We start from the raw sequence: 576,716 nt of genomic DNA on the forward strand, positions 1-576,716 counted from the left end.
CATTCCCTTCTGGTCCTCACACCTCTCTATGGACCATGTGCCTTCCTCCGGCCACTGTGTATTGCTCTTATTTGTTCTTTTGGCCCATTTTTTAGAGACGTGTTCTATATCTCCCCTAAGGGCTGGGAACTTATCCCCTAATATCTCCACTGGTGTCTTAACTTGGTGCGCCATTACTCGTCTTTTTGGATCACTGTCGCAATTTTTGTCACTTAATCTGTCAGAGTTAGGTATCACAGTGATTATTACTTGCTGTATTGTTTTTCCGTGCTCAGTCCCCTGTTTACCTTTCCTTTGGATTTCTTTTGCCACTATCTGTAATTCTAACCGGGGTCCTGATATCCACTTCCCCGTAGTCCCCTGTCCTGGCACTATCTTCCTCTCCCGGGCCAGAGGGTAGTAGGTTTTCACTTGCTCGTCTATGTGTATAAGAATCCTGTATCGGTCAGATCCCTTTATTAATTTCTCTAGGGTTTCCAATTTTATTTCGTCTATCCAATTCCTATCGACTACTCTTTCCCACTTTACATACGGCCACTCATTCTTTATCTCCTCTAAGTTAATTATGTGTGTAATCTTTTTCCAATCCAGTGTTGCTTCCGTTTTTGTTATTATTCAAAGATTAGTTATTTTCAATCTTGTCACCAGGCAGTTTTGTCAGGGTAATTTTTCAAGTTGTTAGTTATTACCCTACCTATATTCCGACTCTCTCTCTTATTTCTGTCCTTCACGCTGTTGTCTCAGACCAGTTTGTTCAAACTGGTCTTTTACTTCCTCTATTCTAGCTGCTACTCCCCTTTCCTGTGGTTAAAATCCACTCCTGTGCTTTTGGCTACTGTATTAGGTCAGAGAGTGATCTCTCACTGATCTCTCTCCCTCTCGGTTGACGTCCCTTACCCGAGGTCCTGGGTAGGTTTGGACTGGCAGGTTTTCCCACACTTACTCTCTTCTGGGCAAGTCGTGACCTGAAAAACCCGCTCCAAACCGCTTGACTTAACCTAATTGCATTACTTTAGCTTTCGGCCTTTTTCCCGTCTCACTTTTTACCCATTCACAGACAATACAGTATTCGCAGCGCGCTTTTGCATGCAAAAATTCTGCTCTTCGGATCAGACTCAGTCTCTCAAAATTTTTACACAATTTGGTTTTACCTGTGCAGGATATCTTTTTGGGTTGGGGAGATCCAGGACCAGCAGAGAGCCGGGTGCACCGGGCCTCGAGAAAACCCCTTTCTGACAACAAGGATTTACATGCATGCAAGTCTGCTTACCTTGTTGACAGAAGGCCGGCTGGGGACTTCTCGGTTCCGGTTGGACCACCGTCTCCGCTACTCCTTCCAGATGCTTTTCTGGGCGATCTCTCACCAACCCTGCTAAGCAGCGCCAATTTTGTCGTGGTTCCCCAGGACGACAATTCGTTCACATCAGTTTAAAACAGAGAGTCTGAGCAGCGATCTTTCAAGCAATAGACTTTATTTCTCAGCACAAGAGACAAAGCCGGGAACGTCCGGAACACTCCAAAGAGCTCTTGGGCTTACACTCTTTTATGTACATTTCAGCCTCCTATCTCAAGATCCTTATCTCCCTTTTACTGCCTGTCCTTGGTTGTAATCTTACCCTACAGCCCGCTCTTTCTCTGGCCATCATTATTTTAGTTGACCCTTTATCTGTTTTCTTTGCAATTGGTCATTCACTGTTATATCTCTTCGTTTCTTAAACCATGGTGGTTATAACTCTTGCTGTTATCTGACCTTTTCTGCTTGTACTATAATCGTAGTTTTGTTGATTTAGGCCGAAAGTGTTAGAAAGGACATTCTCTCTGCTGATTTTATGGTTTTATGGTCCACTATTAAGTTGAACCACCGAGCAGTCTTCCTTGTTTTCTTAAGTGACTGTTGTCTGCTTTCCTTAATTAGTGATTGCTATATTACTTCTCTAGTTCCTCCACTTTGATCATATCGACTACACTTGATTATATTAGTTCACACGAAGTTACTTTAGGTTATATACCCATCTCACTACTCACCTAAATCTGCTATATCATTTTACTAAAACCTGTGAATCTGAATTTCATACCTAGCTCATACAATATCTAATACAATTTCCCTTACAAGTGAATCTGAATTTCATACTAAACTCATACAATATCCAGTACAATTTCCCTTACAATAGTCAGTGGGAAATTGAGGAGCAAATATGTAAAGAGATAACATATTTAAGGAAATATGTAAGTAGCTCCAAGAAAAATAGGGTGGGAATAGCAAGGAATTTTAACTTTCCCAACATTGACTGGGACATAATATTAGAGGCTTGGATGGAGAGAAATTTGTTGAATGTATTCAGGAGGAATTTCTCATTAAGTATGTGGATGGCCTGACTAGAGAGGGGGCAGAAGTTGACCTCTTCTTGGGAAATAGGGAACGGCAGGTGACAGAAGTGTTAGTGAGGGATCACTTTGGGACCAGTGACCATAATTCCATAAGTTTTAAGACAGCTATGGAGAATGATAGGCCTGGACCAAATTCTAAATTGGGGCAAGGTCAATTTTTATGGTATCAGACAGGAACTTTCATAAGTTAATTGGGGGAGTTTGTTGGCAGGCAAAGGGACATCTGGTAAGTGGGAGACTTTCAAAAGTATGTTACCCAGGTTTCAGGGTAAGCACATTCCTCTTAGAGTGAAGGGCAAGGCTGGTAGAAGTAGGGAACCCTGGATGACTTGGGATATTGAGGTCCTGGTCAAGAAGAAGAAGGAGGCACATGACATGCATAGGCAGCTGAGAACAAGTGGATCCCTTGAAGCATATAGAGCGTGAAGAAGTAGAGTTAAGAGATAAATCAGGAGGGCAAAAAGAGGACATGAGATTGCTTTGACAGATAAGGCAAAGGAGAATCCAAAGTGATTCTACAAATACATAAAAGGCAAAAGAGTAACTAGCGATAGACTAGGGCCTCTTCAGGATCAACGAGGTCATTTTTGTGCGGATCCACAAGAGATGGGTGAGATCCTAAATGAATATTTCTCATCAGTATTTACTGTTGAGAAAGGCATGGATGCTAGGAAAATTGGGGAAATAAATAGTGATGTCTTGACGAATGTACACATAACAGAGAATAAGGTGCTGGAAGTCAAAAAGCATATTGAGGAGATAAATCCCCGGGGCCTGATGAAGTGTATCCCAGGACGTTGTGGGAGGCTAGGGAGGAAATTGCGAGTCCCCTAGCAGAGATATTTGACTCATCAACAGCCACAGGTGAGATGCCTTAAGATTGGAGGGTGGCAAATGTTGTGCCTTTGTTTCAAAAGGGCTACAGGGAAAAGCCTGCAAACTACAGGCCAGTGAGCCTCAGATTTGTCGTCGGCAAGTTGTTAGAAGGTATTCCGAAAGACAGGATCTACAGGCATTTAGAGATGCAAGGACTGATTAGGGACAGTCAGCATGGTTTTGTGAGTGGAAAATCATATCTCTCAAATTTGTTTGAGTTTTTTGAAAACCAAGAAGATAGATGAGGGCAGTGCCGTTGATGTTGTCCACATGGACTTCAGCAAGGCCTGTGACAAGGTACCACATGTAAGGTTGTTGCACAAGATTAAAGCTCACAGGACTCTGGGTGAGGTAGCCAAATGAATACAAAGTCGGCTTGATGACAGAAGACAGAGGATGATTGTAGAGGGTTGTTTTTCAAACTGGACGCCTGTGACCAGCGGTGTGCCTCAGGGATCAGTGCTGGGTCCACTGTTATTTGTCATTCATATTAATGATTTGGATGAGAGTTTAGGAGGCATGGTTAGTAAGTTTTGCGGATGACACCAAGATTGGTGGCATAGTGCACAGTGAAGAATGTTATCTCGGATTCCAATGGGATCTTGATCAATTGGGCCAGTGGGCTGACGAATGACAGATGGAGTTTAATTTAGATGAGTGCGAGGTGATGCATTTTGGTAGATTGAACCAGGACAGGACTTACTCAGTTAATGGTAGGGCGTTGGGGAGAGTTAAAGAACAAAGAGATCCAGGAGTACATGTTCATAGCTTATTGAAACTGGAGTCACAGGTGGACAGGGTGGTGAAGAAGGCATTTGGCATGCTTGGTTTCATTGGTCAGAACATTGAATACAGGAGTTGGGATGTCTTGTTGAAGTTGTACAAGACATTGGTAAGGCCACACTTGGAACACTGTGTACAGTTCTAGTCACCTTATTACAGAAAGGATATTATTGAACTAGAAAAAGTGCAGAAATTATTTACTCAGATGCTACTGGGGCTTGATGATTTGAGTTACAAGGAGCGGCTGGAAAGACTAGGACTTTTTTTCTCTGGAGTGGAGGAGGCTTAGGGGTGATCTTATAGAGATCCATAAAATAATGAGGGGCATAGATCAGCGAGATAGTCAATATCTTTTCCCAAAATAAGGGAGTCTAAAACTAGAGGGCATAGGTTTAAGGTGAGAGGGGAGAGACACAAAAGGGTCCAGAGGGACAATTGTTTCACACAGAGGGTGGTGAGTGCCAGGAACAAGCTGCCAGAGGTAGTAGTAGAGGCGGGCACAATTTTGTCTTTTCGGAAGTGTTTAGACAGTTACATGAGTAAGATGGCTATCGAGGGATATGGGCCAAATGCGGGCAATTGGGACTTGCTTAGTCATTTTTTTTAAAAGCCAGCATGGACAAGTTGGGCCAAAGGGCCTGTTTTCATGCTGTGAACCTCAGTCACTCTCTGACAAATGTAGGTCCAATACAGTCAGAAACAGGGGAATTTCCACTGGGGAACAACAAAATGGCTGGCCATCTGTTGGTTCACAAAGGAGAACACAAATAAGATACCAGAAAGGTTGAGGAACACAGGGAGGATCTGAAGAAGAGCTTTACTAGTAGAGAAATGCTGTTGGAAAAATTGATGGGATTGAAGGCCGGTGAATCCCCAGGGCCTGATAATGTACATCTTAGAGTACTTAAGGAAGTGGCCCGAGAGATTACACAAAGTTGCACAGAAAAGGGTACATGGCAAATGGCACAGGAAAGGAGCTGAGGCTGGCATAGATCAGCCATGACCGTATTGAATGGCAGGGCAGGCTTGAAGGGCCAGTGGCTTACCCCTGTTTCTATTTCTTGTGGTCTCGTGTTGGGTGGGAGCGTGAGCTGTGAGGAGGTTACCCAGATGCTTTAGTGTGTTTAGCCTGTGTATTCCGGGTGTGGTGTCACCAATGCCCTGTATAATTGCATCAAGACATGGCTGCTCCTGTACTTGAAGCTTCTCACTCTGAAGGCCAACAAACCATTTGCCTTTTAACTGCCTGCTGCACCTGCATGCTTACATTCAGTGACTGGTATATGAGGACACGCAGGTCTCGTTGCACATTCTCCTATCTCAATTCAAGCTCATTCAAATAATAATAAATCTTCCCATTTTTGCTACCAAAGTGGATAACCTCACATTTATCCAAACTATACCATATTTGTCATGTATTTGCCCACTCACTCAACTTGTCCAAATCACATTGATGCGTCTCTGCATCCATCACACAGCTCACCCTCTCCAAGAACATTTTACTCAGAATCTAACCCCGTGCTGTACCTGTTCAGGGAGTATTTGATGGAGCCAGTGTAGGTTGAGCTGTACTCTGTATCTAACCCCATGCTGTACCTGCTCTGGGAGTGTTTGATCAGGACAGTGTAGAGAGAGCTTTACTCTATTTCTAACCTCGTGCTGTATCTGTCCTGGGAGTATTTATGAGACAGTGCAGAGGGAGCTATATTCTGTATCGAACTCTGTGTTGTACCTGTCCTGGGAGTATTTGATGGGGACGGTGTAGAAGGAGCTTTACGCTGTATCTAACCCCGTTTGTACCTGCCCTGGGAGTCTTTGATCAGGACAGTGTAGAGAGAGCTTTACTCTATTTCTAATTCGTGCTGTACCTGTCCTGCGAGTATTTATGACAGTGTAGAGGGAGCTTCATTCTGCATCTAACCCTGTGCTGTAGCTGACCTGGGATTGTTTGATGGGGACAGTGTAGAGAGAGATTTACTGTATATCTAACCCCATGCTGTACCTGTTCTGGTAGTGTTTAATGGGGAACAGTGTAGAGGGAGCTTTACTCTGTTTCTCACCCTGTGCTGTACCTGTCCTGGGAGTGTTTGATGGCAATGGATAAAGTGAAAGTGCCGGTTGATGATGTTTTTGTCAGTAAATTTCTGCTCGGAGACCAGAAGTTGTGGTTTTGATTGTGATTGTAGTTTCTGTTTTTCTACAAAAACATGTTGAGTTGAGTTATTGTTTCCTGCAAAGTTGAGGTCAGTGCTTCATTCTGATGTTCACTTCTGCTTTTGATTCAGGGTGTGTGGAATTGAGAAAGGAGGAAATTGAAACTGATATTGGCCCAGTGGTTAGCACTGCTGCCTCACAGCACCAGGGACACGTGTTCAATTCTAGCCTTGGGTGACTGTGTGGAACTTGCACGTTCTCTCCGTGTCCACATGGGTTTCCTCCGGGTGCTCCGGTTTCCTCCCACAATTCAAAGATGTGCAGGTTTGGTGGATCGGCCATGATAAATTGCTCCATAGTGTCCCAAGATGTGTAGGTTGGATGGATTCGTCATGGGAAATGTGTGTGGTCCCAGGGATAGGTTGGGGGAAAGAACCTGGGTAAGGTACTCCAACAAAGAGGGTCGGTGCAAACCCGATGGGCTGAATGGCCTCCTTCTGCACTGTAGGGATTCTATGATAAGGCCGAGGGTATAAATCTCTGCAATATTCTCACCTATCCACCCTCTTTTCCCTCAGACTCTCCCCATACCAGTCATTTCATTCCCCCAATAATAGATCATTCCTCCACGACTCCCTCTCCAGTCCATCCAGCAGGATTTGCTGCTATTCCCTTTCCATCCCATGGTGTTTTGATGATCTGACCCACAAACCGCAGCCGATATCTGGTGATCACAAACCCGAGTTAGCCACTGTTTCACAGACACTCAGCAAATTGAACCCAACATGGAGTGAACCAAGGTCCAGTCACCCACAGCCAAAGGGCCAGCTTCCCACAGGAAGGTCTTGTGTAGCAGACAGGCAAGTGATCAGTGCAAGCTGATGTTCTCTCAGTGATCAGACTCATAGAGAGAGGGCCAGAGAGAGAGAGAGAGACAGTGAGGGAGGGGGCGGGGGAGAGGGGAAGGATGAGGGCAGTGAGTGCTTCAATACAAAAAAGACAGACAGAGAGCGAGATAGAGACAAATAGAGAACAAGAGAGGACGGGCAAAATGAGGGGGGTGGGGGTGTGGGTACGGGCGGCAGAGAGAAATAGCAAGGAGCGGACGGCAGAGGGGTGGAGTGGGGCAGGGGAGCAGAGGGAGGGAGGGAGGGGGGCCAGAGGGAGGGATGCAGGAGGGCCAGAGGGAGAGAGGTGGCCAGAGGAGGGGGGGGGGGGCAGAGCGAGAGGGAGGGACGGGGGCGGACGGGGGCGGACGGGGGCAGAGAGGGACGGATGGGGCGGATAGGGAGGGACAGGGGTGGAGAAGGGGGGACGGGGGCGCAGAGGGGGGACAGGAACGGAGAGGGGGGACAGGAACGGAGAGGGGGGGATGGGGGCGGAGAGGGGGGGACGGGGGCGGAGAGGGGGGGATGGGGCGGAGAGGGGGGATGGGGGGCGGAGAGGGGGGGTTGGGGGCAGAGAGGGGGGCATAGGGGTGGAGAGGGGGGGGATGAGGGTGGAGAGAGGGGAACAGGGGTGGAGAGAGGGGGGCGGGGGCAGAGAGAGGGGGGCGGGGGCAGAGAGAGGGGGATGGGGGCAGAGAGAGGGGGATGGGGGCAGAGAGAGGGGGACGGGGCAGAGAGAGGGGGACGGGGCAGAAAGAGGGGGACGGGGGCAGAGAGGGGAGACGGGGTGGAGAGGGGGGGGATGGGGGCAGAGAGGGGGGATGGGGCGGTGAGGGGGGTATGGGGCAGTGAGGGGGGATGGGGGCGGAGAGGGGTGGACAGGGGCGGAGAGGGGGAGATGGGTTGGAGGGGGGGGACTGGGGCAGAGAGGGGGGGAATGGGGGTGGGAGGGACGGGGGGCGGAGAGGGGGGTACGGGGCAGAGAGGGGGGACAGGGCAGAGAGTGGGGGACGGGGGCAGAGAGGGGGGAGAGGGGCAGAGAGCGGGGACGGGGGCAGAGAAGGGGGGCGGTGGTGGGGAGGGGGGAACGGGGCGGAGAAGGGGTGACAGGGGTGGAGAGGGGAGGATGGGGGCAGAAAGGGGGGAGGGAGGCGGAGAGGGGGGGACGGGGGCGGAGAGGGGGGGACGGGGGCGGAGAGGGGGGGACGGGGGCAGAGAGGGGAGGGCGGGGGCGGAGATGGGTGAGGGGGCGGAGAGGGGGGATGGGGCACAGATGGGGGGATGGGGCAGAGAGGGGGAGACTGGGCAGAGGGGGGGGACGGGGGCGGGGAGAGGGGAGGGAAAGTGGGGAGCGGGGGACAGGGGCGGGGAGTGGGGGACGGGGGCGGTGAAGGGGGGACGGGGCAGAGAGGGGGAATCGGGGGCGGGGGTGGGGCCGGGGAGGGGGGGGCGGGGGTGGGGAGGGGGTCAGTGCAGGGGGGTAAGTGGGGGGAAGTGGGGGCGAGGGCCGGTAGGGGGGGGCGGTGGCAGAGAGGGTAGGATGGGGTCAGACAGAGAGGGACAGTGTCAGACAGGGGCGTTTGGGGCCAGAGAGGGGGTACGGGGTCAGAGAGGGAGGGACGGGGTCAGAGAGGGAGGGACGGGGTCAGAGAGGGAGGGACGGGGTCAGAGAGGGAGGGACGGGGTCAGAGAGGGAGGGACGGTGTCAGAGAGGGAGGGACGGTGTCAGAGAGGGAGGGACGGTGTCAGAGAGGGAGGGACGGGGTCAGAGAGGGAGGGACGGGGTCAGAGAGGGAGGGACGGGGTCAGAGAGGGAGGACGGGGTCTGAGAGGGAGGGACGGGGTCAGAGAGGGAGGGACGGGGTCAGAGAGGGAGGGACGGGGTCAGAGAGGGCGGGACGGGGTCAGAGAGGGAGGGACGGTGTCGGAGAGGGCGGGACGGGGTCGGAGAGGGAGGGACGGGGTCAGAGTGGAAGGGACGGGGTCAGAGAGGGAGGGACGGTGTCGGAGAGGGCGGGACGGGGTCAGAGAGGGAGGGACAGGGTCAGAGAGGGAGGGACGGTGTCAGAGAGGGAAGGCCGGGGTCAGAGGGGGCGGGACGGGGTCAGAGAGGGCGGGACGGGGTCAGAGAGGGAGGGACGGGGTCAGTGAGGGCGGGACGGGGTCAGAGAAGGCGGGACGGGGTCAGAGAGGGCGGGACGGGGTCAGAGGGGGAGGGACGGGGTCAGAGAGGGCGGGACGGGGTCAGAGAGGGAGGGACGGTGTCGGAGAGGGCAGGACGGGGTCAGAGAGGGCGGGACGGGATCAGAGAGGGAGGGACGGGGTCAGAGAGGGAGGGACGGGGTCAGAGAGGGAGGGACGGGGTCAGAGAGGGAGGGACGGGGTCAGAGAGGGAGGGACGGGGTCAGAGAGGGAGGGACGGGGTCAGAGAGGGAGAGACGGGGTCAGAGAGGGAGGGACGGGGTCAGAGAGGGAGGGACGGGATCAGAGAGGGAGGGTCGGGGTCAGAGAGGGAGCCAACGTGGTCAGAGAGAACACAAATAAGATACCAGAAAGGTTGAGGAACACAGGGAGCATCTGAAGAAGATCTTTACGAGTAAAGAAATGCTGTTGGAAAAATTGATGGGATTTGTAGCGGGATCTTTCTCTTTACTCCATTTACAGGCCGGTATTTGGGGGTCTGCCGATAGCTGAGAGTGTCTCTCTCTTACAGGCCTTGAAATTTCAAAAGCCGGGGAATGCTGCACTGGGGCAACTCCGCAGGAGAGAGCGCTGAACCAGGCTCACCGTTTATACCTGACCGGTAACCTGATACTTATGTCACACAGCCATCCCATAACCGCCACCAAGGACTGAGTGATTCTCTCCCTTGTCGGTGGGACAACGGCCACCCTGCACCCACTCCACTCGAGTAGGTCTCCAAGAGAGAGAACAGAGAGACTCTGTTCTTTATCTCCTGATGAGCAGTCTCCCTTGAGTGAGCGGGTTCGAATCGCTCGGATCACCCTCGGTTCTAGACTCCGGATTTATGGTAAGGGATATTGAAACTGTGACCTCGTCAGAGTGCGCTGATGAGAGAACAAGAGGCAAGACGGACTCCAAACGAGTTTCAAAACTTACAGTGATTTATTTTACAATAGAATCAACCTCTCCAATGCCACACCACACATGAATAAAACTTATACTTTATACTATCACTATGGGAGAAATGCTAACGGGTACATCGTAAAATCTTACTTTACACAGTTCAAAACAAGATTACTGAACTTTAAAATTACAATACACCACCCCTCCCCTTGCCTCAACCTCTATCCTACCCTCAGGAGCTTCACAAGGTTGGCTGGGATACTCACAATTCTAAAAGGGGTTCCTTTGTGATGGGCTCGAACGTCTTAGTGCAGGGTGGAAACTGGGCTGCTGTTGGCCTTCACCTCTGCACATGAGTTTGCAATTCTGGAAGAGAGCTCGGTTTGGCTTGTCTGCCTCTCTTGATCTTAACTTCAGCCCAATTTAACAACCAACTTCCCTGCCCCCATAGGTGATTTTCAAGGACAATGCGCTTTCGATCACCGGCAATCTCAGTTTAATTGAGTCAAGTCCAAACACAAAAGGCTGGAACTGCCTTGACCCCCGTGGGTCATTATTTTAATGTATTTTTAATGCTCCTCCGGAGCTTCCTGAACGGTATCCCATCAGTGGGATGGGTCTTCCTGTCTTCTGTGGATGGGCCGATTTCCTTGACCATTGTCTCCCTGCTGGTCTGTTTACTGTTCGTCTGCTGGTCTCCATCCCCCTTTGTCCGTCTGATGATTAGATCACTGGTGTGTCTGCCTTTCTGCCGTACCTGGCCACTTGCATATTCAGGGGTCTCACACCTTTCCTTAGCAGAGTCTACAGGCAGGTTATGTTTGTCCTGCCGAGCCTTCTGGGAGGTTTTATCAGCCAACAGCCAGAGTTGGCCACTTTTAAACTGTCAGGTTTCTCCTGAGTCCTTTTAAAATATGGAGGATTGCCCTGCAACCTACAGATGCCCCTACGATACATCAGGACTCGCTCGGACAGTATCGATTTAAAACAGTTGATGGACAACTCCTCCAGCCTCCAGGACTGTAACCACCCCTTTGCCAACGTGCGAAGTTATGTACCCCGAAGGTCCCCTTAATCACGAAACTAAACCCTCAAAGACATCAATTACAGACAAAAACAGTATACATACAAGAAAAAAAAATCACGCATTGATACAGAACAACAGTTCCTTAAAACGTAGGGAACATAACTTATATACAAAAGATCATGGGATACGGCTGTGTCACAATAACGGGCCTTCGTTCTGGCTGCGCCTCGCCGCTCGATTCATTAGTTGTTGTAACTTGGCCGTCCTTCTCCGTCTTCTAAATTTACAATTTGTGAACAACAGGGACACGACAATTATCATCTGGCAGACAATGAGTAAATGGGAAATGATGCGGCCCCAGGCTGGAACTACAATCCAGGATTCCAGGTCCCACCAATTTGGAGATTTGATGTTCTCAATTTCCCTGGCGATATCCAGCGTCTTTTGCTCCAGGGAGAAGAAGTGTTTCTGTGACAGCTCCACTGCTGCCAGCAACTTCTTTAATTTCTCTTTGACTGGGGGAATTTCATACCCAAAATGGGCCACATATTGATGTAAATTTGTTACGTTTTCACGTACCGAGAGGCAAACCGAGGAAGGTTCCGGGATGGGCAATATTCGCTGTTGTGCCACATGGACTTCTGCCCTAGGCTTAAAGCAGAAGCTGCTGTGCGGTACCGGGCACCACTGCCGTGGTCCGTGCTGATACCGCTGGGCACTGGTGGTGACACAGTACGTCCCACTTCCTACATATGCCACCTGTGGAGGGACATGACCTGTGGCCATCGCCTCCATGGGGCAATTTATAGGCTCTGCCCCAACAGTCCTGAACCCACACTAAGGCCTAGCCTCGGCGTCCATGTGCTGGGGGCACCGGATTACCTGTGCTCCCCGGCTCCGGCAACCCAAAAGGTCAATGCCTGTCACAGTCTGCTCCCGCACTATGACATAGGATGGGATCTTTCCGTAGCGAACATGTACCCCCCCCCCCCCCAAAGAACAACTCCCACATTCTCCACTCGGTACAGTGGGGCTGGTCGTGCCGAGGTTCCCATGACTGGGATTCTCACGACCACCCCCATAATCGTATGGTTCAACTTTCCACAATTCACCGGTATTGGGTAGGCCTCTGAGGCTACACGAAGCTGATAAGGACGCAAGGTGCTGTTATAAGGGTGTAGCGCTGCCAGGTGCTGATTGCTTTGGTTAAATTTAGGATAACAGAGGCCACAGCGTAATGTACCCCCTGGTACAACACCTTCTTAGTGGGGACGAGTACTAACCCATTCCCGGGCCCCTTGGTGGCGGGCGGACAGTGGTGAGGGTCGGTTGGTTGAGCTGTGGGTAGGGGCTTCTTTACCTGAACCAGCAGTTCGGTAGCTTTCACTGTCATCCCCGTCCTGGGAGTCACACACGCTTGCCCACTGCGGTCCCAATTCATCCCGTTTCTGGAGTTCTGCCGCCACCTCACCAAGGTGATCGATGCCCCTACTGGACATACCTTGGCAGACCCCCATAGGCACAAATACAGTCCCTGGTCGTAAGCCCACCACTTCTCCCAACATAGTGATCCCTCCTGGTGACCCCATGATGGTCCGGTAGGTGTCATTGTCCAGTCTTTCCCAGTCCGAGGATCAATTCCTCATGTCCCGACTCAGTTTCCTGAGCCACCACCATCTCCCCAAAGGAACATTCCCCTCACAGGCCAAGCACACTTGCCTGCCCTCAGTCACCCTAACCCGGTCGGTTGCCACCTGTATCTCTGCACAGGGTACAGATGCTTCCCCGTAAGTGAAGCTCCTGTGGCTGGAGAACCTGGTCAAGTTTGACCCCAGCCATCCAGGCCATCTCCCCTTATGGGAGTATCCGGCCTGGCTATCTGCTACTGGGTTCCCTTGCCCGGTCATTACGAGGGGTGCCCTGCCCCCAGAGCACCTGTACACCATCGATTCCTTCGTGTCACCACGACGTGCCATGCACATCCTGAGGCACATCATCGCCATCACGCATACAGCTGGGCGACCCATCTGCAAGACAAAACAGAAACACCTCCTTGCCTTCACCTCGCTATCCACCCTTCCTGCAGTCCATCAAAAAAATGGAAAGGAGCCATTCGGCCGATGGTAGCGGCGACCGCTTTGAAATTGCAATATGTGTTTTGAAATTGCCGGCTGTGATCTTGTTTTTCGCCACGCGACTCCTCAGTGTCCTAGTACCCGGTATCCATTTGATACAGCCGAAGTTCCCGTATTATACACTCCTGTGATCCCATACACTTAAAGAATCTACACACTACCAAACACTAATTAAACTCAAACAGAACACAATGCTATATACAACTCCACCCGTCTCCGGGTGGCCAATTCAAAACTGGTCCCCGCTATGCTGGGGCCGTCCATCTGTTTGGCCCAACGGCCCGGGCCAAACTTTCTCCTGTTGACGGGCCTGACTGCCCCTTGTCTCCCCTTCTGCTAAGGGGTTCTGGGATCCCTCTACTCTCCCTGTGGGGACTGGGTTCCCTCCAGCAGTACTCTGCAGTGTCCTGTTCCCACCACTCTCTTCCCTGGCCCTTCTACTTCGGGCCTGGGTCCCGGGTGTTAGGTACAACAGGGACCACCTTACCGGGGGCTTGGAGACCCTGCCGCTCCTACGTCCCCCCAGCAGTTCCCATGCTGATGGTGATACCTCCATTTCCTCGGTTTCTATGACCTCTGCCTCTCTGAGACAGTTCGCCCGACCTGTGAGCGAGTGCTTGGAATTTCCCTTACTGCACGGGCTGGGTGCCTGTATCACCGTTGGCCTCATGGTGGACACTACCTCTTGTACTGTTGGGCAGGGACAGCATGTTGCAACAGGCTGACTAACGGGGGGGGTTCGGTCATCTCCCCTACCGTCTCTACATTCACTGGGGCCTGTTCACCCATCAACTCCCTTGCTCTCGGCCCCGTCTTGCTCTTGCCTGCCCTAGTGGGGTCGAACAGTTTGCACTGGTTCACATGGAACCACTTGACTCTGAGGGGGAGCTGGACAGCGTATACCATGGGGCTGGCTTTATCTACAATACTATATGGGCCAGCGTACAAGGGTTCAAATGTCCCTACCCTTGCAACATTGCGGACCATCACCTGGTCCCCTATGGCCCACTCGTGATTCGTGCGGGGCTCCAGCAACAGTCTGTTCCTGCGGTGCTGGGCCCCCATGTTACTGGCTGCCTGCCAGTGCTCCTGCTTAAGCTGCTCTAACAGCTTTTTGGCCCTATTTACCTCCCTGAGCTGTCCCTCTGTCAGGGCAGGCACCATGACATGTATCAGGGTCCTCATCACCCGACCGGTCATGAGTTCATGTGGAGAGTACCCCGTGCTCCTAGACTGGCTCGCTCAGATCCCCATGAGTACCAAAGGCAGAACTTCCACCCACCGGTTGGGAGAGTCGCCGGTCTCTTTCCGTAACCTCTCCTTGATGGTCCGGTTTAGTCTTTCTACGGGCCCAAGCAAAGGGGGTGATAGGCCACATGCCACTTAGCCTTGATGCCCAGGACCTTAAGGGTCGCCTGCATCACTTGCCCCGTGAAGTGACTCCCTTGGTCGGTCTCCACGAACTGTGGGAGTCCCCATCTAGAAAATACCTCCCTAACTAGAATTTTGGCTGTGCCGACAGCGGTGGCTGTCCAACACGGGAAAGCTTCCACCCACTTGGAGAACACGTCTACCAGTACCAGACAGTACTTGTATTCCCCTGAGGCAGAGGGAAGGGGTCCGATATAGTCGATTTGTACCAATTGCCATGGCCCTTCCACCCTTCAGATGTGTCCCAGTGAAACCTTCCTCTTCTGGGGAGTGGGGTTGTTGGTTGCACAAACCAAACAGTTCGCGCAGAAGTCGCGAACATCCTCCCGGAGACCAGGCCACCATCCTACCCTCTCTACTCGCTGCCAGGTGGTCTCTGGTCCGGGGTGTCCCGCTCCAGGACTCTCATGGGCTATTTCCATAACTTCCCTCCTGTGCTGGGAAGGCACTACCTATTGGTCTCCCTTAAAGAGCATGCCTTCTTTTACTGACATGTCTTTATCCCCATACGGTCCCTCTACTCTCTCCTGCCTGCAAAAGAGAATGGGGTCCTGTGCCTGGACCGTGGCCAGGTCTGGGGCCAAAGCCACCCCTGTACTCCCTCTTTGAGGCTGCCCTCTGGCTGCTGCAACCTGTCATTCCCCGTAGGGGTCTCACGTTACCCCATTCCTGGCTCCCTCTTTCACCAGGAGATCTGCCTTTCGGTTCCCCTCACACCGTGGCTCCGTTTTGGAGTGGGCTTTTACCTTGTGGATATACCTATCCCCGCCCTTCCCTAAGGCAGCCACGATCCTCTCGAAACAGAGGCCTTGTGGTAAGGGGCTTCCCGTCCGAAGACGTGTACCCCCGGCATGACCAGATGGCCAGATATTCTGTACACGAGTTGCAGGTAAACATATGGTGTATGGAGTGGGGAAACGGTCGGAGTGGGTCACCACATACATCACTGCGGCCAGCTCTGCCTGCTGAGCACTTAGAGTATGTGGGAGTTTAAGGGCAAGGCTATCTCTGCCTCCGGGTCCCAGATCCCGCAACCCGTGAGCCTGGTGCCTTCAGATACGGTACTGGACCCGTCCACATATATCTCCCTTCCCGTGGGGTGCAGCCCTGCCTGAAAGCCAAACTCTACCTCCCATACCCCCTCTACTGAACAATGGTGCAGTTCCCCGGGGTACACCAAGTTGGCTGCGAGCTGCGGCTCGCTTAGCCCCTTCACCCGTAAAGCCATTTGGGAAAGGAGAAGGGTCCATCGAGTGATCCTAGCGCTGCTCACCGTGCTGTCCTTAATCCGGCCATCCAACAGCATTTGGGTCGGGATATGGTGGGTCAGGAGAGTGACGGGGGACATTCTAATAAAAACTTGCACCTTCTTCACTGCCCAGTATGTGGCTAGCAGGTGCCGCTCACAGTTAGAGTACGACCTTTCTACTTCTGTGAGGACCCGTGAGGAATAAACTACCGGCCTCGGCTTGCCGTGCCGTTCCTGGAGGAGCACCGCGCTCAGGCCATCACTGCCTGCGGCCACTTCCAGGAAAAACTCCCCCCTGGGGTCAATGGCTCCCAGAGCTGGGGCCTTCTGCAAGTCCTGCTTTAGTCGGACGGATGCAGACTCACATTTCTCGTCCCATTCCCACTCTTGCCCCTTATGTAGCAGCCTGAGCAAAGGTGCTGCAGTTGTGGCATAGTCCTCAATGAAATCACGGCAGTAGCCTGTGATTCCCAAAAGGGACCTAACCCCTTTGACGTCCGCTGGGACTGGGAGCTCCTGTACTGTTTGCCTTCTTGCCGCATCTACCCCCCTTTCCCCGGCCCTAAGGGTCAATCCCAGGAACTTGACCTCCTGCAACCCGATCTGTGCTTTCTTTGGGTTGACTTTCAACCTGCTCCAACAGAGCAACTCCAACAGCTCATCAAACAAGGGGCCAATGTTCCTCACGACTGTCCGTAAACAGTAAAATGTATCCACATACTGGATGAGTCTGTGGGGCTCACTAAATCCTTTCAGACATTCCACCATGCATTGGTGGAAAATGCTGGGGCTGTTGTGGAACCCTTGTGGGAGGCAGCTCCATGGATACTGCTGCCCCTTAAACGTAAACGCAAACTTATATTGGTCCTCCTGCCTGACTGGGATGGACCAGAAGCCGTTAGAAATGTCCAGCACTGTAAATACAGATGCTGATGCTGGGATCTCTCCTAACAGGTCTACTATGGCTGCCACCGTTGGGGCGGAAGCCGGAATATTTTTATTGAGGACCCTATAATCCACAGTCGCCCTCCATGAGTTATCTGGCTTCCTTACTGGCCAGAGTGGTGAGTTCACGTGGGCGGCGATTGGCCTCAAAATGCCTTGCCAGCGAACGTAGGGCGATTTCTAAACCAGCCTCCGCTTCCCGGGGGAAGTTATACTGTTTTTGGGTCGGGACATGGGATCCCCGTCTATCCTTACCTCTGTCCCGGTGACCCTCCCACAATCATGCTTATGGGTCGTGAAGGCGGCTAGATTTCCTTTTACATGCCCTTGATATTCCTCCGGGGTATTTCTTACTAGGGCCTCTAAATCATACCCCTCCTTGGGCTTTACCACACACAGGGCCCCCTTCTCGTGTGCTTCCTCTATCACCATGACCTCCTTCCCAGCCCCCTCCCCTGTTATGCCCCACAGACAGTGGTTTCTCAGGTCCACCAGGACCTGGTGAGCCACTATAAAATCGGTGCCTAAAATCCCTTTACCCTCTTGTTCCCAGCTCATCAGGACGCATTTCCACTGCGCCTGGAGTATCCCTAACCTGATGGACAAAGGAACCGAGAAAACACCAGCCTTCTCATTCCCCGTAAAGCCGACAAGACTGTAGGGCGCCCCGCTGGATAGGGGGGATGTTCGGGGGTTGTCCGTGTGGACAATAGTACTGGAAGCACCTGTGTCCAGCAGGTAACTCCTGCCTACATCCTGGACCCTCATCCTGACCCAGGGTCTCCTGCATGGGCCATATTCTAGTGGGCATAAAAAGGTGGGCTGCGTCGTTGGTAGTCATAGGGGTGCTTGGGGTATGGACACGGGTGCTCTCTGGCCGGTTGCCATGGCCACCTGTCCGGGTTCTGCTGCTTTGGAGTGTAAATATGCCAGCAGATCTTTAACATCTATCGTCCCCTGCCCAGGGACACCTACCCCCGGGGCTGGGTTGCTGCTACCGGGGCCCTTTCCCCCACTGACCCATTCTGGTTTCTACCCTCCCTCCTGTAGTGCCCGGGCTTCCCACACCCGTAGCACACCGGTCTCTTGTCTGAAATCCCACTGCCTTCCTGCTTCCACTCCCTCCTCTTGAGGGGTGTCAGTGCAATTTCGTGCACCTTGCCCTTAGAGGGCTTCTCCCTGTTGCGGCATGCAAGAGTGAGTTTTCTAATTACCTCCGCCTCGTTAAGGTTCGGGTCCATTGGGTCGAACCAATGCTCGGCCTTTGCCCTAACTCGCAGGAGACAGTTTGCTCCCAGTGTTTTCAGCCAGTGGGCTGTTCCCTCATCCAAATTCTGCCTGTCTAAAGGAGTTCCACACGCTCCCTCATACACCGTCCACAGCCTGTCTGCGAACATGTCCGGGGACTCTGCGACTTGCTGCTTTGTCTCCCACACCCTCATGAAGGGACTACCCTGGTTTAACCCCATGGCCTCCAGAACCGCTGTCTGTGCCGCTACCCATGTTGCAGGTCTTCCCCCTTCCCTGGAGGTCACTGCCTTACATAGATATGAGTCTAGGGGTAGTAATAGTTTTAACCTTTCCACCTCATCACTGTCGTTTATGTCGGCTGCCTGCTGCACCTCCATAAAATGTAATGACGGGTCTCCCGCCCTGCTCAACCTTGGAATGTGGGTCACCATCCCCCTGAGCGCGTGTGCCCCATGGGGAATTATTATATCGCTCTCTATCGGTCCCGTATCTGCCTGTCCCATTGGGGGACCATACTTGCGCTGCCTTACCAGGCACATCTGCCCCACCTGGGGCTGCTGCCCCTCTAACACTACAGCCTCCGGCTCTCCCACCATGATCGGTAGCCCCACCGCCTCGTGGTTTGCGACACACGATGGAGACGCCGCTAACTGGGGGTGTTCTCCAGACCCCCCTTGAGCCCGTCCCTCCCTGGACAGTCCGAACCCCACCTGCCGACCCGGACACATTACCGGTGCTTCCGGAGGCAGTCTATTCCCCTTAGCCCCCGGGGAATCATCTGCTGTGGGAAGCCCGCTGCCCCCAGCGGACCCTCCTGGTCCCATCAGGTACACCCGTCCCCTAAATTTGGACAGAGCCTCCTCCAACTCTCCTATCCTTTCCTGACACGGCCCATGATCACTGTCCCCCCGCTCGTCACAGGCTACCCTGTATGCTGCCTGAATGTCCCTGAACCTTCCCTCCAGCTCCCTGTACCTCAGTGTACTCTGACCCAGGAGTTCCTGGGCATTCCGCTCCCTCTCCTTCGCCTCTACAGCCTGGCATTGGAAAAACTCCTGGGTGTTTCTGTGTGACTCACAAAGCTCATCATATAGCTGTTCCTCTGCTCTCCCGCCTTCCCCTGCGCTGGTCCTTGCTTCTCCAAGTTGCTCTTCCAGAATGGCAATACGTCTCTCCATTTTGGCTACCTGCTGGGATAAGCACGCCAGCAAAACTGCCTTTTCCTGTCCCTTATTATAATCCTTGCTCTCTGTCCACTCCCGGCAGCCGCTGCGGGCTGCTCCGCTGTTGTGAGCGCTATCACCCATTTTTTGGTAAGGTTGATTTTTTTAAATAGATAAGAGGAGATTCTCTCCTCCATCTTGCTTCTTTCTCTCACCCCCTCTGGCAAGTCACATATCCCAGACCACCGGAGTCCTGTCGCCATTGTAGCGGGATCTTTCTCTTTACTCCACTTACAGGCCGGTATTTGGGGGTCTGCCGATAGCTGCGAGTGTCTCTCTCTTGCAGGCCTTCAAATTTCAAAGGCCGGGGAATGCTGCACTGGGGCAACTCCGCAGGAGAGAGCGCTGAACCAGGCTCACCATTTATACCTGACTGGGAGCCTGATACTTATATCACACAGCCAGCCCAACACCGCCACCAAGGACTGAGTGATTCTCTCCCTTGTCGGTGGGTCAACGGCCACCCTGCACCCACTCCACTCGAGTAGGTCTCCAAGAGAGAGAACAGAGAGACTCTGTTCTTTATCTCCTGACCAGCAGTCTCCCTTGAGTGAGCGGGTTCGAATCGCTCAGATCACCCTCGGTTCTAGACTCCGGATTTATAGTAAGGGATATTGAAACTGTGACCTCGCCAGAGTACGCTGATGAGAGAACAAGAGGCAAGACCACACCACACATGAATAAAACTTATACTTTATACTATCACTATGGGAGAAATGCTAACGGGTACAACGTAAAATCTTACTTTACACAGTTCAAAACAATTACTGAACTTTAAAATTACAATACACCACCCCTGCCCTTGCCTCAACCTCTATCCTATCCTCAGGAGCTTCACAAGGTTGGCTGGGATACTCACAATTCTAAAAGGGGTTCCTTTGTGATGGGCTCGAATGTCTTAGTGCAGGGTGGAAACTGGGCAGCTGTTGGCCTTCACCTCTGCACATGAGTTTGCAATTCTGGAAGAGAGCTCGGTTTGGCTTGTCTGCCTCTCTTGATCTTAACTTCAGCCCAATTTAACAACCAACTTCCCTGCCCCCGTAGGTGATTTTCAAGGACAATGCGCTTTCGATCACCGGCAATCTCGGTTTAATTGAGTCAAGTCCAAACACAAAAGGCTGGAACTGCCTTGACCCCCGTGGGTCATTATTTTAATGTATTTTTAATGCTCCTCCGGAGCTTCCTGAACGGTATCCCATCTGTGGGATGGGTCTTCTTGTCTTCTGTGGATGGGCCGATTTCCGTGGCCATTGTCTCCCTGCTGGTCTGTTTACTGTTCGTCTGCTGGTCTCCATCCCCCTTTGTCCGTCTGATGATTAGATCACTGGTGTGTCTGCCTTTCTGCCGTACCTGGCCACTTGCATATTCAGGGGCTCACACCTTTCCTTAGCAGAGTCCACAGGCAGGTTATGTTTGTCCTGCCGAGCCTTCTGGGAGGTTTTATCAGCCAGCAGCCAGTGTTGGTCACTTTTAAACTGTCAGGTTTCTCCTGAGTCCTTTTAAAATATGGAGGATTGCCCTGAAACCTACAGATTAAAGGCCGATAAATCCCCAGGGCCTGATAATGTACATCTTAGAGTACTTAAGGAAGTGGCCTGAGAAATTACACAAAGTTGCACAGAAAAGGGTACATGGCAAATGGCACAGGAAAGGAGCTGAGGCTGGCATAGATCAGCCATGACCGTATTGAATGGCAGGGCAGGCTTGAAGGGCCAGTGGCTTACCCCTGTTTCTATTTCTTGTGGTCTCGTGTTGGGTGGAAGCGTGAGCTGTGAGGAGGTTACCCAGATGCTTTAGCGTGTTTAGCCTGTGTATTCCGGGTGTGGTGTCACCAATGCCCTGTATAATTGCATCAAGACATGGCTGCTCCTGTACTTGAAGCTTCTCACTCTGAAGGCCAACAAACCATTTGCCTTTTAACTGCCTGCTGCACCTGCATGCTTACATTCAGTGACTGGTATATGAGGACACGCAGGTCTCGTTGCACATTCTCCTATCTCAATTCAAGCTCATTCAAATAATAATAAATCTTCCCATTTTTGCTACCAAAGTGGATAACCTCACATTTATCCAAACTATACCATATTTGTCATGTATTTGCCCACTCACTCAACTTGTCCAAATCACATTGATGCATCTCTGCATCCATCACACAGCCCACCCTCTCCAAGAAAGTTTTACTCAGAATTTAACCCCGTGCTGTACTTGTTCAGGGAGCATTTGATGGAGCCAGTGTAGGTTGAGCTGTACTCTGTATCTAACCCCGTGCTGTACCTGCTCTGGGAGTGTTTGATCAGGACAGTGTAGAGAGAGCTTTACTCTATTTCTAACCTCGTGCTGTACCTGTCCTGGAAGTATTTATGAGACAGTGCAGAGGGAGCTTTATTCTGTATCTAACTCTGTGCTGTACCTGACCTGGGAGTGTTTAATGGGGAACAGTGTAGAGGTAGCTTTACTCTGTTTCTCACTCTGTGCTGTACCTGTCCTGGGAGTATTTGATGGGGACGGTGTAGAAGGAGCTTTACGCTGTATCTAACCCGTTTGTACCTGGCCTGGGAGGGTATCATGGGGTCGGAGTAGAGGGAGCTTTATTTTGTATCTAACCCTGTGCTGTACCTGCCCTGGGAGTGTCTGATGGCAGTGGATAAAGTAAAAGTGGTGGTTGATGATGTTTTTGTCAGTTAATTTCTGCTCGGAGACCGGAAGTTGTGGTTTTGCATGTGATTGTAGTTTCTGTTTTTCTACAAAAGCATGTATTATTTTGGTTGAGTTATTATTTCCTACAAAGTTGAGGTCAGTGATTCATTCTGATGTTCACTTGTGTTTTTGATTCAGGGTGTGTGGAATTGAGAAAGGAGGAAATTGAAACTGATATTGGCCCAGTGGTTAGCACTGCTGCCTCACAGCACCAGGGACACGTGTTCAATTCTAGCCTTGGGTGACTGTGTGGAACTTGCACGTTCTCTCCGTGTCCACATGGGTTTCCTCCGGGTGCTCCGGTTTCCTCCCACAATTCAAAGATGTGCAGGTTTGGTGGATCGGCCATGATAAATTGCTCCATAGTGTCCCAAGATGTGTAGGTTGGATGGATTAGCCATGGGAAATGTATGTGGTTACAGGGATAGATTGGGGGAAAGAACCTGGGTAAGGTACTCCAACAGAGAGGGTCGGAGCAGACTCGATGGACTGAATGGCCTCCTTCTGCACTGGAGGGATTCTATGATAAGGCCGAGGGTATAAATCTCTGCAATATTCTCACCCATCCACCCTCTTTTCCCTCAGACTCTCCCCATACCAGTCATTTCATTCCCCCAATAATAGATCATTCCTCCACGACTCCCTCTCCAGTCCATCCAGCAGGATTTGCTGCTATTCCCTTTCCATCCCATGGTGTTTTGATGATCTGACCCACAAACCACAGCCAATATCTGCTGAACGCAAACTCGAGTTAGCCACTGTTTCACAGACACTCAGCAAATTGAACCCAACGCGGATTGAACCAAGGTCCAGTCACCCACAGCCAAAGGGCCAGCTTCCCACAGGAAGGTCTTGTGTAGCAGACAGGCAAGTGATCAGTGCAAGCTGATGTTCTCTCAGTGATCAGACTCATAGAGAGAGGGCCAGAGAGAGAGAGAGAGACAGTGAGGGAGGGGGCGGGGGAGAGGGGAAGGATGAGGCCAGTGAGTGCCTCAATACAAAAAAGACAGAGCGAGAGAGATAGAGACAAATAGAGAGCGAGAGCGGACGGGGAGAGAGAGGGGGGCGGAGCGGGCGGTAGAGAGAGAGAGAGGGGGGCAAAGGGAGAAAGGGGGGCAGAGAGAGAGAGGGGGTGGAGTGAGAGATGGGGCGGAGGGAGAGAGGGGGGCGGAGGGAGAGAGGGGGGCGGAGGGAGAGAGGGGGTTGGAGGGAGAGAGGGGGACGGAGGGAGAGAGGGGGACGGAGGGAGAGAGCGGGACGGAGGGAGAGAGGGGGATGGAGGGAGAGAGGGGGACGGAGGGAGAGAGGGGGACGGAGGGAGAGAGGGGGATGGAGGGAGAGAGGGGGACGGAGGGAGAGAGGGGGACGGAGGGAGAGAGGGGGACGGAGGGAGAGAGGGGGACGGAGGGAGAGAGGGGGACGGAGGGAGAGAGGGGGATGGAGGGAGAGAGGGGGTGGCAGGAGAGAGGGGGTGGAGGGAGAGAGGGGGCAGAGAGAGGGGGAAAAGAGAGGGGCAGAGAGAAGGGGGCAGAGAGAGGGGAGCAGAGAGAGGGGGCAGAGAGAGGGGGCAGAGAGAAGGGGGCAGAGAGAAGGGGGCAGAGAGAAGGGGAGCAGAGAGAAGGGGAGCAGAGAGAAGGGGAGCAGAGAGAGGGGGGCAGAGAGAGGGGGGCAGAGAGAGGGGGGCAGAGAGAGGGGGCAGAACGATGGGGCAGAGCGAGGGGGCAGAGCGAGGGGGCAGAGAGAGAGCGACGGGGACAGAGAGAGAGGGGGGCAGAGAGAGAGAGGGGGCAGAGAGAGAGAGAGGGGGCAGAGAGAGAGAGAGGGGGCAGAGAGAGAGAGGGGGCAGAGAGAGAGAGAGGGGGCAGAGAGAGAGAGAGGGGGGCAGAGAGAGAGAGGGGGGCAGAGGGAGACAGGGGGGCAGAGGGAGAGAGGGGGCAGAGGGAGACGGGGGGCGGAGGGAGAGTGGGGGCAGGGGGAGAGGGGGGGCAGAGGGAGAGTGGGGCAGAGAGAGAGAGGGGCAGAGAGAGAGAGAGGGGCAGATAGAGAGAGGGGCAGAGAGAGAGGGGCAGAGAGAGAGAGAGAGAGACGGGCTCAGAGAGAGACAAAGACGGGGGCAGAGAGAGAGAGACGGGGAGGAGAGAGAGAGAAAGGGGTAGAGCGAAAGAGAGGGGCAGAGAGAGAGAGGGCAGAGAGAGAGAGAGGGGCAGAGAGAGAGAGAGGGGCAGAGACAGAGAGGGGCAGAGGGAGAGAGAGGGCAGAGAGAGAAAGAGCGCAGAGTGAGATGGGGGGCAGAGGCAGAGAGGGAGGCACAGGGGGAGAGGGGGCAGAGGGAGAGAGGGGGCAGAGGGAGAGAGGGGGGCAGAGGGAGAGAGGGGGCAGAGGGAGAGAGGGGGCAGAGGGAGAGAGGGGGGCAGAGGGAGAGAGGGGGGCAGAGGGAGAGAGGGGGGCAGAGGGAGAGAGGCGGGCAGAGGGAGAGAGGGGGGCAGAGGGAGAGAGGGGGGCAGAGGGAGAGAGGTGGCAGAGGGAGAGAGGGGGGCAGAGGGAGAGAGGGGGGCAGAGGGAGAGAGGGGGCAGAGGGAGAGAGGGGGGCAGAGGGAGAGAGGGGGGCAGAGGGAGAGAGGGGGGCAGAGGGAGAGAGGGGGCAGAGGGAGAGAGGGGGGCAGAGGGAGAGAGGGGGGCAGAGGGAGAGAGGGGGGCAGAGGGAGAGAGGGGGGCAGAGGGAGAGAGGGGGGCAGAGGGAGAGAGGGGGGCAGAGGGAGAGAGGGGGGCAGAGGGAGAGAGGGGGGCAGAGGGAGAGAGGGGGGCAGAGGGAGAGAGGGGGGCAGAGGGAGAGAGGGGGGCAGAGGGAGAGAATGGGGCAGAGGGAGAGAGTGGGGCAGAGCAGAATGAGGGAGGGGCAGAGAGAGGGAGGGGGCAGAGAGAGGCAGGGTGGCAGAGAGAGGGAGGGGGGCAGAGAGAGGGAGGGGGCAGAGAGAGGGAGGGGGCAGAGAGAGGGAGAGGGCAGAGAGAGGGAGGGGGCAGAGAGAGGGAGAGGGCAGAGAGAGGGAGAGGGCAGAGAGAGGGAGGGGGCAGAGAGAGGGAGGGGGCAGAGAGAGGGAGGGTGGCAGAGAGAGGAAGAGGGCAGAGAGAGGGAGGAGGCAGAGAGAGGGAGGGAGCAGAGAGAGGGAGGGGGCAGAGAGTGGGATGGGAGCAGAAAGGGGGAGGGGGAGCAGAGTGAGGGGGGGCAGAAAGAGAGAGAGAGGGGGGCAGACAGAGGGAGGGGGCAGAGAGATTGAGAGAGGGGGGCAGAGAGAGAGAGAGGGGGGGACAGAGAGAGAGAGAGAGGGTGACAGAGAGAGAGAGAGAGGGGGCAGAGAGAGAGAGAGAGAGAGGGGGGCAGAGAGAGTGAGAGAGAGGGTGGCAGAGAGAGTGAGAGAAAGGGGGCAGAGAGAGGGAGAGAGAGGGGGGCAGAGGGAGAGGGGGGCAGAGAGAGAAAGAGAGGGGGCAGATAAAGACAGAGAAACAGAGGGGGGCAGAGAGAGAGAGGCGGGGGCAGGGAGAGAGAGGCGGGGCAGGGAGAGAGAGGCATGGGCGGGGGGAGAGAGGTGGGGGCAGGGAGAGAGAGGCGGGGGTGGGGGAGAGAGGCGGGGGTGGGGGGAGAGAGGCGGGGGCGTGGGGAGAGAGGCGGGGGCGGGGGGAGAGAGGCGGGGGTGGGGGGAGAGAGCCGGGGGCGGGGGAGAGTGGCGGGGCGGGGGGAGAGAGGCGGGGCGGGGGGAGAGAGGCAGGGGCGGGGGGAGAGAGGCAGGGGCGGGGGGAGAAAGGCGGGGGCGGGGGAAGAGGGGCAGAGGCGGGGGAAGAGGGGCAGAGGCGGGGAGAGAGAGGCACGGTTGGGGGGTGAGAGGCAGAGGCGGGGGGAGAGAGGCAGGGGCGGGGAGAGAGAGGCACGGGCGGGGAGAGAGGCAGGGGCGGGGGGAGAGAGGCAGGGGCAGGGGGAGAGAGGCAGGGGCGGGGGGAGAGAGGCTGGGGCGGGGGAGAGAGGCAGGGGCGGGGGGAGAGAGGCAGGGGCGGGGGGAGAGAGGCAGGGGCAGGGGGAGAGAGGCAGGGGCGGGGGGAGAGAGGCAGGGGCGGGGGGACAGAGGCATGGGGGGGGGAGAGAGGCAGAGGTGGGGGGAGAGAGGCAGAGGCGGGGAGAGAGAGGCAGGGTTGGGAGGAGAGAGGCGGGGGCGGGGGGAGAGAGGTGGGGGTGAGGAGAGAGAGGTGGGGGCGGGGGGAGAGAGGCGGGGCGGGGGGTGAGAGGCGGGGTGGGGGGAGAGAGGCAGGGCTGGGGGAGAGAGACGGGGCAGGGGGAGAGAGGCGGGGCGGGGGGAGAGAGGCGGGGGCGGGAGGGAGAGAGGCGCGGGCGGGGGGGAGAGAGGCGCGGGCAGGGGGGAGAGAGGCGCGGGCGGGGGGAGAGAGGTGGGGCGGGAGGAGAGAGGTGGGGCGGGAGGAGAGAGGTGGGGGTGGGGGCGGGGGAGAGAGCCGAGGGCGAGGGGAGAGAGAGGCGGTGGGGAGAGTGGCGGGGGCGGGGGGAGAGAGAGACGGGGGCAGGAGAGAGAGGCGGGGGCGGGGGAGGACAGAGACCGAGGTTGGGGGGAGAGAGGCAGGGGCGGGTGGAGAGAGGCGGGGGTGGGGGGAGAGAGGCGGAGGCGGGAGGGGAGAGGCGGGGAGAAAGGCGGGGCGGAGGGAGAGAGGCGGGGCAGGGGGAGAGAGGCGGGGGTGGGGGGAGAGCGGCGGGGACGGGGGGAGAGAGGCGGGGCAGGGGAAGAGAGGCAGGGGTTGGTGGAGGGTGGCAAGGGTGGGGTGAGAGAGGCGGGGGCGGGGTGAGAGAGGCGGGGGTGGGGGGAGAGAGGTGGAGGTGGGGCGAGAGAGGCGGGGCAGGGTGAGAGAGGCGGGGGCGGGGGAGAGAGGCGGGGCAGGCGGGAGAGAGGCGGGGGCGGGGCGAGAGAGGCGGGGCAGGGTGAGAGAGGCGGGGGCCGGGGGAGAGAGGCGGAGTGGGGGGAGAGATTCAGGGGCAGAGGGAGAGAGGCGGGGGCGAGGGGGAGAGAGGCGGTACGGGGAGGAAAGAAGCGGGGGCAGGGGGGACGTGGGGGCGGGGTGAGAGAGGTGGGGGTGGTGGGAGAGAGGCGGGGGCGGGGGGAGAAATTCAGGGGGGGGAGAGAGGTGGGGCGGGGGAGAGATGCAGGGGTGGGGGGAGAGTGGCGGGGGCGGGGCGAGAGAGACGGGGCAGGGTGAGAGAGGCGGGGGCCGGGGGAGAGTGGTGGGGCAGGCGGGAGAGAGGCGGAGTGGGGGGAGAGATTCGGGGGCAGAGGGAGAGAGGCGGGGGCGAGAGGGAGAGAGGCGATACGGGGGGAGAGAAGCGGGGGCGGGGGGGGACGTGGGGGCGGGGCGAGAGAGGTGAGGGCGGGGGAGAGTTTTGCGGGAGGGAGAGAGGCGGGCCGGGGGAGAGATGCAAGGGTCGGGGGAGAGTGGCGGGAGCGGGGGGAGAGAGGCGGGGCAGGGGGAGAGAGATGAGGGCAGGCGGGAGAGAGGCGGGGCGGGGGGAGAGATTCGGGGGCAGAGGGAGAGAGGCGGGGACGGGGTGGAGAGAAGTGGGGGCGGGGGGTGAGGTGGGGGTGGGGGGAGAGAGGCGGGGGTGGGGGGAGAGAGGCGGGGCGGGGGGAGAGATTCGGGGGCGGGGGAGAGATTCGGGGGAGAGATTCGGGAGCGGGGGGAGAGAAGCGGGGGTGGGGGGAGAGAGGCGGGGTTGGGGGGAGAGAATCGGGTGCAGGGGAGAGATTCGGGGGTGGGGGAAAGATGCGGGGTGGGGGGTGAGAGGCGGGGGTGGGGGGAGAGAGGCGGGGGCGAGGGGAGAGATTCGGGGGCGGGGGAGAGAGGCGGTGGGGAGAGTGGCGGGCACGGGGGGAGAGAGGCGGGGTGGGGAGAGAGAGGTGGAGGCGGGAGAAGAGAGGCAGGGGCGGGGGAGAGAGGTGGGGCGGGGGGAGAGATTCGGGGGCGGTGGGAGAGAGGCGGGGCGGGGGGAGAGAGGCGGGGGCAGGGGGAGAGAGGCGGGGGCGGGGGGCGAGAGACGGGACGGGGGGAGAGAGGCGGGGGCGGGGGGAGAGAGGCGGGGGAGAGATTCAGGGGCGTGGGGAGAGAGGCGGGGGTGGGGTGAGAGAGGCGGGGCTGGGGGGAGAAATTCGGGGGCGGTGGGAGAGAGGCGGGGCGGGGGAGAGAGGCGGGGCGGGGGGAGAGAGGCGGGGCGGGGGGAGAGAGGCGGGGGTGGGGGGAGAGTGGCGGGGCGGGGAGAGAGATTCGGAAGTGGGGGGACAGAGGCGGGGCGGGGGTTAGAGGCGGGGTCGGGGAGAGAGATTCGGGGGTGGGGGGAGAGAGGCGTGGGGAGGGAGAGAGAGGCGGGGAGATAGAGACGGGGGCGGGGGGAGAGATTCGGGGGTGTGGGGAGAGAGGTGGGGGTGGGGGGAGAGAGGCGGAGGTGGGGGAGAGAGGCGGGGGCGGGGGGCGAGAGACGGGACGGGGGAGAGAGGCAGCGGCAGAGGGAGAGAGGCGGGGGGAGAGATTCGCGGGGGTGGGTGAGAGAGGCGGGGCTGGGGGGAGAAATTCGGGGGCGGTGGGAGAGAGGCGGGGCGGGGGGAAAGAGGCGGGGATGGGGGGAGAGAGACGGGGGCGGGGAGAGAGATTCGGAAGTGGGGGAGAGAGGCGGGGCGGGGGGATAGAGGCGGGGGCGGGGAGAGAGATTCGGGAGTGGGGGGAGAGAGGCGTGGGCAGGGGGAGAGAGGTGGGGGGGATAGAGACGGGGGCGGGGGGAGAGATTCAGGGGCGGGGGGAGAGAGGCGGGGGCGCAGGGAGAGAGGCGGGGGTGAGGGGAGAGAGGTGGGGGCGGGGGGAGAGATTCGGGGGCGGGGGGGAGAGAGGCAGGGGGAGAGAGGCGGGGGGAAAGAGGCGGGGGCGGGGGGAGAGATTCGGGGGCGGGGGAGAGAGACGGGGGCGCGGGGAGAAAGGCGGGGGTGAAGGGAGAGAGGCGGGGGCAGGGGGAGAGATTCGGGGGCGGGGTGAGAGAGGCGGGGGTGGGGGGAGAGAGGCGGGGGCGGGGGGAGAGAGGCAGGGGCGGGGGGAGAGAGGCAGGGGCGGGGGGAGAGAGGCAGGGGCGGGGGGAGAGAGGCAGGGGCGGGGGGAGAGAGGCGGGGGCGGGGGGATAGAGACAGGGGCGGGGGAGAGATTCGGCGGCGGGGGAGAGATGCGGGGGCGGGGGAGAGAGGCGGGGGGATAGAGGCGGGGCGGGGGGAGAGATTCGGGGGCGGGGGGAGAGAGGCGGGGGCAGGGGGAGAGAGGCGGGGGTGAGGGGAGAGAGGCGGGGTAGGGGGATAGAGACGGGGCGGGGGAGAGATTCGGGGGCGGGGGGAGAGAGGCGGGGTGGGGGAGAGAGGCGGGGCTGGGGGGAGAAATTCGGGGGCGGTGGGAGAGAGGCGGGGCGGGGGGAAAGAGGCGGGGGCGGGGGAGAGAGGCGGGGGGAGAGAGGTGGGGGCGGGGGGAGAGAGGCGGGGGTGGGGGGAGAGAGGCGGGGCGGGGAGAGAGATTCGGAAGTGGGGGGAGAGAGGCGGGGCGGGGGGATAGTGGCGGGGGCGGGGAGAGAGATTCGGGGGTGGGGGGAGAGAACGTGAGCAGGGGGAGAGAGGCGGGGGGATAGAGACGGGGGCGGGGGGAGAGATCCGGGGGCGGGGGGGAGAGGCGGGGGTGCAGGGAGAGTGGCGGGGGTGAGGGGAGAGAGGCGGGGGCGGGGGGAGAGATTCGGGGGTGGGGGGAGAGAGGCGGGGGCGGGGGGAGAGAGGCGGAGGCGGGGGGAGAGAGGCGGTGGCGGGGGGCGAGAGACGGGACGGGGAGAGAGGCAGGGCCGGGGGGAGAGAGGCGGGGGGAGAGATTCAGGGGTGGGGTGAGAGAGGCGGGGCTGGGGGGAGAAATTCGGGGGCGGTGGGAGAGAGGCGGGGCGGGGGGAAAGAGGCGGGGATGGGGGGAGAGAGGCGGGGGGATAGAGACGGGGGCGGGGGGAGAGATTCGGGGGCGGGGGGAGAGATTCGGGGGCGGGGGGAGAGAGGCGGGGGCGCAGGGAGAGAGGTGGGTGTGAGGGGAGAGAGGCGGGGGCGGGGGGAGAGATTCGGGGGTGGGGGGAGAGAGGCGGGGGTGGGGGGAGAGAGGCGGGGCGGGGAGAGAGATTCGGAAGTGGGGGGAGAGAGGCGGTGCAGGGGGATAGAGGTGGGGGCGGGGAGAGAGATTCGGGGGTGAGGGGAGAGAGGCGGGGGTGGGGGGAGAGAGGCGGGGCGGGGAGAGAGATTCGGAAGTGGGGGGAGAGAGGCGGGGCGGGGGGAAAGAGGCGGGGGCGGGGGGCGAGAGACGGGACGGGGAGAGAGGCAGGGGCGGGGGGAGAGAGGCGGGGGGAGAGATTCAGGGGCGTGAGGAGAGAGGCGGGGGTGGGGGGAGAGAGGCGGGGGCGGGGGGAGAGAGGCGGAGGCGGGGGGAGAGAGGCGGGGGCGGGGGGCGAGAGACGGGACGGGGAGAGAGATTCGGGGGCGGGGTGAGATTCGGGAGCGGGGGGAGAGAAGCGGGGGTGGGGGGAGAGAGGCGGGGTTGGGGGGAGAGAATCGGGTGCAGGGGAGAGATTCGGGGGTGGGGGAAAGAGGCGGGGTGGGGGGTGAGAGGCGGGGGTGGGGGGAGAGAGGCGGGGGCGAGGGGAGAGATTCGGGGGCGGGGGAGAGAGGCGGTGAGGAGAGTGGCGGGCACGGGGGAGAGAGGCGTGGGTGGGGAGAGAGAGGTGGAGGCGGGAGAAGAGAGGCGGGGCGGGGGAGAGAGGTGGGGCGGGGGGAGAGATTCGGGGGCGGTGGGAGAGAGGCGGGGGCGGGGGGAGTGAGGCGGGGCGGGGGGAGAGAGGCGGGGGCGGGGGGCGAGAGACAGGACGGGGGGAGAGAGGCGGGGGCGGGGGGAGAGAGGCAGGGGGAGAGATTCAGGGGCGTGGGGAGAGAGGCGGGGGTGGGGTGAGAGAGGCGGGGCTGGGGGGTGAAATTCAGGGGCGTTGGGAGAGAGGCGGGGCGGGGGGAAAGAGGCGGGGGTGGGGGAGAGAGGCGGGGGGAGAGAGGCGGGGCGGGGGGAGAGAGGCGGGGGTGGGGGGAGAGTGGCGGGGCGGGGAGAGAGATTCGGAAGTGGGGGGACAGAGGCGGGGCGGGGGGATAGAGGCGGGGGCGGGGAGAGAGATTCGGGGGTGGGGGGAGAGAGGCGTGGGCAGGGGGAGAGATGCGGGGGGATAGAGACGGGGGCACGGGGAGAGATTCGGGGGTGTGGGGAGAGAGGTGGGGGTGGGGGGAGAGAGGCAGAGGCGGGGGGAGAGAGGCGGGGGCGGGGGGCGAGAGAGGCGGGGGCGGGGGGCGAGAGACCGGACGGGGGAGAGAGGCAGCGGCAGAAGGAGAGAGGTGGGGGGAGAGATTCAGGGGCGTGGGGAGAGAGGCGGGGGTGGGGTGAGAGAGGCGGGGCTGGGGGGAGAAATTCGGGGGCGGTGGGAGAGAGGCGGGGCGGGGGGAAAGAGGCGGGGATGGGGGGAGAGAGGCGGGGGCGGGGAGAGAGATTCGGAAGTGGGGGAGAGAGGCGGGGCGGGGGCGGGGAGAGAGATTCGGGGGTGGGGGGAGAGAGGCGTGGGCAGGGGGAGAGAGGCGGGGGATAGAGACGGGGGCGGGGGGATAGAGACGGGGGCGGGGGGAGAGAGGCGGGGGCGCAGGGAGAGAGGCGGGGGTGAGGGGAGAGAGGTGGGGGCGGGGGGAGAGATTCGGGGGTGGGGGGAGAGAGGCGGGGGGATAGAGGCGGGGGCGGGGGGAGAGATTCGGGGGCGGGGGAGAGAGACGGGGGCGCGGGGAGAAAGGCGGGGGTGAGGGGAGAGAGGCGGGGGCAGGGGGAGAGATTCGGGGGCGGGGTGAGAGAGGCGGGGGTGGGGGGAGAGAGGCAGGGGCGGGGGGAGAGAGGCGGGGGTGGGGGGAAAGAGGCAGGGGTGGGGGGAGAGAGGCAGGGGCGGGGGGAGAGAGGCGGCGGCGGGGGGATAGAGACGGGGGCGGGGGAGAGATTCGGGGGCGGGGGAGAGAGGTGGGGGCGGGGGAGAGAGGCGGGGGATAGAGGCGGGGGCGGGGGCGGGGGGAGAGATTCGGGGGCAGGGGGAGAGAGGCGGGGGCAGGGGGAGAGAGGCGGGGGTGAGGGGAGAGAGGCGGGGGTGAGGGGAGAGAGGCGGGGTAGGGGGATAGAGACGGGGCGGGGGAGAGATTTGGGGGCGGGGGAAGAGAGGCGGGGGCGGGGGAGAGAGGCGGGGCTGGGGGGAGAAATTCGGGGGCGGTGGGAGAGAGGCGGGGCGGGGGAAAAGAGGCGGGGGCGGGGGAGAGAGGCGGGGGGAGAGAGGTGGGGGCGGGGGGAGAGAGGCGGGGGTGGGGGGAGAGAGGCGGGGCGGGGAGAGAGATTCGGAAATGGGGGGAGAGGCGGGGCGAGGGGATAGAGGCGGGGGCAGGGACAGAGATTCGGGGGTGGGGGGAGAGAACGTGAGCAGGGGGAGAGAGGGGGGAGTGGGGAGAGGCGGGGGCGCAGGGAGAGAGGCGGGGGTGAGGGGAGAGAGGCGGGGGCGGGGGGAGAGATTCGGGGGCTGGGGGAGAGAGGCGGAGGCGGGAGGAGAGAGGCGGAGGCGGGGGGAGAGAGGCGGGGCGGGGGGCGAGAGACGGGACGGGGAGAGAGGCAGGGGCGGGGGGAGAGAGGCGGGGGGAGAGATTCAGGGGCGTGAGGAGAGAGGCGTGGGTGGGGTGAGAGAGGCGGGGCTGGGGGGAGAAATTCGGGGGCGGTGGGAGAGAGGCGGGGCGGGGGGAGAGAGGCGGGGGGATAGAGACGGGGGCGGGCGGAGAGATTCGGGGGCGGGGGGAGAGAGGCGGGGGCGCAGGGAGAGAGGCGGGGGTGAGGGGAGAGAGGCGGGGGTGGGGGTAGAGAGGCGGGGGTGGGGGGAGAGAGGCGGCGCGGGGAGAGAGATTCGGAAGTGGGGGGAGAGAGGCGGTGCAGGGGGATAGAGGTGGGGGCGGGGAGAGAGATTCGGGGGTGGGGGTTGAGAGGCGGGGGTGGGGGGAGAGAGGCGGGGCGGGGAGAGAGATTCGGAAGTGGGGGGAGAGAGGCGGTGCAGGGGGATAGAGGTGGGGGCGGGGAGATAGATTCAGGGGTGGGGGGAGAGAGGCGGGGGTGGGGGGAGAGAGGCGGGGCGGGGAGAGAGATTCGGAAGTGGGGGGAGAGAGGCGGGGCGGGGCGAATGAGGCGGGGGCGGGGGGCGAGAGACGGGACGGGGAGAGAGGCAGGGGCGGGGGGAGAGAGGCGGGGGGAGAGATTCAGGGGCGTGAGGAGAGAGGCGGGGGTGGGGGGAGAGAGGCGGGGGCGGGGGAGAGAGGCGGAGGCGGGGGGAGAGAGGCGGGGGCAGGGGGCGAGAGACGGGACGGGGAGAGAGATTCGGGGGCGGGGGAGAGATTCGGGGGAGAGATTCGGGAGCGGGGGGAGAGAAGCGGGGGTGGGGGGAGAGAGGCGGGGTTGGGGGGAGAGAATCGGGTGCAGGGGAGAGATTCGGGGGTGGGGGAAAGAGGCGGGGTGGGGGGTGAGAGGCGGGGTGGGGGGAGAGAGGCGGGGGCGAGGGGAGAGATTCGGGGGCGGGGAGAGAGGCGGTGGGGAGAGTGGCGGGCACGGGGGGAGAGAGGCGAGGGTGGGGAGAGAGAGGTGGAGGCGGGAGAAGAGAGGCAGGGGCGGGGGAGAGAGGTGGGGCGGGGGGAGAGATTCGGGGGCGGGGGGAGAGATTCGGGGGCGGGGGGAGAGAGGCGGGGGCGGGGGGAGAGAGGCGGGGGCGGGGGGAGAGAGGCGGGGGCGGGGGGAGAGAGACGGGACGGGGGGAGAGAGGCGGGGGCGGGGGGAGAGAGGCAGGGGGAGAGATTCAGGGGCGTGGGGAGAGAGGCGGGGGTGGAGGGAGAAATTCAGGGGCGGTGGGAGAGAGGCGGGGCGGAGGGAAAGAGGCGGGGGCAGGGGAGAGAGGCGGGGGGAGAGAGGCGGGGCGGGGGGAGAGAGGCGGGGGTGGGGGGAGAGTGGCGGGGCGGGGAGAGAGATTCGGAAGTGGGGGGACAGAGGCGGGGCAGGGGGATAGAGGCGGGGGCGGGGAGAGAGATTCGGGGGTGGGGGGAGAGAGGCGTGGGCAGGGGGAGAGAGGCGGGGGATAGAGACGGGGGCGGGGGGAGAGATTCGGGGGTGTGGGGAGAGAGGTGGGGGTGGGGGGAGAGAGGCGGAGGCAGGGGGAGAGAGGCGGGGGCGGGGGGCGAGAGACCGGACGGGGGAGAGAGGCAGCGGCAGAGGGAGAGAGGCGGGGGGAGAGATTCAGGGGCGTGGGGAGAGAGGCGGGGGTGGGGTGAGAGAGGCGGGGCTGGGGGGAGAAATTCGTGGGCGGTGGGAGAGAGGCGGGGCGGGGGGAAAGAGGCGGGGATGGGGTGAGAGAGGCGGGGGCGGGGAGAGAGATTCGGAAGTGGGGGAGAGAGGCGGGGCGGGGGGATAGAGGCGGGGGCGGGGAGAGAGATTTGGGGGTGGGGGGAGAGAGGCGTGGGCAGGGGGAGAGAGGCGGGGGGATAGAGACGGGGGCGGGGGGAGAGATTCGGGGGCGGGGGGAGAGAGGCGGGGGCGCAGGGAGAGAGGCGGGGGTGAGGGGAGAGAGGTGGGGGCGGGGGGAGAGATTCGGGGGTGGGGGGAGAGAGGCGGTGGGATAGAGGCGGGGGCGGGGGGAGAGATTCGGGGGCGGGGGAGAGAGACTGGGGCGCGGGGAGAAAGGCGGGGGTGAGGGGAGAGAGGCGGGGGCAGGGGGAGAGATTCGGGGGCGGGGTGAGAGAGCCGGGGGTGGGGGGAGAGAGGCGGGGGTGGGGGGAATGAGGCAGGGGCGGGGGGAGAGAGGCAGGGCAGGGGGAGAGAGGCAGGGGCGGGGGGAGAGAGGCGGGGGCGGGGGGATAGAGACGGGGGCGGGTGAGAGATTCGGGGGCGGGGGAGAGAGGCGGGGGTGGGGGAGAGCGGCGGGGGGAGAGAGGCGGGGGCGGGGGGAGAGAGGCGGGGGCGGGGAGAGAGATTCGGAAGTGGGGGAGAGAGGCGGGGCGGGGGGGATAGAGGCGGGGGCGGGGAGAGAGATTCGGGGGTGGGGGGAGAGAGGTGTGGGCAGGGGGAGAGAGGCGGGGGGATAGAGACGGGGGCGGGGGGAGAGATTCGGGGGCGGGGGGAGAGAGGCGGGGGCGGGGGAGAGAGGCGGGGCAGGGGGGGGGAAATTCGGGGGCGGTGGGAGAGAGGCGGGGCGGGAGGAAAGAGGCGGGGGCGGGGGAGAGAGGCGGGGGAGAGAGGCGGGGGTGGGGGGAGAGAGGCGGGGCGGGGAGAGAGATTCGGAAGTGGGGGGAGAGAGGCGGGGCGGGGGGATAGAGGCGGGGGCGGGGAGAGAGATTCGGGGGTGGGGGGAGAGAACGTGAGCAGGGGGAGAGAGGCGGGGGGATAGAGACGGGGGCGGGGGGAGAGATTCGGGGGCGGGGGGGAGAGGCGGGGGCGCAGGGCGAGAGGCGGGGATGAGGGGAGAGAGGCGCGGGCAGGGGGAGAGATTCGGGGGTGGGGGGAGAGAGGCGGGGGCGGGGGGAGAGAGGCGGAGGCGGGGGGAGAGAGGCGGGGGCGGGGGGCGAGAGACGGGACGGGGAGAGAGGCAGGGGCGGGGGGAGAGAGGCGGGGGGAGAGATTCAGGGGCGTGAGGAGAGAGGCGGGGGTGGGGTGAGAGAGGCGGGGCTGGGGGGAGAAATTCGGGGGCGGGGGTAGAGAGGCGTGGGCAGGGGGAGAGAGGTGGGGGGATATAGACGGGGGCGGTGGGAGAGATTCGGGGGCGGGGGGAGAGATTCGGGGGCGAGGGGAGAGAGGCGGGGGCGCAGGGAGAGAGGCGGGGGTGAGGGGAGAGAGGTGGGGGCGGGGGGAGAGATTCGGGGGTGGGGGAGAGAGGCGGGGGCAGGGGGAGAGAGGCGGGGGGATAGAGGCGGGGGGAGAGATTCGGGGGCGGGGAGAGAGGCGGGGGCGCGAGGAGAAAGGCGGGGGTGAGGGGAGAGAGGCGGGGGCGGGGGGAGAGATTCGGGGGCGGTGTGAGAGAGGCGGGGGTGGGGGGAGAGAGGCAGGGGCGGGGAGAGAGGCGGGGGTGGGGGGAAAGAGGCGGGGGCGGGGGGAGAGGGGCAGGGGCGGGGGGAGAGAGGCGGGGGCGGGGGGAGAGAGACGGGGGCAGGGGGAGAGATTCGGGGGCGGGGGGAGAGAGGCGGGGGCGGGGGGAGAGAGGCGGGTGCGGGGGGATAGAGACGGGGGCGGGGGAGAGATTCGGGGGCGGGGGGAGAGAGGCGGGGACGGGGAAGAGAGGCGGGGGGATAGAGGCGGCGGCGGGTGGAGAGATTCGGGGGCGGGGGGAGAGAGGCGGGTGTGGGGGGAGAGAGGCGGGGGTGGGGGGAGAGAGGCAGGGGCGGGGGGTTAGAGACGGGGGCGGGGGGAGAGAGGTGGGGGCGGGGGGAGAGAGGCGGGGGCGGGGGGAGAGAGGCGGGGGCGGGGGTAGAGAGGTGGGGGCGGGGGGAGAGAGGCGGGGGCGGGGGGAGAGAGGCGGGGGCGGGGGGAGAGAGGCGGGGGCGGGGGGAGAGAGGCGGGGGCGGGGGAGAGAGGCGGGGGCGGGGGGAGAGAGGCGGGGGTGGGGGGAGAGAGGCAGGGGCGGGGGGTTAGAGGCGGGGGCAGAGAGGCGGGGGCGGGGGGAGAGAGGCAGGGGCGGGGGGTTAGAGGCGGGGGCGGGGGGAGAGAGGCGGGGCGGGGGGAGAGAGGCGGGGACGGGGGGAGAGAGGCGGGGCAGGGGAGAGAGGCGGGGGGATAGAGGCGGGGGTGGGGGGAGAGATTCGGGGGCGGGGGGAGAGAGGCGGGGGCGGGGGAGAGAGGCGGGCGGATAGAGGCGGGTGCGGGGGGGAGAGATTCGGGGGCGGGGGGAGAGAGGCGGGGTTGGGGGGAGGGAGGCGGGGGCGGGGGGAGAGAGGCGGGATTGGGGGGAGGGAGGCGGGGGCGGGGGGAGAGAGGCGGGGTTGGGGGGAGGGAGGCGGGGGCGTAGTGAATGTGCTACGGACACTATGTTGAATGAATTGTTCCTGTTGATTTACACCTTCTGACCTCATGATCTCTTCATAGTCCCTCAGACCTCAAACACAATGGCTGGTGATGAGGCTGAGTCACTGCCCAGAGTGCGTGCTGCTGCCTGCTTTTTCGGAAGAAGGGAAGAAGGCCAGATTTTCGAAAACAGCTTATTTGACGAGGCAACAGGGTAGAGTTGCAGGGAATTGGCCGAGGTGCCAATGTGCCAATTCATGAGGGAAACTAGGGCTGCACTCAAGGTCACAAAACAAATGCCTTCTTCACCGACAGAGAGAGACACAGAGAGGGCGGGACAGAAACATAGAAACATAGAAAAACTACAGCACAAACAGGCCCATCGGCCCACAAGTTGTGCCGAACACATCCTTACCTTCTAAACCGACCTATAACCCTCCATCCTATTAAGCTCCATGTACTCATCCAGGAGTCTCTTAAAAGACCCTATTTAGTCCGCCTCCACCACAACTAACGGCAGCCGATTCCACTCGCCCACCACCCTCTGTGTGAAAAACTTACCCCTAACATCCATATGAATGAATGTAGCCATATGAACGGAGTGGGAATGGAGGGATACAAAAGAATGGTCTAGTTTGGACCAGGGAGCGGCACGGGCTTAGAGGGCCGAAGGGCCTGTTCCTGTGCTGTATTGTTCTTTGTTCTTTGTATCTCCCCTGTACCTATCCCCCAGCACCCTAAACCTGTGTCCTCTCGTAGCAGACATTTCCACCCTGGGAAAAAGCCTCTGAGAGTCCACCCGATCTATGCCTCTCAACATCTTATACACCTCTATTCGGTTTCCTCTCATCCTTCTTCTCTCCAAGGAGAAAAGACCGAGCTCCCTCAGCCTAACCTCATAAGGCATGCCACTCAATCCAGGCAACATCCTTGTAAATCTCCTCTGCACCCTTTCAATCTTTTCCACATCCTTCATATAGTGAGGCGACTAGAACTGAGCACAATACTCCAAGTGGGGTCTGACGAGGGTCTTATATAGCTGCATCATTATCCCCAGACTCCTAAGCTCAATCCCTCGATTGATAAAGGCCAGCACACCTTCTTAACCACCTCCTCCACCTGTGGGGCCGATTTTAGAGTCCTATGGACCCGGACCCCAAGGTCCTTCTGATCCTCTACAGTACTAAGAGTCTTTCCCTTTATCTTGTACTCCTTCATCCCATTTGACCTACCAAAATGGACCACGACGCATTTATCTGGGTTGAAGTCCATCTGCCACTTCTCCGGCCAGTCTTGCATCCTATCTATGTCCCTCTGTAACTTTTGACATCCCTCCAGACTATGCAGAACCCCACCAACCTTCGTGTTGTCGGCAAACTTACCAACCCATCCCTCCGCTTCCTCATCCAGGTCATTTATGAAAATGACAAACAGCAAGGGTCCCAGAACAGATCCCTGGGGCACACCACTGGTGACCGACCTCTCCTTTGGGCAAGTCAGTTCTGGATCCACCGGGCAGCAGCCCCTTGGATCCCATGCCCTCTCACTTTTTCTAGAAGCCTTGCATGGGGGACCTTATCGAACACCTTGCTAAAATCCATATAAACCACATCTACCGCCTTCCCTTCGTCAATGTGTTTAGTCACATTTTCGAAGAACTCCACCAGGCTCGTAAAGCACGATCTGTCCTTGACAAAGCCATGCTGAGTATTCTTGAGCATACTAAACTTCTCTAAATGCTCATATATCCTGTCCCTCAGGATCTTCTCCATCAGTTTACCAACCACTGAGGTTAGACTCACCGGTCGGTAATTACCTGGGCTATCCCTATTCCCCTTCTTGAAAATAGGAACCACATCCGCAATCCTCCAATCCTCCGGCACCTCTCCCTTCTCCATCGACGACGCAAGAGAGTTTGAGAGAAGGAGAGACGGAGGCAGTGGGAGAGAGAGACAGACAGACAGAGAGAGACAGAGAGAACAGGTGAGAGAGACAAAGGCGGGGGGGCGGGGAGCACAGAGAGATTGAGAGAGAGAGAGAGAGAGAAAGACAGAGAAAGGGGAGAAAGAGAGAGAGAATGAGTGACTCACTTGACTCAGCTGACTCACCTGAGAAAGGAGCAGCACACTGAAAGCTCGTGATTCCAAATAAATCTGTTGGACTTGAACCTGGTGTTATGAGACTTCCTTTGTCGGTAAATGGGCTGGAGGTGGTGGTCGTGAGGGGACATGGGTTACAGTTAACTGCCAGTATCGAGAGGGGGAGTTCTCAGCCGGGAGCACCAGGCTTGCCGAGAGAAGCAATCACAAGGGGTCTCAAGCTGTGAAAGAGAAATGAAGCTTGATAGCACAGTCAGCGAGGTAGCGGTTGGTACCAGGAGGCCACTGGAGCTGTCATTGGTTACTAATATGCAAGTGGAGGGAAAAGTTCCTGCCGGCGGGAAGAGGAGATGGTGGGTCAGTTCAGAGAAATGGGAACATTCAGTGAAGAAACGGAAAGCTGGCTATTATATACAGAGTGTTTTCAGCTTATATAAAAGCTAACAAGGTGGATAATGACCTCATGGTAGCAGTCTTTGATTTGATTTATTTTTCTCACATGTATTAGCATAATGAAAAGTATTGTTTCTTGTGCGGTATTCAGACAAAGAATACCGTAATAGAGAAGGAAAGGAGAGAGTGCAGAATGTAGTGTTACAGTCATAGCTGGGGTGTAGAGAAAGATCAATTTAGTGTGAGGTAGGTCCATTCAAAAGTCTGATGGCAGCAGGGAAGAAGCTGTTCTTGAGTCAGTTGTTACGTGACCTCAGACTTTTGCATCTTTTTCCCGATGGAAGAAGGTGGAAGAGAAAATGTCCGGGGTGCATGGGGTCCTTAATTATGCTGGCTGCTTTGCCGAGGCAGCGGGAAGTGTAGACAGAGTCAATGGATGGGAGACTGGTTTGTGTGATAGATTGGGCTACATTCACAACCTTTTGTCGTTTCTTGCTGTCTTGGGCAGAGCAGGAGCCATATCAAGCTGTGATACAACCAGAAAGAATGCTTTCTCTGGTGCATCTGTAAAAGTTGGTGATACTCTTCCTGAATGTCATAGCAAGGAAGATGTCTGCCCCACTAAGAAGTCTGGTGCAGCCAGAAAAGCCGCAGGGAAAACCCTGAAGGAATTTTGTGAGGTGTTGGGGAACCGCTACCCACCCAAGCTACCTATAGCTGCATCTGTACAAGGCATTGGTGAGGCCGCAGCTGGAATACTGTGTGCAGTATTGGTCCCCTTATTTGCGGAAGGATATATTGGCCTTGGAGGGAGTGCAGAGAAGGTTCACCAGGTTGATACCAGAGATGAGGGGTGTTGATTATCAGGAGAGACTGAGCAGATTGGGTTTGTACTCGTTGGAATTTAGAAGGCTGAGGGGGGATCTTATAGAGACCAATAAAATAATGAAGGGGCTGGATAGGGTAGAGATGGAGAGATTCTTTCCACTTAGAAAGGAAACTAGAACTAGAGGGCAGAGCCTCAAAATAAAGGGGGGTCAGTTTAGGACAGAGTTGAGGAGGAACTTCTCTCAGAGGGTGGTGAATCTCTGGAATTCTCTGCCCACTGAAGTGGTGGAGACTACCTCGTTGAATATGTTTAAATCACGGATAGATGGATTCCTGATCGGTAAGGGAATTAGGGGTTATAGGGATCAGGCGGGTAAGTGGAACTGATCCACTTCAGATCAGCCATGATCTTATTGAATGGCGGGGCAGGCTTAAGGGGCTAGATGGCCTACTCCTGCTCCAATTTCTTGTGTTCTTATGTTCTATGATAGCGGAATGCTTCCAGTTTACAAAAGGGCACATCTGGCAGGAGAGTCCATCGCTCAATTTGTGGCCATTTTAAAATGGCTGACAGAGCACTGTGTGTTCGGTGGGTTTCTTCAAAATGCTTTGATGGATTGATTCAGTTTGTGGCCTCCGGGATGAAGGTATCCAATGAAAACTTTTAACCAAACAGATCCTAGAATTTGAACAGCTTCTGAGATAGCTCCAGCAATGGAACTGGCCGCCAACCAGGCAACACACTTGGGTGTTGGTGCCCGAGTTCACAAAGTAGCCAAAGTGCAGCAGAACGCGGTGCCTACTGCAGAATGCTGGACAAGCTGGACTCATGAAGACCAATGCCTCTGATGTAAGAAGGTGGGGCATATTGTCCAAAATTGTAGAGTGCAACTTAAAGAGGAAAAGGGGAGTTGGAGAGAGACTAATCTGAACACAAAGTTTAAAATACATGCTGCCAGCCAGGAAAGGGGATGGGAAATTCACCGAATCTGTGGAGGAAACAGAATTGAATACAACGGAACATTGGCTAAATACCTTCGCTGTCCAAGGAGAGGCTGATCGGTTCTGGGTCCTTCCCAAGAGAGAAGGTGACAGAATCGGAGAGGTCGGGGGGGGGGGGGGGGGGGGGGGGTGTGCCAGAAAGGAGAAGACGGGGGTGGGAGATGACAGAGAGGAGGGGGGCAACAAAAAGGGGAGGGGGGGCAACAGAGCGGTGCAGGTGACAGAAAGGGAGAGGTGACGGGGGTGACAGGAAGCCATAATGACAAGGAAGGGGGGCAGTCAGAAGGGGTGACAGAGGGGAGAGGGGGTGACAGAGTGGGGGGCTGACAGGGAGGAAGCCACAGGAAGGGAAATACGGGGGTGGGGTGACAGGGATGGTGGTGACAGGGAAGCGTAAGTGACAGATAGGGGGAGGCGATGGGGAGGAGGGAGCGAAAAGGGGGAGATGGCAGGGGGGACAACAGGGAAGGGGGCATGACAGGGATAGAGAGAGAGTGAGCACACACAGATGGAGGGAGTGAGACAGAGATAGCGAGGGAGACACAGAGAGAGAGAATGAGCACAGAGAGATGGGGAGAGACAGGGAGAGAGGCAGGGAGAGAGGATGAGAGAGAGCACAGTGAGGCTGAGGGAGAGAGACAAAGAGAGAGAACGAGAGAGGAAAAGAAATGGAGGGATAGAGAGAGAGAGAGGGCAGGGTAGAGATACAGGGAGCACAGAGAGACTGAGGGGGGAAAGAAAGAGAGAGAGACAGACAGAGAGAGAAGGATGGGTGGCACGGTAGCACAGTGGTTAGCACTGCTGCTTCACAGCTCCAGGGACCTGGGTTCGAATCCCGGCTCGGGTCGCTGTCTGTGTGGAGTTCTCCCTGTGTCTGCGTGGGTTTCCTCCGGGTGCTCCGGTTTCCTCCCACAGGGGGGACACATATGCTCGCAGAAGCCTCCCCACCTTCATTAGGCACTGCCCAGTGCCAACGTGCCCTCTGGGAATTGCTACTTTACCCCTTGGATAGTGCGAGGGTACCAGGCTGGCAATGCCAAGCTGGCAGTGCCTAGGGGGCAATTACACCCTTACCCCCGGCGTCCAGGGGTCGGGTTGGGCCGCCAGCTCCCTGCTAGTGGGGAACTATTGTAAAACCTGCTGAAGTGAAACACTCCTGTGGGGGAGAGACTCTAATGGACCCAGAGATTTCAATCCTGGGACCAATAATGGGACTTAAATCCTTATATTAATAACTTATACAGCTCCGCACCGATTTCTGGCACGGAGCTGATGGTGCCAGAAATCCAGCGGCTGGAGACCAGCGGGCCGCTGGGCCGTGGTGCCCAGCGGAAATCCTTAGGGAGCAGCGGGTTGGGAAAATCACTGCTAAAGGTCCTGGCTGATGACACCAATGTGCAGACCTGAGACTGAGGTGGAGACCCACTACAATGAGACCTAGGCTGCCACCAGCTTTTTATTCAAAACAATTCACCCAATTACACAATATATCATAATTTCACAATAATAAATTACAGGTCTGAACACATTACAATTTCACAATAAAGTTAAAGTTTATTTATTTGTGTCACAAGTTGGCTTACATTAACCCTGCAATTAAGTTACTGTGAAAATCCCCTAGTTGCCACACTCCGTTATCGGTTTTAGTTCACTGAGGGAGAATTTAGCATGGCCAATTCACCTAACCTGCACATCTTTAGACTGAGAGGAAACCAGAGCACCTTGGAAACCCACACAGACATGGGGAGAACATGCACACTCCGCCCAGGCAGTGACTCAAGCCGGTCTGTAGTCGAGCTTTGCATAGGCCTGCTTAAGGCACGGTTCTGCTGTCTGCACCACTCTGATGGGTGCCCTCCAGTATGACCCTGTGCGTGCCTCATGCATTATAATTGCATTTAATCATATTTTAATCTGATGTTGTAAGTTTCCTCTTTGGTTTTTGTTTCGGGCGGTTCCCTTCCTTTTGGGAGCTGCCTCTTTGAATTTGTCCCTGAGTTAAATTGATTTAGTTTAATTGTTTAATCAAAAAGATTGACTACTGGTGACCTTTGCCTCAGCTCCAGGTGGTTGCAGATAATCTAAATTGTGCTATATTCGTTTGTCGTTTTGCAATTTCGGGCAGCATGTTGGCACAGTGGTTAGCACTGCTGCCTCACAGCGCCAGGGACCCAGATTTGATTCCCAGCTTGAATCACTGTCTGGGCGGAGTCTGCAATTCTCCCCATGTCTGTGTGGGTTTCCTCAAGATGCTCTGGTTCCCTCTCAGTCTAAAGATGTCTGTAATTTATTACTGCAAAATTATGTATTGTGTAATTGGGTGAATTGTTTTGAATAACAAGCTGGTGACGTTGGGCTGAGCCCAGGATTGTTGGAGATAATCTTCAATGTGCTTTGATTGTAATGTTTTGGATAGATTGTTTGTGACCCCTGGGGCTTTGCCTCAATAGGTATAGCCCCATTCGCTTGACCCAGTATGTCTAGGCCCCCAGATGGTTACAGATAATCTACATTGTGCTATATTGGTTTGTCGTTTTACATGCTTTTATTGTGAAATTGTAATGTGTTCCGGTTAGTTATTTATTCTGAAATTATGATGTATTTTGATTTACAATTCGATGAATTGTTTTGAATAAAAGGATTGATACGATGACACAATGGTTAGCACTGCTGCCTCACGGGGCCAGGGACCCGGGTTCAATTCCGGTCTCGATGCCAGTGTGTGTGTGTGGAGTTTGCACATTCTCCTCGTGTCTGCATGGGTTTCCTTTGGTTTCCTCCGGGTTCTCTGGTTTCCTCCCACAGTCAAAAAGATTATGTGGGTTAGGTTGATTGGCCATGCAAAATTGACCCTAGTGTCAGGGGGATTAGTAGGGTTAATGTGTGTGGTTACGGGAATAGTGCCTGTGTGGGATTGCGATCAGTTCAAACCCAATGGGCCAAATGGCCTCCTTCTGCACTGTAGGGCTTCTGTGATTCTATGACCTTCACCGATGCCCTCTTAGTGATCCTACAACTACCTTGTGGGCTGACTGCTTCTTCCAGGTGCTCCCCCAGGATGCATATCGGAGGTGGAGAGATCCAGCTGTGATCCGCGCCCCGTTGCCTGTGATGCCCTTGGCAGCTGTCCCCTTGGGGGGCCAAGACCTGGAAGGCCCCGGCTGACTTTTTAAAGTTAAAGTTTATTTATTAGTCACAAATAAGGCTTACATTAACACTGCAATGAAGTTACCGTGAAATTCCCCTAGTCGCCACACTCCGGCGCCCTTCAGACCGTGGGAGGAAACCCATGCAGACACGGGGAGAATGTGCAAACTCCGCACAGACAGTGACCCAAGCCGGGAATCGAACCCAGATCCCTGGTGTTGTGAGGCAGCAGTGCTAACCACTGTACCATCGTGCCGACTTGGGTACGACACTGATGTTTCTGTGCCACCCTGTTCATCCAGTTGGCCCTGAGATGCCCCGGTGTGAGGAAGGTGGGGTGAGATTCGCAAGGTCTCGGGACATCCGGAGTATCCTGGGTGGAAGGCCCCAGCATAAGCTCTAACCATTCCTCCTTCTCAGGGTGCTCATTGGCCCCGGAGGTACTCCATCGGACGCCAGGTAGCTGGACTGAGCTTGAGATGCTCAGGCGTCACCCGGCTCTGCCAATCCTGGAGGCCCAGATGCATCTGCCCCATGGTCTGTGACCCCTCAGCACTCCCACTCTGGCACCAGGCCAAGCTCTTGGGGTGAGGTGGATCAAAGGATATGGGGGAGGAGGAGGTGGGATCAGGATATTGAGTTGAATGATCAGTTGAATGGTGGAGCAGGCTTGAAGGGCCGAATAGCCACCTCCTGCTCCTTTGTTTCCAAGCTTCTATGTTTCCATGATTGGAGGCAGTACAGAGGAGGTTTATCAGGATGATTCCGGATATGGAGGGACTGCCAAATGAGGAAAGATCAAACTGTACTCCTTGGAGTTCAGAAAAATAGAGATGATATGATGGGGGTTGGAACATTAATTGCTGGGAGGGTGTTTCCATTCTTAGGAGAGTGTCGGACCAGAGGACATAGTTGCAGGATAGGGGGGTGCTGATTTCAGGCAGATTTGAGGAATTTTTTCTGTCAAAGAGTGGAGAATCTTTGGAATTCTTTACCCAAAGAAGCTGTAGAGGCTGAATCCTCAAACATTTTCTAGGTTGAGATTGATAGGTTTTTAATCAGACGGGCAATTAAATGTTGCAGCGATAAGGCAGGAAAGTGGACTCAGTGGGTGTTAGATTACCCATAATCTTATTAAATGGCGGAGCAGCTGAAAGAGCTGATTGGCCTTCTCCTGTTCCTATTTATTATGGTCATATGAGGGGAGATTCTTCCCGCCCACTGCACAACTTCAACTTTAACAGTGCTCCGAAAGCTCATGATACCAATTAAACCTGGTGTTGTGAGACTTCTTACTGTGCCCACGCCAGTCCAAAGCTGGCAGTTCAATTTCATGACTACCCCAAACCTCAGCACTCAGTCCAGTCCCTCACCACACTCCACAGCCAGAACAATGGAAAAGCCAAGTGGCTGCAGACAGCTGCCTGACCAGCACAGTAAAGGGCCCCACCCCACCGAGACGACCTGCAACATCCCTGGGCCTGGGGACAGCACTTCCAGCTCTCCAGGAGCTTCCCCACAGCAAGCAGAAGTTTTCCAGCCCCTGCCTCCCACCCTCCCTGCTCTCCCGGGGCTGCAGCTTCATGGCACTTACCTCCTTACTCCAATTCAATGCTAACACGCCAGGTCCTGACTCTCGTATAGCAGTTGTAAACCCTGCCAGCGTGATGTCATGGCAAGGGGGGAGACACTAGCGAGGATGTAGATTCTAGTCACAGACCCACTAATTAGATGTTAAGGTATTTTAACGCATGCTGATGATCGTTAGGCTGATTTTCAGTGTGGATCCATCAATGCGAAAAACCTTAGGCTGGGAGATACGCGGAGGCCTGGACGCCCAGCGCGAATCCCGTGAATCGGCCGCCGCTACAGTCTCCCGGCCCGCTACAAAAGCAGTGCAGTGGAATGGGAGAATCATCCCCACAATACTTGGCCTCAACTACTTTGTGGTAGCGAATTCCACTCTGGGACTGACCACTCTGTCCTAAATGGTCTGTCCTGTATCCTCAGACTGTGATGCCTGGTTCTGGACACCCCCACCATCGAGCACATCCTTCCTGCATCTACCCTGTCTAGTCCCATGACAATTTTATAAGTTTCTATGACATTCCCCCTCGTACTCATTGTTCCATTGGAGCAAGCTGAGAGGGAGTGATTGGAGGCAGCAGTGCTGGTGAGAGATTGATTGAATTGTTTATTTATTTAATTAGTCAGCTAGTGTGTGTGTTTTTTTTGGCCTTTACTTTTGCAGTAGTATTTTAAGTTTAAAGTGAAAACTGGAAGTGGGCTGCTAAGGAGTCTGGGAAGGGTTTTTAAGCACGCAAAGTATAAAAGGTAGGCTGCAGTATACAGCGGGCAGCGTCGGGAGTGGGCAGAGGAGTGCGTGGGAAGCAGAATGTGAGCTATAAGGCTTTGGCTCACAGGGCTTAGGCAGAAAGGGCGAGCAGGGGTGAGTTTAATTCATTTTTGCCGTTTCTACCTGGTACTGGCAAGGTATCTAGAGGGGATGGGTGTGCAAGCAGTGCTGTGTTCCTCTTGCACTATGTTTGAGGTGAGGGACGACGACAGTGTCCCTGCTGATTACACCTGTGGGAAGTGCACCCATCTGCAGCTCCTCCAAAATCATGTTAGGGAACTGGAGCTGGAGTTGGATGAACTTAGGATCATTAGGGACGCAGAGGTGGCCATAGACAGAAGCTTTAGGAATACAGTTACTCCGAGGAATGAAAACAGATAGCTGACGGTGAGAGGGGCTGGGAGGAAGCAGTCCGTGCAGGTCGTTCCCCTTAGCAACAAGTATTCCGCTTTGGATACGGTTGAGGGGGATGACATACCAGTGGTGAGACGCAGTGAGAGGATCTCCAGCACTGTGTCCGTCTCTGTGGCTCGGGAGGGTAAGGGGCAGAGTGGGAGGGCAATAGTTATTGGGGACTCATTAGTTAGAGGGATAGATAGGAGGTTCTGTGGCAGCAAAAGAGACTCACGGATGGTATGTTGCCTACCGGATGCCAAGGTCCATGACGTCTCAGACCGTGTTTTCCAGATTCTGAAGGGGGAGGGGAAACAGTCACAAGTCGTGGTACACATTGGTACCAATGACATAGGTAAGAGAAGGGACGGGGATTTAAAGCAGGAATTTCTGGAGCTGGGATGGAAGCTGAGAGCCAAGACAAAACATGTGGTCATCTCTGGTACGTTGCCGGTGCCACGTGATAGCGAGTTGAGGAACAGGGAGAGAGTGCAGTTAAACATGTGGTTGCAGGGATGGTGTAGGAGGGAGGGTTTCAGATACATGGATAATTGGAACACATTCTGGGGAAGGTGGGACCTGTACAAACAGGACGGGGTGCACCTGAACCAGAGGGGCACCAATATCCTAGGAGGGAAATTTGTTACGGCTCTTCAGGGGGGTTTAAACTAATTTGTCAGGGGAGTGGGAAAAGGAGTTGTAGTCCAGAAGTCAGTGAGGGTGGTGAGGTATTGGGGAAGGTATCAGGGTCAAGGGTGGGTACCGGTAGACAGGAAGGTGGGTTGAAGTGTGTCTACGTCAATGCAAGGAGCATCCGGAACAAGGTAGATGAACTTGGGGCGTGGATTGGTACTTGGGACTACGATGTTGTGGCCATGACGGAGACGTGGGTAGAACAAGGAGAGGAATGGTTGTTGGACGTTCCGGGGTATAGATGTTTCACTAAGTGTAGGGAAGCTGGTAAAAGAAGTGGAGGAGTGGCATTGTTAATCAAGGATAGTTTAACGGCTGCGGAAAGGCACTTCGAGGGGGATCTGCACACTGAGGTAATATGGGCTGAGGTTAGAAATAGGAAAGGAGCAGTCACGTTGTTAGGAGTTTACTGTAGGCCCCCAAATATTAATAGAGATGTGGAGGAAGAAATTGCTAAGCAGATTATGGATAGGTGTGGGGGTCACAGGGTAGTTGTCATGGGGGACTTTAACTTTCCAAATATTGATTGGAACCTTTGTAGGTCAAATAGTTCGGATGGGGCAGTTTTTGTGCAGTGTGTGCAGGAGGGTTTCCTGACACAATATGTGGATAGGCCGACAAGAGGTGGGGCCACATTGGATTTGGTACTGGGAAATGAACCGGGCCAAGTGTTAGATTTGGTTGTGGGAAAGCACTTTGGAGATAGTGACCACAATTCGGTGTCTTTTGTTATTGCAATGGAGAGGGATAGGGCTGTACGGCAGGGCAAGGTTTACAATTGGGGGAGAGGTAATTATGATGCGATTAGGCAAGAATTAGGGGGCATAAGTTGGGAACAGAAACTGTCAGAGAAAGGAACTAATGAAAAGTGGAACTTTTTCAAGGAACAAATACTGGAAGTCCTTGATAGGTATGTCCCTGTCAGGCAGGGAGGAAATGGCTGAGTGAGGGAACCATGGTTCACGAAAGAGGTGGAATGTCTTGTGAAAAGGAAGAGGGAAGCTTATGTAGGGATGAGGAAACAAGGTTCAGATGGCTCGATTGAGGGTTACAAGTTAGCAAGGAATGAGCTGAAAAAGGGGCTTAGGAGAGCTAGGAGGGGACACGAGAAATCCTTGGCGGGTCGGATCAAGGAAAACCCCAAGGCTTTTTACTCTTTTGTGAGGAATAAAAGAATGACCAGGGTGAGGTTAGGGCCGGTCAAGGACAGTAGTGGGAACTTGTGTATGGAGTCAGTAGAGATAGGCGAGGTGATGAATGAATACTTTTCTTCAGTGTTCACCAAGGAGAGGGGCCATGTTTTTGAGGAAGAGAAGGTGTTACAGGCTAATAGGGTGGAGGAAATAGATGTTCGGAGGGAGGATGTCCTGGCAGTTTTGAATAAACTGAAGGTCGATAAGTCCCCTGGGCCTGATGAAATGTATCCTCGGATTCTTTGGTAGGCAAGGGATGAGATTGCAGAGCCTTTGGCTTTGATCTTTGGGTCCTCGCTGTCCACGGGGATGGTGCCAGAGGACTGGAGAATGGTGAATGTTGTTCCTCTGTTTAAGAAAGGGAATAGAAATGACCCTGGTAATTATAGACCGGTTAGTTTTACTTCGGTGGTTGGTAAATTGATGGAAAAGGTCCTTAGAGGTGGGATTTACGACCATTTAGAAAGATGCGGATTAATCCGGGATAGTCAGCACGGATTCGTGAAGGGCAAGTCATGTCTCACAAATTTGATTGAATTTTTTGAGGAGGTAACTAAGTGTGTTGATGAAGGTAGGGCAGTTGATGTCATATACATGGATTTTAGTAAGGCGTTTGATCAGGTCCCCCATGGTCGGCTTATGATGAAAGTGAGGAGGTGTGGGATAGAGGGAAAGTTGGCCGATTGGATAGGTGACTGGCTGTCTGATCGAAGACAGAGGGTGGTGATCGATGCACAATTTTCGGATTGGAGGCAATTGCTAGCGGAGTGCCGCAGGGATCAGTGCTTGGTCCTCTGCTCTTTGTGATTTTTATTAATGACTTAGAGGAGGGGGCTGAAGGGTGGATCAGTAAATTTGCTGATGACACCAAGATTGGTGGAGTAGTGGATGAGGTGGAGGGCTGTTGTAGGCTGCAAAGAGACATAGATAGGATGCAAAGCTGGGCTGAAAAATGGCAAATGGAGTTTAACCCTGATAAATGTGAGGTGATTCATTTTGGTCGGACTAATTTAAATGTGGATTACCGGGTCAAAGGTAGGGTTCTGAAGACTGTGGAGGAACAGGGAGATCTTGGGGTTCATATCCACAGATCTCTAAAGGTTGCCACTCAAGTGGATAGAGCTGTGAAGAAGGCCTATAGTGTGTTAGCTTTTATTAACAGGGGGTTGGAGTTTAAGAGCCGTGGGGTTATGCTGCAACTGTACAGGACGTTGGTGAGACCACATTTGGAATATTGTGTGCAGTTCTGGTCACCTCACTATAAGAACGATGTGGAAGTGCTGGAAAGAGTGCAGGGGAGATTTACCAAGATGCTGCCTGGTTTGGAGGGTAGGTCTTATGAGGAAAGGTTGAGGGAGCTAGGGCTGTTCTCTCTGGAGCGGAGGAGGCTGACGGGAGACTTAATAGAGGTTTATAAAATGACGAAGGGGATAGATAGAGTGAACGTTCAAAGACTATTTCCTCGGGTGGATGGAGCTATTACAAGGGGGCATAACTATAGGGTTCGTGGTGGGAGATACAGGAAGGATATCAGAGGTAGGTTCTTTACGCAGAGAGTGGTTGGGGTGTGGAATGGACTGCCTGCAGTGATAGTGGAGTTAGACACTTTAGGAACATTTAAGCGGTTATTGGATAGGCACATGGAGCACACCAGGATGATAGGGAGTGGGATAGCTTGATCTTTGTTTCAGATAAAGCTCGGCACAACACCGTGGGCCGAAGGGCCTGTTCTGTGCTGTACTGTTCTATGTTCTATGTTCTACCTCTGAGCTCCAGCCGATATAATCCTAACCAATACAATCACTCCTCATACGTCAGCCCTACCAGCCCAGGAATCAATCTGGTCAACCTTCTTTGCACTCCCTCTGGAGCAAGAACATGCTTCCTCAGATAAGGAGACCAAAACTGCACACAATATATCTTTCCTTAAATAAGGGGAGCAAAATTGTCCACAGCATTCTAAATGTGGCCTCACTAGTACCTTGTATAGTTGCAGCAACATCTCTTTACTTTTATATTCTCGCTCCCTTGAAATAAAAGCCTTCCCTATTGCCTTCTGCATCTGTATGCTAAATTTCTGGGTTTCATGAACAAGGACCCCCAAGTCCATTTGTGCTCCAGCTTTCTGCAGTCCCTCTCCATTTTAATAATAATTCACTTGCAAAATCAACAATCTCACACTTTCCCATATGAAATTCCATTTGCCACCTTTCTGCTCACTTACTTAACCTGTCACTCTTTCTGTTACTCATTTAGATCCTCCTTACCACCTGCCTTCCTTCTTACCTTTGTATCATCTGCATAATTTGGCTACAGTACATTCTGTTCCTTCTGCCGAATCAATAATATATATATAGTGGAAAGCTGCGGTCCCAGTAATGATCCCTACGACATTCCACTGGTTACTTCCCTCCAACTTAAGAAAGACTCCCTTAGAATCATAGAATCCCTTCAGTGCAGAAGGAGGCCATTTGGCCAATTGAGTCTGCACTGACCACAAACCCACCCAGGTCCTCTCCCTTTAACCCCACTTATTTACCCTGCCAATTCCCCTGACAGTAAGGGGCAATTTAGCATGGTCAATTAACCTAAACCACACATCTTTGGACTGTGGGAGGAAACCAGAGCACCCAGGGGAAACCCACATAGATAAGGGGAGAACATGCAAGCTCCACAAAGACAGTGACCTGAGGCCTGAATTTAAGATGCTGGGGTGTTAAACATAAAGTCCATGGGACTATTTATCCTTTAACCCCATTAGTTTGCTAAAACTAATTCTCTGGTGATGGTTGATGTACTTAATAGACAGGGTGCCAAGGTGACACAATGATTAGCACTGCTGCCACTCAGTGCCAGAGACCCAGGTTCAATTCAGTGACTGTCTGTGGGGAATTTGCATATTCTCTCTCCACCCACCCCCACCTGAATGGGTTTCCTCCAGGTGCTCTGGTTTCCTCCTATGATCTAACAATGTGCAGGGTAGGTGGACTGACCATGATAAATTGCCCAAGATGTGTAGATTGGACATGGTAAATGCATAGGGTTACAGGGATAAGTGGAGAGGTAAACCTCAGTAAGATGTTCTTTTGGAGAGTCAGCATAGACTCAATGGGCCAAATGCCCTCTTTCTGTACTGTGCGGATTCTGTGAATTCCTACCCTGCATTTTTTTTACTATTTCTGCTAAGCTCGCAGTATCCTCTACAGTCAAGACCAAAGCAAAATATCTCTAACTCCTCTGACATTTACTTGTTCCCATAATTACTTCCCCAGCTTCATTCTCTGAGGGTTAAATACTTTCTTTCACTTCTCTCTTGCTTTTACTGCACTTAAAATAACTCTTGTCAGTTTTATGTTACTCACTTGTTTGCCCTCAGTTTATTTTATCCTACTGTTTTTTTTAGTCCATCTTTGCTGCATTCTGAAGCTACCCCACTCTTCTAGCCTCCCACAACCCTTTGCCATTTGATATGCTTCCACTGTTTAAGCCTCTCAGTTGCTGTCGAGTAAAGGAGACACAAGTTCTGCTTCTTCATAAAATACCCAATTTTTTTTGGTCCAACTTCACACACAATTCCGCACCAACAAAATAGTGCCACCTGTGACCCCTTTATATATTAGTGACTTCTATTGAATAATTGACATCAAATTGGAACTTATTGGAAGGTCAGTTAACCCATTCCCAACAGTCTCCCGTTCTTCAGAGGAAATAAAATTGATGAATATTGGTTTTCCACAGAAAAGCGGAAAACACAAAAACACAAAACACATTCTATTTCCCCTTTCTCTTTTTTAAAAAATACATTTCATGAAGAAAAGAAAAAAAACATATATTCACAGAAAGATACGCCCTTCTTTAATGATGTCCAAAAGTTTCTTGGAACTAGCCTCTCTCTTAGTAAAAGAATTGGATAACTTATAGCTACTATCAACCCATTTAATTTTTAAATATTTCCCCTTTGTCCAGCATCTGCTTTCAGCTGGCTATGTCAATCCTGAATCTTCTCATTTACACGTTTTGTGGAGTGCACATTTTCCCACAGGGATTTATTGTCAATGTGACACTCAGTGGGTATTTTACCCAAATCCCCTAATCCCAAAATTTCTGTGACTCTCTGGAATATATAAAAGGCCATATCCACTGTCTCTACAAGACTTAGTGTCTCAGCGGCCAACGTGCTTTTACCCACTCTCCTTATTTTCGTTGTTCCCCACACAAGGGGGCAACATTTTCTATTTTCCCTCAAAAGATATATTATAAAACTTCCTGTGCTTGAAACCTCATCACATAAATTGGCATAGGGTGCGTCACTATAAACTATGAGTGTCAAGTGCTAAAGTCACCCAAAAATGGGAACCTTAAAACACACTCCTGCATTTTTAGTTTGGCCAACATTTTGTTTGCTCTCATTATGTCGTCCACTGTAGGATCATTCATTTTTGTACTCAACTCTAGGACATGAAAAGTAACGTCCGGTCTAGTATGCTTATCTAGCCAATTCAGCTGCCCAATCAAACATCGGAGTTCCTCTTGTTCCATCTTCGAAACCACCATGTCATTTTGTGAAGCCCCACCATGACGAATTGCTGTTGGGCTGATACTCTCCAAATAGGATTGCTGATGTAAAGTGACACCTGACTCAGTCTGTCCAATTTCCAGCCCAATATATTTGAAAGCGCCTGCAGCTTGACTTCCAACCCTGAATTCCTTCCTCAGCCCAGAGATTACTAGAGCTTTGAAATCACGACTGCCACCCCACAAATAATCATCGACATGCATCATAAAGAGAGCAGAAATATTTCCTTCATCGTGCCAGTTAAACATTGCAGGATCTGCTTTCAACTGGCAACAGCCTAACTTTAACAAAACCGACCATACTGAAAAATAGCAAACTCTCGACAAGTCATTTAGCTCATATACACATTTCTTAACTTCCAGAGTACCCCTTCTGTGTTAGCTGCCTCTTTAGAGGATGGAGAAAAATGTCTCTCTGAAGCTGATGGCCCTGCAAAAGGGCAGCTTTTATATCTCTAGATTTGCATTCCCATGCCTTCGTGTACAACTGCATTTGAATCATCATCCTCACTAATGCTAAAAATGGTAAGGAAAAGTAATATTAGCTCAAGTAGGCCAGAAGATAGATGTCTGATAATACATATTCTCATACTTTGGAGGAGCATTTGGTAATAGGGACATCTCCTTGTCCACCTGGATCGACACTACTGCTGCAACGCCTTCGATGGACTTTGCTGCTAAAGAACAGCAGCATTTAAACATTTGTAAAACACAATGAACATGAAGATAATGATAAGGAAAAACACTATCCCTTGCACTGTGTAGTGGTCCTGTGAACTCCATCCATGTGGGGTGGTATGGTGGCACAGTCGTTAGCAAAGCTGCCTCACAGCGCCAGGGACCTGGGTTCAATTCCGGCCTCGGGTCACGATCATGTGGAGTTTGCACATTCTCCCCGTGTCTGCGTGGGTTTCCTCCGGGTGCGCTGGTTTCCTCCCACATCCAAAGATGTGCGGGTTAGGTTGATTGGCCATGATAAATTGACCTGGGTGTCAGGGGATACCCACAGTAAGAAGTTTAACAACACCAGGTTAAAGTCCAACAGGTTTATTTGGTAGCAAAAGCCACACAAGCTTTCGGAGCTGCAAGCCCCTGGATATGTCAGGGGATTAACAGGGTAAATATGTGGGGTTTAGGAATAGGTCCTGGGTGGAACTGTGGTCGGTGGGGACTCGATGGGCTGAATGGTCTCCTTCTGCACTGTAGGGATTCCATGATCTGTAAATATTCCCATGATCCTTTAGGTCTTGGTTGATTCCCCATCTTCACCTTGCAGTGATGACCTCATTCCATTGTAAACATTTTTGACAGAATTTTTCGATATCTTCCCCCATTCTTCTCCATCACCAACAGTTTCCAAGTAAACTAATCATATTGTCTCGTCCTGTATGAGTTAATCCATGGTATACTTTCAACAAGGTTTTCTGTACTGCTCCTGGTGTTACTATTTTCCCTTCTCTTTTCCAAATGCCATCTTGACCTGTTTGCCTTTCTTGCTGTTCCCATTCCTGTTTCTCCTCCTCTGATGCTTGTTCTTGTATCTGCTTCACATCAATGTCGGTAACATCACCAACTTGTAATCCGACACCTGCTGGTCCCCTTTTGAGCTTGAATCTTAATTTTCTTGTGTCTGCACTTTGATTACAACTGCTTCCAGAGGACTATGGGTTGCTTGGATTAGATATTTAATCAAACTTCTATGCTGTATATGTCCGCCACTTGAAGTAATGAAACGTTATCTGTTCCAAGCTGTCATGTAGTCATGAATTACCCCAAAAGTATTTCAACTGTCTGTATAGATGTTAACCTGTTTTCCTCTGCCCCATTCTAAAACTTTACTGAAAGCTATCAACTCTGCTACTTGTGCTGAATTACTCCCTGGGATTTGTTCTCCTGCAAACTGTTCCTTCATCATTTACCACTGCCCATGCTGTATGGGGTTCACCATTGACACACTTTCTAGCCCCATCTACATACAGATTAATAACCCCTTCACCTGTGAGTGGTTCTTCCACTAAACCTTCACTTTCTCCTTCATTCACTTCTGCTACACATCCATGTTCTGTTCCTAGCAGTGTCAATCTTCCTGCAGGATTTTCCCTTACATCTCTGTAGACTTCCACATAGAGTCATAGAGGTTTACAGCATGGAAACAGGCTCTTCGGCCCAACTTGTCCATGCCGCCCTTTCTTTTTTAAAACCCCTCAGCTAATCCCAATTGCCCGCATTTGGCCCATATCCCTCTAAACCCATCGTACCCATGTAACTATCTAAATGCTTTTTAAAAGACAAAATTGTACCTGCCTCTACGACTACCTCTGGCAGCTTGTTCCAAACACTCACCACCCTCTGTGTGAAACAAATTGCCCCTCTGGACACTTTTGTATCTCTCCCCTTTCACCTAAAACCTATGCCCTCTAGTTTTAGACTCCCGTACTTTTGACATGTCTGTTTCCTGGCAAAAGATTTGCTTGATGTGGAGATGCCAGCGTTGGACTGGGGTAAACACAGTAAGAGTTTTAACAACACCAAGTTAAAGTCCAACAGGTTTATTTGGTAGCAAATGCCATTAGCTTTCGGAGCGCTGCTCCTTCGTCAGATGGAGTGGAAATCTGCTCTCAAACAGGGCATACAGAGACACAAAATCAAGTAACAGAATACTGATTAGAATGCAAATCTCTACAGCCAACCAGGTCTTAAAGATACAGACAATGTGAGTGGAGGGAGCATTAAGCACAGGTTAAAGAGATGTGTATTGTCTCCAGACAGGACAGCCAGTGAGATTCTGCAAGTCCAGGAGGCAAGCTGTGGGGGTTACTGATTGTGTGACATGAACCCAAGATCCCGGTTTAGGCCATCCTCATGTGTGCAGAACTTGGCTATCAGTTTCTCCTCAGTGACTTTGCGCTGTCGTGTGTCATGAAGGCCACCTTGGAGAACGCTGACCCGAAGATCAGAGGCTGAATGCCCATGACCGCTGAAGTGCTCCCCCACAGGAAGAGAACAGTCTTGCCTGGTGATTGTCGAGTGGTGTTCATTCATCCGTTGTCGTAGCGTCTGCATGGTTTCCCCAATTTGCCATGCCTCGGGACATCCTTTCCTGCAGTGTATCAGGTAGACAATGTTGGCTGAGTTGCAAGAGTTGGTACCGTGTACCTGGTAGATGGTGTTCTCACGTGAGATGATGGCATCCATGTCGATGATGTAGCACGTTTTGCAGAGATTGCTGTGGTAAGGTTGTGTGGTGTTGTGGTCACTGTTCTCCTGAAGGCTGGGTAGTTTGCTGCGGACAATGGTCTGTTTGAGGTTGTGCGGTTGTTTGAAGGCAAGAAGTGGGGGTGTGGGGATGGCCTTGGCGAGATGTTCGTCTTCGTCAATGACATGTTGAAGGCTGGATCTCTTTGGTCAACTCTATTAATTACATTTTCAAAGAATTCCAAAAGATTTGTCAAGCATGATTTCCCCTTTGTAACCCCGTGCAGCCTTTGTCTGATTGTAGCGCTACATTCCAAATGCTGAGTTATGAAATCCTCGATTATGGACTCAGCAACTTACCCACGACTGAAGTTAAGTTCACTGGCCTGTTTTCCTTTCTCTCTGCCTCCCTTTCTGCACAGTGGGCTTACATTAGCTACCCTCCAATCTGTACGAACAAGTCCAGAGTCCAAAGAATTTTGGGAAATGACCACCAATGGATCTAATATTTCCAGGGCCATTTCCTTAAGTACTCTGGGATGAAGATAATCAGGCCCTCGAGATTTATCCATCATCAATTCCATCAATTTCCAAAAAAACACTTCTCTACTAATAGTGATTTCCTTTAACTCCCCAGTAAAACCTGTTCCTCTCAGAATTTTTGGTACATTCATTCCTTCCATTGGGAAGACAGAAGCAAAGTACGAATTTAGTTCCTCAGCCATTTCTTTGTTCCCTGCTATGAATTCTCCCATTTCTGACTGGAAGGGGCCTACATTTCTGTCAATCTATTTCTCATTACATACCTATAGAAACCTTAATAGGTAGTTTTTATCTTCCCCGCCAACTTACTTCCATACTCTCTTTTTCCCTTCTTAGTTAATACCTTTGTCCTCCATTGCTGATTTTTAAACTGCTCCCAATCCTCTGGATTCACATCCCTCTCTCACCCACTGCTATAATTCCCTCCACCCTCTCAGTATGAATGGACCCCCTCCGCCCCCCACCAATTCATGTACCTTTCCCTTTGGGTCTCTATCTCGACATCCACCCCACTACCCCTCCCCCCACCACACTCCCCCATCCCGCTCACACCACCCCTAATCTTGCAACTGAGACATTTGAAAACATAAAATAAACACATTTGATTGTGAATAAAGTAATTTTTAATCAAAATTTGTTCGATGATCCAGGAAATTCTGACATTTTTGGGTGTACAAATTGTATATATTTCACATATGATAAGCTTTAGTTACTGTCAAAGCCTCATGTGGAAGATTCAATAAAATAGATGTACAAATGATGCATGCAAAGGGGTTGCAGATACAAATCTGTATTTGACCCTGATATCCCGACAAAAATGAATTCATTCAGTTAGAGGCTCCTGGGGGAAGACATTTTATTTGAGGATCTAACATAAGATTATAATACTTTAATACTTCCATTATTTTTTTCAGTTGACACCCCAATAATTTTTAAGGGATAGACTCACCTCTCCAGGGGTTAATAAATTGGAACCATTTGCATCTCCAGCACAACCGCTCATGATCAACCTCTCTCCAAAACCTGTATCTGTCTCCCCCCACCAGCATTCAACTTCACACTCCCCATCTCTCTTCCAGTCTGCCTCAATGATCTATCTTTCGCACCTTCCATCTTCATCTGAGCTTCTTCCCTTTGTGCTACCTCTCTTTCACCAGACATTTCCACCTCCTCGCTTTCTTATCCACAACTCTACACATGCCCTTCAAGTCCCCCTTTCTCTCATGATATATTTATCTGTGGAATGGTGGCACAGTGGTTAGCACTGCTGCCTCACAGTGCCAGGGACCCAGGTTCAATTCCCATCTTGGGTGGCTTTCTGTGTAGAGTCTGCACTTTTTCCCCGTGTCTATGTGGGTTTCCTCCGGGTGCTCCAATTTCCTCCTACAGTCCGAAAGATGTGCTGGTTATGTGCATTGGCCATGCTAAATTTTCCCTCAGTGTGCCCGAACAGGTGCCAGAGTATGGCGACTCGGGGATTTTCACAGTAACTTCATTGCAGTGTTAATGGAAGCCGACGTGTGAATCAAATAAATAAATTAAAGAAAACCTCTTTTACTGCTCTCCCTCGCTTTACCCATTTATTTTCTGGTCATTTATCCCATTCCTAATTGCATCTTCCTCTGCTCACGCACTCCCTTTGCTGAGCAATAATCTCCAGTCTCTCTCTCTCCTTTATTTCTCAATTTCGATTGGGATATTTCTGAATAAACAAGCCACATATGGGTGAGGGCGACAGGAAAAGCTTTGACAGAATGTTAATTTTTCAGCATTACTCAAATTCTATTCGTTAATCCTACTCTTTCATCCTTGCCTGCCGCCCGCAATGCATCATCTCACCTTTTTATTTCACCTTCCCTTCATTCTTCTCTCTGCCTCACTCCTCTCTTAATTAACATTTGGCATTGATTGTGACCTCAGCTGCTATTAATAGTTTGCAGGTCAGAATGCAGAGTGAAACCTGACTTACAAATAACAAATAACAAAGAAAATTACAGCACAGCAACAGGCCCTTTGGCCCTCCGAGCCTGCACCAACCATGCTGCCCATATGAACTAAATTGCCTTACCCTTCTGGGGAACATATCCCTCTATTCCCATCCTATTCATGTATTTGTCCAGATGCCCCTTAAAAGTCACTGTTGTATCTGCTTCCACTACCTCCCCCGACTGCGAGTTCCAGGCACCCACCACTCTCTGTAAAAAACTTGCCTCTTACATCTCCTTTAACTTTGTCCCTCGCACCTTAAACCTATGCCCCCTCGTAATTGATTCTTCCAACTGGGAAAAAGCTTGTGAGATCCTAACTCTTTTTTCCTGAAATGAGAGAGGAACCTTCGGAAGAAAAAACCAGGAATGTATTAATGAACCTGTAAAATGAATGACAAAACATTTAGTAAACAGGGGGAAATGCATTATATTACTCCAGACTATAAGTTGGGAAAGATCCCAGTGCAAACACATTAAAATGATTCAAACCCAAGCCAGTAATTTTTATCCCAGCTTTACAGTTACAGGCACATAACCCCAGTGAAGATCTACCCTAATCACAACAACATGGCTTCTTGTTTGGATTGGCCCAATGGGAAAAAATTTTCTTCCTGCAGATTACTGAGCATTTATTATATTATATTACCGTAACTGGTAAGACTTCCTCAGAAATGCAAAGCCACACTTTAAATCATAGAATTCGACAGTGCAGAAGTAGGCCATTGGGGCCCAGAAAATCTGTACCGACCACAATCCCTCCCAAGCTTTATTCCCGTAACGCCATACATTTACCATAGCTAGTCCCCTGACACTATGGGGGAATTTAGCATGGCCAATCCACCTAACCCGCACATCTTTGGACTATGGGAGGAAAACGGAGCACCCGGAGGAAACTCACGCAGACATGGGGAGAACAGGAAAACTCCACACAAATAGTAACCCAAACCGAGAATCGAAAGCGGATCCCAGGCGCTGTGAGGCAACAGTGCTAACCACTGTGCCACCTAAACTTGAACTGAAACTTAATGCATCTACACAGCAAACATACATTTTCCCTCAACTCAGTCCCCAAGCAGCCTTCCAGTACATTTTGCCATGCAGTCGTGTTAGCATTAACTTTAACAAATCCCAGCACACAGATCTTTCTGTGGTTGTGAAATCCCACAATTTGCAGCATTTTGTTCGAGACGATTAACATTTTTACAAATTTAAGAAATCAGAAGTCTGGCTCTTTACTGAAAAATAAAACCATAATATCCTGCTGTTTAAAACAGAAACATGATGTGGAGATGCCGACGTTGGACTGGGGTGAACACAGTAAGAGTTTTAACAACATCAGGTTAAAATCCAATAGGTTTATTTGGTAGCAAATACCATTAGCTTTCGGAGCGCTGCTCCTTCGTCAGATGGAGTGGAAATCTGCTCTCAAACAGGGCACAGAGACACAAAATCAAGTTACAGAATACTGATTAGAATGCGAATCTCTACAGCCAACCAGGTCTTAAAGATACAGACAATGTGGGAGCATTAAGCACAGGTTAAAGTGATGTGTATTGTATCCAGACAGGACAGCCAGTGAGATTCTGCAAGTCCAGGAGGCAAGCTGTGGGGGTTACTGATAGTGTGACATAAATCCAACATCCCGGTTTAGGCCGTCCTCATGTGTGCGAAACTTGGCCATCAGTTTCTGCTCAGCGACTCTGCGCTGTCGTGTGTCGTGAAGGCCGCCTTGGAGAACGCTTACCCGAAGATCAGAGAACGCTTCCCCTCTGATCTTCGGGTAAGCATTCTCCAAGGCGGCCTTCACGACACATGACTGCGCAGAGTCGCTGAGCAGAAACTGATAGCGAAGTTCCGCACACATGAGGACGGCCTAAACCGGGATGTTGGATTTATGTCACATTATCAGTAACCCCCACAGCTTGCCTCCTGGGCTTGCAGAATTTCACTGGCTGACCTGTCTGGATACAATACACATCTCTTTAACCTGTGCTTAATGCTCCCTCCACTCACATTGTCTGTATCTTTAAGACCTGGTTGGCTGCAGAGATTCGCATTCTAATCAGTATTCTGTAACTTGATTTTGTGTCTCTGTGCCCTGTTAGAGAGCAGATTTCCACTCCACCTGATGAAGGAGCAGCGCCCCGAAAGCTAATGGTATTTGCTACCAAATAAACCTGTTGGACTTTAACCTGGTGTTGTTAAAACTCTTTCTGTGTAAAACAGAAACAGCCAGCCAGTGACGCCCACATCCCACGAATGCATAAAAAGTAATAATTCTCAGTTGGCATTTTCGCCGGAATTCTACCGCCCCACCTGCCACAGAATTAGGGACAGCGCGGTAGGACAGTGGTTAGCACTGCTGCCTCGCAGTGCCAGGGATCTGGGTTCAATTCTGGCCTCAGGTGACTGTCTGTGTGGAGTTTGCACATTCTCCCCGTGTCTGCGTGGGATTCCTCTGGGTGCTCCGGTTTCTTCCCACACTCCAAAGATGTGCGGGTTAGGTTGATTGGCCATGATAAATTACCCCTTAATATCAGGGGGACTTGGAGGATAAATGTGTGGGATTCTGGGGACAGGACCTGGGTGGGATTGTTGTTGGTGCAGGGTCGATAGGCCAAATTGCCTCCTTCTGTGCTGTAAATTCTATGCTTCTATAATTGTAGCAGGTGGGGGGGGGGGGGGGGGCGGCGGACAACTGAAATGTCTGTTGACCTCAGTTGAGTGAGACCACAAATTCCCACCCATTATGTTTCCAATTGCTGCAGACATTGCTTTTGTGAGAATGTTATTTTCATTTTCTGTGCCAAGGTGAGAAGCGAATAATGGAACCAGTGGAGCTGGAGGATAAATAGCTGCTATTGGTTGTCCTTTCCTATAGAGGAGTTCTTTGGTTTTATTTCCTCATATCCCTATAACCGGCCATGCAGTTGTAATCTCTTGTCCTACAATGACTCCTCTTTGGCAGATCTACCTCTTGCAGAAATTATTGCTCCACTCCTCCAGATAGCTCCTCGTTCAGATTTTTAAAACTTTTCCAGACTTTCTTCTTACCATCCACCAATAGTCACCCCTTGCCAAAATCCCAATGGGACTCTGGACACCTTTTATTTCTTCAGTTTGTTAAATGAGTTCATTATTGTTATAACTGGATATTTAATTGCATTCTTGCAATTCTCCCTGAATTTGGACTGAGTTGCTCCATAAATAACAGTGTTTGTGCAGCAGTTCAAATTCTGCAGCATCAATCCCACGTGTTCAAAGATGTAAAAAGAATCCTTATTGAAGAGGTGGTCAATATAAACTCATTGTAAAACATTCACCAACCAAAGAAGTACAAAACTGCCAGATATGGAGAAAAGTAAAATCACAGAGTTCCTTCTGCTCTCCATCTCTGGGTCACTGCAAGTCCTTCTCTTGTTCCGACCCCTCAGTCTCTTACGGACTGAATTGGTCATTAAAATGTATCTGACTGTCAGAGTGTTAAGCAAAATAATGAAAGCGAACGGGAGCAATGGAGTTACAATCGTGTCAATCAATTTAAATCCAATCCATCCAGGGTCAGTGAAATAGTCGGGCTTATCATGACAGTACCATGGGATATTATTGATAATCATTTCAGGTTCAATTGGAAGTAGAAGGGCAGATCTTTTATGAAGAGCCGGACACAGCTTGAAGCCAGGAGCACCGCCGTCATGTTCTTGGTGCAATATTTAATTTTCAGCTTCTGGCAACAAATGGAAACAAATCGATCAAAGGAGAAAGTGATGGTGAACCAGACTGAACAGTCTATGGCTGTATGGTACAGGATATAGACAACAGTGCACACCGGTGTAATGTCCAAGAAACACAGTGGGTAGAAATAATATCGGAACCGCCTGAGAATGACCTCGATGAAAATGAGCAATAGATCCGCCGTTGCCATTGCCACCAGGTAGCGAGTGGTGCAGCTGGAGAGATTGCACTTTTTTCCAGGATAGGACCACAATCGCCATTAAATTCACTGTTTGATAGAAAGAAAGCCAGGGTTAGCGATCATGCCCATACACAGAATGTGAATCCCTCAGTCGGGAGATGATTTTGACAATCGCGCGGCTCATGCTTGAGAGCTGCTGGGGGTTGTGTGGCTTTGACCATGTCTTGAATTGGGCACCCTGACAATCTGAATCACCTTCAGTGCTGGAGGTCCACCCCTCCATTCTAAATCCAAAGCAGCTTGGAATGTTGTGTGCAGCAAGTAATCAGAATATAATCATTTTTACTGTCTGTTCCTGCTCAGCATTTATGGTGAATGCCCATAAGTTCTTGCAGGAGACATGAATGAAAATAGAAACATAGAAACTTGGAAGATAGGAGCAGGAGGAGGCCATTTGGCTCTTCGATCCTGATCCACTTTTCATTACGATAATGGCTGATCGTCCAACTCAATAGCTGCTTTCTCCCCATAACCTTTGATCCCATTCGCCCCAAGTGCTGTCTCGAGCTGCCTCTTGAATACATTCAATGTTTTGGCATCAATTGCTTCCTGTGATAATGACTTCCACACTTTGGCAAAGAAATGTCTCCTCACCTCCGTCCCAAATGGTCTACCCCGAATCCTCAGACTGTGATCCCTGGTTCTGAACACCCCCACCATCGGGAACATCCTCCCTGCATCTACCCTGTCTGGACCTGTTAGGATTTTATAAGTATCTATGAGATCCCCCCTCATTTGTCTGAACTCCAGCAAAAACAATCCAAACTTAGTCAATCGCTCCTCATACATCAGTCCCACCGTCTCCAGAATCAGCCTGGTAAAGTTTAGCTGCACTCCTTCGAGAGCAAGATCATCCTTCCTCAGAAAAGGAAACCAAAACTGCACACAACACTCTAGGTGTGGCCTCACCAAGGCCTTGTATAATCGCAACAACACATCCCTGCTCCTGTACTTGAAACCTCTTGCAATGAAGGCCAACATACCATTTGTCTTCTTCACCGCCTGCTGCACCTGCATGCTTCCCTTCAGTTCCTGATGCACAAGACACCCAGGTCCCGCTGCATACTCCCCCCTCTTAATTTACAGGCATTCAGGTAGTAATCTGCCTTCTTGTTTTTGCTTCCAAAGTGAATAACGTTACACAAACTCAAAATTTACATGAATAATGGTTGGAATGCGAATACTTACAACTAATAACAGTAGGATAAAATAAACTGATGGCAAACAGTGAGTAACATAAAACTGACAATAAGAGCTATTTTAAGTGCAGTAAAAGCAAGAGAGAAGTGAAAGAAAGCATTTAACCCTCAGAGAATGAAGCTGGGGAAGTAATTATAGGAACAAGTAAATGTCAGAGGAGTTAGAGATATTTTGCTTTGGTCTTGACTGTAGAGGATACTGCGAGCTTAGCAGAAATAGTAAAAAAAATGCAGGGTAGGAATTCACAGAATCCACACAGTACAGAAAGAGGGCATTTGGCCCATTGAGTCTATGCTGACTCTCCAAAAGAACATCTTCCCGAGTTTTCCATCTCCACTCATCCCTGTACAACACATTAGTCTCCAACCACTCTCTTAAAGACTTGATTAGTTGTAAGTATTCGCATTCCAACCATTATTCATGTAAATTGAGTTTGTGTATTTATGTGCTCTGTTTGTGAACAGAATTCCCACTCACCTGAAGAAGGGGCTTGGAGCTCCGAAAGCTTGTGTGGCTTTTGTTACCAAATAAACCTGTTGGACTTTAACCTGGTGTTGTTAAACCTCTTACTGTGTTTACCCCTTTATATATCAGTGACTTCTATTGAATAATTGACATCAAATTAGGACTTATTGGAAGGTCAGTTAACCCATTCCGAACAGTCTCCCCTTCCTTGGAGAAAATAAAATTGATGAATATGGGTTTTCCACAGAAAAGCGGAAAACACAAAAACACAAAACACACCCTATTTCCCCTTTCTCTTTTTTTGAAGAAAAGAGAAAAAACATACATTTACCCAAAATATATGCCCTTCCTTAATAATGTCCAAAAGTTTCTTCGAGCTAGCCCCTCAATCGGATAACTGATAACTGCCATCGACCCATTTAATTTTTGATATTTCCCCTTTGTCCAGCATCTGCTTTCAGCTGGCTATGTCAATCCTGAATCTTCTCATTTACACGTTTTGTGGAGTACACATTTTCCCACAGGGATTTATTGTCAATGTGACACTCAGCGGGTATTTTGCCCAAATCCCCTAATCCCAAAAATTCTGTGAATATCTGGGATATATAAAAGGCCATATCCACTGTCTCTACAAGACTTAGTGTCTCAGTGGCCAATGTGCTTCTAACCACTCTCTTTATTTTCGTTGTTCCCCACTCAAGGGGGCAACATTTTCCATTTTCCCCCAAAAGGTATATTATAAAACCTCCTGTGCTTGAAACACCATCACATAAATTGTCATAGGGTGCGTCACTATTGTTGTGCCTGCCGCACAGTCTGTTTTAACCCTTATAAGGTGGACAAAGAATTGCGAGTAGACTTCTTGTTGGTACAACCAATATTTATTTAAAGCACACAATAAATAATCACCCACCCAACCAACAATAAGTTATCTTACAGAAAATACTAAAGTTCAAGTCCAATCCTAGACTTTGACTTAACTTTACGTGACTGGCATGTACCCAAGCAGATATTGGCCATTATCTGTGCGCTGGTCTCTGGAGTCTCGGCATAGTCTGGTCCTTTGTTCTGGTCTGGCACTCTGGCTCTGGTCTTCCTTCCTTCTCGGGTGTGGTGGCTCTCCTCGTGTTAATCATTGCTGGTGACGGTCACCATTGTTGTAGCTCATTCGTGGGGTCAGAGAGAGAGAGAGATTCTTGGTTGCGCAGCACCCTTTATACCCCGTTGGGTTTCACGCCCCTTTTGGCCATTGCCAATCAATCGATCAGGACTTGATCATGCTGATCGATAAAGTCCAACTGGGTGCTGCCACACCAATCTCTGGGTGTGTCCCCAATGGCCATGTCTGTAGGTGCTGGGGGCACCTCCTTCCCAAATAAGGGGTTACGGTGCCCCTATGTCTGGTAAACAAGCCAGTTTGACCAGAAAATCCCTTTTGTCCTGGAGATGGCCCATATCCTGTGTATTCAGTCGTCTGAGCTGCAGCCTGTTTATCTCTGTCTTTTAGGCTGCAGCCGGCTGTTTTAGTTCTTGCCCAATTGTCCCAGAGTGCTTTACAAATCGCCATTTTAGGTGACCCGTTTGGCCACCGTATAAACTATGAGTGTCAAGTGCTAAGATCACCCAAAAATGGGAACCTCAAAACACACTCCTGCATTTTTAGTTTGGCCAACATTTTGTTTGCTCTCATTATGTCTTCCACTGTAGGATCATTCATTTTTGTACTCAACTCTAGGACATGAAAAATAACGTCTGGTCTAGTATGCCTATCTAGCCAATTCAGCTGCCCAATCAAACTTCGGAGTTCCTCTTGTTCCATCTTCGAAACCACCACATCCTTTTGTGAAGCCCCACCATGATGAATTGCTGTTGGGCTGATACTCTCCAAATAAGATTGCTGACGTAAAGAGACACCTGACTCAGTCTGTCCAATTTCCAGCCCAATATATTTGAAAGCGCCTGCAGATTGACTTCCAACCCTGAATTCCTTCCTCAGCCCAGAGATTACTAGAGCTTTGAAATCACGACTGCCACCCCACAAATAATCATCGACATGCATCATAAAGATAGCAGTAAGATTTCCTTCATCGTGCCAGTTAAACATTGCAGGATCTGCTTTCAACTGGCAACAGCCTAACTTTAACAAAACCGACCATACTGAAAAATAGCAAACTCTAGACAAGTCATTTAGCCCATAGACACATTTCTTAACTTCCAGAGTACCCCTTCTGTGTTAGCTGCCTCTTTAGAGGATGGAGAAAAATGTCTCTCTGAAGCTGATGGCCCTGCAAAAGGGCAGCTTTTATATCTCTAGATTTGCATTCTCATGCCTTCGTGTACAACTGCATTTGAATCATCATCCTCACTAATGCTAAAACTAGTAAGGAAAAGTAATATTAGCTCAAGTAGGCCAGTAGATAGATGTCTGATAATACATATTCTCATACTTTGGAGGAGCGTTTGGTAATAGAGACATCTCCTTGTCCACCTGGATTGACACTACTGCTGCAGACTTTGCTGCTAAAGAACAGCAACATTTAAACATTGGTATAATCACAATGAACACGAAGATAATGATAAGGAAAAACACTATCCCTTGCACTGTGTAGTGGTCCTGTGAACTCCGTCCATGTGGGGTGGCACAGTGACACAATGGTTAGCACAGCTGCCTCACTGCGCCAGGGACCTGGGTTCAATTCCGGCTTCAGGTCACGGTCATGTGGAGTTTGCACATTCTCACATCATGTCTGCGTGGGTTTCTTCCAGGTGCGCCGGTTTCCTCCCACATTCCAAAGACGTGCGGGTTAGGTTGATTGGCCATGATAAATTGACCCAGGTGTCAGGGGATTAACAGGGTAAATATGTGGGGTTACGGGAATAGGTCCTGGGTGGGATTGTGGTCGATGGAGACTCGATGGGCTGAATGGTCTCCTTCTGCACTGTCAGGATTCTATGATTCTTCTATCATTCTATGATCTGTAAATGTTCCCATGGTCCTTTAGGCCTTGGTTGATTCCCCAACTTCACCTTGCAGTGATGTCCTCGTTCCACTAGGGCGCATTGTAAACATTTTTGACAGAATTTTTCTATATCTTCCCCCATTCTTCTCCATCACCAACAATTTCCAAGTAAACTAATCATGTTGTCTTGTCCACTATGAGCTAATCCATGGTATACTTTCAACAAGGTTTTCTGTACTACTTTTGGTGTTATTATTTTCCCTTCTCTTTTCCAAATGCCATCTTGACTTTTTTGCCTCCCTTGCTGTTCCCATCCCTGTTTCTCTTCCTCTGATGCTTGTTTTTGTATCCGCTTCACATCAGTGTCATGAACATCTCTAACTTGTACTGCTGCGACCCCTGCTGTTCCCCTTTTAGGCTTGACTCTTAATTTCCTTGTGTGTCTGCATTTTGATTACAACTGCTTCCAGAGGACTACAAGCTGCTTGGTTTAGGTATTTAATCAAACTTCCATGCTGTATATGTCCGTCACTTGAAGTGAAACCTCACTTGCTCCAAGCTGTCACGTAGTCATGAATTATCCCAAAAGCATATTGACTGTATAGATGTTAACCTGTTTTCCTCTGCCCCATTCTAAAACTTTACTGAAAGCTATCAACTGTGCTACTTGTGCTGAATTACTCCCTGGGATTTGTTCTCCTGCAAACTGTTCCTTCGTCATTTACCACTGCCCATGCTGTATGGGGTTCACCATTGACACACTTTCTAGTCCCATCTAAATACATATTAATTAACCCTTCACCTGTGAGCAGTTCTTCATCTAAACCTTCACTTTCTCCTTCATTCACTTCTACACATCCATGTTCTGTTCCTCACAGTGTCAATCTTCCTGCAGGATTTTCCCTTACACCTCTGCTGATTTCCACATGTCTGTCTCCTGGCAAAAGATTTGCTTCCCATTTTGAACATCTTCCTTCAGAAATTTCTCTTAATTTCCCTCCTTCTAAAAGTTGGACAATTGTATGTGGACTGTGGAGAATTATTTTTTTCCGTTAGAGTGAGTGGTTTGAAAAAAATTACTGCCCGTGAGGCACACGCGAGCGCTCTCATACATCGATGCATACCCCTGGCAACTGAATCTAGTTGGGTGGAATAGTACCCCACTGGTCTTAACCTGTCTCCATGTTGTTGAGTTACCACTGCGGCTTGCATTCCATCATTTTCCTGATAGAACATGTGAAAAGGTTTAGTAAGATCTGGTAATCTTAATGCAGGAGATTTTACCATGGCTTGCTTTAAATCAGAAAGAGCCTGTACTTCCTTCTCTCCCCATTCTATTCTCCCACTATTAGCTCTCTGCTTCTGCTTGAGTTTTGATTTGAGCTAACAATTTCTACTCATTGGCTGATATTGGCTTAAAACTACTGCAAACTTTAAAGCACAAAAATCCCTCCTCTCTGGGGCAGAATGGATTGATTCTCTGCTTGTTTCAAACAATTTCCCATCCCTGCTTCTCCTCCTCTGATGCTTGTTTTTGTATCCGCGTCACATCAGTGTCATGAACATCTCTAACTTGTACTGCTGTGACCCCTGCTGTTCCCCTTTTAGGCTTGACTCTTAATTTTTTTGTGTGCCTGCATTTTGATTACAACTGCTTCCAGAGGACTACAAGCTACAAACAAGCTACAAACAGAGGACTACAAACAATTCGGCCAACGTTGTCTACCTGATATGCCGCAGAAAAGGATGTCCCGAGGCATGGTACATTGGGGAGACCATGCAGACGCTACGACAACGGATGAATGAACACCGCTCGACAATCACCAGGCAAGACTGTTCTCTCCCTGTGGGGGAGCACTTCAGCAGTTACGGGCATTCAGCCTCTGATCTTCAGGTAAGCGTTCTCCAAGGCAGCCTTCACGACACACGACAGCGCAGAGTCGCTGAGCAGAAACTGAGAGCCAAGTTCCGCACACATGAGGACAGCCTAAACTGTGATGTTGGATTTATGTCACATTATCAGTAACCCCCACAGCTTGCCTCCTGGACTTGCAGGCTGTCCTATCTGGAGACAATACACATCTCTTTAACTTGTGCTTAGTGCTCCCTCCACCCACATTGTCTGTATCTTTAAGATCTGGCTAGCTGTAGGGATTCGCATTCTAATCAGTATTATGTAACTTGATTTTTGTGTCTCTGTGCTCTGTTTGAGAGCACAGTTCCACTCCATCTGACGAAGGAGCAGCGGTCCGAAAGCTAATAGTGTTTGCTGCCAAATAAACCTGTTGGACTGTAACCTGGTGTTGTTTAAACTCTTACTGTGTTCACCCCAGTCCAACGCCGGCATTTCCACATCATGTTTCAAAAGGGGCAGAGTAGATTTTCTCAAATGGATGTCATGGCTTCATCACTTTTTCTTGGCAAGCATTCAAAAACTTGTACTGACTCCCTTTTCAGAAACTAATTCTAAACTTAACAAGAAGTTTTAATCCAGATTAATCCAAAACAAGATTGATCTGACACTTTCCCCAGTCTATTATCCCTGCAACTCTGCTCCCAGCCTTGGAATGATTCAAAATCAAATCAACTGTTTGCTGAAATAGCTAACTCTCCTTGCAACTTTTCAAATGTAAAGTAATGCCATTTTGAAATTGATGCAGCTTTTAAATTTCCTTTTCCAGAATGGCAGGGCTCAAAACTCTGTTAAATTCTGATCCTTTTGTTGGGAATGATCGTGGCCACCAACCAATTCCCAGATCAAGAAATTTCAAGAATTGAAATGCATTCCATTCTCTTTGATCTAAATTCTGCATCAATTTCATGGAAATGCAACTTTTGCATTCCGAGTTCCCTGATGCCATTCCCTACACGACCAAATGATGGCACTATTGACGATACAACCCCTCTCTTTTTATCCAATTTCACTGTCTATCTTAATTTCGGCTGTCTCTCTGTCTGTTTATATCCACTCCTCTTTCCGATTCCTCAGACTTCTCTCTGGGTAATCCTCTAAGTCGAAGCCCTCAGCCCCTGCTGAGAACAACAATAATAACGATCTCTTTCCCCTTCTCTCCTCTACTGGGGACTTCTCACTGAGCTTTGCTCTTTTAAACCAAAACTTAACTTCTAATGCCTTAATTCTCTCATCTCACTGGGCAATTTTGAATGCCTAGCTGACCATCGTCTACTCCTCCAAGTGATCTAGCCTTACATTCTAGATAAGAACATAAGAACTAGGAGCAGGAGTAGGCCATCTGGCCCCTCGAGCCTGCTCCGCCATTCAATAAGATCATGGCTGATCTTTTCGTGGACTCAGCTCCACTTACCCGCCCGCTCACCATAACCCTTAATTCCTTTACTGTTCAAAAATTTATCTATCCTTGCCTTAAAAACATTCAATGAGGTAGCCTCAACTGCTTCACTAGGCAGGGAATTCCACAGATTCACAACCCTTTGTGTGAAGAAGTTCCTTCTCAACTCAGTCCTAAATCTGCTTCCCCTTATTTTGAGGCTGTGCCCCCTAGTTCTAGTTTCACATGCCAGTGGAAACAACTTCCTTGCTTCTATAAAGAACAAAGAACAATACAGGAAAGGAATAGGCCCTTCGGCCCTCCAAGCCTGCACCGATCATGTGTTCCTAACTGGACCATCCGTTTGTATCCCTCTATTCCCAGTCTGTTCATGTGGCTATCTAGATAAGTCTTAAATGATCCTAGCATGTCTGCCTCAACCACCTTGCCTGGTAGTGTAGTCCAGGCCCCCACCACCCTCTGTGTAAAATACGTCCCCCGCATATCTGTATTGAACCTTGCCCCCCTTACCTTTAACTTGTGACCCCTTGTGTTTGTCATTTCTGACCTGGGAAAAAGCTTCCAACTGTTCACCCTATCTATGTCCTTCTGGTAGTGTGGCGACCAGAACTGGACGCAGTATTGCAAATGTGGCCTAACCAACGTTCTATATAACTGCAACATCACATGCCAACTTTTATACTCTATGCCCCGTCCAATAAAGGCAAGCATGCCATATGCCTTCTTCACCACCTTTTCCACCTGTGCTGCCACCTTTAAGGATCTGTGGAATTGCACACCCAGATCCCGCTGTGTGTCTATACTCCTGATGGTTCTGCCATTTATTGTATAGCTCCCCCCTGCATTAGATCTACCAAAATGCATCACTTCACATTTATCTGGATTAAATTCCATCTGCCATTTCTCCGCCCAATTTTCCAGCATATCTATATCCTGCTGTATTCTCTGACAATGTTCATCACTATCCGCAACTCCAGCAATCTTTGTGTCACCACAAACTTACTAATCAGACCAGCTCCATCTTCTTCCAAATCATTTATATATATCATGAAGTCGGAAAATATACCTCTATAGGCTGGTATGAGTCAAAATACAGTCATGCTTTATTCTCATAAGCTTATGGGAGAACTTGACCCCTTGAAAGCGGAAGCCAAAGTTCTCTCTGAACACAAGAAGCGTGGATATTTATACATCAGGGTTCCCATGGACTTGCGGATAGCGAAGAGCATTGTCGGGCAATACAGCAGGATATAGATAGGCTGGAAAATTGGGCGGAGAGGTGGCAGATGGAGTTTAATCCGGATAAATGCGAAGTGATGCATTTTGGAAGAAATAATGTAGGGAGGAGTTATACAATAAATGGCAGAGTCATCAGGAGTATAGAAACACAGAGGGACCTAGGTGTGCAAGTCCACAAATCCTTGAAGGTGGCAACACAGGTGGAGAAGGTGGTGAAGAAGGCATATGGTATGCTTGCCTTTATAGGACGGGGTATAGAGTATAAAAGCTGGAGTCTGATGATGCAGCTGTATAGAACGCTGGTTAGGCCACATTTGGAGTACTCCGTCCAGTTCTGGTCGCCGCACTACCAAAAGGACGTGGAGGCGTTAGACAGAGTGCAGAGAAGGTTTACCAGGATGTTGCCTGGTATGGAGGGTCTTAGCTATGAGGAGAGATTGGGTTAACTGGGGTTGTTCTCCCTGGAAAGACGGAGAATGAGGGGAGATCTAATAGCGGTGTACAAGATTATGAAGGGTATAGATAGGGTGAACAGTGGGAAGCTTTTTCCCAGGTCGGAGGTGACGATCACGAGGGGTCATGGGCTCAAGCTGAGAGGGGCGAAGTATAACTCAGATATCAGAGGGACGTTTTTTACACAGAGGGTGGTGGGGGCCTGGAATGCGCTGCCAAGTGGGGTGGTGGAGGCAGGCATGCTGACATCGTTTAAGACTTACCTGGATGGTCACATGAGCAGCCTGGGAATGGAGGGATACAAACGATTGGTCTAGTTGGACCAAGGAGCGGCACAGGCTTGGAGGGCCGAAGGGCCTGTTTCCTGTGCTGTACTGTTCTTTGTTCTTTGTTCTTTATAAAGCAAAATCCAGTTAACAGTCCTTGATCATAAATTATAGTTCCTTTAACAGCTTCTGATAGTCTCTGGATCATGGTTAGAGACCATCTGGTATCCTTGGGTCATAAAGCACAATTCTTCTGGTCGTTGCAGTCAAGGTGTCACCTCTGGTCCCCTGCTCTTCCTGCAGCGTTTCCTTTGAAGTGACTGAGTGACTGAGTGCAACTGTCCCAGTGGGGGGAGTCCTTCAGACGGCCATTCTCGCACTCTACCATTTGGTCGCTGCTTCCTCTGTTTAAATCATAGACAAGCCTACGGAAAAGAAAGACTTGCCCCCTAACATCTATATTTAACTGTCTGTTTTATCAGAATGATATAAACAAGCGAGGGAACCATGAACAAATGGCTTATACTAAAAGTAAAAGATGAAAGACATGAACAAATGGCTTATGGTACTACCAGGAGCAATATAAACAAAGGGGTGACTAGCCACAAGTAAACGATATGTTTATGATACATTCCAGATACAAAGTTCAACCTTTTAGGCACAAAATACATTGAGTACAAAAAAAAACATTAACCCTTTCCCTACTTCAATCACAAACAGCAGAGGTCCCAGTACAGAGCCCTGCAGAACACCACTAGTCACAGACCTCCAATCAGAAAAAGACCCCTCCACTGCTACCCTCTTTCTTCTATGACCAAGCCAGTTCTGTACCCATCTAGCTAGTTCACCTTTGATCCCGTGAGATTTAACCTTTTGCACCAGCCTGCCATGAGGGACCTTGTCAAATGCTTTACTAAAATCCATGTAGATGACATCCACGGCCTTCTCTCGTCAATCATTTTTGTCACCTCCTCAAAAAACTCAACCAAATTTGTGAGGCATGACCTCCCTCATACAAAACCATGTTGTCTATCGCGAATGAGACTATTCAGTTCTAAATGTGTATAGATCCTATCTCTAAGAATCTTCTCCAACAATTTCCCTACCACGGACGTCAAGCTCACTGGCCTATAATTACCCGGGTTATCCTTGCTACCCTTCTTAAATAATGGGACCATATTTGCTATCCTCCAATCCTCTGGGATAGCTTGCTCCCTCATAGGTTCCATTGCCCACAGTTCAAGGAAGCTTTCGCAGATACATTCTATGAACTCCTCCTCAAGGATGCCTTGACTGACCTGGTTTGACCAATTGATATGTAGATTAGAATCCCCCATGATAAGTGCTATACCATTTTTACATGCATCAGTTATTTCTTTGTTTATTTCTCGCCCCACCATGATGTCATTATTTGGTGGCCTACAGACTACGCCTATCACTGACTTTTTCTCCTTACTATTTCTAATTTCCACCCAAATTCGACCTTTCTTCCCATGGAAACTATGTCATCTCTCACTACCACCCTAATGTCATCCTTAAATGTCAGAGCTACACCAACTCCCTTACCTTCTTGTCGGTCCCTCCGAACAGTTTGATACCCCCGGACATTTAACTCCCAGTCGTGACCATCCTGCAACCATGTCTCTGTAATGGCCACCAAACCACACTCGTTCGCAATGATTTGTGCTGCCAACTCATTTACCTTGTTTCGAATGCTACGAGCATTCAGATAAAGTGCCTTTATGCTCATTATTGTACCTTCTTTTTGAATTCTAACACTTCCATTAATAACATCTCCTGAGTTCTCCTTCCTTTTAACTTTGTTCCTGATTTTTGATGTAGTTGGAACATTCTCCCCACATTTTGTCCTTGCTCGCTCCTTCTCGGACTCCTTACATACGTTCCCATCCCCCTGACATATATGTTTAAACCCTCCCCAACCGTTCGAGCAAACACTCCCCCTCGGACATCAGTCCCAGTCCTGCCCAGGTGTAACCCGTCCAATTTGTACAGGTCCCACCTCCCCCAGAACCGGTCCCAATGCCTCAGGAATCTGAAACCCTCCCCCTGACACCACCTCTTCAGCCATGTATTTATCCGATATATCCTCTCATTTCTGACTAGCAAGTGGCACCGGTAGTAATCCTGAGATCACTACCTTTGAAGTCCGATTTCTTAACTTTCTTCCTAGCTCCCTGTATTCTGTTTTTAGGGCCTCATCCCTTTTTTTACCTATGTCGTTTGTACCAATGTGAACTATGACCACTGGCTACTCGCCCTCCTCCTTCAGAATGTCCTGCAGCCGCTCCAAGACATCCTTGACCCTAGCACCAGGGAGGCAACATACCATCTTGGAGTCTCGTTTGCGGCCACAGAAACACCTGTCTATTCCCCTTACAATTGAATCCCCTATAACTATTGCACTGGCACACTTTTTACCCCTCCCCCCTGCAGCAGAACCAACCGTGGGGCAATGAGCTTGGCTGCTGCTACTTTCCCTAGAGAGGTCATTCCCCTCAACAGTATCCAAAGCAGTATATCTGTTCTGCAGGGGACTTGTTACAGGAGATCCCTGCACTACCTGCCTCTCTTGCTCTGATGTGCAGCATTCTCAGCTCTGCTTGGTGAACAGTACCAGGATTCAGTCCCTCACCTTTCAGATTGAGCACACTGCACCAATTTACGTCTTGTCCTATTGCACGGCACCCTCTCGACTCGTTAACGAACAGGCAGTGCCGGATTTAGGCATAAGCTAAACAAGCTACAGCTTAGGGCCTCACAATCCGCAGGGGCCTCACAAAATTTCAGAAGGTTTACAATGAAGAGAACATTAAAGAGCGGATACCAGAAAAGAAAAAGAAAGCACCAGCTTGAAGAGCAACTCAAAAAATTCCCAAAATTCCCAAAATCTATGAGAGAGATCAAGCCAGCCAAATGATAAATATGTAATCAGTAAATGCATTCATTTGAAAATAATTTGTATTTTTCACTTTAAATACCTTGCTATTAAATAATTAAAAGACATAATTATGTTTTCAATTTTTTTGTGGCGACCCAAGGTCCTGTTTTGGGACGCACCTTTGTGAGACCTTTTGGTGTAACGCTTTAACAAGGGGCCTCCAAGCTTTATATAGCTTCGGGCCTCACCAAGTCTAAATCCGGCACTGCGAATAGGTCATGAAATTCCATTATTGCGCTTCTGCTTTAAGCATAGTTTCTTTTACTCAGCGACAATGGCTTCATGACCCAGATACATTTTGATAGACAAATTAACGATCTGACGACTTGACACATTTCTCCTTCTAACTAACACAGGTGGTAATATAAAAATACTCACCCTCAGGAGGCATGTCCTGCCGTCAAAGTCAGCGACTCTATCCAATTGTTCATCACCAAAATGACTGTTGTTGGAGTACTTGAGGTGACCAGTACTGTCAGGAAAACTCAAAGACAATGCAGACTCACGATGCCAGTGTTTCTAAATCAAGAAATTTTGTATTATCTGCAAATTTCGAGATTTAGTTTCTTCTTCCAAATCATATATATATAATGTGAACAGTTGGGGTCTGACAACAGATCTCTACGGTACCCCACTAGTCACTGCCTGACAATCGGAAAAAGACCATTTATACCAACTCTTTGCTTCCTATCTGCGAACCAGCTTTCTATCCAACTCGAGACACTACCCGCAATCCCATGTCTTTTAACTTACCCAGTAGTCTGCTATGTAAGACCTTGTTGAAAGCCTTCTGGGAGTCTAAATAAACCATATCCACTGGATCTCTTTGGTCAACTCTACTAATTACATTTTCAAAGAATTCCAAAATTGTTTGTCAAGCATGATTTCCCCTTTGTAACCCCGTGCAGCCTTTGTCTGATTATAGCGCTGCATTCCAAATGCTGAGTTATGAAATCCTTGATAATGGACTCAGCAACTTCCGCACTGCTGAAGTTAAGTTCACTGGCCTGTTTTCCTTTCTCTCTGCCTCCCTTTCTGAACAGTGGGCTTACATTAGCTACCCTCCAATCTGTAGGAACAAGTCCAGAGTCCAAAGAATTTTGGGAAATGACCATCAATGGATCTAATATTTCCAGGGTCACTTCCTTAAGTACTCTGGGATGAAGACAGTCAGGCCCTTGAGATTTATCCATCATCAATCCCATCAATTTCCAAAAAAACACTTCTCTATTAATAGTGATTTCCTTCAACTCCCCAGTAAAACCTGTTTCTCTCAGAATATTTGGTATATTTATGTCTTCCTCTGTGAAGACAGAAGCAAAGTAAAAATTTAGTTCCTCAGCCATTTCTTTGTTCCCGAATATGAATTCTCTCATTACTGACTGTAAGGGGCCTAAATTCATTTCCGTCAATCTATTTCTCATTGCATAGAAACCTTTATAGGCAGTTTTTATCTTCCCCATCATATTACTTCCATACTCTCTTTTTCTCTTCATAATCCCTTTGTCTTCCTTTGATGATTTTTAAACTGCTCCCAATCCTCTGGATTCACATCTCTCTCTCACCCAGTGCTATGATTCCGTCCACCCTCTCAGTATGAATGCACCTTCCCCTAATTAATGCACCTTTCCCTTTGGGTCTCTCTCTCGCTACCCACCCCACTTCCCCTCTCCCACTCTGCCCCCTCTTCCATTCACCGCCCCACCCCCCCCCCCCCCCCCAACCCCTCCACACCACCACTGGCCTTGTAACTGAGACATTTGAAAACATTAAATAAGCAAATTTGATTGTGAGTAAAGTAATTTTTAATCAAAATTTGTTTGATGATCCAGGAAATTCTGACATTGGTGGGTATACAAATTGTATATATTTCACAGCTTTATTGATATGCTTGTTATGATAAGCTTTAGTTACTGTCGAAACCTCATGTTGAAGCTTCAATAAAATAGATGTACAAATGAGGCATACAAGGGGGGTGCAGAGACAAATCTGTATTTGACCCTAATATTCCTACAAAAATGAACTCATTCAGTTAGAGGCTCCTGGGGGAAGACATTTTATTTGAGGATCATACATAAGATTGTAATATCAAAGATTGTAACATCACCTCCTCACTTTAATACTTCCATTATTTTTTTCAGTTGACACCACAATAATTCTGAAGGGACAGACTCACCTCTCCAGGGGTTAATAAATTGGAACCATTCGCATCTCCAGCACAACCACTCACGCTCAATCTCTCTCCAAAATCTTTATCAGTCTCCCCCCACCAGCATTCAACTTCACACTCCCCATCTCTCTTCCAGTCTGCCTCAATGATCTATCTTTCTCACCTTCCATCTTCATCTCAGCTCCTTCCCTTTGTGCTACCTTTCTTTCACCAGGCATTTCCACCTCCTCACTTTCGTATCCACAACTCCACATGGGCGGCACGGTAGCACAGTGGTTAGCACTGCTGCTTCACAGCTCCAGGGTCCCGGGTTCGATTCCCGGCTCGGGTCACTGTCTGTGTGGAGTTTGCACATTCTCCTCGTGTCTGCATGGGTTTCCTCCGGGTGCTCCGGTTTCCTCCCACAGTCCAAAGATGTGTGGGTTAGGTTGATTGGCCAGGTTAAAAATTGTCCCTGAGATGTGTAGTTAGAGGGATTAGCGGGTAAATATGTGGGGGTTGGGATTGGGTGGGATTGTGGTCGGTGCAGGCTCGATGGGCCGAATGGCCTCCTTCTGCACTGTAGTGTTTCTATGTTTCTAACTCTACACATGCCCTCCGAGTCCCACTTTCTCTCATGATGTATTTATCTGCAGCATGGTGGCACAGTGATTAGCACTGCTGCCTCACAGCGCCAGGGACCCAGGTTCGATTCCCATTTTGGGTGACTTTCTGTGCAGAGTCTGCACGTTTTCCCCGTGTCTGTGTCAGTTTCCTCCAGGTGCTCCGGTTTCCTTCCTCAGTCCGAAAGATGTGCTGGTTAGTTGCATTGGCCATGCTAAATTCTCCCTCAGTCTACAAAATTATGAGGGGCATGGACAGAGTGGATAGTCAGAAGCTTTTTCCCAGGATGGAAGAGTTAATTACTAGGGGGCAAAGGATTAAGGTGCAAAGGGCAAGGTTTAAAGAAGATGTACGAGGCAAGTTTTTTGCACAGAGGATGGTGGGTGCCTGGAACTCGCTGCCAGGGGAGGTGGTGGAAGCAGAGACGATAGTGAGTTTTAAGGGGCGTCTGGGCAAATATATGAATAGAATAGGAATAGAGGGATATGGTCCCCGGAAGGGTAGGGGGTTTTAGTTCAGCCGGGCAGCATGGTCGGTGCAGGCTTGGCGGGCCGAAGGGCCTGTTCCTGTGCTGTAATTTTCTTTATTTTTTGATCTTTGTTCTTTGTACCCGAACAGGTGCCAGAGTATGGCGACTCGGGGATTTTCACAGTAACTTCATTGCAGTGTTAATGTCAGCCGACTTGTGAATCGAATAAATAAACTAAAGAAAATCTCTTTTACTGCGCTCCCTCACGTTATCCATTTATTTTCTGGTTATTTATCCCTGGTCATTCCTAACTGCATCTTCCTCTGCTTCCACACTCCCTTTTCTGAGCCATAATCTCCAGTCTCTCTGTCTCTCATTTCTGAATTTCGATTGGGATATTTCTGAATAAACAAGCCACGTAGGGGTGAGGGCGACATGAAAAGATTTGACGGAATGCTAATTTTTCAGCATTACTCAAATTCTATTCATTATTCCTTCTCTCTCACCCTTGCCTGCCGCCCGCAATGCATCATCTCACCTTTTTATTTCATCTTCCCTTCATTCTCCTCTCTGCCTCACTCCTCTCTTAATTTACATTTGGCACTGATTGTGATCTCAGCTGCTATTAATAGTTTGCAGGTCAGAATGCAGAGTGAACCTGGCTTACAAAGAACAAAGAAATTACAGCACAGCAACAGGCCCCTCTGCCCTCCGAGCCTGCACCAACCATGCTGCCCGTCTGAACTAAATTGCCTTACCCTTCTGGGGAACATATCCCTCTATTCCCATCCTATTCATGTATTTGTCCAGATGCCCCTTAAAGGTCACTATCGTATCTGCTTCCACTACCTCCCCCGACTGCGAGTTCCAGGCACCCACGACCCTCTGTGTAAAAAGCTTGCCTCTTACATTTCCTTTAACCTTGCCCCTCGTACCTTAAACCTATGCCCCCTCGTAATTGACTCCTCCAACTGGGAAGAAGCTTCTGAGATCTTAACTCTTTTTTCCTGAAACTATAGAGGAAACTTAGCAACAAAAAACCAGGAATGTATTGATGAACCTGTAAAATAAATGACAAAATATTTAGTAAATAGGGGGAAGTGCATTATATTATTCCAGACAAAATGTTGGAAAAGATCCCAGTGCAAACACCTTTCCATGCTCCATCTCTCGCCCGCTCCGATTCCCGTGGGGGGTGGGGCGGTAAAATTCCAGCCATTGAATAGCCACAGGTTTCAACGTAACAGCTGGGATTCTGTAGTTGACTGCAGAAGGATCACAGAGGAAGAGGAACTGAAATTGTTCATATTAAAGACGGGAGGTTGGACGATTTTAGGACTGAGACTGATGACATGTATGTTACAGACACTATTGAGGCAAACCGTGTCTTTGGTATTAATTTTGTTCGAGTAAAAGGTGTAAGTTGTTTTGTAAAAGACGTTTTGGAACACACTGCTTTATGCTCAGAGAGTATCCATTGGGAGGGATTACGCTGGCAAGAGGTGTCAAGCCCAGGCATCAGTGCGGCTCCTAATGGGGCCTGCCTTCATAAGACCATAAGATATCGGAGCAGAATTAGGCCATTCGGCCCATCGGGTCTGCTCCACCACTTGATAATGTCTGCTACGTTTCTCAACATCATTCTCCCGTCTTTTCCCCGTAACCTTTGATCCCCTTACCAAAGAAAAGCCTATCTATCTCCGTCTTAAATGCTCAATGACTTGGTCTCCACAGCCTTGATTCACCAACCCCTGACTGAAGAAATTCCTCCTCATCTCAGTTCTAATGGGTCATCCCTTTACTCGGATTCTGTACCCTTGCTGCAATTCATCGCCCGCACCACTGAAGTCTCTTGACTTGGCTTGAATGAGTGTGAAAAACTTTCATCTATCCTCCCACTTACTTGGTTGGGGGTGAGGGCAGAGAGGAGAGTTATGGAGAGAGACAGGTGGATGGAAAGAAAGGGAGAGAGATTTGAGAGTGCAGCAATAGTTGGTCATGGTATTGAAAATAATGTATGCAGACTCAAAACCACATTTCAAAATATTAGTAACATGGGAGGTGAAAAACTAGCATAGGAGCAGATGGCCTAGTGGTATTATCGCTATTAATTCAGAAACTCAGCGAATGCTCTGGGGACACAGATTCGAATCCCAAAAATCAACTGGTGGAATTTGAATTCCATTAAAAAAATCTGGAATTAAGAATCTACTGATGACCATGAAACCATTGTCGATTGTTGGAAAAACTCATCCAGTTAACTAATGTCCTTTAGGGAAGGACATTTGCTGTCCTTATCCGGTCTGACCTACATGTGACTCCAGGCCCATAGCAATGTGGTTGACTCTCAACTGCCCTCCAAAATGGTCCAGTGAGACTCTCAGATCAAGGACAACTAGGAATGGGCAAAAACATGCCTCTTACATCTCCTTTAACTTTGCCCCTCACACCTTAAACATATGACCCCTTGTAATTGACTCTTCCACCCTGGGAAAAAAGCTTGTGAGATCCTAACTCTTTTTTCCTGAAACGAGGGAGGAAATTTAACAACAAAAAAACAGGAATGTATTGATGAACCTGTAAAATAAATGACAAAACATCTAGTAAAGTGGGGAAAGTGCATTATATTATTCCAGACAAAAAGTTGGGAACGATCCCAGTGCAAACACATTTAAATGATTCAAACTCAGACCAATATCCTGGTGGGAAGGTTGGCTAAGGCTACTGGGGAGAGCTTAAACTAGATAGATTGGGGGGAGGGGATCGAGACGAGGTGACTGGGAGCGAGGAAGTTAGCTCGCAAACAGAGAAGGGTTATAGACAGTGCAAGAGGGAGGATGGACGGGGGATAGAGAAGGGGAGAGCTCAGGTCAAAGGATTGAGATGTGTTTACTTTAATGCCAGGAGTGTAGTGAATAAAGGGGATGAGCTCAGAGCGTGGATCTCGATACCTGGAAGTGTGATGTGGTGGCCATTACGGAGACTTGGATGTCTCAGGGACAGAACTGGATACTCCAGGTGCCGGGATTCAGATGTTTCAGGAAGGGCAGGGAGGGAGGCAAGAGAGGGGGTGGAGTGGCACTGCTGATCAGGGATAGTGTCACAGCTGTAGAGAAGGTGTATGCTGTGGAGGGATTGTCTACAGAGTCTCTGTGGGTGGAAGTTCGGAGTGGGAAGGGGTCGATCACTTTGCTGGGAGTTTTCTATAGGCCGCCCAATAGTAACAGGGAGGTGGAGGAGCAGATAGGGAAACAGATCCTGGAGAGATGCAGTAATAGCAGAGTTGTTGTGATGGGAGACTTTAATTTCTCAAACATAGATTGGAATATCCCGAGGGTAAGGGGATTGGATGGGGCAGAGTTCGTTAGGTGTGTTCAGGAGGGTTTCCTGACACAGCATGTGGACAAGCCTACAAGAGGAGAGGCTATACTTGATCTGATACTGACCAATGAACCTGGACAGGTGTCAGATCTCTCAGTGGGAGAGCATCTTGGGGATAGCGATCATAACTCTATCTCCTTTATGTTTGCATTGGAAAAAGAGAGGATCAGGCAAGCTAGGAAAGTGTTTATATGGAGTATGGGGAAATATGAAGACATAAATCAACAAATTAGAGGAGTAAATTAGAAGGAGGTATTCTCGGGGAAATGTACTGAAGAGAGGTGGCAGTTTTTCAAGGAATGTCTGTCAAGAGTTCTACAGGACAACGTTCCGAGCAGACAGGGAGGTGTTGGAAGGTTAAAGGAACCATGGTGCACAAAAGCTGTTCAGGACCTAGTCGAGGAGAAAAGGAAAGCATACAAAAGATTCAGAGAGCTTGGCGAAGATAGGGATTTAGAAGAGTATACGGCTTGTAGGAAGTGATGAAAGAAGGAAATTAGGAGAGCCAGAAGGGGTCACGGGAAGGCCCTGGCAGGTAGGATTAAGGAAAATCCGAAGGCGTTCTATAAATATGTGAAGAGTAAAAGGATGAGACGTGACGGAATAGGGCCTATAAAAGGTGAAGGCGGGAAAGTCTGTACGGAACCAGTAGAAATGGCAGAGGTGCTTAATGAGTATTTTGCCTCGGTTTTCACAGAGGAGAAGGACATGGGTGGATGTACTGCGGGCTTGCGGTGGACTGAAAAGATTGGGTATGTGGACTTTAAGAAAGAGGTTGTGCTGGAACCTTTGAATGGCATCAAGATAGATAAGTCACCAGGTCCAGATGGGACGTACGCCAGGTTACTGTGGGAGGCGAGGGAAGAGATTGCAGAGCCTCTGGCGATGATCTCTGTGTCGTCAATGGAGACGGAAGAGGTGCCAGAGGATTGGAGGATTGCGGATGTGGTTCCTATTTTCAAGAAGGGGAATAGGGATAGCCCAGGAAATTACCGACAGGTGAGTCTAACCTCAGTGGTTGGTAAGCTGATGGAGAAGATCCTGAGGGACAAGATTTATGAGCATTTAGAGAGGTTTAGTATGCTCAAGAATACTCAGCATGGCTTTGTGAAAGGCAGATCGTGCCTTACGAGCCTGGTGGAGTTCTTCGAAAATGTGACTAAACACATTGACAAAAGGGAAAGCGGTAGATGTGGTTTATATGGATTTTAGCAAGGCGTTCGATAAGGTCCCCCATGCAAGGCTTCCAGAAAAAGTGAGAGGGCATGGGATCCAAGGGGCTGCTGCCCGGTGGATCCAGAACTGGCTTGCCCAAAGGAGGCAGAGAGTGGGTATAGATGGGTCTTTTTCTAAATGGAGGTCGGTCACCAGTGGTGTGCCCCAGGGATCTATTCTGGGACCCTTGCTGTTTGTCATTTTCATAAATGACCTGGATGAGGAAGTGGAGGGATGGGTTGGTAAGTTTGCCGACAACACGAAGGTTGGTGGGGTTGTGGATAGTCTGGAGGGATGTCAGAAGTTACAGAGGGACATAGATAGGATGCAAGACTGGCCGGAGAAGTGGCAGGTGGACTTCAACCCAGATAAATGCGTAGTGGTCCATTTTGGCAGGTCAAATGGGATGAAGGAGTACAATATAAAGGGAAAGGCTTTTAGTACTGTAGAGGATCAGAAGGACCTTGGGGTCCGGGTCCATAGGACTCTAAAATCGGCCCCGCAGGTGGAGGAGGTGGTTAGGAAGGCGTATGGTGTGCTGGCCTTTATCAATCGAGGGATTGAGTTCAGGAGTCCGGTGATAATGATGCAGCTATATAAGACCCTCGTCAGACCCCACTTGGAGTACTGTGCTCAGTTCTGGTCGCCTCATTAGAGGAAGGATGTGGAAAAGATTGAAAGGGTGCAGAGGAGATTTACAAGGATGTTGCCTGGATTGAGTGGCATGCCTTATGAGGATAGGCTGAGGGAGCTCGGTCTTTTCTCCTTGGAGAGATGTAGGATGAGAGGAGACCTAATAGAGGTATATAAGATGTTGAGAGGCATAGATCGGGTGAACTCTCAGAGGCTTTTTCCCAGTATGGAAATGGCTGCTACGAGAGGACACAGGTTTAAGGTGCTGGGGGGTAGGTACAGGGGAAATGTTAGGGGGAAGTTTTTCACACAGAGGGTGGTGGGCGAGTGGAATCGGCTGCCGTCAGTGGTGGTGGAGGCAAACTCAATAGGGTCTTTTAGGAGACTCCTGGATGAGTACATGGGACTTAAAAGGATGGAGGGTTATAGGTAGGCCTAAAAGGTGGGGATATGTTTGGCACAACTTGTGGGGCCGAAGGGCCTGTTTTGTGCTGTTGTTTTCTATGTTTCTATGTTTCTAATTTTTATCCCAGCAATACAGTTACAAGCACATAACCCCAGTGAAGATTTACCCTAATCTCAACAACATGGCTTCTTGTTTGGATTGGCCCAATGGCAAAAGTTTTTTCTTCCTGTGTGTTACTGAGCATTTATTATATTTTATTCCCGTAACTGGTATCACTTCCTCAGAAATCCAAAGCCACACTTTAAATCATAGATTCATAGAATTTGACAGTGTAGAAATAGGCCATTCGGCTCATCAAATCTGCACTAACCACAATCCCTCCCAGGTCCTATTTCCGTAACCCCATACATTTACCATAGCTTGTTCCCTGACACTGTGGGGGAATTTCGCACGGCCAATCCACCTAACCCACACACCTTTGGACTGTGGGTGGAAACCAGAGCACCCAGAGGAAACCCACGCAGACACGAGGAGAACGGGGAAACTCCAAACAGACCGTGACCCAAGCCGAGAATTGAACCCAGGTCCCAGGCACCGTGAGGCAGCAGTGCTAACCACTGTGCCACCTAAACTTGAACTGAAACTTAATGCAACTGCACAGCAAACACACATTTTCCCTAAACGTAGTCCCCAAGCAGCCTTCCAGTACACTTTGCCATGCAGTCGTGTTAGCATTAACTTTAACAAATTCCAGCACACAGATCTTTCTGTGGACGTTAAATCCTACAGTTTGCAGCATTCATAAGAACATAAGAACATAAGAAATAGGAGCAGGAGTAGGCCATCTAGCCCCTCGAGCCTGCCCCGCCATTCAATAAGATCATGGCTGATCTGACGTGGATCAGTACCACTTACCCGCCTGATCCCCATAACCCTTAATTCCCTTACCGATCAGGAATCCATCCATCCGCGCTTTAAACATATTCAGCGAGGTAGCCTCCACCACTTCAGTGGGCAGAGAATTCCAGAGATTCAGCACCCTCTGGGAGAAGAAGTTCCTCCTCAACTCTGTCTTAAACCGACCCCCCTTTATTTTGAGGCTGTGTCCTCTAGTTTTAACTTCCTTACTAAGTGGAAAGAATCTCTCCGCCTCCACCCTATCCAGCCCCCGCATTATCTTATAAGTCTCCATAAGATCCCCCCTCATCCTTCTAAACTCCAACGAGTACAAACCCAATCTCCTCAGCCTCTCCTCATAATCCAAACCCCTCATCTCCGGTATCAACCTGGTGAACCTTCTCTGCACTCCCTCCAATGCCAATATATCCTTCCTCATATAAGGGGACCAATACTGCACACAGTATTCCAGCTGCGGCCTCACCAATGCCCTGTACAGGTGCATCAAGACATCCCTGCTTTTATATTCTATCCCCCTCGCAATATAGGCCAACATCCCATTTGCCTTCTTGATCACCTGTTGTACCTGCAGACTGGGCTTTTGCGTCTCATGCACAAGGACCCCCAGGTCCCTTTGCACGGTAGCATGTTTTAATTTGTTTCCATTGAGATAGTAATCCCATTTGTTATTATTTCCTCCAAAGTGTATAACCTCGCATTTCTCAACGTTATACTCCATTTGCCATATCCTCGCCCACTCACTCAGCCTGTCCAAATCTCTCTGCAGATCTTCTCCGTCCTCCACACGATTCACTTTTCCACTTATCTTTGTGTTGTCTGCAAACTTCGTTACCCTACACTCCGTCCCCTCCTCCAGATCATCTATATAAATGGTAAATAGTTGCGGACCGAGTACCGATCCCTGTGGCACGCCACTAGTTACCTTCCTCCAACCGGAAAAACACCCATTTATTCCGACTCTTTGCTTCCTGTCGGATAGCCAGTCCCCAATCCACTTTAACACACTACCCCCAACTCCGTGTGCCCTAATCTTCTTCAGTAGCCTTTTATGGGGCACCTTATCAAACGCCTTTTGGAAATCCAAAAACACCGCATCCACCGGTTCTCCTCCATCAACCGCCCTAGTCACATCTTCATAAAAATCCAACATGTTCGTCAAGCACGACTTTCCCCTCATGAATCCATGCTGCGTCTGATTGATCGAACCATTTCTATCCAGATGCCCTGCTATCTCCTCTTTAATAATGGATTCCAGCATTTTCCCTACTACAGACGTTAAGCTGACCGGCCTATAGTTACCCGCCTTTTGTCTCCTTCCTTTTTTAAACAGCGGCGTAACATTAGCTGTTTTCCAATCAACCGGCACTACCCCAGAATGCAACGAGTTTTGATAAATAATCACTAACGCATCCACTATTACCTCTGACATTTCTTTCAATACCCTGGGATGCATTCCATCCGGACCCGGGGACTTATCCACCTTCAGTCCCATTAGTCTACCCAGCACTGCCTCTCTGGTAACATTAATTGTATTAAGTATTTCTCCTGCTGCCAACCCTCTATCGTTAATATTTGGCAAACTATTTGTGTCCTCCACCGTGAAGACCGACACAAAAAACTTATTTAAAGACTCAGCCATATCCTCATTTCCCACTATTAACTCCCCCCTCTCGTCCTCCAAGGGTCCAACATTCACTCTAGCCACTCTATTCCTTTTTATATATTTATAAAAACTTTTACTATCATTTTTTATATTAATTGCTAGCCTAGCTTCATAGTCTATCCTTCCTTTCTTTATCGCTTTCTTAGTCTCTCTTTGTTGTTTCTTAAATTTTTCCCAATCACTTGTTTCTCCACTATTTTTGGCCACTCTGTACGCAGCTGTTTTTATTTTAATACTCTCCTTTATTTCCTTCGTTATCCACGGCTGGTTCTCCCTTTTCTTACAATCCTTGTTTTTTGCTGGAATATATTTTTGCTGAGAACTGAAAAGGATCTCCTTAAAAATCCTCCACTGTTCCTCAGCTATCCTACCTGCCAGCCTGCTCTCCCAGTCTACCTTAGCCAATTCATCCCTCATCCTATCATATTTCCCTCTGTTCAAACAGAGGACACTGGTTTGGGACCAAACTTTCTCCTCTTCCATCTGAATCAGAAATTCGACCATATTGTGGTCACTAGACCCAAGAGGGTCCTTCACAATAAGATCCTTAATTCTACCTACCTCGTTACACAATACCAGATCCAAAATAGCTCGTTCCCTCGTCGGTTCCGTAACATGCTGTTCAAGGAAACTATCCCGACAGCATTCTAAGAACTCTTCCTCCATTCCACCCTTACCGACTTGAGTCTGCCAGTCAATGTGCATGTTGAAGTCCCCCATGATTATTGCCGTTCCGTTTTTACACGCATCCCTTATCTGCTTGTTTATAGCCCTCCCTGCCTCAACATTATTATTTGGGGGCCTATATACCACACCTACTAGTGTCTTTCTCCCTCTACTATTCCTCATCTCTACCCATAATGATTCCACGTTTTGTTCCTCAGAGCCTATGTCATCCCTTAGTACTACCCTGATATTATCTCTTATTAATAGCGCGACCCCACCACCTTTTCCTTCCTGTCTATTCTTCCTAAACGCCTGATACCCCTGGATATTCATCTCCCAGTCCTGGTCACCTTTCAGCCACGTTTCTGTAATGGCCACTAGATCGTACCCACTCGTGCTGATTTGCACCATCAACTCATTTACCTTGTTCCGAATGCTTCGTGCATTCAGGCAAAGTGTCCTTATTCCAGCTTTTATCTGAACATAGAACATAGAACATTACAGCGCAGAACAGGCCCTTCGGCCCACGATGTTGCACCGACCAGTTAAAAAAAAAAACTGTGACCCTCCAACCTAAACCAATTTCTTTTCGTCCATGAACCTATCTACGGATCTCTGAAACGCCCCCAAACTAGGCGCATTTACAACTGATGCTGGCAGGGCATTCCAATCCCTCACCACCCTCTGGGTAAAGAACCTACCCCTGACATCGGTTCTATAACTACCCCCCCTCAATTTAAAGCCATGCCCCCTCGTGCTGGATTTCTCCATCAGAGGAAAAAGGCTATCACTATCCACCCTATCTAAACCTCTAATCATCTTATATGTTTCAATAAGATCCCCTCTTAGCCGCCGCCTTTCCAGCGAAAACAATCCCAAATCCCTCAGCCTCTCCTCATAGGATCTCCCCTCCATACCAGGCAACATCCTGGTAAACCTCCTCTGCACCCTCTCCAAAGCCTCCACATCCTTCCTGTAATGTGGGGACCAGAACTGCACACAGTACTCCAAGTGCGGCCGCACCAGAGTTGTGTACAGTTGCAACATAACGCTACGACTCCTAAATTCAATCCCCCTACCAATAAACGCCAAGACACCATATGCCTTCTTAACAACCTTATCTACTTGATTCCCAACTTTCAGGGATCTATGCACACATACACCTAGATCCCTCTGCTCCTCCACACTATTCAAAGTTCTCCCGTTAGCCCTATACTCAACACATCTGTTATTCCTACCAAAGTGAATTACCTCACACTTCTCCGCATTAAACTCCATCCGCCACCTCTCGGCCCAACTTTGCAACCTGTCTAAGTCTTCCTGCAAACTACGACACCCTTCCTCACTGTCTACCACACCACCGACTTTGGTGTCATCAGCAAATTTGCTAATCCACCCAACTATACCCTCATCCAGATCATTAATAAATATTACAAACAGCAGTGGCCCCAAAACAGATCCCTGAGGTACACCACTTGTAACCGCACTCCATGATGAATATTTACTATCAACCACCACCCTCTGTTTCCTATCCGCTAGCCAATTCCTGATCCAATTTCCTAGATCACCCCCAATCCCATACATCTGCAATTTCTGCAGAAGCCTACCATGGTGAACCTTATCAAACGCCTTACTAAAATCCATATATACCACGTCCACTGCCTTGCCCCCATCCACCTCCTTGGTCACTTTCTCAAAAAACTCAATAAGGTTAGTAAGGCACGACCTACCTGCCACAAAACCATGCTGACTATCACCTATCAATTCATTACTCTCCAAATAACTATAAATCCTATCCCTTATAATTTTTTCCAACATCTTGCCGACAACAGAAGTGAGACTCACCGGTCTATAATTCCCGGGGAAGTCTCTGTTCCCCTTCTTAAACAATGGGACAACATTCGCTAACCTCCAATCTTCTGGTACTATACCAGAGGCCAACGACGACCTGAAGATCAGAGCCAGAGGCTCTGCAATCACTTCTCTTGCCTCCCAGAGAATCCTTGGATAAATCCCATCCGCACCAGGGGATTTATCTATTTTCAGACCCTCCAGAATATCCTGCACATCCTCCTTATCAGCTGTAATACTGTCTATTCTACTCCCCTGCAACCCAGTGTCCTCCTCAGCTATATTCATGTCCCCTTGCGTGAACACCGAAGAGAAATATTGGTTCAATGCTTCACCAATCTCCTCCGGTTCCACACATAACTTCCCTCTGCCATCTATAACTGGCCCTAAACTTGCCCTAACCAATCTGCCCTATCTGGACCCGCTTTGATGAGTCGTTAGACAATTAGCATTTTTTAAAATGCAAGAAATCAGAAGTCTGGATCTTTACTGAAAGAATAAAACCATAATATCCTGCTGTTTAAAACAGAAACAGCCAGCCAGCGACGCCCATATCCCACGAATGAATAAAAAGTAATCATTCTCAGTTAGCATTTTCGCCGGAATTCTACTGCCCCACCTGCAACAGAATTAGGGACAGTGCGGTGGGACAGTGGTTAGCACTGCTGCCTCACAGTGCCAGGGATCTGGGTTCAATTCCGGCCTTGGGTGACTGTGTGAAGTTTGCACATTCTCCCCGTGTCTGCGTGGGTTTCCTCTGGGTGCTCCGGTTTCTTCCCACACTCCAAAGATGTGTGTGTTAGGTTGATTGGCCACGATAAATTGCCCCTTAATACCAGGGGGACTGGGAGGGTAAATGTGTGGGATTCTGGGGACAGGACCTGGGTGGGATTGTTGTTGGTGCACCTTGATAGGTGAAATTGCCTACTTCTATGCTCTAGATTCTATGATTCTATAATCGGAGCAGGTGAGGGGCGGACAACTGAAATGTCTGTTGACCTCACTTGAGCGAAACCAGAAATTCCCACCCGTTTGGCTTTCAATTGCTACAGGCATTGCTTTTGTAAGAATGCTATTTTCATTTTTTGTGCCAAGGTGAGAAGCGAATAATGGAACCAATGGAGCTGGAAGATAAGTAGCTACTATTGGTTGTCCTTTCCGATAGGAGAATTTGTTGTTTTTATTTCCTCATATCCCTATATCCGGCCATGCAGTTGTAATCTCTTGTCCTACAATGACTGCTCTTTGGCAGATCTACCTCTTCCTGAAATTATTGCTCCAGTCCTCCAGATACCTGACACTTGTCGCTCCTCATTCAGATTTTTAAAACTTTTTCAGACTTTCTTCTTACCATCCACCAGTAGTCACCCCTTGTCCAAATCCCAATGGGACTCTGGACACCTTTTATTTCTTCAGTTTGTTCAATGAGTTCATTACTGTTATAATTGGATATTTAATTACATTTTTGCAATGCTCCCTGAATTTGGACTGAGTTGCACCATAAATAAAGGTGTTTGTGCAGCAGCTCAGATTTCGCAGCATCAATCCCACTTGTTCAAAGATGTAAAAAGAATCCTTATTGAAGAGGTGGCCAATTTGAACACGTTGTAAAACATTCACCAACCAGAGAAGTATAAAGCTGCCGGATATGGAGAAAAGTAGAATCACAGATTTCCTTCTGCTCTCCATTTCTGGATCACTGCAATTCCTTCCCTTGTTCTGACCCCTCAGTCTCTTACGGACTGAATTGGCCATTAAAATGTATCTGACTGTCAGAGTGTTAAGCAAAATAATTAAAGCAAATGGGAGCAACGGAGTTACAATCATGTCAATCAATTCAAATCCAATCCATCCAGGGTCAGTGAAATAGTTGGGCTTACTGTCACAGTGCCATGGGACATTGTTGATTATCACTTCAGGTCTGAATCTGAAGAGGTAGGGCAGATTTTTTAGGCAAAGTAGAATACAGCTTGTAGCCAGGACCACCGCCGTCATGTTCTTGGTGCAATATTTAGTTTTCAGCTTCTGGCAACAGATGGAAACAAATCGATCAAAGGAGAAAGTGATGGTGAACCAGACAGAACAGTCTATGGCTGTACGGTACAGGATATAGACAACAGTGCACACCGGTGTAATGTCCAAGAAACACAGTGGGTAGAAATAAAATCGGAACCGCCTGGGAATGACCTCGATGAAAATGAGCACTAGATCCGCCGTTGCCATTGCCACCAGGTAACGAGTGGAGCAGGTGGAGAGATCACACTTTCCCCGGGATAGGACCACAATTGTCAGTAAATTCACTGTTTGATAGAAAGAAAGCCAGGGTTAGCGATCATGCCCATACACAGAATGTGAGTCCCTCAGTCAGGAGATGATTTTGACAATCGCAAGGCTCATGCTCTAGAGCTGCTGGGAGTTGTGTGGCTTCGACCATGTCTTGAATTGGACATGCTGACAATCTGAATCATCTTCAGTGCTGGGGGTCCACCCCTCCATTCTAAATCCAAAGCAGCTGGAACGTTGTTTGCAGCAACTAATGAAAATATAATCATTTTTACTGTCTGTTTCTGCTCAGCATTTATGGCGAATGCCCATAAGTTCTTTCAGGAGACATGAACGAAAATAGAAACATCGAGACTCTAGAAACTTGGAAGATAGGAGCAGGAGGAGACCATTTGGCTCTTCGAGCCTGATCCACCTTTCATTACGATAATGGCTGATCGTCCAACTCAATAGCCTAATTCTGCTTTCTCCCCATAACCTTTGATCCCATTCGCCCCAAGTGCTATATCCAGCCGCCTCTTGAATACATTCAATGTTTTGGCATCAATTGCTTCCTGTGACAATGAATTCCACACTTTGGCGAAGAAATGTCTCCTCACCTCGGTCCCAAATGGTCTACCGCGAATCCTCAGACTGTGACCCCTGGTTCTGGATGCCCCCATCATCGGGAACATCCTCCCTGCATCTACCTTGTCTGGACCTGTTGGAATTTTATAAGTATCTGTGTGATCCCCCCTCATTCGTCTGAACTCCAGCAAAAACAATCCAAACTTAATCAATCGCTCCTCATACATCAGTCCCACCATCCCCGTAATCAGCCTGGTAAAGCTTAGCTGCACTCCCTCGAGAGCAAGATCATCCTTCCTCAGAAAAGGAAATCAAAACTGCACTCAACACTCTAAGTGTGGCCTCACCAAGGCCTTGTATAATCGCAACAACACATCCCTGCTCCTGTCCTCGGAACCTCTCGCAATGAAGGCCAACATATCGTTTGCCTTCTTTACTGTCTGCTGCACCTGCATGCTTCCCTTCAGTTCCTGATGCACAAGGACACGAATAGTCCCACTGCATACTCCCCTCTCCCAATTTACAGCCATTTAGGTAGTAATCTGCCTTCTTGTTTTTGCTTCCAAAGTGAATAACCTCACATTTATCCAAATTGTACTGCATCTGCCATTGATTTACCCACTTCCCCAACCTGTCCAAATCATTCTGAAGGATCTCTGCATCCTCGTCACAGTTTACCCTCCCACCCAACTTGTTATCATCTGCAAACCTTAAGATGCTACATTTTGTTCCGTCATCCAAATCATTCATATATATTGTGAATAGCTGGGGTCCCAGCACCGATTCCTGTGGCACTCCACTAGCTACTGCCTGCCAATTTGAAAAGCATCCATTATATCCTACTCTTTGTTTCCTCTCTGCCAACCAGGTTTCTATGAATCTCAATACACTTCCTCCAATCCCATGTGCTTTAATCTTGGATGATGATCTCTTATGCGGGACTTTGTCAAACACTTTCTGAAAGTCTAAATATACTACGTTGACTGGCTCCCCCTTGTCAACTCCACTAGTTACATCTTCAAAGAATTCCAACAGATTTGTCAAGCATGATTTCCCCTTCATAAATCCATGGTAACTCTGTCTGATCCTGCCACTGCTTTCTAAATGCTCCGTTATAAAGTCCTTGAATATGGATTTGAGAATTTTCCTCACTACTGATGTTAAGCTTTCTGGTCTATAATTCCCTGTTTTCTCCCTACCTCCCTTTTTGAATATTGGAGCGACATTAGCTACCCTCCAATCTGCAGGGACTATTCCACAGTCTATAGAATCCTGAAAGATGACCACCAATGCACCCATTATTTCGAGAGCCACTTCCTTAAGTACTCTGGGATGTAGATTATCAGGCCCCAGGGATGTATCTGCCTCCAATCCCATCAACTTGCCCAGCACCACTTCTCTACTAATCATGATCTCCGACAGTTCTTCCCTCTCACTAAATCTTACTTTCTCCAACATTTCTGGCATTTGATTTGTGTCCTCTTTTGTGAAGACAAAACAAAAGTATGTATTCAGTTGCTCAGCCATTTTTTGTCCCCTTTTATACATTACCCCATTTCTGTCTGTAGTGGACCTACATTTGTCTTCACCAACCTCTTTGTCTTCACGTATCTATAGAAACTCTTAGTATCAGACTTGATGTTCTCTGCAAGCTTACTTTGCTACTGCATTTTCCCCATCTTAATCAATCCCTTGGTCCTACTTTGCTGAATTCTAAACTGTTTCCAAACCTCAGACCTATTATTTCCCTTGGGCAATCTGGCTGCTTCTTCCTCGGATCGGATACTCTCTCTAATTTCCTTTGTAAGCCATGGATTGGCCCTCTTATCCATTTTGCTTTTGTACCAGACGGGAATAAACAGTTGTTGCACTTCCATGCATTCCTTGAATGTTTGCCATTGCCTATCCACTGTAATTCCTTTAAGTTTCCCTCCCCAATCTATCAAGGCCAAATCACGCCTCATATCTTTATAGTTTCCTTTATTAAGATTCAGCACCTGAGTCTCCGAATCAACTAGTTCACTCTCCATCTTGATAAAAAATTTGATCATGTTATGGTCGCTCATCCCCAAGGGGTCTCGTACAGCTAGATTGGCAATGATTCCCTTCTCATTACACAGTACCCAGTCTATGATGGCCTGCTCTCTAGTTGGTTCCTCCACATCTTGATCAAGAAAACCATCCCGTATACACTTCAGGAATTCCTCCTCTACAACATTGTGGCTCATTTGATTTGCCCAATCTATGTGCAGATTAAAATCACCCATGATCACCGATGTTCCCTTATCACACCAATCTCTCATTTTGTGCTTAATGCCATTCCCAACATCACCACTGTTGTTTAGAGGTCTATATGTGACACCCACTAATGTTTTTTGCCCCTTGGTATTTCTCAACTCCTCCCATGCAGACTCCACATTGTCAGAACCAATATCCTTTCTCACTATTGTGTTAATTTCCTCTTTAACCAGCAGTGCCACTCCACCACCTTTTCCTTTATGCCCGTCCTTCCTAAATATTGAATAAACTGGGGCATTCAATTCCTGGTCGCACTGCAGCCATGTCTCCGTAATCCCAATTATATTGTACCCGTTTACATCTATCTGCACGATTAGTTAATCAACCTTATTGCAAATGTTCTGCGTATTAAGGCACAGAGCCTTGTCTTTTTAACATTGTTCGTCTCGCTCCCAATGTTTTTCTCCATAGCCCTGTTTGAACTTTTTCCTTGGTTTCTCTGCCTATCGCTTTTCTTATTTCCTTTTCTACTTTTTGTATTTGTCCTTGCTTCCTCCTTCTCTGACTCTCACATGGGTACCCATCCCCCTAGCATATTAGTTTCAACCCTCCCAAATGAATGGTGATTGGTTTTGATTAATGGAAGGAGGCCTCTGCAGTGCAAAAACAGTCAAAAATTAGTTGGGCTGAATGAAAAGTCTATGTGATCCTGATAATACACAAATCAAAACCAATAAAATATGTATCTGAATTCATCAGAGAAAATGACAATTTTAATAATGTTGGATGTAATGTGGAAAAAAACTGTCATAAGCAGCTCAGAATTGCCAGTTACCTCCGAATCAGTTTACTGTCAATCATTAGTAAAGTGATGGGACACAACGTCCACAATGTTATCAGGAAGCATTTATTTTGGAGCAGACTGCCCTTGGATGCTCAATGTGAGTTCCTCCAAGTTCCTCACAAGTTATTACTGTGTTTGCCCGACCATACACAAGTGCTGACTTTCAGAAGTGAGGTGAGAAGGACTGTTCATCAGATCAAATCAGCATTTGATCAATCAAATAGTCACCAGCAAATCTGAAACAATTGGGAATAAGTTATTTGGAGACACACTTATCAAAATGATTGTCACTGCAGCCCAATCATTGCATCCAGGGGGATAATGTTACAGGATTGTTGCAGTTTTCTAAGCAAAAGCCATCTTGGACTATGTGTTGGAGTGTTCCACATGGCGGCAAAGTGGTTAGCACTGCTGCCTTAACGTGCCAGGGACCCGGCTTCGATACCCAGCTTGAGTCATCTATGCGTAGTCTGCACATTCTCCCTGTGCATACATGGGTTTCCTCCAGCGGGGGCTCTGGTTTCCTCCCACAGTCTGAAAGACGTGCTGGTTAGGTGCATTGGCCATGCTAAATTCTCTCTGTGTCCCAGAACAGGAGAGTGGCGACTCGGGAACTTTCACAGTAACTTCATTGCAGTGTTAATGTAAGCTTACTTGTGACATAAATAATAAAATAAGCTCTCTGTTGACATGTCTGTTACTTACATGTTTCTTGTGTAAGGCTCCAAAGCACTGTAGGCAAGTTATTTTTTTATTCATTTGTGGGACATGGGCATTGCTGGTTGGCCAGCATTTATTGCCCATCCCTAGTTGCTCTTGAGAAGGTGGCGGTGAGCTGCCTTCTTGAATCGCTGCAGTCCGTGTGCTGTGGGTTGACCCACAATGCCATTAGGAAGGGAATTCCAGGATTTTGACCCAGTGACTGTGAAGCATGACGGTATTTCCAAGTCAGGAAGGTGAGTGGCTTGGAGAGGAACTTGCAGGTGGTGTTGTTCCCATGTATCTGCTGCCCTTGTCCTTCTAGATGGAAGTGGCATTGATTTGGAAGCTTCTGTTTAAGGATCTATGGTGAATTTCTGCAGTGCATCTTGTAGATAGTACACACTGCTGCTACTGAGTGTCGGTGGTGGAGGGATTGAATGTTTGTAGATGTGGTGCCAATCAAGCGGCTGCTTTGTCCTGGATGGTATCAAGCTTCTTGAGGGTTGCCATCCAGGCAAGTGGGGAGTATTCCATCACACTCATGACTTGTGCCTAGGCTTTGTAGAGTCAGCAGGTGAATTTCATACTGCAGTATCCCTAGTCTCTGACCTGCTCTTGTCGCCACTGTGTTTATGTGATGAGTCCAGTTGAGTTTCTGGCCAATGGTAACCTCAAGGAGGTTGACAGTAGGTTATTCAGTCGTGGTAACACCACTAAATTTCAAGGGCCGGTAGTTAGTGTCCCTTATCACTGATGGCCATTGCCTGGCATTTGTGTGGCACGAATGGTACCTGCCACTTGTCAGCCCAATCCTGGATATTGTCCAGATTTTGTTGCATTTGAACATGGATTGCTTTAGTATCCGAGGAATCGTGAATGGTGCTGAAGATTGTGCAATCATCGGCGAACATAGCCACTTCTGACCTGATGACGAAGGGAAGGTCATTGATGAAGCAGCTGAAGATTGTTGGTCCTTGGACACTATCCTGAGGGACTCCTGCAGAGACGTCCTGGAGTTGGGATGACTGACCCTTCATAACCACAACCATCTTCCTATGTACCAGGCATGACTCCAACCATCAGAGTGTTTGTCCTCTGATACCCATTGATTCCAGTTTGGCTCGGGTTCCTTGATGCCACATGTGGTTGAATGTGGCCTTGATGTCAAGGGCAGTCACTCTCACCTCACCTCTGGAATTCAGCTCTTTCATCCATGTTTGAACCAAAGCTGTAATGATGTCAGTAGCTGAGCGACCGTGGCTAAACCCAAACTGGACGTCACTGAGCAGGGTTATTGCTGAGCAGGTGCTGCTTGATAGCACTGTTGATGACCCCTTCCATCACTTTACTGATGAGCGAGAGTAGACTGATTGGGCGGTAATTGGCTGAGTTGGATTTGTCCTGCTTTTTGTGTAGAGGACACACCCAGAAAATTTTCCACATTGTTGGGTAGATGCCAGTGTCGTAACTGTACTGGAAGAGCTTGGCTCGGGGTGTGGCAACTTCTGGAGCATAAGTCTTCAGTGCTAATGCTGAAATGTTATCAGAGCCCATTGTCTTTGCAGTATTCAGTGCCTCCAACCATATCTTGATATCACATGTTGTGAATTGAATTGGATGGAGACTGGCATTTGAGATGCTGGGGACCACTGGAGGAGGCTGAGATGGATCATCCGCTCAGCACTTCTGGCTGAAGATTGCTGCGAATATTTCAGCCTTATCTTTTGCACTGATATGCTGGGCTCCTCCATCATTGAGGATGGGGATATTTGTGGAGCTTCCTCCTCCAGTGAGTTGTTTAACTGTCCACCACCATTCACGACTGGATGTGGAAGCCCTGCAGATCCTAGACTTGATTCGTTGGTTGTGGGATCGCTTAGGTCTGTCTATCACTTGCTGTTTTTGCTGTTTGTTATGCAACTAGTCCTGCTTAGTGGCTTCACCACGTTGACACCTCATTTTTAGATGTGCCTGGTGCTGCTCCTGGCATGCATTCTTGCACTCTCCATTGAACCAGGGTTGCTCCCACTTCACTTTCTACATAAATCATCCAGCTGAAAGAACTGAGGGCATTGCGGCTAAGTTTGCAGATGATACAAGGATAGGTGGTGGGACAGATAGTATTGAGGAGATGGGGAGGCTGCAGAAGGACTTGAACAGGTTAGGAGAGTGGGCAAAGAAGTGGCAGATGGAATACAACGTGGGAAACTGTGAGTTTATGCATTTTGATAGAAAGTATAGAGGCGTAGACTACTTTCTAAATGGGGAGAGAATTCAGAAATCGGATAAGCAAAGGAACACGGGAGTCTTAGTTCAGGATTCTCTTCAGGATGAGTTGGTCATTAGAAAAGCAAATGCAATATTAGCATTCATTTCGAGAAGACTAGAATACAAACGCAGGGACGTACTGCTGAAGATTTATAAAGCTCTGGTGAGACCACATTTAGAATATTGTGAGCAATTTTGGGCCCAGGATCTAAGAAATGATTTGCTGGCCTTGGGGAGGTCCAGAGGAGGTTCATGAGAATGATCCCGAGAATGAAAGGTTTGACATATCAGGAGCGTCTGAGGACTCTGGGTCTGTACTCGATGCAGTTTAGAAGGATGAGTCAGGGATATCATTGAAAATTGCAGAATAATGAAAGGCCTGGATAGAGTGGCATGGGAAAGATGTTTCCATTAGTAGGAGAGACTAGGATATGAGGGCATAGCCTCAGGGTATAGGGACGACCATTTGAACTGAGATGAGGAGGCACTTCTTCAGCCAGTGGGTAGTGAATCTATGGAATTCATTACCACAGAAGGCTGGCCAGGCCATTGAGTGCATTTAAGGCAGAGATAGGTAGGTTCTTGATTGTTAAGGGGATCAATGAACATGGAGCAAAAGCAGGAGAATGCGATTGAGAGACCTAGGTATGTGGAGCAGAATTGACATGTCGAATGGCCTAATTCTGTTCCTCAATCTTATGTTCTTGTGGTCTTATCATCATTTCATGACTCACAGTCAGTAGAATGTTCTGTTAACTAATCCTCCCATCAATATCTCATAAACAGACAGCCTGTGGTTTCATTCAAAATTACATGCTATTTCTAAAAGTGTTTGTCTTGACATATATGTTAATTTCATTTGGCTAAATTCGACGAGGTAGCATGCATAATTCCGGAAATTATCTTAAAAATATTGTATTATTTTGTGGTCACAGCCTCGTGCCGACCATTAGATAAATGTGTAACATCATCAGGGTTACAGCAACAGAGATCCGTCCGTACATCTTACACAAATTCAATTGCGTTTGTTACTTACCAGGAACTCCAATCACAAAAAGGGCCACGTAATATACTCTTCTTGTGTAGTCAAGAGCGTCAAGCATTGTCTCTGTGAATTGATTTGTCACTTGGTGCTGCGATCAAACACAATGAATCAAACTCTGCATCAATACATTCCCAGAGCTCTTTATATATCCCCTCTGTAATTTCCACAGGGAGACTATTGTCTCATCATTTTTCGCCTCTTTTGGCTTGAACAAACAAATTGCAGCATCAAATGACATCATAGCATTCCATCAAACGGAAGATATATGCTTGGAGAATGATTTTGAAAAGATGATAATTGTCAATTCTGTTTTCAAAAAATAACATAGAAACCCTACAGTAAGAAAGAGGGCATTCGGCCCATCGAGTCTGCACCGACCACAATCCCACCCAGGCCCTACCCCCATATCCCTACATATATTACCCGCTAATCCCTCTAATCTACGCATCCCAGGACACTAAGGGGCAATTTAAGCATGGCCAATCAACCTAACGCGCACATCTTTGGACTGTGGGAGGAAACCGGAGCACCCGGAGGAAACCCACGCAGACACGAGGAGAATGTGCAAACTCCACACAGACAGTGACCCAAGCCGGGAATCAAACCCAGATCCCTGGAGCTGTGAAGCAGCAGTGCTAACCACTGTGCTACCGTGCCGCCCAACTAACATCTAACATCAATTTAAAACTTTGGATGCAATATTCTCTGTGTAGTGAGATTTTCCTTCAAACACCATCAGGCCAATTTCTAGTTCACCTATTGCCTCACTGATGTGCTTCGCACTGTTGCGATAATTCATTGATTTACGGGTGTCACAAGTCAGCTTACATTAACACTGCAGTGAAGTTACTGTGAACATCCCCTAGTCGCCACATTCCGGCACCTGTTGAGGTACACTGTGGGAGAATTTAGCATGGCCAATGCACCTAACCAGCACATCTTTCAGACGGTGAGAGGAAACCGGAGCACCCGGACGAAACCCACGCTGTGAGGCAGAAGGGCTGCCGTGCCGCCCATTCAGCAAACCATTTCCAAATTCAGAGGGTACCTCTCCAGTCTGGTCCAAAACAGTGTGTCCAAAAGTAAATACATTGCAAAGGTCCATTTCTCCATGTGCAACCATTTATATCTGTGCTGTTCCTTCACCCTAAGTTGCCATTTAATAATATAAGTTTGGCCAGGAGTGGGCGATAGCTGACTTGGTCTCTCACAAGCGAATGCTGGATCAGGCTTCAGCGGGTGTTCAGTATTCAATTCAGGGCAATGTTTACGCTGATTTATATTTCAATTGGAGTGGCAGTTGATTTTTAGACTTATTTCTAAATAGTGGCAAAGTTTAGATTTCGGAGTAAGTATAAGGTCAGGGTTGGTATTGTGGTTAACATTAAATTCATTTGAGAATTAGAGTGAGGTTAGCATTATAGTTAGGTAGGATTCGGTTTTTGGCTACTTTACCAATGTTAGATTTAATATTGCAGTTGGGGTTAAGGTTGTGGTTAAAATCGTTAGGTATATTGTGAACACCAGTGTTAGCATTAGGATTGCAGTGGAGGTTAAGATTACAATTAGCACCACTCATAGGTTTACAATTATGATTATTATTACAGCACACCATATTGTCATTAAGCTTATGTTTAGTTTACAATTATGGTTCAGCTTTTACTAATGTACCAGCTAAAGCTACGATTCACATTTCAGTTCATAACGTTTATAACTAATGTTAAGTTCGGTTACAACGAGTGTTCGGGTGCGTTTGCAATTAAGATTAGAATTACAATTGCAGTTGGTATTAAGATTTGGGTCAAGGTTGTCACTTTGTTTTTGTAGATCTGCAATTAAATTTGCGATTAGTGATCAGATTAGATACAAAACTAGGAATATAAATCTGAGTCTGTGCAGAACATTGTGCTTTGAGGAAGATTTTACCTTAGTTGCATTCAGTGACGTGATCAGTTTTACAATTCGATTTATATTTATGGAGAGGCTTGTTAGTTCTGATTTTAGGGACTAATGTCGCTGTTAATATGAATCATAATCTGGGTTAGTTTCTGCGTTCCTGTTGGGCTTCTATGTTGTTTTATGTTTAGTTTAGTTGTATACTGAGGTTCAGTGGAATTGTTGGAGAATATTTTTCGTGTTAGGATTACGTTTAATGTTAGTGTTAGTTCTAGTGTTCAGATTAACTTTTGGTATACTGTTAATATTAGGGTGAGCATTAAATTTTCAGTTAGAATTAGGTGTTGCAATTAAGTTTAGAGATAGTATTAGGCTGATGGCTAGCATTAGTTTGAATATCAACTGTAGCTCTAGAGTTTGTATGAGTGTTTAGTTATTGTTACGATGCGAAGGTTGACACCTAAAGAAGTGATGCCGAATCCCCCAAAGAGGAATACTTCACCTCGTAATCTGTTACAAATGTGTGGGAAGGTGTGAACTGTCCTTCAGTAACGATTAGTGGTTAACGAACAGAAATACCTGACATTCACTTTAAAATGAACACTTACTAACAGGGAACTTTACCTCAACAAGTAGCATACCGAATAAAATAAGATTCTACTGGAATGCTGTTCAAATAAATACAATGCCCATTCATTAACAAAAAAACCCAGGATTTAATCACTCTCAAAAAATATACAACCAGGATTTGTGTTTTTTGAAAGCTTCTGGAGTTTCTTGGTTGATTTCTCTGTCTGTGAGTTCCTTTTGATTTGTTACCTTTCACTGGTTAGATGGTGCGTTCTCTTAAGAGAAGAATAAAGCTGGCAGGGTAGAGAGCTGCTCCCTCCCCCTCGAGACATGGCAGTTGCTAACTTCTGTTTTACCCCCTTGCACTCTCTTTTATACCTGTGAGGACCTATCAATTTTCCTCCAATAGGATTGGTGAGCTGTTGTCAACAGCATCAAATTCAAATTTTATAGGTTCTTGGTAGCCGAGTACCTACTTTAAATTGATTGGGCAAGATTCAAACAAGAGAAGGTTGCCTTGTCAAGATTATTGCTTGACTTTTCGACACAAATGTTTCAGCTTGGGCTTTGGATGTACTTTGCATTTTTAACCTCCTCACACTGAAACAGAATACCAGCTTTTAAAGGGACCACCCCCCCCCCCAAACAACCCTGTATCCTTTTGTCCCCTTTTGACCCAAGAGCTACATCTGGCTCCTCCTTGTAAACACATGTTTTGGTGTCAGACCAGGTTGGCTTTCAGGCGATGGCAAGTCTTTGGTGCCGGTATAGTTTTAAGTTTAATGTTGCTATTACAATTAGACTTATTGTTCTGGGTAGTTTCCACTTTCTTGTTGGGTTTCGAGTCAGCATGAGGAAAAGTGGTACTTTTGGATTTGCTGATAGGTTTATGGTTAGGCGTATTTTTGGTAATGGAGGTAGGAATATTGTTTGAGTGTGATTAATATTTCTGGTTAGTTATAGATGATAGTATTAGTCCAATTTGTGTTAAGGATCAGGTTTGCTGTTTGGGATTAGCTTAGTTTCAGGAATACAATGCGTTTTAAATGTATATTAGACTGTGGGTCAGTCCTCAGGTCCATAGTCACAGGTGTCGAGCATATTGGAGACACAGCTGGCCATGAATGGGACTATCGATAGGATTCTGGAGACACTGCAGGCTCAGGCTGTGGGCCTTGACAACTTAGCCCAATCACAAGGCTAACGCTGAGGGGCTCCTGGGTCTGGATCGCTCACAGAATGCTGTAGCAAAAGGGCCCCGAGCTTGGCCCAGTCTCAGAGTGCCAGGGCTGAGGGATCACAGACCATGGGTCTCCAGGATTGGCAGAGCCAGGTGACACTGGAGCTTCTGGAGATCAGTCCAGCTACCCTGGCATCCCATGGAGTGCCGATGGGCACCGCGAGGGAGGAGGAAAGGCTTGAGCCCATGCCGTGGTCTTCCCCCCAGGAGACTCCAGACATCCCGAGACCTTCATCCCCCCTTTCACAAACTGTGTCACCTCAGGACCAGCAGGATGAACAAGGTGGCACAGAAACATCAGTGTCATCCCCAAGTTGGCTGGGGCCCTCCAGGCCTCTGCACCCCCCCCCCCCTCCCCACCGCCCGCCAACCTCCCCCAGCCAACTAGGGCATCACAAGCCATGGGACTCAGATCACAGCTGGACATCCCCACCTCCGATGTACATCCTGACGGAGCACCTATACAAAGCAGTAGGTCCCACAAGGTAAGAATGTTGTCGGGTAAGAAGGCACGGGTAAAGGTCATAGAATCATAGAATCCCTACAATGCAGAATGAGGCCATTCGGCCCATTCAGTCTGTACCGTTTGCAATCCCGCCCAGGTCCTATTCCCGTAACCCCACACATTTACCCTGCTAATCCTCCTCATACGCGGGTCAATTTTGCATGGCCAATCAACCTAACCCGCACATCTTTGGATTGTGGGAGGAAACCGGAGGAAACACACGCAGACACAGGAAGAGCTTGCAAACTCTACACAAACAGTGACTGAGGCCAGAATTGAACCCAGGTCCCTAGTGCTGTGAGGCAGCAGTGCTGACCACTGTGCCACCATATCACCAGCAGTCAATCTTTTTATTCAAAACAATTCATCCAATTACAAATCAAAACACATCACACTTTCACAAAAATAAATTATTAACCGGGACACAAAATGTAAAACGACAAACCAATATAGCACAATGTAACCATCTGGGGCTGAGCCCCCGGGGCCTAGACATACTGGGTCAAGCCAATGGAGCTACACCTACCGAGGCAAAGCCCCAGGGGTCACAAACAATCCATCCAAAACATTACAATCAAAGCACATTGTAGATTATCTGCAACAATCCTGGGCTCAGCCCAAGGTCACCAGCAGTCAATCTTTTTATTCAAAACAATTCATCCAATGACAAAATATATCAGAATTTCAGGATAATGAGTTACAGGTCTGAACACATTACAATTTCACAGTAATAAATTGCAAAACGGCAAATCAATAAAGCACAATTTAGGTTATCTGTAACCGTCTGGGGCTGAGCCCAAGGTCAGCAGTAGTCAATCTTTTTGACGAAACAACGAAACTAAATCAACTTAACTAAGGGACAAATTAAAAAGGCAGCTCCCAAAAGGAGGGGAACTGCCTGAAACAAAGAACAAAGAAGAAAAGAAACTTAAAACATCAAATCAAAATGTGGTTAATGGGGTTGATAATACAGTCCAGTCCCTGCAGTGCCCAACGGGCACGGAAGGTATCCACAGTGCCCTCGGACGCCGCATGCTCCCTCTCCAGGGACACCCAGCCATGAATGTAGCCGCGTTAGAGGGGCAGACAGTCGGATCGGATGACCCCCTCGGTCGCCCGCTGCCTGGACCTATTGATGGCAAGTTTTGCCAGGCCCAGGAGAGGTCACCAGTAGTCAGGGTTAAGTTTTTGTTAATGCTAAGAGCACAATTAAATGTTATTTGCACTTCACAGCTGTAACTAATCTGTCTCTGATTCTCCCCTCACCGAGCTGAGTGTACCCCAATTCCACGCATCGAGGTGCAGATCACTGTGCTGCGCGATAACAGCCCCTCAGGTAAAAGTTATAGACCACCTGCACTACTTTTCCCGCCATCCATTTAGTCAAATACCACCCCCTATCATGATGTATCACCCCCCACCACACCGACCCATTGCCCCACACGCTTGTGTTCCCAACCCTTACTGCTACGTGGTCCCAGCTGGCAGTGTACATTCGAAGAACAGAAAACAGGTAGGAGTCTGAATTGAGTGGCATCAGGAGCAGGATCACAGTGTGCACAAAAGTGAGTCGTCATCATCCTCCAGTCTTCACCAAAGACTCGCTACCAGTGCCAGCCCAGGCTCATTAACCTGTTGTGATGTTTCTCAATGTCGGGGGAGGGTGGGCTGAGAGAGGGTGGGGCTGGACTGAGAGAGGGTGAAGAATTGGAAGGGTCAATGGTTGGAGTGGCCAGCTTTGGGTTGTGGGGGGTGGCGACTGCAGTGACTCCTGGGTGTGGTGGAAGGGTGTTGGGAGCAGCCCCCACACTGCACGGCACCAGGGTGGTGAACCAGGCAATCAGGGCCTCCCTTGGAGCCCTGCCCTGCTGGGCACCTGCCATTGCCGCCTGCCCTCCATCGTCTGGCTCCTCAGGTGGCAAGTTGTTGAGTTCTGCCTGCTGTTGTTCCTCCTCCTCCCTGTCCTCCAGCTGGTCTCCCCGCTGCTGCGTAATGTTGTGCCGGATGCAGCCGACAATTATAATGCGTGAGGCAGCCACAGGATCGTACTGGAGGGCACCTCAGCGCAGTCCAGGCAGCGGAACTGCATCTTCAGCAAACCTACGCAATGCTCAACTGTGGACTGGGTGACAGCGTGGGCCTCATTGTAGCGAACCTCTGCCTCGGCCTCAGGCCTCCGCACTGGCGCCATCGGCCATGACCTCAGCAGGTAGCCCTTGTCTCCCACAAGCCATCCCGGCAGCTTGGGCTGGTGTACGACTGCCTCAGCGCACTCCCTGGACACTCCCTGGGTGGCATGCAGAGACCTGCATGATGTTTATCCGATGGTCACATACAATTTGTACATTGAGGGAGTGGAACGCTTTTCCGTGAATAAATGGATCCCCCTCACCTCGCGGGGACCGCAGGGTGATGTGTCCCCCATCCACTGCCCCTGAACATGGGTCATCCCGGCAATGGTGGTGAAGCCTGCAGCCCCGGCCTCCTGCTGACCCTGTCCAACATCAATGTGGATGTAATGGCCACCCAGGCGTACAACGCATCTGTGACCTGACGAACACATCTGTGGCCTGAGGCCTGTGAGATTCCACATTGGTCGCCACTGAGTGCCTGAAATGACCCTGTTGTGTATAAGTGTCACCATCAGCTTAATCCCCACTGGGAGTGGGTGGCCGCCCTCCCCTGAGGTGCCAGGTGTGCGAGCATCGCACACAGGTGCCGGACCGTGTCCTTAGATAGGTGGAGCCGGCGACAGCAAGTGACCTCCGATAGCCCCTCAAATGATGTCCTGGTACAGTACCACCTTGGCATCCGCATCCTCCTTCTCCTGGCCACCCTTTCGGGAGACTTTTCTCCCACTTCCTGGCCTTCAGCGGCAGCCCCCTGCCCTCCTTCCTGAGGGCCTGCCATTGGCTGCTCCTGGAGTGGCCAAGCTCCACCCTCCCCCTCCTGAGCCGTCGCCTCCTCCTCAGCTGCCACTATGATGGCCAGCTCGAAATCAATGAAACCAAGATTCATTCTGCACGGTGGGGGTAAGAGAGAGAGAGATTGATAAATATATGTCATTGCCTGTAACTATCCCAGCATCGCCTGCACACCCACCGCCCCCCCCCCCCCCACCACCCCATCCCTCACTGGGACCAGTCCCCCACTTATGGATGCCGGCAACACAACACACTCTGTGGTGCCATGCATCACATGATTACGTTGCCTGCCATTGGCATTGTGAACATGGCTGGCAGGGAGAGCATGCAGCTTGGTGTGTGGGTGTGGCCATTGCGATCCCTTGAGCCATTGCCATGGGCGCTATTACAGCGTTCCCTTCCAGGCAAGTGTAGCAGATCATGGGCACGGGGCAGGGACAGGCTTCTAATTATCACAAGATGGGCTCCCATTCACTGCAGAGTATGTGCAGCATGAGTGTCTGTGTTAACAAGAACGCCCCTGCTTGGAGCAACAGCTGCCTGAACTGATCAGTCCTTAAGCAGCACATGGTGCCATTCCCCCCTCCCCAAAACCCCAGCACTCAATCCAGACCCTCACCACACCCCACAGCCAGAACAATGGAACAGCCAAGTGGCTGCAGACAGCAGCCTGACCAGCACTCAGTAAAGGGCCCCAGTCCCACCCCACAGAGACTACCTGCAACATCCCTGGGCCTGGGGACAGCACTTCCAGCTCTCCTGGAACTTCCCCACAGCAAGCAGAAATGTTCCAGCCCCTGCCTCCCAGCCTCCCTGCTCTCCCGGAGCTGCAGCTTCATGGCACTTACCTCCTTACTCCAATTCAACGCTGACACGCCAGGTCCCGACTTTCGTACAGCAGCCAGCGTGATGCCACGCCAGAGGGTCGGGAGACACTAGCAGGGGTGGAGATTTTAGTCACGGACCCACTAATTAGATGTTAATGTATTTTAAAGCATGCTAATCACCGTTAGGCTGATTTTCAGCGTGGATCCATCAACGTGAAAAATCTTAGGCTGGGAGACACGCGGAGGCCCGGACGCCCAGTGCAAATCCCGCGAATTGGCTGCTGCTAGAGTGTCCCGGCACTGACCACAATCCCACCCAGGCCCTATCCCTGTTACCCTACTTATTTACCCTGCTAGTTCCCTTGACACTAAGGGGCAATTTAGCATTGTCAATTAACCTGAAGCACACATCTTTGGACTGTGGGAGGAAACAGGAGCACCTGGGGGAAGCCCACCCAGACATGGGGAGAATGTGCAAACTCCACACAGACAGAGACCTGAGGCCGCAATTGAACCCAGGGCCCTGGCACTGTGAGGCAGCAGTGCTAACCACCATGCCACCGTGCCGCCCTTATCAGTACTCGCTGCTTCCTGTTAGTTACAGTAAGACGTTTAACAACACCAGGTTAAAGTCCAACAGGTTTATTTGGTAGCAAAAGCCACAAGCTTTCGGAGCCTTAAGCCCCTTCTTCAGGTGAGTGGGAATTCTGTTCACAAACAGGGCATATAAAGACACAAACTCAATTTCAATGTAAACATTTATTTGTTCTCAGAATTACTTCCCCAGCTTCATTCTCTGAGGGTTAAATGCTTTTTTTCGCTTCTCTCTTTCCTTTAATGCACTTAAAATAGCTCTTATTTTCAGTTTAATGTTTCTTACTTGCTTGCCCTCAGTTTATTTCATCCTTCACCCATATAAACGGTCTGGAAGAAGGTGTAACTGGGGTGATCAGTAAGTTTGCGGACGACACGAAAATGGCTGGACTTGCAGATAGTGAGGAACATTGTCAGAGGCTACAGAAGGATATAGATAGGCTGGAAATTTGGGCAAAGAAATGGCAGATGGAGTTCAATCCAGATAAATGCGAAGTGATGCATTTTGGTAGAACTAATGTAGGGAGGAGCTATACGATAAATGGCAGAACCATAAAGGGTGTAGATACGCAGAGGGACCTGGGTGTGCAAGTCCACAGATCCTTGAAGATGACGTCACAGGTGGAGAAGGTAGTGAATAAGGCATATGGCATGCTTGCCTTTATAGGACGGGGCATAGAGTATAAAAGTTGAGGTCTGATGTTGCAGTTGTATAGAACGTTGGTTGGCCGCATTTGGAATACTGCGCCCAGTTCTGGTCGCCACACTACCAGAAGGACGTGGAAGCTTTAGAGAGAGTGTAGAGGAGGTTTACCAGGATGTTGCCTGGTATGGAAGGGCTTAGTTATGAGGAGAGATTGGGTAAACTGAGGTTGTTCTCCCTGGAAAGACGGAGGATGAGGGGTGACCTAATAGAGGTGTATAAAATTATGAAAGGCATAGATCGGGTGAACGGTGGGAAGCTTTTTCCCAGGTAGGTGGTGACGTTCACGAGGGGCCATAGGTTCAAGGTGAGATGGGGGAGGTTTAACACGGATATCAGAAGGACGTATTTTACACAGAGGATGGTGGGGGCCTGGAATGCGCTGCCGGGCAAGGTGGTGGAGGTGGACACGGACACACTGGTATGTTTAAGACTTATCTAGATAGCCACATGAACGGAGTGGGAATGGAGGGGTACAAAAGAATGGTCTAGTTTGGACCAGGGAGCGGCGCGGGCTTGGAGGGCCGAAGGGCCTGTTCCTGTGCTGTATTGTTCTTTGTTCTTTGTTCTTTGCTGCATTCTGAATCTATCCCTCTCTTCCAGCCTACCACGAACCTTTGCCAGTTGATATGTTTCCTCTTTCGACTTAATAATCTCCTTAGCTTCCTTGGTTATCCGTGATCAGTTCATCCTTCCTGCTATGATGACTATGGAGGCCATGGATCATCAATGGATCACCAATAGATCACCCTGTAGGCTTCGTGGAGTACAAGCTGCCTTATTCAGTGAGTGGAGACTCTCCCAATGGGAAGCGGTCAGCGCAGTACCGGTTTTAGACTTGGTGAGGCCCGAAGCTATATAAAGCTTGGAGGCCCCTTGTTAAAAAGTTACACCAGAAGCTCTCACAAAGGTGCGTCCCAAAACAGGACCTTGGGTCGCCACAAAAAAATTGAAAACATAATTATGCCTTTTAATTATTTAATAGCAAGGTATTTAAAGTGAAAAATACAAATTATTTTCAAATGAATGCATTTACTGATTACATATTTATCATTTGGCTGGCTTGATCTCTCCCATAGATTTTGGTACTTTTGGTAATTTTTTGAGTTGCTCTTCAGGCTGGTGCTTTCTTTTTCTTTTCTGGTATCCGCTCTTAAATGTTCTCTTCATTGTAAACCTTCTGAAATTTTGTGAGGCCCCTGCGGATTGTGAGGCCCTAAGCTGTAGCTTGTTTAGCTTATGCCTAAATCCGCCACTGGGTCAGTGGGAGTCTTTAAGTCTGTAACTTTACTTTTATCCATATCTGGAAAAATATGGACTTATACTTTGTGTGGGGGAGGTCGTGTCTCATAAACTTGATTGGCTAGCCCAATACTAGGCCAGTAAATAAAAATAGCTTAAATCCTAAGAAATTATTGGTTTCTTGATTTCTTCCTTCTTAACCTTGATTGTCAGCACTAATATTGTATTGGTTGTATATAACTGCATTTGAATCATAATCCTCACTAATGCTAAACGTTATAAGGAAAAGTAATATTAGCTCAAGTAGGCCATTGGATAGATGTCGAACAATACATATTCTCATACGCTGGAGGAGTGTTTGGTAATTGGGACATCTCCTTGTCCACCTGGATCAACGCCAGTGCTGCTACGCCTCCTATGGAAGAACAGCAGCATTTAAACGTTTGTATAATCACAATGAACATTAAGATAACGATGAAGAAAAACACTAGCCCTTGCACTGTGTCGTGGTCCTGTGAAATCCATCTGGTCCTTTAGGTCTTGGCTGATTCCCCATCTTCACCTTGCAGTGACGGCCTCATTCCACTAGGGTGCATGGTAAACATTTTTGACAATTTTTTTCTATTTCTTCCCCCATTCTTCTCCATCACCAATAATTTCCAAGTAAACTAATCATTTTGGTTTGTCCATGTGAGCTAATCCATGGTATACTTTCAACAAGGTTTTCTGTACTACTTTTGGTGTTGTTATTTTCCCTTCACTTTTCCATATTTGCCTTTCTTGCTGTTATCATTTCTATTTCTCCTCCTCTGATGCTTGTTCTTGTATCTGCTTCACATCAATGTCGGTAACATCACCAACTTGTAATCCGACACCTGCTGGTCCCCTTTTGGGCTTGACTCTTAATTTTCTTGAATGTCTGCACTTTGATCACAACTGCTTCCAGAGGACTACGAATTGCTTGGTTTAGATATTTCATCAAACTTTTATGCCATACAAGACCGCCACTTGAAGTAATGAAACCTCATCTGTTCCAGGCTGTCATATAGTCATGAATTACTCCAAAAGCATTGACTGTCTGTATAGATGTTAGCCTGTTTTCCTCTGCCCCATTCTAAAACTTTACTGAAAGCTATCAACTCTGCTACTTGTGCTGAATTACTCCCGGGCATTTGTTTTCCTGAAAACTGTTCCTTCATCTTTCACCACTGCCCATGCTGTATGGGGTTCACCATTGACACACTTTCTAGCCCCATCTACATACAGATTAATATCCCCTTCACCTGTGAGTGGTTCTTCATCTAAACCTTCACTTTCTCCTTCATTCACTTCTGCTACACATCCATGTTCTGTTCCTCGCAGTGTCAATCTTCCTGCAGGATTTTCCCTTACATCTCTGCTGATTTCCACATGTCTGTCTCCTGGCAAAAGATTTGCTTCCCATTTTTGAACATCTTTCATCAGAATCCCCTTTAAATTTCCCTGCATCTAAAAGTTGGACAGTTGTGTGTGGACTGTGGAGAATTATTTTTTTCCATCGGGTGAGTGGTTCTGAAGGAACTTACTGCCCGTGAGGCACACGCGAGTGCTCTCATACATCGATGCATACCCCTGGCAACTGAATCTAGTTGGGTGGATGATGCGCGATTAATTCACACGGGAGGCTAGGACGTACCCGGGAATAAAGGCTTTTATTCACAACAAGAATAGAGCATACTGCTTAACAATACTATCCCAGACTAAGGGCTACTAGGAAGTAGCAGTGACCTTTATACTCCTGTAAGAAGGCGGAGCCAAACGGTGTGTACCACAGAACAATGCTAACAGGTGGAACACCCCAACCCTAACCCCAACAGTAACAAGAGTAACATATGTACAAGTACCCATAGTGGTAACCATCTATGGTTCACCACATTCACCCCTCCTTTAAAAACAAAGGCCGGTGGGGTAAGGAGACAATACGAACTGTCCATATGTTCACAAGTTCAGCCGTATCGGAGGTCCGCACGGTCTCTGCGACCTCCGCAGCACTGGCTCCAGTGCCGGTTCTGGTGACCGTGGTGACGACCCTCTCTCCGAGGCGGTGTCCAGTGACTCCTCCAGTTCCTCACACGCCTGTGGACCTCGAGGTGGCGACAATCTCCTCGACTCAGGCAAGCTGTACACGGGAGTAAGAGGATTAAGTTGAGGCCCGTGTCAGGAGGGGAGAGAATGGGCAAAGGAATCCTAACCAGGGGTGCGGGAGTGACGGGGGTTTCCAGGTCCCCTGCAGGCGCCAGATCTCTGATAGAGACCGTGTCCTCTCGCCCGTCAGGATATGCCACATAGGCATATTGAGGGTTGGCGTGGAGGAGATGGACCTGTTCAACCAAAGGGTCGGACTTGCAGGCCCTAACATGCCGCCGCAGGAGGACAGGTCCTGAGTACGTCAACCAAGATGGCAGTGAGGTCCCAGAGGAAGACTTCCAAGGGAAGGTAAACATCCGCTCATGTGGGGTAGCGTGGTTGCCGTACACAGGAGGGACCGGATTGAATGGAGCGCATCAGAAAGTACCTCTTGCCAACGGGAGACTGAAAGACCCCTAGACCTTAACGCCAGTAAAACAGCCTTCCAGACTGTAGCGTTTTCTCTCTCGACCTGTCCATTACCCCTGGGGTTATAACTCGCAGTCCTACTTGAGGCAATTTCTTTAGAGAGCAGGTATTGCCTCAAGTCGTCGCTCATAAACGACGAACCCCTATCACTGTGGATATAACTGGGGTAGCCGAACAGGGTAAAAAGACTCCGCAGGGCTTTGATGACCGCGGCAGAGGACATGTCAGAACAGGGGATGGCAAAGGGGAATCGGGAGTATTCGTCAACCACGTTGAGGAAATACACATTCTGATCTGTCGAAGGAAGGGGGCCCTTGAAGTCGACACTCAGTCATTCAAAAGGGCGAGTGGCCTTAATGAGGTGTGCCCTGTCAGGCCGGTAGAAGTGCGGCTTGCACTCTGCACAAACCTGGCAGCTTCGAGTTATCGACCTGACATCCTCTATAGAGTAGGGCAGATTCCGAGCCTTTACAAAATGGAAGAGCCGAGTGATCCCCGGATGGCAGAGATCATTGTGGAGGGCCTGTAACCGGTCCTCCTGCACACTGGCACATGTTCCACGTGACAGGGCATCTGAGGGCTCATTGAGCTTTCCCGGACGGTACATGATATCATAGTTGTAGGTGGAGAGTTCGATTCTCCACCTCAAGATTTTATCATTCTTAATTTTTCCCTTTGACGTGTTGTTGAACATGAAGACCACGGACCGCTGGTCCGTGAGCAGGGTAAACCGTTTGCCAGCCAAATAATGGCGCCAATGCCGTACAGCCTCCACAATGGCCTGAGCCTCTTTCTCCACTGAGGAGTGCCGAATTTCAGGGCCTTGGAGGGTGCGAGAGGAAAAGGCGACGGGCCTGCCTGCCTGGTTAAGTATGACGGCCAGGGCGAAATCAGATGCATCACTCTCCACCTGAAAGGGGATGGACTCATCGACAGTGTGCATCGTGGCTTTCGCGATGTCGGCTTTTATCCCTTCAAAGGCTAGGCGAGCCTCTGCTGTCAGGGGAAAAGAGGTAGATTTTATGAGCGGACGGGCTTTGTCCGCGTAATTGGAAACCCACTGTGCATAGTACGAGAAGAAGCCTAAGCATCTTCTCAGTGCTTTGATGCTAGTGGGTAGGGGAAGTTCAAGGAGGGGACGCATACGGTCTGGATCGGGGCCGATGACCCCGTTTTCCACCACGTATCCGAGGATTGCTAGATGGTGCTTGCTGAATACGCACTTCTCCTTGTTATAGGTCAGGTTCAGGAGAGTCGCAGTGCATAAAAACTTCTGGAGGTTGGCGTCGTGATCCTGCTGGTCATGGCCGCAGATAGTGACGTTATCCAGGTACGGGAAGGTAGCCCGTAGCCCGTTTTGGTCCACCATTCGGTCCATCTCACGCTGGAAGACCGAGACCCCATTTGTGACGCCGAAAGGGACTCTTAAAAAGTGGTAGAGATGGCCATCCGCCTCAAAGGCCGTGTATTTGCGGTCCTCTGGGCGAATGGGGAGCTGGTGGTAAGCAGACTTTAGGTCGATGGTGGAGAACACCCGGTACTGCGCAATCTGGTTGACCATGTCAGACATGCGCGGGAGAGGGTACGCGTCCAGCTGCATGTACCTATTAATGGTCTGACTATAGTCTATGACCATCCGGGGCTTGTCTCCAGTCTTGACCACCACGACTTGTGCTCTCCATGGGCTAGTGCTAGGTTGAATGACCCCTTCCCTGAGGAGCTGCTGAACCTCAGATCGAATAAAAATCCGATCCTCAGCGCTGTAACGCCTGCTCTTAGTCACGATGGGCTTGCAGCCTGGCATGAGATTTTCGAATAGGGAAGGCGGGGTAATTTTGAGTGTCGAGAGGCTGCATGTGGAGCGCACTGGACAATTTGGAGGCTGCTGTTCTCCCACTGAAAGTGGAGGGAGTGGCCCATCGTACTGCAGGGTCACACTCTTCAGGTGGACAATAAAGTCTAGCCCCAGGAGTACCGGAGCGCAAAGGTGCGGTAATACGAGGAGCCTGAAGTTCTCGTAAACTGTGCCCCGCACCGTTAAGGTTACCACACAGCTCCCAAGAACGATAACAGATCGGGACCTCGCCATGGAGATTGTCTGCCTGACAGTTTGCACACGGAGAGCGCACTGTTTCACTGTATCCGGATGGATGAAGCTCTCCGTGCTCCCGCTGTCAAACAGGCGATGCGCCAGGCGCCCGTTTACCTCTATGTCCATCATGGACTTGTCAAGTCTGTGAGGCTTGGCCTGGTCCAGGATGATTGACGCCACTGTTGGATCCCGAGTAACTGCAGACAGCTGAGATAGCCAACGACGAGGACCCCTGCTGGTCTTCTGCGGCCAGTGTCGACCAAAATGGCTGCGCCCACGAATCGCACGTGGTCGATGATGTTGAAAGTGGCGGCACCCGCATGCCGCACGTGGCTTGCATCATCGTCATAGGAAATGGCGGCGCCCGTGAATCGCACGTGGCTGAAGACATCGACGAGGCCGGAGATGAGGAGATGGATCCTGGGGAGTCACACGCAGCACTGCTGGGCTTGGAAGGGGTCTTTGCTCGGCACACTTTTGCATAGTGCCCTTTCTTCCCACAGGCAGAGCAAAACACCATCCTGGCCGGACATCTCTGACGAGGGTGCTTCGCCAATCCGCAGAAATAGCACCGTGGACCTCCAGGAGCTGCTGCAGCCATCAGGTCTGAAGTTGAGAGCATTATCGCGCAGTTCCGAGGAGCCGCCGGGTACAGTTGAGGCGGTGGCTGTACTTGCCACGATGTTCCCACGTGGTCGGTGCGGTAGGTTTCGAGACTTCTGGAGGCCGTTTCCATTGCATCGGCCAATTCTCCCATTTTAGCGAGGTCCAAGTTACCCTGCTCTAGCAGCCGCAGGTGAATATAGGATGAGCCGATTCCCGCCACGAATGCATCTCGGATAAGGTCATTGGTGTATTGAGTGGCCGACACCTCCTTGCAATTGCAGGCTCTGGCTAGCTGTTGAAGTTCGTGCAGGTACTGTCCCGTAGTTTCGCCGGGCTGCCGCCGTCGAGTGGCTAATAGGTGACGAGCATGAATTTCGTTCGACTGTTTATGATACAGCTTCTTGAGTAATTCGATGGCCTGTTTGTAATTTTGGGAATCACGGATTGTTGCATACACAGTGTCGCTCACCCTTGTGTGGGGGACCCGTAATCTGTCGACGTCGGACTGGACTGCTGTCGAGGCGTCGATGTAATCCTCGAAACAATTCAACCAATGGTCGAAAGTATTCGACGCTCCAGCTGCACGCGGATCCAAGGTTAGTCGATTGGGTTTCAGCATCTGCTCCATTTTTCTTCAAACAAAATTTTCGGTATTTTGTTGTGAATAAAATTGATGCGCGATTAATTCTCACGGGAGGCTAGGACGTACCCGGGATTAAAGGCTTTTATTCACAACAAGAATAGAGCATACTGCTTAACAATACTATCCCAGACTAAGGGCTACTAGGAAGTAGCAGTGACCTTTATACTCCTGTAAGAAGGCGGAGCCAAACGGAGTGTACCACAGAACAATGCTAACAGGTGGAACACCCCAACCCTAACCCCAACAGTAACAAGGGTAACATATGTACAAGTACCCATAGTGGTAACCATCTATGGTTCACCACAGTGGAGTAGTACCCCACTGGTCTTAACCTGTCCCCATGTTGTTGAGTTATCACTGTGGCTTGCATTCCATCATTTTCCTGACAAAAATGTGAAACGGTTTAGTAAGATCTGGTAATCATAATGCAGGAGATTTTAACATGGCTAGCTTTAAATCAGAAAAAGCATGTACTTCCTTCTCTCCCCATTCTATTCTCTCACTATTAGCTCTCCCCCCTCTGCTAAAGTTATGATTTGAGCTAACAATTTCTACTCATTGGCTAATATTGGCTTAAAACTATTGCAAACTTTAAAGCACAAAGGGGAGACCTTATAGAGGTCTGTAAAATAATGAGAGGCATAGACAAGGTAGATAGTCAATATCTTTTCCCAAAGGTAGGGGAGTCTAAAACTAGAGGGCATAGGTTTAAGGTGAGAGGGGAGAGATACAAAAGTGTCCAGAGGGGCAATTCTTTCACACAGAGGGTGGTGAGTGTCTGGAACAAGCTGCCAGAGGTAGTAGTAGAGGCAGGTACAATTTTATCTTTTAAAAAGCATTTAGATAGTTACATGGGTACGATGGGTATAGAGGGATATGGGCCAAATGTGGGCAATTGGGATTAGCTTAGGGTGTTTAAAAACTAGGGCAGCATGGACAAGTTGGGCCAAAGGGCCTGTTTCCATGCTGTAAACCTCTATGACTCTATGACTCTGACTCTATCCCTCCTGTGGGACAGAATGGATTGATTCTCTGCTTGTTTCAAAAGGGGCGGAATAGATTTTCTCAAACGGATATAACAACATCATCACTTTTTCTTGGCAAGCATTCAAAAGCTGTACTGACTCCTTTTTCAGAAACTAATTCTAAATTTAAGAAGAAGTTTCAATCCAGATTAATCCAAAGCATGATTTATCTGACACTTTCCTAAGTCTAAGTTTTAAATTTAAATGTTCAATAATCTCTGCAACTCTGGTCCCAGCCTCGGAATGATTCAAAATCAAATCAACTGTTTGCTGAAATAATTATCCTTGCAACTTTTCAAACATAACATAATGCCATTTTGAAATTGATGCAATTTTAAAATTTCCTTTTCCAAAATGACTCTGTTGAATTCTGTTGAAAATGATCATGGCCACGGACCATTTCCAAGGTCATGGGGTTTCAAGAGTTTATATCCATTCCACTCCATTGGATCAAAATTCTACATCAATTTTATGGAAATACAGCTTTTGCATTCCAAGTTCCCTGATGCCATTCCCTACACGACCAAATGATGGCACTACTGACGATACAATCCCTCTCTTTTTATCAAATTCCACTGTCTGTCTTAATTTCGGCTGTCTCTCTGTCTGTTTATATCCACTTCTCCTTCCGATTCCTCAGACTTCTCTCTGGGTAATCCTCTAAGCCGAAGCCCGAAGCCCCTGCTGAGAACAACAATAATAACGATCTCTTTCCCCCTTTCTTCTCGACTGGGGTCTTCTCACTGAGTTTTGCTCTTTTAAAGAAAATCTTAACTTCTAATGCCTTAACTCTCTCACCCTCTCTCACCCTCACTGGGCAATTTTGAACACCTAGCTGACCTTTGTCTACCCGTCCAAGTGGTCGAGCTTGACATTCTAGATGTGCGGCATTCTCAGCTCTGCTTGGTGAGCAGTACCAGGATTCAGTCCCTCACCTTTAGGGTGAAGCACACCGCACCAATGTACATCTTGTCCTACCCTGCGTCGCTGACGAACAGGTAACGAAATTCCGTTATCGCTCCATCCGCTTCAAGCCCGGTTTCTTTTACTCAGCGACACTGCCTTTGTGACCCAGATAGGTTTGGAGAGGTCAACTTACCGATCTGATGACTTGACGCATGTCTCCTTCTAAGCAACTTGGATGATAACGTAAAGAGGCACGTACTGCCATCAGAGTCAGTTTGTATCACCTGCAAATTTGGAAATAATACATTTAGTTTCCTCTTCCAAATCATTAATGTATAATGTGAACAGCTGGGGGCTGAGCACAGATCCCTGTGATACCCCACTCATCACTACCTGACAATTGGGAAAAGGCCATTTATGCCAACTCTTTGCTTCCTATCTGCTAACCAGCTTTCTATCCATATCAAGACACTACCCATAATCCCAGGTCCCTTAATTCACCTATTAATCTGCTATATGAGACCTTGTTGGAAGCCTTCTGAAAGTCTGAATGAACCACATTCACTGGTTCTCCTTGGTCAACTCTAGAAGAATCATAGAATGGAATCATAGAAGGAGGCCATTCAGCCCATCGAGTCTGCACCGACCACAATCCCACCCAGGGGATTCCCGTAACCTCATAAAAACCCCTGCTAATCCCGTGACACCCAGGTCAATTTAGCATGGCCAATCAACCTAACCAGCACATCTTTGCACTGTGGGAGGAAACCGGAGCACCCAGAGAAAACCCACATAGACACGGGGAGAAAGTGCAAACTCCACGCAGACAGTGACCCGAGGCCAGAATTGAACCCAGGTCCCTGGCGCTGTGAGGCAGCAGTGCTAACTACTGTGCCACCGTGCCGCCCCAGTTACAAGCTACATTCTCAAAGAATTCCAATAGATTTGTCAAGCATGATTTTCCCTTTGTAAATCCATGCTGACTTTGTCTGATTATAGCGCTGCCTTCCAAATGCTGAGCTATAAAATCCTTGATAATGGACTTAGCAACTTCCCCACTACTGAAGTTAGGTTCACTGGCCTGTTTTCCTCCCTTTCTGAACGGTGGGCTTACATTAGCTACCCTCCAATCTGTAGGAACAAGTCCAGAGTCCAAGGAATTTTGGGAAATGACCACCAATGGATCTACTACTTCTAGGGCCACTTCCTTAAGTACTCTGGGATAAAGATAATCAGGTCCTGAATATATATCCACCATCAATCCTATCAATTTCCAAAAAAACACTTCTCTACTGATAATGATTTCCTTCAGCTCCTCAATAAAACCTGTTTCTCTCAGCATTTTTGGTACATTCATGTCTTCCTGAAGACAGAAGCAAAGCACTAATTTCTTCCTCAACCACTTCTTTATTCCCGGTTATGAATTCTCCCATTTCTGACTGTAAGGGATCTACATTCATTTCTGTCAATTGATTTCTCTTTACATACCTACAGAAAGCTTCACAGGCAGTTTTTATCTTCCCCGCCATCTTACATCCATAATCTCTTTTTCCCTTTGTAATTAATCCCTTGTTCCTCCTTTGTTGATTTTTAAACTGCTTCCAAACCTCTGGATTCACATCTCCCAATGTGATAATTCCCTCCACCCCCTCAGAGTGAACGTGTCCTCCCCACCCCTGTAAGTAATATACATTTTCATTTGGGTCTCTATCTCAACACCCACCCCACTGCCCCTCCCTCCCACCATCCCCCCCCCCCGCCCCCCACACCACCCCTATCCGTCTAACTGAGACATTTGAAAACATAAAAAAAGCAAATTTGATTGTGAGTAAAGTAATTTTTATTCAAAATTTGTTTGATGATTCAGGAAATTCTGACATTGCTGCGTATACAAATTGTATATATTTCACAACTTTATTGACGGGTTATGATAAGCTTTAGTTATTGTCAAAACCTCATGTTGAAGCTTTGATAAAATAGATGTACAAATGAAGCATGCAAGGGGGTTGCAGAGTGAAATCTGTATTTGACCCTGATATTCCTACAAAAATGAATTCATTCAGTTAGCGGCTCCTGAAGGAGCAGGCATTTTATTTGAGGATCTAACATAAGATTATAATACTTTAATACTTCCATTTTTTTTTCAGTTGACACCCCAATTTTGAAGGGATGGACGTACCTCTCCAAGGGTTAATAAATTGGAAGCATTAATGTCTCCAGCGCAACTACTCACGCTCGATCTCTCTCCGAAATCTGTCTCCCTCCTCCGGCATTCAACTTCACACTCCCCATCTCTCTTCCTGTCAGCCTCACTCATTTATCTTTTCCACCTTCCGTCTTCATCTCAGCTCTTTCCCTTTGTGCTACCTCTCTTTCACCAGACATTTCCGCCTCCTCGCTTTCTTATCCACAACTGTCCACACACCCTCCGAGTCCCCCTTTCTCTCATGATGTTTCTATCTGCGGCATGGTGGCACAGTGGTTAGCACTGCTGCCTCACAGCGCCAGGGAGCCGGTTTGATTCCTGGCTTGGGTAACTGTCTGTGTGGAGTCTGCACGTTCTCCCCGTGTCTGTGTGGGTTTTCTCTCACAGTCCAAAAGATGTGCTGGTTAGGTGCATTGGCCATGCTAAATTCTCCCTCAGTGTACCCGAACAAGCGCCAGAGTGTGGTGACTAGCAGATCTTCACAGTAACTTCATTGCAGTGTAAATGTCAGCCTACTTGTGACACTAATAAAAGAAAATCTCTTTTACTGCGCTCCTTTGCTTTCTCCATTTATTTTCTGGTCATTTATCCCTGGTCATTCCTAACTGAATCTTCCTCTCGTTACACACTCCCCTTTTCTGAGCCATAATCACCAGTCTCTCTGTCCCTCATTTCTCAATTTCGATTGGGATACTTCTGAATAAACAAGCCACGTAGGGGTGAGGGCTACATGAAAAGATTTGATGGAATGCTAATTTTTCAGCATTACTCAAATTCTATTCATTATTCCTTCTCTCTCACACTTGCCTACCGCTCGCAATGCATCATCTCACCTTTTTATTTCACCTTCCCTTCACTCTTCGCTCTGCCTCACTCCTCTCTTAATTTACATTTGGCATTGATTGTGATCTCAGCTGCTATTGATAGTTTACAGGTCAGAATGCAGAGTGAAACCTGACTTATAAAGAACAAAGAACAAAGAAAATTACAGCACAGCAACAGGCCCTTCGGCCCTCCAAGTCTGCACCGCCCTATCCCTGCAAGGACCATATCCCTCTATTCCCATCCTATTCATGTATTTGTCAAGATGCCCTTTAAAAGTCACGATCCACTACCTCCCCTGGCAGTAAGTTCCAGGCACCCACCCCCTCTGATGCCTCTTAGGTCTCCTTTAACGTTGCCCCTCACACCTTAAACCTATGCCCCCTCATAATTCACTCTTCCATCCTCGAAAAAGGGTTGTGAGATCCTAACTCTTTTTTTCCTGAAACTACAGAGGAAACTGAGTAACAAAGAACCCGGAATGTATTGATGAACCTTTAAAATAAATGACAAAACATTTAGTAAACAGGTGGAAGTGCATTATATTACTCCAGACAAAATGTTGGGAAAGATCCCAGTGCAAACACATTAAAATGATTCAAACTCAGGCCAGTAATTTTTATCCCACCAATACAGTTACAGGCTCATAACCCCAGTGAAGATTTACCCTAATCTCAACAACATGGCTTCTCGTTTGGATTGACCCAATTGCAAAATGTTTTCTTCCTGCAGATTACTGAGCATTTATTATATTATATTCCCGTGACTGGTATCACTTCCTCAGAATTGAAACCCACATTCTAAATCATAGAATCCTACCGAACAGAAGGTGGCCATTCGGCCCATCAAGTCTGCACCGACCACAATCCCACCCAGGCCCTATTCCCGTAACCCCATACATTTACCCTAGCTAGTCCACTGACACGAAGGGGCAATTTAGCATGGTCAATCAACCTAACCCGTACATCTTTGGACTGTGGGAAGAAACCGGAGCACCCAGAGGAAACGCATGCAGACACAGGAAAATGGGAAAACGCGAAACAGACAGTGATCCAAGCCAGGAGTCGAACCAAGGTCCCAGACACTGTGAGACAGCAGTGCCAACCACTGTGCTACCTAAACTTGAACTGAAACTTAATGCAACTTCACAGCAAACATACATTTTCCCTAAACTCAGTCCCCAAGCAGCCTTCCAGTACACTGCCATGCAGTCGTGTTAGCATTAACTTTAACAAATCCCAGCACACAGATCTTTCTGTGGATGTTAAATCCTACAATTTGCAACATTCTGTTAGAGACCATTAGCATTTTTTTAAATGCAAGAAATCAGAAGTCCAGCTGTTTACTCAAAGAATGAAACCATAATATTGTAATATTTAAAACAGAAACATTTTACTGCAGAACATTTTTAAAAAGTAAATATCAAATAGCAAATACACAACCACCTGTACTCTAAAACAGAGTCAATGTAAATTATATATGAATACATAGGGGAAAAGTGGTTGATAATACGGTATAAATTGCATGTTACCTTGTCTCTGTATGTGACAAGGTACACTCTGAGTGTCCGTGTTACAGAGACAGGATTTTACGGACTCGCTCATCTTGAAAACATAAAATCCCTCCCAAGGTGAGCAGACCTTTCCATGTTCCGTCCCTCACCCGCTCTTGATTCCTGTTCGGGGGGCGGGGGGGAAGGGACGCGGTAAAATTCCTGCCGTTGAATAGCCACAGGTTTCAACATAAATCTGGGATTCTGTTGTCAACTGCAGAAGAATCACAAAGAAAGAGGAACTGAAATTGTTCATATTAAAGACAGGAGGTTGAATGATTTTTAGGGCTGAGGTTGATGACATGTATGTTGGAGAAGCTACTGAAGCAAATCGTGTCTTTGGTGTTAATTTTGTTCCAGTAAAAGTTGTAAGTTGTTTTGTAAAAGAAGTTTAGGAACACACTGCTTTATGCTCAGAGAGTATCCATTGGGAGGGATGAAGCTGGCAAGAGGTGTCAAGCCCAGGTGCCAATGCTGCTCCTAATGGGGCCTGCCTTCATAAGACCATAGGATATAGGAGCAGAATTAGGCCATTCGGCCCATCGAGTCTGCTCCATCATTCGATAATATCTGCTACATTTCTCAACCTCATTCTCCTGTCTTTTCCCCGTAACCTTCGATCCCCTTACAAATCAAGAACCTATCTATCTCTATCTTAAATACTCAATCATTTGGCTTCCACAGCCTTGATTCACCAACCCCTGACTGAAGAAAATCCCCCTTATCACAGTTCTAAAGGGTCATCCCTTTGCTCGGCGGCTGTGCCCTTGTTGCAATAAATCACCCACCCCACTGAAGACACTTGACTTGGCTTGAATGAGTGTCAAAACTTTCATCTACCCTCCTACTTACTTGGTTGGGGGTGAGGGGAGAGAGGCAGAGAGATGGAGGGAGACAGGTGAATGGAAAGAGAGGGGGAGAGATTAGAGAGTGCAACAATAGTTGGTAGCGGTATTGAAAATAATATATGCAGACTCAAAACCACATTTCAAAATATTAGTAACATGGGAGGTGATAGCCTAGTATAGGAAAAGATAGCCTAGTGATACTATCACGAGACTATTAATTCAGAAACTCAGCGAATGTTCTGGGGACACATATTTGAAACCCACCACAGCAGATAGTGAAAATTGAATTCAATAAAAAATTCTGGAATTAAGAATCTACTGATAACTACAAAACCATTGTCAATTGTTGGAAAACCCCATCTGGTTAACTAATGGCCTTCAGGGAAGGAAATTTGCCATCCTTACCCAGTCTGGCCTACATGTGACTCCAGATCAATAGCAATATGCCTGCTGAAAGACACTCAGATCAACGGGAACTAGGGATGGGCAATAAATGCTGGCCAGCCAGCGATGCCCATATCCCACAAATGGATAAAAAGTAACAATTCTCAGTTGACATATTCGCCGGAATTCTACCACCCCACCTAGCACAGAATCAGGGATGGTATGGTAGCACAGTGGTTACCACTGCTGCCTCACAGCACCAGGGACCTGGGTTCAATTTTGACATCGATTGACTGTCTGTGTGGAGTTTGCATATTGTCCCCGAACCTGCATGGATTTCCTTTGGGTGCTCCGGTTTCCTCCCATAGTCCAAAGATGTGTGGGTTAGATTGATTGGCCATGATAAATTGCCCCTTAATGTCAGGGGGATTAGCAGGGTAAGTATGTGGGGTTAGAGGGGCAGGACCTGGTGGGATTGTTGTTGGTGCAGGCTCGATGGGCCAAATGGCTTCCTTCTGTACTGTAGATTCTATGATTCTATAATAGGAGAAGGTGAGCAGCAGACAACTGAAATGTCCATTGACCTCACTCGATTGAGACCAGAAATTCCTGCCCATTATGCTTCCAATTGCTACAGATATTGCTTTTGTAAGAATTTTATTTTCATTTTCTGTGCCAAGGTGAGAAGTGAATAATGGAGCCAAAGGAACTGGAGGATAAGTAGTTGCTATTGGTCATCCTTTCCAATAGGGGAGTTCCTTGCTTTTATTTCCTTACACCCCTATAACCAGCCATGCAGTTGTAATCTCTTGTCCTTCAATGACTGCTCTTAGGCAAATCTACCTGCTGCTGAAATTATTACTCCGGTCCTCCAGCTACCTTTCACTTCTCACTCCTCATTCAGGTTTTTAAAATTTTCCGAGACTTTTTTCTTACCATCCATCAGTAGTCACCCCTTCCCCAAATTCCAATGGAACTCTAGACACCTTTTATTTCTTCAGTTTGTTAAATGAGTTCATTATTGTTATAATTGGATATTTAATTGCATTCTTGCAATGCTCCCTGAATTTGGACTGAGTTGCTCCATAAATAAAAGTGTTTGTGCAGCAGCTCAAATTCCGCAGCATCAATCCCACTTGTTCAAAGATGTAAAAAGAATCCTTATTGAAGAGGTGGTCAATATGAACTCGTTGTAAAACATTCACCAGCCAGAGAAGTATAAAGCTGCTAGATATGGAGAAAAGTAAAATCACAGATTTCCTTCTGCTCTCCATCTCCGGGTCACTGCAATTCCTTCCCTTGTTCTGACCCCTCAGTCTCTTACGGACTAAACTGGCCACTAAAATGTATCTGACTGTCAGAGTGTTCAGCAAAAGAATTAAAGCGAATGGGAGCAATGGAGTTAAAATCGTGTCAATCAATTTAAATCCAATCCATCCAGGGTCAGTGAAATAGTTGGGCTTACTGTAACAGTGCCATGGGACATTGTTGATTATCATTTTAGGTCTGAATCTGAAGATGTAGGGCAGATTTTTTAGGCAAAGTAGAATACAGCTTGTAGCCAGGACCACCGCCGTCATGTTCTTGGTGCAATATTTAGTTTTCAGCTTCTGGCAACAGATGGAAACAAATCGATCAAAGGAGAAAGTGATGGTGAACCAGACAGAACAGTCTATGGCTGTACGGTACAGGATATAGACAACAGTGCACACCGGTGTAATGTCCAAGAAACACAGTGGGTAGTAATAATATCGGAACCGCCTGAGAATGACCTCGATGAAAATGAGCACTAGATCCGCCGTTGCCATTGCCACCAGGTAGCGAGTGGTGCAGCTGGAGAGATCGCACTTTCCCCGGGATAGGACCACAATTGTCAGTAAATTCACTGTTTGATAGAAAGAAAGCCAGGGTTAGCGATCATGCCCATACACAGAATGTGAATCCCTCAGTCGGGAGATGATTTTGACAATCGCGCGGCTCATGCTCGAGAGCTGCTGGGGGTTGTGTGGCTTCGACCATGTCTTGGCCCTGTTAATCTGAATCACCTTGTGTGCTGGGGGTCCACCCCTCCATTCTAAATCCAAAGCAGCTGGAATGTTGTGTGCAGCAAGTAATCAGAATATAATCATTTTTACTGTCTGTTTCTGCTCAGCATTTATGGTGAATGCCCATAAGTTCTTGCAGGAGACATGAATGAAAATAGAAACATAGAAACATAGAAGATAGGAGCAGGAGGAGGCCATTTGGCTCTTTCATTACGATAATGGCTGATCGTCCAACTCAATAGCTGCTTTCTCCCCATAACCTTTGATCCCATTCACCCCAAGTGCTATCTCCAGCTGCCTCTTGAATACATTCAATGTTTTGGCATCAACTACTTCCTGTGGTAATGAATTCCACACTTGAGCAAAGAAATGTCTCCCCACCTCCATCCTAAGTGGTCTAACCCGAATCCTCAGACTGTGACCCCTGGTTCTGGACTCCCCCAACATCGGGAACATCCTCCTTGTATCTACCCTGTCTAGTCCTGTTACAATTTTTTAAGTATCTATGAGATCCCCCCTCACTCTTCTGAACTCCAACGAAAACAATCCCAACCTTGTCAATCTCTCCTCGTACATCAGTCCCACTTTCCCCGGAATCAGTCTGGTAAACCTTCGCTGCACTCCCTCGAGACCAAGATCATCCTTCCTCAGAAAAGGAGACTCAAAACTGCACACAACACCCTAGGTGTAGCCTCATCAAGGCCCATATATTGCAACAATACATCCCTGCTCCTGTACTCAAAACCTCTCGCAATGTCGGCCAACATGCCATTTGCCTTCTTTACCACCTGCTGCACCTGCATACTTCCCTTCAGTTCCTGATGCACAAGGACACCCAGGTCCCACTGCATACTCCCGTCTCCCAATTTACAGCCATTTAGGTAGTAATCTGACTTTTTGTTTTTGCTGCCAAAGTGAATAACCTCATATTTATCCAAATTATACTGCATCTGCCATTGATTTGTCCAGTCACCCAGCCTTCCAGTTCATTCTGAAGGATCCTCGTCACAGTTTATCCTCCCACCCAACTTGGTATCTGCAAACTTTAAAATGTTACATTTTGTTCCATCATCCAAATCATTCATATATATTGTGAATAGCTGGGGTCCCAGCACCGATCCCTGTGGCACCCCACTAGCTACTGCCTTCGAAAAGCACCCATTAATTCCTACTCTTTGTTTCCTCTCTGCCAACCAGTTTTCTATCTATTTCAGCACACTTCCCCCAGTCCCATGCACTTTAATCTTGCATGATAATCTGTTATGTGGGACTTTGTCAAAAGCTTTCGGAAAGTCCAAATATACTACATTAACTGGCTCCCCCTTGTCAACTCTACTAGTTACCTCTTCAAAGAATTCCAACAGATTTGTCAAGCATGATTTCCCCTTCAAAAATCCATGGTAACTCTGTCTGATTCTGCCACTTCTTTCTAAATGCTCCGCTATAAAGTCCTTGATTATGGATTCGAGAATTTTCCCCACTTAAGCTTCCTGGTCTATAATTCTCTGTTTTCTCTCTACTTCCCTTTTTAAATATTGGAGTAATATTAGCTACCCTCCAATCTGCAGGGAGTGTCTAGAGTCTATAGAATGCTGAAAGATGACCACCAATGCATTCACCATTTCCACAGCCACTTCCGTAAGTACTCTGGGATGTAGATTATCAGGCCCTGGGGATTTATCCACCTTCAAAACCATCAGCTTTCCCAACACCATTTCTCCACTAATATTGATCTCCCTCAGGTTCTTCCATCTCACTAAATCTTACATTCTCCAATACTTCTGACATTTGATTTGTGTTCTCTTTTGTGAAGACAGAACAAAAGTATGTATTCAGTTGCTCAGCCACTTTTTTGTCCCATTATATATTCCTCCATTTCTGTCTGTAGGGGACCTACATTTGTTTTCACTAACCTCTTTCTCTTCACGTATCTATAGAAACTCTTCATGTCAATCTTTATGTTCCCTGCAAGCTTACTTTCGTATTGCATTTTCCCCTTCTCAATCAATCCCTTGGTCCTACTTTGCTGAATTTTAAACTGCTCCCAATCCTCAGACCTATTATTTTTCTTGGCCAATCTGGCTGCTTCTTCCTTGGATTGGATACGCTCGCTAATTTCCTTTGTAAGCCATAGATTTGCTCCCTTACCCATTTTGCTTTTGTGCCAGATGGGTATAAACTGTTGCTGCACTCCCCCCATGCATTCCTTGAATGTTTGCCATTGCCTATCCACTGTCATTCCTTTAAGTTATCCTCCCCAATCTTTCGGGGCCAACTCACGCCTCATATCCTCATAGTTTCCTTTATTAAGATTCAACACCCTAGTCTCTGAATCAACTATTTCACTCTCCACCTTGATAGAAAATTCTATCATGTTAAGGTCTCTCATCCACAAGGGGTCTCATACGACTAGATCGGCAGTGATTCCCTTCTCATTACACAGTACCAGTCTAAGCTGGACTTCTCTCTAGTTGGTTCCTCTACATATTGGTCAAGAAAATCATCCCATATACACTCCAGAAATTCCTCCTCTACGGCATTGTGGTTAACTTGATTTGTCCAATCTACATGCAGATTAAAATCACCCATGATCACCGATATTCCCTTATCATACTGATCTCTAATTTTGTGTTTAATGCCATCCCCAACATCACCACTGTTGTTTAGAGGTCGATATATGACACAAACTCATGTTTTTTTGCCCCTCGGTATTTCTCAACCCTACATATGCAGACTCCATGTTGTCAGAGCTAATATCCTTTCTTACTATTGTGTTAATTTCCTCTTTAACCAGCAGTGCCACTCCACCACCTTTTTCTTTATGTTTGTCATTCCTGAATATTGAATACTCTGGGACAATCAATTCCCATTCCTGGTCAACCTGCAGCCATGTCTCTGTAATCCCAATTATATTGTACCCGTTTATATCTATCTGCGCGATTAGTTCATCCACTTTATTGTGCATTAAGGCACAGAGCCTTGTCTTTTTAACATTGTTCGTCTCGCTCCCAATGTTTTTCTCCATAGCCCTGTTTGAACTTTTTCCTTGGTTTCTCTGCCTATCGCTTTTCTTATTTCCTTTTCTACTTTTTGTTTTTGTCCTTGCTTCCTCCTTCTCTGACTCTCACATGGGTACCCATCCCCCTAGCATATGAGTTTCAACCCTCCCAAATGAATGGTGATTGGTTTTGATTAATGGAAGGAGGCCTCTGCAGTGCAAAAACAGTCAAAAATTAGTTGGGCTGAATGAAAAGTCTATGCGATCCTGATAATACACAAATCAAAACCAATAAAATATGTATCTGAATTCATCAGAGAAAATTAATATTTTAATAATGTTGGGTGTAATGTGGAAAAAAACTGTCATAAGCAGCTCAGAATTGCCAGTTACCTCCGAATCAGTTTACTGTCAATCATTAGTAAAGTGATGGGACACAATGGACCCGATTTTACCATTTTCACTCTAAGTGCTGAATCTAGGCGCAATTCAGATCCGACTTGGAAATCTGCTTTCAGGCCCCCAAACGCACTTAGCCTGAAAAAAAAATCGTGAGTCTGAATTGCGCTGAATTGCGCTGAATTGCGCTGTGGGTGCGCGCCCGAAATGATCGGAGCTCTGAACTGCGCATGTGCAGTGAGCAAAAAAATTGAAAATCGCGCCACTGTCACATCACTCCCGGGCCTCAAAAAGCTGATAAAGTGGCCCGGGAGCAATGTCCCCCACAGACATCACCCCACCCCCACAACGTAACTGTCCCCCTTGTCCACCCACCCCTCCACTACCCAGACTGATCACGAACCTCTGCCCCCTTTCCCCCCCCACTGATCGCCTGCAGAGTGGAGGTGGATCCCCCTGCACACCCCCACCAGAGATCCATCTGGCCTCCCCTCCCCTCCCAACTGGAAAAAGTTCGGACCTCCCTCCCCCCCCCAACCAGACAACAATCTGACCTCCCTCCCCCCTCCCCCCCACCCCCCCTCCCCCTCCACCAGAGATCCATCTGGCCTCCCTCCTCCCTCCCCACCGCCAGAAAATGATCGGGCCCGCTTCCCTCCCCCCCCCCACCAGATGACAATCGTGCCTCCCTCTGCGCTCCCTGCCCCCCACCAGTGAGCGATCTGTCCTTCCTCTCCCCCATCCACCAGAGATACATCTGACCTGCCTCCTCCTCCCCCCTCACCAGAATATGATTGGGTCTCCCTCCTCCCGCGCCCCCCCCCTACATCAGAGAATGATCTGACCCGCCTCCTCCTCCCTCCTTCCCACTCCCTCCACCACCGATCTGAGTCAGAGAACTGTTGAAAGCTCTGAACTCACCTCTTCAGCAGCTGGAGCATCCAAAACAGACCTTTTGCCGAGTCTGTTTTGTGCCGAATCTGGACGCGTGAACGCAATGGTAAAGGGGGAAATGCTTATAAAGTTGGGCGGGCAGTTCATGAATTCAATTTAAATACATGCAAATGCATTTAAATCGGTGTTGCGCCCGTGTTAATGGCCTCACGCCCTACTTTAAGACCATAAGACCATAAGACATAGGAGCGGAAGTAAGGCCATTCGGCCCATCGAGTCCACTCCACCATTCAATCATGGTTGATTTCAACTCCATTTACCCGCTCTCTCCCCATAGCCCTTAATTCCTCGAGAAATCAAGAATTTTACCATGTTTTCGCGCCCAAAAACGAGTGGGCGCATTGGTAAAATAGGGCCCAATGTCCACAATGTTATCAGAAAGCACGTATTTTGGAGCAGACTGCCCTTGGATGCTAAATGCGGGTTCCTCCAAGGCCGTTTCTTCCTATCCACAAGTTATTACTGTGATTGCCCGACCATACACAAGTGCTGACTTTCAGAAGTGAGGTGAGAATGACTGTCCATCAGATCAAAACAGCATTTGACTAATCAAGTGGTCAGCAGCAAATCTGAAACAATTGGGAATAAGTTACTTGGAGACACATTTATCACAAAAGATGTCACTGCAGCCCAATCATTGCATCCAGGGACATAACGTTACAGGTTTGTTCCAGTTTTCTAAGCAAAAGCCATCTTGAACTGCTCATTGTCGTGTTCCACACGGTGGCACAGTGGTTAGCACTGCTGTCTCAACGCACCAGGGACCCAGTTTCGATACCCAGCTTGAGTCACTGTCTGTGCGGAGTCTGCCTGTTCTCCCTGTACCTGCTTGGGCTACCTCCAGGTGATCTAGTTTCCTCCCACAGTCTGAAAGACATGCTTGTTAGGTGCATTGGCCATGCTAAATTCTCCCTCAGTGTCCCCGAACAGGAGAGTGGCGACTACAGGACTTTCACAGTAATTTCAATGCAGTGTTAATGTAAGCTTACTTGTGACATAAATAATAAAATTAACTTTCTGTTGGCGCATCTGTTTCTTGTGGAAGGTTCCAAAGTATTGGAAGCAAGTTATTTTTTTTATTCATTTGTGAAACATGGGCACCGCTGGAAGGCCAGCATTTATTGCCCATCCCTAATTGTCCCTGAGAAGGTGGTGGTGAGCTGCCTTCTTGAATCGCTGCAGTCCACGTGCTGTGGGTTGACCCACAATGCCATCAGAGAGGGAATTCCAGGATTTTGACACAGCAACTGTGAAGGACGACAATATTTCCAAGTCAGGAAGGTAAGTGGCTTGGAGGGGAATGTGCAGATGGTGTTGATCCCATGTATCTGCTGCCCTTGTCCTTCTATTGGAAGTAGCGTTGGTTTGGAAGGTGCTGTTTAAGGATCTTTCGTGAATTGCTGCAGTGCATCTTGTAGATAGTACACACTGCTGCTACTGAGCATCCATGGTGGAGGAATTGAATGTTGTAGATGTTGTGCCAATCAAGCGGCGGCTTTGTCCTGGATGGTGTCAAGCTTCTTGAGTGTTGCCATCCAGGCAAGTGGGGAGTATTCCATCACACTCCTGACTTGTGCCTTGTGGATGGTGGATAGGCTTTGGAGAGTCAGAAGGTGAGTTACTCACCGCAGTATTCCTAGCCTCTGACCTGATCTTGTAGCCACAGTGTTTATGTGGTGAGTCCAGTTTCTGGTCAATGCTAACTCCAAGGATGTTGACAGTGGGGGATTCAGTCGTGGTAACACCACTGAATTTCAAGGGCTGGTGGTTAGTGTCTTTTATCGCTGATGGTCATTGCCTGGCATTTGTGTGGGATAAATGTTAACCTGCCACTTGTCAGCCCAATCCTGGATATTGTCCAGATTTTGTTGCATTTGAACATGGATTGCTTCAGTATCCGAGGAGTCATGAATGGTACTGAAGACTGTGCAATCATCGGCGAACATAGCCACTTCTGACCTAATGACGAAGGGAAGGTCATTGATGAAGCAGCTGAAGATTGTTGGTCCTTGGACACTATCCTGAGGGACTTCTGCAGAGATGTCCTGGAGCTGGGATGACTGACCCTTCACAACCACAACCATCTTTCCACGTGCCAGGTATGACTCCAACCAGCAGAGTGTTTGTCCTCTGGTACCCATTGATTCCAGTTTGGCTAGGGTTCCTTGATGCCACATTTGGTCGAATGTGGCCTTGATGTCAAGGGCAGTCACTCTCACCTCACCTCTGTAATTTAGCTCTTTCATCCATGTTTGAACCAAGGCTGTAATGATGTCAGGAGCTGAGTGACCCTGGCTAAACCCAAACTGGACGTCACTGAGCAGGTTATTGCTGAGCAGGTGCTGCTTGAAAGCACTGTCGATGACCCCTTCCAACACTTTACTGATGAGCGAGAGTAGATTGATTGGGCGGTAATTGGCTGGGTTGGGTTTGTCCTGCTTTTTGTGTGCAGGACATAACTGGGCAATTTTCCACATTGTTGGGTAGATGTCAGTGTTGTAACTGTACTGGAACAGCTTGGCTAGGGGAGTGGCAAGTTCTGGAGCACAAGTCTTCAGTATTAATGCTGAAATGTTATCAGGGCACCATTGCCTTCGCAGCATCCAGTGCCTCCAACCATATCTTGATATTACGTGTTGTGAATTGAATTGGCTGGAGACAGGCATCTGAGATGCTGGGGACCACTGGAGGAGGCCGAGATGGATCATCCGCTCGGCACTTCTGGCTGAAGGTTGCTGTGAATACTTCAGCCTTATCTTTTGCATTGATGTGCTGGGCTCCTCCATCATTGAGGATGGGGATATTTGTGGAGCTTCCTCCTCCAGTGAGTTGTTTAACTGTCCACCACCGTTCACGACTGGATGTGGAAGCCCTGCAGATCCTCGACTTGATTTGTAGGTTGTGGGATCGCTTAGATCTGTCTATGACTTGCTGTTTTTGCTGTTTGTTATGCAAGTAGTCCTGTTTAGTAGCTTCACCAGGTTGACATCTCATTTTTAGGTATGCCTGGTGCTGCTCCTGGCATGCCTTCCTGCACTCTGCATTGAACCAGGGTTGATCCCATTTCACTTTCTCCATAAAAGATCTAGCTGAAGGAACTGAGGGCATTGCGGCTAAGTTTGCAGATGATACAAAGATAGGTGGTGGGACAGGTAGTATTGAGGAGGTGGGGAGGCTGCAGAAGAATTGGACAGGTTGGGAGAGTGGGCAAAGAAGTGGCAGATGGAATACAACTTGGGAAATTGTGAGGTTATGCACTTTGGTAGAAAGAATATAGGCTCAGACTACTTTCTAAATGGGGAGAGAATTCAGAAATCAGATGGGCAAAGGAACTTGGGAGTCTTAATTCAGGTTTCTCTTATGGTTAACTTGCAGGTTGAGTTGGTCATTAGGAAAGCAAATAGTAGCATTCACTTCAAGAAGACTAGAATACAAAAGCAGGGACGTACTTCTGAAGCTTTATACAGCTCTGGTGAGACCACATTTAGAATATTGCAAGCAATTTTGTGCCCAGTCTCTAAGAAAGGATTTGCTGGCCTTGGAGAGGGTCCAGAGGAGGTTCATGAGAATGATCCCGGAAATGGAAAGTTTGACATATCAGGAGCGTCTGAGGACTCTGGGTCTGTACTCGATGGAGTTTAGAAGGATGAAGGGGGGATCTCATTGAAACTTACAGAATAATGAAAGGCCTGGATAGAGTGGACATGGGGAAAATGTTTCCATTCGTAAGAGAGACTAGGATATGAGGGCATAGCCTCAGAGTAAAGGGATAAATCTTTCGAACTGAGATGAGGAGGCACTTCTTCAGCTGGAGGGTGCTGAATCTATGGAATTCATTACCACAGAAGGCTGGCCAGTTCATTGAGTGCATTTAAGACAGAGATAGGTAGGTTCTTGATTGGTAAGGGGATCAAGGGTTATGAGGCAATAGTCGGAGAATGCGATTGAGAAACCCAGCCATGATTGGATGATGGAGCATACTTGAAGGGCCGAATGGCCTAATTCCGCTCCAATATCTTATGTTCTTGTGGTCTTATCATCATTTCATGACTCACATGTCAACTAATCCTCCCATCAATATCTCACAAACAGCCTGTGGTTTCATTCAAAATTACATGCTATTTCTAAAAGTATTTGTCTTGACGTATATGTTATTTTCATTTGGCTAAATATGACGAGGTAGCACGCATAATTCCGGAAATTATCTTTAAAATATATTATTTTGTGGTCACAGGCTCGTGCCGACCATTAGATAAACGTGTAACATCATCAGGGTTACAGCAACAGAGATCCGTCCGTACATATTTACACAAATTCAATTGCGTTTGTTACTTACCAGGAACTCCAACCACAAAAAGGGTCACAAAATATACTCTTCTTGTGTAGTCAAGAGCGTCAAGCATTGTCCCTGTGAATTGATTTGTCACTTGGTGCTGCAATCAAACACAATGAATCAAACTCTGCATCAATACATTCCCAGAGCTCTTTATTTATCCCCTCTGTAATTTCCACTTGAACAAACAAATTGCAGCATCAAATGACATCATAGAGTTCCATCAAACGGAAGATATATGCTTGGAGAATGATTTTGAAAAGATGATAATTGTCAATTCTGCTTTCAAAAAATATCTAACATCAATTTAAAACATTGGATGCAATATTCTCTCTGTCGTGAGATTTTCCTTCAAACACCATCAGGCCAATTTCTAGTTCACCTATTGCCTCACTGATGTGCTTCGCACTGTTGCGATAATTCATTGATTTACGGGTGTCACAAGTCAGCTTACATTAACACTGCAGTGAAGTTACTGTGAACATCCCCGAGTCGCCACATTCTGGCGCCTGTTCGGATACACTGAGGGAGAATTTAGCATGGCCAATGCACCTAACCTGCACGACCTTTGGACGGTGAGAGGAAATCGGAGCACCCGGACGAAACCCATGCTGTGAGGCAGAAGTGCTAAGCACTGTGCTGCCGTGCCGCCCATTCAGCAAACCAATTCCAAATTCAGAGGGTACCTCTCCAGTCTGGTCCAAAACAGTGTGTCCAAAAGTAAATACATTGCAAAGGTCCATTTCTCCATGTGCAACCATTTATATCTGTGCTGTTCCTTCACCCTAAGTTGCTATTTAATAATATAAGTTTGGCCAGTAGTGGGCGATAGCTGACTTGGTATCTCACAAGCGAATGCTGGATCAGGCTTCAGCGGGTGTTCAGTATTCAATTCAGGGCAATGTTTACGCTGATTTATATTTCAATTGGAGTGGCAGTTGATTTTTAGACTTATTTCTAAATAGTGGTAAAGTTTAGATTTCGGAGTAAGTATAAGGTCAGGGTTGGTATTGTGGTTAACATTAAATTCATTTGAGAATTAGAGTGAGGTTAGCGTTATAGTTAGGTAGATTTGTTTTTTTGTTATTTTACCAATGTTAGATTTAATATTGCAGTTGGGGTTAAGGTTGTGGTTAAAATAGTTTGTTATATTGTTAACACCAGTGTTAGCATTAGGATTGCAGTGGAGGTTAAGGTTACAATTAGCACTCCTCATAGGTTTACAATTATGATTATTATTGCAGAACGTATTGTCATTAAGCTTAAGTTTAGTTTACAATTATGGTTCAGCTTTTACTAATGCACCAGCTAAAGCTACGATTCACATTTCAGATCGCAACGTTTATAACTAGTGTTAAGTTCGGTTACAACGAGTGTTCGGGTGCGTTTGCAATTAAGATTAGAATTACAATTGTAGTTGGTATTAAGATTGGGATCCAGGTTGCCACTTTGTTTTTGTAGATCTGCAATTAAATTTGCGATTAGTGATCGGATTAGATACAAAACTAGGAATATAAATCTGAGTCTGTGCAGAACATTGTGCTTTGAGGAAGATTTTACCTTACAGTTGCATTCAGTGACGTGATCAGTTTTACAATTCGATTTATATTTATGGAGAGGCTTGTTAGTTCTGATTTTAACGTTTGGTAAACAGTTAATATTAGGGTTAGAGTTAAATTTTCAGTTAGAATTAGCGTTTGTGTTGCAATTAGGTTTAGAGACAGTATTCGGCTGATGGCGAGCATTAGTTTGAATATCAACTTTCGGTTTGTATTAGCTCCAGAGTTTGTATGAGTGTTTAGTTATTGTTACGATGCGAAGGTTGACACCTGAAGAAGTAATGCCGAATCCCCCAAAGAGGAATACTTCACCTCGTAGTCTGTTAAAAGTGTGTGGGAAGATGTGAACTGTCCTTCAGTAACGATTCGTGGTTAACGAACAGAAATACCTGGCATTCACTTTAAAATGAACACTTAACAATTCATTTATTTAACGAACAGGGAACTTTACCTCAACAAATAGCATGCCGAATGAAATAAGATTCCACTGGAATGCTGTTCAAATAAATACAATGTCCATTCATTAACAAAAAAAAACAGAATTTAATCACACTCAAAAAATATACAACCAGGTTTTGTGTCTTTCGGAACTTTCTGGAGTTTCTTGGTTAATTGGCAGGGTGGAGAGCTGCTCCCTCCTCCTCGAGATGTGGCAGTTGCTAACTTCTATTTTACCCCCTTGCACTCTCTTTTATACCTGTGATGACCTATCAATTTTCCAACAATAGGCTTGGTGAGCTGTTGTCAACAACATCGAATTCAAATCTTATAGGTTCTTGGTAGCTGAGGACCTGCTTTAAATTGATTGGGCAAGATTCAAACAAGAAAAGGTTGCCTTGTCAAGACTATTGCTTGACTTTTCGATACAAATGTTTCAGCTTGGACTTTGGATGCTTTGCATTTTAAACCTCCTCACACTGAAACAGAATACCAGCTTTTAAAGGGACCACGCAATGTTTTTACCCTCTAACATTTTGTTTACATTCTTTACATCTTTACAAACTCAACTTCACAACATTATGCTCCCAGTTAGTTGTAGTGTTAATGTTAAGTGTTTGGGGATTCGGGTTACTGCACAATTTCTATTTATCATCACTATTAGTTTGACTGCTAAAATGCAGTCAAGTTGAGGGCCACAGAAATATTTATTTCTGAGAATAGGATCAGCATTATGTCTTCAAGTTCAGACTGCAGTTAGTGTTAAATAACATAGAAACATAGAAAATAGGGCAGAATTTGGCTATTCTGCTCTTCGAGCTTGCTCTGCCATTTATTATGATCATGGCTGATCATCCAACTCAATTGCATGATCCCACTCCCCCCCCCCCCCCCCCCCACACCCCATATCATTCTATCCTCTTTTGAGCCATAAGCTGTATCTAGCTCCTCCTTGTAAACACATGTTTTGGCCTCAACTGCTTTCTATGGTAGTGAATTCCACCAGTTTATCATTCTCCAGGTGAAAGAATTTCTCCTCATCTCATTTCTAAAAGATTTATTCCATATCCTTAGACTGTGACCCCCGGGTTCTGGACATCCCCATCATCGGGAACATCTTTTCTGCCTTTTTTAATTCTGTTAAAAATTTTTGGGTTTATCTGAGATGCCTCCTCCTTCTTCTAAACTTCAGGGAATATAATCCTAACAAAGTCAATTTCTCCTCATACATCAGTGCCACCACCCCAGGAATCAGCCTGGTAAACCTTCTCTGCACTCCCTCTATAGCAAGAATATCCTTCCTCAGATAAGGAGACCAAAGCTGCACACAATATTCCAGGTTAGGCTTGAATAATCATTCATGTTCAGAATGCAGTTAAACTATCCTTAGGCCTTACTGTCTCACGCAATAAGGAAAAATGTTTATTTTTTATTTATCATTGGTGTCACAAGTAGGCCTTCACATTAACACTTCAGTGAAAAATCCTGCAGCGCCTGTTCGGGTACACTGAGGGAGAACTTAGCATGACCAATGCATCGATCCAGCACATCTATTCTGGAGGGGGAAACCAGAGCATCCGGAGGCAAATCATTCAGACAAGGGGAGAACATGCAGACTCCGCACTGTGAACCAAGCCGGGAATCAAACCTGGAGTCCCTGACACTGTGAGGCAGCAGTGCTAACCACTGTGCCACTGTGCCGCCCAAGTCAATGTATACAGTAAGTTTTTTGTTTGTTATAAGTCATGTTAAGTGTGAATGTCGGAGTGTAGGGATAGCATTAGCATCAAATGTTGTATTACTGTTTAGGTTGATGTGGTTGGAGGTACATTTCAGACCTAAGCCCATTATTTAGGTTTAAGATAGTTGTTTATGTTCACTGCTGCATTAAAATAAGATTATGCTTCCAGTTAGTTGTTGGGACACAGTTGGTGCCAGAGTTAGGGTCAGGCTAACAGTAATATCAGTTTCAGAATTTGAGAAATGTTGGGCTTATGACAACGTCTAGGATTAGCTTTGCAGTCTGGTGTAAGACCAGGTTGGCTTTCAGGCGATGGCAAGTCTTTGGTGCCGGTATAGTTTTAAGTTTAATGTCGCTATTACAATTAGACTTATTGTTCTGGGTAGTTTCCACTTTCCTGTTAGGTTTCGAGTCATCATGAGGAAAAATGGTACTTCTGGATTTGCTGATAGGTTTATGGTGAGGTGTATTTTTGGTAATAGAGGGAGGGATATTGTTTGAGTGTGATTAATATTTCTGTTAGTTATAGTTGATAGTATTAGGCCAATCCATAGTCAGGATTAGGTTTGCCCTTTGGGATTGGCTTAGTTTCAGGAATACAATGCGTTCTAAATATATATTAGACTGTGGGTTACTCCTCAGGTCCATGGAGACACAGCTGGCCATGGATAGGACTATTGCTGGGATTCTGGAGACACTGCAGGCCCAGGCTGTGGGCCTTGACAACTTAGCCCAATCATAGGGCTAACGCTGAGGGGCCCCTGGGCAAGGTCGCTCACAGATTGTTGTAGCAGAAAGGCTCCAGAACATAGCCCAGTCTCAGAGTGCCAGGGCTGAGGGATCACAGACCATGGGTCTCCAGGACTGGCAAAGCCAGGTGACATTGGAGCTTCTGGAGCTCAGTCCAGCTATCCTGGTGTCCCATGGAGTGGCTGATGGGCACCCTGAGCGAGGAGGAAAGGCTCGAGCCCATGCCAGGTCTTCCACCCAGGAGACTTCAGACGTCCATAATCTGTCTCTGAGTCTCCCCCCACAGAGCTGAGTGTCCCCTAATCCCACACATCGAGGTGCAGCCTGCTGTGCTGCGCAATAACAGCCCCTCAGGTAAAAGTTATAGACCGCCTGCACTACTTTTCCCACCATCCACTGGATCCTTAATCAAATACAACCCCCTGACATGATGTCCCCCCCGCCCCCCTCACCTTGGTCAAGCCCCTGACCCATTGCCCCACACGCTTGTGCTCAACCCTTAATACTAAGTTGTCCCAGGCTGGCAGTGTGCATTCGAAGAACAGAGAACAGGTAGGTGTCTGACTTGAGTGGTACCAGGGGCAGGATCCCAGTGTGGAACAACAACGAGTCATCATCATCCTCCAGCCTTCACCAAAGACTCGCTACCAGTCCCAGCCCAGGCCCATTAACCTGTTGTAATGTTTCTCAATGTCGGGGGGGGTGGGTGGGCTGACAGAGGGTGGGGAAGGGTGGAGGTAGGCTGCGAGAGGGTAGAGAATTGGAAGGGTCATGTGGTTGGAGTGACCAGCTTTGGGTTGTGGGGGGTGACGACTGCAGTGACTCCTGGGTGTGGTGGAAGGGCGTTGGGAGCAGCCCCCACACTGACGGCACCAGCGTGGTGAACCAGGCAATCAGGGCCTCCCTTGGAGCCCTGCCCTGCTGGGCACCTGCCATTGCCGCCTGCCCTCCATCGTCTTGCTCCTCAGGTGACAAGTTGTTGAGTTCTGCCTGCTGTTGTTCCTCCTCCTCCCTGTCCTCCAGCTGGTCTCCCCACTGCTGCGTAATGTTGTGCAGGAGGCAGCAGACAATTATAATGCGTGGGGCAGCCACAGGATCGTACTGGAGGGCACCCCAGAGCAGTCCAGGCAGCGGAACTGCATCTTCAGCAAACCTACGCAATGCTCAACTGTGGACTGGGTGACAGCGTGGACCTCATTGTAGCGAACCTCTGCCTCGGCCTCAGGCCTCCGCACTGGCGCCATCGGCCATGAACTCAGCAGGTAGCTCTTGTCTCCCACAAGCTATCCCGGCCGCCTAGTCTGGTCTTCGAAGAGCCCAGGGATGTCCGACCATCTCAGCTCACTCCCTGGACACTCCCTGGGTGGCATGCACAGACCTGCATGATGTTTATCCGATGGTCACATACAATTTGTACATTGAGGGAGTGGAAAACCTTTCCGTGAATAAATGGATCCCCCTCACCAAGTGGGGACAGCAGAGTGATGTGTGTCCCATCCACTGCCCCTGGACATGGTGCATCCCGACAATGGTGGTGATGCCTGCAGCCCGGGCCTCCTGCTGACCCAGTCCAACATCAAAGTGGATGTATTAGCCGCCCGGGTGTACCTGACGAACACATCTGTGGACCGAGGCCACATAGGTCGCCATTGGGTGCCTGACACGACCCTGTTGTGCATCTTGACCTCCACCGGGAGCGGGTGGCCGCCCTTCCCTGAGGTGCCAGGTGTGCGACCATCACACACAGGTGCCGGACTGTGTCCTTAGATAGGTGGAGCCGGCGACAGGGAGTGACCTCCGATAGCCCCTCAAATGATGTCCTGGTCCAGTACCACCTTGGCATCCGCATCCTCCTTCTCCTGGCCACCCTTTCGGGAGACTTTTCTCCCACTTCCTGGCCTTCAGCGGCAGCCCCCTGCCCTCCTTCCTGAGGGCCTGCCATTGGCTGCTCCTGGAGTGGATAAGCTCCACCCTCCACCTCCTGAGCCACCGCCTCCTCCTCCTCAGCTGCCACTATGATGGCCAGCTCGAAATCAATGAAACCAAGATTCATTCTGCACGATGGGGGTTAGAGAGAGAGATTGATAGATATATGTCATTGCCTGTAACTATCCCAGCATCGCCTGCACCCCCCCAGCCCCCCACCCCAAACCTCACTGGGACCAGTCCCCCACTTATGGATGCTGACAACACAACACAATCTGTGTGCCATGCGTCACATGATTACGTTGCCTGCCATTGGTATTGTGAACATGACTGGCAGGGAGAGCATGCAGCTTGGTGTGTGGGTGTGGCCATTGTGATCCCTTGAGCCATTGCCATGGGCGCTATTACAGCATTCCCTTCCAGGCAAGTGTAACAGATCATGGGCACGGGGCAGGGACAGACTCCTAATTATCACAAGATGGGCTCCCATTCACTGCAGAGTATGTGCAGCATGAGTGTCTGTGTCTGTACCTCCTTACTCCAGTTCAATGCTGACACGCCAGGTACCAACTTTTGTACAGCAGCTGTAAACCCCGCCAGCGTGACATCATGCCAAAGGGGGGAGGCACTAGCGGGGGTGGAGATTCTAGTCGCGGACCCACTAATTAGATGTTAAGGTATGTTAACGCATGCTAATCACCGTTCGGCTGATTTTCAGCATGGATCCATCAACGCGAACAATCTTAGATTGGGAGACACGCGGAGGCCTGGACACCCAGCGCGAATCCCGCAAATCAGCCGCCACTACAGTCTCCCGGGCCGCTACACTACAAAAGCAGTGGGATGGGAGAATCGCCCCCACAATGTTTTGGCCTCAACTACTTTCTGTGGCAGCGACTTCCACTCCGAGACTGACCACTCTCTGGGTGAAGAAATATATGCGCATCTCTGTCCTAAACAGTCTGTCTTCTATCCTCAGACTGTGACCCCTGGTTCTGGAAACCCCTAACATCGAGCACATCCTTCCTTCATCTACCCTGTCTAGTCCCATGACAATTTTCTCAGTTTCTATGAGATGCCCCCAGTACATAGAACATAGAACATTGAACAGTACAGCAGAGAACAGGCCCTTCGGCCCACGATGTTGTGCCGAGCTTTATCTGAAACCAAGATCAAGCTATCCCACTCCCTATCATCCTGGTGTGCTCCATGTGCCTATCCAATAACCGCTTAAATGTTCCTAAAGTGTCTGACTCCACTATCACTGCAGGCAGTCCATTCCACACCCCAACCACTCTCTGCATAAAGAACCTACCTCTGATATTCTTCCTATATCTCCCACCATGAACCCTATCGTTATGCCCCCTTGTAATACCTCCATCCACCCGAGGAAATAATCCTAACCAACACAATCACTCCTCATACTTCATCCCACCAGCCCGGGAATCAGTCTGGTAAACCTTCTTTGCACTCCCTCTTGAGCAAGAACATCCTTCCTCAGATAAGGAGCCCAAAACTGCACACAATATATCTTTCCTGAAATAAGGGGAGCAAAACTGTACACAGCATTCTAACTGTGGCCTCACAAGTACCTTGTGTAGTTGCAGTAACATCTCTTTACTTTTATCTTGTAGCCCCCTTGAAATAAAAGCCAGTATTCCATTGGCCTCCATATTGCCTTCTGCATCTGTATGCTAAATTTCTGGGTTTCGTGAACAAGGACCCCCAAATCCCTTTTGCTACAGCTTTCTGCAGTCTCTCTCCATTTAAATATTAATTCACCTACAAAATCAACAATCTAACACTTTCCCATATTGAATTACATTTGCCAACTTTCTGCTCACCTACTTAACCTGTCACTATCGCTCTGTAAATGATTTATATCCTCCTTATCACCTGCCTTCCCTCTTACCTTTGTATCATCCATATAATTTGGCCAGAGTACACTCTGTTCCTTCGGTCAAATCATTAATATGTATTGTGAAAAGCTGTGGGCCCAGTAATGATCCCTGTGGCATTCCACTGGTTACTGCCCTCCAACCTCAGGAAGTCTCCCTTGGAATCATAGAATCCTAGTAAGAAGTCTCACAGCACCAGGTTAAAGTCCAACAGGTTTATTTGGTAGCACAAGCCACACGAGCTTTCGGAGCGTTGCCCCTTCATCAGGTGAGTGGGAGTTGTGTTCACAAACGGGGCATATATAGACACAAACTCAATTTACAAGATAATGGTTGGAATGCGAGTCTTTACAGATAATCAAGTCTTAAAGGTACAGACAATGTGAGCGGAGAGAGGGTTAAGCACAGGTTAAAGAGATGTGTATTGTCTCCAGCCAGGACAGTTTGTGAGATTTTGCAAGCCCAGGCAAAATAGTGTGACATGAACCCAAGATCCCGGTTGAGGCCGTCCTCACGTGAGTAGAACTTGGCTATCAGTTTCTGCTCAACGATTCTGCGTTGTCATGTGTCGTGAAGGCCGTCTTGGAGAACGCTTACCCGAAGATCAGAGACTGAATGCCCGTGACTGTTGACGTGTTCCCCAACAGGAAGAAAACACTCCTGCCTGGTGATTTTTTTTTTAGGGAACATTAAAACTGACAAAGCCCCAGGGCCTGATGGCATCTATCCTCGACTGCTCAGGGAGACGAGAGATGAAATTGCTGGGCCACTGACGGAAATCTTTGTCGCTTCTTTGGACACGGGTGAGGTCCCTGAGGATTGGAGGATAGCGAATGTGGTCCCGTTGTTTAAGAAGGGTAGCAGGGATAACCAAGGAAATTATAGGCCAGTGAGCTTGATGTCAGTGGTAGGGAAGTTGTTGGAAAGGATTCTTAGAGACAGGATGTATGTGCATTTAGAACGGAACAATCTCATTAGTGACAGACAGCATGGTTTTGTAAGAGGGAGGTCGTGCCTTACAAATTTGGTGGAGTTTTTTGAGGAAGTGACAAAAACGGTTGATGAAGGAAGGGCCGTGGATGTCGTCTATATGGATTTCAGTCAGGCATTTGACAAAGTCCCACATGGCAGGTTGGTTAAGAAGGTTGAGGCTCATGGGATACAAGGAGAAGTGGCTAGATGGGTGGAGAACTGGCTTGGCCATAGGAGACAGAGGGTAGTGGTCGAAGGGTCTTTTTCCGGCTGGAGGTCTGTGACCAGTGGTGTTCCGCAGGGCTCTGTACTGGGACCTCTGCTATTTGTGATATATATAAATGATTTGGAAGAAGGTGCAACTGGTGTAATCAGCAAGTTTGCGGATGACACGAAGATGGCTGGACTTGCGGATAGCGAAGAGCATTGTCAGGCAATACAGCAGGATATTGCAGGATCATAGAAATCATAGAAACCCTACAGTGCAGAAGGAGGCCATTTGGCCCATCGAGTCTGCACCGACCACAATCCCACCCAGGCCCTACCCCCACATATTTACCCGCTAATTCCTCTAACCTACGCATCTCAGGGGCAATTTTAACCTGGCCAATCAACCTAACCCGCACATCTTTGGACTGTGGGAGGAAACCGGTGCACCCGGAGGAAACCCACGCAAACACGAGGAGAATGTGCAAACTCCACACAGACAGTGACCCGAGCCAGGAATCGAACCCGGGACCCTGGAGCTGTGAAGCAGCAGTGCTAACCACTGTGCTACCGTGCCGCCCTGAATGCGAAGTGATGCATTTTGGAAGAAATAATGTAGGGAGGAGTTATACAATAAATGGCAGAGTCTTCAGGAGTATAGAAACACAGAGGGACCTAGGTGTGCAAGTCCACAAATCCTTGAAGGTGGCAACACAGGTGGAGAAGGTGGTGAAGAAGGCATATGGTATGCTTGCCTTTATAGGACGGGGTATAGAGTATAAAAGCTGGAGTCTGATGATGCAGCTGTATAGAACGCTGGTTAGACTACATTTGGAGCACTGCGTCCAGTTCTGGTCGCCGCACTACCAGAAGGACGTGGAGGCATTGGAGAGAGTGCAGAGAAGGTTTACCAGGATGTTGCCTGGTATGGAGCGTCTTAGCCGTGCGGAGAGATTGGGTAAACTGGGGTTGTTCTCCCTGGAAAGACGGAGAATGAGGGGAGATCTAATAGAGGTGTACAAGATTATGAAAGGGATAGATATGGTGAACGGTGGGAAGCTTTTTCCCAGATCAGAAGTGACGTTCACGAGGGGTCACGGGCTCAAGGTGAGAGGGGCGAAGTATAACTCAGATATCAGAGGGATGTTTTTTACACAGAGGGTGGTGGGGGCCTGGAATGCGCTGCCAAGTAGGGTGGTGTAGGCAGGCACGCTGACATCGTTTAAGACTTACCTGGATAGTCACATGAGCAGCCTGGGAATGGAGGGATACAAACGATTGGTCTAGTTGGACCAAGGAGCGGCACAGGCTTGGAGGGCCGAAGGGCCTGTTTCCTGTGCTGTACGGTTCTTTGTTCTTTGTTTATTATCGAGCGGTGTTCATTCATCCATTGTCATAGTGTCTGCATGGTCTCCCCAATGTACTATGCCTCGGGACATCCTTTCCTGCAACGTATCAGGTAGACAACGTTGGCCGAGTTGTAAGAATATGTACCGTGTACCTGGTGTTCTCACATGAGATGATGGCATCCGTGTCGATGATCCAGCACATCTTGCAGAGGTTGCTGTGGCAGGGTTGTGTAGTGTCGTGGTCACTGTTCTCCTGAAGGCTGGGTAGTTTGTTGCGGACGATGGTCTGTTTGGGGTTGTACGATTGTTTGAAGGCAAGAAGTGGGGGTGTGGGGATGGCCTTGGCGAGATGTTCGTCTTCATCGATGACATGTTGAAGGCTCCGGAGAAGATGTCGTAGCTTCTCCGCTCTGGGGAAATACTGGATGGGTACCCTGCGCCGTGTCCCGTGTTTGTCTTCTGAGGAGGTTGGTGCGGTTTTTCGCTGTGGCGCGTCGGAACTGTCGATCAATGAGTCGAGTGCCATATCCTGTTCTTATGAGGACGTCTTTCAGCGTCTGAAGGTGTCTGTTGCAATCCTCCTCATCTGAGCAGATCCTGTGTATATGGAGGGCTTATCCATAGGGGATGGCTTCTTTAACGTGTTTAGGGTGGAAGCTGGAGAAGTGGAGCATCGTGAGGTTATCCATGGGCTTGCGGTACAGTGAAGTGCTGAGGTGACCATCCTTGATGGAGATGCAACCGATTCCAGAGAGTAGTCCATGGGGGTGAGTCTGATGGTGGATGGAACTTGTTGATATCATCATATAGTTGTTCCAGTGATTGTTCGCCATGAGTCCAAAGGAAGAAAATGTCATCGATGTATCTAGTGTATAGCATCGGTTGAAGGTCCTGTGCGATGAAGAGGTCTTGTTTGAACCTGTGCATGAAGATGTTGGCATATTGAGGTGCGAATTTGGTCCCCATGGCTGTTCCGTGTGTCTGGATGAAGAACTGGTTGATGAAGGTGAAGATGTTGTGGTCCAGGATGAAGTGGATGAGTTGTGGAATTAGGGATTGGCAGTTGTGGCCGTTGAGTACTGAGGCAGTTGCAGCACTGCCGTCATTGTGGGGAATGCTGGTGTAGAGTGCCAAGACATCCATTGTGACGAGGAATGTTCCTGGTTCAACTGCTCCATGTGTGCCGAGTATCTGTAGGAAGTCCGTCGTGTCGCGACAAAAGCTGGGGGTTCTTTGTACAATTGGTTTCAGGATGCCCTCAACATAGCCAGAGAGATTCTCGCACAGGGTCCCATTGCCTGATACGATGGGACGGCCAGGTGTGTTGGCCTTGTGTATCTTCGGGAGGCAGTAGAGATCTCCAACGCGGGGACTACATGGGATGAGAGCACGGAGGGTGCTCTGAAGGTCCGGATCAAAAGTCTTGATCAGTCTGTTGAGTTGACGGGTGTGTTCTTTGGTCGGATCTGCGGGTAACTGTCTGTCGTTTTCCTGGTTGTTCAGTTGTCGGTACACTCCTTTGCAGTAATCCATTCTGTTCAGTATGACAGTGGCCCTTCCTTTGTCTGCTCGTTTGATGACAACGTTGTGGTTGGTCCTGAGAGCGCGATGGCATTGCGTTGTGCTTGAGTGACGTTCGAGGCAGTCTTGTGAGTGCGGCTGATGAATCTGGCATTGACGCACCTCCTGATGGCTTGGGCATACTGTCGAGTCGAGGGCAGCGGCCTTCCGGAGGAGTCCAATTCGACTCTTTCCTCTTCGGTTGTTGCACCGCGAATCTCTCTGTCGGCTGTTCTGGTTTATTGGCTGTCTCATTGTGTTCACTCTTGGTCTCTTGGGTTTGTGGAAGAACTCCTGTAGCCTCATTCACCTGATGAATTCCTCTGTGTCCGCTGCGAGACTGATGGGATCTATTTTGGAGGTGGGGCAGAAATTGAGTTCTCGGCTGAGAACTTCGATTTCGTCTGGTTGAACTGTGTAGTCTGACAAGTTGACAATGGACTTCCCTGTGGTGGTACCATTTTCTACTGTGGTACCGGGGGAGGCTTGGTTGCTGCTGTGATGATGTTGAGTTTCTCAGGTTTCCTGTTCTTGGTGTGCATGAAGGTGGCATAGTTCCTTTGTCTCATCTGCTTGGCAGTGTTTCGCAGCTGCTCTGCGTCCTGAGCGCAAGTTGAAAATATGGACTCTATCTTGGTTTCCAGGATGCGGCGTTTGCTGTCGAGCTGGTGTTTGAGGTGGTTGAGGAGTGTAAGAGAGTTGTAACGGCAAAGTCTCTCAGAGTAGTCTGTGTTATAATTTGACCTGAGTGGGTTCGTGATCTGTAGTCCTTTCGGTATCTTGTCTGCTTCCTTGCATCTTTGTAGAAACTTGATGTCTGTGTCGATATGCGCGATCTTCTTGGAGATCCTCTCCACTTAGAGCCAGCAGTTTGCAGTGTCGATGGTAGCCATGATGTGGAGATGCTGGCGATGGACTGGGGTAAGTACAATAAGAAGTCTTACAACACCAGATTAAAGTCCAACAGGTTTATTTGGTAGCACAAGCTTTCGGAGCACTGCCCGTTCATCAGGTGAGTGGGAGTTGTGTTCACAAACAGGGCAACAAGGGATATGTCTGCATGGGTTTCCTCTGGGTGCTCCAGTTTCCTCTCACAGTCTGAAAAGGCGTGCTGGTTAGGTGCATTGACCCAAACAGACGCCGGAGTGTGGTGACTAGGGGAATTTCACAGTGACTTCATTACAGTGTTAATATGAGCCTTACTTGTGACACTAATAAATAAAAATAAACATTTACTTGTTCCCATAATTTGTCCCCCAGCTCCATTCTCTGAGGGTTAAATGCTTTCTTCTCTTTTCTCTTCCTTTTAATGCACTTAAAATAGCTCTTATTTTCAGTTTTATGTTCCTCGCTTGCTTGCCCTCAGTTTATTTTATCCTTTTTTTTGTCCATCTTTGCTGCATTCTGAATCTATCCCACTCTTCCAGCCTACCATTAACCTTTACTATTTGATATGTTTCCTCTTTCAACTTAATGCTCGCCTTAACTTCCTTGGTTATCCATGATAGGTTCTTCCTCCCTGTTATGTTGACTATGGAGGCAATGAAGGATCTTCAGTAGATCATCAATGGATCACCAATCGATCACCCCATGGGCTTGGTGGAGTACAAGCTGCTATATTCAGCGAATGGAGACTCTCCCAATGGGAAGCGGTCAGCGGGGGTCTTTAAGTAACTTTACTTTCACTCACATCGGGAAAAATATGGACTGATTCGCAATAGGCTTTGTGTGGGGGAGGTCATGTCTCACAAATTTGAATGGCTAGCCCAATACTAGGCCAGTAAATAAAAATAGCTTAAACCTTAAGAGAGTATTTGTTCCTTGATTTCTTCCTTCTTAACCTTGATTGTCACCACGTATATAACTGCATTTGAATCATAATCCTCACTAATGCTAAACGTTATAAGGAAAAGTAATATTCGTTCAAGTAGGCCATTAGATAGATGTCGTACAATACATATTCTCATACGCTGGAGGAGCGTTTGGTAATAGGGACATCTCCTTGTCCACCTGGATCAACGCCACTGCTGCTACACCTCCGATGGACATTGCTGCAAAAGAACAGCAGCATTTAAACATTTGTATCATCACAATGAACATTAAGAGAATGATGAAGATAAACACTATCCCTTGCACTGTGCAGTGGTCCTGTGAAATCTATCTGTAAATATTCCCATGGTCCTTTAGGCCTTTGCTGATTCCCCCATCTTAACCTTGCAGTGACGATCCCGTTCCACTAGGGTGCATTGTAAATATATTTGACAGAATTTTTCTATACCTTCCCCCATTCTCCTCCATCACCAATAATTTCCAAGTAAATTAATCATGTTGTCTCGTCCTGTATGAGCTAATCCATGGTATACTTTCAACAAGGTTTTATGTACTGCTTCTTGTTACTATTTTCCCTTCTCTTTTCCATATGCCACCTTGACCTGTTTGCCTTTCTTGCTGTTCCCATTCCTGTTTCTCCACCTGTGATGCCTGTTCTTGTATCAGCTTCATATCAATGTCGGTAACATCTCTCACTTGTACTGCAACTACACCTGCTTTTCCCTTTTGGGCTGAACTCTTAATTTTCTTGTGTCTGCACTTTGATTACAACTGGTTCCAGGGGACTACAGGCTGCTTGGTTTAGATATTTAATCAAATGTCCATGCTGTACATGGCCGTCACTTGAAGTAATGAAACTTCATCTATTCCAAGCTGTCATGTAGTCATGAATTACCCCAAAAGCATATTGACTGTATAGATGTTAACCTGTTTTCCTCTGCCCCATTCTAAAACTTTACTGAAAGCTATCAACTCTGCTACTTGTGCTGAATTACTCCCTGGGATTTGTTCTCCTGCAAACTGTTGCTTCGTCACTTACCATTGCCCATGCTGTATGGGGTTCACCATTGACTCACTTTCTAGCCCCATCTACATACAGATTAATTGACCCTTCACCTGTGAGTGGTTCTTCATCTAAACCTTCACTTTCTCCTTCATTCACTTCTGCTATACATCCATGTTGTTTTCCTCGCAGTGTCAATCTTCCTGCAGGATTTTCCCTTACATCTCTGCTGATTTCCACATGCCTGTCTCCTGGCAAAAGATTTGCTTCCCATTTTTGAACATCTTCCATCAGAAGCCCCTTTAAATTTCCCTGCTTCTAAAAGTTGGACAATTGTGTGCGGACTGTGGAGAATTATTTTTTTTCATCAGGTGAGTGGTTTTGAAACACTTACTGCCCGTGAGGCACACGCGAGTGATCTCATATATTGATGCATACCCCTGGCAACCGAATCTAGTTGGGTGGAATAGTACCCCACTCATCTTAACCTGTCCCCATGTTGTTGAGTTTCCACTGCGGCTTGCATTCCATCATTTCCCTGACAGAACATGTGAAAAGGTTTAGTAAGATCTGGTAATCATAATGCAGAGGATTTTACCATGGCTTGCTTTAAATCAGAAAAAGCCTGCACTTCCTTCTCTCCCCATTCTATTCTCTCACTATTAGCTCTCTCCCTCTGCGAGAGTTTTGATTTGAGCTAACAATTTCTACTCATTGGCTTATATTGGCTTAAAACTACTGCAAACTTTAAAGCACACAGATCCCTCCTGTCTGGGGCAGAATGGATTGATTCTCTGCTTGTTTCAAAAGGGGTAGAGTAGATTTTCTCAAATGGACGTCATGACGTCATCACATATTCCTGGCAAGCATTCAAAATCTCCATCCTGACTCCCTTTTCAGAAACTAATTCTAAACTGAACAAGAAGTTTTAATCCAGTTTAATCGAAAACAAGATTTATCTTACATTTTCCCCAATCTAAGTTTTAAATTTACAGGTTCAATTATCCCTGCAACTCTGCTCCCAGCCTCAGAATGATTCAAAATCACATCAACTGTTTGCTGAAATAATTAACTCTCCTTGCAACTTTCAAAAGTAACGTAATGCCATTTTGAAATTGAAGCAGTTATTACATTTCTTTTTCCATCATGGCAGAGCTCAAAACTCTGTCGGATTCTTATCTTTCTGTTGAAAATAATCTTGGCCACCGACCATTTCCAAGATCAAAGGAATTTTAAGAATTTATATGCATTCCACTCTCTTTGATCTAAATTCTGCATCAATTTCATGGAAATACAACCTTTGCGTTAAACGTTCTCTGATGCCATTCCCTACACAACCCAATGATGACGCTATTGACTATACAATCCTCCTCTTTTTATCCAATTTCACTGCCTATCTTAATTTCAGCTGTCGCTCTCTGTCTGTTTATATCCACTTCTCCTTCCGTCTTCTTTATGGGTATTCCACAAAGTCGAAGCCCTCAGCCCGGCTGAGAACAACAATAATAACTATTTCTTTCCCCTTCTTCTCCACTGGGACTTCTCACTGAGTTTCCTCTTTTAAAGCAAAACTTAACTTCTAATGCCTTAATTCTCTCATAGAGTCATAGAGGTTTACAGCATGGAAACAGGCCCTTTGGCCCAACTTGTCCATGCCACCCCTTTTATTATCCCCTAAGCTAATCCCAATTGCCCACATTTGGCAATTTACATCCCTCGATATCCTTCTTACCCATGTAACTGTCTAAATGTTTTTTAAAAGACAAAATTGTACCCGCCTCTACTACTTCCTCTGGCAGCTTGTTCCAGACACTCACCACCCTCTGTGTGAAAAAATTGCCCCTCTGGACACTTTGTAACTCTCCCCTCTCACCTTACACGTTTGCCCTCTAGTTTTAGACTCCCCTACCTTTGGGGAAAATGTATTGATTATTTACCTTGTCAATGCCCCTCATTATTTTATAGACCTCTATCAGATCACTCCTAAGCTCCTACCATCCAGAGAAAATAGTTGCACTCTACCCAGCCTCTCCTTATAACTCAAACCATCAAGTCCCGGTAGCATCCCAGTAAATCTTTTCTGCACTCTTTCTAGTCTAATAATATCCTTTCTAAAATAGCGTGACCAGATCTGTACACAATATTCAAAGTCTAGCCTCACCAATGTCTTGTACAACTTCAACAAGGCGTCCCAACTCCTGTCTTCAATGTTCTGACTGATGAAACCAAGCATGCCAAATGCCTTCTTCACCACTCTGTCCATCTGTGACTCCACTTTCAAGGAGCTATGAACCTGCACCCCCAGATCTCTTTGTTATATAACTCTCCCCAACACCCTACCATAAACTGAATAAGTCCTGCCCTGGTCCGATCTACCAAATGCATCTCCTCACATTTATCTAAATTAAACTCCATCTGCCATTCGTCAGCCCACTGGCCCAATTGATCAAGATCCTGCTGCAATCCTAGATAACCTTCTTCACTGTCCACAATGCCACAAATCTTGGTGTCATCAGCAAACTTATTAACCATGTCTCCTATATTCTCATCCAAATCATTAATATAAATCATTAATATAAATGACAATTAACATTGGACCCAACACCAATCTCTGAGGCACACCGCTGGTCACAGGCCTCCAGTTTGAAAAACAACCCTCTGAACCACCCTCTATCTTCTGTCATCAAGCCAATTTTGTATCCATTTGGCAACCTCACCCTGGATCCCGTGAGATTTAATCTCATGCAACAACCTACTTTGTGGTACCTTGTCAAAGGTCTTGCTAAAGTCCATGTAAACTTGTCCTCATCTACATTCTTGGTTACCCCTTCTAAAAACTCAATCAAATTTGTGAGACATGATTTTCCTCTCACAAAACCATGCCGACTGTCCCTAATCAGTCCTTATGTCTCTAAATGCCTGTCTCTCAAAATACCTTCTCATAACTTACCCACTATTGATGTGACACTCACCGGCCTGTAGTTCTCAGGCTTTTCCCTGCAGCCCTCCTTAAACAAAGGCACCACATTTGCCACCCTCCATCTTCAGGCACCTCACCTGTGGCTGTCAATGATACAAATATCTCTGCTCGGGGACCCGTAATTTCCTCCCTGGCCTCCCTCAGTGTCCTGGGATACACTTCATCAGGTCCTGGGGATTTATCTAACTTGATGCACTTTAAGACTTCCATCACCTCCTTCTCTGTGATATGTACACTCCTCAAGACATCACTATTTATTTCCCCAAGTTCCCTAACATCCATGCCTTACTCAACAGTAAATACTGATGAGAAATATTCATTTAGGATCTCACCCATCTCTTGTGGATCTGCACATAGATTACCTTGTTGATCCTTAAAAGGTCCTCCCCTCTCCCTAGTTACTCTCTCGCCCTCACTGGACAATTTTGACCACCTAGCTGACCACCGTCTACCCCGCCAAGTGGTCGAGCTTTACATTTTTGATGTGCGGCATTCTCAGCTCTGCTTGGTGAACAGTACCAGGATTCAGTCCCTCGCCTTCCGGATTAAGCGCAACGCTTTACGTCTTGTCCTACCTCGTGGCACCCTCTCGGCTCCGCGAAGGAACAAGTAACAAAATTCCATTACTGCCCCTTCCGCTTTAAGTGCGGTTTTGTTTACTCAGCGATACTGCCTTCACGGCCCCCAGATAAATTTGGAGAGGCCAACTTACCGATCTGGTGACTTGACACATTTCTCCTTCAAATAACTCGGGTGGAAATATAAAAATACTCACCCTCAGGAGGCACATCCTGCCGTCAGAGTCAGTGACTCTATCCCATTGCTCATCACCAAAAAGACTGTTTTTGGTGTACCCAAGGTGACCAGTATTGTCAGAAAAACTCAAAGGCAATACAAGACACACAAAGCCAGTGTTTCTGAATCAAGAAACTTTGTATTATCTGAAAATTTGGAGATAATACATTTAGTTCCCTCTTCCAAATTATTAATATATAATGTGAACAGTTGGGGTCCTATCTCAGATCCCTATGGTATCCCACAGGTCACTGCCTGACATTCAGAAAAAGACCATTTATGCCAACTCTTTGCTTCCTATCTTCTACCCAGCTTTCTATCCATCTTGAGACACTACTCACAATCCCATGTGTTTTAGCTTTACATGAGGGTTTATCTGCAATATCAGACCTTGTCTTCTGAAAATCTAAATAAACCACATCCACTGGTCCTCCTTGGTCAACTCTACTAATTACATTCTCAAAGAATTCCAGTCGATTTGTCAAGCATGGAACTCCATGACTTTGTGTGATTATACCACTGCCTTCCAAATATGAAATCCTAGATAATGGACTTAGCAAATTACCCACGACTGAAGTTAGGTTCACTGGCCTGTTTTCCTCCCTTTCTGCACAGTGGGCTTACATTAGCTACCCTCCAATCTGTAGGAACAAGTCCAGAGTCCAATGAATTTTAGGAAATGATCACCAATGGAACCACGATTTCCAGGGACACTTACTTAAGTACTATGGGGTGAAGATAATCAGGTCATGGAGACTTATCCACCATCAATCCCATCAATTTCTGCAAAACCACTTCTTTACTAATAGTCATTTCCTTCAGCTCCCCACTAAAACATGTCTCTCTCAGAATTTTTGGTACATTAATGTCTTCCTTTTTGAACACAGAAGCAAAGAACAAATTTAGTTCCTCAGTCATTTCTTTGTTTCCGCTTATGAACTCTCCCATTTCTGACTGTAAGGGGCCTACATTAATTTCTGTCAATCTATTTGTCTTTACAAACCTATAGAAACCTTTACAGACAGTTCTTAGCTTCCCCGCCATCTTACTTCTATACTCTCTTTTTCCCTTCTTAATTCATCCCTTGGTCCTCCTTTGCTGATATTTAAACTGCTCCCAATCTGCATTCAAATCTCCCAATGCTATAATTCCCTCCATCCCCTCAGTGTGAATGTGCCCCGTCCCCTGTAAGTAATATATATTTCCCATTGGGTGTCTGTCTCGACACCACTCCCTTCCCCTTCCTCCCTCCCCCCTTCCCCCCACCCATCTCATACCACCCCTAGCCTTGTAACTGAGACATTTGAAAACATAAAATAAGCAAATTTGATTGTGAGTAAAGTAATTTTTGATCAAAATTTGTTTGATGATCCAGGAAATTCTGACATTGGTGGGTATACAAATTGTATATATTTCACAGCTTTATTGATATGCTTGTTATGATAAGCTTTAGTTACTGTCGAAACCACATGTTGAAGCTTCGATAAAATAGATGTACAAATGATGCATGCAAGGGGGTTGCAGAGTCAAATCTGTATTTGACCCTGATATTCCTACAAACATGAATGCATTCAGTTAGAGGCTCCTGGGAAGAAGACATTTTATTTGAGGATCTAACATAAGATTATAATACTTTAATACTTCCATTATTTCTTTCAGTTGACACCCCACAAACGGTGAAGGGACAGACTTACCTCTCCAGGGGTTAATAAATTAGAACCATTAGCATCTCCAGCACAACCACTCACGCTCAATCTCTCTCCAAAATCTGTGTCAGATTTTCTCACCATCTGTCTGTCTCCCTCCTCCGGCATTCAACTTCACACTCCTCATCTCTCTTCTGGTCAGCCTCAGTCATTTATCTTTCCCACCTCCATCTTCATCTCAGTTCTTTCCCTTTGTGCTACCTCTCTTTCAGCAGGCATTTCCACCTCCTCACTTTCTTATCCACAACTGTCCACACACCCTCTGAGTCATTTCACCTTCCCTTCATTCTTCACTCTGCCTCACTCCACTCTTAATTTACATTTGGCACTGATTGTGATCTCAGCTGCTATTAATAGTTTCCAGGAGAGAATGCAGAGTGAAACCTGGCTTACAAAGAACAAAGAACAAAGAAAATTACAGCACAGGAACCGGCCCTTCGGTCCTCCAAGCCTGCACCAACTATGCTGCCCGTCTGAACTAAAACGCCCTATCCTTGCAGGGACTATATCCCTCTATTCCCATCCTATTCATGTATTTGTCCAGACAACGCTTAAAAGTCACTATTGGATCTGCTTCCACTACCTCCCCCAGCAGTGAGTTCCAGGCACCCACCACCCACTATGTCAAACAATTTGCCTAGTACATCTCCTTTAACCTTGCCCCTCACACCTTTAACTGATGCCCCCTCGTAGTTGACTCGTCTACCCTAGAAAAAGCTTATCATAGAATCATAAAATCCTGCAGTACAGAAGGAGGCCATTCAGCCCTTCAAGCCTGCACCGACCACAGTCCCACAAAGACTCTATCACCATGCATTTACCCTAGCCACTCCCCTGACTCGAAGGGACAATTTACTATGGCCAATCCACCTGACCCACACAACTTTGGACTGTGGGGGGAAACGTATTCCCATAACCCCATACATTCACCCTAGCTTGTGTCCTGACACTATGGGGGAATTTAGCATGGCCAAACCAGCTAACCCGCACATGTTTGGACTGTGGAAGGAAACTGGAGCACCCATAGGAAACCCACACAGACACAGAACAGGAAAACTCCATGCAGACAGTGACCCAAGCCACGAATCAAACCCAGGTCCGAGGCACTATGAGGCAGCAGTGCTAACCACTGTGCCACCTAAACTTGAACTGACACTTAATGCAACTTCACAGCAAACACACATTTCCCCTAAACTCAGTTCCCCACCAGCCTTCCAGTACACTTTGCCATGCAGTCGTGTTAGCATTAACTTTAACAAATCCCAGCACACAGATCTTTCTGTGGTTGTTAAATCCTACAGTTTGCAGCATTCTGTGAGAGACCAAAAAACATTTTTAAAAATGCAAGAAATCAGAAGTCTGGCTCTTTACTGAAAGGATAAAACCATAATATCCTGCTGTTTGAAACAGAAAGAGCCAGCCAGCGACGCCCAAATCCCACGAATCAACAAAAAGTAACAATTCTCAGTTGACATTTCTGCCAGAATTCTACTGCCCCACCTGCCACAGAATTAGGGACAGCGCGGTGGGACAGTGGTTAGCACTGTTGCCTCACAGCACCAGGGATCTGGGTTCAATTCCGGCCTCGGGTGACTGTCTGTGTGGACTTTGCACATTCTCCCCGTGTCTGCGTGGGTTTCCTCCGGGTCCTCCGGTTTCCCCCCACACTCCAAAGATGTGCGGGTTAGGTTGATTGGCTACGATAAATTGTCCCTTAATGTCTGAGACGAGGACGTTAAATGTGTGGGATTAGGGGGACCTGGTTGGGCTTGTTGTTGGTGCAGGCTCGATAGGCCAAATTGCCTCCTTCTGTGCTGTAGATTCTATGATTCTATAATTGAAGCAGGTGAGGGGCGGGTAACTGAAATATCCGTTGACCTCACTTGAGCAAAACCAGGAATTCCCACCCATTATGCTTCCAATTGGGACAGATATTGCTTTTGTAAGAATTTTATTTTCATTTTCTTGCCAAGGTGAACAGCGAATAATGGAGCCAATGGAGCTGGAGGATAAATAGCTGCTATTGGTCATCCTTTCCTATAGAGGAGTTCTTTGGTTTGATTTTCTCGTACCCCTATAACCAGTCATGCAGTTGTAATCTCTTGTCCTTCAATGACTGCTCCTTGGCAGATCTATGTCTTGCTAAAATTATTGCTGCAGTCCTCCAGATACCTGACACTTGTTGCTCCTCATTCAGATTTTAAAAACTTTTCCAGACTTTCTTCTTACCGTAACCATATTCCATTGGGACTCTAGACACCTTTTATTTCTTCAGTTTGTTAAATGAGTTCATTATTGTTATAATTGGATATTTAATTGCATTCTTGCAATGCTCCCTGAATTTGGACTGAGTTGCTCCATAAATAAAGGTGTTTGTGCAGCAGCTCAAATTTCGCAGCATATATCCCACTTGTTCAAAGATGTAAAAAGAATCCTTATTGAAGAGGTGGTCAATATGAACTCGTTGTAAAACATTCACCAACCAGAGAAGTATGAAGCTGCCGGATATAGAGAAAAGTAAAATCACAGATTTCCTTCTGCTCTCCATCTCCGGGTCACTGCAATTTCTTCCCTTGTTCTGACCCCTCAGTCGCTTACGGACTGAACTGGCCACTAAAATGTATCTGACTGTCAGAGTGTTAAACAAAAGAATTAAAGCAAATGGGAGCAACGGAGTTAAAATCGTGTCCATCAATTTAAATCCAATCCATCCAGGGTCAGTGAAATAGTTGGGCTTACTGAAACATTGCCACGAGACATTGTTGATTGTCATTTTAGGCCTGAATCTGAAGATGTAGGGCAGATTTTTTATGAAGAGCAGGATGCAGCTTGTTGACAGAACTCCAGCTGCCATTTCCCTGGTGCAATATTTAGTTTTCAGCTTCTGGCAACAGATGGAAACAAATCGATCAAAGGAGAAAGTGATGGTGAACCAGACAGAACAGTCTATGGCTGTACGGTACAGGATATAGACAACAGTGCACACCGGTGTAATGTCCAAGAAACACAGTGGGTAGAAATAATATCGGAACCGCCTGAGAATGACCTCAATGAAAATGAGCAATAGATCCGCCGTGGCCATTGCCACCAGGTAGCCAGTTGTGCAGCTGGTGAGATCGCACTTTCCCCGAGACAGGATCACAATCGTCATTAAATTCACTGTTAGAAAGAGATGTGAAAAAATTTGGAAATTAATGGCAAACATTCCGTATATCCAAACCCAATGAAGAAGGGCTGGATTTCAGCACCTAAAATAAAAGGTTGAGTTATGATCTGGTCATATCTAAACATGTTCTCAAAGCACCTCCAACCTGCTCACTTTCAGCCTGGACCCGATGAGAAAAACAGACTGGCCCCAGGAGACAGGTTCAGATTTTTAATTGTTTTTAATAGGCTTGCTCACCACATATGCTCTGAAGACTGAGATGAGGAAGAATTTCTTCACTCAGAGAGTTGTGAACTTGTGGAATTCTCTACCACAGAAAGTTGCTGGGGCCAGTTCATCAGATATGTTCAAGAGGGAGCTGAATGTGGCCCTTGTGGCTAAAGGGATCAAGTGTATGGAGAGAAAGAGGAGTGGGATACTGAAATTGCATGATCATATTGAATGGTAGGGTAGGCTCGTAGGGCTGAATGGCCTACTCCTGCACCTATTTTCTATGTTTCTATGACCCTTGATAGAAAGAAAGACAGGGTTTGTGTTCATGCCCACACACAGAATATGAGTCCCTCAGTCCGGAGGTGATTTTGACAATCGCTAGGCTTGTGCTCTAGAGCTGCTGGGGGTTGTGTGGCTTCCATCATGTCTTGAATTGGACACCCTGACAATCTGAACCACTTTCAGTCTGGGGGTTCACCCCTCCATTCTGAATCCAAAGCAGCTGGAACATTGTGTGCAGCAAGTATTCAAGGTATGATTATTTTTACTGTGTGTTTCTGCTAAGCATTTATGGGGACTGCCCATAAGTCCTTGAAGGAGACATGAACAAAAATGAATGGTGATTAGTTTCGATTAATGGAATGAGGTCACTGCAGTGCAAAAACAAAAATTAGTTGGGCTGAATGAAAAGTTGATGTGACCCTGATAATACACAAATCAAAACCAATAAAATATGTATCTGAATTCATCAGAGAAAATGACTATTTTAATAATGTTGAATGTAATGTGGAACAAAACTATCATAAGCAGCTCAAAATTGCCAGTTTCCACCGAATCAGTTTGCTGTAAATCATTAGTAAAGTGATTAGACACAACGTCCACAATGTTATCAGAAAGCACGTATTTTGGAGCAGACTGCCCTTGGATGCTCATTGCAGGTTCCTCCAAGGCCGTTTCTTCCTATCCACAAGTTATTACTGTGTTTGCCCGACCATACACAAGTGCTGACTTTCAGAAGTGAGGTGAGAATGACTGTCCATCAGATCAAAACAGCATTTGACTAATCAAGTGGTCAGCAGCAAATCTGAAACAATTGGGAATAAGTTACTTGGAGACACACTTATCACAAAAGATGTCACTGCAGCCCAAACATTGCATCCAGGGACATAACGTTACAGGTTTGTTCCAGTTTTCTAAGCAAAAGCCATCTTGAACTGCTCATTGTCGTGTTCCACACGGTGGCACAGTGGTTAGCACTGCTGTCTCAATGCGCCATGGACCCGGTTTCGATACCCAGCTTGAGTCACTGTCTGTGCGGAGTCTGCCTGTTCTCCCTGTACCTGCGTGGGTTACCTCCAGGTGATCTGGTTTCCTCCCACAGTCTGAAAGACATGCTTGTTAGGTGCATTGGCCATGCTAAATTCTCCCTCAGTGTCCCCGAACAGGAGAGTGGCCACTACAGGACTTTCACAGTAATTTCAATGCAGTGTTAATGTAAGCTTACTTGTGACATAAATAATAAAATTAACTTTCTGTTGGCGCATCTGTTTCTTGTGGAAGATTCCAAAGTATTGGAAGCAAGTTATTTTTTTTATTCATTTGTGGAACATGGGCACCGCTGGAAGGCCAGCATTTATTGCCCATCCCTAGTTGTCCTTGAGAAGGTGGTGGTGAGCTGCCTTCTTAAATCGCTGCAGTCCATGTGCTGTGGGTTGACCCACAATGCCATCAGAGAGGGAATTCAATGATTTTGACCCAGCAACTGTGAAGGACGACAATATTTCCAAGTCAGGAAGGTAAGTGGCTTGGAGGGGAATGTGCAGATGGTGTTGATCCCATGTATCTGCTGCCCTTGTCCTTCTATTGGAAGTGGCGTTGGTTTGGAAGGTGCTGTTTAAGGATCTTTCGTGAATTGCTGCAGTGCATCTTGTAGATAGTACACACTGCTGCTACTGAGCATCCATGGTGGAGGAATTGAATGTTGTAGATGTTGTGCCAATCAAGCGGCGGCTTTGTCCTGGATGGTGTCAAGCTTCTTGAGTGTTGCCATCCAGGCAAGTGGGGAGTATTCCATCACACTCCTGACTTGTGCCTTGTGGATGGTGGATAGGCTTTGGAGAGTCAGAAGGTGAGTTACTCGCCACAGTATTCCTAGCCTCTGACCTGATCTTGTAGCTACAGTGTTTATGTGGTGAGTCCAGTTGTGTTTCTGGTCAATGCTAACTCCAAGGATGTTGACAGTGGGGGATTCAGTCGTGGTAACACCACTGAATTTCAAGGGCTGGTGGTTAGTGTCTTTTATCGCTGATGGTCATTGCCTGGCATTTGTGTGGCACGAATGTTAACCTGCCACTTGTCAGCCCAATCCTGGATATTGTCCAGATTTTGTTGCATTTGAACATGGATTGCTTCAGTATCCGAGGAGTCATGAATGGTACTGAAGACTGTGCAATCATCGGCGAACATAGCCACTTCTGACCTAATGACGAAGGGAAGGTCATTGATGAAGCAGCTGAAGATTGTTGGTCCTTGGACACTATCCTGAGGGACTCCTGCAGAGATATCCTGGAGCTGGGATGACTGACCCTTCACAACCACAACCATCTTTCCACGTGCCAGGTATGACTCCAACCAGCAGAGTGTTTGTCCTCTGGTACCCATTGATTCCAGTTTGGCTAGGGTTCCTTGATGCCACATTTGGTCGAATGTGGCCTTGATGTCAAGGGCAGTCACTCTCACCTCACCTCTGTAATTTAGCTCTTTCATCCATGTTTGAACCAAGGCTGTAATGATGTCAGGAGCTGAGTGACCCTGGCTAAACCCAAACTGGACGTCACTGAGCAGGTTATTGCTGAGCAGGTGCTGCTTGAAAGCACTGTCGATGACCCCTTCCAACACTTTACTGATGAGCGAGAGTAGACTGATTGGGCGGTAATTGGCTGGGTTGGGTTTGTCCTGCTTTTTGTGTGCAGGACATAACTGGGCAATTTTCCACATTGTTGGGTAGATGCCAGTGTTGTAACTGTACTGGAACAGCTTGGCTAGGGGAGTGGCAAGTTCTGGAGCACAAGTCTTCAGTATTAATGCTGAAATGTTATCAGGGCACCATTGCCTTCGCAGCATCCAGTGCCTCCAACCATATCTTGATATTACGTGTTGTGAATTGAATTGGCTGGAGACTGGCATCTGAGATGCTGGGGACCACTGGAGGAGGCCGAGATGGATCATCCGCTCGGCACTTCTGGCTGAAGGTTGCTGTGAATACTTCAGCCTTATCTTTTGCACTGATGTTCTGGGCTCCTCCATCATTGAGGATGGGGATATTTGTGGAGCTTCCTCCTCCAGTGAGTGGTTTAACTGTCCACCACCATTCACGACTGGATGTGGACGCCCTGCAGATCCTAGACGTGATTCGTAGGTTGTGGGATCGCTTAGATCTGTCTATGACTTGCTGTTTTTGCTGTTTGTTATGCAAGTAGTCCTGTTTAGTAGCTTCACCAGGTTGACATCTCATTTTTAGGTATGCCTGGTGCTGCTCCTGGCATGCCTTCCTGCACTCTGCATTGAACCAGGGTTGATCCCATTTCACTTTCTCCATAAAAGATCTAACTGAAGGAACTGAGGGCATTGCGGCTAAGTTTGCAGATGATACAAAGATAGGTGGTGGGACAGGTAGTATTGAGGAGGTGGGGAGGCTGCAGAAGAATTGGACAGGTTGGGAGAGTGGGCAAAGAAGTGGCAGATGGAATACAACTTGGGAAATTGTGAGGTTATGCACTTTGGTAGAAAGAATATAGGCTCAGACTACTTTCTAAATGGGGAGAGAATTCAGAAATCAGATGGGCAAAGGAACTTGGGAGTCTTAATTCAGGTTTCTCTTATGGTTAACTTGCAGGTTGAGTTGGTCATTAGGAAAGCAAATAGTAGCATTCACTTCAAGAAGACTAGAATACAAAAGCAGGGACGTACTTCTGAAGCTTTATACAGCTCTGGTGAGACCACATTTAGAATATTGCGAGCAATTTTGTGCCCAGTCTCTAAGAAAGGATTTGCTGGCCTTGGAGAGGGTCCAGAGGAGGTTCATGAGAATGATCCCGGAAATGGAAAGTTTGACATATCAAGAGCGTCTGAGGACTCTGGGTCTGTACTCGATGGAGTTTAGAAGGATGAAGGGGGGATCTCATTGAAACTTACAGAATAATGAAAGGCCTGGATAGAGTGGACATGGGGAAAATGTTTCCATTCGTAAGAGAGACTAGGATATGAGGGCATAGCCTCAGAGTAAAGGGATAAATCTTTAGAACTGAGATGAGGAGGCACTTCTTCAGCTGGAGGGTGCTGAATCTATGGAATTCATTACCACAGAAGGCTGGCCAGTTCATTGAGTGCATTTAAGACAGAGATAGGTAGGTTCTTGATTGGTAAGGGGATCAAGGGTTATGAGGCAATAGTCGGAGAATGCGATTGAGAAACCCAGCCATGATTGGATGATGGAGCATACTTGAAGGGCCGAATGGCCTAATTCCGCTCCAATATCTTATGTTCTTGTGGTCTTATCATCATTTCATGACTCACATGTCAACTAATCCTCCCATCAATATCTCACAAACAGCCTGTGGTTTCATTCAAAATTACATACTATTTCTAAAAGTATTTGTCTTGACGTATATGTTATTTTCATTTGGCTAAATATGACGAGGTAGCACGCATAATTCCAGAAATTATCTTTAAAATATATTATTTTGTGGTCACAGCCTCGTGCCGACCATGAGATAAACGTGTAACATCATCAGGGTTACAGCAACAGAGATCCGTCCGTACATATTTACACAAATTCAATTGCGTTTGTTACTTACCAGGAACTCCAACCACAAAAAGGGTCACAAAATATACTCTTCTTGTGTAGTCAAGAGCGTCAAGCATTGTCTCTGTGAATTGATTTGTCACTTGGTGCTGCAATCAAACACAATGAATCAAACTCTGCATCAATACATTCCCAGAGCTCTTTATTTATCCCCTCTGTAATTTCCACAGGGAGACTATTGTCTCATCATTTTTCGCCTCTTTTGACTTGAACAAACAAATTGCAGCATCAAATGACATCATAGAGTTCCATCAAACGGAAGATATATGCTTGGAGAATGATTTTGAAAAGATGATAATTGTCAATTCTGCTTTCAAAAAATATCTAACATCAATTTAAAACATTGGATGCAATATTCTCTCTGTCGTGAGATTTTCCTTCAAACACCATCAGGCCAATTTCTAGTTCACCTATTGCCTCACTGATGTGCTTCGCACTGTTGCGATAATTCATTGATTTACGGGTGTCACAAGTCAGCTTACATTAACACTGCAGTGAAGTTACTGTGAACATCCCCGAGTCGCCACATTCTGGCGCCTGTTCGGATACACTGAGGGAGAATTTAGCATGGCCAATGCACCTAACCTGCACGACCTTTGGACGGTGAGAGGAAATCGGAGCACCCGGACGAAACCCATGCTGTGATGCAGAAGTGCTAAGCACTGTGCTGCCGTGCCGCCCATTCAGCAAACCAATTCCAAATTCAGAGGGTACCTCTCCAGTCTGGTCCAAAACAGTGTGTCCAAAAGTAAATACATTGCAAAGGTCCATTTCTCCATGTGCAACCATTTATATCTGTGCTGTTCCTTCACCCTAAGTTGCTATTTAATAATATAAGTTTGGCCAGTAGTGGGCGATAGCTGACTTGGTATCTCACAAGCGAATGCTGGATCAGGCTTCAGCGGGTGTTCAGTATTCAATTCAGGGCAATGTTTACGCTGATTTATATTTCAATTGGAGTGGCAGTTGATTTTTAGACTTATTTCTAAATAGTGGTAAAGTTTAGATTTCGGAGTAAGTATAAGGTCAGGGTTGGTATTGTGGTTAACATTAAATTCATTTGAGAATTAGAGTGAGGTTAGCGTTATAGTTAGGTAGATTTGTTTTTTTGTTATTTTACCAATGTTAGATTTAATATTGCAGTTGGGGTTAAGGTTGTGGTTAAAATAGTTTGTTATATTGTTAACACCAGTGTTAGCATTAGGATTGCAGTGGAGGTTAAGGTTACAATTAGCACTCCTCATAGGTTTACAATTATGATTATTATTGCAGAACGTATTGTCATTAAGCTTAAGTTTAGTTTACAATTATGGTTCAGCTTTTACTAATGCACCAGCTAAAGCTACGATTCACATTTCAGATCGCAACGTTTATAACTAGTGTTAAGTTCGGTTACAACGAGTGTTCGGGTGCGTTTGCAATTAAGATTAGAATTACAATTGTAGTTGGTATTAAGATTGGGATCCAGGTTGCCACTTTGTTTTTGTAGATCTGCAATTAAATTTGCGATTAGTGATCGGATTAGATACAAAACTAGGAATATAAATCTGAGTCTGTGCAGAACATTGTGCTTTGAGGAAGATTTTACCTTACAGTTGCATTCAGTGACGTGATCAGTTTTACAATTCGATTTATATTTATGGAGAGGCTTGTTAGTTCTGATTTTAACGTTTGGTAAACAGTTAATATTAGGGTTAGAGTTAAATTTTCAGTTAGAATTAGCGTTTGTGTTGCAATTAGGTTTAGAGACAGTATTCGGCTGATGGCGAGCATTAGTTTGAATATCAACTTTCGGTTTGCATTAGCTCCAGAGTTTGTATGAGTGTTTAGTTATTGTTACGATGCGAAGGTTGACACCTGAAGAAGTAATGCCGAATCCCCCAAAGAGGAATACTTCACCTCGTAGTCTGTTAAAAGTGTGTGGGAAGGTGTGAACTGTCCTTCAGTAACGATTCGTGGTTAACGAACAGAAATACCTGGCATTCACTTTAAAATGAACACTTAACAATTCATTTATTTAACGAACAGGGAACTTTACCTCAACAAATAGCATGCCGAATGAAATAAGATTCCACTGGAATGCTGTTCAAATGAATACAATGTCCATTCATTAACAAAAAAAAACAGAATTTAATCACACTCAAAAAATATACAACCAGGTTTTGTGTCTTTCGGAACTTTCTGGAGTTTCTTGGTTAATTGGCAGGGTGGAGAGCTGCTCCCTCCTCCTCGAGATGTGGCAGTTGCTAACTTCTATTTTACCCCCTTGCACTCTCTTTTATACCTGTGATGACCTATCAATTTTCCAACAATAGGCTTGGTGAGCTGTTGTCAACAACATCGAATTCAAATCTTATAGGTTCTTGGTAGCTGAGGACCTGCTTTAAATTGATTGGGCAAGATTCAAACAAGAAAAGGTTGCCTTGTCAAGACTATTGCTTGACTTTTCGATACAAATGTTTCAGCTTGGACTTTGGATGCTTTGCATTTTAAACCTCCTCACACTGAAACAGAATACCAGCTTTTAAAGGGACCACGCAATGTTTTTACCCTCTAACATTTTGTTTACATTCTTTACATCTTTACAAACTCAACTTCACAACATTATGCTCCCAGTTAGTTGTAGTGTTAATGTTAAGTGTTTGGGGATTCGGGTTACTGCACAATTTCTATTTATCATCACTATTAGTTTGACTGCAAAAATGCAGTCAAGTTGAGGGCCACAGAAATATTTATTTCTGAGAATAGGATCAGCATTATGTCTTCAAGTTCAGACTGCAGTTAGTGTTAAATAACATAGAAACATAGAAAATAGGGCAGAATTTGGCTATTCTGCTCTTCGAGCTTGCTCTGCCATTTATTATGATCATGGCTGATCATCCAACTCAATTGCATGATCCCACTCCCCCCCCCCCCACACCCCATATCATTCTATCCTCTTTTGAGCCATAAGTTGTATCTAGCTCCTCCTTGTAAACACATGTTTTGGCCTCAACTGCTTTCTATGGTAGTGAATTCCACCAGTTTATCATTCTCCAGGTGAAAGAATTTCTCCTCATCTCATTTCTAAAAGATTTATTCCATATCCTTAGACTGTGACCCCCGGGTTCTGGACATCCCCATCATCGGGAACATCTTTTCTGCCTTGTTTAATTCTGTTAAAAATTTTTGGGTTTATCTGAGATGCCTCCTCCTTCTTCTAAACTTCAGGGAATATAATCCTAACAGAGTCAATTTCTCCTCATACATCAGTGCCACCACCCCAGGAATCAGCCTGGTAAACCTTCTCTGCACTCCCTCTATAGCAAGAATATCCTTCCTCAGATAAGGAGACCAAAGCTGCACACAATATTCCAGGTTAGGCTTGAATAATCATTCATGTTCAGAATGCAGTTAAACTATCCTTAGGCCTTACTGTCTCACGCAATAAGGAAAAATGTTTATTTTTTATTTATCATTGGTGTCACAAGTAGGCCTTCACATTAACACTTCAGTGAAAAATCCTGCAGCGCCTGTTCGGGTACACTGAGGGAGAACTTAGCATGACCAATGCATCGATCCAGCACATCTATTCTGGAGGGGGAAACCAGAGCATCCGGAGGCAAATCATTCAGACAAGGGGAGAACATGCAGACTCCGCACTGTGAACCAAGCCGGGAATCAAACCTGGAGTCCCTGACACTGTGAGGCAGCAGTGCTAACCACTGTGCCACTGTGCCGCCCAAGTCAATGTATACAGTAAGTTTTTTGTTTGTTATAAGTCATGTTAAGTGTGAATGTCGGAGTGTAGGGATAGCATTAGCATCAAATGTTGTATTACTGTTTAGGTTGATGTGGTTGGAGGTACATTTCAGACCTAAGCCCATTATTTAGGTTTAAGATAGTTGTTTATGTTCACTGCTGCATTAAAATAAGATTATGCTTCCAGTTAGTTGTTGGGACACAGTTGGTGCCAGAGTTAGGGTCAGGCTAACAGTAATATCAGTTTCAGAATTTGAGAAATGTTGGGCTTATGACAACGTCTAGGATTAGCTTTGCAGTCTGGTGTAAGACCAGGTTGGCTTTCAGGCGATGGCAAGTCTTTGGTGCCGGTATAATTTTAAGTTTAATGTCACTATTACAATTAGACTTATTGTTCTGGGTAGTTTCCACTTTCCTGTTAGGTTTCGAGTCATCATGAGGAAAAATGGTACTTCTGGATTTGCAGATAGGTTTATGGTGAGGTGTATTTTTGGTAATAGAGGGAGGGATATTGTTTGAGTGTGATTAATATTTCTGTTAGTTATAGTTGATAGTATTAGGCCAATCCATAGTCAGGATTAGGTTTGCCCTTTGGGATTGGCTTAGTTTCAGGAATACAATGCGTTCTAAATATATATTAGACTGTGGGTTACTCCTCAGGTCCATGGAGACACAGCTGGCCATGGATAGGACTATTGCTGGGATTCTGGAGACACTGCAGGCCCAGGCTGTGGGCCTTGACAACTTAGCCCAATCATAGGGCTAACGCTGAGGGGCTCCTGGGCAAGGTCGCTCACAGATTGTTGTAGCAGAAAGGCTCCAGAACATAGCCCAGTCTCAGAGTGCCAGGGCTGAGGGATCACAGACCATGGGTCTCCAGGACTGGCAAAGCCAGGTGACATTGGAGCTTCTGGAGCTCAGTCCAGCTATCCTGGTGTCCCATGGAGTGGCTGATGGGCACCCTGAGCGAGGAGGAAAGGCTCGAGCCCATGCCAGGTCTTCCACCCAGGAGACGTCAGACGTCCATAATCTGTCTCTGAGTCTCCCCCCACAGAGCTGAGTGTCCCCCAATCCCACACATCGAGGTGCAGCCTGCTGTGCTGCGCAATAACAGCCCCTCAGGTAAAAGTTATAGACCGCCTGCACTACTTTTCCCACCATCCACTGGATCCTTAATCAAATACAACCCCCTGACATGATGTCCCCCCCGCCCCCCTCACCTTGGTCAAGCCCCTGACCCATTGCCCCACACGCTTGTGCTCAACCCTTAATACTAAGTTGTCCCAGGCTGGCAGTGTGCATTCGAAGAACAGAGAACAGGTAGGTGTCTGACTTGAGTGGTACCAGGGGCAGGATCCCAGTGTGGCACAACAACGAGTCGTCATCATCCTCCAGCCTTCACCAAAGACTCGCTACCAGTCCCAGCCCAGGCCCATTAACCTGTTGTAATGTTTCTCAATGTCGGGGGGGGTGGGTGGGCTGACAGAGGGTGGGGAAGGGTGGAGGTAGGCTGCGAGAGGGTAGAGAATTGGAAGGGTCATGTGGTTGGAGTGGCCAGCTTTGGGTTGTGGGGGGTGACGACTGCAGTGACTCCTGGGTGTGGTGGAAGGGTGTTGGGAGCAGCCCCCACACTGACGGCACCAGCGTGGTGAACCAGGCAATCAGGGCCTCCCTTGGAGCCCTGCCCTGCTGGGCACCTGCCATTGCCGCCTGCCCTCCATCGTCTTGCTCCTCAGGTGACAAGTTGTTGAGTTCTGCCTGCTGTTGTTCCTCCTCCTCCCTGTCCTCCAGCTGGTCTCCCCACTGCTGCGTAATGTTGTGCAGGAAGCAGCAGACAATTATAATGCGTGGGGCAGCCACAGGATCGTACTGGAGGGCACCCCAGAGCAGTCCAGGCAGCGGAACTGCATCTTCAGCAAACCTACGCAATGCTCAACTGTGGACTGGGTGACAGCGTGGACCTCATTGTAGCGAACCTCTGCCTCGGCCTCCGCACTGGCGCCATCGGCCATGAACTCAGCAGGTAGCTCTTGTCTCCCACAAGCTATCCCGGCCGCCTAGTCTGGTCTTCGAAGAGCCCAGGGATGTCCGACCATCTCAGCTCACTCCCTGGACACTCCCTGGGTGGCATGCACAGACCTGCATGATGTTTATCCGATGGTCACATACAATTTGTACATTGAGGGAGTGGAAAACCTTTCCGTGAATAAATGGATCCCCCTCACCAAGTGGGGACAGCAGAGTGATGTGTGTCCCATCCACTGCCCCTGGACATGGTGCATCCCGACAATGGTGGTGATGCCTGCAGCCCGGGCCTCCTGCTGACCCAGTCCAACATCAAAGTGGATGTATTAGCCGCCCGGGTGTACCTGACGAACACATCTGTGGACCGAGGCCACGTAAATCGCCACTGGGTGCCTGACACGACCCTGTTGTGCATCTTGACCTCCACCGGGAGCGGGTGGCCGCCCTTCCCTGAGGTGCCAGGTGTGCGACCATCACACACAGGTGCCGGACTGTGTCCTTAGATAGGTGGAGCCGGCGACAGGGAGTGACCTCCGATAGCCCCTCAAATGATGTCCTGGTCCAGTACCACCTTGGCATCCGCATCCTCCTTCTCCTGGCCACCCTTTCGGGAGACCTTTCTCCCACTTCCTGGCCTTCAGCGGCAGCCCCCTGCCCTCCTTCCTGAGGGCCTGCCATTGGCTGCTCCTGGAGTGGATAAGCTCCACCCTCCACCTCCTGAGCCACCGCCTCCTCCTCCTCAGCTGCCACTATGATGGCCAGCTCGAAATCAATGAAACCAAGATTCATTCTGCACGATGGGGGTTAGAGAGAGAGATTGATAGATATATGTCATTGCCTGTAACTATCCCAGCATCGCCTGCACCCCCCCAGCCCCCCACCCCAAACCTCACTGGGACCAGTCCCCCACTTATGGATGCTGACAACACAACACAATCTGTGTGCCATGCGTCACATGATTACGTTGCCTGCCATTGGTATTGTGAACATGACTGGCAGGGAGAGCATGCAGCTTGGTGTGTGGGTGTGGCCATTGTGATCCCTTGAGTCATTGCCATGGGCGCTATTACAGCATTCCCTTCCAGGCAAGTGTAACAGATCATGGGCACGGGGCAGGGACAGACTCCTAATTATCACAAGATGGGCTCCCATTCACTGCAGAGTATGTGCAGCATGAGTGTCTGTGTCTGTACCTCCTTACTCCAGTTCAATGCTGACACGCCAGGTACCAACTTTTGTACAGCAGCTGTAAACCCCGCCAGCGTGACATCATTCCAAAGGGGGGAGGCACTAGCGGGGGTGGAGATTCTAGTCGCGGACCCACTAATTAGATGTTAAGGTATGTTAACGCATGCTAATCACCGTTCGGCTGATTTTCAGCATGGATCCATCAACGCGAACAATCTTAGATTGGGAGACACGCGGAGGCCTGGACACCCAGCGCGAATCCCGCAAATCAGCCGCCACTACAGTCTCCCGGGCCGCTACGCTACAAAAGCAGTGGGATGGGAGAATCGCCCCCACAATGTTTTGGCCTCAACTACTTTCTGTGGCAGCGAATTCCACTCCGAGACTGACCACTCTCTGGGTGAAGAAATATATGCGCATCTCTGTCCTAAACAGTCTGTCTTCTATCCTCAGACTGTGACCCCTGGTTCTGGAAACCCCTAACATCGAGCACATCCTTCCTGCATCTACCCTGTCTAGTCCCATGACAATTTTCTCAGTTTCTATGAGATGCCCCCAGTACATAGAACATAGAACATTGAACAGTACAGCAGAGAACAGGCCCTTCGGCCCACGATGTTGTGCCGAGCTTTATCTGAAACCAAGATCAAGCTATCCCACTCCCTATCATCCTGGTGTGCTCCATGTGCCTATCCAATAACCGCTTAAATGTTCCTAAAGTGTCTGACTCCACTATCACTGCAGGCAGTCCATTCCACACCCCAACCACTCTCTGCATAAAGAACCTACCTCTGATATCCTTCCTATATCTCCCACCATGAACCCTATCGTTATGCCCCCTTGTAATACCTCCATCCACCCGAGGAAATAATCCTAACCAACACAATCACTCCTCATACTTCATCCCACCAGCCCGGGAATCAGTCTGGTAAACCTTCTTTGCACTCCCTCTTGAGCAAGAACATCCTTCCTCAGATCAGGAGCCCAAAACTGCACACAATATATCTTTCCTGAAATAAGGGGAGCAAAACTGTACACAGCATTCTAACTGTGGCCTCACTAGTACCTTGTGTAGTTGCAGTAACATCTCTTTACTTATATCTTGTAGCCCCCTTGAAATAAAAGCCAGTATTCCATTGGCCTCCATATTGCCTTCTGCATCTGTATGCTAAATTTCTGGGTTTCGTGAACAAGGACCCCCAAATCCCTTTTGCTACACCTTTCTGCAGTCTCTCTCCATTTAAATATTAATTCACCTACAAAATCAACAATCTAACACTTTCCCATATTGAATTACATTTGCCAACTTTCTGCTCACCTACTTAACCTGTCACTATCTCTCTGTAAATGATTTATATCCTCCTTATCACCTGCCTTCCCTCTTACCTTTGTATCATCCATATAATTTGGCCAGAGTACACTCTGTTCCTTCGGTCAAATCATTAATATGTATTGTGAAAAGCTGTGGGCCCAGTAATGATCCCTGTGGCATTCCACTGGTTACTGCCCTCCAACCTCAGGAAGTCTCCCTTGGAATCATAGAATCCTAGTAAGAAGTCTCACAGCACCAGGTTAAAGTCCAACAGGTTTATTTGGTAGCACAAGCCACACGAGCTTTCGGAGCGTTGCCCCTTCATCAGGTGAGTGGGAGTTGTGTTCACAAACGGGGCATATATAGACACAAACTCAATTTACAAGATAATGGTTGGAATGCGAGTCTTTACAGATAATCAAGTCTTAAAGGTACAGACAATGTGAGCGGAGAGAGGGTTAAGCACAGGTTAAAGAGATGTGTATTGTCTCCAGCCAGGACAGTTTGTGAGATTTTGCAAGCCCAGGCAAAATAGTGTGACATGAACCCAAGATCCCGGTTGAGGCCGTCCTCACGTGAGTAGAACTTGGCTATCAGTTTCTGCTCAACGATTCTGCGTTGTCATGTGTCGTGAAGGCCGTCTTGGAGAACGCTTACCCGAAGATCAGAGACTGAATGCCCGTGACTGTTGACGTGTTCCCCAACAGGAAGAAAACACTCCTGCCTGGTGATTTTTTTTTTAGGGAACATTAAAACTGACAAAGCCCCAGGGCCTGATGGCATCTATCCTCGACTGCTCAGGGAGACGAGAGATGAAATTGCTGGGCCACTGACGGAAATCTTTGTCGCTTCTTTGGACACGGGTGAGGTCCCTGAGGATTGGAGGATAGCGAATGTGGTCCCGTTGTTTAAGAAGGGTAGCAGGGATAACCAAGGAAATTATAGGCCAGTGAGCTTGATGTCAGTGGTAGGGAAGTTGTTGGAAAGGATTCTTAGAGACAGGATGTATGTGCATTTAGAACGGAACAATCTCATTAGTGACAGACAGCATGGTTTTGTAAGAGGGAGGTCGTGCCTTACAAATTTGGTGGAGTTTTTTGAGGAAGTGACAAAAACGGTTGATGAAGGAAGGGCCGTGGATGTCGTCTATATGGATTTCAGTCAGGCATTTGACAAAGTCCCACATGGCAGGTTGGTTAAGAAGGTTGAGGCTCATGGGATACAAGGAGAAGTGGCTAGATGGGTGGAGAACTGGCTTGGCCATAGGAGACAGAGGGTAGTGGTCGAAGGGTCTTTTTCCGGCTGGAGGTCTGTGACCAGTGGTGTTCCGCAGGGCTCTGTACTGGGACCTCTGCTATTTGTGATATATATAAATGATTTGGAAGAAGGTGCAACTGGTGTAATCAGCAAGTTTGCGGATGACACGAAGATGGCTGGACTTGCGGATAGCGAAGAGCATTGTCAGGCAATACAGCAGGATATCGCAGGATCATAGAAATCATAGAAACCCTACAGTGCAGAAGGAGGCCATTTGGCCCATCGAGTCTGCACCGACCACAATCCCACCCAGGCCCTACCCCCACATATTTACCCGCTAATTCCTCTAACCTACGCATCTCAGGGGCAATTTTAACCTGGCCAATCAACCTAACCCGCACATCTTTGGACTGTGGGAGGAAACCGGTGCACCCGGAGGAAACCCACGCAAACACGAGGAGAATGTGCAAACTCCACACAGACAGTGACCCGAGCCAGGAATCGAACCCGGGACCCTGGAGCTGTGAAGCAGCAGTGCTAACCACTGTGCTACCGTGCCGCCCTGAATGCGAAGTGATGCATTTTGGAAGAAATAATGTAGGGAGGAGTTATACAATAAATGGCAGAGTCTTCAGGAGTATAGAAACACAGAGGGACCTAGGTGTGCAAGTCCACAAATCCTTGAAGGTGGCAACACAGGTGGAGAAGGTGGTGAAGAAGGCATATGGTATGCTTGCCTTTATAGGACGGGGTATAGAGTATAAAAGCTGGAGTCTGATGATGCAGCTGTATAGAACGCTGGTTAGACTACATTTGGAGCACTGCGTCCAGTTCTGGTCGCCGCACTACCAGAAGGACGTGGAGGCATTGGGGAGAGTGCAGAGAAGGTTTACCAGGATGTTGCCTGGTATGGAGCGTCTTAGCCGTGCGGAGAGATTGGGTAAACTGGGGTTGTTCTCCCTGGAAAGACGGAGAATGAGGGGAGATCTAATAGAGGTGTACAAGATTATGAAAGGGATAGATATGGTGAACGGTGGGAAGCTTTTTCCCAGATCAGAAGTGACGTTCACGAGGGGTCACGGGCTCAAGGTGAGAGGGGCGAAGTATAACTCAGATATCAGAGGGATGTTTTTTACACAGAGGGTGGTGGGGGCCTGGAATGCGCTGCCAAGTAGGGTGGTGTAGGCAGGCACGCTGACATCGTTTAAGACTTACCTGGATAGTCACATGAGCAGCCTGGGAATGGAGGGATACAAACGATTGGTCTAGTTGGACCAAGGAGCGGCACAGGCTTGGAGGGCCGAAGGGCCTGTTTCCTGTGCTGTACGGTTCTTTGTTCTTTGTTTATTATCGAGCGGTGTTCATTCATCCATTGTCATAGTGTCTGCATGGTCTCCCCAATGTACTATGCCTCGGGACATCCTTTCCTGCAACGTATCAGGTAGACAACGTTGGCCGAGTTGTAAGAATATGTACCGTGTACCTGGTGTTCTCACATGAGATGATGGCATCCGTGTCGATGATCCAGCACATCTTGCAGAGGTTGCTGTGGCAGGGTTGTGTAGTGTCGTGGTCACTGTTCTCCTGAAGGCTGGGTAGTTTGTTGCGGACGATGGTCTGTTTGGGGTTGTACGATTGTTTGAAGGCAAGAAGTGGGGGTGTGGGGATGGCCTTGGCGAGATGTTCGTCTTCATCGATGACATGTTGAAGGCTCCGGAGAAGATGTCGTAGCTTCTCCGCTCTGGGGAAATACTGGATGGGTACCCTGCGCCGTGTCCCGTGTTTGTCTTCTGAGGAGGTTGGTGCGGTTTTTCGCTGTGGCGCGTCGGAACTGTCGATCAATGAGTCGAGTGCCATATCCTGTTCTTATGAGGACGTCTTTCAGCGTCTGAAGGTGTCTGTTGCAATCCTCCTCATCTGAGCAGATCCTGTGTATATGGAGGGCTTATCCATAGGGGATGGCTTCTTTAACGTGTTTAGGGTGGAAGCTGGAGAAGTGGGGCATCGTGAGGTTATCCATGGGCTTGCGGTACAGTGAAGTGCTGAGGTGACCATCCTTGATGGAGATGCAACCGATTCCAGAGAGTAGTCCATGGGGGTGAGTCTGATGGTGGATGGAACTTGTTGATATCATCATATAGTTGTTCCAGTGATTGTTCGCCATGAGTCCAAAGGAAGAAAATGTCATCGATGTATCTAGTGTATAGCATCGGTTGAAGGTCCTGTGCGATGAAGAGGTCTTGTTTGAACCTGTGCATGAAGATGTTGGCATATTGAGGTGCGAATTTGGTCCCCATGGCTGTTCCGTGTGTCTGGATGAAGAACTGGTTGATGAAGGTGAAGATGTTGTGGTCCAGGATGAAGTGGATGAGTTGTGGAATTAGGGATTGGCAGTTGTGGCCGTTGAGTACTGAGGCAGTTGCAGCACTGCCGTCATTGTGGGGAATGCTGGTGTAGAGTGCCAAGACATCCATTGTGACGAGGAATGTTCCTGGTTCAACTGCTCCATGTGTGCCGAGTATCTGTAGGAAGTCCGTCGTGTCGCGACAAAAGCTGGGGGTTCTTTGTACAATTGGTTTCAGGATGCCCTCAACATAGCCAGAGAGATTCTCGCACAGGGTCCCATTGCCTGATACGATGGGACGGCCAGGTGTGTTGGCCTTGTGTATCTTCGGGAGGCAGTAGAGATCTCCAACGCGGGGACTACATGGGATGAGAGCACGGAGGGTGCTCTGAAGGTCCGGATCAAAAGTCTTGATCAGTCTGTTGAGTTGACGGGTGTGTTCTTTGGTCGGATCTGCGGGTAACTGTCTGTCGTTTTCCTGGTTGTTCAGTTGTCGGTACACTCCTTTGCAGTAATCCATTCTGTTCAGTATGACAGTGGCCCTTCCTTTGTCTGCTCGTTTGATGACAACGTTGTGGTTGGTCCTGAGAGCGCGATGGCATTGCGTTGTGCTTGAGTGACGTTCGAGGCAGTCTTGTGAGTGCGGCTGATGAATCTGGCATTGACGCACCTCCTGATGGCTTGGGCATACTGTCGAGTCGAGGGCAGCGGCCTTCCGGAGGAGTCCAATTCGACTCTTTCCTCTTCGGTTGTTGCACCGCGAATCTCTCTGTCGGCTGTTCTGGTTTATTGGCTGTCTCATTGTGTTCACTCTTGGTCTCTTGGGTTTGTGGAAGAACTCCTGTAGCCTCATTCACCTGATGAATTCCTCTGTGTCCGCTGCGAGACTGATGGGATCTATTTTGGAGGTGGGGCAGAAATTGAGTTCTCGGCTGAGAACTTCGATTTCGTCTGGTTGAACTGTGTAGTCTGACAAGTTGACAATGGACTTCCCTGTGGTGGTACCATTTTCTACTGTGGTACCGGGGGAGGCTTGGTTGCTGCTGTGATGATGTTGAGTTTCTCAGGTTTCCTGTTCTTGGTGTGCATGAAGGTGGCATAGTTCCTTTGTCTCATCTGCTTGGCAGTGTTTCGCAGCTGCTCTGCGTCCTGAGCGCAAGTTGAAAATATGGACTCTATCTTGGTTTCCAGGATGCGGCGTTTGCTGTCGAGCTGGTGTTTGAGGTGGTTGAGGAGTGTAAGAGAGTTGTAACGGCAAAGTCTCTCAGAGTAGTCTGTGTTATAATTTGACCTGAGTGGGTTCGTGATCTGTAGTCCTTTCGGTATCTTGTCTGCTTCCTTGCATCTTTGTAGAAACTTGATGTCTGTGTCGATATGCGCGATCTTCTTGGAGATCCTCTCCACTTAGAGCCAGCAGTTTGCAGTGTCGATGGTAGCCATGATGTGGAGATGCTGGCGATGGACTGGGGTAAGTACAATAAGAAGTCTTACAACACCAGATTAAAGTCCAACAGGTTTATTTGGTAGCACAAGCTTTCGGAGCACTGCCCGTTCATCAGGTGAGTGGGAGTTGTGTTCACAAACAGGGCAACAAGGGATATGTCTGCATGGGTTTCCTCTGGGTGCTCCAGTTTCCTCTCACAGTCTGAAAAGGCGTGCTGGTTAGGTGCATTGACCCAAACAGACGCCGGAGTGTGGTGACTAGGGGAATTTCACAGTGACTTCATTACAGTGTTAATATGAGCCTTACTTGTGACACTAATAAATAAAAATAAACATTTACTTGTTCCCATAATTTGTCCCCCAGCTCCATTCTCTGAGGGTTAAATGCTTTCTTCTCTTTTCTCTTCCTTTTAATGCACTTAAAATAGCTCTTATTTTCAGTTTTATGTTCCTCGCTTGCTTGCCCTCAGTTTATTTTATCCTTTTTTTTGTCCATCTTTGCTGCATTCTGAATCTATCCCACTCTTCCAGCCTACCATTAACCTTTACTATTTGATATGTTTCCTCTTTCAACTTAATGCTCGCCTTAACTTCCTTGGTTATCCATGATAGGTTCTTCCTCCCTGTTATGTTGACTATGGAGGCAATGAAGGATCTTCAGTAGATCATCAATGGATCACCAATCGATCACCCCATGGGCTTGGTGGAGTACAAGCTGCTATATTCAGCGAATGGAGACTCTCCCAATGGGAAGCGGTCAGCGGGGGTCTTTAAGTAACTTTACTTTCACTCACATCGGGAAAAATATGGACTGATTCGCAATAGGCTTTGTGTGGGGGAGGTCATGTCTCACAAATTTGAATGGCTAGCCCAATACTAGGCCAGTAAATAAAAATAGCTTAAACCTTAAGAGAGTATTTGTTCCTTGATTTCTTCCTTCTTAACCTTGATTGTCACCACGTATATAACTGCATTTGAATCATAATCCTCACTAATGCTAAACGTTATAAGGAAAAGTAATATTCGTTCAAGTAGGCCATTAGATAGATGTCGTACAATACATATTCTCATACGCTGGAGGAGCGTTTGGTAATAGGGACATCTCCTTGTCCACCTGGATCAACGCCACTGCTGCTACACCTCCGATGGACATTGCTGCAAAAGAACAGCAGCATTTAAACATTTGTATCATCACAATGAACATTAAGAGAATGATGAAGATAAACACTATCCCTTGCACTGTGCAGTGGTCCTGTGAAATCTATCTGTAAATATTCCCATGGTCCTTTAGGCCTTTGCTGATTCCCCCATCTTAACCTTGCAGTGACGATCCCGTTCCACTAGGGTGCATTGTAAATATATTTGACAGAATTTTTCTATACCTTCCCCCATTCTCCTCCATCACCAATAATTTCCAAGTAAATTAATCATGTTGTCTCGTCCTGTATGAGCTAATCCATGGTATACTTTCAACAAGGTTTTATGTACTGCTTCTTGTTACTATTTTCCCTTCTCTTTTCCATATGCCACCTTGACCTGTTTGCCTTTCTTGCTGTTCCCATTCCTGTTTCTCCACCTGTGATGCCTGTTCTTGTATCAGCTTCATATCAATGTCGGTAACATCTCTCACTTGTACTGCAACTACACCTGCTTTTCCCTTTTGGGCTGAACTCTTAATTTTCTTGTGTCTGCACTTTGATTACAACTGGTTCCAGGGGACTACAGGCTGCTTGGTTTAGATATTTAATCAAATGTCCATGCTGTACATGGCCGTCACTTGAAGTAATGAAACTTCATCTATTCCAAGCTGTCATGTAGTCATGAATTACCCCAAAAGCATATTGACTGTATAGATGTTAACCTGTTTTCCTCTGCCCCATTCTAAAACTTTACTGAAAGCTATCAACTCTGCTACTTGTGCTGAATTACTCCCTGGGATTTGTTCTCCTGCAAACTGTTGCTTCGTCACTTACCATTGCCCATGCTGTATGGGGTTCACCATTGACTCACTTTCTAGCCCCATCTACATACAGATTAATTGACCCTTCACCTGTGAGTGGTTCTTCATCTAAACCTTCACTTTCTCCTTCATTCACTTCTGCTATACATCCATGTTGTTTTCCTCGCAGTGTCAATCTTCCTGCAGGATTTTCCCTTACATCTCTGCTGATTTCCACATGCCTGTCTCCTGGCAAAAGATTTGCTTCCCATTTTTGAACATCTTCCATCAGAAGCCCCTTTAAATTTCCCTGCTTCTAAAAGTTGGACAATTGTGTGCGGACTGTGGAGAATTATTTTTTTTCATCAGGTGAGTGGTTTTGAAACACTTACTGCCCGTGAGGCACACGCGAGTGATCTCATATATTGATGCATACCCCTGGCAACCGAATCTAGTTGGGTGGAATAGTACCCCACTCATCTTAACCTGTCCCCATGTTGTTGAGTTTCCACTGCGGCTTGCATTCCATCATTTCCCTGACAGAACATGTGAAAAGGTTTAGTAAGATCTGGTAATCATAATGCAGAGGATTTTACCATGGCTTGCTTTAAATCAGAAAAAGCCTGCACTTCCTTCTCTCCCCATTCTATTCTCTCACTATTAGCTCTCTCCCTCTGCGAGAGTTTTGATTTGAGCTAACAATTTCTACTCATTGGCTTATATTGGCTTAAAACTACTGCAAACTTTAAAGCACACAGATCCCTCCTGTCTGGGGCAGAATGGATTGATTCTCTGCTTGTTTCAAAAGGGGTAGAGTAGATTTTCTCAAATGGACGTCATGACGTCATCACATATTCCTGGCAAGCATTCAAAATCTCCATCCTGACTCCCTTTTCAGAAACTAATTCTAAACTGAACAAGAAGTTTTAATCCAGTTTAATCGAAAACAAGATTTATCTTACATTTTCCCCAATCTAAGTTTTAAATTTACAGGTTCAATTATCCCTGCAACTCTGCTCCCAGCCTCAGAATGATTCAAAATCACATCAACTGTTTGCTGAAATAATTAACTCTCCTTGCAACTTTCAAAAGTAACGTAATGCCATTTTGAAATTGAAGCAGTTATTACATTTCTTTTTCCATCATGGCAGAGCTCAAAACTCTGTCGGATTCTTATCTTTCTGTTGAAAATAATCTTGGCCACCGACCATTTCCAAGATCAAAGGAATTTTAAGAATTTATATGCATTCCACTCTCTTTGATCTAAATTCTGCATCAATTTCATGGAAATACAACCTTTGCGTTAAACATTCTCTGATGCCATTCCCTACACAACCCAATGATGACGCTATTGACTATACAATCCTCCTCTTTTTATCCAATTTCACTGCCTATCTTAATTTCAGCTGTCGCTCTCTGTCTGTTTATATCCACTTCTCCTTCCGTCTTCTTTATGGGTATTCCACAAAGTCGAAGCCCTCAGCCCGGCTGAGAACAACAATAATAACTATTTCTTTCCCCTTCTTCTCCACTGGGACTTCTCACTGAGTTTCCTCTTTTAAAGCAAAACTTAACTTCTAATGCCTTAATTCTCTCATAGAGTCATAGAGGTTTACAGCCTGGAAACAGGCCCTTTGGCCCAACTTGTCCATGCCACCCCTTTTATTATCCCCTAAGCTAATCCCAATTGCCCACATTTGGCAATTTACATCCCTCGATATCCTTCTTACCCATGTAACTGTCTAAATGTTTTTTAAAAGACAAAATTGTACCCGCCTCTACTACTTCCTCTGGCAGCTTGTTCCAGACACTCACCACCCTCTGTGTGAAAAAATTGCCCCTCTGGACACTTTGTAACTCTCCCCTCTCACCTTACACGTTTGCCCTCTAGTTTTAGACTCCCCTACCTTTGGGGAAAATGTATTGATTATTTACCTTGTCAATGCCCCTCATTATTTTATAGACCTCTATCAGATCACTCCTAAGCTCCTACCATCCAGAGAAAATAGTTGCACTCTACCCAGCCTCTCCTTATAACTCAAACCATCAAGTCCCGGTAGCATCCCAGTAAATCTTTTCTGCACTCTTTCTAGTCTAATAATATCCTTTCTAAAATAGCGTGACCAGATCTGTACACAATATTCAAAGTCTAGCCTCACCAATGTCTTGTACAACTTCAACAAGGCGTCCCAACTCCTGTCTTCAATGTTCTGACTGATGAAACCAAGCATGCCAAATGCCTTCTTCACCACTCTGTCCATCTGTGACTCCACTTTCAAGGAGCTATGAACCTGCACCCCCAGATCTCTTTGTTATATAACTCTCCCCAACACCCTACCATAAACTGAATAAGTCCTGCCCTGGTCCGATCTACCAAATGCATCTCCTCACATTTATCTAAATTAAACTCCATCTGCCATTCGTCAGCCCACTGGCCCAATTGATCAAGATCCTGCTGCAATCCTAGATAACCTTCTTCACTGTCCACAATGCCACAAATCTTGGTGTCATCAGCAAACTTATTAACCATGTCTCCTATATTCTCATCCAAATCATTAATATAAATCATTAATATAAATGACAATTAACATTGGACCCAACACCAATCTCTGAGGCACACCGCTGGTCACAGGCCTCCAGTTTGAAAAACAACCCTCTGAACCACCCTCTATCTTCTGTCATCAAGCCAATTTTGTATCCATTTGGCAACCTCACCCTGGATCCCGTGAGATTTAATCTCATGCAACAACCTACTTTGTGGTACCTTGTCAAAGGTCTTGCTAAAGTCCATGTAAACTTGTCCTCATCTACATTCTTGGTTACCCCTTCTAAAAACTCAATCAAATTTGTGAGACATGATTTTCCTCTCACAAAACCATGCCGACTGTCCCTAATCAGTCCTTATGTCTCTAAATGCCTGTCTCTCAAAATACCTTCTCATAACTTACCCACTATTGATGTGACACTCACCGGCCTGTAGTTCTCAGGCTTTTCCCTGCAGCCCTCCTTAAACAAAGGCACCACATTTGCCACCCTCCATCTTCAGGCACCTCACCTGTGGCTGTCAATGATACAAATATCTCTGCTCGGGGACCCGTAATTTCCTCCCTGGCCTCCCTCAGTGTCCTGGGATACACTTCATCAGGTCCTGGGGATTTATCTAACTTGATGCACTTTAAGACTTCCATCACCTCCTTCTCTGTGATATGTACACTCCTCAAGACATCACTATTTATTTCCCCAAGTTCCCTAACATCCATGCCTTACTCAACAGTAAATACTGATGAGAAATATTCATTTAGGATCTCACCCATCTCTTGTGGATCTGCACATAGATTACCTTGTTGATCCTTAAAAGGTCCTCCCCTCTCCCTAGTTACTCTCTCGCCCTCACTGGACAATTTTGACCACCTAGCTGACCACCGTCTACCCCGCCAAGTGGTCGAGCTTTACATTTTTGATGTGCGGCATTCTCAGCTCTGCTTGGTGAACAGTACCAGGATTCAGTCCCTCGCCTTCCGGATTAAGCGCAACGCTTTACGTCTTGTCCTACCTCGTGGCACCCTCTCGGCTCCGCGAAGGAACAAGTAACAAAATTCCATTACTGCCCCTTCCGCTTTAAGTGCGGTTTTGTTTACTCAGCGATACTGCCTTCACGGCCCCCAGATAAATTTGGAGAGGCCAACTTACCGATCTGGTGACTTGACACATTTCTCCTTCAAATAACTCGGGTGGAAATATAAAAATACTCACCCTCAGGAGGCACATCCTGCCGTCAGAGTCAGTGACTCTATCCCATTGCTCATCACCAAAAAGACTGTTTTTGGTGTACCCAAGGTGACCAGTATTGTCAGAAAAACTCAAAGGCAATACAAGACACACAAAGCCAGTGTTTCTGAATCAAGAAACTTTGTATTATCTGAAAATTTGGAGATAATACATTTAGTTCCCTCTTCCAAATTATTAATATATAATGTGAACAGTTGGGGTCCTATCTCAGATCCCTATGGTATCCCACAGGTCACTGCCTGACATTCAGAAAAAGACCATTTATGCCAACTCTTTGCTTCCTATCTTCTACCCAGCTTTCTATCCATCTTGAGACACTACTCACAATCCCATGTGTTTTAGCTTTACATGAGGGTTTATCTGCAATATCAGACCTTGTCTTCTGAAAATCTAAATAAACCACATCCACTGGTCCTCCTTGGTCAACTCTACTAATTACATTCTCAAAGAATTCCAGTCGATTTGTCAAGCATGGAACTCCATGACTTTGTGTGATTATACCACTGCCTTCCAAATATGAAATCCTAGATAATGGACTTAGCAAATTACCCACGACTGAAGTTAGGTTCACTGGCCTGTTTTCCTCCCTTTCTGCACAGTGGGCTTACATTAGCTACCCTCCAATCTGTAGGAACAAGTCCAGAGTCCAATGAATTTTAGGAAATGATCACCAATGGAACCACGATTTCCAGGGACACTTACTTAAGTACTATGGGGTGAAGATAATCAGGTCATGGAGACTTATCCACCATCAATCCCATCAATTTCTGCAAAACCACTTCTTTACTAATAGTCATTTCCTTCAGCTCCCCACTAAAACATGTCTCTCTCAGAATTTTTGGTACATTAATGTCTTCCTTTTTGAACACAGAAGCAAAGAACAAATTTAGTTCCTCAGTCATTTCTTTGTTTCCGCTTATGAACTCTCCCATTTCTGACTGTAAGGGGCCTACATTAATTTCTGTCAATCTATTTGTCTTTACAAACCTATAGAAACCTTTACAGACAGTTCTTAGCTTCCCCGCCATCTTACTTCTATACTCTCTTTTTCCCTTCTTAATTCATCCCTTGGTCCTCCTTTGCTGATATTTAAACTGCTCCCAATCTGCATTCAAATCTCCCAATGCTATAATTCCCTCCATCCCCTCAGTGTGAATGTGCCCCGTCCCCTGTAAGTAATATATATTTCCCATTGGGTGTCTGTCTCGACACCACTCCCTTCCCCTTCCTCCCTCCCCCCTTCCCCCCACCCATCTCATACCACCCCTAGCCTTGTAACTGAGACATTTGAAAACATAAAATAAGCAAATTTGATTGTGAGTAAAGTAATTTTTGATCAAAATTTGTTTGATGATCCAGGAAATTCTGACATTGGTGGGTATACAAATTGTATATATTTCACAGCTTTATTGATATGCTTGTTATGATAAGCTTTAGTTACTGTCGAAACCACATGTTGAAGCTTCGATAAAATAGATGTACAAATGATGCATGCAAGGGGGTTGCAGAGTCAAATCTGTATTTGACCCTGATATTCCTACAAACATGAATGCATTCAGTTAGAGGCTCCTGGGAAGAAGACATTTTATTTGAGGATCTAACATAAGATTATAATACTTTAATACTTCCATTATTTCTTTCAGTTGACACCCCACAAACGGTGAAGGGACAGACTTACCTCTCCAGGGGTTAATAAATTAGAACCATTAGCATCTCCAGCACAACCACTCACGCTCAATCTCTCTCCAAAATCTGTGTCAGATTTTCTCACCATCTGTCTGTCTCCCTCCTCCGGCATTCAACTTCACACTCCTCATCTCTCTTCTGGTCAGCCTCAGTCATTTATCTTTCCCACCTCCATCTTCATCTCAGTTCTTTCCCTTTGTGCTACCTCTCTTTCAGCAGGCATTTCCACCTCCTCACTTTCTTATCCACAACTGTCCACACACCCTCTGAGTCATTTCACCTTCCCTTCATTCTTCACTCTGCCTCACTCCACTCTTAATTTACATTTGGCACTGATTGTGATCTCAGCTGCTATTAATAGTTTCCAGGAGAGAATGCAGAGTGAAACCTGGCTTACAAAGAACAAAGAAAATTACAGCACAGGAACCGGCCCTTCGGTCCTCCAAGCCTGCACCAACTATGCTGCCCGTCTGAACTAAAACGCCCTATCCTTGCAGGGACTATATCCCTCTATTCCCATCCTATTCATGTATTTGTCCAGACAACGCTTAAAAGTCACTATTGGATCTGCTTCCACTACCTCCCCCAGCAGTGAGTTCCAGGCACCCACCACCCACTATGTCAAACAATTTGCCTAGTACATCTCCTTTAACCTTGCCCCTCACACCTTTAACTGATGCCCCCTCGTAGTTGACTCGTCTACCCTAGAAAAAGCTTATCATAGAATCATAAAATCCTGCAGTACAGAAGGAGGCCATTCAGCCCTTCAAGCCTGCACCGACCACAGTCCCACAAAGACTCTATCACCATGCATTTACCCTAGCCACTCCCCTGACTCGAAGGGACAATTTACTATGGCCAATCCACCTGACCCACACAACTTTGGACTGTGGGGGGAAACGTATTCCCATAACCCCATACATTCACCCTAGCTTGTGTCCTGACACTATGGGGGAATTTAGCATGGCCAAACCAGCTAACCCGCACATGTTTGGACTGTGGAAGGAAACTGGAGCACCCATAGGAAACCCACACAGACACAGAACAGGAAAACTCCATGCAGACAGTGACCCAAGCCACGAATCAAACCCAGGTCCGAGGCACTATGAGGCAGCAGTGCTAACCACTGTGCCACCTAAACTTGAACTGACACTTAATGCAACTTCACAGCAAACACACATTTCCCCTAAACTCAGTTCCCCACCAGCCTTCCAGTACACTTTGCCATGCAGTCGTGTTAGCATTAACTTTAACAAATCCCAGCACACAGATCTTTCTGTGGTTGTTAAATCCTACAGTTTGCAGCATTCTGTGAGAGACCAAAAAACATTTTTAAAAATGCAAGAAATCAGAAGTCTGGCTCTTTACTGAAAGGATAAAACCATAATATCCTGCTGTTTGAAACAGAAAGAGCCAGCCAGCGACGCCCAAATCCCACGAATCAACAAAAAGTAACAATTCTCAGTTGACATTTCTGCCAGAATTCTACTGCCCCACCTGCCACAGAATTAGGGACAGCGCGGTGGGACAGTGGTTAGCACTGTTGCCTCACAGCACCAGGGATCTGGGTTCAATTCCGGCCTCGGGTGACTGTCTGTGTGGACTTTGCACATTCTCCCCGTGTCTGCGTGGGTTTCCTCCGGGTCCTCCGGTTTCCCCCCACACTCCAAAGATGTGCGGGTTAGGTTGATTGGCTACGATAAATTGTCCCTTAATGTCTGAGACGAGGACGTTAAATGTGTGGGATTAGGGGGACCTGGTTGGGCTTGTTGTTGGTGCAGGCTCGATAGGCCAAATTGCCTCCTTCTGTGCTGTAGATTCTATGATTCTATAATTGAAGCAGGTGAGGGGCGGGTAACTGAAATATCCGTTGACCTCACTTGAGCAAAACCAGGAATTCCCACCCATTATGCTTCCAATTGGGACAGATATTGCTTTTGTAAGAATTTTATTTTCATTTTCTTGCCAAGGTGAACAGCGAATAATGGAGCCAATGGAGCTGGAGGATAAATAGCTGCTATTGGTCATCCTTTCCTATAGAGGAGTTCTTTGGTTTGATTTTCTCGTACCCCTATAACCAGTCATGCAGTTGTAATCTCTTGTCCTTCAATGACTGCTCCTTGGCAGATCTATGTCTTGCTAAAATTATTGCTGCAGTCCTCCAGATACCTGACACTTGTTGCTCCTCATTCAGATTTTAAAAACTTTTCCAGACTTTCTTCTTACCGTAACCATATTCCATTGGGACTCTAGACACCTTTTATTTCTTCAGTTTGTTAAATGAGTTCATTATTGTTATAATTGGATATTTAATTGCATTCTTGCAATGCTCCCTGAATTTGGACTGAGTTGCTCCATAAATAAAGGTGTTTGTGCAGCAGCTCAAATTTCGCAGCATATATCCCACTTGTTCAAAGATGTAAAAAGAATCCTTATTGAAGAGGTGGTCAATATGAACTCGTTGTAAAACATTCACCAACCAGAGAAGTATGAAGCTGCCGGATATAGAGAAAAGTAAAATCACAGATTTCCTTCTGCTCTCCATCTCCGGGTCACTGCAATTTCTTCCCTTGTTCTGACCCCTCAGTCGCTTACGGACTGAACTGGCCACTAAAATGTATCTGACTGTCAGAGTGTTAAACAAAAGAATTAAAGCAAATGGGAGCAACGGAGTTAAAATCGTGTCCATCAATGTAAATCCAATCCATCCAGGGTCAGTGAAATAGTTGGGCTTACTGTAACAGTGCCACGGGACATTGTTGATTGTCATTTTAGGCCTGAATCTGAAGATGTAGGGCAGATTTTTTATGAAGAGCAGGATGCAGCTTGTTGACAGAACTCCAGCTGCCATTTCCCTGGTGCAATATTTAGTTTTCAGCTTCTGGCAACAGATGGAAACAAATCGATCAAAGGAGAAAGTGATGGTGAACCAGACAGAACAGTCTGTGGCTGTACGGTACAGGATATAGACAACAGTGCACACCGGTGTAATGTCCAAGAAACACAGTGGGTAGAAATAATATCGGAACCGCCTGAGAATGACCTCAATGAAAATGAGCAATAGATCCGCCGTGGCCATTGCCACCAGGTAGCCAGTTGTGCAGCTGGTGAGATCGCACTTTCCCCGAGACAGGATCACAATCGTCATTAAATTCACTGTTAGAAAGAGATGTGAAAAAATTTGGAAATTAATGGCAAACATTCCGTATATCCAAACCCAATGAAGAAGGGCTGGATTTCAGCACCTAAAATAAAAGGTTGAGTTATGATCTGGTCATATCTAAACATGTTCTCAAAGCATCTCCAACCTGCTCACTTTCAGCCTGGACCCGATGAGAAAAACAGACTGGCCCCAGGAGACAGGTTCAGATTTTTAATTGTTTTTAATAGGCTTGCTCACCACATATGCTCTGAAGACTGAGATGAGGAAGAATTTCTTCACTCAGAGAGTTGTGAACTTGTGGAATTCTCTACCACAGTAAGTTGCTGGGGCCAGTTCATCAGATATGTTCAAGAGGGAGCTGAATGTGGCCCTTGTGGCTAAAGGGATCAAGTGTATGGAGAGAAAGAGGAGTGGGATACTGAAATTGCATGATCATATTGAATGGTAGGGTAGGCTCGTAGGGCTGAATGGCCTACTCCTGCACCTATTTTCTATGTTTCTATGACCCTTGATAGAAAGAAAGACAGGGTTTGTGTTCATGCCCATACACAGAATTTGAGTCCCTCAGTCCGGAGGTGATTTTGACAATCGCTAGGCTTGTGCTCTAGAGCTGCTGGGGGTTGTGTGGCTTCCATCATGTCTTGAATTGGATACCCTGACAATCTGAACCACTTTCAGTCTGGGGGTTCACCCCTCCATTCTGAATCCAAAGCAGCTGGAACATTGTGTGCAGCAAGTCATCAAGATGTGATTATTTTTACTGTGTGTTTCTGCTCAGCATTTATGGGGACTGCCCATAAGTTCTTGCAGGAGACATGAACGAAACTGAATGGTGATTGGTTTCGATTAATGGAAGGAGGTCACTGCAGTTCAAAAACAAAAATTAGTTGGGCTGAATGAAAAGTTTATGTGATCCTGATAATACACAAATCAAAAGTTTCTATATGAGGATAGGCTGAGGGAGCTCGGTCTTTTCTCCTTGGAGAGGCGTAGGATGAGAGGAGACTTAATAGAGGGATATAAGATGTTGAGAGGCATAGATCGGGTGGACTCTCAGAGGCTTTTTCCCAGGGTGGAAATGGCTGCTACGAGAGGACACAGGTTTAAGGTGCTGGTGGGTAGGTACAGGGGAAATGTTAGGGGGAAATTTTTCACACAGAGGGTGGTGGGCGAGTGGAATCGGCTGCCGTCATTGGTGGTGGAGGCAAACTCTATAGGGTCTTTTAAGAGACTCCTGGATGAGTACATGGGACTTAATAGGATGGAGGGTTATATGTAGGCCTAAAAGGTAGGGATATGTTCGGCACAACTTGTGGGGCCGAAGGGCCTGTTTTGTGCTGTAGTTTTTCTATGTTTCTATGTTTCTAAAACCAATAAAATATGTATCTGAATTCATCGGAGAAAATGACTATTTTAATAATGTTGAATGTAATGTGGAACAAAACTATCATAAGCAGCTCAAAATTGCCAGTTACCACCAAATCAGTTTGCTGTAAATCATTAGTAAAGTGATTGGACACAACGTCCACAATGTAATCAGGAAACTCTTATTTCGGAGCAGACTAGCTTTGAACGCTCAATGTGGATTCCTCCACGGCCATTCACTTACGATCCACAAGTTATTACTGTGTTTGCCCGACCATACACAAATGCTGACTTTCAGAAGTGAGGTGAGAAGGACTGTCCATCAGATCAAAACAGCATTTGACCAATCAAATAGTCAGCAGCAAATCTGAAACAATTGGGAATAAATTATTTGGAGACACACATCACAAAGAATATCACTGCAGCCCAATCATTGATCCAGAAGGATAAGGTTGCACGATTGTTCCAGTTTTCTAAGTAAAAGCCATATCGAACTGCTTGTTGCAGTGTTCCACACGGTGGCACAGTGGTTAGGACTGCTGCCTCAATGCGCCAGGGACCCAGATTCGATTCCCGGCTTAGATCACTGTGCGGAGTCTATATGTTCTCCCTGTGTCTGCATGGGTTTCCTCCAAATGCTCTTGTTTCCTCCCATAGTCTGAAAATGTGCTGATTAAGTGCTTGGCCATGCTACATTCTTCCTCAGTGAACCCAAACAGGAGAGTGGCAACTAGGGGACTTTCACAGTAACTTCATTGAATTTTTAAGTAAGCATACTTGTGACATAAATAATAAAATAAATGCTCTCTGTTGGCACGTCTGTTACTTACATGTTTCTTGTGTAAGGCTCCAAAACACTGTAGGCAAGTTCTTATTTTATTCATTTGTGGGACATGGGCGCTGCTGGCTGGCCAGCATTTATTGCCAGTCCCTAGTTGCTCTTGAGAAGGTGGTGTTGAGCTGCCTTCTTGAATCGCTGCAGTCCGTGTGCTGTGGGTTGACGCACAATGCTGTTAGGGAGGGAATTCCAGGATTTTGACCCAGTGACTGTGAAGGAACGGTGATATATTTCCAAGTCAGGAAAATGAGTGGCTTGAAGGGGAACTTGCATGTGGTGTTGTTCCCATGTATCTGCTGCCCTTGCCCTTCTGGATGGAAGTGGTCATGGGTTTGGAATGTGCTGTCTAAGGATCTTTGGTGAATTGCGGCAGTGCATCTTGGCGACAGTATACACTGCTGCTACTGAACGTCGGTGTTGGAGCGATTGAATGTTTGTAGATGTGATGCCAATCAAGCGGGCTGCTTGTTCTGGATGGTGTCAAGCTTCTTGAGGGTTGCCATCTGGGCAAGTGGGGAGTATTCCATCACACTCCTGACTTGTGCCTTGTGGATGGTGGATCGGCTTTAGGGAGTCAGAATGTGAGTCACTTGCCACAGTATTCCTAGCCTCTGACCTGCTCTTGTAGCCACTGTCTGTATGTGGTGAGTCCAGTTGAGTTTCTGGTCAATGGTAACCCCAAGGATGTTGACAGTGGGGGATTCAGTGATGGTAACAACATTGAATGTCAAGGGCCGGTGGTTAGTGTCCCTTATCGGTGATGGTCATTGCCTGGCACTTGTGTGGCGCGAATGTTACCTGCCACTTGTCAGCCGAAGCCTGGATGTTGTCCAGATTTTGTTGCATTTGAGTATGGACTGCTTCAGTATCTGAGCAGTGGCGAATGGTGCAGGACATCGTGCAATCATCAGCGAACATTGCCGCTTCTGACCTGATGACAAAGGGTAGGTCATTGATGAAGCAGCTGAAAATTGTGGGGCCTTGGACATTACCCCGAGGGACTCCTGCAGTGATGTCCTGGAGCTGGGATGACTGACCCTCCACAACCACAGCCATCTTGCTATGTACCAGGTATGACTCTAACCAGCGGAGTGTTTGTCCTCTGATACCCATTGATTCCAAATTGGCTCGGGCTCCTTGATGCCACATTTGGTCGAATGTGGCCTTGATGTCAAGGGTTGTCACTCTTGCCTCACCTCTGGAATTCAGCTCTTTTGTCCATGTTTGAATCAAGGCTGTAATGATGTCAGGAGCTGAGTGATACTGATGAAACAAACTGGGCGTCACTGAGCATGATATTGCTGAACAGATGCTGTTTCATAGCACTGTCAATGATCCCGTCCATCATTTTACTGATGATCGACAGTGGACTGATTGAATGGTAAATGGCTGCGTTGGATTTGTCCTGCTTTTTGTGTACAGGACATACTTGGCAATTTTCCACATTGTTGAGTAGTTGCCAGTCTTGTAACTGTACTGGAAGAGCTTGGCTAGGGGAGTGGCAAGTTCTGGAGCACAAGTCTTCAGTACTAATGCTGAAATGTTATCAGGGCCCATTGCCTTTGCAGTAGCCAGTGCCTCCAACCATATCTTGATATTACGTGGTGTGAATTGAATTGGGTGGAAACTGGCATCTGAGATGCTGGGGACCACTGGAGGAGGCCGAGATAGATTATCCACTCAACACTTCTGGCTGAAGATTGCTGCGAATATTTCAGCCTTATCTTTTGCACTGATGTGCTGGGCTCCTCCATCATTGAGGATGGGGATATTTGTGGAGCCTCCTCCTCCAGTGAGTTGTTTAACTGTCCAACACTATTCATGACTGGATGTGGAAGGACTGCAAAGCTTAGATCTGATCCATAGGTTGTGGGATCGCTTACGTCTGTCTATCACTTGCTGTTTTTGCCGTTTGGCATGCAAGTAGTCCTGCTTAGTAGCTTCACCAGATTGATTCCTCATTTTTAGGTATACCTGGTGCTGCTCCTGGCATGCCTTCCTGCACTTTGCATTGAACCAGAGTTGATCCCACTTCACTTTGTACATAAATGATCGAGCGGAAGGAACTGAGGGCATTGCGGTTAAGTTTGCGGATGATACAAAGATAGGTGGTGGGACAAGTAGCATTGAGGAGGCGAGGAGGCTGCAGAAGGATTGGACAGGTTAGGAGAGTGGGCAAAGAAGTGGCAGATGGAATACAACGTGGGAAATTGTGAGGTTATACACTTTGGTAGGAAGTATAGAGGCGCAGACTACTTTCTAAATGGGGAGAGAATTCAGAAATCAGATGAACAAATGAACTTGGGAGTGTTAGTTCAGGATTCTCTTAAGGTTAATTTGCAGGTTGAGTTGGTCATTAGAAAAGCAAATGCAATATTAGCATTCATTTCGAGAAGACTAGAATACAAAAGCAGGGATAAACAGCTGAAGCTTTATAAAGCTCTGGTGAGACCACATTTAGAATATTGCGAGCAATTTTGGGCCCAGCATTTAAGGAAGGAATTGCTGGCCTTGGAAAGGGTCCAGAGGAGGTTCATGAGAATGATTCCGGGAATGAAAAGTCTGACATATCAGGAGCGTCTGAGGACTCGGGGTCTGTACTCGATGGAGTTTAGAAGGTTGAGGGGGGGATCTCATTGAAACTTATGAATAATGAAAGGCCTGAATAGAGTGGACCTGGGGAAGATATTTCCATTAGTGGGAGAGACTAGGACTTGAGGACATAGCCTCAGAGTAAAGGGATAAATCTTCAGAACTGAGATGAGGAGGCACTTCTTCAGCCAGAAGATGGTGAATCTATGGAATTTATTACCATAGAAGGCTGGCCAGGTCATTGAGTGCATTTAAGACAGAAATAGGTAGGTTCTCAATTGGGGAGGGGATCAAGGGTTATGCAGCAAAAGCGGGAGAATGCGATTGAGAAACTTAGCCATGATTGAATGGTGGAGCAGACTTGACGGCCAAATGGCCTAATTCTGCTCACATATCTTACGTTCTTATGGTTTTATCCTCATTTCGTGACTCACAGTTAGAATGTTATGCCAACTAATCTTCCTATCAATAACTCACAAACAGATATACTGTGGTTTCATTCAAAATTACATGCTATTGCTAAAAGCATTTGCCTTGACATATATGTTAATTTCATTTGGCTAAATATGACGAGGTAGCACGCATAATTCCAGAAATTATCTAAAGACTATTATATTATCTTGTGGTCACAGCCTCGTGCCGACCTCTAGATAAACATGTAACATCATCAGGGTTACAGCAACAGAGATCCGTCCGTACATTTTACACAAATTCAATCGCGTTCATCACTTACCAGGAACTCCAACCACAAAAAGGGTCACAAAATATACTCTTCTTGTGTAGTCAAGAGCGTCAAGCATTGTCTCTGTGAATTGATTTGTCACTTGGTGCTGCAGTCAAGCACAATGAATCAACCTCTGCATCAATACATTCCCAGAGCTCTTTATATATCCCCTCTGTAATTTCCACAGGGAGACTATTGTCTCATCATTTTTTGCCTCTTTTGACTTGAACAAACAAATTGCAGCATCAAATGTGTTTATATGGAAAATATAAGCTTTGAGAATGATTTTAAAAAGATGATAATTGTCAATTCTGTTCGCAAAAAATAGCTAACATTAATTTAAAACATTGGATGCAATATTCTCTGAGATTTTCCTTCAAACACCATCAAGCCAATTGCTAGTTCACCTATTGCCTCACTGATGTTCTTCACACTGTTGCGATAAGTCATTTATTTATTTACTAATGTCACAAGTAGACTTACATTAACCCTGCAATGAAGTTACTGTGAAAATCCCCTATTCGCCACACACTGGTGCCTGTTCGGATACACTGAGGGAGAATTCAGCGTGGCCAATGCACCTAACCTGCACGTATTTTGGACTGTGAGAGGAAACTGGAGCAAACCCATGCAGACACAGGGAGAATGTGCATACTCTGCACAGATAGTGACCAAGCTGGTAATCGAACCAGGATCCCTGGTGCTGTGAGGCAGCAGTGCAAACCATTGTGCTGCCGTGCCGCCCATTCTGCAAATCAATTCTGAATTCAGAGCGTCTTTCACCAGTCTGGTCCAAAACAATGTGTCCAAAAGTAAATGAGTTACAAAGGTCAATTTCTTCATGTGCACCATTTACATCTGTGCTGTTCTTTTGCTCAAAGGAGCCATTTAATTTATAAGTTTGGCCAGTAGTGGGCAATAGCTGACTTGGTATCTCACGAGCGAATGCTGACCAATGCACCTGACCAGCACGTCTCTTGAACTGTAGGAGGAAACCGGAGCACTCAGAGGAAACCTACACAGATACGGGGAGAACATGCAGACTCCGCACAGACAGTGACCCAAGCTGGGAATCAAACTCGGGGTCCCTGGCACTGTGCCACTGTGCCACCCAAGTCAATGTATACAGTGAGTTTTTTTGTTTGTTATATTACATGTAAGTCATGTTAAGCGTGAATGTTGGAGCATATTGATAGCATTAGCATCAAACTTTGTGTTGCCATTTAGGCTGATGTTATGGTGCCAGGTAAATTTCAGACCGAAACCTGTTATTTAGGTTTATTTAGACCTAAACCTGTTATTTAGGTTTAATGTAGCTGTTTATGTTAACTGCTACATTAAAATAAGATTATGCTTCCAGTTAGTTGTTGGGACACAGTTGGTGCCAGAGTTAGGGTCAGGCTAACAGTAATATCAGTTTCAGAATTTGAGAAATTTTGGGCTTAGGACAAAGTCTAGGATTAGCTTTGGAGTCTCATGTAAGACCAGGTTGGATTTCGGGCGATGGAAAGTCTTCAGTACAGGTATAGTTTTAAGTTTAATGTTACTATTACAATTAGACTTATTGTTCTGGGTATTTTCCACTTTCCTGTTAGGTTTCGAGTCAGCATGAGGAATGGTGGTACTTTTGGAGTTGCTGATAGGTTTATGCTGAGGCGTATTTTTGGTAATAGAGGTGGGGAAACTGTTTGAGTGTGATTAATATTTCTGGTTAGTTATAGTTCAGAGTTTTAGTCCAATCCATATTAAGGATTAGGTCTGCCGTTTGGGATTGGTTTAGTTTTATAAATACAATGCATTTTAAATTTAAATTAGATTGCGGATTAGCGTTCATGTTACAAGATTGAATAAGGCTCGGGATTAAAGTTAAGTTTATGGACAGTTGTAATATTGTGCTTGGCATTTGGGGGGTTTACATTTATGTTTAGCATGAGTGTTATTGTTAAAATAAAGTCATATTTAGAGTTACAATTTGGACTACAGTTATTGTTCAATTTCGTGTTACAGTTAAGTTTATAATGAGCATTGGGTTTAGAAAAAATGTTACATGTAATTGTACTGCGAAGCTTAGAAACAGAGCTTGGTTACATTTAAATTAATGGTTGGGATTAGTGTGATGGTACAGTTAGATTTGAAGCTTTTGTTGCAGTTCATTTGGACCAGGAGCTGTATTATCTTTCCCATTGTTTGATTTATGAAGCATAGCCTTTTTCATGCTGCATGCACTTATCTCATTGACCATCTCGTCATTCTTTCACATGCCTATTTGTTCTTTCTCCCTGATATATACCAAAGCAAAATAATTATTCACTATATTAGCCACCTTTCTAATGTCATTTATGATATGCGGTTTCTCTCTATTCCCAGCACAGTCTTTTATTTGGTGTGTCTGTCAAAGGTTTTCCTTTTGCTCTCGATAACTTAATTTCACAGTTCACCTTTGAACAAAGAACAAAGAACAAAGAACAGTACAGCACTGGAAACAGGCCCTTCGGCCCTCCAAGCCTGTGCCGCACATTGGTCCAACTAGACCATTCGTTTGTATCCCTCCATTCCCAGACTGCTCATGTGACTATCCAGGTAAGTCTTAAACGATGTCAGCGTGTCTGCCTCCACCACCCTACTTGGCAGCGCATTCCAGGCCCCCACCACTCTCTGTGTAAAAAATGTCCCTCTGATATCTGAGTTATACTTCGCCCCTCTCACCTTGAGCCTGTGACCCCTTGTGATCGTCACCTCCGACCTGGGAAAAAGCTTCCCACTGTTCACCCTATCTATACCCTTCATAATCTTGTACACCTCTATTAGGTCTCCCCTCATTCTCCGTCTTTCCAGGGAGAACAACCCCAGTTTACCCAATCTCTCCTCATAGCTAAGACCCTCCATACCAGGCAACATCCTGGTAAACCTTCTCTGCCCTCTCTCTAAAGCCTCCACGTCCTTCTGGTAGTGCGGCGACCACAACTGGACGCAGTACTCCAAATGTGGCCTAACCAGCGTTCTATACAGCTGCAACATCAGACTCCAGCTTTTATACTCTATACCCTGTCCTATAAAGGCAAGCATACCATATGCCTTCTTCACCACCTTCTCCACCTGTGCTGCCACCTTCAAGGATTTGTGGACTTGCACACCTAGGTCCCTCTGTGTTTCTATACTCTTGATGGCTCTGCCATTTATTGTATAACTCCCCTCCTACATTAGTTCTTCCAAAATGCATCACTTCGCATTTATCTGGATTAAATTCTATCTGTCATTTCTCCGCCCAATTTTCCATCCTATCTATATCCTGCTGTATTGTCCGACAATGTTCATCGCTATCTGCAATTCCAGCTATCTTTGTGTCATCCGCAAACTTGCTGATAACACCAGTTACACCTTCTTCCAAATCATTTATATATATCACAAATAGCATATCTATCACAGATTGACTTTCAAATTTTTCCTTCGACTTCTCTCCTCAAGCTTTATCATTGTGCTCATCATGCGCCATTTTACTTTCTATGTCCTTAATGCATAAACCTGAAGTGCTCCTTTTAGTCTATTTTATCCATGCTTCCACTGCAGTGTAGATATTTTGTTATAACAAAAATATGTTAAATCACTTTGCTGAGTGCTCTGTTACATGTTCCTAATTATTGGTCAACATTTTTGGTAACAAATATTGTTGTCCACTTTTCCCAGCTGTTGAAATCAACATTGTCCATGATCAGTTCATCTATTTTCCCTAATATTTATATCTTTCCCTAAATTTACCATAATGCCTTGCATACTATGATCACCTTAATGTTCCTTTGCTTTTAAAATTTTATATGCCCAGTTTCATTTGCCATTTCCAATTCCTTCCCTTTTTGGGATTGTTACATAGTGAGCAGATAGGAGTCCTGTATACATTGCAGGATCTCCATTCCATCATTGGCTATACTTATATATCATATATATAGAGTCTGTCCAATGAAGAACAATTACTTGAAATACTACATGATAATTGTTGTTTATGTTATATATTTTCCTAATTTCTTGCATGTTTCATCCTGCATCCTCCATAGATTTTGGATAAGGGGCAGGGGATTCAGAGGGGATTTGAGAAAAACAAATATCAGGGAGTGGTGGAAATCTGGAATGCACTGCCTGGGAAGGTAGTGTTGGCCGGAAACCTGACAACTTTTAAACATATTTGGATGAGCACTTGAAATATCATAACATTCAAGGATATTTGATTTGAGTTGTTATTGTCACGTGTTAGCATACAATGAAAAGTATTGTTTCTTGTGTGCTATACAGACAAAGCATACCGTTCATAGAGAAGGAAAGGAGAGAGTGGAGAATGTAATGTTACAGCCATAGCCACGGTGCGGCGCCAAATCTATAAGAGATTGAATTGAAGCATTGTTAGAGAGTTTAAAAGAGTTAGGATGAAGTTTTAGAAGCATAGACCGAGAATAAAAGAGAGAATTAGAAGGTATGCTGGGCACAGCTTGTGAGAAGTCGCCTCGCTCTGGTGCCATCTTGAATTTGGGACAAGTGCAGGAAAATGGGATTAGCGTGTGTTTAGTGGTTGTTATTGTCGGTGCAGGCTCGATGAGCCAAAGGGCCTTTTCTGGAGTTTACGACTCTATGGGCCCCATTTTACCATTTTGATTCTAAGTGCTGGGCGGACTTGAAATTGGGAGTGTTTCAGATCGGACTTTTAGACCCGTTCTCAGGCGCCCCCATAGGCACTCTGCCTGAAAAAATATCAGTGATTCTGAAACGCGCTGACAGGCCTGTGGCCTGTACTCCACACTCCACAAGAACAAAGGCTTCAACAATTCCTGCTCTCAATCTAATACAACAACAACCACCTACATTCGACTAGCAAACAGATCACACAAACACACTGAAATACAAAAACTAAGATCTCTCCTATCCACCTCCAGGTATGCCATTAGCCCATTCTACCAACTCATCATAGTTCGGGGTACTGAGAATTCCCATTTTAAGAATTTTTTGTTGAACACTAAAGAATTCATCCTTAAAAGCCTGGATGAACGCTCGATCTCCTCGACCTGGGTTTCCTTGTCCGGAGCACTCCTGATATACCTGGAACAACCATCCCCCACATTCAGAAGCTCCTTTTAGCTGTTTCGTTGTGGTCATTCTGCTCCAGTTAGTGAGAGCATTCCCTACCACTCTCTGAATTTCTACCTTAAACTGGGCGAAGGGTGTCTGTTAGACATAATCCTGTGCTGGAGGAGCGGCGGGTCCACCTGCTACCTGTCTCCACTTACCCGCTGGACAGGCTGCCCTTACCAGCTGGTGTATGTCTCTCAGGTGTAATTGGCGTCCTACCCAGATTTTGTCTAATTTTTCCCAGAATTTAGTGTTTGCACTTCTGGGTTGTAATTTACCCAAGGAAGCCATTATCTGCTGCCTCTCACCTGGAGTGAATGGTTCATAATTTACTTTTGGCTGCGCATTTGTTCCCCCTTGGGTTACTGGCACTAAGTTGTGTCCTAGTGTTTCCCACTCCTCTGGAAGAGCGTTTAGTCCCTGTTGTGTGGACTCATAAGGAGGTAGAAGAACGGTTTCCCCTCTCCATTGCTTTTCTTCTAATACTTGGTTTTGTTTCTCCAGTTCCCTTACTCTGCATTCTAACTCCCTAATCCTTTCTTAATCCTCACTCCACTTCTTAGTAGAGGCGACTACTTGCTCAAGTAGTCCAGCTAACTGATGTATTAACAATACTCCTATTTTCTTAGTCATGTTTCTCTTTTCTTTACCCAACCACTTATGCTGTTGGCCCAGAGGGCAGGATAAGTTCCACCCCCCTTTTCTCATCTGTTTAATGAATTTGTTCCTCTTAGTCATACATTCATTTATCAGGGATTCCGGAAGTCCCCACTGTCCTTGTGATCCCACCATAATACAGATAAGTTTTATACTCACCACCTGGAACCTTCTATTCTCCCTTCTCACTCTCCCACTCCTTGGTCGCTCTTATCGGAGTCCGGTGATACCTGTCAGGGGCGATCAAATCCCTCCATACCACTGCTTACACTATTAAGCTTACTTCTACGCCGGTGATCACTTAGACAGTCTCTTTCTCACTCACATCTGAACATCACACCTCAGGCAACTTTTCCTCCGGTCTTTACAATCACTTCCGAATCCATAACAGACAAATGCCTCCTTGAACGTATATGTTCAGTTCAGTCGTCTTTCACTCTCGCACTCTCTCATCACATATGATCAGCTCACTGTAGTCTGACTCACCCTATTAGGTTCAGAACTCTATTCCAGTACCCAGGTTGTGGCCATTAACCTGAGCCCGCAAACAGATCCCGGGGGTCTCCCAGCTTTCGGCACCAAATGAAGTCGGTAAAAATACCTCTGAGGCTGGTATGAGTCAAAATAGAGTAGGCTTTATTCTCACAAGCTTGCGGGAGAACTTGACCCCTTGAAAGCGGAAGCCAAAGTTCTCCCTGAACACAGAAAACTGGGGATATATATACATTATGGCTCCCAGCACCAGTCACGACACAAACACTGGTCTGGTCATGAATCAAAGTCCATACAACAGTCCTTGATCACGAAGCAGCAGTTCTCTGGCAGCTGTAGTCATGATACAGTCTGAGGTTTCCTGCTCTTCCACGGCCCTTCCTTTGAAGTTACCGGCATAATTGTAGCTGGCCCAGCGGGAGTCCTCCTTTAAACGGCCGTTATCATGCCCCACATCTTGTAATGCTTTCTTCCATTTACATTTACCACGCAAGCCTGTAGGAAAGGTAAGACTTGCATGTCTGCAAACACATTCACATTCACATTTACATTTGACTATCTATTGTTATAAGAATAAAAGTTAACTTGTATTAATGTCAGAAGCAGTATAAACAAGGGGATTAGCCATAATGAAGGGTTATGCTTGTGATACATTCTATATACAAAGTTCAACCTTTTATATACAAAATATATTAACCCTTTAGGTACAAAATACATTGAGTACAAAAAACATCAACCCTTTCCCTTCTTCACCTATATCTTAACCAATCACATCTTACCCTCTGGTATAATGGTATTTAATTAGTCCAGAGAATCCAGAATCTAACTCCTGTCTTGGCTAACCCCACTTACTGTATCCGCTAGCAACCAGAAAAGCTAACCATAAAGTTCAAATGAGCATTCCCATAAGTTCCCTGCCAAACCAGATTTACACATGACTCCACGTCTGGGCATGCATCCATCTTATCTGGACAGTGAATAAATTCTATTCATGAAATTTGATTAAGTGTTCTGAATGTTCTAATCATTAGAAACTCTGTTGATAAAATTTTGCATATTCCAAAGGTTTCAATATTCTCTTAGAATATGGCTTTGCCCTAACGCCCTTCATCATGTTGCTTTGCGGCAATCTGCTTTTGGCTAAAGTGAACAATGATTCGTAAAAATACATTAATACATTCAAAATGTCAGCATTTGTGTTTTAAAATCATAATCACTTGTTTAAATCTCTTACTAAATTTCATATGTGTTTAAACTGCTTTCGTGTTAGTTTATAATTCTGTTTTAAAGTCATTTAACTCAATGTTGATAGTTCTGTCAATACCTTAATGTCTAATTTGAATTTGAAAAATCTTTACTCAGCTTTTAGGATTTTTCTTCTTACAATACCTCCCCCTCCCCTCCCCCACCTCCACCCCCCCCGCCCCCCCCCCTCCCCCCCCCCCCCCCCCCCCCCCCCCCCCACCCCCACCCCCTCCCTTCTGGCCATTGGCTAGCCCAATACTAAGCCAGTAAATAAAGGTATCTAAGGAAATATTCTTAAATCCTAAAAGGTGATTTGGCTCCTTGATTTCTTTCTTATTTACCTTGATTGTCATTACTAATACTGTATTAGTTGTGCATAACTGCATTTGAATTTTTATCCCCACTAATGTTAAAATCATAAGGAAAAGTAATATTATCTCATGTAGGCCATTAAATAGATGTCTGACAGTATATATTCTTATACACCTGAGGGACGTTTGGTAGTAAGGACATCTCTTTGTCCACATGGATTGATGCCACTGTTGCTACACCCCTCATAGACTTTGCTGATAAAGAATAGAAGCATCTAAACATTTTTATAACTACAATGAACATTAAAATAACAATGAAGAAGATCACTATCCTTTTTATTATGTTTATCCTGAGAGAACCCATCCAACCATATGCCCAGTCCCATAAATAAAAGGATGTTAGTTATTTTGAAGTTTTTCATCCTCCTTTCGAATGTGTGTGACCAAATTGGTTATGTTCTCTGAAGTGTCTGGTAGAAATGTGCAACACTTTGATCCAAGCAAAGCGCATATTTCACCCTTAGCTATCAAAATAAAGTCTAGTGCCATTCGATTCTGCAGTACCACCAGGCACATTGCAACCATCTCATCACTGATCTCAATGAGGGCTGTAGCTGTATCATTGGCAACCTGTTCTAAAACCGACCTAATGGCTTCAATTTCAATTGACTGTCTTACATACGCATGGCATCATTATGCAAAGGAAGTTGTCTAATCCCAGAGGGCATGTCAATTTCTCCCACACTGGAGCTGGTAAGAATGATAGATATATGGAACCACATATCCAAGGTAACATGACCCCTTCCATCCAACAGGTAGCCATGGGTATGCCTTGTTTCCTCAAAGCTAAGATGTGCCATTGAGAGTTGGATAAGTGTGCTTCCCCTTGAAACAATATGGAATATTGCATGGTTATTACTGCGTGGATCCATCCATATCCGGCTGGTTAAATTTACTGAGTGTTGACACTTTCTTGTGCCCAAATCACCTCCAGGTCCTTTTTTATTCTCAACACACAATATCCCTTCCAGTTTTGATTCTGCTTCATTTAAAATAAGGCTGGGTGCTGGACTGGATGTGTTAAAAACAGGTGAATACCTATTCACGTGACCTAGCCCACCTGTACAGGATCTATTTCTATAAAAGTCTACTCTATCACAATCTCTTGGAAAACCCGATGCCACTGTCTTAAGATCTCTAAAAGCTTGAGTAAGTTGATCCCACACAATTAAATCTGACCATGACAGTGGCACTGGATGGGGAGGTATTTCTCCCTCAGTCTGTATTGGAATAGTGTGAGCAAACCCCACACTTAGAAAAATTGGCAGTTCTAGCATAGGTGTATGCCATACACAGATAAGTATTAATATGCAGTTCCCGATAGACTGTCTGCATTGAAAATAATAAATTCAACAACAAAAGAATAGAAACATTTACAATCATTTTGATGATTATCAACTGACAATCTCTACACTCTCTTTTATATCTCCCAGCTGCTGGTCAATATTAAGAAAGATAAAAATTTATTTACAGATCCACGCAATAGTCAGGACACCTTTAATTTCAAGTCTGGAACTTGATAATCACTCTTGGGATTTGATTGTTGGTTGTCGTCTTCTCTTGATCTCATAGCTCTCTTGGTATTTTTGTACAAATTCTGTAAGCATAAAGAAAGTGTCCTTCGGCACTTAAGTTAGTAACTCATCAATTAAATTATTTCTATTTCCCCTCTTCTGATCCCCCCCCCCCCCACAGCCCCCCCCACCCCCACACACCCCCCCCCCCCCCCCCCCGCCGCCCTCCCCCCGCCCCCGATATTCTTGTGCCATGATCTGGCCTAATCTGCAAATCCAAATTATCGCTGTTATCAATAATGTGGCTACAAGAGCCATGAGGATCCTCTGTTCTACAGGATGATCCGCCCTATGGGAAATGTTGTTATTACTGGATTTCTCATTATAATATGAATTCAGCTGTGTCCAGTGCCGCCATCACGGACTGTGCTTCTCATCAAGCCCCTTCAATTGGACCCCAAGCCCTTTTTGTCTGTCATGAGTTTTATCACTACCTTATCCCCTGCTGTATGTAATTCAGGAGTGTTCTCCTCAGCCAATTTCATCCAATTTCTATGCTGCTATTGAATGACCACGTGCTTTTTGAGAAAATGTAGATGGTCTATTAAATCTCTCATACATTGAAACTGCTTCTTGGCCAACTTCAAGTTCTCCTCCCCCTGTTATTACATCCACTGGGACCCTACCAGTCATCAGTTCAAAGGGGTTTATTGCTGTTCCTCGAGACAGAGTAGCTCTCTGTCGCAGCAATATTGCAGGCAAAGTCTGTACCCAATTGTTCTCGTCTTCTAAAATGGCTTTGCCTAAACTATCCCTCAGTGTTCGATTCATTCGTTCTACCACTCCTGAGATCTGTGGGTGATATGGTATGTGAAGCCTTTGTCTTATCCCGAACATTCTACAGACTTCTCTTCAAACTCTTCCTGTGAAATGAGTTCACTGATCTGAGTCTAACTGAAGAGGCATTCCCCAGCTAGGTATTATTTCATTCGCCAATATCAAAGCTTCAATTTTGTCTATGGCATCTTTACATGGGAATGCTTCAACCCATCGAGTAAACGTATCAATAATTACTAAACAGTAGGTCTTCCCTTTCGCTCTAAGTAATGGTCCTGTGAAATCTATTTGTAAGTATTTCCAGGGTCCTTTAGGTCTTAGCTGGTTCCCCATCTTAATACTCCAGTGACAGCCTGGTTCCACCAGGGTGCATTGCAAGCATGTATACTTATAATAATGTTTGCTGTACCACTTCTGGTGCTATTATTTTCCCTTCTCTTCTCCATATGCCATCTTGACCTATTTGTCTCCTGTGACATTAGTGTCCCTTTAAGAAAGGTTTTTTTTACAAAAAAACATGAATTCTGCAACTCTCACAGTTTCAGTGGTTTCTTAGTTCACAGCTTCAGTGATGTCATTGTTCCCATGTTCAAACTGACCTGAAAGAGTTATTAATATTACATGAACAAGTACGTGGGAATACACTGGGAAGTACTAAGATAATTGGGAGTGAAATAGTTGTACAAAGTGATGTTCCAAATTAGCAACATCTTGGCAAACATATAACCTTTTCAAGTTGGCAGAAATTTGGATGGAAAAGCTGATATTTACTAGTCTGAGATGTAGCAGCCAAAAGTCTTGATTGAACATATAAAACTGGTGGAGGTGGACCATGAGACCATAAGACATAGGAGCAGAATTAAGCCACTCAGCCCATCGTGTCTGCTCCATCATTCAATCATGGCTGATATTTTTCTCATCCCCCATTCTCCTGCCTTTTCCCCATAACACCTGATCCCCTTATTAATCAAGAACCTATCTATCTCTGTCTTAAAGACACTCAATGACCCCCCCGGCCTCCACAGCCTTCTGCAGCAAAGAGTTCCACAGAGAGTGAGGAGCATTGTCAGAAGCTACAGAAGGATATAGATAGGCTGGAAATTTGGGCAAAGAAATGGCAGATGGAGTTCAATCCTGATAAATGCGAAGTGATGCATTTTGGTAGAAATAATGTAGGGAGGAGCTATATGATAAATGGCAGAACCATAAAGGGTGTAGATACGCAGAGGGACCTGGGTGTGCAAGTCCACAGATCCTTGAAAGTGACGTCACAGGTGGAGAAGGTGGTGAAGAAGGCATATGGCATGCTTGTCTTTATAGGACGGGGCATAGAGTATAAAAGTTGGGGTCTGATGTTGCAGATGTATAGAACGTTGGTTCGGCCGCATCTGGAATACTGCGTCCAGTTCTGGTCGCCACACTACCAGAAGGACGTGGAGGCTTTGGAGAGAGTACAGAGGAGGTTTACCAGGATGTTACCTGGTATGGAGGGGCTTAGTTATGAGGAGAGATTGGGTAAACTGGGGTTTTTCTCCCTGGAAAGACGGAGGATGAGGGGAGACTTAATAGAGGTGTATAAAATTATGAAAAGCATAGATAGGGTGAACGGTGGGAAGCTTTTCCCCAGGTCGGTGGTGACGTTCACGAGGGGTCATAGGTTCAAGGTGAAGTGGGGGAGGTTTAACACAGATATCAGACGGACATATTTTACACAGAGGGTGGTGGGGGCCTGGAATGCGCTGCCAGGCAAGGTGGTGGAGGCGGACACACTGGGAACATTTAAGACTTATCTAGACAGCCATATGAACGGAGTGGGAATGGAGGGATACAAAAGAATGGCCTAGTTTGGACCAGGGAGCGGCGCAGGCTTGGAGGGCCGAAGGGCCTGTTCCTGTGCTGTATTGTTCTTTGTTCTTTGTTTTGTAAAAAATTCACCACTCTCTGGCTGAAGAAATTCCTCCTCATCTCTGTTTTAAAGGATTGTCCCTTTAGCCTGAGGTTGTGCCCTCTGGTTCTAGTTTTTCCCACTAGTGGAAACATCCTCTCCACATCCTGAAACTATCCTGTAAGTTTCAATAAGATCCCCCCTCATCCTTCTGAACTCCAACGACTACCGACCCAGAGTCCTCAGACGTTCCTCTTACGACAAGCTTTTCATTCCAAGGTTCATTCTTGTGAACCTCCTCTGGACCCTTTCCAAGGTCAGCACATCCTTCTTTAGATATAGGGCCCAAAACTGCTCACAATACTCCAAATGGGTTCTGACCAGAGCCTTATACAGCCTCCGAAGTACATCACTGCTCTTGTATTCTAGCCTTCTTGACTTGTAGAGAAGTTAAACAAGTTACTGGACAATAATAAACAAAGAAAGTGAGTAGGTGTGGAGACAGCTACAAGACAAATTGACTGTTTTGGAATATGTTTCTAAGTTATTCAAATTGCCTGAACATAAATTGTAGGAATGTCAAAAACAGCACATCATCTATGCAAAGGAAAGTATGGATGTGTTGTGGGAAAAATGCCACTTTGTGAGTCAGGCTTGAAGGTTTCAACAATACAGTTTTATTGAACGAAGCTTCATGGAAAAAAGGCACTGGCACTCCGCAGTGCTTCTAGACATCTACCTTCTCTCAATGAGACAATAGGAGTGCTCCATCTTTATACCCTTTACACAATAGATGGACCGGACATCTAGCCATTATCACATCGTTGTAATCAAGTAGGTGATCAATCGTTAAACACATCGTTATAGACAAATACAGACAGATACAGACATAAGCATGTTAACATCGCATTGTTCTATGAATGGATACATTTCCTACGTCAGTGACTATCAATGACTTTAGTTTCGGTCTATTCATACAGTAGTTTACAGTAATTGGTTTTCCTGCATTTTGTATTCCCAATCCCACCTGTAGTTAATCTCATTATCTATCCCTATTATCCTTATCTTTCAGCGCTGGCTGGCTTCCTGTAGGATTTGATTCCTGCATGTTTAACTTTGGATAGCTGTATGTCCTTTATGTTTTAATCTCAAGTGGCTGTCTGTACTGAAAGTCAGTGTCCGTTTAATGTCTCTTTCCCAGGTGACTGTTTGTGTGTCAGGCAACCATCTTATGTGTACCCATCTGTATATTTTTCCTCCTTCAGTCCCCACTTTTGGTCGGATTATGAGTTTCACTAATCCTTAGACCAACAATACAATTTTTATATGTATAATTCTTTGTTCTTCTTTCCTTCTTCATTTCTTCTGATGTCTTCGGGGATCTTCATCGGGGTTTCTTCTTCGATGTATACACTGCCTCCTGGCACAATTCTCGTCACCATCACCTTGCAACAGACTTTTAGGCATCTAACAATGAGACAACAGACAATTACAATTGAAATTAGCATGACCAATCCATGTAATAAGTAAGATTTCCAGGAACCACCCCCCCCCCCCCCCCCCCCCGCCAACCCCCCATCCCCCACTAGCCATTCCAGCCAGTTACTTCCTTTCTTGGGTACCTGTCTGAAGCTATCAAGTTGTTCTCTGATGCTATTGATGACCTGTGTAATGTTATAGGACTCGTCTGTGACATGGGTTATGCATTTATTGCCTATAATAGGGCTGTACGGCAGGGCAAGGTTTACAATTGGGGGAGGGGTAATTATGATGCGATTAGGCAAGAATTAGGGGGCATAAGTTGGGAACAGAAACTGTCAGAGAAAGGAACTAATGAAAAGTGGAACTTTTTCAAGGAACAAATACTGGATGTCCTTGATAGGTATGTTCCTGTCAGGCAGGGAGGAAATGGCCGAGTGAGGGAACCATGGTTCACAAAAGAGGTGGAATGTCTTGTGAAAAGGAAGAGGGAAGCTTATGTAGGGATGAGGAAACAAGGTTCAGATGGCTCGATTGAGGGTTACAAGTTAGCAAGGAATGAGCTGAAAAAGGGGCTTAGGAGAGCTAGGAGGGGACATGAGAAGTCCTTGGCGGGTCGGATCAAGGAAAACCCCAAGGCTTTTTACTCTTATGTGAGGAATAAAAGAATGACCAGGGTGAGGTTAGGGCCGGTCAAGGACAGTAGTGGGAACTTGTGTATGGAGTCAGTAGAGATAGGCGAGGTGATGAATGAATACTTTTCTTCAGTGTTCACCAAGGAGAGGGGCCATGTTTTTGAGGAAGAGAAGGTGTTACAGGCTAATAGGCTGGAGGAAATAGATGTTCGGAGGGAGGATGTCTTGGCAGTTTTGAATCAACTGAAGGTCGATAAGTCCCCTGGGCCTGATGAAATGTATCCTAGGATTCTGTGGGAGGCAAGGGATGAGATTGCAGAGCCTTTGGCGTTGATCTTTGGGTCCTCGCTGTCCACGGGGATGGTGCCAGAGGACTGGAGAATGGCGAATGTTGTTCCTCTGTTTAAGAAAGGGAATAGAAATGACCCTGGTAATTATAGACCGGTTAGTCTTACTTCGGTGGTTGGTAAATTGATGGAAAGGGTCCTTAGGGATGGGATTTACGACCATTTAGAAAGATGCGGATTAATCTGAGATAGTCAGCACGGATTCGTGAAGGGCAAGTCGTGCCTCACAAATTTGATAGAATTTTTTGAGGAGGTAACTAAGTGTGTTGATGAAGGTAGGGCAGTTGATGTCATATACATGGATTTTAGTAAGGCATTTGATAAGGTCCCCCATGGTCGGCTTATGATGAAAGTGAGGAGGTGTGGGATAGAGGGAAAGTTGGCCGATTGGATAGGTAACTGGCTGTCTGACCGAAGACAGAGGGTGGTGGTCGATGGAAAATTTTCGGATTGGAGGCAGGTTGCTAGCGGTGTGCCGCAGGGATCAGTGCTTGGTCCTCTGCTCTTTGTGATTTTTATTAATGACTTAGAGGAGGGGGCTGAAGGGTGGATCAGTAAATTTGCTGATGACACCAAGATTGGTGGAGTAGTGGATGAGGTGGAGGGCTGTTGTAGGCTGCAAAGAGACATAGATAGGATGCAAAGCTGGGCTGAAAAATGGCAAATGGAGTTTAACCCTGATAAATGTGAGGTGATTCATTTTGGTAGGACAAATTTAAATGTGGATTACAGGGTCAAAGGTAGGGTTCTGAAGACTGTGGAGGAACAGAGAGATCTTGGGGTCCATATCCACAGATCTCTAAAGGTTGCCAGTCAAGTGGATAGAGCTGTGAAGAAGGCCTATATTAGCTTTTATTAACAGGGGGTTGGAGTTTAAGAGCCGTGGGGTTATGCTGCAACTGTACAGGACCTTGGTGAGACCACATTTGGAATATTGTGTGCAGTTCTGGTCACCTCACTATAAGAAGGATGTGGAAGCGCTGGAAAGAGTGCAGAGGAGATTTACCAGGATGCTGCCTGGTTTGGAGGATAGGTCATATGAGGAAAGGTTGAGGGAGCTAGGGCTGTTCTCTCTGGAGCGGAGGAGGCTGAGGGGAGACTTAATAGAGGTGTATAAAATGATGAAGGGGATAGATAGAGTGAACGTTCAAAGACTATTTCCTCGGGTGGATGGAGCTATTACAAGAGGGCATAACTATAGGGTTCGTGGTGGGAGATATAGGAAGGATATCAGAGGTAATTTCTTTACGCAGAGAGTGGTTGGGGTGTGGAATGGACTGCCTGCAGTGATAGTGGAGTCAGACACTTTAGAAACATATAAGCGGTTATTGGATAGGCACATGGAGCACACCAGGATGATAGGGAGTGGGATAGCTTGATCTTGGTTTCAGATAAAGCTCGGCACAACATCGTGGGCCGAAGGGCCTGTTCTGTGCTGTACTGTTCTATGTTCTATAATTGTACACACTCCCCCTTGTTATGCTAACTGATAGTCCACTGCGTAACGTGTCTGTTGTGCATATAATCTCAGTTCAGCCATTTCTTGGTTAACAGCCTCCAGTGCTTTTGAAGTGCTGTTTCCCAGGACTGTTAGTCCACAAACAATATGATTCCTATTCTTTGCACTAATCACTCCTGCTGCCCACCCCCCCCCCCTCCCCCCGCAGAGATAAGGCTCCAAGGAACCCATATCCCAGTGAGGATCCCATTGTGCCCGGGGCTTCCCAGTCAGCGCAGAATTCTTTGCTGATAGCCGAGTTCCTATTCTCCTCCGAATATGCCCCTTCTGAGGGCATGGAACAGTCAGTGGTCCGATTGTTCCTACTGCAAAACGGTTTGGGAGGCTTGGTGTTTCTGTCATGTAAGTACCATTGAAGAGGAACACATATCCCTTCTTAGCCCGGTAACATTTAGTGTCTTGATTATGAGTTTGTTCATATTGCCAATTGTTCGGTTTACTTGACTTCCCATTTGATCCCACCACCTGGAAAGTATCAAATGGGTATGTCCATTTGTCTGAGCTTACGTGAGTTCCATTGCATTGTCCACAAATAAGCTGTCTTCCCGTGGTTATATTCAGACATTTCTGTTCATCACAAGTGCAAGCAAACTGTCCCTTATTAACCCGACAATGTTGATGGACACACTGCGTCTGTACGCAGGAATCATTCTTAGGGACCAAGGCATAGGCACATCCCCATCCCTGCCCGGTAAAACAAAGCGGATAGCTTGCAGTATCTGAACAAGCTTTTCCTCCCACCTGTTGGAACCCCCTGCACACAGGATCTGTGTGGTTTACAAGTCCCACACATCTCCCCTGTATACCTCTTTTATATTTGCCAAATTGTCCCTTACAGGGTGCACCTGATGTATCTACTGTATATAAGTCATGAGGGGTCCACCCAGGGGTGGCTACAAATAGGGCTTCTACCGATTGTACTAACGGGTAACATACAGTTCGATTCCCATGTAAACGTATGTGAGCTTTGTAAAACAAGTTATCCTCCAATCCAGTTAAATTTACAGTCACGACAATGCAAAGTAATACAGTTACATACGCGATTACATACATATTCGCAACGAGCAAATATCAAACCTAACACTATAATTCATATAATCTTTACAAGTTATATTATCTATTCACCCATGCATGCCAATCATTCTTGCTTGCAGTCTTTGCCTGTGTTGAGGAAAGCAGTTCTGTTAGTTACATTTAACTACATATCCCCCTTCCATAGAAAGCTTAGTGTGAATTAAATAACACTTTGTACTGGCCTTTTTTAGCTGCAGCTGGACATCCATTCATTTGTATGTAATCTTATCAAAAGACAGCGCTTTCCCCATTAAAATCACATGCCATACAGTTCCAATCTTTATATGATGTACTCTTACATTATCTCTAATTTGATCATTTGTTTGCGTGCAAGCGCCGCACCACAGTACTTCACAAAATAATTATGTCTTTATCAATACACAATATATAGTACATAAATATATCATACAAAGTTGGTTAAGGCTTTTCAGGATTTGATTTTATTCTCGGGTCTATTTGGCAATGCTATATTGTATAATAAAAATGATCAAGCGGCAGCTGTATCACACCACTTTACACATCATAACCGTGATATCCGAACCCCTTTAATTCAAGCCGTTTCCATTTTTAAACTGAGCTCGAGATCAAAACCCCCGCACTCTAGGAAAATAACAGGCACCGAATCAAAATCAAAGTAGGTACAATATATACTAGTTATTTGATTAGAAACGTTTTGGTTTGATTCCTAACTGGCTAGATTTTAAGCTTTGCAGTGTTTTTATATTTGGCAAACCTTGAACAATAGATGGCACGTGAAATTCCGACGGCAGTATATAATTTTAACCGGTTACAGAATACTAAACTATCAGACATTCGTAAATCGCAATATCCTGCAGACCTTAACACTGTATTTCACTGACTTGATATATTTTAAACTGACTCATAGACAATATATTTACCTTATTCTTTTGTTCCTGCTTTTCTACCTTTCCACAAAAGTACTTATTTTCTTCTCTTAACTTCTCAACTAACTCTTATAATTTCTACTTCAAGACAAAGGAAAGAGCACATGGTTCCTTCCAAGGTTTAAATCCTTTCTTAAATTTCAATTTACTTTCCAATTTTATTTAAACTCTTTATCAAACCCACTGTTGTAAAATCACAATTAGGGTAAGAACATTAAAACATTAAAGCAAACAAAACATCCACGCAACCACTTTGTTTAAACACACACAGACACACATGGAAACTTCCAACAGTCATTCCACAGCACATCTTTTTTCATTCAAACTGGGATGTAAGTAAAACATCTAAAGAGAATACAGGACGTTGATTAAGACAGTCCCTTTTATTCTTCTTTCTTCCAAACTGTAAACAGAAGTAAATTCAAGAAATCTTATCACTTTAATCTTTAACAGTCTTAACACTTTCCCCAGCCCCACTGAGGGTAAATCGAAGTGCAAAGCACTGCACCCACTGCCTGCAACAAACACTCCACAGGAACAAACAGGCTTCAGCTCCTATTCTCAACCTAATACAACAACCACCTACATTCAACAAGCTACCAGATCACACAAACACACTGAAATACTAAGATCTCTCCTATCCACCTCCAGGTACGCCACTAGCCCACTCTACCAACTCATCGTAATCTTGGGACATAATCGCTCCCATTTTTAGGATGACCTGGTGAGCACTAGAGAGTCCATCCTTAAAAGCCTGGATGAATGCTCGATCCCTTCGTCCTGGGTTCCCTTGTCCTGTGCACTCTTGGTATATCTGGAACAATCGTTCCCCGTATTCAGAAGCTCCTTCCCCTTTTAACCGTTTTGTTGTGGTAATTCTGCTCCAGTTAGTGGGAGCATTCCCTAATACCCTCTGAATCTCTGTTTTAAACTGGGTGAAGGGTGCCTGTTGGGCATCTATCTCCGATGTTAGGGCAACTGCAGTGTCCACCGTCCCCCATTATAATCCTGTGCTGGAGGAGCGGCGGGTCCACCTGCTACCTGCCTCCACTTATCCGTTGGACAGGCTGCCCTGACCAGCTGGTGTATGTCTCTCAGGTGTAATTGGTGTCCTACCCACATTGTGTCTAATTCTTCCCAGAATTTAGTGTTTGCACTTCTAGGTTGTAATTTACCCAGGGAAGCCATTATCTGCTGTCTGTCACTTGGGGTGAATGGTTTATAAGTTGCTTTTGGTCGCGCACCTGTTCCCCCTCGGGTTACTAGTGCTAAGTTGTGTTCTAGAGCTTCCCACTCCTCTGGGGGAGTGGTTGGTCCCTGCTGTGTGGACGCATAAGGAGGTAGAGGAACAGTTTCCCCTCTCCATTGTTTTTCTTCTAATACCTGGTTTTGCTTCTCCAGTTCCCTCACTCGGGATTCTAATCCTCTAATCCTTTCTTTATCTTCTCTCCACTTCTTAGTAGAGACGACTACTTGCTCAATTAGACCAGCTAACTGATGTGTTAACATTACTCCTATCTTCTTTGTCTTGTTTCCCTTTTCTTTATCTATCCACTCTCTCTGCTGCTCTAAGGTGTGAGAAGTATCCCAGCCATCCTTTTGCATTCTCTTTATTAACTCTTTCCTGTCTGTCATGTAAATTTCAATGAGGGATCCTGCAGGTCCCCTTTTAACTTCATTATCTGCCATTTTGCAGACTTCACTAGTCCCGGCCATGATTACTCGCTCGTAAAGTGTGCTCTCTACCGTAGGGACTTCACTACCCCCGGCCACTATTACTACTCTAGCACCGTGTTTCACTACCGTTCCAGGGTTTCAAGTTATACTCACGGCTTCCACTATTACCACCTCGGCAATGTGCTTCTCCACCGGAGTCCGGTTTAGGTCAGAGTTGATCAAGCTCCTTTTCCGCCCCGCTTTTCACAACATTGACAGTACAGTTCCCAACTTTTCAAACTTTCATGCAATCAGATAGCAACTCTGCGTTTGTTCACCATTACAGAGTTTGATGTTAACCAACCTCTGCCACTTGTGCTTCACAATCCTAAGTGCCCTTGGTGTCTCTTTCCCCACTTCAATCTCCTGACCTTCGCGCGGGAGGTTCCTCCTCTAAACAACCGGTCTAAGGCAGGGTTTTGAGACAGGCACTACCTTGTCCTCTTGTCGGTCAGCACAAGCAACAGTTACTTATCACTATCAGCAGTTAGTACTTATCACTATACCATATACAACAATACTTATTACTACAAATACCCCTTAAGTTTAACCCCTTAAGTTTAACCCCTTGCAAACTGTATTCTTGACCTTGTCTGATTCTCACAGATTCAGTGATCTCTACCCCGGCTCCAATCGTGGCCAATCGATCTCACCAGTAATAGGATCCTAGCGGACTACGCCAATTGTTGTGGGAAAAAAGCCACTTTGTGAGTCAGGCTTGAAGGTTTCAACAATACAGTTTTATTTACCGAAGCTTCGTGGAGAAAAGGCACTGGCACTCCGCAAGTGCTTCTGGACAGCTACCTTCTCTCAATGAGACAATAGGAGCGGTCCATCTTTATACCCTTTACACAATAGATGGACCGGACATCTAGCCATTATCACATCGTTGTAATCAAGTAGGTGATCGATCGTTAAACACATCGTTATAGACAAATACAGACAGATACAGATATAAGCATGTTAACATCGCATTGTTCTATGAATGGATACATTTCCTACGTCAGTGACTATCAATGACTTTAGTTTCGGTCTATTCATACAGTAGTTTACAGTAATTAGTTTTCCTGCATTTTGTATTCCCAATCCCACCTGTAGTTAATCTCATTATCTATCCCTATTGTCCTTATCTTTCAGCGCTGGCTGGCTTCCTGTAGGATTTGATTCCTGCATGTTTAACTTTGGATAGCTGTATGTCCTTTATGTTTTAATCTCAGTGTACTGAAAGTCAGTGTCCGTTTAATGTCTCTTTCCCAGGTGACTGTTTGTGTGTCAGGCAACCATCTTATGTGTTCGCATCTGTATATTTTTCCTCCTTCAGATGAATCAACGGTCATGGGTATTCTCAAAAAGGAGATTGAGGAGCGGAAGTATTGTACTAGTGTGGATCAAAGGGAAGGACAACATGAACTGCTGGCATAATGATTCTGTACAGTGTGCAGAGATGTGGATGCCTTGTGAAATTGTACTGCACAGCTGGTGTTTGAATGAATTTGTGGGTTTTCACAGCAGTGTAACTGCCAAAGTGATGTTTGGAACGATGGTCGAAATAGGTTCTGAAAGACAATCTGCTGTGGGTCTTTACCAAATAATCTACAGAAAGTGTTGGTGCAGATCCAGAGCAAACAAAGGAGTTGATTTGTTTGACAGAGGAGCTAAAGCCAATGAACAAGAAAGGGGACAGAGGTAAAATGACCTTTCTGAATGGCCTGACTACACACATGAAATGTAATATCCTACTGATCCTGCCCAGTTCTCGGAGTACATTACCAGAGCTAATTTATCATCGCAAGAACAAATTGAGTTTAGAGTTGGAATCAATGCAGGATTAAGGACTGAGGGAGATTTTTTGGAGATGAAGCAGTTTGTCACAAATGTAATAAAAGTGTTCAATGGTGGAAGACAAGGACTGAAATGGACTATATTACTGTTATGTTTGCATGTTTTGATTTTGTAAAAGGTACGTATATTTATTGTAGAGTACTAGCAGTGTGAAAATGAAAGGGTTTGAAAAATTAAACCATCTGTGAATGTTGATGGTTCATTTTTTTCTTAAGGTGGAGGTGCGATGTTAGTGTACCTTTAAGAGCTTTTTTAAAAACATCATGTTCTCTGTAGCTTACAGCCTTAACTGCTGTCATTGTTGCCGAGCTGTCTATGAGGGATCCTTCTATTGCTCCTTAAGTGGCTTAAATGGGGGTTGTTTATTTTTACTTTGGGAATTAGTTTTGTGATCCTGCATTGTCAGAAGGAAGAATGTTTGCAGGCCAGATGACAGGAGCTCTTTCATTTTCAGTTCTGAGCTGCAGGTTTGAGTTTTTGAAGGGGCATCAAGCTGGAAAGAAATCTTTCTGTCTCTGGTTTTGGGAAATTCTGCTGGCTTGCTGAAAGCCTTCCTGGAGTAGAATATCTGCTGTTGGTGGTTTGACCAGAGCCTTCCTGGTGTTCTGGGAAGCTGTTCTGACTTCAAACTGTTTTGAGTGTATCCAGGGGACAACTAGAAGTTACAAGCTGAGAAGTCAGGGTTTTCAATTCTCCAACCAAAGTATCATGTGAGCATTTGTCTTTGCTGTGTTCAACCTGTTGAAAAGGGTTTTTCTTTCATCTAAAGGCAGTTTTTGTTTGATTGGAACATCTTAGATACATTTGTTAAGGGTTATCATGGTTGCTTTGTTTTTGTTTGTAATTGATAAGTTTAAGTTTATTTATTAATGTCACAAGTAGGCATACATTAACACTACAATGAAGTTACTGTGAAAATCCCCAAGTCGCCATACTCCGACGCCTGTTCGGGTACACTGAGGGAAAACTTAGCATAGCCAATGCACCTAACCAGCACGTCTTTCAGACTGTGGGAGGAAACCGGAGCACCCGGAGGAAACCCACGCAGACATGGAGAGAACATGCAAACTCCACACAGACAAGCCGGAAATCGAACCCGGGTCCCTGGCGTTGTGAGGCAGCAGTGTTAACAACTGTGCTGCCCTGTAAGTTATTGCTAATTTTCTTTCCATACATGTTAGCTATATTCTGAAATAAACTTTATTTGGTGAAAGCTCCCTGGTGGATCATTTGAATCATACCTGGAGTGAAACATATCATGCTTATCTTAGCCAAATCAAGGTGCAAAAAGTATGAACCAGGTGGGCTCCATAAACACTTGAGTTTCTAACCAATCTTTTTGACCAACCAAATAAACTAAATCAAATTAAGGAGGGGACAAATGAAAATGGGCAGCTCCCAAAAGGAGGGGAACTGCCCGAAACGAAAGGAAAACTTAAAACATCAAATCAAAATGTGGTTGAAGGGGTCAATAATGCACCCCAGTCCTTGCAGTCATGGAAGGCGTTAACAGTACCCTCGAACACCTCATGCCCTCTCCAGGGACTCCCGGCCACAAATATAGCCGCAGTAGAGGGCAGCCAGTCAGTACCCTCGGTCACCCGCTGCTTGGAGCTGTTGGAGTTTCTAACCTGAAGCATAACAGATTGCATCTTTCTAAATGCAATTAGTGCTAAAATTGCGCATCTTTCTAAATGCACTGAGTTCTAAGAGGTTTGCTGTGCAGTGTTGTAATGCTGAAGCTGTATCACCCACAGAACTTGCTGACAGGACAATGTTGCTGCCGGAAGCGGAACCTTTGAGCGGGGCTGGCGGGGAAGGTGAGAGGGAGTGGACCGCCGGTCGGAGAAGATGGCGGGTGTGGAGCTGCACTTTGGAGCTGGTTCGGAGCAGTCGGAGCCCCCCAGCCGGCCGCTGCTGATCGTGGGGCAGCTGGGCAACCTGCAGAAGCTGCGCTGGGAGGAGATCAGCGGCAAGCTGCTGCCCCAGGTGCCGGAGGAGGTGAGAGAAAGCCCCGGGCGGACAGGGAGCAGCTGCTGCTTTTAGACTTTGTCCCGCAGGAACAGTCAGCGTCTTAAAGCCAAACCCTGAGCCTCCCAGGGACTGAGTCCCTGTCCACACTGCCACTTTGCTGAGCCAGAACCCTAATGTTCTGGAGGGAAGGAGGATGTTCCTCCCTTGAACATGTAAATACAAGCAAAATACTGCACAGGTTGGAAATGTGCAATAAAAGCAGAAAGTGCTGGAAAAACTCAGCAACTCTGGCAGCCTCTAGCGAGAGAAACGCAGTTAATGTTTCATAGAATCCCTATAGTGCAGAAGGAGGCCATTCAGCCCATCGAGCCTGCACCAACAACAATCCCACCCAGGCCCTATCCCCATAACCCAACGTATTTACTCTGCTAATCCCACTGACACTAAGGGGCAATTTAGCATAGCCAGTAAACCTACCGCAAACATCTTTGAACTGTGGGAGGAAACCGGAGCAAACCTACGCAGACATGGAGAGAATGTGCAAACTCTACACAGTCACCCGAGGCCGGAATTAAACCCGGCTCCCTGGTGCTGTGAGGCAGTAATGCCAACCACTGTGCTACCTGAGTCTGGTATGATACTAGTGAGGGTGTTGGTTCCTCAGAAGAGTGCAATCAGAACCAAGTGCCCGGCACCACAAGCCGCTCAGCTACAGGAGGGGGGTGGAAGTAGAAAGTGAGAGCAGTGGTAATAGGGGATTCGTTAGTAAGAGGAGCAGAAAGGTTTTTCTGTGGCTGTTAGATGTGACTCCAGGATGGTGTGTTGCCTCTCTGGATGTCATGAGCTGCAGGACATTCTCCTAGGGGAGGGTGAATGGCCACAGATCATAGTCCATATCAATGATTTAGGAAGCGGGGGGGTGTGAGGTCCTGCAAGCAGATTTCAGGGAACTAGGAAGGATATTGAAAATACAGGACCTTTAAAGCAGTAATCCTAGAATCCCGACAGTGTAGCCGTTTGGACCATCGAGTTTGCGCCAACAGAGTATCCCATCCAGGCCCTATCCCTGTAACCCCATGTATTTATCCCGCTAATCCCCCTAACTTGCACATGTAAAAGGGCAATGTAGCATGGCCAATCCACCTAACCTGCACATCTTTGGACTAAGAATTACTTCCAGTCACATGAGCATGTAAATGAGAGTTGAAGGATTGAACGTATGGGAATGTATCAGATTTATGAGGCATTGAGACTGGTTCTGGGGCCAATGGGACCTGTTGGACAAGCTACATCTTGGCAGAACCAGGACTAATATTCTTGCAGGGAGATTCACTTGTGCTGTTGTTGAGAATTTAAACTAGATTGACAGAAGGGTGGGAACCTGAGGGAGAGCTCAGTCTGGAGGGAAGAAAAACTGGTAAAAAGGAAATAGAGAGCAAAAACAGAATAAAAGTGAAGCATAGAGAAGCATTAAGTTGGGTCAGAATAGAGAATAAAGTTTAAAAAAGCAGAATTAAAGGCACTATCTGTGAGTGGCATTCTCAAAAACGTTGATAACTTGAAAGTGTAAGTTGGTATGATTTAGTTGCCATTATGGAGATATGGCTGCAGGGTGACCAAGATTGGGAACTAAATATCCATGAACATTCTGCTTAGAAGGGATAGGTTATGAAAGGGTTTCGGATATTGGAACTCTCTACTCCAGAAGACTGTGGAAGTTCAATCATTGAGCATTTTCAAGACAGAAATTGATAGATTTCTGGAGACTAATGACATCAAGGGTTATGCGAGAGTGTGGGAAAGTGACATTGAGGTAGACAATCAGGCCATGACGTAATTCAAAAATGGAGCAGGCTCGACAGGCCGAATGGCCTACTCCCATTCCAATATTTCTAACTCTTTGCAGCCTTTGAACATGTATCCCTCTTGTACCTGCAGCCTCCTTCCAAAGTTCCTGTCTTCACACTGATGGCCCTATGACCTGATGCCATTTCAGCATCTGCAGATCAGTGATGCCCTAGCCCTTTGCCCCATCTCGCTACCCATGACTTAGTCGTGGTTTGGCTCTGTGAAATTTAGTCTAAGGCTGCTTCATTGTCAGTTTTACCCTCGTAAAACTTCAGCAGTCTAGAGTCTGATCAAAGTGATGTTTGGAGGCAAGCTGAAAGATTATGCAGAGCTCAGCTGTGACCTTTCACCTGTTGTTCAGTTGAATTAGTCAAAGTACATTGACAAACCTGCAATTATTCTTATGAAATCCTAATGACATAGGAATTGTTCAACACAAAAAGACCAAAGTCTACCTAATTTGTCTTTATCTTCCTGATAGTCAGATAATACGATTATATTTATTGTTCGTAAAGAAATAGGAACAAATTGTTATGCGAATGTATATTCAGGATGTCAGATTTTAATGCTGTACTGGAGTCATGAGCTGAACAAGTCTCTTATCAGTCCACCATAGACAGCTGAAAGCAATACATTCTGGTGCTCCAGCATTTGGAGTCTATAATTATTTCTAATTCATGGGAATCGGTTAAAAACTCAACATTCGAAAAAAATTTAATTGTATTGAAAAGAAAACTGGAGTTCGTGCCAGAGACAGAGAGGGGAAAGAAAATGGAGAAATTGTGCAAAAACACAATGGACACATATTCCAGCCCATGATAAATTTGGAGGTTTATGATACCAGAGAGAAGTTTGAGAAATTTAAACAAAAGTGCAGATTGATGTTCAGTATCTTTCTAAAAGGCACAAGTGAAGAGGAAAGGGTCAGCTACAGGAGAGAGGGAGGTTAATTTTCTTTTTAATACTGGGGAGCTGAGTAAAAGTGACAGCAGAATCAAAGATTATATTTTTGAGAAGTTCACACATCTCCAGCCAAAATCAATTAATCGGAACTACCAATATGAATTTCGAAGATGAACCAGGAATCCAGTTGAGTGTGTTGACACTTTCATAAGATTGAACAATGCACTCAGGAAATCTAAATTTAAGGACAGATTAAAGGCTGCTAGAGCACAGCTCTTTTGGAGCATTGCACAACTTTTTAGTACAGAAAGATTTAATTGAAATCTTTGTTGTTGGCAACATTTAACATATCCTTTGGCTGGTTCAAGTTCTTGTATCTGCCTCCTGGCTTTAAAGTAAGCCCAGCTGAAAGTGGAAGAGGCATACAGGGGCTGTGAAGGAGCAGTTGACATGGCTGATGGTATCCTGATCTGTGGTGTAGATGAAAATGATAATGACTACCATCTACAGGAGTTCATGGAAAGACACTGGGATGAAGTTAAATGCATACAAATGCATGGTGAAGGTGACAGAACCTTCAGGTCCACACCTGATGGAGTCTAGCTGAATCCTGGAAAAGTCACAGCCACCTCGGAAATGCAAGCTATAAGAGAAAAGAGAGTTAACAAAGAACAATACAGCACAGGAACAGGCCCTTCGGCCCTCCAAGCCCGCGCCGCTCCCCGGTCCAGGATTGAATCCTGAATCCAGGATCCCCGCCCAATTTTCCAGCCTATCTACATACCAATATCCTATCCACCGAGCTGTCCCTCACAGCTACGATGCTTTGTTCATTACAACCTATTAACTCACCCCCACCCCCCCCATTCCAGACCATGTGATCTCCAGGGAGAGGCGAAAACCCAGAGTGAAAAACCCCAGGGCCAATATGGGGAAAAAAAATCTGGGAAATTCCTCTCCGACCCCCTGAGGCGATCGAAACGAGTCCAGGAGATCACAATGGCCCTGATTGGAAAATGCTTCCCAACCCTAGTCATTTCCACTTCCACGAACACCATCTGAATTCCCTGCCCCCGTTGAGAGGTTTGCTTGGTTTGATCCAATACGTGGCGTTCTTTCATACCTCACATGTCAGATCACACAGCAAGTCTACAGGAGCTGCTCCGAGAAGATGGTGAGCAGCAGTGTTTAGAGTCACACGAGAGGAGTTTCAACAAACTCAGAAGTAGTATATAAGGAGAGAAGTGCATGACAGAAAGAAAGCTGCTATAATAAAACTCTGAAGTGCTCCGTTTATAGATAAATGTCAATTGTGAATTACCTTTAGAGAAAAAGTTAATAATTGGAATAATTTTATTGATGTGAGGCTTTTTTTTAAAGAAGGATATTATTTGTGAAGAAATAGGAACTGAGAATGTAGATTTGGTGTCACGTTCTATTGCTGTACTGGAGTCATGTGCTGAGCAACAGCGTGTCAGGCTATCAGCCACCTGCAGACCCAAAGAAAATAGACATAAAGCTACAACCTGTTGAGTCTAAAGTGTGAGTACTTCTAACCCAGGAAAACCAGAAGGCGTAACAACAATAATAGATTTTGTGTCTAACTATCGCATTTAATCTGTCGGTTTAATTACAACAGACCCAGTTAGGATGTCTGAGAAACCCCAGTGGTGGAGAATCAAAGAATCCCTGCAGTGCAGAAGGAGGCCATTCGGCCCATCAAGTCTGCACCAACTCTGTGACAAGAGTATCTTACCCAGGCCCTCTCCTCCGCCCTGTCCCCCCTAACCCCACATATTTGCCATGGCTAATCCCTCTAACCTACACAACCTGAGATACTAAGGGGCAATTTAGCAAGGCCAATGCACCTAACCTGCACATCTTTGGACTGTGGGAGGAAACCGGAGTACCCGGAGGAAACGCACGCAGACACGGGGAGAGCATGCAAATTCCAAACAGATAGTAACCCAAGGCTGGAATCGAACCCAGGTCCCTGGCGCTGTGAGGCAGCAGTGCTAACCACCATGCCGCCCACTTTGCATAGGTTCAAAGTCACTTGGTCCTCGTAAGCATGCTACACTGACCACACTTCAATCCAATAATATTTGTGTAAGTCAATACTATCTGCCCATATTGTCTCCTAAAAGAGTTACAAATTGATCTCACTCTGAAATATTGTGCGGTATTCTCTGGTGTTGCCTGTGACAGGACTTATTGTGAGCAAGAGTGGATTATTTGGCATTGCAGCCAAAACTCCATTCATTTTCAGCAGCGCTGGAAATTCCCAGCCGCGAACAATGATGGAAGATTTCGGCCAGTGTTTGCAGATTAGATTTTAAGTTTATCTTCCAGGCTGTGTCGTCTGGTTTTATGGAAAAGATGAAACAGCCTATCTGCATTGTCTTATCCTTTTAGAATCCTAAAGCCAGCAATCTTATCACCATCCACCTCTTTTTATTTCCCCCAGTGAAAAACATGCACAATTTATTCAACTCCTCCCATCCTCTCAATTGTTCTGGTTGCCTGCACAGAAGCTGGAACAAGTGACACTTGAAGTTGCATACACTCACCCTCAGACTGAGCTGCTCCCTGTCCTTGTATGATGATTTTTAAAATTTATTAGTGTCAGAAGCTTATATTAACACGATAATGAAGTTACTGTGAAAATCCCCTCGTCGCCACACTCCGGCGCCTGTTCGGGTACACTGAGGGAGAATTTTAGCATGGCCAATTCACCTAACCAGCATGTCGTTCAGACTGTGGGAGGAAACCGGAGCACCCGGAGGAAACCCACGGGGAGGCGTGCAAACTCCACACAGACAGTAACCCAAGCTGGGAATTGAACCCGGGTCCCTGGCGCTGTGAGGCAGCAGTGCTAACCACTGTGCCACTGTGCTGCCCTTCTGGTGGTTGAATTAATCAGGTTTGACTCATTGAGACATTGTGCAGGCAAACAGCCTATGATACTGGTGCAGTGGTTGTCCTCTTACCCTTTCATGTAGACATAAAAGATCCTATGACACTAATGGGTAAAAGACGGGAGTTCACCCTGTTGCCCTCAGTCAATACCAGCAAAACAGTTTACCTGGTCATTATCTCATTGCTGTTTGTGCAAATTGACTATTGTCTTCCCAACATAAGAGTAGCGTCTACACTTCTAAAGTACCAAGTGGGCTGTGAGCTGCTTTGGTCATCCTGAAGTCATGGGAGGTACCAATAAAATGCAATTTTTCCTTTCCTTCTGCAGGCTTGGCAGACGGCCTTGGGCACCCTGAACCCCAATCCCACAGACAACTGCCCCCTGTACCTGACCTATGCCACAGTCGCTGCTCTGCCCTCTCGAGTCAGTCGCCACAACAGCCCATCAGCAGCAACATTCCTCACCCGCCTGGTGCGAAGCTGCCTGCCTGGAGGAGTCAATCGCTGCATTGTGGTAAGTACAACTCTCTGATCACATGGGGATTGTGAAGAAAGGTATTTGAACAGCAGTAGTTGAGGAGCAAAAGTGTCTCCTACTATATTTATTCACATATCTGAATATCTCGTACTTGGTTTGCACCTGTTACAGTTTAAAGGTACAGAACTATTTTTAAATGAGCCCACTCATTTCCTGCAGTTTTTTTCTGCACTTTATAACCCAGCCTGCTCTTTTGAAGTCACCCCACCGCTGTCAATAGTCAAGGCAGGGTAATTGCAACTGATTATGAACAGTTGAGATCATTCAGAGCAAATTTCATGTTACTTACTGAATTTTCTGTCACAATGATTAATTTTTCATCCATGACATAGAATAATGTGGGGGTAGGGCCTGGGTGGGATTGTGGTCGGTGCAGACTCGATGGGCCGAATGGCCTCCTTCTGCACTGTAGGGTTTCTATGATGATTTCTATGAATGTCTGGAATATGGTAAGTGTATGTTGTTATAAAAAAATGAATTGGTTCTCTGAGCCACTGTTCATTGTATACATCTCTTTTCCATTCTGTCTGTCTCTTTCCGCTGTAATATCTGTCTGTTTTTACTCTCCTAGATTCCTAGAATCATCAAATAGAATCTCTATAGTGCAGAGGGAGGCATTTCAACCCATTGAGCCTGCACCAGCAATCCCATAGGGCCTGGGTGGGGCCCTATCCCTAAAACTCCATGTATTTACCCTGTTAATTCCCCTGATACTAGGGGCCAATTTGGCACGGCCAATCCACCTAACCTGCACATCTTTAGAGTGTGGGGGGAAACCGGAGCACCCAGAGGAAACAGACACAGAAACCCACGCAGGGGAGAATGTGTAAGTTCTACACAGTCACCCAAAGCCGGAATAGAACCTGGGTTCCTGGTGCTGAAAGGCAGCAGTGCCATTGTGCTGCCCCTCTGTTCCCACCATGACTATAGATCAATCTTCTGGAATTCAGTGTACATCCATCTGATTTTTCTTCATCGGCCTCTTTATTTTGGCTGAGCTGAGCATTCGTCTTGGAGCACTTGTCACTGGTGTCTATGCGCTTCTAACCTATGCCCTTCTAATCTATGCTTTGTTTCTTCACTAATTCCTTCTGTGTCCTGATCTCTCTCTCCACTGAATGTCTCTATTTGTTCCCAATATCTTTTCTTGGCTCTAATACTCTCCTTTGAGCTCTCATTCTCTGTGTGTCCCTTTTGTTTCTCATTCTTTTGCTCTTTCTTTCCCACTTGCTCTTTTGCTTTCCTTCACTTGCTCCTTCATCATTACGTGATCCCTCTCTTTGCTGTGTGCACTTTCTCTCTCTAAGTCTATCTAAGATCCTGTTAATAGTTCCAAAGCTTTTTTTAAGTTTCTCAAGCCTTATCAGTGTTTGAAATGGTGCCATTTAGGTGGTACCTATTCCCTCCTGGACCATTGTATCTCTGTTAACACTGTGCAGGGGAAGTAGGATTATGCTGAGAGTTTGCTTTTATTTTGAAGTTTCTGGGTGAATGGCCCTATCTCGGGTCTATTCCAAAGATTTCCCAACGGTCCATAGAAAAGTTACAGCACAGAAGGGGTCACTTGGCTCATCTTGTCCATGCTAGCCCGAGGACACTCATCTGCCCTTTCTAATCCCACCTTCCTGCACTTGGCCAATTGCCGTGTAGCTTGCAGTACTTGAAGTACAGATCCAGGTACTTTCTAAAAGAGTTTAGGGTCTCTGCCTCCACCACCAACTCGGGCAGCGAATTCCAGACACCCACCACCCTCTGATTAATAAAGTTCTTCCTCATATTTCCCTCTGCACCTACTGCCTCTTATCGTGAATCTATGTTTCCTGGTTGTAGAATTCTCCATTAAGGGAAACAATTTTATCCGGTCCACTCTATCTCTTCGCCTCATAATTTTGTGCGCCTCAATCAAGTCACCCCTCAGCCGCCTTTGTTTTAACGAAAATAACTCCAACACACCCAATCTCTCCGCATAGCTACACTTTTCCAGCCCTGGCAACATTCTTGTAAACCTTCTCTGCACTCTCTCCAGAGCAATTACATCCTTCCCAGAACTGCACACAACACTCCAGTTGTGGCCTCACCGGTGTTCTCTACAATTCCAACATAACATCCTTACTTTTATATTCCATACTTCTTTGCCAGTGAAGGGGAGCATTCCGTTTTCCTCCTTCACAACCTTGTCTTCTTGAACTGCTGCCTAAAGGGACCTGTATACTTGTTCACCAAGATATCTCACTTCATCAACTCTTAGTATATTGCCATTTATTGTGTATTCCCTATAACTGTTTGACCTCCCTAAGTGCATTACCTCACACTTTATGTTAAAATCCATCTGCCACTTGCCGCCCACTCCACCAACCCATCGATATTGTTTTGCAGATTATAGCTATTATCCACCACTCGGCCAGTCTGCAAATTTTCCAATTGTGCCCCCACGTTCAGACCCATATCGTTAATATATAACACAACAGCAACAACAAGCCCTGTGAACACTTGAAACAACTTTCTATTCACAAGGGCATCCATTGACTACTACCCTTTCTTTCCTGTTACTAAGCCAACTTTTGATCCAGTTTGCTACATTACCATATATCCCAGGGCTTTTACTTTTTTGACTGATCTGCCATGTGGGACCTTATCAAATGCCTTGCTAAAATCCATGTATACAACATCAACTGCATTACCTTCATCAACCCTTCTTGTCACTTCCTTAAAGAATTTAATCAAGTTTGTGACCTAAGACCTTCCTTTAACAAATCCATGCTGACCATCCCTCAAGTCCATGCCTTTCTACGTGACAGTTAATCCTATCTCTCCGGATTGATTCTGGTAATTAGCCCACCACCAATGTAAGACTAACTGGCCTATAATTGTTTGACATTTCCTTCGATCTCTTTTTAAACAATGGAGCTACGTTTGCACTTCTCCAGTCCTCTTGTACCTCCGCTGTATTTAGTGTGGATTGGAAAATTATCCTCCAGCATCTGCTATTTCCTCCCTGACCTCCTTGAGAGGCCTTCGGATTCTGGCAACTTATCCACTTCCAAGGATTCCAACCCTTTGGGTACTTACACTCTCTATGAATATCCCGTCCAATATGGGCCAAATGCGGGCAATTGGGACTAGCTTAGTCATTAAACAAAAATGGGCGGCATGAACAAGTTGGGTCGAAGGGTCTGTTTCCATGCTGTAAACTTCTATGACTCTAATATCTCTGTGTTCCTCCTGGACTACAGATTTGCATCATTCCTTTCCTTTGTAAACACAGAGACAAAATATTCATTTAAAACCCTTCCCACAGCCGCTGCATCTGCACACACGTCCCCTTCCTCATCCGTGATAGAAATTCCCGAGGAAGATGTGTCAGTGGACATTAACTTGAATGAGGGTTTTTGCTGTAGCTTCGATCTGCAGCCAGCAATGAAATGGTCTGGGCAGGGTTTGATTGCTGGCATGTACAGGGTGAGATTTTACAGCCTCACTCGTCCCAAAACCATAAAATCCCACCCGAGGTCAACAGACTTTTCCATGGTCTGCCCTTGCCCGCTCCGATTCCCATGGCAGGCGGGTCAGTAAAATTCTGGTAACAGTCTTGAATGATATTCACTGGAGTGAACAACCGAGGCAATAAAATTAAGCGTTGATGTGGTTTCCTCCTCTGTTAAGATGGTTTGCGAGCGCTCTGAGGTTTTTGCTTCTGGTTGTGCGATTGCAAGGGCGTTCCCACTCTTCTCCCGCCGATCCAGTGCTTCAAGACGCACGGACAAGCGTGTGGTCACAGTGGAGTTCCTGCTGGTCGGACAGAACAATGGCCCGATTGAAGAAGCAACATTGGAGGTAATTGATCAGAACACCTCGCTGCTAAAGTTAGTGCTGTGAACGTGAACCTTTTACGGACAGTATTTACACTGCTGATTAATTGCATAAAAATCACGGCAAGAAAATAACCTAAAAGGCAAAATGCCGGAAATAACTGAGCAGACCAGGCAACATTGGTGGAGAGAGAAACCAAAGCAGTCCATTTAGCCCAACCAGAATGTTAGTGTTCATCCTCAGCCAGAGCAGTATTCTTAACCCTGGGTGTTCATGCACCTTTAATACCCTTTCCTTCAGCTTCCTAATCTATTAAATATTGATGAGCTAACTGCTTTAGTCACTAATTCTGTGTCGACATGACTCAGTGATAGCGCACTTTTTTGGGTTTACAACCCATACTTTATGTACTGACATGATCTAGAAACCGCTGGTTATATTATTCCCTGCAGTAAAATCTGTCTCGTTGTTTAGATCCAACACGTTCCCTTCTCACTTCAGTTTTATCAAATATCCAGGCATTTATGGACAGTTTTCATTAATGTTACCAGTGATTATTCCCCCTTTGTATAAGGATAGGGATAAGGCAGGAGTACTTCCTACTCCCATTACTGACTTTAGCATTCCCAGTTACATGGAGTTTACAAAGTAGGAAGCAGGCCATTCAGCCCAATCAATCTGTGTTGATATTTACTCTGTACACCAATAGTAGTTGTGATCCTGTGGGTTAAGACAGATTCCTGGTATCCTTGAGGACTATCTCCCAGCTACACCCACAGTCATGTATTGTTACGAAGTTGAGTTTGTGAAGTTGGAATTTGATGTTGGTAAAGTTGTAAAACAATTGTAAAAATGCTGGCGGGAAAAAGACATTGCATGATCTCTTTAAAAGCTGGTGTTTTGTATCAGTGCTTGAAGGTTTAAAATGCAAAGTACATAAAGAGTCCAAGCTGAAACATTTGTATCAAAAAGTCATGCAGTGGTCTTGACAAGACAACCTGTTTTTGTTTGAATTTTGCCCAATTAATTTAAAGCAGGCACTCGGCTACCAAGAACCTATAAGATTTGAATTTGATGATGTTGACAACATCAGACCAATCCTATTGTAGGAAAATTGATAGGTCATTGCAGGTATAAAAACGAGTGCAAGGGAAAAAAACAGGAGAGCAACAGAAGAACTGCCACCTCTTAAGCCTTGAAAGGGAGAGAGCAGCTCTCAACTCTGCCAGTTTCAGAAATCTCTTAAGAGAACGCACCGTCTCACCAGCAAAAGGTACCAAATCAGAAAGAACTTAGACAGGAATCAACAGAGGAACTCCAAAAGATCCCGAAAGCCACAAACCTGGTTGCATTTTTGAGAATGACTGAATTCCATTATTATATTCTTTTTGGTGAATGAATGATATTGTATTCATTTGAACAGCATTCCATTAGAATCTTATTTTATTCGATATGTTACTTATTTAGTTAAAGTTCCCTGTTAGTTAAATAAATAAATGAAGTGTTCATTTAAAAGTGAGTGTCAGGTATTTCTGTTAGTTAACCACTAAATGTTACTGAAGGACAGTTCACACCTTCCCACACACTTTTAACAGATTACAAGGCGAGGTATTCCTCTTTGGGGGAATGTCTCCACAGTGCTGAGATAATCCTGGATCTTTTCCAAGGGTGAGAGTTTGAACAGTAAGTGCACAGGATGTTGAGAATCAGTGTTTCTGTTTTGCTCACATCCCTCTCTTGTTCACAGTGTCTAGCGAGTGCCGCTGAAGGAATTCGTCTAGCAGCGCGAATCGTGGATACGCCCTGCAATGAAATGAACACTGATACATTTCTCGAGGTGAGTGACCGTGCTGTTATTCTGGTGTCCAGTCTCGATTGGTTTTTCAAGTTACAGTTGACAAATCACATTTGGACTCGGGGAAACCCAGTGGACCTCAGACAATAGCATGTGAAGGGTTATGAAAACAGGCAGGTAATCGATAAAATGCAGACCTAATTGAATGGCAGAACAGACTTGAGGGGCTGAATGGCCTCCTCCTGTAATTAAAAGTTGGACCCAAGAAACTCAGTGATCAGTCAGTTGCTCTGTGGGTCTGTGTGAGACAGATTGATTATGCAAAGCACAGTTTTTGTTAACTGATGAAAGTTGTGCCTACTACAGTATAGATTTTCTTCTATCATCTCTCTAACTATGTCATAGTTCCAAGGGTTAATTTTGCGCTATTGTCAAATGGGGTTAAAGATTATCTTTGGATCATGAGCTTGGTTTGAATAAAGTGGTGACCTGTTAGGTCACCTGATATTCCAGCTGTACATGGTATAGTCTGTACTGTCTGCTCAATGTTTACAATTGGTAGAATTATAGGGAAATCCACTGATCTGAATTTTCATCTGATACCAAATGTTCAGATCGTGAATTTAAATGCTAATGGCTCGGGGAACTGGATAGTGCAGTAGTAAGCACAGCTGGGACACGGTGAGCACAGGTAGGAATCTGGGTGGAATATAGAGGGTGAGCACTATATGCTCACTCTTCCAGCAGTGCTCTCCATTGCACCACTCAATCTCCCAGCTATATTTATTTACCCAATGTTCCAGCTGGACTCACCCATTAGACCATCCAGTCTCTCAGCGGTGCTTACTTGCTGAACTCGCCCATTCCTCCAGCTGAACCTGCCCACCTTACTAACCTATCTTCCCAGCTATACTCATCCATTGTTCCAACTAGTCTTCCAGTTGTGTTCACCCAATGTGCTGCCCAATCTCCCAGCTGTTCTTCCCACTATTCTCCCCCAGTTTACATCTGTCTTATCCTGTGATATTGCATTTCCGTCAATCATTCAACCATTCACCGTGTGAGTCCTAACAGTGTTTCACCAGCTATTAATTGGCAGGGCTCAACGGTTTTCACCTGACATTCATGTGTGCACAAAATCCCTCCCTTTTGAAAAGGGATTGAATAACGATCAAGATTAGGAGCTCTGGCTAATTTCTCTCTCTCGAGTTCAACAGCTGTAAAGGCTCCCCTTCCTGAGATCAGCTAACTCCACATAGAGCAGGGGTTGAATCTTGGACCTCCTGATCTGCATGACTTGATGCCTGTAAAGCAAGGCATTTTCCTACTGGACCATCAGCAAAGCCTGAGACTTTATTCACTCCAATGGGTATTTCATTTTACAGGAAATAAAAATAGTTGGGAATGCACTGGGAATTGTTCCAACCATTATCCGGGATGAGGAGCTGAACGAACAAGGATTTGGAGGTAGGCATTTCCTCATCCCTGTCTTTAATGAGCTGTAAACAACATTACTGAAACGCGGCATTTCACGGCATGTACAACCGAGGATTGGGAGGAGCAATAACTCTTGAGGTTGGGAGTAGCCTTTAATTTTCAATGAACATCTAATCCCTTCTGTTTGACCATTTCTAGGTATATATGGTGTTGGGAAGGCAGCAGTACATCCTCCTGCACTTGCAGTTCTCAGTCACTCACCAGAGGGTGCTACACAGACCATCGCCTGGGTCGGCAAAGGCATTGTGTATGACACAGGAGGCCTAAGCATCAAAGGGAAGGTAGGAACCTGTAGGGTCCATTCATTCCTTTGAATAGACGAGGACACCACTGGTACGGACTTTAAATGAATTGACCAGAACTTAAAATTAAATATATTACAAAGATGAAAAGAAAGAGAAAAGCTCGAGACTGGCTATGAAGCCAGTCCCTGTACTGCACTGGACAGGATCTCGAAAAACAAACTGCCCACTGAACACACAATTCCAAACTATATGTTAATTCTTATCTTGTTATTGTGAGTGTCTTTGCACTCTGTCTCTGTCTGGCAAGCACAGGCTTTGCAGCTGTGTTATCAAAGCTTGTTTTGCTTGCTATGTACTTTTCAGGAATGTGGTCAATTTTTAGCTAACACAGCATGCCTTCTGAGTTTTAAAATATAGTCAAGTGTTAATGTTTTGAACTTAGACTTGGTTACATTGGCAGAAATATCTTAAAATGAAGTCTTTGCAGAGACTGAAGTAAACGGAGCTAAGCATACGTAGGATCCCCCAGAACGTTAGCCTGACAGATTCCGGGACAACTAAACGCAGAGATTTACTGTGAGATGCAGTAACATTCTTAACCCCATTCTCCAGTAGGCATGTCTGCCAAAATAGAATAAAATGAAACCAGAACAAAAACAGAAAATGCTGGAAAATCTCAGCAGGTCCGACACCATCTGTGGAAAGAAAATAGAGCCAATGTTTCGCGTCTGGCTCACTCTTCTCTGGCGAGTTCTGTTTCACCTGGAAGTTGAAGGAGACATAACTGTCTTACAATGCCATTTGCAAATCATTGTGCGTCGCCACGGGAAGTACATTGGGACTTCCTACCCATCCTGCTCAGCAGCAACAACACGCCCTTAGATTGAACCTGTGGCAGTCCCAGAAAACCACAGTGTTATGTACAATCTGCTCAGTTCACATCCATCCAATATGTAGGCTGTAGTCGATGCTGGAATGTTTTTGTATGGTTATATATTCTTAAAGTGCTTTGCACTAAATTACTGAATGTTTTGTTAATGAATTAGTTGCTACAATTGGGCATCTTTTTCGCTGACAGGCTCACTGACCCCCCCAACCCTGAATAAATGCTCAGGCTTGGGGGTCAGTGAGGGTGGGGAATCCCTCCAGTGCAGAAGGAGGCCATTCGGCCCATTGAGTCTGCTCTGACTCTTTGACAGAGTATCTTAACCAGGCCCTCTCCCCTGATCCATTCCTGTAACCCCACACACTTACCATGGCAAATCCACCTAACCTACACATCTTGGAGCACTAAGGGGCAATTTAGCATGGCCAATCTACCTAACCTGCACATCTTTGCACTGTGGGGGAAACTGGAGGAAACCCATGTAGACACAGTGAGAACGTGCAAACTCCACACAGGCAGTCACCCAAGCCCGGAATTGAATCCCTGTCCCTGGCACTGTGAGGCAGCAGTGCTAACCACTGTGCCACCCTAGTAACCTACAAGCTCAGGCTTCCCAGAGACTCAGGCTGTTGGATGCCTAGATTACTCAATATACCTGGTCGATTCTTATCACTAAGTGTCTTACTTTTAAAATTTTACAGCACAGAAGGATGGCTCTTCGGCCCAACGCGTTTGTGCTGGCCCACAAACACCTATCTGTTCTAATCCCATTTTCCAGCACTTGCTCTGTAGCTTTGTATGCTATGGCATTTCAAGTGCTCATCTAAATGCTTCTTAAATGTTGAGTGTTCTGCCTCTACCACCCTTTCAGACAGTGAGCTCCAGAATTCCACTACCTCTGGGTGAAAAAGGTTTTCCTCAAATCCCCCTCATACCTCCTGCTCCTTGCCTTAAGTCTGTGTCCACTGGTTATTGACCCATCGACTCAGCTACTGAGAGAAAAAGTTTATTCCGATCTAGTCTTTCTATATCCCTTATAATTGTGTACAACTCGATCAGGTTTCCCCTCTCAGCCTTCTCTTCTCTAAGTTATAGTTATTGAGCTCACAAAAAAGGAATGTGAGCTGGGATTAGACCGTCGTGAGACAGGTTAGTTTTACCCTACTGATGATAAAAATTGTTGTTACAATAGTAATCCTGCTCAGTACGAGAGGAACCACAGGTTTAGACATTTGGTGTATGTGCTTGGCTGAGGAGCCAATGGTGCGAAGCTACCATCTGTTGGATTATGACTGAACGCCTCCAAGCCAGAATCTCACCTAAAAACTTTAAAATTTGCATCTTGTAAAATTACACTTAGCACATCAGATGTACAAGTTTCAAGTATCATTTCAAACATTATAGTTCAAAAGTATCACAGTGTGTTTTAGAATGATGAAATTTGAGAGGTTGGGAATAGAGGAATTCATAGAATCATAGAAACCCTACAGTGCAGAAGGAGGCCATTCGGCCCATCGAGTCTGCACCGACCACAATCCCACCCAGGCCCTACCCCCACATATTTACCCGCTAATCCCTTTAACTACGCATCTCGGGGACAATTTTTAACCTGGCCAATCAACCTAACCCGCGCATCTTTGGACTGTGGGAAGAAACCAGAGCACCCGGAGGAAACCCACGCAGACACGAGGAGAATGTGCAAACTCCACACAGACAGTGACCCAAGCCGGGAATCGAACCCAGGACCCTGGAGCTGTGAAGCAGCAGTGCTAACCACTGTGCTACCGTGCCGCCTTGGTTTGAGTTTAACTGGAAAGTTGCTCTGATGGTCCTGAGAAGACCATTGTCCTTTTGATTTGATTTATGATTGTCATATGTATTACAGTGAAAAGTATTGTTACTTGCACGCTATACAGACAAAGCATACCGTTCATAGGGAAAGAAAGCAGAGGGTGCAAAATGTAGTGTTACAGTCATTGCTTGGGTGTAGAAAAAGATCAACTTAATATGAGATAGGTCCATTCAAATGGATGGCAACAGGGAAGAAGCTGTTCTTGAGTCGGTTGGTATGTGATCTCAGACTTTTGTAACTTTTTCCCAAAGGTGAAGAGAGTATGTTTTGGTTGCGTGGGGTCCTTGATTATGCTGCTGCTTTTCCAAGGCAGTGGGAAGTGTAGACAGAGTCAGTGGATGGAAGGCTGGTTGCATGATGGACTGGGCTTCGTTCACAACCCTCTGTAGTTTCTTACGGTCTTGGACAGAGCAAGAGCCATACCAAGATGTGATACAACCAGAAAGGATGCTTTCTGTGGTGTATCTGTAAAAGTTGGTGAGAGTCGTAGCAGACACGCCAAATTTCCATAGCCTCCTTAGAAAGTAGAGGCATTATTTTGGCATGGAGGGACCAGGACAGGTTGTTGATGATCTGGACACTTAGAAAATTGAAGCTCTTAACTATTTCCACTCCTGCTGGGGACTGGTGCTTCCCACTCTAACCTTTGAGATGCATGATACAGCTGCTCACCATTTCTCATATCATTGTCTCTCACTCATCTGGCTTGGTACTTCCATGCTGAAATTCACATCCAGCTGCAGCAAAAGTGGGTCTGTTCCAATCCGGAGATGTGGAGATGCTGGCGTTGGACTGGGGTAAACACAGTAAGAAATCTCACAATACCAGGTTAAAGTCCAACAGGTTTATTTGGTAGAAAAATCCACTACCTTTCGGAGCGCTGCCCCTTCGTCAGGTGAGTTTCACCTCTCACCTGATGAAGGGGCAGTGCTCCGAAAGGTAGTGGATTTTGCTACCAAATAAACCTGTTGGACTTTAACCTGGTGTTGTGAGATTTCTTACTGTGCCAATCCTGAGAGCCAGCCTGGTAAATCAATAGTTGTTTCCTCCGAGTAATTTTCTATTGAGAAGATCATCATTTAACAGCCATTGCACAGCAATGGCCTGATTATGGTTCCCTCATGATTGGCTGGTGTTAGGTGCTGCTCTTCCACGTTTATTTTTAGTGTTGTGCAAAGGGGCTTTGCACAGACAGACTTTGAATTTGTACACTTTGAATACAAAATGTACATCAACTCTTAGCACTGGTTCTAGATTGTAGAAATAGTTAGCAGCATTTGTTAACTGCCCTCAAAATCATTTCCCAGGTGAGGTAATGCAGCTGTTTCCATTCCCCACATCCATCTAATTCTCCTTTTCCTGCTGCTGTTACAGCTGTAGACACTAACCAGCCTGGGCTCAGTGCTGCACTCAATGTTTGTGCACAGTAGGACTCTCATTACTGTCTGTCTCCCATTCATCATTCCCAAGATGGGAGTTTGCTGCCATGAAAATATTATTTAGTTTTGTAGGTAAGAGATGACAACTCATTTATTGCAGTTAAGAAGAAGTTTAAAAGCAGCTTATGCCTCGGCTTTTTGTAACTGTACCTCTGGTTGGCTAAAGTGAAATAGACTTTAGTTGTAAATCAGGACAAAGTTCTTGCCTAATAAAACACACAAGAGGCTTCAGATTTGTTCTGTCATTACCCTGCGTACGATAGAAAATACTTGTCGATTTCGTAGCCGTGGGGTGTCGAGATTCAATATCGCCTTCAGGTTAGGGGGTGTTACAGGGCAGAGGTTCATTGGATTAGCCCCTATTTAAAACTGCTCCACGCATCTTCACGTTTACATTTCAATTGTAAATTTCTATATTTCCATTTATAATAGAAACTATGTAAACTGCCTATGTAAATTTGTCACACTGAAATACTGCTAAATATTTCTGCAATCTTGTTTGAGACTGAGGAATTTACTCCTGGCATTAGTGGTTGAGGCAGAAAATATGTCAAATTTAACATAAAAACAAACAAATGAAGTAGAAGCTGGTGTAAGCCCCACGATGCTATTCCACCATTTGATAAAATCACGGCTGATCTGTTTGCGGCCTATACTTATACGCTTAGATTCTTGACTGACAAGTCAATCTAACTCATAAGAGCAGGAGTAGGCCATTCAACCCTTCGAGCCCATTCAGTGAGACCATCCTGAGCTTCTACTTCAACATCATTTTCCTTCGCCACCTCCTTATCCCTTGTAGAAATTTATCGATTTCAGTCTTGAACATTCTCAATGACTGATCCTCCACTGGCCCTGGGTCGGGGAATTCTAAAGATTCACTACTCTGAGTGAAGAAATTCCTCCTCATCTCAGTCTTAAGTGACCTCCCTGTTACTCTCTGAGACTGTGTCCCCTGGTTCTAGACTCACGAAAAGATGCAAAAGTCTGAGGTCAAGTACCAACCGACTCAAGAACAGCCTCTTCCCTGCTGCCATTAGACTTTTGAATGGACCTACCTTGCACTCAGTTGATCTTTGTCTACACCCTAGCTATGACTGTAACACTACATTCTGCACTCTCTCCTTTCCTTCTCTATGAATGGTGTGCTTTGTCTGGATAGCATACAAGAAATAATACTTTTCACTGTATACGAATCAAATCAAATCAAAAGCCAGGGAAAACATCCTTCCTGCATCTATCCTGTCAGGCCCTCTAAGAATTTTGTATGTTTAAATGAGGTTATCTGTCATTTTTCTAAACTCCAGAAAAATAGGCCCAGTAATCTCTCCAGCTCAGGAATGAATTTAGTGAGCCGTTGTTGCAATCCCTGTATGGCCCAGGATATCTTTCCTGGAAACCAAATCTGTGCACAATACTCCCGGTGTGATCTCAACAAGGCTGTATATAATTGCAGCCAGATATCTTTATTCCTATACTCAAATCCTCTTGTAATAAAGGCCGACATACAGTTTGCCTTCTTAATTGCTTACTGTACCTATATGCTAATCTTTAGTAATTCAAGAACAAATCGAACTTAAAGAGATTCAATGATCCAGCCTCCACTGCTCTCCAAGGAGGAGAATTCCACAAACTAACAACCCTCAGAAAAAAAAATTCTCCTCCTCCTCTGTTTTAAATGGAAGATCCCTAATTTTCAAACTGTCTCCTGGTTCTCGTCTTTCCCATAAGCGTAACATCTTTTCAGTATCTACCCTGCTAAGTCCCCTCAGGATTTTACATCTTTCGATAAGATTAGAATAAATCGGGTGACAAAACCAATTGGCTAAGAGATCTGGGGAGCAGGGTGGTTAAATGTAATAAGGACCATATTTCCTCATGGTGGTTAAATGCCAAAATGGACTGACTGGGTCGGATGATCTGTTTCTGTGTTGCAACTATTTATCTGCACCTATCTTCAACACCCATTGAATGGTGAGGAGGCAACATGTTTACATAGGTGGTTCCCATTTTAAATGTACACACTACCAGCTTTCTTGTCCATAAACTTGAGATTTGTATTCTGTATTCTTTTGCAGACCACCATGCCAGGAATGAAGAGAGATTGTGGAGGAGCAGCTGCTATTCTTGGGGCTTTCAAGGCTGCTGTGAAACAAGTGAGTGCTGCAGAGCTTATTATTTTTGCTGTGTTTTGTGTTCTGCTAAAGGGAAGATTGGTTCAGAAGCTGATAGTGTTCCTGATATCTGTTCCTGTTGAGGTACCCTCTGGACTTTACAGGGTGCAGGTCTGCCACATTAGCACAAATTTATTTATTAGTGTCACAAAGTTCCTGTTCCACAGAAAGGAGAACTGTTCTTACAACACAGCTGCTGGCAGCATTCCACATCTCAGAACAATGGCCCGTTGGCCTGTATTCTGGAGCAGGACAGCAGGGTTACATTTGCACTCGAGCTGCAGTGTCAGTGCAAAGCAGTTTTACTTTACACTGCCGCAGCCTGAAACAGCCTATACTTATGCGCCAGTGATCAGCCTTGTCCCTGACGCTGAAAGAAAGTAGAATGACACTCGTTGAAGAGAGAGCCTTAATTTGCTGCTCTCCAGGATTAGTTTGGATCTTTGCACAAAAGTTTGGGGAAAATATCAGGGAAATTCCTCTCAAACCTCAAAGGCAAAATCAATTGTAGCAAGTAACAAACGCGCAAATTCAAAAGACATTTTCGACTTAAAAAAGTTAACCTGCTGTTTCATTTTAGTGATGCATGGCAATTGCAAAATACTTGCTTCGGCTGTTTTTTTTTTATTGCCGTTCACTGCTTATCTGACTCTCTGATTTTGCAATTAATATAGTTCAAGAAATCACTCTGGCCTGGTTAATGTTCTCCTCAGTATCTAACTTGTGTATACTGTTGCAACTTCACCCCATGCTGATGTTTTGTGGAGCATGGCTGCACTGAGCATTATTCCCTCCTCCCTACCAACACCCTGAGCTGTCATTCCTCTGTTTTGCTCCTGTAGTCCTATGGGTGTTTCTGTCATTTCACTAACTGGTTCACAGGTGGTGCTGAACCAAAAAGATTCCTCAGTACAATCAGAGGATAGTTGCACATGAAGGTGGCCATTCATCCCACCAGAGTCCATCCATCCAGAATGGGGCATGCAATTGGCTCCTAATTACTCCAAGGTTTTCCCTGCTTTCCTATAGTCCATTCCAAGCTGAAGACTGTGTGAAGTGAAACTTCCTGATTCCTAATTTTCCTTTTACAAGTTTGAACTTGTGAACTTCAGTTTGAAATTTATTTATTTGTGTCACAAGTAGGCTTACATTAACACTGCAATGAAGTTACTGTGAAAATACCCTAATCGCCACACCCTGGCACCTATTCGGGTTCATTGAAGGAGAATTTAGCATGGCCAATGCTCCTAACCAGACCATGGGAGGAAACCGGAGCACCCGGAGGAAACCCATGCAGACACGGGGAGAATGTGCAGACTCCACACAGACAGTGACCCGAGCCGGGAATCAAACTCATCCCTGGGCCAGTCCATGCCACCCACTAACACAAGTTAATGAAAATTATTTTTTCTGCTTCATTGTCATTTGCAGTCTTTTAAATCTCCGCAAGATCATCCCTTGGTCAAGATTGAAATCTCCAAGGTTCTCCCATTTTTCGTCCTAAACTAGACCCAACAATAGACATCAGCCTTGTGGCTCTCCTCTGCACAGTCTGCAACACTTGCATGTCTCAGTGCATTTTCTCCAGGTTCAGTCTGATCAGGACACTGTACAGTTTTGATAATACTTTGTCAGACTTTAATTCTGCTGTTTTGATTGTTGATTACATTGATTGGGCAGGTTGAGCGTCAAGTCCGCTAAGACTCCTAACTCAGCCTTTGTTAACTTTGTCCTTGTCTATTTCCGCAGCATTGTGGTCTATGTGAGTTGCTTGTTTCCCAAAGCACTACCTGTAGTTCTTCAGATTTGTCTGGACTGAATTTTGCCTGCCACTGTAATGGCCACTTAAATGTTCCCTGCAACTCATAATGTCTGAACTCCCCCTTAGATTGTGCTACAATGCACAGTTTAATATGAAGCAGAAGGAGCTGAATGGCCTACTTCGCCCAGTGTTTATGTACATATGTTCATTTGAGTGCGAGTCATTGAGAAACAGTAATGGTCTGAACATGGCAGCATGTGGTTAGCACTGCTGCCTCACAGCGCCAGGGATCCGGGTTCAATTCTGGCCCTGTGGAGTTTGCCCATTCTCCCTGCATCTGCGTGGGTTTCCTCCAGATGTTACGGTTTCCTCCCACAGTCCAAAGATGTGCAGGTTAGGTGGATTGGCCATGCTAAATTGCTCCTTAGTGTCAGGGAGATTAGCAGGGATTATGGGGATAGGGTCTGGGTGGGATTGTTGTTGGTGCAGGCTCGATGGGCCAATTGGGCTTTTTCTGCACTGTAAGGATTCTCTGGTTCGACCAAACCCTGGGTCAACTCATTCAATACTATCTCCATTTTTAAGTAACTCTTGTCATAACTATGCAGTGTTTTATATCCTTAAACTCATTTCTTGCCCATATGCAATCTTTATCCTGAATTTCCAAAGACTTGAATGTAACAACCTTTCATATGGAACTTTTGCAAATATCTTCTCTGTTTTCTTGATATACTGAGATAAATGCTATCTATTTCTGGGATTTATAGCTTCTGAACTGTTTGTTCAGTTGAAGATTGAAACATATTTATAGGAGCTATATATTATAGAACATAGATCAGTACAGCACAGTACAGGCCCTTCGGCCCACGATGTTGTGCCGAACCTTTTCCGAAACCAAGATCAAGCTATCCCACTCCCTATCATTCTAGTGTGCTCCATGTGCCTATCCAATAACTGCTTGAAAGTTCCTAAAGTGTCTGACTCCACTATCACAGCAGGCAGTCCATTCCACACCCCAACCACTCTCTGGGTAAAGAACCTACCTCGTACATCCCTCCTATATCTTCCACCACGAACTTTATAGTTATGCCCCCTAGTAACAGCTACATCCACCCGAGGAAATAGTCTCTGAACGTCCACTCTATCTATCCCCCTCATCATCTTATAAACATCTATTAAGTCGCCTCTCAACCTCCTCCGCTCTAAAGAGAAAAAGCCTCAACCTTTCCTCATAAGACCTACCCTCCAAACCAGGCAGCATCCTGGTAAATCTCCTTTGCACTCTTTCCAGTGCTTCCACATCCTTCTTATAGTGAGGTGACCAGAACTGCACACATTATTCCAAATGTGGTCTCACCAAGGTCCTATACAGTTGCAGCATAACCCCACGGTTCTTAAACTCAAACCCCCTGTTAATAAACGCTAAGATGTGGAGATGCCGGCGTTGGACTGGGGTAAACACAGTAAGAAGTTTAACAACAGGTTAAAGTCCAACAGGTTTATTTGGTAGCAAAAGCCACACAAGCTTTCGGAGCTGCAAGCCCCTTCTTCAGGTGAGTGGAGGCTGAAGAAGGGGCTTGCAGCTCCGGGAGCTTGTGTGGCTTTTGCTACCAAATAAACCTGTTGGACTTTAACCTGGTGTTGTTAAACCTCTTACTGAATAAACGCTAACACACTCTAGGCCTTCTTCACGGCTCTATCCACTTGAGTGGCAGCCTTCAGAGATCTGTGGATATGAACCCCAAGATCTCTGTTCCTCCACGTTCCTCAGAACCCTACCTTTGACCCTGTAATCCGCATTCAAATTTGTCCTACCAAAATGAATCACCTCGCACTTAACCCTTATCAGGGTTAAACTCCATCTGCCATTTTTCGGCCTAGCTCTGCATCCTATCAATCGATTCCCGGCTTGAGTCACTGTCTGTGTGGAGTTTGCACATTCTTCTCGTGTCTGCGTGGGTTTCCTCCGGGTGTTCCGGTTTCCTCCCACAGTCCAAAGATGTGCGGGTTAGGTTGATTGGCCATGCTAAAATTGCCCCTTAGTGTCCTGAGATGCGTAGGTTAGAGGGATTAGTGGGTAAAATATGTAGGGATATGGGGGTAGGGCCTGGGTGGGATTGTGGTCGGTGCAGACTCGATGGGCCGAATGGCCTCTTTCTGTACTGTAGGGTTTCTATGATTTCTATGAATGTCTCTTTGCAGCCTACAACAGCCCTCCACCTCATCCACTACTCCACCAATCTTGGTGTCATCCGCAAATTTACTGATCCACCCTTCAGCCCCCTCCTCCAAGTCATTTATAAAAATCACAAATAGCAGAGGACCCAGCACTGATCCTTGTGGTACACCACTGGTCACTGGTCTCCAGTCTGAAAATTTTCCATCCACCACCACCTTCTATGAGATAGCCAGTTACTTATCCAATGAGCCAAGTTTCTCTCTATCCCACACCTCCTTACTTTCTTCATGAGCCGACCATGGGGGACCTTATCAAACGTCTTCTTAAAATCCATGTATATTACATCAACTGCTCTACCTTCATCGACACACTTAGTTACCTCCTCAAAAAATTCAATCAAATTTGAGAGGCAAGACTTACCCTTCACGAATCCGTGTTGACTATCCCGGATTAAGCTGCATCTTTCTAAATGGTCGTGAATCCTATCCCTCAGGACCTTTTCCATTAGCTTACCGACCACAGAAGTAAGACTAACCGACCTATAATTACCAGGGCCATTCCTATTTCCTTTCTTGAACAGAGGAACAACATTCTCCACTCTCCAGTCCTCTGCCTACTATCCCCGTGGACAGTGAGGACCCAAAGATCAAAGCCAAAGGCTCTGCAATCTCATCCTTTGCCTCCCAAAGAATCCTAGGATATATCTCATCTGGCCCAGGGGACTTATCGACCTTCAGGTTTTTCAAAATTGCTAATACATCTTCCCTCAGAACATCTGCCTCCTCCAGCCTATCAGCCTGTATCACACTCTCATCCTCAAAAACATGGCCCCTCTCCTTGGTGAACACTGAAGTATTCATTCATCGCCTCTCCTATCTCTTCTGACTCCATGCACAAGTTCCCACTATTGTCCTTGACCGGCCCTAACCGTACCCTCGTCATTCTTTTATTCCTCACATAAGAGCAAAAAGTCTTGGGGTTTTCCTTGATTCGACCCACCAAGGACTTCTCATGCCCCCTCTAGCTCTCCTAAGCCCTTTTTTCAGTTCATTCCTTGCTAACTTGTAACCCTCAATGGACCCAACTGAACCTTGTTTTCTCATCCTTACATACACTTCCTTCTTCCTCTTGACAAGACATTCAACCTCTTTTGTGAACCATGGTTCCCTCACTCGGCCATTTCCTCCCTGCCTGACAGGGACATACCTATCAAGGACACGCAGTATTTGTTCCTTGAACAAGCTCCACTTTTCATTTGTGCCTTTCCCTGACAGTTTCTGTGCCCATCTTATGCTCCCTAATTCTTGCCTAATCGCATCATAATTACCCCTCCCCCAATTATAAACCTTGCCCTGCCGTATGGCCCTATCCCTCTCCATTGGGGGTAGGGCCTGGGTGGGATTGTGGTCGGTGCAGACTCGATGGGCCGAATGGCCTCCTTCTGCACTGTAGGGTTTCTATGATTCTATTGCAATAACGAAAGACACCGAATTGTGGTCGCTATCTCCAAAGTGCTCTCCCACAACCAAATCTAACCCTTGGCCCGGTTCATTTCCCAGTACCAAATCCAATGTGGCCCCACCTCTTGTCGGCCTATCCACATATTGTGTCAGGAAACCCTCCTGCACATACTGTACAAAAACTGCCCCATCCGAACTATTCGACCTATAAAGGTTCCAATCAATATTTGGAAAGTTAAAGTCACCATGACAACTACCCTGTGACCTCCACACCTATCCATAATCTGCTTTGCAATTTCTTCCTCCACTTCCCTATTACTATTTGGGGGCCTATAGACAACTCCTAACAACGTGACCGCTCCTTTCCTATTTCTAACTTCAGCCCATAATACTTCAGTAGGCAGATCCCCTTCGAACTGCCCTTCTGCAGCCGTTAAACTATCCTTGATTAACAATGCTACTCCACCACCTCTTTTACCACCTTCCCTACTCTTACTGAAACATCTATACCCCGGAACTTCCAACAACCATTCCTGTCCCTGTTCTAACCATGTCTCCGTAATGGCCACAACATCGTAGTCCCAAGTACCAATCCACGCTCCAAGTTCACCTACCTTATTTCGGATGCTCCTTGCATTGAAGTAGGCACACTTCAACCCACCTTCCTGTCTGCTGGTACACTCCTGCGACCTTGATATCTTCCTCAGTACCTTACGACACTCAACACTGACTTCTGGGCTACAGCTCCTTTTCCCATCCCCCTGACAAATTAGTTTAAACCCCCCCCCAAGAGTTGTAGCAAATTTCCCTCCCAGGATATTGGTGCCCCCTGGTTCAGGTGCAACCCGACCTGTTTGTACAGGTCCCACCTTCCCCAGAAGATATTGTGCTACATCAGGACATATTGCTCATTTCTTCCCTTATGAAAACTTCCAGGCAATAGCCATTGAGCATCTAATTTGAGTGCAAACACTCCCCTGCCTTCTCCCCATGGCCCTGCACATTCTTCCTTTTCAGATGGTAATCCAAGTCCCTGTGCAGTGTCTTGATTGAACCCATGGTAACTACCACTGACTGCACTCCTACTGTTGTGTTGCATAAGTGTGACTATGCTTTTCCTTATGTCTCTTTTTTTATCTTTTTGATTCTGATCATCCTTTTAACATATTTCAGCACTTTCTTCCACTCATCCTAGTGAACCCTATCTGTGTAGAATTTGTCTTGATTCTTTTTATAATTCATTTAAAGATCACACTTGCTTGGAGTGACCTTGATATTTTTAGACCTGCTTTTATCTTACATATTCAATGTTATGTTTCTTTTCTGCAGAACTGTTCCTGAACAGTAACCTCCCTTAGTCATTTGGCTTAATTTGTTCTCTAATTTCATTGAAGTTAGCTTTTTATAGGTTATATTCCAGGCTCCTAGTTCTTGGTGCTTCAAAATTTCAGACCATGTTGAACTTAATAATTATGTGCTTCTGCCCCCCAGTGCTCTACAACTGACATTTCCTACAAGTTGTCTACTAACTCAAAATGGGCATTTGCTACCTTTTGTGGCTTCTCTAATGCGCTGCATCATGATACAATTATGCATAATGTGTACCAGCTCCAATCCTAAATCACTTGGCTTTTCTCAATATGCATTAGGTTGACTCAAGCTGCCCAATAAAATAACTTTTCCTTTGGTTAAATATGCTTCCCTTCTCGCTGTAGAGTGAACTGTTGTCCTTCTCAAGATGCCCCAGATGTCTCTCGCAGTAGCAAATCTAGAGCATATTCCTACTGATAATTCAGATTGTCTTATGTATAATCAACATTTTGTTCTACAGTCTTTTCCCCACCAAATGAATGATTTGATTATCTCCTACTTTTCCATGATATACATACTTATAACATCCCCCTTTTCTGAATATTTTACCCTGAATGGTGCACTCATTCCAAATCCTTTGGAGTTGACGAGATTTATGAAAATTCAAGTTCATTGTTATTTTCCTGTTGCTACAATAGCCTCATGTTGGGTGGAATCTTTGTCCTGGACACAGTTGATGTGATCAAAGCTGGACCCTGCCTGACTCTCATCACATATAAATTGGCTGCCCATAAAAGGAATGGCCAATTACTGACCAGAGGGCATGCTCGCCATCCAAATAATGACCATAGGCAAGTCCTGACACCAAGAGGAGACTCTCTAACACTCAGCACGGCAGCCTGCCAGTGTAGAAGGAGAACACTCAGTGAGTGCGGCCGTCTTTCAACATTGACTTCAGGGTTTTTGTTTTAATTATTCTGGAGAACTGGCCCATTGCGTGGCCCTCCCTTTTCACGGGTGCTGCAGAGGACCTGCCACAGCATGGAAGAAAGGCCCTTTAATGGTTATCTATCGCTTGCGGGCAGGTAGTTGTTTTACTCCCCAACCTGTTGGAAAACAGCTCAGAGGGAGGACCCCACTGGCGGTGGGAATTCCTGCCCGCCTCTGGTCCTGCACCCATTGAAAATACAGCCCATTATTTCTGAAGCTTCTACTGTCCATATAAACCTTAAACTTGATGCAAGTTTTTTTTCTCCTTTTGAGGACACCAGCATCAATCAACTCTTTGGTAGTCTCTGGTGGTCATGATGTGCTGCTTTCAATGGAGTGAATGTGCCACCACGTGTATCAGAAATGCATTTACCATGTATAGTAGTGCAGTCACAGTAATGTCCTTTTTGTGTTGCAGGGTTTTAAGGACAACTTGCATGCTGTATTCTGCCTGGCTGAAAATGCTGTTGGACCCAGAGCAACCAGACCAGACGATATTCACCAGATGTACTCTGGAAAGTAAGGCTGTGCAGGCTATACAATGCGAACCCTCAGTAGTGCAGATGGGTTCGCTTGCAGTGGTAAAAATGGGCACTTGCTTGATCGCAGAGTTTTATTATGTGATTTTGTTTTACTTCAAGCATTTTTTAATGGAACATTTATTTACTGAAAGCAATTTAGTACATTACTAGAAAAAGGTTCATTTTAGGCTCATTGTACTTTCCAAACTGCTTCTAATATGACAAAACTTTTTATAATGTGGTGTCTAAAGGAAGACAATTATTCCAGCACAGCAGAAGACCATTTAGCCCTGTGTTATCTCTCTGAATGAGCAATTCATCTAATGCCTCTCCCCATGGCCCAGCACATTCTTCCTTTTCAGATGGTAATCCAAGTCCTTGTGCAGTGTCTTGATTGAACCTGCCTCCACCAGGCTATTAGGCAACACATTTCAGATCTTAACCACTTACTGCATGAAAAACATTGTCTTTGTACTTCCGTTGCACCTTTCGCCAATAAACTTCTCAAATTTATGGCTTGTTCTTGATTCTTTCATGAGTGGGAACAGTTTCTCCCTACCTATCTGTCCAGACCCATCATGAATTTGAATTGTTCTTTTCAAATCTCTTCAAGTCTTTTCTTCAACAAAGAGAACAGCCTCAAATTCTCAAATCCATTCTCGTATCTGAAGTTCCTCTTTCCTGGAACCATTCTCATGAATCTTTTCTGCACTCTCTCTAAAACCTTCACATCTTTCCTGAAGTGCGGTGCCCAGAACTGAGCGCAATACAAGTTGAGGCCGAACCAGTGTTTTGTACAAGTTTAACATAACTTCCTTTCTTTTGTACTCGTGCCCCTATTAATAATGCCTAACATAGAGAGATTGAGGAAACTGAGGCTATATTCTCCAGAGTTTAGAAGAATGAGAGGTGATCTCATTGAAACTTACAAAATTCTTAAGCAACTAAACAGGGTAGATGCAGCAAAGATATTTTTCCTGGCTGGGGCAGGCTAGAACCAGGGGATTCAGTCTTAAGAATAACAGGCCATTTAGGACTGAGATGATGAGGTATTTCTTCACTCAGACGGTGGTGAATCTTTGGAATTCCCTACGCCAGAAAGCTACAGAATCTCAATCATTCAGCATGTTCAAAACACATCGCTAGATTTCTGAGTACGAATGATTGAAGAGATAAGGAGATAGTGCTGGAAAATGGCGTTGAGGGATTTGATCAGTCATAATCTAGTTAATTGGTGAAGCAGGCTCGAGGGACTGAATAGCTTACTCCTGCTTACTCCTGCTTCTATATTCCTATTGTCTGTTTTATTAAGTGCGCTCTCAACCTGTCCTGTCACCTTCAATGACTTATGAACAGGGCATCACATGGATTGGCCATGCTAAATTTCCCCTTAGTGTCAGGGAGATTAGCAGGGTAAATATGTGGGGTTACAGATATAGGACCTGGGTGGAATTGTTGTCGCTGCAGGTTCAATGGGCCTCCCCCTGCTCTTTAAGGATTCAATCCCTCTGCTCCTGCACCCCTTTTAGAATTGAACAATGAAAAATAGTGTTAGTTTGTAATAATGACATTGCTTGAGGGAAAAATGTTGAAAGAGCTCCTTTCTGTTCCAGTAGTGCCATGGGATCTTTAACATCTTTAAATATCTGTGAATTTGACTGAGTGCTTCATATTTTGCTGATTAATGGTTGTTACACACATTTTAGAATCTCTTTTTTAAGTTGGATCCCTTTGTCAATTGTACCATTCTAATATGTCTGAAGAACCATTTCCTGCTATGTTTTGCTAACCGATTGTGTTCTTTTGTGTTCAGGACGGTTGAGATTAATAATACTGATGCTGAAGGTCGCTTGGTGCTGGCGGATGGCGTCGCTTATGCATCCAAAGATCTGGGAGCAGACATCATCCTCGATATGGCCACACTAACTGGAGCACAGGTATACACAAACTGGAGGTTTGACAAGGTGGGGGGGGGGGGGAAGATAAGGATGTGAGCAACTGGTCTGTTTGCTTCATGACCCTGATTTCCCTATTGGATCCCAGAGACCTTTATCCCTTGTGGTTCCCAGCAGTTATCTGCCAGTAGCAATGGATGTAAGTTAAAGAGATTGAAAAAGGTCTTGATTCCCTCCACACTCCCCACCCTAACTTACCTGTACAACTGCTGTTCATTCTGTATCAACAGTGGAGAGTAGTTGGACTCTTTAAGTGTGCGGCTGAACATCCACCATCCCCCAATTAAAGGGGCCTTAGCACTTTATCACCTGGGATTTGCTTACAGTGCTGACCTGGGACCATATTGGGGACCTTCTGGTCTTCATGATCGAGTAGTGTTCCTTTCTCACTTGCATTGGACAAGTCACCGATGACCCAGTAATGTTCCTCGCTCTCACTCGTGCTCACCTTGAACAGTTCCTGTTCCTCACGCGCGTACTGAGACCTGGATCAGTCAATATATGCCACAAAACATACAGGTATGTTAGAATCTAATGGGTTCTGTTGATGAATGTTAAATACCTCGTAGTTTATGTTAATTGTTAGAATGCAACCCGGTGACAACGTTGTATTGGATGTAATGGTCACAAGCTGTAAGGGTCAGCTGACCCAGTAAATCATGGAACCAATTACAGAATTATGTAATAGTCAGCTGACTAGCTGACTCACTATAAATAAGAACCTGTTTGGAACTGTGGGAAGCTTGGTGAGGCCCCAAGTTTGGAGTAATAATGTTTCTTTATTAAATCCTTCCTTTGATTTACAAGTTGGAGTAAGTTTTGTTCTATTTTTATTGTTTGCATTTGAAGAGTTACATCTGATGAGACATTACTAAGGTGAACAGGTGTTGAATATTGATTAGTTAATTATACTCTCAAAGAGTCAGCAGCACTTGTGTTAGAATGGAGAAGTGAGCACCAAACAGTCTCCATCAAAGCATCCTAGTCTCAGTGTCGTCTTCACAACCAGGCGTGAGAGTTTCCTCTGGCAATGCGCACAGAGACAAAGTTATCACCCAGTTCTGTTCCACAAAGTTCACAGACCTATTGAGAACAATTTATTTAAATACAATGAAGCAGGATTGTATTCCGATGTAGTGTTACACCGTGTGACGTGTGTGCAAGTGACAGAAGCTTTTAGGAACAAAATCCTTTAAATTCAAAGCAATTTGCTCAATCTTTTCAATTTAATTGAAGTAATCATAAAAGCTCCTCCCATCGAGATGGTGTGTCTCAGAGAGTTATTTTCAGGAAACAATGCCTGTGGTGGATTAAATAGTGGACAGTGCTGCAGTCTTGTGGTGTAATTGGAAGTGCTTCTTTCTGTCCAGGGTATATGTACAGGGAAATACCATGCTGCTGTCCTGTGCAACACTGAAGAGTGGGAGATGGCCTGTGTTAAGGCTGGTCGGAGTAGCGGGGACCTCGCCCATCCTCTTGTCTACTGCCCTGAACTGCACTTCAGTGAGTTCACCTCTGCTGTGGCTGATATGAAGAACTCCGTTGCTGTAAGTGTGTAATGGGCCGTTTTGGGGACTCTGCTGGCTGAGTGGGAGGCAGTGCGATTGTGTTTCTTATTTGTCTCATTTTTACTTTAATATTAGAGGGAAGGGACCAAAGATATAATTTTGTTTCATGCTGGGAAGTTCTGAAAAAAAACCGTTTTTATGAAGCACCTTTCCCAACCTCAGAGTGTCCCAAAGCACTTTACAGCCAATGTAATTTTGAGGCGGTGGTGGTATTATCACTAAACTATTAATCCAGAAATTCAGCTAATGTTCTGGAGATCCGGGTTTGAATCCCGCCATGGTAGGTGATGGAATTTGAATTCAGTAAAAGTATCTGGAATTAAGAATCTGATGATGACCATTGTCGGAAAAACCCATCTCGTTCACTAATGTCCTTGAGGGAAGAAAATCTGCTGTCCTTACCCAGTTTGGCCTACATGTGACTCCAGAGCCACACCAATGTGGTTGAATGTCAACTGCTCTTGGATGGGCAATAAATGCTGGCCAGCCAGCAATGCCCATAGAAATCATAGAATCATAGAAACCCTACAGTGCAGAAGGAGGCCATTCGGCCCATCTAGTCTGCACTGCCCACAATCCCACCCAGGCCCTATCCCCACATATTTACCCGCTAATCCCTCTAACCTACGCATCTCAGGACCCAAAGGGGCAATTTTTAACCTGGCCAATCAACCTAACCCACACATCTTTGGACTGTGGGAGGAAACCGGAGCTCCCGGAGGAAACCCACGCAGACACAAGGAGAATGTGCAAACTCCACACACATGTCCCACAAATGAATAAAAAATAAATCGCTGTTGTGATGCAGGGAATGCAAAGAGTGTAAACTACCACAAGCGGCAATGATATTTCACTCAAAACAATGCAGCATGGTAGCACAGGGTTTAGCACTTCTGCCTCACAGCAGGGAGGCGGGTTTGATTCCTGGCTTGGGTCACTGTTTGTGTGGAGTTTGCGCATTCTCCCCGTGTCTGCATGGGTTTCCTCCGGGTGCTGCATTTCCTTCCACAGTCCAAAGATGTGCAGGTTTTGTGGATTGGCCATGCTAAATTGCCCTTAGTGTCAGGGGGGGCTAGCTAGTGTAAATGCATGGGATTATGAGGATAGGGCCTAGGTGGGATTGTGGTCGGTGCAGACTCGAAAGGCTGATTGGCCTCCTTCTGCACTGTAAGATTCTATGATTCTAAGCCTGTTTTTAATGTTGATTGAGGGAAAAACATTCGCTAGGACACTCGGGAGAATGTTCCTCCTCTTCTGAAATAGTGCCATGGGTTTAAAGTTTATTTATTTATTAGTCACACGTAGGTTTACATTAACACTGCAATGAAGTTACTGTGGAAAATCCCCTCGTCGTCACACTCCAGCGCCTGTTCAGGTACACTGAGGGAGATTTTAGCATGGCCAATGCTAGCACGTCTTTCAGACTGTGGGAGGAAACCAGAGCACCCGGAGGAAACCCTCGCAGGCATGGGGAGAAAGTTCAAACTCCACACAGACAGTGACCCAAGCCGGGAATCGAACACAGGTCCCTGATGCTATGAGACAGCAGTGCTAACCACTGGGTTGTTTTACATCCACCGAGGCCTCAGTTTAACAACCCAGCTGAAACCTATGCCAGTGCAGCACTCCTCCAGTACTGGGCTCAAGGGTCAGCCTGGATTATGATCTCAAGCCAAAATCTTTTGACGAGAGTGCTACCACTGAGCCATGACAGACATTTAAAGGAACGACATTTTGATAGGGGTGTTTGTGCACATGAAAAATATATAAACAACACTGCAAAATTGAACCAACTGGGATGTTGCTGACTGAGAGCTGCTGTTCTAGGTCTGCTGCAGTGCAGAACCACAGTGATGAGCTCAGTAGAATGGTTATTTGCTTCCTCTGCAAGTCCATTGGTCTTGAAACCTTAGACTGGCCTGAGCAGTGACTTAAGACTGCCCTTCCTTTCCATATCCACTTCCCGACTGAACTATTCTGAGTATTGCAATGCTCCATTCTTTACACATAATCTTTAGTTAAGCTTCTAAAACGTGGTCCAGATCTACTGAGTCCGATGCTCCCACACCATCAGCAGTGCTCCCTGTAACTGCTCATTAAGGGGGCGCTTGGAACAACAAAGGAATAACTGCCCTTTGTCTTTTCCATGTCTTCCCCAACACACCCCACCCCCCCAGTCCACTCTCTCTCTCGGCGCGTGTGAGAGCGCATGCCCGTATACACACACACACACACACACGGCCCCTAGCCTCTTCACTCAAGTGCTCTGGTCAAAACTGGTGTGTGGAATATGGGTGGGTCCGTCTCCAGGCTGGCACTGCTCCCACCTCTCTTATCTGTCCCTTTGTTTGGAGAAGACCATCTCTGGGAGAGGCAGCATTGACTTAAATTTACATTGTGTGCATGTGAAGAAATTTGGAGGTGGATCGTGCTGGTGTCCTGTCGTGGTGCTGGCAGCAACAGAAGAGAGACAGACTCCATCTTTGGTTTCCAGTTCATTTTCTCTTTCTGTTTCAGGATCGTGACAACGCTCAGAGTTCCTGTGCAGGTCTCTTTATCGGTGCCCACATTGGATTTGATTGGCCTGGAGTGTGGGTCCACGTAGACATTGCTTCCCCTGTACACACAGTGAGTACTCATGACAACTTCAGAAACACTTGGCGGCTGAGAGTAGTGAAGTTTGGATGTGAGTAGGGAGAGAGGAATAGAGGAACAGGCAGCAAGTGTGTGGACATTTTGGTGGATCAAGGGAAGAATTGGAAGCTTTGCATGAAGAGATTGAGGGAAAGTTTAGGAGTGTGTACCATTGACTGCAATGAACAACGATGTGAACCAACAGCATCATCTGATCAGCAAAGCTAACTTGCGGATAGAGATCAAGCAGGTAATGACCTACAAGGATCTAAACACAAAGCTCTTCAGTGGTGAATGGTGAGTGCTGTGTTATTCTGCACCCCACGCCCCTCTCTGAAAGATCAGAGGTCTTCATTGTGGAAATCCACTAGTCACCACATTCTGGCACCTGTAGACTTTCATTAACACCGTAATGAGGTTACTGTGAAAATCTCCTAGTCGCCACACTCCAGCACCTGTTCGGGTTCACTGAGGGAGAATTTAGCATGGCCAATACACCTAACCAGCACGTCTTTCAGACTGTAGGAGAAAACTGGAGGACCTGAAGGAAGCCCATGCAGACATGGGGAGAGCATGCAAACTGGACACAGACAGTCACCCAAGCAGGGAATTGAGCCTGGGTCCTAGCACTGTGAGGCAGCAGTGCTAACCACTGTGCCACCCTTGACTCTCTTGTATATCTAAAGTCTGTCTAAGTCAGCCTTGAATATATTCAACAACCCAGCCTCCACTGCTCTCTGCGATAGAGAATCCCACAGATTAGAAAAGAAACTCGTCCTCATCTCTTGTCATGATAAGGTATTTTGTTGGCATAAAACACTTGGGGACCGCCTAACACTCGGGGACTATGTAAAGCCGTCAAATACTCAGGGCAGGAATAATGCAGGTTAGGTAGAGTAAAGAGACTGTCACATCAAAGACTCCTGGTTTAATATTGGATGCAGAGTGAAGTTCCTTCTGCACTGTCCCAAGATGTCTCGATTCAAAGCTTAGGATTTGCAACCATTTTGCACACCATCTGAATGAGATTTGTCAGTTTAATGTTGAATGAGTTAATGCTTAATGCTATTGGCCCTTGTCCACTGAGCCTGCCCAAACTCGAAAGATGGAAGAAAGAAGGGTCCAGCCACTGCACCTTTCAGCCCATCTTTGCACTCCTCACCATTTCGGAGTACATCATTTCCAATGCTGTCTTATGTTTTCGGCTAATTCTGATTAAAGAAAACGTGAAGCTAGAAGTGTTAAATTTCTGTTGTGACTGGCCAATTGTTGAGTAGTTGACTGTGTTAAAGCATTATTTAATGCCTGTTTATTTTGTTTGTAGGGTGAGCGAGCAACTGGCTTCGGCGTGGCTTTCCTGCTGGCTCTGTTTGGCCGTGCCTCGAAAGATGCCATGCTGAACCTGGTGTCGCCACTTGGTGCTGGCACAGACCAACACACTGCGACGAGCGAGGGTGATGGGAACTTGTCCAAGCGTAGGAAGCTGGTGTAAGGAAGAGGGAAGCTGTGCACATGGTCCCATCACTGACATAATGAGTCAATTAATCGTCAGTCCGACCATCCAGGTATAACGGGTCTTGTGCGTAAGCGGGGGCCTGCTGTTCTCAAGGACACTGCTGGCTTGTCACTGCAAGAAAGCTCACATGTGGCATGAGCCAGATGCTCAAACCTCATGCGTGAGCATCACTGAAGTCCTCCATTACTTCAGATATACACTTTAAGACATCCTTTGAGTCCCAGTCTGTTCAAAATGTATCCAATTTCCAGAACCGTTCTCTACATTTCCCCTCTCTTTGGCAGCATTTATTCTCAAATAGTAAGATAAAATCCTGAGAGTATCATTGCCATCAAATAACCAGGAGAGTGAGCGTATACACACACACACACACACACACAGCCCCTGCTGTACTCAGACCCTCTCCCTTCCCCAATGTAATGAATTGATGAGAATTACTATACCAAATGATTTCATTCTTTTCTAAGATATTCTCAGTTTGGCTGAATGTGTCGAACAGATTGAAATGGCTGATCTTATTAAATCATTTTGCACAAGTTCCTGTTGTCAATGTTTTTATTCTGTGCTTGTATCAGTTTTAGTGATCAGTGAGACATTCATGTGACAGGTACAGCTTGGGTTATGCTTAGAGTAAAGTTCCCTGTGCTTCTGTGCTCGTTTCCTCCTGCCCCTTCTCGCACCATTAATAAGTCTGACACAAAACAGGCCGATAAAAACACTTAGGAGTGATTTTTCCTATTCCACCTGCCACGGGAATCGTAGTGAGCAAGGGGCGGATAATGGAAAGATCTGTTAACCTCAGGGTGGAATTTTCTGGTTTTGGATGAACGTTGCTGGAAAATCCTGCCCTTAGTGCTGTGACTTGGAACTGTATCACACCCACCTTGCTCTTCAAGTTGGCTATCGAAGGCCAAATGTCCTGCTGTAAGCACAACACACAAACTGACAGAACCCAGTTTAAAATAAGTCACACAACATTTGCCAGATTTATTCAGTTCTCAGAAATACAAGTTGTGTTGACAATGCTTCTAATTCGATTCGCTCCTCTTCCATTAAGGAAAAAGTACACCCTCCATTTCTCGTTTTGACATGAAATTCCAATGTGTGCTGTACAAGGTGAGACAGTCTATAAAATCCGCACTTGGTTGAATTTCCAGCTGTTGTTCTGTCCTGAAAGACTGGGTATCACTCCAGGATAAAACACAGGTGTTTGAGAGCTCTCTGCAAAGCTGAATAATTGTCTATTGCTGTCAGATGTGAGAAGACAGCTGTTGCAGTTCTCCCAAGACCCACTCGCTGCTGCTTTAAGCGCACTCAATTGGGGCAGGAACATTTTAAGGCAATGTTGGGTTTTGTTTCCATGAACCTTTTGAATGAACAACTGGGAGATGTCCCCATTCCTGCAGCGTTACCCATTAAATATTATATGATAGTAAAACTCCAGGTTCGCCAGACAAAGTATCAGTGTTTCAATGAATTATGCATCAGTGGGGAAAGAATGTTAAGATCCTTTTTACTTCACTGGCACTTTGTGTTCCTATGATTTTTACATTTAACAGACCACAAATCACAATGTCAGTGGTTGGAAGTAATGCAACTCAAGTGATAAATAGCAAGTACTCCAAGTGTTTGTAGTTATTAAGAGAAAGGAAATATTCTCAGAGGAGGGAAAATAAAATGCTGGTGGTATCAGGTTTGCCACTGAACCAGTAACTCCTCTTCCGATGCTGCTGGACTAGTGCAGCTGCAATGTTTCCTGTACTTATTTCTGAACAACATTTGGTATTCGAAGCGGAAATTACCGAGAGCCCTGAAGCTGCACAGTTAGCAGGGGCGAGGAGTTTAGCAATGTATCAATTCTGTGGCAAGTTCCTGCCCACTTAGTACAAGCCATTTTATCGCTGAGGTATATACTGGAGTAAAAAAGTTCAAATTCAGTGCATTCAGAGTGATAAACATGCAGATGTTCTCTCTTGTAAAGGGAGCTGTAAAAAGATGACTACGCCCTTTCCAATGTGTAAAGAATCTTCAGTTACTCAGTGATAGCGTTCCCGCCTGGATCATTCACTCCTGCTTCTCCCGGGTCCACTTGATTATCGTCTCGGGAGAGCGGTAAAGGAAGATGAGCTTGGCGAAGAGCTGCTCTTCCAGTTCCAACTCCCCCATCTCGCGCACCAGGAAGACGTCCGTGCACAACTTAAGGATCCGATCGGGGTTGGGCAGTTCCTCAAACATGATGGAGCGAGAGATACCTTTGAAGAATTCACGAACAAACTTCCCAATGACCAACACCACGGACAGATACAGGCCAACGATCCTGGGAAGGAAAGGGGGAGATTGACAATGTTAAGCTTCAGTAGAAGAGCAAATGTGTCGATATAAATCTGCGCAATGGAATTGGAGTGGGTCGTGTCATTATCAACTGAAATTCATTTTCATCAGGCCCGTATTACTTTTTTTAATTATTCATTCATGGGACATGGCAGTTGCTGACTGGCCAGAATTTATTGTCCTGAGGGCAGTTGAGAGTCAGTCACATTGCTGTGGCTCTGGAGTCACATGTAGGCCTGGCCAGGTAAGGACGGCAGATTTCCTTCCCTAAAGGACATAAGTGAACCAGATGGATTTTTCCGACAATGGTTTAATTGTCCCATTCAACTCAAGAACAGCTTCTTCCCTGCTGCCATCAGACTTTTGAATGGACCTACCTCATATTAAGTTGATCTTTCTTTACGCCCTATGACTGTAACACTACATTTTGCACCCCTCCTGTCCTGTATGGTGTGCTTGGTCGATATTGTGTGCAATAAACAATACTTTTCACTGTGACAATAATAAAATCAAATTATAGATTTTCTTTACTGACTGTAAATGTAACACTTGTTGTTCACAGCTTCTCGGTGCAGTTATTGATCAGTGGTAAGAACACAATTCATGGTCCAGAGTTCCTATTTGTAGCACAGTCAGATTTCCAGGCAAAAAGGTCATGCTCCAAATAGAGCGAGTTTTGAGAAGTGACCTTTTTTCCATGTTTCTGTTCACTCAAATACACATATTGCCAAATAATCTGCCAGGAGCCAGTGCAGTTGGCCGCCGGATCAGAAAATAAAAGAATAGGTTGCAATACAAAATAGCCCTGGATGTTTTTGAATGGAGCATTATTAATCCAGCTGAAAACGAGTTTGATCGCAAAATAAGCAATTTTAAACAGTCTCGACTACTACCCACGAGTAGCCTGATTTTTAACTAAAACAGGTTGGTGGTGACGTTCACGAGGGGTCATAGGTTCAAGGTGAAGGGGGGGAGGTTTAACACGGATATCAGAAGGACGTATTTTACACACAGGGTGGTGGGGGCCTGGAATGCGCTGCCGGGCAAGGTGGTGGAGGCGGACACACTGGGAACGTTTAAGACTTATCTAGATAGCCACATGAACGGAGTGGGAATGGAGGGATACAAAAGTTTGGACCAGGCAGCGGCACGGGCTTGGAGGGCCGAAGGGCCTGTTCCTGTGCTGTATTGTTCTTTGTTGTTCCTTATAAGCTGATTTTAAAGAATTCTATACATAACAATTTGCTTGCAACTTTGGTGTACCTAGTCATTCCGTAAATAAGTATTTGAAAGCTTTGAAAATGTGTCTCTTTGCACCTAAGAAAGAATTTTTTAAAACGTTCTCAAAGGGACAGTGTAATCAGGAACAGTGATTATTTTGATCTTGGGCTGTTGCCAGATTGTGCTGGGGCCAGAGTCCAGTGCAATATTTTTAAACCAGCACGAAAGGTCACAAAGTATTGCTGCTGGGTGTAATTGGAGTATAAGCTCCTTGATCTCCCTCTGGTTTGGTTGATTTCAGGCAAGTTGCACTGAAAAACCAGTGAGTGGAAGCTTAACGTTTCCATTCTAAACTCTGACATTCACCTTTAAAATGGACCTGCTCACACTGTAATCAGACACTCGTGCTGGTGTTGCTCAGGCTTTCCAAGGCTGCAAATGGGCAGAATTTCCAGGGTGGCCTGGAAACACCCTCTCAATGGCTCAAGTTAATCTTTCTCCACATCCTCGCTATGACTAACACTACATTCTGCACTCTCTCCTCTATGAATGGTATGCTTTGTCTGTACAGTGCGCAAGAAACAATACTTTTCACTGTATACTAATACATGTGACAATAAAAGTTGCTCTTTCTGCCTTGTTATCGGGGCTGGGGATGATGCAGTATTCCACGACTGGAAAATGGCTTAGCTGAAAAAATGAGGTGGGGTTCCCAGTGGAACTGGGTTCTACCTCCCCCCACCGCAGAGGAAATACACCAGTATATGCCACATGGCCTTGGTTACAGCCAGGCATCAACAAGTGAATAAAAGCCCACATATCCCACCTCCAAATCTTATAAATGAAGGCAAATCACTGAATTTTCTTCCTCCAATGTTGTCAAAACTATAATTAAACCCAAGGCTACAAAACATGAGTTCTGACATCAAATGCTGGGGGAATAGTATTAAAATTAAACACTGGAGGTGTGGGGAGGGGTTGGGGGGAACGAGAATTATTAAAGTTAAACACTAGATAATGGGAGAGTTGTTGGTGATATCTGCACTTCCTGTGTCATACCTACTTCCTGTATCACATCTTTAGACGTGTTTTCACCAGGGAATAACAGGACAGGTATTACAGGAAGTGGGATCTATGAGATGTCCCCAGTATTGGGTCTTTCAATGTGTATCATCAGAGGGAATTTGCTGGTTTAAAAATAATCTTGCGTGTTCAGTGCAGCTGTCCTCCACAAAATTATCTTGAAAAGAAAGTCCACCATTGACCTGGAGACTGAAATTTACAAGTGCTTTTCTGAGCCCGAATTAAACTGGATTCCTGCGAGAGTTTATCTTTGAAGGGACTGTCCAGATTAGCACCTCAAAATAATGGCCAGAATTCTCCGACCTCGCCCGCAGCTGGGATTCTCTGATCCCGCTGCAGTGAATGGAGATTCGGCTGAGCGCCAAATTCTCCATTCTCACTGACAGTGGTGGTGGGTGTGCACTGTTGGAGAATTCCGCCAATGTTCCCATTAGCAACACCATAGGAGATCCACTACTCTTTGAAAAGCAATTGGTTTCCATTCATGATGGTATTGTATAAACAATCATGAAATTGTAACAATGCAATATAGTTAGCTCATCTGTAATGCTCCAATCGCCTTTGTTGCGAAGTTGAGTTTGTAAAGATGTAAAGAATCTAAAGAAAATGTTAGGGAGAAAAACATTGTGTGGTCCTTTTAAAAGCTGGTTTTGGTTTCAGTGCTTGGAGGTTTAAAATGCAAAGTACATCCAAAGTCTCAGACTGAAACATTTGTATCCAAAGCAAAGCAGCAGGGTTGCCTGGGTAACAGGCTTCAGGCATTTGAATGTTTGAATTTTGCCCAATAAATTGAAAGCAGACACTCAGCTACCAAGAACACATAAGATTTGAGTTTGATGATGTTGAAAAAAATCAGACCAATCCTGTTGTAGGAAAATCGATAGGTCATCACAGGTATAAAAAAAAGTGCAAGAGGAAAACAAGGGTTAGTAACTCAGTTGAGAGGGAGAGAGCAGCTATCCACCTGCTAGCTGTATATATCTCTTAAGAGAATGCACCATTTAACCAGCGAAAGGTACTAAGTCAAAAAGAACTCAGAGGGAATTCACAGGAGAACTCCAAAAGTTTCCAAAAGCCACAAAATCTGGTTGTATTGCTTGAGAGTGCTGAAATTCTATTATATTTTTTGTTAATGAATGGACATTGTATTTATTTGAACAGCATTCCAGCGGAATCTTATTTTATTCAGTATATTACTTGTTTAGTTAAAGTTCCCTGTTAATTAAATAAATAAATTGTTAAGTGTTTATTTTAAAGTGTCAGGTATTTCTGTTAGTTAATCACTAATCGTTACTGAAGACCAGTTCACACCTTCCCACACACAACAGATTAAGAGACGAGGTGTTCCTCTTTCGGGGGATCCGGCGTTACGTCTTAAAGTGGAACAACCTCCACGTTGTAACACCATGGACAGCACAAGCATAGACAGAGAACAATGTTGTGATGTTCCTCCTGGCTGATCATCATAAAAAGAGAGGCAACATGTCCCACTGAGATTCAGACTTCTTCCTCACTTTTTCTACCTGCGTTGGCTGGGTTGTGGAGTCATTCCTTAGGTTTAAGCAGACTCCCACATGACTACATTCTTATGCTGCATTCAAGGCACAGATAACTTGGGGTTCAGATTCCCCAGAGCCCCACTAAGGTAGGACACTCAAGGCTGGTCAGAGTGAAAGGGAGCATGGATTTCCCATCCGGTCCCCCTCCCAATCCTTGATGCAATCATTGTGAAATCTGACCATTCAAACCAAGTTGCTTTATTTCAGAATCCCAGTGTTAATTGCCCATTTTGTATTGGCTTATCATTCACCGAGGGGCAATTCTGTATTCATAGTTACCCCATTCCCCAACCTATCTACCAATAGTGTGGGTTCACCCCTCAGGTGTAGAACAAGAGGTCTAGAAACAGAAGACATCTTTACCCATATCCAGCAAGGAAATCCAGACTCGAAGGGCTGACTTTGTCATTGAAGATGATGAGTTGCATGTCGCTGCAATGCTGGCTGGCACAGTGGGGCTTCCACTCCTTGATGTTCCACCACTTCATCTTTCCATGTGATGTGTTGCCTGGCCCGGGTTCCTCTGCTATCTGCAGCGAGATGTTCCTGTAGAAGGCCAGACTGTCCTCAGCAGCACCAGAAACAGCTGCAGCTATTTTGGAAGCAAAACACACACAAGATGTCGCTCAGTCTTCCCTGGGACTAGACCGTTACATTGCATCATAGAATGGTTACAGCATAGAATGGGCAGCACAGAGGTAGCAGTTGCCTCACAGCTCCAGAGTCCTAGGTTTGTTTCCCAGCTTGGGTCACTGTCTGTGACTAGACCCTTACATAAGAGTTACATAAGCATAAGAGTTTGCATGTTCTCCGCGTGCACGTGTGGGTTCCCTCCCACAGTCCAAAGACGTGCGGGTTAGGTTAATTGGCCATGTTAAATTGCCCTTTCATGTCCCGGGATGTGTAGGTTAGAGGGATTAGATGGGTAAATATTTGGGGTTACGGGAATGGACCTGAGTGGGATGGTTGTCAGTGCAGACTCAATGGGCCAAATGTCCTCTTTCTGCAACGTAGGGATTCAATGAGCAGAAGGAGGCTATTCAGCCTGTGCCCACGCTGGCTCTGCAAGAGCAATTCTGCCAGTCCCACTCACTCGCTCTTTCCCCATAACCTTGCAATTTGTTTTAGCTGCCTATCCAATTTTGGAAATTTGAATTTGGCTCCAAGTAGTGCATCCACTCAGTACATACAGGAGGTTTCTTTTCCCCCCATATCGCCTACGGTTCATTTGCCAATCATCTTAAACCTATACCCTCTGGGTTCTTTCCCCTTCTGCTTTCTTTCCCCTCTGCTAAAGGGAATGGTTTCCCTCATCCCTGGAAACATTCGCGTGAATCTTTTCTGCACCCTCGCCAAAGCTTTCCTTTCTTTAGAATAATACAGTGCAGAAGAGGCCCTTCGGCCCATCAAGTCTGCACCAACACATGAGAAACACCTGATCTTACATCTAATCATTTCCTGAAGTGTGGTGCCCAGAATTGGATGCAAAATTCCAGTTGAGGATGAACCAGTGTTTATACATGTTCATCATAACCTCCTTGCTTTCCCATATTTATAAAGCCTAGGATTTCATATGCCTTTTGAGCTGCTTTCTCAACCAGCCTTGCCACCTTTTAACAAATTGTGCACAAATATATCCCCAGGTCTCTCTGTTACTGCACCCCCTTTTATTTTATATTGTCTTTCCCCGTTCTCCCTACCAAAATGTATCACTTTGTTTTTCTCTGCATTAATTTTCATCTGCCACATGTCTATCCAACCCTTCTAAGTCTTTCTGAAGTCTATCATTATCCATGTTGAAGTTGTACAAGACATTGGTAAGGCCACACTTGGAATACTGTGTGCAATTCTGGTCACCCTATTATAGAAAGGATATTATTAAAATAGAAAGAGTGCAGAAAAGATTCACTCGGATGCTACCGGGACTTAATGGATTGAGTTATAAGGAGAGGCTGAATAGACTGGAACTTTTTTCTCTGGAGTGTAGGAGGCTGAGGGGTGACCTTATAGAGGTCTATAAAATAATGAGGGGCATAGACAAGGTAGATAGTCAATATCTTTTCCCAAAGGTAAGGGAGTCTAAAACTAGAGGGCATAGGTTTAAGGTGAGAGGGGAGAGATACAAAAGTGTCCAGAGGGGCAATTTTTTCACACAGAGGGTGGTGAGTGGTTGGAACAAGCTGTCAGAGGTAGTAGAGGCGGGTACAATTTTACCTTTTAAAAAGCATTTAGATAGTTACATGGGTACGATGGGTACAGAGGGATATGGGCCAAATGCGGGCAATTGGGATTAGCTTAGGGGTTTTAAAAAAAAGGACGGCATGGACAAGTTGGGCCGAAGGGCCTGTTTCCATGCTGTAAACCTCTATGAGTCTGACTTCGAAGCTCCATGTCATCTGCTAATCTTAAAATTGGGCCGAGTACACCTTGGTCAAATTCATTAATATCTATCAAGAAAAACAATGTTACAACCTCTGGGGAGCTCAACTGTAAACCATCCTCCACGTCTGAAAAAAAAAACATTCATGTATCTTAGGGATTGTAGCTTAAAAGAAAAGGTTTATGCGCTCACAGATTCAAACTAACAACAACAGATTTATTCTAGGACCTCGTGCCTATACTGAAAGTAAAGCAGCAGTCTGAGCAAACACGCTAATGACAGCACCATCATATCATGTGATCAGCTCGTACAGCAACCATGCAACCCACTGCTCTCTGTTTTCTGTCATTCAGCCAATTTCATATCCATGCAGCCACACTGCCTTTATTCCCTGCGCTTCAATTTTTTGATAAGCCTGTCGTGGCACTTTATCAAACATGGAAGCCCATCTACAGCACATCAACCGCATTACCTCACTGACTATCTCAGTCAGCTCCTCACAAAACTCAATCAAGTTAGTACAATACATCTGTACTGAGATGGCCTGTTGGTTGGCTTTTTGCCAAACTGTAGCATGTTACATTTTCTTTTTAGTCTCAGTTGTGGCAAAGTGGGTAGCATTCTTACTTCCAAGTTTGTGAGTTCAATTCTCACTGCAGAGACTTGTGAGCATAATCCAGGCTGACACCTCCACCGAGGACATACTGCATTGTTGGAGGTGATATCTTTGGATTGAGAGACCAAAACCGATTCTATCTGCTCTCTATTATTTTTCTATTGCATAATGGGACGTGGGCATTGCTGGCTGGCCAGCATTTATTGCCCATCGCTAGTTGCCCTTGAGAGGGTGGTGGTGAGCTAGGTTGAGTGAATTATATAACTGAGTGGCTCGGCCATTTTGAAGGGCAATTACGAGTCAACCACAATGCTGTGGCTCTGGAGTCACATGTAGGCCAGACCAGGTAAGGATGGCAGATTTCCTTCCCTAAGGGGCATTCGTGAACCAGATGGGTTTTTCCAACCGTCAACAATAGTTTCACAGTCATCAGTAGATTCTTAATTCCAGATTTTTTTTTACTGTATTGAAATTGTATTGAAATTCCACTATCTGCCGTGGCGGGATTCGAACCCGAGCCCCAGAACATTAGCTGAGTTTCTGGATTAATAGATAGCGATAATACCACTAGGCCATCGCCTCCCCTCCATGGACATAAAAGACCTTATAGCATTATTTGAAAAAGAGAAACGGTGTTCTTACGCTGACCAACCCCTGGGTTCTTGTGTATTTAGTACTAAGCTAGCATTGAATTATGCAAGGGGCCTTTGCAGCCAGCAAACAGTAGGGACTTTGTTCTTGTCCAGCCAGGCCTGGGTTTGAACCCTGCTCTCCCCCAACTCTCTAATCTTGAAGCACTTGTTTAGTTCCTGATGGGCTTAATGCTACTGAGCATGATTCAGCGAATATTCTGAGAAAGTACAGCCTGTTACTCCACTTTGGGAAGAACTGAGAATATAAAATATGATATAAACCAGGATGGACAGGGGAAGATGATGCTCCTTTTATACCGAAACAATCAAGCTGAAAAATAAAGTGCACCAAACAAGACAAAAGACATTTCTGCAGCACCTTTAGTTTAGGAAACATCCCAAGATGCTTGACAGGAGCAATGTCAATTCAAATTTCACACACAATCAAAGGAGGAGACATTTGACAGGCTGGTTAAATAGGTTAGTTACAAAGTGGAGAGTGAGGTTGAGGGAGGAAATTCCAGTTCTTACAACCGTAATGGCTGATAGCTGCCAAGATGGGGCTAACGGAGCAGAAGGCATGTTCTTTTGTTCCTGCTTTTCCCCCTTCCTCACCCACAGTTGCAAGTGACAAAACCATGGGGAGGGTCAGACGTGAAGCAGTGCCCCCATCCTCCCGCTTGTAAAACCCATTAGTGGATGAGGAGGGTTTTAAAATGTGCCTCACACCCGCTGAGCTGCACACTCCAGGTGGCCTCAATACAACCGATAGCCAGGCAGTGACACCAGTTGCGGAATTTTCCCGTCCTGCCCGCCACGGGAATCGTAGCAGGCGGGATACAGACCACCAAAAGCTCCGTTGACCTCGGGCGGGATTTTCCAGTCTTGGGGCAAGCGCAGCCGGAAAATCCCAAGCCTCACCCATATACATCGCCCATATACAGACCCTGTGATTGTCCTTGGAACGGGAGCATGCAGTGTCCACTGGTACGCTTGAGACCTCCCGTGCCTCCTGGACACCCCAGGGGCTGCGGTGCATTACCTTCCCCTGAATCTTTAAACCTTCCTTTGACATTTTGCTTTTTCTTTGTAAAAGTGGCTCTTTAAGGGGCTATTTATTTGTTTATACTCAAATGAGTAAAAAAAATCTCTGTGAATAGGGAGGTGCTGTGGTGCAGTGGGTGGCAGCAGTGCGTGGCATCCTCTACCTCTGAGCCAGAAGCTGTAGGTTCAAGTCCCATGTCAGGACTATGGTGTGGCCCAGGAGGTTGATTGGAGGAAGGAACTGTTGCTAAGTTTACAGATGATACAAAGATATGTAGAAGGACTGGTAGTATTGAGGAAGCAGGGGGGCTGCAGAAGGACTTGGACAGGCTAAGAGAGTGTGCAAAGAAGTGGCAGATGGAATACAATGTGGAAAAGTGTGAGGTTATGCACTTTGGAAGGAGGAATGGAGGCATTGACTATTTTCTAAATGGGAAAATGCTTAAGAAATCAGAAACACAAAGGGACTTGGGAGTCATTGTTCAAAATTCTCTTAAGGTTAACGTGCAGTTAGGAACGCAAATGCAATGTTAGCATTCATGTCGAGAGGGCTAGAATACAAGAGCAGGGATGTACTTCTGAGGCTGTATAAGGCTCTGGTCAGACCCCATTTGGAGTATTGTGAGCAGTTTTGGGCTCCGTATCTAAAGAAGGAAGTGCTGGCCTTGGAAAGGGTCCAGAGGAGGTTCACAAGAATGATCCCTGGAATGAAGAGCTTGTCATATGAGGAACGATTGAGGACTCTGGGTCTATATTCATTAGAGTTTAGAAGGATGAGGGGGGATCTTATTGAAAGTTACAGGATACTGTGAGGCCTGGATAGAGTGGACGTGGAGAGGATGTTTCCACTAGTAGGAAAAACTAGAACCAGAGGGCACAACATCAGACTAAAGGGACGATTCTTTAAAACAGAGATGAGGAGGAATTTCTTCAGCCAGAGAGTGGTGAATGTGGAACTCTTTGCCACAGAAGGCTGTGGAGGCCAGGTCATTGAGTGTCTTTTAGACAGAGATCGATAGGTTCTTGATTAATAAGGGGATTAGGGGTTATGGGGAAAAGGCAGGAAAATGGGGATGAGAAAAATATCAGCCATAATTGAATGGCGGAGCAGACTTGATGGGCCGAGTGGCCTAATTGTGCTCCTATTCTTTTGGTCTTATGATTGTCAACCTGTAAATCCTTCCGGTTTGCCTGTGAGGGGCAGGAAGCGTGGGAGTGTTTCCCATCAGCCTGAACTCTGTGGAAGCTGTGGCACACTATGTCACCATGTTTAAAAAAGAGCATCAGACACAAATGCTTGGAGTCCACAGCAAGTGTGCTCCTCACTCTGAGGGAGTTCTAGAGACAGTGAGCTGAAAATAAGCTCGCAGGTACAGCAGGCAGTAAAGAAAGCAAATGGTACGTTTATCTTCACAGCAAGAGGATTTGATTTGATTTATTATTGTCACGTGTAAAGTGTTTCCTGTTTGCTCCACAGACAGGCATACCGTTCATAGAGTACATAGGGGAGAAGAAAAGGAGAGGCTGCAGAACGTAGTGTTACAGTCATAGCTAGGGTGCAGAGAAACATTAGCTTATTATACGTTTAGGAACAGGGATATTTTACTGCAATTGTACAGGGCGTTGGTGAGGACACACCTGGAGTATTGTGTGGAGTTGTGGTGCCTTTATCTGAGCAAGGATGTCCTTGATATAGAGGGAGTGTAGTGAAGGTTTCCCAGGCTGATTCCTGGGATGGCAGATCTGTCATATGGGGAGAGACTAAGTCAGTCAGGATTATATTCATTGAAGTTTAGAAGAGTGAGAGGGGATCTCATAGAAACTTATAAAATTCTGGCAGGATTAGAGAGGATGGATTCAGAAGGAATGTTCCCAATGGTGGGGGAGTCCGGAAGTAGGGGTCATAGTTTGAGGATAAGGGTTAAACCTTTTAGAATTGAGGTGAGGAGAAATTTCTTCACCCAGAGGGTGGTGAATGTATGGAATTCACTACCACAGGAAATAGTTGAGGCCAAAACGTTGTGTGATTTCAGGAAGAAATTAGATATAGCTCTTGGGGCTAAAGTAATCAAGGGATATTGGGGCGGGGGGGGGAATCAGGATATTGAATTCGATGATCAACCATGATCAAAATGAATGGCGGAGCAGGCTGGAAGGGCTGAATGGCCTACTCCTGCTTCTAGTTTCTATATACACACACTGCTAATCAGGACTCCTTGTTCACCTCCTACATTCAGATCGATGCAAGAGGTTACTGAGGAAGATCCCAGTTAATTATTTCAGGTCTTTACTCACCTACGCGGAGTCGGAAGGCCGGTTTAGCTTCAGGCTGCCCTGTCGCTCGAATGTATTTTGGTAACAAACCGTCAATTAGCCTAAAATGAGACAGAATAATTATCATTCCAAATCATCAATGTTTGTGAGAAGGTAAAGGAGATCATAAGACCAAACCACATGGACTGCGACAGAGCCGGCATCTCTGGTGGATGGCACTCCTGCAGTTCTGATTCTGATCACATGATGTCTGACCCTGCGATGTGCCAGCTGCTGTGCCAGGAAGCAGCAGGTCACCCGTGACCAAGTGAGAGAGGGGGAGGGGGAGGGGGTTTGGAAGCAAGGGTCGGGGTGTGAGGGGGGGGGCGGATTGAGGGTGGGAGAAGCGACAGCAGGTGAGGGAGGAGTAAAAATGGGATGGTGCTGCCGGAATCGAGGATGGACATGTGGGGAGAGTGGGGAATACAAGGCTACAGGCATGCAGGGGGTACTGAGGCCAGACAGGGAGCGAGCAACACTGGGGAGAGGGAGGGGGAGGAAGGAGGTTGGGGGGTGGGGGGCACAAGGCAGCGAGACCAGAGGGCGGGGGGGAAGAGACAGGGGATAGGGCAAATGAGCATGGAGGGTGGGGAAGGGGAAGTGAAGGCAGGGTGGGGCAGCAGGATGTGGATTAGATGTGGGGTGGTGGAGGTAATTAGGTCGGCGGCGGGGGGGAGGGCAGTGAGGCTGTGAAAGTGGTGAGTGAAGCTGGGCAGGGGTAGTGAGCCCCGATGTTGGTTTTGGGGCAGTGGGAGGCATGAGGATGGGTGTTGGGAGTTGGCAGATGGACAGTCATGGGTAGGGACGCAAGGGTGAAGGAGGGGAAGAGGAGTGGGTCAAGAGAGGATGATGGTCTGAGTGGCGGGGGAAAGGAATGAGGTAATGGGAGAGGGGGAGGAGAGAGGGAGAGGAGGAACAGAATGAAAGAAAGGGGATGGGAAGGGAGTGGGGGAGGAGGGAAATGAAGGGAGGAGGAATGGAAGAGAGGGATGGGGAGGGGGAAACAGATGGAGGGGTGCAGGGAGGGAGGTGGGAGGAAGAAGCATGGCAGGATGAGGGAAGGACAAGCAAGGTGGTGGAGTGGGAATTGAGGTGCGGAAGGGGGAAATGAGTGAGGGGAAGCTACGTTCTGACCCCTCCTCCCTTCCTGAGTCCAGACTCTCACAGTCACTAGTCTCTGGGCTGGTGACATTATTGAGCGAATCGCCAGTGACAGAGAGAGAGAGAGAGACTGGGAAAACACAACGCAGTGGGAAATTTAAAGCTCTGATTGAGCTGCTCGAAGCTTTTTTATTATTCATTTTTTACAGGACATGTGCATCGTTGGCTGCACAGAGGACATTTGAGAGTCAACCACATTACTGTGGCTCTGGAGTCACATGTAGGTCAGACCAGGGAAGGACGGCAGATTTCCTTCCCTAAAGGACATTAGTGAACAACATGGGTTTTCCCGTCAATCAACTTTCATGGTCATCAGTAGATTTTTAATTCCAGATCTTCATTGAATTCAAATATCACCATCTGCCGTGGTGGGATTCGAACCTGGTGCCCCCGATCTTGTCTGGGCCTCTGGATTACTATTCCCTACTGCATCCGTTTCTCGCCTATCCATGCCAGGCCTCGTTTCTTTCACCTCCAAGCCCAGCCTTGGCCCCCCCTTCTCGGGCCTCGCTTCCCCACCTCTCTCCTGATCTGGTTCCCACTGCTCCACCCATCCTCATTTCCCCCTCGCCTGCTGTCACTTCTGCAATGCTCACTTGCCAGTCATCTCATGTTCCTCACCTGAAGTGCAAGGAGGAGCTGCGGAGATTTGGGCGGCACGGTGGCACAGCGTTTAGCACAGCTGTCTCACAGCGCCAGGGATCCGGGTTCAATTCCCGGCTTGGGTCACTGTCTATGTGGAGTTTGCACATTCTCCCCGTGTCTGCATGAGTTTCCTCCGGGTACCCCTGTTTCCTCCCACAGTTCGAAAGACGTGTTGGTTAGGTGTATTGGCCATGCTAAATTCTCCCTCAGTGTACCCGAGCAGGCGCCGGAGTGTGGCTACTAGGTGATTTTCACAGGGAGGTGGTGGAGGGCACTTTGAAGCAGCCTCTCACCTGGCCATGATTTTAACTCTTCACTCTCACTGACCAAAGGCTTCTCAGCCTCTGGGTCTCACTAAAGAAGCATTATCCACCGTGAGTTATGCCAAGTGACCCTGGCGAGTTCCACCCAGCTTGAAGAATCGGCATGCGGCCTGTTAAAGCCAGAATTCAAGATTAAAGAGATGCTTGGTGGTCTATTGGCTTAATATGACCATCTGATATCTTGAAAAGGCCTCTCCACTCATCTTCGAACCCACCTGATAGAATTCAGAATAGGATGTGAATATGTTGGATTCCCGAGCCAACGTCACTTCCAGAAGGTTTAACTGCCCACAGCCCTCAAACCCGCCTCACCTTGTCTAAAAATATCCCCCCACCCCCTCAATGAACCTAAAGCAAATAGTTTGAGATGTGATTGCCATGAAAACATTATACAGGCAACAAGTACATAACATACACTGGCTCCTCACGGCTTCCATCCAGCAGCTGAACCAGCTCCTTTCTCACTTCCCTTTCCGTGCAAAGCACTGTGTGTTTCCCAAAAGCTTCAGGATTCATCAACACGGAACCATTCCTGTAGGAAGATGAGAAACAGGAATCAGGAATCTACGGATTTACAAGCGCAACACCAACTGAGACAAACTGATCAGAAACAACTCTGCCACAGGGGATCACCCAGCTGTGGTGCTCCACATTCTCAGCAAACACATCACTATCACACTGTCTCTGTGTGTCTCACCATGTTTAATATCATAACATTTTATACACAAGAAAAATGCAGGAAGCAAAATATATATTTAAGATTTATGTATGTACAGGATATATTTAATCTGTGATCCATGCATAAATGAGATATCTTTGAATAGGAACAGCATGGGGTAAAGTTCCCTTCACGTTGTCCCCATCAAACATTCCCAGGACAGGTACAACATGGGATTAGATACAGAGTGAGGCTCCCTCCACACTGTCCCCATCAACCACTCCCAGGACAGATATAGCATGGAGTCAGATACAGAGTAAAACTCCCTCTACACTGTCCCCATCAAACACTCCCAGGATAGGTACAGCACGGGATTAGATACAGAGTAAAACTCCTTCTACACTGTCCCCATCAAACACAATGTGGAGTGGTATTTGCTACCGAATAAACCTGTTGGACTTTAACCTGGTGTTGTTAAAACTCTTACTGTGTCCATCAAACACTCCCAGGATAGGTACAGCACGGGATTAGGTACAGAGTAAAGCTCCCTTTACACTGTCCCCATCAAACACTCCCAGGATAGGTACAGCACGGGGTTAGATACAGAGTAAAACTCTCTCTACACTGTCCCCATCAAACACTCCCAGGATAGGTACAGCACGGGATTAGATACAGAGTAAAACTCCTTCTACATTGTCTCCATCAAACACTCCCAGGATAGGTGCAGCACAGAGTTAGATGCAGAGTAAAGCTCCCTTTACACTGTCCCCATCAAACACTCCTAGGACAGGTACAGCATGGGGTTAGATACAGAGTAAAGCACCCTCTACAAAGCTCCCATCAAACACTCCCAGGGCAGGTAGCGCATGAGGTTAGATGCAGAGTAAAACTCCCTCTGCACTGTCCCCATCAAACACTCCCAGGACAGGTACAGCACGGAGTTAGATACAGAGTAAAGCTCCTTCTACATTGTCTCCATCAAACACTCCCAGGACAGGTGCAACATGGGGTTAGGTACAGAGTAAAACTCCTCTACACTGTCCCCATCAAACACTCCAGAGTAGATTGGACAGAGGGTAAACTATCCCTTACATTAGATACCTCAGCTGCAACTTTAAAATAATTCCCTCTGACTCAAAACTTTTCTGTTTTGAAAACCAACCATTTTGACCCTAAGGGAGATTTAATAGCAACTTGTGCAGGCTTTTATAACCTTTGTTCCTGCTCTCTGCAAGCTTTGCTCTGTAAGTGATCTTTAAGTATCCATGGTCCAAGGCGATTTCCTTCTGTGGAAACATACTGAAAAGCACAAAGCAGGAGTCTGAGGTTGGTGATTGATTCTGTTTTAATGAAGCCACAGGTCGCATTTTCCTGTGTGAATTTAATTCTGTGCCACATGCTGTACCTCAGAATGGTCCAGTGTAGATGTATGTAAATCCGTGAAGAATTGGCAATTTCTTCTTTCATCGCCTTGAGGGTGGCAGGGCTGATACTCCACAGCAGATTGGCATCACTCTTTATATGGGCCACCATGATGTCTTCTGGCATGTAATTAACCAAGAATTGCATAGCAGACTATGGAAATGAAAAAAAAACTTGCCTATTTTAATTATATCTTTAAAAATTCATCTTCACCTCTATGTTGTCCATCTGCCATTGATTCCACCACCACGTCTCCCCCCAGCCCCCCAGCATCAGCCACCCTGCCCCCCTAATCCCCAACACTCCGCCAGCACCAGCACCCCCCCCCACCCCCACAGCACCAGCACCCCCCCCCCCCCACCCCCACAGCACCAGCTCCCCCAGCTCCTCCCTCCACACTGTGTAAAGGTCCCTCTCCATTGTCCATTCAACAGTTCTTAGGCTTTGCTTCTCTCTGCCTCCTACACAGTCTCTCCCTCATTTCCTGTGTGTGTTTGTGTGCACATACGTGTGTGTGTGTGTGTGCGTGTATCTTTACCATGAATAAATAAACTTTAAAATTTAATGAGATGTAGGTGCACCCACAGTGCTGTTAGCAAGAGAGTTCCAAGATTTTGACCCAGTGGCAGTGAAGGAACGGCAATATATTTCCAAGTCAGGATGGTATCTTGGAGGGGGACTTGCAGGTGGTGGTGTTCCCATGTGTCTGCTACCCTTGTCCTTCTAGATTCTACATGGTTGTGTGATGTTTTTAAGCAGCAGGTTATGCCATTCACTTTTAGTCTTGGAAGGTGAGTGAGACTGACAAAGTCTTGTTTATTATTTCCCATCTCTCGTTGTCCTAAGTGCCGTTCACAAAGACTGGATAGGAACGGTAGGCTTGCTCCCTTGAAGGACATTAGTGGGCCAGTGAAGCATTTGAAACAGTCTGACAACAATTATGGGCATTTCCAATATACCCAACATTCATGTCCCAGCCAACACCACAGGAAGCAGCTTGCCCGATCATTTATCTCATTGCTGTTTGTGGGAGCTTGCTGTGCAATCATTAGCTGCCAACTTTCCTACAATATAACAATCACCAAATTTCAAAAACACTCCATTGACTCTGGGTTGCTCTGTGGGTGTGAAAGGCATGAATAAATTTATTGTCAACTTATTTATTTATTAGTCACAAGTAGGGTTACATTAATACTGCAATGAAGTTACTGTGAAAATCCCCTAGTCTCCACACTCCGGCGCCTGTTCGGGTACACTGAAAGAGAATTTAGCACGGCTAATGCACCTAACCAGTACGTCTTTCGGACTGTGGGAGGAAACCATTGTAGATGTATGTAAATCCATGAGGAAACCAGAGCACCCGGAGGAAACCCACGCAGACACAGTGGGAATGTGCAAGCTCCACACAAACAGTGACCCAAACCGGGAACCGAACCCAGGTCCCTGGAGCTGTGAGGCAGCAGTGTTAAATACTATGCCACCGTGCTGCCCATTTGAAAGGTAACTGGATCTTCCTCTGCAAGGCTAAGGAACAGGTGCTGGAAACTGGGGTAAAAATGAGTGGCTAGTTTCTTTTTTCTTTACCAGTGCTGATATGATGGGCTGAATGGCCTCTTTTTGCAGGGTAGCTTTTCTATGATTCTATTTATCTTGAACTCCACTCCCAAATGACTGAACGTAAGTTCACAACTTTCCACGCTGGGATCTGAACTCTTACCCACTGAATTATTGATCCAGAAATGCCATGGCCTGGTGGTATTATCGCTAGGCTATTAAGCCAGAAACTCAGCTGGGGAGCCGGGCTCGAATCACGCCACGGCAGCTAGTGGAATTTGAATTCAATTAAAAATACCTGGAATTAAGAATCTACTGATGACCATGAAACCATTGTCAACTGTCGGAAAAATCCACTAATGTTCTTTAGAGAAGGAAATCTGCCGTCCTTACCTGGTCTGGCCTACATGTGACTCCAGAGCCACAGCAATGTGGTTGACTCTCAACTGCCCTCAGGCAATGAGGGATGTGCAATAAATGCTGGTCCAGCCAGCAACGCCCATATCTCACGAATGAATTTTAAAAATTACTAACCCGATATCCATAACCATAGTGATCATGTCAGTGCCCACCAACTCCGGAAGTTGCCTAACTTGTCCACCCCATTCCCCTGATCTCTGTCAACCTCCCCACAACCTCCCTCCCCTTTTTATTGAGTGAGATTCTTACCCGTTACATTTACACATGGAGCCAGTGCGTGGCGACCCTCTGGGACTTACCGGATAATGGCTGTACTGATTAGTGAGCTCATTATACGCTGCGGTGGAGAGCGGCCTGAGGTTCTGCTGCTGTGCACTCATCGTAAAGAGGGGCTGCATACACAGAAAGGAAGCACGCATTGTAACAATAACTTGCATTGAGATTGTGCGTTTAAATATTCCATTGTACTTCACAGTTAGAACTTCACATTGAGTCATTTAAAGAGATCTTACCATAAGAGGAATATTAACGTGGATTAATCTTTATCCATGCATTAGTCAGCACAAGCTCAATTTCTCGAACCCTGTCTTCATTACACTGTAACCTATTAATCAGAACATCACTGCCTGCCTCTGATGCTGCACCAATTCCTGCTCACCCTCATGCCTCTTGTTGCTGTTCCTCTGTATGCTCATCCTTGCTCACAGATCCCTCTGAGGCCTCTTCTCCCTCACTGCCCCCCCCGCAGCCTAGATTCTTGCTCGCACGTACTCTAGCCTATCTGCAACTGTGGTATAAAGGTAGCTGGCATAGCAAGGGTTAATGTGGAATTGAGAACAGTACCATCCACAGTGTGATATATAAGGGCACATAGCCTGACACTAGAGTCAGTTGTGGACTGAACAGAGACCTGTGTAGAAACAAGCATGGAGTTAGCAATACCTTGTACATATTTATATAGCTACTTGTTATCAACAAATTCTTAGGCTGGAATTTTCCACCTCCATTCATGGCAAGCGTCATGGAGGACAGGAGAAGAAAATATGGCTAGAAGGCCAGAAATCTGTTTCACACCATTGTAAAACCAATTTGTGATCATCCGTGGTCATATTGAATGAAGGAGCTGGCTGAATGGCCTAATTCCAAGGTGCTCCGCAAGTCCAAAGTTGTCAAGGTGCCTCTTACCTCATATCCACCAATGCTTATTTTGATAGAGACATCCAATGGCTGATTGGTCACTCCAGCAACAGACTTGATCAATGACATGAAGAGCAGTGGGAACCAAATGATGCAGATCAGGGAGACGATGATGAGGCCACCCATCCCGTACTTCACCAACATGTTCTTCTTCTGACCGGCTGCCTGAGGGTACCTCTGAGGAGAAACATTGGCACCTTTAGGAGGCAGCTGGCATACCAGCAACATTGCTCTTGGCATGTGTAAGAGAAGCGAGCTGGGTTCCTTAACATTGTCTCAGAATTTAACTATAATGAAGAGTTTATTCTCCTCCCAGTCAAAACATTGCACAATGCGAATAGAAATTGAGAATTTATGCATTGAGGTCCACCTATTAATTACGTGATATTAATTAGTTAATTAAGTATCAACTGTGTTTCTTCCAGATGAGATTCTAAGCTAACAATGAGCTCAAGGGAATAGGTTTGCCCTGCCGGGGTATAAAGATAGCAGAAGCATTAACATTCTAATGAAATGCCATCTTGATTGGAAACATTAGCTGTAATTCTCTCTCCTAAAGATGCTGCCTGACCTCCTGAGTATTCCCAGCATTTTCTGTTTCAATTTCGGATTTCCAGATTCCGCAGTATTTTGCTTTTCTATTACTGACAGACCACAAGATGTAGGAGCAGAAGTAGGCCATTCGGCCCATCGAGTCTATTCCGCCATTCAATGAGATCATGACTGATCTGATGTGATAATCCACAACTCCACTTTCCCGCCTTATCCCCATAAGCCTTGATTCGCTTACTGATTAAAACTTTGTCTATCTCAGCCATGAACATACTTAATGACCCCATAACGAATTTGACAGATTCACTACCCTCTGAGAGAAGAAATTCCTCCTCATTTCTGTCTTAAATGGGTGACCCCTTACTCTGAAATTGTGCTCCCTGGTCTTAGAATCTCCCACAAGGGGAAACAATCTCTCAGCATCTACCCTGTCAAGCCCCCTGAGAATTCTATATGTCCTCAGTAAGGTTACCTCTCATTCTTCTAAACTCCGATGAGTACAGGATCAACCTACTCAACCTCTCCTCGTAAGAAAATCCCCTCCATACCCAGGATCAACCTAGTAAACCTTCTCTGGAATGCCTCCAATGCCAGCATATTTTACCTTAGATAAGAGGACTAAAACTATTCACAGTATTCCAGGTGTGGTCTAACCAGTGCCTTGTATAGTTTTAGCAAGACTTCCTTATTTTATACTCTAATCCCTTTGAAATAAAGGCCAACATTCCATTTGCCTTCCGAGTACCTGCTGAATTTGCATGCTAGCTTTTTGTGATTTATACATGAGAACAGAGGGCGGCACGGTGGCACAGTGGTTAGCACTGCTGCCTCACAGCATTAGGGACCCGGGTTCAATTCCAGCCTTGGGTGTCTGTGTGGAGTTTGCATGTTCTCCCTGTGTCTGCGTGGGTTTCCTCCGGGTGCTCCAGTTTCCTCCCACAGTCCAAAGATGTGCAGGTTAGGTGGATTAGGAACCATACTACATTGCCTCTTCATGTCCCAGGACGTGTGTAAATTGGTCAGTAAGGCCTCACAGCCTGCAAAGATCACCGTCTTGTTATCTTTCAGTGTTTGTTTAATCACTGCGGAGCGACTGCACTGCAATTTGAACCATTTAAACATGATTTCAGTGAGGGAATCTGAGGCTTAGGTTGGCTTTTCCCCAACATGCATGTTGCTCACCTTCTCTGACTCATTCCAGCACTTCAGAATGAAAACGTTGGCATAGATATCCTCCACACAAATCCAGCTGGAGATACTGAGTGTGGTGTCTGTCCAGACCCAGTCCATCACTGCTCTCAACTCCGTCAGAAAGGGCACCAACCGGAATCTGCAGACATCCAAGGAAGCTGATCAAAGCCTGGGCATTGGAGCACAGTCAGGTGGGGTTCAGAGATGTCCATATATAAGTGGGCATCCTTTTATCCTGAATAGCTGATGTAATGCGTCAATTAGACTTAATAAATCATTATTAGAGCAAGACTTTCATTTTAATCAATGGTAGGGACGCACACCCCACCCCACCCCCCCCCCCACCCCCACCCCACCGGCTCCCCCACCCTCCCACGGGTTTTCCAGTGGCAGAGTTGGCTTGCCCTTGGCCACTGGCAAGATATTCCAGTCCGGCTGAAGTCAATGATAATTTGTGTTGCTCGATGGCCACGTCACTGGGGAACCCAACATGGGGCGTTGCCTTCAGTGGGACCGGACGTTCCCGCCAGCAGGAAGGACTGGAAAATCCCAGCCAAAATCTCAAAATGTCATGTTTAAACTGAACCTCTCGATTTTCATCTGCCCCCATCTGTAGAATTACAGGAGTGCTTGCAAACTTTGTCTCAGCCTTCTACACAAAGTATCTCACTTTGCAACCAATAACATTTACAAAACAATTACATATGACAACAGGCATATCTTATGTTCGATTAGTTTTGTTCGTAATGGTACATATTAGTGATCCTAAAGACCAAAGTTTGATCCTCGCTATGTGAACTGGTGTTGATGAAGGTGATAAAAAACAGAGAACAAAGAAAATTACAGCGCAGGAACAGGCCCTTCGACCCTCCAAGCCCGTGCTGATCATGATGCCCTAATTAAATTTTTAAAAGCCTTCTGCCCTTACCCGGTCAGTATCCCTCTATTTCCTCCTGATTCACATTCCTATCCAGATGCCTGTTAATGTTGCTGATGTGCCCACTTCCACCATGTTCTCTGGCAGCACGTTCCAAGCACCCACCACTCTCTGCGTGAAAAACTTGCCCCCCTGCACATCTCCCTTATACTTTCACCTCTCACCTTGAACCTGTGGCCCCTTATAACTGACACTTGCATCCAGAGAAAAAAACCTCTGACTATCCATCCAGTCTATGCTGCTTATAATTTTGCACATATCTATCAGGTCTCCCCTCAGCTTCCAGGTGGTAGAGCTCCACTACAATTAACGGTGCATGGTGTAAGGTGTAAGGAAATGACAGTGTCAGGAGGGCTCCTGTCCCCATCACTAACCCTGCTATTGGTGGGTTTGAGGTTGTGGGTCTCCAAGTCTCTGTCCAGTAGATAGTGGCGGTGCTTACTGAGGGCTGGCAAGTGAGTAGGTACAACACTGGTGAAAGATGTCAAGTGGACAATACAATTGAGGACTGAATATACAACTCAGGGGAAGTGAAGAAGAGAATAGGAGAAGCAAAGAGCGAGCATGAGAAGAGGTTGGCAGCAAACAAAAATGGGAACCCAAAATTCTCCTCCAGACATATAAATGATAAAATGTCAGTAAGAGGGGGAATGGGGCTGATTAGCAGGAGAATCATGCATGGCGAGAGGTACTAAACAAATATTTTGTACCTGTCTTCACCATGGTCATAGAGAATGAGGAGGCAGTTTAGACACTGTATGGGTGAAAGGGTTAATAATCACACAAGTTTAAAAATCACATAAGCTGCAAGCTGTATCTCAGTCACACAGGGAAAGCTATGTAAAAACCACAGGTCTTGATTAAAGCAGACCCAGATAAGAGTCAAGGACCATTCAATTGAACGATGTGCAGCTGTAGTTCATGTTTGCCCATTAGAACAAGGAACAATGGAAAGGGAGATTGATGTACCATTGGTCAGAGATATCATTATCATTGCCTGATGATATAATTAGGAAGACATGCACAAGTTATAATTGGACAACAAACTCCTGATGTCTGCATGATGTAACCTTAATCAATAACTGTGAGTGGATAGAGACAGCTCCAATACTTTGATTGGTATATGCTAAGTATTTGTAATCAAATTTGAAACGACACTTGTTTGTGTATTTCTGAATTTGTTATTCTGCCTGGCCTTAAAGATTGGATCAGGGTCCCGTAGTGCTACAGTTGTCAATTAAATCATCTTGAACTACTCTGTGTCTTTGTTTGCCTACTTGAGGGGAACAGTAGCTTAAACTACAACAACAAGCAAAACATCATCACAGCTCCCATAACAATGGTTTAAAAATTGATACAGAGAAGCTGTTAGAAAGACTTGCTGTAATTAAAGCTGATAAGGCTCCAGGATCAAATGAGATGCGCTGGAGGATCTTGAGGGAAGTAAAAGTGGGAATTATGGAGATACTGACCATAATCTTCCAATCCTCCTTAGATACTGGAGAATTGCAAATGTTAAAACCTTGCCAAAAAAGGGTGAAGCCAGCAGCCACAGGCCAAGTAATCTCAATCATAGCAAAAATCTTCGAAATGATAATTCAGCAGAAAAATGTCAATCGCTTGGATAATTATGGATTAATTAAGGAAAGCCAGTCTGAATTCCATATTTAGCTAACTTGATTAAGTATTGTGATGAGCTTGAGTACTTGAGGTGTGTAGCAACTTTCAAAAGGTGCTTGAAAAAATGACACATAACAGGCTTGACAGCAAAGCTAAAGCCCATGGAATAAAAGGGGCAGCGGCAGGTGCCCAGGACACAAATCTGGCTGAGTGACAGAAAGCAGAGAGTAGTGGTGAACGGTTGTTTTTCAGGCAAGAGGAAGGCAGCCAGTGGGGTTCTCCAGGGTTTGGTATGATGATCATGGTTTTTCTGAATATTTATTCATGATTTAGACTCAGGTATGCACAGCACTATTTTGAAATTTCAGATGCTCTGAGATTTGGAAATATTTTTTGTGATGTACGGGCGTCACGGGCTGGCCAGTGTTTATTGCCCATCTCTAGTCGCTCAAGGGCAGTTGAAAGTCAACCACATTGCTGTGGTTCTGGAGTCACGTGTTGGCCACACCAGGTAAGGATGGCAGGTTTCCTTCCCTAAAGGACATTAGTGAACCAGAAGGGTTTTTCCAACAATCGACAATGGTTTCATGGGCATCAGTAGATTCTTAATTCCAATTTTTTTTTGAATTCAAATTCCACCATCTGCCGTGGTGGGATTCGACCCCAGATCCCCAGAACATTAGCTGAGTCTCTGGATTAATAGTCTAGCGATAATACCACTAGACCATTGCCTCCCCTACTGTGAGGAGGATAGTGATGCGCTTCAAGCAGATACAGACAGACAGGTGGGATGGGTAGACATGTGGCAGATGTAGTTCAATTCAGAGAAATGTGAAGTCCTCCAGTTTGGAAGACTGAAGAGAGACAATATAAAATAAAGGGTTCAAATCTAAAAGGGTGTGCAGGAGCAGAGCAACCTGAGTATATATGCTCACAAATTGTTGACAAGGAAGTTGAAAAAGTGGCATACATGTCTTTATAAATAGAGGAATGAAGGAGAAACGCAAAGGAAGTTATGATAAACTTGTATAAAACACCGGTTCAGCATCAAGTAGAGTATTGTGTCTGGGCAAGGATACGAAGGCTTTAGAGTGGGTTCATAAGTTCATAAGATATAGGAGCAGAATCAGGCCACTTGGCCCATCGAGTCTGCTCCGCCATTCGATCATGGCTGATCTGCTCCTCATCCCCATTTTCTTGCCTTCCCTCCATAATCCTTCAACCCATTACCAATTAAAAATCTGTCTAACACCTCCTTAAATTTACTCACTGTCCCAGCACCCACCGCACTTTGGGGTAGTGAATTCCACAGATTCACAACCCTTTGGGAGATGTAGTTTCTCCTCAACTCTGTTTTAAATTTGCTACCCTTTATCCTAAGACTGTAACCTCCCCTCCTAGAATGCCCCACAAGAGGAATCATAGATCATAGGAAGCATCTGCTCCACGTCTACTTTATCCATGCCTTTTATCATCTTGTATACCTGGTGCAGAAAAGTTGAAAGAGAATGGTCCCAGGAATGAGGTACTTCAGTTATGAGGATAGATTGGGAAGCTGGAATCTCCTTAGAGAAGGTAAGATTAAGAGGATATTTAATAGCGATGTTTAACTGATGACGAGTCTGGACAGAATAGATCAGGAGAAACTCTTCCTGTCGGCAGAATGGTTGAGAAACAGAGGACACTGATTTAAGGTGATTGACAATAGAAGCCATGGCAACTTCAGCAAAAGCACCTTACACAGCAAGCAGTTAGGATCTGGAATGTCCTCCCTGAGAGTGTGATGGAGACTGATCTAATCACTGGCTTTCAAAGGGAAATTGGAAAGGCAGCTGAAGAGAATAGACATCTTTGCAGGGCTACAGGGAAATGGGAAGGGGAGTGAGATTAGCAGAGTGTCTCTTCCAGAGTGCTGGCATTCACACGATGGGCTGAATAACCTCCTTCTGTGCTGTAACCATTCTGTAATTCTATGAGTTTCACACTCTTAATTGTCCTTTGAAGCGGCTTAAATGAGCTCCACAGTTGTACCCAACCATGAGTGGGCAATAAATGTTGTCATGCCCCAGAGAATGATTTTGTTGTAATTTATTGAGTTATGCAATGGTGCCGTGGGGCAAAGAGTATAGCCTATTGTGTTGAAGTATGAGTAAAGGATCGAGGGAATGTCCTTCTATGTGAAAGTGATGGAGAGTGTGGGTGTCAGCCCATTAATAACCAGGCGTACAGAATACAATTTCTCAACATCTCGGATTTTCTGTTCCAGGATGATAACCGATGGGCAACTTACCCCAAACACATCAGTGCTTCAGTGCCCTAGAGGGTTTGCTTTGGCATTCAGCTTTGGCTGGTATTATAGAATCATAGTGCGACACAGCATGGAAACAGGCCCTTCGGCCCAACTGGTCCATGCCAACCATGGTGCCCTCCCAGTTGGTCCAGGTTGCCCACGTTTGGCGCTAATCATTTCCTATCCATGTAATTATCCAAATGCTTTTTAAATGTTGCTATTGTACCTGATTCAACCACTTTCTCATTCCATATACACACCACCCTCTGTGTGAAGAAGTTGCCCCTCGGGTCCCTTTTAAATCTTTCCCCTTTCACCATAAACCTATGCCCTCTAGTTTCCAATTCCCCTTCCTTGGGAAACAGACTATGTGTGTTCATCCTATCTATGCCCCTCATGATTTTACACATCACAATAAGGTCACCCCTCATTCTCCTAAAATGATCTCTCACATTGTTAGTGTATGTTGGGGCATAGCCCTTTTAAGTGAACGGGTCAGGTGACCTGGGCATATAGGGTGAGCTGGATGTGAACTACCCTGAGTGGACAGTCAACATTTGGAGTGTGGAGCGAGTAGACTGAATAAAAGATCGGTGTTCCCTGACTCCTGGCTGTGGAGTAGTTATTGAGGAGGTGCCTCAGTGCTCAGAGATTTAACACTCATCAGGTAGAATAAGTTTGTTACCGCTCAGTGTCTACCTCCGCCATATTACCTGGCTGCCCCTTTACTTACGCTTGAAAGAGGAAAAGGTTGATGTAGTTGTAGCCCTTGGTTAAGAAGTTGCCAAGCACTCTGTTTGGATAGCCACATTTGATCTGATAGGCTGACAAGCCGAAGTAGATACACTTAACAAAGTACCACAGCTGGGCAACTGGGTTCTGGTTGAACCTCCTGCAGTTAGAAATGACACAAAAATGACACAAAAAGAAGTGATTTCACATTCAGTACACTCACCAAGCCTCACTTTCCTTGTCATAGAAACATAGAATCCCTACACTACGGAAGAGGCCATTCGACCCATTGAGTCTGCACCAACTCTCTGACTAGAGTATCTTACACAGGCCCTTTCCCGCCTTATTCCCGTAACTCCACACATTTACCATGGCCAATCCATCCAATCTACACATCTTGGGAAACTAAGGGGCAATTTAGCATGGCCAATCCACCTAACCTGCACATCTTTGGAGTGTGAGAGGAAACCGGAGCGCCCGGAGAAAACCCATGCAGACACAGGGAGAATGTGCAGACTCCACACAGACAGTGACCCAAGGCCCAAATTGAACCTGGCTTCCTGGCACCATGAGGCAGCAGTGCTAACCACTGTGCCAGCGTGCCGCCTTATGTCATATACTTGCCTCAAATATCCTAGAAAAGGGGACACACCTTGATGGATAAATACTTATGGAGTGTTTGTAGTGGATTGCCATCAAATCTCAGCCAGGAGGCATTACCACCACATCTCGGTTTAGGAGGCGTGACCCCTGGACCTTGGTCAAAGATGGGGACATTGCCGGACCTCAGCGAGGGAGAGGTCATTGCCGGACTTCACCAGAGATGGAGGTCACCACTGCGCCTTGGTCATGGAGGAGCCACCACTGGAGCTCGGCTAGCGAGAGGACACCGTCAGTGAGAGGTCACCGTCGGACCTGGTATAGGGGAGAGGTCACCGTCGGACCTGGGACAGAGGAGAGGTCACCGTCGGACCTGGGACAGGGGAGAGGTCACTGCTGGATCTGGACGGGGAGAGGTCACTGCCGGACCTGGGACAGGGGAGAGGTCACTGCTGGATCTGGACGGGGAGAGGTCACTGCCGGACCTGGGACAGGGGAGAGGTCACTGCTGGACCTGGACAGGGGAAAGGTCACTGGCAGACTTGGGACAGGGGAGAGGTCACTGCCGGACCTCGGACAGGGGAGAGGTCACTGCTTGACCTGGGGCAGGGGAGAGGTCACTGCTGAATCTCGGTTAGCATGGAGTCATTACTGGACCATGCTGTTACCTGCTTGTACTTGAAACAGACCTCCTGCCCTCTGACCCACAAAAAAGAGTGTTGCAGGGTCATCAGAATGAGAATTGAAAAAAATAACTAAATCTGAGGCTAACATAGTAAGGAAAAGAAATAAAGAAAACCAAACAAAGCCTCTCGGTTGAATAGTTACCAACTTTGGGCCTACTACAGGAGGAAAGCCTGCAGTGAGTTCCCCTTCCACAAACCCTACTTAGGCCTCACTTAGGCCTATTCTATCACTGAGTTATGCCATGCACTGTGTTACTTGCGCTGACCGTCTAATGACAATTCCATAGAACATAGAAACCCTACAGTGCAGAAGGAGGCCATTCGGCCCATCGAGTCTGCACCGACCACAATCCCACCCAGGCCCGACCCCCACATATTTACCCGCTAATCCCTCTAACCTACGCATCTCAGGACTCTAAGGGGCAATTTTTAACCTGGCCAATCAACCTAACCTGCACATCTTTGGACTGTGGGAGGAAACCGGAGCACCCGGAGGAAACCCACGCAGACACGAGGAGAATGTGCAAACTCCACACAGACAGTGACCCGAGCCAGGAATCGAACCCAGGACCCTGGAGCTGTGAAGCAGCAGTGCTAACCACTGTGCTACCGTGCCGCCCCTTTGACAATTCCTTTGACTATTCCACACTTAATAGGACATGCCTCCCCTAAATCCTAGTGCAAACATATACAAGAGAAAAGCAACATCGTTCTTTAACCAGATACTACGGGTCAGGTATTTATAATGGTGCTTTGTAATAGTCTACATCACCTTTCAGTCACCCCAGGGAGGACGAAGAACATCCAGAAGTGAATCCCGAGGACCATGACAACCTGAAAGACAATCTTGCCCATGACTGTCTTCCTGAGGTAGAGGGCACGGTCAATCACCATGGTGGCAAACTGAACCAGCACCATCACAAGGAACACTTGAGGCACCTGATCCTCAGAGATGGATTCCGTGATGTCAGCCACAGCTGTGTGTTTCTGTAGAAGCAAAAGGTTGACACAACAGTCAGCGAGGATCTTTTTAAACAATTCTAGTCATGGGTACAGGCATGCTCGCTAGGCCTGATAGCCTGAGTGCAGAGGGGAATTGTAAAGCACTAATACAGCTCATTCTATAATTAATATTGAAGAAAGCTGGGTGGGTGACGGTCATATCTAACTGCTGTGGTCGCTCCTGTAGAGGTGAAAATGAATGGAGGAGAATGGCTATACACACATGCGCTGGGGGAGACAGGAGCAGCGACATTACTGGCAGAGTGATATTCCAGGCAAACGAACACCGAGCTGTAACACGCTTAAGTAGTAACATCACATTAGGAAGACATAATTAACCCAATAAAGATACAGTGTGCCCTAGCTCTATCAGACATTCATCAAGCTTGCTTCAGCAAATGTGAGCAGTCAAGCTGATCCACTTATGGGACTCTGAGTCTATTGTTGGTGAGTAATTATCAATCTCCTGGGCACTATACGTTATGGATTCATCAAAGCTTTGACCTCATTCTTTTTCCTGGTCTTCAAATTCGTACTGCGCAGGATTAAATGACTATTCTTTAAAGTCAACAATTAGAACAGGATTACTTTCATCCAATACTTGACTGCATGAAAATAATCATCTGACAGAAGTGGTCAAGGTTTTTTATGAATGACACGGTGTCCATTTTCATCCACCACTCAGAAGCAAGTACATTGCGGCTATGAGCGGCACAACGGCACAGTGGTTAGCACTGCTTCCTCACAGCATCAGAGACTCCAGGTTCGATTCTGGCCTTGGGTCACTGTCTGTGTGGAGTTTGTACGTTCGCCCCGTATCTGCGTGGGTGCTCCAGTTTCCTCCCACAGTCAAAAGATGTGCGGGTTAGGTTGATTGGCCATGCTAAATTGACCCTAAATTGACCCAGGGGATTAGCAGGGTAAATATGTGGGTTACGGGAATAGGGGCTGGGTGGGATTGTACTCGGTGCAGACTTGATGGGCCAAATGGCCTCCTTCTGCATTGGAGGGATTCTATAATTCTATGATAATCTGGAGCAGGGTTCATGCCAATGTGATTGTAACATTTACGTCTTTCTGCATTCTCGATACTCGATACTTTCAGCTACTTTCTTAAATGAATATTAGCTCATCACAGTCTCAAGAACATCTCCAGTAGTCCTCAAGCCTAGAACACTGCGTACAACCCTACAGTGCAGAAAGAGGCCTTTTGGCCCAACCAGTCTGCACCAACTCCCTGACAGAATGTCTTATCCAGGCCCTCTCCCCCACCCTATCTCTGTACATTCACCATGGGTAACCCATCTAATCTACATATCTTTAGACACTAAGGGGCAATTTATAATGGTCAGTCCACCTAGCCTACATATCTTTGGACTGTGGAGGAAAACATTCTCCCATGCAGACATGAGGAGGACGTGCAAACTCCACACGGACAGTCACCCAAGGCTGGAATTGAACCCAGGTTCCTGGCGTTGTGAGACAGCAGTGCTAACCACTGTGCCACCATGATTTCCTGATAGAGAGTTCAGGATAATGAATATAAAATTGTTCTGTAAATTGGATTGACTTTAAGTCAGAGTATTGCAGTCAAGATTCAAGTTAGATAATGGGTAATTTCATCCAGCAAATAAACTGTGTTTTTGTTTTGTACGAGTATCAAAGGATATGAATGAAAGGTGGGTAAACAAAGTTGAGGTACAGATCAACCGCGATGTTGATTGGCAGAAGATAAGAACATAAGAACATAAGAAATAGGAGAAGGAGTAGGCCATCTAGCCCCTCGAGCCTGCCCCGCCATTCAATAAGATCATGGCTGATCTGAAGTGAATCAGTTCCACTTACCCGCCTGCTCCCCATAACCCTTAATTCCCTTACCGATCAGAAATCCATCTATCCGTGACTTAAACATATTCAACGAGGTAGCCTCCACCACTTCAGTGGGCAGAGAATTCCAGAGGTTCACCACCCTCTGAGAGAAGATGTTCCTCCTCAATTCTGTCCTAAACTGAACCCCCCTTTATTTTGAGGCTGTGCCCTCTAGTTCTGGTTTCCTTTCTAAGTGGAAAGAATCTCTCCACTTGTACCCTATCCAGCCCCTTCATTATCTTATATGCCTCTATAAGATCACCCCTCAGCCTTCTAAACTCCAACGTGTACAAACCTAATCTGCTCAATCTCTCCTCATAATCTACACCCCTCATCTCCGGTATCAACCTGGTGAATCTGATGTCAGTTTCTTGTGTAAACATTGTATTCTGATGGGTAATCAGAGGGAGCGAGAACACTAAAAGACCTCATTCTACCTCTGCCATCATATTAGGTAAACACAGTAAGAAGTTTCACAACACCAGGTTAAAGTCCAACATGTCCAGGGCGGCACGGTAGCACAGTGGTTAGCACTGCTGCTTCACAGCTCCAGGGTCCCGGGTTCGATTCCCGGCTCGGGTCACTGTCTGTGTGGAGTTTGCACATTCTCCTCGTGTCTGCGTGGGTTTCCTTCGGGTGCTCCGGTTTCCTTCCACAGTCCAAAGATGTGCGGGTTAGGTTGATTGGCCAGGTTAAAAATTGCCCCTTAGAGTCCTGAGATGCGTACATTAGCGGGTAAAATATGTGGGGGTAGGGCCTGGGTGGGATTGTGGTCGGTGCAGACTCGATGGGCCAAATGGCCTCCTTCTGCACTGTAGGGTTTCTATGATTTCTATGATTTCTATGTTTATTTGGTAGCAAAAGCCACTAGCTTTCGGAGCGCTCGCTGCTCCTTCGTCAGGTGAGTGGGAATTCTGTTCACAAACAGGGCATATAAAGACACAAACTCAATTTACAAAATAATGGTTGGAATGCGAGTCTTTACAGGTAATCAAGTCTTAAAGGTACAGACAATGTGAGTGGAGAGAGCGTTAAGCACAGGTTAAAGAGATGTGTATTGTCTCCAGACAGGACAGTTAGTGAGATTTTGCAAGCCCAGGCAAGTCGTGGGGGTTTCAGATAGTGTGACATGAACCCAAGATCCCGGTTGAGGCCGTCCTCATGTGTGCGGAACTTGGCTATCAGTCTCTGCTCAGCGACTCTGTGCTGTCGTGTGTCATGAAGGCCACCTTGGAGAACCGCCTTGGAGTACCGCAAGCCCACGGATAACCTCACGATGCTCCACTTCTCCAGCTTCCACCCTAAACACGCTAAAGAAGCCATCGTCTATGGACAAGCCCTCCGTCTACACAGGATCTGCTCAGATGAGGAGGATCGCAACAGACACCTCCAGACGCTGAAAGATGCCCTCATAAGAACAGGATATGGCCTTGACTCATCGATCGACAGTTCCGACGCGCCACAGCGAAAAAACCACATCGACCTCCTCAGAAGACAAACACGGGACACAGCGGACAGAGTACCCTTCGTCGTCCAGTACTTCCCCGGAGCGGAGAAGCTACGACATCTTCTCCGGAGCCAACAACATGTCATTGATGAAGACGAACATCTCGCCAAGGCCACTCCCACACCCCTACATCTTGCCTTCAAACAACCACACAACCTCAAACAGACCATTGTCCGCAGCAAACTACCCAGCCTTCAGGAGAACAGTGACCACGACACCACACAACCCTGCCACAGCAACCTCTGCAAGACGTGTTGGATCATCGACACAGATGCCATCATCTCACGTGAGAACACCATCCACCAGGTACACGGTACATACTCTTGCAACTCGGCCAACATTGTCTACCTGATACACTGCAGGAAAGGATGTCCTGAGGCATGGTACATTGGGGAGACCATGCAGACGCTACGACAACGGATGAATGAACACTGCTCGACAATCACCAGGCAAGAGTGTTCTCTTCCTGTTGGGGAACACTTCAGCGGTCACGGGCATTCAGCCTCTGATCTTCAGGTAAGCGTTCTCCAAGGCGGCCTTCATGACACACGACAGCGCAGAGTCGCTGAGCAGAGACTGATAGCCAAGTTCTGCACACATGACGGCGGCCTCAACCGGGATCTTGGGTTCATGTCACACTATCTGTAACTCCCACGACTTGCCTAGGCTTGCAAAATCTCACTAATTGTCCTGTCTGGAGACAATACACATCTCTTTAACCTGTGCTTAATGCTCTCTCCACTCACATTGTCTGTACCTTTGAGACTTGATTACCTGTAAAGACTCGCATTCCAACCATTATTTTGTAAATTGAGTTTGTGTCTTTATATGCCCTGTTTGTGAACAGAACTCCCACTCACCTGACGAAGGAGCAGCGAGCGCTCCGAAAGCTAGTGGCTTTTGCTACCAAATAAACAAGTTGGACTTTAACCTGGTGTTGTGAGACTTCTTACTGTGTTTACCCTAGTCCAACACCAGCATCTCCACATCATCATCTTAGGTTAGGCAGGGGATGGAGTAAGGAAGTGGGGGGAGCCTGTAACTCCCCAGGCGTGGGTGGAATACCTCAGTGATCTGATACAGAAAAAATGTCTCAGTTCTTTGAGTCCTCAGTAGAATATCACTTCATCAGGCAAGTAGGATAACCCACTCATGAGTGGTCCATATAACATTAGCAAGGAGGTTTAAAAAAAGTTTAAAAGTTTATTAGTGTCACAAGTAGGCTTACATTAATACTGCAATAAAGTTACTGTGAAAATCCCTTAGTCGCCACACTCCGGCGCCTGTTCAGGTACACTGAGGGAGAATTTAGCATGGCCAACGCACCTAACCAGCACGTCTTTCAGACTGTGGGAGGAAACCGGTGCACCCGGAGGAACCCCATGCAGACACGGAGAGAACGTGCAAATTCCGCACAGACCGTGACCCGAGCCGGGAATCGAACCCTGGCCCCTGGCGCTGTGAGGCAGCAGTGCTAACCACTGTGCCGTCCGGGTAGCCGTTAAGTCAGCACAGGAATGAATTTTACAACTCGCTTCTCCCTCTACCCCACCAGCGTATTTGAACGTAAATAACTAAATCAGGTGGCTAGCACGCTGCCTTCCTTTCAATCCCCGAACTGTCCCCTATAGTATGTAGGGTAGGTTAAGGGTCAAGCAGCCTGTTATTCATCTGTGGGCCACGGGTGTCGCTGGCTGGGCCAGCATTTATTGTCCATCCCTAGTTGCCCAAGGGCAGTTGAGAGCCAACCATATTGCTGTGGCTCTGGAGTCACATGTAGGCCAGACCAGGTAAGGATGGCAGATTTCCTTCCCTAATGGACATTAATGAACCAGATGGGTTTTCCGACAATAAATAATGGTTTCACGGTCATCATTAAATTCTTAATTTTGGATATCTTTTATTGAATTCAAATTCCACCACTGGCCATGGCGGGATTCAAACCTGAGGGTCCCCAGAACATGAGCTGAGTTTGTGGACTAATAGTCTAGTGATAATACCACTAAACCATTGCCAACTCTTCTCCCTTAGGCCTATTGAGGCCCTTTAGTTGGCAGTTAAAGGCAAAAGAAAGACTTCATTCTACCTCTGTCATCATAATAGGTTAGTGGGAATTCTGTTCACAAACAGAACTTATAAGACACAGACTCAATTTACATGAATAATGGTTGGAATGCGAATACTTACAACTAATCCAGTCTTTAAGAAACAAAACAATGGGAGTGGAGAGAGCATCAAGACAGGCTAAAAAGATGTGTATTGTCTCCAGACAAGACAGCCAGTGAAACTCTGCAGGTCCACGCAACTGTGGGAGTTACAAATAGTGTGACATAAATTCTGATTCTAGGATCGCATGATAAAGACTCAGGAGGGGTTTATTGGGTTTATGTCACACTATTTCACATAAATATTTCTGCTTTTTTCCTCCTGAGTCTTTATCATGCGATCCTAGAATCAGAATTTATGTCACACTATTTGTAACTCCCACAGTTGCGTGGACCTGCAGAGTTTCACTGGCTGTCTTGTCTGGAGACAATACACATCTTTTTAGCCTGTCTTGATGCTCTCTCCACTCCCATTGTTTTGTTTCTTAAAGACTGGATTAGTTGTAAGTATTCGCATTCCAACCATTATTCATGTAAATTGAGTCTGTGTCTTATAAGTTCTGTTTGTGAACAGAATTCCCACTCACCTGAAGAAGGGGCTCAGAGCCTCGAAAGCTTGTGTGGCTTTTGCTACCAAATAAACCTGTTGGACTTTAACCTGGTGTTGTTAAACTTCTTACTGTGTTTACCCCAGTCCAACGCCGGCATCTCCACATCATCATAATAGGTTAGGCAGAGGATGGAGAAAGGAGAGGGAGGGGGCAGCCTGGAACTTTAACAGCTCGGACTAAAAGGTGGAAAGGAATGGGAGGGGTGGGGGGGCTACCTCCTCTGGGGAGGGAGGGTCCCCTGTATCCATGGGGAGGCATCCTGCTCAAAATGGTAACTCCTCTTCCTGCCTCCCTTCTCTCCTCTAAATAACAGCAAGTTGGAGATAAGTAAACAGTGACTAGGCTAGATACTTTGCTTTAGTTAAATACGTTTAGAAATGATCATTTTCCTCGGGTTGGTTACTGTCACTTGTTTAATCGATGTGACCCCAAAGGAGTACTGTTGATTGGTTGAAGAAACTGAAATATTTGAATTCAAGGTTACATTGGGCCAAGACTGGTTTGGATATAATGGTCTTTATAACTCCAGTTCCTGGATCATGCCCAAATGTGTCCCAGAGACATCAGTAGGGCCACCTCTCAGAGTGTAGCGCACAGCGCAGCAACAAGAGATGCACAAATTTGCGCCGATAAGTTTGGCTGTAAGTGCAGACTCCCATACTTACTCCAAATGCCCAAAATCCAAATATGGTGATGATGAAGTTAATGACGTCTATCAGGAACATTAGTGCGTAGACATCACACACGGCATTGTACTCAGGATGGATGATGTTGTAGAAGAACTGTCTAATCGGCAGGTAGATTTGAAGAGCTCTGAAGGATATAAGGACACAAGGCAATCATTAAATGCTTCACATAAATGGCTATCCTTTGACAGAGATTATACCATGTTCACGTTATTCATATCACTGAGATGATTCATTTTATGCTGCAAATAGGCTATGATGGAACTCATTAGGCCATAACCAGAGTAATGTGAACACTTCTGGTCACCACACTATAGGACATGCTGAATTTCCTTAGCCTCCTGAGAAAGTAGAGGCGTTGGTAGACTGTCTTAACTATAGCGTCGGCGTAGAAGGACGAGGACAGGTTGTTGGTGATCTGGACACATAGAAACTTGAAGCTCTCGACCAATTCCACTTCATCCCTGTTGATGTGGACAGGGGCATGTCCTCCACTGCACTTCTTTCTGAACCACAAAGCCCAATATCCTGTCCATCTTTCGTACACAATATCAGATTCTTCCAGGAGCACATACAGCTTCTTTTGAACATCCATAGTGAATCATAGAAACATAGAAGATAGGAGCAGGAGGAGGCTATTCGGCCCTTCAAGACTGCTCCATCATTCATTACGATCATGGGCTGATCGTCCAACTCAATCGCCTAATCCTGCTTTCTCCTCATAACCTTTGATCCCATTTGCCTCAAGTGCGATATCCAGCCACTTTTTGAATACATTCAATGTTTTGGCATCAACTACTTCCTGTGGTAATGAATTCCACAGGCTCATCACTCTTTGGGCGAAGAAACGTCTCCTCACCTCCGTCCTAAATGGTCTACCCCAAATCCTCAGATTGTGACCCCTGGTTCTGGACACTCTCACCATCGGGAACATCCTTCCTGCAACAACCCTGTCTAGTCCTGTTAGAATTTTATAAGTCTCTATAAGATTCCCCCCTCATTCATCTGAACTCCAGCAAAAACAATCCTAACCTTGTCAATCTCTCCTCATACATCAGTCCCGCCATCCCCGGAATCAGCCTGGTAAACCTTCGCTGCACTCCCTCGAGAGCAAGAACATCATTCCTCAGAAAAGGAGACCAAAACTGCACACAATATTTGAAGTGTGGCCTCACCAAGGCCCTGTATAGTTGCAGCAAAACATCCCTGCTCCTGAATCAGTCGATGAAGACTCAACGCTCATCTTCCAGTCTTCCTCATTCCTTTCCAGGATCTCAGAACTGTGGAACTTCTCAACTCTCTCTCCCTGCTCCTAATCTTACAAAGGGCATTGCCTGAGAGTATGTGCAGCATTCAAAACAGAATTAGACAGTTTGCTGGAAAGGAGGAATGTGCAGAGTTATGGGGAGAAGGTGGGGGAACGGCAGTAGGTGAATTGCTCATTCAAAAGGCCAGCGCAGAACCAATGGGCTGAATGGCCTCCTTCTGCACTGTAACAGTTCTGTGATTCTGTGAAGATGCTTCCACAGTTGTACCTCAGAGGAATATTGTGTACAAGTCTGGGCGCCAAAATTCAGGGGGAATGTGAGCACATTGGAGAGCGCAGAAGAGGTTTAGAAAGCCACAGCACAAACAGGCCCTTCGGCCCACAAGAATGGTTCCAGGGATGAGAAACTTCAATTGTGAGGGTAGATTGGAGAGGTTGGGAAGGCTAAGAGAAGATTTGATAGAGATGTTTAAAATCATGATGGGACTGGAGAGAGTAGGTAGGGAGAAACTGTTCCCACTCATAAAAGGATCAAGAACGAGAGGCGACAGACTGTCATAACTGTTGAATCTTCTCCTATTTCGCTCATCCTGTTCTTTCATTCATCCAGGATTCTCAACTTCAATAGATTTTTTTATTGAGCTATTCACTCTTGGCCATCGTTTAGAAGACATGTTAATTCAGTTACATCAATAATCACTGCAGAATCCAGCTGGAAAAACTTCCACTTTTTTAATCCTGTTGCGAGTTTCCCACTCTCCTGTCTTCTCAGTGTAAAAATCCGTCACCGCCATCATCTCTGTGACTCAGTGAGGTGAACATTTCTGTATTTTCTATCTGCTTCAGTGTTATAGAGTTGATCTAAAGCAAGGGCTGTAAATACAGGCTGAAAATTATCTTTAAACGTAGCTATTTGCCTTTTTGGCATTATCCCTGCACTCCTATCACTGTTGCAATACAGCCCCCATTACCGTCGCATTGCTCCCCCTGTCACTGTATTATGTTGCTGTTATTACCACATTACTACTGTTTCAAAAGTGAGTTTGTGAAATGTGGTCCGTTTAAAAGCTGGTTTTGTGTTCAGTATTTGGAGGTTTGGGTGCATACAGGGTATGCAGACTGCCAGATTTGTAGCAAAGCCCAAGCATTGGGGTTGCCTTGGTAACAGGCTTTGCAGGCTTCTGAATTCAGCCTATCAGTTTAAAGAAGACACTCAGCTATCGGGAACCTATCAAATTTGAATTTGTTGTTGACAACATCAGTAGGAAAATTGATAGATCATCACAGTTATAAAGAGAAGATCAACTGCCTGCCTGCAGTTCAACTGAAGGGCTGCCACCTCTCAACACCTCGAGAGGGAAGAGCAGATTCCTGCCAGCTTAAAATATCTCCATCTATCTAACGAAGGGTACCAAATCAGAAAGAGCTTACAGACAGCAGAATTGACAGAAGAACTCCAAAAGTTTTCCAAAGCCCCAAAACCTGGTTATATATTTTTTGAGAGTGACTAAATTCTGTTTTCTTTTGTTGTTAATGAATGGACCTTGTATTTATTTGAACAGCATCCCGGTAGAATCTTACTTTAATCAGTATGTTACTTGTTTTGTTAAAGTTCCCTGTTAGTTAAATAAATAAATCGTTAATTGTTCACTTAAAGGGAGTGTCAGGTATTTCTATTAATTAACCTCTAAACTTCAGTGAAGAACAGTTCACACCTTCCCACACATTTTAACAGATTACGAAGTGACGTATTCCCCATTGGGGGATTTGGCATGGCTTCTCAAAAGGGGGTCAACCCGTCATCATCAGGTTGCTCCATCAGCACATTGGCATCACTGGCTACTGTACTTTCAATATCATGTTACTTCCCCAAAGAGAGGTATCTTAGAATTCTTAGAATCCCTACAGCACAGAAAGAGGCCATTTGGCCCATCGAGTCTGCACCGACCACAATCCCACCCATATCCACCTGCTAATCCCTCTAACCCACGCATCCCAGGACACTAAGGGGCAATTTTAGCATGGCCAATCAACCTAACCCGCACATCTTTGGACTGTGGGAGGAAACCGGAGCACCCGGAGGAAACCCACGCAGACACGAGGAGAATGTGCAAACTCCACACAGACAGTGACCCAAGCCGGGAATCGAACCCAGGTCCCTGGAGCTGCGAAGCAGCAGTGCTAACCACTGTGCTACCGTGCCACCCCATCTAGTTCATAAATCTAGTTCATAGTTCAGTATCTAGTTCATAAATATACTGTAAATGTGTAGATTTCCTGAGATTCAGATTCAATTTACTCTGTGCGCTACTTTTATTTTAAAGCATGCTGGAACTGGATGCTGCGCATGTGCATAAGCTGATATGCCAGAGAGAGTCGGCCGAAGATATTAAGTAACGGATTGGCTTGAGCACAGAAGAATTCCAATTCCTGTTCTCGTCCTGCACCTCGTGCTCACCAGGACGGATTTTCATCCATTTCCATAGCTAGTAATTCCCAAAACAGGTCGCTAGTCTGTTGCTAGGGGCTTATACTTGTGGGGTGCCACTCCACATGACGGCTGACCAGGAATGTCTCCCATCTTACCACCAGCCATTGGCGTGTTTAGAAGGATTTGCAGGTTGACGTACATCCAGTTTGATTGCATTATGAACACAACCACTTTGGCCATCAAGTCCTCAGGTGGGACTCGAACCCGGAGCTTCTGGCTCAGAGACAGCGACACTACACACTGCACCACAAGATTTCCGGAGGGGAGAATACCACATATCAACACTTCCTTAAAAGCCAGTTGCTCGTTTCTTGTTAGGTGACATTATGGTCTTGCATTGAAAAGTCCACCCACCCACTAGCCCACAGATGGAGGTATGTATGAAATTATGAATAGATCTTCAGTTAGGCTCCACATTGGAGAAAGACAGAACCTCCTTACATAACGGTGATGTATCTTTTCGCCGTCCTTGTCTTTTCCTTTATATGCTCCTTGATGGTTTCTCTGAATCGCTTGCTGGCCTTTGGTGGTTCTCTTTTCTTCCTTTTCGATCTCTTTGGAGCCTTTACTCTGTCTGAAGAGAAGGACAGTCAGAGTGACTCCATTACATGTTCACCATGAATTAATCCTCTGACAAATCTCTCACTAAGAGTATAAGAAATAGAAGCAGGAGCCAACCACACAACCCATCTAGCCTGCTCCACTATTTCATTCCATCATAGCTGTTTATTTATTTATTGGTGTCACAAGTAGTGTTATTAATACTGCAATGAAGTTACTGTGAAAATCCCCTAGTCGCCACACTCTGGCACCTGTTCGGGTACAGTGAGGGAGAATTTAGCATAGCTAATGCACGTAACCAGCACGTCTTTCGGACTGTCGGAGGAAGCCGGAGCAACAGGAGGAAACCCATGCAGACACGGGGAGAACGTGCGGACTCCACACAGACAGTCACCCAAGCCAGGAATCGAACCCGGGTTCCCGGTGCTGTGAGACAGCGGTACTAACCAGTGTGCCACAGCTGTCTTTGGACACCTACTACATTCTCCCGCCTGCTCCCCATATCCCCTGATTCCCTGAGACACCAAACATCTGTCTATCCCAGCCTTAAATATCCTCAACAACGGAGCATCCAAAATCCCACAAAGTAGATTCACAACCCTCTGAGTGAAGAAATATTTCTCCAACACAGTCCGTATCCTGTGACTGTTCCCCCTTGCCCTAGATTTCCCAGCTTGGGGTAAGAACGTCTCAGTGTCCACCCTCTCAACTCCCTTCAGAATCTTGGAAGTTTCATGCGATCATCTTTCACTCTGAGGAAAGGATTGACACAAGTTACTGAGCCTGTTATCACAGAACACCCATCATAACCCTCTCCCATCCTACATAAGAATACAAGGATGTCATTTAGCCCCTCACACCTGTTCTGACATTCTATCAGACCAGAACTGATCAATTCATTTACTCATATTTGTTCCATAGTCATAGTGTGAGGATAGTTCACCATTATACAGAATTCTACAGTGCAGAAGGAGACCATTCAGCCTGTCAAGCCTGCACTGACAACAGTCCCACCCCATCCACGTAACCCCACATATGTACACTGTTAGTCCACCTGTCACTAAGGGACAATTTAGCACGGCCAATCCACCTAACCCACACATCTTTGGAGTGTGGGAGGAAACTGGAGCACCCAGTGGAAACCCACACAGATATATATTTTGTTAAAGGAGACAGATTACAGATTCAGCTCTATTCTGCAGGTAGCCGGTGTGTCTGGAAAATACTTAGCTCAGATGCTGGGGGAGCAGGACAATTACTCATTTTAGTCATGTAGTGTTTACTAAGGTAGAGCTAATGGACTTTTGTTTACAAAAAATGAAGGTTTTTTCTAGGGTATTTGATTGATTGCTCCCCATATCCCCTGATTCCCTGAGACACCAAACACCAAAGATGTGCGGGTTAGGTTGATTGGCCAGGTTAAAAATTGCCCCTTAGAAGCCTGAGATGTGTAGGTTAGAGGGATTAGCGGGTAAATATGTGGGGGTAGGGCCTGGGTGGGATTGTGGTCGGTGCAGACTCGATGGGCCGAATGGCCTCCTTCTGCACTGTAGGGTTTCTATGATTTCTATGATTAAAGGAATGGAATGAGAGTTTAGGTAGGCAGGGTCATGTGGTGATGTGGTTAATGGGAGGAGCTAGGTCTGCAGCAAAACGAAACAGCTTTTCAGTTCTGGCTGGGAATTGGTTGAAGACAGAGGTTTTCTGCAAACTGCTGAAACTCATGCTCTCTCTCTGAAAGCTTCAAGACTGCCTACACACATTATAGCAAGTATATTTATAGTTGGTAACTGTATTTAAAGTGGCATTGTAAGTCTGTAAGAGAAATGTTGCTGATTTGGAAATGAAACATTGATGAGTTAGAAATTGAAGTTGTCTCCTTTCATTTTTAAATATTGTTTGACTGTTAATAGTTAAGCTTCTTCATTTGTTACAGTTATATTTAAACTGTGTTATGAATAAAGCTTGTTTTGATAAAAGATCCCTAATTTATCAGTAGAATTACAGCTAGAGTGAAGCATCCTATCCTCACATTTATGCCAAATAGAAAAATTACTGGGGTCTAGACCAGCGTCCTAATGTAACTTAGGGCTCTGGTCCAGGCCCTAAAACTAGATACAGTTACCAAACAAAAATCTATCAATCTCAAATCTTCAATTGTTTTAAATCATTCCAAATGAATACACGGCTCATGAATTATACTTGAAGTCGAGTCAAACTGTCACAAAAATGCAACTGTCAATTACGCACAGCAAGGTCCCAGAAACAGTAATTGAAATGTGGCAACTGAAACTGTTTTTATGGTGTTGGTTGAGGGATGAATGTTGGCTCAGACACTGAAAGAGTACCATGCTCTACCTTGATACAAGAAAAGGCACGTTTGCCTGGCTGTCTCTGTGTGTGTGTGTGTGTGTGTGTGTGTGTATGAGTGTGTGCCTAGGCGCTGAATATTAAATTGAATTTGCTGAATCACTCTCTTACCTTCTCTAACCGGCCATCTTGAAGCATTGTTTCTCCCATGAGACCTTGCCATTTCCTGTAAGTTGACATTTTGCATGTTCTCATTGTCCTCCTTCACCTCTCCCAAATTCCGAACCTTGTTCTGTTTCTGCTCCTTCTCAAAATGCTGCCCATTCAGCGTGTCATGAGAGTCCCACAGACCGTGGCACTATAACAGGATGGGGGGGATTTGGAAGAGTTGATTTGATTTATTTTTGTCACATGTATTAGGATACAGTGAAAAGTATTGTTTCTTGCGCGCTATACAGACAAAGCATACCGTTCATAGAGTACATGAGGGAGAAGGAAAGGAGAGAGTGCAGAACGTACTGTTACAGTCATAGCTAGGGTGTAGAGAAAGCTCAACTTAATGCAAGGTAGGTCCATTGAAACATCAGGGAAGAAGCTACTTCTGAATCAGTTGGTACGTGACCTCAGACTTTTGTATGTTTTTCCCTACAGAAGAAGGTGGAAGAGAGAATATCCGGTGTGCATGGGAGAAATAATTATAAAAGCTTAAAAAATTAATCTCTTTTCAGATTACGTTTTCCCCTGTGTGATCTGAATTTTCCCACTGACGAGGGATTTTCCTTATTGATTGTTCCCACCTTTGCCACCCCCGGCAACTGTTAGCTGCTTCTTGTTGAAGTGTCCTATTGAAATGGCCATTCTCCATGTACGACCCTAAATATTGAGTATCAACCAGCTATTCAACAAAGACCATCCTGGTGTACAAACGTGCACTACCTGGAAGGACCCGGGAAAATGCAGGCCACCCTGCACAAAACCATGGGAAATTGCAGGACTATGCGGAAATAGTTCTGAGATTCAGACAGCTAAGACACGTGCAATGACTGTATGAAGACCAAAAAAACCAACCTAAAGACAATACAAAGATGAATTTCAATTACTAATAAATTCCAACAAACTGTATGGGCGGAATTTAATGCACCCCCAAGGTGGGTTCTGAGGTGGGGAGTGGAGTCTAAAATTGAATGGAATCCACCCACCCAAATTCAGACCTAATTTCATGCTTGGATGAGCAGAACCTCAGGCGGGACACCTGCCCATTCACCTATTAAGGCCCTTAATGGTGGGAGTGGGTAGGGAGGGGAAAGTGACATTTAAACTATATCTAATTCCTTCTTGAAATCACACAATGTTTTGGCCTCGACTACTTTCTGTGGTAGTGAATTCCAGAGATTCACCACTCTCTGGGTGAAGAAATTTCTTCTCACCTTATTTACCCCTTATCCTCAAACTATGACCCCTAGTTCTGGACTCCTCCACCATCGGGAACATTCTTTCTGAATCTACCCTGTTAGAATTTTACAGTTTCTATGAGATCTCCTCTCATTCTTCTAAACTCCAATGAATACAATCCTAACCAAGTTAGTCTGTCTTCACATGAAAGACCTGTTTGAATGGCCCAAAACCAATCTAAGGGGTTAAGATAACTGAAAGTGGATATTGTCTCATGGGTTGAGCAGTAGGCATCACTTGAGTATGAAGCAGAGGGGCAGATTGGCCAGACAGTACCATAAACCTGCGACAAAACTCACCTGCCCCATTCATTGAAATGGAACTTCTGTCAGCTTCTTGCTATCAGTATCCAAGCTGCCTTTGTAACATTCCACTCGCATGTTGCTGAATATCCAACAACCAAAATCTCCAACCTCACCAACGGACAACAATCCCACAAAATAGATGCTGGTTGCATCGTATGATTGGAGCAATAAATGAGGGTCTAATGAGTAACAGCCCCACCATGACCTGGCCTGCTTTCCAGAGTGAGGGAGAGATCGGTAACTCAGCATTTGGATGAACAGAGAGTTACAAAACCATCAGGGCCACCAATCCCCAAAGCCTCAGCCAATATCACTCAACGTCAGAACAAATACCCCCTTTCATCAAGGCACTAAGACCCTGTAATCTGGAATCTTGCAATCATGCTAGGTTCAGGGGGATTTGCCTTGTACACATAGCAGAATGCGACACTTTTTGTGCGACAGATAGGCACGAGATACAAGATTTTTAGATAATCAATATATCAATTTTCCAATAAATGAACAGATTTGATGCTTTGCACAGTTACCTTTAGGACTGATCTATGCAGGAACAGAGCAAGCAACTGGATGAGGTCATAGTGCACATAGCCATCCTTTTTCTCAATGCCAATGATGTTGGGAAGATAGAAAGGTTGATTGAAGTAAAGCACTCGGTAGGAGGTGCTAGTCCAAGGGAAGAATCCAAATTGGAAGCAGTACTTTACAACAACAGTGATCTGTAGGGAGGGGGACAGGAGCGACGGTTAGTGTAATACTTGGTAAGGATGCCGGGGGCATGTCCCTTGGCAGGGAAATGGCCACTAACCAACTATAAATAGAAGTGAGGAGAGTAGCACTGACTACACAATTCTGGGGAAAAGCAATATGTTCTTTACAAGCTCATGAGACAATAACGCACTCTGCACAATCATAAACAATTGGAACACACTTAGTCAATATAACAGGCAGACAGTAAGATTGATAGCAGAGACAAAGGAAGCAGTATCCATGCGAAACAATCTTGGTGCTGCATCAGACCCCTGGCATATTGTTGCTACACTAGCATTCCTTTGATTTGATTTATTATTGTCCCATGTATTATCATACAGTGAAAAGTATTGTTTCTTGTACACTATGCAGACAAAGCATTCCGTTCATAGAGAAGGAAAGGACAGAGTGCAGAATGTAGTGTTAACAGTCATAGCTAGGGTGTAGAGAAAGCTCAACTTAATGCGTGGATGGTGTGGAGAGGAGACTATGCTGATGTGGATGCATGTTCGCACAGCCGGGAATATCTCATGTTGTTCAGCACCATAAAATACCCTGATGTGCAATGGATGGCATGGACCTTTTGCAGGAGATAACATTAAGATGTTGACCCGCTGGGTCAAGTCTGCCACGGTCACATACACTGTACAGCTGGTACTAATTTGCCCCAACTTCAGAACTGTGCCTTCCACTGCATTGGCATCACACCCCGCTTTCCTTCGCCAGTCATTCCTATTTCCTGTCTGAATGGAATTGTACATTTATGCAGACTCTACGAACACCTTGACGTGATCATTCTTGCAGCATAGAGTCATAGAGGTTTACAGTATGGAAACAGGCCCTTCGGCCCAACTTGTCCATGCCACCTTTTTTTTTTAAACCCCTAAGCTAATCCCAATTACCTGCATTTGGCCCATATCCCTCAATAGATATCTTACCCATGTAACTATCTAAACGCTTTTTAAAAGACAAAATTGTACCCGCCTCTACTACTACTTCTGGCAGCTTGTTCCAGACACTCACCACCCTGTGTGTGAAGAAATTGCCCCTCTGGACACTTTTGTATCTCTCTCCTTCATCTTAAAACTATGCCCTCTAGTTTTAGACTCCTCTACCTTTGGGAAAATATATTGATTATCCAGCTGATCTGTGCCCCTCATTATTTCATAGACCTTTATAAGATCACCCCTCAGCCTCCTATGCTCCAGAGAAAAAAATCCCAGTCTATCTAGCCTCTACTTATAACTCAAACCACCAAGTCCCGGTAGCATCCTAGTAAATCTTTTCTGCACTCTTTCTAGTTTAATAATATCCTTTCTATAATAGTGTAATCAGAATTGCACACAGTATTCCAAGTGTGGCCTTACCAGTGTCTTGTACAACTTCAGCAAGACATCCCAACTCCTGTATTCAATGTTTTGACCGATGAAACCAAGCATGCCGAATGCCTTCTTCACCACTCCGTCCACCTGCGACTCCACTTTCAAGTAGCTATGAACATGTACCCCCAGATCTCTTTGTTCTCCCCAACGCCCTTTCATTAACGGAGTAAGTCCTGCCCTGGTTCAATCTACCAAAATGCATCACCTCGCATTTGTCTAAATTAAACTCCATCTGCCATTCATCAGCCCACTGGCCCAATTGATCAAGATCCCGTTGCAATTGGAAATAACTTTCTTCACTGTCCACTATACCACCAATCTTGGTGTCATCTGCAAACTTACTAACCATGCTTTTTATATTCTCATCCAAATCATTAATATAAATGACAAATAACAGTGGACCGAGCACTAATCCCTGAGGCACTCCGCTGGTCACAGGCCTCCAGTTTGAAAAACAACCCTCTACAACCACCTTCTGGCTTCTGTCAAGAAGCCAATTTTGTATCCATTTAGATACCTCACCCTGGATCCGGTGAGATTTAACCTTATGCAACAACCTACCATGCAGTACCTTGTCAAAGGCCTTGCTAAAGTCCATGTAGACAACATCAACTGCACTGCCCTCATCTACCTTCTTGGTTCCCCTTCAAAAAACTCAATCAAATTTGTGATACATGATTTTCCACTCACAAAGCCATGCTGACTGTCCCTAATCAGTCCTTGCGTCTCTAAATGTCTATAGATCCTGTCTCTCAAAATACCTTCCAACAATTTGCCCACCACAGATGTGAGGCTCACTGACCTGTAGTTCCCAGGCTTTTCCCTGCAGCCCTTTTTAAACAAAGGCACAACATTTGTCACTCTCCAATCTTCAGGCACCTCACTCGTGACTATCGATGATTCAAATATCTCGGCTAAGGGATCCGCAATTTCCTCCCTAGCCTCCCACAATGTGCTGGGATCCACTTCATCAGGTCCTGGGGATTTATCTACTTTGATGCGCTTAAAGACTTCCAGCACCTCCTTCTCTGTAATATATACACTCCTCAAGACATCACTATTTGTTAAGTTCCCTAACATCCATGCTTTTCTCAATAGTAAATACTGATGAGAAATATTCATTTAGGATCTCACCCATCTCTTGTGGATCCGCACATAGATGATCTTGTTGATCCTTAAGAGGCCCTACTCTCTCCCTTGTTACTCTTTTGCTCTTTATATATTTGTAGAAGATCTTTGGATTCTCCTTTGCCTTATCTGCCAAAACAATCTCGTGTCCCCTTTTTGCCCTCCTGATTTCTCTCTTAACTCTACTCCTACACTCCCTATACTCTTCAAGGGATTCACTTGATCCCAGCTGCCTATGCATGTCATGTGCCTCTTTCTTCTTCTTGACCAGGGCCTCAATATCCCAAGTCATCCAGGGTTCCCTACTTCTGCCAGCCTTGCCCTTCACTCTAAGAGGAATGTGTTTACCCTGAACCCTGGTTAACACACTTCTGAAAGCATTTAAGGGATGGTTGCATTGTGGTTATGATACTAGACTAGAAATCCAGAGGCCACAGCTAATACTCCAGGAACCTCTATAGACAGTTACATGGGTAAGATGAGTATAGAGAGATATGGGCCAAACACAGGCAATTGGGACTAGCTTAGTGGTTAAAAACTGGGTGGCTTCGACAAGATGGGCCAAAGGATCTGTTTCCATGCTGTAAACCTCTCCATGACCTCTAACAGGAGTTCAAATCCCACCATGTCAGATGGGGAAACTTAAAATCTCAATTCATTAATCCATGTTTATGAAAGTATCTGATTGTTTCACTAATGTCCTTTGGGGGAAAGTTGCCATCTCAACCTACTCTGGCCTCCAGAGCCCACAGCACTGTGACTCTTCACCGCCCTCTGAAATGGTCAAGCAACCCACTCAGTTCTTTCAATTTGCTGGAGAAAAAAGTACTGTACCTACAGTCCCTGGACTGCAGCAGTTCAAGAAGGTGTCTTACTACCCACCTCCTCAAGGGCAATTAGGGATGGGCAATAAACTCTGGTCTAACCGGCAATGCCCACATGTCATGAAAGCATAGAAAAGTCAAGGAGATCATGCTTGAATCCTGTTGGATGAGCTGCATTCCAACCTCAGTCTAGTCCACCATGCACTATCTGCTGAGAGGAACAGGAGGAAACCATTCAGCCCCTCGAGCATATTCCACCATTCAATCAGATCATGGTTGATCTGTACGTCAACTCCATTAACCAGATTTGCACCAAAACCCTTATGATTAACTCAGGGAAAGAAGTCAGGCATTGGAGCAAATAAAAGCTGCTGAGTATTTAACTTGAACAGTTAACATTAAACTAGGGAGAATGAACCATTCAAGGAGGATGGTACACATGGGCAGAATGCAGAGCTACCTGCATGGAAAGGGTTGCGGCCTTAGTATCCATGAGGAGTGGCTGATCAAAAGGGGCGGCATGGTAGCACAGTGGTTAGCACTGCTGCTTTCACAGCTCCAGGGACCTGGGTTCGATTCCCGGCTTGGGTCACTGTCTGTGTGGAGTTTGCGCATTCTCCTCGTGTCTGCGTGGGTTTCCTCCGGGTGCTCCGGTTTCCACCCACAGTCCAAAGATGTGCGGGTTAGGTTGATTGGCCATGCTAAAAAAAAAATTGCCCTTAGTGTCCTGACATGCGTAGGTTAGAGGGATTAGTGGGTAAATATGTAGGGATATGGGGGTAGGGCCTGGGTGGGATTGTGGTCGGTGCAGACTCGATGGGCCGAATGGCCTCTTTCTGTACTGTGGGATTTCTATGAAAAGCAAATGCTCAATGGCCAAATCCATCATGGTTCAAAGAATGACACCACAGGTGATTTGAAAAGTGATGATGTGGAATGCTAGCCAGATTGTGGAGGACCATGGAATTGGCAGTGTAGAGGGGAGACTGGGGGGGCATGCCTATGTCCTGATTTTGCATACAGCAAGGTAAGATCCAGAGAACACCTTCACACTTGAATAACATTAAACACAAGTCACCAAATAGAAAGCTACTGACATCCAGTGGCATAGTGGTTAGCACTGCTGCCTCACAGCGCCAGTGACCCGGGTTCAATTCCGGCCTTGGGTCTGTGTGAATGTTTGCACATTCTCCCCATGTCTTATGGATTTCCCCGAGTGCTCCGGTTTCCTCCCACAGTGTGAAGATGTGCAGGTTATGTGGATTGGCTGTGCTAAATTGCCCCTTAGTGTCCAAAGAAGTGCAGGTTAGGTGGAATGGCATGGTCAATGTGTGGAGTTAAAAGGATAGTGCAGAGGGAGTGGGCCTGAGTAAGATGCTCTTTCAGAGGGTTGGTGCAGACTCGATGGGCTGAATGGCATCTTTCTACATTATAGGGATTCTTTGATTCTAAATTAGGCTTCTCGGCCTTTCGGCTAAGATCAGGTGTAAGCACCAGCGCAGCCAATGAGGTTAAACTGAGGCTCACCTAATGCAATTTTTTAAAGCCATCTGCGCTTTTTGACTAAGATGAAGCCCAGATCGAGCCCGGAAGGGGGCGTAATACCTCATCCCTGTGGATCTTGTTTTAGCAAGCCCAAGATAGGATGTATATCCTGTCTTGTCAGCTTGGATCTGCTTTGTCCCTCATGTGGGGATTCAATTGGCTTTTTGATTAGGAATAAAGTACCAAAAGGTACAAATAAAATTAGGCTCCTCCAAACGACCCATGTACAGGATTTGGGCCAGAGTGTCCAAGCAGGGTGCCAAGGAGAACAGAGGATGCCAGAAAAACACAATAGGTCTGGCAGCATCTGAGGAGAGAAAGCAGTGTTAATGTTTCAAATCATTTGCCTCTTTGTCAGAACAGCTCTGACAAGGGGGCAAAAGATTCAAAACATTAATTCCGCTTTCTCTCCTAATAGATGCTGCCAGACCTGCTGGCATCCTCTGTTCTTGTTTCAGATTCCAGCATTTGCAGTATTGTGCTTATTTAAGGGTGCTAAGGAGATTGGTCAACTCTTGGGGGTGGGGAGGCGGGGGAGGCGGGGAAGGGAGGGGAGGTAGACAAAGCCCCATGGGCGGTGAAGAGATCGCAGTGCTTGGATTCCAGTTTGAGAAGAACGGATTATGAGGAAAAACAGATCCATATAGATTGAGAAAAAAAGTCCTTGCAGTTCACTTCAATTGGAATAGCCCGGAAAAGCTGCTCCAGACTGCATGTCAAGTTGCCCTGTTTCATTTACGTAGCTTTAGCCTGATAGTGATTGGAATATAATTGTCTGCAAAGCTTTGCGAATCCACAAATGTTTGCAGGGTACCGTGGAATGGATCGTCGGAAAGAGGGAGCTATGTTTTGAGGGTGAACCACACAGGGAACAAAGGAATAGGAAGGTTCAGCAATTCTACTCCCCAGGTTACTGAACCTGCCTCACTGCCATTCAGCTCAATCACAGCTGAACTCCAATTCAATTTCATTTCCCCACCTTTGCTGCATCCCCTTAGCCAAAAGAAATCTCGATGGATTGAGGCATGGCGGCACGGTGGCACAGTGGTTAGCACTGCTGCCTCACAGCACCAGGGACCCAGGTTCAATCCTGGCTTTGGGTGACTGTCTATGTGAAGTCTACATGTTCTCCCCGTGTCTGAGAGTTTCCTCTGGGTGCTCCGTTTTCTCTCACACTCCAAAGATGTGCGTGTTAGGTAGGTTAGCTGGGCAAATTGCCCCTCAGTGTCAGGGGGATTATCAGGGTAAATACATGGGGTTATGGAGATATGGCCTGGGTGGATTGTTGTCAGTGCAGGCTTGATGGGACAAGTGGCCTCCTTCTGCACTGTAGGGATTCTTTGATTCTAAGTGTTACTTCCATTCAGTGTCCTCCGATTATAGGCCTTGTGTATATTGAAATAATGAAGAACTGCAGACCCTGGCTGGCCATTAACACTTTTTAAAAAATTCATTCGTGGGACATGGGCGTCGCTGGCCGGCCAGCATTTATTGCCCATCCCTAGTTGCCCTTGAGGACTTTCTGTCCTACAATGTTAGTGGGCACCATTGTGGAGCAAATACTGGTCGAGAAAGTTGCAAGAAGAGAGATTCCAGTGTGCAAAGTGTCACACTGGGCACTCGGGGCAGTGTATTTGGGATATACCTGCATACATTGGTTAGCACAGTGGTAAGCACAAGTTACAAGGGGAGAATAATCTGTAGAGCTACTTGCATGAAGGGATAGGATCTTCAGTGTGCAAGAAAGGCTCCCATTCCAGCAATATCAATTAAGGATCACACTTGTCAAGTAAATAGTCTTCTTTTGGGTTTTACCATCTTATAAAGCCCAAACCTCCAAAACAATTTGTTTGACCTTAACCTGTAGTGCCATTTAATCCCTTGTTTTCTGACATAGCAAATCTGAACATTGATCTGAACTAAATGTTAAATTGAATGAAGAAAACCAAAGACCATTTGTTCCAACTGGTCTATTCTGACATTTGTCCGACTATATCTAACCCTTTCAAGGTATCCTTTCACCCTCATGTGTTTATCTAGTTTTGCTTTTTGCTTCAAATTCCCTATATGGAAGCCATTTCCACATTTGAACACTCTGTATTGAAAGTTATATAACTTAAACAGTACGGAAGGAGGTCATTCAGCCCATCGAGTCTGCACTGACTTTCCAGCTGAGCATCTCACCCAGGCCCTATCCCTGCAGCCCCGCATATTTGCCCCACTAACGCCCTAACCTACACATTTACAATGGCCAATCCATCTAACTTTTTTTTCATTCATTCATGGTACATGGGCATCGCTGGCTGGCCACTGCCCTTGAACTGAGTGTCTCACTGAGCCATATCAGAGAGCAGTTGAGAGTCAGTGACATTGGCTGTGGCTCTGGAGTCACATGTAGGCCAAACCAGGCAAGGACATTAGTGAACCAGATGGGTTTTTCGGATAATCGGCAATGGTTTCATAGTCATCAGCAGATTCTTAGATTCAATAGATTTTTTATTGAATTCAAATTCCACCATCCCCTGAGCATTAGTTGAGTTTCTGGATTAATAATCTAGTGATAATACCACTAGGCCATTGCCTCCCTATGACTTGCGCATCTTTGGATTGTGGCAGGAAACCTGAATGGCTGGAGGAAACCCACCCAGACATGGGGAGAACATGTAAACTCCACACAGACAGTCACCCAAGAATCGAACATGGGTCCCTGGCACTGTGAGGCAGCAGTGCTAACCGCTGAGCCACCATGCCACCCTGAATTCCCCATTGGGATTTATTAGTTTAAAGTAAATGTTTATTTATTAGTGTCACAAGTAAGCTTACACTAACACTGCAATGAAGTGATTGTGAAAATCCCCTAGTCGCCACACTCCAGCACCTGTTCGGGTACACTGAGGGAGAATTTAGCATGGCCAATGCATCTAACCAGCACATCTTTCGGACTGTGGGAGGAAACCGGAGCATCCGGAGGAAACCCATGCAGACACAGGGAGAATGTGCAGACTCCACATGGATAGTGACCCAAACGGGGAATCAAACCCGGGTCCCTGGTGCCATGAGGTAGCAGTGCTCACCACCGTGCCACGTGCCTGTGACCATCTTATATCTTGGTTTTGGACTCCCACCCAAGTGGAAGCATCTTCTCTGACTCCACCCATCAATGTCAAAGACCTCAGATCACCTCTCAGTCTCCTCATTTCAAGAGGAAAGAGTGCCTCCCTGTTCAATCTTTCTGGATAATTATGACATCCAGCTCTGCTATCTTCATGTACGTCACCCATTATAATGTGGCTCTCCCCAATCGTGAATACCTGCATTTGATATGAGGTAAAGAGCAACCCAAAGCTTCAGCGATTTGCATTCCCTTCCCCGTTAAGCCAGTTTTTCTGTCCATACCTCGGTGTACAGGATAGCCAACATCCAGAACCGCTTTTTGGGCCTCGGCACTGACAGCATTGCCCAGAGGAAGACCAGGATGGGTAGAACCATGGTGAGCACCGAGGCCGAGACCATATGGTTGAGGATCATCACAAAGTAGCACAACATGTCTGACTGGGACACCATGGTGTTATACAAGGCAAACAGCAGCTTCAGGAGATGAGGCAAACTGTTGTAAAATTTGTCCGATTCCTCCAGTTCAACGTCATGAAACACCCTGAAACAATTTAGGAAGTTAATTTAGCAATGGAAATTCATGGTCTTCCTAACATAGGAAAAGTGAAATACAGAACATCTATTTTTTCTTTAATAAACCTTTATCTGGATGCCGATCAATGTAATTATCTATATTATACTAGTATTGCAGCCTGAGGGTAGTCTTCAAGTGAATCATAGCTTCCCTACAGTGCAGAAGGAGGCCACTCGGCCCATCGAATCCACACTGACCACAATCCCACCTAGGACCCATTCCCGCAACCCCACATATTTACGCTGCTAACCCCCCCTGACTAGGATCAATTTAGCATGACCAATCAACCTAACCCACATATATCTTTGGACTGTGGGAGGAAATCCACACAGATACAGGGAGAACGTGCAAACTTCACACAGATAGTGACCCAAAGCCGGAATTGAATCCGGGTCCCTGGCGCTATGAGGCAGCAGTGCTAATCACTGTGCAATCTTGCCGCCCAAGTGAAGTGGAGTTAAAGAGCTGTGTAGAGCATCCAAAGAAATCATGTGTTTTTTATTCATTCGTGGGACACGGGCGTTGCTGACTGGCCAGCATTTATTGTGCATCCCTAGTGGCCCTTGTTCAGGGCACTTGAGAATCAACCACATTGCTATGGCTCTGGAGTCACACAAAGGCCAGACCAGGTAAGGATGGCAGATTTCCTTCCTTAAAGGACATTAGTGATGGGTTTTTCCGACAATTGGCAATGATTTTAAGGTCGTCAATAGATTCTTAATTCCAAATTTTTTTTTGTAACTGAATTCAAATTCCACCATCTCTCAGGTGGGATTTGAACCCCAGAAGATTAGCTGAGTTTCTGGATGAATAGTCTAGCGCTAATACCACCAGGCCATCGCCTCCCTGAGTAAACACGAAGACATCCATTCTGTCCTATACTTATATTATAAATTCTTATGTCAACATTTAAAATACAAGGTGTCCATGCAAAGTTGTCACGTTGGAAATGCACCCTCATGCAGCAAGACCTAGACAATATTCATCTGAGAGGTAGTAAGTAACATTCACGCCACACAAGTGCCGGACAATGACCATCTCCAACAAGAGAGGATCTAACCATTGTCCCTTGGCATTCAATGGCATTACTATCACTGAATCTCCCACTATCAACACCCTGGGGGTAACCATTGACCAGAAACTGAACTGGGCCAGTCATATAAATATTATGGCGACAAGTATAGGCCAAAGGCTAGGAATCCTGCAGCGAGTAACTCACCTTCTGACTCCCCAAAGCCTATTCACCTTCTACAAGGCACAAGTCAGGAGTGTGATGGAATACTCCCCACTTGCCTGGATGGGTGCAGCTCCAAGAACACTCAAGAAGCTCAACACCAGCCAGGACAAAGCAGCCCCCACTTGATTGCTACACCTTCCACAAACATTCAATCCCTCCACCATTGAACAGTAGCATCAGTGTGTACCTTCTACAAGATGCACTGCAAGAACTCACCAAGGCTGCTTAGGCAGCACCTTCCAAACCCACGACCACGATCATCTAGAAGGACAAGGACAGCAGATATTTGGAACATCTCCACCTGGATGTTCCCCTGCAAGTTACAAACCATCCTGACTTGGAAATATATCACCATTCCTTCACTGTCGTTGGGTCAAAATCCTGGAACTCCCTCCCTGACAGCACTGTGGGTGTACCTACAACTCAGGGATTGCTGCGGTCCATGAAGGCAGCTCACCACCACCTTTTCAAGGGGCAATTAAGGATGGGCAATAAATGCTGGTCTAGCCATCAATGCCCACATACCGTGAATGAATTTCAAAAAATACCCATGATAGCACTGCAGCAGGATTAAGATGAATTTTCATAGAAACCCTACAGTACAGAAAGAGGCCATCTGGCCCATCGAGTCTGCACCGACCACAATCCCACCCAGGCCCTACCCCCATATCCCTACATACCCACTAATCCCTCTAACCTACACATCTCAGGACACTAAGGGGCAATTTTAGCATGGCCAATCAACCTAACCCGCACATCTTTGGACTGTGGGAGGAAACCGGAGCACCCGAGGAAACCCACGCAGACACGAGGAGAATGTGCAAACTCCACACAGACAGTGACCCAAGCCGGGAATCGAACCCAGGTCCCTGGAGCTGTGAAGCAGCAGTGCTAACCACTGTGCTACCATTTATAAACAGTTTATATTATCAACATATATGTATCGAACTTTATATTGGAAAAGTTGATCAGAAGCAGGAACTGAAGCATTATATTTGATCATATACATGCACATTCTCTGCTTTTAGATGGAGAATGGAGTTGGGCTGGCAGAGAGATGCCATTATCAATGGACAGTGCTTTAAAACATAATGTGGTAGCCAGTTCTCTTTATTTAGGAAGAGTAGGAGTAATGATTCGTGTCCTCAGCTAACAGAAACTCTTTTTAATGGGGACAATGATGTTAATAACTTCATAGCAGATCAGACACGAGCAGCGGAATTCTCCTGCCTAGCCTGCCACAGAATCAGAGCGGGCGAGGGGCAGACGACAGAAATGTCCGTTGACCTCAAGGGGGAATTTCCAGTCCCACTTGAGCGAGGCCGTAAAATCCTGCCTGAGGCCTTCAGTCACATTCATAAACCCCATCAGAAAAAAGTAAATCTGCACAGCAAGGCGCACATTTAATAAAACCACTTTCACATCCCCAGTAAGGCATTGGCCTAGTGGTATTATCGCTAGACTATTAATCCAGAAACTCAGCTAATGCTCTGGGGACCCGGGTTTGAGTCCCGCCACAGCAGATGGTGGAATTTGAATTCATTAAAAAAAAACCTGGAATTGAGAATCTACTCATGACCATGAATCCATTGTTGATTGTTGGAAAAACCCATCTGGTTCACTAATGTCCTTTAGGGAAGGAAATCTGCCATCTTTACCTGGTCTGGCCTACCTGTGACTCAAAGGCACAGCAATGTGGTTGACTCTCAAATGCCCTCCAAGGTTAACTAGGGATGGGCAATAAATGCTGGCCAGCCAGCGACATCTATGTCCCACAAATACATTTTTAAAAATCGCAAAGTGCTTTATAGAAACATAGAAGATAGGAGCAGGAGGAGGCCATTTGGCCCTTCGAGCCTGCCCCACCATTCATTGCAATCATGGCTGATTGTCCAACTCAGTAGCCTAATCCTGCTTTCTCCCAGTAACCTTTGATCCATTTGCCCCAAGTGTTATATCCAGCCACCTCCTGAATACATTCAATGTTTTAGCATCAACTACTTCCTGTGCTAATGAATTCTACAGGCTCGTCACTCTTTGGGTGAAGAAATGTCTCCTCACCCTCATCCTAAATGGTCTACCCCAAATCCTCAGACCTCTAATCCTGGACTCCTCCACCATCAGGAACATCCTTCCTGCATCCACCCTGTTACAATTTTATAAGTCTCTATGAGATACCCCCTCATTCATCTGAACTCCAGCGAAAACAATCCTAACCTAGTCAATCTCTCCCCACACATCAGTCCCACCATCCCGGGAATCAGCCTGGTAAACCTTTGCTGCGCTCCCTCAAGAGCAAGAAAAGGAGACCAAAACTGCACAATACTCGAGGTGTGGCCTCACCAAGGCCCTGTATATTGCACCAACACATCCCTGCTCCTGTACTCGAAACCTCTCGCAATGAAGGCCAACATGCCATTTGCCTTCTTTACCGCCTGCTGCACCTGCATGCTTACCTTCAGTGACTGGTGCACAAGGTCACCCAGGTCCCACTGCACACTCCCCTCTCCCAATTTACAGCCATTCAGGTAGTAATCTGCCGCCTTGTTTTTGCTTCCAAAGTGAATAACCTCACACTTATCCAAATTATACTGCATCTGCCATTGATCTGCCCACTCACCCAACCTGTCCAGATCATACTGAAGGATCTCTGCATCCTCGTCACAGTTCACCCTCCCGTCCATCTTGGAACTATCTACAAACTTTGAGAAGTTACATTTTGTTCCCTCATCCAAATTATTAACATATATTGTGAATAGCCAATGAATTACTCACAAAGAAGCTGCATTTGAAAATACATCAGCAACTCACTAAAATGTTAATAGTTTTTGTTGACATCTTAAAATTCCATCATCTTCCCATGCTCTTCACCCACCCCATTCTCTTTATCTCCTCTATCCCCCAAACCCATTCTCTTATCCTCCCAAATTTTTACCCACATTTTCCTCCTCTTTCACAGCTTCCTCTTGCCAATCCGCCGAACACCACCTCTTTTCCATCCTCTACCTTTTCTTTTGTCCCCTTTTTCCATCGCTTCTTTATCCCCATCCACCTCCACCTTATCTCTTCCCTCCCATTTGCCACCCCCTCCCCCCACCACCCCTTCCGTACGGCTCTTTACCTGTCCCTCCATCCCACTTGCTGTGGCTCCCCATGTGAAATGCAAGATCAGCTAGCAACAGAGAGAGACGCTACTCACTTGTTGAGGAGTAGATCACTCGCTGTTAGGAGACTGGTCTCCCAGGTGAGAGGAGTTAATTGGTCCATCTTTGACATCCGCTCATCCGATTCAGTGTACACGTTCTCCTCCGAGAGGCTGAGACTGTCATAGTTGTTTGCCACAGCATTGTAGGATGGTGGGTGATAAGATTGTGGAGTTACACTGCCCTCGGCGATCTCTTCCTCTTCCTCGATGGTTTCTGTTGTTCCCTGCCAGGAAGTTGAACTAGAAAAAGGAACAGGTTTAATGAAAGCTGGAGAATATTATGTTCCAACCACAAATTAAGGGGAGGAGGAAGGGAAGGTACAAAACGCTAAAAAGAGGATTAGTAGTGGAAAGCGAGCCCTTAATTTGTAGCTGTGAATCATTGGCAGCCCAATGATTGGCGGGGATGCACGGTGGCACAATGGTTAGCACTGCTGACTCACAGCTCCAGGGACCCGGGTTCAATTCCGGTCTCGCGTCAGTGTCTGTGTGGAGTTTGCACATTCTCCCCATGTCTGTGTGGGTTTCCTCCGGGTGCTCCGGTTTCCTCCCACTGTCCAAAAATATGTGGGTTAGGTTGATTGGCTACGCTAAATTGACCCTTAGTGTCCCAGGATGCATAGATTAGAGGGATTAGCGGGGTAAATATGTAGAGCGATTTGATTTGATTTGATTTATTATTGTCACATGTATAACATACAGTGAAAAGTATTGTTTCTTGTGTGCTATACAGACAAAACATACCGTTCATAGAGAAGGAAACGAGAGAGTGCAGAATGTAGTGTTACAGTCATAGCTAGGGTGTAGAGAAAGATCAACTTAAGGCAAGGTAAGTGTATAGAGAGAAGATTGCAGAGCCTTTGGCGTTGATCTTTGTGTCGTCATTGTCTACAGGAACAGTGCCAGAAGACTGGAGGATGGCAAATGTTGTCCCCTTGTTCAAGAAGGGGAGTAGGGACAACCCTGGTAATTATAGACCGGTGAGCCTTACTTCTGTTGTGGGCAAAGTATTGGAAAGGATTATAAGAGATAGGATTTATAATCACCTAGAAAGGAATAATTTGATTAGGGATAGTCAGCACGGTTTTGTGAAGGGTAGGTCGTGCCTCACAAACCTTATTGAGTTCTTTGAGAAGGTGACCAAAGAGGTGGATGAGGGTAAAGCGGTTGATGTGGTGTATATGGATTTCAGCAAAGCGTTTGATAAGGTTCCCCATGGTAAGCTTTTGCAGAAAATACGGACACATGGGATTGAGGGTGATTTAGTGGTTTGGATCAGGAATTGGCTAGCTATAAGAAAACAAAGGGTGGTGGTTGATGGGAAATATTCATCCTGGAGTTCAGTTACTAGTGGTGTACCGCAAGGATCTGTTTTGGGGCCACTGCTGTTTGTCATTTTTATTAATGGCTTGGATGAGGGCGTGGAAGGATGGATTAGTAAATTTGCGGATGACACTAAAGTCGGTGGAGTTGGAGACAGTGCGGAGGGAAGTGGCAGGTTACAGAGGGACATAGATAAGCTGCAGAGCTGGGCTGAGAGGTGGCAAATGGAGTTTAATGCGGAAAAGTGTGAGGTGATTCACTTTGGAAGGAGTAACAGGAATACAGAGTACTGGGCTAATGGTAAGATACTTGGTAGTGTGGATGAACAGAGGGATCTGGGTGTCCATGTGCATAGATCCCTGAAAGTTGGCACCCAGGTTGATAGGGTTGTTAAGAAGGCGTACGGTGTGTTAGCTTTTATTGGTAGAGGGATTGAGTTTCGGAGCCAGGAGGTCATGCTGCAACTGTACAAAACTCTGGTGCGGCCGCATTTGGAGTATTGCGTACAGTTCTGGTCGCCGTATTATAGGAAAGATGTGGAAGTGTTGGAAAGGGTGCAGAGGAGATTTACCAGGATGTTGCCTGGTATGGTGGGAAAATCGTATGAGGAAAGGCTGAGGGGCTTGAGGTTGTTTTCGTTAGAGAGAAGAAGGTTAAGAGGTGACTTAATAGAGGCATACAAGATGATCAGAGGATTAGATAGGGTGGATAGTGAGAGCCTTTTTCCTCGGATGGTGTTGGCTAGCACAAGGGGACATAGCTTTAAATTGAGGGGTGAGAGATATAGGACAGATGTTAGAGGTAGGTTCTTTACTCAGAGAGTAGTAAGGGCGTGGAATGCCCTGCCTGCAGCAGTGGTGGACTCGTCAACGTTGAGAGTGTTCAAGTGGTTATTGGATAAACATATGGATGATATTGGAATAGTGTAGATTAGAGGGGCTTTAGATTGGTACCACTGGTCGGCCCAACATCGAGGGCCGAAGGGCCTGTACTGCGCTGTAATGTTCTATGTTCTATGTTCTATTCAAAAGTCTGACAGCAGCAGGGAAGAAGCTGTTCTTGAGTCGGTTGGTACGTGACCTCAGACTTTTGTATCTTTTTCTCGAAGGAAGAAAGTGGAAGAGAGAATTTCCGGGGTGCATGGGGTTCTTAATTATGCCGGCTGCTTTGCCGAGGCAGCGGGGAGTGTGGACAGGGTCAATGGTTTGCGTGATGGATTGGGCTACATTCACGACCTTTTGTAGTTCCTTGCAGTCTTGGGCAGAGCAGGAGCCATACCAAGCTGTGATACAACCAGAAAGAATGCTTTCTATGGTGCATCTGTAAAAGTTGGTGAAAGTCGTAGTTGACATGCCAAATTTCCTTAGTCTTCTGTGAAAGTAGAGGTGTTGGTGAGCTTTCTGAACTATAGTGTCGGCATGGGGGGACCAGGACAGGTTGTTGGTGATCTGGATACCTAAAAACTTGAAGCTCTCGACTCTTTCTACTTTGTCCCCATTGCTGTCGACAGGGGCATGTTCTCCTTTATGCTTCCTGAAGTCGATGACAATCTCCTTGGTTTTGTTGACATTGAGGGAGAGATTGTTGCCGCACCAGTTCATCAGATTCTCTATCTCATTCCTGTACTCTGTCTCGTCATTGTCTGAGATCTGACCCACTATGGTGGTGTCGTCAGCAAACTTGAAAATCGAATTGGAGGGGAATTTGGCCGCACTGTCATGGGTGTATAAGGAGTATAGTAGGGGGCTGAGAACACAGCCTTGTGGGGTACCGGTGTTGAGGATGATCGTGGAGGAGGTGTTGTTGCCTATCCTTACTAATTGTGGTCTGTGAGTTAGGAAGTTCAGGATCCAGTCCCAGAGGGAGGTGCCGAGGCCCAGGCCATGGAGTTTGGAGATGTTTCATGGGAATAATGTTGAAGGCTGAGCTGTAGTCAATAAATAGGAGTCTGACATAGGTGTCCTTGTTATCTAGGTGTTCCAGGGTTGAGTGCAGAGCCAGGGAAATGGCGTCTGCTGTGGACCTGTGCGGCGATAGGCAAACTGTTGTGGATCCAGGTGGTCCAGGAGGTTGGAATTGATTCGTGCCATGACTAATCTTTCGAAGCACTTCATAATGATGGATGTCAGAGCCACTGGCCGATAGTCATTAAGTCATGATGCTTGGTTTTCCTTAGGTACCAAGATGATAGTCGTCTTCTTGAAGCAGATAGGGACCTCAGATTGTTGTAAAGCGAGGTTGAAGATGTCTGTGAATACCTCCGCCAACTGATCCGTGCAGGATCTGAGTGCACATCCGGGTACCCCATCCGGGCCAATTGCTTTCCGTGGGGATGGGGATAGGGCCTGGGTGGAATTGTTGTCGGTGCAGACTTGATGGGCCGAATGGCCTCCTTCTGCACTGTAGGATTTTGATGATTCTATCTGCCTCGGAGACAGATGGATCTGGGGAGGCAATGGCCTCAAGGTATTGTCACTTTGGGGTGTTAACCCCTTACTATGATTTTTTTTTAAATGTGTGCTTGAACTTTTGAACTTTGCAAACGCAGCTGTGATTAACTTGCCGTCTGGAACAATTTGTGCCGGTAACGTAGAACATAGAACAACTACAGCACAAACAGGCCCTTCGGCCGACAAGTTGTGCCGGTCATGTCCCTACCTACCTAAGCCTATATATAGGCTTGCCTATAATCCTCAATCCTATAAGTCCCATGTACTCATCCAGAAGTCTCTCAAAAGACCCTATCGAGTTTGCCTCCACCACCATTGATGGCAGCCGATTCCACTCACCCACCACCCTCTGAGTGAAAAACTTATCTCTGACATCTCCTCTGTACCGACTCCCCAGCACCTTAAACCTGTGTCCTCTCGTAACAGCCATTTCAGCCCTGGGAAAAAGCCTCCGAGAATCCACCCGATCTATACCTCTCAACATCTTGTACACCTCTATCAGGTCACCTCTCATCCTTCGTCTCTCCAAGGAGAACATATTCCCTATTCTGAACTATCACTCCCGGCCCTGCAAATATCTCCTAATGCTGTCCTTGTTTGAAGAAGATAACATTCGCTTTATGTGCAAAGTAGCGTCCCAAGATATATGGGAATGGTTGCTATCTCACACTGGAGCAATGGTGGACGTGCAGTTTCGATGGCAACCAGGGGTGGGTTTTCAACATATTTTTACTCACATACTGTCTTTGTACTGTTGCTAAGCACGTGATCTGGGTGAAGTTATACTGTGTATGTGACTCATTGCTGTAAAAAGAGTATAAAGAGAGGAACTCCCCCCTGTTCGGAGAGTATTGCTCGGCGAAGTTCGGCACACTGTGATGATTTTAGTAAAGTAATCCTCCAAAAGCTTGTACTTGCTTGAAAATAAAGGACTGGGTTTTCTTATACAGATCAGTGTCTTGCTCTTGCATCAAGTACGTAAGGGTCTCTGAAAAACGAACCTTGACAACTTGACTATTCATCCAGAAACTCAGCTAATGTTCTGGGGACCCGGGTTCCAATCCCACCACGGCAGATGGTGGAATTTGAATTCAATAAAAAAAATCTGGGATTAAGAATCTGCTGATGACCACGAAACCATTGTTGATTGTCGGGAAAACCCATCTAGTTCACTAATGTGCTTTGGGGAAGGAAATCTGCCATCTTACCTGGTCTGGCCTATATCTGACTCCAGAGCCACAGCAATGTGGTTGACTCTCAACTGCCCTGGGGCAACTAGGATTGGACAATAAATGTTGGCCGGCCAGCGACGCCCATGTCCAACGAAAGAATAAAAAAATGTACCACTGCAGACACTTGAGTGAATATCTCTGGTTGACTCGTGCAGTGTAGTGCAGTACAGAGAAGCATCTCCTTTTGGATGAGATGTTAAATCAACTGACACTAATCTGCCATCTTAGGTGAATGAAAAAGATTTCATGGCATTATTCAAAGAAAAGGGTAGTTCTACTAGTGGGGCCTATTTTTATCTGTTAAGTGACAGCTAAGACAGACTATCTGGCCAGCTGCCACGCAGCTGTTTGCTGTGGATAAATTGACTGCCACATTTCTTACATTACAATAGTGGCCACACCACAAAAACTCTCCATTGGTTATAAAATGCTTTCATAGAATCCTTACAGCACAGAAGGAGGCCATTCTTTTTTTTATCCATTCCTGGGACATGGGCGTCACTGGCAGGCCAGCATTTATTGTCCATCTCTAGTTGTCCTTGGAGGGCAGTTGAGAGTCAACAACATTGCTGTGGCTCTTGAGTCACAAGTAGGCCAGACCAGTAAGGACAGCAGATTCCCTTCCCTAAAAGACATTAATGAACCTGATGGGTTTTTCCGACAATGGTTTCATGGTCATCGGGAGATGCTTAATTCCAGATATTTTTTATTGAATTCAAATTCCACCACCTGCAGTGGCGGGATTTGAACCCTGGTCCCCTGAACATTAGTTTGAGTTTCTGAATTAATAGTCTAGTGATGATACCACTGGGCCACCACTTCTCCATTTGGGCCATCAAACTTGCACTGACTAAAAATCCCACCCAGTCCCTATACCCGTAACCCCACGTATTTACGCTGCTAATCCCCCTGACGCTACGGGCCAATTTAACATGGCCATTACACCTAGACTGCACATCTTTTGGAGTGTGGGAGGAAACTGGAGCACCCGGGGGAAACCCACGGTGATATGGCAAGAACGTGCAAAATCCACACGATCACCCAAGCGGGGAATTGAACCCGGGTCCCTGGCACTGTGAAGCAGCAGTGCTAACCACTGTGCCATTGTGCCACTTTGGGAGGTCTCAAGTTAGTGAAAGGCGCCATATAAATGCAGGTTATGTCTAATTGCTTTCTAGAGATTAATGTTGCAAAGAATATGAACCAGTAATTTAAGTAGGAGGGAGCTAGAAATCTAAAGATTAAAAGTGGTAAAATAATAGTAGATTAATTAGATAAGCAGAGTTATTTATTAATTATTTTCAGAAGCGTTCACTCCAATGTTACAAAGTTCAGAGGTGATTTTTCTCCTGGCTCTAAGACAGGGCAACATAACTAGATGGGGCTTGTGCTCAGCCTGAACTTTCACCCCTGACTCTGCTTGCTTCCCAGGGTCATGCTCAGTAGAATAATTCCTGGTGGGATTTCAACCGGGGTCTTTGTGAGGTCACTTTACCCTCATTGCTCAACGAGGCCATGATATAACGAGGAGCTCCTTAAACTATTCTAAAAGCTAAGGCATTTTGGAGGACCGAAAGTCATGCATCTACTATCACTGCAGCTATCTCTTTTAGAATGCTTGGCATGGACTTTCAGATCTAAGAAATTTATCAGTTTTTAGTTTCTATCATACTTTATCTCTACTAATAGTAGGAAAAGGTGGTGGTGCAATGTTTCTGTTGCAGGATTAGTAATCCAGAAACCCCAGGGGGTGCTTCGGGGACCCGGGTTCCCAGCAGATAGTGGAATTTAAAAACAAAAAAACAAAAGTATCTCTGGAATTAAAGTCTAACAAAGACCATGAAACCATTGTTGATTGCTGTAAAAATCCATCTGGATCACTAATGTCCTTTAGGGAAGGAAATCTGCCACCTTACCCAGCCTCGCTTACTCCAGGTTGACTCTGAAATGCTCTCTGGAATGGCCTAGGAGGCCACTTAGTTGTATTTAACTGCTACAAATTGAGAAAAAGGGAATTAAACCGGACAGACCACCGGGCATCAACCTTGGCAATGGAAACAACAACGGCAAACTCAGCCCCATCAACCCTGAAAATTCCTCCTTCCAAACATCTGGGGGGGTTGTGTGAAAATTGGGAAAGTGTCTCACAGACTAGTCAAGCAACAGCCTGATGTAGTCAGACTCACAGAATCATACCTTACAGATAATGTCCCAGGCACCACCATCACCATCCCAGCAGAGGTGGCGGCAGCACAGTGGTATGCAATCTGGAGGGAGTTGCCCTGGGAGTCCTCAATGTCGACTCTGGACCCCATGAGGTCTTCTGACACCAGTCAAACATGGGCAAGGAAACCTGCTGATTGCCCGTACTGTACCCTCTCAGCTGATGAATCAGTGCTCCTCCATGTTAAACAACACTTGGAGGAAGCACTGAGGGTGGCAAGGGCACAGAATGTATTCTGGGTGGGGACTTCAATGTTCATCACCAAGAGTGGCTCGGTAGCACCACCACAGACTGAGCTGGCCGGGTCCTAAAGGGCATTGCTGCTAGACTGGGAATGCGGCAAGTGGTGAAGGAACCAATAAGAGGGAAAACCTATTTGACCTCATCCTCACCAACCTACCTGCTGTAGATGCATTTGTCCATGGCATTACTGGCAGGCATGGCCTGGTATATCCCCCCACTCTACCATTTCTACCAAGCCAGGGAAACAACCCTGATTCAATTGAGAGCGCAGGAAGGCATGCCAGGAACAGCACCAGGGATACCTAAAGATGTTATGTTAACCTAATAAAGCTACCAGACAGGACCACTTGTGCCAAACAGCATTAGGAGCAAATAGTAGGCAGAGCTAAGCGATCCCACAACCAACAATCAGATCTAAGCTCTGTAGTCATTGACTGGTGCCAGAAGACCTCAATGATGGAGGAGCCCAGCACCTCAGTGCAAAAGATAAGGCTGAAGTATTCGCAACAATCTTCAGCCAGAAGTGCCGAGTGGATGATGCATCTCGGTCGCCTCCGGAAGTCCCCAGCATCACAGATGTTGGACTTCAAGCACTGGATACTGGGCTATGGATCCTGACAATATTCCAACAGTAACACTGAAAAGTTGTGCTCCAGGACTTGCTGCTCCCCGAGCCAAGCTGCTCCAGTGGAAAATTGCCCAGGTATGTCCTGTACACAGGAAACATGAGAAATCCAACCTAGCCAATTATTGCCTCATAGTCTACTCTTGATCATCAGTAAAGGGGTCATCAGCAGCACTATCAAGAAGCACTTACTCAACAATAACCTGCTCATGGATGCTCAGTTTGGGTTTCGCCAGGGTCACTCAGCTCCTGACCTCATTTCAGCCTTGGTTCAAACATGGCCAAAAGAGCTGAAAGTCTGAGGTGAGATGAGTGATAGCCCTTGACATCAAGGCTTCACTTGACTGAGTGTGGCATCAAGGAGCCTTAGCAAAATTGGAGTCAATGGGAATCAAGGGGCAAAACCCTCTGCTGGTTATCTGGCACAAAGGAAGGTGGTGATTGTGATTGGAGGTCAATCATCTCAGCTCCAGGACATTGCTTGAGAAGTTCCTCAGAGTAGTGTCCTGGGCCCAATTATCTTCAGCTGCTGCATCAAGTACTTAATTTCCATCATAAGATCAGAAGTGGGGATGTTCACGTTTTGATTTGATGTTTTGAGTAGTATTTGTGATTTGTTTTTTGTTCAGGGCAGTATCCCTTTAAGAGACTGCACCGTTAATTTGCCCCTCAGTTTATTCAATTTAGCCGAATTGACTGCCTGCTTTGCCCCAAAATAGGAGTAACTCGCCATTTACTATCTGCGGCCCGAACACTGCCGAGCGAAGAGAGCCTGCTCAGTTTTGACAAGAACATGACTGTATATTTTACCTTGGAAGCTCAGCATCCAGCGATGACGACATGTCAACATTGGGCACTTTCTGCAGTCTCCATCTAATGCGATTGCTGGGCTTTAGGACCACAGGGGCCGGCTCCCCAGCATCATTTGCATCGTCGATGGTTGTCGGTCTGGAGTACACTATGGTGACTTCAGTGTTACAGCTGGGGAAACACAAGGTGAAAGTTCATGATCAAAATCAAAAAATAACAGCAACATCTTCCATAAGGTAACTAATAACAACATCTACTACGCAGGACTGTGCATACTGGGTGCTTAACAAAGCTAAGACCACAGAACAAATTCTAAGGTGGTAGTGTAGTGGTACTGTGTTAATCCAGAAGCCCAGGCTAAAGTTTTTGGTGCATGGCTTCAAATCACAGCAGCTGGTGAAATTTAAATTCAATTAATAAATCTGGAATACAAAAGTAGTCTCAGGAATGGTGACCATGAAACGATCATAGAATCCCTCCAGTCAGAAGGAGTCAATTCAGCCCATTGAGCCTGCACTGACAACAATCCCAGCCAGGCCCTATCCCTGTAACCTTGCATATTAACCCCGCTAATCCCCCTGACATGGAGGAAAATGTCACTACGTTGATGGATATCATTGATTGCTGTAAAAGTCCATCTGGTTCACAGAGCAGCACGGTGGCACAGTGGTTAGCCGTGCTGCCTCACAACGCCAGGGACCTGGGTTCAATTCCGGCCTCTGTGTGGAGTTTGCACATTCTGCCCATGTCTGTGTGGGTTGCCTCCGGGTGTTCTCATTTCCTCCCACACTCCAAAGATGTGCAAGTTAGGTTGATTGGCTGTGCTCAATTGCCCCTTAGTGTCAGGGGGATTCGCAGGGTAAATATCTGGGGTTACAGAGATAGGGCCTGGGTGGGATTGTTGTCTGTGCAGGCTCGATGGGCTGAATGTCCTCCTTCTGCACTGTAAGGATTCTTAGAAATCTTAGAAACCCTACAGCACAGAAAGAAGCCATTCGGCCCATCAAGTCTGCACCAAACACAATCCCACCCAGGCCCTACCCCCAGATCCCTAGATATTTACCCACTAATCCCTCTAACCTACGCATCCCAGGACACTAAGGGCAATTTTAGCATGGCCAATCAACCTAACCCGCACAACTTTGGACTGTGGGAGGAAACCAGAGCACCCGGAGGAAACCTTTAATTCTATGAAAATGGATGACCTCATCTTGGTCTACATTGCCCCACACTTGTGCATTCACTCAATCTACCAATATCACTGAGCAGTGTTCAATTTCCCATCTATACCACTTATAAATCCCTAACCCATTATCAAAGCCCCAACTTGGATCATTGTGGGTCACCACTAGTCATATCCTAGCGAACCTACCCATTATTGCTAATTTCTAGCTCTTGTTACTCAGCAGTTTCCCCAACAAGGCAATGATTTGGCTTCAGTTCCGAGGGTTTGAATTTTAATTAGCAGAGGGAATTAATCAAATGCCGCCTGCAAGCCCATGTAAATAACATCCAAAGATATTATCCTGTCCATCAGATTTGTTTGGCCAGACCTGGCTTTTATAAATCCTTGCTGGCTCTCTCTGATCACCTGGACATTTTCATGGTGTTCAGTCACTCTCGCCTTTTGGGCAACACAGTGGCACAAATCCGGCCTTGGGTGACTGTCTGTGTGGAGCTTGTACGTTCTCCCCATGTCTGCCTGGGTTTCCTCCGGGTGCTCCAGTTTCCTCCCACACTCAAAAGTTGTGCAGGTTAGATAGATTGGTCATGCTTGCCCCTTGGTGTCCCAAGATGTGTAAGTTAGGAAAATTCGTGGGGCAAATATGCGGGATTACATGGATAGGGCCTGGGAAAGATGCTCTGTCAGAGAGTCTTGCAGACTCGATGGACTGAATGGTCTCCTTCTGCACTGTAGGCTTTCTATGATTGTCTTCTATTATTAACTATAAACTCCAGCTACATCCCAACAACAGATGTTAGTTCGTTAGTTTCCCTCTGTCATCTTTCTTAACTAGTGGATTGACAATGAGCAGTTTTCCAATCCAAACGCTTCTCAGATCAGGAGAATTTTGGAAGAACGTGCACAGATAGCTAAAAACAATAACATTCAGCTTAGATTTTAAAAGGAAATAGTTGCAAGTAGCAGACATATATATTGCCATTCACAGACTGACTTTTCCAGGAGAAAGTCTCACCCAAGCATCTTTGAGCAAATTCTAATCATAGAAATCATAGAAGAAATCATAGAAGCCCTACAGTGCAGAAGGAGGCCATTCGGCCCATCGAGTCTGCACCGACCACAATCCCACCCAGGCCCTACCCCCACATATTTACCCGCTAATCCCGCTAACCTACACATCTCAGGACTCTAAGGGGCAATTTTTAACCTGGCCAATCAACCTAACCCGCACATCTTTGGACTGTGGGAGGAAACCGGAGCACCCGGAGGAAACCCACGCAGACACGAGGAGAATGTGCAAACTCCACACAGTGACCCGAGCCGGGAATCGAACCCGGGATCCTGGAGCTGTGAAGCAGCAGTGCTAACCACTGTGCTACCATGGTTAGCACTGCTGCTTCACAGATTTACCCTTAACCGTTATGGGTAACCGTGAGATTTACCCTTAACCGTGGTTAAGGGTAAAGATATGGCACCCGGTGGAGACAGAGACTAGCACTCACTTTGACTACTGTGAAGAAGGTGCAGTCCCTGCCCATTGACTTGGTCAGTTCTAATAAATCAGTTAATCATACCATCCAAACAAGGATGTTTGATCTCGAGACCACAATCATTTTATACATATACTGTGGCAGCTACTTCTTGCACCACAACTGATACAGTTTAAACCAAATAGAGTTCAAAGTTTTCTGTAGTACTCACTAAATAAACATCTTCCTCAGACGATGCTGAGTCCGATATCTGTGGCTGCCACACAGGTAACTCATCCACTCTCCAACCAGTCGATCAACTCTTCGCTTGAAAAACCTCAGTCTTGTCTGAATCTCTAGATTCAGTGGCAGAGAATGACGGAGACTGTCTGGATCAGAGATTCCATATTTTTGGGATCAGGGAGACCACCTGCATTCCAGGATCATCCATTGGACCATTTGGCAAGCAGGCAATGCCATCACAGGAAACACCCCTCAGCTCGTTGTCCAGGTTGTCAGGTCAGCTCCTGGAGCAGTTGAGTTTGATGGAGTAGGCGAGGTCAGCCAGGTAGGCCAGGAAGTTGAGGACGAGCAGGGAGGTGAAGAGGAGCAGCTGGTTCCGCCGGCAGTCCACCCGCGAGCACTCGTCCAGCCAGTCGGCGTGGCGGGTCAGGTGGAGGCCCCAGGCCAGCAGCACGGCCAGCTGGAGCAGGGCGGCCAGGCTGCTGGAGGCCAGCAGGAGGCGGCTGAGGGGCAGCTGGCCGCAGGCCCGGCACTCCCCCACCATCATCACTAATGCTATTTTCTAACACTGGATTTACCCATTATCTAATTCTGTATAAAATAGACAGAACTGCACCACATTCAACCCTGTTCCTAAATAACATGTTGTGTAGTTGTGTTCATTGAAATGATGACCACGAAACCATTGTTGATTGTCTTAAAACTCATCTACTTCACTAATGTCCTCCACGAAACCATTGTTGATTGTCTTAAAACTCATCTACTTCACTAATGTCCTCCAGGGAAGGGGCGGCATGGTGGCACAGTGGCTAGCACTGCTGCCTCACAACACCAGGGACCCGGGTTCAATTCTGGCCTTGGGTCACTGTCTGTGTGGAGTTTGCACGTTCTCCCTGCATCTGTGTGGGTTTCCTCCAGGCACTCTGGTTTCCTCCCACACTCCAAAGATGTGCAGGTTAGGTGGATTGATCATGATAAATTGTCCCTTAGTGTCCCAAGGTGTACGTTAGGAGGATTAGCGGACTAAATAGAAGGCTGAGGGGTGATCCTATAGAGGTCTATAAAATAATGAGGGACATAGATCAGCTAGATAGTCAATATCTCTTCCCAAAGGTAGGGGAATCTAAAACTAGAGGGCATAGGTTTAAGGTGAGAGGCAAGAGATACAAAAGTGTCCAGAGGGGCAGTTTTTTCACACAGGATGGTGAGTGTCTGGAACAAGCTGCCAGAGGTAGTAGTAAGGCGGGTACAATTTTGTCTTTTAGAAAGCATTTAGATAGTTACATGGGTATGATGGGTATAGAGGGATATGGGCCAAATGTGGGCAATTGGGACTAGCTCCGGGGTTTAAAAAAAAGGGCGGCATGGACAAGTTGGGCCGAAGGGCCTGTTTCCATGCTGAATACCTCTATGACTCTAATACGTGGGGTTACGGGGTAAGCTTGGTCGGTACCGCCTTGTTGGGTTGAATGGCCTGCTTTTGCACTGTAGGGATTACATGAAGGAAATCTGCTGTCTTTACCTAGTCTGGCCGACATGTGACTCCGGACCCACAGCAATGTGGCTGATTCTTGAATGCCCTCTGGGAGATGAAGGACAATTAGGGATGGGTAATAATTAAAGTTTATTTATTTGTGTCACAAGTAGGCTTACATTAACACTGCAATGAAGTTACTGTGAAAATCCCCTAGTCGCCGTACTCCAGCACCTTTTCGGGTAGACTGAGGGAGAATTTAGCATGGCCAATGCACCTAACCAGTACATCTTTCGGACTGTGGGAGGAAACCGGTGCACCCGGAGGAAACCCACACAGACATGGAGAAAACATGCACTCTCCGCACAGACAGTGACCTAAGCCGGGAATCGAACCCGGATCCGTGGCACTGTGAGGCAACGTTGCTAACCACTGTGCCACCCATGTGGCCCAACCAGCGAAGCCCACATGAATTAAAAAAGGGCACTGATCAGTTGAGATTACAGCCGGATAGCTGTCAATATAAAAGTCAATGGAGTATGCTTCAGTAATGCACCACTAGTTTGTTCAGTAAATACTACAATTATATTAATATAGCAACCAAGGACAAAACAGAATTCGTACAGCAACACACAGTCACCTGGAATTCCAACACTGGACTACGTGTATATTGGCCACTAACTGCATTACCTGGACACACTGCTGTCTCTGGACAACATTGAATCGGCACTGGCCATTTTATGGTATCCCAATTCTGTAGCTCGCCCTCCTTTCATTACCCCCGCTCTCAGCAAAACTCCGTCAGTGCTGCAGCACGCTTGACTTTTCAGTTTGGCATTGTAAAAACGATGAATTGTCTCCTGGTTCGAAAGCTTCCCCTAAGTGAAATGGAAAGACCTCGTTACACTGTGTCGACACAATACTTTCTGATTTATTAACTGTACAATGTTTTGGATTTTACAGTGACTCCTTCACCTCATCACATCCTCCAAGAGCTTCCTTAAAGCCTACTCCTTTTGATGAAAGTTTTGGCCACTCTGCCTAATATCTCCCACCTATTAACAGTAGTACACTTGTTTCATCAATTTTTGGATTGTGGGCATTACTGGCAAGGCCATTTAACATTGTCCATCTTGATAGGGTGAGTATGAGGAAGACTAGGGGATAGAGGTTAAGAATAAGAGGTTGTCCTTTTAAGACAGAGATGAGGATAATGTCTTTCTCTCAGAGGGAAATTAGTCTATGGAGTAAAATCTCAAGGTCAAATCAGTTAAATCTCCTGGCTTTTAAATTTTAAAAAAAGACTGCATGTTAAAAAATCAGAACTTGCTATTTCACTCTGTTAACATAAACCTGAGCGTTATCCTAATAGGATTTGTGCTGCATGATAGACTTCACAACCTATCATTATCAGAGTGGGATGCTTGTCAGTTTACAGTTTGAGTGTCAGCTCCAAGTGGTTATAAAGTCTTTGGTCTGGGGCTATGAATACAAATGCTTGTTGTTATAAAGTATTAAGTGGTTGAAGAACTTTAAGTGCTGAATGGGTTTTTAATCAATGAGTTTGATAAAAAAGGGACAGGAACGAAGAATAGCTTTAGACTGGCTCCTGGAGAATTGAGTGCTCACCGAGGGAAACAGTATTTAGTCAATGTTGCTTTTAGTTTGTTTGCTACAGTAAACCTGAAATTTTGTGTGATCCTTTCAGTCACACAGCGAAAGTTTACATTTCTTTCTCAAAGATTTTGGTCTCTAGGAGAATTATAACAATTCTCACTGTACTTTTTAAGTATGGCTCAATGGCTGCTAACGATTTCCATTTAGTTAGTTACAATCCCATTTCTGCTCGCCTCTTCCAATGGCCTTCCAAATAATCCCTCAGTGGTCAGTGGTGATTGTTTCCCAATGGTGAATGCCAATATTCTCCATCTTTGTCACTGGTGGGTTTGTGGATACTCAGGCAACTTCACTGTCTTTAAGTTGTCATCCAATGAACATGTCTGAGCCAGGACAGATGTTGTGCGTTTGATCTCAGCATCAAGTGACAGATTGGTGGTGAATGTGGAAACGAGATAGGTGAAGCTATTTGAGTGTTTATAAAGCATTGGAAAAACCAGGAGAAACAGAGAAGCTCAGCTGGCCAAGGAAAAGGCTCAGCGGGAAAATAAAAACAGCAAAACCTTCACCTTTGAGCCTTCCTCTACACAAAGTATGACAGAGACTGCCAAGCCAGAGTGGGACACCTGAGCCACAGCATGTGATATTTAACAGAGAATTAACCACCAGGCACAAAGATATCATTGAACAAGACAGAGCTACTAAAGACTCCATCTACACTTCCCACTGCCTCAGAAAAGCAGCCAGCATAATCAAGGACCAACCGTACCCCGGACATTCTCTCTTCCACCTTCCTCCATTGGGAAAAAGATACAAAATTCTGAGATCACATACCAACGGACCTAAGCACAGCTTCTTCTCTGCTGCCATCAGACTTTTGAATGGACCTACTTTTTATTAAGTTGATCTTTCTCTACACCTTAGCTGTGACTGTAACACTACATTTTGCACGCTCTCCTTTCCTTCTCCCCTATGAACGGTATGCTTTGTCTGTGTAGTATGCAAGAAACAATACTTTCCACTATATCCCAATACAGGTGACAATAATAAATCATATCAAGTCAAAAAACTTATAATTCAATGAAAACAAATAATTAAGAAGTAGATTGGTTTAAGCGTTACTAAAGTACAACGTTCTCCTGAATTGGCTTTGTCCCCCAAAAAATATCAAGTGTTTGTGCCTCTCAACATTTGGGCCAAACCGCAGATTTGAATGACATTTACAAAACCAAAGATCATCCTGTCCTGTAAACCGGTATTACTGAACCGAGAACGAACAGCTTAAATGTTAGAAGAATCAGTGGTTTGCAGATATATGTTAAAAGTGAATGAAACCTGTTTTAATTCTCTTTTCAGAATGGATCTCTCAAATCTCAACACAGCAGAGATATCATTGTAATCCTTGGAGATGGAATTCAGCAGCTCAATCATCCCATCCAGCAAAGCTTGGACAAGCATCCAGCTGAAGGTTAGGATGTGGACTCCTCGCTTGATGAAATTATCTGCACAGAAAGAAAGGACAGTTACAGGTGTGAGAAATGAGGAACGATCAGTATTGGAACAGCTGCCTTTTTGGCCAGTGGGAGATTCACAGTGATAATAACCTGGATTTATAACCTTATATTTTATATTTTTATTACTGTCACAAGTAGGCTTACATTAACACTGCAATGAAGTTATTGTGAAAGTCCCCTAGTTGCCACAATCCGGCGTCTGTTCGGATACATTGAGGGAGAATTTAGCATGGCCAATTCATCTAACCAGCATGTCTTTCGGAACATAAGAATTAGGAGCGAGAGGAGGAATTCAGCCCTGCAAGCCCGCTCCGCCATTCTATATGATCATGGCTGATCTCCATCTCATCCCAGCTCCACTTCCCTGCCTTTTCCCCATAGCCCTCTATCCCGCTTTTGAACAAATATTTATCTGTCTCTTTCTTGAATCCATTCATTGATTGTGCAGCCGCTGCACTCTGGGGCAGTGAGTTCCATAGATTCATAACTCTCTATGGGAAGTAGCTTCTCCTCATCTCTATCTTGAGCCTCCTCCCTCTTACTCTACAACTATGACCTCTTGTCCTGGACTGTTCTAGGAGGGGGAACATTTGATTAAAATTTACTTTATCAATCCCATTGAGCATTTTATATACTTCAATCAAATCCCCCCTCATTCTTCTGTACTCCAGTGAGTACAAGCCCAAGCTACTCAACCGCTCCTCATATTCGCCCCTTGAATCAATTGAGTGAACTTCTTCTTAACCACCTCCAGTGCTACCACATCCTTCCTCAAAGAAGGTGACCAAAACTGAACAAAATACTACGAGAGTGTGGGCCTGTGGGAAGAAACCGCAGCATCCAGAGGAAACCAATGCAGACACGGGGAGAACGTGCAGACTCCGCACAGACAGTGACCCAAGCCAGAAATCGATGCCGGGTCCCTGGCGCTGTGAGGCAGCAGTGCTAACCACTGTGCCACCATGCTATCCTTTGCTTAGACAGAGAGTACAAAACAAGAAAGTTATGAAAAACATTTTGATTGGTATTGTATCCAATTCTGGGAGATTTGCTGGAACGATATCATGGATAAGGGACATCAGTTATGTGAAGGAACCTGAGAACTTGGGATTGTTCATCACAGAAGCCCAATATCTGATCAATTAATAGGCTTTGTCTATACTTTCAGGATTCAAGGACCAATTGTTTTTAATGCAAAGTCATAGCTATATGTTGTTCTGAGATTGTTTCAGTTTCCAAGTGGAAAATGTTTTTCCACAAGGTGACAGAAACCCTTTAAACTCGCCCACTCAACCATTTTCCAACATGGCTTCCCTACTTTCCCAAGGTATGTAATGTACTTATGGAGTATAAAAGTGGAGAAGTGTTGTTGCAACTGTATAGGGTGTTGATGAGACCACATCTGGACTACTATGTCCAGTTTTGGCCTCCTTTTTTGAGGAAGGATGTGGTGGCATTGAAGGCAGTTCAGAGGAGGTTCAGCAGATTGATTCGGGAATGAAAGAGTTGACGTTTGAGAGGAGATTAAACAGTTTGGGTTTGTACTTGCTGGAGTTTAGAAGAATGAGAAGGGATCTGATCGAGGTATATAAAATTCTAAAAGGGACTGATAAAGTAAATGTAGACCAAATGTTTCCTTTTGTGGGGCAACGTCAAACAAGAGGTCACAGGTATAGGTTGAGAGGAGGTAGATTTAAAATTGAGATGAGGAGGAACTATTTCTCGCAGAGCATGGTGGAATCAGCATCATTAAATTGTTTCAAGAAGGAGATAAATATATTTTGGATAACAAATGAGTTAAAGGAAGGTGGGGAACAGGCAGGGAGGTGGATTTGAGACCAGGGAGAGATCAGCCATGATTTGATTGAATAGCAGAGTAGGCTCGAAGGGCTGAATTGCCTACTGCTGCTCCTAATTCCTATATTGGTATTTAGTTAGGTGGTGGCACATCACAGGAAAAGTAAATCTGAGATGTTGACATGTAACAATTCCAATGAAACCTTTATCAAAAATGAAAATGGTTATTTACTTGATAACCAAAGAAAACTAGTAACAATAACGCTCTACAAATATTTTGAACTTTGCCCGATTCTACTTGTAAATCATTACACTGACCACCCATCCTCCAATCATTTTTCAAATGAGTTCTGGAATCTGTGCCATTTTCCACAGTCAACACGGTACAATACATGAGGTAACAATCTAACATGTAGGTAAAAAATAAGGCAATCCCACAAAATATTAGTCTCAATAATCCACCCTCCTTTTACCCCCTACAGATTGTCGCCATATACTGGAGAGTGGATTTTTCAACTGCCTCCTACCCACGTAGTCCCATTAACAGGAGCTGAGAGTGGGAGTCTGCCCAAATTAGTCCCAATTAAGAGGGTGTCCTTTGAACTTCACTTGTGTACCACTAACAGCATTTACATTTTCCACTGGCTGATCAATGTCGGACGGCACGGTGGCACAATGGTTAGCACTGCTGCCTCACAGCACCAGGGACTCGGGTTCAGTTCTGGCCTCGGGTCATAGAGATATACAAGCATGGAATCAGGCCCTTCGGCCCAACTTGTCCATGCTGACCGGGTTTCCTAAACTGAACTAAGAGTTTAAAATTTTGTTGAAAGACATGCTCTATTTGTCTTAGGTCTTATTAAGAATTTTTAACTGTCATCAACATCAACGGGGATGAGGTGGAAATGGTTGAGAGCTTCAGGTTTCTAGGTGTCCAGATCACCAACAATCTGTCATGGTCCCCCCATACCGACACTATATTTAAGAAAGCCCACCAACGTCTCTACTCTCTCAGGAGGCTAAGGAAATTTGGCATGTCCGCTACAACTCTCACCAACCTTTGTAGTTGCACCATAGAAAGCATCCTTTCTGGATGTATCACAGCTTGGTATAGCTCCTGCACTGACCAAGACCGCAAGAAACTACAAAAGGGTTGTGAACATAGCCATCACGTAAACCGGCCTCCCATCCACTGACTCCGTCTACACTTTCCACTGCCACGGGAAAGCAGTCAGCATCATCAAGGACTCTGGACATACTCTCTTCCACCTTCTTCTGCCAGGAAACAGATCAGAATCTGAGGTCACGTACCAATCAAGTCAAGAACAGTTTCTTCCCTGCTGCCATCAGACTTTTTAATAGACCTATCTTTTATTAAGCTGATCTTTCTCTACACTCTAGCTATGATTATAACACCACATTCTCCTTTCCTTCTCCCCTATGTGCTCTATGAACGGTATGTTTTGTATAGCGTGCAAGAAACAATATTTTTCACTGTATACTAATACATATGACAATAATAAATCAAATCAAAGAATAAGTGTGCATGATATGAAATGGATATGCGGGTGTGACTGACCCGGATCCTCAGAATCACCTTCGTGAGCACTCAAGGCATCCAACTCATCTTCACTGGAGTCCGTCCTGTTTAAATCTGCAATTCAAAAATACATTTACCATCTCTGACAATTTTATATCATTTTATCAACTCTTATTTTAAACATTCATATAAATTATTTTTTCAAAAATTCTTAATTTACATGAGGGTATCACTACTGTTTATAATCACATCACCTCTTTCTATTTATGTTACACCACTGTCTACTGAGTTACACTGCAGCAATGCCACTCATTTAATTAGTACATGGTCTCCTGGTTTAAAGCACTAAGTAACATTTGTGCCACACAAATGCCAGACACTGACCATCTTTAATAAGGCACATTCTATCCATCACTCCTTAACATTCAATAGCATTATCTTCACTGAATCCCCCACTTTCAACATCCTGGGGGTTACCATTGACCAGAAACTGAACTGGACAAGCCATATAAATACTGCTGCTACAAGAACAGGTCAGAGGCTGGGAATCCTGTGGTGAGTAACTCACCTCCTGACTCCCCAAAGCCTGTCCAATATCTACAAGGACACAAGTTAGGAATGCGATGGAATACTCTCCACTTGCGTGGATGGGTGCAGTTCCAACAACATTCAAGAAGCTCAACACCCATTTCATTAGCATCCCATCAACAAACATTCACTGCCATCACCATTGACGGCAGCACCTTCCAAATCTATGGTCACTACCACCTAGAAAGACAAGGGCAGCAGATACCTGGGAATACCACCACCTGGAGAGGAAAGTTCCCCTCCAAGCCACTCACCATCCTGAATTGGAAATATATTGGCCATTCCTTCACTATTGCTGGGTCAAAATCTTGCAACATCCTTCCTAACCTAATCCTTCCTGTATTTCAAGTTCAAGTTCAAGAAGGTAGCTCATCACTATCTTCTGAAGGGCAACTAGGGATGGGTAATAAATGCTGGTTTAGCATCCCATAAATGATTTTTTTTAAATGTAAAAAGTGGGTGTTGAAAATGAGACTTGAACTTCAACGGTCTGCAGCCTTCATACTGAGCTCGGAATTGCAAGTCCTCCACCTCAGCACTTTTATTCCTCAGTACTGTTATTAAATGTTGAATTTCTGCTAACTGTGAACAATTTCTGTAGGGGTAGGCGATGGCCTAGTGGTATTATCGCTAGTCTATTAATCCAGAAAATCAGCTAATATTCTGGGCACCCGGGTTCGATTCCTGCTATAATAGATGGTGGAATTTGAATTCAATAAAAAAAAAAAATCTGGAAGTTAGAATCTACTGATGACCATGAAAACAATTGTCGATTGTCGGAAAAACCCATCTGGGTCACTAATGTCCTTTAGGGAAGGAAATCTGCCGTCCTTACCTGGTCTGGCCTACAAGTGACTCCAGAGCCACAGCAATGTGGTTGACTCTCAACTGCCCTCTGAAATGGCCAAGCGAGACACTCAGTTCAAGGGCAACTAGGGATGGGCAATAAATGCCGGCCGGCCGGCGATGCCCATGTCCCACGAATGAATAAAAAAACTTTTAAAATGCGACCTCTGACATTCAATATCGAGAGCCCAACTGATTTGAGGGATAAATTATCAGTGAGAACGCACACATCCCCTCCAGTTTCAGCCAACTGTCAACACTCCAAAAACATGAATACTAAGTGCTGATATGTGTCAGGATTTTGCAGCATTCGCCCCTAATAACGGAACAGTGCTCATTCCCCCTCAGTACTGCAGAGTTACTGAAGTACATCCTCTGGAATCATTACCTTGTTGAGAATGCTCCACCTTTTCTTTCCTCCTCTGTGCTTTCTTTGCCTGCTTCAGCTCCTTGTGTCGCTCCTCCACCGCTGCTTTTGAGTCCTTTACAAAGGCCACATACGCAAACTGGAAGGGAATGGTGAATCAGGAACGTTCAAGGGGGTGAGACTTTAGCGTGTTCAAGAGTCACCCACTGGCACGAGTTAACAGCAGGATCCTGGTCTCTACAGCAATTAAGAACATGAGGACGCAGAGAAATAAGCTGCAGTCAAATGCCCACTCACGCCTGCTCCTTCCACTGACACAGCGCAAACTACACGATCTACCAATCACAGGCTGCACACTGGGTTCCAGTTCCTCCATGTCATTTCACAAGGGACTCACATGGTGTAGATTCTGCTGTCAATAGGCTGAGGGCATTGAACAAGACATTGTGATAACCTCCAAACTTTGTGTTTACACTGTCCTGCAGGTGACAGCGATGTGGACCAGAGTGCGGCAGGTTCGAGCTATCTCTGTTCAGATTAACTTGCACTCAGATTCTGTTTAGAAGCTTACTGAATTAATCTGAATTTGTCTGTCATTCAGTGCATGGAAATAGATCATTCGAATGGATACGAGCAGTGTAGTGGATCTGTAGGTGAGTGGGTCAGTTCTCGATGGTGGGGCAGTCCAGAACTAGGGGCCATAGTGTGAAGATAAGGGATAAACCTTTTAGGACTGAGGTGAGGAGAAACTTCTTCACCCAGAGAGTGGTGAATGTTTGGAATTCACTACCACAGAAAGTAGTTGAGGTCAAAATGGTGCATGCTTTCAAAAAGAAATTAGATATAGCTCTTAGAGATAAAAGGATCAAGGAAATGGGGGGGGGGGGGGGGGGGGGAAGGGAGGATCAGGATATTGATTTCAATGATCAACCATAATCAAAATGAACGGCAGAGCAGACTCGAAGGGCCAAATGGCCTTTTCTCCTTCTATTTTCTATGTTTCTATGTAATGTAATGGATCTGTAGATGAGTGGGTCAGTGTAATAGACCTGTAGATGAGTGGGTCAGTGTAAAAGACCTGTAGGTGAGTGGATCAGTGTAGTGTAATGAATCTGTAGATGAGTGAGACAGTGTAATGGACCTGTAGATGAGCAGGTAAGTGTAGTTTAATGGATCTGTAGATGAGTGGATCAATGTAGTGTAATGGATCTGTAAATGAGCGGATCAGTGTGGTGCAATGCATCGGTAGATGAATGGGTCAGTGTGACGTAATGGATCTGTAGATGAGTGGGTGAGTGTAGTGTAATGGATCTGTAGATGAGTGGGTCAGTGAGGTGTAATGGATCTGTAGATGAGTGGGTGAGTGTAATGTAATGGATCTGTAGATGAGTGGGTGAGTGTAATGTAATGGACCTGTAGATGAGTGGGTCAGTGTAATAGACCTGTAGATGAGTGGGTCAGTGTAAAAGACCTGTAGATGAGTGGGTCAGTGTAGTGTAATGAATCTGTAGATGAGTGAGACAGTGTAATGGACCTGTAGATGAGCTGGTAAGTGTAGTTTAATGGATCTGTAGATGAGTGGATCAATGTAGTGTAATGGATCTGTAGATGAGTGGGTGAGTGTAGTGTAATGGATCTGTAGCTGAGTGGGTGAGTGTAGTGTAATGGATCTGTAGATGAGTGGGTGAGTGTAGTGTAATGGATCTACAGATGAGTGGGTCAGTGCATTGTAATGGATCTGTAGAGAAGTGGGTGAGTGTAGTGTAATGGATTTGTAGATGAGTGGGTCAGTGTAGTGTAATGAATCTGTAGATGAGTGGGTCAGTGCATTGTAATGGATCTGTAGATGAGTGGGTGAATGTAGTGTAATGGATCTACAGATGAGTGGGTCAGTGCATTGTAATGGATCTATAGATGAATGGGTCAATGTAGTGTAATGGATCTGTAGATGAGTGGGTCAGTGTAGTGTAGTGCAATGGATCTGTAGATGAGTGAGTCAGGAATGTAATGGATCTGTAGATGAGTGGGTGAGTGTACTGTAATGGATCTGTAGATGAAAGGGTCAGTGTAATGGATCTGCAGATGAGTGGGTGAGTGTAGTGTAATGGATCTGTAGATGAGTGGGTCAGTGTAATGAATCTGTAGATGAGTGAGTGAGTGTAGTTTAATGGATTTGAAGATGAGTGGGTCAGATTAATGGATCTGTAGATGAGTGTTTCAGTGTAATGTATCTGTAGATGATTGGGTGAGTGTAATGTAATGTATCTGTAGATGAGTAGGTCAGTGTAATGGATCTGTAGATGAATGGGTGAGTGTAGTATAATGGATCTGTAGATGTGTGGGTCAGTGTAATGGATCTGTAGATGAGTGGGTGAGTGTAGTATAATGGATCTGTAGATGAATGGGTGAGTGTAGTATAATGGATCTGTAGATGAGTAGGTCAGTGTAATGGATCTGTAGATGAATGGGTGAGTGTAGTATAATGGATCTGTAGATGAGTAGGTCAGTGTGATGGATCTGTAGATGAATGGGTGAGTGTAGTATAATGGATCTGTAGATGTGTGGGTCAGTGTAATGGAGCTGTAGATGAATGTTTCAGTGTAATGGATCTGTAGATGAATGTTTCAGTGTAATGGATCTGTAGATGAGTGGGTGGGTGTAATGTAATGTATCTGTCGATGAGCGGGTAAGTGTAGTGTAATGAAGCTGTAGATGAGTGAGTCAATAATGTAATGGACCTGTAGATGAGTGAGTGAGTGTAGTATAATAGATCTTTAGAGGAGTGGGTGAGTGTACTGTAATGGATCTGTAGATGAAAGGGCCAGTGTAATGGATCTGTAGATGAGTGGGTGAGTAATGTAATGGATCTGTAGGTGAGTGGGTCAGTGCAGTGTAGTGCAATGGATCTGGAGATGTGTGAGTCAGCAGTGTAATGGATCTGTAGATGAGTGGGTGAGTAATGTAACAGACCTGCAGATGGGTGGGTGAGGATAGTGTAATGAATCTGCAGATGAGTGGGTGAGTAATGTAATGGATCTGTAGGTGAGTGAGTGTACTGTAATGGACCTGTAGATGAGTGGGTGAGTGTAGTGAAATGGATCTGTAGATGAGTGGGTTAGTGTAATGGATCTGTGGATGAGTGTTTCAGTGTAATGTATCTGTAGATGAGTGGGTAAGTGTAGTGTAATGGATCTTAAGTTATCTGTAATGCAGAGCAGCATTAGGTGTTAGGATCTGTCAGATGAGGACAATGTTTACAGCCCTTCATTACTCACACACCTGGAATGCTGATGTTTTTACTGCTTCATCTTTAACTATTTCACTTTCTTCTTTAGCTTCATCCTCACTGTCGGTGTCGAATAGGTAATAATCCCCACTGTGAATCACTGTATAGCAAGGAAAATAGGGTGTCAGTGATTCGTACGGTACACCATCAACATGTCAGATAAAAACAGCAATTATTGTCTGAGTTCCATTGCAAATAAGCAAGCACACGTCATTGACAATAATGATTAATGTTGTCTGCCTTTTGCAGTTCTCCTCATGTGGGTTGTAAAATGAATTTTTTAAAACTGCATTGGACAGCACAGTGGCACAATGGTTAATAAAGCTGCCTCGCAGTGTCGGGTACCTGGGTTCTATTCCTAGCTTGGGTGACCGTCTGTGTGGAATCTGCACATTCTCTCTGTATCTGCATAGGTTTCCTCCCACGGTCCAAAAGATCTACTGGTTAGGTGCATTGGCCATGCTAAATTCACCCTCAGTGTATCTGAACAGGTGCCAGAGTGTGGCAACTAGGGGATTTCACTGTAACTTCGTTGCAGTGTTAATGTAAGCCTACTTGTGACACTAATAGATAAACTTAAAGGAAAGAGACTGTTTAGTGCACATCTGTGTTAGTATTGGGTCCATACTGGAGTTCTCCATCAGAACAGGTTGAGTGTTCATCCAGGCAGTTATCTATTAATTAGAATCATAGAATGGCTACAGTGCAAAAGGAGGCTATTCGGCTCTCAGGCCTGCACTTACCCAGGCCCTATCCCCGTAACCCTCACATATTTACCCTGCTAGTCCCCCTGACACTAAGTGGCAATTTAGCATGGCCAATCCACCCAATCTGTACATCTTTGGACTGTGGGGGAAACTGGAGCACCCGGAGGAAACCCATGCAGACATGGGGAGAATGTGCAGACTCCGCACAGATGGTGACCCAAGGCTGGAATTGAACCCGGGTCCCTGGCACTGTGAGGCAGCTAACCACTATGCCACCATGACACTTTACATTCAACATCAGGGCTTATTACTGATTACAACTTCTTGCACTGTCCAAGACCAAGAGCTTCCAGGTCGAGTTTCTGACTGAAGGACTGGACTCATACAGAAAGCAGGCACCATCTGCCAATCCCCCAGTGGGTTAGACATTCTCTGAGCTCCTTGTACATACAATAGGGTGCACACACTGTGGAGGTATACTTGTGATGTTGAAGGTTAGTATCCAGCGGGTGGGATTAAAGGTCAGTCCTTTCCTCCTTAGAACCAACAGAACCTACTTGTGGAATGAGTCACCCAGGGCTGCCACCATTTTTTCTTGTCACCTTCTGCTTTGTCTTGGTCAGCACCTGTAGAGAATTACATTTCAGAAACACATGGATTCACAAGTTAATACAGTCTCAGTGTGGTTAGAGTCCTCACCACAATTTTACCGCAACATTGCACTCACTGACCTCCCATTAGTCCAGCACCTGGGTTCCCTTGTGACATTTCTACCACCCAGAAGGGCAAGGGCAGCAGACATATGGGAACACCATCATCTGCAAGTTCTGCTCCAAGTCACTCACCATCCTAAGTTGGAAATATATCACCGTATATATGGTGGCACAGTGGTTAGCACTACTGCCTCACAATGGCCAGGGAACCGGGTTCAATTCCCGGTTGGGTCACTGTCTGTGTGGAGTTTGCAAGTTCTCCCCGTGTCTGCATGGGTTTCCTCCGGGTGCTCCGGTTTCCTCCCACAGTCCGAAAGACGTGCTGGTTACGTGCATTGGCCATGCTAAATTCTCCCTCAGTGTACACAAACAGGTGCCGGAGTGTGGTGACCACGGGATTTTCACATAACTATATTGCAGTGTAAGCCTACTTGTGACACTAATAAATAAGCGTTAAAAAATTATGTCCGATTTTCCTTGTCATCAGCTCAGACAAATAGTCATCCAGACTCGAAACGTTGGCTCTATTCTCTCTCTACAGATGCTGTCAGACCTGCTGAGAATTTCCAGCATTTTCTGATTTTGTTTCAGATTCTAGCATCCACAATATTTTGCCTTAATCATTAGACACAGACTGTTGCAATGTAGAAATGAGAAGGGGCAAGTCATTCATCGACTGAGAACCATGGTAGGTAGAAAATAACTATATATAATTTGAGGTTTCCCCAGAATACTAATTACTAAATGGCGGTAGATCTCTCTCCCCGCTCTCTCTACTGGACTCTTGAAAATATACGTTTTCTTAGGTTCTACAAGTAGTTCCGAGGGAATCTAATCTAATCCCTTGACATTCAATGGCATTACCTTCACTGAATCCCCCTCCATCAACAGCCTGGAGGTTAGCATTGACCAGAAAGTGAACTGGACCCAGCCATATAAATACTATGGCTACCAGAGCAGGTTAGAGGCTAGGAATCCTGTGATGAGTAACTCACCTCCTGACTTCCCCAAAGCCTGTCCACTATCTTCAAAGCACAAGTCAGGAGTGTGATGGAATACTCCCCACTTGCCTGGATGAGTTCAGCTCCAACAACACTCAAGAAACTCGACACCACCCAGGAAAAAGCAGCCCACTTGATTGGCACCCCAACCACAACCTTTGACAGCAATTTCCTCCATCACTGTGCAGTGGCAGCAGTGTTGGCCTTCTGCAGGAATTCACCGGGGCTCCTTTGACAGCACCATCCAAATCCACGACACCTACCATCTTGAAGGACAAGGGCAGCAGATACCTGGGGTCACCACCAACTGGAGGCTCCCCTTTAAGTCACTCACCATTCTGACTTGGAAATATATCACCCTTTCTGACAGTGTCGCTGGGTCAAAATCCTGGAATTCCCTCTCTAACAGCACTGTGGGTGTACCTATAGCATAGAGACTGCAGCGGTTCAAGAGGCCAGCACGCCACCATCTTCTCAAGGGCAATTACGGATGGGTATTAAATGCAGGTCTAACCAGTGGTGCCTACATCTCATGAAAGAATAAAAGAAAATGTGCAGAGTTGCTGTTCACTTCCATGATTAACAATAGAGTGAGTTTCCAAACTTAATTGGGTTGTCTAGGAGTGGTACTGAGGAGAAACGCTCCCCAAGCAATGGAGAATGAAACTTGGAGATTGCGTCTATTTGGATTCCTGACTTCTAGCTTCCAATTTACTGATTTGATTTATTATTGTCACATGTATAAGTATACAGTGAAGTATTGTTTCTTGAGCACTATACAGACAAAGCATCCCATTCATAGAGAAGGAAAAGAGGGAGTGCAGAATGTAGTGTAAGCATAGACAGAGTAAAAGATCGAATTAGAAGGTGTGCTGGGCACAGCTTGCAAGAAGTCGCCTCTCTCCAGCACCATCTTGGGCTACTGGAGGCGTTAATGAAGATCTGTTAGTCTTGTCCTGTGCTGCTAAGTGTCTCGGGGGAGTGGGAAGGGCAGGAAAGGGATTTAAATTTTAATTAAAAGGTACGTTGTCCAAACAGGAATCTTGGAGGGAATTGAAACTATTTTGCTTTTGCTGTGTTGGCATTGCTAGACTTGGCCAGCACCATGGTCGGCTCTCGCAGTGAACCCCCCACCCACAAATTAAACCACACCATCAGCTCCAAAAATTGCACAAGTTCCTAACCCAAAAATATTGAAGTGACTCTAACCCCCATGGGGATCAGGATCAGGGTCAAGGTGCACAAATAGCAATTGGGCACAAGTCTCTAATGCAGTGGATAAGGTCCAGAGTCCCAATGGGGGCGATTTTGTGCCCACATCTGCCATCAGCGAGAACGGCAATGTCAGTGCAAAAGTTTGGGAAAAACAAGACACTCGCCAGCAAAATCTTGCTATTCAGTTTTCCACACCCCCTCGCCGGTGATTTAAGAGGCTCAAGCCCACAAAGGCCGAGAACCTCATTTTACACACATCACCGAGCCCCTTCCCCACCCCTCACTAAATATTCAAACCTCATGGACGCGACCACCTTGTCGGCAGGGTTTACAACAGGTTTGGAAAAAAACAGGAATCAGTCGAGGGGATCGCTCCGGGGGCACAAAGGTAAGTACAGCCCCCGCCCCTTGGAAAAGAGGGACAGGCCCTGGCAAGTACCAACCTATGCCAACGGAACGGCAATAATCATGGGGGACTTCAATCTGCATATTGATTGGCTGACTCAAGTTGGAAGGGGTGGGATGGAGGAAGAGTTCTTAGAATGCTGTCGGGATAGTTACCTTGAACAGTATGTTACAGAACCGACGAGGGAATGAGTTATCTTAGATCTGGTAATGTGTAACGAGGTAGGTAGAATTAAGGATCTTCTTGTGAAGGACCTTCTTGAGTCAAGTGATCACAATATGGTCGAATTTCTGATACAAATGGAAGAGGAGAAAGTAGGGTCCCATACCACTGTCCTCTGAACAGAGGGAAGCATGATAGGATGAGGGCTGAATTGGCTAAGGTGGACTGGGAGAGCAGACTGGTAGGTAGGACAGCTGAGGAACAGTGGAGGATTTTTAAGGAGATCCTTTTCAGTACTCAGCAACAATATATTCCGGTGATAAAGAAGGGCTGTAAGAAAGGGGATAATCAGCTGTAGATAACGAAGGAAATTAAGGAGAGTATTAAATTAAAGACCGATGCGTACAGAGTGGCCAAAAATAGTGGAGAATCGGAAGATTGGGAAAACTTTAAGAGACAACAAAGAACGACTAAGAAAGCGATAAAGAAAGGAAAGATAGGTTATGAAGCCAGGCTAGCTCTCAATATAAAATGATAGTAAAAGCTTTTACAAATATATAAAAAGGAATAGAGTGGCAAGAGTGAATGTTGGACCCTTGGAGGACGAGAGGGGGGATTTAATAGTGGGAAATGAGGGAATGGCTGAAACTTTAAATAAGTTTTTTGTGTCGGTCTTCACGGTGGAAGACACAAATAGTTTACCGAATATTAACGATAGAGGGTTGGTAGGAGGAGAGGTACTCAATACAATTAATGTTACCAGGGAGGCAGTGCTTGGTAGACTAACGGGACTGAAGGTGGACAAGTACCCGGGCCCAGATGGAATGCATCCCTGGGTACTGAAAGAAATGTCAGAGGTAATAGCGGATGCGTTAGTGGTTATTTATCAAAATTCGTTGGATTCTGGGGTAGTCCCGGCGGATTGGAAAACGGCTAATGTTACGCCGCTGTTTAAAAAAGGAAATGGACAAAAGGCAGGTAACTACAGGCCGGTTAGCTTAACGTCTGTAGTTGGGAAAATGCTTTAATCCATCATTAAAGAAGAAATAGCAGGCCATCTAGATAAGAATGGTTCGATTAAGCAGACGCAGCATGGATTCATGAGGGGAAATTCGTGCTTGACGAACTTGTTGGATTTTTATGAAGATGTGACTAGTGCAGTTGACGGAGGGGAACCGGTGGATGCGGTGTTTTTGGATTTCCAAAAGGGGTTTGATAAGGTGCCTCACAAAAGGTTGCTGAAGAAGATTGGGTCACACGGAGTTGGGGGTAGGGTGTTAGCGTGGATTGGGGATTGGCTATCCGACAGGAAGCAGAGAGTCGGAATAAATGGGTGCTTTTCTGGTTGGCGGATGGTAACTAGTGGCGTGCCACAGGGATCGGTACTGGGGCCTCAACTATTTACCATTTATATAGACGATCTGGAGGAGGGGACTGAGTGTAGGGTAACAAAGTTTACAGACGACACAAAGATAAGTGGAAAAGTGAATCGTGTGGAGGGCGTATAAGGTCTGCAGAGAGATTTGGACAGGCTGAGAGAGTGGGCGAGGATCTGGCAGACGGAGTATAACGAGGTTATGCGAGGTTATTCACTTTGGAAGAAATAATAGCAAATTGGATTATTATCTAAATGGAAAGGAATTACAACATGCTGCTGTGCAGAGGGACCTGGGGGTCCTTGTGCATGAGACGCAAAAACCCAGTCTGCAGGTGCAACAGGTGATCAAGAAGGCAAATGGGATGGTGGCCTATATCACAAGGGGGATAGAATATAAAAGCAGAGATGTCTTGCTGCATCTGTACAGGGCATTGGTGAGGCCGCAGCTGGAATACTGTGTGCAGTATTGGTCCCCTTATTTGGGGAAGGATATATTGGCCTTGGAGGGAGTGCAGAGAAGGTTCACCAGGTTGATACCAGAGATGAGGGGTGTTGATTATGAGGAGAGACTGAGCAGATTGGGTTTGTATTCGTTGGAATTTAGAAGGCTGAGGGGGGATCTTATAGAGACCTATAAGATAATGAAGGGGCTGGATAGGGTAGAGATGGAGAGATTCTTTTCACTTAGAAAGGAAACTAGAACTAGAGGGCACAGCCTCAAAATAAAGGGGGGTCAGTTTAGGACAGAGTTGAGGAGGAACTTCTTCTCTCAGAGGGTGGTGAATCTCTGGAATTCTCTGCCCACTGAAGTGGTGGAGGCTACCTTGTTGAATATGTATAAATCACGGATAGATGGATTCCTGATCGGTAAGGGAATTAGGGGTTATAGGGACCAGGCGGGTAAGTGGATCTGATCCACTTCAGATCAGCCATGATCTTATTGAATGGCGGGGCAGGCTCGAGGGGCTAGATGGCCTACTCCTGCTCCTATTTCTTATGTTCTTATGCCAGAGGCTGACCCTCTGGGGGTAGGGTTTGCGTTCTGCTTTTTGGGCATGAGAGCCCCCAGTGTTGGGGGGGAGGTGGGACATTCTTGTGGGGGAGGATTCCCCAAGTCTATTGTGGAGGTGGATTATTTTCTGTGCTGATCAGGGTATCCTTCCAGCTTCCGTCAGGCCGTGCCCCGCCACAGTGACAGTGTAAACCATGCCCCCGAAGTGGCTCAAAATCCAGACTAAAAACTTGGCTGTGCAGCTGGTCAGCCTGGTTTCAGTCAGAGCCTGAAACCAGAGAAAATAGGGGAAAATTCCAATCCATATTTCTCTTCAAATGAATTAAGGCCGTGAAGTAAATGGCGCACACACACACTAATATAAATAGTGCCCAGAAGGAAGGAAGCATGGGTGTATTAGTTCCACTCTACATGTTAAAAAGTTTTAAAGTGTATTTATCAGTGTCATAAGTAGGCTTACATTAACACTGCAGTGACGTTACTGTGAAAATCCCCCAATCGCCACACTCCGGCGTCTGTCCGGATACACTGAGGGAGAATTTAGCATGGCCAATGCACATAACCAGCACGTCTTTCAAAATGTGGGAGGAAACCAGGGCACCTGGAGGAAACCCGTGCAGACGCGGGGAGAACGTGCAGACTCCGCACGGTCAGTGGCCCAAGCCGAGAATTGAACCCTGGGCACAGCTTGCAAGAAGTTGCCTCTCTCCAGCGCCATCTTGGACTACTGGAGGCGTTAATAAAGATCTGTTAGTCTTGTCCTGTGCTGCTAAGTGTCTTTGGGGTGAGTGGGAAGGGCAGGAAAGGGATTTAAATTTTAATTAAAAGGTGCTTTGTCCAAACTGGAATCTTGGAGGGAATTGAAACTGTTTTGCTTTTGCTGTGTTGCATTGCTAGGCTTGGCCAGCACAATGGTCGGCTCTCGCAGTGAATCCCCTACCCCACACAATTTAAACCACCATCAGCTTCAGTGCGCTGTGAGGCAGCAGTGCTAACCACTGTGCCACCATGCCACACGTAGGAAAAGATCGTGTCATCCATGCCCATTAAGAACATCAACTATTCACCTTGACACAGTCTTCCTAAGAAGCAAGACATACCTGAACACTCTCCTTGGTTCTCTGGTTTTAACCTATAGATCGTGCTTGAAGCAGCAGCAGGCTTTGACGGTGGTGTTTCCAATCGTTTATACTTTTGTTTAACCCTGATCCTTTCCATCCTAATATTGGGGGAGGTAACAGAGGGAGAGAAAAAGAGAGAGAAATCTCAGAAAACAAATAGGGAATATAATTGCCACTCCCTTCTCAGACAATGGACACAAAAACATGAGAATAACTCACCCCCATCAGAGACTACTTCAACCTGAGCCCCCAATCTCCCAGTTAGAAACAAAATTCACAGTTACTGCAATAACACTGAAAGTGTCAAGATAGTCTAGTCAATAACTCCTCACGGTAACGAGTTCCATATCCTTATCCTTCTTTGAGCAAAAAATCTTTCAAGATTCTCATTCTTTGTTCAGTACAGTGGAAGACACAAGTTCCATACCAGAAATAGGTGATAGCCCAGGGACTAAAGAGAGGGAAGAAATTAGGGAATTTAATTTTGCAGGGGTAAAGGCCTGAATTGTCCGGCCTTTCATGCTGGTCGAATCTTCCGACAGCGAAGCCCTGCCACAGAAAAGCCCGCTGACAACCAGAAGATCCCATTGCAGGTCAATGGCAGGCCGCTTCCACCGCCGCGAGATACACGGTGGGTTGCACGGAGAATCCCACCCACAGTATTAAGAAATCTAAAGGCATAAAATCCGACAAATCCCCGGGACCTGGTGGCCTACACTCTAGGATTCCAAAAGAGTCGCTGCAGGGATAGTGGACCTGCTAGCTTTGATTTTCCAAAATTCCTTAGATCTGGGACTGATCCTACAAGATTGGAAGTTGGAAAATGTTCCACCACCACTCAAGAAAGGAGGGTGAAAGAAAACAATGAACTGCAGGCCAGTTAGCCTAATGTCAGCTATTGGAAAATGCTGGAATCTATTATTAAGGAAGTCTTAACAATACACTTAGAAAAGCATAGTATGATTAAAAGAAGTTAACATAGTTTTGCTATGACAGATTCTTTAGAGTTTTTTTGATGATGTAACTAATTAAGGGGAACCGGTAGATGCGGTATACCTGAATCTGCAAAAGGCATTTAATAAGGTGCCACACAAAAAGGTGACTGGGCAAGATGAAGGCTCATGGAGTTGGGGGTAATACATTAGCATGGATAGAGAATTGGCTAATGGATTTAAAACAGGGAGTATGCATTAATTTGGCTTTTTCAAGTCCGTAGGCAATGAATTGTGGAGTGCCACAAGGACCAGTGCTGGGTCCTCAGCCAATCTATATTAATGACTTAGATGAAGAGACAGAGAGTAATGTATCAAAGATTGCGGACGATGCAAAGCTAGCTGGGAAGGTAAGCTGTGGGGAGGACACAGAGAGGCTGCAAAGAGATATAGACAGGTAAGGTGAGTGGACAACAAGATGGCAGATGGAGTATAATATGTAGCGAAATGTTATTCACTTTGGCTGTAAGAATACAAAACAGAATATTGTTTAAAAGGTGAGAAGTGTTGATGTTCAGAGAGAATTGGATGTGCTTGTTCAAGGAACACAAAATTACCATGCAGCTGCAGCAAGCAATTAGGAAGGCATATGGCATGTTAGCCTTTGGGGATTGGAGTCCGGGAGTTGTACAGGGTACAGAGACCACATCTGGAATACTGTGTACAGTTTGCAGTCTCCACTTTTAAGAAAGGATAAACTAGCATTGGAGGCGGTACAGCGAGGGTTCACTGGATTGTTCCCTGGGATAAGGAGGTTGATCTATGATGGGAGGTTGAGTAAATTGGGTTTATACTCTCTGAAAGAATGAGCGATGATCTCATTGAAACGTACAAGATTCTGAAGGGGCTTGATAGACACCAAAGATTATTTCTTTAGGTCGAGGAATCTAAAACGCAGGAGCAGAGTCTCAGGATAAGGGGCCGATCATTTAGAACTGATATGAGGAGGAATGACGTCATTCAAAGGGTTGTGAATCTTAGGAATTCTCTGTTGTGTATGTTCCATTGTTGAATATACCGAAGGCTGGAATAGACAGATTTTTGGATCTCTCGGGGAATCAAAGGTTACAGGGAACAGATGGGAAAATGGCGTTGAACCCCAAGACCAGCCATGGTTGTGTTGAATGACAGAACAGGCTCAATGGGTCCTGTGGTCTATTCCTGCTCCTATTTCTTGTGTTCTTCTGGTCTTTTCTAATGTGCATTCAAGAAAAGGCCAGAACAGGATCGAACAAAATGTATTGAACTATCTCCTCCCCTAACTAACAGAAAGCACTTGGTTTAAACACACTCCCAGGAATTTAAGATTCACGTGTGTTCCCTGGTTTCCAGCACTTGCTGCACACTCCCTGGAACCTGATAATATCTAATAGTTGCGAGGCACCTTTCCCCAAGGTCACTCCTTGTGTTGTTGCATGGGATGTGCAGGAAAGTGGCCAGAGGGGCTTACCCTCCTTTTTGGCTTCATTCCATCAACAAAGCTTCCATGGTTACCTTTCCCTGACAGTGGAGTTTGAACTGGGAATCACGAGTAATATTGGGATTTTGGTCTTCAGACAGTTATGGGTAACATTGGGAATTCAGGGTTGAGTGTTTGAGAGAGGATTTTACTGCATTAACCATTTCCTCTTGGTGTGCAAACATCATACAGCGCACCTACTTATTCAACTTACTGTTTCTTCAACATCTCCATGGATATGCCCTCTTTCTCCAGTCTTGCTGTAACTACTTTTTTCACCTTAGCTTCGAATAGTTCAGCTCCTCTATGCAAACAAAAGATTGGCATTGATCATTTATGTATCACCTGACCGTCATCTCAGAGTTATATGTTTCTATCTGACCTGAATGCCTTTGTGGTATATTGTTACAGCCGAGCATTTTGTCAAGCTGCCCTCTCTGTTGGGGATGTGTAAGTAAAGTTGTTCAATAATGGCTGATTTGTTTACCCAATGAACTAATGGTCCATTAGCTGCTAAAAGCTTTTTTGACTGACAGCTCCAGGACAGTTCAAAGAGTTCATTGTCATACTCATGCTCCATTAAGCCTGAAGTGCTTCCTCTTTTCACTACACCTGTTCTGTCTCGCCCCATTTTTTTTAACGCTGCAGTTTTTCCTCAGGTCTCTGACCCTTTCTAGATATCAGATATGCTTTCTAACACAGTTTCCTTTAACCATTAGCCTTGTTTTTTTTGCCTGCAAAACTTCTCACCGAACCCATAAGCTTCATATTACCACTTTTTATCTTACTGCATTATTTTTTAACTCTGCCAAGTTTCAAGACTAGATTGGCTGAGGTTTTATCTTTGAGATATAGGAGGCTGAGGGATGATTTAATTGATGTATGTAAAGCAATGAGGGGGCCTTGACAGAGTGGTATGGAAGGACCTATTTCTAAAAGCAGAGGAATTACCAGTGGGCACAGATTAAAAGGGATAGGCTGAAGGATTAAATGGGAGTCAAGGGAAAATTATGTTAACCAGACAGTTGGGGAGGGGGGTAAGAGGCAGAAAGCTTCTAAAGCATGCAATGCATGTTTATCCATTAGAAATACCATGATCTACAGGGCTACTGTAGCCCTACATGATCTACTGCCAAGGACTGAGAACTCAATCTCCTTCAGTTGGTAGACATCTGATGGGCTGAATGGCCTCCTCTGCTATTATTTTCTATGAATCTATAGCCAATCTCCTCATTTCATCTAATGAGACCCCAAAAAGGACCATTGATAACAGTTAGATAAGCCATCCAAATAATTTTGCCAATGACATACAAGATGAGAATGTGAAATTTTGTCCATTTGAACATTGGCTCATTTGGTGTTTCACTGGCTCTTAGAAGTTTCACAAGTCTGACTTTTGTTGTGGCTACCTTGGATTTGAAATTGACCTTAGAGCAATGACAACACCACACTTAACAAACCTCCACCCTGGTGTACTGTGCTACCCTACTGCTCCTACATTATGTCCAATTTCAGAACTACATCTCTTTTTATTATCATGGGTTTGTGTGAAAGATAGATCCATTGAGATATAGTTGCCATGGGGAAAACTACAGGTTTGATTCAGTTATATCACATATTTTAAAACAGCATCGTGTGGATCATCCAATTAATCGTAGTCTTGGAGCAGTATGGTGGCACAGCAGTTAGCACTGCCGGTGTTCGATTCCCAGCTTGGGTCACTGTCTGTGATGAGTTTGCATGTTCTCCCTGTTTCTGCGTGGGTTTTCTCCGGATGCTCCGGTTTCCTCCCACATGCAAAGATGTGTGGGTTAGGTTCATTAGCCATGCTAAGTTGACCCAAGTATCAGGGGATTAGCAAGGTAATTGTGATTTATATAAACGATCTGGAAGAAAATGTAACTGGGGTGATCAGTAAGTTTGCGGACGACACAAAATTGGCAGGACTTGCAGATAGTGAGGAGCATTGTCAGAAGCTACAGAAGGATATAGATAGGCTGGAAATTTGGACAAAGAAATGGCAGATGGAGTTCAATCCTGATAAATGCGAAGTGATGCATTTTGGTAGAAATAATGTAGGGAGGAGCTATACGATAAATGGCAGAACCATAAAGGGTGTAGATACGCAGAGGGACCTGGGTGTGCAAGTCCACAGATCCTTGAAGGTGACGTCACAGGTGGAGAAGGCGGTGAAGAAGGCATATGGCATGCTTGCCTTTATAGGACAGGGCATAGAGTATAAATTTGGGGTCTGATGTTGCAGATGTATAGAACGTTGGTTCGGCCGCATTTGGAATACTGCGTCCAGTTCTGGTCACCACACTACCAGAAGGACGTGGAGGCTTTGGAGAGAGTACAGAGGAGGTTTACCAGGATGTTGCCTGGTATGGAGGGGCTTAGTTATGAGGAGAGATTGGGTAAACTGGGGTTGTTCTCCCTGGAAAGACGGAGGATGAGGGGAGACTTAATAGAGGTGTATAAAATTATGAAAGGCATAGATAGGGTGAACGGTGGGAAGCTTTTCCCCAGGTCGGTGGTGACGTTCACGAGGGGTCATAGGTTCAAGGTGAAGGGGGGGAGGTTTAACACAGATATCAGAAGGACATATTTTACACAGAGGGTGGTGGGGGCCTGGAATGCGCTGCCAGGCAAGGTGGTGGAGGCGGACACACTGGGAACATTTAAGACTTATCTAGATAGCCATATGAACGGAGTGGGAATGGAGGGATACAAAAGAATGGTCTAGTTTGGACCAGGGAGCGGCATGGGCTTGGAGGGCCGAAGGGCCTGTTCCTGTGCTGTATTGTTCTTTGTTCTTTGTAAATAAGTGAGGTTACGAGAATAGGGCCTGGGTGGGATTATGGTCGGTGCAGGCTTGATGGGCCGAATGGCCTCCTTCTGCACTGTAGGGATTCTATGATGATTCTATGTTTCTGTGTAATTAACAAAATATTTGGGGAGCAGTTCAGTTACGGGTGTCAATTATTTTTTTGTGTTCTTGCTGCAAGAGAGACTGTCAGAGGTAAATCCGCAGTTATAGCTCAGAAAGAATACTCTCATAAGAGACCTAACATGAAATGCTTCCTTCATTAATGTGAGACTGGGTTATTCTTCCTTCAGTTATGCTGGGAGAAGGAAAAGCAGGAAGTGTTCTTGAATGTCCGCTGAACAGCTGATCACCGATTCGGGAGCCTCACACACTTGGCGCACTGGGCCTGGCGTGATTCACGTGGGAGGCATTTGTTTCAGTTTTAGAGTTAAAACCCACATCAGTAGCGTTGCCAATGCCAGACACACAGAAAGTCCCATTGGCAGCAGCACTTAGAATTCATTCGGGAGGATCATGGCCATATGTGACCCAAGCTGTGAATATTTTTTCGGTATTATTGTTAACTTGGAATCATAACTACAGTGCATTTGGCCCATCGAGTCTCCACCGACAACAATCTCACCCAGGCCTTATCCCCATAACTCCATGCGTTTACCCCATTAATTCATTGAAACAAAGGACAATTTAGCATGGCCAATCCACCTAACTTGCACACCTTTGAGCGTGGAGGAAACTGGAGCACCCGGACAAAGTCACATTGTATTCTGGGTTATTAGGTACATGTACCATTTTACATGTGAATGTACAAATTACCTTTTTTAAGTGGGGACGGAGGGCAGCATCTTGTTATAGCTGATCATTTTGTTATACTGCCCTCTTGCTGGGGTATTGTAAGTAAAGTTTTTCAATAATAGATGCCGGCAGTTAAGCTCTACTCACTAAGCAGTCTTACTCATTGCAATATACAACAGAATGATTGTGACGGGGACGGGATGGAATTCTTTTTTACACTTCATTTGAGAAATAAGGACATTATGATTCAAGTGATGAAAATTTCTTATTTTTCAATATTTTCTCAATATCACTGTGGTATACTGTGAAACAGGCGTGTCTGTATGTTTGTGTGTGTGTGCGTATATGTATGCGTGTGACTAATATAATTAAACTGACAACAGTTAGACTACAAGGTTTAAAATGGGCGGCAGGGCGGCACAGTGGCTAGCATTGCTGCCTCACAGCGCCTGGGACCCAGGTTCAATTCCAGCCCAGGTCACTATGTGTGGAGTTTGCACGTTCTTTCCCGTGTCTGCGTGAGTTTCATCTGAGTGCTCTGGTTTCCTCCTATAGTCCAAAGATGTGCAGGTTAGGTGGATTGGCTGTGCTAAAATTGCCCCTTCATGTCAGGGAGATTAGCAGGGTGAATATGTGGGTTTAAGGGGATAAGGTCTGGGTGGGATTGCTGTCGGTGCAGGCTCAATGGGCCGATTGGCCTCCTTCTGCATTGTAGGGATTCTATGAAAACATCTAAAGAGGTAAGATGTGAAAGCAAGTAGTTTGAAGTGGAGATGAGCGGGGCTAATATGGGATTCCAATGAGCAGCAAGAATGCAAATTTGCATTAGGGAGAGAAGAGAGATGATCTGAAGTTGTATTTCAAAAGAAAAATGTGAACTTGGCAATGGTTGTAAATGTATAAAGCAATTAGTATTAAACTATTAAGTTAATTTTACCCAAAAGTAATAGCCACAAAATAACATGAAAGATCTGTATAGAAGAATTTAGCAAAAGCAATAAATTTAAATATGAAAAGGAAACAAACATATTTAAAGAGAGATTGAAAGCTGTACAAGTAGGTGTGGCCACGTGATTCTGAAGAACATTTGTGCTGAAACAGACAGTGAAGGAAGCAGCCTGTAGCCACCCTCAGAGAAGACAAGTGTTGTGTCTACAAAATTTTGATACAAGCTTTGTTTTTCCAGGATCAAGTGAGAGAGGGAGAAGTCTGCAAAATATTTCCCTGTAGCAACAGTGGATGTTTATAGTAATCTTTCTCAAATTTTTATAGATGAAACTATGAGGACTGCTGCTTAAAAGGGATGTTTAGCTTTGAGTTTAACTGAGCAGAAATCATTTGGGAAATGTTTGTCGAACTGTGTAAATGTAATCTTGTGTGTTTAAGTTTTCTTCTTTTAATAAATGCTTAAAGTTATTTAAAATCTCCAAAAGTGATCTGACATTTTTGTTCCTTACTCCATTACCTTCTCATAACAAAATACAAATTGTTGTGACAGCTTGTCCAAGTTTCCCTTTGGGATTTGAGCAGCCTGCCAATTATCACCTGTCACATCATCAAGCACAGAAGAGGTTCCTGTTGAACTTGGTGAGCCAGAGTCCATGTTTTATGAACTTTGAATTCCTGTGATCCATTATTACCTTGCTGCCAGCAGCTTGGAAGCCTTCAGATCAGCCACTACATGGAGGAAGTAGTAACTTAGAAAGACCCTCCTCTGGGCTAGTAGGAAGAGAAAGCAGGTGCTGTCCCAAATAATGCCTGCCTGCTTATTCGGGACCTCGCAGGCTTGACGCAGGTCACCAGTATTTGCTGAAAACACATGACAGAAACTTGGTAAAGCTCTATGAAAAATCTGAGTACAACAATAGAGAGCCAGTCAGCAACCTTCGGATTAAGCTTTGTTCCTGCCAAGTTTTCCCATTTCTGTCCTGAAGGGCCTCCTTTTGTTCAAGGAGGCCTGCCAACACTCCAGGATTGCTCTGGAGTCTACCGGGACAGTAGACCATCAAGAAGCATCCAGTCAGGTAAAAATAAGTGAGTGTAGGAAGGTGGAGCTCGATGTGAAAGGATGTATCCAAGCAACCAATACGGGGGCTTGAGGACAGTTTGGTTAGAGGTAAGTGGTCATTTGATGTCCAGAATTGGCAATCTGAGGTTCAGGCACTGATCACCTTCCAATGTTCTCCACCTGGCCACTTTCTCTGAATGTATCTGGACAGTGAGATTTGGCAGGCTATTTAACAAAACAGGCAGTATAAACTTACACTTCCATAGAATCATAGAATCCCTACAGTGCAGAAGGAGACCATTCGGCCCATCGAGTCTGCACTGACCACAATTCCACCCAGGCCCTATTTCTGTAACCCAACAAATTTACCCTGCTAATCCCCTTGACACGAGGGGCAATTTAGCATGGCCAATTAACCTATCCCACACACCTTTGGAGTGCGGGAGGGAACCGGAGCACCCAGAAAAGAAACCCACGCAGATACGGGGAGAATGTGCAAACTCCACACAGACACTGACCTGAGGCTGGAATTGAACCCGGGTCCATGGCGCTGTGAGGCAGCAGTGCTAACCAGTGTGCCACCGTGCCATCCCAACAACAATGGCTAAATAGTGGTGAGGATCATAGCCCACCGTTGATTTCCTCCCTACATTACATTTGTTATATCCCATTAATGAATAAAAAAATCACTGCGGGGAGGGGGTATTGAAGACAATTGTAGACTACTTCACAACACTTCAGAACAACAAATTCAATTTTCTACTCTTTACTGATAACTTTGATCAGAAAAATCTGGCGAATTTTCCAGTCCCGTCATCACAGGCCTGAAAATGCTGCGGGCTCTTCTTCGGCAGAACTGGAAGTTTAAAGTTTATTTACTCATGTTACAAGTAGGCTTACATTAACATTGCAATGAAGTTACTGTGAAAAATTCCCTAGTCACCACACTCCGGTTCCTGAGGGAGAATTTAGCACGGTCAACCTAACCAGCACGTCTTTCGGACTGTGGGAGGAAACTGGAGCACCCGGAGGAAACCCACGCAGACACGGGGAGAACATGCAGAGTGACCCAAGCCAGGAATCAAACCCGGGTCTCTGGCACTGTGTGGCAGCAGTGCTAACCACTGTACCACCCAGTCTGGGGTGCGTGGGGCACTTGATTATGCTGGCTGCTTTTCTTTTCCAAGGCAGTGGGAAGTGTAGTCAGAGCCAATGGATGGGAGGCTGGTTTGCGTGATGGACTGGGCTTCATTCACAACCCTTTGCAGTTTTGAAAGCAGTAAAATATCATGGGAACGCTACCAAGGAAAACCTGACACTGACCCAGCCTTGGAGATATCCGTGCATGTGACCAAAAACTTCAAAGACATAGGGTTTTTCCAGAGTGTTTCAAAGCTGAGGTGAGTGGTGAAGAGATAGAGAGGTTTAGGGAGAGAATTCCAGAGTTCACAGCTGCCAATGGTGGAGTGGCTGAAATGAAGGCATGTGCAAGAGGCTGGAATTGGAGGAAAGCAGAGATCGCGGATGTTTATTAGGCTGCAGGAGATTACGGAAATAGGAAGGGGTGAGGCCATAAAAGGACTTGAACATGAGATGAGTGTTTAAAATGGAGCTTATGTATCGAAGACCATGGTTACAGTTGAAGAGATCTTTGTGCCGGTTATGGTATATCAGCAGACGTTGGCCGACCTCAAGTTTATGGTGAGTACAAGGTGGGTGGCCAACCAGGAGAACGCTGGAATAGTCCACAGTTAACACAGTGTTTCAGGAGCAGATGAGCAGATACAGAGGTAGTGTTGAGTGATGTTATGGAATTAGAAGTAGACAGATTGCTGTTGGGGAGCACGAGGTCAGAAACCCAACTGAGGTAAAATATGATGCCAAGATTGTGAACAGTCAGGTTCAGCCTCAGACAAGGGATGGAGTCAGCGGCCAGGGAATGGTATTTGTGCAGTTGTGGGGAGGCGCGGGGGGGGGGGGGGGGGGGGGGGAGGGGGTGTTAAGACATTGGCTTTTCCAGTATTTAGTTGAAAAAAATGTCTGCTCTTCCAGTTCAGTGTGACGAGACACAGGCAGTGTAGGAGTCCTTACATCCTGTATTTCTACATCAGGAATCTCCTTCCTTCTAACTTTACAGTGTGATGGATCAAACGGTGGTCACTCACGTAGATCATACCCCTTGATTGTACAGGCCATGCCAAACGTCTGCACCACCCAGCAGTTCTTCTCAAGTAAACTCTTCAAGTAGACACAGGAGCCAATCTGCCAGGGGGCAATTACAACACCGTCATTACAGTTTCCATTGTAACGGTTACTCCATGCACTTGGTGAGTGTCAGGTTTGGAGCTCCAAAATTATTTATCTTTGTTAAATCAAAGAATTGCAGAATTGTCACAGTGAGGAAGAAGGAAATTCATCCCATCGTGCCTACACCGACTCTCCGAATGAGCAATTCACCTCATGCCATCTCTCCATAACTCTGCACATTCTTCCTTTCCGTGTTAACAGTCTAATTCCATTTCGATTGCCTCGATTGAACCTGTCTCCACCACATTCTCAGACAGTACAATCCAGATCCTAACCACTCGCTGTGTAAATCTGTATCCACCACATTCTCAGTCAGTACAATCCATATCCTAACCACTCGCTGTGTGAATCTGTCTCCACTACACTCTCAGACACTGCATTCCAGATCCTAACCAGTCATTGTGTGAATCTGTCTCCACCGCACTCTCTGACAGTACATTCCAAACCCGAACCCCTTGCTGGGTGAAAACGTTTTACCCCATGTCGCCTTTGAACCTTTTGCCAATTACTTTACACCTGTGTCATTTCGTTATTGAGACTTTCACGAGTGGGATCTACTCTATCCAGACGCACCCCCTCCCCATCATGATTTTGAACACTGCCATCAAATCATCCCTCAACCTTCTCTTGTCTAAGGAAAATAGACCCAATTTCTCCAATTTCTAGGCTCCTCATCCATGGAACCGTTCTCAGGAAACTTTTTTGCGTGCTCTCCAATGCCTTCACATCTTTCCTAAGAGTCAGCTTGGGGCGCCTTCAGTCTTGTGCTGGAAGTCACCAGACTGATTTCTGGGATGGCAGGTCTGTCATATGAGGAGAGACTAAGTCAGTTAGAATTATATTCACTAGAGTTTAGAAGAGTGAGAGGGGATCTCATAGAAACTTATAAAATTCTAACAGGATTAGACAGGGTAGATTCAAAAAGAATGTTCCCGATCGTTGGGGAGTCCAGAACTGGGGGTCATAGTTTGAGAATAAGAAATAAACCTTTTAGAATCACAGAAACATAGAATATAGGTGCAGGTATAGTCCATTCAACCCTTCGAGCCTTCACCACCATTCAATATGACCATGGTTGATCTTTCAGTATCCCACTCCCACTTTCTCTCCTTACCCCTTGCTCTCTTTAGCCACAAGGGCAACGTCAAGCTCCCTCTTGAACATATCATAGAATCTACAGTGCAGAAAGAGGCCATTTGGCCCATCGAGCCTGCACAGACAATCCCACCCAGGTCCTATCCCATAACCCCACATATTTAGCCTCCTAATCCTTCTGACAAGAAGGGACAATTTATCATGGCTAATCAACCTAACCCACACATCTTCGGACTGTGGGAGGAAACCAGAGCACCCAGAGGAAATCCAAAGCAGATGGAGAGAATGTGCAAACTTCACACAGTCACCTGAGGCCAGAATTAAACCCGGGTCCCTAATGCTGTGAGGCAGCAGTGCTAACCACTGTGCCACCCTGCTGCCTTTATCTAATGAACTGGACCCAACAGCTTTTTTTGGTAGAGATTTCCACAGGTTCACAACTCTCTGATTGAGGAAGTTCTTTCTCATCTCAGTCCTGAATGGCTTACCTCTTCTTAGACTGTGGCCCTTTGTTCTGCACTTCCCCAACATCGGGAACATTCTTCCTGCATCTAGCTTGTCCACTCCCATCAGGATTTTATATGTTTCTATGAGATCCCCTCTCATTCTTCTAAATTCCAAAGAGTACAAGCCCAGTTGATTCAGTCTCTCTGCCATTCCAGGAATCAGTCCGGTGAACCTTTGCTGGACTCCCTCAATAGCAAGTCTTTCCTCAGACTAGGAGACCAAAACTGCACACAATACTCAAGGTATGGCCTCACCAAGGCCCTGTATTACTGCAGCAAGACATCCTTGCTCCTATGCTCAAATCGTCTTGCTACGAAGGCCAGCATGCCATTAGCTTTCTTCACCACCTGCTGTACCTGCATGCCCACATTCTGCGACTGTTCCTCCATGACAGTTACCTTGCGCTTACCTTGAGGTGAGGAGAAATTTCTTCACCGATAGAGTAGTAAATGTATGGAATTCACTACCACAGAAAGAGGTTGAGGCCAAAACTTTGTGTGATTAGATATAGCTCTTGGCGCCAAAGGGATCAAAGGATATGGGAGGAATGAGGGATCAGGATATTGAATCTGATGATCAGCTCTGATCAAAGTGAATGGCAGAGCAGGCTCAAAGGGCTGGATGGCCTATTCCTGCCTCTATTTTCTATGCTTCTAAAATGAGAACCAACATCCAGGAGCACATACACACAAATGTTGTTTAAAAATGTACAACTTGATCAAGGACACTACTTTAAGAATATGTAACAGTTTAAGTGTACATTCTCAGTTTATTGTACCTGGTTAAATATACATACTTGGTTAAATGTATGTATACATACCTGGCTGGCCAGTGTAAACTGGTTAAGTATACGTTGTCAATCAAATGACGATTCTTGGTTGACTTTAGGTTGTTACGTGCAGAAACTTGGTTGTCTTTACTAGTTGGTCAAGTGTACATTGTTGTTTGAGCTAAATATGCATTTTTGATTCTCTCTGTCTCTACTATGCCCTAAGAGGCCATTAGTGAGCATGGGCCTCCATATTAATCTTGTCCTGGAGTCATTGATCATCTTGGTTTAGTTGTCTAAATTGTTTGCTTATTCTTCATTAAATTGGTTAATTGCTCTTTCTGAGTTGTCTAAATTTTTGGTTAAGTAGATATTCCTGGTTTTGCAAACACTGTTGGTTAATTCTACACCCCATCCACAATGTGTCGGGTGTCATTGTTGGATTCAGATGTGAGAAACTAATTCTTATCGCCTTGCCACGATCTTTCCCCGCAAATTTAATTTGTATTCTTGCTTAATTCCACCTTAAACCACTGCGTACATGCTTCCACCAGGGCGGCACAGTGGCACCGTGGTTAGCACTGCTGCCTCACAGCGCCAGGGACCCAGGTTCAATTCCAGCCTTGGGTCACTGTCTGTGTTGAGTTTGCACGTTCTCCCCATGTCTGCGTGGCTTTCCTCCGGGTGCTCTGGTTTCCTTTCACAGTCCAAAGATGTGCGGGTTAGGTTGATTGGCCATGTTAAATTGACCCGAGTGTCAGGGGGATTAGCAGGGTAAATGTGTGGGGTTACGGGAATAGGACCTGGGTGGGATTATGGTCAGTACAGACTCGATGGGCCAAATGGCCTCCTTCTGTACTGTAGGGATTCTATGATTCTAAATCTTCTGCTACAGTCGCTCGTTGGGACAGGAGATTCGACATTTATCCTATGAATAAAAGCTTCCAATTAACATCGAAACTAGAAGCAGGTATAGGCCATTTGTACCATTGAGCCTGCTCTGCCATTCATTTCAATCGCGGCTGATCATCAAATTCAATATCCTGATCGTCCCCCACCCCCCCCCCCACCCCCCCGCCCCCCGCCCCCCGCCCCTCCCCCCCCCCCCCCCCCCCGCCCCCCCCCACCACCCCCGCATATCCCTTGATCCTTTTAGTCCCAAGTCCATTTCTTCTTGAAATCACAATGTTTTGGCCTCAATTACTTTCTGTGGTAGTGAATTCCACACATTTACCTCTCTTTGGGTGAAGAAATTTCTCCTCACCTCACTCCTAAAAGGATTTATCATTAAATTATGATCCCTAGTTCTGGACGCCCCCACCATTGGGAACATTGTCCGTGATTCTCCCAAAAGCGCTGAATTGGCGGGAAAAATATTCTAGATCCCGACTGTTTTGTTAGGTCAACTTCTCACTCAAATCTCTGCACTCAGTGCACTGCAGCGGTCCCAATCGTGAATCTCATTAAAAACACAGGGGGGCCGGGGACTATTCGCGCCGGAGTCTGACAGCTCCAGAACTCTGCGCATGTGCAGTGCCCCGATCTGTCAGACTACCCGTTTGCTGGCCAGCTCAATCGCTGGCCAGCCCGGGACCACCGCAGTGGTGCCCCTCCAGCCCCCCCACGGCCCGATCGCGGCCCCCATAACAATTCCCGGGCCAGCCTTGACACCTCCGCCCCAAAGCGCCCCGATGTCCAGCCCACCTACCCCCCCACCCCCACCCCCGCAGTGGTGATGTACCGACCCCCCCCCCCCGCCCCCGTCAGCCTGGCAGACACTCCCCCCCCCCCCCCCACCGGCTGACCCTTCCCCCCCGGGTCAGTAACCGCCCCCCCCACCCCCGGGGAGGCAGCCGCCGCCCCGGAAGACCATCCCCACCCTCAGCCCGCCCCACTCATTGCCCTCCCTCCATCCCAGACAGATCCCAATGAACAGTGGCAGCGGGACCCCCCCACTCCCACCGATCATCCCTAGGCCCCACCCACAATAGACTCTTACCCCTTGGCACTGCCTGATGCCCAGTAGGCAGTGCCAAGTGGTCACAAGCTGGCACTGCCAAGGTGCCCATGCCGAGGGGGCACCACCCCTCCGCCATCCGACCCCCTGGGAGGCCCCGATTGCCCCTCCTTCATTCTGGCAGGGTCTTCTGCTAGTTCCCCGAATGTGGGGAGCTACTCTAAACCCCGCCGGAATGAAGTACTCCTGGCGGGGTGGGAGATTCAATTGGGAACGGTAAGTTCCCGATAATTACATTTAAAATACATTTAAAACATATTTTGAAAAGATTCAAATGACTTACCTGCCTTTCTGCCGGTTTCCAGCGTGGTCTGACCGGTGACTGTTCTCCGGCTCTGGGAGATGCGCATGCATTCCCAGCACATGTGCAAATCCCAGAACAAGGCCGGCGACGCGCATCTCCCACCGTGACCCGCCAGAAAAGTTCTGGGTCGGGATGGGAGAATTGCGGCCACTCTTTCTGAATCTCCCCTGTCGAACCCTGTTAGAATTTTATAAGTTTCTACGAGATCCCTTCTCATTCTTCTAAACTCCACTGAATATAATCCTAACTGACTTCGTCTCCCCTCATGACAGAGCTGCCACCCAAGGGATCAGCCTGGTAAACCTTTGCTGTACTCCCTCTATATCAAGGACATCCTTCCTCAGGCAAGGGAGATAACCTTCCCCTTTATATTTTAGATATGGAGAGTAAATATCCAGTGCAGAAAACAGGCCATTCAGCCCAACTGGCATTTGATTGTACTGCCAGCCAGCTTCTTCTAAATTCATCACTTCAGCATAATCTTGGGTGCTACCCCACTCCCTCCACCATTTTCCTCTTTCCATGCGCCATCTACAGATTACACCGGAAGGCTCTGCACATCCATTTCAACTTCCACAGTCCGTTTTCAATCGATCACATCATCAAATCACATCCACTTAATCATCTGAGGAAAATCTCCCCGAGCTCCAACCTTCTGAAACAGGGAACTATAGTGTGAATAATCACTGGAGGGTGATGGGGAACCGTTGACAGATCGGGAACAGCCGCGAGGCCGCAACGCAGGGGTCTAATCGTGGGATTCACAGGAATGAATCTTCACTGTCTGACTGGTACTCTGGGGCTGAGTTTGATGGCTCCGTGGGACGGGGATGTCATAAAAAATGGACGCCATAATTTACCCATCTGTCCCCTTTTCAACAGTGGGGGGTAAATGGGGGCTGGTGCGGGTGAGGCATTGGGTGTTCTGTCTGCCCATGGGCCAATTGAGGCCCTGAATTGATGCCTCCCCCCATAGCAGGGAAGGCTGCCATCAAGTGTCCACCTCTGGCATGAAAAGGGGTAGGGGTTGGAGTGGGGTTAAGGGGCTCTTCTTTTCTTGGCCTCCTGGGAGGAAACCGGAGCATCCGGAGGAAACCCACATCGACAGAGGGAAAATGTGCAAACTTCACACAATCCAAAGGGATTCCCCACCAAAGCATTCCTCATACTTCCCCCCTTCCCCTTAGTATTAGAATTGCCCCTTAGTATCAGGGGAACTAGCTAGGGTAAAATGCATGGGGTTATGGGGATAGGACCTGGATGGGTTTGTGGTCATTGCAGACTCGATGGAGCAAGTGTCCTCCTTCTGTACTGTCGGATTCTATGATTTAAGTTCGGGTTTGGTGACTCAGTGTTAAATTCTGGTGCAGTGAATTGCTGCTTTTTATGGAACCCACCGGATTCTCATTTTATTCCAATCATAGAATTATAGAATCCCTCCAGTGCAGAAATAGGCCATTCCGCCCATCGAGTCTGCACCAACCACAATCCCACCCAGGCCCTATTCCCGTAACCTCACATATTTACCCTGCAAATCCCCCTGACACTAAAGGACAATTTAGCATGGCCAGTCAACCTAACCCGCACATCTTTGGAGTGTGGGAGGAAACCGGAGCACCCGGAGGAAACCCACGCAGACACGGGGAGAACATGCAAACTCCACACAGGCAGTGACCCGAGGCCGGAATTGAATGCGTGTTCCTAGCACTGTGAGGCAGCAGTGCTAACCACTGTGCCACCCATACTGTGCCACTCATACTGTGCTACCATGAGATGAGTGCCCTCTCGAGAATAAATTTCTTAAAATTTGGCGTGAAGGTCCACAGTTCCCTAAAAGTGGCAACACAGATGGCCAAGGTGATTAAGAAGGTATATGGCATGCTTGCCTTCATCAGCCGGGGCATTGAGTACAAGAGTTGGGAAATCATGCTGCCTTGGTTAGGCTGCATTTGGAGTATTGCGTGTGTTTCTGGTCACCACACTACCAGAAGGAAGCTTTGGAGAGAGTGCAAAGAAGGTTCACCAGGATGTTGCCTGGTCTCAAGGTCATTGGCAAGAGGAGAGGTTGAATAAACTAGGATTGTTTTCACTGGAAAGACGGAGGCTGAGGGGAGACCTGATAGAGGTCTACAAAATTATGAGAGGCATAGACAGGGTGGATAGTCAGAGGCTTTTTCCTAGGGTGGAAATGTCAATTACAACGGGGCACAGGTTCAAGGTGAGAGGGAGAAACTTCAAAGGAGATGTGTGGGAGAAGTTTTTCACACCGTGAGTGGTGGGTGCCTAGAACGTGCTGCCAGAGGAGGTGGTGGAAGCAGGCATGTTAGCAACACTTAAGAGGCATCTAGATGGGTACATGAATAAGGAGGGAATAGAGGGATATGGACCGAGTAAGGGCAGAAGCTAGTTAGGACATCATGATCAGCACGGGCTTGGAGGGCCGAAGTGCCTGTTCCTGTGCTGTATTTTTCTTTGTTCTTTTTGGACTACTCCTCACAAGAGATCTATGTTGGATACTCCTAAACATAGTCAGTGTCTCTTGGTCAGTGGTGGACTATGCTAATATGCAAGATCAGGCAGAGAGCATGTGGTACATACCGAAAATAGAGTCTTCGTCACAATCACCAGTATGGTGTAGCCAATCAAATAGTCCCAGTGCCTGAGGACAACCTTGACGGGCTTGAGGAGCAGTTGCCCTCCGAACAGCAGGAAGTAGAAACAGGCCACCAGGTAACCCATGCAGAAGATGTTGATTCGGGACGTCCCAGTGATGAAGATGAGACACAGCACAAACCAGAAGAGGTAGCTGAAAACAACCACTTTCAACATGTCTAAATAAGACCTAGAAAAACAAATCGACAGAAGCTCACTGCTCTGAATAAATAGCGAGACGTGATGTGGAGATGCCGGCGTTGGACTGGGGTAAACACAGTAAGAAGTTTAACAACACCAGGTTAAAGTTCAACAGGTTTATTTAGTAGCAAAATTTGTGTCTTTATATGCCTTGTTTGTGAACAGAATTCCCACTCACCTGAAGAAGGGGCTTAAGGCTCCGAAAGCTTGTGGCTTTTGCTACGAAATAAACCTGTTGGACTTTAACCTGGTGTTGTTAAACTTCTTACTGTAAATAGCGAGACACCAGCATTCCCTTACTGAAACAAACCCACAGCTAGTGCTTCACACTTCTGTTAGATATCCTGTGAAAATCTTCACAGAATGGGGAACCTTCTGAAGGTCTAACACTGACTGTCAGTCAGGCTGACGTCATCGGATGTGTCACCCAAATGCCTTCCCCTTGATTCTTGATACCTGTTGCCGAGGAAATGTTGTTCTCTGAACAAAACACTGAATTCCGTTCACGGACAAGAGGGCCTCATATCTCAGAGTTTGTGCACAATGTGTTGTCCAGAGGAAATGTGGGGAACGCTCCTGCACCAAAACTGGGAGGGGGATATATTTGGCCCTGTGCTGCGCCCAGTCTAGGTTAGTGTCTGCCTGTCTGTACCCAGTCTAGGTTAGTGTGTGCACTGTACTATGCCCAGTTTGATGTCGTGTCTGCCCTGTACTGTGACCAGTCTGGGTTAGTGTCTAGCCTGTATTGTACCCTGTCTGGAGTAGTGTCTGCCCTGTACTGTGCCCAGTCTGGGTTAATGTCTACCCTGTCCCTGTGCCCAGTCTGGGGTGAGGTCTGGGCTCTGACTAAACTGCAGTGTACCTCCTTCCAATATGCTTGATGTCAGATAGATATTTATAGGTTCCATTAATTTCATTTTTCCTGCTTGCCTGAGTTTTACAGAGAAATAACTACTTTCCCACTGGTAATGGTTGGTTTTCTGCTAATGCTGATTTTCCAGTTTACCTGAAGTGCCGAACAGAAGCGTTAGGGTTTTGCTGGAATACTTTACCTGCAGTGAAGGAAGTTGGTGACAGGAATATACTGAGTCACAGTCGCTGTATCCAGGCAACGACTGATTTCAACATTGTCGCCTGCAATCATCCGTATCGCCGCTGTGTTCTCATCTTCAAACACTTGCCACTGCATCGAGGCATACAGCAGCAGCATAAAGTCATCTGACAAGGACAAGCAGAGAGAAGCCTCAGAGGTGTACTTGTCAAGGCAACATCGCTATTGGTCTCAACATAATGATTAGGCAGGAATTAAATGATAACCGTTAGAAGTGACTGAGCTTCATTCTTGAAGGGAGACATTTTGACAACTTGTCAATTATTTAAGGTTAAGATAATATACAGTTATATAGCACACTGCTTTAAGGACAATGAATTATTTTCAAAGTGTAAATATATCCCCTGTTTAAAGCACACTGTTTTAATGCAGTTACTGCACAGGCAACAGGAACCACAATGTAACTGTGCACAAGTCTGCAGTTTCTAAACTTGGTTCCCTCTCCCATTCCCCACTCCCAAACCCAGCACTCCCTCACTCTCCCAATGCTCTCACTCCAACCCCCTCAGTCCCTCTCGCTCCCAATCCCCTCACTCCCCCAATGCTCTCACTCCCTCCCACTCCCTCTCACTCCCAATCCTCTCACTCGCCCAATCCTCTCACTCCAACCCCCTCACTCCCTCCCATTCCCAATCCCCTCACTCCCTCCCACTCCCAACCTCCTCACTCCCTCCCATTCCCAATCCCCTCACTCCCTCCCACTCCCAATCCCTTCACTCCCTCCCACTCCCAATCCCCTCACTCCCTCCCACTCCCAATCTTCTCACTCCATCTCACTTCCAATCACCTCACTCCCTCCCAATCCCAATCCCCTCACTCCCTCCCAATCCCAATCCCCTTGCTCCCTCCCATTCCCAATCCCCTCACTCTATCTGACTCCCAATCCCCTCACTCCCTTCCACTCGCTGTTTCCCTTCCAATCCCCTTATTCCCTCTCACTCCCAAACCCCTCACACACTTCCTCCCACTCCCCAACCTCCTCACTCCCAATCCCCATCTCACTCCCTCCCACTCCCAATCCCCTCACTCTCTCTCTCCCACTTCCAATCCCCTCACTCCTTCACAGGAAAGAAGTCCCTGGTGGGAGTAAGCTATAGCTCCCCAAACAGTAGTTCTGCAGTGGGGCACAGTATAAAGCAGAAAATACTGGGGGCTTGTAAAAAATGTACAGCAATAATCGTGGGTGATTTTAGTAGGCACATAGACTGGAAAAGACAATTGGCAAGGGTAGTCTCGAGGGAGAGCTCATTGAATATACTAGAGAATGATTCTTGGAACAATATGTTATGGAACCAACCAGGGAGCAGGCTATTGTGGATTTGGTATTGTGTAATGAGCAGCAATTAATTAATGATCTCATAGTTAAGGATCCTCTCTGGAAGAGTGATCATAGAATGATAGAATTCAAAATTCAGTTTGAGGGTGAGAAACTGGAGTCCCAAACTTGCATTCTGGAATTAAACAAAGGCAATTACGTAGGCAGGAGGACAGACTTGGCCTTAGTGGACAGGGCAGGAAGGCTAAAAGATAAGACAGCTGATGAGCAGTGGCAGTTGTTTAAAGAGATTTACAAGTCCTCCCAACTAAAATATATTCCAGAGAGGCAGAAAGATTGTAAGATGGAAAAATAAACATCCATGTCTAAGCAAGAAAGTCAAACATGAAGACAAAATCTCAGGCACACTATATTCCAAAGGCCATTGGCAGTCTGGAATATTGGGAATTTTTTAAAGATCAACAAAGGGTTACTAAAAAATTAATAACAAGAGCAAAGGTAAATTATGAAACAAAATTAGCGCAAAATATAAAAAAAAGATAGCAAACGCTTTTCTAAGTATATAAAAGGGAAGAGTAACTAAAGTGAATGTTGGTTCCTTGGAGGATGAGAATGGGGAGTCAATAGTGGGGAATGCAGAAATGGCGGAGAAGCTAAATCAATATTTTGCCTCAGTTTTCACGGTGGAGGATGTGAGTACAATCCCAATAGGAACAGGTAATGCAGAGGTTATAGAAAGGTAGGGACTTAGAACAATCATTATCAAGAATGGAATAGTGCTCAACAAATTTATTGGGATTGAAGGCAGACAAGTCCCCAAAGTGTGATGGCTTACATCCTTGGGTCTTAAAGGAAGTATCAGTGGAGACAATGGATCTATTGGTTATAATATTCCAAAATTCCCTGAATGTGGGAATGGTTCCAATGGATTAGAAAAATACTAACGTAACAACTTTATTTAAAAAGGGAGCAAGGCAGAAAGTAGGAAATTCCCAACCAGTTATTTTAACATCGGTTGTTGGGAAATTGTTAGAATCCATTATGAAGAAAATATGAGCGAGACATTTGAAAAGTCAAAACACAATCCATCAGAGTCAGTCTGGTTTTACGAAGGATAAATCGTGTTTGCCTGAGCGAGAGTCATAGAGTCCCAGAGTCATAGAGGTTTACAGCATGGAGACAGGCCCTTTGGCCCAACTTGTCCATGCCGCGCTTTTTTTTAAAAACCCCCAAGCTAGTCCCAATTGCCCGCATTTGGCCCATATCCCTCTATACCCATCGTATCCATGTAACTATCTAAATGCTTTTTAAAAGATAAAATTGTACCCGCCTCTACTACTACCTCTGGCAGCTTGTTCCAGACACTCACCACCCTCTGCGTGAAAAAATTGCCCCTCTGGACACTTTTGTATCTCTCCCCTCCCATCTTAAATCTATGCCCTCTAGTTTTAGACTCCTCTACCTTTGGGAAAAGATATTGACTATCTATCTTGTCTATGCCCCTCATTATTTTATAGACCTCTATAAGATCACCCCTCAGCTCCCTACGCTCCAGAGAAAAAAGTCCCAGTCTATTCAGCCTCTCCTTATAACTCAATCCATCAAGTCCCGGTAGCATCCTAGTAAATCTTTTCTGCACTCTTTCTAGTTTAATAATATCCTTTCTATAATAGGGTGACCAGAATTGCACACAGTATTCTAAGTGTTGCCTTACCAATGTCTTGTACAACTTCAACAAGATGTCCCAACTCCTGTATGCAATGTTCTGACCGATGAAACCATGCATGCCGAATGCTTTCTTCACCACTCTGTCCACCTGTGACTCCACTTTCAAGGAGCTATGAAAATTTACCTCTCGATCTCTTTGTTCTGTAACTCTCTCCAACGCCCTACCATTAACTGAGTAAGTCCTGCCTTGGTTCAGTCTACCAAAATGCATCACCTCGCGTTTGTCTAAATTAAACTCCATCTGCCATTCGTCAGCCCACTGGCCCAATTGATCAAGATCCCGTTGCAATTGGAGATAACTTTCTTCACTGTCCACTATGCCACCGATCTTGGTGTCATCTGCAAACTTGCTAACCATGCCTCCTATATTCTCATCCAAATCATTAATATAAATGACAAATAACAGTGGGCCCAGCACTGATCCCTGAGGCACACCGCTGGTCACAGGCCTCCAGTTTGAAAAAACAACTCTCTACAACCACCCTCTGGCTTCTGTCAAGAAGCCACTTTTGTATCCATTTAGATACCTCACCCTGGATCCCGTGAGATTTAACTTTATACAACAACCTACCATGCAGTACCTTGTCAAAGGCCTTGCTAAGGTCCATGTAGACAACATCAACTGCACTGCCCTCATCTACCTTCTTGGTTACCCCTTCAAAAAACCCTTGTGAGACATGATTTTCCACTCACAAAGCCATGCTGACTGTCCCTAATCAGTCTTTGCATTTCTAAAAAGTTCTTTAAAGATGCAACAAGCAAAGTGGATAATGGGGATCCTGTAGATGTAGTATATCTGGACTTCAGGGAGGTGTTTGATAAGGTGCTGCACAGAAGGTTAATGCACAAGGTAAGGTTAAGGGTGATTTATTAGCTTGGATAGATGATTGGCTAACTGACTGCTTCGGTACAGAAGGATCTGTGTGTCCTTGTGTATGAGTTGCAGAAAACTGGTATTCAGGTACATCAGGTAATAGGGAAAGCAAATGGAATTTTTACACTTATGGCTAAAGGAATAGAGGAAAACAGCAAGGAAGTGTTGCTGCAATTATACAAGGCACTTGGAGTACTGTGCGCAGTTTTAGTCCCCTTATTTGCAGAGGGATGTAGTGGCAATAGAGGTAGTTCAGAGGAGGATCACTAGATTGATTCAGGAGATGAGGGACATCTGTTACAAAGAGAGATTGAGCAGTTTAGGCCCATACTCTCTAGAGTTTAGAAGAATGAGAGATCGAGTTGAAGTATATAAGATGATAAAGGGGATTGACAGCGTAGACATGGAGAGGATGCTTCCTCTTGTGGGGCAACCTAGAACAAGAGGTCCTAGTTTTAGGATAAGGGCTAGGAGATTTAAAAGAGAGATTATGAGAAATTACTTCTCTCACAGGGTGGGAATCTGTGAAATTTACTACCCCAGAGTGCACTGGATGCTGGGTCATTGAATAAATTTAAGGAGGAGGTAGATTTTTAATTTGTAATGGGTTGAAGGATTATGGTGAATGGGCAGGAAAGTGGGGTTGAGGCCAATATGAGATCACCCATGATCATATTGAATGGCGGAGCAGGCTCGAGGGGCTGAATGGCCTACTCCTGCTCCTAGTTCTTATGTTCTTGATTCAAATTATCTATCAGACTTCTGAATCTATTCTGGGATTTGAAGTTGAGAAATAAGAATTAAAAGAAACAAACATGCTTGGGCCAAAATGAAAGGCTAACCTGCGATTTGACTAGATGAGACTTTGGTAAATTGGTTACTTACACATCAGGAACATTGGATTGGGCCTCTTTATGAAGTCTGGCAGGTAGAGCCACTTAATGAGATTGGAACTCAGTCCCAGGCTGGACCTCCAGGGGTAATCTGTAAAGGACATCATAAGGGAGAAAATTCACTCTTGGACTGGAGCTGATAATGGATCCCCAATAACACAATACTGGGACTAGTACATGTGATTAAGGGAGAGAGCAGCTCAATACAATATAATACTGAAACGTTGATCTAGCACATAGCGCGGGATGTGCTGACAGGACACCAAGTGTTAAGGTGTGGCATTTTGGCATCAGTAGCTGATGTCCAAAGAGGAGGTGCAGAAGGTGTAGGAGTAAATATTTTAGGGCCCGGGGAAAAGAAAGTAGTCTGGTAGTAGCCCTACTTTGTTAGAACAGCGTGCCACTACCAATGGGTATCACATAATTGGAAGGTTACTCAGGCAGTCCAGTTACATTACAGGCCCCATTACAGGAACACATCTGAATGCATCTGGAGCCCTTTAAATAGAACATAGAACATAGAACATTACAGCGCAGAACAGGCCCTTCGGCCCACGATGTTGCACCGACCAGTTAAAAAAAAAACTGTGACCCTCCAACCTAAACCAATTTCTTTTCGTCCATGAACCTATCTACGGATCTCTTAAACGCCCCCAAACTAGGCGCATTTACAACTGATGCTGGCAGGGCATTCCAATCCCTCACCACCCTCTGGGTAAAGAACCTACCCCTGACATCGGTTCTATAACTACCCCCCCTCAATTTAAAGCCATGCCCCCTCGTGCTGGATTTCTCCATCAGAGGAAAAAGGCTATCACTATCCACCCTATCTAAACCTCTAATCATCTTATATGTTTCAATAAGATCCCCTCTTAGCCGCCGCCTTTCCAGCGAAAACAATCCCAAATCCCTCAGCCTCTCCTCATAGGATCTCCCCTCCATACCAGGCAACATCCTGGTAAACCTCCTCTGCACCCTCTCCAAAGCCTCCACATCCTTCCTGTAATGTGGGGACCAGAACTGCACACAGTACTCCAAGTGCGGCCGCACCAGAGTTGTGTACAGTTGCAACATAACGCTACGACTCCTAAATTCAATCCCCCTACCAATAAACGCCAAGACACCATATGCCTTCTTAACAACCTTATCTACTTGATTCCCAACTTTCAGGAATCTATGCATACATACACCTAGATCCCTCTGCTCCTCCACACTATTCAAAGTCCTCCCGTTAGCCCTATACTCAACACATCTGTTATTCCTACCAAAGTGAATTACCTCACACTTCTCCGCATTAAACTCCATCCGCCACCTCTCGGCCCAACTTTGCAACCTGTCTAAGTCTTCCTGCAAACTACGACACCCTTCCTCACTGTCTACCACACCACCGACTTTGGTGTCATCAGCAAATTTGCTAATCCACCCAACTATACCCTCATCCAGATCATTAATAAATATTACAAACAGCAGTGGCCCCAAAACAGATCCCTGAGGTACACCACTTGTAACCGCACTCCATGATGAATATTTACTATCAACCACCACCCTCTGTTTCCTATCCGCTAGCCAATTCCTGATCCAATTTCCTAGATCACCCCCAATCCCATACATCTGCATTTTCTGCAGAAGCCTACCATGGTGAACCTTATCAAACGCCTTACTAAAATCCATATATACCACGTCCACTGCCTTGCCCCCATCCACCTCCTTGGTCACTTTCTCAAAAAACTCAATAAGGTTAGTAAGGCACGACCTACCTGCCACAAAACCATGCTGACTATCACCAACTGTGTCCTTGAGCACAGCTAGAGTGTTGCTACTACTGCAGGGCTGCATGGAAGCAGTATTTCATATGCAGTGTGGGCCTCAGAATGTTGCCAAGGGTGATTAAATGTATTCCTAGGGGTTTCATCACATGATTTATCCTCACACTCTGGCACAGTGGCACAGTGGTTAGCACTATTGCCTCACAGCGCCAGGGACCCAGGTTCAATTCTGGAATTGTGTGACTGTGTGGAGTTTGCACGTTCTCCCCTGCGTGGGTTTCCTCCGGGTGCTCTGGTTTCCTCCCACAGTCCAAAGATGGGCAGGTTAGGTGGATTGGCCATGCTAAATTATCCCTAATGTCTCAAGATGTGCAGGTTGGGGGATTAACAGGCTATATATGTTGGGTTACGGGTTAGGGCCTGGGTGGGATGCTTTGTTGGTGCAGACTCGACAGGCTGAATGGCCTCCTTCTGCATTGAAGGGATTCTATAATTAGCCAGCCAACACATTTATCCTTGTGACACACTGCCTTCTTACACCAATTGGAAAGCAAAAAGATTCATTACCCAGTTGACTGTTAGTCAAACAGCCTTCCCTTCCCCAACTTTCAATATTTTTACATCTGGAAAAGAGAAATATTTTTTCATGTCCCTACAATTTTCTCCAGGGTTTCACACAGCAGTATCCTGGAGACTGCTGTTCAATTCCTGTGGACCGCGGGCAAACCCTGGGCCTCCACATCCGATAGCAGAGGGAGCCAGCCCCCAGTGCGCCTGGGGACAGGAATAGTCTTCATCTCCACGGAGTCAAACACAAAGGTAACTGTGAACAGGATACACGGCAGTGGGTGTCGGCATTGAATGCTTTTCATAGAACAGAATCGTAGAATATCTACAGTGCAGAAGGAGGTCATTCAGCCCATCGAGCCTGCACTGACAACAATCCCATTCAGACCCTATCCCTGTAACCCCACGTATTTACCCTGCTAAACCCCCTGATACCAAGAGGCAATTTAGCATTGCCAGTCCACCTGACCTGCACATCTTTGGATTTTGGGAGGAGAGTGGAGCACCCAGAGGAAACCCACGCGGACATGGGGAGAACGTGCAAACTCCACACTGACAGTGACCCAAGGCCGGAATTAAACCCGGGTCCCTGGCGCTGTGAGGCAGCAGTGCTAACCACTGTGCTACCGTGCCTTTTATAAGTGTCTCTCTGATCTCACTACATCTGGTGACTGGAGGGAATTTCTACTGTGAGCTCTAATAGACTGGTTAATTTACAGCAGGTTGGCGCATTATCCCAGTGGCTTGAGGATGCACCTTTGCAGAGAGATGGAGGGATCCCAATACACAGCAAATACTGGAAGGGAATGATGAAGGTGATGAAGCAGCAGTATTTGGGCCATATCTCAGCGATGGCCTTTCTCCGGCGACGGCACAGAACAACCAACAACCACAAGGCGTGAATCGCAGAGTACAAGTCCATCCGCTGCCCAATCAGGTTGATGGCTACCATGAAGCAGACCTGAGAAGAAACAAATGGTTAACCTTTTCCACACCAGATTTCCACATTGACATCCTGTTTAAAGTTTTAAAGTTTATTTATTAGTGTCACAAGTAGGCTTCCATTAACACTGCAATGAAGTTACAGTGAAAATCCCCTAGTCGCCACACTCCAGCACCTGTTTGGGTACACTGTGGAAGAATTTAGCATGGCCAATGCACCTAACCTGCACGTCTTGTAGACTGTTCAGTGCAGAGAACATCTCTTTCAATAAACCTCGTGTGCGTTACTTTGAATCTACGCATGCAAACCACGTCTTTTTATTTTTGCTTAGAACCCACAACCGCTAACATAGTTAGGACATTACACCTGTCCAGACTTGGGGTCCAACAAAACCTCCACTTGATGATACAAGTGGGTTAAAATTAGTGAGCACTAGATCTGAATCCAGACATTGGTTTGAAATGGAGCTCTTGATTTAATTGCTGGGGGATCTACCTTAGTGATGATAACAATGCAGGATGTTACAGGTCAATGCAAAACAGGGTGGCATAGTGGTACAGTGCTTAGAATTGTTGCTTCACAGGGCCAGGGACCTGGGTTCGATTCCTGGCTTGGGTCACTGTCTGTGCAGAGTTTGCACGTTCCCCCCGAGTCTGCGTGAGTCACATATAGGGCTGAATGGGAAAGGATGGTGGATTTCATAGAGTTTGATAGCACAGAAAGAGGCCCCACAGCCCATCTTGTCTGTGCCAGCCATCAAACATCTATCTATTCTAATCCCTTGTGGCTGGCATAGTGGCACAATGGTTAGCATGCTGCCTCACAGGGACGCGGGTTTGATTCCTGGCGGGTCGCTGTCTGTGCAGAGTCTGCACATTCTCCCCGGGTCTACGTGGGTTTCCTCTGGGTGCTCTGGTTTCCTCCCACAGTCCGAAAGACGTGCTGGTTACATGCATTGGCCATGCTAAATTCTCCCTCAGTGTATCCGAACAGGCGGGGGAGTGTGGCGACTAGAGGACTTTCACAGTAATTTTATTGCAGTTTTAATGCAAGCCTACTTGTGACACTAATAAATAAACTTAAACCTTTTTTCCCACACTCAGTCCATAACCCTGCATGCTATGGTGTTTCAAGTGCTTCCTCCTTAAAGGGCATTAGTAAACTAATTAGGTTCTTCGCACAATCCAACAACTTAATGGTCACGGGAGCAGCACAGTAGTTGCGCTGCTACCTCACAGCATCAGGGACCCAGGTTCAATTCCGGCCTCGAGTTACTGTCTCCCCGTGTCTGCGTGGGTTTCCTTCGGGTGCTCCAGTTTCCTCCCGCAGTCCAAAGATATGCAAGTTAGGTTGATTGGCCATGCTAAATTGACCCTTAGTGTAAATACATAGGATTATGGGGATAGGGTCTGGGTGAGATTGTTGTCGGTGCAGACTCAATGGGAAAAATGGTTCCTTCTGCACTGTAGGGATTCTATGATAACTTTTACTGAGACACAGTATGTTTATTTAGGTCACTTTTAAGAACAGAATTCACATTCTCAAATTGCCATACTGGGATATAAATTCACATTCTCTGGAATACTTGTTCAATGTCAAAATGACTACTCCACATTATATTTTTTTCTTAACTTTGTGTCAAATAGTCGATATCTTACGCTAATAAATGGAACACAATATCTTTAACCTGAGATCTCCAACTTGCCAAATAAAAAGAAATTAAAAACTGAGAAAATGAAGAACTCGCACAGGGTGACTGTACCTCCAACCCAAACTTATAGAAGAAGTAGTTTGTGAAGTATTTGATGCAGTTCAGCAGCCCTTCGTCCAGATGCTGACGTGTGATATTGTCAAGTAAGGTTCCTCTTAAAGGTGTCTTGAGTCCATTGTGGAGCCTATAATACTGTTGGTGGCGATAAACAGTAACTTCAAATGCCAATAAACCCAGGATAATCAAATGGTTCTAAAGAGAACAAGATGCAATGTGGTTAATGGAGGACTTACAGGTTGTTGCTGCCTAGCTGGACATTTCCAAGACAATCAATAGATTTAATTAAAAGCCTACTTCCATTGGATTAATCCATCTAATTAACACTCATAATGTTGGCTGGTAGGAATATTATGGGTACTGGGGATAAAATGAAAACCAGAAGTTTTAAAGTTTATTGATTAGTGTCACAAGTACATTAACACTGCAATGAAGTTACTGTGAAAATCTTCTATCACCACACTCCGAAGCCTGTTCGGGTACACTGAGAGAGAATTTAGCATGGTCAATCCACCTAACCAACACGTCTTTCGGACTGTGGGAGGAAACCGGAACACCCGGAGGAAACCCATGCAGACACGGGGAGAATGTGCAAACTCCACACAGTCACCCAAGCTGGGAATCGAACCCGTGTCCTTGGCACTGACCACTGTAAGAGTTTTAACAACACCAGGTTAAAGTCCAACAGGTTTATTTGGTAGCAAATACCATTAGCTTTCGGAGCGCTGCTCCTTCGTCAGATGGAGTGGAAATGTGAGCAGATTTCCACTCCATCTGACGAAGGAGCAGCGCTCCGAAAGCTAATGGTATTTGCTACCAAATAAACCTGTTGGACTTTAACCTGGAGTTGTTAAAACTCTTACTGTGTTCACCCCAGTCCAACGCCGGCATCTCCACATCATGACTAACCACTGTGCCATTGTGCCACCACAAAGAGGATACAAAGAGGATGTAGCCTACTGAAGAAACTACTCTTTACAAGGAAGATGATTGCTTCGGTTTGGGCACACCTGAAGAATAGAAGCAGCTAGAATATCTTTATTCACATTACAGAGATAATGGAGCAAAAAGCTGCTCCCGCAGGGAAGGCAAGTGAAGCACTGGATAGACAATGTCAAGAGAGTCTCGCCTCAGAAGTGATGCTGAAGCAGCCCAGTTAGTTCAGGCCAAGCAACTGCGGAGTTAATTCAGACCCATCCGCGCTGCTGAGTGAACTTGGAAGCAAGTTGCAGCAATCCAGTCTGTTCATCTGTAAACACCGCCATTGTAATGTGCATCGTAGGTTAATCTGATGTTCAATTGCTTATTATAGAATCCCTGCCATGCAGAATGGACAGTGCATTACAAGAATGATTACACTGTTAAAGTACTTCTTTGGTTGAAAATGCTTTGTCAGATTTTGAGGGGTTTTATAAAAGGCTCATGGGGAGTCTGCTTTTCTAAATATATAATCGATGCAACTAACCTGAAAAAAAAATCCTTTGCCTATTAATTATTTAAAAATAAGTTATTTTACAGGTGCATGCGCTGAATTTTAACCCTGCTCGGTTACACATTTGTCTAAAAGTGAAGATGCTGTTATTTCCATTAGGTAGACTGAGCCAAGTGCTGATAGCCAAGTTCCGCACACATGAGGACGGCCTCAACCGGGATCTTGGGTTCATGTCACACTATCAGTAACCCCCACAGCTTGCCTCCTGGACTTGCAGAATTTCACTGGCTGTCCTGTCTGGAGACAATACACATCTCTTTAACCTGTGCCTAATGCTCCCTCCACTCACATTGTCTGTATCTTTAAGACTTGATTAGCTGTAAAGATTCGCATTCTAATCAGTATTCTGTAACTTGATTTTGTGTCTCTGTGCCCTGTTTGAGAGCACATTTCCACTCCATCTGACGAAGGAGCAGGGCTCCGAAAGCTAATGGCATTTGCTACCAAATAAACCTGTTGGACGTTAACCTGGTGTTGTTAAAACTCTTACTGTGTTTACCCCAGTCCAACGCCAGCATCTCCACATCACGATTTCCATTAGGTACAGCGCAAGCTTCAGCCAGAGGTTTCCCAAGTAGGTCTGAAAACTCTTAGAAAGAAAATCAACTGGGCCAAGAAGTGACTCATGAACAATTCACTCTAAAGTCAGGGCCATATTGGAGAGTCACTCTGAGTAGTATTCTTTCATTTAGAGCAATCTAAAAGGTGAGGAGACTGGATATCTTCCATGCAATAAGTTGATTCCACATATTGTGGTGTGCTTCCCCCAGAAAAATACTGTGCCTTTTAAAACTGATGAGGTTTTGTACCTTGACACAGGGCAAGACATCACCTTCACACTTCTTCAGAGCTCCATACCAATATGTCGGGTCAATAGGCCCAGCGTACAGAGTGGATGTGGAAAGCAACTCCTGGCTTCCGTTCTGAGAGCAGGATAAAACAATACACAAATATTGAATTAGGTTCAGAAATGTAAACACTCTGTCAGAGTGAGGGATGGCAGGATTAGGAATAGTAAACCACTTTATTGAATGCGAGAGGTGGCGTGAGATGTGAGGGAAAGAAGGAGGTTGGAATGAAATGAGAGCAAGGGAAGGAGGTTGGAATGAGATGCGAGGAGAGAAGGAAGTTGGAATGGGATGAGAGGGAAGGAAGGAAGTTGGAATGAGATGCGAGGGAGAGAAGGAGGTTGGAATGAGATGAGAGGGAGAGAAGGAGGTTGGAATTAGGTGAGAGGGAGAGAAGGAGATTGGAATGAGATGAGTGGGAAGGAAGGAAGTTAGAATGAGATGCGAGGAGAGAAGGAAGTTAGAATGAGATGCGAGAAGAGAAGGAAGTTAGAATGGGATGAGTGGGAAGGAAGGAGGTTGGAATGAGAGGCGAGGTTTGAAGGAGGTTGGAATGAGATGCGAGAGAGAGAAGGAAGTTGGAATGGGATGAGAGGGAGGGAAGGAGATTGGAATGAGATGAGGGGGCAAGGAGGAGGTTGGGGCCGAATGGCCTATCCCTACTTCTATTTTCTATGTTTCTATGGAGGTGAGGGAGATCAGGATATTGAATATGACCAGCCATGATCACAATGAATGGCGGAGCAGGCGCAAAGGGCCAAATGGCCTCCTCCTGCTTTTAGTTTCTATGTTTCTATGAATGAGCTGTGAGAGAGAGGGAGATGTTGGAATGAGATAAAAGGGAGAAATGGTGCTAGGGTGGAGTGAGATGTGAAGGGAGAGATGTGAGCAAAATGCCAATATTCTGGATTGTTGTAGGGCAATATCGGGGATCGTGTCTTTTATATTTTAATTTATATGTCCGTTCATATGTTATTTAGTTTCAGTATAATACATGCAGAGCTACATAGAGCAAGCCCAGAGGGCCAGACCTCACCAAAGGGAAGGAAAGTGTTAGTGCAGGCAGCTAGAAGCCTGCTCTGCTGACAGATAATGATTAACGCATGCTATCAACTTCTAATGTGCGGGAGATCGCTCCAATTATCACAACAATGGGAGAATCGGCATTAAGACAGCCAGGCTCCATACAGTCGAAGGAGGGAATACTCTTCCACAAAACACCATCATCTAGCAGAGGGGGATAACAATTAATACTTCAGTGCAAATCGGTCGGGCAAATACAACGCTATGACATTATAATCAGGTAAACGGAACTGCCCAAGAAACTGATTAACAAAGTTGTATTGAACAATACAGTCTGCATAAGGAGTTTAAAAGAGCCATTTTGTATCCAACTCGAGGAATTAATATGCTAATGTAAACCTTTGTATATTAACCTGTCCCAAATCTACCAAGGGCAGAGAGGACTCGCAGACAACCTGAGATTTCTGGCCCGAGTTCAGCTCTCTCTTATGCATGTGGAATAAAAGCTTTTCTTGAAGTTCAACACGGTCTCCAAGGCTCGACTCATTTTATTTCCCTCCTACATGGATACACTCCTCAAAATATCCACATCTGATCATCAGACTCAATAACCTTTTTCACTTTCCCCCTCAGATCCTTTGATCCCTTTAGCCCCAAGCGCAATATCATAGAATCATAGAATCCCTACAGTGCAGAAGGAGGCCATTCAGCCCATCACACCTGCACCAACAACAATCCCACCCAGGTCCTATCCCTGTTACCCAACATATTTGCCCTGCTGATCCCCCTGACACTAAGGGACAATTTAGCATGATAATCAGTTATGATCATAGAACATAGAACATAGAAAAACTACAGCACAAACAGGCCCTTCAGCCCACAAGTTGTGCCGAACACATCCCCACCTTCTAGACCTACCTATAACTCTCCATCCTATTAAGCTCCATGTACTCATCCAGGAGTCTCTTAAAATACCCTATTGAGTTCTCCTCCACCACCACAGACGGCAGCCGATTCCACTCGCCCACCACCCTCTGTGTGAAAAACTTACCCCTAACATCTCCCCTGTACCTACCCCCCAACACCTTAAACCTGTGTCCTCTCATAGCAGACATTTCCACCCTGGGAAAAAGCCTCTGAGAGTCCACCCGATCTATGCCTCTCAACATCTTATACACCTCTATTAGGTCTCCTCTCATCCTTCGTCTCTCCAAGGAGAAAAGACCGAGCTCCCTCAGCCTATCCTCATAAGGCATGCCACTCAATCCAGGCAACATCCTTGTAAATCTCCTCTGCACCCTTTCAATCTTTTCCACATCCTTCCTATAGTGAGGCGACCAGAACTGAGCACAGTACTCCAAGTGGGGTCTGACGAGGGTCTTATATAGCTGCATCATTATCCCCGGACTCCTAAACTCAATCCCTCGATTGATAAAGGCCAGCACACCATACGCCTTCTTAACCACCTCCTCCACCTGCGGGGCCGATTTTAGAATCCTATGGACCCGGACCCCAAGGTCCTTCTGATCCTCTACAGTACTAAGAGTCTTTCCCTTTATATTGTACTCCTTCATCCCATTTGACCTACCAAAATGGACCACGACTCATTTATCTGGGTTGAAGTCCACCTGCCACTTGTCCGTCTTCCATCCTATCTATGTCCCTCTGTAACTTCTGACATCCCTCCAGACTATCCACAACCCCACCAACCTTTGTGTCATCGGCAAACTTACCAACCCATCCCTCCGCTTCCTCATCCAGGTCATTTATGAAAATGACAAACAGCAAGGGTCCCAGAACAGATCCCTGGGGCACACCACTGGTGACCGACCTCCATTTAGAAAAAGACCCATCTATACCCACTCTCTGCCTGCTTTGGGCAAGCCAGTTCTGGATCCACTGGGCAGCAGCCCCTTGGATCCCATGCCCTCTCACTTTTTCTCGAAGCCTTGCATGGGGGACCTTATCGAACGTCTTGCTAAAATCCATATAAACCACATCTACCGCCTTCCCTTCGTCAATTATGATGAATGATGACTTGAAGGGCCGAATGGCCGACTCCTATTTTCTATGAACAAAGAACAAAGAACAGTACAGCACAGGAAACAGGCCCTTCGGCCCTCCAAGCCTGTGCCGCTCCTTGGTCCAACTAGACCAATCGTTTGTATCCCTCCATTCCCAGGCTGCTCATGTGACTATCCAGGTAAGTCTTAAACCGTGTCAGCGTGTCTGCCTCCACCACCCTTCTTGGCAGCGCATTCCAGGCCCCCACCACCCTCTGTGTAAAAAACATCCCTCTAATATCTGAGTTATACTTCGCCCCTCTCACCTTGAGCCTGTGACCCCTCGTGAACGTCACTTCTGATCTGGGAAAAAGCTTCCCACCGTTCACCCTATCTATCCCCTTCATAATCTTGTACACCTCTATTAGATCTCCCCTCATTCTCCGTCTTTCCAGGGAGAACAACCCCAGTTTACCCAATCTCTCCTCATAGCTAAGACCCTCCATACCAGGCAACATCCTGGTAAACCTTCTCTGCACTCTCTCTAACGCCTCCACGTCCTTCTGGTAGTGCGGCGACCAGAACTGGACGCAGTACTCCAAATGTGGCCTAACCAGCGTTCTATACAGCTGCATCATCAGACTCCAGCTTTTATACTCTATACCCCGTCCTATAAAGGCAAGCATACCATATGCCTTCTTCACCACCTTCTCCACCTGTGTTGCCACCTTCAAGGATTTGTGGACTTGCACACCTAGGTCCCTCTGTGTTTCTATACTCCTGATGACTCTGCCATTTATTGTATAACTCCTCCCTACATTATTTCTTCCAAAATGCATCACTTCGCATTTAACCGGATTAAACTCCATCTGCCACCTCTCTGCCCAATTTTCAGGCCTATCTACATCCTGCTGTATTGCCCGACAATGCTCTTCACTATCCGCAAGTCCAGCCATCTTCGTGTCATCCGCAAACATGCTGATTACACCAGTTACACCTTCTTCCAAATCATTTATATATATCACAAATAGCAGAGGTCCCAGTACAGAGCCCTGTGGAACACCACTGGTCACAGACCTCCAGCCGGAAAATGACCCTTCGACCACTACCCTCTGTCTCCTATGGCCAAGCCAGTTCTCTACCCATCTAGCCACTTCTCCTTGTATCCCATGAGCCTTAACCTTCTTAACCAACCTGCCATGTGGGACTTTGTCAAATGCCTTACTGAAATCCATATAGACGACATCCACGGCCCTTCCTTCATCAACCGTTCTTGTCACTTCTTCAAAAAACTCCACCAAATTTGTAAGGCACGACCTCCCTCTTACAAAACCATGCTGTCTGTCACTAATGAGATTGTTCCTTTCTAAATGCACATACATCCTGTCTTTAAGAATCCTCTCCAACAACTTCCCTACCACGGACGTCAAGCTCACCGACCTATAATTTCCTGGGTTATCCCTGCTACCCTTCTTAAACAACGGGACCACATTTGCTATCCTCCAATCCTCAGGGACCTCACCCGTGTCCAAAGAAGCGACAAAGAGTTCCATCAGAGGCCCAGCAATTTCATCTCTCGTCTCCCTGTGCAGACGAGGATAGATGCCATCAGGCCCTGGGGCTTTGTCAGTTTTAATGTTCCCTAAAAAACCTAACACTTCCCCTCTTGTAATGGAGATTTTCTCTAACGGGTCTATGATTTTATGTTTTCAATGTTTCCTTATTAGCTTCACTTTGCACAGATTCCAATGTGGCCAATCCTCTGTCCACATCCAGTCCACCATTAAGTTCTATCTTCCCATCCTTTTGCTCTTTGTCCCTAACCTTAACCCCAAAGCACTGAATCAACAGCCTCTTACTCCATGTCTTTCCCACCTCGAACCTTCAGCAACCCTCTCAGTCTCTCAGGCTTCACTCTTCACACCTCTAACTCAAGCCTCTTCTTTCCTCATTACTGGGTCCAATTCTCTCCAATCCAACCATAGGTCCCTCCAGTTCACTCTACGCCCTGTCCTGCTCAAAGGTGATCCGTTTCACCATCCTGAATGTCACATCTCTCAATTTCTTTTATTCTTCACACCACGATGGACATTGATTTTTATAAACATGCTGTAAAAATGCAAGTTGCTGCTGACAAAGCACAAGAAACACAGGACTGTGCCACTGCTTACCAGAGTGCAGTTTGCAGAATACTTGGATAACTTCACCACCTTCAGCTGGTACATCATTTTACACACAACCATGGCACAGGCCCACACTGCGGAAATGCTGGATGCCAGCGGCCGGAATGAGGAATAGGGCAATGCAAATACCCAGAGAATAAGAAAAACGTAATTCATCAACGAAACCTGCAAAAGATTCAAATGCACTCAGTGACAAGTCTCCAGATAGTCCACAATGAAACAAGCGTCTTGTTGCATGGTTGGAAACAATGGGACAACTGGGGCCCTGATATCTAAATGTAATGTGTGTAGGAGCAGCCTGATGGTGTGTCATTGGTACACTGGCTCACAAGGATGGCCTCATGCCTGCTGCTGTTTGCCCAGCACCAACAACACTTGCCCGACCTGTTTCAACTGGCAATCATCCCAAATAGGCTTTGACTCCAAAAGAGAAAATGCTGGAAAATCTCAGCAGGTCTGGCAGCATCTGTACAGAGAGAAAAGAGCTCTGCCAGACCTGCTGTGATTTTCCAGCATTTTCCCTTTTGGTTTCAGATTCCAGCATCCGCAGTAATTTGCTTTTATCCAGGCTTTGACTCCATGTTGACAGTGGGGGGTGTTCTGTACCTGGAGGGAGTTTCTGTACCTGGGGGGTACTGGACCTTGGGGGGTGTGGGGGTTCTGTACCTGGGGAGGCGGGGGAGGGGGGGGGCGTATCTTGGGGGGTGGGGGTTCTGTACCTGGAGGTGGGGGGGGGGCATTCTGTATCTGGGGGAGGGAGATTCTGCACCTGGTGGTGGGAGGGGTGTTCTGTACCTGGAGGAGGCGGGGGGTGCGGGGGGTGCGTATCTTGGGGGGTGGGTGTTCTGTACCTGGAGGGGGCGGTGGGGGGGGGGGGGGTGTTCTGTACCTGGGGGCGGGGTTCTGTACTTGGGGGGTGTTCTGTACCTGGGTGGGGTGTTTTGTACCTGGGTGGGGTGTTTTGTACCTGGGTGGGGTGTTTTGTACCTGGGTGGGGTGTTTTGTACCTGGGTGGGGTGTTCTGTACCACATCCAGTACCTGGGCAGATGTTCTGTACCTGGGCGGGTGTTTCTGCACCTGGGGAAGGGTTTTTATATCTGGGGTTGCTCTGTAGCTGCAGGGGGGTGGGGTGCAGGGAGAGGGTGCGGATTTTCTGTACCTGGCAGGTGGGGGGGTGGTTCTGTACCCAGGGATGGTTCTATACCTCAGGGCCTTCTGTGCCTGGGACCATTTAATACCTGGGGGCATTCTATACCTGGGTGTGTTCTATACCTGGGAATGTCCTATACCTGGGAGTGTTCTATACCTGAGAATGTTCTATACCTGGGAGTGTTCTATACCTGGGAGTGTTCTATACCTGGGAATGTTCTATACCTGGGAGTGTTCTATACCTGGGAATGTCCTATACCTGGGTGTGTTCTATACCTGGGAATGTCCTATACCTGGGAGTGTTCTATACCTGGGAATGTTCTATACCTGGGTGTGTTCTACACCTGGGAATGTTCTATACCTGGGAATGTTCTATACCTGGGATTGTTCTATACCTGGGAATGTTCTATACCTGGGAGTGTTCTATACCTGGGAGTGTTCTATACCTGGGAATGTTCTATACCTGGGAGTGTTCTATATCTGGGAGTGTTCTATACCTGGGAATGTTCTATACCTGGGAATGTTCTATACCTGGGAGTGTTCTATACCTGGGAGTGTTCTATACCTGGGAATGTTCTATACCTGGGAATGTTCTATACCTGGGAGTGTTCTATACCTGGGAATGTTCTATACCTGGGAGTGTTCTATACCTGGGAGTGTTCAATACCTGGGAGTGTTCTATACCTGGGAATGTTCTATACCTGGGAGTGTTCTATACCTGGGAGTGTTCTATACCTGGGAATGTCCTATACCTGGGAATGTTCTATACCTGGGTGCAATTAGTACCTGGAGACGTGCCGCACCTGGCCACAGAAACCAGAATGCAACTTCCTGTTAATAGGATAAAATTGTGTGTGGATCTGGGAGATGCAGGAGTCAGGGCTTGTTAGCAACAGATCAACTGTACAAGGGGAGTTGGAGGGATAGATTAGCCAGTTATGAACAGCAATCAGAAGGTCAAGGTAGATGTCCTGGTAAGGGTGCTTGCTCTGTCACCACTTGCCACTGCAATCTATAGCATGGAGTTACGATCTCTGCGGGGGTGGGAGCTGGGGAACTGTGCAGAGGGGTGTCACCCATTATGCATGCGTTTGTGGGAATCGATAAAGTAAAAGGTTGACAGGAATATAAAGATTCAATAAATGGAGGTTGCTATTGAGAAACCCAGCAGAAATGTACAATGTGCTCTCCAATTCTGGGATTGCCTTGTCACTGCCAGTTGGAAGGAAACTTCCAGGTCCTGGATCCAGCTTTTTGACAGAAAACTGTTAGAATACCAGACATTTGGAAATTCCCACACGGGTTTCCCGATCCCCCACCATAGCTCCAGCAGGAACAACAACACCAAGTGTGGAATATTGCGGAACCTTTGTGGGAATTTGACTCCAGACTATTTTATCCTGCTGTCTGGCCTGGTTACACAGGTATAAACACTGATGCTCAATAAACAGGTTCCTCAATGAAGATTTCATAGACTCTCTACAGTGCAGAAGGAAGCCATTTGGCCCATCGAGTCGGCACCAACCACAGTCCCACCCAGGCCCTATCCCCATAAACCCATGTATTTACCCTGTCCTACCTGTCCGACCAGGTTTGAGGAGAAAATCTAGACTGACCTTTGACCTAACTCCATTTATCCACACCCTCCTTCTGCCCACCCATACCAACATACCCTCCACCCCCCACCCCCAATCCTCACTCTTGAAGTTCATCTGATTTAAACAGCTTTCATGGACCACGTGTGTCATCCATTTCTCCTTAGGACAAGCACTTTTGTCTGTGTTAATGTTCTCACCTCTTTTAATGTAATCCAAATAATAAAGGAAGAGATGATCTTGATGATGTGCAGCTCCAGGAGTCTCCACACCAAGACTTGGGCTTGATGCACCATTTCCAGGAAGCGCAAGAATAGTGTCGCCAATCTGTCAATCACCATGCTCCAGGGACTTGGATATCCTGAACGGTGAAAGGGAACAAGCTGAAGATTCTCAGATTTCTTGAGCCAAATACCAATATCTGGCCTAGTTGGGACCTTGTAGTTACCTCACCCAATCAGTCATTCTCTGTGTGTGAGCAGAGAGAGTGATTATTATTCGATTGTTCGACTGTTTCACAGCTGAGTCACAACTCCACACACTAACCGTTGGATAGTGATCAGAGGCAGTGAATATTGAAATAGGAGGCCATTTTTCCTCTCAAACCTGTCCTACCATTCACTCAAATCTAGACTGACTTGTGACCTAACTCCATTTATACACATCTCCCCCTGCCCACCTACCCCTCCCTCCACCCCCACCCCCTCATTCTTTAATACTTCTGGTTAAGAAAAACCTGTTTATTCAAACCTAATAACTGATGGGAATGGAGGGATACAAAATAATGGTCTAGTTTGGACCAGGGAGCAGCGCGGGCTTGGAGGGCCGAAGGGCCTGTTCCTGTGCTGTATTGTTCTTTGTTCTTTGTTCTTTGATCCAACATCAATTTCTGTTTGCAGATGATCCAAACTTCTACCATATCTTGCGTGAGGAAGTATGTCCTCATTTTATTCCTATACGGTCTGGCTCTGAATTTTAGACTGTGTCCCTAGTTCTCGGTTCCCTAATCAGTAGAAATGTCCTTTAGGGATGTCCTGGGGCGGCATGGTGGCACAGTGGTTAGCACTGCTGCCTCACAGCGCCAGCGACCCAGGTTCGATTCCAGCCTCGGGCGACTGTCTGTGTGGAGTTTGCATGTTCTCCCTGTGTCTGCGTGGGTTTCCTCTGGGTGCTCTGGTTTCCTCCCACACTCCAAAGGTGTGTAGTTTAGGTTGACTGACCATGCTGAATTTCCCCTTAGCGTTGGGATTAGCAGAGTAAATATGTGGGATTACGGGGATGGGGTCTGGGTGGGTTTACTGTCAGTGCAGACTTGATGGGCCAAATGGCCCTTCTACACTGTAGGGATTTTACAATTCTAGAAATGGTTTCTCTCTCTACCTACCCTATCTGTTTCGCTTATCTGGAAGACTCCAATCAAATCAAACCTTCACAGTTCCAGGAAATACGAATTTGATTTGTGTTATCTCTCATAATTTAACCTCTGAAGCCCCGGTATCATTTTGGTGAATCTACGCTGCCTTACCTCCAAGTTAAGGATAGAGTTTACAAAAATAATAAAGGGACAAAACTAAAGGCTCTGTATCTGAATGCATGTAGCATTCGAAACAATACAGGTGAACTGTTAATGCAAATAGAAATTATTAAGTACAATCCGAGAGCCATATCAGACACATGGCTTCAGGATGACATTGATTGGAACATGGCTCTTGAAGGGAGCATGGCGTTTAGGAAGGGCAGGAAGTTTGGAAACGGTGGAGGGGCGGCTCTGTTAGATTATGATCATATGAGCACAATCGAGAGCAATGGCCGAAGTTCAGGAAACCAGGATGGAGAAGTGGTTTGGGTAGGGTTGAGAAATGATAAAGGCAAAATGTCAGTTGTGGGAGCAGTGTACAGGTCCTCTAGCAAACCGTACAGTAGGACAGGGCATAAAAGAAGAAATATTGGGATCCTGTCAGAAAGATGCAGTCATAATGCTGTGGCACCAATCAGAGAACAGACCATTCAAGACCAGGTATCGTGCAATGAGATAGTGTTAATTAATGACCTCAGGGTGAAGGTGTCTGTAGCTAACAGTGATCACAATATGATGGAATTCTATATTCAGTTTGAGGGAGAGAAGAGTGGGTCTAAGACTAGTATTTTAAAATTGAATAAGGACAATTATGAGGGCATGAAAGCAGAGCTAGCTAAAGTGAACTGGCAAATGAGGTGAAAGGGTAGGTCAATAGAGATGCAGTGACAGACAGTTAAAGGAATCTTTCAGCTCACACATATTCCAATGAGAAAAAAAAATTCCAAGTGGAAGACCCACCATCCATGATTAAATAAAAAAGTTAAAGATAAATATCAAACTTAAATTAAAAGATATATGATTATGCAAAGATGGATATGCAAAGATCTGCCTTCTCCCGTGATTTCACACGGTTTAAGGTTGTGTGTATGCCCACCCGATCAACATAAACCTCTGGCCACTATGTTCTTTTCTACACTTGTCCCACTGGCCTATCAGTGACTCTGACTAATATTGCTGTTTCTTTGTGTAGAGCATTGAGGTTGATTGCTGTGCCTCCACTGACATCAACTCACTCAACACAGACCAGAGGCTGACCCTGAGCACACTCTGATCCTTATGACCCAGTAACATATCAGAAAGTGCCTCATCCGGCTGGCTAGCAACTAAAGGAAAGGTGGCGACCATATCACATCACTGCTACTCCGTCGACAGGGCTTCTTCCCCCCCCCTTTCTCATTAAGTTGTTTCTTGGCCACAGCTGCTATCCACGGGCAGTTCCTTTCAATTTTTTTAAAATTGGTTTATGAAATGTGGGCATCACGGACTGGGCCCACATTTATTGCCCATCCCTAATTGCCCTTGAACTGAATGGTTTGCTAAGCCATTTCAGACTCAGGTGTGAACAGCACAATTTCAGAATTTCAGATGACATGAAATTTGGAAATACTTTTATTCATTTGTGGTACACAGGCGTCACTGGCTGGGCCAGCATTCATTGTCCATCCCTAGTTGGCCTGGGGCAGTTGAGAGTCAACCACATTGCTGTGGGTCTGGAGTCACATGTAAGCCAAACCAGGTAAAGATGGCAGATTTCCTTCCCGAAAGGACATTAGTGAACCAGATGGGTTTTTACGATAATCAACAATAGCTTCACGGTCATCAGTAGATTCTTAATTCCAGATATTTTTTATTGAATTCAAATTCCACCATCTACCATGGTGGGATTCGAACCCAGGTCCCCAGAACATTAGCTGGGTTTCTGGATTAATAATAATACCACTGGGCCATCGCTTCCCCATAGATAAAAGGAGTTGAGTCGAAATTGACACATCTATGTGTAGAAATAGGTGCAGACAAAAATAGTTAGGTAGATTATAGTTTAAGGTCAGTTCAACTTAACTCAAATGTCAGAGTTGGCCCCTCTACATTCAGTCCCATTGCTCATCAGAATCCCATGGTACATTTGCGTAAGCCCAGTTGCCCATTTTTCCTGTGTTTAACAGGAGAGGTGAGGGTAGAGGTTTGTGTAGGTTTGACTTCAAAGCCCAGGTCACATTTGTCAATCACAAGGAGTCAAACATTACCATTCATTTCTGCTTCCTCCTCATGCTCCGAGCTTGGCTCCTTAGGTTCAAAGTCGAGCTTCTCAAGGGTGTTAATGCTGCTGCTTCGAATGTCAGCTCTGTGTTTATCAATCAGCCTATTAAAACAAAACAGTTTGTAATTGTATCGTATTTGGCTTCCAGTATAACTGAAGAGAAACCATTCTTTTATCAGGTCACTAGGCCGAACCTTATACCTCTTCTCATTTAAAGTTTATTTATTAGTGTTTCACTGCAATGAAGTCACTGTGAAAATCCCCTAGTCACCACACTCCGACACCTGTTCGGGTACACTGGGGGAGAATTTAGCATGGCCAATGGACGGGGCATAGAGTTTAAAAGTTGGGGTCTGATGTTGCGGTTGTATAGAACGTTGGTTCGGCCACATTTGGAATACTGCGTCCAGTTCTGGTCGCCACACTACCAGAAGGACGTGGAGGCTTTGGAGAGAGTACAGAGGAGGTTTACCAGGATGTTGCCTGGTATGGAGGGGCTTAGTTATGAGGAGAGATTGGGTAAACTGGGGTTGTTCTCCCTGGAAAGACGGAGGATGAGGGGAGACTTAATAGAGGTGTATAAAATTATGAAAGGCATAGATAGGGTAAATGGTGGGAAGCTTTTCCCCAGGTCGGTGATGACTTTCACGAGGGGTCATAGGTTCAAGGTGAAGGGTGGGAGGTTTAACACAGATATCAGAAGGACATATTTTACACAGAGGGTGGTGGGGGCCTGGAATGCGCTGCCAGGCAAGGTGATGGAGGCGGACACACTGGGAACGTTTAAGACTTATCTAGACAGCCATATGAACGGAGTGGGAATGGAGGGATACAAAAGAATGGTCTAGTTTGGACCAGGGAGCGGCACGGGCTTGGAGGGCCGAAGGGCCTGTTCCTGTGCTGTATTGTTCTTTGTTAATGCACCTAACCAGCACATCTTTCAGACTGTGCCAGGAAACCGGAGCACCCGGAGGAAACCCATGCAGACAACGTGAAGATTCCACACAGACAAAGACTTAAGCTGGGAATTGAACCCAGGTCTCTGGTGCTGTGAGGCAGCAGTGCTAACCCACTGTGCCACCGTGCCGCTCTTCATCACTGTTTAAACAGCACATCTTCAGACTGGGTGAGATCAGATTGAATCATACTAAATAAATAACAGGTTTATCTTCAGGACCAGCTTCTTCTGCTGGACTCACATGTAAAGTCTACATCCCTAGTTGCCTGAGGGAAGTTGAGAGTCAACCACATTGCTGTGGCTCTGGAGTCACATGCAGGCCAGACCAGGTAAGGACGGTAGATTTCCTTTCCTAAAGGACATTAGTGAACCAGATGAATTTTTCTGACAATCGACAATGGTTTCATAGTCATCAGCAGATTCTTAATTCCAGAATTTTTTTTATTGAATTCAAATTCCACCGTCTGCCGTGGTGGGATTCAATCCCAGGTCCTCAGAACATTTGTTGAGTTTCTGGATTAATAATCTAGCAATAATACCGCTCGACCATTGCCTCCCCTCCTCTCATGTTGAGAACTGTGACAAATTCCAGCACAGAAACTGAGATTTTCCAGAACATTCTAAAATAACAAACAATATCCTTAAAAAAAAATCAGGTCGCCCTAAAATCCACTGTTAATGGTTCCTTAAAAAATTCCAGTATCGGAATCCAGATCCGCACCTTCACCAAAAGCTAATCAGTTCCGTTTGTGTAAAAAGTTTTATTGAAATCCATACGTGAGGTATTTTTTGTTTTACAGACAAACAGACTAACGGGTGAAAACACTGGGGAGATTCTCCGGGGCTTTAGCTGCAGCCAGGAATCCCAGTGGTTGAATCGGATGAGAGGGTCAAATCGGGATTCTCGCTGGGTTTCCAACCCATTGCGAGTCTCCATGCCCACTGCACCTGCCCTAATCAGGTTAGAGTCATAGAGGTTTACAGCATGGAAACAGCCCCTTTGGCCCAACTTGTGCATGCCGTCCAGTTTTTACCACTAAGCTAGTCCCAATTGCTCGCGTTTGGCCCATATCCCTCCATACCAATCTTATACATGTAACTGTCTAAATGCTTTTTAAAATTGTACCCGCCTCTACTACACCCTCTGGCAGCTTGTTCCAGACTCTCACCACCCTCTGTGTGAAAAAATTGCCTCTCTGGACCCTTTTGTATCTCTCCCCTCTCACCTTAAACCTATGCCCTCTAGTTTTAGACTTCCCCACCTTTGAGTAAAGATGCTGACTATCTATCTATCTTATCTATAGACCTCTATAAGATCACCCTTAAGCCTCCTACGCTCCAGGGAAAAAAGTCCCAGTCTATCCAGCCTCTCCTTATAACTCAAACTATCAAATCCTGGTAGCATCCTAGCAAATCTTTTCTGCATTCTTTCTAATTTAATAATATTCTTTCTGGAATAGGGTGACCAGACCTGTACACAGTATTCCAAGTGTGACCTTATCAATGTCTTGTACAACTTCAACAAGACATCCAACTCCTGTATTCAGTGTTCTGAACAATGAAACCGAGCATGCTGAATGCATTCTTCATCACTCTGTCCATCTGTGACTCCACTTTCAAGGAGCTATGAACCTGTGTCCCTTGATCTCTCTACCAGGTTCCCTACCAGAGCAGGTGAGAACCTGATCACTACTGTTTTAAACATATTTAAATATAGGCTGGATGCTCTGGCCTCCTGGTATGCTCCCACCCTCATCCCCACAGGGACCAGGCACTGTGGACTCCAGGGGGAGGGGGGGGGGGGAGGGGGGTGGTGGAAAGAAGTAAGTACTGCCTTCAACTGTGCCCATTGGCCCCTCTGCCACTGCCAGGCTGCCAAGGGAGGGTTCCCTCAAGGGACCAGGGGCTTGGGGAGGCTCAGGCAAAAGCATTGACTCGGGGCTCTCCCCAGGGGTTGGGGTCTCATGCCTGGACTTCTCCTTCTTACCAATGGAAATGTGGAAATCACTCTTTTGATGGTGATTTCAGGCAACCTCCTGGTTCAAATCTGTATTATTGTCTGTGTTCTGGCAAACCTTTGCAGTGGCCTGGTCACTTTAAAATCTATGCCCCTAAAGGCCTGGAACCCTTCAAAATCAAAGCAATACTCCATTCTTGTGTAGGGATTGCCCTTGATGAATTTCAGAAGCCCCAGGTGTTACCAGACCTATTTGAAGTACTTTGATTGACAGGAGATGTCAGTTTCACGAGGCAAATCCCCATGCTTTCTCTTATAAGCTCCAGGTAGTCTGAAAGCTCCTTGAAGCACTCTGATTGACAGGAATTTTGTATTTCACTGGGGACCCCCTTTCTTTTTTGAATGAGCCCCAACTACTCTGAAAGCTCTTAGAATGGCTTTGAATGACCGCTCCAAAGCAGATCAACAAGGGAATTAGTTGAGGTTTGTTCACACAAGGAACAGATGTTTCATTAGCTGATAAAAGCTTTTCTGACTGACAGCTCCAGGGAAGATCAAATAGTTCATTGTTGATACAATCAATTCACCTTCCAATAAGTCTGAAGTTTTTCCACTTTTGACCTGCTACTGGTTCTACCACATTTTGTTAAACAGGCTTTCTCTTTGATCTGAAGACCTTCCTACAATGCACAGTCTGACTGCTTCTTTTTTCATAATGCGTCTTTTTCAATGTCTTAAGCCAGAACAACATGCCTGCACCGGAGGTTGTTTACAGCCAAAAAGAAGCTGGCACAACTCAGATCATCCTCCAAGGGATTCTGAATGAGGACTATCTAGTTCCCACTGTTTATTTCTCTGGATAGAGTTATGACCACACGGGGGACAGGGGGTGGGGCGGGTTCAGAGGCCTTTCAAGACCCCAGGTGGTCAGTACATGGTGGGACCGTGCCCTGGCCATTCCAGTGCCATCCTGTGAATGTCACAGTGGCAGTGCTAGGGTGTCACTGCCAGAGTCCTGCCAGGTGGCAGCAGGCAGTGTCAGGCTGGCACTGCCAAGGAGGGGGTCTGAAGGGGGACCTGAAGGAGGTGGGTTTTTTTGCCCCCATATCGGAGTGTGACCCTTGTGGGGTGGGGGGGAAGGATGTCAGGGCCTCTGACTGGAGGGGGAGGATTGGCTCACCCTCATGCCTGTATTTTTGAGTGGGGAGAGGAGGTGAGCCGAATATTTACTGGTGGGGGAGGTTGCCCCTCTGTGGTGAAAGGTTGGGGTGTTCCTCTTGGCTGCGAAGGGTGGGGGTAGGGGCCTGGCACTGTTCTCTGATATGGGAGTGCCCCAATCTCTGTGAAGCCAGGCTAGCCGGCGTGTTTCATGTTAGGGACTTTGATGCAACCAAATCGTGGTTGAATCTCACCTGCTTAGCGCTGCCCAGCACCGGCGGGAAACACTCCGCTTTTCACACAAGAGTTTGAGTATCATCATTGATGTTCAAAAGATGCCCTATGATGCTGGCCTGATGGGGATGATGGGAGCCATGGTTCTAAGTTTAGCTGAAAAGTGGCACCTCCGTCTACACTGCCCCCCAGTGTTAGCCATGATCCTGTGTTCAAGTCTCTGGAGTGAGATCTCAGAGCTCAGCATTTTCTGACCCAGATACTATCACAGAGCCAACAGCTAACGTTTTCAATTCTTTCATCGGATATATCATTTGTTCCCCATTCCTAATTGCCCTTTGTAGTCCATGTAGATACACCCACAGTGCTGTTAGGGAGGGGGCTCCAGGGTGGGATTTTCCAGTCACTCTCGTCCCGAAGCCGAAAAACCCTGCCCAAGGTCAACGGACGTTTTCATGGTCCAAATGGGAAAATTCACCCCGTTGGACTTTGACCCAGTGACAGTGAAGGAATGGCGATATATTTCTAAATCAGGATAGTGAGTGACTTGGAGGGGAACCAGATGGTGATCCCAAGTATCTGCTGCCCTTATCCTTCTGAGGTGGTAGAGATCACAGCTTTGGAGTGTGCTTTTGAAGGAGCCTTGGTGAGTTCCTGCAGTGCATCTTGTAGATGATACAGACGCCTGCTACTGTGCATTGGTGGTGGAGAGAGTGAATGTTTGTGGATGTGGTGCCAATGTGGGGTTGCTTTGTCCTGGATTTTGTCGAGCTTCTTGAGTGTTGTTGGAGCTGCACCCATCTCGGCAAGTGGAGGGTATTCCATCACACTCCTGACTTATGCCCTGTAGATGGTGGACAGGCTTTGGGGAGTCAGGAGGTGAGTTACTCACCAAAGAATTCCTTGCCTCTGACCTGTTCTTGTAGTCACTCTATTTATATGGCTAGTCCGGGTCTGTCTCTGATCAATTGTAACCCCGTAGGATTTTGATAGTGGGTGATTCAGTAATGGTAACACCATTGAATGTCAAGGAGAGATGGTTAGATTCTCTCTTGTTAGAGATAATCATTGCCTGGCACTTGTGTGGCATAAATTGCTTGTCCAGGTCTTGCTGCATTTGGATATGGACTGCTTCAGTATCTGAGGAGTCCTGAATGATGCTGAACATTGTGCAATCATCAGCGAACATCCCCACTTCTGACCTTATGATGGAGGGAAGGTTATTGATGAAGCAGTTGAAGATAGCTGGGCCTGGGACACCAGCCTGAGGACCTCCTGCAGTGATGTCCTGGAGCTGAGGAGATTGAACTCCAACCACCTTCCTTCATGTTGGATATGAGTCTAAGCAATGGAGATTTTCCCCTTGATTCCCACTGACTTTAACTTTGCTAGGTCTGCTTGATTCCACACTCGGTCAAATGCTGCCTCGATGTTAAGGGCAGTCATTCTCACCTCACCTCATGAGGTCCATTTTTCCATGTTTGAGCCAATACTGTGATGAGGTCTGGAGCTGAGTGACCCTGGGAGAACTCAAATTGAGCATCAGTGAAAAGGTCAATGCTGAGTAAATGCTGCTTGACAGCACTGTCGATGACCCCTTCCATCACTTTACTGATGATCAAGAGTAAATTGATGGGGTGGTAACTGGCCAGATTGGAATTGTCCTACTATTGTGTACGGGGCATACCTGAGCAATTTTCCACACTGGGGAGTGGATGCCAGTGTTGTAGCTGTACTGGAGCATCTTGGGTGGGGGCACGGCAAGTTGTGGAGCACAAGTCTTCAGTACTATTGCAGGAATATTGTCAGGGTCCATAGGCATTGCAGTGTTGAGTGCCTTCAGCCATTTCTTGATATTATGGGTGGGATTTTACGGCCTCGCTCAAGCGAGACTGGGCCCGAGGTCAACGGACATTTCTATTGTCCGCCTTGTGATTCTGTGATGGGCAGGGTGGTACAATTCCGGCATACATTCTCAAGAGTCAATAACATCTCCCGAATTATTGAATTTCATCAATAATACTGATAAAATTTAAAGGTTTTTATTGATGCTGATGATGAATAAACAAATTGTGTCAGTAAAACTCTGACTGCAGCTGTGTGTTAATAGAACTCACCTCTTGCTCAGCCTCTCAGCACCAGCTTTAATACTGTAAAATAAACACAATAGATTAACTTTTCAACTCAAGTTACAACGTTTTGGATTTGAATTTGATTTGATTTGATGAGATTTATTATTGTCACACGTAGTGGGATATAATGACTGGAATTCTCTGGCCCTTTACGTCGGCAGGATTCTCCGGTCCCGCTGGCATTGGGTGACATCAATGGGAATTCCCATTAACAGCAGCGGGACCAGAGAATCCCACTGCTAGCAAACAACGTGCCATCTCCCACCAATGGGAAACACACAGCTAGGAGGCTGGAGAATCCCGCCCAGTGTATTGTTTCTTGCGCACTATACAGACAAAGCATACCATTCATAGAGTACATAGGGGAGAAGGAAAGAAGAGAGTGCAGAATGTAGCATCAGTCAGAGCTAGGGTGTAGAGAAAGATCAGCTTAATATAAGGTAGGTCCATTCAAAGGTCTGATGGCAGCAGGGAAGAAGCTGTTCTTGATTCGCTTGGTACGTGATCTCAGACTTTTGTATCTTTTTCCCGACAGAAGAAAGTGGACGAGAGAATGTCTGGGGTGCGTGGGGTCCTTAATTATGCTGGCTGCTTTGTCAAGGCAGCGGGAAGTGTAGAAATGTCAATGGAGGGGAGGCTGGCTTGCGTGTTGGATTGGGCTACGTTCATGACCTTTTGTAGTTTCTTGCAGCCTTGGCCAGAGCAGGAGCCATACCAAGCTGTGATACATGCTGAAAGGATACTTTCTATGGTGCATTTGTAAAAATTGGTGTGTCATAGTGGACATGCTGAATTTCCTTAGCCTCCTGAGAAAGTAGAGGCATTGGTGGACTTTCTTAACTATAGCGTTGACATGGAGGGACCACGACAGATTTTGGTGATCTGGACACCTAGAAGCTTTTTTGTTTATAATGGCATCAGTTTGGTTATGATGTGGAGATGCCGGCGTTGGACTGGGGTAAGCATCTTGGAGATCCTCTCCACTTGGAGCCGGCAGTTCTTGGAGATCCTCTCCACTTGGAGCCGGCAGTCCAACGCCGGCATCTCCACATCATGACTACCATCGACGCCGCAAACTGCCGGCTCCAAGTGGAGAGGATCTCCAAGAAGAATTATTTGCTACCAAATAAACCTGTTGGACTTTAACCTGGTGTTGTGAGACTTCTTACTAATCAGTTTGGTTGACAGTGACACTCTTGATTGTGAGTTTGAAGGTATGAATCCTCCTCTTGGATTTGCGGTAATCTAAATGAGTGCAGCATTATTGAAGATGCTGTCCTCTGGAGGAGGTTGTAAATGAGGACTGTGCTGTTGTGGATGTGGAAGATCTTACTATTTGAAGAGGAGCTAGGAGTTAATATCAGCAAGGGGAGAATGATTTAATCTTCTCATTACTGCATTTGGGATCCTCGTGTGCACAAAATAGTTGCTCTCCACACTGTGGTTAAACTGTTTTCATTGTTAACGGACACAGTTTCATTTATTTACCTGGGTTTAATTGGGGAGTGAAATCGCCTTCCCAATAATGCTATATAAAATATAATTTGGATTAGACTGTGAAGGAAGAAGTTCACTGATACAAAATTCCATTCAGTAGAAACCTTAAATACCTCAGCCTCCCCTGCAACCACCACAATCTTCTCCCCAGCCACCCCAGTCCACTGTGGCAATGTGAATGGGGCATCCAGTGGATTAAAATCAGGGCAGTGTCATACTCACTATAGCTGCAGAGCATTTTCACCCTTGGCCACTTTATCAGATGTGTTTTTATCAACAGGTAATTAGAACGTAAAAGGTATAATCAAATAGAAAACTGTAGAATCCCTACAGTGCAGCAGGAGACCATCGAGTCAACCCATTGAGTTGGCACCGGCTCTTGAAGAGCATCTTACTCAAGCGCACCACCGCACCCACCTACCCCCTCCTCCCCCCTCCCCCCCTACCCACCCAGCCCCCTCCCCCCACCCTCCTCCCCCCTCCCCCCCCCCAACCCCCCCCCCCACCCACACCCCCCCCCCCCCCCCCCCCCCACCCACCCACGCTATGACTGTAATCCCACGCATTTACAAACACTAATGATGATAATGTGGCTGAGAAGAGAAGCTTCTGGAGATGAAATAAGAGTATGTTATAATCCACCTAACCTGCACGTCTTTGAACACTAAGGGGCAATTTAGCATGGCGAATCCACCTAACCTGCACATCTTTGAACACTAAGGTACAATTTACCACGGCCAATCCACCCAAACTGCACATCTTTGGACATTAAGGGGCAATATAGCATGGCTAATCCACCTAACCTACACATCTTTGGACACTAAGGTACAATTTACCATGGCCAATCCACTTAACCTGCATATCTTTGGACTGTGGGAGGAAACCGAAGTACCCAGGGGAAACCCACGCAGAATGGAGAGAACGTGCAAACTCCTCACAGACAGTGACCCAAGGCCGGAACTGAACGCAGGTCCCTGGCGCGTGAGACAGCAGTGCTAACCACGGTGCCATGGTGCCGCCCAATTATGTCATTCAGATCACAACTTGAATTTAACTTCATGTGGCATGGAGCATGCTCCTGCCAATGATGCTTTCCTGTCCTAGGCATCTCCCCTGCCCCTTGCTCTGCCCGGGCCTTACTCTTGCCCCTTCCAATCCCAAGCCTTCCGGACTGCTGGGAATTATTTTCATTACTTCCCTTTGGTGGCCTCGTACTGTGCTCACTCTGCTCCGACTGGCCAACCTCGTGTCATTCCCACTGGTTCCAGGCAGGGTCTGGACAATGTGATTGAGGCTGGGGGTGTAGAATGTCCTGGGACCTCGAATGGATGAGTCAGGTTGAGAGGCAGGCTCCATATTTGCCTCCTGTGGCCTAGGTTAAAATTGGGGCTCTCCCTTCCGACATGAGGAAATGTGAAAGGGTTCTGTGTAAAGAAAGTGGTGTGAATGGAGTTACCACATGGAATGGTTCAAGAACTGATACAATTGAGGGGAGGCTTGATTCATGCACGAGGAAGAGGATATCCGAGAATAGGATGGAAAGAGGCACCTGTTGTAAATAAACATTGGTGTAGACCCCTTAAGCCAACTGTCCAGTTGCTGTGGTGTAGCTACCATATAAGAATTGGGAACACTGATGGTGATGATATGGATGAGAGGAGGGAAAGCTTCTGGAGATGAAATAAGGACTGCGTTGTGGCATGTGAGAGTGTCGTCAGGCATCCATTGACTTTGTCTACACTTCTCGCTGCCTCGTAAAAGCAGCCGTCATAATCAAGGACTCCACGCACCCTGGGCATTCTCTCTTCCACCTTCCTCCGTCGGGAAAAACATACAAAAGTCTGAGGTCACGTATCAACCGACTCAAGAGCTGCTTCTTCCCTGCTGCCATCAGACTTTTGAATGAATCTACCTTAAATTAAGCTGATTTTTCTCTACACCCTAGCTATGATACGACATTCTGCACTCTCTCCTTTTCTTCTCTATGAACGGTATGCTTTGCCTGTATTGTTCGCAAGAAACGATCCTCTTTACTGTATACTAAACATGTGACAATAATAAATCAAATCAAATCAAACAAAGGATGATATTGGGGAAAGCAGCAGAGAACTGAAGAGGATAAGGCTTGCAGAGAACCATAGACCAGAATTATCCAGCCTGTCACACTGGCGGGATCCTCCGGTCCCACCGACGGTGTACTCCTGCCGTGGGTTTTCCGGCGACAAGGGTTGCATTCAATGGGAAAGCCCGTTGCCAATGGCGATACCAGAAGACCCTGCCACTGGCCAATGGTGGGCTGCTTCCTCTACCTGGAAAGTCCCACCCCATGTCTCTGTTGCACAAGATGTCCGCCAGGATTCCCCGATGTCATTTGCCCCGTCCCCGCTGCCAGCGAGAACGGAGAATTTCAGTTCAGCCAAGGGGTCGGAGAATTCCAACTGCGGGCGAGGTTGGAGAATCTCGGCCGTGGCCTGTTGCTTTGATTAGAGCAGTCTCAGTGCTGTGTGTGAAGGGAATCAGATAAGAGTGACTGACAAGGAATACTAAGAGAGGCTGGAGTGATGTTGCAGAGAGACTGTGCATTCCAGGCCTTTGGAGCTAGGTTGGAGAGAATGGAGGAATTAGCATTGTGGATGGGGAAAATGCCAGAGGAACGGCACCAGGTTAACACTGAACCAGCAGGACTATTGAAGTCAGGGATTGTGGAAGTGACATTGGGTGGCTAGACTGGATTCAAAGGGACAAAATGGTGGCCTTGGTGGTGAGGATGAGGTTGCTGAGGGAGGTTAGGAGAAATTACTGATGGGAGGGTGCTCGGTATCGAATGGAGAGCAGGAGGAAGAGGAAGTTGAGAAGCAGTCAGAGAGAGAATAAGCTCTGTGGACAGCGCTAATTTCGGACACTTATCCATTAGATGTTTGTCAGCTCAGTTAGCCGACGGCCAGCCCATGTTGCAGAGCGACGCCTACAGTGTGGGTTCAAGTCGGTTGGTGCATAACCTCAGACATTTGTATGAAGGTGGAAGAGAGAATGTTCGGGGTGTGTGGGCTCCTTAATTATGTTGGCTGCTTTGCTGAGGCAGCGGGAAGTGTAGACAGAAGTAATGGGTGGGAGGCTGGTTTGTGTCATAGACTGGGCTTTGTTCACAACCCTTTGTAGTTCCTTGCGATCTTGAGCAGAGCAGGAGCCATACCAAGCTGTGATACAACCAGAAAGAATGCTTTCTATGGTGCATCTGTAAAAATTGGTGAGAGTCGTAGCTGACATGCCGAATTTCCTTAGTCTTCATTGGTGGGCTTTCTTAACTATAGTGTCAGCGTGGAGGGACCAGGACATGTTGTTGGTGATCTGGCCACATAAAAACTTGAAACTCTCAACCATTTCTACTTTGTCCCAAATGATGTAGATAGGGCTATGTCATCCACTGTGCTTCCTGAAGTCAATGGCAATGTTTTGTTGACATTGAGGGACAGATTATTGTTGCCGCACCAGTTCACCAGATTCTCTGTCTCATTCCTGTACTCTGTCTCATCATTGTTTGAGATCCGTCCCACTACAGCGGTGTCGTCAGCAAACTTGAAAATCGAGTTGAAGGGGAATTTGGCCGCACAGTCATAAGTGTATAAGGAGTATAGTAGGGGACTGAGAACACAGCCTTGTAGGGCACCGGTGTTGAAGATGACCATGGAGGAGGTGTTGTTGCCTGCCTTACTGATTGTGGTATGTGGGTTAGGAAGTTCAGGATTCAGTCGCAGAGGAAGGTGCCGAGGCCCAGGCCATGGAGTTTGGAGATGGGTTTGGAGATGAGAAGACCCCACCTTCTCAATCATGGCTCTCGTCTGAGGTGTGGTGACCCTCAGGTTAAATCACCAACAGTCAACTCTCCCCTTCAAAAAGGGGCAGAACAGCCAATGGTCCTCTGGGAGCATGGTGGCTTTCATTTCATTGTGAGTTGAGGCATCAGAAAGACAGATTAGGATGGGACAATTCACTGTCCAGTGTGATTTGTGGTGTCCAAAATGACCTCGGTGTAGGTTGCAGGTTTTGGCTGAGGAGTTGGAGCAATGTTACAGTTAAATATGGTGCAGTCAGATCAAATAACTATGCACAGCCAGGCTGGGTGAGTGGTGAGCATGTTCGAGCTTATCGAATTCTGGCTGGAGGCTGAGGCCTTGTCAGGAAGAAGCTGGAGTGCGAGACCACCAGGACTGACGGGGGCAGATGGACATGGAGTTTATTGCAACCGGTTTTCAGTCCGAGTACATCAGCTGGTGACGTTTTCCCATCAGTCAAAGGGTAAGTTTGCAGTGACATGCATGCAGGCTTCAGCTTACATCTCCCAACCATAGGCCGAGACTCAGCTTCACTCACTCTGACTGAGCTGGTGACTGATGGGGTTTCTGCCAGAGTGCAAAGGAGGCAGTGAATACTCACACCCCCCCACCAACAGACCCAGGATGATGGCTCAGCACACTAGCACAGCAAGGTAGGACAGATTATACAACAGCATGGAAAGCACTGACGATTTTTTAAAACAATTAGAGCAACTGATTGGGACACTCACCTGTCAGTGAGCACAGTAACACGGTTTTCTACTTTGAAATTGCTGCAATAGAACAGGAGGGACACCAAGTCAACAGTTGATAAGGAGAACATAGAACATAGAACAGTACAGCACAGAACAGGCCCTTCGGCCCACGGTGTTGTGCCCAGCTTTATCTGAAACCAAGATCAAGCTATCCCACTCCCTATCATCCTGGTGTGCTCCATGTGCCTATCCAATAACCGCTTAAATGTTCCTAAAGTGTCTGACTCCACTATCACTGCAGGCAGTCCATTCCACACCCCAACCACTCTCTGCGTAAAGAACCTACCTCTGATATCCTTCCTATATCTCCCACCACGAACCCTATAGTTATGCCCCCTTGTAATAGCTCCATCCACCCGAGGAAATAGTCTTTGAACGTTCACTCTATCTATCCCCTTCATCATTTTATAAACCTCTATTAAGTCTCCCCTCAGCCTCCTCCGCTCCAGAGAGAACAGCCCTAGCTCCCTCAACCTTTCCTCATAAGACCTACCCTCCAAACCAGGCAGCATCCTGGTAAATCTCCTCTGCACTCTTTCCAGCGCTTCCACATCCTCCTTATAGTGAGGTGACCAGAACTGCACACAATATTCCAAATGTGGTCTCACCAAGGTCCTGTACAGTTGCAGCATAACCCCACGGCTCTTAAACTCCAACCCCCTGTTAATAAAAGCTAACATACTATAGGCCTTCTTCACAGCTCTATCCACTTGAGTGGCAACCTTTAGAGATCTGTGAATATGGACCCCAAGATCTCTCTGTTCCTCCACAGTCTTCAGAACCCTACCTTTGACCCTGTAATCCACATTTAAATTAGTCCTACCAAAATGAATCACCTCACATTTATCAGGGTTAAACTCCATTTGCCATTTTTCAGCCCAGCTTTGCATCCTATCTATGTCTCTTTGCAGCCTACAACAGCCCTCCACCTCATCCACTACTCCACCAATCTCGGTGTCATCAGCAAATTTACTAATCCACCCTTCAGCCCCCTCCTCTAAGTCATTAATAAAAATCACAAAAAGCAGAGGACCAAGCACTGATCCCTGTGGCACTCCGCTAGCAACCTGCCTCCAATCCGAAAATTTTCCATCCACCACCACCCTCTGTCTTCGATCAGACAGCCAGTTACCTATCCAATTGGCCAACTTTCCCTCTATCCCACACCTCCTCACTTTCATCATAAGCCGACCATGGGGGACCTTATCAAACGCCTTACTAAAATCCATGTATATGACATCAACTGCCCGACCTTCATCAACACACTTAGTTACCTCCTCAAAAAATTCAATCAAATTTGTGAGGCACGCCTTGCCCTTCACGAATCCGTGATGACTATCCCGGATTAATCCACATCTTTCTAAATGGTCGTGAATCCCATCCCTAAGGACCTTTTCCATCAATTTACCAACCACCGAAGTAAGACAAACCGGTCTACAATTACCAGGGTCATTTCTATTCCCTTTCTTAAACACAGGAACAACATTCGCCACTCTCCAGTCCTCTGGCACCATCCCCGTGGACAATGAGGACCCAAAGATCAAAGCCAAAGGCTCTGCAATCTTATCCCTTGCCTCCCAAAGAATCCTAGGATATATTTCATCAGGCCCAGGGGACTTATCGACATTCAGTTTATTCAAAACTGCCAGTACATCCTCCCTCCGAACATCTATTTCCTCCAGCCTATTAGCCTGTAACACCTTCTCTTCCTCAAAAACATGGCCCCTCTCCTTGGTGAACACTGAAGAAAAATATTCATTCATCACCTCGCCTATCTCTACTGACTCCATACACAAGTTCCCACTACTGTCCTTGACCGGCCCTAACCTCACCCTGGTCATTCTTTTATTCCTCACATAAGAGTAAAAAGCCTTGGGGTTTTCCTTGATCCGACCCGCCAAGGACTTCTCATGTCCCCTCCTAGTTCTCCTAAGCCCCTTTTTCAGCTCATTCCTTGCTAACTTGTAACCCTCAATCGAGCCATCTGGACCTTGTTTCCTCATCCCTACATAAGCTTCCCTCTTCCTTTTCACAAGACATTCCACCTCTTTCGTGAACCATGGTTCCCTCACTCGGCCATTTCCTCCCTGCCTGACAGGGACATACCTATCAAGGACACCCAGAAGTATGAGAAAAGTCACAGATAACCTACAAATAGTGCACACACACACACACACACACACGTACACAGAAAACAAGCACACTCAGAAAACAAGCACACAGAAAACACACACACACATGTACACACAGAAAACACACACACACACAGAAAACACACACATACAGAAAACACACGCAGGAAACGCACGCACACACACGCACAGAAAACACGCATGCACAGAAAACATACTCATGCACAGAAAACACACACGCATACAGAAAAGACACACACAGAAAACACACGCTCTCACACACACACACACACAGAAAACACACCAGGACACAGAAAACATATACACGCACTCATCTCCAAAGCATAGGTGGCACATCAGAGCTCCAAGTAATGGGTTGTTGACAGGACAATTCTACTGGCTGTGAAGTGAAGCGATTGTGTTTAATATTCACCTCCAAGCTCTTTAACATTATTCTGTTTTGTTCATTTTCCTCCCTCCTCCCTCCCTCACCTCCTCAAAACCTATCACATTTCCAACATTTCCCCGTTCCGATGAAAGGCCGTGAGCTGAAACATTGGGTGGGTGGTCCCACCCACCAGCAGAATCTTCTGGTCCCGCCGGAGTGAATGGACTTTTGGCTGGCTTGCAGCATTCCCCCACAGCAGGTTCCAGCACGGCAGGGTCTGAAAATTGCCGCCATTAATTCTCTCTCTCCATAGATGCTGCCTGACCCGCTGAGCATGTTCAGTGCATGCTCCTTTTATTACAGGTTTGTGAAGGCAAATCTTGTTTAACCAACTTGCTTTTGTTTTTGAATGAGTGAGCGGAAAGGGATTTTGACGGCAATGTGGCCGATGTACGAACTTACAAAAGGCATTTAGGAAAATGTCACAAAATAGGCTTGTCAGCAAAAGTAGGAATCACGGGGAAGTAGCAGGATGGATACCAAGCCAGGTCTTCATAGTAAACAGTTGTTATTTTTCAGACTGGAGGAAGGAAGGCAGTGGGGTTCCCCAGTGCTTGTTAACACGACTACTGTTTTTCCTGATACATAGTCTGCCAAGACTTGGGTCTATAGGACACAAGTTCAAAATTTGCAGATGAGACATAATTTGGAACTGTGAGGTGGCAGAGGTTGAGGTTTGGAAGGTGCTGTCAAAGGAGTCTTGGTGAGCTGCTGCAGTGCACCTTGTAGCTGGTCCACATGGCTGCCACTGTGAGCCAGTCGTGGAGGGAGTGAATGTATAATGTGTGGGTAGGATGCCAATCCAGTGGATTTCTTTATCCTGGATGATTTTGAGCGTGTCTGTTGTTGGAGCTGCACTCACCCAGGCAAGTGGAGAGTATTCCATCAGATCCCTGACTTATAACTTGTAGATGGTGGACAGACAGTGAGGGATCAGGAGGTGAGTTACTCACTGCAGAATTCTCCCCCTCTGACTTGCTCTTATTTATATGGTTGCTCCAGTTCAGTTTCTGGTTAATGGTACCATTGTCATAGAATCATAGATATCCTCCAGTGCAGGAGGCCAATCAACCCATCGAGCCTGCGCCAACAACAATCCCACCCAGGCTCTATCCCCGTAACCCCAAGTGTTTACCCTGCTAATCTCCCTGACACGAAGGAGCAATTTATCATGACCAATCCACCTAACCCGCACATCTTTGGACTGTGGGAGGAAACCGGAGCACCTAGAGGAAACCCACGCAGACAAGGAGAGAACGTTCAAACTCCACACAGACAGTCACCCGAGGATGGAATTGAACCTGGCACTGTGAGGCAGCAATGCTAACCACTTGTGCCGCCCTAATGTTGCTGCTGGGGGGGGATTCTGCAATGTTAATGCCATTGGGTGCCAAGGGGAGATGGTTAGATTCTCTCTTCATGGGGATGGTAACTGTGTGGTGGAAAAGTGACTTGCCACTTATTAACAGAAGCCTGTGTGTTATCCTAGTCTTGCTGTGGGCCCTCTCTAACATCACTGTGGGTGTACTTACACCTTGTGGACTGCAGCAGTCCAAGAAGGCGGCTCATCCCCACTTTCTGAAAAGCAATTAGGGATGGGCAATAAATGTTGGCTTAGCCAGCAACACTCACAGCCAGAGGATGAATATGTACTAAAAAAAGAAATTGCTTGGGTCATTAGGTCAAAATAGATAAGTCTCTGAAGGGAACTCTTGTGAAGATTGTGAAAATAAAGGGATATAAGCTCTAAAGGGACATACCTATAGATGAGGTTATCTTGCCTGGGAGTGACCTGCTTACAGTCAGTAAGGCTGAGGAAATGATCGTGGAAGTAATGTAGCTGGAGGATGCAGGCCAGGAGGAAGATTGCAGGGAGTGAGATGTTAGCAAACAGCTCAGCCGTGTCGTATTTCTCCAAACCCAGGTCTTGCAAACTAGGAAAAAAGAAGAGGGCAGTAAGTTTCACTTCACCAACTTGAATGGTTCAAAGACGCTTTGTGATCTGCTGTGAACTGTTCAGCCTCTCAGTTGCAGTCCAGTAATAAAAGATGATGCAAGTACAGCTTCTTCACAAACTCACTTTATTCTCTTTCACAACTCCACACACAGACCCAACACCCAGTGCCACCTGTAACCCCTTTATATAACTCAGTGAGTGCTATTAAACAATTAACATACACATCAGGTTTAAAGTGGAAGGTTGCAGTTAAGCCATTCCTAACATGAACAGCCTAGTTTTTTAAAAAAGTTCTTTCAAAGTAAACACCCAGATCTTCCCCATACTAAATTGCTTCTTAGTGTCAGGGGGATGAGTAGGGTAAATACATGGGGTTACGGAGATAGGGCCTGGGTGGGATTGTTGTCGATGGGGCAGATTCGATGGGGGCAAATGACCTCCTTCAGCACTGTAGGGATTCTATGATTCTATGACCCTGGGCAGAGATGGTGATGGTTCCATTGACCAAAATCCCCCCCATAGATTGGGGTAAATCTTGGTCCCTGCCAAGGATGCTATGGGCAGCATGGTGGCACAGTGGTGAGCATTGCTGCCCCACTGCGCCAGGGACTCGGGTTTGATTCCCAGCTTGGGTCACTGCCTGTGCCGAGTCTGCACGTTCTCCCCAAGTCGGTGTGGGTTTCCTCCGTGCTCCACAGTCCGAAAGACGTGCTGGTTAGATGCATTGGCCATGCTAAATTCTCCCTCGGTCTACCAGAACAGGGGCCGGAGCATGGCGACCAGGGGATTTTCACAGTAACTTCATTGCAGTGTTGATGTAAGCCTGCTTGTGACACTAATAACGAAAACTTAAACTTAAAGCTTAATCTCAGCCTGTCAATCACCAGCTTTTCAAAAAAACCCATTTCCTCCCACAATCCAAAGATGTATGAGTCAAATTGATTGGCCATGCTAAATTCCCCTTTAGTATCAGGGGATTAGCAGGGTAAATATGTGGGGTTACAGGGATAGGGACTAGGTGGAGCAATGGCTGGTTCAGACTTGATGGGCCAACTGGCCTCCTTCTGTGCTGTAGGGATTCTATGATTCAATCAATAGGATGAAAGTTTGACTAAGAGTGGACATGGGGAAAATGTTTCCATTAGTAGGAGAGACTGGGTTCTTGATTGGTGAGGTGTGATGCGCGATTAAATCACTCGGGAGGCTGGATCGTACCCGGGAAATAAAGGCTTTTATTAGTAACAAGAATGGAGCATACTATATTCAATACAATCCCAGACTAAAGGGTCACCCGGCAGTGCAGTGACCTTTATGCTCCTACAGGTAGGCGGAGCCAACCGGAGTGTACCACAGAACAATACTAACAGGTAGAACACCCCAACCCTAACCCCAACAGTGACAACAGTAACATATGTACAAGTACCCATAGTGGTAACCATCTATGGTTCACCACAAGGGGATCGAAGGTTACAGGAAAAAGGCAGGAGAATGGGGTTGACAGGAAAAAAAGGCAGGAGAATGGGGTCAGCCATGATTGAATGGCAGAGGAGATTCGAGGGTTGAATGGCTTAATTCTGTTCCTATATCTTCTGATCTTATGGTTTTATTATGGACTTTAACATTTTAAGTTTCCTTTGCAATTTGTTTTTGTTTAATGTAGTGTCAATTTAAGGGGCTGCTCTTTTGATTTGTCCATCAGTTTGTTTAATTTAATTCAACCCAAAATGGTACAGCAGATGGTCGATCTGGTCCCATTGGATTATCACCCAGGTGATACCCCAATCGCACACCAAGCGTCTTGAGTGATATATACAGTGCTGGCTGCCAAGACAGCTCGTAGCTCTGGAAACGGCACATCATGAATTTGTATAGCACCTATAAAATAGTTAAAAACACTTCACACAATGAAGAGATGAAAAATAAAGATGAGAGTTAAAACTTGATGTGTTGACTGGCAAACAAAAGCACTGGTGACTCGATTTGATGGGAATTCAGATATGGACAAGAGAGATTTGAATGAGCTTATTGACAGGACAGATTGTTTGTTTGTCCTTGTCTCCCTAGGTGGATGGCTGGAGTGTGTGGCTAGATGATGCAGGCTGATTTAACAACCCGCATTGAACCACATGAATTTCCGTTCCATTACCAACAGGTCCTGGTGAGGGACTGGAACCCAGAATCTTCTGAGTCAGAGGCAGTGGCGACACCAACTTTTTGTTTTAACTCATTCATGGGACATGGGCGTCTCTGGCTGGCCAGCATTTATTCCCCATCCCTAGTTGCCCTTGTTCAGAGGGCAGTTGAGAGTCAACCACATTTGGGGCGGCACGGTAGCACAGTGGTTAGCACTGCTGCTTCACAGCTCCAGGATCCCGGGTTCGATTCCCGGCTCGGGTCACTGTCTGTGTGGAGTTTGCACATTCTCCTCGTGTCTGCGTGGGTTTCCTCCGGGTGCTCCGGTTTCCTCCCACAGTCCAAAGATGTGCGGGTTAGGTTGATTGGCCAGGTTAAAAATTGTCCCTTAGAGTCCTGGGATGCGTCGGTTAGAGGGATTTGTGGGTAAAATATGTGGGGGGAGGGCCTGGGTGGGATTGTGGTCGGTGCAGACTCGATGGGCCGAATGGCCTCCTTCTGCACTGTAGGGTTTCTATGTTTTCTATGCTGTGGCTCTGGAGTCACTTGTAGACCAGACCAGGTAAGGATGGCAGATTTCCTTCCCTAAAAGACATTAATGAACCAGATGGGTTTTTCCAAGAATCGACAATGGTTTTATGGTCATCAGCAGATTCTTAATTCCAGATATTTTTTATTGAATTCAAATTCCACCAACTGCCGTGTTGGATTTGAACCTGGGTCTCTGGAACATTAGCTGAGTTTCTAGATCAATACTCTAACGATAATATCACTTAGCCATCACCTCCTCAATGAACCATGCAGGCAATAAGTTATGGTAAATGTTCAAAAAAACGCGACTGTTCCATCATGAAAGGTGGCGCCTTACAGAGATTTGAAAGATACTCGGTGGAATTGGAAAAGTTATTGCTAAACCTTAGTCTAAGGTAAATCGCAATTGTATGAAAAGGGAAATAAATACAAAGTGGGAGAAGATGAGTTATGCAGACGGAGAAAGAATGACTACAACAATGGTTTTAACAACAATACTGGCAATATTGGCTTTAAAGAGCTATTCTGGCTGAGAGTTAAGCATGCTGGGATTTTTGGCCAAGTTGTAATTAAAAACCGATGCAGGCTGCAGAGTTTCAATGAGCCATGACCTGGTCTGGGGACTGTGACCTGAAGCTTCCTGTGTTGACTAAATATGGGAAGCAGTTTACTTTGAGTTAGACATGATGGCACTGAGGTTTATAGAGGTGATGTGAGCTACATGCTATCTGAAACAAGCATAATGGAGTCGTCTACAAGTACTTTCATTGGCTGTTTCAGCGATGTGATCCGTTTCTGGTTACACCATTGCCTGGGTGCCAGAGAACATTCTGGAAAAGTTGAAACAATTTGTAGATAAAAGACGTGCAGTCTTTTGTCTATAGCGACAACTCTAGAGATCAACCATTGCAAGACGTGTGCCCTGAAAACATCTTCAGAGAGACCGTGAGGACAGATTCTACATCGGAAACGGACTTGGGCACTTCACTCTAACCAGGTAGTGTATATTTTCCATTAAATAATCAGAGCTAAAGTTCAATAAAGAGTTAAAGTTCAGTGAAAGAGTTAATGTGTTGCAACTGTTTTAAGTTCCTACGAAACTCATCTCCAAACTCCGTGGCCTAGGGCTTGGCACCTCCCTCTGCAACTGGATCCTGAACTTTCTAACCCATAGACCACAATCAGTAAGGATAGGCAACAACACCTCCTCCACAATCATCCTCAACACCGGTGCCCCACAAGGCTGTGTCCTCAGCCCCCTACTATACTCCTTATGCACCTATGACTGTGCGGCCAAATTCCCGTCCAACTTGGTTTTCAAGTTTGCTGATGACACCACAATAGTGGGTCAGATCTCAAACAATGACGAACGGAGTATAGGAGTGAGATAGAGAATCTGGTGAACTGGTGCAATGTCAACAAAATGAAGGTGATAGTCATCGAATTCAGGAAGCGTAGTGAAAGATATGCCCCTGTCTAAATCAATGGGGACGAAGTAGAAGTGGTCGAGAGCTTCAAGTTCTTAGGTGTCCAGATCACCAACAACCTATCCTGGACCCCCCATGCTGACACTATAGTTAAGAAAGCCCACCAATGCCTCTACTTTCTCAGACGACTAAGGAAATTTGGCATATCCGCTACGACTCTCACCAACTTCTGCAGATGCACAACAGAAAGCATTCTTTCTGGTTGTATCACAGCTTGGTATGGCTCCTGTTCTGTCCAAGACCGCAAGAAACTACAGAAGGTCATGTATGTAGCCCAATCCATCACGCAAACCAACCTCCCACCCATTGACTCTGTCTACACTTCCCGCTGCCTCAGAAAAGCAGCCAGCATAATTACGGACCCCCTGCACCCCAGATATTCTCTCTTCCACCTTCTTCCGTTGGGAAAAAGATACAAAAGTCTGAGGTCACGTACCAACCAACTCAAGAACAGCTTCTTCGCTCCTGCCATCAGACTTTTGAATGGACCTACCTCGCATTAAGTTGACCTTTCTCTACACCCTAGCTATGACTGTAACACTACATTCTGCCCTCTCTCCTTTCCTTCTCTATGACGATATGCTTTGTCTGTATAGCTCTCAAGAAAGACTATTTTTCACTGTATAGTAATACATGTGACAATAATAAATCAAATCAAAGTTTGAGTTTGTACCTAAAGTGTTGAATAAAGGAAGATTGTTAAGAGAATTGAGAGTTGACTCCTATCCTATTTGTCACAGTAAACTGGAATGCTTGAAAGAGTTTGAATTAGTAGCCAAATAATCATTAACATTGTACCTGTCCTCAGACATTTGCTGCTGGAAGAGCCAGGATACTGTTTTGAACTGATAGGTGTAAATAGCGATCAGCACCAGCATTGAATAAGACACTACAGTGATCCAGAAATGCCGTAGAATTTGACGCCACCAATCATAACGTACCTGTAAACACAAGAGGGAATAAATAGAAGTGGGTGTTGGATAAGGATTTCAGACACACATCCCAATGGACCAAAAGTCGTAGGGGCAGAAATAGGCCATTCAGCACATCAAGTCTGCCCAGCCATTCAATTAGATCATGGCTTACCTGATATAATCCTCACCTCCACTTTCCCACCTTATCCCCACAATCCTTGATTCCTTTACTGATTAAAAATCTGTCTATCTCAGCCTCGAACATACCTAATGAGCCAGCCTCTGCAGCCCCTTGTGGGAAAGGATTCCACAGATTCACGAGCTGCTGAGAGAAGAATTTTCCTCCTCATCTCTATCTCAAATGGGTGACCCCTTACTCTGAGATTACACCCTCTGGTCTGAGCTCTCCCACAAGGGGAAACAACCCCTCAGCACCTACCTCGCTGAACCATACTGATTGAGTGACTCCTGCAGCCAGACCCCAGTGTTAATGGTTGTAACTCTGCTGATGCTAGTCCAGCTCTCTCACATTGGCTCAGTAACTCCCCTTCCCCACCCCCGCCAGTCATTCTGTGACTCTGTAACCCTTCTGTCTATGATCTGTATTGCTGACTCTAGCCCCACTAAAGCTACCCTTCTCTTCACATTGTCACTCCTTCCCAGTGCCCTGTTACCAATGGTGTTGCTACTGATGGCATCACCATAACTGGGCTGGGACTGTTCCTCATGTCCGCTCTCACCATGTACAGTGTTCTGATCCTCAGTCAGATCCTGGATCATGGACGGATATCCAATTTGAGACCACTAACATTTTGTTGAAAGTAGATAAAGTTTAAGATTCAAGATGTTTACTAAGTGAATAAAACCACAAGATTCCATGGGTTTTGAACAAACAAATATAAACATTACTGAATTGTACCCTGTGTCCATTACAATTAATTGTGTTGTGATTGTTCTGGGAATAGTCCACAGGGGCAGTTCTCCCAGCCTACTGCACTGCACTAGCAGCGCATCGGGCCAGGAGACTTCAGCGGAGGCCATTTAGTGGGTTTTCCACTGGGCACCACAACCTCCACGCATCTCTGGGCCCCGGATTTCCAGCGCCATCAACTTCGCACTGGATATCGGTGCAGAGCTGATTTACATATTAAATGAGCATTTGAATCCTATTAGTGGGCCCAGGACTGAAGTGTCCGGGACTGCTAGCCTCTTCCCCCCACTCCCCACCCCCATCCCCCGCCACCAGGATTAGTTTACTCCAACGGCTCCCCACTAACGGGGAGGTGGCGGCTTGACTCCGCTGGAGTGAAAGGATGCCATGGAGGTCCCCTAGGAGGCTGGGTGAAGAGGGTATGCCTCTTGGGCATTACTAGCCTGGCAGTGCCACCCTGGCCCCTGGCACTACCGAAGGGGCAAGATGACAATGTCCAAGGGGCACCTTGGCACTGCCCACTCGGCATTGAGCAATGCCACGGGAGTGTGGCAGAGGGGGTGGGGTCTATTGGGGGCAGGATATTTGGGGGGCAATCAGTGGAGGCAGGGGTCCCACTACCACTCTGCATAGGGATCCATGGCAGAGGGAGGGAAGGGGCCAATCGGGGCTGGTAATTAGGGGTAGCGGGGAGACTGCTGGGGAGGGGTTTCAAGGATGCGGGGGGAGCATTGAGGCTGCTGGGGTGGGGGGATTGCCAGATCGGGACTGCGGGGGGAGACGGAGGGGGAGGAGAGATCGAGGTGGGCCGGGGTGGGGACGGTAGTGAAACAGAGATGTCCAGGAGGCCAGAGATTTGAGGGGTTGGGGAATCTGTGTGGCAGCAATGGGGTTTACTGTGCTGGCCAGCGACCGGGAGGCCGGCAGAGTGGGGCTACTGCACATGCGCTGATCTCCGCTATGACAGATCAGCACATGTGCAGTGGCCCACTCAGCGCTATGCTGCTGGCTTCTCCAGGGGGTCTCCGCTCCCGAATTTCTAACATGAATCTCATTAGGGCACTCTGCCGTGCTCAGAGTGCAGGAGATTCATTTTGAAAATCACACTAAAAAAACGCCGGTTTCACTCTCGTTTTGACGCAAATTGAGGACTTGGAATTTTTTTGGGAGAATCCCGGCCCACATGTTTAATTCTATTCGGTACAATAACTGATCTCAGTAAAGTGTATTGAGGCATGTTGGCACCTTGGCCTGTTGTGAGACGTGAGTTTAAAGCAGCATGGCATCATTAAAAAGAAAGTGCGTCATGCAATCCAGTCTTTGGCCAGTGAGCAGCTCACACAGTTCTGGTACTGATATCTTCAAGCTTTTTAACCATGCATATCTGTTCCCATATGCCCAGTCTAAATAAATGAACCACAACATGTTACCCAATCCCTTATGAGTGATTAGTGCCTTCATATCATTATAACACACCAGGTCCTGTGTCGACCTGGTTCGAAATGTATACCTACCTGATACAGTCCCACACAAAAGAGAAACAGCATGATGTAGAGAATTTTATACACCACGACTCGGCCATTGAAACTAATGATAGCAAACATGGCTGTGCAGAAATAGATCCAGTACTTTATTAATAATCCCTTAACCACAGAGCCAATCACTGTCATCAGAGTATCGTCCTTCTGTGTACTCTCTGTAGACACAAGCAGAAAGATGACATGTTAACTCTGAACACTTCACTCCAATTTGAACATTTCACTGAAAGTGGGATAAAAGTTTGGAACTCACTCCCAAAAGGAATCCAGGACACATAGGACTTTCAGGACTAAGATTGATAGAGTTTTGTTCGTTAAAATTATGCAGGATTACGGAAGTAAGGAGGATGATTGGGGTTGACATCAGGCATGATTTAATATAAGCCAAAGGGCTGTATGGCCTATTCTTGTTCCAATGTGTTTGTAGGGAAAGTGATGGCCCAGCGGTATTATCACTAGACTGTTAATCCAGAAACTCAGCTAATGTTTTGGGGACCCGGGTTTGAATCCCGCCATGACAGATGGTATAATTTGAATTCAATAAAAAATATCTGAAATTACGAATCATGAAACTGTTGCTGGTTGTCAGAAAAAAACATCTGGTTCACCAATGTCCTTTAGGGAAGGAAATCTTACCTGGTCTGGCCTACATGTGACTCCAGCAATGTGGTTGATTCTCAGCTGCCCTCAGAGAATTAAGGATAGGCAATGAATGCTGGCCAGTCAGCGACCCCCATGTCCCGTGAACGAATAAAACCCAAGCCAAAGACTTACTGTAAAAGCCATTGATATGAGTTTTCGGGCTTGCTATCTTGTATTGAGGGCAGCTCGGTGGCACAATGTTTAGCACTGCTGTCTCATGGCGCCAGGGTTCAATTCTGGCCTTGGGTTGTTGTTGGTGCGGAGTTTGCAAGTTCTCACCATGCCTGCGTGGGTTTCTCCGAGTGCTCCAGTTTCCTCCCACAGTCCAAAAGACGTGCTGGTTAGGTGCATTGGCCATGTTAAATTCTCCCTCAGTGTAGCCGGAGTGTGGCGACTCGGGGATTTTCACAGTAACTTCATTGCAGTGTTAATGTAAGCCTACTTGCGACACTAATAAATAAACTTAAACTTCAATTACATCATTGGGCACCAAGGGAAAAAGAGCCACAAACAGGAAAGCCAATTCTCAAGCTTCAGATACGTCAACTGGAAAGGACAATAGTGATCCTCACACTGCCTACAAAATTGTAGTTATTCCTTCCTCCCGTCCTAGCGTACCAGAGAAATTCTTATGGCTGGCACTCAAAGAACAAAGAACAAAGAATAAAGAAAATTACAGCACAGGAACAAGGCCTTTCAGCCCTCCAAGTTTGCACCGACCATGCTACCCGACTTAACTAAAACCCCCTACCCTTCCAGGGACCATATCCCTCTATTCCCATGTATTTGTCAAGACGCCCCTTAAAAGTCACTACCGTATCCGCTTCCACTACCTCCCCCAACAATGAGTTCCAGACACCCACTACTCTCTGTGTAAAAAATCTGCCTCGTCCATCTCCTTTAAACCTTGCCCCTCGCACCTTAACCCGTGCCCCCTAGTAATTGACTCTTCCACCCTGGGAAAAAGCTTCTGACTATTCACTCTGTCCATGCCTCTCATAATCTTGTAGACTTCTATCAGGTCACCCCTCAACCTCCGTCGTTCCAGTGAGAACACTCATCATCTCTCTAACTGGATAACACCAGTCTCTCTACTGTTAACCTTGGTTAAGTGATAGCATTCTTGCCCCAGTCAGAAAGGTACAAAAACAAAGAAATGGACTTCAGGTACAAATCAGACATGAGTTCATTGAATGGGGAGCAGTCCTTCTCCTGTCCTGACATCAATCGCTGTCTTCCTTTTGTGCGTCTTCCCTATCTATGGGTGGAATTCTGTTGAGGGATCAAATGTCCCAACAATGGGACTGGAAGTGATCCGAACTTCCGCTGGGAGGCCGGACAGCTAGTTGCACACAATCATGCAACGTTCAGCCAATTAGCTATCCATGGCTGAGGGGCCTGGCCAATTGTCCATTGGGGTGGGCAGGAAATGCTGACCCCACTGTGACCTCATGGTCAGCATTTCCTACCCACCCCAATGGACAATTGGCCAGGCCCCTCAGCCATGGATAGCTAATTGGCTGAACGTTGCATGATTGTGTGCAACTAGCTGTCCGGCCTCCCAGCGGAAGTTCGGATCACTTCCAGTCCCATTCTTGGGACATTTGATTCCTCAACAGAATTCCACCCATAGATAGGGAAGACGCACAAAAGGAAGACAGCGATTGATGTCATGGGTTCAGAGGTCTGGGTACCCTATTTAAATGACACCCAGAAAGGTATCTGCTCCCGACCTTCCTGGACCACTGACAGCCGTCCTCTCTCAGACAGCCACGCCCCACCCTGCCTGAGCAGCCAAACTCCAGTCCAACTCCACAGCACAAGCTCCTCTCCCCCAGTGCAACCATGTTCCTCATATAAAAAAATCACTCAAAACCCAGCAAGAAGATCTCACCTGCTAAACGCCACCTTTAACCAGTTGTGAATCTGATGGCATGTTTCTCATTTGCTGCTGACTTTATCGCAAAGGTACAATTTAATCTGGCACGCATGTGTTCTAATCCCTGACATTATAAATAGGTTTCTGCTATTAGGTTAGATGGATTAGCTATGGTAAACGTGCGAGGTTACGGGGATAGGGCGGGCAAAGAACCTGGGTAAGCTACCCTGTCACAGAGTCAGTGCAGATTCAATGGGCCGAATGGCCACCTTGTGCACTGTAGGGATTTTTGATTGCTGTTTACTGTCAAGGAACCTGATCCAACTCCACTCCGCCAGCTACATAATGCTCACTTGTAATCTCGACATCCGGAAACTGACTTTTCAATTCCCCCCGCTCCGCCCGCCTTGTATCTGCCTTCTGGGAGCAGCAGGAATTTTCTCCAATTCTCAGAATGAGGAGACAGGCAACGGTGTTTCGGTGTTTCACTTTTCAGTCGCTCGCAGCTTTGCTCCAGCTCACCACAACAAATGGACACAGAGGAGTTGGTGAATGTGGCATCAACTAATTGATTGAACTAATTGGCTTCAGACATTTTGCTGTTGAATGCAGCCTAACGATCCAGTCTTTTGTATCTCTTCATGAGGTTTATCTCAGATTAGCATCTGCTGATATAACCACTGAACTAGGAGATTCACTCGGTCGATTCCAGAGTTGAGAGGGTTGGCTTATGAGGACAGACTGAGGAGACTGGGGCTATACTCATTGGAATTCAGAAGAATGAGGGGAGATCTTATAGAAACATATAAGATTATGAAGGGAATAGATAAGATAGAAGCAGGGAAGTTGTTTCCACTGGCAGGTGAAACTAGAACAAGGGGACTTGGCCTCAACATAAGGGGGAGCAGATTTAGGACTGAGTTGAGGAGGAACTTCTTCACCCAAAGGGTTGTGAATCTGTGGAATTCCCTATCCAATGAAGTAGTTGAGGCTACCACGTCGAATGTTTCTAAGGCAAGGATAGATACATTTTTGAACAGTAAAGGAATTAAGGTTTATGGTGAGCGGCTGGGTAAGTGGAGCTGAGTCCCGAAAAGATCAGCCATGATCTTATTGAATGGCGGAGCAGGCTCAAGGGGTCAGATGGCCTACTCCTGCTCCTAGTTCTTATGTTCTTATGAACTGGATAGGGAACGATGAATGATAAGATTATTTTTTTCTAATTCATTCACAGGATGCAGGCATCGCTGGCTAAACCATTATTGCCCATCCCTAATTGCCCTTGAGGAGGTGGTGGTGAGCTGCCTTCTTGAATCGCTGCAGCCCTTGATGTGTAGGTACAGCCATAGTGCTGTTAGGGAGGAAGTTCCAGGATTTTAACCTTGCGACAGAGAAGGAATGGCCGATATATTTCCAAGTCAGGATGGTGATTGACTGGGAAGGGAACCTCCAGGTGGTAGTGTTCCCAGGTATCTGCTGTCTTTGTCCTTCTAGCTGTTAGCAGTTGTGGGTTTGGAAGTTTCTGCCTCAGAAAACTTGGTGAGTTCCTGCAGTGCATCTTGTAGATGACACACACAGCTGTCATTGTTTGTCAATATTAGAGGGAGTGAATGTTTGTGGAACGGGCTGCTTTGTCCTGGATAGTGTCGAGTTCCTTGAGTGTTGTTGGAGCTGCACCCATCCAGGCAAGGGGACAGTGGAATCATAGAATAGAATCATAGAATCCCTACAGTGCAGGAGAGGCCATTCAGCCCACTGAGTCCACTTCAGCTCCCCAACAGAGCATCCCACCCAGGCCCTCTCCCCGTAACCCCACACATTTCCCATGGCAAATCCATCTAACCAACACACGGGCGGCACGGTAGCACAGTGGTTAGCACTGCTGCTTCACAGCTCCAGGGACCTGGGTTCGATTCCCGGCTTGGGTCACGGTCTTTGTGGAGTTTGCACATTCTCCTCGTGTCTGCGTGGGTTTCCTCCGGGTGCTGCGGTTTCCTCCCACAGTCCAAAGATGTGCGGGTTAGGTTGATTGGCCATGCTAAAATTGCCCTTAGTGTCCTGAGATGTGTAGGTTAGAGGGATCAGTGGGTAAATATGGAGGGATATGGGGGTAGGGCCTGGGTGGGATTGTGGTCGGTGCAGACTCGATGGGCCAAATGGCCTCTTTCTGCACTGTAGGGTATCTATGATACATCTATCTATGATACATCTTGGAACACTAAGGAGAAATTTACCATGGCCAATCCACCTAATCTGCACATATTTGGTAACCCCCAGGATGTTGATTACTTGTCTGGACAAATGCCACCTTTCGAAGAACGAGAAAGGGAACTAGCTAGACTAGAAATGAAAAAGAAATGGAAGTAAGGCTGTGGACAAGCAATGGGGAATGCCCAAGGAGATCACACGTCCACAGGATATTCCACAGGAAGTTAGCAGCAGGTGCTGGAGTTCCTTGGATGAGCAGGGAATGTGAAACTAAAATGAAATTTATTAATAAAAGGTCGATGACAAACCTGTAGAGATTTACTGTGACCATAACAGGATTAAGGGACTTCAGTAAAGTGGGGAGATCAGAGAAGCTGGGATGTCACTTCTTAGAGGGGTGATTTGATGGATGTGTGTAAAACAAAGAACAAGAACAAAGAACAATACAGCACAGGAACAGGCCCTTCGGCCCTCCAAGCTCCTCTCCAAACTAGACCATTCTTTTGTATCCCTCCATTCTCACTCCGTTCATATGGCTGTCTAGATAAGTCTTAAACGTTCCCAGTGTGTCCGCCTCCACCACCTTGCCCGGCAGCGCATTCCAGGCCCCCACCACTCTCTGTGTAAAATACGTCCCTCTGATATCTGTGTTAAACCTCCCCCCCCTTCACCTTGAACCTATGCCCCCTCGTGAACGTCACCACCGATCTGGGAAAAGCTTCCCACCGTTCACCCTATCTATGCCTTTCATAATTTTATACACCTCTATAAGGTCACCCCTCATCCTCCGTCTTTCCAGTGAGAACAACCCCAGTTTACCCATTCTCTCCTCATAACTAAGCCCTTCCATACCAGGCAACATCCTGGTAAACCTCCTCTGCACTCTCTCTAAAGCCTCCACGCCCTTCTGGTAGTGTGGCGACCAGACTGGGCGCAGTATTCCAAATGCGGCCGAACCAATGTTCTATACAACCGCAACATCAGACCCCAACTTTTATACTCTATACCCCATCCTATAAAGACAAGTATGCCATATGCCTTATTCACTACCTTCAAGGATCTGTGGACTTGCACACCCAGGTCCCTCTGTGTATCTACACCCTTTATGGTTCTGCCATTTATCATATAGCTCCCCCCGACATTAGTTCTACCAAAATGCATCACTTCGCATTTATCTGGATTGAACTCCATCTGCCATTTCTTTGCCCAAATTTCCAGCCTATCTATATCCTTCTGTAGCCTCTGACAATGTTCCTCACTATCTGCAAGTCCAGCCATTTTTGTGTCGTCCGCAAACTTACTGATCACCCCAGTTACACCTTCTTCCAGATCGTTTATATAAATCACGAACAGCAAAGGTCCCAATACAGAGCCCTGCGGAACACCACTAGTCACAGGCCTCCAGCTGGAAAAAGACCCTTCCACTACCACCCTCTGTCTTCTGTGACCAAGCCAGTTCTCCACCCATCTAGCCACCTCCCCCTTTATCCCAGGAGATCCAACCTTTTGCACCAACCTACCATGAGGGACTTTGTGAAATGCTTTACTAAAGTCCATATAGACGACATCCACGACCCTTCCCTCGTCAACCATTCTAGTCACTTCTTCAAAAAACTCCACCAGGTTAGTGAGGCATGAACTCCCTCTCACAAAACCATGCTGACTATCGTTAATGAGGTTATTCCTTTCTAAATGCGCATACATCGTATCTCTAAGAATCCTCTCCAACAACTTCCCCACCACGGACGTCAAGCTCACCGGCCTATAATTTCCCGGGTTATCCTTCCTACCCTTCTTAAGAAACTACAAGGATTCTGCTAGAAGAAATAAGGAGAAACTGTTTTCAGGTTCAATGGTTTAAAATAAAGAGTCAGAGAAAAGCCACACAGAATTATGGAGCGGCACCGTACCTCAGTGTTTAGCACTGCTGCCTCACAGCTCCAGGAACCTGGGTTCGATCCCCAGCTTGGGTCACTGTCTGCATGGAGTTTGCACTTTCTCCCCATTTCTGCGTGGGTTTTGTTCCAAGTGCTACGGTTTCCTCCCACAGTCCAAACATGTGTGGGTTGGGTGCGTTGGCCATGCTAAATGGCCCCTTCCTGTCCCGGCATGCGTAGGTTAGAGGGATTACCGGGGTAAATATGTGGAGTTGCAGGGGTGGGGCCTGGGTGGGATTGTTGTCAGTACAGACTCAATGGGCTGAATGGCCTCCTTCTGCACTGTAGGGATTCTATGGATTCTATGAATTCTTTCACATAAATCAAGTTGACCTGGAAATAACTGAGGTCCGAAAACATGATGGAAACAGATTCAACTCTCAAAATCAAATTGGATCTTTACTGAAACAGGAAAGCTTTATAGGGCAGTGGGGACAAAGCAGAGAGATGGGACTAATTGGATAGTGCTTTCAAAGAACCAGTATATAAATGACCGGCTGAATGGCCTCTGTTGGCACTGCAAAGATTCAATGATTCTAATTAACTGATATGGAAATCTTTGCTAAAGTGATAATTCCAGTGGAATCACATCTTCCTATTATTCTAGATACCCTGACATTTTGAAACACAATACAAGAAAGAGGGAAGTAACGACAGAATGAATTCAGAAGCTGACACTAACCATGTATCTGACCACGTTGGTGAAGGAAGAAGCTTTCTTACCTGTCTCCTGAACGTTGATCTCACTGAGTGATACCTGAATCCGTTTCCTCATTTTCTCCTTCTCGGTTAGATGCTGACACAGTAAGATCCAGAAGGTGAAGGTATAGATGATCTGCAACACGGGACATGTACTAATGTACTCCAGGTCTCAGCAATGGATTCCCACCCTCAAATATAACCTAATCCCAGTCCCAATCCCAATCACCACTTTCTCACACCATCCCGTTTGTTTTTAATGTTTTTGGGCCCATTATGGATCTTAAAGGGTATGGATTAGAGGGTACGAACTAATAGGAGAGGCTGGACAAACTAGGGTAGTTTTCTCTGGAATGGAGGAGGCTGAGAGGAGACCTCTTAGATGTCTATAAAATTATGAGAGGCATAGATAGGGTTGACAGTCAGAATCTTTTTCCCAGAGTTGAAATGTCTAATTCTAGGGAGCATGCACTTAAGGTGAGAAGGGAAAAGTTCAAAGGAGATGTGAGGGGCAAATTGTTTTACACAGAGAGTGGTAGGTGGCTGGAATGCGCTGCCAGGGGCTGTGGTGGAGGCAGATTCGATAGGGCGTTTAAGGGGCTTTTAGAAAAGCACATGAACATGGAAGGAATAGAGGGATATGGACCAAGGCAGGCAGAAGGGATTACTTTAATTTGGCATCATGTTCAGTACAACATCATGCGTTGAAGGGTATGAAGGTTGAAAGATTTCTTATGCTGTACTGTTCTATGTTCTATGCTTTAAAAGGAAAATACTCAGATTCCCGGAATCCCAGCCAGACTAAGATTGGGTTCAATTGAGAAGAGAATGAACGCTGGGGCAAACCAACAATTGATGATAACAAAGGACTATTCCCTACCCCAACTGTTGAGGTTCTTCCCGAGCAGCTCGGTGATGCAGGACTCTGCTCTATGGGGTGTTCCCAGTAAGGAGTCTAACAACACCAGGTTAAGGTCCAACAGGTTTATTTGGTAGCAAACGCCACTAGCTTTCGGAGCGCTGCTCCTTCGTCAGATGGAGTGGAAATCTGACGAAGGAGCAGCGCTCCGAAACCTAGTGGCGTTTGCTACCAAATAAACCTGTTGGACTTTAACCTGGTGTTGTTAGACTCCTTACTGTGTTTACCCCAGTCCAACGCCGGCATTTCCACATCATGACTGTTCCCAGGGATGCAGGACTCTGTACTATACGGGCTGTTGCCAGGGATGCAGGATTCTGTGCTCTACAGATTGTTCCCAGGGACACAGGACTCTGCTCTATGGGCTGTTATGATGTGGAGATGCCGGCGTTGGACTGGGGTAAACACAGTAAGAAGTTTAACAACACCAGGGCTGTTCCCAGGAATGCAGGACTCTGCTCTATGGGCTGTTCCCAGGAACACACACCAAGACAGACATCAGCTGTTGCTGGAGGATTGCCAACTTGGTGAAAGACATTCTTTGGTCTGCCCGAAACTAGTTGGTCTTCCAGGGCAAGGAGTTGTCCCCGACCGAGTGCTGTAGACTGGCACATTCCAAAACCCAGGACTATGTTCTGAGGGATGTACTAAAGCTTGGGGCAGCCGCCACTGAGGCACAATAGGAGAAGGTTGCTGTCTAAGACCTTTCAGCCATGGCGAAGAGAGGGGAATTGTACAGAACCTCCTCTGGCTTTATGACACGTTCACATTGTATAGAGTGAACGTTTGTATCACCATTGTACTAAAGCACCTCAGAGTGCAACTTGATCTATGTACATAACTTAAATACCTTTGTACCATTTGTAATGACCATTTCAAACTGTCTGTAATGTCTTTTTGACTTTATTGAAGCACCACAGAATGCAACATGATTTATGTAGAAAACCTGAATATTATTGTGATGGCCATTTTGAAATGTTTGTAATGTTCTTTTAGGTAGAAAGTATATTTTTTGTGAAAGAAACAGTCCCAGGGAAGATGGTGATGTAGTGGCAACATCAGTTAGTAATCCAGAGGCCCAGGCTAATCCTCTGGGACATGGGTTCAAATCCCACCATGTCCGTTGGTGGAATTAAAATGCAGTTAATAAATCTGGAATATTAAGCTAGTCTCAGTAATGGTGGTCATGAAGCTATCATAAATTGTCATAAATAAAACCCATCTGGTTCACCAATCTGGCGTCCTTACCTGGTCTGGTCTACATGTGACTCCAATCCCACAACAATGTGGTTGGCTCTTTACTGCCCTCTGAAATGACCTAGCAAGCCCCTCAGTTCAAGGACAATTAAGGATGGGCAACAGATGGTGACCTTGCCAGTGATGCCAACGTCCAATGTCCCATGGAAGAATGAAGAATAAGATGAAGATGTCACTAAGCAAAGGCAAGGTAGCCATTTCAAACCGATAGTTATTGATGAGCAATGAGGTTGAATAGGAAGCAGGTAGTGAAATTGGTGAGGGTGTTTTATACAGCACACCCATCCATGCCCTTTTGTTACCAGGCAGTGATTGGATGAGTCTGATCAGCTGATCTGTCACTGACAACATAGGTGGTCAAACCCTATTTGCCTGAGCCACATCTCCCATCCCGTGATCCCCTCTTTAGTAGAAATATTGGCTGGGATTCTCTAGCCTCCCCGCAATGTGATTATCGCGCGCCATTGGCTGGCAGCAAGAGATTCTGGTCCCGCCACTGTCAATGAGATTTTCCATTGACTCCACCACAACATGCCACGGAAACCCGCGGAGGGGGGGGGGGGGGGGGGGGGGGGGGCGGTGGGGTGGGGGCCATTGGCGGCCCCAGAAGATCCAGCCGGCACGAATGGCCGGAAAGTTCCGGCCATTATTTTTGCATAATGAATGTTGGTGTGGATATAACCTGTCGTCCTCAGTACTTTCCACACTTCAGCTGCTCCCATGGAAATTGGAATGAAAGTTTTCCTGGGAAATCCTTAGGAATGGCTTTACTTTATCTGCCATGTGACAGGGACCACATTCCTCTTGCAGAGTGGGAATAGGAATATCAGGAAATCTCTGGACAAAGTCTCCTGTTTCTCTTGTGTACGCGGCACTTACCCATGGGTAAGTTTCTTGTCTCCAAAAGAGGATCCTTTAGTTGTCTTCACTGTTAAATATGCCTCAGATTTTTCTTTTGTCTATAAATCCTCCAATGTACCCCATACAATATCACAAATAGCACACGGACCAGTTGCGATGAGGGGCCTGTGTCTGTGCTGTAAACCTTAAACTGTGGTCCCACATTCATATGCAACCAAAATCATTAAAAATAATTAAGATTCGTGGGAGGGGCCTTTGATTACATCTCAGCCAAACAAAAAATCACACATTCTTTGTTTTCTGTCCATTATGCATCCTTATTCCATACTCCCCCTCCTCCGACACCAAACATTCCCCCATGACTGTGTTATTCCCGTGACTCACCTGAAGAAGGGGCTTAAGGCTCCGAAAGCTTGTGTGGCTTTTGCTACCAAATAAACGTGTTGGACTTTAACCTGGTGTTTTTAAACTTCTTACTGTGTCTTCATAGAATCAGCATAGAAACCATACAGTGCAGAAGGAGGCCATGCGGGCCATCGAGTCTGCACCGACACCAATCCCACCTAGGCCCTATCCCCGTAACCCCACATATTTACCCCGCTAATCCCTCTAACCTACACATCCCAGGGCACTAAAGGGCAATTTAGCATGGCCAATCAACCTAACCCGCACATCTTTGGGCTGTGGGAGGAAACCGGAGCACCCGATCAACTCTGATCACTTTCCTGTTGTTACAATGGGTCTGACGTTTCACCATTTTATACCACGTTCCATACAAACCTTGGCACCCAGGTGCAGACAGGGGGTGTTTGAATGCTTCAGGTCAAAGTCGATCAGCACAGCCTCAGAGAGCCCAGGGAAGAGCTCAGCCTCGCTCAGCTGCAGGCCCGTGAAGAACTGTTGGGTTATCAGCAAGTTCCCGTAGACCACCAAGAAGGGAGAGCTCAACTTGGCCCACCTCTGACGGTCCTGCAACATCCAGATCACGCAGCACCAGATCAAAAGGGCAAAGGTCAGCCAGCTGATGTAAGTAATGCTCCAGACCTGAGGAGAAGGAGACATCTCTGATGAGTGGCAAAGCCCTCTGTGCACCAAAGATCCCTCCAGTAGAACTGAATAGTGAATGAGATTATCAGGAACCAGAAACTTAAGTTGTAAAGAACGGTGATCTGATTGAAACATGTAAAATCCTGAGGGTTCTTGCCAGGGTGGATGCTAAGAGGATGTTTTCCTTCAAGAGAAAATCTAGAGCTCAGCATTTTGTGATGGTCTTTCTTATCATAGAATCCCTACAGTGCAGGAGGAGACCATTCGGCCCATTGAGTCTGCACCAACAACAATCCCACCCAGCCCCTATCCCCGTAACCTGACATATTTTCCCCGTTAATCCCTCTAATTTACGCAACCCAGGACACTAGGGGTCAATTTAGAATGGCTGATCAACCTAACCCGCATATCTTTGGAGTGTGGGAGGAAACCGGAGCACCCGGAGGAAACCCACGCAGACATGAGGAGAAAGTGCAAACTCCACACAGACAGTGACCCAAGCCGGGAATCGAACCCGGCTCCCTAGAGCTGTGAGGCAGCAGTGCTAACCACTGTGCCATCGTGCTGCCCAATATATTTGGACTCTAGTCGTGGTACTTGGTTACTAGACAGATTGCAGTCATATCTTCTTAACACTTATTTATTAATACTACAGGGACAATCTTCCCAAAAAACACTCAAAGTGTCCAACGGGTGGGAAAACGGGAGGCACTCTATGCAAAACAGAGACCGGCAGGTGATTCAGGCCAGTAGGGGTGGCTAAACCCACTGGAGAGGCCAGCAGCAGAGTGCTTAAGGGACCATCGGGCATGTCGCCATCTTCGCCCCCACCCCAGACATCGCCGGCCCTGACCACCCCCGGCCCCCGATTGCCAGTCCCACCATTAGTCCCCACTCCCGATGCAGAGTCCGCCATTCCCTCCCTTCCTACCTTCCTCCCTGTCTGGCTCCACCCCTGTGAGTCCCCTGGGCACTGCCCGGTGCCCAGTGGACGCTGTCAGTGTGTCAGACTGGCAGTGTCTTACTCAAGGGGCACTGCAGCACCCCCCCCCCTTCCTTCCCCTGACCTCCCGGGGGGGCCTCCTACCAGCGAGGCCATCAGGAAAGTTCCCCGTTGCTGGGGACCAGATGTGATGCCCCTGGTGGCAATCTTGAACAGCGAGGTCAGAGAGCCAAGGGAGCCCGGACAATAGCATCGAGTGCTCATAGAATCATAGAACCCCTGCAGTGCAGAAGGAGGCCATTCGGCCTATCGAGTCTGCACCAACCACAATCCCACCCAGGTGCTAGTCCCGTAACCCCACGTATTTACCCTGCTAATCCCCCTGACACTAAGGGGCAATTTAGCATGGCCAATCAACCTAACCTGCACATCTTTGGGCTGTGGGAGGAAACCGGAGCACCCGGAGGAAACCCACGCAGACAGGGGGAGAACGTGCAAACTCCACACAGACAGTCACCCGAGGCCGGGATTGAACCCGGGTCCCTGTGAGGCAGCAGTGCTAACCACTGTGCTACCATGCTCGCTAAAAGGATTTAAATTACCTGCTGAATATTTAAATCAGCCTTACGCCATTCGCCGGTGTGAGGCTGATTATGTTAAAAGAAAGGCATGAGAAGATCACGACCTGCTGTTGGGTGGGAATCTGATTTTTTTGGGTCCCGTTTAAATTTCCCACCTCACTATGTTGGTCGAGTAGCAGAGTGGAGCCAGATAATGGTGCCTTACATCTAACAGGTTACAGAGTAGGCAGGTTGCCCCGAGGCACAGTCTTCCAACCCCTCTCTCTTTCAGGTCTAACACATGACTGAGTGAGGTCAGTGGTGCATCATCAACTGCGTCATACGTCAGCATATCCCACCTGTTAACCCTTTCTACTACACTCGGAGTCACAGTTTCAGAATAAGGGCTTGCCCATTCAAGATGGAGATGAGGAGGAATTTCTTCTCTCAGAGAAATGTTGGAATTTCCTTCTCCAGAGAACAATGGAGGTTGGATCAATGAAAGTATCCAAGGCTGAGCTGGATGGACTTTTAAATGATAGGGGAGTCAAGATTTATCGGCAGGAAATTTGAGCTGAGGTCAAGATTAGATCAGACATGATACTGTTGAATGATCGAGCAGGATTAAAGGGCTGAATGGCATCGTCATAGAATCCCTACAATATAGAAGGAGGCCATTCGGGCCATCGAGTCTGTACCAACCACAATCCCACCCAAGCCCTGTTCCCCTAACCCCACACATTTACGTTGCTAATCCCCCTAACACGAGGGTCAATTTAACATGGCCAATCAACCTAACTCGCACATCTTTGGAGCGTGGGAGGAAACCGGAGCACCCGGAGGAAACCCACACAGACATGGGGACGAAGTGCAAACTGCAAACAGACAGAGTCAGAAGGCCGGAATTGAACCTGGGACCCTGGCACTGTGTGGCAGCACTGCTACCATTGTGCCACCGTGCCACCCTGTTCCCATTTAGGGTTGCCATCTGTGAGTAAATGTTTTTCTGGAGGTTTCATTACATTACTTTTCCCCACGCTCCAGTCATTAATTAGCCAACACATCCATTCTTGTGACGTATTGCCTTTCTACACCAATTGGATAGCCAGAAGTCTCATCACTCAATTGGATGATGCTTGACTGTCAACCCAACAAACGTTTTATCCCATTTTCCATATTTTTATATCTGGTGAAGAGAAATGTTTAAAGAAAATGTCAAGGAAACAATCTCTTTAAAGGTCCCAATGATTTTTCTCCAGGGTCTCACGCAGCAGTGTCCCGGAGATTAATGTCCAGTTCCTGGAGACTCCGGCCAATCCTGAGGGTTGGCAACCTGATGCTAATTTCTTGTGTTGAGGAAGCTGGAATACCCTCCTCTGCATCGAGGAATTTTAATGGTGAAGGGGTGCACGGTAGCAGAGTGGTTAGCACTGCTGCCTCACAGGTGCCAGGGACCTGGGTTCGATTCCTGGCTTGGGTCACAGTCTGTGTGGAGTTTGCACATTCTTCCTGTGTCTGCGTGGGTTTCCTCCGGGTGCTCCGGTTTCCTCCCACAGTCCAAAAGACATGCTGGTTCGATGCATTGGCCGTGCTAAATTCTCACTCAGTGTACCCAAACAGGCGGCAGAGTGTGGCGACTAGGGGATTTTCATAGTAAGTTCATTACAGCATTAATGTAAGCCTACTTGTGACACTAATACATAAACTTAACTAAACTAAACTAAACTAAACTAAATGTGATTCTGAAGGGCCAAAGGGCCTGTTTCCTGTGCTGTACTGAAGGTGATTCGCAGAATTGACTCAAACAAATTATTCAGCATGATGAAGTGTTCAGTGAAGAAATATGAAGGGAAAACAAGTGGGACATTTTTAAAATCCAAATGGTAATCAAATTGTGTATTTGATTATCAGGCTACAGTGTTGAAACTCATAGTATATTAAAGGGGTTAAGAGACCTATTGGAAACAATCTGAGAGAAATGACTGGGATGTGGCAAAGTTTGTGGATATGTTGAGGTGGAGCTGGGAGGTGAGATATATTTTCTTTGAACCATACAATCCCCACTGTGCAGGAGGAAGTCATTCGGCCCATCAAGTCTGCACCGACTCTCTGACAGAGCATTTTACCCAAGCCCTCTCCCCGCCCAATCCCCGTAATTACCATGGCTAATCCATCTAACCCACACATCTTGGGACACTAAATGGCAATTGAGCATGGCCAATCCACCTAACCTGCACTTTTACAGATGCACCATCGAAAGCATTCTCTCTGGCTGTATCACAGCTTGGAATGGCTCCTGCTCTGACCAAGAGGGCAAGAAACTACAAAGAGTCGTGAATGAAACCCAGTCCATCACTTAAACCAGCCTCCCATCTATTGACTCTGCCTACACTTCCCGCTGCCTCGGAAAAACAACCAGCATAATTAAGGACCCACACACCCCGGACATACTCTCTTCCACCTTCTTCCATTGGGAAAAAGATACAAAGGTCTGACGTCACATACTAACTGACTCAAGAACAGCTTCTTCCCTACTGCCATCAGACTTTTGAATGGACCTAACTCACACTAAGTTGATTTTTCTCTACATCCTAGCTATGACTGTAACACTACATTCTGTATTCTCTCGTTTCCTTCTCTATGTACGGTATGATTTGTCTGTATAGCATGCAAGAAACAAACTGTATACTGATACATGTGACAATAATAAATCAAATCAAAATCTTTGGAGTGTGGGAGGAAACCGGAGCATCCGGAGGAAACCCACGCAGACATGGGGAGAACGTGCAAACTCCACACAGACAGAGACCTGAAGCCAGATTTGAACCCGGGTCCCTGGCGCTGTGAGGCAGCAGTGCTAACACTGTGCCGCCCATAGTGAGGACAGAGTGAGAAAATGAGGAGAGAGGATTTAGGAATGAGCTCTTTAGGTGAAAATTGAGGGGCATTTGGAGAAAATGGGGTTGAGGGATGTGAGAATGTGACTGGGTGGGTTTGAGGGATCTAATGAGAAGATGATAGGTGGGTTTGAATGATATAGTGAGAAGATGGTTATACGGGACTGATTTGGTGGGACTGTAGGATATAGTGAGAAAGTGATTAAATGGGACTGAAGAGTATATTGTGAAGGTGGGTTGGTGGAGTTGCTCTGAGAAAAAGGGTGGACCCAATATGAAATAGAACTCTTCCATCACACAAAGGCCATTGAGGTCACACTTCCTTTGACTTTACTCTTAATTTTTTAAATCCCAAGTCTTTCCAGAAAAATGTTGAAAGTTTTTCAGATTTCAAAATAAGTTATAGTATAAATATTGTCTTTCATATTCAGACCCTGTGACAAATACAATCCTTTAGATTGAATCCAGTGTTGAATCTAGTCACATATCGATTAAAGTGTGATACTACTGGAAAGCTATTCAAACAATACAAGGTCCATTCATTACTAAAAAAAAACAGAATTTAGTCACTCTCAAAAAAATATACAACCAGGTGTTTTGGCTTTGGAAAACCTTTTGGAGTTCTTCTGTCGATTCCGCTGTCTGAAAGCTCTTTCTGATTTGGTACCCTTCGTTAGATAGATGGAGAGTTCCCTTGAGAGATATTTTAAGCTGGCAGTGAGCCGCTGTTTCCCTCTCTCGGTGTTGAGAGGTGGCAGCCCTTCAGTTGAACTACAGGCAGGCAGTTGAGCTCCTCTTTATAACTGTGAAGACCTGATCAATTTTCCTACACCAGGATTGGTCTAATGTTGTCAACAACAGCAAATCCAAATTTGATAGGTTCTTGATGGCTGATAGGCTGTCAAAATTCAAAAGCCTGCAAAGCCTGTTACCAAGGCAACCCTGCTGCTTGGTCCTTGATACAATTGTTGCAATCTATGTACCTTGTGTACCTGCATTTTAAACATCCAAACACAGACACAAAACCAGCTTTTAAAGGGACCACACTCCACAAACCCAACTTCACAACACTTAGTGTAAGATTTTCTATAACTGTCTTTTATTTAAAAACATACACTAGCAAGATTAAAATGGCTGCCAAAAGTCAGGTGACTTAGAAACATAGGAACAGGAGTAGGCCTTCCACCCCCTTACCAACCAAGGGGAAACACCTTTCTACACCCACCCTGTCACACTCTTTATGAATTTTGTAAGTTTCAATGAGTCCACCCCTCATTCTTCGAAACAGACCCAGTCTCCTCAATCTCTCCTCATAAGACAATCCCACCATCCCAGGGAATAGTCTGGTGAACCTTTGTTGCACTCACTCTATGGTAAGTATATCTCTCCTTAGATTAGGAGACCAAAACAGTACACAATACTTCAGGTGCAGTCTCATCAAGTCTCTGTGCAACTGCAGCAAGACATCTTTACTCTTGTAATCAATCCCCTTGCGATTAAAGCCCACATATCATTTGCCTTCATATTGCTTGCTTTCAGTGACTACATGTTAACTTTCAGTGACTTATGAACAAAGACATCCAGGTCCCTTTGGACACCCTCACTTTCCAATATCTCACCATTTGAAAAATATACTGCCTTTCTGTTTTGTTTATCAAAGTGAATAACTTCACATTTATTCACATTATATCCCATCTGCCATGTTCTTATGTAACCAATTCATTTAGCCTGTTGAAATCCTATTGAAGCCTCCTTGTCATTTCCTTACAACTTACATTCCCACCCAGTTTGGTGTCATCAGCAAATTTGGAAATATTACAATTGGTCCCCACATCCAAATCATTTATATAAATTGTGAATAACTGGACCTAGCCCAGATCCACGCTGACGCTAGAGTTAGGAAAACCCACCAATGCCTCTACTTTCTCAGAAGACTAAAGAAATTTGCATGTCCACTACAACTCTCACCATTTTTTACAGATGCACCATAGAAAGCATCCTTTCTGCACGTATCACAGCTTGGTATGGTTCCTGCTCTGTCCAAGACCGCAAGGAACTACAAAGGGTCATGAATGAAACCCAGTCCATCACACAAACCAGCCTCCTGTCCATTGACTCTATCTACACTTCCTGCTGCTTCGGAAAAGCAGCCAGCATAATCAAGCGCACCACCCACCCCAGACATACTCTCTTCCACCTTCTTCTCTCAGGAAAAAGTTACAAAAGTCTGAGGACACGAACCGACTCAAAAACAGCTTCTTCTCTGCTGCCATCAAACTTTTGAATGGACCTACTTTATATTATGTTGATCTTTCTCTACACCCTAGCTATGACTGCAACAATACATTCTGCACCGTCTCTTTTCCTTCTTTAAGAATGATATGATTTATCTGTATCGGGCAAAAAACAATACTTTTCACTCTACTAATACATGTTACAATAATCAATTAAATCAAATCAAAAGATCCTTGTAGTACCCCATTGGAACAGCTTACCAACCTGAGAATGACCCATTTATTCCAACACTCTGCTTTCTGTCTGATAATCAATTTTCAATCCATACTAGTATGTTTTCCCCAAACCCATGTGCTCTAATTTTATTTACTAACCTCCTGTGTGGGGCCTTCTGAAAATCCGAATACACCACATCCACTGGTTCTCCTTTCTCAATGCTACAAGTAACATCTTCAAAAAACTCCCATTAGTTTGTCAAACATAAATCCATGTTGACTCTGCCAGTTAAAAATATCCTTTGTAATAGACTCTAACATTTTCCCTACTACTGACATCAGATCAACAAGATGTAGTTCTCTATTCTCTCTCTTCCTCCCTTCTTAAGCAATGGAGTTACATTTTCTACTTTCTAATCTGCATGAACCTTATAAGAATCTATAGAGTTTTGAAAGATAATCATCATTGTATCCTCTATCTTCCTATCCATTTCCTTCAAACACTCTGGGATGAAGCTCATTTCATCCAGGGGATTTATTAACCTTCAATCCAATTAACTTTTCAAGTACTATTTCTTTACTAACACCAATTTCTTTAAGTTCTTCATTTTCACAAGTCCCTTGGTCACTTTGATGTTCTGGGAGATTTCTTGTGAAGACAGATGAAAAGTAACTGTTTGGTTTCTCTGCCATTTCCCTATTCCCTGCTATAAATTCACCCATTCCCACCTGTAATGGGCCCACATTTGTCTGAGTCATTTTTCACCTATAACTGGAGAAACTTTTACAGTCCACCTTTATATTCCTTGCTAGTTTGCATTCATAACTCCCTTTCCCATTTCTTGGTCCTTTCGCAATTTCCGCACAGACAGAGAATTAATTTATGTCTGAAATAAAGCTCACCAAATACATCTTCCCCTCTCTTTTCCCCATCAGCATGCAGAAGGGACTGTTCCCTGGTCATTCCTTTATCATGCCCAACATCTCTTCCTCTTCCCATTGCACTTTCCCATGTAATCGCGGAACCTTTTTACCCCCTCCCTCCTCCTCGTCCAAAGCTCCACGCATTTCTTCCAAGTGAAGTGCTCCAGGGGCTAAGAAATACGTAAGTTTTCTTTCCAAAACTTCATTGATTGTGGGCAGCAAGAGAAAGGGTACAAGGTGTTCAATTCTCTCCTAACATCGTCTGTAACGTGTATTCACAACATGTCATGACACTGATACTTTGGCAGCCATTGTCCTAACAATGCTCCTGCTACTGCCAAGACATTACATGGTGTCAAATGTTGTTTCCTGAAACTTTGGAAACAAATTGAAGGTTTCCGTCTGATGTGATGACGAATTGCTTCACTAGGGATTTATTCTACTGCTTTTAATGAGATACTATGCTTAAAGAGTGAATAACAAGTAAAGCGTGCAATGTTACCATCATGAATATGAGTGCACAGATGTAGCTCTGCTGCAGGATAAAGTCACCAATGATTGACAAACTGCTGGGTGGACTTTCAGAATCATCGTCCATTCTTTCCGTCTCTGTTTTTACGTCTGTAAGAGGAAGCAAAGGAATAGAGAAATAAACACTCTCCTGAAATATAGGAAAACATTCATGGAATCAAAGAATCCTACAGTGCAAAAGGAGGCCATTTGGCCCATCGAGTCTGCACTGACCACAATGCCACCCGGGCTCTATCCCCATAATCCCATGCATTTACCCTAGCTAGTCTCCCTGACACTAAGGGGCAATTTAGCATGGCCAATGCATAACCTGCGTATCTTTGGACTGTTGGAGGAAACCGGAGCACCCGGAGGAAACCCATGCGGACATAGGTGAATGTACAAACTCCACACAGACAGTGACCCAAGCCAGGAATCGAACCCAGCTTCCTGGTGCTGTGAGGCAGCGGTGCTAACCACTGTGCCACGGTGCCACCCACACATTGAGAAGGTGCAAAGAAGGAATGTCCCCAATTTCATTTGATTTGATTTATTATTGTCACATGTATTAGTATATAGTGAAAAGTATTGTTTCTTGCATGCTATACAAAGCATAGCGTTCATAGGGGAGAAGGGGAGGAGGGGGTGCAGAATGTAATGTTGCTGTTACAGATAGGGTGCAGAGAAAGACCAGCTTAATATATGGTAGGTCCATTCAAAAGTCTGATGGCAGCAGGGAAGAAGCTGTTCTTGAGTCGGTTGGTACGTGATCTCAGACTTTTGTATCTTTGTGCTCACAGAAGAAGGTGGAAGAGAGAATGTTCAGGGTGCGTGGGGTTCTTAATTATGCTGGCTGCTTTTCCGAGGCAGCAGGAAGTGTAGACAGAGTCAATGGATGGGAGGCTGGTTTACGTGATGGTCTGGGCTACAGTCACAACAAGGGCTTGAGTGGAGCCACCATGTGATAACTCCCAGGACTTGCATGGAGGAATTGATTGATTGATCCCCCAATAGGACTCTGTAGGATACAAGCTCCCCAGTGATGGAAATTACCTGATCAAGTGGAGCTCATATACTGAGCAAACAAAGAACAAAGAACAAAGAAAATTACAGCACAGGAACAGGCCCTTCGGCCCTCCAAGCCTGCACCGACCATGCTGCCCGATTGAACTAAAACCCACAACACCAGGTTAAAGTCCAACAGGTTTATTTGGCAGCACAAGCTTTTGGAGCACTGCTCCTTCATCAGGTGAGTGAAGAGTTGGGTTCACAAACAGGGCATATATAGACACAAACTCAATTTACAAGACAATGGTTAGAATGCGAGTCTTAACAGGTAATTAGGTCTTTACAGGTGCAGACAATGCTGGTGGAGAGAGGGCCAAGCACAGGTTAAAGAGGCGTAAATTGTCTCAAGCCAGGACAGTTAGTGAGATTTTGCAAGCCCAGGCAAGTCGTGAGGGTTACAGATAGTTTGACATGAACCCAAGATCCTAGTTGAGGTCATCCTCATGTCTGCGGAACTTGGCTATCAGTTTTTGCTCAGCGATTCTGCGTTGTCGTATGTCATAAAGGCCGCCTTAGAGAATGCTTACCCTTGACTGCTGAAGTGTTCCCCGGCAGGAAGGAACACTCCTGCCTGGTGATTGTCGAGCAGTGTCCATTCATCCGTTGTCATGGTGTCTGCATAGTCTTGCCAATGTACCATGCCTCGGGACATCCTTTCCTGCAGCTTATCAGGTGGACAACATTGGCTGAGGCACAAAATTATGTACCGTGTACCTGGTGGAAGGTGTTCTCACGTGAGATGGTGGCATCCATGTCGATGATCTGACACGTCTTGCAGAGTTGCTGTGGCAGGGTTGTGTGGTGACATGGTCACTGTTCTCCTGAAGGCTGTTTGAAGTTGCAGGGTTGTTTGAAGGCAAATACTGGGGGTGTGGGGATGGCCTTGACGAGATGTTCGTCTTCATCACACACGACTGTTCCGCACACATGAGGACGGCCTCAACTGGGATCTTGAGTTCATGTCACACTATCTATAACCCCCACGACTTGCCTGGGCTTGCAAAAACTCACTAACTGTCGTGGCTTGAGACAATTTACGCCACTTTAACCTGTGCATAACCCTCTCTCCACAAGCATTGTCTGCACCTGTAAAGACCTGATTACCTGTTAAGACTCACATTCCAACCATTATCTTGTAAATTGAGTCTGCCTATATATGCTATGTTTGTGAACACAACTCTTCACTCACCTGATGAAGGAGCAGCGCGCCGAAAGCTTGTGCTACCAAATAAACCTGTTGGACTTTAACCTGGTGTTGTGAGACTTCTTACTGTGCTTACCCCAATCTAACACCGGCATTTCCACATCAGAACTAAAACCCCCTACTCTTCCGGGGGCCATATCCCTCTATTCCCATCCTATTCATGTATTTGTCAAGACGCCTCTTAAAAGTCACTATGAACATAAGAACATAAGAACTAGGCCATCTGGCCCCTCGAGCCTGCTCCGCCATTCAAAAAGATCAAGGCTGATCTTTTTGTGGACTCAGCTCCACTTACCTGCCCGCTCACCTTAATTCCTTTACTGTTCAAAAATGTATCTATCCTTGCCTTAAAAACATTCAATGAGGCAGCCTCAACTGCTTCACTGGGCAGGGAATTCCACAGATTCACAACTCTTTGTGTGAAGAAGTTCCTCCTCAACTCAGTCCTAAATCTGCTTCCCCTTATTTTGAGGCCATGCCTTGTAGTTCTAGTTTCACCTGCCAGTGGAAACAACTTCCCTGATTCTATCTTATCTTTTCCCTTCACAATCTTATCTGTTTCTATAAGATCTCCCCTCATTGTTTGGAATTCCAATGAGTATAGCCCCAGTCTCCTCAGTCTCTCCTCATAAGCCAACCCTCTCAACTCCGGAATCAACCTAGTGAATCTCCTCTGCACCCCCTCCAGTGCCAGTATATCCTTTCTCAACTAAGAAGACAAAAACTGTACACAGTACTCCAGGTGTGGCCTCACCAGCACCTTATACAGCTGCAACATAACCTCACTGTTTTTAAACTCCATCCCTCTAGCAATGAAGGACAAAATTTGATTTACCTTCTTAATTACCTGCTGCAACTACAAACCAACTCCTTGTGATTCTTGCACAAGGACACCCAGGTCCCTTTGCACAGCAGCATGCTGCAATTTTTACCATTCAAATAATAGTCCATTTTGCTGTTATTCCTACTAAAATGGATGACCTCACATTTATCAACATTGTACTCCATCTGCCAGACTCTCGCCCATTCACTTAGATTATCTATATCCCTTTGCAGACTTTCAGCATCCTCTGCTCACTTTGCTCTGCCACTCATCTTAGTTCATCTGTGAATTTTGACACATTACACTTGGTCCCCACTCCAAATCATCTATGTAAATCGTAAACAATTGCGGTCCCAACACTGATCCCTGAGGCACATCACTAGTCACTGATCGCCAACCAGAAAAACACCCATTTACCCCCACTCTTTGCTTTCTGTTAGTTAATCAATCCTCTATCCATGCCTATACATTACCCGTAACACCGTGCACCTTTATCTTATGCAGCAGCCTTTGGTGCTGCACCTTGTCAAATGTTTTCTGGAAATCCAGATACGCCACATCCACAGTTTTCCCATTGTCCACTGCACATGTAATGTTCTCAAAGAATTCCACCAAATTAGTCAAACATGACCTGCCCTTCATGAACCCATGCTGTGTCGTTCCAATGGGACAATTTATATCCAGATGTCTCACTATATCTCCCTTGATGATAGATTCAAGCATTTTCCCTACTACAGAAGTTAAGCTAACCGGCCTATAGTTACCTGCCTTTTGTCTACCTCCTTTTTTATGGTATCTGCTTCCACGACCTACCCCGGCAGCGGGTTCCAGGCACCCACTACTCTCAGTGTAATAAACTTGCCTTGTACATCTCTTTTAAACCTTGCCCCTCGCACCTTAAACCTATGCCCTCTAGTAATTGACTCTTTCACCCTGGTAAAAAGTCTCTGACTATCCACTCTGTCCATGCCTCTCATAATCTTGTAGACTTCTGTCAGGTCGCCCCTCAACCTCCGTCGTTCCAGTGAGAACAAACCAAGTTTCTCCAACCTCTCCTCATAGCTAATGCCCTCCATACCAGGGCAACATCCTGGTAAATCAGTTCTTTAGCCTCTCCAAAGCCTCCACATCCTTCTGGTAGTGTGGTGACCAGAATTGAACACTATATTCCAAGTGCGGCCTAACTAAGGTTCTATAAAGCTGCAACATGGCTTGCCAATTTTTAAACTCAATGCCCCGGCTGATGAAGGCAAGCATGCTGTATGCCTTCTTGACTACCTTCTCCACCTGAGTTGCCACTTTCAGTGACCTGTGTACCTATACACCCTGATCCCTCTGCCTATCAATACTCATAAGGGTTCTGCCATTTACTGTATATTTCCCATCTGTATTAGACTTTCCAGACTGCATTACCTCACATTTGTCCAGATTAAACTCCATCTGCCATCTCTCCATCCAAGTCTCCAACCTATCGACATCCTGCTGTATCCTCTGACGGTCTTCATCGCTATCCGCAATTCCACCAACCTTTGTGTCGTCCGCAAACTTACTAATCAAACCAGTTACAACCCAGATCCCTGGTGCTGTGAGGCAGCAGTGCTAACCACTGTACCACTGTACTGCCCAACTGGGTCCATGTTAAGAATGAGCATGCTTAGAATTAGCGGCACGGTAGCACAGTGTTAGCACTGCTGCTTCACAGCTCCAGGGACCTGGGTTTGATTCCCGGCTTGGGTCACTGTCCGTGTGGAGTTTGCACATTCTCCTCGTGTCTGCGTGGGTTTCCTCCGGGTGCTCCGGTTTCCTCCCACAGTCCAAAGATGTGTGGGTTATGTTGATTGGCCATGCTAAAATTGCCCCTTAGTGTCCTGGTATGCGTAGATTAGAGGGATTAGCGGGTAAAATATGTAGGGATATGGGGGTAGGACCTGGGTGGGATTGTGGTCGGTGCAGACTTGATGGGCCGAATGGCCTCTTTCTGTACTGTAGGGTTTCTATGATTTCTATGATATATATTGGGGTGATAGGCACAGCGTAGCTTTCTACCGGATACATACAGGTGGCTGTGCCTCTTGTGTAGAGGCCCCAATCTAACAGTCAGTGGTTGGGAACAGAATTGCCAGGGTTTTCAGTGTATCATTACCTCATGGCTGTTGGTTGGATTGGCTCAATGTTAAGCTGCTCTGTTGCAATTTTAATTTAACCCAGGTACAAGTCCATGTCATGAGGGGGTTTCCACTGTAGCTACCAATCAATAATCTTTTAAAAAATAAATATCTATTGAAGGGCTGAGGTACAATGTTAGTATTGGGGCCCTGGCCTCCACATTCCCAGCTGCAGCCATCACCAACATCCACTCTCTAGAGTGACCATAAGAGAGGAATTCCAAACAGGTTCAATGCTCACACATCATCTGACATGGTAAGGGGATGCCTCCCCCTCCCAAATCCCCCTCCCCAATCTGTAGCATATGTAGAGTACCAAGGGAGCTATCAGCCATATCAATGCCACTCCGGTGCCACCAGAGACCTGTACACAAGTACCAACAGACACGGCCTCTGGGAGGTATAAGCACTCAGGCAGTGACTCAAGGGAAGGACACCCTGGCACTAACATGGGCATCATTATGTCAGTGCAGAGGCCTGCATCACGTGGGTTCAGAGGCCATTGACTCTCACTGTTAACAGAAGAGACACTAATGTGGGAGCACGCTTACAATGCAGCTCCTTCCAGACATTAAAAGGTTTGGTTTTTAAATGTTTAGAAAAGAATGAGCTAAACAGGAATAATTTACGAGGCAACAGGCCAACTACTTTCTACCATCTTAACCTGGGGCCGTGACTTTGAAACCAGAGTCACTGGGCCAAGGACATGGACTGAGAGCCTGTGGCTATGAGCTGTCCAAGTGAAAGCTGTATGGTTATCCACACTGACTGTTTATCACCCTCATAACGCAGTAATCACCACTACCCCTTCCATTTCCTGCCACTTACTCACACACTATCCTGTGTTAGGAATCTTACCAGAGTTTGAGGACTGTTGGGTGTACTCTGGGGAGCAGTACATCTGTACTGGCAGACAGCTATTGCTCCCCTGTGGCAAGTAGAAGGGAACAGCCAACTCCGCTGTGCGACCACTTACTGGATTCACCGATGGCTGCTGGAATCAGATAGAACAGGAAAAGGAAAGTCACAGTGCAACAAGACTCAATTTCTCTGTACAGCAAGGTCTAACATATAGATGCTGTGATTTTGTTTTTATTCATTCGTGGGGCACGGGCATCGCTGGCTGGCCAGCATTTATTGCCCACCTCGAATTGCTCTTGTTCAGAGGGCAGTTGACAGTCAACCACATTGCTGTGGCTCGGGAGTCACATGTAGAAGTTTAACAACACCAGGTTAAAGTCCAACAGGTTTATTTGGTAGCAAAAGCCACACAAGCTTTCGGAGCTCTTAGCCCCTTCTTCAGGTGAGTGGGAATTCTGTTCACAAACAGGGCTTATAAAGACACAGACTCAATTTACATGAATAATGGTTGGAATGCAAATACTTACAACTAATCAAGTCTTTAAGAGACGAAACAATGTGAGTGGAGAGAGCATCAAGACAGGCTAAAAAGGTGTGTATTGTCTCCAGACAAGACAGCCAGTGAAACTCTGCAGGTCCACGCAACTGTGGGAGTTACAAATAGTGTGACATGAACCCAATATCCCGGTTGAGGCCGTCCTCGTGTGTGCGGAACTTGGCTATCAGTTTCTGCTCAGCGACTCTGCGCTGTCGTGTGTCGCGAAGGCCGCCTTGGAGAACGCTTACCCGAATATCAGAGGCCGAATGCCCGTGACCGCTGAAGTGCTCCCCAACAGGAAGAGAACAGTCTTGCCTGGTGATTGTCGAGCGGTGTTCATTCATCCGTTGTCGCAGCGTCTGCATAGTTTCCCCAATGTACCATGCCTCGGGACATCCTTTCTTGCAGCGTATCAGGTAGACAACGTTGGCCGAATTGCAAGAGTATGTACCGTGTACCTGGTGGATGGTGTTCTCACGTGAGATGATGGCATCTGTGTCGATGATCCGGCACGTCTTGCAGAGGTTGCTGTGGCAGGGTTGTGTGGTGTCATGGTCACTGTTCTCCTGAAGGCTGGGTAGTTTGCTGCGGACAATGGTCTGTTTGAGGTTGTGCGGTTGTTTGAAGGCAAGAAGTGGGGGTGTGGGGATGGCCTTGGCGAGATGTTCGTCTTCATCAATGACATGTTGAAGGCTCCGGAGGAGATGCCGTAGCTTCTCCGCTCCGGGGAAGTACTGGACAACGAAGGGTACTCTGTCCACTGTGTCCCGTGTTTGTCTTCTGAGGAGGTCGGTGCGGTTTTTCGCTGTGGCGCGTTGGAACTGTTGATCGAAGAGTCGAGCGCCATATCCTGTTCTTATGAGGGCATCTTTCAGCGTCTGGAGGTGTCTGTTGCGATCCTCCTCATCCGAGCAGATCCTGTGTATTCGGAGGGCTTGTCCGTAGGGGATGGCTTCTTTTACGTGTTTAGGGTGGAAGCTGGAGAAGTGGAGCATCATGAGGTTATCCGTGGGCTTGCGGTACAGTGAGGCGCTGAGGTGACCGTCCTTAATGGAGATGCGTGTGTCCAAGAATGCAACCGATTCCGGAGAGTAGTCTATGGTGAGCCTGATGGTGGGATGGAACTTGTTGATGTCATCATAGAGCTGTTTCAGTGATTGTTCACCATGAGTCCAAAGGAAGAAAATGTCATCGATGTATCTAGTGTATAGCATCGGTTGAAGGTCCCGTGCGGTGAAGAAGTCTTGAAGAAGTCTCGGTGAAGACACACGGAACAGCCATGGGGACCAAATTCGCACCTCAATATGCCAACATCTTCATGCACAGGTTCGAACAAGACTTCTTCACCGCACGGGACCTTCAACCGATGCTATACACTAGATACATCGATGACATTTTCTTCCTTTGGACTCATGGTGAACAATCACTGAAACAACTCTATGATGACATCAACAAGTTCCATCCCACCATCAGGCTCACCATAGACTACTCTCCGGAATCGGTTGCATTCTTGGACACACGCATCTCCATTAAGGACGGTCACCTCAGCACCTCACTGTACCGCAAGCCCACGGATAACCTCACGATGCTCCACTTCTCCAGCTTCCACCCTAAACACGTTAAAGAAGCCATCCCCTACGGACAAGCCCTCCGTATACACAGGATCTGCTCGGATGAGGAGGATCGCAACAGACACCTCCAGACGCTGAAAGGTGCCCTCATAAGAACAGGATATGGCGCTCGACTCATTGATCAACAGTTCCAACGCGCCACAGCGAAAAACCGCACCGACCTCCTCAGAAGACAAACACGGGACACAGTGGACAGAGTACCCTTCGTTGTCCAGTACTTCCCCGGAGCGGAGAAGCTACGGCATCTCCTCCGGAGCCTTCAACATGTCATTGATGAAGACGAACATCTCGCCAAGGCCATCCCCACACCCCCACTTCTTGCCTTCAAACAACCGCACAACCTCAAACAGACCATTGTCCGCAGCAAACTACCCAGCCTTCAGGAGAACAGTGACCATGACACCACACAACCCTGCCACAGCAACCTCTGCAAGACGTGCCGGATCATCGACACAGATGCCATCATCTCACGTGAGAACACCATCCACCAGGTACACGGTACATACTCTTGCAATTCGGCCAACGTTGTCTACCTGATACGCTGCAAGAAAGGATGTCCCGAGGCATGGTACATTGGGGAAACTATGCAGACGCTGCGACAACGGATGAATGAACACCGCTCGACAATCACCAGGCAAGACTGTTCTCTTCCTGTTGGGGAGCACTTCAGCGGTCACGGGCATTCGGCCTCTGATATTCGGGTAAGCGTTCTCCAAGGCGGCCTTCGCGACACACGACAGCGCAGAGTCGCTGAGCAGAAACTGATAGCCAAGTTCCGCACACACGAGGACGGCCTCAACCGGGATATTGGGTTCATGTCACACTATTTGTAACTCCCACAGTTGCGTGGACCTGCAGAGTTTCACTGGCTGTCTTGTCTGGAGACAATACACACCTTTTTAGCCTGTCTTGATGCTCTCTCCACTCACATTGTTTCGTCTCTTAAAGACTTGATTAGTTGTAAGTATTTGCATTCCAACCATTATTCATGTAAATTGAGTCTGTGTCTTTATAAGCCCTGTTTGTGAACAGAATTCCCACTCACCTGAAGAAGGGGCTAAGAGCTCCGAAAGCTTGTGTGGCTTTTGCTACCAAATAAACCTGTTGGACTTTAACCTGGTGTTGTTAAACTTCTTACTGTGTTTACCCCAGTCCAACGCCGGCATCTCCACATCGTCACATGTAGGCCAGACCAGTGTAAGGACAGCAGATTTCCTTCCCTAAAGGACATTTTATGACAATCGACAATAGTTTCATGGTCATCAGCAGATTCTTAATTCCAATTTTTTTTTTCTTTGAATTCAAATTCCACCATCTGCCGTGGTCACCAGAACATTAACGGAGTTTCTGGATTAATAGTCTAGCAATAATACCACTAGGCCATCGCCTTCCCTCTGATTGAACAATATGTAACAGGGGCTTCATGTTGACCTGAACCCCCTCTTGACCTCTGCACTGGTGAGAGGTCAACCAGCACACTGGGCCCTGCGGTTGCCATGGTAACTGTCGGCTGATGGCGGTAGTGGTGGGGGGGGTGTTAACTTATCCGTACTCTGAGTTCTCGAAGCGCGAAGGAGGTAGTAGATCCGGATCAGGGTAAGCACTTGATGTATCCTTTAAATAACTATTTTTAACTTTATATGTTTGATGCTCAGTGGAATAAAGATTGACTGAACTGGAACCTTCATGCATTCAATGTGCATTTATCCTGCGTTACAATATTACAGGGTACAATATACAGAGATCGCAAGAGAGAGCCTAATCCATTCAGATCCAGGGTACCTGTCTATGTGAGCATCGTGACATTACTCAGAAACAGCTGAGGAAAGGTGTCTACTCAGGGATTGTATTGTGGAGGTGCAGGGACGCTGGGGGGAGAGGAGGTGTTGGCCCTGGGCTGGAGAGTGGGGAATACTTGTTTCGCTACTCCCCTATAACTCTGGGAAGCTTACGATTTATAGTGTTTGGTGTTTAAGTCAATTTCCATTTGGCCACTATTAAACATAGGAAAATAGGAACAGCAGCAGGCCATTTGGCCCATTGGGCTTGCTCAGCCATTCAAACAGATCATGGCTGGTCATCTGCCATTTTCTCTGGGCTATCTCTGGATGTCATTGGTGTCCCGAAATCTCTGTTTTGAACATGCTCAATGAGTGAGCTTCCACAGCCCTCTGGGATAAAGAATTGCAAAAAGTTCACCACCCTCTGAATGAAGAAATTCCTTCACATCCCAGTATTAAATAGCCTGCTCCTTATTCTGAGACTCTATCCCTGGTTCTAGTCTCACCAGCCAGGGAAGGCTTCCTATCCACATCTTACACTGTCATGCCCTGTAAGAATTTTCTAAGTTTCAATTAGATCACCTCTCAGTCAAAGAACAAAGAGCAGTACAGCACAGGAACAGGCCCTTCAGTCCACCAAGCCTGCACAGAAACATGAAGCCTTTCTAAAGACGTTTTGCCTCTATGCAGCCTGTATCCCTCTATTCCCTGTCTATTCATTTATTTGTCAAGATGCCTCTCAAACATTGCTATTGTATCTGCTTCTATCACATCCTCTGGCAGCGCATTCCACGCACTTACCACCTTCTGTGTAAAAACCCTGCCTCTCACATCTCCTTTAAACTTCCCCCTTTTACCTTAAACCTATGTCCCTTAGTAATTGACATTTCAACCCTGGGAAAAGTCTGTGAAATGGTAGAGAATACACGCCCTGTTTGCTCTATCTCTCCTCCGAAGATAATCCTGAAATCCTAGAGATCAGTCTGGTGAACTTCTGTTGCACTCCCTCTATGGCAAGAATATAGCGGTGGCACAGTAGTTAGCACTGCTACCTCACAGGGCTGGGACCCGGGTTCGATTCCCAGCTTGGGTCACTGTCTGTGCGGAGTTTGCACATTCTCCAGTGTCTGCATGGGTTTCCTCCGGGTGCTTCAGTTTTCTCCCACAATCCAAAGATGTGCGGGTTAGGTGGATTGACCAGGCTAAATTGACCCTTAGTGTCAGGGGAACTAGCTAGGGTAAATGCATGGGGATATGGGGATAGGGCCTGGGTAGGATTGTGGTCGGTGCAGACTCAATGGGCCGAATGGCCTCTTTCTGCACTGTCGGATTCTATGATTCCAGATCCTTCCTTGTGTAAGGAGACCAAAACAGCATACATTACTTCAGGTGCAGTCTCCTCAGAGCTCTATACAACTGCAGCAAGACTCTCTTACTCCTCTACTCAAATCCCCTTTGTAATAAAAGTTAACATACCATTTACCTTCCTATTTGCTTGCTGTGCCTGCATGCTGACTTTTTGTGACCCATGAACAAGGACATCCAGGCCTCTTTGGACAGCAAGAGCGGAATTTTCCCGAACCACCCACCATGGGAATCATAGCGGGCGGAGGGAGGAGGGTGTGCGGACGATGCAAGGGTCGGTCCGTTGACCTCGGATGGGATTTTACGGTTTTGGGACGAGCACAGCCCCAAGAGTTTGTGTACCACTTTGTCAAATTGCAGATGGAGATAGATTCGAACATTGTGATTTGCTCTGACCTTTTTGCCATCGCTCTCGACAATCTGTAAGCTGCCTTCTGCGCTGATTTGTTCTGACACGTCTTCCATGGAGTAAATGACCATGTCTGAAAGGCCAGCCTGTCAGACAATAGGACAATTAAACAAAAAGCCTCTGTATCAAAATTAAACACTGAGTTACCTTATTCAGCCTGTTCAGGACTGTTAACAGAAAGCCAACAATCCAATTCTGCTGTGAATATTACTTGGGAAGACATGCGGAAACTTTCCTTATGAAATTATAATCTGCTGAGGCATCAGAAAAAAAATCACAAGTTTCCCTGATCCAACTGGTAATTGGTCAGCCGAGTGTGACGTGCCATTGGTCTGTTTTTAAATTCAGCTTAGCAAGGGAAAGTACAATTGGTTACGCTGCCCCTGGGCTAAGTGGAGTGGGTGGCGAGGATTGGGGGAGGGGGCAAGGGAGTTTCAATCAGACCTCGAGCTACCAATTGCCCCCCTCTGTACAGGGCAGTTAAATAAATGCCCATCTGGCACTCATTGGTTGAGATATTGGGATTGGTGAAGGGATGAATCATAGAATCCCTACAGTGCAGAAGGAGGCCGTTCAACCCATCGGTTCTGCACTGGCCACAATCAGGCCCAGGCCCAGGCCCTTTTCCCATAACAGCATTGTCATGGTTTTGTAAGAGGGATGTCGTGCCTTACAAATTTGGTGGAGTTTTTTGAGGAAGTGACAAAAACGGTTGATGAAGGAAGGGCCGTGGATGTCGTCTATATGGATTTCAGTAAGGCATTTGACAAAGTCCCACATGGCAGGTTGGTTAAGAAGGTTAAGGCTCATGGGATACAAGGAGAAGTGGCTAGATGGGTGGAGAACTGGCTTGGCCATAGGAGACAGAGGGTAGTGGTCGAAGGGTCTTTTTCCGGCTGGAGGTCTGTGACCAGTGGTGTTCCGCAGGGCTCTGTACTGGGACCTCTGCTATTTGTGATATATATAAATGATTTGGAAGAAGGTGTAACTGGTGTAATCAGCAAGTTTGCGGATGACACGAAGATGGCTGGAATTGCGGATAGCGAAGAGCATGGTCGGGCAATACAGCAGGATATAGATAGGCTGGAAAATTGGGCGGAGAGGTGGCAGATGGAGTTTAATCCGGATAAATGGGAAGTGATGCATTTTGGAAGAAATAATGTAGGGAGGAGTTATACAATAAATGGCAGAGTCATCAGGAGTATAGAAACACAGAGGGACCTAGGTGTGCAAGTCCACAAATCCTTGAAGGTGGCAACACAGGTGGAGAAGGTGGTGAAGAAGGCATATGGTATGCTTGCCTTTATAGGACGGGGTAAAGAGTATAAAAGCTGGAGTCTGATGATGCAGCTGTATAGAACGCTGGTTAGGCCACATTTGGAGTACTGCGTCCAGTTCTGGTCGCCGCACTACCAGAAGGACGTGGAGGCATTGGAGAGAGTGCAGAGAAGGTTTACCAGGATGTTGCCTGGTATGGAGGGTCTTAGCTATGAGGAGAGATTGGGTAGACTGGGGTTGTTCTCCTTGGAAAGACGGAGAATGAGGGGAGATCTAATAGAGGTATACAAGATTATGAAGGGGATAGATAGGGTGAACAGTGGGAAGCTTTTTCCCAGGTCGGAGGTGACGATCACGAGGGGTCACGGGCTCAAGCTGAGAGGGGCGAAGTATAACTCAGACATCAGAGGGACGTTTTTTACACAGAGGGTGGTGGGGGCCTGGAATGCGCTGCCAAGTAGGGTGGTGGAGTCAGGCACACTGACATCGTTTAAGACTTACCTGGATAGTCACATGAGCAGCCTGGGAATGGAGGGATACAAACGATTGGTCTAGTTGGACCAAGGAGCGGCACAGGCTTGGAGGGCCGAAGGGCCTGTTTCCTGTGCTGTACTGTTCTTTGTTCTTTGTAACCCCTCATATTTACCCTGCTCATCGCCCCTGACACTAGGGTTAATTTAGCATGGCCAATCAACCTAACCCGCACATCTTTGGACTGTGGGAGAAAACCTGAGCACCCGGAAGAAACGCATGCAGACACAGAGAGAATGTGCAAACGCCACACCAGACAGTGACCTGAGGCCAGAATTGAACCTGGCACCCTGGTGCTGTGAGGCAACCGTACTAACCACTGTGCCACTGTGCCGCTGTGGGGGTGGGGGGATGACCTGAAGTAAATAGGGAGTAATTATCCCCAGGACATATAGGCCAGACAGGGTAAGGATGGCAGATTTCCTTCCCTTAAGATAACATTTGTGACCCAGGTGGCTTTTTAGGACAATAAATAATGGTTTTATTGTTGCCATTGCTAAGACTAACTTTACATTACATATATTTTTTGATTGAATTTAAATTCCACCAGCTAGAGTTGCAGGATTTAACCTATGTTCCCAGAGCCTCAACCTGGGTCGAATGGCCTCCTTCTGCACTGCAGGATTCTATGTTTCTAGACCAAAACTGCATACAATCCTCCAGGTGCGGAATAAAATAAAATTTAACTAAAATAACAGCAAAATACTGCAGATGCTGGAATCTGAGACAAAAACAGAAAATGCTGGAAAATCTCAGCAGGTCTGACAACCTCCATGGAGAGAGAATAAAGCCAACATTTCAAGTCTAGATGACCCTTCGTCAGAGCTCAGCAGAGAAGGGTCATGCGAACTCGAAACATGAGCTCTGTTTCTCTCTCCATGGGTGCTGTCAGACCTGCTGACATTTTCCAGCATTTTCAGTTTTTGCCTTTGGGTAACGAACCCGGTGATGTTACCATTATGCCACCACCTATCCTTAGATTGTGTTCAATGTTGTGGTTCATTACAGGGCAGGAAAGCACCTTCTGGTGATACTAATGAGGAGGGTGGTTGGGGGGGAGGGGGAGGGGGGGGTGGGTGAGTAGTTTTGGGGGCGAGAGAATTTGGTGGATATAGTGTTACATTAACAGCATGACTGGAAATCTCAAACGGCTACAGCTGCCCTTACCGTTGATTCTTCATTGAGGAGAAGCTGCCGGATTATTGTAGCAATGGTGTAGTAGAGAAGAAGGAGTACGATGGGGTTCAGAATGACGGGCCAATGCAGCCCACAGTGGGTCATCAGTTGCCATGGTTCCGACATATTGGTTTTGATCACGGCCGTCATTCCAAACAACCTGGTTCCAGAAAAAGGAGAAATCAAATGTGTGGTATGGTGCATTTACTAGGCCCCTGCCAACAGATTCCGTTAAGGTTGACTTGCAGGTTGACTTGGTCATTAGGAAGGCAAATGCAATGTTAACATTCATTTCGAGAGGACTAGAACACAATAGCACGGATATACTGCTAAGACTTTATAAGGCTCTGATCCGATCTCATTTATAATGTTGCGAGCAATTTGTGGCCCCGTATCTAAGGAAGGATGCACTGGCCTTAGAGAGGATCCAGAGATGTTCACGAGAATGAGGGCACAGCCTCGGAGTTAAAGGGATGACCTCTTAGAACTGAGATGAGGAGGAATTTCTTCAACCAGAGGGTGGTGAATCTATGGAATTCATTGCCACAGAAGGTTGTGGAGGCCAGGTCATTGAGTGTGTTTAAGACAGAGATGGATAGGTTCTTGATTGGTAAGTGGATCAAAGGTTACTGGGAAAAAGCGGGAGAATGGGGAACTTATCAGCCATAATTGAATGGCAGAGCAGACTTGAAAATAGCCTAATTGTGCTCTTAAATCTTATGGTCTTATGGTCTAACACAGGATAAGGCCATTCAGCCCCTCAAACCCCTGCTCTCCCATTCAATGAGATCACAGAATCCCTACAGTGCAGAAGAGGCCATTTGGCCCATTGCGTCAGCACCAACTCTCTGAACCAGTATCTTGTTCAGTCCCTTTTCCCTGCCCTATCCCTCTCATAGCTAGTTTATCTAACCTACACATCTTACATAGAATCATAGAAACATAGAAGAAACATAGGAGACACTAAGGGTCAATTTATTATTGCCAATCTAACTAACCTGCACATCTTTGGACTGTGGGAGGAAACTGGGGCACCCGGAGGAAACCCACACAGACATGGGGAGAAGGTGCAAACTCAACACAGACAGTGACCCAAGGCCCAAATTGAACCCAGGTCCCTGGTGATGTGAGGCAGCACTGCGAACCACTGTGCCACCATGCTGCCCTATCATGGTTAATTTCTATCTTAATTCTATTTAACTGCCTTTGACCCATATTCCTTGAAGCTCTTAGCCAGCAAAAATGCACCAATTTTGGATCTAAATCATTTTATCAGCCATAATTGAATGGCAGAGCAGACTTGAAAATAGCCTAATTGTGGTCTTAAATATTATGGTCTTATGGTCTTACACAGGATAAGGCCATTCAGCCCCTCAAACCTGCTCTCCCATTCAATGAGATCATAGAATCCCTACAGTGCAGAAGAGGCCACAGCCTCCCAGGAAAGAGAGTGTCAGATTTCCACCAGTCTGGAGAGAGATTGAACAGTTGATCATGAATCTGGGCAATATTTTGACAGAGTGGATTGCCAGTCTGTGCAACATTTGACAGAGTGGATCACCAGTCTGGGCAACATTTGACAGAGTGGATCACCAGTCTGGGCAACATTTGACAGAGTGGATCACCAGTCTGGGCAATATTTTAACAGAGCGGATCACCAATCTGTGCAATATTTGACAGAGTGGTCAAATCACTGGTCTGGGCAATATTTCACCAACTGGATCACCTACCTAGTGATTATTCTGCTGATTTTAATGAAATATAATCAGACAGGTTCACTAAGATGCAGGAATGCAAAATAATGAAGATAAAATTTGATTTTTTAAAAGTGGCACCTTTGCCATTATCTCCATTTCCATTCCAGCTTCACATTAATTTCTTTAACACCATTGGAACAATAGCTGTGACTTGGAATTCTCTGTGTACTGCTTTCTGTCCTCAATTTAATTCGTGCCATGGCTGATTTGATCAAACACCCTTTGCCTCAGTGTCTGACTTCTTGACTTGGCTATTCTCCAGTTGAATATCTGACTACCTCGAATTAGGTTCTTCTTCCAAGTTACAAAATGTAGGGTGGGATTCACCCAAAAAATCCAAGTGTCGAATTCCCGTAAAAACGGGAGTTTCTCCCGCTGTTTTTTCAGCGGAAGTTTCAAAATGAATCTCCCACACTCTGTGCACTGCAGAATGGACAGCGTGAATATCATTAAAATCCAGTGGGTGGAGCTATTCCCGCTGGAGAGGCTGGCAGCATAGCGCTGAATGTGTGGCTGCGCATGCGTTGATTTGTCAGAGCGGAGATGGGCGTACGCGCCCCGGACTGCCTGCCTTCCGATCCCTGGCCAGCTCCGTGACCCTGCAATGCTGCCCCTGATGCCCCCCCACCACACCCTGATTGCTGGCCCCCTGGACATGTCCATGTTTCTTCAGAAGGAACTCTTCGGAAGTGCAGATAACAAAAATACAACAAAACTTACTCCAACTTATAAATCAAAGGAAGGGTTTAATAAAGAAACATCATTACTCCAAACTTGGGACCTCGCCTTGGACCACTGATATAGATAGGCTGGAAATTTGGGCAAAGAAATGGCAGATGGAGTTCAATCCTGATAAATGCGAAGTGATGCATTTTGGTAGAAATAATGTAGGGAGGAGCTATATGATAAATGGCAGAACCATAAAGGGTGTGGATACGCAGAGGGACCTGGGTGTGCAAGTCCACAGATCCTTGAAAGTGACGTCACAGGTGGAGAAGGTGGTGAAGAAGGCATATGGCATGCTTGCCTTTATAGGACGGGGCATAGAGTATAAAAGTTGGGGTCTGATGTTGCAGATGTATAGAACGTTGGTTCGGCCGCATCTGGAATACTGCGTCCAGTTCTGGTCGCCACACTACCAGAAGGACGTGGAGGCTTTGGAGAGAGTACAAAGGAGGTTTACCAGGATGTTACCTGGTATGGAGGGGCTTAGTTATGAGGAGAGATTGGGTAAACTGAGGTTGTTCTCCCTGGAAAGACGGAGGATGAGGGGAGACTTAATAGAGGTGTATAAAATTATGAAAGGCATAGATAGGGTGAACGGTGGGAAGCTTTTCCCCAGGTCGGTGGTGATGTTCACGAGGGGTCATAGGTTCAAGGTGAAGGGGGGGAGGTTTAACACAGATATCAGAAGGACATATTTTACACAGAGGGTGGTGGGGGCCTGGAATGCGCTGCCAGGCAAGGTGGTGGAGGCGAACACACTGGGAACGTTTAAGACTTATCTAGATAGCCATATGAACGGAGTGGGAATGGAGGGATACAAAAGAATGGTCTAGTTTGGACCATAGAATCATAGAAACCCTACAGTGCAGAAGGAGGCCATTCGGCCCATCGAGTCTGCACCGACCACAATCCCACCCAAACCCTACCCCCACATATTTACCCACTAATCCCTCTAACCTACACATTTTAGGATTCTAAGGGGCAATTTTTAACCTGGCCAATCAACCTAACCCGCACATCTTTGGACTGTGGGAGGAAACCGGAGCACCCGGAGGAAACCCACGCAGAAACAAGGAGAATGTGCAAACTCCACACGACAGTGACCCGAGCCGGGAATCGAACGCAGGACCCTGGAGCTGTGAAGCAGCAGTGCTAACCACTGCGCTACCGTGCCGCCCAGGGAGCGGCGCGGGCTTGGAGGGCTGAAGGGCCTGTTCCTGTGCTGTGCTGTATTGTTCTTTGTTCTTTGTTCACTCGAAGCTCTCTACAATTCTACACGGTTTCTTATTTATAGTGAGTCAGCTGGTCAGCTGACTATTACATCACTCTGTAATTGGTTCCATGGTTTACTGGATCAGCTGACCCTTACATCTTGTTCCCATTGGTCACATTACACTCAATACAACGTTGTCATCGGTTACACTCTAACAGTCCGGGCCAGCCTAGCACCCCCCCGCCCAACCCCCCTCCCCCCCACCCTGCCTTCATCTCCACCCCAACCCCGGCAGTCACAACCCCTCCCTGCAGCGCAGACCCTCCTGGCAAGCAGACCACCGCCCCCCCCCCCCTCCCCGCCCCCCTACAGCTCCTCCCCTCCCCCCCCCCCACCCCAATGGCCAGCCCCAATCGCTGGCCTCACTCCCTCTGTTACTGATCCCAGTGCAGAGTGACAGCGGGGACCCCCAACCCCACCAATCCCTCCAGATGCCCTGCCCCTTCTGGCCCGGTCCCCTTGGCACTGCCTGATGCCCAGTGAGCAGTGCCAAGGTGTCCCCTGGGCATTGCCACATTGCCCCTTGGGCAGTGCCGGGGGCCAGGCTGGCACCGTGAAGCTGGCAATGCTCAGGGGTTCCTTACCCCCCCAACCCCCTGGAGGGCCTGATGGACACCCCCCCTTCAGTCCAACAGGGTTGGGCACTGGCTTCCTGCTTGTGAAACATTCCGAGCAGGGGGAGGGGGTGGGTGGGGGGGGGGTGGTGTTGGAGGCTAGCAGGCCCGCAGACTTCAGTCCAGGGCCCGCTCATCACATTTAAATCCTCATCTACATAATTTATACAGCACTGCACCAATTTTTGGCAGAGTTGACAACGCCAGAAATTCAGCACCTGGAGATTCCTGGAGGCCGTGGCGCCCGGCGGGAAGCCCACTACATGGCCCCCGCTTGAGTCCCGCTGCACTGCTAATGCTGGGGGAATTGCCCCCGTAGATTTTGGATATTGGGGGTGGAGGAGGCAGGTTCACACAGTCATCCTGGTGACAGCAGGGTGGGGAGTGACGGGGGTCTGTAATAGTGTCAGCACCTACCCAGGTGCTTGTCAGTCAGGGAGGACTGCGGAAGTTTCCTCATGCTCATCTTGGTGACAGTGGGGATGGGGAAGGGATCGCAAAGAGGTCCCACCCTCATTCCAATGGTGGTGCCAATATCGACATTGTATCCCGAGAAAATATCAACTGTTATCATTCCACAAATTTACCTGTGTAAGATGCTCTGTCGGAGGGTCGGTGCAGACCTGATGGGCCAAACAGCCTCCTTCTCCATTGTCGGGATTCTATGATTTATGATATATTCTCAAGTCAGAATGGTGACATCCTTTGAGAGGAACCTCCAGGTGGTGGTGTTTGCTGCCTTGTCCTTCGAGATGGTAGTGGCGATGGGTTTGGAAGGCGCTGCCTAAGGAATCTTGGTGAGTTGTTGCAGTGCACCTAGTAGATGGTATACTCTGCCGGTACTGTGCGTTGCTGGTGGAGGGAGTGAATACTTGTGGATGGGGTGCTGATCAAGCGGGGGCTGCATTGTGCTGGGCAGCATCAAGCTTCAAACATTTTGGAGCTGCACCCATCCAGGTAAGTAGAGAGCATTCCATCCCACTCCTCACAGAATCCCTACAGTGAAGAAGGAGGCCATTCAGCCCATCGAGTCTGCACCAACTCTCCAAAAGAGCCTCTCACCCATACACACCCTCCTGTCCTATCCCCATAACCCCATGCATTTACCATGGCCAATCCACCTAACCGATATATCTTTAGACACTAAGGGGCAATTGAGCATGGCCAATCCCCCTAACCTACACATCTTTGGACTCTGGATAAACCACCTCTCCTCATCCTCCTCAACCTGTCTGCAACCTTTGTTGTGGTTGGCCAACAATTTTCCCCAAATGGCTTTTCTCCATCATCCAGTTGGGTGGCACAATACTCTCTTTGTTCTAGTCGTATCTATCCAATTGCAGTCTCAGAATCTCCTACAGGGCTCCCCAGATTACACCCACACCATTTCCTCTGGTGTCCCCCAAGGATCTATCTTTATTTTGCTTCTATTTCTCCCCTACATGCTGTCCCTGGCGACATCCTCTCCAAACACAACCTCGTGTTCCACAGATGTGCACCCAGCTCTACCTCAAAATCACATTCCCCGTGCTTCCATCGATCTCTGTCCAGATACCTTTGCGTTGGATTTAGTTTGAGAGCTCTCCCACAAAACATCATGGTGCATTTTACTATGCTAAAGGTGCTATACAGATGCAGCTTGTTGTTAGCCCAGTGGTGCAGCACTGACAGAGTGCTGCACGGTTGGCGGTGTGATCTCTCAGATGAGCCGTTAGATTGAGGCCCCAATTTCCGTCGGAAGGATTTTTACCCCTCAACCAACATCACTGAAACAGATCCTTGGCATCAGTTCTTCGGCTGCCCACAGTAGAGTCGAGGAGACTGAGTCAACTTCTCCCAAAATCCTCTTTGCCGCCTCTGTTTGTGGGATCTTGCTTGTGTGCTGTTGGTGGCTAAATCCCTTTACATTACATCATTGACAGTGGCATTGCTAGATCCAAACTTGGTTACAAAAAATGGGGAGAAAACCACCTTAAACCAAGCACAAAGTGGGTAAAATGGAGAGCTCTGCATACTCGCCCATCAGACACACCGACACCCACAAAGATTCCACAGTCACACTTCACAATGTTCAAACTTAAAACACTGGAAGTTTTGAAGTATAAGGATAGGCTGGATAGGCTGGGACTACTTTCCCTGGAGCGTAGGAGGATGAGGGATGACCTTATAGAGGTTTATAAAATCATGAGAGGCATAGATAAAGTGAATAGCCAAGGTCTTTTCCCCAGGGTCAGGATGTCCAAAATTAGAGGGCATGGGTTTAAAGTGAGAGGGGAAAGATTTAAAAGGGACCTGAGGGGCAACTTTCTCACACAGAGGGTGGTGTGTATAAGGAATGAGCTGCCAGAGGAGGTGGTAGAGGCGGGTACAACTACAACATTTAGAAGACATTTGGACAGTTACATGGATGGGAAAGGTTTAGAGGGATATGGGCCAAATGCAGGCAAATGGGACTTGTTCGGTTTAGGAAACTTGGTAGGCATGGACAAGTTGGGCTGAAGGGCCTGTTTCCATGCTGTATATCTCTATGACTCCAGCACAGAATCTTCAAAATTCATAAGCGGCAATTTAGCATGGTCAATCAACCTATCCTGCACATCTTTGGACTGTGGGAGGTAACTGGAGCACCCGCAGGAAACCCACGCAGACATAGGGAGAAACTCCACACACACAGTGACCTGAAGCCAGAATTGAACCCAGGTCTTTGGCATTGTGAGGCAGCAGTACTAACAACTGTGCCAACCTGCCATACCAATCAAGAACCATTTTCTGGTAAGTGTTCTTATCGTAAGAAACAATTATGGTAAAGTTTCTCTCCAAACATTAGAGCCCTACCTCATATGAATCCCGTCAGGTGGAAGTTGCCCCTGAATGAGGGGTAACTGGTAGAGGTAGATCACAGCCAGGTGTCCTCCACTGAAGAAGACCATCAAAAGACACAAGCGTTTGAAGAAGAACAAGCTGAAAATGCGACCACAGGCCCACCAGGAGCATAACCCCAGGAACAGGAAGAAGTAGACTGCAGAGGTGACAGATGGATGCACAATACCTGGAAAACAGAGTCCATCACACATCTGGTACAAACCAAGAGACTGCATGCAAACACATCATTTCGAAACAACGGCATGGCCAACCAACATCATGAAAACACAGTATCTGGTCATTTTCTTATTGGAGCATAAAACCACAGAAGTATTGCTGCAGTTGTATTGGGTGCTGATGTGACCACATCTGGAGCATTGTGTCCAGTTTGGTCTCCTTATTTGAGGAAGGATGTGGTGGCATTGGAGGCAGTTCAGTGGAGGTTCACCAGACTGATTCCAGGGATGAAAGGGTTGGCGTATGAGAGGAGATTAAACAGCTTAGCCGGAATTTTACCATCCTGCCTGCCACGGAAATTAGAGCAGGTGAGGGGCGCAGCATGGAAAGGTCTGTTGACATCGGGCGGGATTTTACCGTTTCGGGATGAGTGAGGTTGTAAAATCCCGCCCTTTGCTGGAGTTTAGAAGGATGAGAGGGGATCTGATCAAGGGATTGATAGAGTAAATGTAGACTAAATGTTTCCTCTTCTGGGGCAATCTAGAACAAGAGGTCACAGGGTATAGGTTGAGAGGCGGTAGTTTTAAAACAGAGATGAGGAGGAACTTCTTCTCGCAGAGGGTGGTGAATTTGTGGAACTCGCTGCCCCATAGCGCGGTGGAGTCTGAATCATTAAACGGTTTCAAGAAGGAGATAGATATATTTCTAATTAAAAATGGGTTAAGGGGATATGGGAAACAGGTGGGGAGGTGGATTTGAGACCAGGGAGAGATCAGCCACTATCTGATTGAATGTCAGAGCAGGTTCAAAGGGCTGAATTGCCTATTTCTGCTCCTAATTCCTATGTTCCTGTTGGAGGAACCTTGCTTTGTATAAATTAGTTACTGTGCTCCCTACATTATAGCAGTAAATACAATTTGTAAGTGCTTTGGGAATCCTGCAGGCCCCACCCCAATGAACAAGGTGACAGGAGCTACTGTCTGTGTGGAGTTTGCACATTCTCCTCGTGTTTGCGTGGGTTTCCTCCGGGTGCTCCGGTTTCCTCCCACAGTCCAAAGATGTGCGGGTTAGGTTGATTGGCCAGGTTAAAAAAAAAAATTGTCCCTTAGAGTCCTGGGATGCGTAGGTTAGAGGGATTAGCGGGTAAAATATGTGGGGGTAGGGCCTGGGTGGGATTGTGGTCGGTGCAGACTCGATGGGCCGAATGGCCTCTTTCTGTACTGTAGGGATTCTAAGATTCTATGATTACAAACCATTTCTGGTCCATTTTGTTTTTGTGGTTCCTTCTCTTCTATTTTTCTTCCTGTTGGTACTTCGGGCTACATTGTTTTCAGAGAGGTGGCACCAACCTGTCCTTCAGTCAAGGGCAAGCCCGCCCCCACACGGCAAGGAAGCTCTGAACTGATGCTACAAATTTCAAGCTGTTGATTGGTTCAGACTGGACTTCTCGGCAAACAAGTCTTGCCTCTGAGAGCTGCCGGCCAATCAAATGGCCAGTAATCCTCTATACCGAACAGTGCCACTGGGCAGGAGGTGAGGGGCCATGGAGTTGGATTCGAAGGCCAGTGGGGTATTTTGCTGGGGCCATTCTGGCAGCCATCAGAACGGGGGAGGGGTGATGAATAACGTTTAGGAGGGCAAGGTGATAGAGAGCTCGAAAAAGTGGGACCCCCCCACCAAATGGCAACAAGGCCAGTGGGAATTAACTCATCATGCAGCCTGTGTACCCACTGGTACTGCAAATACCTGCAGAGGTGGGTAGGGGAATTGGAAATTAGAGGGCATGGGTTTAAGATGAGAGGGGAAAGATTTAAAAGGGACCTGAGGGGCAACTTCTTCACACAAAGGGTGGTACGTATATGGAATGAGCTGCCAGAGAAAGTGGTTGAGGCAGGTACAATAGCAACATTTTAAAAGCATTTGGATAAGTATGTGGATTGGAAAGGATTAGAAAGATATGGGCTAAATGTAGGCAATTGGGACTAACTGGGAGGGCACCACGGTCGGCATGAACCAGTTGGGTTGAAGGGCCTGTTTCCGTGCTGATTGCTCTGTGACTCTATGAGGTGGTGGACACATCACTGCTGCCATTGCTCCCTACTTTATTCCCCATCCATGGGCTTGGGGAGGGGGAGGTTTGTGTAGGGGCGTGTGGGGGTTGTAAATGCCACTCTGAGCTGCCCCAGTCATTCTGCCAGTTATTCCAAATACATTTTGGCTCCACCTTTCCTGGTACCGATTGGTTATCCAGTGGGGAATGGTTGAGGTGTTTGGAAGGTGAGGACTAAACAAATGATGGGTGAGGGTGAGTCAGTCTGTCCAAGGGCTGCCCTGTGTGCCCGAGTGCAGATATCTACATCTAACAAATGAAATTGGGAGGCAGTGGCACAGTGGTATTGTTTCTGGACTAGTAATCCAGAGACCCAAGGTAATGCTGTGGTTCAAATCCCACCACAGCAGATGGTGAAAAATGAATTTGATATCTGGAATAAAAGTCTAATGATGACCACAAAACCATTGTCAATTGTCGTAAAAACCCATCTGGTTCACTAATGTCCTTCAGGGAAGGAACTCTGTGGTCAATACCTGGTCTGGCCTACATGTGACTCCAAACCCACAGCAATGTGGTTGACTCTTAAAATGCCCTCAGGGTTGGGCAATAAATGCTGGCCCAGCCAGTGACACCCACATCCTGTGAATGAATAAAAAAAATAAACTCACTTTGCCTGCTTTAGCACTGGTAAAGCCATCTCGTGACAAAGGATGCAATACCAAACTCCCAAAGACATCACTGTAGTACGTGAATACACAAGCAAGCAGAACCAGACTGGCTCTTCAGAAGGTCGCCAGTAATTATGCCATGTCAAGAGGAGCAAGATCCTAACTGCCCATGTACAATATCAACCATTTGTGCTGGACCTGACTAACAATCTCTATGAACTGCACTTACTGCATTATATGGAGAAGTCTTGTGGCGCAGTGGTTAGTGTCCTTACCTCTGAACCACAAGCTCTGAGTTCAAGTCTCACTCCAAGACATGATGGCCTGGGGAGGTGTGTTGATAATGTGGGCCCAAAAAGATCAATTATCAGTCTGTAAACATGCCAATGGCCTGAATGGGAGAGAATTCTGGTCAGCCACGCTTGATGTGGAGCGGTGCCCCTCGAGCTAATAGCCTCTGGTGACAGGCTAGCAATCTGTTGCAGAAAAGCCACAGAAATAGACATAAGTGTGTGCTTTGTATGCTCATGTGTCACTCGGCACACCGGTAAATCACGAGAGGATTTTTCATCTCAAGTTTTGCTGGTTCAGATTAATCACAGGGAAATCCATCGTTTACAGGCACACATTAAGCGAGTGGTTCAGTGGGTATAGCACCCCCACCTCTAAATGTTTATGTTTATTTATTAGTGTCACAAGTAGGCTTATATAAACAATGAAGTTACTGTGAAGGTCCGCTAGTCACCACACACTGGAGGGAGAGTTTAGCATGGCCAATGCACTAACCAATGTAAAGCCTCACTCAGAAACTTCCACGCATAAACTGGGCTGGTACACCAATGCAGGACTCAGGGAGTGCTGCATTGTCAGAGGTACTCTCTCTTGGATGGGATGTGAAACCAAGGCCAAGCTTTGTCCTCTTGATGGGTGTAAACGATCCCATGGCATTATTTTGAAGGATGGGTGAGTTGTTTCCCCTGCCATCACACCCCTCTTTGTGTGGGGGAGGAGGGGGGAGCGGGGGCTGATGCTGTGAATGCATTTACAACAGTGAGCGGACTTCAAAAATGTTTAGTCGTAAGATTCATCGACGGTGACACCCTGAGGTTGTGGGAGGTGGTGTAATACACCTTTAATGATTAGCAGCACAACCTAAGGGAGATGCCTCGCGTGATCCAGCCTTATTTCAGCCTGGTTCAGAATCACACAATGGCTCACCCAGAAGGAAAACACCAGTAAAATGGGGAAATAAAAACTGGTCTGAACTGGTCTTTTATACTTTAAAATGGAACACCAGTAAAACGGGGAAGGAAGAATACTGGTCTGAATTGTTTTTTCGTTCTGGATCTGATGTTCTCAAGCTTTCTATCCATGTTTATCTGTTGACCTATGCTTAAAATTAATAACTGATCCCACATAGTGTTTGCACAATCCTGTATGAGCGATTGTTGCCTTTACATCGTTGGGCCCGATTTTACCAAAGAACAAAGAACAAAGAACAAAGAACAATACTGCACAGGAACAGGCCCTTCGGCCCTCCAAGCCCGCGCCGCTCCCCGGTCCAGGATTGAATCCTGAATCCAGGATCCCCACCCAATTTTCCAGCCTATCTACATACCAATATCCTATCCACCGAGCTGTCCCTCACAGCTACGATGCTTTGTTCATTACAACCTATTAACTTACCCCCACCCCCCCATTCCAGACCATGTGATCTCCAGGGAGAGGCGAAAACCCAGAGTGAAAAACCCCAGGGCCAATATGGGGAAAAAAAAATCTGGGAAATTCCTCTCCGACCCCCTGAGGCGATCGAAACGAGTCCAGGAGATCACAATGGCCCCGATCGGAAAATGCTTCCCAACCCTAGTCATTTCCACTTCCACGAACACCATATGAATCCCCTGCCCCCGAGACAGGTTCCCAACTATCCGCAGTATCACTCTGTACTGGCACCAGCAAGATGATCGTAGAATGAAGCCTTGAAACGAGAAACCAGGAACAATTAGCCCGCGCCGCTCCCTGGTCCAAACTAGATCACTCTTTTGTATCCCTCCATTCCCACTCCGTTCATATAGCTGTCTAGATAAGTCTTAAACGTTCCCAGTGTGTCCGCCTCCACCACCTTGCCCGGCAACACATTCCAGGCCCCCACGACCCTCTGTGTGAAATATGTCCTTCTGATATCTGTGTTAAACCTCCCCCCCTTCACCTTGAACCTATGACCCCTCGTGAACGTCACCACCGACCCGGGGAAAAGCTTCCCACCGTTCACCCTATCTATGCCTTTCATAATTTTATACACCTCTATTAAGTCTCCCCTCATCCTCCGTCTTTCCAAGGAGAACAACCCCAGTTTCCCCAATCTCTCCTCATAACCAAGCCCCTCCATACCAGGCAACATCCTGGTAAACCTCCTCTGTACTCTCTCCAAAGCCTCCACGTCCTTCTGGTAGTGTGGCGACCAGAACTGGACGCAGTATTCCAAATGCGGCCGAACCAACGTTCTATACATCTGCAACATCAGACCCCAACTTTTATACTCTATGCCCCGTCCTATAAAGGCAAGCATGCCATATGCCTTCTTCACCACCTTCTCCACCTGTGACGTCACCTTCAAAGATCTGTGGACTTGCACACCCAGGTCCCTCTGCGTCTCTACACCCTTTATGGTTCTTCCATTTATCGTGTAGCTCCTCCCTACATTATTCCCACCAAAATGCATCACTTCGCATTTATCAGGATTGAACTCCATCTGCCATTTCCTTGCCCAAATTTCCAGCCTATCTATATCCTTCTGTAGCCTCTGACAATGTTCCTCACTATCTGCAAGTCCTGCCAGTTTTGTGTCGTCCGCAAACTTACTGATCACCCCAGTTACTCCTTCTTCCAGATCATTTATATAAATCACAAACAGCAGAGGTCCCAATACAGAGCCCTGCGGTACACCACTAGTCACAGGCCTCCAGCCGGAAAAAGACCCTTCCACTACCACCCTCTGTCTTCTATGACCAAGCCAGTTCTCCACCCATCTAGCCACCTCCCCCTTTATCCCATGGGATCCAACCTTTTTCACTAGCCTACCATGAGGGACTTTGTCAAACGCTTTACTAAAGTCCATATAGACAACATCCACGGCCCTTCCTTCGTCAACCATTTTGGTCACTTCTTCAAAAAACACCACCAGGTTCGTGAGGCATGACCTCCCTCTCACAAAACCATGTTGACTATCGTTAATGAGTTTATTCCTTTCTAAATGCGCATACATCCTATCTTTAAGAATCTTCTCCAACAACTTCCCCACCACGGACGTCAAGCTCACCGGCCTATAATTACCCGGGTTATCCTTCCTACCCTTCTTAAATAACGGGACCACATTGGCTATCCTCCAATCCTCTGGGACCTCACCTGTGTCCAGTGACGAGACAAAGATTTGCGTCAGAGGCCCAACTATTTCACCTCTCGTCTCCCTGAGCAGCCTTGGATAGATTCCATCAGGCCCTGGGGATTTGTCAGTCTTTATATTCTCTAAATCGGAGCCTAAGGGCCGGATCCGGGCGTAATACGGATCCGCGCCCGGAATCCTCTTTGCAGCGCGTCCATACGCGTTTTGCTGGCTCCGATCCGATCCGCACCATGGCATAGCGCTGGTGGACCGATCGGAGCTCTGAACTGCACATGCGCAGTTTGAAAAAAATCTGACAGTGCGCCCGGGCGTGGGAGGGTGGGGAGGGGAGGGGGTGTGATGACTCATCCTCTGGTCGGGGGGGGTGGTTCCGCTGCGTGTCTGTGGCCGATCCTTCCTGCCACCATCACTGGTACACTATTCTGCAAGTGGGTAACAACACGGACGCGGATCGGGCCAGAAGACGGTAAAGTGGGATTTGGCGGTAGAGTTGGGCGCGCGGTTCATTAAGTCGATTTATATGCATGCCGGACCCGCGCCCGAATCGGGTGTCAGTAGAGCTGCGATCTGCTCGGAATCGGGTGCAGATCGTGTTAAAGGCCCGACGCCCAACTTTACCGCGATTTCGCGCCCGAGCTTTGGTAAAATCGGGCCCGTTATAGGACACACACAACCAAAGGTATTACATAAATACAAGCATTCCTTTTGGAATATACGCAGATATATATTTCAGAAGCACGTGTGTTTTCAATAAGTGACAAATTCAGACCTGCGAATCCGAGTAGAATAGTCACCACAGCTTTCCCGACTGTTATTATCAGAAGTCCAACCATGTCCTTCATCGCTGCCATGAAGAGGGCCAATTTCTGAGTGAGGCCGGCTTTATTTTTGGCTTTTTCTTTTCCCAGTATCTCTTCCTCCTCTTCCTCAGTGTCCCTCTCAGAGTCGGTCTCTGCTTCTGAATCTGTTTCTTCCATCTCCTCCTGAGGAGCACAGAAGGTCAAAGTTCAATGTGTTGGGTAAGTGGTGGTGGACTGGGGGGGAGGGGCCGGCGCAAACACATGCATTATCATGTACAAGCTCGACTTCTCCAACCTAACTGCACAGATCAAAAGATAATTCAGCAAGATCAATGAAATGTTGGTCCATGGGAGAGATTCTCCAGCCTCGTCCGTGCCCGCCCTGCTGCAGGTGAAAACAGAGAGTTTGTCATTCCAGCCAAAACTTTATTCACCTTCAGCAGCGCCAAAGGATCCCAGCCGCGAGCAAGGATGAGGGTTTGCACCCATTATCTCAAAAGAGTTGGAAAACAAAGCATGAGGGAGCGATGTTTCAGTTGCGCGGAGCCTCAGACACCTCCCAATTTCTGTATCACCTTCAGTGGGGCAACATGGTGACACAGTGGTTAGCACTGCTGCCTCACAGCACCAGGAATGCGGGTTCAATTCCAGGCTTGGGTCACTGTCTGCGTGGACTCTGCACATTCCCCCCGTGTCTGCATGGGTTTCCTCCGGATGCTCCGGTTTCCTCCCCCAGTCTGAAAGACATGCTGGTTAGGTGCATTGGCCATGCTAAATTCTCCCTCAGTGTACCCGAACAGGTGCCAGAGTGTGGTGACTAGGGGATTTTCACAGTAACTTCATTGCAGTGTTAATGTAAACCTACTTGTGACACTAATAAATAAACCTTAAACTAATAAATAATCTTTTAAACTTTAGTTCTCCAGATTTTTAACTAACTTGATGGAGGACTTCTTTTCCTTTTTTCTTTCATGGCGGCGCTGTGGTAAAGTGGTTAGCACTGCTGCCTCACAGCGCCAGGGATCCGGGTTCAATTCCAGCCAGGTGGAGTTTGCACGTTCTCCCCATGTCTGCGTGGGTTTCCTCTGGGTGATCTGGTTTCTTCCCTTAGTCCAAAGATGTGCAGGTAGGTGGATTGGCCATGCTAAGTTGCACTTAGTTCCCCAAGGTGTGAAAGTTAGGGGGATTAGCTGGGTAAATATGTGGTTACAGGGATAGGGCCTGGATAGGATACTCAGTTCATTTCTCCCGTCCTTACTGGCCCGTGCCAGTAGGATACTCCATTTGAGTTGGTGCAGATAAAATTAAAGTTAAAGCGCAGTGGACTGGGAGTATCGGCCCCAGATTAGGTTAGGCATCAAGAAACATTTTAAACTTTATTTATTAGTGTCGCAAGTATGATTACATTAACATTGCAATGAAGTTACTGCGAAAATCCCCGAGTCACCACACTCGGGCGCCTGTTCGGGTACACTGAGGGAGAATTTAGCATGGCCAATGCACCTAACCAGCACGTCTTTCAGACTGTGGGAGGAAACCGGAGCACCCAGAGGAAACCCACATAGACCCGGGGAGAACGTGCAGACTCCACACAGACAATGACCCAAACCAGGAATTGAACCCGGGTCCCAGGCGCTGTGAGGTAGCAGTGCTACCACTGTGCCACCGTGCCGCCTGATATGGGACAAAGGTGGATAACTGGAGTGGAGGAACAAATATGATTTAATTGAATGGTCAAACAGTATAGAGGGGCTGAACAGTATTGTCCTGTTCCCATAGCCCAACTGAAGAAAGCTGAAATAAATATTTTAATTGAACACGGAAATAAATACAACGATAAAAATGTGTAATTTTGACTTCTGACTGAAAGTTTAGCACATGACCATCGGGCAACAAGTGTTTCATGGGCATAGGCCAGTAAGGACGGGAGGAATGAACTGATGAGTGAACTGATTTCACTATTTCAAAAGCGCTCAGGTCAATTATTATTAAAAAAGCTAAAGTTTAGCTTTCACACTAATTCTCCTTCTGCATCTACACTGATCCGCTGAACACTATCACTGCCAGAATGATCTGTGAATTTAAGTTTCCAGTTGGAATGAAGATTGAACGCCACAATCTCTGAAGAAAAATTCTTCCTTACCTCTCCCTCGGTATGAGGCAGATTCTGGGCGATATTCCGCGATCCTGCACTACTCAGCAGTTTCCTGCTTACGAGGAAAACAGCCAAGCTTCCGACAAACATTCCGATGTCTGGGAAAACCAAACGAATGGCATTTCCAACATCTGCTTCATTCAACCTGGAGGACATCAATAAACCAAAACTTACTTTTAAGATTGTACATGGGGATGGATAACTGCCTACACAAGACTGGCAGTGGGTGTTGGAGTGTTCCTGTTAATGTTCTAGACTGGCAGTGGGTGTTGGAGTGTTCCTGTTAATGTTCTAGACTGGCAGTGGGTGTTGGAGTGTTCCTGTTAATGTTCTAGACATCAGTGGGTGTTGGAGTTTTCCTGTTACTGTTCTAGACTGGCAGTGGGTGTTGGAGTTTTCCTGTTACTGTTCTAGACTGGCAGTGGGTGTTGGAGTGTTCCTGTTACTGTTCTAGACTGGCAGTGGGTGTTGGAGTGTTCCTGTTACTATTCTAGACATCAGTGGGTGTTGGGGTGTTCCTGTTAATGTTCTAGATATCAGTGGGTATTGGAGTGTTCATGTTAATGTTCTAGACATCAGTGGGTGTTGGAGTGTTCCTGTTAATGTTCCAGACTGGCAGTGGGTGTTGGAGTGTTCCTGTTAATGTTCTCGACTGGCAGTGGGTGTTGGAGTGTTCCTGTTACTATTCTAGACTGGCAGTGGGTGTTGGAGTGTTCCTGTTAATGTTCTAGACTGGCAGTGGGTGCTGGAGTGTTCCTGTTACTGTTCTAGACTGGCAGTGGGTGCTGGAGTGTTCCTGTTACTGTTCTAGACTGGCAGTGGGTGCTGGAGTGTTCCTGTTACTGTTCTAGACTGGCAGTGGGTGTTGGAGCTGAGGTGAGAGTGACAGCCCTTGACATCAAGGCAGCATTTGAACGAGTGTGGCATCAAGCAGTCCAGACAAAATGTGACAGGGGAGGGATGGGCTGAAGATGGAGGGATGGGTGGAGTGACGTGGGATGGTTGGTGGAGTGGGGTGGGTAATGAGGAAATGGTGGGGTAAGGTGGGTTGACAGGGAGTTGGTGGGGTGACGGGTCGGGGTGTCAGGGAGGGGGTGACAGGGAGGGGGCAACAGGAAGGGGGTGACGGAGAAGGGTGAGGTTGACGGGCAAGGGGGTGGGGGAGAGGTGGGGTGGGATGAGTGGTAATTGGAAATTAGTGTTTTTAAAACTTCCCATGTGACACAAACCCAGTGATCCCTGGGAGATAAAATTACCGTTGTTGTGTGAAATTGGATTGATTAATGGAGAATAGGGTCATGAGACGCACTGAATTCTGGGTAATCCAGCAACTGTGGGTTCTGTTTCAGACACTTTCCTGTTGAACGTACCTGACTATTCCAATATGCCACAGAACATTCTCCCAAACCGTGCCTATCAAAAGAAAACAGAGTGTCTGCCGATCAGTATTCTTATGACTCTTTTTTTATTATTTCGTAATAAAAGCTAATTATGAAGCAGAACAGGTTCAAATCTCAGATTGTGAATTCTGATTATGTTAACATTTCACAAACGTGTCCTATCTTTACGAAGGGCGGCACGATGGCACAGTGGTTAGCACTGCTGTCTCACAGCGCCAGGGACCCGGGTTCAATTCTGGCCTCGAGTGACTGTCTGTGTGGAGTTTGCACGTTCTCCCCGTATCTGTGTGGGTTTCCTCTGGGTGCTCTGGTTTCCTCCCACACTCCAAAGATGTGCGGGTTGTGTGGATTGGCCATGCTAAATTGCCCCTTAGTATCAGGGGACTAGCAGAGTAAATGCATGGGGTTATGGGGATAGGTCCTGGGTGGGTTTGTGGTCAGGTGCAGGCTCGATGTTCCAGTTGCAATATGATGAGCGAGCCCGGGACGGTAGTCTCTGGGCTTACTAGTGTTGCTCCCCAGCCAGGGGGAGTTCCCATCAGTGGGGATTACAACTGGTCCCCATCAACGGGACGTAATCACCCCGCAGGTGGGGACAGAATCTAACAAGGTTCCCCCGGGACATTGGGGGTGAGTGGGGCTGCCCTTGGCAGTGCCAGGCTGGCACCCAGACACTGCCCAGTGGGCACCCTGGCAGTGCCAAGGTGTCAGGGCCTGAGGGGGAAGGTTCTACTGGGGGTGGGGCATACTGGGGACCTGCTGTGCACTCTGCAAGGGGATTGGTGGGAAAGGGAGGGAGGAGGCGATTGGGTCCACACTGGGGGTGAGTTGGGTCTGGCCATGGAGGGTTGACGATTGGGGCTGGCCTGGGGATTGGAGACTCGAGTAGGCCAGCGATCGGGAGTGGGCGATTAGGAAGCTGGTATTTGGGAGAATGGGGCTGACGATCAGGAGAAGGAGGCTGGCAATTGGGAGGTCGGCGATTGGGAGGCCGGAGACTGGGGGCCAGTGTGCATGCGCCGATCCCCGCACTGACAGACCAGTTTTTTGGGCGGACTTAGTGGAATGAATCTCCGGCACTCTGTGATGCACAGAGTGCCGGAGATTCATTCCACTAAGTCCGCCCAAAAAACCAGGTGGGAAAATTTTCCCGTTTTCCCACTGTTGGGCTCTAAGATTTTTTTTACAGGAACCCCGGCCAAAGAGCATTTCCAATAATTGCAGTATTAACCATAGAATACCTACAATGTAGAGTAAGGCCATTTGGCCCATCGAGGCTGCACCAACTCATCGACAGAACATCCCACCAGGCCCTTTTCCCATATCCCCATGTATTTACAATGGCCAATCAACCTACCCTAACCTACACATTTTTGGACACCAAGGGACAATTTAGCATGGCCAATCCCCCTAACCTGCACACCTGTGGGAGGAAACCGGAGCACCCGGAGGAAACCCATGCAGACACGGAGTATGTGCAAACTCCACATAGACAGTTGCTTAAGGCTGGAATTGAATCCGGGCCCCTGGCGCTGTGAGGCAGCAGTGCCAACCACTGTGCCACCGTGCTGCCCTGTTCCATATGAGTGAATCACAGATACTCAAATAAAAGTAAGAAATATAAAACAGACGGCAGGATGACCCTCTTCATCCTGAGGGTTGTGTTTCTCTGCAGTTAGTGTTAGAAACAGAAATTATGTGCTGTTAAAGATGTAGCAGTAAGTAGCTGGCAGTGTGTCTCACCGTTGTTTGGTATGTAGTGGAACATTACTTGCGATCCCAGCTGCAGCAGGAGGAAGATGAAGCTGATGAAAGTCAGGGCTTTGAGCAGACGTCCAGTGTGCCCTGAAACAGAATGGACAGGAGTGAGGAGTGTGCGTCTGGTAAAGCAAAGCAGGCCGATACTGACCTGCATTTACCTAACACCTTTCCCATCCACAGGACGCCTGAAAGTGACAATGAAGGGCAGTGAATTGCTGCCATTGGTTGTAATGTCGGCAATACCACAAACAATTTCACAGAATCATAGAATCCTTACCGTGTGGAAGGAGGCCATTCGGCCCATCGAGCCTGCACCGACAACAATCCCACCCAGGCCCTATCCCCGTAACCCCACGTATTTACCCTACTAATCCCCTGACAATATGGAGCAATTTTAGCATGGCCAATCAACCTAACCCACACATCTTTGGACTGTGGGAGGAAACCGGAGCACCCGGAGGAAACCCACGCAGACACGGGGCGAATGTGTAAAGTTCACAGACAGTCACCCAAGGCCGGAATCAAACTCGGGTCCCTGGCGCTGTGAGCGCTGACCACTGTGCCATCGTGCCACAGTGCACAGCAAACTCCCACAACTAGCCAGAAGACAAATCAGCAGATTTTTTGCTTGGAGTGATGTTAATTGAGAGATGAATATTAACCAGCACCAGGACACCACTGAGCAGTTAGGTGGATTGGCCATGCTAAATTCTCCCTCAGTGTACCCGAACAGGCGCCAAAATGTGGTGACTCGGGGATTTTCACAGTAACTTCATTGCGGTGTTAATGTAAGCCAACTTGTGACACTAATAAAAGACTTAAACTTAAAAACTCTATGAGACAGCATCATGGAGTCTTTCATATCTACCAGAGGGACGACAGGATTTGATTTCATCTATCACCTGACAGGTAGTCCCTCTGACAGTGCAGCTCTCAGTGATGTTCTGAAGTGTCAGCCAGGAGTGTGTACTCAGATGTGGGCAGTGGGATGTGAGCCCATCATCTCCTGTCTCAAGCAGACTGAGATGTGTTCTCCTGGAAAACGTTTGGCACCTGGAATTGGCTTTAGGGAAGGGAAATGCTTCAAGTATTCGAAACAGAGTGGGAATGAACAGGTGGGGTGGGTGGCAGCGTGCAGGAGGGTGGGTGCTTTAAGATGAACCTAACCTGCCCTTTTATGTGATGGAATTGGACGCCTGCTTTACAGTCTGATTCACACGGGCAGTTTGTGGAGAGTAAAATGGGGTGCGGTGTAAAATGGATGGATTTGTTAAAATTATAACCCCCTCCCTCATTTGCCCCATTTCCCCGAGACTTGGGAGAACAAGAATTGATCAACGCCTCCCGAGGAGGCACCGCAGGCAGCACGGGGACACAGTGGTTAGCACTGTGAATGGGAAAGGTGTTAGGCAAATGCAACTAGACCCCTATTAACAGATTCTCTTAAGGTTAACTTGCAGGTTGAGTTGGTAGTTAGAAAGGCAAGTAGGGAGGCCTTAGTTAGGGGTGGCACAGTGGTTATCACTGCTGCCTCACAGCACCAGGGACCCAGGTTCAATTCCGGCCTTGGGTCACTGTTTGTGTGGAGTTTGCACATTCTCCCCATGTGTGCATGTGGTTCCTCCGGGTGCTCCGGCTTCCTCCCACACTCCAAAGATGTGCGGGTTAGGTTGATTGACCATGCTAAATTGACCCTAATGTCATGAGGGTTAGTGGGTTAAATACGTGGGGTTATGGGGAGAGGGCCTGGGTGGGATTGATGTTGCTGGGCCGAATGGCTTCCTTTTGCACTGTAGGATTCTACAAACACCGGAGCTGCAAAACTGAGAAGAAAAAGCGAGAGAAGTGGCAAGCTGCTGGTTCAATTTCCGAAACCATCTTGTCTCATTGAGGGAGAAGAGAAACGGGTCTGGCTTCCTGCACATGGAGATCAGGGAAAGCTGCAGAGTGAGGAAAGAGCGTTATCATTCTCCTTCAAATTCCAGCGGGAAAACCTCTCACCAATGAATAAGAAAACAGCACTTTATTTATTCTGAAATGCACAAGTCGTATAATAAAGACCGGGGGCAAAAGATCCAGCACTCCAACTGTAAGGAGATAAATTAGAAGTCAGAAATGTTAAAGGTGTCTCAAATGTCAAAAGCATTAACAATGTCCAAAATGCTGAGGAGCTCTGGTGGACAACAGGTCTAATTTAGCCATTCATTAGCCTCAGGCCAGCATTCTGCAGTCTGTAAGCGTGAACTGGGCAGCCATTTGGTAGATTTGCAGCACGCTTGGCTACAAGACAGCATCACAGACGGCCAGACCCACATTTCCAGGGGACGTCCATTGCCAATGTTTTGTTCCAGCTTCTGCAATCTCCGGGGATGGTTAACCACAATCTGTAATCTGCTGGAGGAACATGGGCAGAATAAGGACCGTACTCAACCCGCCCGTGACTCGCGGCACCCAAAACAAATCTAAGGCCTTGAAAGCATTTTGAAGGGGGTTCATAGTCACAGGCAGAAGAAAATGTGGAACACCATCGACTTTCAGGGAACCAAAGGCACTCAGACTGAGGAGGCAATAAGTAGCTCAGAAAGCGTACTCCCAGGAGGAATAAACTGGACCATTATGCTATCATTAAGTTCCCTCTGACCACTGAGTCCACAATGAAGAAAACTGAGGACAACAATACTTTGGTTTTCTTTGTTGATATCAAAGCCAAGAAACATCAGATAAAGCAGGCTGTCAAGATGGTGCAAATAAAGCCTACGTCTGTCTGGTCCCCCACTATGATGCATGATGTTGCTGGTAAGATTGGCATCATCAAAACGGGTTTATAGAATCATGGAATCCCTACAGTACAGAAGGAGTCCATTCAGCCGATCGAGTCTGTACCGATCACAATCCCAGCCAGGCCCTATCCCCATAACCCCACACATTTACCCTGCTAATCTCCCTGACACTAGGGGCAATTTACCATGGCCAATCCACCCAATCCGTACATCTTTGGACTGTGAGAGGAAACCAAGTACACGGAGGAAACCCACACAGACACAGGGAGAACATGCAAATTCCATACCGACAGTGACCCGAGGCTGGAATTGAACCTGGGTCCCTGGCGCTGTGAGACAGCAGTGCTAACCACTGTCCCACTGTGCCAACAAGAGGTTTCAGGAAGAGCGGTATAAGTATTTCAATAAAGTTTTCAAATGAAAGATGAAAAATACACAGCTGGAGGAACATGGGCAGAATGCAGAACCTATTCAACCAGACCACGACTCCAAAACGATACAGTCATAAGAACATAAGAACATAAGAAATAGGAGCAGGAGTAGGCCATCTAGCCCCTCGAGCCTGCCCCGCCATTCAATAAGATCATGGCTGATCTGACGTGGATCAGTACCACTTACCCGCCTGATCCCCATAACCCTTAATTCCCTTACCGATCAGAATTCCATCCATCCGTGCTTTAAACATATTCAGCGAGGTAGCCTCCACCACCTCAGTGGGCAGAGAATTCCAGAGATTCACCACCCTCTGGGAGAAGAAGTTCCTCCTCAACTCTGTCTTAAACCGACCCCCCTTTATTTTGAGGCTGTGTCCTCTAGTTTTAACTTCCTTACTAAGTGGAAAGAATCTCTCCGCCTCCACCCTATCCAGCCCCCGCATTATCTTATAAGTCTCCATAAGATCCCCCCTCATCCTTCTAAACTCCAACGAGTACAAACCCAATCTCCTCAGCCTCTCCTCATAATCCAAACCCCTCATCTCCGGTATCAACCTGGTGAACCTTCTCTGCACTCCCTCCAATGCCAATATATCCTTCCTCATATAAGGGGACCAATACTGCACACAGTATTCCAGCTGCGGCCTCACCAATGCCCTGTACAGGTGCATCAAGACATCCCTGCTTTTATATTCTATCCCCTTCGCAATATAGGCCAACATCCCATTTGCCTTCTTGATCACCTGTTGTACCTGCAGACTGGGCTTTTGCGTCTCATGCACAAGGACCCCCAGGTCCCTTTGCACGGTAGCATGTTTTAATTTGTTTCCATTGAGATAGTAATCCCATTTGTTATTATTTCCTCCAAAGTGTATAACCTCGCATTTCTCAACGTTATACTCCATTTGCCATATCCTCGCCCACTCACTCAGCCTGTCCAAATCTCTCTGCAGATCTTCTCCGTCCTCCACACGATTCACTTTTCCACTTATCTTTGTGTCGTCTGCAAACTTCGTTACCCTACACTCCGTCCCCTCCTCCAGATCATCTATATAAATGGTAAATAGTTGCAGCCCGAGTACCGATCCCTGCGGCACGCCACTAGTTACCTTCCTCCAACCGGAAAAACACCCATTTATTCCGACTCTTTGCTTCCTGTCGGATAGCCAGTCCCCAATCCACTTTAACACACTACCCCCAACTCCGTGTGCCCTAATCTTCTTCAGTAGCCTTTTATGGGGCACCTTATCAAACGCCTTTTGGAAATCCAAAAACACCGCATCCACCGGTTCTCCTCCATCAACCGCCCTAGTCACATCTTCATAAAAATCCAACATGTTCGTCAAGCACGACTTTCCCTCATGAATCCATGCTGCGTCTGATTGATCGAACCATTTCTATCCAGATGCCCTGCTATCTCCTCTTTAATAATGGATTCCAGCATTTTCCCTACTACAGACGTTAAGCTGACCGGCCTATAGTTACCCGCCTTTTGTCTCCTTCCTTTTTTAAACAGCGGCGTAACATTAGCCGTTTTCCAATCAACCGGCACTACCCCAGAATGCAACGAGTTTTGATAAATAATCACTAACGCATCCACTATTACCTCTGACATTTCTTTCAATACCCTGGGATGCATTCCATCCGGACCCGGGGACTTATCCACCTTCAGTCCCATTAGTCTACCCAGCACTGCCTCTCTGGTAACATTAATTGTATTAAGTATTTCTCCTGCTGCCAACCCTCTATCGTTAATATTTGGCAAACTATTTGTGACCTCCACCGTGAAGACCGACACAAAAAACTTATTTAAAGACTCAGCCATATCCTCATTTCCCACTATTAACTCCCCCCTCTCGTCCTCCAAGGGTCCAACATTCACTCTAGCCACTCTATTCCTTTTTATATATTTATAAAAACTTTTACTATCATTTTTTATATTAATTGCTAGCCTAGCTTCATAGTCTATCCTTCCTTTCTTTATCGCTTTCTTAGTCTCTCTTTGTTGTTTCTTAAATTTTTCCCAATCACTTGTTTCTCCACTATTTTTGGCCACTCTGTACGCAGCTGTTTTTATTTTAATACTCTCCTTTATTTCCTTCGTTATCCACGGCTGGTTCTCCCTTTTCTTACAATCCTTGTTTTTTGCTGGAATATATTTTTGCTGAGAACTGAAAAGGATCTCCTTAAAAATCCTCCACTGTTCCTCAGCTATCCTACCTGCCAGCCTGCTCTCCCAGTCTACCTTAGCCAATTCATCCCTCATCCTATCATATTTCCCTCTGTTCAAACAGAGGATACTGGTTTGGGACCAAACTTTCTCCTCTTCCATCTGAATCAGAAATTCGACCATATTGTGGTCACTAGACCCAAGAGGGTCCTTCACAATAAGATCCTTAATTCTACCTACCTCGTTACACACTACCAGATCCAAAATAGCTCGTTCCCTCGTCGGTTCCGTAACATGCTGTTCAAGGAAACTATCCCGACAGCATTCTAAGAACTCTTCCTCCATTCCACCCTTACCGGCTTGAGTCTGCCAGTCAATGTGCATGTTGAAGTCCCCCATGATTATTGCCGTTCCGTTTTTACACGCATCCCTTATCTGCTTGTTTATAGCCCTCCCTACCTCAACATTATTATTTGGGGGCCTATATACCACACCTACTAGTGTCTTTCTCCCTCTACTATTCCTCATCTCTACCCATAATGATTCCACGTTTTGTTCCTCAGAGCCTATGTCATCCCTCAGTACTACCCTGATATTATCTCTTATTAATAGCGCGACCCCACCACCTTTTCCTTCCTGTCTATTCTTCCTAAACGCCTGATACCCCTGGATATTCATCTCCCAGTCCTGGTCACCTTTCAGCCACGTTTCTGTAATGGCCACTAGATCGTACCCACTCGTGCTGATTTGCACCATCAACTCATTTACCTTGTTCCGAATGCTTCGTGCATTCAGGCAAAGTGTCCTTATTCCAGCTTTTATCTGGACCCGCTTTGATGAGTCGCGAACACCCTCTCCCTCTACTCCCTTATCTAAATTACCGCCTTCATTCACTTGCACCCTCTCCTCTACCATTAATTTTGTAATTCCCCTTACCCCTGCATCCTCCACCCCATCAATTAGTTCCTTGATCCTAGTCAACTCTTCTAGCTCCCCTCCCCCCAACCTATCTAGTTTAAATTCTCCCCAGTAGCCTTAGCCAACCTACCGGCCAGGATATTGGTCCCCCTGTGATTCAAGTTCCACCCGTTTTTTGTATACAGATCACCCCTGCCCCTAAAGAGGTCCCAATGGTCCAGGAACCTGAATCCCTGCCCCCTGCACCAGTCCCTCAGCCACACATTCATCTTCCACCTCACTCCATTCCTGCCCTCACCTTCCCGTGGCACAGGCAGTAATCCTGAGATTACCACCTTTGCTTTCCTCTTTCTCAGCTGTCTCCCTAATTCCCTGTACTCCCTTTTCATGACCCCTTCTCCCTTCCTACCCACATCAGCGGTACCAATATGTACCGCTACCTCAGGCTCCTCTCCCTCCCACCTCAGGATTTCCGGGACGCGACTAGCGACATCCTGGATCCCGGCCCCAGGGAGGCAGACCACCATGCGAGAATCCCGCCTACCTCCGCAGAAACGCCTGTCTGTCCCCTTCACCATCGAGTCCCCGATTAATACCGCCTTCCTCCTCTTTTCCTTAGCCCTCTGAGTTACAGGGCTGGACTCCACTGCGGAGACACGGCCACTGCTGCTTCCCCCAGGCGGGCTGTCCCCCCCAGCAGTACTCAAGCAGGAGTACTTGTTGTGCAGGGGCAAATCCACTGGGGTGCTCTCAACCACCCTAGCCTTACCCTTCCTGGCCATCACCCACTTGGCCTCCTCCCGTTGCCCTGGTGTGACCACCTGATGATAGCTCTTGTCTATCACCTCCTCATTCTCCCTCATCAGCCTAAGATCCTCGAGCTGCAGTTCCAGCTCCCTAACACGGTCCCTCAGGAACCGCAGCTCGACACACCCCTCACAGATGTGGATGTCCGGGAGGCCAGATGCCTCCAGGACCTCCCACATCCTACACTGGGAACAACACACTGGTTTCACACTCATACTGGACACTTTATGTCAAGTAAGACAGTGAAAAGTTAATAAGAGTGTAAGGAAACAAAAACTCACCCCTGCTCGTCCAAGCCCTGTGAGCCAAAGCCCTGACAGCTCACTCAACTTCCCACTCACACTGCTGCCCGCTACGATGCTGCCCGCTGTATACCTTGGTGCGCTTTTAAACCCTCCAAAAACTTCCCCAGGCCTCTCCTGGCCCGACGTCCGGTTTTGAAAAAAACCTCCGATTTTAAACCCAAAATTAACTGAAAAAATAAATAATTAATTAAAGTCAGAAAACCCACTCTCTTACCCTCAGCCTGCTCCTGGGAACAAATCCCTGATATTAACAACTGATATTAAACCCAAACAACTGAGATTAAACCCAAACAACTGAGATTAAACCCAAACAACTGATATTAAACCCAGAACAACTGAGATTAAACCCAGAACAACTGAGATTAAACCCAGAACAACTGAGATTAAACCCAGAACAACTGATATTAAACCCAGAACAACTGAGATTAAACCCAGAACAACTGAGATTAAACCCAGAACAACTGATATTAAACCCAAACAACTGAGATTAAACCCAAACAACTGAGATTAAACCCAAACAACTGAGATTAAACCCAAACAACTGAGATTAAACCCAGAACAACTGAGATTAAACCCAGAACAACTGAGATTAAACCCAAACAACTGATATTAAACCCAAACAACTGAGATTAAACCCAAACAACTGAGATTAAACCCAAACAACTGAAACTAAATCCAAACAACAGTCAGATGTGATTCTGTGATCAGGTGGCACTTGTTGAACAATTGTGAGCGCGCTGACAGCCACACTTTACGATAATCAGTCGAGCTCGTGATGTGGCTCATTTATGTTTTCTGGAAGTAACATACTGTCTGCACGGCATATTGGGGGGAATTTCCCCGTCCCACCCAACACGGGAATCATAATGGGCAGGGGCGGACCATGCAAAGGTTCATTGACCTCGGGAGGGATTTTCCAGTTTTGGGGTGAGTGCGGCCGGAGAATCGCACCCATTGTCCGCAAACAAAAGGAATGTGTTCAAGCCTTGTACCTTTTTTTGCAATACCAAGAAGCATGGAGAACCTATAGCTGCCCATTGGCACTGCCCATTAAGCTGATCTTTCTCTTCACCCTACCTGTAACTGCAACATTATATCCTGCACACTATCCTTTCCTTCTCCCCATGTACTCGGTGAACAGTGTGTTTCATCTTTAAAGCTAGCAAGAAACAATACTTTTTACTATATCCCAATACATGTGACAATAATAAATAAAATAAAATCATCCATTCAGAATTGACTTGGACGGCACGGTGGCACAGTGGTTAGCACTGCTGCCTCACAGTGCCAGGGACCCGGGTTCAATTCCGGCCTCGGGGATTGTCTGTGTGGAATTTGTACATTCTCCCTGTGTCTGCGTGGGTTTCCTCCGGGTGCTCCACTTTCCTCCTATACTCCAAAAATGTGCAGGTTATGTTAATTGGCCATGTTAAATTACCCCTTAGTGTCAGGTGGATTATCAGGGTAAATATGTGGGGTTACAGGGACAGGGCCTGAGTGGAGTTGTGTTCGGTGCAGACTTGATGGGCCAAATGGCCTCCTTCTGCACTGTAGGGACTCTATGAGAACTCTGTGACTTCCAACCAATCAGCATACCTTTCCTCGTGTAGTATAAATTGTTGTGATTATTTGAAATATGGCATTCATGCAATGTCCTGATGGATGCAAGATGAAAAGCTTCAGCAGCATCTCTCTTTTTTCAGTATAATTTACGTTCTGTATTACCAAGTGACTATTTGTTTTCATATATTATTGGCTTCCACGTTTTAAAATAGAGTTTAGAAGAATGAGAGGTGACATACAGGATTCTCAGGGGGCTTGACAGAGTAGATTTTGAGAGTTTGTTACCCCTTGTGGGGCCACAAGGGGTAACAAACCTAGGACCAGAGGGTACAATCTCTGTAAGAGGTCAGGGATGAGGATGAATTTCTTCTCTCAGAGGGTAGTCAATCTTGGAGTTCTTTACCGCAGAGAACTGTAGAGGCCGGATTGTTAAGTATATTCAGTGCTGGGGATCACTGTTATTTGTCATTTATATTAATGATTTGGGTGAGAATTTAGGAAGGCATGGTTAATAAGTTTGCAGGTGACACCAAGGTTGGTAGCATAGTGGACAGTGAAGAAGATTATTTAGGATTGCAACGGGATCTTGATCAGTTGGGCCAGTGGGCTGACGAATGGCAGATGGAATTTAATTTAGATCAATGTGAGGTGATGCATTTCGGTCGAGCGAACCAGGGCAGGACTTACTCAGTTAATGGTAGCGCGTTGGGGGGAGTTACAGAACAAAGAGATCGAGGGGGACAGGTTCATAGCTCCTTGAAAGTGGACTCGCAGGTGGACAGAATGTGAAGAAGGCATTCGACATGCTTGGTTTCATTGGTCAGAACATTGAATATAGGATTTGGGACATCTTGTTGAAGTTGTACAAGACATTGGTAAGGCCATACTTGGAATACTGTGTACAGTTCTGGTCACCCTATAACAAAAAGGATATTATTAAACTAGAAAGAGTGCAGAAAAGATTTACTAGGATGCTACCAAGACTTGATGGATTGAGTTATAAGGAAGCTGGTTAGATTGGGATTTTTTCTTTGGAGCGTAGGAGGCTGAGGGGTGATCTTATAGAGGTCTATAAAATAATGAGGGGCATAGATCAGCTAGATAGTCAATATCTTTTCCCAAAGGTAGGGGAGTCTAAAACTAGAAGGCATAGGTTTAAGGTGAGAGGGGAGAGATACAAATGGGTCCAGAGGGGAAATTTTTTCACACAGAGGGTGGCGAGTGTCTGGAACAAACTGCCAGAGGTAGTAGTAGAGGCAGGTACAATTTTGTCTTTTAAAAATCGTTTAGACAGTTACATGGGCAAGATGGGTATAGAGGGATATGGGCCAAATGCGGGCAATTGGGACTAGCTTAGGGGTGAAAAAAAAGGGTGGTATGGACAAGTTGGGCCGAAGGACCTGTTTCCATGCTGTAAACCTCTATGACTCTATGACTTTATGACCTCTATTCAAGGCTAAGATAGACAGATCTTTAATCAGTAAGGAAATCAAGGGTTATGGGGATAAAGCAGGAAAGTGGAGTTGAGGATTATATCAGATCAGTCATGAACTCATTGAATGGCTGAGTAGACATGATGGATCAAATGGCCTACGTCTTCAGGTCTTAAATAATACCCGAAGCTGCTGTAATCCCAATGCACCTCAAACCAGTTTAGTCCCATGATCAGTGTGGATTAAAGATCAATTAATTTCATTGAAAGTTCAGTAAATCCTCTCTCAGAAAAATTAACAATGTATTTGTGTAGCAGGTTTAAACATTCACTGAGCAACATAACAGAAAATCCATCTGACTGGGTGAAACCCCAGAAAATTCTGTTTTCACTGAATGCTTCAATGAATAATTATCAAATAAAGGCTAAAAGTTGATTCATTAAAATGTTCAAAACGCATTGGGATCATTATTTGACTTGTATTGAATCTGGGTTAGACCACAGTCGGAGCCCTGTGCACAATGTCTAGCCTCTGGATGTTAAATAGGATGTCAAAACACTGGAGAAGGTACAAAACAGATTTATGAGGATGGCACTGTAACTGAAATTGTTTTATCATAGCGGCACGGTAGCACAGTGGTTAGCACTGCTGCTTCACAGCTCCAGGGACCTAGGTTCGATTCCCGGCCTGGGTCCCTGTCTGTGGGGAGTTTGCACATTCTCCCCATGTCTGCGTGGGTTTCCTCCGGGTGCTCCGGTTTCCTCCCACAGTCCAAAGATGTGCGGGTTAGGTTGATTGGCCATGCTAAAAAATTGCCCCTTAGTGTCCTGGGATGCGTAGATTAGAGGGATTAGCGGGTAAAATATGTAGGGATATGGGGGTAGGGCCTGGGTGGGATTGTGGTCGGTGCAGACTCGATGGGCCAAATGGCCTCTTTCTGTACTGTAGTGTTTCTATGATTTCTATGAATCATAGAATCCCTACATGCAGAAGGAGGCCATTTGGCCCATCGAGTCAGCACCAACAGCAATCCCACCCAGGCTCTATCCCCATAACCCCATGTATTTACCCCATTAACCCCACTAACCTACACATCCCAGGACACTAAGGGTTAATTTAGCATGGTCAATGATCCTAACCCGCACAGCTTTGGACTGTGGGAGGAAGCCGGAGCACCCGGAGGAAACCCACGCAGACACAGGGAGAACATGCAAACTCCACACAGACAGTGTCCCTCAGGAAATCAGCAGGAAAGGTCCGCCGCGCCCGCTACGATTCCTGTGGCAAGCAGAATGGGGAAATTCCCCCCAATATGTCTTGCACAGAATGTTACTTCCAGAAAACATAAATGAGCTGCATCACGAGCTCCACTGATTATCTTAAAGTGTGGCTATCGGCGCGCTCATGATTGTTCAGCAAGTGCTACCTGATCATGGAATCACATCTGAAGGCATCAGGACAGGTTGAACAGGCTGGGCTCCTTTCACAGTTACTGTGAAAATCCCCTAGTCGCCACACTCCGGCACCTGTTCGGGTACACTGAACTAGAATTTATCATGGCCAATGAACATAACCAGCACATCCTTTGGAGGAAACCGGAGCACTCGGAGGAAACCAACGCAGACACGGGGAGAACGTGCAAGCTCCACATTGACAGCCACCCTAGGCCAGAATTGAACACAGGTCCCTGGCGCTGTGAGGCAGTAGTGTTAACCACTGTGTCATTATAAGATTGTGAAAAGGGTTTTGACATGTTCAGCTATCTCTCAGTGGTAGCACACACATTCCCGAGTCAGAGAAATATCAGATCAATTCCCACACTTCAGCACAAGTTCTCGGTTGTGGGTGATGCGGTCTTTCAGATGAGTCCCCTGCCAGGCGCATGTCTGACAGGGCGGGCACATGGAAGGCGAGGGGTGGCTCGCTGCCCTCCTGCCCACACACCCCCCAACTCAGTCCCAATGAAACTCACCCACCATTTTTAAAGAGAATGATTAATGGGCAATTGAGCTGGTTGACAAGACATTTGACATGAATATTGCACTGCCCAAAGAGTTAGCCTGGGCAGGCCATTTTATTCAAACCTACTGGTTTATGGGCAGGAATGAAGGTAGAGATATGTCCTTTGGAGAGGGTGAGCGGGGGTTGGTGGGGGGAATGGGCATCCAACCTCCCTTCCCCCTCTCCTGCAAGGTGACACTCCACCTTTTGTGCTTCCCCAGCTGACTTTCACAACCCATCACCCCACCCACCCCTCTAGCTCTCTCTCGAAGGTATCCTTCCCAACCTGAAAGCCTGGGACTTACCTGATTCTGGGATCCATTGCTCTTCTTCCCAGGGGCCACCTACCAAGTTCTGGCACTTCTGGGGCCGCCAGTGCTGCCAGCGAATCAGATTGGCCATCAACTCCAGCAGGCAGGACTTCCAGCCATGAAGGGTCTTCCATCCACTTTTATCCGAAGAGGACGGAGATGCAGGGTCACGAGGAAAGGCTGGGAATGGCATTCTGTGAATTGCTAATTGGGAGGGCTGGGACTGATATGATGGGCTGACTGGCCTTGTTTTGCATTGTGACAATTCTGTGAAGGCTCCCCGCTGTACATTTAGGCCGGCCCCAGCATGTTATCACTGCGGAGCCAGCTTAGTTGTAAGTCGGCCATTTTGAAAATGACTTCTGTAACGCTCTGTAAAATTCAGTCCTGTGTTAGCTGCTACTCACCAGAGCAAAAAGTCATGAATAAAAGACAAAAGACACTCAATGCTGGATCCAATGGGAAATTCAGGAGAAGTTAATTTACCCAGAGAGCGGTTAGAATGTGGAGCGGGCAGCCACAGGAAGTTGAGGTGAGTATCATGAAGATGTTTATTGATAGACACACGAGGGAGGAAGGAACAGAAGCAGAAAGGGGATCAGGGGTTATGGGGAAAAGGCAGGAGAATGGGGATGAGAAAAATATCAGACATGATTGAATGGTGAAGCAGACTCGATGGGCCAAGTGGCCTAATTCTGCTCCTGTGTCTTATGGTCTTATGGAAAGGGTTGGAGTTGAGGCACAGGAGTGACAAAATAAATTATTTCAGCATTGTACATTCCCTGCAATCTTCGTAAAATGCTTATTTTACTTATACAAGCATTAAAACAGATATAATAGACTGGATGGATTTTTTTCCCTTCATACATTACATAGCTTTCTGCCATGACCCTCAAACAGCAAAATCACTGAAACCACCATCATAAATGATTCATTGCAGTGTTCAAATAAGATTGTATTTTCCCTGTAGTCTCTCCATTGTTTTAGGTGCAATTATGATTGAGAGAAGTACAGTGCTCCTCAGAATCATAGAATCCCACAGTGCAGAAGGAGGCCATTCAGCCCATTGAGTCTGCACCGACCACAATCCAACCCAAGCACTATCCCTATCACCCCATACATTTACCCTCACTAATCCACCCTGACACTAAGGGGCAATTTATCATGGCCAATCCACCTAACCCGCACATCTTTGGACTGTGGGAGGAAACCGGAGCACCCGGAGGAAACCCACGCCGACACAGGGAGAATGTGCAAACTCCACACAGACAGTGACCCAACCTAGGAATTGAACCCAGGTCCCTGGCAATGTGAGGCAGCAGTGCTAACCACTGTGCCACCCCAGGAGGGAGGGTGAATTGGAGCAAATATTTTTGTAACATAAAGCAGTGTAATGGTTTAGCTGCTGAATTGTCATCTTGGCATTGAGATGGACTTGTAAAAACCATGAAAAGGAAAAAAGAGAAATGAAGAGTAAAAAAAAATGAGAAATGATTGTAATTCCAAAGTGACCTTGCCCAGCTCAGGATGTCCTGGATACTTGACAATCATAGAATTAATCATAGAAACCCTACAGTGCAGAAAGAGGCCATTCGGCCCATCGAGTCTGTACCGACCACTAACCCACCCAGGCCCTATCCCCATACCCCTACATATTTACCCACTAATCCCTCTAACCTACACATCTCAGGAGACTAAGGGGCAATTTTAATCATGGCCAATCAACCTAACCCGCACATCTTTGGAGTGTGGGAGGAAACCGGAGCACCCGGAGGAAACCCACGCAGACACGAGGAGAATGTGCAAACTCCACACAGACAGTGACCCAAGCTGGGAATCGAACCCAGGTCCCTGGAGCTGTGAAGCAGCAGTGCTAACCACTGTGCTACCGTGCCGCCAGTAAAGTACTATTGAAGTGCAGCCACTTTTGAATTGTTGGAGACCCACCAACCAATTTGGACACAGGAAGCTCCCACAAACTGCAATTTCTTTTATTCATTCCTGGGACATCGGCGTCACTGGCTGGCCAGCATTCATTGCCCATCCCTAGTTCCCTGAGGGCAGTTGAGAGTCACAGTGGCACAGTGGTTAGCACTGCTGCTTCACAGTGCCAGGGACCCAGGCTCAATACCCGGCTTGGGTCACTGTCTGTGCAGAGTCTGCACGTTCTCCCCGTGTCTGCATGGGTTTCCTCTGGGTGCGCTGGTTTCCTCCCACGTCTGAAAGATGTGTTGGTTAAGTGCATTGACCATGCAAAATTCACCCTCAGTGTACCTGAACAGGCGCTGGAGTGTGGCAACTGGGGGATTTTCACAGTAACTTCATTGCAGTGTTAACGTAAGCCTACTTGTGACAATAAGTAAACTTTAAATAAACATTGCTATGGCTCTGGAGTCACATATAGGTCAAGCCAGGTAAGGATGTCAGATTTCTTTCCCTAAAGGACATGAGTGAACCAGATGGTTTTTCCCACAATTGGATGCGAACATGGCTGACAAGCCTGACATTGATTGCCCATCGCTGTTTCCGGGAGAAGATGATTGTGTGCCTGCTTTTTTGAATGACTAGTAGTGAGGTGATAGTGTAGTGATAATAACACTAGGCCATCGTCTCCCCATGTGATTATTACCAAACAATCTGTTTCGGGCGATGTTGGTTGAGGGATTAATATTGGTCAAAACACTGTAGAGAACATGCCCTCCTTTAACTTCTGGGGCAGCACAGTAGCATAGTGGTTAGCGCTGCTGCCTCACAGCATTCGGGACTCAGGTTCAATTCCAGCCCTGATTGACTGACTGCTTGGAGCTTGCACATTCGACCCATGTCTGCTTGGGTTTCCTTCAGGTGCTCCGGTTTCCTCTCACAGTCCAAAGATGTGCGGATTAGGTGGATTGGCCATGGTAAATTGACCCTTAGTGTTGGGGGGATTAGCAGGGTTAAAAATGTGAGGTTATGGGGATAGGGCATGGGTGGGATTGTTGTCGATGGGCCGAATGACTTCCTTCTACACTGTTGGGATTGTTTGATTTTATTCTATCCTCCGACATAGTGGATCACCCCATCCACCTGGTGGGATCTCCATTGAATGTCTTATTTGAAAGACGGGACCTCCGAAGGGATTTGTGCTCAAGTCTGTGCTGCAGGGTCTCAATCCAATGTTCCTCTGAGAGGTAAGGCTGCTCTCACTGAGAGACAGCTGGCCTTAAACACATCAAGCAGATGTGAAATAACATGATGATGCTGCCCATTCTCCTTCATTAGTTACTCCAGCTTCCAAGCGAGCAGTGTGAACGTATCTAAATAGCATCTATAATTGCTGGTTTGTAAGAAATCAACAGTTTGTGATTCACCCCTTAATTTACACAATAGCCTTCAAGTGTGTGCAAGTTTACTCTTTAAACATGAGTAATAAGGGTAAGACAGGGTAATTTGGGGGTTTTGGAGATCACTTCCTGCAGCAGATGTTTCTCCCACCATGACAAGCATCATGTAATTCCAATTTATCTGCTATTTTTCACTTCAAATACATCCTTGCTTTTTGTGTATTGTATTTTTTTGCACATTTTTGTAACCACTACAACTTCCCTTCATTTTTTAAATTCATTCTTGGGACATGGGTGTCGCTGGCTGGCCAGCACTTATTGCCCATCCCTAGTTGCCCTGGAGAATGTGGTGTTGAGCTGCCTTCTTAAATCGCTGCAGTCCGTGTGCTGTGGGTTGACCCACAATGCCGTTAGGGAGGGAATTCCAGGATTTAGACCCAGCGACTGCGAAGGAACAGTGATTATATTTCCAAGTCAGGACGGTGAGTGGCTTGGAGGGGAACTTGCAGGTGGTGGTATTCCCCATGCTTCTGTTGCCCTTGTCCTTCTAGATGGAAGTGGTCATGGGTTTGGAGGGTGCTGTCTAAGAATCTTTGGTGAATTGCTGCATCTTGTAGATAGTCCACACTGCTGCTACTGAGCATCGGTCGTGGAGGGAGTGGATGTTTGTGGATGTGGTGCCAATCAAGCGGGACTGCTTTGTCTGGATGGTGTCAAGCTTCTTGAGTGTCGTTGGAGCTGCATTCACCAAGACAAGTGGAAAGTATTCCATTGCATTCCTACTTGTGCCTTGTAGACACTGTACAGGTTTTGAGGAGGTGAATTTCACGCCGCAGTATTCCTAGCCTCTGACCTGCTCTTGTAGCCACTGTGTTTATGTGGTGAGTCTGGTTGAGTTTCTGGTCAACAGTAAGCTCAAGAATGTTGATAGTGGGGGATTCAGTGATGGTGACACTATTGAATGTCAAGGGCCGGTGGTTAGAGTGTCCCTTATGGGTGATGGCCATTGTCTAGCACTTGTGTGGCACCAACATTCCTTCAAGTCCATATATATCCTGTGCTGCTATTTTACAGCAATAGCTACACACTACCCTTGTACGATGTAGAGTTACATAGAATGTACGGCACAGAAACAGGGTATTCTGCTCTACAGATCTGTGCCCAGGTTCAGGTTTCGCATGAAGCTTTGTCCACCCTATTAGCATGCTAGTCAATTCCTCATATACTATTCCAGCCATCCATAAAAGGCAGCGATACAGTTTGCCTCACCTGCTGGTGTGGCATTATGTTTCCTCACTATCACCCCTCACTTAGATCCTTAACTTGTGAAACCTATTTCAGAAAAGCCGGCAGATCCTCTCACCAGTAATGTGGCCTTTCACGGAATCATTCTCACAGAAGTGGATTCAGGAATGTTGAAATTGAGTGACTGATTTCCTAATCTTGGTGAAAGACACTCTTTGGTCTGCCTGAAACCCGTTGGTCTTCTCGTGAAAAGACCTGTCGTCCACCGAGTGTTGCAGACTGGCACATTCCAAGGTCCAGGAATACCAGCTGAGGGACGCTGTCATGTTTATGGGAAGCTATAGTACTGCACTGTAGTGCCAGCCCAGGTTATATACTGAAGGCTTGAACCCATCACTTTCTGATTTGAAGATGAAACTGCCACTGGATAATGGGCATTAATGAAGAAATACAAAGACTCAAGAACTAGAAGCAGGAGCAGGCCACCAGGCCCTTCAAGCCATTCAGTATGCTCAAGGCAGATCTTTCCTCTGCAATTTCCCCACAGCCCTCTATTCCTCTCTCTATCAAATATTTATCCACCTCCACTTTAGGTGCTTCCAGTGATTCAGCCTGGCAAAATAATTGAGTAACTGAGCGTCTCTGCCAGACTGCTCCTGTGGCGGGCAGTGAAGGTAAGGTCAAGTGGGGAAAAACCTATATGAAATTACCCTCACTAAGCCCCCTGTTACAGATGCAACAGTCCACAGTAGGAGTGACCACTGCACAGTCCTTCTGAAGACAAAATCCCATCTGCATATTGAGTATGCAGACCCTCCACTTGCCCTGATGGTTGCAGCTCCAACAATATTCAAGAAACTCGACATCTTCCAGGACAAAGCAGCTCGCTTGATCAGCACTCCAACCACCAACTTAAACGTTCTATCATTGGCACACATTGTCAGTGGTGTGTTCCTTCTATAAGATGTAGAATGGGCAGCATGGTGGCACAGTAGTTAGCACTGCTGCCTCACAGCGCCAGGGACCCGGGTTTGATACCCGGCTTGGGTCACTGTCATTGTGGAGTTTGCACATTTTCCTTGTGCCTGTGTGGGTTTCCGCCGGGGGCTCCGGTTTCTTCCCACAGTCCAAAAGACATGTTGACTAGGTGCATTGGCCATGCTAAATTCTCCCTCAATGTACCTGAACAGGTGCCAGACTGAGGTGACTAGGGGAGTAACTTCATTGCAGTGTTAATTTAAGCTGACTTGTGACTAATAAATAAACTTTAACTTTAACTTTAGAAATTTAACAAGGTTCCTTCGATGGTACCTCACAGCCCCACAACCTCCATCACCTAGAAGGACAAGGGCAGCAGACACATGGGAACACCATCACCTGCAAACTCCCCTCCAAGCCACTCATCATCCTGTCTTGGAAATATCTGTATCTGTTGCTGGGTCAAAATCCTGGAATTCCTTCCTAACAGCACTGTGGATGTACCTGCACCACAGGGACTGCAGCAGTTCAGGAAGGCGGCCCACTCACCACCCTTCCAATGGACAACTAGGGACAATTAAGGAATGCTGACCTTGTCACTGATACTCGCATTCAATCAAAGAATAAAATAAAATTATATCTGTTGCTGTAAAATTGATGAAACCATTTAATAAACCAGTAACAGTCCAAGGCTAATAACATGGACAATGGACTTACATAAATAAATAATATGGCTTCAATAAAAAAGTTGTTGGAATAATAAGAAGCATTTTATTCAGTGCATCAATAACCAGTTCTTTCCTAATACGTACCGCCATTAATTTTATATATGGAGTAATGAATCCTCACTATCATTTTGAACTCTGGTGAATCATTTCACAGCAATGATACATTAATAATGCTCATTACAGCAGTCAGCCTCTCTGGGGGTCAGCAGGGGGCTTGGATTGTTTTTTCTGGGTTCATGGGGCAGCCACAATGGAGAAACAGGGCAACTCTTTGATTGCTGAGTGTGGGTGACTGAATTAAACAACACTTCCCCTCTGCAATGTCAGCTTTTGAGGATCAAAGTCTAAGATTCCATTAATCTCGAATTAGGGCTGGTACCGATGAGCAGATAAATAGTGGAGAGATTAGATAAGGGGACGTCACCTTAAAACTGGAGCTAGGTTGTTCATGGGGGGAACGTCAGCAAATATTTCTTCACACAAGAGGTGTGGTGGAAATCTAGAACTTTCCCTTCCCTGGAAAGTTGTCAAGGCTGGGGGTCAATTGAAAACATCAAAACTGAGGTTCATCGTAATCATGGAACAAAGAATAAAGAACAAGAACAGGCCTTTCGGCCCTCCAAGCCCTTGCCAATCATAACTAAACTAAAAAAAGCCTTCTGCCCTCACTCGCTCCGTATCCCTCTATTTCCTCCCTATTCATATACCCATCCAGATGCCTCTCAAATGTTGCTAATGTGTCTGCTTCCCCCACCTCCTCTGGCAGTGTTTTCCAGGCACCCACCACTCTCTGCGTGAAAAACTCCCGCCCCCGCCGCACATCTCCCTAAACTTTCCCCCGCTCATCTTGAACCTGTGCCCCCTTGTAATTGACACTTGCACCCTGGGAAAAAAGGCTCTGACTATCCATCCTGTCCATGCCTCTCATAGTTTTGTAGACCTCTATCAGTAAGCACAGTGGTTAGACTGAGCACTCAGGCCTCACAGCGCCAGGGACCCTGGTTCAATTCTGGCCTCAGGTCACTGTCTGTGCGGAGTTTGCACATTCTCCTCATGTCTGCGTGGGTTTCCTCCCACACTCCAAAGATATGCAGGTTAAGTTGATTGGCCATGTTAAATTGACTAGCATTAGGGGGATTAGTAAGATAAATATGTGTGGTAACAGGGATAGGTCCTGGGTGGGATTGCTGTCAGTGCAGGCTTGATGGGTCAAATGGCGTCTTTCTGTATCTGTAGGGATTCTATCATTCTATGATTCTAGGTCTCCTCTCAACCTCCATCTTTCCAGTGAAAACAATCCTAGTTTATTCAACCTCTCCTCATAGTCAACACCCTCGAGACCAGGCAACATCCTGGTGAACCTTCTTTGCACTCTCTCCAAAGCTTCCACTTTCTTCTGGTAGTGTGGTGACCAGAACTGCACACAATACTCCAAATGCAGGCTAACCGAGATTTTATACAGCTGCAACATGATTTGCCAACTCTTGTACTCAATACTTAAGTATTGCTCATATCCAGGAATCCTGACTATGGGACCTCTACACCTTCCACACTTGACACGTATGTGCCTTTGCTGGTGAGTTTTGTCTTTTCACACAAAGGTTGGGCTCATGGTGTGAGCCGCAGTGGAGTGCAGGAGGGGCGTGTGTGCCAAAGCCCATCTTGGTTATCCAGCAAAGCAGCCCACCTCTCAACATTGTTTAAAGCCTCCTCCCTAACTACTACTCCTCATCACCTATCCATCTCCAATGCTACCCCATTTGCCCACCCATGCCCCAATGCCACCTCAGATTGTCCATTCCCCCTCACACCCCCATTCATCCCATGCCACTCCATGCCCCCTCATATCTTCCATGCCAGTGCATATCCTCTCAGATTACCCATGCCAAAACTGACCCCATACCTCCATGTATCCTCCCTAGCCATTCACCTAGTGTGCACTCTGTACAGTCCTCACAAGCCATGTAATTATTTTAAAAGCATTGGAAAAAAATAAACCTCCAAAATCTAATCAGTCCTTGAATTCAAACATACTCATTATTGGGGGGGGAAAGCTATTGCAGTATTGAAGAAATGTAATTCTTTAAGTACCTATTAGGTTGGTAAACAAAAAACTGCATCAAAGGCATATCCTATTATTACAGCCTCTTCAAAGTCTCAATCATTCTTGGATCACTGGACCACCTGCTGAGCTGAAGCCATTAGTAGCTTTTGAGACCCAGCCAGTGCATTCATAATGGCTGCAGATGTCATAAATAAAAGCTTCCAGCTGCAGTGCCTCAAATGGACAGAACAGAATGGTTTTGCATTTCTATTTTGAACTCGAGTGCCTGTCAATCAATGGGAGGGAGCAGATGCAGCAATTTCTCTTGCAACTTTGAAAAGCAGGATTTTGGTTTGAACAGCCAGAGCTGTCTGTCGATTTAAATCACAGCACAAAGCATGACAACAGGTCTACTGTTTACATGTTAATGCATTGTAGCATTTTTGACAATGGAAAATATAATATATTGTATGAAAATAATATAATGCTGGTCAGTGTAAGGATTAACTTACTCTTGCAAGGCAGGTATATTTTATAAATCAATTAGAACAAAGAACAAAGAACAGTACAGCACAGGAAACAGGCCCTTCGGCCCTCCAAGCCTGTGCCGCTCCTTGGTCCAACTAGACCAATCGTTTGTATCCCTCCATTCCCAGGCTGCTCATGTGACTATCCAGGTAAGTCTTAAACGATGTCAGCGTGCCTGCCTCCACCACCCTACTTGGCAGCGCATTCCAGGCCCCCACCACCCTCTGTGTAAAAAACGTCCCTCTGATATCTGAGTTATACTTCGCCCCTCTCACCTTGAGCCCGTGACCCCTCGTGAACGTCACCTCCGACCTGGGAAAAAGCTTCCCACTGTTCACCCTATCTATACCCTTCATAATCTTGTACACCTCTATTAGATCTCCCCTCATTCTCCGTCTTTCCAGGGAGAACAACCCCAGTTTACCCAATCTCTCCTCATAGCTAAGGCCCTCCATACCAGGCAACATCCTGGTAAATCTTCTCTGCACTCTCTCTAACGCCTCCACGTCCTTCTGGTAGTGCGGCGACCAGAACTTGACGCAGTACTCCAAATGTGGCCTAACCAGCGTTCTATACAGCTGCATCATCAGACTCCAGCTTTTATACTCTATACCCCGTCCTATAAAGGCAAGCATACCATATGCCTTCTTCACCACTTTCTCCACCTGTGTTGCCACCTTCAAGGATTTGTGGACTTGCACACCTAGGTCCCTCTGTGTTTCTATACTCCTGATGACTCTGCCATTTATTGTATAACTCCTCCCTACATTATTTCTTCCAAAATGCATCACTTCCCATTTATCCGGATTAAACTCCATCTGCCACCTCTCCACCCAATTTTCCAGCCTATCTATATCCTGCTGTATTGTCCGACAATGCTCTTCGCTATCCGCAAGTCCAGCCATCTTCGTGTCATCCGCAAACTTGCTGATTACACCAGTTACACCTTCTTCCAAATCATTTATATATATCACAAATAGCAGAGGCCCCAGTACAGAGCCCTGCGGAACACCACTGGTCACAGACCTCCAGCCGGAAAAAGACCCTTCGACCACTACCCTCTGTCTCCTATGGCCAAGCCAGTTCTCCACCCATCTAGCCACTTCTCCTTGTATCCCATGAGCCTCAACCTTCTTAACCAACCTGCCATGTGGGACTTTGTCAAATGCCTTACTGAAATCCATATAGACGACATCCAGGGCCCTTCCTTCATCAACCGTTTTTGTCACTTCCTCAAAAAACTCCACCAAATTTGTAAGGCACGATCTCCCTCTTACAAAACCATGCTGTCTGTCACTAATGAGATTGTTCCGTTCTAAATGCACATACAAATTAATTTAAAATGCAGCTCACGTGTAAAAATATTTTCATTTATTATTCAGAATGTTTACGAGTTGTCAGCAGACTTTCCCATGGTCACAAACTCTCCAAGGAAGTGCGTGATTTCAGATCTGCCAAAACCCACATCAGCACACACAACTAGCATGTGGAGGAAACACAGTTTTCCCCAGGTCCTCACGATGGACATTGGCCTCAACAGTGGTGAATGTCCTCCCACAAACTTCCATAAAGGCCTCATGAGAATGGAGTGGAGTTGGGAAGGCATGGGAAAATAGTTTCCCAAGCATGAAGAAAAGCATTTTGCCACCCTATATACAGCTCCACTGGGAGACAAAATTCCAGCGCAAGAAGTTAGGGTCAATCGGAGAATTCGAGGGCCACTGGGTGATTATCTGAACAGAAACCATGTGCAGGGGTACGGGGAAAAGGCAGGAGAAATGGCATAAAGTCAAGATGCTTGTTCCGAGAGTCAGAGCAGATGCGATGGGATGAATGGCCTCCTTCTGCACTGTAATGATTCTGCAATTCTGTGAAGCCACGAGTGGCAGAATAGGTCAGAGGGGTTGAAAAGCCTCCTCCTGTTCCTTTGTTTTCAATAAATGTGATGTGGAGATGCCGGCGTTGGACTGGGGTGAACACAGTAAGAAGTCTCACAACACCAGGTTAAAGTCCAACAGGTTTATTTGGTAGCAAATACCATAAGCTTTCGGAGCGCTGCTCCTTCGTCAGATGGAGTGGAAATGTGCTCTCAAACAGTGCAAACAGACAAAATCAAGTTGCACAGGCATTCAGCCTTGGATCTTCGGGTAAGCGTTCTCCAAGGCGGCCTTCACGACACACGACAGCGCAGAGTCGCTGAGCAGAAACTGATAGCCAAGTTCCGCACACATGAGGGCGGTCTAAACCGGGATGTTGGATTTATGTCACATTATCAGTAACCCCCACAGCTTGCCTCCTGGACTTGTAGAATCTCACTAGCTGTTCTGTCTGGAGACAATACACATTTCTTTAACCTGTGTTTAATGTTCCCTCCACCCACATTGTCTGTACCTTTAAGACCTGGCTGGCTGTAGGATTCGCATTCTAATCAGTATTCTGCAACTTGATTTTGTGTGTTTGCACTGTTTGTGAGCACATTTCCACTCCATCTGACGAAGGAGCAGTGCTCCGAAAGCTTATGGTATTTGCTACCAAATAAACCTGTTGGACTTTAACCTGGTGTTGCGAGACTTCTTACTGTGTTCAATAAATGTAACATAGGCCAGGATTTTTTAGGATGGTGGGATTTTCTTGGATGGCGGGACTTCCTGCCGATGTGCCTGCCCCGGTGAGAGTTCACGCTCCGATGAATAATAAGTAGCAGCCCGGCTAGACCTGCGCCCCTCACTTGTGAGGCAATCTGGTTGGCCAGCAGCTCTCTGGTCCCTGCAGCACCACACGCTACAGTGGACCGGGCTGGTACTGCAGGACAGCCCCTGGAGCCTAAATCCCGGGGTTCCAGAAGAAGGTAAGCCTTGGGAGTCTTGGATGAAAGAATCATAGAATCATACAGTACAGAAAGAGGCCAGTCAGCCCATCAAGTCTGCACCGACCACAATCCCACCCAGGCCCTATCCCCATAGCCCCATGCATTTACCCCAGCTCATCCCCCTGACACTAAGGGGCAATTTAGCATGGCCAATCTACCTAACCACACATCTTTGGACTATGGGAGAAAACAAGAGCACCCAGCGGAAACCATGCAGACATGGGGAGAATGTGCAATCTCCACACAGAGAGTGACCCGAGGCCAGAATTGAACCCGAGTTTCTGGCACTGTGAGGCAGCAGTGCTAACCACTGTGCCACTGTGGGTAGGGGAGGCCTGGTGGAGGGGTGAATAGTAGGGTTTGGAGTATCACAGGAGAAGCTGGGGGATGGAGGAGGGTGACCTAGTGGCCACTGGACCTTATTGGGAGAGAAGCCTGAGGTTAAAACGGGGCTTCTGATGGAGGTACCTGCCCCTTCCTGCCGGATTATTTTCAGATTTGTGCCAATACTGGGAAATCCTCCCATCAGCCTGGAATCAGGCTGGAAATGACCCTTAAGTGGTTAATAATTGGCCACTAAAGGACCTCAACTGGGGCGAGGGCGGAAGGGTTCGAATAAGGCCTCATCTGCCCCAATGGTCCTGAATCCACTGGGGAGCTCATTCTTTCGATTTGAAGCTCCCACCCCCCTACAAACCCACCAATGGAGGAGGATAAAATTCAGGCCACAGACTTGATGAGCTAAGTGATGATTCCGTAGAGCAGGACAATTATACAAAATCACATTGCGATTGGCAAGACGTGGTGAGCAAGCTGTGGAGAGTTGGAGGGATGCAGTTGGCAAAGAGTCTGCCCCCTATAGGTTGAATGTGCCTTAATGCCCATTAATGCACTCAGCAGGTTAGGCTCCCTTGTCTGAAGTGCTGATTGTTAAAACTGCCCGAATATGTCATAATGCTTATTAATCACAGAATATGCTGCCATCTTTCCTTAGTGCTTTAGGGATATTTATCTCCCAACTCTGGGCAGCACGGTGGCACAATGGTTAGCACTGCTGCCTCACAGCGCCAGGGACCTGGGTTCGATTTCCAGCTTGGGCCACTGTCTGTGTGGAGTTTGCATGTTCTTTCCGTGTCTGCGTGGGTTTCCTCCCGGTGCTCCAGGTTCCTCCCAAAGACAGAAACATAGACATTCGTAGAATCCCCACAGCGCAGAAGAAGGCCATTCAGCCCATCGAGTCTGCACTGACCACAATCCCACCCAGGCCCTATCCCCATAACCCCACATATTTGCCCTGCTAATCCCCTGACACTGGGATCAATTTAGAATGGCCAATCAACCTAACCCGCACATCTTTGGGCTGTGGGAGAAAACCGGAGCACCCGGAGGATGTGTGGATTAGGTGGATTGGCCATGCTAAATTGCCCCTTACTGACAGGGGAACTAGCCAGGATAAATGCATGGGGTTATGGGAATAGGGCCTGGGTGGGATTGTGGTTGGTGCAGACTCGATGGGTTGAATGGCCTCCTTCTGCACTACATTTCTGGCCATTTTTCTGTGCAGACCACCAATGACCCTGCACATTGTCATAGAATCCCTACAGTGCAGAAAGAGGCTATTCGGCTCATCAAGTCTGCATCGAATCTCTGACAGAGCATCTTACTCAGACCCACACGCCCTATCCCCATAACTCCACACATTTAACCATGCCTAGTCCCCCTCGCCTATATATCTTGGAACACTCGGGGGCAACTTAGCATGATCAATCCACCTAACCTGCGCATCTTTGGACTTTGGACTGTGCGAGGAAACCGGATCACCCGGAGGAAGCAGACACAGGGAGAATGAACAAACTCCACACAGAGTGGAATCAAACCCGGATCCCTGGCGCTGTGAGGCAGCAATGCTACCATGGAGTCTTCCATTACAGGCTAAAATAGTTGAACACACGAGGACTAATTCTTTGTCTCTGTGCCAGTAATTGAGAGTTTCAGCTTCTTGCTGAGTATAATTCTGCTGTCAAATATCCATTGGGAATAAAGAGACAGAGAGATGATCACCACATAGATTTAAAACGACGTCTTGCCCACCAAGTCTCTCCAGTACAACTGTGACACCTTATTCTAACATAATACATACACATCCCAACTGAAAATCAAGTGATCTCCTGGGACAGGCAATAATAAACAGAGAAAAGCACAAGTCAATTAGCAAAACGAAGAGTAGAAAATTCCTCTTTGTCACACACATACTTCGTGAAAGGTAGCCCAGGAGATCACTCTGGCCCTGGTTAATGCTGGGGAGGCAATACCCTAGTGGTATTATCGCAAGACTATTAATCCGGAAACTCAGCTAATGTTTTGGGGATCCGGGTTTGAAACTCGCCATGGTAGATGGTGCAATTTGAATTCAATAAAATAAATTTGAAATTAAGAATCTACTGATGACCGTGAAACCATTGTCGATTGTTGGAAAAACCCATCTGGTTCAGTAATGTCCTTTAGGGAATGAAATCTGCTGTCCTTACCTGGCCTGGCCTACATGTGACTCCAGAGCCACAGCAATGTGGTTGATTCTCAACTGCCCTCTGAAAATGGCCTTGCAAGCCACGCAGTTCAAGGACAATTAGTTATGGGAACATTACCCAGATGCCCACGGCCCATGGAAGAATATATTTTCTCGATCAATAATAACATCAGGTGGAGCTCCTACCTTGCATTGTGATGGCCGTAGGCTCAGAGAACAATGGCAGCAGGAGGAGGAAGACAAGATAGGCAACCGAGAGTCCATTGTACCGGAACAAAATGGCTGTAAGCATAGCAGACAAGAAAACAATCATAGGTGGGAAAGGTGCACAGGGTGAATAGACTGGCTAAGCTTTTTAATTTAAAGTAAGACTAGATCAACTAATTAACATAGAAACTGAAGGCAATTTGATAACTCATGAATATTTATAATCCATATGTACAATGTGGTTGACTCTCAACTGCCCTCAGGCAATTAAGGATGGGCAATAAATGCTGGCCAGCCAGCGACGCCCATGTCCCATGAATGAATAAATAAAGCTTGAATAAAACAGGAGTTAAGCAATAGAGTCAACTTCCATATAAAATATAATGGTGTGAACAAAGTGGGAATAGCTGATCGGAAGTCTTTATTTATTTAAGCCTTAAGTATATTTCTGTTAAGGCTGTTACTAGTATATTAATAGAGGCATGGCCGCTCACCTCAACCTCATAGAGTGCACTTCCTGTGCCAGATGGGAACTCCAGGAAAAAGGAGGAGGGGTGGAAGTATTGAATAAGGAGAATATTGCAGTGCTGGAGAGAGAGGATGGCCTCAAAGACAGAATCTAATTGGTTGGAGTTAATAAACAATAGAGCTGCCATGACACTGGGTGTAGTCTATAGGCTATCAAATAGCAGGAAAGATATAGATGAGCAAATGTACCAGGAAATATACAGCGATATATAAGATCTATAGAGTAGTTACGATGGGGGATTTTAATTATCCTTATATAGACTGGAATATTAATTGTTGTTTAAGAGAAGAAGATTCATTTAGACTTGAAACATTAGCTCTCTTTCTCTATCTACAGATGCTATCAGACCTTCTGAGCTTTTACAGAAATGTTCTTATTTCACTCTGAGGAGGTGTGGCGGAGGGGAGGGGTGGTAGTGGTAGGTCAGGGTATAAAGAAAGGCCCATGGCCCTAGAGGTTGATCATAGGTGGCCATATAGGTGGATGGGTGCTGACCTGTGCTAGTTAGACGGCCTACCTCAGTTCTATGTGACTCTAGCCCTTATCCCACACTCCTCCTTACCCTCATCATCCTCTACCCACTTATGGTATATATGGATTTTAGTAAGGCGTTTGATAAGGTTCACCATGGTAGGCTTCTGCAGAAAATGCAGATGTATGGGATTGGGGGTGATCTAGGAAATTGGATCAGGAATTGGCTAGCGGATAGGAAACAGAGGGTGGTGGTTGATAGTAAATATTCATCATGGAGTGCGGTTACAAGTGGTGTACCTCAGGGATCTGTTTTGGGGCCACTGCTGTTTGTAATATTTATTAATGATCTGGATGAGGGTATAGTTGGGTGGATTAGCAAATTTGCTGATGACACCAAAGTCGGTGGTGTGGTAGACAGTGAGGAAGGGTGTCGTAGTTTGCAGGAAGACTTAGACAGGTTGCAAAGTTGGGCCGAGAGGTGGCGGATGGAGTTTAATGCGGAGAAGTGTGAGGTAATTCACTTTGGTAGGAATAACAGATGTGTTGAGTATAGGGCTAACGGGAGGACTTTGAATAGTGTGGAGGAGCAGAGGGATCTAGGTGTATGTGTGCATAGATCCCTGAAAGTTGGGAATCAAGTAGATAAGGTTGTTAAGAAGGCATATGGTGTCTTGGCGTTTATTGGTAGGGGGATTGAATTTAGGAGTCGTAGCGTTATGTTGCAACTGTACACAACTCTGGTGCGGCCGCACTTGGAGTACTGTGTGCAGTTCTGGTCCCCACATTACAGGAAGGATGTGGAGGCTTTGGAGAGGGTGCAGAGGAGGTTTACCAGGATGTTGCCTGGTATGGAGGGGAGATCCTATGAGGAGAGGCTGAGGGATTTGGGATTGTTTTCGCTGGAAAGGCGGCGGCTAAGAGGGGATCTTATTGAAACATATAAGATGATTAGAGGTTTAGATAGGGTGGATAGTGATAGCCTTTTTCCTCTGATGGAGAAATCCAGCACGAGGGGGCATGGCTTTAAATTGAGGGGGGGTAGTTATAGAACCGATGTCAGGGGTAGGTTCTTTACCCAGAGGGTGGTGAGGGATTGGAATGCCCTGCCAGCATCAGTAGTAAATGCGCCTAGTTTGGGGGCGTTTAAGAGATCCGTAGATAGGTTCATGGACGAAAAGAAATTGGTTTAGGTTGGAGGGTCACAGTTTTTTTTTTAACTGGTCGGTGCAACATCGTGGGCCGAAGGGCCTGTTCTGCGCTGTAATGTTCTATGTTCTATGTTCTATACCCTCAGGTCAGCTGGTGCCCCCAGCTACCTCTATGTTCCCTCATACTCCCTGTTACTTCCATTGCCATGCCCTGGTATCTACCGTGGACAAACATATGGAACCATATATGAGGATAACAAAAACCTTCCAATAATATAATTTAGCTCTCTCTCATACAGACTTGATAGTGAAAGAAAAACTCCCATTCATAAAGCCCAATCAAAACTTTTAAATCTCCTCAATGGTTAATTATATAAAGTATATTCCTGTAAAGAAATATATTCCTATTCAATAGCCACATCAAAAACAGCGAAATCTTTATGTCTCATTAAACTGTCAGTCAAACTGTGAATTCAAATCTCCCTGCTGAGGTAATTGTTACTTTTGAAACTCAGCCAATAATTCATAAAGACAAACAATAGTCCTTGGGAAATGTCAACAAAAATTTCTGTTTAAAATCTGATCCTATTGGTTGTGTTTTTTCTAACCTACATCTGTCAATCAAAGCAGTCTACAAAGTTGACTTTTTTTCTAAACTCTCACTGTTCAATGGGCAATTAATGCTTCCTAATGGACCTCATCCTGTTGATGTCCACATTTTAATGGTTGGTGGGAGAAGCATGCACCCAATGTGCAATCTAACAGGTTTGAACCTGGTGGCAGTTGGCCAGTGAAAAAGTGGTCCCAATTTCCTGGTGTCAATGGAAGCCCCCCCTCCCCTTCCTCTATCACAGTTTTCCCTCCCCACAGCCACCATCCCCATGACCTGTTCAACATCCCTCTACACCCCACCAGGGAGCCAGCCAGCCTAGATTTGGCAAAATTCCAGACTTTCCCAGATTCTGAGGCATCCATAGATTCTCTTCCTCCTGGGCTCCTGGAATCCCAGTCATTGTGACCGATCTTTGTGGCACAGTTTCTGCTGAGCTTTTGGCCTCTACTTGATCGATATCTCTATGAGATGAGACTTCCTCTTCCAAAGGGGTAGAAAACTCACCTCATAATAATTAAAGTGCCCTTGGCCAAAAATGTTAAAGCAGGGAAAGGTGGAAACTGGCTCACCCCCAACATTTCCCCTTAGGTGCGGGTACCCTCCCTCAATGTATCATCCCAAAGATACACAACAAACCCTGCTGACTTAACGCAGTTTCTTTCTGTTACATTAATCAGTTTGTTAAACTGCCTAAAAACAATTCATCCCCTATATTATAGAAATCGCTGTAAAGTGATTCAGTATTTTAGTGGGAAGCATATTCTCATTAATATTCAGCAAAGCAGTCATATTGTTGCAAACACACACTGCCAGTCAGTAGTGCTTGTTCCAAATCATGTCTGATGTGTCTTGAATGTACGGCACTCCGTTTCATACAACTGGACCATTAATAAATCCAACTCAGTCATGCCTTCTCCACTTTATAGCAATGTGACAAAACTATGCCTTTAAGAAGCGTATTTGTGCCATGTTTCTTATGAAGGGAATGTTTTAAACTTCAGCACTGATTACAGTGCCAATTGTCTGCTCCAGGCAGCCCACATGCTGAGCCTGCAGAAGAATAATTGCTCCTAGTTATTGGGGTGTTTGTTTTAATCTGAGTTAATGTAGTTTTGCAATTTTTAGGGTTGTCTCCCAGAGTTTCAAAGTACAGTTTAATGAGGTTGATTGATAAGAATGGGTGGAGCTAGTCTTAAAGAGAGACAAACAGGCAGTTGTCGTTTGAATTTTAAAAGGGGCTCCTCCTCTCTCTTTATCTTTCTATCTGGAGACTGAAGTTTGGGACCTACTAGAAAATAGGTATTTCTCTCCAGAGGTGTTAACAGGCTTGAGAACTGTCAACTGTTACGAAGTTGGTGTTTGTAAAATTGTCTGTTAAAAAGGTGTTTTTTTTCTGTACTTAAGAGTTTTTTAAAAAAGAATGCAGATGCATATAGAGTACACAGACTGAAACAATATATCGAGAGGCCAGGTATTCGTGTTGCCAAGACAATAGGCTGTTTTTGAATTTTGCCCAATCAGTTTAAACTAGGCACTCAGCTAACAACAGCCTACTAGATTTAAATTTGATGTTTGGTTACCTGAGAACCAATCCTATTGAGGAAATATTGAGATGTCATCAGGGGTATAAGAGATGGAAGGCAGTGGGCACCAATGGAAGAAGAGCACATGCCACTTGCCGAATCACAGCTCACAGCTTTAGATGGAGACAGCATCTGATCTCTGTCACAGCTAATAACTTTTAGCTCAAAGCCTCATCTGAACAGCAAAGGTACCACAAGAAGACATTGATTCCAGACAGAAGAAAGAAGACAGAAGATTCTGCTTGTATTCTGAGAGTGACTAAATAAAATTCCATTTTTGTTTTGTTAATAAGGGGGAATTGTATTTACCTAAACAGCATTCTATTATAATAGTGTTTTATTTGGTTTAATGGTTTAGCTAACCTGTTCACTGTTAGTTAGATAAATAAAGTGTTACTTGTTGATTTTAAAAGCGAATCTCAGGTAGTATTTTGACTTAACCACTAAAAGTTGCTGAAGTGCAGATCGTACTATTTCTCACACAATTTTAACTGATTATAAGATGAGGTCCTCCTGTTTGAGTGGTTAAATGTTAGTTCTCAGAGAGGAGGTCAACATCCCATTTATAACACAACCCAGGTAAGCCTTTGTTTTGCTAAAGGATTTGAAGAGGAGTTTACTTCTATGAGGAATATTGCTTAAATTGGAACAAATAGGGATGGGCTAGCAGTAAAGAATTATAAATTGTCATGTTAAAGTATTTCAACTGGCAAAAGTTGTTCTGGTTAAATTGTATTGTTGAATAAAGCTGGTTTAATAAAAGGTCCTTTGTGGGATAATAGAGTCACACTTAGAATGAAACAACTTAGGCTCACACTAATGCCAAAATCAAAAATAGTTGGGGATCTAGGCTAACGTCACATTATACCGTGGAGTTTCTAATCTGGTCCCGAACAGTAGCAAACCATTCAGCACTGACTTCAAGCTGCAGACCAACTTAGGAAATATCCAGTCAATGGCTGTCCATTATTAATTAGCCACAACATGTATGTCCCACAATTAGCAATACTCAGGTGCAAAGACAGGGGATGAGTGGACGCTCACTCAATCCATCTATATCCAATGATGGCTTCATTTCAAATTCCACAGTTAGCGGATGTAGGCAAGAGGCTTCAAACAGTAAACAGACAACAGCACGATCTACCATTGTTAGCGACCAGATCAGAAACTCCAAGTATATTATGAAGTCATTCTAGACCCCAACTTTTTTTTTGTTTTCGGCATTAGTGCGAGCATATGGTGTTTTGCTTCAGGATTGTATTAACCCACCAGAAAGTTTTGAATAAAACAAACTTTATTTAACAACACAGTTAAAATATAACAAAAAGAATTAGCATAACATGTACCAATTGAAATATTGAAACATGACACAGTATTATTCTTAACATCTCTATTGTTCCAATTCAAGCAATATGCCCACAGATATATATTGTTCTTCAGAATCAGTTAGCACAAATAAATCCTTCTGGACAGATACAGAAAGATACCTATCTTCTGACTCCCATAGAGCAGCCTCCAGAGAAAGATCTATCTTCAAACAGGAGAAGTTCAGAAAAAGAGACATATTTTCTGGAAGGTCCCAGTCTCCAATCCCCAGAGAGAAAAAGGAAGAGACAGAGAGCTACTTCTCTCTAAAGATCCTAAACAGCAACTGAGCTTGTGTCAGTCTGTGAGCCTAGACCACCCTCTCCCTCCCACGCCCCACCCCGCTCACATGAATTTCCTATCAATTAACCTAATCAGACCCTACTCTGAAAAACCCCAGGGAAAACACAAAAGTAACAACACTGCAGTAACCCAGATTAAAACAAACATTCCAGCAATTAGGATCAATTATGCTTCTGCAGCATCAACATGGGCTGCTGGCTACAGACAAAGCGGCATCGGGTGAATAGAACAGACTGCTAAAAGAAAATCCCGCACAAGAAACATGACACAAATACATTTCTTAAAGGCACAGTGTTGTCACACCATAGCAATTAAACACGGAGGACCTTATTAGAGATGGGCAACAGTAAACATTTTGATGGAAATGGGAGGATAAGACCATTTGAAAGTCAAACTGTTGCCAGGAATGTAACACTTGGAGGAAATGCACAAAACATTTTACACACGGAGATGTGCTCCATACATGTCTATCTTAGTCTGGATAATCACAATAACTTGAATTTGTATAGCACCCCGCAAGTCACTTCTCAGAAAGATGCAACAAATATAGAAGAGGGTCCACGAAATGAGAGATTAGATAGGGTGCTGATAGCTTGGCTGGAGAGGTGGGGTTTGAGAAGATTATTCATGAAGTTATAGATGTGGTTGAAGTGGGGGGGCAAGGTGCAATGGCATCAGTCAGTAGCCGAATAATCCAGAGATCGGGTGGAATGCTTCTGAGGGCCTGGGTTCAAATCCCATCATGGACTTTTGATTTGATTTGATTTATTATTGTCACATGTATTGGTATGCAGTGAAAAGTGTGATTTTTTGCTCGCTATACAGACAGAGCATACATTCACAGGGTACAAGCAAGAGTAGGAAAGGAGAAGGTACAGAATGTAATGTTACAGTCATAGCTGGGGTGTTGAGAAAGATCAACTCAACATGAGGTAGGTCCATTCAAAAGTCTGATGGCTGCAGGGAAGAAGCTCTTCTTGAGTTGGTTGGTACATGACCTGGCTTTTGTATCTTTTTCCCAAAAGAAGAAGGCGGAAGAGAGTATGTCCGGGATACATGGGGTCCTTGATTATGCTGGCTGCTTTTCTGAGGCAGTGGGAAGTGTAGATGGAGTCAATGGGTGGGAGGCTGGTTTGCGAGATGGACTGGGCTGGAAAAATTTGGAATTAAACCTGTGAAATTACTACCGATTGCCAGAAAAACCCATTGGGCTCACTAATATCCTTTAGTGAACAGTAGCTCCATGTGGCAGGCTGGGGACCATTCCAGTCCCCTGAGACAGCATGTGTGCAGGAAGAGACTCCAGCTACAGCTCCTGGGAGCTCGAGTTTCAGAGCTGGAGCGGCGGCTGGAGACACTATGGAGCATCCGCGAGTCAGAGAGTATCGTGGACAGCGCGTATAGAGAGTTGAGTCACACCGCAGGCTCAGATTCCACAGGCAGGAAGGGAATGGGTGACCATCAGGCAGAGCAAGAGAGATAGGCAGGTAGTGTGGGTATCTCCTGTGGCCATTCCCCTGCAAAACAGATATACCGCTTTGGATACCGTTGAGGGGAATGACCTCTCTAGGGAAAGCAGCAGCAGCCAAACTCATTGCACCATGCTTGGTTCTGCTGCAGAGGGGAGGGGTAAAAAGTGTGCCAGTGCAATAGTTATAGGAGATTCAATTGTAAGGGGATTAGACAGGCGTTTCTGTGGCCGCAAATGAGACTCCAAGATGGTATGTTGCCTCCCTGGTGCTAGGGTCAAGGATGTCTCGGAGCGGCGGCAGGACATTCTGAAGGGGGAAGGCGAGCAGCCAGTGGTCATAGTTCACATTGGTACAAACGACATAGGTAAAAAAAAGGGATGAGGTCCTAAAAACAGAATACAGGGAGCTAGGAAGAAAGTTAAGAAATCGGACTTCAAAGGTAGTGATCTCAGGATTACTACCGGTGCCACTTGCTAGTCAGAGTAGAAATGATAGGATATATTGGATAAATACGTGGCTGAAGAGATGGTGTCAGGGGGAGGATTTCAGATTCCTGAGGCATTGGGACTGGTTCTGGGGGAGGTGGGACCTGTACAAATTGGACAGGTTACACCTGGGCAGGACTGGGACTGATGTCCTAGGGGGAGTGTTTGCTAGAACGGTTGGGGAGGGTTTAAACTGATATGCCAGGGGAATGGAAACCTATCTAAGGAGTCCGAGAAGGACGGAGCAAGGACAAAATGTGGGGAGAAGGTTCCAACTACATCAAAAATCAGGAGAAAAGTTAAAAGGAAGGACAATTCAGGAGATGTTATCAATGGAAGTGTTAGAATTATTTAAGAAAAGATGTATTGGCTTTGGAAGGGGTGCAGAGAAGGTTCACTAGGTTGATTCTGGAGATGAGGGGGTTGGCTTATGAGGAGAGATTGAGCAGACTGGGCCTGTACTCATTGGAGTTTAGAAAGTTGAGGGGAGATCTTATAGAGACATATAAGATAATGAAGGGGCTAGACAAGGTAGAAACATCGAGATTGTTTCCACTTACAATGGAAACAAGAACTAGGGGGCATAGCCTCAAAATACGGGGGAGTCAATTTAGAACAGAGTTAAGGAGGAACTTCTTCTCCCAGAGGGTAGTGAATCTTTGGAATTCTCTGCCCAATGAAGCGGTAGAGGCTACCTCATTAAATGTGTTTAAGTCACAGATAGATAGGTTTTTAGCCAATAAGGGAATTAAGGGTTATGGGGAGCGGGCGGTTAAGTGGAACTGAACCCACTATCAGATCAGCCATGATCTATTTGAATGGCAGAGCAGGCTTGAGGAGCCAGATGGCCTACTCCTGCTCCTATTTCTTATGTTCTTATGTTCTTATTAATTCAAAAAGAAGGTACAAACTAGCATAAGGGCACTTTATCTGAATGCTTGTAGCATTCGAAACAAGGTGAATGAGTTGACGGCACAAATCATTGTGAACGAGTATGATTTGGTGACCATTACAGAGACATGGTTGCAGGATGGTCACGACTGGGAGTTAAATATTCAGGGGTATCAAACTGTTCGGAGGGACCGACAGGAAGGTAAGGGAGGTGGTGTAGCTCTGATATTTAAGGATGACATCAGGGCGGTAGTGAGAGATGATATAGGTTCTATGGGAAAAAAGGTTGAATCCATTTGGGTGAAAATTAGAAATAGTAAGGAGAAAAAGTCACTGATAGACGTAGTCTATAGGCCACCAAATAATGACATCATGGTGGGGCGAGAAATAAACAAAGAAATAACTGATGCATGTAAAAATGGTACAGCAATTATCATGGGGGATTTTAATCTACATATCAATTGGTCAAACCAGGTCAGTCAAGGCAGCCTTGAGGAGGAGTTCATAGAATGTATCCGCGATGACTTCCTTGAACAGTGTGCAATGGAACCGACAAAGGAGCAAGCTATCCTAGATCTGGTCCTGTGTAATAAGATAGGAAAAATTAATCATCTTACAGTTAGGGATCCTCTCGGAAGAAGCGATCACAGTATGGTTGAATTTAAAATACAGCTGGAGTGTGAGAAGGTAAAATCCAATACCAGTGTCTTATGCTTAAACAAAGGAGACTACAAAGGGATGAGGGAGGCGTTGGCTAAGGTAGACTGGGAGCAAAAACTTTATGGTGGGACAATTGAGGAACAGTGGAGGACTTTTAAAGTGATCTTTCACAGTGCTCAGCAAAAGTGTATATCAGTGATAAGGAAGGACTGTAGCAAAAGAGATAATCAACCATGGATATCTAAAGAAATAAAGGAGGGTATCAAATTGAAAGAAAAGGCATACAAAGTGGCAAAGATTAGTGGGAAACTAGAGGATTGGGAAATCTTTAAAGGTCAACAGAAATCCACGTAAAAAGCTAAAAAGAAAAATAAGATGGATTATGCGAATAAACTAGCTCAGAATATAAAAACAGATAGCAAAAGTTTCTACAAATATATAAAATGAAAAAGAGTGGCTAAAGCAAACATTGGTCCTTTAGAGGATGAGAAGGGGGATGTAATAACTGGAAATAAGAAAATGGCTGAGGCATTGAACAGGTATTTTGTGTCAGTCTTCACAGTGGAAGACACAAATAACATGCCAAAAATTGATGACAGGAAGGCTATGGCAGGTGAGGACCTAGAAACTATCAGTATCACGAAAGAGGTAGTCTTGGGCAAGTTAATGGGGCTAAAGGTAGACAAGTCTCCTGGCCCTGGTGGAATGCATCCCAGGGTACTGAAAGAGATGGTGGGAGAAATAGCATATGCACAAGTGGTAATTTACCAAAATTCACTGGACTCTGTACAGGGTAAATGGTAGGACTCTGAAGAGTGCAGTTGAACAGAGGGATCTGGGAATACAGGTACAGACTTCCCTAAAAGTGACGTCACAGGTGGATAGGGTCGTAAAGAGTGCCTTTGGTACATTGGCCTTTATAAATCGGAGTATCGAGTATAAAAGTTGGAGTGTTATGGTAAGGTTATATAAGGCATTGGTGAGGCCGAATTTGGAGTATTGTGTACAGTTTTGGTCACCTAGTTACAGGAAGGATGTAAATAAGATTGAAAGAGTGCAGAGAAGGTTCACAAGGATGTTGCCAGGACTTGAGAAGCTGAGTTACAGAGAGAGATTGAATAGGTTGGGATTTTATTCCCTGGAGCGTAGAAGATTGAGGGGAGATTTGATAGAGGTGTATAAGATTTTGATGGGTATAGATAGAGTGAATGCAAGCAGGCTTTCTCCGCTGAGGCTAGGGGAGAAAAAAACCAGAGGGCATGGGTTAAGGGTGAAAGGAGAAAAGTTTAAAGGGAATATTAGGGGGGGCTTCTTCACGCAGAGAGGGGTGGGAGTGTGGAATGAGCTGCCGGATAAAGTGGTAAATGCGGGGTCACTTTTAACATTTAAGAAAAACTTGGATGGGGTCATGGATGAGAGGGGTGTGGAGGGATATGGTCCAAGTGCAGGTCAGTGGGACTAGGCATAAAATGGTTCGGCACAGACAAGAAGGGCCAAAAGGCCTGTTTCTGAGCTGTAATTTTCTATGGTTCTATGGTTCTGGGGTGGTTCCCGCAGATTGGAAAACAGCAAATGTGACACCACTGTTTAAAAAAGGAGGTAGACAGAAAGCAGGTAACTATAGGCCGGTTAACTTAACTTCTGTAGTAGGGAAAATGCTTGAATCTATCATCAAGGAAGAAATAGCGAGATATCTGGGTATAAATTGTCCCATTGGTAAGACGCAGCATGGGTTCATGAAGGGCAGGTCATGTTTGACTAATTTGATGGAATTCTTTGAGAACATTACATGTGCAGTGGACAATGGGGAACCTGTGGATGTAGTGTATCTGGATTTCCAGAAGGCATTTGACAAGGTGCTGCACCAAAGACTGCTGAATAAGATAAAGGTGCACGGTGTTACGGGCAATGTATTAGCATGGATAGAGGATTGGTTAACTAACAGAAAGCAAAGAGTGGGGGTAAATGGGTGTTTTTCTGGTTGGCGATCAGTGACTAGTGATGTGCCTCAGGGATCAGTGTTGGGACCACAATTGTTTACGATTTACATAGATGATTTAGAACTGGGGACCAAGTGTAATGTGTCAAAATTCACAGATGACGCTAAGATGGGTGGCAGAGCAAAGTGTGCAGAGAATGCTGAAAGTCTGCAAAGGGATATAGATAGAGTAAGTGAGTGGGCGAGGGTCTGGCAGATGGAGTACAATGTTGGTAAATGTGAGGTCATCCATTTTGGTAGGAATAACAGCAAAATGGACTATTATTTAAATGGTAAACAATTGCAGCATGCTGCTGTGCAGAGGGACCTGGGTGTCCTTGTGCAGGAATCTCAAGGAGCTGGTTTGCAGGTGCAGCAGGTAATTAAGAAGGTAAATGGAATTTTGGATGGAGTTTGAAAACAGCGAGGTTATGTTGCAGCTATATAGAGTGCTGGTGAGGCCACACCAGGAGTACTGTGTACAGTTTTGGTCTCCTTACTTGAGAAAGGATATACTGGCTCTGGCGGGGATGCAGAGGAGATTCATTAGGTTGATTCCGGAGTTGAGAGGATTGGCTTATGAGGAGAGACTGAGTAGACTGGGGCTATACTCATTAGAATTCAGAAGAATGAGGGGAGATCTCATAGAAACATATAAGATTATGAAGGGAATAGATAAGATAGAAGCAGGGAAGTCGGTTCCACTGGCAGGTGAAACTAGAACTAGGGGGCATGGACTCAAAATAAGGGGGAGCAGATTTAAGACTGAGTTGAGGAGGAACTTCATCACACAAAGGGTTGTGAATCTGTGGAATTCCCTGCCCAGTGAAGCAGTTGAGACGACCTCATTGAATGTTTTTAAGGCAAGGATAAATAAATTTTTGAACAGTAAAGGAATTAAGGGTTATGGTGAGCGGGCGGGTAAGTGGAGCTGAATCCCCAAAAAGATCAGCCATGATCTTATTGAATGGCAGAGCAGGCTCAAGGGGCCAGATGGCCTACTCCTGCTCCTAGTTCTTATATTCTTAGTGAAGGAAATCTGCTGTCCTTACCTGGTTTGGCCTACATGTGACTCCAGACCCACAGCAATGTGGTTGACTCTTAACTGCCCTTTGAAATGGTCGAGTGAGACACTCAGTTCAAGGACAATTAGGGAAGCAGTTGTTCAAAAAAGCAACAAATGCTGTCCCAATCAGCAATGCCCGCATCCCAGAAATTAATTTCTGAAAAATTTCATATTTTGCAGGACACAAAGTTTGTTAAACCTAGAGTTTTAAATCAATGAGAGATTTCTGGATCACTCAGCATGCAGCCACATTTAACTGCCTTCACATAAATATAAACTGAGCAGCAAGTTTAATGGGGCAGGAGTGATTAGGAATTTTCTATCACACACATACTACAGGCTGCCTGCGAGTGACTACACAGGAGATCTCCTGGGAGGCTCCCAAGAAAAATAATCAATCGGACAGTGGTAAGGAAAATCAATATTTAAAGGAACAGAATTAAGAATCCCGTCAGTTATCCTTGTCTAAAGGTATCCAAATCCTCTCTGCTCTACGGACCTAATAGCATTGTCTCTCAAAGATTAATCTAACATTGATTTTAGATAGCTTACCAGAACAAGAATGAGGTGCTTTTAAACAAATAAGCTGCACAAAACCCCTTCAATACACATTAAATAATACATGAACAGGAAATATTGGAAATACACGGGAGCTCATGCCAGCCTCGATTTGCAGAAAATTATTCAGTTGCCTGAAGTCTGAAAAGAGGCATAAAATTTATCATTCCTTTTTTTTATCCCTTCATGAGTTATGGGCATCACAATGGGCATTTATTTCCCATCCTTAATTGACCTTCAGAAGGTGGTGGTTAAGCTGCCTTCTTGAACCACTGCAGGTCCTGAGGTATAGGTAGTGCTGTTAGGGAGGGTCCAGGACTTTGACCCGGCGACAGTGAAGGAACAACAATACAGTTACAGGTTAGTAAGTTTGCAGATGACACCACGATTGGTGGCATAGTGGACAGTGAAGAAAGTTATCTCCAATTGCAACGGGATCTTGATCAATTGGGCCAGTGGGCTGACGAATGGCAGATGGAGTTTAATTTAGACAAATGCGAGGTGATGCATTTTGGTAGATTGAACCAGGGCAGGACTTACTCAGTTAATGGTAGGGTGTTGGGGAGAGTTACAGAACAAAGAGATCTCGGGGTACATGTTCATAGCTCCTTGAAAGTGGAGTCACAGTTGGACAGAGTGGTGAAGAAGGCATTCGGCATGCTTGGTTTCATCAGTCAGAACATTGAGTACAGGAGTTGGGATGTCTTGTTGAAGTTGTACAAGACATTGGTAAGGCCACACTTGGAATACGGTGTGCAGTTCTGGTCACCCTATTATAGAAAGGATATTATTAAACTAGAAAGAGTGCAGAAAAGATTTACTAGGATGCTACCGGGACTTGATGGATTGAGTTATAAGGAGAGGCTGAATAGACTGGGACTTTTTTCTCTGGAGCATAGGAGGCTGAGGGGTGACCTTATAGAGGTCTATAAAATAATGAGGGGCATAGACAAGGTAAATAGTCAATATCTTTTCCCAAAGGTAGGGGAGTCTAAAACTAGAGGGCATAGGTTTAAGGTGAGAGGGGAGAGATACAGAAGTGTCCAGAGGGGCAATTTTTTCACACACAAGGTGGTGTGTGTCTGGAACAAGCCGACAGAGGTAGTAGTAGAGGCAGGTACAATTTTATTTTTTGAAAAGCATTTGGATAGTTACATGGGTACGATGGGTATAGAGGGATATGGGCCAAATGCAGGCAATTGGGATTAGCTTAGGGGTTTTAAAAATAAAGGGTGGCATGGACAAGTTGGGCCGAAGGGCCTGTTTCCATGCTGTAAACCTCTATGACTCTATGACAGTTCCAAGTCAGGAGGGTGAGTGGCTTAGAGGGGGACTTGCAGGGGGTGGAGTCCCTGTGCATCTTCTGCTTTGCTCCTCTGAGTAGTAGAGGTTATTTGGAAGGTTGAGCCATAGAATCCCGAAGATGCTGAGAGAGGCCATTCAGCCCATTGAATCTCCACCAACTCTCTGAAAGAGCATTTTACCCAGGCCTACACACACCACCCTATCCCTGTAACTCTACAAATTTACCATGGCCCATCCCCCTAACCTACACATTTTTGGACACTAAGGGGAAATTTAGCATGACCAATTTACCTAATCTGCACATCCTTGAAGGAGCCTTGGTGAATTCCTGTGGTGTATCTTGTCGATGGTACACACTGCTGCTACTTGGCGTTGGTGGTGGTGGGAGTGAATGTTTGTGGATGGGTGCCAACTGATGTTGCCTGCTGTCCTGGCTGGTGTTGAGCTTCTTGAGTGTTGTTGGAGCTGCACCCATCCAGGCCAGTGGGGAGTATTCCATCACATTCCTGACTTGTGCCTTGTGGATGATGGATAAGCTTTGGAGAGTCAGGAGGTGAGGTACCTGAATTTGTAATCACAGAATTTATGTGGTAGATCCACAGGCAACTTTGTATGCACTATCATGTGCAAGCATGGAATACTCGGTATGCCATGCATTTGCAAACTGTTCATTACACATGCATTGCACACATAGGGCAGGATTTTCCAGCCGTGCTTACCCCAAGGCCGAAATTCCTGACTGAAGTCAACAGACCTTTGCATGGTCAGTGTCCTACTTGCTACAATTCCCACGACAGGCCGGATGGGAAAATCCCACCCATAGTCATTACATTGCGCAGGCCTCTTATGTTGATAATGTTTGTCATGAAAACAGGGATGTTTGGGTTTTGAAATGCAATCATTACAAAATGTCCTACCTGGCTTGCCATAGTCATGTGACCTCTGCTATGCAGGAATGTCTGGGGGCAGCCATGTTAGGTTCAGTTCCATAAAGAAATTATACAAGAAAGACTCTAGTTTTTGAGTTGGTAATACCTCGCATTGAGTTGATCTTTTTCAACACCCTAGCTATGACGATAACACTACATTCTGCACTCTCTCCTTTCCTTCTCTGTGTACAATATGCTTTGTCTGCATAGAATACAAGAAACAACACTTTTCACTGTATACTAATACATGTGACAATAATAAATCAAATCAAGAAAAGTGTGCATCGTCATTGGCTGTTCGTCCAGATGATGGTCTTTCTCTGGGAAGTATTGTTTCTGTGGCACTTGTGGTTGCCGTGGTAACTGTTGTTGTTGTTCCATTCCTGTTGTCTGGTATACGAAGACCTCTGGGCGTGATGATTGTTCTGCACTCTCTCCAGCAGTCATATTAAATTCTGATCATGGTCCATGAGTATTAAGTATTAAGTATTAAGTATTTAACTTAAAGTTGTTTGGGTTTAATCCCAGTTGTTGTGGGTTTAATCTCAGTTGTTTGGATTTAATCTCAGTTGTTTGGGTTTAAACCCAGTTGTTTGGGTTTAATCTCAGTTGTTTGGGTTTAATATCAGTTGTTTGGGTTTAATCTCAGTTGTTTGGATTTAATCTCAGTTGTTTGGGTTTAATATCAGTTGTTTGGGTTTAATATCAGTTGTTTGGGTTTAATCTCAGTTGTTTGGATTTAATCTCAGTTGTTTGGGTTTAATATCAGTTGTTTGGGTTTAATATCAGTTGTTCTGGGTTTAATATCAGTTGTTTGGGTTTAATATCAATTGTTTAGGTTTAATCTCAGTTGTTTTGGGTTTAATCTCAGTTGTTTGGGTTTAATCTCAGTTGTTCTGGGTTTAATCTCAGTTGTTCTGGGTTTAATCTCAGTTGTTTGGGTTTAATCTCAGTTGTTTGGGTTTAATCTCAGTTGTTTGGGTTTAATCTCAGTTGTTAATATCAGGGATTTGTTCCCAGGAGCAGGCTGAGGGTAAGAGAGTGGGTTTTCTGACTTTAATTAATTATTTATTTTTTCAGTTAATTTTGGGTTTAAAATTGGAGGTTTTTTTCAAAACCGGAAGTCGGGCCAGGAGAGGCCTGGGGAAGTTTTTGGAGGGTTTAAAAGCGCACCAAGGTATACAGCGGGCAGCATCGTAGCGGGCAGCAGTGTGAGTGGGAAGTTGAGTGAGCTGTCAGGGCTTTGGCTCACAGGGCTTGGACGAGCAGGGGTGAGTTTTTGTTTCCTTACACTCTTATTAACTTTTCACTGTCTTACTTGACATAAAGTGTCCAGTATGAGTGTGAAACCAGTGTGTTGTTCCCAGTGTAGGATGTGGGAGGTCCTGGAGGCATCTGGCCTCCCGGACATCCACATCTGTGAGGGGTGTGTCGAGCTGCGGTTCCTGAGGGACCGTGTTAGGGAGCTGGAACTGCAGCTCGAGGATCTTAGGCTGATGAGGGAGAATGAGGAGGTGATAGACAAGAGCTATCATCAGGTGGTCACACCAGGGCAACGGGAGGAGGCCAAGTGGGTGATGGCCAGGAAGGGTAAGGCTAGGGTGGTTGAGAGCACCCCAGTGGATTTGCCCCTGCACAACAAGTACTCCTGCTTGAGTACTGCTGGGGGGGACAGCCCGCCTGGGGGAAGCAGCAGTGGCCGTGTCTCCGCAGTGGAGTCCAGCCCTGTAACTCAGAGGGCTAAGGAAAAGAGGAGGAAGGCGGTATTAATCGGGGACTCGATGGTGAAGGGGACAGACAGGCGTTTCTGCGGAGGTAGGCGGGATTCTCGCATGGTGGTCTGCCTCCCTGGGGCCGGGATCCAGGATGTCGCTAGTCGCGTCCCGGAAATCCTGAGGTGGGAGGGAGAGGAGCCTGAGGTAGCGGTACATATTGGTACCGCTGATGTGGGTAGGAAGGGAGAAGGGGTCATGAAAAGGGAGTACAGGGAATTAGGGAGACAGCTGAGAAAGAGGAAAGCAAAGGTAGTAATCTCAGGATTACTGCCTGTGCCACGGGAAGGTGAGGGCAGGAATGGAGTGAGGTGGAAGATGAATGTGTGGCTGAGGGACTGGTGCAGGGGGCAGGGATTCAGGTTCCTGGACCATTGGGACCTCTTTAGGGGCAGGGGTGATCTGTATACAAAAAACGGGTGGAACTTGAATCACACGGGGACCAATATCCTGGCCGGTAGGTTGGCTAAGGTTACTGGGGAGAATTTAAACTAGATAGGTTGGGGGGAGGGGAGCTAGAAGAGTTGACTAGGATCAAGGAACTAATTGATGGGGTGGAGGATGCAGGGGTAAGGGGAATTACAAAATTAATGGTAGAGGAGAGGGTGCAAGTGAATGAAGGCGGTAATTTAGATAAGGGAGTAGAGGGAGAGGGTGTTCGCGACTCATCAAAGCGGGTCCAGATAAAAGCTGGAATAAGGACACTTTGCCTGAATGCACGAAGCATTCGGAACAAGGTAAATGAGTTGATGGTGCAAATCAGCACGAGTGGGTACGATCTAGTGGCCATTACAGAAACGTGGCTGAAAGGTGACCAGGACTGGGAGATGAATATCCAGGGGTATCAGGCGTTTAGGAAGAATAGACAGGAAGGAAAAGGTGGTGGGGTCGCGCTATTAATAAGAGATAATATCAGGGTAGTACTGAGGGATGACATAGGCTCTGAGGAACAAAACGTGGAATCATTATGGGTAGAGATGAGGAATAGTAGAGGGAGAAAGACACTAGTAGGTGTGGTATATAGGCCCCCAAATAATAATGTTGAGGTAGGGAGGGCTATAAACAAGCAGATAAGGGATGCGTGTAAAAACAGAACGGCAATAATCATGGGGGACTTCAACATGCACATTGACTGGCAGACTCAAGTCGGTAAGGGTGGAATGGAGGAAGAGTTCTTAGAATGCTGTCGGGATAGTTTCCTTGAACAGCATGTTACGGAACCGACGAGGGAACGAGCTATTTTGGATCTGGTATTGTGTAACGAGGTAGGTAGAATTAAGGATCTTATTGTGAAGGACCCTCTTGGGTCTATTGACCACAATATGGTCGAATTTCTGATTCAGATGGAAGAGGAGAAAGTTTGGTCCCAAACCAGTGTCCTCTGTTTGAACAGAGGGAAATATGATAGGATGAGGGATGAATTGGCTAAGGTAGGCTGGGAGAGCAGGCTGGCAGGTAGGATAGCTGAGGAACAGTGGAGGATTTTTAAGGAGATCCTTTTCAGTTCTCAGCAAAAATATATTCCAGCAAAAAACAAGGATTGTAAGAAAAGGGAGAACCAGCCGTGGATAACGAAGGAAATAAAGGAGAGTATTAAAATAAAAACAGCTGCGTACAGAGTGGCCAAAAATAGTGGAGAAACAAGTGATTGGGAAAAATTTAAGAAACAACAAAGAGAGACTAAGAAAGCGATAAAGAAAGGAAGGATAGACTATGAAGCTAGGCTAGCAATTAATATAAAAAATGATAGTAAAAGTTTTTATAAATATATAAAAAGGAATAGAGTGGCTAGAGTGAATGTTGGACCCTTGGAGGACGAGAGGGGGGAGTTAATAGTGGGAAATGAGGATATGGCTGAGTCTTTAAATAAGTTTTATGTGTCGGTCTTCACGGTGGAGGACACAAATAGTTTGCCAAATATTAACGATAGAGGGTTGGCAGCAGGAGAAATACTTAATACAATTAATGTTACCAGAGAGGCAGTGCTGGGTAGACTAATGGGACTGAAGGTGGATAAGTCCCCGGGTCCGGATGGAATGCATCCCAGGGTATTGAAAGAAATGTCAGAGGTAATAGTGGATGCGTTAGTGATTATTTATCAAAACTCGTTGCATTCTGGGGTAGTGCCGGTTGATTGGAAAACGGCTAATGTTACGCCGCTGTTTAAAAAAGGAAGGAGACAAAAGGCGGGTAACTATAGGCCGGTCAGCTTAACGTCTGTAGTAGGGAAAATGCTGGAATCCATTATTAAAGAGGAGATAGCAGGGCATCTGGATAGAAATGGTTCGATCAATCAGACGCAGCATGGATTCATGAGGGGAAAGTCGTGCTTGACGAACATGTTGGATTTTTATGAAGATGTGACTAGGGCGGTTGATGGAGGAGAACCGGTGGATGCGGTGTTTTTGGATTTCCAAAAGGCGTTTGATAAGGTGCCCCATAAAAGGCTACTGAAGAAGATTAGGGCACACGGAGTTGGGGGTAGTGTGTTAAAGTGGATTGGGGACTGGCTATCCGACAGGAAGCAAAGAGTCGGAATAAATGGGTGTTTTTCCGGTTGGAGGAAGGTAACTAGTGGCGTGCCGCAGGGATCGGTACTCGGGCCGCAACTATTTACCATTTATATAGATGATCTGGAGGAGGGGACGGAGTGTAGGGTAACGAAGTTTGCAGACGACACAAAGATAAGTGGAAAAGTGAATCGTGTGGAGGACGGAGAAGATCTGCAGAGAGATTTGGACAGGCTGAGTGAGTGGGCGAGGATATGGCAAATGGAGTATAACGTTGAGAAATGCGAGGTTATACACTTTGGAGGAAATAATAACAAATGGGATTACTATCTCAATGGAAACAAATTAAAACATGCTACCGTGCAAAGGGACCTGGGGGTCCTTGTGCATGAGACGCAAAAGCCCAGTCTGCAGGTACAACAGGTGATCAAGAAGGCAAATGGGATGTTGGCCTATATTGCGAAGGGGATAGAATATAAAAGCAGGGATGTCATGATGCACCTGTACAGGGCATTGGTGAGGCCGCAGCTGGAATACTGTGTGCAGTATTGGTCCCCTTATATGAGGAAGGATATATTGGCATTGGAGGGAGTGCAGAGAAGGTTCACCAGGTTGATACCGGAGATGAGGGGTTTGGATTATGAGGAGAGGCTGAGGAGATTGGGTTTGTACTCGTTGGAGTTTAGAAGGATGAGGGGGGATCTTATGGAGACTTATAAGATAATGCGGGGGCTGGATAGGGTGGAGGCGGAGAGATTCTTTCCACTTAGTAAGGAAGTTAAAACTAGAGGACACAGCCTCAAAATAAAGGGGGGTCGGTTTAAGACAGAGTTGAGGAGGAACTTCTTCTCCCAGAGGGTGGTGAATCTCTGGAATTCTCTGCCCACTGAGGTGGTGGAGGCTACCTCGCTGAATATGTTTAAAGCGCGGATGGATGGATTCCTGCTCGGTAAGGGAATTAAGGGTTATGGGGATCAGGCGGGTAAGTGGTACTGATCCACGTCAGATCAGCCATGATCTTATTGAATGGCGGGGCAGGCTCGAGGGGCTAGATGGCCTACTCCTGCTCCTATTTCTTATGTTCTTATGTTCTTATGATGGCTCATTGCATTGTGTCTCCGCCATTCATAGACCAGTAGATCATCCACTGAGGCTCCCACTCCCTGACTATCTCATGCAGTTTACATTGTTACTTTTCTGGAAATGCCAAATGCCTGCTCAAGCATCTGTATCTCCCAAACGGTATCCAGAATGTAGTTAGTAAGCTGCTGCTTTCATCCAGCCTCACTGCCAGTAACTATCCTTTGCATCCAGGGTAATAAGGATCTTTGCCTTGGCAAATGGTGGCAAAACTCCTTCAGCTGGCAGCATGGGATAGTCAGATCTCTTCAGCGCTTTATTGAGACTGCTTTGGGTCTAAGCATACTCTCTGCTTTCCAGGTTGTCTCACTGTTACCATGTTGCTAATCCAGTCTGAAGAAGTTGTCAGTTCCTCGATTACTCCCCTCTTTTCCCACTCTTCTGTGGCATGATGGTTAGGACTGCTGCCTCACAGTGCCAGGGACCTGGTTTTGATTCCCGGCTTGGGTCACTGTGTGGAGTTTGCACATTCTCCCCGTGTCTGCGTGGGTTTCCTCCGGGTGCTCCGGTTTCCTCCCACACTCCAAAGGTGTGCAGGTCAGGTGAATTGGCCATGCTCAATGCTCTCTCAGTGTATCCAAACAGGTATCGCGACTAGGGGATTTTCACAATAGCTTCATTGCAGTGTCAATGTAAGCCTACTTGTGACTAATAAGTAAACTTTATTTTACTTTACTCTTCTATTTTGTTTTTAGGCTTAACTGAAGGGCAGCTTCTCGGCAAATACTGAATTGGTCTTACATTCTAGAGCCATAGAATCATAGAACCATAGAATCCCTACAATGCAGAAGGAGGCCATTCAGCCCATCCAATTTGCACCAACAATAATCCCACCTAGGCCCTATCCCTGTAACCCCACATATTTACCCTGTTAATCCCCCAACACCAAGGGGCAATTTATCATGGCCAATCAACCAAACACCCACACAGGCACAGGGAGAACGTGCAAACTCCACACAGACAGTACCTGAGGCTGGAATTGAACCCAGGTCCCTGGCACTGTGAGGTAACAGTGCTAAACACTGTGCTACCGTATTGCCCCCTAAATTGCCCTTTCAATTTCACCTACTTCTAGATGATATTCCGCGGTAGACATTCCAATCCTGTGAACGCATCTTTGTACTCCTCTAGAATCGGTTCGGCAGTCACCGCTTTTGTGTTGTGAGATCTCTGTTGCCATGTTCAGGATTACCAGTCGAAGTTTCAGACTTGCTCTGGCTGAAATGAGTGATCTATGATCTGAAACTTCAAACCTTCATTCTTGCCATTGCCCTCAGGTGAATTGATCCTCCTGGTATGAGTTTCGTGTCATCGTGTAACTCAATCTTACTTTGAAGGGTTTGGGTTATCATGTTCAGCCACTTTGTACAGGTCTGTGAAGACCATGATGTTGCATAATGCACCAGTGTCTATCCGAGGTTTATTGATGGTCTCCTTCTGCAGTCATCATTCTAACCGTCACAAACTATGAATCGCCTGATGGGACCAAAGTGTTGGATGGTGTGTAATAATTCATCAGAACCTTTGGCTAATATCTCTCCAGTAGCCATTCGTAAAGGTTTGATTTGCTTCTTTTGAGCCATAACGTGTGTGTGTGATTTGATTTATCTCTTTGCAGTTAAAACACTGCTTTCTCCCATTGGGACACTTTTCCCTTGTAACATTTCCTCCGCAGTATTTGCATTCTTCCCATTGTCCACAATTGTTCTGCTCTTTCAGCCCGGAATATCTATCAGCATAACTTATCCCCTATTCTGTTTTGCCGTACATAAAAATATAAAAACTAGAGGTAGGAGTAGGCTATTCGGCTCTTCGAGCTTGCTCCGCTATTCATCTTGATCATGGCTGATCATCAAATTCAATATCCTGATCCCTCCTTCCTCCCATATCCCTTAATCCCTTTAGCCCCAAGAGCTATATCTAGCCTTTTCTTGCGCAGTGGTTAGCACTGCTGCTTCACAGCTCCAGGGTCCCGGGTTCGATTCCCGGCTCGGGTCACTGTCTGTGTGGAGTTTGCACATTCTCCTCGTGTCTGCGTGGGTTTTCTCCGGGTGCTCCGGTTTCCTCCCACAGTCCAAAGATGTGCGGGTTAGGTTGATTGGCCAGGTTAAAAAAAAAATTGCCCCTTAGAATCCTGAGATGCGTAGGCTAGAGGGATTAGCGGGTAAATATGTGGGGGTAGGGCCTGGGTGGGATTGTGGTCGGTGCAGACTCGATGGGCCGAATGGCCTCCTTCTGCACTGTAGGGTTTCTATGATTCTATGAAATCAGACGATGTTTTGACCTCAACTACATTTGGTGGCAGTGAATTCCACCAAATGTAGAAACATTGTGATAGCACAGTGGTTAGCACTGCTACCTCACAACCCCAGGGACCCAGGTTCAATTCCCAGGTTGGGTCACTGTCTGTGTGGCATTTGCACATTCTCCCCATGTCTGTGTGGGTTTCTTCCCACATTCTGAAAGACGTGTTAGTTAGGTGCAGACGCTGGACTGTGGCGACTAGGGGAATTTCACAATATCTTCATTGCAGTGTTAATGTAAGCCTTACTTGTGTGACTAATAAATAAACATTTGCCACCCTCTGGGTGAAGAAATTTCTCCTCATCTCAGTTCTAAAAGGTTTACCCCTTATCCTCAAACTATGGCCCCTAGTTCTGGACTCCCCCACCATTGGGAACATTATTTCTGAATCTACCATTAGAATTTTATAAGTTTCTATGCGATCTCACTCTTCCAAACTCCAGTGAATATAATCCTAATTGACTTAGTCGCCCCTCATATGACTGACCTGCCATCCCAGGAGTCAGCCTGGTGAACCTTCGCTGTACTCCCTCCATAGCAAAGACATCATTCGTAGATAAGAACACCAAAACTGTACACATGCTCTCGCTGATGTTTTACAACTAGCACATTTCTACACACATCTATCACTTTCCTGAGAGTAAGTTTCTCCTCTCTCAGTGGCCTCGCTTGCACTGTTGGATCTCTTATGCCTAAGACAATTCTATCTTTAGCAAGATCACATTTTAGTTACTCAAGTTCACATGATTCTGCAAGCTGTTTCATTGCAGTCATATACTGATCACTGGACTCTTTATCACCCTGAGCCCTAATGTTGAACATATACTGTCCATAAGTTACATTCACTTGGGATTCAAAGTGTGCCTTCTAGGCTTTCAAAATTTCTATTGTCTGTTTTTACTATTCTTTGGATAGATTTAGAACAAAGAACAAAGAACAAAGAAAATTACAGCACAGGAACAGGCCCTTCGGCCCTCCAAGCCTGCACCGACCATGCTGCCCGACTTAACGAAAACCCTCTGCCCTTCCAGGGACCATATCCCTCTATTCCCATCCTATTCATGTACTTGTCAAGACGCCCCTTAAATGTCACTACCGTATCCACTTCCACTACCTCCCCCGGCAACGAGTTCCAGGCACCCACTACTCTCTGTGTAAAAAATCTGCCTCGTACATCTCCTTTAAACCTTGCCCCTCGCACCTTAAACCTATGCCCCCTAGTAATTGACTCTTCCACCCTGGGAAAAAGCTTCTGACTATCCACTCTGTCCATGCCTCTCATAATCTTGTAGACTTCTATCAGGTCTCCCCTCAACCTCCGTTGTTCCAGTGAGAACAAACCAAGTTTCTCCAACCTCTTCTCATAGCTAATGCTCTCCATACCAGACAACATCCTGGTAAATCTTTTCTGTACCCTCTCCAAAGCCTCCACATCCTTCTGGTCGTGTGGCGACCAGAATTGAACACTATATTCTCAGTGCGGCCTAACTAAAGTTCTATAAAGCTGCAACATGACTTGCCAATTTTTAAACTCAATGCCCCGGCCAATTAAGGCAAGCATGCCGTATGCCTTCTTGACTACCTTCTGCACCTGCATTGCCACTTTCAGTGACCTGTGTACCTGTACACCCAGATCCCTTTGCCTATCAATACTCTTAAGGGTTCTGCCATTTACTGTATATTTCCTACCTGTATTAGACCTTCCAAAATGAATTACCTCACATTTGTCCGGATTAAACTCCATCTGCCATCTCTCCGCCCAAGTCTCCAACTGATCTATATCCTACTGTATCCTCTGATGGTCCTCATTGCTATCTGCAAATCCACCAACCTTTGTGTCATCCACAAACTTACTAATCAATCAGTTACATTTTCTTCCAAATCATTTATATATATTACAAACAGCAAAGGTCCCAGCACTGATCCCTGAGGAACACCACTTGTCACTGCCCTCCATTCAGAAACACACCCTTCCACTGCTACCCTCTGTCTTCTTTGACCGAGCCAGTTTTGTATCCACCTTGCTAGCTCACCTCTGATCCCATGCGACTTCACCTTCTGCACCAGTCTGCCATGAGGGACCTTGTCAAAGGCTTTACTGAAGTCCATGCAGACAACATCTACTGCCCTACCCTCATCAATCATTTTCGTCACTTCCTCGAAAAACTCGATCAAGTTCATGAGACACGACCTCCCCTTCACAAAACCATGTTGCCTCTCACTAATACGTCCACTTATTTCCAAGTCGGAATAAATCCTGTCTCGAAGAATCCTCTCCAATAATTTCCCTACCACTGATGTAAGGCTCACCAGCCTGTAGTTACCTGGATTATTCTTGCTACCCTTCTTAAACAAAGAAACAGCATTGGCTATGCGCCAATCCTCTGGGACCTCCCCTGTAGCCAGTGAGGATACAAAGATTTCTCTCAAGGCCCCAGTAATTTCCTCCCTTGCCTCTCAGTATTCTGGGGTATATCCCATCAGGCCCTGGGGACTTGTCTACCTTAATATTTCTCAAGAACTCCAATACCCCCCTCTTTTTGATCTCAACATGACTCAAACTATCTATACATCCTTTGCCAGACTCATCATCCACCAAGTCCTTCTCTTTGGTGAATACTGACGCAAAGTACTCATTCAACACCTCGCCCATTTCCTCTGGCTCCATGCATAGATTCCCTCCCTTGTCCTTGAGTGGGCCAACCTTCTCCCTGGCTACCCTCTTGCTTTTTATATATGTATAAAAAGCCTTGGGATTTTCCTTAATCCTGCTGGCCAATGCTTTTTCATGACCCCTTTTAGCCCTTCTTACTCCTTGCTTAAGTTTCTTTCTACTTTCCTTGTATTCCACACTTGCTTCTTGTGTTCCCAGCCACCTAGCTTTGACAAACGCATATTTTTTCTCTTTGACTAGGCTCACAATATCTCTCGTTATCCAAGGTTCCCAAAACTTGCCATACTTATCCTTCATCCTTACAGGAATGTGCCGATCCTGAATCCCTATCAACTTACACTTGAAAGCCTCCCACATGTCAGATGTAGGGTGGAATACAATTTGTAGCAGTCTCTCCACAATAGTGTTACAAGTGTTGCCTCCAGCTTCTTAATTAAATCTGTTGCAAAATCATGGTTTCCCATTGCAAGTGGACAAATTCCCAGTTTTGTCACATATCTCCTTTCATTTCGACAGGAGCTGGGAGTGGAAAATTTGCAGCCATTTTTTATTTCACTTAGTATTTTACTTGCAGCCTGTGTTAGCTCTTTCTGTCTGTTTTTCTTCAGCAGCTTATAGCAAGTTGGAACTTATAAGTTTTCCTCGTTCAGCTTTTCAAAACACAATCTCAGCTTCACTTTCTGACACTAAAGTCTTTATAGTGCAATGTCTTCATTGAACTGACTGTAATATGACTGTCCCCACACATTCCATCATTGAGATAAATACACACTCACAAAGAGGGTCTCTCGCATTGAGATAAGCACAGACTTACAAAGAGGGTCTCCCCTACTGAGACAGATACAGACTCACGCAGAGGGTCTCCCCTACTGAGGTGGTCACACAGCTCAACTGATGTCCAGTTGCCTTTTTAAGAAAGTAAGAATCTAAGAAATAAGAGCAGGGGTAGGTCATTCAGCCCGTCATTCCTGCTGCACCATTCAATGAGATCATGGCTGATTTTCTACCTCAAGATACTCCAGTAACACAATGGCACCTTTTAATTGGTAGAAATTTATCGATCTGAATCTTGAACATATTCAATGACTGAACCTTCAGGTCCCTCAGGGGAAGAGCATCCCAAAGATTCACCACCCTCTGAGTGAAGAAATTCCTCCTCATCTCAGTCCTAAATGGTCTCCCCCTGATTCTGAGATGTCTCCCGGTTCTATTCTCACCCCTGCAACCTTCCTGTACCTGCCCTATAGGAAAATTGTATGTTTGAATGAGATCACTTTTCATTCTTCCAAATTTTCTTCCAGCAAATAAAGACCTAGATATTAATCTTTCCTCATAGGACAATCCCTACATTTGAGGAATCGTTCTGGTGAGCATTTACTGCACACTTAGAATCATAGAATCCCTACTGTGCTGAAGGGTCTGCACTGACTCTCCAAAAGAGCATCTAACCTACCCATCGTAGGACACCAAGGGGCAATTTAGCATGGCCATAAACACCTTTGAGTGTGGGAGGGAACTGGGGCACTCAGACGAGACCCACGCAGACACAGGGAGAACGTGCAAACTCCACACAGACAGTCACCCGAAGCCAGAATTGAACCGGGGCCCCTGTGAGGCAGCAGTGCTAACCACTGTGTTACCATGCTGCCCTCCATGGTCTAGTATATCTTTCCTCAGGTAGGAGACCAGAACTGCACTCCTATTGTGGTCTCACCAAGCTGATTTAAATCTTTAATCTCAATGAAAGGCTGACTATTTGTTTCATTCTTTGCTTATGGGGGATAGAGTTTAAACAGTCCCCCCTTGTTGGAGCAGGGGGTTAGATCTCCTCAAGCTATGTTCATACAGTTTTACTAAAGTGAAACATACCACCTTGATTGCTGAATGTACCAGAGGCTTCGCTTTGATAGCCCATGAAAACTATCATTCTAATATTACCACCCAGTTAGTGTCCAGGTCAAAGTTTGACCGCGGCAGCTATTTGGGACAAGTCACCAGCACATCCTTAACATTATTGCACCATCATAGTTTCCCTCTGAAAATATTCCTCCACTTCAATTTTCACCCATGTGACCTTCTGACCAGGTACCGATCTAGAACATTCCATCTTTCAGCCCCTTTTCAGTATTCTCAGCTCTGGTGATATTTCGCTCACTGATCCCACAGTTTCTCTCCAGTGCAGAAATAAGCCATTTGGCCCATCGAGTCTGCACCAACTCTCCCAAAGAACATCTTACTCAGGCCCACTCCCCGCTTCTCAATTTGGAGTGCCCCCCATATCTCAATTTGGAGGGCCTTCCTCCCCCCATATCTCGATTTGGAGTCCCCCCTATCTCGATTTGGAGTCCTCTATCTCGATTTGGAGTGCCACAGCCATTCCGCCTAACCTGCATATCTTCGGAGTATGGGAGGAAACTGGAGCACCTGGAAGAAACCCACGCAGACTTGGGGAGAACGTGCAGACTCCGCACAGACAGTGACCCAAGGCCGGAATTGAACCTGGGTCCCTGAGGCAGCAATGCTAACCACTGTGCCGCCATGCCACCCATGAATTCCAGTGTCCCGCTGAGCCTATATTCTCAGCTAGTTCAGTTGCATTATTAATGATTTGGATGAGGGAACAAAATGTAACATCTCAAAGTTTGCAGATGATACCAAGTTGGGTGGGAGGGTGAACTGTGACGAGGATGCAGAGATCTTTCAGTATGATCTGGAGAGGTTGGGTGAGTGGGCAAAGCAATGGCAGATGCAGTATAATTTGGATAACTATAGATGCTATTCACACTGGAAGCAAAAACAAAAAGGCAGATTACTACCTGAATAACTAAATTGGGAGAGGGGAGTGTGCAGCGGGACCTGGGTGTCCTTGTGCACCGGTCACTGAAGGTAAGCATGCAGGTGCAGCAGGCAGTAAAGAAGGCAACTGGTATGTTGGCCTTCATTGCGAGAGGTTTCAAATACAGGGACAGGGATGAGTTGTTGCAATTATACAGGGCCTTGGTGAGGCCACACCAAGAGTATTGTCTGCAGTTTTGGTCTCCTTTTCTGAGGAAGGATGTTCTTGCTCTCGAGGGGGTGTGGCAAAGATTTACCAGGCTGATTCTGGGGATGGTGGGACTGATGTTTGAGGAGAGATTGACTCGATTAGGATTGTTTTAGTTGGAGTTCAGCCGAATGAGGGGAGATCTCATAAAGACTTATAAAATTCCAACAGACTAGACAGGGGAGATGCAGGGAGGATGTTCCCGATGGTGGGAGAGTCCAGAATTAGGGGTCACAGTCTGAGGATTCGGGGTAGACCATTTAGGACGGAGGTGAGGAGACATTTCTTCACCCAAAGAGTGGTGAACCTGTGGAATTTATTACCACAGGAAGTAGTTGATGCCAAAACATTGAATGCATTCAAGAGGCGGCTGGATATAGCACTTGGGGCAAATGGGATCAAAGGTTATGGGGAAAAAGCAGGATTAGGCTATTGGTCAGCCATGATCGTAATGAATGGCGGAGCAGGCTCAAAGGGCCAAATGGCCTCCCCTGCTCCTATCTTCTATATTTCTATGTTTCTAATAAGACAAGAGCCAAAAGAAGGCATCTTGTTTCGTCACTCTTGGGTAATGACTCCAGTAACACAATGGCACCTTTTGAAAGCTGATTACCATCACTCCACATGATGGATAAATTTATACTTCAACTGATCTGTTCCAATAAATCCACTTTAATTTGGAGAGTGTGTCAATGTCACCAGTAAAGGTATTGTCTTCATGAGACACTTCCAACATTGTAAACAGCTTAGGGAAAAGGAAAGTGGATGGAGGCCATTCCTGGGAGTAAAGTTAGGAGACATTACCAAAGATACAATCAAAAAGATAAATTTGGACCTCAAGTGAGATCAGCATCAGAGTGCCATTCACAATTTAGATTTGAGAAAATAACCTCTGGTGCCAAGGACACTTGGCTTCCCAGGAAAGTGGCATCTTGTTGTGCTTGGGCATCACGGGGCACAGTGGTTAGCACTGCTGCCTCATGACATCAGGGTTCAATTCCGGCCTGGGGTCATGTCTGTGTGAAGTTTGCACATTCACCCCGTGTTTGCATGGGTTTCCTCCGGATGCTCCAGTTTCCTCCCACACTCCAAAGATGTACAGGTTAGGTTGATTGACCATGATAAATTGGACCTTAATGTCAGGGGTTGCAGGAATTGGGCCTAGGTGGGATTGTTGTCGGTGCAGGCTCAATGGGCCAAATGGCCTCCTTCTGCGCTGTAGGGATTCTATGATTCTACGATTCTTTTATCAATTTCCTCCTTCATTCATTCCTTCTCTTCTCATGACATTGATTCTGTGCTGAGATACAGTTTCAGCCGAGCCATGCACCCTTTGCTACCTCACCCAATCATCCAATATTTATCTTTTTTTTATTCACTCATGGGACATGGGTGTCACTGGCTGGCCAGCATTTATTGCCCATCCCTAGTTTCCCTTGAGAAGGTGGTGGTGAGCTGCCTTCTTGAATCGCTGCAGTCCATGTGCTGTGGGTTGACCCACAATGCCACTAGAGAGGAAATTCTGGGATTTTGAACCAGTGGCTGCGAAAGAATGGCAATATATTTCCAAGTCAGGACAGAATCAATTAAAAAGTTATTAATGGGATGTCTCCTAAATTAAATTAATGATAAAATTATTGGGGTGTGGTGAGTGGATTGGAGGGGAACTTGCAGGTAGTGGTGTTCCCAGGTATCTGCTGCCCTTGACTTTCTAGATGGAAGTGGTTGTGGGTTTGGAAGGTGCTACCTAAGGATCTTTGGTGAATTGCTGCAATGCATCTTGTAGATAGTACACACTGCTACTGAGCGTCGGTGGTGGAGAGATTGAATGTTTGTAGATCTGCTTTGCTAATCTGCTTTGTCCTGGATGGTGTCAAGCTTCTTGAGTGTTGTTGGAGCTACACTCATCCAGGCAAGTGGGAAGTATTCCATCACACTCTGGACTATTTGGGATTTGATTAAGTGTCACTGGTTAATTTAATCAAGGGCATCTGAAGTGAGAATAATCCCACTCTCTGCCAATATCACACAACTACTCATTCCAGATGGAAATCAGGAATAGGACCCTAGTTGGAATTCTTTCCCCTTTGATTGAGTAAAGATGCTGAGGACAACTGTAGAACCTCGACTGCGACCTCAGCTCAGGTTAGCTAACACATTGGACTTTGTGGTTCCATTATCCCAGCTCTTCACAGCCTTTGCTGGCAACCAATGCTCTTTAATGTTTCTCCTCTCCCATTCAGCTTCTCTTTTCAATGTTTCTTATAGTTTTGACTCAAATTTTGTCTTAGCAACATGCTATTTTCCTTTTCATCCAGCCATAACTTAAATGAGAAGTGTATTTAAATGGGAGGTGAATTGCCACATACACCCTCAGGAGATATTGGTGTCACTCGCTTATCCCTATGTATGTAGAGGAAGAGAGAGCAAATAAGCAATCAATCATAGTCTAATTGGATCGTGCCGCAGAGTCAAGGGGCTGAATGGGCTCCTCCAATTCCTAATGTTCCTGTATTACTAATCACTGTGTTTTAGGACATTCCTTTGTTAGCAATTTTAAACACATCCATCTATGTTTGTTGATTAACATTGTTAAAGTAACAAAGGAATCTTGTCTGAATACATCTGAAACTGGGCCAGCATGGTGGCTCAGTGATACAGTGTATGTTATTCCTGTAAACCCGCACATTTAACATAGCTAATCCACCTAACCTTCACATCATTGGACACTAAGAGGCAATTTAGCATGGCCAAGCCACTAACCTGCACATCATTTGGACTGTGGGAAGAAACTGGAGCACCCTGGGGAAGTTTTTATGTTTAGGTTTATTTATTAGTGTCATAGGTAGGCTTACATCAACATTGCAATGAAATCCCCTAGTCGCCACACTCCAGCACCTGTTTGGGTACACTGAGGGAGAATTGAGCATGGCCAATGCACCTAACCAGCACATCTTTCGGACTGTGGGAGGAAACCAGAGCACCCGGAGGAAACCCACGCAGACAAGGGAGAACGTGAAAACTCCACACCCTCACCCAAGGATCTCTGATGCTGTGAGGCAACAGCATTAACCACTGTGCCACAATGCCACCATTCATGTTAGAGTCAGTGTGCCGGCAGACTTCACTTTCCATCCAACCTTTTGGTCTCTTCACTATTTACTGGCATTTCCCTGTCAGGTAGATAGCCTAGTATATCATTCCTACCAGGATGAAGGAGATTCCTCACCATCTCACCTCACCACTGCATTGTGTTGGCTCAACATTAGAATGTTGCTACTCTGCATGTTACTGTGCCGCACTGTAAGGCAGTCTCTCGCTACAAGTTCTCATTATCTGGTCAAATGAGAAAAAGTCTTGCCAGCGCCTCTCACTGAACTCACTGGATAAGTTCTCTTTGGGCTTGGGCCACTAGCACTGGGCCTGGGCTACTGCCAACCCCAGACTCCTTGCCACAACCATTGCAGGAAAACAAATCAACCAGCACTAGCATTTCATTTTTGTTCTCAGATTTGCCCAGTCCCAGAGTGGATAGGGCAGAATTTTAGTTTCGGGCTAATTGATCCTTTCATTTTCAGGTATCTAGGTGTTCAGATCACCAACAACCTGTCCTGGTCCCTCCACGCCAATGCTATCGTTAAGAAAGCCCATCAATGCCTCTACTTTCTCAGGAGGCTAAGGAAATGCGGCACGTCCACTATGACTCTCACCAACTTTTAAAGATGCACCATAGAAAGCATCTTTTCCGGATGTATCACAGCTTGGTATGGCTCCTGCTCTGTCCAACACCGTGAGAAACTACAAAGGGTAACGAATGTAGCCCAGTTCATCATGTAAACCAGACTCCCATCCATTGACTCTGTCTACACTTCCCGCAATGTGCAACTTCCCGTTGCCTTGGAAAAGCAGCCAGCATAATCAAGGATTTCACGCACCCCAGACATTCTCTCTTCCACCTTCTTCCATTGGGAAGAAGATACAAAAGTCTGAGGTCACGTACCAATCGACTCAAGAACAGCTTCTTCCCTGCTGCCGTCAGACTTTTGAATGGACCTACCTTATATTAAGCTGATCTTTCTATACACCCTCGCTATGACTGTAACATTACATTCTGCACCCTCTCCTTTCCTTCTCCCCTAGGTACCCTATGAAGGGTATGCTTTGTCTGTATAGCATGCAAGAAACAATACATTTCACTATATCCGAATACATGTGACAATAATAAATCAAATCAAATCAAAATCAATTCTACCAGCTTTTCTCCTTCCTATCCATATAACCTTTTCTACGTCACTTTCTCAATGACAAAGCTTTCTTGTTCTGCATTTAGCAATGATTGTAGTTGGGATTTTCCTTTTCTGCATCTTTGGGGGGTTGGAGGGAACATACACATGGGAACTTCTGCACTCCCTACCTTTGCCTTGCCAATATTATCAAGAGAAATAAATGGCCACCCTCAACTTGATGGCAACACTCTCTCATCTCTGAGGCAGAAGGTTGGGGGTTTAAGCCCCACTTCAGTGACCTGAGCTCCTAATCCAGGGTGATGATTACGTTAAGGGAGCGTGGTAATGCCGGACAATGGAGGAGACTTTAACTAAGTGCCCCATCGGCCCTCTGGGTGGATGTCCAAGGCCCCTCGGCACTATTCAAAAAAGAGATCTCCCCCTTACATCCTGATCAATGTTCATCCCTCAGTCAACACTCTCTGGACCAGATTAACAGAGAATGTGCAAGGACTGCACACTGTGTGGAGTTTGCACATTCTCTCCATGTCTGCGTGGGTTTCCTCCGGGTGCTCCGGTTTCCTGTCACAGTCCAAAGATGTGTGGGTTAGGTTGATTGGCCATGCTAAATTGACCCTTAGTTGCAGGGGGCTTAGCAAGGTGGGTTACGAGAATAAGACCTGGGTGGTATTATGGTCAGTACAGACTTGAAGGGCCGAATGGCCTCCTTCTGTACTATAGGGAATCTATGAATCTATGACCCTAAAAGAGCAAAAGGTAAGAGCTGTGATCAGGTGCAAGGCAGAAGAGATTAGATAATGAACTGGATGATGGGTGCAAGACAAAAAGAGATGGTACTGGGTCAAGTAAACAAACAAATGTTGGGTCTACAGCAACAACAGAATCATTACCAACAGCGGCACAGTGGCAGGCACTGTTGCCTCACAGCGCCAGGGACTTGGCTTCGATTCCCAGCTTGGGTCACTTTGCAGAGTCTGCACATTCTCCCCATGTCTGTGTGGGTTTCCTCCGGGTGCTCCAGTTTCCTCCCAGTCTGAAAGTCATGCTGATTAGATGAAACTGGACTCTGACGAAGGGTCATCCTGATTCGAAACGTTGACCCTATTCTCTCTCCACAGATGCTGTCAGACCTGCTGAGATTTTCCAGCATTTTTCTGCTTTCGTTTCAGATTCCAGCATCCACAGTATTTTGCTTTAATATTAATGTGGATCAACCACCTATTTCAGTTAAAGGCCAGTGTCTCATCAATACATCCAGAGATACATCAGAACTTAATTGTTTGATACTTCTGGCAGCAAATCAGAAATTAATTGTTTAACACACCTCTTGGTTAAAGAGAGGTTATTTGCATTTCAATACACCCAGCGGTTAATTCATAAAATCATAGAATCCCTATAGTGCAGAAGGAGGCCATTCGGCGCATCGATTCTACACCAACAACAATCCCACCCAGGCCTTATCCCCGTAATCCCACAAATTTACCCCTCACACCCCTCTAACCTACGCATCCCTGGACACTAAGGGGCAATTTAGCACAGCCAATCCACCTAGCCTGCACATCTTTGGACAGTGAGAGGAAACCTACGCAGACACGGGGAGAACGTGCAGACTCCGCACAGACAGTGACCCAAGCCAGTAATCGAACCCAGGTCACTGGAGCTGTGAGGTAGCAGTGCTAACCACTGTGCCACTATGCTGCCCAATTAATTTATCCTCAATAGTTCAAGGTTAATTAGAGGTTATTACATAGAACATAGAACAGTACAGCACAGAACAGGCCCTTCGGCCCACGATGTTGTGCCGAGCTTTATCTGAAACCAAGATCAAGCTATCCCATTCCCTATCAACCTGGTGTGCTGGGAAAGCAGTGACTGGGAAAGTCTTAAAGGCCGCAACATCGTTTTTTATGGTCTTCATGGGTGTAAAGGAGGAAGCTTCTAAGAAGATTCTCTGGGTTGGCTTCCTGGATGGTGATTAAATCCATCAATTCTCACAAATTTCAAGCTTGCGAACCTTGATGGACTTGGTTTAGGATTTATTCAGCAAAGTGGCAAGCAACAAGAACAGCCTTTCCAATAAAATACAAACAGAACAAAGCAGTAAACAAGAATGACAAGTCTCAATGGGATTGAGGTGCTTAGGATCAAAAGCAGTGCCATGCTTCAGGGATGGGCTGAAAGGGCTTATGTACCCCCAGAACCCCCCCCCCCCTCCCCCACTGTCCTACCCAATTGACCCAAAACCCATGTCAACATGGACCGTATCTCAGCTCCTGCCCCCAGATATATCCAGTGAAGAAGGCAACTCAAATCATTAACAGGTCTAACTTTGGGCTGAAGGGTTTAACAGGCAGTTTGTTTTAAGAGGTTGAAAGTTCCACTCCATCACTGGCTGCTTTCGGATTTAGAATATAATGTACGCTTGCTTACCTGTCAGTAGACAGAGAGGTAGCAGCAATCTGAAGATTAAACCACACAGGATAACAGGAGCCATCACCAAGGACAAGTCATAGTTAGGGGGTAGCTCCGGGAGAGGATGGGGTGGGGGTTCTGTGTCACAGACTCTGGATGAGGGAGTGATAGGGTGGGGATGTCTGTGTCACAGAATCTGGGTGGGGGGTGAGGGAGTCAGGGGATGGGGATGTGGGGGTGCCTGTGTCACAGACTCTGGGTGAGGAATTGGGGGTCTGTGTCACAGACTCTGGGTAAGGGGGTAGGGGGTCTATGTCACAGAACCTGGGGGTAGAAGAAGGGGGAGATTCGCCGGTGCCCCAAAGTCGGTCAATTTCAGGAGTGCCGCCTGCTCAACTCCAGTTGTCCGTTTCTCTGCGCTCGGCGGCGCCGGGTTGGTGTTACCGAGGAAAGGGTCTGATCTCCGGACAGAGCAGCAGCTACAAGCGGGGTGCTGCCACTGCTTGGCTGGGTTGTCTGCAGGGAAGCAGTAATCGGCGGCACAGTCTCTGCAACAAGCCCAGCCTCAGCACTGAGCAAAGGATGAAGAAAACGAACGATTCCAGCATCGGGCAAGTAGACACAGCTATCCCCAGTGCTAAGGTTGAATGATCGCCAAGACTGTACCAAGCTTCCGTTCAGCATAAAGTACTTGAAGGAGGCTGCATGGAAATTAACTCTTTAGGGAAAGCGAAGCCAACTCAAAAGTTAGTGAATGTTGATGTTATGTCAGTGTCTGGTCTAACTGCCATCCAGCTGATCTCCCCTGGCGTTGCTCACGGTGAGTGGTAAGATGAAAAGCTGTGTGTAGTCCTTGTGGAGTATCTACCACCGAGGGGGGAACTGTATGTAACCAATTTCATCACCAGGCAGAGACCAAACATGAAATTATTAACTCTCTGCACATCTCTGGCATTCCGATTTCTTCATGTGACATGGCAATGGTCACTGGATTAAGAGATTTTTAAAAAAGAAATTGTGCATTTATATAATGTTAAAGTTTATTTATTAGTGTCACAAGTAGGCTTACATTAACACCGCAGTGAAGTTACTGTGATAATCACACTCCAGCATCTGTTCAGGTACACTGAGAGAAAATGGCCAATGCGCCTACCCAGCACATCTTTGGCGTGTGGGAGGAAACCGGAGGAAACCCACGCAGACATGGGGAGAACGTGCAGACTCCACACAGACCCAAGCCGGGAATCAAACCCAGGACACTGGCAGTGCTAATTACTGTGCCACCGTGCTGCCCCTTTCTCTACAATGTTTACAGCCAGCCTAGTCACTGATTTAATGTAGCTAGGTTTACCTTCAGCGAAATCTGACAAACAGCAATATGATAAATGTTCAGATAACCTGCTTGTTAGTGATGTTGGTTGAGATAGATATTGGTCAGGACACTGGGGAAACTCCCCAGTACCCCCTTGAACAGCATCACAATCCACCCACAGGAGACAGTAGTAGGTGCCTTGATTTAGTTCTCAGGTGGAAGATGGCACCTCTGACAGTATGATGCTCCTTCTGTATTGAACTGGAGTGGAACTGCACGGTGTCCTGAGATTTTTAGTAAAAGAAAGAATCATGAAATCCCTACAAGTACAGAAAGAAGCCATTTGGCCCATCGGGTCTACACTGACTCTCTGACAGAATGTCCTACCCACGCCCTATCCTCGTCACCCCATGTATTTACCATGGCTAAAATCTAATCTTCACATCTTGGGACACTAAATTTACCATGCCCAAAGCACCTAACCCGCTCATCTTTGGACCGTGGGAGCAAACCAGAACACCCGAAGGAAACCCGCGCAGACACGGGGAGAATGTGCAAACTCCACACAGACACTGACCCAAGCCGGGAATCGAACCCGGGATCCAGACGCTGTGAGACAGAAGTGCCACAATGCCACCTGACCTGGAGTTATAGGAACATTGGAAATAGGAACTGAAGAAGGCCATTCAGCCCATCGAGCCTGTTCAGCCATTTCAATTCTCTTCATCAGCCGTCATTTTTCCAACTATCGCCATATCCCAGGATTTCATTAGCCTCCAGAAATCTATCGATCTCTGTTTTGAACATGTTGAATAATTGAGCTTCTGTAGCTCTCTGAGGTAGAGAATTCCAAAGATTCACCATCCTCTAAGTGACGAAATTCCTCCTCATCTCAATCTGAAATGACCTATCCTTTATGAGCTATAGAATACAGTACAGCTCAAAGCACTGTACACCCAATGAAATACTTTACAGCCAGTGAAATGCTTTTGAAATGTAGCCACTGTTACAATGTAGCAAACATGGCCATTAAAGAGTGTACAGCAAGATCCCAAAAACAGCAATATGATGATAACTAGACCATTTGTTTTGTGGGTGAAGAGTAATTATTTGCCTGGATACCAGAGATATTTCTGTTGATACATAAACAGAAAATGCTGGAAATACTCAGCAAGTCGGGCAGTATCCATGGAGACAGAGAGTTAACTTTTCAGTTTATAGTCATAGAGTCATAGAGGTTTACAGCATGGAAATCGGCCCTTTAGCTCAACTTGTCCATGGTGCCCTTTTTTTATCACGAAGCTCGCCCCAATTGCCCGCATTTGGCCCATATCCCCCTATACCCATTGTACCCATGTAACTGTCTAAACGCTTTTTAAAAGATAAAATTGTACCCGCCTCTACTACTACCTCTGGCAGCTTGCTCCAGAGACTCACCACCCTCTGTGTGAAAAAATTGCCCTCCTGGACACTTTTGTATCTCTCCCCTCTCACCTTAATCCTATGCCCTCTAGTTTTAGACTCCTCTATCTTTGGGAAAAGATGTTGACTATCGAGCTGATCTATGCCCCTCATTATTTTATAGGCCTCTATAAGTTCACTCCTAATAAGCCTCCTATGCTCCAGAGAAAAAGTCCCAGTGTATTCAGCCTCTCCTTATAACTCAAGTCCCTATAGCCTCCTTGTAAATTTTACTGACCTATTAACATAACGGTTGAATTCTCTGGTCGTTTACGTTGGCGGGATTCTCCGGCCCCGTCAGCAGCGTATCCCTGCCCGTGTGTTTCCCGCTGGCGTGGCGTGACGTCAATGGCAATTCCCATTGACCAGAGAATCCCGCTGCCAGCAAACAACGTGTCACCTCCCGCCAGTGGGAAACATGTAGCTGGGAGACTGGAGTACCCCGCCCAACTTTTTCTTTTCTAAAATCTCTGCTGCCGTTATTTGAAATTGTGTCATTAAATCCACCTGAGGGGGTAGCTGATTTAATTTGATTTATTTTTGTCACAAGTATTGGGATAGAGTGAAAAGTATTGTTTCATGCGTGTTATACAGACAAATCGTACCATTCATAGAGTACATAAGGGAGAAGGAAAGGACAGGGTGCAAAATATAGTGTTACAGTCATAGCTAGGGTGCAGAGAAAGATCAGCTTCATATATGGTAGGCCTATTTAAAAGCCTGATGGCAGCAGGGAAGAAACTGTTCTTGAGTCGGTTGGTACGTGATCTCAGACTTTTGTATCTTTTTCCTGATGGAAGAAAGTGGAAGAGAGTATGCCCGGGGTGTGTGACGTCCTTGATTATGCTGGCTGCTTTTCCGACGCAGCGGAAGTGTAGACAGAGTCAATGGATGGTAGACGGAGTCAGTGGATGGGACTGGGACCTTGGGTTTAACAGTTCACCCAGAAAACTTGAGACACTGTGGCACTCCCCTCAATACTGCACTGGAATGTCAGCCTTAACCTTGGCGTTCAAATCTCTGGAGTGGGGTCCGAACCCAGAATCTTCTAACTCAAAGGAGGGAGAGCATGCCCCTCAGTAATGGCTGGCATCCAGTTCCTTAACCATTCATCTAACAAAGTTGCAGCAGAGGCCAGCAGGGAGCACCCAAAGCGTTTCAGAACCTCCAATTGCCAGGAATACACGGCCTTTCCTTTTTAACCCCGAGAAATTCACTTTATTTTAAAACACACTAACCATGACCCTATCTGAAAAGCCTTCGACATGATTTGTATTCTGTATTTTTATCCATTGTATTTTGCTGGCAAATCACCCTGCTCTAATTCAGGAGACTTTGTTTCTGTCCTGAGATCTATTATCTGTAAAATAGTGGCTTCGTTGTGAGCCCTGACTCATTGACTGACACACTGCAATGCACTGTCAATACTCACTCCATTATTTGGCGCCTTCAGCATAGTGAGCAGACCCAAGGCACTTCAGAGTTTGGCGTCTGACCTCAGCGGAGTGGCAGGGTGAGTACCAAAGTACAGTCGAAAAGATATATTGAGGCGAGACCTTTGAAGGATGTGGAACTGTTAAACGAAGATGATTTTATTGAATTGGGCTCAGTGATAGCAGACTATACTTCTGTGTGATGATGTCGGCAGCAGTCGTGTGCACCATTTATAAGGTGTACCATTTATAAGGTGCACTACAGAAACTCACCAAAGCTTTTTCAACAGTACCTCCCAAACCACAACCTCTAACCCCAAAAGAGCAAAAGGCAGTGGGTGCATGTGAATGCTACCTCCTTACTGATCAGCAGTGATTGAGGACTTCAAATCTGTGTAATAGTGACTGAGGACTCAGTTATACTGTGAGCTATAGTATTGTAAAGTATTTACAGCACAGAAGTAGGCCATTCAGCCCAATAGGTCCATGCTGTTTTTTTATGCTTCACACAAGCTGCATCCCAACCTTCATTATCCAACCCATCAGCATATCTTCCCATTCTCCCCTCTCGCGTATGCTTATCTAGCCCTCTGTGTTAATTGTCATCATTACTCCCTGTGGCAACAATTTCCACATTCAGATTACTCTCTGCCCAAAGAAACTTCTCCTAAATTCATACTGGGTTTTTTTTTTTAGGAACAATCTTAGATTTATGGTCCATGGCTCTGGCCCCATCTGCAAGTGGAAACATCTTATCATAGAAACCCTACAGTGCAGAAGGAGGCCATTCGGCCCATCGAGTCTGCACCGACCACAATCCAACCCAGGCCCTACCCCCACATATTTTACCCGCTAATCCCTCTAACCTACGCATCTCAGGACTCTAAGGGGCAATTTTTAACCTAGCCAATCAACCTAACCCGCACATCTTTGGACTGTGGGAGGAAACCGGAGCACCCGGAGGAAACCCACGCAGACACGAGGAGAATGTGCAAACTCCACACAGACAGTGACCCGAGCCGGGAATCGAACCCGGGACCCTGGAGCTGTGAAGCAGCAGTGCTAACCACTGTGCTACCGTGCTGCCCCCATCTTCTCTATGTCTACCCTATCAAACCCTTTCATTGTCTTAAAGACCCTGGGCGAGATTCTCCGGCCTCTCAGCCACATGTTTCCTGTCAGTGGGAGGTGGCGCATTGTTTGCTAGCGGTGGGATTCTCTGGTCCCGCCGCTGTCAATGGGAATTCCCATTGACATCACCCCTTGCAGGCGGGATTGGAGATTTCCACCGGCATAAACGGCCGGAGAATTCTGGCCCCTCTGTCTGATAAGACCTATCTGAATCTGGAGCCGGAGTTTCATCCTGTCACAGTTTGATTAGTTTATCAACTGTCACCACACCCCCTCCCCATCCCACCACCACCACCACCCCCCCACTGCCTTTCTATCTTAAATGTCTTCATATCTTTTTTAGATCTCATCTTCTACTGTCATGTTCACCATGTCAATTATACTGGTAAATATCGAGGTAGAATGATTATTTACGAATTCTGTCAATGTGAATTTATTGGATGTATTCCTTAATGACCCCATCGCTATTTTGATTTATATTTGTTATTTACACGCCGATGGGTAATTTAATCTTTCAATTTCTTTTTGCCTTAACTCCCAGTTGCTTTTTTTACTGTTTTCCATTTGGTCATCTCTCCATTGTCTACACAGCTCGTGCTTGTTTTTTGTTTAGTTTCAGTTCTTCCCTTATTGCTTTATTCATTCATAGGGGGTGATCCTACAAAAAAAATCGAAGTGCCAAACGAGCGTGAAAATGGGAGAGTTTCAGATCGATTTTTTTGGTGAGGCCACAAATAAAAACTTACACCACTTTGTACAAAAAATGATGAACAATCTGTTTTCCGCCAGGAGTGTGTGGGGGGCGGGGGGAGGGGGGGGCGGGGGTGGCGGTGTATAAGCGAGGCCTATGCTCACGGGAAAGCTGACTACTCACACTCGAAGTTGCCTTCCCAGGCACGAGGCTGATCTCACCAGAGGTCCAGGCCCAGTAAGATCGTGAGAAGGGAGAAACTGGGCGCAAACCCAATTTTCCAGTTCGTCTTCCCTAGTTCCAATCACATCACCTTAAAATCAGGTTTTTCCAATTGATTACTTTGGGTTTGTGATGCGCGATTAAATCACTCGGGAGGCTGATCGTACCTGGGAAATAAAGGCTTTTATTAGTAACAAGAATGGAGCATACTATATAACAATACAATCCCAGACGAAAGGGTCACCAGGCAGTGCAGTGACCTTTATACTCCTACAGGTAGGCGGAGCCAACCGGAGTGTACCACAGAACAATACCAACAGGTAGAACACCCCAACCCTAACCCCAACAGTGACAACAGTAACATATGTACAAGTACCCATAGTGCTAACCATCTATGGTTCAGTACCCATAGTGGTAACCATCTATGGTTCACCACAGTTTGGCCCTTCTTAAATTGTTCTCAATTAAGTTTTGTTGTGGTTGCTATTGCATAGATGTTCCCCATATGCTTTATTTCCTTCGTCTGTTCTGCTTTACTCATCATTAATAGCCCTTACTGGGCTATTTACTTAATGGGTAAGAAAGATGTCTTGCAGCCATTGTAAAAACTCTATTCCTTGTACCTCTTGCTGCTTGCTCATGCTAGCTTGTTTTATTCAAAGTAATGTTTAAATTTTATTTATTAGTCACAAGTAGGCTTACATTAACACTGCGGGTTCGATTCCTGGCTTGGGTAACTCTCTGTGTGGAGTCTGCACGTTCACCACGTGTCTGCGTGGGTTTCCTCCATGTACTCCGGTTTCCTCCAACAGTTGGAAAGACATGCTGGCTAGGTGCATTGGCCATGCTAAATCTTCCCTCAGTGTACCTGAACAGGTGCTGGAGTGTGGCGACTAGGGGATTTTCACAGTAACTTCATTGCAGTGTCAATGTAAGCCTACTTGTGACACTAATAAATAAACTTTAAAACAACAATGAAGTTACTGTGAAAATCCCCTAGTCGCTACACTTTGCCACCTGTTCGGGTACACTGAGGGAAAATTTAGCTTGGCCAATGTACCTAACCGGTACACCTTTCGGACCGTGGGAAGAAACCAGAGCACCCAGAGGATACCCACGCGGACATGAGGAGAACGTGTAGATTCCACACAGACAGTGACCCAAACTAGGAATCAAACCTGGGTCCCTGGTACTGTGAGGCAGCAGTGATAACCACTGTGCCACCATGCTGCCATACGATGTGGGTTTCCCTAGTAAGGCTAACATTTATTGCCTATCCCTAATTACCCCTGAGAAGTCTATGGCCTTCTTGCCCCACCTACAGTCCCTGTGGTGTAGCCCAGAATGCTGTTAGAGAGGGAGTTTCAGGCATTTGGCTTAGTAACAGTAAAGGTGCTGTATTTCCAAGTCAGGATGGTGTGTCTAGATGGAGAATGTAAAGGAGGTTGCATTCACATGCACCCACTGCCTTTTGCTCTTTTGGGGTTAGATGTTGTGGTTTGGGAGGTACTGTTGAAAAAGCTTTGGTGAGTTTCTGTCATGCACCTTATAAATGGTCCACACTACTACTGCCGACATGCACTGGAAACAGTGCCGGAAACAGTGATTGTTAAACATAATGAATAGGGTACCGACCATCCCCACTTCTGGCCTATGATGGAGGGAAGGTCATTGATGAGGCAGTTGAAGATGGTGTTCCAACCATTGAGGGCCAATGTCAGGACTCAATCTTTCTTTCCCACCCCTCGATTGGTTATAACAGGGTTTTATATAATTTATAAGGATGAAGTTATCAATTCAATGTCTGTTCATAACCATTTACATGCTGTTTGCAAAGAACTCAGTCAGCCAGGCTTCCTGAATTTAAACACAAAGGGGTTACTTTTTGTTGTCCTAAAAATACACACACCTCAAGAAAAGAGATATTTCAATACATCCTGACTTTTGCAACAAACACACATGCACAATAACAAGTTCGACAGTAGGATGTTATTCTTTGGCTAAATTAAGAATTTGATGATAACTGGTAAAAATAAAATAGAAAGTTCACTGTTTCTGGGTCCTTCACCAGTGTCCATGACTGAGGTGAGCTTTTTTTACATGGTGATCTTAAATATTCCACTGGGGTTGAAGGCGATGTAAACTACAATTCATTCTATAAATGTAATTGTATTTTCCAAAAGTTGGTGATATTGTGCTTAACATTCCTTTTGATCGAGGTTTTCTAGCTCTGTGATGGGTTTCAAACTGTAACAGAGATCGGGTCGTGAATATGAGAGAGAAGGGGAGAGAGATGGTGTCTGAAGATCCTTTTTATCCTGGGTGAGATTTTACAGTCTCGCTCTTCCGAAACTGTAAGATCAATGAACCTTTCCATGGTCCATCCCTCGCCCGCTCCGATTCTTGTAGCGGGCAAGCCAGTAAAATTCCAGACTCTGTTTTTAGCAGTTGGGCATTGTAATATAAAACATTTCAAATTGGTCACATAATGGATTCAAAAGGGGTTTGATTAGCTCTTGTCTAGACAGACCATTGCTATTGTTTTATGGCCTAGAGGATTAATTTCTCTATCAATTCTGAATTGATCAATCTTCCCTGTGCTGATCCAGGAAACTCACCTATACAGCCCTATTCCTGTAGACTTTCTGCCTCTGGCTTAAAGGATAGGGAAGGTATCAAGGTCAAGGGTGGGTACCGGTAGACAGGAAGGTGGGTTGAAGTGTGTCTACTTCAATGCAAGGAGCATCCGGAACAAGGTAGATGAACTTGGGGCGTGGATTGGTACTTGGGACTACGATGTTGTGGCCATTACGGAGACGTGGGTAGAACAAGGACAGGAATGGTTGTTGGACGTTCCGGGGTATAGATGTTTCAGTAAGTGTAGGGAAGCTGGTAAAAGAGGTGGAGGAGTAGCATTGTTAATCAAGGATAGTTTCACGGCTGCGGAAAGGCACTTCGAGGGGGATCTGCACACTGAGGTAATATGGGCTGAAGTTAGAAATAGGAAAGGAGCGGTCACGTTGTTAGGAGTTTACTATAGGCCCCCAAATAGTAATAGAGATGTGGAGGAAGAAATTGCTAAGCAGATTATGGATATGTGTGGGGGTCGCAGGGTAGTTGTCATGGGGGACTTTAACTTTCCAAATATTGATTGGAACCTTTGTAGGTCAAATAGTTCGGATGGGGCAGTTTTTGTGCAGTGTGTGCAGGAGGGGTTCCTGACACAATATGTGGATAGGCCGACAAGAGGTGAGGCCACATTGGATTTGGTACTGGGAAATGAACCGGGCGAAGTGTTAGATTTGGTTGTGGGAGAGCACTTTGGAGATAGTGACCACAATTCGGTAATTATGATGCGATTAGGCAAGAATTAGGGGGCATAAGATGGGAACAGAAACTGTCAGGGAAAGGCACTAATGAAAAGTGGAACTTTTTCAAGGAACAAATACTGGGTGTCCTTGATAGGTATGTCCCTGTCAGGCAGGGAGGAAATGGCCGAGTGAGGGAACCATGGTTCACGAAAGAGGTGGAATGTCTTGTGAAAAGGAAGAGGGAAGCTTATGTAGGGATGAGGAAACAAGGTTCAGATGGCTCGATTGAGGGTTACAAGTTAGCAAGGAATGAGCTGAAAAAGGGGCTTAGCAGAGCTAGGGAGGGGACATGAGAAGTCCTTGGCGGGTCGGATCAAGGAAAACCCCAAGGCTTTTTACTCTTATGTGAGGAATAAAAGAATGACCAGGGTGAGGTTAGGGCCGGTCAAGGACAGTAGTGGGAACTTGTGTATGGAGTCAGTAGAGATAGGCGAGGTGATGAATGAATACTTTTCTTCAGTGTTCACCAAGGAGAGGGGCCATGTCTTTGAGGAAGAGAAGGTGTTACAGGCTAATAGGTTGGAGGAAATAGATGTTCGGAGGGAGGATGTACTGGCAGTTTTGAATAAACTGAATGTCGATAAGTCCCCTGGGCCTGATGAAATATATCCTAGGATTCTTTGGGAGGCAAGGGATGAGATTGCAGAGCCTTTGGCTTTGATCTTTGGGTCCTCGCTGTCCACGGGGATGGTGCCAGAGGACTGGAGAGTGGCAAATTTTGTTCCTCTGTTTAAAAAAGGGAATAGAAATGACCCTGGTAATTATAGACCGGTTAGTCTTACTTTGGTGGTTGGTAAATTGATGGAAAAGGTCCTTAGGGATGGGATTTACGACCATTTAGAAAGATGCGGATTAATCCGGGATAGTCAGCACGGATTCGTGAAGGGCAAGTCGTGCCTCACAAATTTGATAGAATTTTTTGAGGAGGTAACTAAGTGTGTTGATGAAGGTAGGGCAGTTGATGTCATATACATGGATTTTAGTAAGGCGTTTGATAAGGTCCCCCATGGTCGGCTTATGATGAAAGTGGGGAGGTGTGGGATAGAGGGAAAGTTGGCCGATTGGATAGGTAACTGGCTATCTGATCGAAGACAGAGGGTGGTGGTGGATGGAAAATTTTCGGACTGGAGGCAGGTTGCTAGTGGAGTGCCACAGGGATCAGTGCTTGGTCCTCTGCTCTTTGTGATTTTTATTAATGACTTAGAGGAGGGGGCTGAAGGGTGGGTCAGTAAATTTGCTGATGACACCAAGATTGGTGGAGTAGTGGATGAGGTGGAGGGGTGTTGTAGGCTGCAAACAGACATAGATAGGATGCAAAGCTGGGCTGAAAAATGGCAAATGGAGTTTAACCCTGATAAATGTGAGGTGGGACTAATTTAAATGTGGATTACAGAGTCAAAGGTAGGGTTCTGAAGACTGTGGAGGAACAGAGAGATCTTGGGGTCCATATCCACAGATTTCTTAAGGTTGCCACTCAAGTGGATAGAGCTGTGAAGAAGGCCTATAGTGTGTTAGTTTTTATTAACAGGGGATTGGAGTTTAAGAGCCGTGGGGTTATGCTGCAACTGTACAGGACCTTGGTGAGACCACATTTGGAATATTGTGTGCAGTTCTGGTCACCTCACTGTAAGAAGGATGTGGAAGCGCTGGAAAGTGTGCAGAGGAGATTTATCAGGATGCTGCCTGGTTTGGAGGGTAGGTCTTATGAGGAAAGGTTGAGGGAGCTAGGGCTGTTCTCTCTGGAGCGGAGGAGGCTGAGGGGAGACTTAATAGAGGTTTATAAAATGATGAAGGGGATAGATAGAGTGAACGTTCAAAGACTATTTCCTCGGGTGGATGGAGCTTTTACAAGGGGGCATAACTATAGGGTTCGTGGTGGGAGATATAAGAAGGATATCAGAGGTAGGTTCTTTACGCAGAGAGTGGTTGGGGTGTGGAATGGACTGCCTGCAGTGATAGTGGAGTCAGACACTTTAGGAACATTTAAGCGGTTCTTGGATAGGCACATGGAGCACACCAGGATGATAGGGAGTGGGATAGCTTGATCTTGGTTTCAGATAAAGCTCGGCACAACATCGTGGGCCGAAGGGCCTGTTCTGTGCTGTACTGTTCTATGTTCTATGATAGCTTTATAGAAATACAAATAGTGACAGCCAGTACAGTTTTGGTACAACTTCAAAGTAATTCTTGACATCAGCAAGTGTGAAATTCCATAGGAGGTTGCCTTGACATGCCTGTACGGTAATACACATTGAAACCTTTCAGGAACCGGCCAGCTTGTAGTACCAGATATTAGGTGACCTATGGCAGCCATCTTAAGTCAGTGTCTTTGTTTGCTTTTTAAAAACCTTTTTGATGACTTTCAATAAATATTTGACCATCAGATTAAAATAAGGATTAATATCACATGTGCACATATTAGCCATCATGTCAATGGTTGGGCGTAGGAGATTACCCTGAGGAACTCCTCCAGCAACATCCTCGGGCTGAGGAACCTCCAATAACCACAACCATCTTTCTTTGTGCTAGGCATGATTCCAGCAAGTGAAGTCTTCCTCTCCCCCAATATCCGCTGACTTTAATTTATTAAAGCTCAATGAAATACTACCTTGATATCAAAGGCAGTCACTCTCACCTCATATCACCACTGGAATTCAGCCCTTTCATTTATGTATGTAATGAGATGTGGAGCTGACAGGATATAAACTGTACATTTGTAAGCAGGTTAGTGCTGAGGTGAGTGAGAGCACTGTTGGCACCTTTTCCATGCCTTTGCTGATATTTGAGAGTAGACTGATGGGTGCATAATTGACTGGATTGAATTTGTTCTGCTTTTGTTTTGGACAGATCATACCTGAGCCATGCTGGAATGGATTGGCGTGGGGAGGTGATGGATTAGGGGAGGCAACGGCCTAGTGGTATTTTCACTAGACTATTCATCCAGAAACTCAGCTAATGTTCTAGGCACCCACCACGGCAGACGGTGGAATTTGAATTCAATTAAATATGTGGGGTTTCGGACATGAGCCCTGGGTGGGATTGTTGTCGGTGCAGTCTCGATGGGCTGAATGGCCTCTTTCTGCACTGTGGGGATTCTATGACTCCAGAACCACAGCAATATGGTTGACTCTCAACTGTCCTTGGGCAACTAGGGATGGGCAATAAATGCTGGCCAGCCAGCAGCGCCCATGTCCCACGAATGAATAAAAAGAAGGGATCTGGAGCGCTGCAGCCTGGCTTTTATCTGGGCCCAAATCCTTTGCTGCATCCAGCAAACTCAGCCATCTCTTTATTTCATGTGACGTGAATCACATTAGCTGAGGATTGGCACCTGTGAAGTGGGGATCCTCAGGAGGATCCTGGGATGGATCATTCACTCAACACTTCTGGCTGAGGTGCCTCGGAACATGCTGAACATTGGATTAACAGCAATCCTTCGCCTATATACACAGATCTATAAAGGGCAGTGTGCCACAAGTGCATTAGTAATCCATTTAACTGCCTCCTTATCTTGGTTTTATTTATAAACAGGATCTTTCTCTCCTGAGAAGGTTTTGCACATGTTGCCTCTGATGCCAACCCTCTATTTCTGTCTTTTCCTCACTGTGCTATTACTTTGCAAAGTTTTCCACTAGTGTTCAGTTTCTCACCCTTTGTTCATGACATACACATATGCACATGAATTCTGATTTGGGAGTCTGAATTACCCCAAGTGTAGGCTTACAAGCTTAAAGTTGCTGATGACTTACTCTTGATTGTAGAGATTTGTATGGCTTTCAAATCTGGGAAACACAAGGTGGCACAGTGGTTAGTACTGTTGCCTCACAGTGCCAATGACCTGGGTTTGATACCAATCTTGGGTGCCTGTCTGTGTGGAGTTTGCACATTCTCTCCATGTCTATGTGTGTTTCCTCCGGGTGCTCCGGTTTCTTTCCACACTCCAAAGATATGTGGATTAGACATGCTAAATTGTCCCTTTGTGTGTAGGTTAGGGGTTTAAGCAGGGTACATGTGTGGAGTTTAAGGCAATAGTACAGGGGGTGGGCTTGGGTAAGATGCTCTGTCGGAGAGTTGGTGCTGACTCTATGGGCCGAATCTATGATTCTATTAGTGCTTCTTTCAATTTAGTATTCTGTATTCACTGATCCCAATGCAGTCTCCTTCACACGGAGGAGACCAAACGCAGACTGGGAGAACACTTTGCAGAAACACCTCCGCTCCATTCACAAGCATGACCCCGAATTGTCTGTCGCTTGTCATTTTAATTCCCACCTTGCTCCCACTCTGACCTCTCTGTCCTTGGCCTGCGACAGTAACCCAGTGAAGCCCAATTCAAGTTCGAGGAATGGCACCTCATCTTTCAACTCGTCACTCAACAACCTTCAGTCCTCAACATTGAGTTCAATGACTTTAAATCATAACTTCGGTCTCCATTTTGTTCCATGCTTTTATTAGTTGGATTTTTTTGCCATCTTGCTTCTTTCTTTATTCCTTCATGTTGCATCTGAATGTGGCACGGCAGCACAGTGGTTAGCACTGCTGCCTCACAGCACCAAGACCCAGATTCGATTCCTGGTTTGGGTCACTGTCTGTTTGGAGTCTGCAAGTTCTCCCCATGTCTGTGTGGGTTTCCTCCCAGTGCTCCGGTTTCCTCCCACAGTCCAAAGATGTGTGGGTGGGTTGATTGGCCATGCTAATTTCCTCTTAGCATCAGGGAGATTAGCAGGATAATTGTGCGGTGTTACGGGAATAGGGCCTGGGTGGGATGTTTTTGGTACAGACCCAATGGGCCAAATGGCCTCCTTCTGCACTGTCGGGATTCTATGATGATTCTCAGACTATGTTTTTGACAGCACTACCTTTTGAAGGGGACTCACTGTGTCCAATAGTCAAGCTCCAAAGACTTCTTCAGGGTCTTCTTCATCAACACATGAGGTAACTCCAATTTTTTCATCGCTTCACTTCCAATTAATCGCACCCTGGATTGTTGCTGTAAAAACGTTCCCTAGCATGTGGGCTGCTTGCGTGATGTCCAACACCCACCAGGAGGACTGGGTTAGTCTGTGGGGTGGCTGCTGTCAATCCTGTGTGGGTTGAGCACTCTGGATGTCAACCTGGTATTCAGAGAGTGGAGTTCTGATCTGTTCATAAGCATTCTCAAAGTATGTAGAAAGAAAGACTTGCATTTGCACTCAATCCCCGTTTGAAGTGTCCCTCTTTAAAATGGTTTCATTTTAAAAGGCTCTATTTCTTTTTGTCTGGGTTCCATTTCTTTAGTATTCCCCATTTTAAAGTGTGTGAGCAGTGTGATGACATTATTGTGCAATCAGACCCAGTGATGTTGTGTGGAGTGTAGCTTTTTGATTTGATTTGTTATTGTGGGATACAGTGAAAAGTATTGTTTCTTGCATCCTATACAATCAAAACATGCCATTCATAGAATACATAGAGGAGAAGGAAAGGTGAGGATGCAGAATATAGTGTTACAGTCATAGCTAGGGTGTAGAGAAAGATTAGCTTAATATAAGGCAGGTCCATTCAAAAGTCTGATGGCAGCAGGGACGAAGCTGTCCTTGAGTCGGTTGGTACGTAACCTCAGACTTTTGTGTCCTTTTCCCGATGAAAGAAAGTGGAAGAGAGAATGTCCGGGGTGTGTGGGTCCTTGATTATGATAGGCTGCTTTTCTGAGGCAGCAGGAAGCATAGACGGCAGGAATGGATGGTTTGTGATCAGCGCTATTTTGTCCTTTCTGTACATTCGATTAACATTGTTATTTTTGCTGCATTACGGGGTACTAAACTAAATTTAAATGTTTTACTATTTTTTGTTCTGTACCCTGTGCTAGTTGAGGAACACTGTGGAATTGTTTTTTTGAAAGAATTCTCCAATGTGCTGTATCTGACAGTACCGACACTATACTGTTAACTTGGTTTTTCAATCTTCCTTGGCGCTGGTAAAGTACATACCTGAAGAATTGCTGCGGACTTCCGTTTTTCAACAAATTCCTCCACTGTACAAGGGAACTGTACTGTACAATACCTGTGTTTGAGGAACCTGTTGTAAACTTGACATTTTAAAAAGGACTCTACGTGAGTTAAACTAGGTAGCAATTTGAAAGTAACTTCTGGTAACTGTACAAAACAGTATTCCAGACTGTATGGTGAACAGTGTTTAAAGCTCCACTTTAAATTTTCTGTGCAAAATTTGTCTGCAGGAACCTAACTTTGGTTTTAACATTAATTCCTATGGGATGTCACGGTGGCTTAGCTCTGCTGCCTCACGGTGCCATGGACCCGGGTTCGATTACCGGCTTGGGTCACTGTGCGGAGTCTGGACATTCTCCCGGTGGGTTTCCCCCGGGTGCTCTGGTTACCTCCCACAGTCCGAAAGAAGTGCTGATTAGTTGCATTGGCTGTTGCTAAATTCTCCCTCAGTGTACCTAAATAGGCGCCGGAGTGTGGCAACTAGGGGATTTTCACAGTAACTTCATTGCGGTGTTAATGTAGGCCTATTTGTCACACTGATAAATTAACTTTAAAAAAAACTTTTTAAAAATCATGCTTCACTTGAAGGGATTTCATTTAAAGTGGCAATTCTCAAGAATGCAGCTCCTACTTTAAGCGAGGACTCTCGGCATATAATACTTTTCATGATCACTGGACATCCAAAGCAGTTAACAGCCAACATAAATATTTCTTTTAACTCAGTTTACACTCATCAAACTCACACTATAAGCGATTAGAGAATCTGTTTGCTTGTAATGTTGATTGCGGGTTTAATACTGGTGAGGATACCAGCGAGAGCTCCCTCTCTCTTCAAAATAGTGCCATGAGCTCTTTTGCATCCAGGCGATGGCCTCGTGGTATTATTGCTAGACTATTAATCCAGAAATTCAACTCAGGTTCTAGGGACCTGGGTTCAAATCCTGCAGATGGTGGAATTTGAATTCAATTTTTAAAAAATCTGCATTTAAGAATCTACTGATGACCATGAAACCATTGCTGATTGTTGGAAAAACCCATCCGGTTCACTGATGTCCTTGAGGGAACGAAACCTGCCGTCCTTACCTGGTCTGGCCTACATGTGACTCCAGAACCACAGCAATGTGGTTGACTCTTAACTGCCCTCTGAAATGGCCGAACAAACCATTCAGTTCAAGGGCAACTACAGGTGGGTAATAAATGCTGGCCAGCCAGCGATGCCCATGCCCCACCAATGAATAAAAAAAACCCAAGCAGGCAGATTGGTCTCATCTGAAAGACAGCATGTTTGACAGTGCAGTCCTCCCTCAGTACGGCACAGGAGTGTCAGCTTTGATTGTAGTACTTCAAAGAGCGGGGCTTGAATCTGAAAGCTTGTGACTCAGAGCTGACAGTGAGGCACAATTAACTCTCCAAAATGACATGCTTTACTTTGAAAATCATGTCACAGGAAGCAGATGCCTTACCACCTGAGCTTGATATGATGCACAAAAAAACAGCTTGTGTGGATTCTGCAATTGTCAGGGTGCAAACAATTTATTCCAGGCTGATTGAGACTGGATGGCACAGTGGTTAGCACTGCTGTCTCACAGCACAAGGGAACCAGGTTCAATTCCAGCTTTGAGTGACTATCTGTGTGGAGTCTGCATATTCTTCCCGTGTCTGCCTGCGTTTCCTCCCACACTCCAAAGAAGTATAGGTTAGATAGTGTCAGGGGGCTAACAGTATAAATATGTGGGGTTACAAGGATAGGGCCTGGGTGGGACGGTTGTCCGCGCAGGCTTGATGGGCTGAATTACCTCCTTCCGCACTGGAGGGATTCTATGTTCGCTTGAATTTAGCATTACTGCTTTCTTCCATTTCTAGCCAATCAGTTTCATGCTAACTTGTTGTATTCATCATGTCCTGCAGATGTCTTTTATTAGTTCATTGCTGTATCACAATGCACTCAAGTCTTTGCCTGATAGCAATTAGAACATCTTTAAAGTAAATGTGAGATTATGTGAAGCCCTCGGGACATGTTATTTGACTGTAAAATTGCTGAGTGCAGCTCCTGTAACCAGATCAGTTATTACTTATCCTAATTCATCTCTTGTTTCACGATATAGTATTGAAAAATCAATGCCTGTGGGATTTGTAGACTTCATTCCAACATTAATAAGCACATGTAGTCCAATATTTGTTTCATTCTTTTATCCCAGTTTCTCCCTTATTTTTCATTCTTGGGACATGGGTGTCGCTGACCAGGCCAGCACTTATTGCCCAACCCTAGTTGCCCTGGAGAAGGTGGTGTTGAGCTGCTTTCTTAAATCGCTGCAGTCCGTGTGCTGTGGGTTGACCCACAATGCCGTTAGGGAGGGAATTCCAGGATTTTGACCCAGCGACTGCGAAGGAACAGTGATTATATTTCCAAGTCAGGATGGTGAGTGGCTTGGAGGGGAACTTGCAGCTGGTGGTATTTCCCATGCTTCTGCTGCCCTTGTCCTTCTAGACGGAAGAGGTCGTGGGTTTGGAGGGTGCTGTCTAAGAATCTTTGGTGCAGTGCATCTTGTAGATAGTCCACACTGCTGCCACTGAGCATCAGTGGTGGAGGGAGTGGATGTTCGTGGATGTGGTGCCAATCAAGCGGGACTGCTTTGTCTGGATGGTGTCAAGCTTCTTGAGTGTTGTTGAAGCTGCACTCATCCTGACAAGTGGGAGTATTCCATCACACTGCAGACTTGGAACGCTTGTCAGGGTGGGTTTCGCTCCATCGGCTGGACAGCTGGTTAGCGACACAGAGCAACACCAACAGCGTGGGTTCAATTCCCATACTGGCTGAGGTCATTCATGAAGGTCCCACCTTCTCAACCTTGCCCTTTGCCTGAGGTTTGGTGATCCTCAGGTTCAATCACAGCCTTTGGTTATCTGGGACTATGGTGACATTACTTACTTACTATATGTAATATATCAACATTTGATTTATTATTGTCACATGTATTGGGATACAGTGAAAAGTATTGTTTCTTGCCTGCTATATAGTCAAAACATACCATTCATAGAGTACATAGGGGAGAAGGAAAGGAGAAGGGGCAAAATATAGTGTAGTTGCTACAGGTAGGGTGTAGAGAAAGATCAGCTTAATATATGATAGGACCATTCAAAAACCTGATGGCAGCAGGGAAGAAGCTGTTCTTGAGTCGGTTGCTACGTGTTTTCAGATTTTTGTATCTTTTTCCTGATGGAAGAAGTTGGAAGAGAGTATGTCTGGGGTGCATGGGATCCTTGATTTTGCTGGCTGCTTTTCTGAGGCAAAGGGAAGTGTAGACAAAGTCAATGATGGGAGGCTGGTTTGAGTGATGGACTGGGCTATGTTCATGACCCTTTGTAATTTCTTGCAGTCTTGAGCAGAGCAGGAGCCATACCAAGCTGTGATACATCTGGAAAGGATGCTTTCTATGGTGCATCTGTAAAAATTGGTGAGAATCTTAGTGAACATGCCAAATTTCCTTAGCGTCCTGAGAAAGTAGAGACGTTGGTGGGCTTGTTTAACTATAGCGTTGGCGTGGAGGGACCAGGACAGGTTGTTGGTGATCTGAACACTTAGAAACTTGAAGCTCTCGACTAGTTCACTTTGTCCCATTGATGTAGACAGTGGCCTGTCCTCCACTACACTTCCTGAAGTCAATTACTATCTCCTTCATTTTACTGACATTGAGGGAGAGATTACTGTCGTCGCATCATTTCACCAGATTCTCTCTCTCAGTTCCTGTACTCCATCTCATCATTGTTTGTGTCCAATCATCAAGCCACAGCAGAGTGGTTTGGGGTCAGGGCATGTGCAGAAGTGGTGTTAATCGTACTCTGTGATAAATGACCAGAGGAGAGGTGGAAAATGGATGATGTTAATTTACTTTTCCTGTTGCAGGAGAACGGTTTGCATTTCACAAAGTTTGAAAGGGTTAAAAGCCATTCACATTTTAAAATGACATAAGCTGCTCGCTGCTAAATATTCAACAACAGTGAATCACTGATGAAAAACCAGTTGCCTTCACCCAGACTGTTGAGGGATAAGAGTCAAGGATTCACACAACTCGCACACAAGAATTCAATTGGACACGATGCAGCTATAGCTCACATGTGTCCACTAAAATAAGGGACAATGGGCAAAGGAGTTGATTCACCACTGGTCAAACATATTCCTACCATATCTATGTCTGGAAGTTAGGAGGTAAGTAGGGAAAAATATGTGGATGATGATATTATAGTTAAGTAGACGTGCAAAAATTGTAATTGGATAACTGCACTTGTAAGTCATGAATTAGGTAATCCTAACTATTAGTTGTGAATGGATATAGATAATACCTGAACAAATTTATTCTTTTGATTGGTATATATTGGTTAAGCCTGAAGGTATAATTGCCAATCTAATCCTTTGTTTGGGGAGCTAGTAAGCCACATGGTGGATGGCTGGCTCCCTTGCTGTAGCTCGAATAAAGATCTTAAACTTGAACTCTGTGTTTTGCCTGGTCAGTTACGAGGAGTGAGTTACACTTTAGTCGAGTTGTTGTGAAACTCCCGCAACAAGGCGCAATCCATAGAGAGTCAGCGACAAAGTCCTCTCACAGAGGAGATGCAATCTCACAAACCATTGAGTTCAATATGGAAGTACTTTGCTGCATTCCTCTAGTCATTGGCCAAACCCTTATTGATTCTTCTAAGGGATACCCTCATGCCAATGTATTAGTCTCCTGAGTGATATCCTTTAACACAACCATCATGCAGCAATATGCTGCGGTCAGTATATTAATAAATCTAAAGCATAATGGCCATTATGAACACTGCTGAGTGACAATCTCCTTCTACACTTTAATGAGAGAGCCCTTGCTGTAAACATTGCCCATTGCCCCTTCCAAACATAACAAAGACACTGATGTCAAACTCCTGTTTATTGACTACTGCTCAACCTTCAACACCATTATTCCTACAAAACTCATTCCCAAACACCATGGCCTGGGGCTCGGCTCTTCCCTCTGCGACTGGATTCTGAACTTCCTAACTCACAGACTTGAATCAGTAAGGATAGGCAACAACACCTCCCTCCACGATTATCCTCAACACCAGTGCCCTGCAAGGCTGTGTCCTCAGCCCCCTACTATACTCCTTATACACCTATGACTGTGTGGCCAAATTCCCCTTCAATTCAATTTTCAAGTTTGCTGATGACACCACCGTAGTGGGTCGGATCTCAAACAATGATGAGACAGAGTACAGGAAAGATATAGAGAATCTGGTGAACTGGAAAGAGAGAGTGGGAAACGGGAAAAAGAGAGAGCGTTAGAACTTCATTTGGATTGATTTGATTTATTATTGTCACATGTATTAGCATACAGTGAAAAGTATTGTTTCTTGTGCGCTACACAGACAGAGCATACCATTCATAGAGAAGGAAATGAGAGAGTGCAGAATGTAGTATTACAGTCATAGCTAGGGTGTAGGGAAAGATTAACTTAATGCGAGGTAGATCCATTCAAAAGTCTGATGGCAGCAGGGAAGAAGCTGTTTTTGAGTCGGTTGGTACGTGACCTCAGACTTTTGTATCTTTTTCCCGATGGAAGAAGGTGGAAGAGAGAATGTCCGGGGTACATGGGGTCCTTGATTATGCTGGCTGCTTTTCTGAGGCAGCAGGAAGTGTAGACAGAGTCAATGGATGGGAGGCTGGTTTGTGTGATGGACTGGGCTTAATTCACAACCCTTTGTAAAGAAAACTTTGACTTGAAATGGTAGAGTAGAAAAGGTTGCAAAAATGACAGATGATTTTGAACTAATTCATAAATCAAGGTTTGATTTTCAACATCAATTTCACAGTGGGAGGGATAGAAACTGGGGACTGGGGACAAGGGAAATCTCAGGTGGTCAAGGCAAAGGAGGTCTTGTCGGAAACAGTAAGGATAATTTACCTCGGGTTAAAAAGAAAACATGTGACGGTGAAAGAGAGATAAGAAACCTTTAAATGTTTTCATTGTAATAAAGTTGGACGCACAAAGTTGCAGTGTTGGTGGATTAAGAAAAGCATTGGGAAGACAGATGGGGTAAAAGGGAATAAGCCAACGGGGTTTGTCAATGTGGCAAAGGAAACCATAGTTGAAGCTGAAGAGGTGCAAAAGAATGTACAGCCTGTTCAGATGTTGGTTGATAAGCAAGTGCTAGATTTTTTAAAGATTATATTTGTGTGGGTAAGGTTTACTCATGTGTGCAAGGAGTAATAGGTAAGGAAGTTAAGATCTTAAGAGTGCAGGATCTAGTTAATCTGTGGTGAGAGATGAGATGATATATATTTTGGAAGGAGTATTGCCTGAAAAGGTGATAATATGTAGAAGTAATGGTGAAAAAGTATTGTTCCATTATGTAAGGTAGTTGGAGAGTCTTGTGAAAAGTGGTGAAGTGGTGGTAGGAGTAATAGAGAAATGACCTTTTTCAGCGGCACAGTTAATCATGGGTAACAGTATGGCAGGATTACAGCTGGGAGAGATGCCTACTGTGGTTGAAAAGCCAGTGGAAAATCAAGGTGTTGCAGGAAATATATCCTGGGATGTTTCCCTACTGTGTGGTAGCAAGATCACACAGCCATAGGTTGAGACAGGAGGAGGAGAAACCAAAGAGTAAAGGTAAGGTGGCTGAGGTTCAGTTATTAGAAACAATTTTTGATCAGATGGTTGCTAACGAACAAGAACAGATGAAGGATGAAGCCAATATCTTTAGTTCAGGAAATTTGGCAGAGCTGCAACAGAAAGATGCCGAGATTAAGCAGTTGTATTCAAAAGCATACACCGAAGAAGAATCTGAGTGTATAACGGAGTGTAATTACATTAGAAATAATGTCTTAATGACGAAGTGGAGACCTTTACGTATTCAGGCAGATGAAAATGGGCAGAAGTTCGTCAAGTTGTATTACTGGTAGATTATAGAAATGAAGTGTTGCTGGTAGCACATGAAGTTCCTATAGGAGGTCATTTGGGAGTAAGGAAACCTCAAGCTAAAATGTAAAAACACTTCAATTGGCCTGGACTGCATAAAGATATAGTTGACTTTTGCCATATATGTCACATGTCAGGTAATAGGAAAACCTCAAGTGGTAATAAAACACTCTTAATACCCATTCCGATATTTGAGGAACATTTTACAAGTGTCCAAATTGATTGTATGGGACCCCTCCCTAAAATGAAATGTGGGAATCATACTTGTTGACCATAATAGATGCATCTACTAGGTTGCCAGAGGCCATTCCATTATGTCATATTACAGCTAAGAGGATTGTAAAGGAGTTACTTCATTTGTTTACAAATCTGGACTGCCCCCATGAATTCAATCAAATTAAGGGTCAAATTCTAAATCAAAGTTATTCAAGGAGATTATGGATAGCTTAGGAGTAAAACAATTTAAATCAATAGCACAGTGGAACAGTGCTCAGCACTGCTGCCTCATAGCATCCCAGGGACCCGGGTTCAATTCCGGCCTCGGGTGACTGTGCGGAGTTCGCACATTCTCCCCGTGTCTCCGGTTTCCTCCTACACTCCAAAGTTGCATGGGTTAGGTTGATTGGCCATGATAAACTGCCCCTTAATGTCAGGGGGATTAGAAGGGTAAGTATGTGGGGTTACAGGGATAGGACAGGACCTGGGTGGGATTGTTGTTGGCGCAGTCTCGATGGGCCAAATGGCCTCCTTCTGCACTATAGATTCTATGATTCTATAACTGCGTATCTTCCAGAATCGCAGGAAGTGTTAGAACGGTGGTATCAAACTTCAAAGACAATGTTGATGGCTTATAGTCAGAATAATCCAGAGAATTGGGATAAAGGAATTTCACTTGTGCTTTTTGCAATTAGGGCTGCACTTAATGAATCAACTAAATTCAGTCAATATTGAATTGATTTTTGGTCATGAGGTAAGAGGACCACTTAAATTCATCAAGGAGAAATTGGTGAGTCAGCATTCTGAGACTACATTATTTGACTACGTGTCAAATTTTAGGTAAAGTTTCATTAGCGCTGGTGAGTTGGCTCGACAACATTTAAAAGTGGCACAGCATGTGATGAAAAAAGAAGAGGATAAGAAGTCAAAAATGTGTAGTTTTGTTAGTGGGGGAGAATGTATTAGTATTATAATCAATGGCAAGTGAACTATTAAAATCAAGGTTTGGTGGGCCTTATTAAATTGAAAGAGAACTAAGTGATTTATTTGATAAGAATGCTAGATAGGGGGAAAACTCACAGAGTATGCCATGTTAATATGCCCAAGAAGTATTTTGATAGGGAAGCAAAGCAGAAGGAAGGTGTTAAAACTCAGAGTGAAGAAACAAACCGCAATGATTCTGGCTTTGACATTCCTCAAATTAGACTGGGTGTTAGCAACAAATAAACTCACTCCTTCTTTGACTGGAGAAAACCTGGATGAATTGGCTCCGATATAAAGTAAATACATTTGGATTGGGACAACGGATTCACTGGAAAAGGATTTTGGACAAATTTTTGTTGTGACCAACCGGGTAGGTCAGAAATAGAAACATAGAAGATAGGAGCAGGAGGAGGCCATTTGGCCCTTCGAGCCTGCTGCACCATTCATCACAATCATGGCTGATCATCCAACTCAATAGTCTAATCATGCTTTCTCCCCATAACCTTTATCCCATTCACCCCAAGTGCGATATCCAGTCGCCTCTTGAATACATTCAATGTTTTGGTATCAACGACACTCTGTTATACACTCAGCACATCGTTTAAAGGTTACTTATATTGTTAATTGTCAGATCTAATTTGCAGTGGTGAGATTAATGGGCAGCTAATCATAGAATCTCTATAGTACAGAAGAAGGCCGTTAAACCCATCGAGCCTGCATCAACAACAATTCCACCCAGGCCTTATCTCCTTAACCCCACATATTTACCCTGCTAATCTCCCTGACACCAAGGGGCAATTTAGCATGGCCAATCCACCTAACCCGCATATCTTTGGACTGTGGAAGAAAACCCACGTAGACATGGGGAGAATGTACAACTCTGCACTGAGAGTCACCCAAAGCTGGAATTGATCCTGAGTCCCTAGCGCTGTGAGGCAGCAGTGCTAACCACTGTGCCACCGTGCTGCCAATGTATCAATCCATCAATTTCTTAAAAGTAATGAGGAGGCTGAGAGCAAGAAATCATTTATTCAAAGCAAATAGTGACATAGTGGGAAATGATTGTCAAGCCCTGAAGGTTGGTAATTTATGGTAAAACTCTTAATCACCCCAACCATACATTTGCAACAATGCATTTTAATAACACACTGATAGTTTTCCAGTAAGTTCCAGCCCAACAGCAGTCAAATACTTAAACAAAAGCAAAATAATACGGATGCTGCAGATCTGAAATAAAAATAGAAAGTGCTGAAAAAACACACCTGGCAACATGTGTGGAGATAGAAATGGAGTTCTAATGTTTCCAGTCCAGTGGCATGGTAGTTAACACTGCAGCCTCACAGCGCCAGGGGCTTGGGTTCGATTCCTAGTTTGGGTCACTGTCTGTGCTGGGTCTGCATGTTCTCCTCATGTCTGCAAGGGTTTCCTCCCACAGTCTGAAAGATGTGCTGATTAGGTGCATTGGCCATGCTAAATTCTCCCTCAGTGTACCCAAACAGGCGCTAGAGTGTGGCGACTTGGGGATTTTCACAGTAACTCAATTGCAATGTTAGTGTAAGCCTACTTGTCACACTAATAAATAAACTTAACTTAAAAGGATCAAGGGCTTTGGGGGAAAGGTGGGATCAGGATATTGAATTTGATGATTAGCCATGATCAAAATGAATGGCAGGGCAGTGTCGAAGGGCTGAATGGCCTACTCCTGCTTCCAGTTTCTATGAATCTTTTCTTAAATAGGAAATTGATTTGCATTACTTCCTCATTTGGTCTATTGGGGCAGAACCAGAGATATACATTACAAAAAGCAATATGCTGACTCTGTATTCACATACCTTTGGCACTGATTATATTATGTCTTACTGCTTCCCTGTGGCCAGGACTCAGAGTAAAATTACTGCAAATTAAATGGGATGGAAGCATAACTTTATAACCTCACCTTTTGTTAGACCTCTTAAACCTACACTTTCTCTCCTCCAAGGTTAGTGATTTACAGATCAGAATTTTACAATCCCTCCTGCCAGTGGGAGCTTCCAGTCCTGCTGAAGCCGATGGAGTTTTGAAGGGTAAGTCACATTCTTTAGCCTCACCGCTCAGCACGACAGTGCCATCAGATTCCACCCTTGGAGATAGTTTGCCACTGTATTTCTTTTTATCCACAATGCTCTCCTGGTTTGAGTTACTCTGCAGCCTGAGAGACTGAGTGAGCAGAAGGCTGTCATCCTGTAATCGAATTTTATGCAAAGAAAGACTTGCATTTATATATTTTATAATTTATGGGAACTGGCTCATCCAACATTTATTGCCCCATCCTGGCACGGTGGCACACTGGTTAGCACAGCGTCAGGGTTCGATTCCCGGATTGGGTCACCATCTGTGCAGAGTCTGCACGTTCTCCCCGTGTCTATGTGGGTTTTCCTCCAGATGCTCCAGTTTCCTCCCACATGAAGAAACAAATCTCCTGTTCTGATGCTCCCCCTTCGCCCCCCCCCCCCCCACCTCCTTCCTCCCTCCCCCCCCCTTTGGCAAGCCTCCAATCCCTGACCCCATCAAAAGCCCCCACCCCACCACATGCACTGTTCTCCCCATTCCCTCCCCTCCTTTCTTCCCCAACCTCAGACTGGCTCTGCCTCCTCAGGCCCCACCCCTTCAGGCCCCACCCCTTCAGGCCCCACCCCTTCAGGCCCCACCCCTTCAGGCCCCACCCCTCTCAGGCCTCATCATCCCTTCGCACTGCCCGGTGCCCACTTGACATTGCCTGTGTCAGGCTGACACTGCCAGGGTGCCAGGCTGGCAGTGCCAGGCACTCTGTCTTTCCCTCCTGCTGATATTTCCCGGTCCACTGTGCTACAAGTAGTGCAACGGGCCAGGAAAACCATGCAAAAGATGTTCAGGAAAGGTGGGTTAGGCCATCCAGGGATCTCTATTTGTTTTGCCTTCAAGGCAATACATCTTGACTGTTGACAAGCTCTTGCTTCTTTGGAGGTAGCCCATTGGTCAGCTAATGTTTTGCCTGTAACAATATGTTGATCCCCTGTGGTGTAACGAGGTAAGGCTCAAACTCTGGTCAGTGAGCTAACAAAGGTTTATTAATGGAATAACTATACACATTATAGAGCAAGGAAAAAGGTCTTAACTCCACAGGTGCAAACCTCTGACACTTGGAACAATGATGTGGAGATGCCGGCGTTGGACTGGGGTAAGCACAGTAAGAAGTCTCACAACACCAGGTTAAAGTCCAACAGGTTTATTTGGTAGCAAATACCATAAGCTTTCGGAGCAATGCTCCTTCGTCAGATGGAGTGGTCTCTGTTCTCAAACAGGGCACAGACACAGAAATCAAATTACAGAAGTGGGGGTGTGGGGATGGCCCCCACTTCTTGCCTTCAAACAACCATGCAACCTCAAACAGACCATTGTCCGCAGCAAACTACCCAGCCTTCAGGAGAACAGTGACCACGACACCACACAACTCTGCCACAGCAACCTCTGCAAGACGTGCCGGATCATCGACACAGATGCCATCATCTCACGTGAGAACACCATCTACCAGGTACACGGTACCTACTCTTGCAACTCGGCCAACGTTGTCTACCTGATACGCTGCAAGAAAGGATGTCCCGAGGCATGGTACATTGGGGAAACCATGCAGACGCTACGACAACGGATGAATGAACACCGCTCGACGATCACCAGGCAAGACTGTTCTCTTCCTGTGGGGGAGCACTTCAGCAGTCACGGGCATTCAGCCTTGGATCTTCAGGTAAGCGTTCTCCAAGGCGGCCTTCACGACACACGACAGCGCAGAGTCACTGAGCAGAAACTGATAGCCAAGTTCCGCACACATGAGGACGGTCTAAACCGGGATGTTGGATTTATGTTACATTATCAGTAACCCCCACAGCTTGCCTCCTGGACTTGCACAATTTCACAAGCTGTACTGTCTGGAGACAATACACATCTCTTTAACCTGTGTTGAATGCTCCCTCCACCCACATTGTCTGTACATTTAAGACCTGGCTGGCTGTCGAGATTTGCATTCTAATCAGTATTCTGTAATTTGATTTCTGTGTCTGTGCCCTGTTTGAGAACAGACACCACTCCATCTGACGAAGGAGCATTGCTCCGAAAGCTTATGGTATTTGCTACCAAATAAACCTGTTGGACTTTAACCTGGTGTCGTGAGACTTCTTACTTGGAACAAGCCCAGGCTAGTCTGAATGAGTCCCCAACTCAGCTCCTGATTGGTCTAGCAGGTCACCGGACCCTTTCAGGGACCCACCCCACCACATCCCCCTCCAGCAGGAGTATCTGGGCTATCATTGTCATTGTCCACACAGTCTAATTTATTAGTGTACATTAACACTGCAGTGAAGTTACTGTGAAAATCCTCTAGTCGCCTGTTCGGGTTCACTGTGGGAGAATTTAGCATGGCCAATGCGCCTAACCAGCACGTCTTTCGGACCGTGGGAGGAAACTGGAGCACTCGGAGAAAACCCACGCAGACACGGGGAGAATGTGTAGACTCCGCACAGATGGTGACCCAAGCCGGGAATCGAACCCGGGTCCCTGGTGCTGTGAGGTAGCAGTGCTAACTACTGAGCCACCCTGCCAGCCAAGAAAGCAAAGTTCAGGATCTCCTCCTGCGATGAATCATCGATCTCAGAGGCATCTTGGTTATCATCCTGTTCCACTCTTTTTCGCCAGTTAAAGTCCAGAATGTCATCTAGCAGCTGGTCATCTTTATCCTTGCTGCACCTGACCCCGCTTCATCTAACCTCTCCTCGAAGAGAAATGAAAGATCTCCAATGTCCTCCTGTGGTAGGAGGGATGGAGCTTGATTTCTGAAGACTGACTGACAACATTGTATCAACTGGACTTCCTTCTGCACCTGGTGAATAAAGATGTGAAGCTAAACGAGCTCTCAGCTCAACAAGGAACACTGTTGATTAGGAATGACAGAGTATCGGTGTTACTATTATAACAAAATGTAGCAGTCATCTCTCCTTGCACCTCAAGTGGGAAACCTCCTTTCCCGTGAAGTGGAATGGTGGGCGAATGGCTGGAGAAATTCAGGCTTCAGGCATGGTGTGGTATTGGAAAGAATGGACATTCCAGCTCCTGTGTCAAGTTTAAAATTAGTCTGGCAATCATAGAATCCCTACGGTGCAGGAAGTCGTCATTTGGCCCATCCGGCCTGCACCCACAACAATCCCACCCAGGGCCTAACCTGAAAACCCACCCATCTACCCCACCAATCCCTCTGACACTAAGGGTTAATTTAGCCTGGCCATTGCACCTATCCAGCACATCTTTCAGACCGTGGGAGGAAACCGGAGAACCCGGAGGAAACCGAGACAGACACAAGGGGAACATGCAGACTCTGCACAGACAGTGACCCAAGCTGGGAATCAAACCCAGGTCCCAGGAGCTGTGAGGCTGTGTCACCGTGTCACCCTTGATCTGTTTGAGCCATTGAAGTGGGGAAAATTATAAAATGGTTACCTGACACACAAAATGCTTACCTGGGAAGAGACATTAAGCAGGCACTGGCTTTTAGCACAGACAGCTACTTAAAATTAAAACATGCAGCACAGACAGTCACTTAAAGTTAAAACATGCAATGACCAAAATACTGCGGGAAGCTAGTCAGAGCTTGAGGCACTTTAAAGATAAGGACAGACCCAGGACAATAAGGTCTGATAATAAGATCAGCCATAGTTGGGAACAGAAATACATAAGTGCAGCAAAACCAATCACTGTATGTAAAGATCGAAACCAGCCATTGATAGAGGAAATGTATCCACTCTATGAAACAATGCGATGTTAAATGCCCATGTCTGTACCTGTCTGATTGTAACGATGTGTGAACTACCGATCACCATGATCTGTCTACTCAACTATAACGATGTGTTAAATGGCTAATGTCCAGACTATCCATTGTCTAAAAGGTATAAAAATGACCAACTGCTATTGTATTATTGAGAAGGTAGCTGCCAAGTACTGCGGAGTACCAGTGCTCTCTCCCCGAAGCTTCGTGTCCAAAATAAAACTGTGTTATTGAACCTCCAGTCTGACTCCGGTGGTAAATTTCCCACAACAATTGGCGTAGTCGGCAGGATCCTATTACTGGTAAGTTTCGATCAATTGGCCACGATCGGAAAGCTGGGGTAGAGATCACTGAATCTGTGGGAGTCAGACAAGGTCAAGAATACAGTTAGAAAGGGTTTAAACTTAAGGGGTATTTGTAGTGATAAGTATTGAGTGTATATGGTATAGTGATAAGTACTAACTGCTGATAGTGATAAGTAAAATAGAAATAGAAATAGAAACCCTCCAGTACAGAAAGAGGCCATTCGGCCCATCGAGTCTGCACCGACCACAATCCCACCCAGGCCCTACCCCCATATCCTTACATATTTTACCCACTAATCCATCTAATCTACGCATCCCAGGACACTAAGGGGCAATTTTAGCATGGCCAATCAACCTAAGTAACAGCACAAGTAACTGTTACTTGTGCTGACCGACAAGAGGACAAGGTAGTGCCTGTCTCCAATGCGCAGCCTTACACCGGTTGTTAAGAGGGGAAATCCCCAACACGAAGGTCAGGAACCTGAAGTGGGCATAGAGGCACCAAGGGCACTTAGGATTGTGAAGCACAAGTGGCAGAGGTCGGTTAACATCAAACTCTGTAGTGGCGAACAAACACAGAGTTGCTATCTGATTGCATGAAAGTTTGTATAGTTGGGTATTGGACTGTCAATGTTGTAAAAGCAGTGCGGAAAAGGAGCTGATCAACTCTGACCTAGAGACGGACTCCGGTGGAGAAACACATTGCCGAGGTGGTAATAGTGGTAGCCGTGAGTATAAATTGAAACCCTGGAACGGTAGTGAAACACGGTGCTAGAATAGTAATAGTGGGCGGGGGTAGAGAAGTCCCTACGGTAGAGAGAACACTTTACTAGGGAGTAATCGTGGCCGTACGATGACTAAATCACGTTGCCAAGGTGGCAATAGTGACCGGGGGGGGGGGGTAGTGAAGTCTGTGAAATGGCAGATAAAGAAGTTAAGAGGGGATCGGCAGGTTCTCTCATTAAAGTGTACATGACAGACAGGCAAGCATTAATAAAGCGGATGCAAAAGAATGGATGGGATACTTCTCAGACCTTAGAACAGCAGAGCAAGTGGCTAGATGGAGAAAAGAGAAATAAGACAAAGAAGATAGAGGTATTATTAGTACATCAGTTAGCTGGACTACTTGAGCAAGTAGTCGCCTCTACTAAGTAGTGGAGTGAAGATAAGGAAAAGATTAGAGAGTTAGAATCCAGAGTAAGGGAACTGGAAAAACGAAACCAAGTGTTAGAAGAGAAGCAATGGAGAGGAGAAACTGTTCCTCTGCCTCCTTATGAGTCCACACAACAGGGACCAACCACTCCTCCAGAGGAGTGGGAAGCACTAGAACACAACTTAGCGCCAGTGACCCGAGGGGGAACTGATGTGCAGCCAAAAGCGAATTATAAACCCTTCACCCCAGGTGAGAGACAGCAGATAATGGTTTCCCAGGGTAAATTACAATCTAGAAGCGCAAACACTAAATTTTGGGAAGAATTAGACACAATCTGGGTAGGACACCAATTACAACTGAGAGACGTGCACCAGCTGGTCAGGGCAGCCTGTCCAGCGGATAAGTGGAGGCAGGTAGCAGGTGGACCCGCCACTCCTCCAGCGCAGGATTATAATGGGGGACAGTGGACACATGTTGTCACCCTAACATCAGAAATAGATGCCCAACGGGCATCCTTCACCCAGTTTAAGGCAGAAATTCAGAGAGTATTAGAGAATGCTCCTACTAACTGGAGCAGAATTACCACAACCAAGAAGCTGAAAGGGGAAGGAGCTTCTGAATACAGGGAATGGTTGTCCCAAGTGTATCAAGAGTGCTCAGGACAAGGAAACCCAGGTCGTGGGGATCGAGCGTTCATCCAGGCTTTTAGGGATGGACTCTCTAGTGCTCACCAAACCATCCTAAAAATGGGAGTGATTATGTCCCAAGATTACAATGAGTTGGTAGAATGGGCTAGTGACGTACCGGGAGGCGGAGAAGAGAAATCCCAGACAAGAACAAGGCTAGAACGAGTAGCCGCTTACAGTAACGGGAACGGGACTAAGTCTAAACTGACTTGCCACAATTGTGGCCGACAAGGACACTTTGCGAGGGATTGCGGGGCCCCAAGGAAAGGAAACAGATTTGGGAGCAGTGGGAAACATTGTAGCCACTGTAATAAACACGGACACACAGAAGCAGTGTGTTGGGATAAACATGGGAGACCCCCGACCCGATCCATGACCACAACAGAACCGGAGGAACCACGGAACCTGCGGGGTCAGCAAGATTGACGGTCTGCAACCCCCATTCACAAGGGTAAGAAGGAGGGAAGGATTTACGTGTCAGCACTAGTAGGGGGCAGGCAATGTGAGATGCTAGTGGACACAGGAGCATCCATATCTGTCACCGACCTACCCTTACCCACTACAAATAAAATGATTTACCTAACCGGGATAGGAGGGAACAAAACACCCGCCTACCTGAGCGAGACCACGTTAGTAGAGATAAATAATCTGTATATACCAATGAGATTTTATGTGTGTAAGAATAACGAGGGTACAATAATGGGAAATGATTTAATGAAAGAATATGAGATTCTGATAGACTGTGGAAAGGGAGAATTTGTCTGGCCAAGACAGGACGGTCGAAAAACTAGAATAGGGAAACTTACAAGTCACCTCGAAACTATTAAGGTGGCCACAGTCACCACCAGAAAGTGGGAATTAGATACAGGAGTGTTCGGAGCCATCTGTGCTTCTGTCCCCGGAGTATGGGCTAAAACAAAGTTAGATACCAATTTGACTAAAACGGACCCAATAAAGGTACCGGGACCAGAGCATAAGCCACACCAACAATACCCAATCAAACCAGAGGCAGAGAAAGCTGTAGTGGAGATAGTTAAAGGGTTAGTGGAAAGGGGGATTCTGAGAGAAACCACAAGCACCACTAACTCCCCAACCTGGCCAGTGAGCAAGCCTGACGGAAGCTATCGGCTCACGATAGATTACAGCGGACTCAATAAAGTCACGTCCAAGTTGCACCCCATTGTAGCAAGCCCTTCGACAATCCTGGATGGACTGTCACAGGAGCACAAAATACTCACAGTATTGGACATAGCCAACGGATTCTGGTCCTTACCCTTGGATCCCGAATCCCAAGACAAATTCGCCTTTACAGTGGGAGACAAACAGTACACTTGGACTCGCCTACCGCAGGGATTCCACAACAGCCCCGCTATCTTCCATCGAGTAATGAGTGACATCCTGAACAGGGTAGAACTGCCAGAGGGTAGCACGATCCTACAATATGTAGACGATATCCTAATAGCTTCGGAGTCCATGTCGGGACATCAAGAAGCACTATATTTGGTATTGAACGAACTCAAAACCGCAGGATTAAAGGTGAGCCCCAAAAAGGCACAAATCGGGTCCTATACCTAGGACACCTTATATCCCAAGGGCTTAAATAAATGCCAACAAACCGAAAGAATGCGGTACAACAAATGCCGCGACCCGTCACCGTAAGAGGGGTCAGAAAGGTGCTAGGATTATTTAACTATAGCCGAAGTTTCATCCCGGGATTCGCAAAATTGGCAGAACCCATACAAAGACTAGTCAAAGGGGGAAAACCAGCTTTAGATCCCGTAGAATGGGGACTCAAGCAGGAAGAGGCTTACAACAAACTAAAAACAGAACTGATATCAGCCCCTGGACTAGGATTACCAGTTTCTAATAAGGACTTCCATATCCATTGTAGCAATGAGGGAGGGTTCTATTCCACAGTGGTAACACAGGACCATGGCGACAGAAGGAGACCCAAAGGTTACTATTCAACCGCAGAAGGGCCGGTAGTCACCGGAATGCCAAGGTGCATAGCCGCCTTGGATTGCGCCACCTGGGCTGTAAAGGTTAGTGAGCCAGTAATCATGACAGGGAATATAATCCTTCACACCAAACACACCTTGGTGGAAATGTTGAACACGGGAAAACTACGGTCAGTCTCAAACATGAGAAGGGCTAAGTGGGAAGCTGTCCTCCTACCTCCAAGCAAGTCCATAATAATAATAAGGGATACAGGGAAGAACCCAGCAGAAGGGATTCTAGACACAGGAGAGCCACACAATTGTGGGGATATAGATATGGACGTAGAAGAGGGTAGGATAAAGGATATACCTTTAACAACAGCTGAGGAGACCCTCTTTGTAGATGGGTCACGCAAATATGTGGAAGGATCACCCCGGACAGGGTGGGCAGTAGTAAATGACAAATTAGAGACAATACAGTCAGGAAGGGTTGACAGAGGTCTATCCGCACAAGTGGCAGAACTAGTGGCACTCACACAGGCACTAGAATTATCTGAAGGCAAAACGGTAAACATCTATACAGATAGTTGCTACGCGTTCGGAGTCATACATGACTATATGACAGCATGGGGTAGAAGAGGGTTCATAACCACGGGAGGAACTCCTATCAAACACCAACAAAGAATTGAGGCATTGTTGAGAGCTAGCGAGAAACCTCGAGGAGCCACAGTAATCAAAATTAAAGCACACCAGAAAGGACCAGGAAGAGATAACCCGGACTGGTTAAATTTCAAAGGGAACCAAGCCGCAGATAAAGCGGCACAGTTAGCCTTAGGCCAAGAGACAATTGGCGAACTGCCAATAGCAGCAGTGGAACAGACAGGAGATGAAATAGATATTCTGGACTTACATGAGGATACCTCGAAAGAGGAAAAGGAAAAGTGGGAAGCACAGGGAGCGGTCAAAGGGACTGATAACGTTTGGAGACGGGAAGATAAGGTAATAGCACCAGAGTGCATACAAAACACCCTATTGAAACTACACCATGGACTCTCACATGCGGGTAGAGAGGCCATGATAACTAGTATAGGAAAGGAATGGTGGTGGAAAGGAATGGGGAGAGACATAGCCCGACACTGTCACCGATGCGTGACGTGCGCGCAACACAACCCTGGTCGACCCATAAAAATTAAGATGGGACACCAGCCGCGACCGAAGGGACCCTGGGAACATCTGCAAATAGATTTCACAGGGCCACTACCACAATCCCACGGCAAAACCTATTGTCTGGTTATTATAGACCAGTTCACCAGGTGGGTAGAAGCGTTCCCTGCTACAAATTGTACTGCTACCACGGTGGCTAGAATATTGGCAGAAGAGGTAATCCCTAGAGGGGGGAGTACGCTACAAATCGATTCAGACCAAGGGACGCACTTCACTGGAAAGGTGGTAAAAACAGTATTGCCAATTGATGGGGATAAAACAAAAATTCCACATCCCTTACCACCCACAGAGTTCTGGAATGGCGGAATGTATGAATAGAAAACTTAAGGCTGTACTGGCTAAAGCCATACAAACATCGGGAAAAATGTGGACAGAGGTATTGCCCACTATATTAATGAGGCTAAGAGCTACCACAAACCGGTCAACAGGATTAGCCCCTTATGAACTGATGACAGGACAGGCGATGCAATTACCAGAAAGCATCTTAACAGCTGGGACCGATGTAGGTCCACTAAAAGATAAAATCAGGAGATATGTTTTGGAACTAAGCGCCCAACTAAAAGGGATGCGCAAATTGATGAAAGACAATCAGGAAAAAAGGGACGCAGAGAGAGAGCTTGAAATGCTCCCTGACGTCCCAACAGCGGGAAGTCGCGTCCTAGTAAAAGCATTACCTGACAAACCAGGGTTTGCACCAAAATGGAATGGGCCATATGAAGTTATAGTTAGTGGAGACACCTGTGCCTGTATAGACATAAGAGGGAAAGGTATATGGAAACATTGGACCCAGCTGAAATTACACAAGGAAATGAATGAATGAATGAACAAATTAATTAACTGGATTGCTTTCCTCAACACAGGCAAAGACTGCAAGAAAGAGCAACTGGCGCGTGCGGGTTGATACTATAACTTTTGTAAAGTGTATAACTTATAGTATTAGAATTGATATTTGCTCGTTGTGGATATGTATGTAATCACGTATGTAACTGTATTACTTTGCATTGTCGTGACTGTAAATTTGACTGGATTGGAGGATAACCCATTTTACAAAGCTCACATACACTTACACGGGAATCGAACTGTATGTTACCCGTTAGCACAATCGGTAGAAGCCCTATTTGTAGCCACCCCTGGGTGGACCCCTCATGACTTGTATACAGCAGATACATCAGATGCACCCTGTAAGGGACAAATTGGCAAATATAAAAGAGGTATACAGGGAGATATGTGTGGAACTTGTAAACCCCACAGATCCTGTGTGCAGGGGGCTCCAACAGGTGGGAGGAAGAGCTTGTTCAGATACTGCCAGCTATCCGCTTTGTTTTACGGGGCAGGGATGGGGATGTGCCTATGCCTTGGTCCCCAAGAATGATTCCTGCGTACAGACACAGTGTGTCCGTCAACATTGTCGGGTTAATAAGGGACAGTTTACTTGCACTTGCGATGAACAGAAATGTCTAAATGTAACCGCAGGAAGACAGCTCATTTGTGGACAATTCAACGGGACTCATGTAAGCTCAGCCAAATGGCCATATCCATTTGATACTTACCAGGTGGTGGGATCAAACGGGGAGTCAAGTAAACCGCGCAATTGGCAATATAAACAAACTCATAATTAAGACACTAAATGTTACCGGGCTCAGAAGGGATATGTATTCTTCTACAATGGTACTTACATGACAGAAACACCAAACCTCCCAAACCTTTTTGCAGTAGGAACAATCGGACCACTGACTGTTCCATGCCCTCAGAAGGGGCATATTCGGAGGAGAATAGTAATCCGGGCTATCAGCAAAGAATTCTGCGCTGACTGGGAAGCCCGGGCACAATGGGATCATCACTGGGATACGGGTTCGTTGGAGCCCTATCTCTGGGGGGGGGGGGGGCAGCAGGAGTGATTAGTGCAAAGAATATGAATCATATTGTTTGTGGACTAACAGTCCTGGGAAACAGCACTTCAAAAGCACTGGAGGCTGTTAACCAAGAAATGGCTGAACTAAGATTGTATGCACAGAAGACACGATACGCAGTGGACTACCAGTTAGTACAACAAGGGGGGGTATGTACAATCATTGGCAACAAATGCATAACCCATGTCACAGACGAATCTTATAGCATTACACAAGTCATCAATAACATCAGAGAACAATTTGACAACTTCAGACAGGGACCTAAGAAAGGAAGTAACTGGCTGGAATGGCTAGTAGGGGGATCCTGGGGGTCTTACTTATTACATGGGTTGGTCATACTCATTTCAATTGTAATTGTCTGTTGTCTAATTGTTGGATGCCTTAATGTCCGTTGTAAAATAATGGTAACACGAATTGTGCCAGGAGCCAGTGTAACCATCGAGGAAGAACCCATGATGGAAATCCCTGAAGACACCAGAAGAAGCGAAGAAGGAAAGAAGAAAATGTGAAAACATTTAGACATTTCCACATGTGAAAATGCAGCTGTTGGTCTGGGGATTATTAAAGGCATAATCCTGACCAAAAGAGGGGAATGAAGTGGGGAAAATTATAAAATGGTTACCTGACACACAAAATGGTTGCCTGGCACACAAAATGCTTACCTGGGAAGAGACATTAAGCAGGCACTGGCTTTTAGCACAGACAGCTACTTAAAGTTAAAACATGCAATGACCAAAATACTGCAGGAAGCTAGTCAGAACTTGAGGCACTTTAAAGATAAGGACAGACCCAGGACAATAAGGTCTGATAATCAGATCAGCCATAGATGGGAACAGAAATACATAAATGCAGCAAAACCAATCACTGTATGTAAAGATCAAAACCAGCCATTGATAGAGGAAATGTATCCACTCGATGAACAATGCGATGTTAAATGCTCATGTCTGTATCTGTCTGACTGTAACGATGTGTTAACTACCGATCACCATGATCTGTCTACTCGACTATAACGATGTGTTAAATGGCTAATGTCTGGACTATCCATTGTCTAAAAGGTATAAAAATGATCAACTGCTATTGTATGATTGAGAAGGTAGCTGCCAAGTACTGCGGAGTACCAGTGCTTTCTCCCTCGAAGCTTCGTGTCCGAAATAAAACTGTATTATTGAACTTCCAGTCTGACTCCGGTGGTAATTTTCCCACAACACCATTAACCATGGCATGTGTGTAGATGAACTAGTGTTTCCACTCTCCACACTACACCTCAGCCAAATCATAGAATCATAAAATCCTACAGTGCAAAAAGAGGCCATTCGGCCCATCGAGTCTGCACCAACCACAATCCCACCCAGGCCCTATCCACATATCCCTACATATTTATCCACTAACCCCTCTAACCTATGTATCCTGGGACACTAAGGGGCACTTTAGAATGGCCAATCAACCTAGCCCGCACATCTTTGGACTGTGGGAGGAAACCGGAGCACCCGGAGGAAACCCACGCAGACACAGGGAGAATGTGCAAACTCCACACAGACAGTGACCCAAGCCGGGAATCGAACCCAGGTCCCTGGAGCTGTGAAGCAGCAGTGCTAACCACTGTGCTACCGTGCCGCACTGGACACTTGCAGATGGGAATGGTCTGAATTGAAGCTTTTGACCTGAAAGTGGAAGTTTCCTGATGCTGCACAAAACTATTTTAAAATGCTCCCTTCTCTGGCAGGAGTGGCACTCAGCATTATGGCTGGCTTCACACAAAAGAGAGTTTTCTCATCACAGCACTGGGTGCAGACTTGATGGGCTGAAGGGCCTCATCTGCACTGTATGATTCTATCAACAAAGACATGGGACGATGGCACTGAGTGCACCCTCGTCATAGTGACTCTGCTTTCGGGCAGGGTGCTGATAGCCCTATGGTTCATGAACTGGATTGAGCCAGTATTCTGTCACCAGGAAAGCTCTTCATCATCCCAGAAAAGTCACCTGTTTTGTTTGCAGAGATCAGGCTACCTAGCTAATTGTACTGCTTTGGACAAAGTGAGATATTCTCTGCTCTGCAAAAATATTCTATCACCCCCCACTACAACGTGGTCTCTGCTGAGCTCCTCCCTCAATGTCCCATCTTCATAGTCATCTAAGTGATGTAGTTCATCGATAGAAGAATCAATATTTTCTCCTGGTTACTGACTGCACCAGCCAAATTTTGACTGATCTATTGTATTATTGTGATAGAATCATAGATCCCTACAGCACAGAAGGAGGCCTTTCAGCCCATTAAGCCTGCACTGACAACAATCCTACCCAGGCCCTATCCCCATAACCCTACATATTTACCCTTCCCCTGACACTGAGGGGCAATTTAGCATGGCCAATGAACCCACAGGTCTTTGGAGTGTGGGAGGAAACCGGAGCACCCGGAGGAAACCCATGCAGACACGGGGAGAATGTGCAAACTCCACACAGACAGTGACCCAAGGCCAGAATTGAACCCGGGTCCCTGGTGCTGTGAGGCAGCAGTGCCAACCTTGATCTAGGCCAAAGCAGGAATCAAAGGATTTGATGACCTCTTTATGTCTGGCGATTAAAATTAAAATGCTGTCAGCAAGTTGCCAACTGCATAAAGGAGACGTGCTGATTCTTATCTGGTTTCCGAGAGACTCCTGAGCCAGGCAGGTTGGTGCTGCCAGTTTCTGTAACTTGGTCAAGGCCCCTCACATGGTTCAGGAACTGGGACAGAGTTGAATGTTTCTCCATAGCCCTGTGCACTTGCAGTCGGCTACTGTGGGAATCCAGTAGCAATTAGTTTCTCTGATTGCTGCAAGTATCTCTCAATGGCTGGCACTTTACCTGCCTTCTTTACCATTGACTGGGAATCTTAGATGGTTCACAGACCGCTGCCACCACATACTGTCATGACTGGATTCCAGGTTGATAGAAGAGAACGGCACAGCACATTGGCACAGTGGTTAGCACTGCTGCCTCACAGCACCAGGGACCTGGGTTCAATTCCCCTCGGGTCACTCTGTGTGGAGTCTGAACATTCTCCCCATGCCTGTGTGGGTTTCCTCCGGGTGCTCCGGTTTCCCCTTTCAGTCCAATGATGTGCGGGTTAGCTTGATTGGCTATGCTAAATTGATGCTAGTGTCAGGGGATTTAACAGGGTAAATATGTGGGGGTTATAGGAATAGGACCTGGGTGAGATTGTGGTCATTGCAGACTTGATGGGCCGAATGGGCTCCTTCTGCACTCTAGGGATTCTATGATTCTATGAACTGGAAATGATACTACTGAAAGCTAGTGTACATTCATTGACTATTTACAGAGTTCAGCAGGATTCCATGAGAAATTTCTTCCCTCAGCTTCCAGTTACATGTGATCAGACATCATCTGATATCAGTGATGCACTCTATCTGTTAACCCTTTATACTAGTATCCAAAATCCTGAGAGAACAGGACAGAGTAGATAGGGAGAAACTCTTCCCCACTCAGGCACTAATGGAGAACAAGACAGCACAGGCTTAAAGTCATTGGCAAAACATGCTGAAGTGATGAGAAAAACAACCTTTTCCACCAAACATTTTGCATCCATCTTTGCCTCTGAATTTGTTAGAGGAGGAGGAGGAGGAACTGTCACTGGTGCCCTCCACAAACATGTACTAATACCAGAACAAAGAAAAGTACGGCACAGGAACAGGCCCTTCGGCCCTCCAAGCCTGTGCCAATCATGATGCCCTAACTAAACTAAAAAAAAATCTTCCACCCTTGCTCAGTCCGTATCCCTCTATTCCCTCCCTATTCATGTACCTATCCAGCTGCCTCTTAAATGTTGCTAATGTGCCTGCTTCCACCACCTCCTCTGGCAGCCCATTCCAGGCACCTACCATTCTGTGTGAAAGACTTATCCCACACATCTCCCTTAAACTTTCCCCCTCTCACTTTGAACCTATGCCCCCTTGTAATTGACACTTCTACCCTGGGAAAAAGCCTGACTACCCACCCGGTCTATGCCTCTCAATTTTGTAGACCTCTATTAAGTCTCCCATCAGCCCCTGTCTTTCCAGTGAAAACAATCCTAGTTTATTCAACCTCTCCTCATAGCCAACACCCTTGAGACCAGACAACATCCTAGTGAACCTTCTTCGCACCCTCTCCAAAGCTTCCATGTTGTTCTCAGTGTGACCAGAACTGCGCGCAATACTTCAAATGGGAATTGGGTGACATTTCCCATAAACAACTTTCCCTCAGGAAAGTAAAGCACTACGAGCCGTGAAGGCAGCCTATAGTGTGTTAGCGTTTATTAACAGGGGGTTTGAGTTTAAGAGCCGTGGGGTTATGCTGCAACTGTACAGGACCTTGGTGAGACCACATTTGGAATATTGCATACAGTTCTGGTCACTTCACTATAAGGATGTGGAAGCACTGGAAAGAGTGCAGAGGAGATTTACCAGGATGCTGCCTGGTTTGGAGGGTAGGTCTTATGAGGAAAGGTTGAGGGAGCTAGGGCTTTTCTTTTTAGAGTGGAGGAGGTTGCGAGGCGACTTAATAGAGGTTTATAAGATGATGAGGGGGATAGATAGAGTGGACGTTCAGAGACTATTTCCTCGGGTGGATGTAGCTATTACTAGGGGGCATAACTAGAAGGTTCGTGGTGGAAGATATAGGAGGGATGTACGAGGCAGGTTCTTTACTCAGTGGTTGGGGTGTGGAATGGACTGCCTGCTGTGATAGTGGAGTCGGACACTTTAGGAACTTTCAAGCGGTTATTGGATAGGCACATGGAGCACACCAGGATGATAGGGAGTGGGATAGCTTGATCTTGGTTTCGGAAAAGGTTCGGCACAACATGGTGGGCCGAAGGGCCTGTACTGTGTTGTACTGTTCCATGTTCTATGTTCTGAGAATAAACCGTACTTACTAAAACTATTTCAGTCGGCAATAGTCAGTCAGGAGGGAATGGGATAAAGTCCCCTCAGCTTTGAAGGTGATGTTGAATAATTTGCTAATCTATATTCCTGTCAGGATTCTACTTCCAGAGTAATATTAAAATGTTAATTACATTTTGCAGGCTAGACCAAATGGCACTTGGAAAATAAACCTTGGTCACATCCAGTTGATGCTTAATCTCCAGCAAAAGGATAATTACAATAAGGAGTTACCTAGCATGGTAAAGGAACAGAGATATTTCTTAAGAGCAGCAGCAGGCAGCCAGCGCTAAGCAGGAGAAATGTCTATTCAAACCTTTGCTGCAGTTGTTTGCTCATTTTGAGAACTATTTTGTGACTGGTTCTGTTCATTCATGAAAGTTTATGGTACAGTTTCTGAAAGGGTTAATAATTACACAACTTTAAAAATCATAAGCTGCAAGCTGAATCTCAGTCACACGGGGAAAGCTATGTGAAACCCACAGGTCTTGATTAAAGCAGATCCAGATAAGAGTCAAGGACCATTTAATTGAACTATATGCAGCTCATGTTTGCCCATTAGAACAAGGAACAATGGAAAGGGAGGTTGATATACCATTGGTCAGAGATACAGTTGATGATATAACCTTAATCAATAACTGAGTGGATGGAGAAAACTCCTATACTTTTATTGGCAATTGAATTTGAACTATAATTGCTTGTGTATTTCGGAATTCTGCACTCTGGCTGGTCTTAAAGATTCAGTCAGGGTCCTGTAGCTACAGTAATAAACTATCTTAAACCACTTCGTGACTTTGTCTGGCTACTTGAGGAGAACAATAGTTTTAACTACAAGAAAAACATTGCGACAGCCCCATAACAGTTACTTAGATTATCAAGAAAATTTAGTTTCTAGTCCCAGAGAAACTGTGGGTGGTAGTGGTTGGCACTACTGCCTCACAGCACCAGTGACCCAGGTTCAATTCCCAGCTTGGGTCACTACCGTGCGGAGATTACACGTTCTCTCCATGTCTGCGTGTGTTTCTTCCAGGTGCTCTGGTTCCTTCCATAGTCCAAAGACATGCCAGTTAGGTGGATTGACCATGTTAAATTGCTCCTTAGTGCCAAGGGAACTATCTAGGGTAAATGCATGTGGTTATGGCGATAGGACCTGCGTGGGATTGTGGTCGGTGCAGAGTCGATGGACTGAAATGGCCTCCCTATTCTATGAAAGACTGATGTCTTTCCACCAGAAGGCTGAACGCATCAATAAAGTAAATCGGAGGGATTTTCGTGGAGGAGGCAGGAATGTCTAGTTGAGAAACTTGAAGGAATCTAGTTTGCTGAGTTCTAGTAAAAAAGGTCCATTATGTGCCAAATTTTTATTCCTGGGAGGCAGGTTAGAAAGCATTGAATGCAAAAATAGTCATGCTAATGCTTTACAACGTGTACAATTTTCAGCAGCACACTAAGAACAAAGCCCACACAGGGTAGAGAGCAGAGAAAAAGATTTTTTAAAGTTTATTTATTAGTGTCACAAGTCAGCTTCCATTAACACTGCAATGAAGTTACCATAAAAATCCCCTAGTCACCACACTCTGGCCCCTGTTTGTGTACACGGAGGGAGAATTTAGCATGGACAATGCACCTGACCAGCATGTCTTTCGGACTGTGGGATGAAACCCACACAGATAGAGCACAGGGAAAATGTGCAGACTCCACATAGACAGTGTCCCAAACTGGGAATGGAACCCAGGTCCCTGGTGTTGTGAGGCAGCAGTGCTAACCACTGTGCCACAATTAACAAGGAGACACCGGAGATGGGGGCACTTGAATGTGAAGAGATTTCAAAAGCAGGAGATTCTTCTCAGCAAATAGAGGAGATCTAATAGAGGTATTCAACATTGAGGAGGATTTCAACAGAGAAAGGAGGGACAAAATGGTTTCCCTTGTAAGAGGCACAAATTTAAAATAATTGTCAAAAGAACTGGAGACCAAATGTCTTCAAAGTTTGAAGATTTAGAACACGAGTGGTAGAAGCAGATTTATACTTGAGAACTAATTTTCAGTGTTAGGAGGCGTTTTTATTCATTTGTCGCTGGCTGGCCAGCTTTACTGCCCATTCCTAACTGCCCAGGGGCAGTTGAGAGTCATGGCTCTGGAGTCACATGTAGGCCAGACCAGGCAAGGACAGCAGGTTTCCTTCCCTAAAGGACATTAGTGAACCAGATGAGTTTTTCCAATAATTGACAATAGTTTCAGGTCATCAGTAGATTCTAAATTCCAGATTTCTTTTACTGAATTCAAATTCCACCATCTGCCATGGTGGAATTCGAACCCAGGTCCCCAGAACATTGGCTGACATTCTAGATTAATAGTCCATTGATAACAGCACTAGGCCATCACCTCCATGGGGAGGCAATGGCCTAGTCACACAAGGATGCAAGATTAAATTATACAGCACTGTCAAAGAGTATAGGAACCAAATGATACACATCAATTACTCAGCCACTATACAAAAAGTTAAATATTTTATTCTGCACATAAATTAACATGTTTTCTTCCACATTAAACAAGATTTACAGGTAGATCAATAAATAGAATAAAACATCCCCTCATTATAAACAGAACTGGGACCCCTTCAAGCAATGGGTAATTCTTCATGACAGTGAGACCGGTGAATTTCTAGGGAAGTAATGCAGTGTCCATGCACACAAGTGTACAAAACACCCATTATGAGGATTATAATCAAAGTACACACCAAATATGAAAACTGCGTACAATAAAGTGTTTTACATTCATACAATAAAATTCAAGTGCTAAGATTGTCAAAGGGACCAGAGTAATTCACATGCAAATCACAACCAATTCATATTAAATATTTAAAAGATTTTGAAAGAGAGAGACCTACATTTTATGTCAATCCATGCCTATCGGCAAATTAACATACAAACAAGTTAGATAGAGATTACATGAGCAACAGAAGGAACTGAGAGTCACACTTCAGAAAGCCCCAAGTTCAAGTTCATTCTTGCCTCCCACAAGAGGCAGAAGTCTGGAGAACATTGATTGGTAAAGAGCTGACCAACAAACAAGGGTTCTGAGGATTCTCAATAAAACTCACGCCCATTCATTTCCAGAATATTCCAAGCACTGATCCAAAACATGACAATTATATAAAAATTGAGTAAACCAAGTGTTCACACATTCCCTCCTTTCCTGACTTGAATTACTGTAGGAGACAAAGTCTAATTTCAAATTCAAAGGTGAAACAGTGGAATTGATTCACCATTTCTTTCAGCGCGAGTCCATAGAGGCTATGGCCTTTTCCTTGGGACAGGCTTTCCAGCATTTCATATCAGAGTGAGAGCTTAATGCAACTCACTAACTGGAAGTAGCAATGGAACTATAAACATTTCAAAACTAACTTCAACATCATTCAGGGACCGAAACGAACCAATATTTTCTGAAGTAAAAATCACTTATCCTTCCATAGTGGAACACAAGTACCCAAATAAAAATAATAGACACCCTTCCTGTAAAGTGCTTCATGATAGCCAAGGCTCAATTATAAAATGTTCATTGTGTGTTAAAGGGGCATCCATTTTGTATTCCTATTAGTTGTGAGGGGGACTATTGGCTTGCTTAGCAAGCGAGAGTCATGGATTCCATAACTAATTCCTCCATTAATCAGATCATGATCCCAGTTAGTCTTCATGTCAGCTCCACAATTCCCAAGTTTCCACCATGGACAGCACTGTGGGGAAGTGAAATAGTGGGATATTAGGAATCTACAATAACAATGTGTACACAAAAATCAGAACAAGTAATTTTACCTTGCTGAACTGCATAGCTCAGTCTGCTGTTCCCCATCCAATTAGCACCCCAACTGAAAAGTTGCTCTGCCCAGGTGGAATACCTGGTCTCCATCTACACTGCTTCTGCTGGGAGTTACGTACCATCACCTACAAGACGGATTTATCTCTGCATGTCAACCTCATCATGTAAAGTCAACACCACTGGAAAAATGAATGATCTAGCATTGGTTTTCAACCTACCAACCTCTGAAGTTATACCTCATTGGACTTTGATTCTGTACAACTTTTTTTTTTAATTCATTCATGGGACATGGGTGTCGCTGACCAGGCCAGCATTTATTGCCCATCCCTCGTTGCCCTGGAGAAGGTGGTGGTGAGCTGCCTTCTTAAATCGCTGCAGTCCATGTTCTGTGGGCTAATTCAAAATGCTATGAGGGAGGGAATTTCAGGATTTTGACCCAGCAACTGAAGGAATGGCGCTATATTTCCAATATTTATTTCCTCTGCGGTCTCTTCACTGTAAAACCTTATTTTCTCTATTGCACCTCTTACTGTCCCAAGTGTGGATGCAACATTGGGACCAATTTTGTGCGTGCAAAAATGAACTAACCCTTCAAATTCATCCTATCTTAAGTTTGCTGTTGGGTTAATAATTAACACAAAACACCTTTCTATTTATAACCAGGTGATGAAAGGAGATATTAGTGCTGTTTAAATTAACAGCCACTCACCATCCATAACACTAGATTCTAATGTGTCCTGCAATGTCAATGTTAACTTAACTTCCACCCACCCAGCTCTGATCCATTGACATCTCCCTCAAATTTGGCTTTTCTGTTTTCCTTAACTATTCTCAGACTCACTCATCACTTCCCACAAGTGTTGATCATTATCCTCTATACTTCCCTCCCCATCATTCAGATCCAAAATTCATTTTAGTTACAATACCTACCTTATTCTGTTAGTACCAGTTTTCTCCCCTAGGTCAACAACTGTTAACACACAGGCGCTGCCCAACCAAGCTTTCTGACTCTTGGCTTTCAACTTTGGTTTTCCACCTAAACATAAGCAAACCATTAGCTCACTTATCAATTAAAGACCAATTGTAAAATTTAATAGATCTACGGACACATTGCAAGTCCCTAAGGAGTTTCAACCCTGTAGATGGAAGCGTACAAATGGAATGCTAACCAGTAGGTTAGGTGGAAATTAAGTCAGGGAAGGAACAAATATATGAACATCCCTTTTGTTTTAAAAAAAAAGAGAATTATCCCATGGGATGTAGGCATCATGAAACGAGTGGCTTCCTAGGCCATTTCGGAGGGAAGATAAGAGTCAACATTTCTGTGGCTCTGGAGTCACCTGTAGGCCAGACAGTGAGGTGGGGGGAATCTCAGAAACCTATAAAATTGTAACAGGACTAGATAGGGTAGATGAAGAAATTATGTTCCCGATGGCAGGGGAGTCCAGAACCAGGGCTCAGTCAAAGGATATGGGGTAAATCTTTTAGGACTGAGGGGAGGAGAAATGTTTTCACCCAGAGCGTATAAGGCTGTGGAATTCACTAACACAGAAAGCAGTTGAGGCCAAAGCATTATGTTTTCATGAAGGAGTTAGATATAGCTCTTGAGCGAAGGGGATCAAAGAATCTGGGGAGAAAGTGGGATCAGGCTATTGAGTTAGATGATTGCAATGCAGGGCAGAGCAGGCTCAAGGGAATGAATGGCCTATTCCTGCTCCTATTTCCTTCCTCAAAAGGATATTTGTGAGCCAGATGGGCTTTGATGATAGGAGCTCTGTGGTCACCATTGCAGAGACGACATTTTAAGTCTGATTTATTGACTGAATTTAATTGCTGTGATGGTTCCCAATGATTACACTTGGCATTTAGATCATGAACCATGTAAACTACCAATCCATGTAACAGCCTCTTGCTTTCTTGAGACTGCCTATATTTGGTAGTGAAAATTTCCTTATTCCAGAGTTAGGTAAGGCAAGATATATGGATGACTGACTGCAGAACAGTGCAGAAATGGCTAGCCATGTCTTCAACCTGTCCATATGTTCATCAACTTCTGATGGTTTCCCAATCAATGTTTGTGTTGACTTTAAGTGGCTAATGCACTGAGTTTTTTAAAAAAACTTTCTGAAAATAAATTATACCAATCTATAGCACTTTAAGCATCAGGATCCTACTTGGCAGCCTTACCAT

At 46.4% G+C, this 576,716-nt stretch overlaps 2 protein-coding genes across 2 annotated transcripts; one reads left to right on the forward strand and one right to left on the reverse strand.

The window, feature by feature from the left end:
• The first annotated feature begins 216,909 nt into the window (after positions 1–216,909).
• On the forward strand, positions 216,910–253,679 carry npepl1 (aminopeptidase like 1). Its single transcript, XM_078236298.1, has 12 exons — positions 216,910–217,366; positions 223,338–223,523; positions 227,211–227,381; positions 229,105–229,194; positions 230,538–230,619; positions 230,788–230,930; positions 237,150–237,227; positions 245,366–245,466; positions 247,282–247,405; positions 248,794–248,970; positions 251,509–251,619; positions 252,950–253,679. The coding sequence occupies exons 1-12, from the start codon at positions 217,217–217,219 to the stop codon at positions 253,115–253,117; spliced, it is 1,581 nt and encodes a 526-aa protein (XP_078092424.1). The 5' UTR covers positions 216,910–217,216; the 3' UTR covers positions 253,118–253,679.
• Positions 253,680–255,205: 1,526 nt separating this feature from the next.
• Positions 255,206–461,214, reverse strand: LOC144508231 (piezo-type mechanosensitive ion channel component 2). Its single transcript, XM_078236045.1, has 53 exons — positions 461,007–461,214; positions 453,910–454,123; positions 446,696–446,864; positions 443,707–443,805; positions 437,993–438,128; positions 431,867–431,985; positions 423,324–423,587; positions 419,531–419,642; positions 412,118–412,299; positions 409,557–409,699; positions 404,451–404,584; positions 398,870–398,906; positions 393,971–394,003; positions 393,311–393,373; positions 387,533–387,648; positions 384,130–384,290; positions 381,173–381,349; positions 380,148–380,154; positions 378,350–378,375; positions 375,937–376,050; positions 373,630–373,830; positions 371,681–371,885; positions 368,584–368,682; positions 363,762–363,927; positions 362,455–362,698; positions 355,023–355,119; positions 352,490–352,658; positions 347,442–347,531; positions 344,756–344,874; positions 338,326–338,394; positions 337,055–337,161; positions 333,797–333,914; positions 332,014–332,088; positions 328,459–328,625; positions 326,197–326,384; positions 321,138–321,308; positions 312,225–312,470; positions 307,497–307,755; positions 299,002–299,190; positions 296,889–297,075; positions 294,288–294,420; positions 290,068–290,215; positions 283,081–283,295; positions 281,024–281,182; positions 275,435–275,582; positions 273,689–273,877; positions 272,803–272,895; positions 270,513–270,682; positions 268,865–268,981; positions 266,303–266,382; positions 262,745–262,770; positions 259,699–259,901; positions 255,206–255,458 (listed from the first exon to the last, which is right to left on the reverse strand). Exons 1-53 carry the CDS (start codon positions 461,212–461,214, stop codon positions 255,206–255,208), a joined length of 7,614 nt encoding a protein of 2,537 aa, XP_078092171.1.
• Positions 461,215–576,716: the final 115,502 nt, after the last annotated feature.

This window comes from Mustelus asterias, chromosome 20 (assembly GCF_964213995.1).
Source record: "Mustelus asterias chromosome 20, sMusAst1.hap1.1, whole genome shotgun sequence".
NCBI lineage: Eukaryota > Metazoa > Chordata > Chondrichthyes > Carcharhiniformes > Triakidae > Mustelus > Mustelus asterias.

What these genes read in the sequence shown, in the direction of transcription:
- npepl1 (XM_078236298.1), top strand. Translation starts at nt 217,217, where the DNA reads ATGGCGGGTGTGGAGCTGCACTTTGGAGCTGGTTCGGAGCAGTCGGAG. An exon ending in GAACGAACAAGGATTTGGAG is followed by an intron (nt 230,620 to 230,787) that starts GTAGGCATTTCC and finishes GACCATTTCTAG; the next exon opens with GTATATATGGTGTTGGGAAG. An exon ending in CACCAGATGTACTCTGGAAA is followed by an intron (nt 245,467 to 247,281) that starts GTAAGGCTGTGC and finishes TTTTGTGTTCAG; the next exon opens with GACGGTTGAGATTAATAATA.
- LOC144508231 (XM_078236045.1), bottom strand. Translation starts at nt 461,214, where the DNA reads ATGGAAGAAACAGATTCAGAAGCAGAGACCGACTCTGAGAGGGACACT. An exon ending in TTTCCTCAGCCTTACTGACT is followed by an intron (nt 398,907 to 404,450) that starts GTAAGCAGGTCA and finishes CAGGAAGCACAG; the next exon opens with TGGATGACATAGCCCTATCT. An exon ending in GCTGAGAGGCTGAGCAAGAG is followed by an intron (nt 393,374 to 393,970) that starts GTGAGTTCTATT and finishes GAGTTCTCCCAG; the next exon opens with GGTCACTCAGCTCCAGACCT.